This window comes from Triturus cristatus, chromosome 1_1 (genome assembly GCF_964204655.1).
Source record: "Triturus cristatus chromosome 1_1, aTriCri1.1, whole genome shotgun sequence".
Lineage (NCBI taxonomy): Eukaryota > Metazoa > Chordata > Amphibia > Caudata > Salamandridae > Triturus > Triturus cristatus.
The window spans coordinates 1,047,873,236-1,048,449,951 of NC_140579.1; positions in this window are offsets into that span (position 1 = coordinate 1,047,873,236).

The following is a 576,716-nucleotide window of genomic DNA, read 5'->3' on the forward strand; positions in this document are numbered from 1 at the left end:
ACTTTTCAGGGTCAGTGCTGGGCTAAAAGATGCAGCACTGGGTTCTCTCCTGATAACAGGTGAGTAAATCGGAATTCGTTGTTCGGCTGATTTTAGAGGAATATTTGTACGTTTCAAAATTGGACACTTATCTGGTGAAAACCACACAAAAGGATTCCAATGGAAGGAAATACAAGTTACTGGTAAGTACGCTTAGAATTACTTCTCAGAGTCAGTGCTGGTCTAAAAGATGCAGCACTGGGTTCTCTCCTGATAATAGGTGAGTAAATCGGAATTCGTACTTTGGCTGATTTTAGAGGAATATTTGTAAGTTTCAAAAATGGACACTTAGAAACTTTTCTGGTGAAAACCACACAATGGATTCCTATGGAAGGAAATACAAGTTACTGGAAAGTACGCTTAGAATTACTTTTCCGGGTCAGTGCTGGACTAAAAGATGCAGCACTGGATTCTCTCCTGATAACAGGTGAGTAAATCGGAATTCGTAGTTCGGCTGATTTTAGAGGAATAATTGTACGTTTCAAAAATGGACACAGAAACTTTTCTGGTGAAAACCACACAATGGATTCCTATGGAAGGAAATACAAGTTACTGGTAAGTACGCTTAGAATTACTTTTCAGGGTCAGTGCTGGGCTAAAAGATGCAGCACTGGGTTCTCTCCTGATAACAGGTGAGTAAATCGGAATTCGTAGTTCGGCTGATTTTAGAGGAATATTTGTACGTATCAAAATTGGACACTAAGAAACTTTTCTGGTGAAAACCACACAATGGATTCCTATGGAAGCAAATACAAGTTACTGGTAAGTACGCTTAGAATTACTTTACAGGGTCAGTGCTGGGATTAAAGATGCAGCACTGTGTTCTCTCCTGATCACCGGTGAGTAAATCGGAATTAGTAGTTTGGCTGATTTTAGAGTAATATTTCTACGTTTCAAAATTGGACACTTATCTGGTGAAAACCACACAAAGGATTCCTATGGAAGGAAATATAAGTTACTGGTAAGTACGCTTAGAACTACTTCTCAGAGTCAGTGCTGTTCTAAAAGATGCAGCACTGGGTTCTCTCCTGATAACAGGTGAGTAAATCGGTATTCGTAGTTCGGCTGATTTTAGAGGAATATTTGTACCTTTCAAAATTGGACACTTAGAAACTTTTCTGGTGAAAACCACACAATGGATTCCTATGGAAGGAAAAACAAGTTACTGGTAAGTACGCTTAGAATTACTTTTCAGGGTCAGTACTGGGGTGAAAGATGTAGAAGTGGGTTCTCTCCTGATCACAGGTGAGTAAATCAGAATTAGTAGTTCGGCTGATTTTAGAGGAATATTTGTACGTTTCAAAATTGGACACTTATCTGGTGAAAACCACACAAAGGATTCCTATGGAAGGAAATATAAGTTACTGGTAAGTACACTTAGAACTACTTCTCAGAGTCAGTGCTGTTCTAAAAGATGCAGCACTGGGTTCTCTCCTGATAACAGGTGAGTAAATCGGAATTCGTAGTTCGGCTGATTTTAGAGGAATATTTGTACCTTTCAAAATTGGACACTTAGAAACTTTTCTGGTGAAAACCACACAATGGATTCCTATGGAAGGAAAAACAAGTTACTGGTAAGTACGCTTAGAATTACTTTTCAGAGTCATTACTGGGCTGAAAGATGTAGCAGTTGGTTCTCTCCTGATAACAGGTGAGTTAATCGGAATTCGTTGTTCGGCTGAATTTAGAGGAATATTTGTACGTTTCAAAATGGACACTGAAACTTTTCTGGTGAAATCCACACAATGGATTCCTATGGAAGGAAATACAAGTTACTGGTAAGTACACTTAGAATTACTTGTCAGGGTCAGTGCTGGGCTGAAAGATGCAGCACTGGGTTATCTCCTAATAACAGGAGAGTAAATCGGAATTCGTAGTTCAGCTCATTTTAGAGAAATATTTGTACGTTTCAAAAATGGACACTTAGAAACTTTTCTGCTCAAAACCACACAATGGATTCCTATGGAATGAAATACAAGTTACTGGTAAGTACACTTAGAATTACTTTTCAGGTTCAGTGTTGGACTTAAAGATGGAGCACTGGGTTCTCTCCTGATAACAGGTGAGTAAATCAGAATTCGTACTTCAGCTGATTTTAGAGGAATATTTGTATGTTTCAAAAATGGACACAGAAACTTTTCTGGTGAAAACCACACAATTAATTCCTATGGAAGGAAATACAAGTTACTGGTAATTACGCTTAGAATTACTTTTCAGGGTCAGTGCTGGGATTAAAGATGCAGCACTGAGTTCTCTCCTGATCACAGGTGAGTAAATCGGAATTAGTAGTTCGGCTGATTTTAGAGGAATATTTGTATGTTTCAAAATTGGACACTTATCTGGTGAAAAACACACAAAGGATTCCTATGGAAGGAAATATAAGTTACTGGTAGGTACGCTTAAAACTACTTCTCAGAGTCAGTGCTGTTCTAAAAGATGCAGCACTGGGTTCTCTCCTGATAACAGGTGAGTAAATCGGAATTCGTAGTTCGGCTGATTTTAGAGGAATATTTGTACCTTTCAAAATTGGACACTTAGAAACTTTTCTGGTGAAAACCACACAATGGATTCCTATGGAAGGAAAAACAAGTTACTGGTAAGTACGCTTAGAATTACTTTTAAGGGTCAGTACTGGGCTGAAAGATGTAGCAGTGGGTTCTCTCCTGATAACAGGTGAGTAAATCGGAATTCGTTGTTCGGCTGATTTTAGAGGAATATTTGTACGTTTCAAAAATGGACACTTAGAAACTTTTCTGGTGAAAACCACACAATGGATTCCTATCGAAGGAAATACAAGTTACTGGTAAGTACGCTTAGAATTAATTTTCAGATTCAGTGCTGGTCTAAACCATGCAGCACTGGGATCTCTCCTGATAACAGGTGAGTAAATCGGAATTCGTAGTTCGGCTGATTTTAGAGGAATATTTGTATGTTTCAAAAATGGACACTTAGAAACTTTTCTGGTGAAAACCACACAATGGATTCCTATGGAAGGAAATACAAGTTACTGGTAAGTACGCTTAAAATTACTTTTCAGGGTCAGTGCTGGGCTGAAAGATGCAGCACTGGGTTCTCTCCTGATAACAGGTGAGTAAATCGGAATTTGTAGTTCGGCTGATTTTAGAGGAATATTTGTACGTTTCAAAATTGGACACTTTTCTGGTGAAAACCACACAAAGGATTCCAATGGAAGGAAATACAAGTTACTGGTAAGTACGCTTAGAATTACTTCTCAGAGTCAGTGCTGGTCTAAAAGATGCAGCACTGGGTTCTCTCCTAACAGGTGAGTAAATCGGAATTCGTTGTTTGGCTGATTTTAGAGGAATATTTGTACGTTTCAAAAATGGACACTTAGAAACTTTTCTGGTGAAAACCACACAATGGATTCCTATGGAAGGAAATACAAGTTACTGGTAAGTACGCTTAGAATTACTTTTCAGAGTCAGTGCTGGTCTAAACCATGCAGCACTGGGTTCTCTCCTGATAACGAATGAGTAAATCGGAATTTGTAGTTCGGCTGATTTTATAGGAATATTTGTACATTTCAAAAATGGACACTTAGAAACTTTTCTGGTGAAAACCACACAATGGATTCCTATGGAAGGAAATACCAGTTACTGGTAAGTATGCTTAGAATTACTTTTCAGCGTCAGTGCTGGTCTAAAAGATGCAGCACCGGGTTCTCTCCTGATAAAAGGTGAGTAAATCAGAATTCGTACTTCGGCTGATTTTAGAGGAATATTTGTAAGTTTCAAAAATGGACACTTAGAAACTTTTCTGGTGAAAACCACACAATGGATTCCTATGGAAGGAAATACAAGTTACTGGAAAGTACGCTTAGAATTACTTTTCAGGGTCAGTGCTGGACTAAAAGATGCAGCAATGGGTTCTCTCCTGATAACAGGTGAGTAAATCGGAATTCGTAGTTCGGCTGATTTTAGAGGAATATTTGTACGTTTCGAAAATGGACACAGAAACTTTTCTGGTGAAAACCACGCAATGGATTCCTATGGAAGGAAATACAAGTTACTGGTAAGTACGCTTAGAATTACTTTTCAGGGTCAGTGCTGGGATTAAAGATGCAGCACTGGGTTCTCTCCTGATCACAGGTGAGTAAATCGGAATTAGTAGTTCGGCTGATTTTAGAGGAATATTTGTACATTTCAAAATTGGACACTTATCTGGTGAAAAACACACAAAGGATTCCTATGGAAGGAAATATAAGTTACTGGTAAGTACGCTTAGAACTACTTCTCAGAGTCAGTGCTGTTCTAAAAGATGCAGCACTGGGTTCTCTCCTGATAACAGGTGAGTAAATCGGAATTCGTAGTTTGGCTGATTTTAGAGAAATATTTGTACCTTTCAAAATTGGACACTTAGAAACTTTTCTGGTGAAAACCACACAATGGATTCCTATGGAAGGAAAAACAAGTTACTGGTAAGTACGCTTAGAATTACTTTTCAGGGTCAGTACTGGGCTGAAAGATGTAGCAGTGGGTTCTCTCCTGATAACAGGTGAGTAAATCGGAATTCGTTGTTCGGCTGATTTTAAAGGAATATTTGTATGTTTCAAAAATGGACACTTAGAAACTTTTCTGGTGAAAACCACACAATGGATTCCTATGGAAGGAAATACAAGTTATTGGTAAGTACGCTTAGAATTACTTTTCAGATTCAGTGCTGGTCTAAACCATGCAGCACTGGGTTCTCTCCTGATAACAAGTGAGTAAATCGGAATTTGTAGTTCGACTGATTTTATAGGAATATTTGTACATTTCAAAAATGGAAACTTGGAAACTTTTCTGGTGAAAACCACACAATGGATTCCTATGGAAGGAAATACAAGTACTGGTAAGTACGCTTAGATTTACTTTTCAGCGTCAGTGCTGGTCTAAAAGATGCAGCACCGGGTTCTCTCCTGATAAAAGGTGAGTAATTCAGAATTCGTACTTCAGCTGATTTTAGAGGAATATTTGTACGTTTCAAAAATGGACAGTTAGAAATTTTTCTGGTGAAAACCACACAATGGATTCCTATGGAAGGAAAAACAAGTTACTGGTAAGTACGCTTAGAATTACTTTTCAGGGTCTGTACTGGGCTGAAAGATGTAGCAGCGGGTTCTCTCCTGATAACAGGTGAGTAAATCGGAATTCGTTGTTCGGCTGATTTTAGAGGAATATTTGTACCTTTCAAAATTGGACACTTAAAAACTTTTCTGGTGAAAACCACACAATGGATTCCTATGGAAGGAAAAACAAGTTACTGGTAAGTACGCTTAGAATTACTTTTCAGGGTCTGTACTGGGCTGAAAGATGTAGCAGCGGGTTCTCTCCTGATAACAGGTGAGTAAATCGGAATTCGTTGTTCGGCTGATTTTAGAGGCATATTTGTACGTTTCAAAAATGAACACTTAGAAACTTTTCTGGTGAAAACCACACAATGGATTCCTATCGAAGGAAATACAAGTTATTGGTAAGTACGCTTAGAATTACTTTTCAGAGTCAGTGCTGGTCTAAACCATGCAGCACTGGGTTCTCTCCTGATAAAAGGTGAGTAAATCAGAATTCGTACTTCGGCTGATTTTAGAGGAATATTTGTAAGTTTCAAAAATGGACACTTAGAAACTTTTCTGGTGAAAACCACACAATGGATTCCTATGGAAGGAAATACAAGTTACTGGAAAGTACGCTTAGAATTACTTTTCAGGGTCACTGCTGGACTAAAAGATGCAGCACTGGGTTCTCTCCTGATAACAGGTGAGTAAATCGGAATTCGTAGTTCGGCTGATCTTAGAGGAATATTTGTCCGTTTCAAAAATGGACACAGAAAATGTTCTGGTGAAAACCACACAATGGATTCCTATGGAAGGAAATATAAGTTACTGGTAAGTACGCTTAGGATTACTTTTCAGAGTCAGTGCTGGTCTAAAAGATGCAGCACTGGGATCTCTCCTGATAACAGGTGAGTAAATCGGAATTTGTAGTTCGGCTGATATTAAAGGAATATTTGTGCATTTCAAAAATGGACACAGAAACTTTTCTGGTGAAAACCACACAATGGATTTCTATGGAAAGAAATACAAGTTACTGGTAAGTACGCTTAAAATTACTTTTCAGGGTCAGTGCTGGGCTGAAAGATGCAGCACTGGGTTCTCTCCTGATAACAGGTGAGTAAATCGGAATTCGTAGTTCGGCTGATTTTAGAGGAATATTTGTACGTTTCAAAATTGGACACTTATCTGGTGAAAACCACACAAAAGGATTCCAATGGAAGGAAATACAAGTTACTGGTAAGTACGCTTAGAATTACTTTTCAGGGTCAGTGCTGGTCTAAAAGATGCAGCACTGGGTTATCTCCTGATAACAGGTGAGTAAATCAGAATTCTTAGTTCGGCTAATTTTAGAGGAATATTTGTATGTATCAAAATTGGACACTAAGAAACTTTTCTGGTGAAAACCACACAATGGATTCCGATGCATCGAAATACAAGTTACTGGTAAGTACGCTTAGAATTACTTTTCAGGGTCAGTACTGGCCTGAAAGATGCAGCAGTGGGTTATCTCCTGATAACAGGAGAGTAAATCAGAATTCGTACTTCGGCAGATTTTAGAGGAATATTTGTAAGTTTCAAAAATGGACATAGAAACTTTTCTGGTGAAAATCACACAATGGATTCCTATGCAAGGAAATACAAGTTACTGGTAAGTACACTTAGAATTACTTGTCAGGGTCAGTGCTGGGCTGAAAGATGCAGCACTGGGTTATCTCCTAATAACAGGAGAGTAAATCGGAATTCGTAGTTCAGCTCATTTTAGAGAAATATTTGTACGTTTCAAAAATGGACACTTAGAAACTTTTCTGCTCAAAACCACACAATGGATTCCTATGGAATGAAATACAAGTTACTGGTAAGTACACTTAGAATTACTTTTCAGGTTCAGTGTTGGACTTAAAGATGGAGCACTGGGTTCTCTCCTGATAACAGGTGAGTAAATCAGAATTCGTACTTCAGCTGATTTTAGAGGAATATTTGTATGTTTCAAAAATGGACACAGAAACTTTTCTGGTGAAAACCACACAATTAATTCCTATGGAAGGAAATACAAGTTACTGGTAATTACGCTTAGAATTACTTTTCAGGGTCAGTGCTGGGATTAAAGATGCAGCACTGAGTTCTCTCCTGATCACAGGTGAGTAAATCGGAATTAGTAGTTCGGCTGATTTTAGAGGAATATTTGTATGTTTCAAAATTGGACACTTATCTGGTGAAAAACACACAAAGGATTCCTATGGAAGGAAATATAAGTTACTGGTAGGTACGCTTAAAACTACTTCTCAGAGTCAGTGCTGTTCTAAAAGATGCAGCACTGGGTTCTCTCCTGATAACAGGTGAGTAAATCGGAATTCGTTGTTCGGCTGATTTTAGAGGAATATTTGTACGTTTCAAAAATGGACACTTAGAAACTTTTCTGGTGAAAACCACACAATGGATTCCTATCGAAGGAAATACAAGTTACTGGTAAGTACGCTTAGAATTAATTTTCAGATTCAGTGCTGGTCTAAACCATGCAGCACTGGGATCTCTCCTGATAACAGGTGAGTAAATCGGAATTTTTAGTTCGGCTGATATTAAAAAAATATTTGTGCGTTTCAAAAATGGACACAGAAACTTTTCTGGTGAAAACCACACAATGGATTCCTATGGAAAGAAATACAAGTTACTGGTAAGTACGCTTAAAATTACTTTTCAGGGTCAGTGCTGGGCTGAAAGATGCAGCACTGGGTTCTCTCCTGATAACAGGTGAGTAAATCGGAATTTGTAGTTCGGCTGATTTTAGAGGAATATTTGTACGTTTCAAAATTGGACACTTTTCTGGTAAAAACCACACAAAGGATTCCAATGGAAGGAAATACAAGTTACTGGTAAGTACGCTTAGAATTACTTCTCAGAGTCAGTGCTGGTCTAAACCATGCAGCACTGGGTTCTCTCCTGATAACGAATGAGTAAATCGGAATTTGTAGTTCGGCTGATTTTATAGGAATATTTGTACATTTCAAAAATGGACACTTAGAAACTTTTCTGGTGAAAACCACACAATGGATTCCTATGGAAGGAAATACCAGTTACTGGTAAGTATGCTTAGAATTACTTTTCAGCGTCAGTGCTGGTCTAAAAGATGCAGCACCGGGTTCTCTCCTGATAAAAGGTGAGTAAATCAGAATTCGTACTTCGGCTGATTTTAGAGGAATATTTGTAAGTTTCAAAAATGGACACTTAGAAACTTTTCTGGTGAAAACCACACAATGGATTCCTATGGAAGGAAATACAAGTTACTGGAAAGTACGCTTAGAATTACTTTTCAGGGTCAGTGCTGGACTAAAAGATGCAGCAATGGGTTCTCTCCTGATAACAGGTGAGTAAATCGGAATTCGTAGTTCGGCTGATTTTAGAGGAATATTTGTACGTTTCGAAAATGGACACAGAAACTTTTCTGGTGAAAACCACGCAATGGATTCCTATGGAAGGAAATACAAGTTACTGGTAAGTACGCTTAGAATTACTTTTCAGGGTCAGTGCTGGGATTAAAGATGCAGCACTGGGTTCTCTCCTGATCACAGGTGAGTAAATCGGAATTAGTAGTTCGGCTGATTTTAGAGGAATATTTGTACATTTCAAAATTGGACACTTATCTGGTGAAAAACACACAAAGGATTCCTATGGAAGGAAATATAAGTTACTGGTAAGTACGCTTAGAACTACTTCTCAGAGTCAGTGCTGTTCTAAAAGATGCAGCACTGGGTTCTCTCCTGATAACAGGTGAGTAAATCGGAATTCGTAGTTTGGCTGATTTTAGAGAAATATTTGTACCTTTCAAAATTGGACACTTAGAAACTTTTCTGGTGAAAACCACACAATGGATTCCTATGGAAGGAAAAACAAGTTACTGGTAAGTACGCTTAGAATTACTTTTCAGGGTCAGTACTGGGCTGAAAGATGTAGCAGTGGGTTCTCTCCTGATAACAGGTGAGTAAATCGGAATTCGTTGTTCGGCTGATTTTAAAGGAATATTTGTATGTTTCAAAAATGGACACTTAGAAACTTTTCTGGTGAAAACCACACAATGGATTCCTATGGAAGGAAATACAAGTTATTGGTAAGTACGCTTAGAATTACTTTTCAGATTCAGTGCTGGTCTAAACCATGCAGCACTGGGTTCTCTCCTGATAACAAGTGAGTAAATCGGAATTTGTAGTTCGACTGATTTTATAGGAATATTTGTACATTTCAAAAATGGACACTTGGAAACTTTTCTGGTGAAAACCACACAATGGATTCCTATGGAAGGAAATACAAGTACTGGTAAGTACGCTTAGATTTACTTTTCAGCGTCAGTGCTGGTCTGAAAGATGCAGCACCGGGTTCTCTCCTGATAAAAGGTGAGTAAATCAGAATTCGTACTTCAGCTGATTTTAGAGGAATATTTGTACGTTTCAAAAATGGACAGTTAGAAATTTTTCTGGTGAAAACCACACAATGGATTCCTATGGAAGGAAAAACAAGTTACTGGTAAGTACGCTTAGAATTACTTTTCAGGGTCTGTACTGGGCTGAAAGATGTAGCAGCGGGTTCTCTCCTGATAACAGGTGAGTAAATCGGAATTCGTTGTTCGGCTGATTTTAGAGGAATATTTGTACCTTTCAAAATTGGACACTTAGAAACTTTTCTGGTGAAAACCACACAATGGATTCCTATGGAAGGAAAAACAAGTTACTGGTAAGTACGCTTAGAATTACTTTTCAGGGTCTGTACTGGGCTGAAAGATGTAGCAGCGGGTTCTCTCCTGATAACAGGTGAGTAAATCGGAATTCGTTGTTCGGCTGATTTTAGAGGCATATTTGTACGTTTCAAAAATGAACACTTAGAAACTTTTCTGGTGAAAACCACACAATGGATTCCTATCGAAGGAAATACAAGTTATTGGTAAGTACGCTTAGAATTACTTTTCAGAGTCAGTGCTGGTCTAAACCATGCAGCACTGGGTTCTCTCCTGATAAAAGGTGAGTAAATCAGAATTCGTACTTCGGCTGATTTTAGAGGAATATTTGTAAGTTTCAAAAATGGACACTTAGAAACTTTTCTGGTGAAAACCACACAATGGATTCCTATGGAAGGAAATACAAGTTACTGGAAAGTACGCTTAGAATTACTTTTCAGGGTCACTGCTGGACTAAAAGATGCAGCACTGGGTTCTCTCCTGATAACAGGTGAGTAAATCGGAATTCGTAGTTCGGCTGATCTTAGAGGAATATTTGTCCGTTTCAAAAATGGACACAGAAAATGTTCTGGTGAAAACCACACAATGGATTCCTATGAAAGGAAATATAAGTTACTGGTAAGTACGCTTAGAATTACTTTTCAGAGTCAGTGCTGGTCTAAAAGATGCAGCACTGGGATCTCTCCTGATAACAGGTGAGTAAATCGGAATTCGTAGTTCGGCTGATTTTAGAGGAATATTTGTAAGTTTCAAAAATGGACACTTAGAAACTTTTCTGGTGAAAACCACACAATGGATTTCTATGGAAAGAAATACAAGTTACTGGTAAGTACGCTTAAAATTACTTTTCAGGGTCAGTGCTGGGCTGAAAGATGCAGCACTGGGTTCTCTCCTGATAACAGGTGAGTAAATCGGAATTCGTAGTTCGGCTGATTTTAGAGGAATATTTGTACGTTTCAAAATTGGACACTTATCTGGTGAAAACCACACAAAAGGATTCCAATGGAAGGAAATACAAGTTACTGGTAAGTACGCTTAGAATTACTTTTCAGGGTCAGTGCTGGGCTAAAAGATGCAGCACTGGGTTCTCTCCTGATAACAGGTGAGTAAATCGGAATTCGTTGTTCGGCTGATTTTAGAGGAATATTTGTACGTTTCAAAATTGGACACTTATCTGGTGAAAACCACACAAAAGGATTCCAATGGAAGGAAATACAAGTTACTGGTAAGTACGCTTAGAATTACTTCTCAGAGTCAGTGCTGGTCTAAAAGATGCAGCACTGGGTTCTCTCCTGATAATAGGTGAGTAAATCGGAATTCGTACTTTGGCTGATTTTAGAGGAATATTTGTAAGTTTCAAAAATGGACACTTAGAAACTTTTCTGGTGAAAACCACACAATGGATTCCTATGGAAGGAAATACAAGTTACTGGAAAGTACGCTTAGAATTACTTTTCCGGGTCAGTGCTGGACTAAAAGATGCAGCACTGGATTCTCTCCTGATAACAGGTGAGTAAATCGGAATTCGTAGTTCGGCTGATTTTAGAGGAATAATTGTACGTTTCAAAAATGGACACAGAAACTTTTCTGGTGAAAACCACACAATGGATTCCTATGGAAGGAAATACAAGTTACTGGTAAGTACGCTTAGAATTACTTTTCAGGGTCAGTGCTGGGCTAAAAGATGCAGCACTGGGTTCTCTCCTGATAACAGGTGAGTAAATCGGAATTCGTAGTTCGGCTGATTTTAGAGGAATATTTGTACGTATCAAAATTGGACACTAAGAAACTTTTCTGGTGAAAACCACACAATGGATTCCTATGGAAGCAAATACAAGTTACTGGTAAGTACGCTTAGAATTACTTTACAGGGTCAGTGCTGGGATTAAAGATGCAGCACTGTGTTCTCTCCTGATCACCGGTGAGTAAATCGGAATTAGTAGTTTGGCTGATTTTAGAGTAATATTTCTACGTTTCAAAATTGGACACTTATCTGGTGAAAACCACACAAAAGATTCCTATGGAAGGAAAAATAAGTTACTGGTAAGTATGCTTAGAACTACTTCTCAGAGTCAGTGCTGTTCTAAAAGATGCAGCACTGGGTTCTCTCCTGATAACAGGTGAGTAAATCGGTATTCGTAGTTCGGCTGATTTTAGAGGAATATTTGTACCTTTCAAAATTGGACACTTAGAAACTTTTCTGGTGAAAACCACACAATGGATTCCTATGGAAGGAAAAACAAGTTACTGGTAAGTACGCTTAGAATTACTTTTCAGGGTCAGTACTGGGGTGAAAGATGTAGCAGTGGGTTCTCTCCTGATCACAGGTGAGTAAATCGGAATTAGTAGTTCGGCTGATTTTAGAGGAATATTTGTACGTTTCAAAATTGGACACTTATCTGGTGAAAACCACACAAAGGATTCCTATGGAAGGAAATATAAGTTACTGGTAAGTACGCTTAGAATTACTTTTCAGGGTCAGTGCTGGGCTAAAAGATGAAGCACTGGGTTCTCTCCTGATAACAGGTGAGTAAATCGGAATTCGTAGTTCGGCTGATTTTAGAGGAATATTTGTACGTTTCAAAAATGGATACTTAGAAACTTTTCTGGTGAAAACCACACAATGGATTCCTATGGAAGGAAATACAAGTTACTGGTAAGTACGCTTAGAATTACTTTTCAGGGTCAGTGCTGGACGAAAAGATGCAGCACTGGGTTCTCTCCTGATAACAGGTTAGTAAATCGGAATTCGTAGTTCGGCTGATTTTAGAGGAATATTTGTATGTATCAAAATTGGACACTAAGAAACTTTTCTGGTGAAAACCACACAATGGATTCCGATGCAAGGAAATACAAGTTACTGGTAAGTACACTTAGAATTACTTGTCAGGGTCAGTACTGGGCTGAAAGATGCAGCACTGGGTTATCTCCTGATAACAGGAGAGTAAATCGGAATTCGTAGTTCACCTCATTTTAGAGAAATATTTGTACGTTTCAAAAATGGACACTTAGAAACTTTTCTGCTCAAAACCACACAATGGATTCCTATGGAATGAAATACAAGTTACTGGTAAGTACACTTAGAATTACTTTTCAGGGTCAGTGCTGGGATTAAAGATGCAGCACTGGGTTCTCTCCTGATAACAGGTGAGTAAATCGGAATTCGTAGTTCGGCTGATTTTAGAGGAATATTTGTATGTTTCAAAAATGGACACTTAGAAACTTTTCTGGTGAAAACCACACAATGGATTCCTATGGAAGGAAATACAAGTTACTGGAAAGTACGCTTAGAATTACTTTTCAGGGTCAGTGCTGGGCTAAAAGATGCAGCACTGGGTTCTCTCCTGATAACAGGTGAGTAAATCGGAATTCGTTGTTCGGCTGATTTTAGAGGAATATTTGTACGTTTCAAAATTGGACACTTATCTGGTGAAAACCACACAAAAGGATTCCAATGGAAGGAAATACAAGTTACTGGTAAGTACGCTTAGAATTACTTCTCAGAGTCAGTGCTGGTCTAAAAGATGCAGCACTGGGTTCTCTCCTGATAATAGGTGAGTAAATCGGAATTGGTACTTTGGCTGATTTTAGAGGAATATTTGTAAGTTTCAAAAATGGACACTTAGAAACTTTTCTGGTGAAAACCACACAATGGATTCCTATGGAAGGAAATACAAGTTACTGGAAAGTACGCTTAGAATTACTTTTCAGGGTCAGTGCTGGACTAAAAGATGCAGCACTGGGTTCTCTCCTGATAACAGGTGAGTAAATCGGAATTCGTAGTTCGGCTGATTTTAGAGGAATAATTGTACGTTTCAAAAATGGACACAGAAACTTTTCTGGTGAAAACCACACAATGGATTCCTATGGAAGGAAATACAAGTTACTGGTAAGTACGCTTAGAATTACTTTTCAGGGTCAGTGCTGGGCTAAAAGATGCAGCACTGGGTTCTCCCCTAATAACAGGTGAGTAATTTGGAATTCGTAGTTCGGCTGATTTTAGAAGAATATTTGTACGTATCAAAATTGGACACTAAGAAACTTTTCTGGTGAAAACCACACAATGGATTCCTATGGAAGCAAATACAAGTTACTGGTAAGTACGCTTAGAATTACTTTACAGGGTCAGTGCTGGGATTAAAGATGCAGCACTGGGTTCTCCTGATCACAGGTGAGTAAATCGGAATTAGTAGTTTGGCTGATTTTAGAGGAATATTTCTACGTTTCAAAATTGGACACTTATCTGGTGAAAACCACACAAAGGATTCCTATGGAAGGAAATATAAGTTACTGGTAAGTACGCTTAGAACTACTTCTCAGAGTCAGTGCTGTTCTAAAAGATGCAGCACTGGGTTCTCTCCTGATAACAGGTGAGTAAATCGGTATTCGTAGTTCGGCTGATTTTAGAGGAATATTTGTACCTTTCAAAATTGGACACTTAGAAACTTTTCTGGTGAAAACCACACAATGGATTCCTATGGAAGGAAAAACAAGTTACTGGTAAGTACGCTTAGAATTACTTTTCAGGGTCAGTACTGGGGTGAAAGATGTAGAAGTGGGTTCTCTCCTGATCACAGGTGAGTAAATCAGAATTAGTAGTTCGGCTGATTTTAGAGGAATATTTGTACGTTTCAAAATTGGACACTTATCTGGTGAAAACCACACAAAGGATTCATATGGAAGGAAATATAAGTTACTGGTAAGTACGCTTAGAACTACTTCTCAGAGTCAGTGCTGTTCTAAAAGATGCAGCACTGGGTTCTCTCCTGATAACAGGTGAGTAAATCGGAATTCGTAGTTCGGCTGATTTTAGAGGAATATTTGTACCTTTCAAAATTGGACACTTAGAAACTTTTCTGGTGAAAACCACACAATGGATTCCTATGGAAGGAAAAACAAGTTACTGGTAAGTATGCTTAGAATTACTTTTCAGAGTCATTACTGGGCTGAAAGATGTAGCAGTTGGTTCTCTCCTGATAACAGGTGAGTTAATCGGAATTCGTTGTTCGGCTGAATTTAGAGGAATATTTGTACGTTTCAAAAATGGACACTGAAACTTTTCTGGTGAAATCCACACAATGGATTCCTATGGAAGGAAATACAAGTTACTGGTAAGTACACTTAGAATTACTTGTCAGGGTCAGTGCTGGGCTGAAAGATGCAGCACTGGGTTATCTCCTAATAACAGGAGAGTAAATCGGAATTCGTAGTTCAGCTCATTTTAGAGAAATATTTGTACGTTTCAAAAATGGACACTTAGAAACTTTTCTGCTCAAAACCACACAATGGATTCCTATGGAATGAAATACAAGTTACTGGTAAGTACACTTAGAATTACTTTTCAGGTTCAGTGTTGGACTTAAAGATGGAGCACTGGGTTCTCTCCTGATAACAGGTGAGTAAATCAGAATTCGTACTTCAGCTGATTTTAGAGGAATATTTGTATGTTTCAAAAATGGACACAGAAACTTTTCTGGTGAAAACCACACAATTAATTCCTATGGAAGGAAATACAAGTTACTGGTAATTACGCTTAGAATTACTTTTCAGGGTCAGTGCTGGGATTAAAGATGCAGCACTGAGTTCTCTCCTGATCACAGGTGAGTAAATTGGAATTAGTAGTTCGGCTGATTTTAGAGGAATATTTGTATGTTTCAAAATTGGACACTTATCTGGTGAAAAACACAAAAAGGATTCCTATGGAAGGAAATATAAGTTACTGGTAGGTACGCTTAAAACTACTTCTCAGAGTCAGTGCTGTTCTAAAAGATGCAGCACTGGGTTCTCTCCTGATAACAGGTGAGTAAATCGGAATTCGTAGTTCGGCTGATTTTAGAGGAATATTTGTACCTTTCAAAATTGGACACTTAGAAACTTTTCTGGTGAAAACCACACAATGGATTCCTATGGAAGGAAAAACAAGTTACTGGTAAGTACGCTTAGAATTACTTTTAAGGGTCAGTACTGGGCTGAAAGATGTAGCAGTGGGTTCTCTCCTGATAACAGGTGAGTAAATCGGAATTCGTTGTTCGGCTGATTTTAGAGGAATATTTGTACGTTTCAAAAATGGACACTTAGAAACTTTTCTGGTGAAAACCACACAATGGATTCCTATCGAAGGAAATACAAGTTACTGGTAAGTACGCTTAGAATTAATTTTCAGATTCAGTGCTGGTCTAAACCATGCAGCACTGGGATCTCTCCTGATAACAGGTGAGTAAATCGGAATTTTTAGTTCGGCTGATATTAAAAAAATATTTGTGCGTTTCAAAAATGGACACAGAAACTTTTCTGGTGAAAACCACACAATGGATTCCTATGGAAAGAAATACAAGTTACTGGTAAGTACGCTTAAAATTACTTTTCAGGGTCAGTGCTGGGCTGAAAGATGCAGCACTGGGTTCTCTCCTGATAACAGGTGAGTAAATCGGAATTTGTAGTTCGGCTGATTTTAGAGGAATATTTGTACGTTTCAAAATTGGACACTTTTCTGGTGAAAACCACACAAAGGATTCCAATGGAAGGAAATACAAGTTACTGGTAAGTACGCTTAGAATTACTTCTCAGAGTCAGTGCTGGTCTAAAAGATGCAGCACTGGGTTCTCTCCTAACAGGTGAGTAAATCGGAATTCGTTGTTTGGCTGATTTTAGAGGAATATTTGTACGTTTCAAAAATGGACACTTAGAAACTTTTCTGGTGAAAACCACACAATGGATTCCTATGGAAGGAAATACAAGTTACTGGTAAGTACGCTTAGAATTACTTTTCAGAGTCAGTGCTGGTCTAAACCATGCAGCACTGGGTTCTCTCCTGATAACGAATGAGTAAATCGGAATTTGTAGTTCGGCTGATTTTATAGGAATATTTGTACATTTCAAAAATGGACACTTAGAAACTTTTCTGGTGAAAACCACACAATGGATTCCTATGGAAGGAAATACCAGTTACTGGTAAGTATGCTTAGAATTACTTTTCAGCGTCAGTGCTGGTCTAAAAGATGCAGCACCGGGTTCTCTCCTGATAAAAGGTGAGTAAATCAGAATTCGTACTTCGGCTGATTTTAGAGGAATATTTGTAAGTTTCAAAAATGGACACTTAGAAACTTTTCTGGTGAAAACCACACAATGGATTCCTATGGAAGGAAATACAAGTTACTGGAAAGTACGCTTAGAATTACTTTTCAGGGTCAGTGCTGGACTAAAAGATGCAGCAATGGGTTCTCTCCTGATAACAGGTGAGTAAATCGGAATTCGTAGTTCGGCTGATTTTAGAGGAATATTTGTACGTTTCGAAAATGGACACAGAAACTTTTCTGGTGAAAACCACGCAATGGATTCCTATGGAAGGAAATACAAGTTACTGGTAAGTACGCTTAGAATTACTTTTCAGGGTCAGTGCTGGGATTAAAGATGCAGCACTGGGTTCTCTCCTGATCACAGGTGAGTAAATCGGAATTAGTAGTTCGGCTGATTTTAGAGGAATATTTGTACATTTCAAAATTGGACACTTATCTGGTGAAAAACACACAAAGGATTCCTATGGAAGGAAATATAAGTTACTGGTAAGTACGCTTAGAACTACTTCTCAGAGTCAGTGCTGTTCTAAAAGATGCAGCACTGGGTTCTCTCCTGATAACAGGTGAGTAAATCGGAATTCGTAGTTTGGCTGATTTTAGAGAAATATTTGTACCTTTCAAAATTGGACACTTAGAAACTTTTCTGGTGAAAACCACACAATGGATTCCTATGGAAGGAAAAACAAGTTACTGGTAAGTACGCTTAGAATTACTTTTCAGGGTCAGTACTGGGCTGAAAGATGTAGCAGTGGGTTCTCTCCTGATAACAGGTGAGTAAATCGGAATTTGTAGTTCGACTGATTTTATAGGAATATTTGTACATTTCAAAAATGGAAACTTGGAAACTTTTCTGGTGAAAACCACACAATGGATTCCTATGGAAGGAAATACAAGTACTGGTAAGTACGCTTAGATTTACTTTTCAGCGTCAGTGCTGGTCTAAAAGATGCAGCACCGGGTTCTCTCCTGATAAAAGGTGAGTAATTCAGAATTCGTACTTCAGCTGATTTTAGAGGAATATTTGTACGTTTCAAAAATGGACAGTTAGAAATTTTTCTGGTGAAAACCACACAATGGATTCCTATGGAAGGAAAAACAAGTTACTGGTAAGTACGCTTAGAATTACTTTTCAGGGTCTGTACTGGGCTGAAAGATGTAGCAGCGGGTTCTCTCCTGATAACAGGTGAGTAAATCGGAATTCGTTGTTCGGCTGATTTTAGAGGAATATTTGTACCTTTCAAAATTGGACACTTAGAAACTTTTCTGGTGAAAACCACACAATGGATTCCTATGGAAGGAAAAACAAGTTACTGGTAAGTACGCTTAGAATTACTTTTCAGGGTCTGTACTGGGCTGAAAGATGTAGCAGCGGGTTCTCTCCTGATAACAGGTGAGTAAATCGGAATTCGTTGTTCGGCTGATTTTAGAGGCATATTTGTACGTTTCAAAAATGAACACTTAGAAACTTTTCTGGTGAAAACCACACAATGGATTCCTATCGAAGGAAATACAAGTTATTGGTAAGTACGCTTAGAATTACTTTTCAGAGTCAGTGCTGGTCTAAACCATGCAGCACTGGGTTCTCTCCTGATAAAAGGTGAGTAAATCAGAATTCGTACTTCGGCTGATTTTAGAGGAATATTTGTAAGTTTCAAAAATGGACACTTAGAAACTTTTCTGGTGAAAACCACACAATGGATTCCTATGGAAGGAAATACAAGTTACTGGAAAGTACGCTTAGAATTACTTTTCAGGGTCACTGCTGGACTAAAAGATGCAGCACTGGGTTCTCTCCTGATAACAGGTGAGTAAATCGGAATTCGTAGTTCGGCTGATCTTAGAGGAATATTTGTCCGTTTCAAAAATGGACACAGAAAATGTTCTGGTGAAAACCACACAATGGATTCCTATGGAAGGAAATATAAGTTACTGGTAAGTACGCTTAGAATTACTTTTCAGAGTCAGTGCTGGTCTAAAAGATGCAGCACTGGGATCTCTCCTGATAACAGGTGAGTAAATCGGAATTTGTAGTTCGGCTGATATTAAAGGAATATTTGTGCGTTTCAAAAATGGACACAGAAACTTTTCTGGTGAAAACCACACAATGGATTTCTATGGAAAGAAATACAAGTTACTGGTAAGTACGCTTAAAATTACTTTTCAGGGTCAGTGCTGGGCTGAAAGATGCAGCACTGGGTTCTCTCCTGATAACAGGTGAGTAAATCGGAATTCGTAGTTCGGCTGATTTTAGAGGAATATTTGTACGTTTCAAAATTGGACACTTATCTGGTGAAAACCACACAAAAGGATTCCAATGGAAGGAAATACAAGTTACTGGTAAGTACGCTTAGAATTACTTTTCAGGGTCAGTGCTGGGCTAAAAGATGCAGCACTGGGTTCTCTCCTGATAACAGGTGAGTAAATCGGAATTCGTTGTTCGGCTGATTTTAGAGGAATATTTGTACGTTTCAAAATTGGACACTTATCTGGTGAAAACCACACAAAAGGATTCCAATGGAAGGAAATACAAGTTACTGGTAAGTACGCTTAGAATTACTTCTCAGAGTCAGTGCTGGTCTAAAAGATGCAGCACTGGGTTCTCTCCTGATAATAGGTGAGTAAATCGGAATTGGTACTTTGGCTGATTTTAGAGGAATATTTGTAAGTTTCAAAAATGGACACTTAGAAACTTTTCTGGTGAAAACCACACAATGGATTCCTATGGAAGGAAATACAAGTTACTGGAAAGTACGCTTAGAATTACTTTTCAGGGTCAGTGCTGGACTAAAAGATGCAGCACTGGGTTCTCTCCTGATAACAGGTGAGTAAATCGGAATTCGTAGTTCGGCTGATTTTAGAGGAATAATTGTACGTTTCAAAAATGGACACAGAAACTTTTCTGGTGAAAACCACACAATGGATTCCTATGGAAGGAAATACAAGTTACTGGTAAGTACGCTTAGAATTACTTTTCAGGGTCAGTGCTGGGCTAAAAGATGCAGCACTGGGTTCTCCCCTAATAACAGGTGAGTAATTTGGAATTCGTAGTTCGGCTGATTTTAGAAGAATATTTGTACGTATCAAAATTGGACACTAAGAAACTTTTCTGGTGAAAACCACACAATGGATTCCTATGGAAGCAAATACAAGTTACTGGTAAGTACGCTTAGAATTACTTTACAGGGTCAGTGCTGGGATTAAAGATGCAGCACTGGGTTCTCCTGATCACAGGTGAGTAAATCGGAATTAGTAGTTTGGCTGATTTTAGAGGAATATTTCTACGTTTCAAAATTGGACACTTATCTGGTGAAAACCACACAAAGGATTCCTATGGAAGGAAATATAAGTTACTGGTAAGTACGCTTAGAACTACTTCTCAGAGTCAGTGCTGTTCTAAAAGATGCAGCACTGGGTTCTCTCCTGATAACAGGTGAGTAAATCGGTATTCGTAGTTCGGCTGATTTTAGAGGAATATTTGTACCTTTCAAAATTGAACACTTAGAAACTTTTCTGGTGAAAACCACACAATGGATTCCTATGGAAGGAAAAACAAGTTACTGGTAAGTACGCTTAGAATTACTTTTCAGGGTCAGTACTGGGGTGAAAGATGTAGAAGTGGGTTCTCTCCTGATCACAGGTGAGTAAATCAGAATTAGTAGTTCGGCTGATTTTAGAGGAATATTTGTACGTTTCAAAATTGGACACTTATCTGGTGAAAACCACACAAAGGATTCCTATGGAAGGAAATATAAGTTACTGGTAAGTACGCTTAGAACTACTTCTCAGAGTCAGTGCTGTTCTAAAAGATGCAGCACTGGGTTCTCTCCTGATAACAGGTGAGTAAATCGGAATTCGTAGTTCGGCTGATTTTAGAGGAATATTTGTACCTTTCAAAATTGGACACTTAGAAACTTTTCTGGTGAAAACCACACAATGGATTCCTATGGAAGGAAAAACAAGTTACTGGTAAGTACGCTTAGAATTACTTTTCAGAGTCATTACTGGGCTGAAAGATGTAGCAGTTGGTTCTCTCCTGATAACAGGTGAGTTAATCGGAATTCGTTGTTCGGCTGAATTTAGAGGAATATTTGTACGTTTCAAAAATGGACACTGAAACTTTTCTGGTGAAATCCACACAATGGATTCCTATGGAAGGAAATACAAGTTACTGGTAAGTACACTTAGAATTACTTGTCAGGGTCAGTGCTGGGCTGAAAGATGCAGCACTGGGTTATCTCCTAATAACAGGAGAGTAAATCGGAATTCGTAGTTCAGCTCATTTTAGAGAAATATTTGTACGTTTCAAAAATGGACACTTAGAAACTTTTCTGCTCAAAACCACACAATGGATTCCTATGGAATGAAATACAAGTTACTGGTAAGTACACTTAGAATTACTTTTCAGGTTCAGTGTTGGACTTAAAGATGGAGCACTGGGTTCTCTCCTGATAACAGGTGAGTAAATCAGAATTCGTACTTCAGCTGATTTTAGAGGAATATTTGTATGTTTCAAAAATGGACACAGAAACTTTTCTGGTGAAAACCACACAATTAATTCCTATGGAAGGAAATACAAGTTACTGGTAATTACGCTTAGAATTACTTTTCAGGGTCAGTGCTGGGATTAAAGATGCAGCACTGAGTTCTCTCCTGATCACAGGTGAGTAAATTGGAATTAGTAGTTCGGCTGATTTTAGAGGAATATTTGTATGTTTCAAAATTGGACACTTATCTGGTGAAAAACACACAAAGGATTCCTATGGAAGGAAATATAAGTTACTGGTAGGTACGCTTAAAACTACTTCTCAGAGTCAGTGCTGTTCTAAAAGATGCAGCACTGGGTTCTCTCCTGATAACAGGTGAGTAAATCGGAATTTGTAGTTCGGCTGATTTTAGAGGAATATTTGTACCTTTCAAAATTGGACACTTAGAAACTTTTCTGGTGAAAACCACACAATGGATTCCTATGGAAGGAAAAACAAGTTACTGGTAAGTACGCTTAGAATTACTTTTAAGGGTCAGTACTGGGCTGAAAGATGTAGCAGTGGGTTCTCTCCTGATAACAGGTGAGTAAATCGGAATTCGTTGTTCGGCTGATTTTAGAGGAATATTTGTACGTTTCAAAAATGGACACTTAGAAACTTTTCTGGTGAAAACCACACAATGGATTCCTATCGAAGGAAATACAAGTTACTGGTAAGTACGCTTAGAATTAATTTTCAGATTCAGTGCTGGTCTAAACCATGCAGCACTGGGATCTCTCCTGATAACAGGTGAGTAAATCGGAATTTTTAGTTCGGCTGATATTAAAAAAATATTTGTGCGTTTCAAAAATGGACACAGAAACTTTTCTGGTGAAAACCACACAATGGATTCCTATGGAAAGAAATACAAGTTACTGGTAAGTACGCTTAAAATTACTTTTCAGGGTCAGTGCTGGGCTGAAAGATGCAGCACTGGGTTCTCTCCTGATAACAGGTGAGTAAATCGGAATTTGTAGTTCGGCTGATTTTAGAGGAATATTTGTACGTTTCAAAATTGGACACTTTTCTGGTGAAAACCACACAAAGGATTCCAATGGAAGGAAATACAAGTTACTGGTAAGTACGCTTAGAATTACTTCTCAGAGTCAGTGCTGGTCTAAAAGATGCAGCACTGGGTTCTCTCCTAACAGGTGAGTAAATCGGAATTCGTTGTTTGGCTGATTTTAGAGGAATATTTGTACGTTTCAAAAATGGACACTTAGAAACTTTTCTGGTGAAAACCACACAATGGATTCCTATGGAAGGAAATACAAGTTACTGGTAAGTACGCTTAGAATTACTTTTCAGAGTCAGTGCTGGTCTAAACCATGCAGCACTGGGTTCTCTCCTGATAACGAATGAGTAAATTGGAATTTGTAGTTCGGCTGATTTTATAGGAATATTTGTACATTTCAAAAATGGACACTTAGAAACTTTTCTGGTGAAAACCACACAATGGATTCCTATGGAAGGAAATACCAGTTACTGGTAAGTATGCTTAGAATTACTTTTCAGCGTCAGTGCTGGTCTAAAAGATGCAGCACCGGGTTCTCTCCTGATAAAAGGTGAGTAAATCAGAATTCGTACTTCGGCTGATTTTAGAGGAATATTTGTAAGTTTCAAAAATGGACACTTAGAAACTTTTCTGGTGAAAACCACACAATGGATTCCTATGGAAGGAAATACAAGTTACTGGAAAGTACGCTTAGAATTACTTTTCAGGGTCAGTGCTGGACTAAAAGATGCAGCAATGGGTTCTCTCCTGATAACAGGTGAGTAAATCGGAATTCGTAGTTCGGCTGATTTTAGAGGAATATTTGTACGTTTCGAAAATGGACACAGAAACTTTTCTGGTGAAAACCACGCAATGGATTCCTATGGAAGGAAATACAAGTTACTGGTAAGTACGCTTAGAATTACTTTTCAGGGTCAGTGCTGGGATTAAAGATGCAGCACTGGGTTCTCTCCTGATCACAGGTGAGTAAATCGGAATTAGTAGTTCGGCTGATTTTAGAGGAATATTTGTACATTTCAAAATTGGACACTTATCTGGTGAAAAACACACAAAGGATTCCTATGGAAGGAAATATAAGTTACTGGTAAGTACGCTTAGAACTACTTCTCAGAGTCAGTGCTGTTCTAAAAGATGCAGCACTGGGTTCTCTCCTGATAACAGGTGAGTAAATCGGAATTCGTAGTTTGGCTGATTTTAGAGAAATATTTGTACCTTTCAAAATTGGACACTTAGAAACTTTTCTGGTGAAAACCACACAATGGATTCCTATGGAAGGAAAAACAAGTTACTGGTAAGTACGCTTAGAATTACTTTTCAGGGTCAGTACTGGGCTGAAAGATGTAGCAGTGGGTTCTCTCCTGATAACAGGTGAGTAAATCGGAATTCGTTGTTCGGCTGATTTTAAAGGAATATTTGTATGTTTCAAAAATGGACACTTAGAAACTTTTCTGGTGAAAACCACACAATGGATTCCTATGGAAGGAAATACAAGTTATTGGTAAGTACGCTTAGAATTACTTTTCAGATTCAGTGCTGGTCTAAACCATGCAGCACTGGGTTCTCTCCTGATAACAAGTGAGTAAATCGGAATTTGTAGTTCGACTGATTTTATAGGAATATTTGTACATTTCAAAAATGGAAACTTGGAAACTTTTCTGGTGAAAACCACACAATGGATTCCTATGGAAGGAAATACAAGTACTGGTAAGTACGCTTAGATTTACTTTTCAGCGTCAGTGCTGGTCTAAAAGATGCAGCACCGGGTTCTCTCCTGATAAAAGGTGAGTAATTCAGAATTCGTACTTCAGCTGATTTTAGAGGAATATTTGTACGTTTCAAAAATGGACAGTCAGAAATTTTTCTGGTGAAAACCACACAATGGATTCCTATGGAAGGAAAAACAAGTTACTGGTAAGTACGCTTAGAATTACTTTTCAGGGTCTGTACTGGGCTGAAAGATGTAGCAGTGGGTTCTCTCCTGATAACAGGTGAGTAAATCGGAATTCGTTGTTCGGCTGATTTTAGAGGAATATTTGTACCTTTCAAAATTGGACACTTAGAAACTTTTCTGGTGAAAACCACACAATGGATTCCTATGGAAGGAAAAACAAATTACTGGTAAGTACGCTTAGAATTACTTTTCAGGGTCTGTACTGGGCTGAAAGATGTAGCAGCGGGTTCTCTCCTGATAACAGGTGAGTAAATCGGAATTCGTTGTTCGGCTGATTTTAGAGGCATATTTGTACGTTTCAAAAATGAACACTTAGAAACTTTTCTGGTGAAAACCACACAATGGATTCCTATCGAAGGAAATACAAGTTATTGGTAAGTACGCTTAGAATTACTTTTCAGAGTCAGTGCTGGTCTAAACCATGCAGCACTGGGTTCTCTCCTGATAAAAGGTGAGTAAATCAGAATTCGTACTTCGGCTGATTTTAGAGGAATATTTGTAAGTTTCAAAAATGGACACTTAGAAACTTTTCTGGTGAAAACCACACAATGGATTCCTATGGAAGGAAATACAAGTTACTGGAAAGTACGCTTAGAATTACTTTTCAGGGTCACTGCTGGACTAAAAGATGCAGCACTGGGTTCTCTCCTGATAACAGGTGAGTAAATCGGAATTCGTAGTTCGGCTGATCTTAGAGGAATATTTGTCCGTTTCAAAAATGGACACAGAAAATGTTCTGGTGAAAACCACACAATGGATTCCTATGGAAGGAAATATAAGTTACTGGTAAGTACGCTTAGAATTACTTTTCAGAGTCAGTGCTGGTCTAAAAGATGCAGCACTGGGATCTCTCCTGATAACAGGTGAGTAAATCGGAATTTGTAGTTCGGCTGATATTAAAGGAATATTTGTGCGTTTCAAAAATGGACACAGAAACTTTTCTGGTGAAAACCACACAATGGATTTCTATGGAAAGAAATACAAGTTACTGGTAAGTACGCTTAAAATTACTTTTCAGGGTCAGTGCTGGGCTGAAAGATGCAGCACTGGGTTCTCTCCTGATAACAGGTGAGTAAATCGGAATTCGTAGTTCGGCTGATTTTAGAGGAATATTTGTACGTTTCAAAATTGGACACTTATCTGGTGAAAACCACACAAAAGGATTCCAATGGAAGGAAATACAAGTTACTGGTAAGTACGCTTAGAATTACTTTTCAGGGTCAGTGCTGGGCTAAAAGATGCAGCACTGGGTTCTCTCCTGATAACAGGTGAGTAAATCGGAATTCGTTGTTCGGCTGATTTTAGAGGAATATTTGTACGTTTCAAAATTGGACACTTATCTGGTGAAAACCACACAAAAGGATTCCAATGGAAGGAAATACAAGTTACTGGTAAGTACGCTTAGAATTACTTCTCAGAGTCAGTGCTGGTCTAAAAGATGCAGCACTGGGTTCTCTCCTGATAACAGGTGAGTAAATCGGTATTCGTAGTTCGGCTGATTTTAGAGGAATATTTGTACCTTTCAAAATTGGACACTTAGAAACTTTTCTGGTGAAAACCACACAATGGATTCCTATGGAAGGAAAAACAAGTTACTGGTAAGTACGCTTAGAATTACTTTTCAGGGTCAGTACTGGGGTGAAAGATGTAGAAGTGGGTTCTCTCCTGATCACAGGTGAGTAAATCAGAATTAGTAGTTCGGCTGATTTTAGAGGAATATTTGTACGTTTCAAAATTGGACACTTATCTGGTGAAAACCACACAAAGGATTCATATGGAAGGAAATATAAGTTACTGGTAAGTACGCTTAGAACTACTTCTCAGAGTCAGTGCTGTTCTAAAAGATGCAGCACTGGGTTCTCTCCTGATAACAGGTGAGTAAATCGGAATTCGTAGTTCGGCTGATTTTAGAGGAATATTTGTACCTTTCAAAATTGGACACTTAGAAACTTTTCTGGTGAAAACCACACAATGGATTCCTATGGAAGGAAAAACAAGTTACTGGTAAGTATGCTTAGAATTACTTTTCAGAGTCATTACTGGGCTGAAAGATGTAGCAGTTGGTTCTCTCCTGATAACAGGTGAGTTAATCGGAATTCGTTGTTCGGCTGAATTTAGAGGAATATTTGTACGTTTCAAAAATGGACACTGAAACTTTTCTGGTGAAATCCACACAATGGATTCCTATGGAAGGAAATACAAGTTACTGGTAAGTACACTTAGAATTACTTGTCAGGGTCAGTGCTGGGCTGAAAGATGCAGCACTGGGTTATCTCCTAATAACAGGAGAGTAAATCGGAATTCGTAGTTCAGCTCATTTTAGAGAAATATTTGTACGTTTCAAAAATGGACACTTAGAAACTTTTCTGCTCAAAACCACACAATGGATTCCTATGGAATGAAATACAAGTTACTGGTAAGTACACTTAGAATTACTTTTCAGGTTCAGTGTTGGACTTAAAGATGGAGCACTGGGTTCTCTCCTGATAACAGGTGAGTAAATCAGAATTCGTACTTCAGCTGATTTTAGAGGAATATTTGTATGTTTCAAAAATGGACACAGAAACTTTTCTGGTGAAAACCACACAATTAATTCCTATGGAAGGAAATACAAGTTACTGGTAATTACGCTTAGAATTACTTTTCAGGGTCAGTGCTGGGATTAAAGATGCAGCACTGAGTTCTCTCCTGATCACAGGTGAGTAAATTGGAATTAGTAGTTCGGCTGATTTTAGAGGAATATTTGTATGTTTCAAAATTGGACACTTATCTGGTGAAAAACACAAAAAGGATTCCTATGGAAGGAAATATAAGTTACTGGTAGGTACGCTTAAAACTACTTCTCAGAGTCAGTGCTGTTCTAAAAGATGCAGCACTGGGTTCTCTCCTGATAACAGGTGAGTAAATCGGAATTCGTAGTTCGGCTGATTTTAGAGGAATATTTGTACCTTTCAAAATTGGACACTTAGAAACTTTTCTGGTGAAAACCACACAATGGATTCCTATGGAAGGAAAAACAAGTTACTGGTAAGTACGCTTAGAATTACTTTTAAGGGTCAGTACTGGGCTGAAAGATGTAGCAGTGGGTTCTCTCCTGATAACAGGTGAGTAAATCGGAATTCGTTGTTCGGCTGATTTTAGAGGAATATTTGTACGTTTCAAAAATGGACACTTAGAAACTTTTCTGGTGAAAACCACACAATGGATTCCTATCGAAGGAAATACAAGTTACTGGTAAGTACGCTTAGAATTAATTTTCAGATTCAGTGCTGGTCTAAACCATGCAGCACTGGGATCTCTCCTGATAACAGGTGAGTAAATCGGAATTTTTAGTTCGGCTGATATTAAAAAAATATTTGTGCGTTTCAAAAATGGACACAGAAACTTTTCTGGTGAAAACCACACAATGGATTCCTATGGAAAGAAATACAAGTTACTGGTAAGTACGCTTAAAATTACTTTTCAGGGTCAGTGCTGGGCTGAAAGATGCAGCACTGGGTTCTCTCCTGATAACAGGTGAGTAAATCGGAATTTGTAGTTCGGCTGATTTTAGAGGAATATTTGTACGTTTCAAAATTGGACACTTTTCTGGTGAAAACCACACAAAGGATTCCAATGGAAGGAAATACAAGTTACTGGTAAGTACGCTTAGAATTACTTCTCAGAGTCAGTGCTGGTCTAAAAGATGCAGCACTGGGTTCTCTCCTAACAGGTGAGTAAATCGGAATTCGTTGTTTGGCTGATTTTAGAGGAATATTTGTACGTTTCAAAAATGGACACTTAGAAACTTTTCTGGTGAAAACCACACAATGGATTCCTATGGAAGGAAATACAAGTTACTGGTAAGTACGCTTAGAATTACTTTTCAGAGTCAGTGCTGGTCTAAACCATGCAGCACTGGGTTCTCTCCTGATAACGAATGAGTAAATCGGAATTTGTAGTTCGGCTGATTTTATAGGAATATTTGTACATTTCAAAAATGGACACTTAGAAACTTTTCTGGTGAAAACCACACAATGGATTCCTATGGAAGGAAATACCAGTTACTGGTAAGTATGCTTAGAATTACTTTTCAGCGTCAGTGCTGGTCTAAAAGATGCAGCACCGGGTTCTCTCCTGATAAAAGGTGAGTAAATCAGAATTCGTACTTCGGCTGATTTTAGAGGAATATTTGTAAGTTTCAAAAATGGACACTTAGAAACTTTTCTGGTGAAAACCACACAATGGATTCCTATGGAAGGAAATACAAGTTACTGGAAAGTACGCTTAGAATTACTTTTCAGGGTCAGTGCTGGACTAAAAGATGCAGCAATGGGTTCTCTCCTGATAACAGGTGAGTAAATCGGAATTCGTAGTTCGGCTGATTTTAGAGGAATATTTGTACGTTTCGAAAATGGACACAGAAACTTTTCTGGTGAAAACCACGCAATGGATTCCTATGGAAGGAAATACAAGTTACTGGTAAGTACGCTTAGAATTACTTTTCAGGGTCAGTGCTGGGATTAAAGATGCAGCACTGGGTTCTCTCCTGATCACAGGTGAGTAAATCGGAATTAGTAGTTCGGCTGATTTTAGAGGAATATTTGTACATTTCAAAATTGGACACTTATCTGGTGAAAAACACACAAAGGATTCCTATGGAAGGAAATATAAGTTACTGGTAAGTACGCTTAGAACTACTTCTCAGAGTCAGTGCTGTTCTAAAAGATGCAGCACTGGGTTCTCTCCTGATAACAGGTGAGTAAATCGGAATTCGTAGTTTGGCTGATTTTAGAGAAATATTTGTACCTTTCAAAATTGGACACTTAGAAACTTTTCTGGTGAAAACCACACAATGGATTCCTATGGAAGGAAAAACAAGTTACTGGTAAGTACGCTTAGAATTACTTTTCAGGGTCAGTACTGGGCTGAAAGATGTAGCAGTGGGTTCTCTCCTGATAACAGGTGAGTAAATCGGAATTTGTAGTTCGACTGATTTTATAGGAATATTTGTACATTTCAAAAATGGAAACTTGGAAACTTTTCTGGTGAAAACCACACAATGGATTCCTATGGAAGGAAATACAAGTACTGGTAAGTACGCTTAGATTTACTTTTCAGCGTCAGTGCTGGTCTAAAAGATGCAGCACCGGGTTCTCTCCTGATAAAAGGTGAGTAATTCAGAATTCGTACTTCAGCTGATTTTAGAGGAATATTTGTACGTTTCAAAAATGGACAGTTAGAAATTTTTCTGGTGAAAACCACACAATGGATTCCTATGGAAGGAAAAACAAGTTACTGGTAAGTACGCTTAGAATTACTTTTCAGGGTCTGTACTGGGCTGAAAGATGTAGCAGCGGGTTCTCTCCTGATAACAGGTGAGTAAATCGGAATTCGTTGTTCGGCTGATTTTAGAGGAATATTTGTACCTTTCAAAATTGGACACTTAGAAACTTTTCTGGTGAAAACCACACAATGGATTCCTATGGAAGGAAAAACAAGTTACTGGTAAGTACGCTTAGAATTACTTTTCAGGGTCTGTACTGGGCTGAAAGATGTAGCAGCGGGTTCTCTCCTGATAACAGGTGAGTAAATCGGAATTCGTTGTTCGGCTGATTTTAGAGGCATATTTGTACGTTTCAAAAATGAACACTTAGAAACTTTTCTGGTGAAAACCACACAATGGATTCCTATCGAAGGAAATACAAGTTATTGGTAAGTACGCTTAGAATTACTTTTCAGAGTCAGTGCTGGTCTAAACCATGCAGCACTGGGTTCTCTCCTGATAAAAGGTGAGTAAATCAGAATTCGTACTTCGGCTGATTTTAGAGGAATATTTGTAAGTTTCAAAAATGGACACTTAGAAACTTTTCTGGTGAAAACCACACAATGGATTCCTATGGAAGGAAATACAAGTTACTGGAAAGTACGCTTAGAATTACTTTTCAGGGTCACTGCTGGACTAAAAGATGCAGCACTGGGTTCTCTCCTGATAACAGGTGAGTAAATCGGAATTCGTAGTTCGGCTGATCTTAGAGGAATATTTGTCCGTTTCAAAAATGGACACAGAAAATGTTCTGGTGAAAACCACACAATGGATTCCTATGGAAGGAAATATAAGTTACTGGTAAGTACGCTTAGAATTACTTTTCAGAGTCAGTGCTGGTCTAAAAGATGCAGCACTGGGATCTCTCCTGATAACAGGTGAGTAAATCGGAATTTGTAGTTCGGCTGATATTAAAGGAATATTTGTGCGTTTCAAAAATGGACACAGAAACTTTTCTGGTGAAAACCACACAATGGATTTCTATGGAAAGAAATACAAGTTACTGGTAAGTACGCTTAAAATTACTTTTCAGGGTCAGTGCTGGGCTGAAAGATGCAGCACTGGGTTCTCTCCTGATAACAGGTGAGTAAATCGGAATTCGTAGTTCGGCTGATTTTAGAGGAATATTTGTACGTTTCAAAATTGGACACTTATCTGGTGAAAACCACACAAAAGGATTCCAATGGAAGGAAATACAAGTTACTGGTAAGTACGCTTAGAATTACTTTTCAGGGTCAGTGCTGGGCTAAAAGATGCAGCACTGGGTTCTCTCCTGATAACAGGTGAGTAAATCGGAATTCGTTGTTCGGCTGATTTTAGAGGAATATTTGTACGTTTCAAAATTGGACACTTATCTGGTGAAAACCACACAAAAGGATTCCAATGGAAGGAAATACAAGTTACTGGTAAGTACGCTTAGAATTACTTCTCAGAGTCAGTGCTGGTCTAAAAGATGCAGCACTGGGTTCTCTCCTGATAATAGGTGAGTAAATCGGAATTGGTACTTTGGCTGATTTTAGAGGAATATTTGTAAGTTTCAAAAATGGACACTTAGAAACTTTTCTGGTGAAAACCACACAATGGATTCCTATGGAAGGAAATACAAGTTACTGGAAAGTACGCTTAGAATTACTTTTCAGGGTCAGTGCTGGACTAAAAGATGCAGCACTGGGTTCTCTCCTGATAACAGGTGAGTAAATCGGAATTCGTAGTTCGGCTGATTTTAGAGGAATAATTGTACGTTTCAAAAATGGACACAGAAACTTTTCTGGTGAAAACCACACAATGGATTCCTATGGAAGGAAATACAAGTTACTGGTAAGTACGCTTAGAATTACTTTTCAGGGTCAGTGCTGGGCTAAAAGATGCAGCACTGGGTTCTCCCCTAATAACAGGTGAGTAATTTGGAATTCGTAGTTCGGCTGATTTTAGAAGAATATTTGTACGTATCAAAATTGGACACTAAGAAACTTTTCTGGTGAAAACCACACAATGGATTCCTATGGAAGCAAATACAAGTTACTGGTAAGTACGCTTAGAATTACTTTACAGGGTCAGTGCTGGGATTAAAGATGCAGCACTGGGTTCTCCTGATCACAGGTGAGTAAATCGGAATTAGTAGTTTGGCTGATTTTAGAGGAATATTTCTACGTTTCAAAATTGGACACTTATCTGGTGAAAACCACACAAAGGATTCCTATGGAAGGAAATATAAGTTACTGGTAAGTACGCTTAGAACTACTTCTCAGAGTCAGTGCTGTTCTAAAAGATGCAGCACTGGGTTCTCTCCTGATAACAGGTGAGTAAATCGGTATTCGTAGTTCGGCTGATTTTAGAGGAATATTTGTACCTTTCAAAATTGGACACTTAGAAACTTTTCTGGTGAAAACCACACAATGGATTCCTATGGAAGGAAAAACAAGTTACTGGTAAGTACGCTTAGAATTACTTTTCAGGGTCAGTACTGGGGTGAAAGATGTAGAAGTGGGTTCTCTCCTGATCACAGGTGAGTAAATCAGAATTAGTAGTTCGGCTGATTTTAGAGGAATATTTGTACGTTTCAAAATTGGACACTTATCTGGTGAAAACCACACAAAGGATTCCTATGGAAGGAAATATAAGTTACTGGTAAGTACGCTTAGAACTACTTCTCAGAGTCAGTGCTGTTCTAAAAGATGCAGCACTGGGTTCTCTCCTGATAACAGGTGAGTAAATCGGAATTCGTAGTTCGGCTGATTTTAGAGGAATATTTGTACCTTTCAAAATTGGACACTTAGAAACTTTTCTGGTGAAAACCACACAATGGATTCCTATGGAAGGAAAAACAAGTTACTGGTAAGTACGCTTAGAATTACTTTTCAGAGTCATTACTGGGCTGAAAGATGTAGCAGTTGGTTCTCTCCTGATAACAGGTGAGTTAATCGGAATTCGTTGTTCGGCTGAATTTAGAGGAATATTTGTACGTTTCAAAAATGGACACTGAAACTTTTCTGGTGAAATCCACACAATGGATTCCTATGGAAGGAAATACAAGTTACTGGTAAGTACACTTAGAATTACTTGTCAGGGTCAGTGCTGGGCTGAAAGATGCAGCACTGGGTTATCTCCTAATAACAGGAGAGTAAATCGGAATTCGTAGTTCAGCTCATTTTAGAGAAATATTTGTACGTTTCAAAAATGGACACTTAGAAACTTTTCTGCTCAAAACCACACAATGGATTCCTATGGAATGAAATACAAGTTACTGGTAAGTACACTTAGAATTACTTTTCAGGTTCAGTGTTGGACTTAAAGATGGAGCACTGGGTTCTCTCCTGATAACAGGTGAGTAAATCAGAATTCGTACTTCAGCTGATTTTAGAGGAATATTTGTATGTTTCAAAAATGGACACAGAAACTTTTCTGGTGAAAACCACACAATTAATTCCTATGGAAGGAAATACAAGTTACTGGTAATTACGCTTAGAATTACTTTTCAGGGTCAGTGCTGGGATTAAAGATGCAGCACTGAGTTCTCTCCTGATCACAGGTGAGTAAATTGGAATTAGTAGTTCGGCTGATTTTAGAGGAATATTTGTATGTTTCAAAATTGGACACTTATCTGGTGAAAAACACACAAAGGATTCCTATGGAAGGAAATATAAGTTACTGGTAGGTACGCTTAAAACTACTTCTCAGAGTCAGTGCTGTTCTAAAAGATGCAGCACTGGGTTCTCTCCTGATAACAGGTGAGTAAATCGGAATTTGTAGTTCGGCTGATTTTAGAGGAATATTTGTACCTTTCAAAATTGGACACTTAGAAACTTTTCTGGTGAAAACCACACAATGGATTCCTATGGAAGGAAAAACAAGTTACTGGTAAGTACGCTTAGAATTACTTTTAAGGGTCAGTACTGGGCTGAAAGATGTAGCAGTGGGTTCTCTCCTGATAACAGGTGAGTAAATCGGAATTCGTTGTTCGGCTGATTTTAGAGGAATATTTGTACGTTTCAAAAATGGACACTTAGAAACTTTTCTGGTGAAAACCACACAATGGATTCCTATCGAAGGAAATACAAGTTACTGGTAAGTACGCTTAGAATTAATTTTCAGATTCAGTGCTGGTCTAAACCATGCAGCACTGGGATCTCTCCTGATAACAGGTGAGTAAATCGGAATTTTTAGTTCGGCTGATATTAAAAAAATATTTGTGCGTTTCAAAAATGGACACAGAAACTTTTCTGGTGAAAACCACACAATGGATTCCTATGGAAAGAAATACAAGTTACTGGTAAGTACGCTTAAAATTACTTTTCAGGGTCAGTGCTGGGCTGAAAGATGCAGCACTGGGTTCTCTCCTGATAACAGGTGAGTAAATCGGAATTTGTAGTTCGGCTGATTTTAGAGGAATATTTGTACGTTTCAAAATTGGACACTTTTCTGGTGAAAACCACACAAAGGATTCCAATGGAAGGAAATACAAGTTACTGGTAAGTACGCTTAGAATTACTTCTCAGAGTCAGTGCTGGTCTAAAAGATGCAGCACTGGGTTCTCTCCTAACAGGTGAGTAAATCGGAATTCGTTGTTTGGCTGATTTTAGAGGAATATTTGTACGTTTCAAAAATGGACACTTAGAAACTTTTCTGGTGAAAACCACACAATGGATTCCTATGGAAGGAAATACAAGTTACTGGTAAGTACGCTTAGAATTACTTTTCAGAGTCAGTGCTGGTCTAAACCATGCAGCACTGGGTTCTCTCCTGATAACGAATGAGTAAATTGGAATTTGTAGTTCGGCTGATTTTATAGGAATATTTGTACATTTCAAAAATGGACACTTAGAAACTTTTCTGGTGAAAACCACACAATGGATTCCTATGGAAGGAAATACCAGTTACTGGTAAGTATGCTTAGAATTACTTTTCAGCGTCAGTGCTGGTCTAAAAGATGCAGCACCGGGTTCTCTCCTGATAAAAGGTGAGTAAATCAGAATTCGTACTTCGGCTGATTTTAGAGGAATATTTGTAAGTTTCAAAAATGGACACTTAGAAACTTTTCTGGTGAAAACCACACAATGGATTCCTATGGAAGGAAATACAAGTTACTGGAAAGTACGCTTAGAATTACTTTTCAGGGTCAGTGCTGGACTAAAAGATGCAGCAATGGGTTCTCTCCTGATAACAGGTGAGTAAATCGGAATTCGTAGTTCGGCTGATTTTAGAGGAATATTTGTACGTTTCGAAAATGGACACAGAAACTTTTCTGGTGAAAACCACGCAATGGATTCCTATGGAAGGAAATACAAGTTACTGGTAAGTACGCTTAGAATTACTTTTCAGGGTCAGTGCTGGGATTAAAGATGCAGCACTGGGTTCTCTCCTGATCACAGGTGAGTAAATCGGAATTAGTAGTTCGGCTGATTTTAGAGGAATATTTGTACATTTCAAAATTGGACACTTATCTGGTGAAAAACACACAAAGGATTCCTATGGAAGGAAATATAAGTTACTGGTAAGTACGCTTAGAACTACTTCTCAGAGTCAGTGCTGTTCTAAAAGATGCAGCACTGGGTTCTCTCCTGATAACAGGTGAGTAAATCGGAATTCGTAGTTTGGCTGATTTTAGAGAAATATTTGTACCTTTCAAAATTGGACACTTAGAAACTTTTCTGGTGAAAACCACACAATGGATTCCTATGGAAGGAAAAACAAGTTACTGGTAAGTACGCTTAGAATTACTTTTCAGGGTCAGTACTGGGCTGAAAGATGTAGCAGTGGGTTCTCTCCTGATAACAGGTGAGTAAATCGGAATTCGTTGTTCGGCTGATTTTAAAGGAATATTTGTATGTTTCAAAAATGGACACTTAGAAACTTTTCTGGTGAAAACCACACAATGGATTCCTATGGAAGGAAATACAAGTTATTGGTAAGTACGCTTAGAATTACTTTTCAGATTCAGTGCTGGTCTAAACCATGCAGCACTGGGTTCTCTCCTGATAACAAGTGAGTAAATCGGAATTTATAGTTCGACTGATTTTATAGGAATATTTGTACATTTCAAAAATGGAAACTTGGAAACTTTTCTGGTGAAAACCACACAATGGATTCCTATGGAAGGAAATACAAGTACTGGTAAGTACGCTTAGATTTACTTTTCAGCGTCAGTGCTGGTCTAAAAGATGCAGCACCGGGTTCTCTCCTGATAAAAGGTGAGTAATTCAGAATTCGTACTTCAGCTGATTTTAGAGGAATATTTGTACGTTTCAAAAATGGACAGTCAGAAATTTTTCTGGTGAAAACCACACAATGGATTCCTATGGAAGGAAAAACAAGTTACTGGTAAGTACGCTTAGAATTACTTTTCAGGGTCTGTACTGGGCTGAAAGATGTAGCAGTGGGTTCTCTCCTGATAACAGGTGAGTAAATCGGAATTCGTTGTTCGGCTGATTTTAGAGGAATATTTGTACCTTTCAAAATTGGACACTTAGAAACTTTTCTGGTGAAAACCACACAATGGATTCCTATGGAAGGAAAAACAAATTACTGGTAAGTACGCTTAGAATTACTTTTCAGGGTCTGTACTGGGCTGAAAGATGTAGCAGCGGGTTCTCTCCTGATAACAGGTGAGTAAATCGGAATTCGTTGTTCGGCTGATTTTAGAGGCATATTTGTACGTTTCAAAAATGAACACTTAGAAACTTTTCTGGTGAAAACCACACAATGGATTCCTATCGAAGGAAATACAAGTTATTGGTAAGTACGCTTAGAATTACTTTTCAGAGTCAGTGCTGGTCTAAACCATGCAGCACTGGGTTCTCTCCTGATAAAAGGTGAGTAAATCAGAATTCGTACTTCGGCTGATTTTAGAGGAATATTTGTAAGTTTCAAAAATGGACACTTAGAAACTTTTCTGGTGAAAACCACACAATGGATTCCTATGGAAGGAAATACAAGTTACTGGAAAGTACGCTTAGAATTACTTTTCAGGGTCACTGCTGGACTAAAAGATGCAGCACTGGGTTCTCTCCTGATAACAGGTGAGTAAATCGGAATTCGTAGTTCGGCTGATCTTAGAGGAATATTTGTCCGTTTCAAAAATGGACACAGAAAATGTTCTGGTGAAAACCACACAATGGATTCCTATGGAAGGAAATATAAGTTACTGGTAAGTACGCTTAGAATTACTTTTCAGAGTCAGTGCTGGTCTAAAAGATGCAGCACTGGGATCTCTCCTGATAACAGGTGAGTAAATCGGAATTTGTAGTTCGGCTGATATTAAAGGAATATTTGTGCGTTTCAAAAATGGACACAGAAACTTTTCTGGTGAAAACCACACAATGGATTTCTATGGAAAGAAATACAAGTTACTGGTAAGTACGCTTAAAATTACTTTTCAGGGTCAGTGCTGGGCTGAAAGATGCAGCACTGGGTTCTCTCCTGATAACAGGTGAGTAAATCGGAATTCGTAGTTCGGCTGATTTTAGAGGAATATTTGTACGTTTCAAAATTGGACACTTATCTGGTGAAAACCACACAAAAGGATTCCAATGGAAGGAAATACAAGTTACTGGTAAGTACGCTTAGAATTACTTTTCAGGGTCAGTGCTGGGCTAAAAGATGCAGCACTGGGTTCTCTCCTGATAACAGGTGAGTAAATCGGAATTCGTTGTTCGGCTGATTTTAGAGGAATATTTGTACGTTTCAAAATTGGACACTTATCTGGTGAAAACCACACAAAAGGATTCCAATGGAAGGAAATACAAGTTACTGGTAAGTACGCTTAGAATTACTTCTCAGAGTCAGTGCTGGTCTAAAAGATGCAGCACTGGGTTCTCTCCTGATAATAGGTGAGTAAATCGGAATTCGTACTTTGGCTGATTTTAGAGGAATATTTGTAAGTTTCAAAAATGGACACTTAGAAACTTTTCTGGTGAAAACCACACAATGGATTCCTATGGAAGGAAATACAAGTTACTGGAAAGTACGCTTAGAATTACTTTTCCGGGTCAGTGCTGGACTAAAAGATGCAGCACTGGATTCTCTCCTGATAACAGGTGAGTAAATCGGAATTCGTAGTTCGGCTGATTTTAGAGGAATAATTGTACGTTTCAAAAATGGACACAGAAACTTTTCTGGTGAAAACCACACAATGGATTCCTATGGAAGGAAATACAAGTTACTGGTAAGTACGCTTAGAATTACTTTTCAGGGTCAGTGCTGGGCTAAAAGATGCAGCACTGGGTTCTCTCCGAATAACAGGTGAGTAAATCGGAATTCGTAGTTCGGCTGATTTTAGAGGAATATTTGTACGTATCAAAATTGGACACTAAGAAACTTTTCTGGTGAAAACCACACAATGGATTCCTATGGAAGCAAATACAAGTTACTGGTAAGTACGCTTAGAATTACTTTACAGGGTCAGTGCTGGGATTAAAGATGCAGCACTGTGTTCTCTCCTGATCACCGGTGAGTAAATCGGAATTAGTAGTTTGGCTGATTTTAGAGTAATATTTCTACGTTTCAAAATTGGACACTTATCTGGTGAAAACCACACAAAAGATTCCTATGGAAGGAAATATAAGTTACTGGTAAGTACGCTTAGAACTACTTCTCAGAGTCAGTGCTGTTCTAAAAGATGCAGCACTGGGTTCTCTCCTGATAACAGGTGAGTAAATCGGTATTCGTAGTTCGGCTGATTTTAGAGGAATATTTGTACCTTTCAAAATTGGACACTTAGAAACTTTTCTTTTGAAAACCACACAATGGATTCCTATGGAAGGAAAAACAAGTTACTGGTAAGTACGCTTAGAATTACTTTTCAGGGTCAGTACTGGGGTGAAAGATGTAGCAGTGGGTTCTCTCCTGATCACAGGTGAGTAAATCGGAATTAGTAGTTCGGCTGATTTTAGAGGAATATTTGTACGTTTCAAAATTGGACACTTATCTGGTGAAAACCACACAAAGGATTCCTATGGAAGGAAATATAAGTTACTGGTAAGTACGCTTAGAATTACTTTTCAGGGTCAGTGCTGGGCAAAAAGATGAAGCACTGGGTTCTCTCCTGATAACAGGTGAGTAAATCGGAATTCGTAGTTCGGCTGATTTTAGAGGAATATTTGTACGTTTCAAAAATGGACACTTAGAAACTTTTCTGGTGAAAACCACACAATGGATTCCTATGGAAGGAAATACAAGTTACTGGTAAGTACGCTTAGAATTACTTTTCAGGGTCAGTGCTGGACTAAAAGATGCAGCACTGGGTTCTCTCCTGATAACAGGTTAGTAAATCGGAATTCGTAGTTCGGCTGATTTTAGAGGAATATTTGTATGTATCAAAATTGGACACTAAGAAACTTTTCTGGTGAAAACCACACAATGGATTCCGATGCAAGGAAATACAAGTTACTGGTAAGTACACTTAGAATTACTTGTCAGGGTCAGTGCTGGGCTGAAAGATGCAGCACTGGGTTATCTCCTGATAACAGGAGAGTAAATCGGAATTCGTAGTTCACCTCATTTTAGAGAAATATTTGTACGTTTCAAAAATGGACACTTAGAAACTTTTCTGCTCAAAACCACACAATGGATTCCTATGGAATGAAATACAAGTTACTGGTAAGTACACTTAGAATTACTTTTCAGGGTCAGTGCTGGGATTAAAGATGCAGCACTGGGTTCTCTCCTGATAACAGGTGAGTAAATCGGAATTCGTAGTTCGGCTGATTTTAGAGGAATATTTGTATGTTTCAAAAATGGACACTTAGAAACTTTTCTGGTGAAAACCACACAATGGATTCCTATGGAAGGAAATACAAGTTACTGGAAAGTACGCTTAGAATTACTTTTCAGGGTCAGTGCTGGGCTAAAAGATGCAGCACTGGGTTTTCTCCTGATAACAGGTGAGTAAATCGGAATTCGTTGTTCGGCTGATTTTAGAGGAATATTTGTACGTTTCAAAATTGGACACTTATCTGGTGAAAACCACACAAAAGGATTCCAATGGAAGGAAATACAAGTTACTGGTAAGTACGCTTAGAATTACTTCTCAGAGTCAGTGCTGGTCTAAAAGATGCAGCACTGGGTTCTCTCCTGATAATAGGTGAGTAAATCGGAATTGGTACTTTGGCTGATTTTAGAGGAATATTTGTAAGTTTCAAAAATGGACACTTAGAAACTTTTCTGGTGAAAACCACACAATGGATTCCTATGGAAGGAAATACAAGTTACTGGAAAGTACGCTTAGAATTACTTTTCAGGGTCAGTGCTGGACTAAAAGATGCAGCACTGGGTTCTCTCCTGATAACAGGTGAGTAAATCGGAATTCGTAGTTCGGCTGATTTTAGAGGAATAATTGTACGTTTCAAAAATGGACACAGAAACTTTTCTGGTGAAAACCACACAATGGATTCCTATGGAAGGAAATACAAGTTACTGGTAAGTACGCTTAGAATTACTTTTCAGGGTCAGTGCTGGGCTAAAAGATGCAGCACTGGGTTCTCCCCTAATAACAGGTGAGTAATTTGGAATTCGTAGTTCGGCTGATTTTAGAAGAATATTTGTACGTATCAAAATTGGACACTAAGAAACTTTTCTGGTGAAAACCACACAATGGATTCCTATGGAAGCAAATACAAGTTACTGGTAAGTACGCTTAGAATTACTTTACAGGGTCAGTGCTGGGATTAAAGATGCAGCACTGGGTTCTCCTGATCACAGGTGAGTAAATCGGAATTAGTAGTTTGGCTGATTTTAGAGGAATATTTCTACGTTTCAAAATTGGACACTTATCTGGTGAAAACCACACAAAGGATTCCTATGGAAGGAAATATAAGTTACTGGTAAGTACGCTTAGAACTACTTCTCAGAGTCAGTGCTGTTCTAAAAGATGCAGCACTGGGTTCTCTCCTGATAACAGGTGAGTAAATCGGTATTCGTAGTTCGGCTGATTTTAGAGGAATATTTGTACCTTTCAAAATTGGACACTTAGAAACTTTTCTGGTGAAAACCACACAATGGATTCCTATGGAAGGAAAAACAAGTTACTGGTAAGTACGCTTAGAATTACTTTTCAGGGTCAGTACTGGGGTGAAAGATGTAGCAGTGGGTTCTATCCTGATCACAGGTGAGTAAATCAGAATTAGTAGTTCGGCTGATTTTAGAGGAATATTTGTACGTTTCAAAATTGGATACTTATCTGGTGAAAACCACACAAAGGATTCCTATGGAAGGAAATATAAGTTACTGGTAAGTACGCTTAGAACTACTTCTCAGAGTCAGTGCTGTTCTAAAAGATGCAGCACTGGGTTCTCTCCTGATAACAGGTGAGTAAATCGGAATTCGTAGTTCGGCTGATTTTAGAGGAATATTTGTACCTTTCAAAATTGGACACTTAGAAACTTTTCTGGTGAAAACCACACAATGGATTCCTATGGAAGGAAAAACAAGTTACTGGTAAGTACGCTTAGAATTACTTTTCAGAGTCATTACTGGGCTGAAAGATGTAGCAGTTGGTTCTCTCCTGATAACAGGTGAGTTAATCGGAATTCGTTGTTCGGCTGAATTTAGAGGAATATTTGTACGTTTCAAAAATGGACACTGAAACTTTTCTGGTGAAATCCACACAATGGATTCCTATGGAAGGAAATACAAGTTACTGGTAAGTACGCTTAGAATTACTTTTCAGAGTCAGTGCTGGTCTAAAAGATGCAGCACTGCGATCTCTCCTGATAACAAGTGAGTAAATCGGAATTTGTAGTTCGGCTGATTTTAGAGGAATATTTGTACCTTTCAAAATTGGACACTGAAACTTTTCTGGTGAAATCCACACAATGGATTCCTATGGAAGGAAATACAAGTTACTGGTAAGTACGCTTAGAATTACTTTTCAGAGTCAGTGCTGGTCTAAAAGATGCAGCACTGGGATCTCTCCTGATAACAGGTGAGTAAATCGTAATTTGTTGTTCGGCTGATATTAAAGGAATATTTGTGCGTTTCAAAAATGGACACAGAAACTTTTCTGGTGAAAACCACACAATGGATTCCTATGGAAAGGAATACAAGTTACTGGTAAGTACGCTTAAAATTGCTTTTCAGGGTCAGTGCTGGGCTGAAAGATGCAGCACTGGGTTCTCTCCTGATAACAGGTGAGTAAATCGGAATTCGTAGTTCGGCTGATTTTAGAGGAATATTTGTACGTTTCAAAATTGGACACTTATCTGGTGAAAACCACACAAAGGATTCCAATGGAAGGAAATACAAGTTACTGGTAAGTACGCTTAGAATTACATCTCAGAGTCAGTGCTGGTCTAAAAGATGCAGCACTGGGTTCTCTCCTGATAACAGGTAAGTAAATCGGAAATCGTAGTTCGGCTGATTTTAGAGGAATATTTGTACCTTTCAAAATTGGACACTGAAACTTTTCTGGTGAAATCCACAAAATGGATTCCCATGGAATGAAATACAAGTTACTGGTTAGTATGCTTAGAATTACATTTCAGGGTCAGTACTGGGATGAAAGATGTAGCAGTGGGTTCTCTCCTGATAACAGGTGAGAAAATCGGAATTCGTAGTTCGCCTGATTTTAGAGGAATATTTGTGCGTTTCAAAAATGGACACTTAGAAACTTTTCTGGTTTAAACCACACAATGGATTCCTATAAAAGGAAATACAAGTTACTGGTAAGTACGCTTAGAATTACTTTTCAGAGTCAGTGCTGGTCTAAACGATGCAGCACTGGGTCATCTCCTGTTAAAAGTGAGTAAATCGGAATTTGTAGTTCGGCTGATTTTAAAGGAATATTTGTACATTTCAAAAATGGACACTTACAAACTTTTCTGGTGAAAACCACACAATGGATTCCTATGGAAGGAAATACAAATTACTGGTAAGTACGCTTAGACTTACTTTTCAGGGTCATTGCTGGTCTAAAAGATGCAACACTGGGTTCTCTCCTGATAACAGGTGAGTAAATCGGAATTCGTAGTTCGGCTGATTTTAGAGGAATATTTGTACGTTTCAAAAATGGACACAGAAATTTTTCTGGTGAAAACTACACAAATAATTCCTATGGAAGGAAATGCAAGTTACTGGTAAGTACGCTTAGAATTACTTTTCAGGGTCAGTGCTGGGCTAAAAGATGCAGCACTGGGTTCTCTACTGATGACAGGTGAGTAAATCGGAATTCGTAGTTCGGCTGATTTTAGAGGAATATTTGTACGTTTCAAAAATGGACACAGAAACTTTTCTGGTGAAAACCACACAATGGATTCCTATGGAAGGAAATACAAGTTACTGGTAAGTACGCTTAGAAAATACTTTTCAGGGACAGTGCTGGACTAAAAGATGCAGCACTGGGTTCTCTCCTGATAACAGGTGAGTAAATCAGAGTTCGTACTTTGGCTGATTTTAGAGGAATATTTGTATGTTTCAAAAATGGACATAGAAACTTTTCTGGTGAAAACCACACAATGGATTCCTATGGAAGGAAATACAAATTTCCGGGAAGTACGCTGAGAAAAGACTTTTCAGGGACAGTGCTGGACTAAAAGATGCAGCACTGGGTTCTCTCCAGATAACAGGTGAGTAAGTCGGCTGATATTAAAGGAATATTTGTGCGTTTCAAAAATAGACACAGAAACTTTTCTGGTGAAAACCACACAATGGATTCCTATGGAAGGAAATACAAGTTACTGGTAAGTACGCTTAGAATTACTTTTCAGGGTCAGTGCTGGTCTAAAAGATGCAGCACTGGGTTATCTCCTGATAACAGGTGAGTAAATCAGAATTCTTAGTTCGGATAATTTTAGAGGAATATTTGTATGTATCAAAATTGGACACTAAGAAACTTTTCTGGTGAAAACCACACAATGGATTCCGATGCAAGGAAATACAAGTTACTGGTAAGTACGCTTAGAATTACTTTTCAGGGTCAGTACTGGCCTGAAAGATGCAGCAGTGGGTTATCTCCTGATAACAGGAGAGTAAATCGGAATTCGTAGTCCAGCTCATTTTAGAGGAATATTTGTACGTTTCAAAAATGGACACTTAGAAACTTTTCTGCTCAAAACCACACAATGGATTCCTATGGAATGAAATACAAGTTACTGGTAAGTACGCTTAGAATTACTTTTCAGGGTCAGTGCTGGGCTAAAAGATGCAGCACTGGGTTCTCTACTGATGACAGGTGAGTAAATCGGAATTCGTAGTTCGGCTGATTTTAGAGGAATATTTGTACGTTTCAAAAATGGACACAGAAACTTTTCTGGTGAAAACCACACAATGGATTCCTATGGAAGGAAATACAAGTTACTGGTAAGTACGCTTAGAATTACTTTTCAGGGTCAGTGCTGGGATTAAAGATGCAGCACTGGGTTCTCTCCTGATAACAGGTGAGTAAACCAGAATTCGTAGTTCGGCTAATTTTAGAGGAATATTTGTACGTTTCAAAATTGGACACTTAGAAACTTTTCTGGTGGAAACCACACAATGGATTCCTATGGAATGAAATACAAGTTAATGGTAAGTATGCTTAGAATTACTTTTCAGGGTCAGTGCTGGGCTAAAAGATGCAGCACTGGGTTCTCTCCTGATAACAGGTGAGTAAATCAGAATTCGTACTTCGGCTGATTTTAGAGGAATATTTGTAAGTTTCAAAAATGGACACAGAAACTTTTCTGGTGAAAACCACACAATGGATTCCTATGGAAGGAAATACAAGTTACTGGTAAGTACGCTTAGAATTACTTTTCAGGGTCAGTGCTGGGATTAAAGATGCAGCACTGGGTTCTCTCCTGATAACAGGTGAGTAAACCAGAATTCGTAGTTCGGCTAATTTTAGAGGAATATTTGTACGTTTCAAAATTGGAGACTTAGAAACTTTTCTGGTGGAAACCACACAATGGATTCCTATGGAAGGAAATACAAGTTACTGGTAAGTATGCTTAGAATTACTTTTCAGGGTCAGTGCTGGGCTAAATGATGCAGCACAGGGTTCTCTCCTGATAACAGGTGAGTAAATCGGAATTCGTAGTTCGGCTGATTTTAGAGGAATATTTGTACGTTGCAAAAATGGACACTTAGAAACTTTTCTGGTGAAAACCACACAATGGATTCCTATGGAAGGAAATACAAGTTACTGGTAAGTACGCTTAGAATTACTTTTCAGGGTCAGTGCTGGACTAAAAGATGCAGCACTGGGTTCTCTCCTGATAACAGGTGAGTAAATCGGAATTCGTAGTTCGGCTGATTTCAGAGGAATATTTGTACATATCAAAATTGGACACTGAGAAACTTTTCTGGTGGAAACCACACAATGGATTCCTATGGAAGGAAATACAAGTTACTGGTAAGTATGCTTAGAAATACTTTTCAGGGTCAGTGCTGGGCTAAATGATGCAGCACAGGGTTCTCTCCTGATAACAGGTGAGTAAATCGGAATTCGTAGTTCGGCTGATTTTAGAGGAATATTTGTACGTTTCAAAAATGGACACTTAGAAACTTTTCTGGTGAAAACCACACAATGGATTCCTATGGAAGGAAATACAAGTTACTGGTAAGTACGCTTAGAATTACTTTTCAGGGTCAGTGCTGGACTAAAAGATGCAGCACTGGGTTCTCTCCTGATAACAGGTGAGTAAATCAGAATTCGTAGTTCGGCTGATTTCAGAGGAATATTTGTACATATCAAAATTGGACACTAAGAAACTTTTCTGGTGAAAACCACACAATGGATTCCGATGCAAGGAAATACAAGTTACTGGTAAGTACACTTAAAATTACTTGTCAGGGTCAGTACTGGGCTGAAAGATGCAGCACTGGGTTATCTCCTGATAACAGGAGAGTAAATCGGAATTCGTAGTTCACCTCATTTTAGAGAAATATTTGTACGTTTCAAAAATGGACACTTAGAAACTTTTCTGCTCAAAACCACACAATGGATTCCTATGGAATGAAATACAAGTTACTGGTAAGTACACTTAGATTTACTTTTCAGGGTCAGTGCTGGGATTAAAGATGCAGCACTGGGTTCTCTCCTGATCACAGGTGAGTAAATCGGAATTAGTAGTTCGGCTGATTTTAGAGGAATATTTGTACATTTCAAAATTGGACACTTATCTGGTATAAAACACACAAAGGATTCCTATGGAAGGAAATATAAGTTTACTGGTAAGTACGCTTAGAATTACTTTTCAGGGTCAGTACTGGGCTGAAAGATGTAGCAGTGGGTTCTCTCCTGATAACAGGTGAGTAAATCGGAATTCGTTGTTCGGCTGATTTTAGAAGAATATTTGTACGTTTCAAAAATGGACACTTAGAAACTTTTCTGGTGAAAACCACACAATGGATTCCTATGGAAGGAAATACAAGTTATTGGTAAGTACGCTTAGAATTACTTTTCAGATTCAGTGCTGGTCTAAACCATGCAGCACTGGGTTCTCTCCTGATAACAAGTGAGTAAATCGGAATTTGTAGTTCGGCTGATTTTATAGGAATATTTGTACGTTTCAAAAATGGACACTTGGAAACTTTTCTGGTGAAAACCACACAATGGATTCCTATGGAAGGAAATACAAATTACTGGTAAGTACGCTTAGAATTACTTTTCAGAGTCAGTGCTGGTCTAAAAGATGCAGCACTGGGATCTCTCCTGATAACAGGTGAGTAAATCGGAATTTTTAGTTCGGCTGATATTAAAGAAATATTTGTGCATTTCAAAAATGGACACAGAAACTTTTCTGGTGAAAACCACACAATGGATTCCTATGGAAAGAAATACAAGTTACTGGTAAGTACGCTTAAAATTACTTTTCAGGGTCAGTGCTGGGCTGAAAGATGCAGCACTGGGTTCTCTCCTGATAACAGGTGAGTAAATCGGAATTCGTAGTTCGGCTGATTTTAGAGGAATATTTGTACGTTTCAAAATTGGACACTTTTCTGGTGAAAACCACACTAAGGATTCCTATGGAAGGAAAAACAAGTTACTGGTAAGTACGCTTAGAATTACTTTTCAGGGTCAGTACTGGGCTGAAAGATGTAGCAGTGGGTTCTCTCCTGATAACAGGTGAGTAAATCGGAATTCGTTGTTCGGCTGATTTTAAAGGAATATTTGTATGTTTCAAAAATGGACACTTAGAAACTTTTCTGGTGAAAACCACACAATGGATTCCTATGGAAGGAAATACAAGTTATTGGTAAGTACGCTTAGAATTACTTTTCAGATTCAGTGCTGGTCTAAACCATGCAGCACTGGGTTCTCTCCTGATAACAAGTGAGTAAATCGGAATTTGTAGTTCGGCTGATTTTAAAGGAATATTTGTACGTTTCAAAAATGGACACTTGGAAACTTTTCTGGTGAAAACCACACAATGGATTCCTATGGAAGGAAATACAAGTACTGGTAAGTACGCTTAGATTTACTTTTCAGCGTCAGTGCTGGTCTAAAAGATGCAGCACCGGGTTCTCTCATGATAAAAGGTGAGTAAATCAGAATTCGTACTTCAGCTGATTTTAGAGGAATATTTGTACGTTTCAAAAATGGACAGTTAAAAAAATTTCTGGTGAAAACCACACAATGGATTCCTATGGAAGGAAAAACAAGTTACTGGTAAGTACGCTTAGAATTACTTTTCAGGATCTGTACTGGGCTGAAAGATGTAGCAGCGGGTTCTCTCCTGATAACAGGTGAGTAAATCGGAATTCGTTGTTCGGCTGATTTTAGAGGAATATTTGTACCTTTCAAAATTGGACACTTAGAAACTTTTCTGGTGAAAACCACACAATGGATTCCTATGGAAGGAAAAACAAGTTACTGGTAAGTACGCTTAGAATTACTTTTCAGGGTCTGTACTGGGCTGAAAGATGTAGCAGCGGATTCTCTCCTGATAACAGGTGAGTAAATCGGAATTCGTTGTTCGGCTGATTTTAGAGGCATATTTGTACGTTTCAAAAATGAACACTTAGAAACTTTTCTGGTGAAAACCACACAATGGATTCCTATGGAAGGAAATACAAGTTATTGGTAAGTACGCTTAGAATTACTTTTCAGAGTCAGTGCTGGTCTAAACCATGCAGCACTGGGTTCTCTCCTGATAAAAGGTGAGTAAATCAGAATTCGTACTTCGGCTGATTTTAGAGGAATATTTGTAAGTTTCAAAAATGGACACTTAGAAACTTTTCTGGTGAAAACCACACAATGGATTCCTACGGAATGAATACAAGTTACTGGTAAGTACTCTTAGAATTACTTTTCAGCGTCAGTGCTGGTCTAAAAGATGCAGCACTGGGTTCTCTCCTGATAAAAGATGAGTAAATCAGAATTCGTACTTCGGCTGATTTTAGAGGAATATTTGTAAGTTTCAAAAATGGACACTTAGAAACTTTTCTGGTGAAAACCACACAATGGATTCCTATGGAAGGAAATACAAGTTACTGGAAAGTACGCTTAGAATTACTTTTCAGGGTCACTGCTGGACTAAAAGATGCAGCACTGGGTTCTCTCCTGATAACAGGTGAGTAAATCGGAATTCGTAGTTCGGCTGATCTTAGAGGAATATTTGTCCGTTTCAAAAATGGACACAGAAAATGTTCTGGTGAAAATCACACAATGGATTCCTATGGAAGGAAAATAAGTTACTGGTAAGTATGCTTAGAATTACTTTTCAGAGTCAGTGCTGGTCTAAAAGATGCAGCACTGGGATCTTTCCTGATAACAGGTGAGTAAATCGGAATTTGTAGTTCGGCTGATATTAAAGGAATATTTGTGCGTTTCAAAAATGGACACAGAAACTTTTCTGGTGAAAACCACACAATGGATTTCTATGGAAAGAAATACAAGTTACTGGTAAGTACGCTTAAAATTACTTTTCAGGGTCAGTGCTGGGCTGAAAGATGCAGCACTGGGTTCTCTCCTGATAACAGGTGAGTAAATCGGAATTCGTAGTTCGGCTGATTTTAGAGGAATATTTGTACGTTTCAAAATTGGACACTTATCTGGTGAAAACCACACAAAAGGATTCCAATGGAAGGAAATACAAGTTACTGGTAAGTACGCTTAGAATTACTTTTCAGGGTCAGTGCTGGGCTAAAAGATGCAGCACTGGGTTCTCTCCTGATAACAGGTGAGTAAATCGGAATTCGTTGTTCGGCTGATTTTAGAGGAATATTTGTACGTTTCAAAATTGGACACTTATCTGGTGAAAACCACACAAAAGGATTCCAATGGAAGGAAATACAAGTTACTGGTAAGTACGCTTAGAATTACTTCTCAGAGTCAGTGCTGGTCTAAAAGATGCAGCACTGGGTTCTCTCCTGATAATAGGTGAGTAAATCGGAATTCGTACTTTGGCTGATTTTAGAGGAATATTTGTAAGTTTCAAAAATGGACACTTAGAAACTTTTCTGGTGAAAACCACACAATGGATTCCTATGGAAGGAAATACAAGTTACTGGAAAGTACGCTTAGAATTACTTTTCCGGGTCAGTGCTGGACTAAAAGATGCAGCACTGGATTCTCTCCTGATAACAGGTGAGTAAATCGGAATTCGTAGTTCGGCTGATTTTAGAGGAATAATTGTACGTTTCAAAAATGGACACAGAAACTTTTCTGGTGAAAACCACACAATGGATTCCTATGGAAGGAAATACAAGTTACTGGTAAGTACGCTTAGAATTACTTTTCAGGGTCAGTGCTGGGCTAAAAGATGCAGCACTGGGTTCTCTCCGAATAACAGGTGAGTAAATCGGAATTCGTAGTTCGGCTGATTTTAGAGGAATATTTGTACGTATCAAAATTGGACACTAAGAAACTTTTCTGGTGAAAACCACACAATGGATTCCTATGGAAGCAAATACAAGTTACTGGTAAGTACGCTTAGAATTACTTTACAGGGTCAGTGCTGGGATTAAAGATGCAGCACTGTGTTCTCTCCTGATCACCGGTGAGTAAATCGGAATTAGTAGTTTGGCTGATTTTAGAGTAATATTTCTACGTTTCAAAATTGGACACTTATCTGGTGAAAACCACACAAAAGATTCCTATGGAAGGAAATATAAGTTACTGGTAAGTACGCTTAGAACTACTTCTCAGAGTCAGTGCTGTTCTAAAAGATGCAGCACTGGGTTCTCTCCTGATAACAGGTGAGTAAATCGGTATTCGTAGTTCGGCTGATTTTAGAGGAATATTTGTACGTTTCAAAAATGGACACTTAGAAACTTTTCTGGTGAAAACCACACAATGGATTCCTATGGAAGGAAATACAAGTTACTGGTAAGTACGCTTAGAATTACTTTTCAGGGTCAGTGCTGGACTAAAAGATGCAGCACTGGGTTCTCTCCTGATAACAGGTGAGTAAATCAGAATTCGTAGTTCGGCTGATTTCAGAGGAATATTTGTACATATCAAAATTGGACACTAAGAAACTTTTCTGGTGAAAACCACACAATGGATTCCGATGCAAGGAAATACAAGTTACTGGTAAGTACACTTAAAATTACTTGTCAGGGTCAGTACTGGGCTGAAAGATGCAGCACTGGGTTATCTCCTGATAACAGGAGAGTAAATCGGAATTCGTAGTTCACCTCATTTTAGAGAAATATTTGTACGTTTCAAAAATGGACACTTAGAAACTTTTCTGCTCAAAACCACACAATGGATTCCTATGGAATGAAATACAAGTTACTGGTAAGTACACTTAGATTTACTTTTCAGGGTCAGTGCTGGGATTAAAGATGCAGCACTGGGTTCTCTCCTGATCACAGGTGAGTAAATCGGAATTAGTAGTTCGGCTGATTTTAGAGGAATATTTGTACATTTCAAAATTGGACACTTATCTGGTATAAAACACACAAAGGATTCCTATGGAAGGAAATATAAGTTTACTGGTAAGTACGCTTAGAATTACTTTTCAGGGTCAGTACTGGGCTGAAAGATGTAGCAGTGGGTTCTCTCCTGATAACAGGTGAGTAAATCGGAATTCGTTGTTCGGCTGATTTTAGAAGAATATTTGTACGTTTCAAAAATGGACACTTAGAAACTTTTCTGGTGAAAACCACACAATGGATTCCTATGGAAGGAAATACAAGTTATTGGTAAGTACGCTTAGAATTACTTTTCAGATTCAGTGCTGGTCTAAACCATGCAGCACTGGGTTCTCTCCTGATAACAAGTGAGTAAATCGGAATTTGTAGTTCGGCTGATTTTATAGGAATATTTGTACGTTTCAAAAATGGACACTTGGAAACTTTTCTGGTGAAAACCACACAATGGATTCCTATGGAAGGAAATACAAATTACTGGTAAGTACGCTTAGAATTACTTTTCAGAGTCAGTGCTGGTCTAAAAGATGCAGCACTGGGATCTCTCCTGATAACAGGTGAGTAAATCGGAATTTTTAGTTCGGCTGATATTAAAGAAATATTTGTGCATTTCAAAAATGGACACAGAAACTTTTCTGGTGAAAACCACACAATGGATTCCTATGGAAAGAAATACAAGTTACTGGTAAGTACGCTTAAAATTACTTTTCAGGGTCAGTGCTGGGCTGAAAGATGCAGCACTGGGTTCTCTCCTGATAACAGGTGAGTAAATCGGAATTCGTAGTTCGGCTGATTTTAGAGGAATATTTGTACGTTTCAAAATTGGACACTTTTCTGGTGAAAACCACACTAAGGATTCCTATGGAAGGAAAAACAAGTTACTGGTAAGTACGCTTAGAATTACTTTTCAGGGTCAGTACTGGGCTGAAAGATGTAGCAGTGGGTTCTCTCCTGATAACAGGTGAGTAAATCGGAATTCGTTGTTCGGCTGATTTTAAAGGAATATTTGTATGTTTCAAAAATGGACACTTAGAAACTTTTCTGGTGAAAACCACACAATGGATTCCTATGGAAGGAAATACAAGTTATTGGTAAGTACGCTTAGAATTACTTTTCAGATTCAGTGCTGGTCTAAACCATGCAGCACTGGGTTCTCTCCTGATAACAAGTGAGTAAATCGGAATTTGTAGTTCGGCTGATTTTAAAGGAATATTTGTACGTTTCAAAAATGGACACTTGGAAACTTTTCTGGTGAAAACCACACAATGGATTCCTATGGAAGGAAATACAAGTACTGGTAAGTACGCTTAGATTTACTTTTCAGCGTCAGTGCTGGTCTAAAAGATGCAGCACCGGGTTCTCTCATGATAAAAGGTGAGTAAATCAGAATTCGTACTTCAGCTGATTTTAGAGGAATATTTGTACGTTTCAAAAATGGACAGTTAAAAAAATTTCTGGTGAAAACCACACAATGGATTCCTATGGAAGGAAAAACAAGTTACTGGTAAGTACGCTTAGAATTACTTTTCAGGATCTGTACTGGGCTGAAAGATGTAGCAGCGGGTTCTCTCCTGATAACAGGTGAGTAAATCGGAATTCGTTGTTCGGCTGATTTTAGAGGAATATTTGTACCTTTCAAAATTGGACACTTAGAAACTTTTCTGGTGAAAACCACACAATGGATTCCTATGGAAGGAAAAACAAGTTACTGGTAAGTACGCTTAGAATTACTTTTCAGGGTCTGTACTGGGCTGAAAGATGTAGCAGCGGATTCTCTCCTGATAACAGGTGAGTAAATCGGAATTCGTTGTTCGGCTGATTTTAGAGGCATATTTGTACGTTTCAAAAATGAACACTTAGAAACTTTTCTGGTGAAAACCACACAATGGATTCCTATGGAAGGAAATACAAGTTATTGGTAAGTACGCTTAGAATTACTTTTCAGAGTCAGTGCTGGTCTAAACCATGCAGCACTGGGTTCTCTCCTGATAAAAGGTGAGTAAATCAGAATTCGTACTTCGGCTGATTTTAGAGGAATATTTGTAAGTTTCAAAAATGGACACTTAGAAACTTTTCTGGTGAAAACCACACAATGGATTCCTACGGAATGAATACAAGTTACTGGTAAGTACTCTTAGAATTACTTTTCAGCGTCAGTGCTGGTCTAAAAGATGCAGCACTGGGTTCTCTCCTGATAAAAGATGAGTAAATCAGAATTCGTACTTCGGCTGATTTTAGAGGAATATTTGTAAGTTTCAAAAATGGACACTTAGAAACTTTTCTGGTGAAAACCACACAATGGATTCCTATGGAAGGAAATACAAGTTACTGGAAAGTACGCTTAGAATTACTTTTCAGGGTCACTGCTGGACTAAAAGATGCAGCACTGGGTTCTCTCCTGATAACAGGTGAGTAAATCGGAATTCGTAGTTCGGCTGATCTTAGAGGAATATTTGTCCGTTTCAAAAATGGACACAGAAAATGTTCTGGTGAAAATCACACAATGGATTCCTATGGAAGGAAAATAAGTTACTGGTAAGTATGCTTAGAATTACTTTTCAGAGTCAGTGCTGGTCTAAAAGATGCAGCACTGGGATCTTTCCTGATAACAGGTGAGTAAATCGGAATTTGTAGTTCGGCTGATATTAAAGGAATATTTGTGCGTTTCAAAAATGGACACAGAAACTTTTCTGGTGAAAACCACACAATGGATTTCTATGGAAAGAAATACAAGTTACTGGTAAGTACGCTTAAAATTACTTTTCAGGGTCAGTGCTGGGCTGAAAGATGCAGCACTGGGTTCTCTCCTGATAACAGGTGAGTAAATCGGAATTCGTAGTTCGGCTGATTTTAGAGGAATATTTGTACGTTTCAAAATTGGACACTTATCTGGTGAAAACCACACAAAAGGATTCCAATGGAAGGAAATACAAGTTACTGGTAAGTACGCTTAGAATTACTTTTCAGGGTCAGTGCTGGGCTAAAAGATGCAGCACTGGGTTCTCTCCTGATAACAGGTGAGTAAATCGGAATTCGTTGTTCGGCTGATTTTAGAGGAATATTTGTACGTTTCAAAATTGGACACTTATCTGGTGAAAACCACACAAAAGGATTCCAATGGAAGGAAATACAAGTTACTGGTAAGTACGCTTAGAATTACTTCTCAGAGTCAGTGCTGGTCTAAAAGATGCAGCACTGGGTTCTCTCCTGATAATAGGTGAGTAAATCGGAATTCGTACTTTGGCTGATTTTAGAGGAATATTTGTAAGTTTCAAAAATGGACACTTAGAAACTTTTCTGGTGAAAACCACACAATGGATTCCTATGGAAGGAAATACAAGTTACTGGAAAGTACGCTTAGAATTACTTTTCCGGGTCAGTGCTGGACTAAAAGATGCAGCACTGGATTCTCTCCTGATAACAGGTGAGTAAATCGGAATTCGTAGTTCGGCTGATTTTAGAGGAATAATTGTACGTTTCAAAAATGGACACAGAAACTTTTCTGGTGAAAACCACACAATGGATTCCTATGGAAGGAAATACAAGTTACTGGTAAGTACGCTTAGAATTACTTTTCAGGGTCAGTGCTGGGCTAAAAGATGCAGCACTGGGTTCTCTCCGAATAACAGGTGAGTAAATCGGAATTCGTAGTTCGGCTGATTTTAGAGGAATATTTGTACGTATCAAAATTGGACACTAAGAAACTTTTCTGGTGAAAACCACACAATGGATTCCTATGGAAGCAAATACAAGTTACTGGTAAGTACGCTTAGAATTACTTTACAGGGTCAGTGCTGGGATTAAAGATGCAGCACTGTGTTCTCTCCTGATCACCGGTGAGTAAATCGGAATTAGTAGTTTGGCTGATTTTAGAGTAATATTTCTACGTTTCAAAATTGGACACTTATCTGGTGAAAACCACACAAAAGATTCCTATGGAAGGAAATATAAGTTACTGGTAAGTACGCTTAGAACTACTTCTCAGAGTCAGTGCTGTTCTAAAAGATGCAGCACTGGGTTCTCTCCTGATAACAGGTGAGTAAATCGGTATTCGTAGTTCGGCTGATTTTAGAGGAATATTTGTACCTTTCAAAATTGGACACTTAGAAACTTTTCTGGTGAAAACCACACAATGGATTCCTATGGAAGGAAAAACAAGTTACTGGTAAGTACGCTTAGAATTACTTTTCAGGGTCAGTACTGGGGTGAAAGATGTAGCAGTGGGTTCTCTCCTGATCACAGGTGAGTAAATCGGAATTAGTAGTTCGGCTGATTTTAGAGGAATATTTGTACGTTTCAAAATTGGACACTTATCTGGTGAAAACCACACAAAGGATTCCTATGGAAGGAAATATAAGTTACTGGTAAGTACGCTTAGAATTACTTTTCAGGGTCAGTGCTGGGCTAAAAGATGAAGCACTGGGTTCTCTCCTGATAACAGGTGAGTAAATCGGAATTCGTAGTTCGGCTGATTTTAGAGGAATATTTGTACGTTTCAAAAATGGACACTTAGAAACTTTTCTGGTGAAAACCACACAATGGATTCCTATGGAAGGAAATACAAGTTACTGGTAAGTACGCTTAGAATTACTTTTCAGGGTCAGTGCTGGACTAAAAGATGCAGCACTGGGTTCTCTCCTGATAACAGGTTAGTAAATCGGAATTCGTAGTTCGGCTGATTTTAGAGGAATATTTGTATGTATCAAAATTGGACACTAAGAAACTTTTCTGGTGAAAACCACACAATGGATTCCGATGCAAGGAAATACAAGTTACTGGTAAGTACACTTACAATTACTTGTCAGGGTCAGTGCTGGGCTGAAAGATGCAGCACTGGGTTATCTCCTGATAACAGGAGAGTAAATCGGAATTCGTAGTTCACCTCATTTTAGAGAAATATTTGTACGTTTCAAAAATGGACACTTAGAAACTTTTCTGCTCAAAACCACACAATGGATTCCTATGGAATGAAATACAAGTTACTGGTAAGTACACTTAGAATTACTTTTCAGGGTCAGTGCTGGGATTAAAGATGCAGCACTGGGTTCTCTCCTGATAACAGGTGAGTAAATCGGAATTCGTAGTTCGGCTGATTTTAGAGGAATATTTGTATGTTTCAAAAATGGACACTTAGAAACTTTTCTGGTGAAAACCACACAATGGATTCCTATGGAAGGAAATACAAGTTACTGGAAAGTACGCTTAGAATTACTTTTCAGGGTCAGTGCTGGGCTAAAAGATGCAGCACTGGGTTCTCTCCTGATAACAGGTGAGTAAATCGGAATTCGTTGTTCGGCTGATTTTAGAGGAATATTTGTACGTTTCAAAATTGGACACTTATCTGGTGAAAACCACACAAAAGGATTCCAATGGAAGGAAATACAAGTTACTGGTAAGTACGCTTAGAATTACTTCTCAGAGTCAGTGCTGGTCTAAAAGATGCAGCACTGGGTTCTCTCCTGATAATAGGTGAGTAAATCGGAATTGGTACTTTGGCTGATTTTAGAGGAATATTTGTAAGTTTCAAAAATGGACACTTAGAAACTTTTCTGGTGAAAACCACACAATGGATTCCTATGGAAGGAAATACAAGTTACTGGAAAGTACGCTTAGAATTACTTTTCAGGGTCAGTGCTGGACTAAAAGATGCAGCACTGGGTTCTCTCCTGATAACAGGTGAGTAAATCGGAATTCGTAGTTCGGCTGATTTTAGAGGAATAATTGTACGTTTCAAAAATGGACACAGAAACTTTTCTGGTGAAAACCACACAATGGATTCCTATGGAAGGAAATACAAGTTACTGGTAAGTACGCTTAGAATTACTTTTCAGGGTCAGTGCTGGGCTAAAAGATGCAGCACTGGGTTCTCCCCTAATAACAGGTGAGTAATTTGGAATTCGTAGTTCGGCTGATTTTAGAAGAATATTTGTACGTATCAAAATTGGACACTAAGAAACTTTTCTGGTGAAAACCACACAATGGATTCCTATGGAAGCAAATACAAGTTACTGGTAAGTACGCTTAGAATTACTTTACAGGGTCAGTGCTGGGATTAAAGATGCAGCACTGGGTTCTCCTGATCACAGGTGAGTAAATCGGAATTAGTAGTTTGGCTGATTTTAGAGGAATATTTCTACGTTTCAAAATTGGACACTTATCTGGTGAAAACCACACAAAGGATTCCTATGGAAGGAAATATAAGTTACTGGTAAGTACGCTTAGAACTACTTCTCAGAGTCAGTGCTGTTCTAAAAGATGCAGCACTGGGTTCTCTCCTGATAACAGGTGAGTAAATCGGTATTCGTAGTTCGGCTGATTTTAGAGGAATATTTGTACCTTTCAAAATTGGACACTTAGAAACTTTTCTGGTGAAAACCACACAATGGATTCCTATGGAAGGAAAAACAAGTTACTGGTAAGTACGCTTAGAATTACTTTTCAGGGTCAGTACTGGGGTGAAAGATGTAGCAGTGGGTTCTATCCTGATCACAGGTGAGTAAATCAGAATTAGTAGTTCGGCTGATTTTAGAGGAATATTTGTACGTTTCAAAATTGGATACTTATCTGGTGAAAACCACACAAAGGATTCCTATGGAAGGAAATATAAGTTACTGGTAAGTACGCTTAGAACTACTTCTCAGAGTCAGTGCTGTTCTAAAAGATGCAGCACTGGGTTCTCTCCTGATAACAGGTGAGTAAATCGGAATTCGTAGTTCGGCTGATTTTAGAGGAATATTTGTACCTTTCAAAATTGGACACTTAGAAACTTTTCTGGTGAAAACCACACAATGGATTCCTATGGAAGGAAAAACAAGTTACTGGTAAGTACGCTTAGAATTACTTTTCAGAGTCATTACTGGGCTGAAAGATGTAGCAGTTGGTTCTCTCCTGATAACAGGTGAGTTAATCGGAATTCGTTGTTCGGCTGAATTTAGAGGAATATTTGTACGTTTCAAAAATGGACACTGAAACTTTTCTGGTGAAATCCACACAATGGATTCCTATGGAAGGAAATACAAGTTACTGGTAAGTACGCTTAGAATTACTTTTCAGAGTCAGTGCTGGTCTAAAAGATGCAGCACTGCGATCTCTCCTGATAACAAGTGAGTAAATCGGAATTTGTAGTTCGGCTGATTTTAGAGGAATATTTGTACCTTTCAAAATTGGACACTGAAACTTTTCTGGTGAAATCCACACAATGGATTCCTATGGAAGGAAATACAAGTTACTGGTAAGTACGCTTAGAATTACTTTTCAGAGTCAGTGCTGGTCTAAAAGATGCAGCACTGGGATCTCTCCTGATAACAGGTGAGTAAATCGTAATTTGTTGTTCGGCTGATATTAAAGGAATATTTGTGCGTTTCAAAAATGGACACAGAAACTTTTCTGGTGAAAACCACACAATGGATTCCTATGGAAAGGAATACAAGTTACTGGTAAGTACGCTTAAAATTGCTTTTCAGGGTCAGTGCTGGGCTGAAAGATGCAGCACTGGGTTCTCTCCTGATAACAGGTGAGTAAATCGGAATTCGTAGTTCGGCTGATTTTAGAGGAATATTTGTACGTTTCAAAATTGGACACTTATCTGGTGAAAACCACACAAAGGATTCCAATGGAAGGAAATACAAGTTACTGGTAAGTACGCTTAGAATTACATCTCAGAGTCAGTGCTGGTCTAAAAGATGCAGCACTGGGTTCTCTCCTGATAACAGGTAAGTAAATCGGAAATCGTAGTTCGGCTGATTTTAGAGGAATATTTGTACCTTTCAAAATTGGACACTGAAACTTTTCTGGTGAAATCCACAAAATGGATTCCCATGGAATGAAATACAAGTTACTGGTTAGTATGCTTAGAATTACATTTCAGGGTCAGTACTGGGATGAAAGATGTAGCAGTGGGTTCTCTCCTGATAACAGGTGAGAAAATCGGAATTCGTAGTTCGCCTGATTTTAGAGGAATATTTGTGCGTTTCAAAAATGGACACTTAGAAACTTTTCTGGTTTAAACCACACAATGGATTCCTATAAAAGGAAATACAAGTTACTGGTAAGTACGCTTAGAATTACTTTTCAGAGTCAGTGCTGGTCTAAACGATGCAGCACTGGGTCATCTCCTGTTAAAAGTGAGTAAATCGGAATTTGTAGTTCGGCTGATTTTAAAGGAATATTTGTACATTTCAAAAATGGACACTTACAAACTTTTCTGGTGAAAACCACACAATGGATTCCTATGGAAGGAAATACAAATTACTGGTAAGTACGCTTAGACTTACTTTTCAGGGTCATTGCTGGTCTAAAAGATGCAACACTGGGTTCTCTCCTGATAACAGGTGAGTAAATCGGAATTCGTAGTTCGGCTGATTTTAGAGGAATATTTGTACGTTTCAAAAATGGACACAGAAATTTTTCTGGTGAAAACTACACAAATAATTCCTATGGAAGGAAATGCAAGTTACTGGTAAGTACGCTTAGAATTACTTTTCAGGGTCAGTGCTGGGCTAAAAGATGCAGCACTGGGTTCTCTACTGATGACAGGTGAGTAAATCGGAATTCGTAGTTCGGCTGATTTTAGAGGAATATTTGTACGTTTCAAAAATGGACACAGAAACTTTTCTGGTGAAAACCACACAATGGATTCCTATGGAAGGAAATACAAGTTACTGGTAAGTACGCTTAGAAAATACTTTTCAGGGACAGTGCTGGACTAAAAGATGCAGCACTGGGTTCTCTCCTGATAACAGGTGAGTAAATCAGAGTTCGTACTTTGGCTGATTTTAGAGGAATATTTGTATGTTTCAAAAATGGACATAGAAACTTTTCTGGTGAAAACCACACAATGGATTCCTATGGAAGGAAATACAAATTTCCGGGAAGTACGCTGAGAAAAGACTTTTCAGGGACAGTGCTGGACTAAAAGATGCAGCACTGGGTTCTCTCCAGATAACAGGTGAGTAAGTCGGCTGATATTAAAGGAATATTTGTGCGTTTCAAAAATAGACACAGAAACTTTTCTGGTGAAAACCACACAATGGATTCCTATGGAAGGAAATACAAGTTACTGGTAAGTACGCTTAGAATTACTTTTCAGGGTCAGTGCTGGTCTAAAAGATGCAGCACTGGGTTATCTCCTGATAACAGGTGAGTAAATCAGAATTCTTAGTTCGGATAATTTTAGAGGAATATTTGTATGTATCAAAATTGGACACTAAGAAACTTTTCTGGTGAAAACCACACAATGGATTCCGATGCAAGGAAATACAAGTTACTGGTAAGTACGCTTAGAATTACTTTTCAGGGTCAGTACTGGCCTGAAAGATGCAGCAGTGGGTTATCTCCTGATAACAGGAGAGTAAATCGGAATTCGTAGTCCAGCTCATTTTAGAGGAATATTTGTACGTTTCAAAAATGGACACTTAGAAACTTTTCTGCTCAAAACCACACAATGGATTCCTATGGAATGAAATACAAGTTACTGGTAAGTACGCTTAGAATTACTTTTCAGGGTCAGTGCTGGGCTAAAAGATGCAGCACTGGGTTCTCTACTGATGACAGGTGAGTAAATCGGAATTCGTAGTTCGGCTGATTTTAGAGGAATATTTGTACGTTTCAAAAATGGACACAGAAACTTTTCTGGTGAAAACCACACAATGGATTCCTATGGAAGGAAATACAAGTTACTGGTAAGTACGCTTAGAATTACTTTTCAGGGTCAGTGCTGGGATTAAAGATGCAGCACTGGGTTCTCTCCTGATAACAGGTGAGTAAACCAGAATTCGTAGTTCGGCTAATTTTAGAGGAATATTTGTACGTTTCAAAATTGGACACTTAGAAACTTTTCTGGTGGAAACCACACAATGGATTCCTATGGAATGAAATACAAGTTAATGGTAAGTATGCTTAGAATTACTTTTCAGGGTCAGTGCTGGGCTAAAAGATGCAGCACTGGGTTCTCTCCTGATAACAGGTGAGTAAATCAGAATTCGTACTTCGGCTGATTTTAGAGGAATATTTGTAAGTTTCAAAAATGGACACAGAAACTTTTCTGGTGAAAACCACACAATGGATTCCTATGGAAGGAAATACAAGTTACTGGTAAGTACGCTTAGAATTACTTTTCAGGGTCAGTGCTGGGATTAAAGATGCAGCACTGGGTTCTCTCCTGATAACAGGTGAGTAAACCAGAATTCGTAGTTCGGCTAATTTTAGAGGAATATTTGTACGTTTCAAAATTGGAGACTTAGAAACTTTTCTGGTGGAAACCACACAATGGATTCCTATGGAAGGAAATACAAGTTACTGGTAAGTATGCTTAGAATTACTTTTCAGGGTCAGTGCTGGGCTAAATGATGCAGCACAGGGTTCTCTCCTGATAACAGGTGAGTAAATCGGAATTCGTAGTTCGGCTGATTTTAGAGGAATATTTGTACGTTGCAAAAATGGACACTTAGAAACTTTTCTGGTGAAAACCACACAATGGATTCCTATGGAAGGAAATACACGTTACTGGTAAGTACGCTTAGAATTACTTTTCAGGGTCAGTGCTGGACTAAAAGATGCAGCACTGGGTTCTCTCCTGATAACAGGTGAGTAAATCGGAATTCGTAGTTCGGCTGATTTCAGAGGAATATTTGTACATATCAAAATTGGACACTGAGAAACTTTTCTGGTGGAAACCACACAATGGATTCCTATGGAAGGAAATACAAGTTGGTGGTAAGTATGCTTAGAAATACTTTTCAGGGTCAGTGCTGGGCTAAATGATGCAGCACAGGGTTCTCTCCTGATAACAGGTGAGTAAATCGGAATTCGTAGTTCGGCTGATTTTAGAGGAATATTTGTACGTTTCAAAAATGGACACTTAGAAACTTTTCTGGTGAAAACCACACAATGGATTCCTATGGAAGGAAATACAAGTTACTGGTAAGTACGCTTAGAATTACTTTTCAGGGTCAGTGCTGGACTAAAAGATGCAGCACTGGGTTCTCTCCTGATAACAGGTGAGTAAATCAGAATTCGTAGTTCGGCTGATTTCAGAGGAATATTTGTACATATCAAAATTGGACACTAAGAAACTTTTCTGGTGAAAACCACACAATGGATTCCGATGCAAGGAAATACAAGTTACTGGTAAGTACACTTAAAATTACTTGTCAGGGTCAGTACTGGGCTGAAAGATGCAGCACTGGGTTATCTCCTGATAACAGGAGAGTAAATCGGAATTCGTAGTTCACCTCATTTTAGAGAAATATTTGTACGTTTCAAAAATGGACACTTAGAAACTTTTCTGCTCAAAACCACACAATGGATTCCTATGGAATGAAATACAAGTTACTGGTAAGTACACTTAGATTTACTTTTCAGGGTCAGTGCTGGGATTAAAGATGCAGCACTGGGTTCTCTCCTGATCACAGGTGAGTAAATCGGAATTAGTAGTTCGGCTGATTTTAGAGGAATATTTGTACATTTCAAAATTGGACACTTATCTGGTATAAAACACACAAAGGATTCCTATGGAAGGAAATATAAGTTACTGGTAAGTACGCTTAGAATTACTTTTCAGGGTCAGTACTGGGCTGAAAGATGTAGCAGTGGGTTCTCTCCTGATAACAGGTGAGTAAATCGGAATTCGTTGTTCGGCTGATTTTAGAAGAATATTTGTACGTTTCAAAAATGGACACTTAGAAACTTTTCTGGTGAAAACCACACAATGGATTCCTATGGAAGGAAATACAAGTTATTGGTAAGTACGCTTAGAATTACTTTTCAGATTCAGTGCTGGTCTAAACCATGCAGCACTGGGTTCTCTCCTGATAACAAGTGAGTAAATCGGAATTTGTAGTTCGGCTGATTTTATAGGAATATTTGTACGTTTCAAAAATGGACACTTGGAAACTTTTCTGGTGAAAACCACACAATGGATTCCTATGGAAGGAAATACAAATTACTGGTAAGTACGCTTAGAATTACTTTTCAGAGTCAGTGCTGGTCTAAAAGATGCAGCACTGGGATCTCTCCTGATAACAGGTGAGTAAATCGGAATTTTTAGTTCGGCTGATATTAAAGAAATATTTGTGCATTTCAAAAATGGACACAGAAACTTTTCTGGTGAAAACCACACAATGGATTCCTATGGAAAGAAATACAAGTTACTGGTAAGTACGCTTAAAATTACTTTTCAGGGTCAGTGCTGGGCTGAAAGATGCAGCACTGGGTTCTCTCCTGATAACAGGTGAGTAAATCGGAATTCGTAGTTCGGCTGATTTTAGAGGAATATTTGTACGTTTCAAAATTGGACACTTTTCTGGTGAAAACCACACTAAGGATTCCTATGGAAGGAAAAACAAGTTACTGGTAAGTACGCTTAGAATTACTTTTCAGGGTCAGTACTGGGCTGAAAGATGTAGCAGTGGGTTCTCTCCTGATAACAGGTGAGTAAATCGGAATTCGTTGTTCGGCTGATTTTAAAGGAATATTTGTATGTTTCAAAAATGGACACTTAGAAACTTTTCTGGTGAAAACCACACAATGGATTCCTATGGAAGGAAATACAAGTTATTGGTAAGTACGCTTAGAATTACTTTTCAGATTCAGTGCTGGTCTAAACCATGCAGCACTGGGTTCTCTCCTGATAACAAGTGAGTAAATCGGAATTTGTAGTTCGGCTGATTTTAAAGGAATATTTGTACGTTTCAAAAATGGACACTTGGAAACTTTTCTGGTGAAAACCACACAATGGATTCCTATGGAAGGAAATACAAGTACTGGTAAGTACGCTTAGATTTACTTTTCAGCGTCAGTGCTGGTCTAAAAGATGCAGCACCGGGTTCTCTCCTGATAAAAGGTGAGTAAATCAGAATTCGTACTTCAGCTGATTTTAGAGGAATATTTGTACGTTTCAAAAATGGACAGTTAAAAAATTTTCTGGTGAAAACCACACAATGGATTCCTATGGAAGGAAAAACAAGTTACTGGTAAGTACGCTTAGAATTACTTTTCAGGATCTGTACTGGGCTGAAAGATGTAGCAGTGGGTTCTCTCCTGATAACAGGTGAGTAAATCGGAATTCGTTGTTCGGCTGATTTTAGAGGAATATTTGTACCTTTCAAAATTGGACACTTAGAAACTTTTCTGGTGAAAACCACACAATGGATTCCTATGGAAGGAAAAACAAGTTACTGGTAAGTACGCTTAGAATTACTTTTCAGGGTCTGTACTGGGCTGAAAGATGTAGCAGCGGATTCTCTCCTGATAACAGGTGAGTAAATCGGAATTCGTTGTTCGGCTGATTTTAGAGGCATATTTGTACGTTTCAAAAATGAACACTTAGAAACTTTTCTGGTGAAAACCACACAATGGATTCCTATGGAAGGAAATACAAGTTATTGGTAAGTACGCTTAGAATTACTTTTCAGAGTCAGTGCTGGTCTAAACCATGCAGCACTGGGTTCTCTCCTGATAAAAGGTGAGTAAATCAGAATTCGTACTTCGGCTGATTTTAGAGGAATATTTGTAAGTTTCAAAAATGGACACTTAGAAACTTTTCTGGTGAAAACCACACAATGGATTCCTACGGAATGAATACAAGTTACTGGTAAGTACTCTTAGAATTACTTTTCAGCGTCAGTGCTGGTCTAAAAGATGCAGCACTGGGTTCTCTCCTGATAAAAGATGAGTAAATCAGAATTCGTACTTCGGCTGATTTTAGAGGAATATTTGTAAGTTTCAAAAATGGACACTTAGAAACTTTTCTGGTGAAAACCACACAATGGATTCCTATGGAAGGAAATACAAGTTACTGGAAAGTACGCTTAGAATTACTTTTCAGGGTCACTGCTGGACTAAAAGATGCAGCACTGGGTTCTCTCCTGATAACAGGTGAGTAAATCGGAATTCGTAGTTCGGCTGATCTTAGAGGAATATTTGTACGTTTCAAAATTGGACACTTTTCTGGTGAAAACCACACTAAGGATTCCTATGGAAGGAAAAACAAGTTACTGGTAAGTACGCTTAGAATTACTTTTCAGGGTCAGTACTGGGCTGAAAGATGTAGCAGTGGGTTCTCTCCTGATAACAGGTGAGTAAATCGGAATTCGTTGTTCGGCTGATTTTAAAGGAATATTTGAATGTTTCAAAAATGGACACTTAGAAACTTTTCTGGTGAAAACCACACAATGGATTCCTATGGAAGGAAATACAAGTTATTGGTAAGTACGCTTAGAATTACTTTTCAGATTCAGTGCTGGTCTAAACCATGCAGCACTGGGTTCTCTCCTGATAACAAGTGAGTAAATCGGAATTTGTAGTTCGGCTGATTTTAAAGGAATATTTGTACGTTTCAAAAATGGACACTTGGAAACTTTTCTGGTGAAAACCACACAATGGATTCCTATGGAAGGAAATACAAGTACTGGTAAGTACGCTTAGATTTACTTTTCAGCGTCAGTGCTGGTCTAAAAGATGCAGCACCGGGTTCTCTCCTGATAAAAGGTGAGTAAATCAGAATTCGTACTTCAGCTGATTTTAGAGGAATATTTGTACGTTTCAAAAATGGACAGTTAAAAAATTTTCTGGTGAAAACCACACAATGGATTCCTATGGAAGGAAAAACAAGTTACTGGTAAGTACGCTTAGAATTACTTTTCAGGATCTGTACTGGGCTGAAAGATGTAGCAGTGGGTTCTCTCCTGATAACAGGTGAGTAAATCGGAATTCGTTGTTCGGCTGATTTTAGAGGAATATTTGTACCTTTCAAAATTGGACACTTAGAAACTTTTCTGGTGAAAACCACACAATGGATTCCTATGGAAGGAAATACAAGTTATTGGTAAGTACGCTTAGAATTACTTTTCAGAGTCAGTGCTGGTCTAAACCATGCAGCACTGGGTTCTCTCCTGATAAAAGGTGAGTAAATCAGAATTCGTACATCGGCTGATTTTAGAGGAATATTTGTAAGTTTCAAAAATGGACACTTAGAAACTTTTCTGGTGAAAACCACACAATGGATTCCTACGGCATGAATACAAGTTACTGGTAAGTACTCTTAGAATTACTTTTCAGCGTCAGTGCTGGTCTAAAAGATGCAGCACTGGGTTCTCTCCTGATAAAAGATGAGTAAATCAGAATTCGTACTTCGGCTGATTTTAGAGGAATATTTGTAAGTTTCAAAAATGGACACTTAGAAACTTTTCTGGTGAAAACCACACAATGGATTCCTATGGAAGGAAATACAAGTTACTGGAAAGTACGCTTAGAATTACTTTTCAGGGTCACTGCTGGACTAAAAGATGCAGCACTGGGTTCTCTCCTGATAACAGGTGAGTAAATCGGAATTCGTAGTTCGGCTGATCTTAGAGGAATATTTGTCCGTTTCAAAAATGGACACAGAAAATGTTCTGGTGAAAACCACACAATGGATTCCTATGGAAGGAAAATAAGTTACTGGTAAGTATGCTTAGAATTACTTTTCAGAGTCAGTGCTGGTCTAAAAGATGCAGCACTGGGATCTTTCCTGATAACAGGTGAGTAAATCGGAATTTGTAGTTCGGCTGATATTAAAGGAATATTTGTGCGTTTCAAAAATGGACACAGAAACTTTTCTGGTGAAAACCACAATGGATTTCTATGGAAAGAAATACAAGTTACTGGTAAGTACGCTTAAAATTACTTTTCAGGGTCAGTGCTGGGCTGAAAGATGCAGCACTGGGTTCTCTCCTGATAACAGGTGAGTAAATCGGAATTCGTAGTTCGGCTGATTTTAGAGGAATATTTGTACGTTTCAAAATTGGACACTTATCTGGTGAAAACCACACAAAAGGATTCCAATGGAAGGAAATACAAGTTACTGGTAAGTACCCTTAGAATTACTTTTCAGGGTCAGTGCTGGGCTAAAAGATGCAGCACTGGGTTCTCTCCTGATAACAGGTGAGTAAATCGGAATTCGTTGTTCGGCTGATTTTAGAGGAATATTTGTACGTTTCAAAATTGGACACTTATCTGGTGAAAACCACACAAAAGGATTCCAATGGAAGGAAATACAAGTTACTGGTAAGTACGCTTAGAATTACTTCTCAGAGTCAGTGCTGGTCTAAAAGATGCAGCACTGGGTTCTCTCCTGATAATAGGTGAGTAAATCGGAATTCGTACTTTGGCTGATTTTAGAGGAATATTTGTAAGTTTCAAAAATGGACACTTAGAAACTTTTCTGGTGAAAACCACACAATGGATTCCTATGGAAGGAAATACAAGTTACTGGAAAGTACGCTTAGAATTACTTTTCCGGGTCAGTGCTGGACTAAAAGATGCAGCACTGGATTCTCTCCTGATAACAGGTGAGTAAATCGGAATTCGTAGTTCGGCTGATTTTAGAGGAATAATTGTACGTTTCAAAAATGGACACAGAAACTTTTCTGGTGAAAACCACACAATGGATTCCTATGGAAGGAAATACAAGTTACTGGTAAGTACGCTTAGAATTACTTTTCAGGGTCAGTGCTGGGCTAAAAGATGCAGCACTGGGTTCTCTCCTGATAACAGGTGAGTAAATCGGAATTCGTAGTTCGGCTGATTTTAGAGGAATATTTGTACGTATCAAAATTGGACACTAAGAAACTTTTCTGGTGAAAACCACACAATGGATTCCTATGGAAGCAAATACAAGTTACTGGTAAGTACGCTTAGAATTACTTTACAGGGTCAGTGCTGGGATTAAAGATGCAGCACTGGGTTCTCTCCTGATCACTGGTGAGTAAATCGGAATTAGTAGTTTGGCTGATTTTAGAGTAATATTTCTACGTTTCAAAATTGGACACTTATCTGGTGAAAACCACACAAAAGATTCCTATGGAAGGAAATATAAGTTACTGGTAAGTACGCTTAGAACTACTTCTCAGAGTCAGTGCTGTTCTAAAAGATGCAGCACTGGGTTCTCTCCTGATAACAGGTGAGTAAATCGGTATTCGTAGTTCGGCTGATTTTAGAGGAATATTTGTACCTTTCAAAATTGGACACTTAGAAACTTTTCTGGTGAAAACCACACAATGGATTCCTATGGAAGGAAAAACAAGTTACTGGTAAGTACGCTTAGAATTACTTTTCAGGGTCAGTACTGGGGTGAAAGATGTAGCAGTGGGTTCTCTCCTGATCACAGGTGAGTAAATCGGAATTAGTAGTTCGGCTGATTTTAGAGGAATATTTGTACGTTTCAAAATTGGACACTTATCTGGTGAAAACCACACAAAGGATTCCTATGGAAGGAAATATAAGTTACTGGTAAGTACGCTTAGAATTACTTTTCAGGGTCAGTGCTGGGCTAAAAGATGAAGCACTGGGTTCTCTCCTGATAACAGGTGAGTAAATCGGAATTCGTAGTTCGGCTGATTTTAGAGGAATATTTGTACGTTTCAAAAATGGACACTTAGAAACTTTTCTGGTGAAAACCACACAATGGATTCCTATGGAAGGAAATACAAGTTACTGGTAAGTACGCTTAGAATTACTTTTCAGGGTCAGTGCTGGACTAAAAGATGCAGCACTGGGTTCTCTCCTGATAACAGGTGAGTAAATCGGAATTCGTAGTTCGGCTGATTTTAGAGGAATATTTGTATGTATCAAAATTGGACACTAAGAAACTTTTCTGGTGAAAACCACACAATGGATTCCGATGCAAGGAAATACAAGTTACTGGTAAGTACACTTAGAATTATTTGTCAGGGTCAGTACTGGGCTGAAAGATGCAGCACTGGGTTATCTCCTGATAACAGGAGAGTAAATCGGAATTCGTAGTTCACCTCATTTTAGAGAAATATTTGTACGTTTCAAAAATGGACACTTAGAAACTTTTCTGCTCAAAACCACACAATGGATTCCTATGGAATGAAATACAAGTTACTGGTAAGTACACTTAGAATTACTTTTCAGGGTCAGTGCTGGGATTAAAGATGCAGCACTGGGTTCTCTCCTGATAACAGGTGAGTAAATCGGAATTCGTAGTTCGGCTGATTTTAGGGGAATATTTGTATGTTTCAAAAATGGACACTTAGAAACTTTTCTGGTGAAAACCACACAATGGATTCCTATGGAAGGAAATACAAGTTACTGGAAAGTACGCTTAGAATTACTTTTCAGGGTCAGTGCTGGGCTAAAAGATGCAGCACTGGGTTCTCTCCTGATAACAGGTGAGTAAATCGGAATTCGTTGTTCGGCTGATTTTAGAGGAATATTTGTACGTTTCAAAATTGGACACTTATCTGGTGAAAACCACACAAAAGGATTCCAATGGAAGGAAATACAAGTTACTGGTAAGTACGCTTAGAATTACTTCTCAGAGTCAGTGCTGGTCTAAAAGATGCAGCACTGGGTTCTCTCCTGATAATAGGTGAGTAAATCGGAATTGGTACTTTGGCTGATTTTAGAGGAATATTTGTAAGTTTCAAAAATGGACACTTAGAAACTTTTCTGGTGAAAACCACACAATGGATTCCTATGGAAGGAAATACAAGTTACTGGAAAGTACGCTTAGAATTACTTTTCAGGGTCAGTGCTGGACTAAAAAATGCAGCACTGGGTTCTCTCCTGATAACAGGTGAGTAAATCGGAATTCGTAGTTCGGCTGATTTTAGAGGAATAATTGTACGTTTCAAAAATGGACACAGAAACTTTTCTGGTGAAAACCACACAATGGATTCCTATGGAAGGAAATACAAGTTACTGGTAAGTACGCTTAGAATTTTTTTTCAGGGTCAGTGCTGGGCTAAAAGATGCAGCACTGGGTTCTCCCCTGATAACAGGTGAGTAATTTGGAATTCGTAGTTCGGCTGATTTTAGAAGAATATTTGTACGTATCAAAATTGGACACTAAGAAACTTTTCTGGTGAAAACCACACAATGGATTCCTATGGAAGCAAATGCAAGTTACTGGTAAGTACGCTTAGAATTACTTTACAGGGTCAGTGCTGGGATTAAAGATGCAGCACTGGGTTCTCCTGATCACAGGTGAGTAAATCGGAATTAGTAGTTTGGCTGATTTTAGAGGAATATTTCTACGTTTCAAAATTGGACACTTATCTGGTGAAAACCACACAAAGGATTCCTATGGAAGGAAATATAAGTTACTGGTAAGTACGCTTAGAACTATTTCTCAGAGTCAGTGCTGTTCTAAAAGATGCAGCACTGGGTTCTCTCCTGATAACAGGTGAGTAAATCGGTATTCGTAGTTCGGCTGATTTTAGAGGAATATTTGTACCTTTCAAAATTGGACACTTAGAAACTTTTCTGGTGAAAACCACACAATGGATTCCTATGGAAGGAAAAACAAGTTACTGGTAAGTACGCTTAGAATTACTTTTCAGGGTCAGTACTGGGGTGAAAGATGTAGCAGTGGGTTCTCTCCTGATCACAGGTGAGTAAATCAGAATTAGTAGTTCGGCTGATTTTAGAGGAATATTTGTACGTTTCAAAATTGGACACTTATCTGGTGAAAACCACACAAAGGATTCCTATGGAAGGAAATATAAGTTACTGGTAAGTACGCTTAGAACTACTTCTCAGAGTCAGTGCTGTTCTAAAAGATGCAGCACTGGGTTCTCTCCTGATAACAGGTGAGTAAATCAGAATTAGTAGTTCGGCTGATTTTAGAGGAATATTTGTACCTTTCAAAATTGGACACTTAGAAACTTTTCTGGTGAAAACCACACAATGGATTCCTATGGAAGGAAAAACAAGTTACTGGTAAGTACGCTTAGAATTACTTTTCAGAGTCATTACTGGGCTGAAAGATGTAGCAGTTGGTTCTCTCCTGATAACAGGTGAGTTAATCGGAATTCGTTGTTCGGCTGAATTTAGAGGAATATTTGTACGTTTCAAAAATGGACACTGAAACTTTTCTTGTGAAATCCACACAATGGATTCCTATGGAAGGAAATACAAGTTACTGGTACGTACGCTTAGAATTACTTTTCAGAGTCAGTGCTGGTCTAAAAGATGCAGCACTGCGATCTCTCCTGATAACAAGTGAGTAAATCGGAATTTGTAGTTCGGCTGATTTTAGAGGAATATTTGCACCTTTCAAAATTGGACACTGAAACTTTTCTGGTGAAATCCACACAATGGATTCCTATGGAAGGAAATACAAGTTACTGGTAAGTACGCTTAGAATTGCTTTTCAGGGTCAGTGCTGGGCTGAAAGATGCAGCACTGGGTTCTCTCCTGATAACAGGTGAGTAAATCGGAATTCGTAGTTCGGCTGATTTTAGAGGAATATTTGTATGTTTCAAAATTGGACACTTATCTGGTGAAAACCACACAAAGGATTCCAATGGAAGGAAATACAAGTTACTGGTAAGTACGCTTAGAATTACATCTCAGAGTCAGTGCTGGTCTAAAAGATGCAGCACTGGGTTCTCTCCTGATAACAGGTAAGTAAATCGGAAATCGTAGTTCGGCTGATTTTAGAGGAATATTTGTACCTTTCAAAATTGGACACTGAAACTTTTCTGGTGAAATCCACAAAATGGATTCCTATGGAATGAAATACAAGTTACTGGTTAGTACGCTTAGAATTACATTTCAGGGTCAGTACTGGGATGAAAGATGTAGCAGTGGGTTCTCTCCTGATAACTGGTGAGAAAATCGGAATTCGTAGTTCGCCTGATTTTAGAGGAATATTTGTGCGTTTCAAAAATGGACACTTAGAAACTTTTCTGGTTTAAACCACACAATGGATTCCTATAAAAGGAAATACAAGTTACTGGTAAGTACGCTTAGAATTACTTTTCAGAGTCAGTGCTGGTCTAAACGATGCAGCACTGGGTCATCTCCTGTTAACAGGCGAGTAAATCGGAATTTGTAGTTCGGCTGATTTTAAAGGAATATTTGTACATTTCAAAAATGGACACTTACAAACTTTTCTGGTGAAAACCACACAATGGATTCCTATGGAAGGAAATACAAATTACTGGTAAGTATGCTTAGACTTACTTTTCAGGGTCATTGCTGGTCTAAAAGATGCAGCACTGGGTTCTCTCCTGATAACAGGTGAGTAAATCGGAATTCGTAGTTCGGCTGATTTTAGAGGAATATTTGTACGTTTCAAAAATGGACACAGAAATTTTTCTGGTGAAAACCACACAAATAATTCCTATGGAAGGAAATGCAAGTTACTGGTAAGTACGCTTAGAATTACTTTTCAGGGTCAGTGCTGGGCTAAAAGATGCAGCACTGGGTTCTCTACTGATGACAGGTGAGTAAATCGGAATTCATAGTTCGGCTGATTTTAGAGGAATATTTGTACGTTTCAAAAATGGACACAGAAACTTTTCTGGTGAAAACCACACAATGGATTCCTATGGAAGGAAATACAAGTTACTGGTAAGTACGCTTAGAAAATACTTTTCAGGGACAGTGCTGGACTAAAAGATGCAGCACTGGGTTCTCTCCTGATAACAGGTGAGTAAATCAGAGTTCGTACTTTGGCTGATTTTAGAGGAATATTTGTATGTTTCAAAAATGGACATAGAAACTTTTCTGGTGAAAACCACACAATGGATTCCTATGGAAGGAAATACAAATTTCCGGGAAGTACGCTGAGAAAAGACTTTTCAGGGACAGTGCTGGACTAAAAGATGCAGCACTGGGTTCTCTCCAGATAACAGGTGAGTAAGTCGGCTGATATTAAAGGAATATTTGTGCGTTTCAAAAATAGACACAGAAACTTTTCTGGTGAAAACCACACAATGGATTCCTATGGAAGGAAATACAAGTTACTGGTAAGTACGCTTAGAATTACTTTTCAGGGTCAGTGCTGGTCTAAAAGATGCAGCACTGGGTTATCTCCTGATAACAGGTGAGTAAATCAGAATTCTTAGTTCGGATAATTTTAGAGGAATATTTGTATGTATCAAAATTGGACACTAAGAAACTTTTCTGGTGAAAACCACACAATGGATTCCGATGCAAGGAAATACAAGTTACTGGTAAGTACGCTTAGAATTACTTTTCAGGATCAGTACTGGCCTGAAAGATGCAGCAGTGGGTTATCTCCTGATAACAGGAGAGTAAATCGGAATTCGTAGTCCAGCTCATTTTAGAGGAATATTTGTACGTTTCAAAAATGGACACTTAGAAACTTTTCTGCTCAAAACCACACAATGGATTCCTATGGAATGAAATACAAGTTACTGGTAAGTACGCTTAGAATTACTTTTCAGGGTCAGTGCTGGGCTAAAAGATGCAGCACTGGGTTCTCTACTGATGACAGGTGAGTAAATCGGAATTCGTAGTTCGGCTGATTTTAGAGGAATATTTGTACGTTTCAAAAATGGACACAGAAACTTTTCTGGTGAAAACCACACAATGGATTCCTATGGAAGGAAATACAAGTTACTGGTAAGTACGCTTAGAATTACTTTTCAGGGTCAGTGCTGGGATTAAAGATGCAGCACTGGGTTCTCTCCTGATAACAGGTGAGTAAACCAGAATTCGTAGTTCGGCTAATTTTAGAGGAATATTTGTACGTTTCAAAATTGGACACTTAGAAACTTTTCTGGTGGAAACCACACAATGGATTCCTATGGAATGAAATACAAGTTAATGGTAAGTATGCTTAGAATTACTTTTCAGGGTCAGTGCTGGGCTAAAAGATGCAGCACTGGGTTCTCTCCTGATAACAGGTGAGTAAATCAGAATTCGTACTTCGGCTGATTTTAGAGGAATATTTGTAAGTTTCAAAAATGGACACAGAAACTTTTCTGGTGAAAACCACACAATGGATTCCTATGGAAGGAAATACAAGTTACTGGTAAGTACGCTTAGAATTACTTTTCAGGGTCAGTGCTGGGATTAAAGATGCAGCACTGGGTTCTCTCCTGATAACAGGTGAGTAAACCAGAATTCGTAGTTCGGCTAATTTTAGAGGAATATTTGTACGTTTCAAAATTGGACACTTAGAAACTTTTCTGGTGGAAACCACACAATGGATTCCTATGGAAGGAAATACAACTTACTGGTAAGTATGCTTAGAATTACTTTTCAGGGTCAGTGCTGGGCTAAATGATGCAGCACAGGGTTCTCTCCTGATAACAGGTGAGTAAATCGGAATTCGTAGTTCGGCTGATTTTAGAGGAATATTTGTACGTTGCAAAAATGGACACAGAAACTTTTCTGGTGAAAACCACACAATGGATTCCTATGGAAGGAAATACAAGTTACTGGTAAGTACGCTTAGAATTACTTTTCAGGGTCAGTGCTGGACTAAAAGATGCAGCACTGGGTTCTCTCCTGATAACAGGTGAGTAAATCGGAATTCGTAGTTCGGCTGATTTCAGAGGAATATTTGTACATATCAAAATTGGACACTAAGAAACTTTTCTGGTGGAAACCACACAATGGATTCCTATGGAAGGAAATACAAGTTACTGGTAAGTATGCTTAGAATTACTTTTCAGGGTCAGTGCTGGGCTAAATGATGCAGCACAGGGTTCTCTCCTGATAACAGGTGAGTAAATCGGAATTCGTAGTTCGGCTGATTTTAGAGGAATATTTGTACGTTTCAAAAATGGACACTTAGAAACTTTTCTGGTGAAAACCACACAATGGATTCCTATGGAAGGAAATACAAGTTACTGGTAAGTACGCTTAGAATTACTTTTCAGGGTCAGTGCTGGACTAAAAGATGCAGCACTGGGTTCTCTCCTGATAACAGGTGAGTAAATCGGAATTCGTAGTTCGGCTGATTTCAGAGGAATATTTGTACATATCAAAATTGGACACTAAGAAACTTTTCTGGTGAAAACCACACAATGGATTCCGATGCAAGGAAATACAAGTTACTGGTAAGTACACTTAAAATTACTTGTCAGGGTCAGTACTGGGCTGAAAGATGCAGCACTGGGTTATCTCCTGATAACAGGAGAGTAAATCGGAATTCGTAGTTCACCTCATTTTAGAGAAATATTTGTACGTTTCAAAAATGGACACTTAGAAACTTTTCTGCTCAAAACCACACAATGGATTCCTATGGAATGAAATACAAGTTACTGGTAAGTACACTTAGATTTACTTTTCAGGGTCAGTGCTGGGATTAAAGATGCAGCACTGGGTTCTCTCCTGATCACAGGTGAGTAAATCGGAATTAGTAGTTCGGCTGATTTTAGAGGAATATTTGTACATTTCAAAATTGGACACTTATCTGGTATAAAACACACAAAGGATTCCTATGGAAGGAAATATAAGTTACTGGTAAGTACGCTTAGAATTACTTTTCAGGGTCAGTGCTGGTCTAAACCATGCAGCACTGGGTTCTCTCCTGATAAAAGGTGAGTAAATCAGAATTCGTACTTCGGCTGATTTTAGAGGAATATTTGTAAGTTTCAAAAATGGACACTTAGAAACTTTTCTGGTGAAAACCACACAATGGATTCCTACGGAATGAATACAAGTTACTGGTAAGTACTCTTAGAATTACTTTTCAGCGTCAGTGCTGGTCTAAAAGATGCAGCACTGGGTTCTCTCCTGATAAAAGATGAGTAAATCAGAATTCGTACTTCGGCTGATTTTAGAGGAATATTTGTAAGTTTCAAAAATGGACACTTAGAAACTTTTCTGGTGAAAACCACACAATGGATTCCTATGGAAGGAAATACAAGTTACTGGAAAGTACGCTTAGAATTACTTTTCAGGGTCACTGCTGGACTAAAAGATGCAGCACTGGGTTCTCTCCTGATAACAGGTGAGTAAATCGGAACTCGTAGTTCGGCTGATCTTAGAGGAATATTTGTCCGTTTCAAAAATGGACACAGAAAATGTTCTGGTGAAAACCACACAATGGATTCCTATGGAAGGAAATATAAGTTACTGGTAAGTATGCTTAGAATTACTTTTCAGAGTCAGTGCTGGTCTAAAAGATGCAGCACTGGGATCTCTCCTGATAACAGGTGAGTAAATCGGAATTTGTAGTTCGGCTGATATTAAAGGAATATTTGTGCGTTTCAAAAATGGACACAGAAACTTTTCTGGTGAAAACCACACAATGGATTTCTATGGAAAGAAATACAAGTTACTGGTAAGTACGCTTAAAATTACTTTTTAGGGTCAGTGCTGGGCTGAAAGATGCAGCACTGGGTTCTCTCCTGATAACAGGTGAGTAAATCGGAATTCGTAGTTTGGCTGATTTTAGAGGAATATTTGTACGTTTCAAAATTGGACACTTATCTGGTGAAAACCACACAAAAGGATTCCAATGGAAGGAAATACAAGTTACTGGTAAGTACGCTTAGAATTACTTTTCAGGGTCAGTGCTGGGCTAAAAGATGCAGCACTGGGTTCTCTCCTGATAACAGGTGAGTAAATCGGAATTCGTTGTTCGGCTGATTTTAGAGGAATATTTGTACGTTTCAAAATTGGACACTTATCTGGTGAAAACCACACAAAAGGATTCCAATGGAAGGAAATACAAGTTACTGGTAAGTACGCTTAGAATTACTTCTCAGAGTCAGTGCTGGTCTAAAAGATGCAGCACTGGGTTCTCTCCTGATAATAGGTGAGTAAATCGGAATTCGTACTTTGGCTGATTTTAGAGGAATATTTGTACGTTTCAAAATTGGACACTTATCTGGTGAAAACCACACAAAAGGATTCCAATGGAAGGAAATACAAGTTACTGGTAAGTACGCTTAGAATTACTTCTCAGAGTCAGTGCTGGTCTAAAAGATGCAGCACTGGGTTCTCTCCTGATAATAGGTGAGTAAATCGGAATTGGTACTTTGGCTGATTTTAGAGGAATATTTGTAAGTTTCAAAAATGGACACTTAGAAACTTTTCTGGTGAAAACCACACAATGGTTTCCTATGGAAGGAAATACAAGTTACTGGAAAGTACGCTTAGAATTACTTTTCAGGGTCAGTGCTGGACTAAAAGATGCAGCACTGGGTTCTCTCCTGATAACAGGTGAGTAAATCGGAATTCGTAGTTCGGCTGATTTTAGAGGAATATTTGTACGTTTCAAAAATGGACACAGAAACTTTTCTGGTGAAAACCACACAATGGATTCCTATGGAAGGAAATACAAGTTACTGGTAAGTACGCTTAGAATTTTTTTTCAGGGTCAGTGCTGGGCTAAAAGATGCAGCACTGGGTTCTCCCCTGATAACAGGTGAGTAATTTGGAATTCGTAGTTCGGCTGATTTTAGAAGAATATGTGTACGTATCAAAATTGGACACTAAGAAACTTTTCTGGTGAAAACCACACAATGGATTCCTATGGAAGCAAATGCAAGTTACTGGTAAGTACGCTTAGAATTACTTTACAGGGTCAGTGCTGGGATTAAAGATGCAGCACTGGGTTCTCCTGATCACAGGTGAGTAAATCGGAATTAGTAGTTTGGCTGATTTTAGAGGAATATTTCTACGTTTCAAAATTGGACACTTATCTGGTGAAAACCACACAAAGGATTCCTATGGAAGGAAATATAAGTTACTGGTAAGTACGCTTAGAACTATTTCTCAGAGTCAGTGCTGTTCTAAAAGATGCAGCACTGGGTTCTCTCCTGATAACAGGTGAGTAAATCGGTATTCGTAGTTCGGCTGATTTTAGAGGAATATTTGTACCTTTCAAAATTGGACACTTAGAAACTTTTCTGGTGAAAACCACACAATGGATTCCTATGGAAGGAAAAACAAGTTACTGGTAAGTACGCTTAGAATTACTTTTCAGGGTCAGTACTGGGGTGAAAGATGTAGCAGTGGGTTCTCTCCTGATCACAGGTGAGTAAATCAGAATTAGTAGTTCGGCTGATTTTAGAGGAATATTTGTACGTTTCAAAATTGGACACTTATCTGGTGAAAACCACACAAAGGATTCCTATGGAAGGAAATATAAGTTACTGGTAAGTACGCTTAGAACTACTTCTCAGAGTCAGTGCTGTTCTAAAAGATGCAGCACTGGGTTCTCTCCTGATAACAGGTGAGTAAATCAGAATTCGTAGTTCGGCTAATTTTAGAGGAATATTTGTACCTTTCAAAATTGGACACTTAGAAACTTTTCTGGTGAAAACCACACAATGGATTCCTATGGAAGGAAAAACAAGTTACTGGTAAGTACGCTTAGAATTACTTTTCAGAGTCATTACTGGGCTGAAAGATGTAGCAGTTGGTTCTCTCCTGATAACAGGTGAGTTAATCGGAATTCGTTGTTCGGCTGAATTTAGAGGAATATTTGTACGTTTCAAAAATGGACACTGAAACTTTTCTTGTGAAATCCACACAATGGATTCCTATGGAAGGAAATACAAGTTACTGGTACGTACGCTTAGAATTACTTTTCAGAGTCAGTGCTGGTCTAAAAGATGCAGCACTGCGATCTCTCCTGATAACAAGTGAGTAAATCGGAATTTGTAGTTCGGTTGATTTTAGAGGAATATTTGCACCTTTCAAAATTGGACACTGAAACTTTTCTGGTGAAATCCACACAATGGATTCCTATGGAAGGAAATACAAGTTACTGGTAAGTACGCTTAGAATTGCTTTTCAGGGTCAGTGCTGGGCTGAAAGATGCAGCACTGGGTTCTCTCCTGATAACAGGTGAGTAAATCGGAATTCGTAGTTCGGCTGATTTTAGAGGAATATTTGTATGTTTCAAAATTGGACACTTATCTGGTGAAAACCACACAAAGGATTCCAATGGAAGGAAATACAAGTTACTGGTAAGTACGCTTAGAATTACATCTCAGAGTCAGTGCTGGTCTAAAAGATGCAGCACTGGGTTCTCTCCTGATAACAGGTAAGTAAATCGGAAATCGTAGTTCGGCTGATTTTAGAGGAATATTTGTACCTTTCAAAATTGGACACTGAAACTTTTCTGGTGAAATCCACAAAATGGATTCCTATGGAATGAAATACAAGTTACTGGTTAGTACGCTTAGAATTACATTTCAGGGTCAGTACTGGGATGAAAGATGTAGCAGTGGGTTCTCTCCTGATAACAGGTGAGAAAATCGGAATTCGTAGTTCGCCTGATTTTAGAGGAATATTTGTGCGTTTCAAAAATGGACACTTAGAAACTTTTCTGGTTTAAACCACACAATGGATTCCTATAAAAGGAAATACAAGTTACTGGTAAGTACGCTTAGAATTACTTTTCAGAGTCAGTGCTGGTCTAAACGATGCAGCACTGGGTCATCTCCTGTTAACAGGTGAGTAAATCGGAATTTGTAGTTCGGCTGATTTTAAAGGAATATTTGTACATTTCAAAAATGGACACTTACAAACTTTTCTGGTGAAAACCACACAATGGATTCCTATGGAAGGAAATACAAATTACTGGTAAGTACGCTTAGACTTATTTTTTAGGGTCATTGCTGGTCTAAAAGATGCAGCACTGGGTTCTCTCCTGATAACAGGTGAGTAAATCGGAATTCGTAGTTCGGCTGATTTTAGAGGAATATTTGTACGTTTCAAAAATGGACACAGAAATTTTTCTGGTGAAAACCACACAAATAATTCCTATGGAAGGAAATGCAAGTTACTGGTAAGTACGCTTAGAATTACTTTTCAGGGTCAGTGCTGGGCTAAAAGATGCAGCACTGGGTTCTCTACTGATGACAGGTGAGTAAATCGGAATTCATAGTTCGGCTGATTTTAGAGGAATATTTGTACGTTTCAAAAATGGACACAGAAACTTTTCTGGTGAAAACCACACAATGGATTCCTATGGAAGGAAATACAAGTTACTGGTTAGTACGCTTAGAAAATACTTTTCAGGGACAGTGCTGGACTAAAAGATGCAGCACTGGGTTCTCTCCTGATAACAGGTGAGTAAATCAGAGTTCGTACTTTGGCTGATTTTAGAGGAATATTTGTATGTTTCAAAAATGGACATAGAAACTTTTCTGGTGAAAACCACACAATGGATTCCTATGGAAGGAAATACAAATTTCCGGGAAGTACGCTGAGAAAAGACTTTTCAGGGACAGTGCTGGACTAAAAGATGCAGCACTGGGTTCTCTCCAGATAACAGGTGAGTAAGTCGGCTGATATTAAAGGAATATTTGTGCGTTTCAAAAATAGACACAGAAACTTTTCTGGTGAAAACCACACAATGGATTCCTATGGAAGGAAATACAAGTTACTGGTAAGTACGCTTAGAATTACTTTTCAGGGTCAGTGCTGGTCTAAAAGATGCAGCACTGGGTTATCTCCTGATAACAGGTGAGTAAATCAGAATTCTTAGTTCGGATAATTTTAGAGGAATATTTGTATGTATCAAAATTGGACACTAAGAAACTTTTCTGGTGAAAACCACACAATGGATTCCGATGCAAGGAAATACAAGTTACTGGTAAGTACGCTTAGAATTACTTTTCAGGATCAGTACTGGCCTGAAAGATGCAGCAGTGGGTTATCTCCTGATAACAGGAGAGTAAATCGGAATTCGTAGTCCAGCTCATTTTAGAGGAATATTTGTACGTTTCAAAAATGGACACTTAGAAACTTTTCTGCTCAAAACCACACAATGGATTCCTATGGAATGAAATACAAGTTACTGGTAAGTACGCTTAGAATTACTTTTCAGGGTCAGTGCTGGGCTAAAAGATGCAGCACTGGGTTCTCTACTGATGACAGGTGAGTAAATCGGAATTCGTAGTTCGGCTGATTTTAGAGGAATATTTGTACGTTTCAAAAATGGACACAGAAACTTTTCTGGTGAAAACCACACAATGGATTCCTATGGAAGGAAATACAAGTTACTGGTAAGTACGCTTAGAATTACTTTTCAGGGTCAGTGCTGGGATTAAAGATGCAGCACTGGGTTCTCTCCTGATAACAGGTGAGTAAACCAGAATTCGTAGTTCGGCTAATTTTAGAGGAATATTTGTACGTTTCAAAATTGGACACTTAGAAACTTTTCTGGTGGAAACCACACAATGGATTCCTATGGAATGAAATACAAGTTAATGGTAAGTATGCTTAGAATTACTTTTCAGGGTCAGTGCTGGGCTAAAAGATGCAGCACTGGGTTCTCTCCTGATAACAGGTGAGTAAATCAGAATTCGTACTTCGGCTGATTTTAGAGGAATATTTGTAAGTTTCAAAAATGGACACAGAAACTTTTCTGGTGAAAACCACACAATGGATTCCTATGGAAGGAAATACAAGTTACTGGTAAGTACGCTTAGAATTACTTTTCAGGGTCAGTGCTGGGATTAAAGATGCAGCACTGGGTTCTCTCCTGATAACAGGTGAGTAAACCAGAATTCGTAGTTCGGCTAATTTTAGAGGAATATTTGTACGTTTCAAAATTGGACACTTAGAAACTTTTCTGGTGGAAACCACACAATGGATTCCTATGGAAGGAAATACAACTTACTGGTAAGTATGCTTAGAATTACTTTTCAGGGTCAGTGCTGGGCTAAATGATGCAGCACAGGGTTCTCTCCTGATAACAGGTGAGTAAATCGGAATTCGTAGTTCGGCTGATTTTAGAGGAATATTTGTACGTTGCAAAAATGGACACTTAGAAACTTTTCTGGTGAAAACCACACAATGGATTCCTATGGAAGGAAATACAAGTTACTGGTAAGTACGCTTAGAATTACTTTTCAGGGTCAGTGCTGGACTAAAAGATGCAGCACTGGGTTCTCTCCTGATTACAGGTGAGTAAATCGGAATTCGTAGTTCGGCTGATTTCAGAGGAATATTTGTACATATCAAAATTGGACACTAAGAAACTTTTCTGGTGGAAACCACACAATGGATTCCTATGGAAGGAAATACAAGTTACTGGTAAGTATGCTTAGAATTACTTTTCAGGGTCAGTGCTGGGCTAAATGATGCAGCACAGGGTTCTCTCCTGATAACAGGTGAGTAAATCGGAATTCGTAGTTCGGCTGATTTTAGAGGAATATTTGTACGTTTCAAAAATGGACACTTAGAAACTTTTCTGGTGAAAACCACACAATGGATTCCTATGGAAGGAAATACAAGTTACTGGTAAGTACGCTTAGAATTACTTTTCAGGGTCAGTGCTGGACTAAAAGATGCAGCACTGGGTTCTCTCCTGATAACAGGTGAGTAAATCGGAATTCGTAGTTCGGCTGATTTCAGAGGAATATTTGTACATATCAAAATTGGACACTAAGAAACTTTTCTGGTGAAAACCACACAATGGATTCCGATGCAAGGAAATACAAGTTACTGGTAAGTACACTTAAAATTACTTGTCAGGGTCAGTACTGGGCTGAAAGATGCAGCACTGGGTTATCTCCTGATAACAGGAGAGTAAATCGGAATTCGTAGTTCACCTCATTTTAGAGAAATATTTGTACGTTTCAAAAATGGACACTTAGAAACTTTTCTGCTCAAAACCACACAATGGATTCCTATGGAATGAAATACAAGTTACTGGTAAGTACACTTAGATTTACTTTTCAGGGTCAGTGCTGGGATTAAAGATGCAGCACTGGGTTCTCTCCTGATCACAGGTGAGTAAATCGGAATTAGTAGTTCGGCTGATTTTAGAGGAATATTTGTACATTTCAAAATTGGACACTTATCTGGTATAAAACACACAAAGGATTCCTATGGAAGGAAATATAAGTTACTGGTAAGTACGCTTAGAATTACTTTTCAGGGTCAGTGCTGGTCTAAACCATGCAGCACTGGGTTCTCTCCTGATAAAAGGTGAGTAAATCAGAATTCGTACTTCGGCTGATTTTAGAGGAATATTTGTAAGTTTCAAAAATGGACACTTAGAAACTTTTCTGGTGAAAACCACACAATGGATTCCTACGGAATGAATACAAGTTACTGGTAAGTACTCTTAGAATTACTTTTCAGCGTCAGTGCTGGTCTAAAAGATGCAGCACTGGGTTCTCTCCTGATAAAAGATGAGTAAATCAGAATTCGTACTTCGGCTGATTTTAGAGGAATATTTGTAAGTTTCAAAAATGGACACTTAGAAACTTTTCTGGTGAAAACCACACAATGGATTCCTATGGAAGGAAATACAAGTTACTGGAAAGTACGCTTAGAATTACTTTTCAGGGTCACTGCTGGACTAAAAGATGCAGCACTGGGTTCTCTCCTGATAACAGGTGAGTAAATCGGAACTCGTAGTTCGGCTGATCTTAGAGGAATATTTGTCCGTTTCAAAAATGGACACAGAAAATGTTCTGGTGAAAACCACACAATGGATTCCTATGGAAGGAAATATAAGTTACTGGTAAGTATGCTTAGAATTACTTTTCAGAGTCAGTGCTGGTCTAAAAGATGCAGCACTGGGATCTCTCCTGATAACAGGTGAGTAAATCGGAATTTGTAGTTCGGCTGATATTAAAGGAATATTTGTGCGTTTCAAAAATGGACACAGAAACTTTTCTGGTGAAAACCACACAATGGATTTCTATGGAAAGAAATACAAGTTACTGGTAAGTACGCTTAAAATTACTTTTTAGGGTCAGTGCTGGGCTGAAAGATGCAGCACTGGGTTCTCTCCTGATAACAGGTGAGTAAATCGGAATTCGTAGTTTGGCTGATTTTAGAGGAATGTTTGTACGTTTCAAAATTGGACACTTATCTGGTGAAAACCACACAAAAGGATTCCAATGGAAGGAAATACAAGTTACTGGTAAGTACGCTTAGAATTACTTTTCAGGGTCAGTGCTGGGCTAAAAGATGCAGCACTGGGTTCTCTCCTGATAACAGGTGAGTAAATCGGAATTCGTTGTTCGGCTGATTTTAGAGGAATATTTGTACGTTTCAAAATTGGACACTTATCTGGTGAAAACCACACAAAAGGATTCCAATGGAAGGAAATACAAGTTACTGGTAAGTACGCTTAGAATTACTTCTCAGAGTCAGTGCTGGTCTAAAAGATGCAGCACTGGGTTCTCTCCTGATAATAGGTGAGTAAATCGGAATTCGTACTTTGGCTGATTTTAGAGGAATATTTGTACATTTCAAAATTGGACACTTATCTGGTGAAAACCACACAAAAGGATTCCAATGGAAGGAAATACAAGTTACTGGTAAGTACGCTTAGAATTACTTCTCAGAGTCAGTGCTGGTCTAAAAGATGCAGCACTGGGTTCTCTCCTGATAATAGGTGAGTAAATCGGAATTGGTACTTTGGCTGATTTTAGAGGAATATTTGTAAGTTTCAAAAATGGACACTTAGAAACTTTTCTGGTGAAAACCACACAATGGTTTCCTATGGAAGGAAATACAAGTTACTGGAAAGTACGCTTAGAATTACTTTTCAGGGTCAGTGCTGGACTAAAAGATGCAGCACTGGGTTCTCTCCTGATAACAGGTGAGTAAATCGGAATTCGTAGTTCGGCTGATTTTAGAGGAATAATTGTACGTTTCAAAAATGGACACAGAAACTTTTCTGGTGAAAACCACACAATGGATTCCTATGGAAGGAAATACAAGTTACTGGTAAGTACGCTTAGAATTACTTTTCAGGGTCAGTGCTGGGCTAAAAGATGCAGCACTGGGTTCTCCCCTGATAACAGGTGAGTAATTTGGAACTCGTAGTTCGGCTGATTTTAGAAGAATATTTGTACGTATCAAAATTGGACACTAAGAAACTTTTCTGGTGAAAACCACACAATGGATTCCTATGGAAGCAAATGCAAGTTACTGGTAAGTACGCTTAGAATTACTTTACAGGGTCAGTGCTGGGATTAAAGATGTAGCACTGGGTTCTCCTGATCACAGGTGAGTAAATCGGAATTAGTAGTTTGGCTGATTTTAGAGGAATATTTCTACGTTTCAAAATTGGACACTTATCTGGTGAAAACCACACAAAGGATTCCTATGGAAGGAAATATAAGTTACTGGTAAGTACGCTTAGAACTATTTCTCAGAGTCAGTGCTGTTCTAAAAGATGCAGCACTGGGTTCTCTCCTGATAACAGGTGAGTAAATCGGTATTCGTAGTTCGGCTGATTTTAGAGGAATATTTGTACCTTTCAAAATTGGACACTTAGAAACTTTTCTGGTGAAAACCACACAATGGATTCCTATGGAAGGAAAAACAAGTTACTGGTAAGTACGCTTAGAATTACTTTTCAGGGTCAGTACTGGGGTGAAAGATGTAGCAGTGGGTTCTCTCCTGATCACAGGTGAGTAAATCAGAATTAGTAGTTCGGCTGATTTTAGAGGAATATTTGTACGTTTCAAAATTGGACACTTATCTGGTGAAAACCACACAAAGGATTCCTATGGAAGGAAATATAAGTTACTGGTAAGTACGCTTAGAACTACTTCTCAGAGTCAGTGCTGTTCTAAAAGATGCAGCACTGGGTTCTCTCCTGATAACAGGTGAGTAAATCAGAATTCGTAGTTCGGCTGATTTTAGAGGAATATTTGTACCTTTCAAAATTGGACACTTAGAAACTTTTCTGGTGAAAACCACACAATGGATTCCTATGGAAGGAAAAACAAGTTACTGGTAAGTACGCTTAGAATTACTTTTCAGAGTCATTACTGGGCTGAAAGATGTAGCAGTTGGTTCTCTCCTGATAACAGGTGAGTTAATCGGAATTCGTTGTTCGGCTGAATTTAGAGGAATATTTGTACGTTTCAAAAATGGACACTGAAACTTTTCTGGTGAAATCCACACAATGGATTCCTATGGAAGGAAATACAAGTTACTGGTAAGTACGCTTAGAATTACTTTTCAGAGTCAGTGCTGGTCTAAAAGATGCAGCACTGCGATCTCTCCTGATAACAAGTGAGTAAATCGGAATTTGTAGTTCGGCTGATTTTAGAGGAATATTTGTACCTTTCAAAATTGGACACTGAAACTTTTCTGGTGAAATCCACACAATGGATTCCTATGGAAGGAAATACAAGTTACTGGTAAGTACGCTTAGAATTACTTTTCAGAGTCAGTGCTGGTCTAAAAGATGCAGCACTGGGATCTCTCCTGATAACAGGTGAGTAAATCGTAATTTGTTGTTCGGCTGATATTAAAGGAATATTTGTGCGTTTCAAAAATGGACACAGAAACTTTTCTGGTGAAAACCACACAATGGATTCCTATGGAAAGGAATACAAGTTACTGGTAAGTACGCTTAAAATTGCTTTTCAGGGTCAGTGCTGGGCTGAAAGATGCAGCACTGGGTTCTCTCCTGATAACAGGTGAGTAAATCGGAATTCGTAGTTCGGCTGATTTTAGAGGAATATTTGTACGTTTCAAAATTGGACACTTATCTGGTGAAAACCACACAAAGGATTCCAATGGAAGGAAATACAAGTTACTGGTAAGTACGCTTAGAATTACATCTCAGAGTCAGTGCTGGTCTAAAAGATGCAGCACTGGGTTCTCTCCTGATAACAGGTAAGTAAATCGGAAATTGTAGTTCGGCTGATTTTAGAGGAATATTTGTACCTTTCAAAATTGGACACTGAAACTTTTCTGGTGAAATCCACAAAATGGATTCCTATGGAATGAAATACAAGTTACTGGTTAGTACGCTTAGAATTACATTTCAGGGTCAGTACTGGGATGAAAGATGTAGCAGTGGGTTCTCTCCTGATAACAGGTGAGAAAATCGGAATTCGTAGTTCGCCTGATTTTAGAGGAATATTTGTGCGTTTCAAAAATGGACACTTAGAAACTTTTCTGGTTTAAACCACACAATGGATTCCTATAAAAGGAAATACAAGTTACTGGTAAGTACGCTTAGAATTACTTTTCAGAGTCAGTGCTGGTCTAAACGATGCAGCACTGGGTCATCTCCTGTTAACAGGTGAGTAAATCGGAATTTGTAGTTCGGCTGATTTTAAAGGAATATTTGTACATTCCAAAAATGGACACTTACAAACTTTTCTGGTGAAAACCACACAATGGATTCCTATGGAAGGAAATACAAATTACTGGTAAGTACGCTTAGACTTACTTTTCAGGGTCATTGCTGGTCTAAAAGATGCAGCACTGGGTTCTCTCCTGATAACAGGTGAGTAAATCGGAATTCGTAGTTCGGCTGATTTTAGAGGAATATTTGTACGTTTCAAAAATGGACACAGAAATTTTTCTGGTGAAAACCACACAAATAATTCCTATGGAAGGAAATGCAAGTTACTGGTAAGTACGCTTAGAATTACTTTTCAGGGTCAGTGCTGGGCTAAAAGATGCAGCACTGGGTTCTCTACTGATGACAGATGAGTAAATCGGAATTCGTAGTTCGGCTGATTTTAGAGGAATATTTGTACGTTTCAAAAATGGACACAGAAACTTTTCTGGTGAAAACCACACAATGGATTCCTATGGAAGGAAATACAAGTTACTGGTAAGTACGCTTAGAAAATACTTTTCAGGGACAGTGCTGGACTAAAAGATGCAGCACTGGGTTCTCTCCTGATAACAGGTGAGTAAATCAGAGTTCGTATTTTGGCTGATTTTAGAGGAATATTTGTATGTTTCAAAAATGGACATAGAAACTTTTCTGATGAAAACCACACAATGGATTCCTATGGAAGGAAATACAAATTTCCGGGAAGTACGCTGAGAAAAGACTTTTCAGGGACAGTGCTGGACTAAAAGATGCAGCACTGGGTTCTCTCCAGATAACAGGTGAGTAAGTCGGCTGATATTAAAGGAATATTTGTGCGTTTCAAAAATAGACACAGAAACTTTTCTGGTGAAAACCACACAATGGATTCCTATGGAAGGAAATACAAGTTACTGGTAAGTACGCTTAGAATTACTTTTCAGGGTCAGTGCTGGTCTAAAAGATGCAGCACTGGGTTATCTCCTGATAACAGGTGAGTAAATCAGAATTCTTAGTTCGGATAATTTTAGAGGAATATTTGTATGTATCAAAATTGGACACTAAGAAACTTTTCTGGTGAAAACCACACAATGGATTCCGATGCAAGGAAATACAAGTTACTGGTAAGTACGCTTAGAATTACTTTTCAGGATCAGTACTGGCCTGAAAGATGCAGCAGTGGGTTATCTCCTGATAACAGGAGAGTAAATCGGAATTCGTAGTCCAGCTCATTTTAGAGGAATATTTGTACGTTTCAAAAATGGACACTTAGAAACTTTTCTGCTCAAAACCACACAATGGATTCCTATGGAATGAAATACAAGTTACTGGTAAGTACGCTTAGAATTACTTTTCAGGGTCAGTGCTGGGCTAAAAGATGCAGCACTGGGTTCTCTACTGATGACCGGTGAGTAAATCGGAATTCGTAGTTCGGCTGATTTTAGAGGAATATTTGTACGTTTCAAAAATGGACACAGAAACTTTTCTGGTGAAAACCACACCATGGATTCCTATGGAAGGAAATACAAGTTACTGGTAAGTACGCTTAGAATTACTTTTCAGGGTCAGTGCTGGGATTAAAGATGCAGCACTGGGTTCTCTCCTGATAACAGGTGAGTAAACCAGAATTCGTAGTTCGGCTAATTTTAGAGGAATATTTGTACGTTTCAAAATTGGACACTTAGAAACTTTTCTGGTGGAAACCACACAATGGATTCCTATGGAATGAAATACAAGTTAATGGTAAGTATGCTTAGAATTACTTTTCAGGGTCAGTGCTGGGCTAAAAGATGCAGCACTGGGTTCTCTCCTGATAACAGGTGAGTAAATCAGAATTCGTACTTCAGCTGATTTTAGAGGAATATGTGTAAGTTTCAAAAATGGGCACAGAAACTTTTCTGGTGAAAACCACACAATGGATTCCTATGGAAGGAAATACAAGTTACTGGTAAGTACGCTTAGAATTACTTTTCAGGGTCAGTGCTGGGATTAAAGATGCAGCACTGGGTTCTCTCCTGATAACAGGTGAGTAAACCAGAATTCGTAGTTCGGCTAATTTTAGAGGAATATTTGTACGTTTCAAAATTAGACACTTAGAAACTTTTCTGGTGGAAACCACACAATGGATTCCTATGGAAGGAAATACAACTTACTGGTAAGTATGCTTAGAATTACTTTTCAGGGTCAGTGCTGGGCTAAATGATGCAGCACAGGGTTCTCTCTTGATAACAGGTGAGTAAATCGGAATTCGTAGTTCGGCTGATTTTAGAGGAATATTTGTACGTTGCAAAAATGGACACTTAGAAACTTTTCTGGTGAAAACCACACAATGGATTCCTATGGAAGGAAATACAAGTTACTGGTAAGTACGCTTAGAATTACTTTTCAGGGTCAGTGCTGGACTAAAAGATGCAGCACTGGGTTCTCTCCTGATAACAGGTGAGTAAATCGGAATTCGTAGTTCGGCTGATTTCAGAGGAATATTTGTACATATCAAAATTGGACACTAAGAAACTTTTCTGGTGAAAACCACACAATGGATTCCTATGGAAGGAAATACAAGTTACTGGTAAGTACGCTTAGAATTACTTTTCAGGGTCAGTGCTGGACTAAAAGATGCAGCACTGGGTTCTCTCCTGATAACAGGTGAGTAAATCGGAATTCGTAGTTCGGCTGATTTCAGAGGAATATTTGTACATATCAAAATTGGACACTAAGAAACTTTTCTGGTGGAAACCACACAATGGATTCCTATGGAAGGAAATACAAGTTACTGGTAAGTATGCTTAGAATTACTTTTCAGGGTCAGTGCTGGGCTAAATGATGCAGCACAGGGTTCTCTCCTGATAACAGGTGAGTAAATCGGAATTCGTAGTTCGGCTGATTTTAGAGGAATATTTGTACGTTTCAAAAATGGACACTTAGAAACTTTTCTGGTGAAAACCACACAATGGATTCCTATGGAAGGAAATACAAGTTACTGGTAAGTACGCTTAGAATTACTTTTCAGGGTCAGTGCTGGACTAAAAGATGCAGCACTGGGTTCTCTCCTGATAACAGGTGAGTAAATCGGAATTCGTAGTTCGGCTGATTTCAGAGGAATATTTGTACATATCAAAATTGGACACTAAGAAACTTTTCTGGTGAAAACCACACAATGGATTCCGATGCAAGGAAATACAAGTTACTGGTAAGTACACTTAAAATTACTTGTCAGGGTCAGTACTGGGCTGAAAGATGCAGCACTGGGTTATCTCCTGATAACAGGAGAGTAAATCGGAATTCGTAGTTCACCTCATTTTAGAGAAATATTTGTACGTTTCAAAAATGGACACTTAGAAACTTTTCTGCTCAAAACCACACAATGGATTCCTATGGAATGAAATACAAGTTACTGGTAAGTACACTTAGATTTACTTTTCAGGGTCAGTGCTGGGATTAAAGATGCAGCACTGGGTTCTCTCCTGATCACAGGTGAGTAAATCGGAATTCGTTGTTCGGCTGATTTTAGAAGAATATTTGTACGTTTCAAAAATGGACACTTAGAAACTTTTCTGGTGAAAACCACACAATGGATTCCTATGGAAGGAAATACAAGTTATTGGTAAGTACGCTTAGAATTACTTTTCAGATTCAGTGCTGGTCTAAACCATGCAGCACTGGGTTCTCTCCTGATAACAAGTGAGTAAATCGGAATTTGTAGTTCGGCTGATTTTATAGAAATATTTGTACGTTTCAAAAATGGACACTTGGAAACTTTTCTGGTGAAAACCACACAATGGATTCCTATGGAAGGAAATACAAGTTACTGGTAAGTACGTTTAGAATTACTTTTCAGAGTCAGTGCTGGTCTAAAAGATGCAGCACTGGGATCTCTCCTGATAACAGGTGAGTAAATCGGAATTCGTTGTTCGGCTGATTTTAGAAGAATATTTGTACGTTTCAAAAATGGACACTTAGAAACTTTTCTGGTGAAAACCACACAATGGATTCCTATGGAAGGAAATACAAGTTATTGGTAAGTACGCTTAGAATTACTTTTCAGATTCAGTGCTGGTCTAAACCATGCAGCACTGGGTTCTCTCCTGATAACAAGTGAGTAAATCGGAATTTGTAGTTCGGCTGATTTTATAGGAATATTTGTACGTTTCAAAAATGGACACTTGGAAACTTTTCTGGTGAAAACCACACAATGGATTCCTATGGAAGGAAATACAAGTTACTGGTAAGTACGTTTAGAATTACTTTTCAGAGTCAGTGCTGGTCTAAAAGATGCAGCACTGGGATCTCTCCTGATAACAGGTGAGTAAATCGGAATTTTTAGTTCGGCTGATATTAAAGAAATATTTGTGCATTTCAAAAATGGACACAGAAACTTTTCTGGTGAAAACCACACAATGGATTCCTATGGAAAGAAATACAAGTTACTGGTAAGTACGCTTAAAATTACTTTTCAGGGTCAGTGCTAGGCTGAACGATGCAGCACTGGGTTCTCTCCTGATAACAGGTGAGTAAATCGGAATTCGTAGTTCGGCTGATTTTAGAGGAATATTTGTACATTTCAAAATTGGACACTTATCTGGTATAAAACACACAAAGGATTCCTATGGAAGGAAATATAAGTTACTGGTAAGTACGCTTAGAATTACTTTTCAGGGTCAGTACTGGGCTGAAAGATGTAGCAGTGGGTTCTCTCCTGATAACAGGTGAGTAAATCGGAATTCGTTGTTCGGCTGATTTTAGAAGAATATTTGTACGTTTCAAAAATGGACACTTAGAAACTTTTCTGGTGAAAACCACACAATGGATTCCTATGGAAGGAAATACAAGTTATTGGTAAGTACGCTTAGAATTACTTTTCAGATTCAGTGCTGGTCTAAACCATGCAGCACTGGGTTCTCTCCTGATAACAAGTGAGTAAATCGGAATTTGTAGTTCGGCTGATTTTATAGGAATATTTGTACGTTTCAAAAATGGACACTTGGAAACTTTTCTGGTGAAAACCACACAATGGATTCCTATGGAAGGAAATACAAGTTACTGGTAAGTACGTTTAGAATTACTTTTCAGAGTCAGTGCTGGTCTAAAAGATGCAGCACTGGGATCTCTCCTGATAACAGGTGAGTAAATCGGAATTTTTAGTTCGGCTGATATTAAAGAAATATTTGTGCATTTCAAAAATGGACACAGAAACTTTTCTGGTGAAAACCACACAATGGATTCCTATGGAAAGAAATACAAGTTACTGGTAAGTACGCTTAAAATTACTTTTCAGGGTCAGTGCTAGGCTGAAAGATGCAGCACTGGGTTCTCTCCTGATAACAGGTGAGTAAATCGGAATTCGTAGTTCGGCTGATTTTATAGGAATATTTGTACGTTTCAAAATTGGACACTTTTCTGGTGAAAACCACACTAAGGATTCCAATGGAAGGAAAGACAAAATACTGGTAAGTACGCTTAGAATTGCTTCTCAGAGTCAGTGCTGGTCTAAAAGATGCAGCACTGGGTTCTCTCCTGATAACAGGTGAGTAAATCGGAATTCGTTGTTCGGCTGATTTTAGAGGAATATTTGTACGTTTCAAAAATGGACACTTAGAAACTTTTCTGGTGAAAACCACACATTGGATTCCTATGGAAGGAAATACAAGTTACTGGTAAGTACGCTTAGAATTACTTTTCAGAGTCAGTGCTGGTCTAAACCATGCAGCACTGGGTTCTCTCCTGATAACAAGTGAGTAAATCGGAATTTGTAGTTCAGCTGATTTTATAGGAACATTTGGACGTTTCAAAAATGGACACTTAGAAACTTTTCTGGTGAAAACCACACAATGGATTCCTATGGAAGGAAATACAAGTTACTGGTAAGTACGCTTAGAATTACTTTTCAGCGTCAGTGCTGGTCTAAAAGATGCAGCACCGGGTTCTCTCCTGATAAAAGGTGAGTAAATCAGAATTGGTACTTCGGCTGATTTTAGAGGAATATTTGTAAGTTTCAAAAATGGACACTTAGAAACTTTTCTGGTGAAAACCACACAATGGATTCCTATGGAAGGAAATACAAGTTACTGGAAAGTACGGTTAGAATTACTTTTCAGGGTCAGTGCTGGACTAAAAGATGCAGCACTGGGTTCTCTCCTGATAACAGGTCAGTAAATCGGAATTCGTAGTTCGGCTGATTTTAGAGGAATATTTGTACGTTTCGAAAATGGACACAGAAACTTTTCTGCTGAAAACCACACAATGGATTCCTATGGAAGGAAATACAAGTTACTGGTAAGTACGCTTAGAATGACTTTTCAGGGTCAGTGCTGGGATTAAAGATGCAGCACTGGGTTCTCTCCTGATAACAGGTCAGTAAACCAGAATTCGTAGTTCGGCTAATTTTAGAGGAATATTTGTAAGTTTCAAAATTGGACACTTAGAAACTTTTCTGGTGGAAACCACACAATGGATTCCTATGGAAGGAAATACAAGTTACTGGTAAGTATGCTTAGAATTACTTTTCAGGGTCAGTGCTGGGCTAAATGATGCAGCACAGGGTTCTCTCCTGATAACAGGTGAGTAAATCGGAATTCGTAGATCGGCTGATTTTAGAGGAATATTTGTACGTTTCAAAAATGGACACTTAGAAACTTTTCTGGTGAAAACCACACAATGGATTCCTATGGAAGGAAATACAAGTTACTGGTAAGTACGCTTAGAATTACTTTTCAGGGTCAGTGCTGGACTAAAAGATGCAGCACTGGGTTCTCTCCTGATAACAGGTGAGTAAATCAGAATTCGTAGTTCGGCTGATTTTAGAGGAATATTTGTACGTATCAAAATTGGACACTAAGAAACTTTTCTGGTGAAAACCACACAATGGATTCCGATGCAAGGAAATACAAGTTACTGGTAAGTACGCTTAGAATTACTTTTCAGGGTCAGTACTGAGCTGAAAGATGCAGCACTGGGTTATCTCCTGATAACAGGAGAGTAAATCGGAATTCGTAGTTCAGCTCATTTTAGAGGAATATTTGTAAGTTTCAAAAATGGACACAGAAACTTTTCTGGTGAAAATCACACAATGGATTCCTATGGAAGGAAATACAAGTTACTGGTAAGTACGCTTAGAATTACTTTTCAGGGTCAGTGCTGGGATTAAAGATGCAGCACTGGGTTCTCTCCTGATAACAGGTGAGTAAACCAGAATTCGTAGTTCGGCTAATTTTAGAGGAATATTTGTAAGTTTCAAAATTGGACACTTAGAAACTTTTCTGGTGGAAACCACACAATGGATTCCTATGGAAGGAAATACAAGTTACTGGTAAGTATGCTTAGAATTACTTTTCAGGGTCAGTGCTGGGCTAAATGATGTAGCACAGGGTTCTCTCCTGATAACAGGTGAGTAAATCGGAATTCGTAGATCGGCTGATTTTAGAGGAATATTTGTACGTTTCAAAAATGGACACTTAGAAACTTTTCTGGTGAAAACCACACAATGGATTCCTATGGAAGGAAATACAAGTTACTGGTAAGTACACTTAGAATTACTTTTCAGGGTCAGTGTTGGACTAAAAGATGGAGCACTGGGTTCTCTCCTGATAACAGGTGAGTAAATCAGAATTTGTACTTCGGCTGATTTTAGAGGAATATTTGTAAGTTTCAAAAATGGACACAGAAACTTTTCAGGTGAAAACCACACAATGAATTCCTATGGAAGGAAATACAAGTTACTGGTAATTACGCTTAGAATTACTTTTCAGGGTCAGTGCTGGGATTAAAGATGCAGCACTGGGTTCTCTCCTGATCACAGGTGAGTAAATCGGAATTAGTAGTTCGGCTGATTTTAGAGGAATATTTGTACGTTTCAAAATTGGACACTTATCTGGTGAAAAACACACAAAGGATTCCTATGGAAGGAAATATAAGTTACTGGTAAGTACGCTTAGAACTACTTCTCAGAGTCAGTGCTGTTCTAAAAGATGCAGCACTGGGTTCTCTCCTGATAACAGGTGAGTAAATCGGAATTCGTAGTTCGGCTGATTTTAGAGGAATATTTGTACCATTCAAAAATGGACACTTAGAAACTTTTCTGGTGAAAACCACACAATGGATTCCTATGGAAGGAAATACAAGTTACTGGTAAGTACGCTTAGAATTACTTTTCAGAGTCAGTGCTGGTCTAAAAGATGCAGCACTGGGATCTCTCCTGATAACAGGTCAGTAAATTGGAATTTGTAGTTCGGCTGATATTAAAGGAATATTTGTGCGTTTCAAAAATGGACACAGAAACTTTTCTGGTGAAAACCACACAATGGATTCCTATGGAAAGAAATACAAGTTACTGGTAAGTACGCTTAAAATTACTTTTCAGGGTCAGTGCTGGGCTGAAAGATGCAGCACTGGGTTCTCACTGATAACAGGTGAGTAAATCGGAATTCGCAGTTCGGCTGATTTTAGAGGAATATTTGTACGTTTCAAAATTGGACACTTTTCTGGTGAAAACCACACAAAGGATTCCAATGGAAGGAAATACAAGTTACTGGTAAGTACGCTTAGAATTACTTCTCAGAGTCAGTGCTGGTCTAAAAGATGCAGCACTGGGTTCTCTCCTGATAACAGGTGAGTAAATCGGAATTCGTTGTTCGGCTGATTTTAGAGGAATATATGTACGTTTCAAAAATGGACACAGAAACTTTTCTGGTGAAAACCACACAAATAATTCCTATGGAAGGAAATGCAAGTTACTGGTAAGTACGCTTAGAATTACTTTTCAGGGTCAGTGCTGGGCTAAAAGATGCAGCACTGGGTTCTCTCCTGATAACAGGTGAGTAAATCGTAATTCGTAGTTCGCCTGATTTTAGAGGAATATTTGTACGTTTTAAAAACGGGCACAGAAACTTTTCTGGTGAAAACCACACAATGGATTCCTATGGAAGGAAATACAAGTTACTGGTAAGTACGCTTAGAATTACTTTTCAGGGTCAGTGCTGGGCTAAAAGATGCAGCACTGGGTTCTCTACTGATGACAGGTGAGTAAATCGGAATTCGTAGTTCGGCTGTTTTTAGAGGAATATTTGTACGTTTCAAAAATGGACACAGAAACTTTTCTGGTGAAAACCACACAATGGATTCCTATGGAAGGAAATACAAGTTACTGGTAAGTACGCCTAGAATTACTTTTCAGCGTCAGTGCTGGACTAAAAGTTGCAGCACTGGGTTCTCTCCTGATAACAGGTGAGTATATCGGAATTCGTAGTTCGGCTGATTTTAGAGGAATAATTGTACGTTTCAAAAATGGACACAGAAACTTTTCTGGTGAAAACCACACAATGGATTCCTATGGAAGGAAATACAAGTTACTGGTAAGTACGCTTAGAATTACTTTTCAGGGTCAGTGCTGGGCTAAAAGATGCAGCACTGGGTTCTCTACTGATGACAGGTGAGTATATCGGAATTCGTAGTTCGGCTGATTTTAGAGGAATAATTGTACGTTTCAAAAATGGACACAGAAACTTTTCTGGTGAAAACCACACAATGGATTCCTATGGAAGGAAATACAAGTTACTGGTAAGTACGCCTAGAATTACTTTTCAGCGTCAGTGCTGGACTAAAAGTTGCAGCACTGGGTTCTCTCCTGATAACAGGTGAGTATATCGGAATTCGTAGTTCGGCTGATTTTAGAGGAATAATTGTACGTTTCAAAAATGGACACAGAAACTTTTCTGGTGAAAACCACACAATGGATTCCTATGGAAGGAAATACAAGTTACTGGTAAGTACGCTTAGAATTACTTTTCAGGGTCAGTGCTGGGCTAAAAGATGCAGCACTGGGTTCTCTACTGATGACAGGTGAGTAAATCGGAATTCGTAGTTCGGCTGTTTTTAGAGGAATATTTGTACGTTTCAAAAATGGACACAGAAACTTTTCTGGTGAAAACCACACAATGGATTCCTATGGAAGGAAATACAAGTTACTGGTAAGTACGCTTAGAAAATACTTTTCAGGGACAGTGCTGGACTAAAAGATGCAGCACTGGGTTCTCTCCTGATAACAGGTGAGTAAATCAGAATTCGTACTTTGGCTGATTTTAGAGGAATATTTGTATGTTTCAAAAATGGACATAGAAACTTTTCTGGTGAAAACCACACAATGGATTCCTATGGAAGGAAATACAAATTACTGGTAAGTACGCTGAGAAAAGACTTTTCAGGGACAGTGCTGGACTAAAAGATGCAGCACTGGGTTCTCTCCTGATAACAGGTGAGTAAGTCGGCTGATATTAAAGGAATATTTGTGCGTTTCAAAAATAGACACAGGAACTTTTCTGGTGAAAACCACACAATGGATTCCTATGGAAGGAAATACAAGTTACTGGTAAGTACGCTTAGAATTACTTTTCAGGGTCAGTGCTGGTCTAAAAGATGCAGCACTGGGTTATCTCCTGATAACAGGTGAGTAAATTAGAATTCTTAGTTCGGCTAATTTTAGAGGAATATTTGTATGTATCAAAATTGGACACTAAGAAACTTTTCTGGTGAAAACCACACAATGGATTCCGATGCAAGGAAATACAAGTTACTGGTAAGTACGCTTAGAATTACTTTTCAGGGTCAGTACTGGCCTGAAAGATGCAGCAGTGGGTTATCTCCTGATAACAGGAGAGTAAATCGGAATTCGTAGTTCAGCTCATTTTAGAGGAATATTTGTACGTTTCAAAAATGGACACTTAGAAACTTTTCTGCTCAAAACCACACAATGGATTCCTATGGAATGAAATACAAGTTACTGGTAAGTACACTTAGAATTACTTTTCAGGGTCAGTGTTGGACTAAAAGATGCAGCACTGGGTTCTCTCCTGATAACAGGTGAGTAAATCAGAATTCGTACTTCGGCTGATTTTAGAGGAATATTTGTAAGTTTCAAAAATGGACACAGAAACTTTTCTGGTGAAAACCACACAATGGATTCCTATGGAAGGAAATACAAGTTACTGGTAAGTACGCTTAGAATTACTTTTCAGGGTCAGTGCTGGGATTAAAGATGCAGCACTGGGTTCTCTCCTGATCACAGGTGAGTAAATCGGAATTAGTAGTTCGGCTGCTTTTAGAGGAATATTTGTACATTTCAAAATTGGACACTTATCTGGTGAAAAACACACAAAGGATTCCTATGGAAGGAAATATAAGTTACTGGTAAGTACGCTTAGAATTACTTTTCAGGGTCAGTACTGGGCTGAAAGATGTAGCAGTGGGTTCTCTCCTGATAACAGGTGAGTAAATCGGAATTCGTTGTTCGGCTGATTTTAGAAGAATATTTGTACGTTTCAAAAATGGACACTTAGAAACTTTTCTGGTGAAAACCACACAATGGATTCCTATGGAAGGAAATACAAGTTATTGGTAAGTACGCTTAGAATTACTTTTCAGATTCAGTGCTGGTCTAAACCATGCAGCACTGGGTTCTCTCCTGATAACAAGTGAGTAAATCGGAATTTGTAGTTCGGCTGATTTTATAGGAATATTTGTACGTTTCAAAAATGGACACTTGGAAACTCTTCTGGTGAAAACCACACAATGGATTCCTATGGAAGGAAATACAAGTTACTGGTAAGTATGCTTAGAATTACTTTTCAGAGTCAGTGCTGGTCTAAAAGATGCAGCACTGGGATCTCTCCTGATAACAGGTGAGTAAATCGGAATTTTTAGTTCGGCTGATATTAAAGAAATATTTGTGCGTTTCAAAAATGGACACAGAAACTTTTCTGGTGAAAACCACACAATGGATTCCTATGGAAAGAAATACAAGTTACTGGTAAGTACGCTTAAAATTACTTTTCAGGGTCAGTGCTGGGCTGAAAGATGCAGCACTGGGTTCTCTCCTGATAACAGGTGAGTAAATCGGAATTCGTAGTTTGGCTGATTTTAGAGGAATATTTGTAAGTTTCAAAAATGGACACTTAGAAACTTTTCTGGTGAAAACCACACAATGGATTCCTACGGAATGAAATACAAGTTACTGGTAAGTACGCTTAGAAAATACTTTTCAGGGACAGTGATGGACTAAAAGATGCAGCACTGGGTTCTCTCCTGATAACAGGTGAGTAAATCGGAATTCGTAGTTCGGCTGATTTTAGAGGAATATTTGTAAGTTTAAAAAATGGACACTTAGAAACTTTTCTGGTGAGAACCACACAATGGATTCCTACGGAATGAAATACAAGTTACTGGTAAGTACTCTTAGAATTACTTTTCAGCGTCAGTGCTGGTCTAAAAGATGCAGCACTGGGTTCTCTCCTGATAAAAGGTGAGTAAATCAGAATTCATACTTCGGCTGATTTTAGAGGAATATTTGTAAGTTTCAAAAATGGACACTTAGAAACTTTTCTGGTGAAAAACACTCAATGGATTCCTATAGAAGGAAATGCAAGTTACTGGAAAGTACGCTTAGAATTACTTTTCAGGGTCAGTGCTGGACTAAAAGATGCAGCACTGGGTTCTCTCCTGATAACAGGTGAGTAAATCGGAATTCGTAGTTCGGCTGATCTTAGAGGAATATTTGTACGTTTCAAAAATGGACACAGAAACTTTTCTGGTGAAAACCACACAATGGATTCCTATGGAAGGAAATATAAGTTACTGGTAAGTACGCTTAGAATTACTTTTCAGAGTCAGTGCTGGTCTAAAAGATGCAGCACTGGGATCTCTCCTGATAACAGGTGAGTAAATCGGAATTTGTAGTTCGGCTGATTTTAGAGGAATATTTGTACGTTTCAAAAATGGACACAGAAACGTTTCTGGTGAAAACCACACAATGGATTTCTATGAAAGAAATACAAGTTACTGGTAAGTACGCTTAAAATTACTTTTCAGGGTCAGTGCTGGGCTGAAAGATGCAGCACTGGGTTCTCTCCTGATAATAGGTGAGTAAATCGGAATTTGTACTTCGGCTGATTTTAGAGGAATATTTGTACGTTTCAAAAATGGACACTTAGAAACTTTTCTGGTGAAAACCACACAATGGATTCCTATGGAAGGAAATACAAGTTATTGGTAAGTACGCTTAGAATTACTTTTCAGATTCAGTGCTGGTCTAAACCATGCAGCACTGGGTTCTCTCCTGATAACAAGTGAGTAAATCGGAATTTGTAGTTCGGCTGATTTTATAGGAATATTTGTACGTTTCAAAAATGGACACTTGGAAACTCTTCTGGTGAAAACCACACAATGGATTCCTATGGAAGGAAATACAAGTTACTGGTAAGTATGCTTAGAATTACTTTTCAGAGTCAGTGCTGGTCTAAAAGATGCAGCACTGGGATCTCTCCTGATAACAGGTGAGTAAATCGGAATTTTTAGTTCGGCTGATATTAAAGAAATATTTGTGCGTTTCAAAAATGGACACAGAAACTTTTCTGGTGAAAACCACACAATGGATTCCAATGGAAAGAAATACAAGTTACTGGTAAGTACGCTTAAAATTACTTTTCAGGGTCAGTGCTGGGCTGAAAGATGCAGCACTGGGTTCTCTCCTGATAACAGGTGAGTAAATCGGAATTCGTAGTTTGGCTGATTTTAGAGGAATATTTGTAAGTTTCAAAAATGGACACTTAGAAACTTTTCTGGTGAAAACCACACAATGGATTCCTACGGAATGAAATACAAGTTACTGGTAAGTACGCTTAGAAAATACTTTTCAGGGACAGTGATGGACTAAAAGATGCAGCACTGGGTTCTCTCCTGATAACAGGTGAGTAAATCGGAATTCGTAGTTCGGCTGATTTTAGAGGAATATTTGTAAGTTTAAAAAATGGACACTTAGAAACTTTTCTGGTGAGAACCACACAATGGATTCCTACGGAATGAAATACAAGTTACTGGTAAGTACTCTTAGAATTACTTTTCAGCGTCAGTGCTGGTCTAAAAGATGCAGCACTGGGTTCTCTCCTGATAAAAGGTGAGTAAATCAGAATTCATACTTCGGCTGATTTTAGAGGAATATTTGTAAGTTTCAAAAATGGACACTTAGAAACTTTTCTGGTGAAAAACACTCAATGGATTCCTATGGAAGGAAATGCAAGTTACTGGAAAGTACGCTTAGAATTACTTTTCAGGGTCAGTGCTGGACTAAAAGATGCAGCACTGGGTTCTCTCCTGATAACAGGTGAGTAAATCGGAATTCGTAGTTCGGCTGATCTTAGAGGAATATTTGTACGTTTCAAAAATGGACACAGAAACTTTTCTGGTGAAAACCACACAATGGATTCCTATGGAAGGAAATATAAGTTACTGGTAAGTACGCTTAGAATTACTTTTCAGAGTCAGTGCTGGTCTAAAAGATGCAGCACTGGGATCTCTCCTGATAACAGGTGAGTAAATCGGAATTTGTAGTTCGGCTGATTTTAGAGGAATATTTGTACGTTTCAAAAATGGACACAGAAACGTTTCTGGTGAAAACCACACAATGGATTTCTATGAAAGAAATACAAGTTACTGGTAAGTACGCTTAAAATTACTTTTCAGGGTCAGTGCTGGGCTGAAAGATGCAGCACTGGGTTCTCTCCTGATAATAGGTGAGTAAATCGGAATTTGTACTTCGGCTGATTTTAGAGGAATATTTGTAAGTTTCAAAAATGGACACTTAGAAACTTTTCTGGTGAAAACCACACAATGGATTCCTATGGAAGGAAATACAAGTTACTAGAAAGTACGCTTAGAATTACTTTTCATGGTCAGTGCTGGACTAAAAGATGCAGCACTGGGTTCTCTCCTGATAACAGGTGAGTAAATCGGAATTCGTAGTTCAGCTGATTTTAGAGGAATAATTGTACGTTTCAAAAATGGACACAGAAACTTTTCTGGTGAAAACCACACAATGGATTCCGATGCAAGGAAATACAAGTTACTGGTAAGTACGCTTAGAATGACTTTTCAGGTTCAGTACTAGGCTGAAAGATGCAGCACTGGGTTATCTCCTGATAACAGGAGAGTAAATCGGAATTCGTAGTTCGGCTGATTTTAGAGGAATATTTGTACGTTTCAAAATTGGACACTTATCTGGTGAAAACCACACAAAAGGATTCCAATGGAAGGAAATACAAGTTACTGGTAAGTACGCTTAGAATTACTTCTCAGAGTCAGTGCTGGTCTAAAAGATGCAGCACTGGGTTCTCTCCTGATAATAGGTGAGTAAATCGGAATTTGTACTTCGGCTGATTTTAGAGGAATATTTGTAAGTTTCAAAAATGGACACTTAGAAACTTTTCTGGTGAAAACCACACAATGGATTCCTATGGAAAGAAATACAAGTTACTGGTAAGTACGCTTAAAATTACTTTTCAGGGTCAGTGCTGGGCTGAAAGATGCAGCACTGGGTTCTCTCCTGATAACAGGTGAGTAAATCGGAATTCGTACTTCGGCTGATTTTAGAGGAATATTTGTAAGTTTCAAAAATGGACACGTAGAAACTTTTTTGGTGAAAACCACACAATGGATTCCTATGGAAGGAAATACAAGTTACTGGACAGTACGCTTAGAATTACTTTTCAGGGTCAGTGCTGGACTAAAAGATGCAGCACTGGGTTCTCTCCTGATAACAGGTGAGTAAATCGGAATTCGTAGTTCGGCTGATCTTAGAGGAATATTTGTACGTTTCAAAAATGGACACAGAAACTTTTCTGGTGAAAACCACACAATGGATTCCTATGGAAGGAAATATAAGTTACTGGTAAGTACGCTTAGAATTACTTTTCAGAGTCAGTGTTGGTCTAAAAGATGCAGCACTGGGATCTCTCCTGATAACAGGTGAGTAAATCGGAATTTGTAGTTCGGCTGATTTTAGAGGAATATTTGTACGTTTCAAAAATGGACACAGAAACTTTTCTGGTGAAAACCACACAATGGATTTCTATGGAAAGAAATACAAGTTACTGGTAAGTACGCATAAAATTACTTTTCAGGGTCAGTGCTGGGCTGAAAGATGCAGCACTGGGTTCTCTCCTGATAACAGGTGAGTAAATCGGAATTCGTAGTTCGGCTGATTTTAGAGGAATATTTGTACGTTTCAAAATTGGACACTTATCTGGTGAAAACCACACAAAAGGATTCCAATGGAAGGAAATACAAGTTACTGGTAAGTACGCTTAGAATTACTTTTCAGGGTCAGTGCTGGGGTAAAAGATGCAGCACTGGGTTCTCTCCTGATAACAGGTGAGTAAATCGGAATTCGTTGTTCGGCTGATTTTAGAGGAATATTTGTACGTTTCAAAATTGGACACTTATCTGGTGAAAACCACACAAAAGGATTCCAATGGAAGGAAATACAAGTTACTGGTAAGTACGCTTAGAATTACTTCTCAGAGTCAGTGCTGGTCTAAAAGATGCAGCACTGGGTTCTCTCCTGATAATAGGTGAGTAAATCGGAATTTGTACTTCGGCTGATTTTAGAGGAATATTTGTAAGTTTCAAAAATGGACACTTAGAAACTTTTCTGGTGAAAACCACACAATGGATTCCTATGGAAGGAAATACAAGTTACTGGAAAGTACGCTTAGAATTACTTTTCATGGTCAGTGCTGGACTAAAAGATGCAGCACTGGGTTCTCTCCTGATAACAGGTGAGCAATCGGAATTCGTAGTTCAGCTGATTTTAGAGGAATAATTGTACGTTTCAAAAATGGACACAGAAACTTTTCTGGTGAAAACCACACAATGGATTCCGATGCAAGGAAATACAAGTTACTGGTAAGTACGCTTAGAATGACTTTTCAGGTTCAGTACTAGGCTGAAAGATGCAGCACTGGGTTATCTCCTGATAACAGGAGAGTAAATCGGAATTCGTAGTTCGGCTGATTTTAGAGGAATATTTGTACGTTTCAAAATTGGACACTTATCTGGTGAAAACCACACAAAAGGATTCCAATGGAAGGAAATACAAGTTACTGGTAAGTACGCTTAGAATTACTTCTCAGAGTCAGTGCTGGTCTAAAAGATGCAGCACTGGGTTCTCTCCTGATAATAGGTGAGTAAATCGGAATTTGTACTTCGGCTGATTTTAGAGGAATATTTGTAAGTTTCAAAAATGGACACTTAGAAACTTTTCTGGTGAAAACCACACAATGGATTCCTATGGAAAGAAATACAAGTTACTGGTAAGTACGCTTAAAATTACTTTTCAGGGTCAGTGCTGGGCTGAAAGATGCAGCACTGGGTTCTCTCCTGATAACAGGTGAGTAAATCGGAATTCGTACTTCGGCTGATTTTAGAGGAATATTTGTAAGTTTCAAAAATGGACACTTAGAAACTTTTCTGGTGAAAACCACACAATGGATTCCTATGGAAGGAAATACAAGTTACTGGACAGTACGCTTAGAATTACTTTTCAGGGTCAGTGCTGGACTAAAAGATGCAGCACTGGGTTCTCTCCTGATAACAGGTGAGTAAATCGGAATTCGTAGTTCGGCTGATCTTAGAGGAATATTTGTACGTTTCAAAAATGGACACAGAAACTTTTCTGGTGAAAACCACACAATGGATTCCTATGGAAGGAAATATAAGTTACTGGTAAGTACGCTTAGAATTACTTTTCAGAGTCAGTGTTGGTCTAAAAGATGCAGCACTGGGATCTCTCCTGATAACAGGTGAGTAAATCGGAATTTGTAGTTCGGCTGATTTTAGAGGAATATTTGTACGTTTCAAAAATGGACACAGAAACTTTTCTGGTGAAAACCACACAATGGATTTCTATGGAAAGAAATACAAGTTACTGGTAAGTACGCTTAAAATTACTTTTCAGGGTCAGTGCTGGGCTGAAAGATGCAGCACTGGGTTCTCTCCTGATAACAGGTGAGTAAATCGGAATTCGTAGTTCGGCTGATTTTAGAGGAATATTTGTACGTTTCAAAATTGGACACTTATCTGGTGAAAACCACACAAAAGGATTCCAATGGAAGGAAATACAAGTTACTGGTAAGTACGCTTAGAATTACTTTTCAGGGTCAGTGCTGGGGTAAAAGATGCAGCACTGGGTTCTCTCCTGATAACAGGTGAGTAAATCGGAATTCGTTGTTCGGCTGATTTTAGAGGAATATTTGTACGTTTCAAAATTGGACACTTATCTGGTGAAAACCACACAAAAGGATTCCAATGGAAGGAAATACAAGTTACTGGTAAGTACGCTTAGAATTACTTCTCAGAGTCAGTGCTGGTCTAAAAGATGCAGCACTGGGTTCTCTCCTGATAATAGGTGAGTAAATCGGAATTTGTACTTCGGCTGATTTTAGAGGAATATTTGTAAGTTTCAAAAATGGACACTTAGAAACTTTTCTGGTGAAAACCACACAATGGATTCCTATGGAAGGAAATACAAGTTACTGGAAAGTACGCTTAGAATTACTTTTCATGGTCAGTGCTGGACTAAAAGATGCAGCACTGGGTTCTCTCCTGATAACAGGTGAGTAAATCGGAATTCGTAGTTCAGCTGATTTTAGAGGAATAATTGTACGTTTCAAAAATGGACACAGAAACTTTTCTGGTGAAAACCACACAATGGATTCCGATGCAAGGAAATACAAGTTACTGGTAAGTACGCTTAGAATGACTTTTCAGGTTCAGTACTAGGCTGAAAGATGCAGCACTGGGTTATCTCCTGATAACAGGAGAGTAAATCGGAATTCGTAGTTCAGCTCATTTTAGAGGAATATTTGTACGTTTCAAAAATGGCCACTTAGAAACTTTTCTGCTCAAAACCACACAATGGATTCCTATGGAAGGAAATATAAGTTACTGGTAAGTACGCTTAGAATTACTTTTCAGAGTCAGTGCTGGTCTAAAAGATGCAGCACTGGGATCTCTCCTGATAACAGGTGAGTAAATCGGAATTTGTAGTTCGGCTGATTTTAGAGGAATATTTGTACGTTTCAAAAATGGACACAGAAAAGTTTCTGGTGAAAACCACACAATGGATTTCTATGAAAGAAATACAAGTTACTGGTAAGTACGCTTAAAATTACTTTTCAGGGTCAGTGCTGGGCTGAAAGATGCAGCACTGGGTTCTCTCCTGATAATAGGTGAGTAAATCGGAATTTGTACTTCGGCTGATTTTAGAGGAATATTTGTACGTTTCAAAAATGGACACTTAGAAACTTTTCTGGTGAAAACCACACAATGGATTCCTATGGAAGGAAATACAAGTTATTGGTAAGTACGCTTAGAATTACTTTTCAGATTCAGTGCTGGTCTAAACCATGCAGCACTGGGTTCTCTCCTGATAACAAGTGAGTAAATCGGAATTTGTAGTTCGGCTGATTTTATAGGAATATTTGTACGTTTCAAAAATGGACACTTGGAAACTCTTCTGGTGAAAACCACACAATGGATTCCTATGGAAGGAAATACAAGTTACTGGTAAGTATGCTTAGAATTACTTTTCAGAGTCAGTGCTGGTCTAAAAGATGCAGCACTGGGATCTCTCCTGATAACAGGTGAGTAAATCGGAATTTTTAGTTCGGCTGATATTAAAGAAATATTTGTGCGTTTCAAAAATGGACACAGAAACTTTTCTGGTGAAAACCACACAATGGATTCCTATGGAAAGAAATACAAGTTACTGGTAAGTACGCTTAAAATTACTTTTCAGGGTCAGTGCTGGGCTGAAAGATGCAGCACTGGGTTCTCTCCTGATAACAGGTGAGTAAATCGGAATTCGTAGTTTGGCTGATTTTAGAGGAATATTTGTAAGTTTCAAAAATGGACACTTAGAAACTTTTCTGGTGAAAACCACACAATGGATTCCTACGGAATGAAATACAAGTTACTGGTAAGTACGCTTAGAAAATACTTTTCAGGGACAGTGATGGACTAAAAGATGCAGCACTGGGTTCTCTCCTGATAACAGGTGAGTAAATCGGAATTCGTAGTTCGGCTGATTTTAGAGGAATATTTGTAAGTTTAAAAAATGGACACTTAGAAACTTTTCTGGTGAGAACCACACAATGGATTCCTACGGAATGAAATACAAGTTACTGGTAAGTACTCTTAGAATTACTTTTCAGCGTCAGTGCTGGTCTAAAAGATGCAGCACTGGGTTCTCTCCTGATAAAAGGTGAGTAAATCAGAATTCATACTTCGGCTGATTTTAGAGGAATATTTGTAAGTTTCAAAAATGGACACTTAGAAACTTTTCTGGTGAAAAACACTCAATGGATTCCTATGGAAGGAAATGCAAGTTACTGGAAAGTACGCTTAGAATTACTTTTCAGGGTCAGTGCTGGACTAAAAGATGCAGCACTGGGTTCTCTCCTGATAACAGGTGAGTAAATCGGAATTCGTAGTTCGGCTGATCTTAGAGGAATATTTGTACGTTTCAAAAATGGACACAGAAACTTTTCTGGTGAAAACCACACAATGGATTCCTATGGAAGGAAATATAAGTTACTGGTAAGTACGCTTAGAATTACTTTTCAGAGTCAGTGCTGGTCTAAAAGATGCAGCACTGGGATCTCTCCTGATAACAGGTGAGTAAATCGGAATTTGTAGTTCGGCTGATTTTAGAGGAATATTTGTACGTTTCAAAAATGGACACAGAAACGTTTCTGGTGAAAACCACACAATGGATTTCTATGAAAGAAATACAAGTTACTGGTAAGTACGCTTAAAATTACTTTTCAGGGTCAGTGCTGGGCTGAAAGATGCAGCACTGGGTTCTCTCCTGATAATAGGTGAGTAAATCGGAATTTGTACTTCGGCTGATTTTAGAGGAATATTTGTAAGTTTCAAAAATGGACACTTAGAAACTTTTCTGGTGAAAACCACACAATGGATTCCTATGGAAGGAAATACAAGTTACTGGAAAGTACGCTTAGAATTACTTTTCATGGTCAGTGCTGGACTAAAAGATGCAGCACTGGGTTCTCTCCTGATAACAGGTGAGTAAATCGGAATTCGTAGTTCAGCTGATTTTAGAGGAATAATTGTACGTTTCAAAAATGGACACAGAAACTTTTCTGGTGAAAACCACACAATGGATTCCGATGCAAGGAAATACAAGTTACTGGTAAGTACGCTTAGAATGACTTTTCAGGTTCAGTACTAGGCTGAAAGATGCAGCACTGGGTTATCTCCTGATAACAGGAGAGTAAATCGGAATTCGTAGTTCGGCTGATTTTAGAGGAATATTTGTACGTTTCAAAATTGGACACTTATCTGGTGAAAACCACACAAAAGGATTCCAATGGAAGGAAATACAAGTTACTGGTAAGTACGCTTAGAATTACTTCTCAGAGTCAGTGCTGGTCTAAAAGATGCAGCACTGGGTTCTCTCCTGATAATAGGTGAGTAAATCGGAATTTGTACTTCGGCTGATTTTAGAGGAATATTTGTAAGTTTCAAAAATGGACACTTAGAAACTTTTTTGGTGAAAACCACACAATGGATTCCTATGGAAGGAAATACAAGTTACTGGACAGTACGCTTAGAATTACTTTTCAGGGTCAGTGCTGGACTAAAAGATGCAGCACTGGGTTCTCTCCTGATAACAGGTGAGTAAATCGGAATTCGTAGTTCGGCTGATCTTAGAGGAATATTTGTACGTTTCAAAAATGGACACAGAAACTTTTCTGGTGAAAACCACACAATGGATTCCTATGGAAGGAAATATAAGTTACTGGTAAGTACGCTTAGAATTACTTTTCAGAGTCAGTGTTGGTCTAAAAGATGCAGCACTGGGATCTCTCCTGATAACAGGTGAGTAAATCGGAATTTGTAGTTCGGCTGATTTTAGAGGAATATTTGTACGTTTCAAAAATGGACACAGAAACTTTTCTGGTGAAAACCACACAATGGATTTCTATGGAAAGAAATACAAGTTACTGGTAAGTACGCATAAAATTACTTTTCAGGGTCAGTGCTGGGCTGAAAGATGCAGCACTGGGTTCTCTCCTGATAACAGGTGAGTAAATCGGAATTCGTAGTTCGGCTGATTTTAGAGGAATATTTGTACGTTTCAAAATTGGACACTTATCTGGTGAAAACCACACAAAAGGATTCCAATGGAAGGAAATACAAGTTACTGGTAAGTACGCTTAGAATTACTTTTCAGGGTCAGTGCTGGGGTAAAAGATGCAGCACTGGGTTCTCTCCTGATAACAGGTGAGTAAATCGGAATTCGTTGTTCGGCTGATTTTAGAGGAATATTTGTACGTTTCAAAATTGGACACTTATCTGGTGAAAACCACACAAAAGGATTCCAATGGAAGGAAATACAAGTTACTGGTAAGTACGCTTAGAATTACTTCTCAGAGTCAGTGCTGGTCTAAAAGATGCAGCACTGGGTTCTCTCCTGATAATAGGTGAGTAAATCGGAATTTGTACTTCGGCTGATTTTAGAGGAATATTTGTAAGTTTCAAAAATGGACACTTAGAAACTTTTCTGGTGAAAACCACACAATGGATTCCTATGGAAGGAAATACAAGTTACTGGAAAGTACGCTTAGAACTACTTTTCATGGTCAGTGCTGGACTAAAAGATGCAGCACTGGGTTCTCTCCTGATAACAGGTGAGCAATCGGAATTCGTAGTTCAGCTGATTTTAGAGGAATAATTGTACGTTTCAAAAATGGACACAGAAACTTTTCTGGTGAAAACCACACAATGGATTCCGATGCAAGGAAATACAAGTTACTGGTAAGTACGCTTAGAATGACTTTTCAGGTTCAGTACTAGGCTGAAAGATGCAGCACTGGGTTATCTCCTGATAACAGGAGAGTAAATCGGAATTCGTAGTTCGGCTGATTTTAGAGGAATATTTGTACGTTTCAAAATTGGACACTTATCTGGTGAAAACCACACAAAAGGATTCCAATGGAAGGAAATACAAGTTACTGGTAAGTATGCTTAGAATTACTTCTCAGAGTCAGTGCTGGTCTAAAAGATGCAGCACTGGGTTCTCTCCTGATAATAGGTGAGTAAATCGGAATTTGTACTTCGGCTGATTTTAGAGGAATATTTGTAAGTTTCAAAAATGGACACTTAGAAACTTTTCTGGTGAAAACCACACAATGGATTCCTATGGAAAGAAATACAAGTTACTGGTAAGTACGCTTAAAATTACTTTTCAGGGTCAGTGCTGGGCTGAAAGATGCAGCACTGGGTTCTCTCCTGATAACAGGTGAGTAAATCGGAATTCGTACTTCGGCTGATTTTAGAGGAATATTTGTAAGTTTCAAAAATGGACACTTAGAAACTTTTCTGGTGAAAACCACACAATGGATTCCTATGGAAGGAAATACAAGTTACTGGACAGTACGCTTAGAATTACTTTTCAGGGTCAGTGCTGGACTAAAAGATGCAGCACTGGGTTCTCTCCTGATAACAGGTGAGTAAATCGGAATTCGTAGTTCGGCTGATCTTAGAGGAATATTTGTACGTTTCAAAAATGGACACAGAAACTTTTCTGGTGAAAACCACACAATGGATTCCTATGGAAGGAAATATAAGTTACTGGTAAGTACGCTTAGAATTACTTTTCAGAGTCAGTGTTGGTCTAAAAGATGCAGCACTGGGATCTCTCCTGATAACAGGTGAGTAAATCGGAATTTGTAGTTCGGCTGATTTTAGAGGAATATTTGTACGTTTCAAAAATGGACACAGAAACTTTTCTGGTGAAAACCACACAATGGATTTCTATGGAAAGAAATACAAGTTACTGGTAAGTACGCTTAAAATTACTTTTCAGGGTCAGTGCTGGGCTGAAAGATGCAGCACTGGGTTCTCTCCTGATAACAGGTGAGTAAATCGGAATTCGTAGTTCGGCTGATTTTAGAGGAATATTTGTACGTTTCAAAATTGGACACTTATCTGGTGAAAACCACACAAAAGGATTCCAATGGAAGGAAATACAAGTTACTGGTAAGTACGCTTAGAATTACTTTTCAGGGTCAGTGCTGGGGTAAAAGATGCAGCACTGGGTTCTCTCCTGATAACAGGTGAGTAAATCGGAATTCGTTGTTCGGCTGATTTTAGAGGAATATTTGTACGTTTCAAAATTGGACACTTATCTGGTGAAAACCACACAAAAGGATTCCAATGGAAGGAAATACAAGTTACTGGTAAGTACGCTTAGAATTACTTCTCAGAGTCAGTGCTGGTCTAAAAGATGCAGCACTGGGTTCTCTCCTGATAATAGGTGAGTAAATCGGAATTTGTACTTCGGCTGATTTTAGAGGAATATTTGTAAGTTTCAAAAATGGACACTTAGAAACTTTTCTGGTGAAAACCACACAATGGATTCCTATGGAAGGAAATACAAGTTACTGGAAAGTACGCTTAGAATTACTTTTCATGGTCAGTGCTGGACTAAAAGATGCAGCACTGGGTTCTCTCCTGATAACAGGTGAGTAAATCGGAATTCGTAGTTCCGCTGATTTTAGAGGAATAATTGTACGTTTCAAAAATGGACACAGAAACTTTTCTGGTGAAAACCACACAATGGATTCCGATGCAAGGAAATACAAGTTACTGGTAAGTACGCTTAGAATGACTTTTCAGGTTCAGTACTAGGCTGAAAGATGCAGCACTGGGTTATCTCCTGATAACAGGAGAGTAAATCGGAATTCGTAGTTCAGCTCATTTTAGAGGAATATTTGTACGTTTCAAAAATGGCCACTTAGAAACTTTTCTGCTCAAAACCACACAATGGATTCCTATGGCATCAATCAATCAATCAATCAAAGACATTTATAAAGCGCACTACATACCCGTAGGGTCTCAAGGCGCTGGGGGAAGGGGGGAGCCGCTACTGCTCGAACAGCCAGGTCTTCAGCTTCTTCCTGAAGGAGAGGTGGTCTTGGGTTAGGCGCAGGTCGGTAGGGAGGGAGTTCCAGGTCTTGGCGGCCAGGTAGGAGAAGGACCTTCCTCCTGTCGTCGCTCTTCGGATGCGGGGGACGGCGGCGAGGGCGTGGTTGGCTGATCGGAGGTGGCGTTTGGGAGCGTAGAAGTTGATTCGGCTGTTGAGGTAGCTCGGTCCTTGGTCGTGTAGTGCTTTGTGTGCGTGGGTGAGGAGGCGGAAGGTGATTCTTTTGTTGACGGGGAGCCAGTGTAGGTCTCTCAGATGTCCGGAGATGTGGCTGGTTCGTGGGATGTCGAGGATGAGTCTGGCTGAGGCGTTCTGGATCCGCTGGAGTCTCTTCTGGAGCTTGGCGGTGGTTCCGGCATAGAGGGCGTTGCCGTAGTCCAGTCGGCTAGTGACGAGGGCCTGGGTGACGGTCTTCCTGGTCTCGGTGGGGATCCACCAGAAGATCTTCCGTAGCATGCGTAGGATGTTGAAGCACGCCAAGGAGACGTTGTTGACTTGCCTGGTCATGGAGAGGGAGGAGTCCAGGATGAAGCCCAGGTTGCATGCATGGTCTGTCGGTTTGGGTGCGGTGCCCAGGGCGGGAGGCCACCAGGAGTCGTCCCAGGCGGAGGGTGAAGAGCCCAGGATGAGGACCTCCGTCTTGTCTGAGTTCAGTTTCAGGCGGCTGGTCGTCATCCACTCGGCTACCTCTTTCATCCCTTCATGCAGGTTGGCTCTGGCGGCGGCGGGGTCGTTGGTCAGGGAGAGGATCAGCTGGGTGTCGTCGGCGTAGGAGATTATGCTGAGGTTGTGTTGGCATGCGATGGCCGCGAGGGGGCTCATGTAGACGTTGAAGAGGGTGGGGCTCAGCGAGGATCCTTGAGGGACGCCGCAGATGACTTCGGTGGCCTCTGACTTGTACGGTGGTAGGCGGACTCTCTGTGTTCTTCCGTCGAGGAAGGAGATGATCCATTCCAGAGCCTTGTCCTGGATTCCGACGTTGCTGAGGCGCTGTACTAGGGTGCGGTGGCAGACAGTGTCGAATGCCGCGGAGAGGTCTAGGAGGATGAGGGCCGCTGTTTCTCCGTTGTCCATCAGTGCTCGGATGTCATCGGTGGCGGCGATGAGGGCGGTCTCGGTGCTGTGGTTGGCTCGGAAGCCAGACTGTGAGGGGTCGAGGGATCCATTCGTCTCGAGGAAGGCGGCCAGCTGCTTGTTGACGGTCTTCTCGATGACTTTGGCTGGAAACGGGAGAAGCGAGATGGGGCGGTAATTCTTGAGTTCGGTGGGGTCCGCTGTGGGTTTCTTGAGTAGAGCGCTGAGTTCGGCGTGCTTCCAGCTCTCGGGGAAGGTGGCGGTGTCGAAGGATGTGTTGATGATGTCTCGCAGGTGGGGTGCGATGACAGCGTCGGCCTTGTTGAAGACGTGGTGAGGGCAAGGGTCGGTCGGCGATCCGGAGTGGATGGAGTTCATCGTGCGGATGCTGTCTTCGGTGCTGATCGGGGTCCAGGCGTGGAGGGTGGTGGTGGGGGGTGGTTGTTCGGTCGTGGTGTGCGTTGGTTGGGTGTTGAAGCTGTTGCGTATGTCCGCGATCTTGTTGTGGAAGTATGAGGCGAGGGAGTTGCAGATGTCTTGCGATGGGGTGATGTCGTTGTTTCCTGCGCTGGGGTTGGATAGCTCTTTCACGATGTTGAAGAGTTCCTTGCAGTTGTGTGCGTTGTTGTCCAGCCGGTCTTTGAATGCAGTTTTCTTGGCGGCGCGGATCAGCTGGTGGTGCTTCCGGGTGGCAAGCTTGAAGGTGGTCCTGTTGTCCGGTGTAGGTTCCCTTCTCCAGACTTTCTCGAGGGCTCGGCAGTTCTTCTTGGAGCTCTTGAGTTCGTCGGTGAACCATGGGGCTTTCTTGCTGCCGGGTCTGCTGGGCGGGGTCCTCAGTGGGGCGAGCTCGTCCGCGCAGTTGCTGATCCACTTTGTGAGGTTGTCGGCGGCCTGGCTGGGGTTCGCTGAGCTGGCAGGAGGGTGCTGGCTCAGGGAGGTGGCGAGCTGGTCGGCTGTGATCTAGTTCCAGCTTCTGCGGGCAGCCTGTTGCTGGTGGTGGTGGGTCGTCTTTCTTTTGAAGGTGAAGTGGACGCAGCTGTGGTCCGTCCATTGAAGCTCTGTGGCGTGGCTGAAGTCGATGTCTGTGCTGGATGAGAAGACTGCGTCGAGTGTGTGTCCGGCGAGGTGGGTGGGGGTGGACACCAGCTGCTTGAGTCCAAGATTGGCGAGGTTGTCGATCAGGGTGCTGGTGTTGCGGTCGTTGATGTTCTCCAGGTGGAAGTTGAGGTCCCCCAGGAGGATGTAGTCAGCGGAGGGGAGGGCATGCGGGCTGACGAAGTCGGCAATGTCCTCGCTGAATTGGGTGCGTGGTCCCGGGGGTCGGTAGATCAGGGTGCCTCTGAGGGTGGTCTTCGGGTCGGTGTGGATCTGGAAATGCAGGTGTTCTGCGGTGGTCAGGGTGTTGTCGGTGCTGGTCGTGAGACAGATGGTGTTCCTGTGGATGATGGCGATGCCTCCTCCCATCTGGTTGGCGGTGCGATCCCTCCGGGTGATCTTGTAGCCCTCTGGGATGGCGATGGCGATGTCGGGAGCCGAAGAGGCGTTCATCCAGGTCTCCGTGAGGAAGGCGACGTCAGGGGATGTGGTGTCGAGGAGGTTCCAGAGTTCGATGGCGTGTCTGTGGACGGAGCGGGTGTTGAGCAGGATGCACTTGAGGTGGGTGCTGCTGGTGTTCGACTTGGCGGGTGCTCGTGCGAGGCAGGTCCGGAAGCAGGTGAACTTGCAGGCGAGGCAGCTGAAGGGTCCGTGGGTGTGTCGTGGTGTGGCTTGGTGGCAACCTGGGAATCGGCCGGAGTTGAGAGCGATGAGGGTGGCGGTGGTGTACGTCCGGCGGGTGGGCTGGGGTCCTCGAGGGCCAGGGGTCCTGGCGCTGGGCGCGGTCCAGGCGCGGACGGGCATAGACGGGCTTACCTTTGGCGCACCTTCGGCGCTCAGTCGGCGCTCCCGCTGCGAGCGTCCGCTGCGCGGTCGCTGAGGGGGCGTCATAAGTAGGAGCCTGGCGGGAGGGTCAGCCGGGAGGCGGGAGGCGGGTGGACCAATGGGCAGCCAGGGGGGGCGGGCCTGGGGTCAGTGTTGGCGGGAAGGGGGGGCGGCTGGGGTCAGCGGCGGAAATGGCGCAGGGGAAGAGGCGGCGGTGGCGGCGGCACCAACCGGGAGTGGGGTCAGCGGAGGAGAGGCGAAGGTGAGTGCAGTGAGCGATGGGCGTCAGGAGGCAGCGGTGAGGCAGCAGAAGGTCGTGGCCAGCGGCGGCAGCGGAAGGCGTTCAGAAGTGGCAGGCAGCAGGGGACAGGTAAGGAGCGTCCGGCTGTGGGGTCACAGGGGGTCGCACTGACCAGCGCGATGCGGAGCCCTTAAGTAGGAGCCTGGCGGGAGGGTCACCCGGGAGGCGGGAGGCGGGTGGACCAATCGGCAGCCAGGGGGGGCGGGCCTGGGGTCAGTGTTGGCGGGAACGGGGGGCGGCTGGGGTCAGCGGCGGAAATGGCGCGGGGGAAGAGGCGGCGGTGGCGGCGGCACCAACCGGGAGTGGGGTCAGCGGAGGAGAGGCGAAGGTGAGTGCAGCGAGCGATGGCCGTCAGGAGGCAGCGGTGAGGCAGCAGAAGGTCGTGGCCAGCGGCGGCAGCGGAAGGCGTTCAGAAGTGGCAGGCAGCAGGGGACAGGTAAGGAGCGTCCGGCTGTGGGGTCACAGGGGGTCGCACTGACCAGCGCGATGCGGAGCCCTTAAGTAGGAGCCTGGCGGGAGGGTCAGCCGGGAGGCGGGTGGACCAATGGGCAGCCAGGGGGGGCGGGCCTGGGGTCAGTGTTGGCGGGAAGGGGGGCGGCTGGGGTCATCGGCGGAAATGGCGCGGGGGAAGAGGCGGCGGTGGCGGCGGCACCAACCGGGAGTGGGGTCAGCGGAGGAGAGGCGAAGGTGAGTGCAGCGAGCGATGGCCGTCAGGAGGCAGCGGTGAGGCAGCAGAAGGTCGTGGCCAGCGGCGGCAGCGGAAGGCGTTCAGAAGTGGCAGGCAGCAGGGGACAGGTAAGGAGCGTCCGGCTGTGGGGTCACAGGGCATGAATTACAAGTTACTGGTAAGTACACTTAGAATTACTTTTCAGGGTCAGTGTTGGACTAAAAGATGGAGCACTGGGTTCTCTCCTGATAACAGGTGAGTAAATCAGAATTCGTACTTCGGCTGATTTTAGAGGAATATTTGTAAGTTTCAAAAATGGACACAGAAACTTTTCTGGTGAAAACCACACAATGGATTCCTATGGAAGCAAATACAAGTTACTGGTAAGTACGCTTAGAATTACTTTTCAGGGTCAGTGCTGGGATTAAAGATGCAGCACTGGGTTCTCTCCTGATCACAGGTGAGTAAATCGGAATTAGTAGTTAGGCTGATTTTAGAGGAATATTTGTACGTTTCAAAATTGGACACTTATCTGGTGAAAACCACACAAAGGATTCCTATGGAAGGAAATATAAGTTACTGGTAAGTACGCTTAGAACTACTTCTCAGAGTCAGTGCTGATCTAAAAGATGCAGCACTGGGTTCTCTCCTGATAACAGGTGAGTAAATCGGAATTCGTAGTTCGGCTGATTTTAGAGGAATATTTGTACCTTTCAAAATTGGACACTTAGAAACTTTTCTGGTGAAAACCACACAATGGATTCCTATGGAAGGAAAAACAAGTTAATGGTAAGAACGCTTAGAATTACTTTTCAGGGTCAGTACTGGGGTGAAAGATGTAGCAGTGGGTTCTCTCCTGATCACAGGTGAGTAAATCGGAATTAGTAGTTCGGCTGATTTTAGAGGAATATTTGTAAGTTTCAAAATTGGACACTTATCTGGTGAAAACCACACAAAGGATTCCTATGGAAGGAAATATAGTTACTGGTAAGTACGCTTAGAACTACTTCTCAGAGTCAGTGCTGTTCTAAAAGATGCAGCACTGGGTTCTCTCCTGATAACAGGTGAGTAAATCGGAATTCGCAGTTCGGCTGATTTTAGAGGAATATTTGTACCTTTCAAAATTGGACACTTAGATACTTTTCTGGTGAAAACCACACATTGGATTACTATGGAAGGATAAACAAGTTACTGGTAAGTATGCTTAGAATTACTTTTCAGGGTCATTACTGGGCTGAAAGATGTAGCAGTGGATTCTCTCCTGATAACAGGTGAGTAAATCGGAATTCGTTGTTCGGCTGATTTTAGAGGAATATTTGTACGTTTCAAAAATGGACACTGAAACTTTTCTGGTGAAATCCACACAATGGATTCCTATGGAAGGAAATACAAGTTACTGGTAAGTACGCTTAGAATTACTTTTCAGAGTCAGTGCTGGTCTAAAAGATGCAGCACTGGGATCTCTCCTGATAACAAGTGAGTAAATCGGAATTTGTAGTTCGGCTGATTTTAGAGGAATATTTGTACCTTTCAAAATTGGACACTGAAACTTTTCTGGTGAAATCCACACAATGGATTCCTATGGAAGGAAATACAAGTTACTGGTAAGTACGCTTAGAATTACTTTTCAGAATCAGTGCTGGGCTGAAAGATGCAGCACTGGGTTCTCTCCTGATAACAGGTGAGTAAATCGGAATTCGTAGTTCGGCTGATTTTAGAGGAATATTTGTACGTTTCAAAATTGGACACTTATCTGGTGAAAACCACACAAAGGATTCCAATGGAAGGAAATACAAGTTACTTTTAAGTACGCTTAGAATTACTTCTCAGAGTCAGTGCTGGTCTAAAAGATGCAGCACTGGGTTCTCTCCTGATAACAGGTGAGTAAATCGGAAATCGTAGTTCGGCTGATTTTAGAGGAATATTTGTACCTTTCAAAATTGGACACTGAAACTTTTCTGGTGAAATCCACACAATGGATTCCTATGGAAGGAAATACAAGTTACTGGTAAGTACGCTTAGAATTACTTTTCAGAGTCAGTGCTGGGCTGAAAGATGCAGCACTGGGTTCTCTCCTGATAACAGGTGAGTAAATCGGAATTCGTAGTTCGGCTGATTTTAGAGGAATATTTGTACGTTTCAAAATTGGACACTTATCTGGTGAAAACCACACAAAGGATTCCAATGGAAGGAAATACAAGTTACTTTTAAGTACGCTTAGAATTACTTCTCAGAGTCAGTGCTGGTCTAAAAGATGCAGCACTGGGCTCTCTCCTGATAACAGGTGAGTAAATCGGAAATCGTAGTTCGGCTGATTTTAGAGGAATATTTGTACCTTTCAAAATTGGACACTGAAACTTTTCTGGTGAAATCCACACAATGGATTCCTATGGAATGAAATACAAGTTACTGGTTAGTACGCTTAGAATTACATTTCAGGGTCAGTACTGGGATGAAAGATGTAGCAGTGGGTTCTCTCCTGATAACAGGTGAGAAAATCGGAATTCGTAGTTCGCCTTATTTTAGAGGAATATTTGTGTGTTTCAAAAATGGACACTTAGAAACTTTTCTGGTGAAAACCACACAATGGATTCCTATGGAAGGAAATACAAGTTACTGGAAAGTACGCTTAGAATTACTTTTCAGGGTCAGTGCTGGGCTAAAAGATGCAGCACTGGGTTCTCTCCTGATAACAGGTGAGTAAATCGGAATTCGTTGTTCGGCTGATTTTAGAGGAATATTTGTACGTTTCAAAATTGGACACTTATCTGGTGAAAACCACACAAAAGGATTCCAATGGAAGGAAATACAAGTTACTGGTAAGTACGCTTAGAATTACTTCTCAGAGTCAGTGCTGGTCTAAAAGATGCAGCACTGGGTTCTCTCCTGATAATAGGTGAGTAAATCGGAATTGGTACTTTGGCTGATTTTAGAGGAATATTTGTAAGTTTCAAAAATGGACACTTAGAAACTTTTCTGGTGAAAACCACACAATGGATTCCTATGGAAGGAAATACAAGTTACTGGAAAGTACGCTTAGAATTACATTTCAGGGTCAGTGCTGGACTAAAAGATGCAGCACTGGGTTCTCTCCTGATAACAGGTGAGTAAATCGGAATTCGTAGTTCGGCTGATTTTAGAGGAATAATTGTACGTTTCAAAAATGGACACAGAAACTTTTCTGGTGAAAACCACACAATGGATTCCTATGGAAGGAAATACAAGTTACTGGTAAGTACGCTTAGAATTACTTTTCAGGGTCAGTGCTGGGCTAAAAGATGCAGCACTGGGTTCTCCCCTGATAACAGGTGAGTAATTTGGAATTCGTAGTTCGGCTGATTTTAGAAGAATATTTGTACGTATCAAAATTGGACACTAAGAAACTTTTCTGGTGAAAACCACACAATGGATTCCTATGGAAGCAAATACAAGTTACTGGTAAGTACGCTTAGAATTACTTTACAGGGTCAGTGCTGGGATTAAAGATGCAGCACTGGGTTCTCTCCTGATCACAGGTGAGTAAATCGGAATTAGTAGTTTGGCTGATTTTAGAGGAATATTTCTACGTTTCAAAATTGGACACTTATCTGGTGAAAACCACACAAAGGATTCCTATGGAAGGAAATATAAGTTACTGGTAAGTACGCTTAGAACTACTTCTCAGAGTCAGTGCTGTTCTAAAAGATGCAGCACTGGGTTCTCTCCTGATAACAGGTGAGTAAATCGGTATTCGTAGTTCGGCTGATTTTAGAGGAATATTTGTACCTTTCAAAATTGGACACTTAGAAACTTTTCTGGTGAAAACCACACAATGGATTCCTATGGAAGGAAAAACAAGTTACTGGTAAGTACGCTTAGAATTACTTTTCAGGGTCAGTACTGGGGTGAAAGATGTAGCAGTGGGTTCTCTCCTGATCACAGGTGAGTTAATCGGAATTCGTTGTTCGGCTGATTTTAGAGGAATATTTGTACGTTTCAAAAATGGACACTGAAACTTTTCTGGTGAAATCCACACAATGGATTCCTATGGAAGGAAATACAAGTTACTGGTAAGTACGCTTAGAATTACTTTTCAGAGTCAGTGCTGGTCTAAAAGATGCAGCACTGCGATCTCTCCTGATAACAAGTGAGTAAATCGGAATTTGTAGTTCGGCTGATTTTAGAGGAATATTTGTACCTTTCAAAATTGGACACTGAAACTTTTCTGGTGAAATCCACACAATGGATTCCTATGGAAGGAAATACAAGTTACTGGTAAGTACGCTTAGAATTACTTTTCAGAGTCAGTGCTGGTCTAAAAGATGCAGCACTGGGATCTCTCCTGATAACAGGTGAGTAAATCGTAATTTGTTGTTCGGCTGATATTAAAGGAATATTTGTGTGTTTCAAAAATGGACACAGAAACTTTTCTGGTGAAAACCACACAATGGATTCCTAAGGAAAGGAATACAAGTTACTGGTAAGTACGCTTAAAATTGCTTTTCAGGGTCAGTGCTGGGCTGAAAGATGCAGCACTGGGTTCTCTCCTGATAACAGGTGAGTAAATCGAAATTCGTAGTTCGGCTGATTTTAGAGGAATATTTGTACGTTTCAAAATTGGACACTTATCTGGTGAAAACCACACAAAAGGATTCCAATGGAAGGAAATACAAGTTACTGGTAAGTACGCTTAGAATTACTTTTCAGGGTCAGTGCTGGGCTAAAAGATGCAGCACTGGGTTCTCTCCTGATAACAGGTGAGTAAATCGGAATTCGTTGTTCGGCTGATTTTAGAGGAATATTTGTACGTTTCAAAATTGGACACTTATCTGGTGAAAACGACACAAAAGGATTCCAATGGAAGGAAATACAAGTTACTGGTAAGTACGCTTAGAATTACTTCTCAGAGTCAGTGCTGGTCTAAAAGATGCAGCACTGGGTTCTCTCCTGATAATAGGTGAGTAAATCGGAATTCGTACTTTGGCTGATTTTAGAGGAATATTTGTAAGTTTCAAAAATGGACACTTAGAAACTTTTCTGGTGAAAACCACACAATGGATTCCTATGGAAGGAAATACAAGTTACTGGAAAGTACGCTTAGAATTACTTTTCAGGGTCAGTGCTGGACTAAAAGATGCAGCACTGGATTCTCTCCTGATAACAGGTGAGTAAATCGGAATTCGTAGTTCGGCTGATTTTAGAGGAATAATTGTACGTTTCAAAAATGGACACTGAAACTTTTCTGGTGAAAACCACACAATGGATTCCTATGGAAGGAAATACAAGTTACTGGTAAGTACGCTTAGAATTACTTTTCAGGGTCAGTGCTGGGCTAAAAGATGCAGCACTGGGTTCTCTCCTGATAACAGGTGAGTAAATCGGAATTCGTAGTTCGGCTGATTTTAGAGGAATATTTGACGTATCAAAATTGGACACTAAGAAACTTTTCTGGTGAAAACCACACAAAAGGATTCCAATGGAAGGAAATACAAGTTACTGGTAAGTACGCTTAGAATTACTTCTCAGAGTCAGTGCTGGTCTAAAAGATGTAGCACTGGGTTCTCTCCTGATAATAGGTGAGTAAATCGGAATTCGTACTTTGGCTGATTTTAGAGGAATATTTGTAAGTTTCAAAAATGGACACTTAGAAACTTTTCTGGTGAAAACCACACAATGGATTCCTATGGAAGGAAATACAAGTTACTGGAAAGTACGCTTAGAATTACTTTTCAGGGTCAGTGCTGGACTAAAAGATGCAGCACTGGATTCTCTCCTGATAACAGGTGAGTAAATCGGAATTCGTAGTTCGGCTGATTTTAGAGGAATAATTGTACGTTTCAAAAATAGACACAGAAACTTTTCTGGTGAAAACCACACAATGGATTCCTATGGAAGGAAATACAAGTTACTGGTAAGTACGCTTAGAATTACTTTTCAGGGTCAGTGCTGGGCTAAAAGATGCAGCACTGGGTTCTCTCCTGATAACAGGTGAGTAAATCGGAATTCGTAGTTCGGCTGATTTTAGAGGAATATTTGTACGTATCAAAATTGGACACTAAGAAACTTTTCTGGTGAAAACCACACAATGGATTCCTATGGAAGCAAATACAAGTTACTGGTAAGTACGCTTAGAATTACTTTACAGGGTCAGTGCTGGGATTAAAGATGCAGCACTGGGTTCTCTCCTGATCACCGGTGAGTAAATCGGAATTAGTAGTTTGGCTGATTTTAGAGTAATATTTCTACGTTTCAAAATTGGACACTTATCTGGTGAAAACCACACAAAAGATTCCTATGGAAGGAAATATAAATTACTGGTAAGTACGCTTAGAACTACTTCTCAGAGTCAGTGCTGTTCTAAAAGATGCAGCACTGGGTTCTCTCCTGATAACAGGTGAGTAAATCGGTATTCGTAGTTCGGCTGATTTTAGAGGAATATTTGTACCTTTCAAAATTGGACACTTAGAAACTTTTCTGGTGAAAACCACTCAATGGATTCCTATGGAAGGAAAAACAAGTTACTGGTAAGTACGCTTAGAATTACTTTTCAGGGTCAGTACTGGGGTGAAAGATGTAGCAGTGGGTTCTCTCCTGATCACAGGTGAGTAAATCGGAATTAGTAGTTCGGCTGATTTTAGAGGAATATTTGTACGTTTCAAAATTGGACACTTATCTGGTGAAAACCACAGAAAGGATTCCTATGGAAGGAAATATAAGTTACTGGTAAGTACGCTTAGAATTACTTTTCAGGGTCAGTGCTGGGCTAAAAGATGCAGCACTGGGTTCTCTCCTGATAACAGGTGAGTAAATCGGAATTCGTAGTTCGGCTGATTTTAGAGGAATATTTGTACCTTTCAAAATTGGACACTTAGAAACTTTTCTGGTGAAAACCACACAATGGATTCCTATGGAAGGAAAAACAAGTTAATGGTAAGAACGCTTAGAATTACTTTTCAGGGTCAGTACTGGGGTGAAAGATGTAGCAGTGGGTTCTCTCCTGATCACAGGTGAGTAAATCGGAATTAGTAGTTCGGCTGATTTTAGAGGAATATTTGTAAGTTTCAAAATTGGACACTTATCTGGTGAAAACCACACAAAGGATTCCTATGGAAGGAAATATAGTTACTGGTAAGTACGCTTAGAACTACTTCTCAGAGTCAGTGCTGTTCTAAAAGATGCAGCACTGGGTTCTCTCCTGATAACAGGTGAGTAAATCGGAATTCGCAGTTCGGCTGATTTTAGAGGAATATTTGTACCTTTCAAAATTGGACACTTAGATACTTTTCTGGTGAAAACCACACATTGGATTACTATGGAAGGATAAACAAGTTACTGGTAAGTATGCTTAGAATTACTTTTCAGGGTCATTACTGGGCTGAAAGATGTAGCAGTGGATTCTCTCCTGATAACAGGTGAGTAAATCGGAATTCGTTGTTCGGCTGATTTTAGAGGAATATTTGTACGTTTCAAAAATGGACACTGAAACTTTTCTGGTGAAATCCACACAATGGATTCCGATGGAAGGAAATACAAGTTACTGGTAAGTACGCTTAGAATTACTTTTCAGAGTCAGTGCTGGTCTAAAAGATGCAGCACTGGGATCTCTCCTGATAACAAGTGAGTAAATCGGAATTTGTAGTTCGGCTGATTTTAGAGGAATATTTGTACCTTTCAAAATTGGACACTGAAACTTTTCTGGTGAAATCCACACAATGGATTCCTATGGAAGGAAATACAAGTTACTGGTAAGTACGCTTAGAATTACTTTTCAGAATCAGTGCTGGGCTGAAAGATGCAGCACTGGGTTCTCTCCTGATAACAGGTGAGTAAATCGGAATTCGTAGTTCGGCTGATTTTAGAGGAATATTTGTACGTTTCAAAATTGGACACTTATCTGGTGAAAACCACACAAAGGATTCCAATGGAAGGAAATACAAGTTACTTTTAAGTACGCTTAGAATTACTTCTCAGAGTCAGTGCTGGTCTAAAAGATGCAGCACTGGGTTCTCTCCTGATAACAGGTGAGTAAATCGGAAATCGTAGTTCGGCTGATTTTAGAGGAATATTTGTACCTTTCAAAATTGGACACTGAAACTTTTCTGGTGAAATCCACACAATGGATTCCTATGGAAGGAAATACAAGTTACTGGTAAGTACGCTTAGAATTACTTTTCAGAGTCAGTGCTGGGCTGAAAGATGCAGCACTGGGTTCTCTCCTGATAACAGGTGAGTAAATCGGAATTCGTAGTTCGGCTGATTTTAGAGGAATATTTGTACGTTTCAAAATTGGACACTTATCTGGTGAAAACCACACAAAGGATTCCAATGGAAGGAAATACAAGTTACTTTTAAGTACGCTTAGAATTACTTCTCAGAGTCAGTGCTGGTCTAAAAGATGCAGCACTGGGCTCTCTCCTGATAACAGGTGAGTAAATCGGAAATCGTAGTTCGGCTGATTTTAGAGGAATATTTGTACCTTTCAAAATTGGACACTGAAACTTTTCTGGTGAAATCCACACAATGGATTCCTATGGAATGAAATACAAGTTACTGGTTAGTACGCTTAGAATTACATTTCAGGGTCAGTACTGGGATGAAAGATGTAGCAGTGGGTTCTCTCCTGATAACAGGTGAGAAAATCGGAATTCGTAGTTCGCCTTATTTTAGAGGAATATTTGTGTGTTTCAAAAATGGACACTTAGAAACTTTTCTGGTGAAAACCACACAATGGATTCCTATGGAAGGAAATACAAGTTACTGGAAAGTACGCTTAGAATTACTTTTCAGGGTCAGTGCTGGGCTAAAAGATGCAGCACTGGGTTCTCTCCTGATAACAGGTGAGTAAATCGGAATTCGTTGTTCGGCTGATTTTAGAGGAATATTTGTACGTTTCAAAATTGGACACTTATCTGGTGAAAACCACACAAAAGGATTCCAATGGAAGGAAATACAAGTTACTGGTAAGTACGCTTAGAATTACTTCTCAGAGTCAGTGCTGGTCTAAAAGATGCAGCACTGGGTTCTCTCCTGATAATAGGTGAGTAAATCGGAATTGGTACTTTGGCTGATTTTAGAGGAATATTTGTAAGTTTCAAAAATGGACACTTAGAAACTTTTCTGGTGAAAACCACACAATGGATTCCTATGGAAGGAAATACAAGTTACTGGAAAGTACGCTTAGAATTACATTTCAGGGTCAGTGCTGGACTAAAAGATGCAGCACTGGGTTCTCTCCTGATAACAGGTGAGTAAATCGGAATTCGTAGTTCGGCTGATTTTAGAGGAATAATTGTACGTTTCAAAAATGGACACAGAAACTTTTCTGGTGAAAACCACACAATGGATTCCTATGGAAGGAAATACAAGTTACTGGTAAGTACGCTTAGAATTACTTTTCAGGGTCAGTGCTGGGCTAAAAGATGCAGCACTGGGTTCTCCCCTGATAACAGGTGAGTAATTTGGAATTCGTAGTTCGGCTGATTTTAGAAGAATATTTGTACGTATCAAAATTGGACACTAAGAAACTTTTCTGGTGAAAACCACACAATGGATTCCTATGGAAGCAAATACAAGTTACTGGTAAGTACGCTTAGAATTACTTTACAGGGTCAGTGCTGGGATTAAAGATGCAGCACTGGGTTCTCTCCTGATCACAGGTGAGTAAATCGGAATTAGTAGTTTGGCTGATTTTAGAGGAATATTTCTACGTTTCAAAATTGGACACTTATCTGGTGAAAACCACACAAAGGATTCCTATGGAAGGAAATATAAGTTACTGGTAAGTACGCTTAGAACTACTTCTCAGAGTCAGTGCTGTTCTAAAAGATGCAGCACTGGGTTCTCTCCTGATAACAGGTGAGTAAATCGGTATTCGTAGTTCGGCTGATTTTAGAGGAATATTTGTACCTTTCAAAATTGGACACTTAGAAACTTTTCTGGTGAAAACCACACAATGGATTCCTATGGAAGGAAAAACAAGTTACTGGTAAGTACGCTTAGAATTACTTTTCAGGGTCAGTACTGGGGTGAAAGATGTAGCAGTGGGTTCTCTCCTGATCACAGGTGAGTTAATCGGAATTCGTTGTTCGGCTGATTTTAGAGGAATATTTGTACGTTTCAAAAATGGACACTGAAACTTTTCTGGTGAAATCCACACAATGGATTCCTATGGAAGGAAATACAAGTTACTGGTAAGTACGCTTAGAATTACTTTTCAGAGTCAGTGCTGGTCTAAAAGATGCAGCACTGCGATCTCTCCTGATAACAAGTGAGTAAATCGGAATTTGTAGTTCGGCTGATTTTAGAGGAATATTTGTACCTTTCAAAATTGGACACTGAAACTTTTCTGGTGAAATCCACACAATGGATTCCTATGGAAGGAAATACAAGTTACTGGTAAGTACGCTTAGAATTACTTTTCAGAGTCAGTGCTGGTCTAAAAGATGCAGCACTGGGATCTCTCCTGATAACAGGTGAGTAAATCGTAATTTGTTGTTCGGCTGATATTAAAGGAATATTTGTGTGTTTCAAAAATGGACACAGAAACTTTTCTGGTGAAAACCACACAATGGATTCCTAAGGAAAGGAATACAAGTTACTGGTAAGTACGCTTAAAATTGCTTTTCAGGGTCAGTGCTGGGCTGAAAGATGCAGCACTGGGTTCTCTCCTGATAACAGGTGAGTAAATCGAAATTCGTAGTTCGGCTGATTTTAGAGGAATATTTGTACGTTTCAAAATTGGACACTTATCTGGTGAAAACCACACAAAAGGATTCCAATGGAAGGAAATACAAGTTACTGGTAAGTACGCTTAGAATTACTTTTCAGGGTCAGTGCTGGGCTAAAAGATGCAGCACTGGGTTCTCTCCTGATAACAGGTGAGTAAATCGGAATTCGTTGTTCGGCTGATTTTAGAGGAATATTTGTACGTTTCAAAATTGGACACTTATCTGGTGAAAACGACACAAAAGGATTCCAATGGAAGGAAATACAAGTTACTGGTAAGTACGCTTAGAATTACTTCTCAGAGTCAGTGCTGGTCTAAAAGATGCAGCACTGGGTTCTCTCCTGATAATAGGTGAGTAAATCGGAATTCGTACTTTGGCTGATTTTAGAGGAATATTTGTAAGTTTCAAAAATGGACACTTAGAAACTTTTCTGGTGAAAACCACACAATGGATTCCTATGGAAGGAAATACAAGTTACTGGAAAGTACGCTTAGAATTACTTTTCAGGGTCAGTGCTGGACTAAAAGATGCAGCACTGGATTCTCTCCTGATAACAGGTGAGTAAATCGGAATTCGTAGTTCGGCTGATTTTAGAGGAATAATTGTACGTTTCAAAAATGGACACTGAAACTTTTCTGGTGAAAACCACACAATGGATTCCTATGGAAGGAAATACAAGTTACTGGTAAGTACGCTTAGAATTACTTTTCAGGGTCAGTGCTGGGCTAAAAGATGCAGCACTGGGTTCTCTCCTGATAACAGGTGAGTAAATCGGAATTCGTAGTTCGGCTGATTTTAGAGGAATATTTGACGTATCAAAATTGGACACTAAGAAACTTTTCTGGTGAAAACCACACAAAAGGATTCCAATGGAAGGAAATACAAGTTACTGGTAAGTACGCTTAGAATTACTTCTCAGAGTCAGTGCTGGTCTAAAAGATGTAGCACTGGGTTCTCTCCTGATAATAGGTGAGTAAATCGGAATTCGTACTTTGGCTGATTTTAGAGGAATATTTGTAAGTTTCAAAAATGGACACTTAGAAACTTTTCTGGTGAAAACCACACAATGGATTCCTATGGAAGGAAATACAAGTTACTGGAAAGTACGCTTAGAATTACTTTTCAGGGTCAGTGCTGGACTAAAAGATGCAGCACTGGATTCTCTCCTGATAACAGGTGAGTAAATCGGAATTCGTAGTTCGGCTGATTTTAGAGGAATAATTGTACGTTTCAAAAATAGACACAGAAACTTTTCTGGTGAAAACCACACAATGGATTCCTATGGAAGGAAATACAAGTTACTGGTAAGTACGCTTAGAATTACTTTTCAGGGTCAGTGCTGGGCTAAAAGATGCAGCACTGGGTTCTCTCCTGATAACAGGTGAGTAAATCGGAATTCGTAGTTCGGCTGATTTTAGAGGAATATTTGTACGTATCAAAATTGGACACTAAGAAACTTTTCTGGTGAAAACCACACAATGGATTCCTATGGAAGCAAATACAAGTTACTGGTAAGTACGCTTAGAATTACTTTACAGGGTCAGTGCTGGGATTAAAGATGCAGCACTGGGTTCTCTCCTGATCACCGGTGAGTAAATCGGAATTAGTAGTTTGGCTGATTTTAGAGTAATATTTCTACGTTTCAAAATTGGACACTTATCTGGTGAAAACCACACAAAAGATTCCTATGGAAGGAAATATAAATTACTGGTAAGTACGCTTAGAACTACTTCTCAGAGTCAGTGCTGTTCTAAAAGATGCAGCACTGGGTTCTCTCCTGATAACAGGTGAGTAAATCGGTATTCGTAGTTCGGCTGATTTTAGAGGAATATTTGTACCTTTCAAAATTGGACACTTAGAAACTTTTCTGGTGAAAACCACTCAATGGATTCCTATGGAAGGAAAAACAAGTTACTGGTAAGTACGCTTAGAATTACTTTTCAGGGTCAGTACTGGGGTGAAAGATGTAGCAGTGGGTTCTCTCCTGATCACAGGTGAGTAAATCGGAATTAGTAGTTCGGCTGATTTTAGAGGAATATTTGTACGTTTCAAAATTGGACACTTATCTGGTGAAAACCACAGAAAGGATTCCTATGGAAGGAAATATAAGTTACTGGTAAGTACGCTTAGAATTACTTTTCAGGGTCAGTGCTGGGCTAAAAGATGCAGCACTGGGTTCTCTCCTGATAACAGGTGAGTAAATCGGAATTCGTAGTTCGGCTGATTTTAGAGGAATATTTGTACGTTTCAAAAATGGACACTTAGAAACTTTTCTGGTGAAAACCACACAATGGATTCCTATGGAAGGAAATACAAGTTACTGGTAAGTACGCTTAGAATTACTTTTCAGGGTCAGTGCTGGACTAAAAGATGCAGCACTGGGTTCTCTCCTGATAACAGATGAGTAAATCGGAATTCGTAGTTCGGCTGATTTTAGAGGAATATTTGTACGTATCAAAATTGGACACTAAGAAACTTTTCTGGTGAAAACCACACAATGGATTCTGATGCAAGGAAATACAAGTTACTGGTAAGTACACTTAGAATTACTTGTCAGGGTCAGTACTGGGCTGAAAGATGCAGCACTGGGTTATCTCCTGATAACAGGAGAGTAAATCGGAATTCGTAGTTCACCTCATTTTAGAGAAATATTTGTACGTTTCAAAAATGGACACTTAGAAACTTTTCTGCTCAAAACCACACAATGGATTCCTATGGAATGAAATACAAGTTACTGGTAAGTACGCTTAGAATTACTTTTCAGGGTCAGTGCTGGGCTAAAAGATGCAGCACTGGGTTCTCTCCTGATAACAGGTGAGTAAATCGGAATTCGTAGTTCGGCTGATTTTAGAGGAATATTTGTATGTTTCAAAAATGGACACTTAGAAACTTTTCTGGTGAAAACCACACAATGGATTCCTATGGAAGGAAATACAAGTTACTGGAAAGTACGCTTAGAATTACTTTTCAGGGTCAGTGCTGGGCTAAAAGATGCAGCACTGGGTTCTCTCCTGATAACAGGTGAGTAAATCGGAATTCGTTGTTCGGCTGATTTTAGAGGAATATTTGTACGTTTCAAAATTGGACACTTATCTGGTGAAAACCACACAAAAGGATTCCAATGGAAGGAAATACAAGTTACTGGTAAGTACGCTTAGAATTACTTCTCAGAGTCAGTGCTGGTCTAAAAGATGCAGCACTGGGTTCTCTCCTGATAATAGGTGAGTAAATCGGAATTGGTACTTTGGCTGATTTTAGAGGAATATTTGTAAGTTTCAAAAATGGACACTTAGAAACTTTTCTGGTGAAAACCACACAATGGATTCCTATGGAAGGAAATACAAGTTACTGGAAAGTACGCTTAGAATTACTTTTCAGGGTCAGTGCTGGACTAAAAGATGCAGCACTGGGTTCTCTCCTGATAACAGGTGAGTAAATCGGAATTCGTAGTTCGGCTGATTTTAGAGGAATAATTGTACGTTTCAAAAATGGACACAGAAACTTTTCTGGTGAAAACCACACAATGGATTCCTATGGAAGGAAATACAAGTTACTGGTAAGTACGCTTAGAATTACTTTTCAGGGTCAGTGCTGGGCTAAAAGATGCAGCACTGGGTTCTCCCCTGATAACAGGTGAGTAATTTGGAATTCGTAGTTCGGCTGATTTTCGAAGAATATTTGTACGTATCAAAATTGGACACTAAGAAACTTTTCTGGTGAAAACCACACAATGGATTCCTATGGAAGCAAATACAAGTTACTGGTAAGTACGCTTAGAATTACTTTACAGGGTCAGTGCTGGGATTAAAGATGCAGCACTGGGTTCTCCTGATCACAGGTGAGTAAATCGGAATTAGTAGTTTGGCTGATTTTAGAGGAATATTTCTACGTTTCAAAATTGGACACTTATCTGGTGAAAACCACACAAAGGATTCCTATAGAAGGAAATATAAGTTACTGGTAAGTACGGTTAGAACTACTTCTCAGAGTCAGTGCTGTTCTAAAAGATGCAGCACTGGGTTCTCTCCTGATAACAGGTGAGTAAATCGGTATTCGTAGTTCGGCTGATTTTAGAGGAATATTTGTACCTTTCAAAATTGGACACTTAGAAACTTTTCTGGTGAAAACCACACAATGGATTCCTATGGAAGGAAAAACAAGTTACTGGTAAGTACGCTTAGAATTACTTTTCTGGGTCAGTACTGGGCTGAAAGATGTAGCAGTGGGTTCTCTCCTGATCACAGGTGAGTAAATCAGAATTAGTAGTTCGGCTGATTTTAGAGGAATATTTGTACGTTTCAAAATTGGACACTTATCTGGTGAAAACCACACAAAGCATTCCTATGGAAGGAAATATAAGTTACTGGTAAGTACGCTTAGAACTACTTCTCAGAGTCAGTGCTGTTCTAAAAGATGCAGCACTGGGTTCTCTCCTGATAACAGGTGAGTAAATCGGAATTCGTAGTTCGGCTGATTTTAGAGGAATATTTGTACCTTTCAAAATTGGACACTTAGAAACTTTTCTGGTGAAAACCACACAATGGATTCCTATGGAAGGAAATACAAGTTACTGGAAAGTACGCTTAGAATTACTTTTCAGGGTCAGTGCTGGACTAAAAGATGCAGCACTGGGTTCTCTCCTGATAACAGGTGAGTAAATCGGAATTCGTAGTTCGGCTGATTTTAGAGGAATAATTGTACGTTTCAAAAATGGACACAGAAACTTTTCTGGTGAAAACCACACAATGGATTCCTATGGAAGGAAATACAAGTTACTGGTAAGTACGCTTAGAATTACTTTTCAGGGTCAGTGCTGGGCTAAAAGATGCAGCACTGGGTTCTCCCCTGATAACAGGTGAGTAATTTGGAATTCGTAGTTCGGCTGATTTTCGAAGAATATTTGTACGTATCAAAATTGGACACTAAGAAACTTTTCTGGTGAAAACCACACAATGGATTCCTATGGAAGCAAATACAAGTTACTGGTAAGTACGCTTAGAATTACTTTACAGGGTCAGTGCTGGGATTAAAGATGCAGCACTGGGTTCTCCTGATCACAGGTGAGTAAATCGGAATTAGTAGTTTGGCTGATTTTAGAGGAATATTTCTACGTTTCAAAATTGGACACTTATCTGGTGAAAACCACACAAAGGATTCCTATAGAAGGAAATATAAGTTACTGGTAAGTACGGTTAGAACTACTTCTCAGAGTCAGTGCTGTTCTAAAAGATGCAGCACTGGGTTCTCTCCTGATAACAGGTGAGTAAATCGGTATTCGTAGTTCGGCTGATTTTAGAGGAATATTTGTACCTTTCAAAATTGGACACTTAGAAACTTTTCTGGTGAAAACCACACAATGGATTCCTATGGAAGGAAAAACAAGTTACTGGTAAGTACGCTTAGAATTACTTTTCTGGGTCAGTACTGGGCTGAAAGATGTAGCAGTGGGTTCTCTCCTGATCACAGGTGAGTAAATCAGAATTAGTAGTTCGGCTGATTTTAGAGGAATATTTGTACGTTTCAAAATTGGACACTTATCTGGTGAAAACCACACAAAGCATTCCTATGGAAGGAAATATAAGTTACTGGTAAGTACGCTTAGAACTACTTCTCAGAGTCAGTGCTGTTCTAAAAGATGCAGCACTGGGTTCTCTCCTGATAACAGGTGAGTAAATCGGAATTCGTAGTTCGGCTGATTTTAGAGGAATATTTGTACCTTTCAAAATTGGACACTTAGAAACTTTTCTGGTGAAAACCACACAATGGATTCCTATGGAAGGAAAAACAAGTTACTGGTAAGTACGCTTAGAATTACTTTTCAGGGTCATTACTGGGCTGAAAGATGTAGCAGTTGGTTCTCTCCTGATAACAGGTGAGTTAATCGGAATTCGTTGTTCGGCTGAATTTAGAGGAATATTTGTACGTTTCAAAAATGGGCACTGAAACTTTTCTGGTGAAATCCACACAATGGATTCCTATGGAAGGAAATACAAGTTACTGGTAAGTACGCTTAGAATTACTTTTCAGAGTCAGTGCTGGTCTAAAAGATGCAGCACTGCGATCTCTCCTGATAACAAGTGAGTAAATCGGAATTTGTAGTTCGGCTGATTTTAGAGGAATATATGTACCTTTCAAAATTGGACACTGAAACTTTTCGGGTGAAATCCACACAATGGATTCCTATGGAAGGAAATACAAGTTACTGGTAAGTACGCTTAGAATTACTTTTCAGAGTCAGTGCTGGTCTAAAAGATGCAGCACTGGGATCTCTCCTGATAACAGGTGAGTAAATCGTAATTTGTTGTTCGGCTGATATTAAAGGAATATTTGTGCGTTTCAAAAATGGACACAGAAACTTTTCTGGTGAAAACCACACAATGGATTCCTATAAAAGGAAATACAAGTTACTGGTAAGTACGCTTAGAATTACTTTTCAGAGTCAGTGCTGGTCTAAACGATGCAGCACTGGGTCATCTCCTGTTAACAGGTGAGTAAATCGGAATTTGTAGTTCGGCTGATTTTAAAGGAATATTTGTACATTTCAAAAATGGACACTTACAAACTTTTCTGGTGAAAACCACACAATGGATTCCTATGGAAGGAAATACAAATTACTGGTAAGTACGCTTAGACTTACTTTTCAGGGTCATTGCTGGTCTAAAAGATGGAGCACTGGGTTCTCTCCTGATAAAAGGTGAGTAAATCAGAATTCGTACTTCGGCTGAGTTTAGAGGAATATTTGTAAGTTTCAAAAATGGACACTTAGAAACTTTTCTGGTGAAAACCACACAATGGATTCCTATGGAAGGAAATACAAGTTACTGGTAAGTACGCTTAGAATTACTTTTTAGGGTCAGTGCTGGACTAAAAGATGCAGCACTGGGTTCTCTCCTGATAACAGGTGAGTAAATCGGAATTCGTAGTTCGGCTGATTTTAGAGGAATATTTGTACGTTTCAAAAATGGACACAGAAATTTTTCTGGTGAAAACCACACAAATAATTCCTATGGAAGGAAATGCAAGTTACTGGTAAGTACGCTTAGAATTACTTTTCAGGGTCAGTGCTGGGCTAAAAGATGCAGCACTGGGTTCTCTACTGATGACAGGTGAGTAAATCGGAATTCGTAGTTCGGCTGATTTTAGAGGAATATTTGTACGTTTCAAAAATGGACACAGAAACATTTCTGGTGAAAACCACACAATGGATTCCTATGGAAGGAAATACAAGTTACTGGTAAGTACGCTTAGAAAATACTTTTCAGGGACAGTGCTGGACTAAAAGATGCAGCACTGGGTTCTCTCCTGATAACAGGTGAGTAAATCAGAATTGGTACTTTGGCTGATTTTAGAGGAATATTTGTATGTTTCAAAAATGGACATAGAAACTTTTCTGGTGAAAACCACACAATGGATTCCTATGGAAGGAAATACAAATTTCCGGGAAGTACGCTGAGAAAAGACTTTTCAGGGACAGTGCTGGACTAAAAGAAGCAGCACTGGGTTCTCTCCAGATAACAGGTGAGTAAGTCGGCTGATATTAAAGGAATATTTGTGCGTTTCAAAAATAGACACAGAAACTTTTCTGGTGAAAACCACACAATGGATTCCTATGGAAGGAAATACAAGTTACTGGTAAGTACGCTTAGAATTACTTTTCAGGGTCAGTGCTGGTCTAAAAGATGCAGCACTGGGTTATCTCCTGATAACAGGTGAGTAAATCAGAATTCTTAGTTCGGATAATTTTAGAGGAATATTTGTATGTATCAAAATTGGACACTAAGAAACTTTTCTGGTGAAAACCACACAATGGATTCCAATGCAAGGAAATACAAGTTACTGGTAAGTACGCTTAGAATTACTTTTCAGGGTCAGTACTGGCCTGAAAGATGCAGCAGTGGGTTATCTCCTGATAACAGGAGAGTAAATCGGAATTCGTAGTCCAGCTCATTTTAGAGGAATATTTGTACGTTTCAAAAATGGACACTTAGAAACTTTTCTGCTCAAAACCACACTATGGATTCCTATGGAACGAAATACAAGTTACTGGTAAGTACGCTTAGAATTACTTTTCAGGGTCAGTGCTGGGCTAAAAGATGCAGCACTGGGTTCTCTACTGATGACAGGTGAGTAAATCGGAATTCGTAGTTCGGCTGATTTTAGAGGAATATTTGTACGTTTCAAAAATGGACACTTATCTGGTGAAAACCACACAAAGGATTCCAATGGAAGGAAATACAAGTTACTTTTAAGTACGCTTAGAATTACTTCTCAGAGTCAGTGCTGGTCTAAAAGATGCAGCACTGGGTTCTCTCCTGATAACAGGTGAGTAAATCGGAAATCGTAGTTCGGCTGATTTTAGAGGAATATTTGTACCTTTCAAAATTGGACACTGAAACTTTTCTGGTGAAATCCACACAATGGATTCCTATGGAATGAAATACAAGTTACTGGTTAGTACGCTTAGAATTACATTTCAGGGTCAGTACTGGGATGAAAGATGTAGCAGTGGGTTCTCTCCTGATAACAGGTGAGAAAATCGGAATTCGTAGTTCGCCTTATTTTAGAGGAATATTTGTGTGTTTCAAAAATGGACACTTAGAAACTTTTCTGGTGAAAACCACACAATGGATTCCTATGGAAGGAAATACAAGTTACTGGAAAGTACGCTTAGAATTACTTTTCAGGGTCAGTGCTGGGCTAAAAGATGCAGCACTGGGTTCTCTCCTGATAACAGGTGAGTAAATCGGAATTCGTTGTTCGGATGATTTTAGAGGAATATTTGTACGTTTCAAAATTGGACACTTATCTGGTGAAAACCACACAAAAGGATTCCAATGGAAGGAAATACAAGTTACTGGTAAGTACGCTTAGAATTACTTCTCAGAGTCAGTGCTGGTCTAAAAGATGCAGCACTGGGTTCTCTCCTGATAATAGGTGAGTAAATCGGAATTGGTACTTTGGCTGATTTTAGAGGAATATTTGTAAGTTTCAAAAATGGCCACTTAGAAACTTTTCTGGTGAAAACCACACAATGGATTCCTATGGAAGGAAATACAAGTTACTGGAAAGTAGGCTTAGAATTACTTTTCAGGGTCAGTGCTGGACTAAAAGATGCAGCACTGGGTTCTCTCCTGATAACAGGTGAGTAAATCGGAATTCGTAGTTCGGCTGATTTTAGAGGAATAAATGTACGTTTCAAAAATGGACACAGAAACTATTCTGGTGAAAACCACACAATGGATTCCTATGGAAGGAAATACAAGTTACTGGTAAGTACGCTTAGAATTACTTTTCAGGGTCAGTGCTGGGCTAAAAGATGCAGCACTGGGTTCTCCCCTGATAACAGGTGAGTAATTTGGAATTCGTAGTTCGGCTGATTTTAGAAGAATATTTGTACGTATCAAAATTGGACACTAAGAAACTTTTCTGGTGAAAACCACACAATGGATTCCTATGGAAGCAAATACAAGTTACTGGTAAGTACGCTTAGAATTACTTTACAGGGTCAGTGCTGGGATTAAAGATGCAGCACTGGGTTCTCTCCTGATCACAGGTGAGTAAATCGGAATTAGTAGTTTGGCTGATTTTAGAGGAATATTTCTACGTTTCAAAAGTGGACACTTATCTGGTGAAAACCACAGAAAGGATTCCTATGGAAGGAAATATAAGTTACTGGTAAGTACGCTTAGAATTACTTTTCAGGGTCAGTGCTGGGCTAAAAGATGCAGCACTGGGTTCTCTCCTGATAACAGGTGAGTAAATCGGAATTCGTAGTTCGGCTGATTTTAGAGGAATATTTGTACGTTTCAAAAATGGACACTTAGAAACTTTTCTGGTGAAAACCACACAATGGATTCCTATGGAAGGAAATACAAGTTACTGGTAAGTACGCTTAGACATACTTTTCAGGGTCAGTGCTGGACTAAAAGATGCAGCACTGGGTTCTCTCCTGATAACAGATGAGTAAATCGGAATTCGTAGTTCGGCTGATTTTAGAGGAATATTTGTACGTATCAAAATTGGACACTAAGAAACTTTTCTGGTGAAAACCACACAATGGATTCTGATGCAAGGAAATACAAGTTACTGGTAAGTACACTTAGAATTACTTGTCAGGGTCAGTACTGGGCTGAAAGATGCAGCACTGGGTTATCTCCTGATAACAGGAGAGTAAATCGGAATTCGTAGTTCACCTCATTTTAGAGAAATATTTGTACGTTTCAAAAATGGACACTTAGAAACTTTTCTGCTCAAAACCACACAATGGATTCCTATGGAATGAAATACAAGTTACTGGTAAGTACGCTTAGAATTACTTTTCAGGGTCAGTGCTGGGCTAAAAGATGCAGCACTGGGTTCTCTCCTGATAACAGGTGAGTAAATCGGAATTCGTAGTTCGGCTGATTTTAGAGGAATATTTGTATGTTTCAAAAATGGACACTTAGAAACTTTTCTGGTGAAAACCACACAATGGATTCCTATGGAAGGAAATACAAGTTACTGGAAAGTACGCTTAGAATTACTTTTCAGGGTCAGTGCTGGGCTAAAAGATGCAGCACTGGGTTCTCTCCTGATAACAGGTGAGTAAATCGGAATTCGTTGTTCGGCTGATTTTAGAGGAATATTTGTACGTTTCAAAATTGGACACTTATCTGGTGAAAACCACACAAAAGGATTCCAATGGAAGGAAATACAAGTTACTGGTAAGTACGCTTAGAATTACTTCTCAGAGTCAGTGCTGGTCTAAAAGATGCAGCACTGGGTTCTCTCCTGATAATAGGTGAGTAAATCGGAATTGGTACTTTGGCTGATTTTAGAGGAATATTTGTAAGTTTCAAAAATGGACACTTAGAAACTTTTCTGGTGAAAACCACACAATGGATTCCTATGGAAGGAAATACAAGTTACTGGAAAGTACGCTTAGAATTACTTTTCAGGGTCAGTGCTGGACTAAAAGATGCAGCACTGGGTTCTCTCCTGATAACAGGTGAGTAAATCGGAATTCGTAGTTCGGCTGATTTTAGAGGAATAATTGTACGTTTCAAAAATGGACACAGAAACTTTTCTGGTGAAAACCACACAATGGATTCCTATGGAAGGAAATACAAGTTACTGGTAAGTACGCTTAGAATTACTTTTCAGGGTCAGTGCTGGGCTAAAAGATGCAGCACTGGGTTCTCCCCTGATAACAGGTGAGTAATTTGGAATTCGTAGTTCGGCTGATTTTCGAAGAATATTTGTACGTATCAAAATTGGACACTAAGAAACTTTTCTGGTGAAAACCACACAATGGATTCCTATGGAAGCAAATACAAGTTACTGGTAAGTACGCTTAGAATTACTTTACAGGGTCAGTGCTGGGATTAAAGATGCAGCACTGGGTTCTCCTGATCACAGGTGAGTAAATCGGAATTAGTAGTTTGGCTGATTTTAGAGGAATATTTCTACGTTTCAAAATTGGACACTTATCTGGTGAAAACCACACAAAGGATTCCTATAGAAGGAAATATAAGTTACTGGTAAGTACGCTTAGAACTACTTCTCAGAGTCAGTGCTGTTCTAAAAGATGCAGCACTGGGTTCTCTCCTGATAACAGGTGAGTAAATCGGTATTCGTAGTTCGGCTGATTTTAGAGGAATATTTGTACCTTTCAAAATTGGACACTTAGAAACTTTTCTGGTGAAAACCACACAATGGATTCCTATGGAAGGAAAAACAAGTTACTGGTAAGTACGCTTAGAATTACTTTTCTGGGTCAGTACTGGGGTGAAAGATGTAGCAGTGGGTTCTCTCCTGATCACAGGTGAGTAAATCAGAATTAGTAGTTCGGCTGATTTTAGAGGAATATTTGTACGTTTCAAAATTGGACACTTATCTGGTGAAAACCACACAAAGCATTCCTATGGAAGGAAATATAAGTTACTGGTAAGTACGCTTAGAACTACTTCTCAGAGTCAGTGCTGTTCTAAAAGATGCAGCACTGGGTTCTCTCCTGATAACAGGTGAGTAAATCGGAATTCGTAGTTCGGCTGATTTTAGAGGAATATTTGTACCTTTCAAAATTGGACACTTAGAAACTTTTCTGGTGAAAACCACACAATGGATTCCTATGGAAGGAAAAACAAGTTACTGGTAAGTACGCTTAGAATTACTTTTCAGGGTCATTACTGGGCTGAAAGATGTAGAAGTTGGTTCTCTCCTGACAACAGGTGAGTTAATCGGAATTCGTTGTTCGGCTGAATTTAGAGGAATATTTGTACGTTTCAAAAATGGACACTGAAACTTTTCTGGTGAAATCCACACAATGGATTCCTATGGAAGGAAATACAAGTTACTGGTAAGTACGCTTAGAATTACTTTTCAGAGTCAGTGCTGGTCTAAAAGATGCAGCACTGCGATCTCTCCTGATAACAAGTGAGTAAATCGGAATTTGTAGTTCGGCTGATTTTAGAGGAATATATGTACCTTTCAAAATTGGACACTGAAACTTTTCTGGTGAAATCCACACAATGGATTCCTATGGAAGGAAATACAAGTTACTGGTAAGTACGCTTAGAATTACTTTTCAGAGTCAGTGCTGGTCTAAAAGATGCAGCACTGGGATCTCTCCTGATAACAGGTGAGTAAATCGTAATTTGTTGTTCGGCTGATATTAAAGGAATATTTGTGCGTTTCAAAAATGGACACAGAAACTTTTCTGGTGAAAACCACACAATGGATTCCTATGGAAAGGAATACAAGTTACTGGTAAGTACGCTTAAAATTGCTTTTCAGGGTCAGTGCTGGGCTGAAAGATGCAGCACTGGGTTCTCTCCTGATAACAGGTGAGTAAATCGGAATTCGTAGTTCGGCTGATTTTAGAGGAATATTTGTACGTTTCAAAATTGGACACTTATCTGGTGAAAACCACACAAAGGATTCCAATGGAAGGAAATACAAGTTACTGGTAAGTACACTTAGAATTACATCTCAGAGTCAGTGCTGGTCTAAAAGATGCAGCACTGGGTTCTCTCCTGATAACAGGTAAGTAAATCGGAAATCGTAGTTCGGCTGATTTTAGAGGAATATTTGTACCTTTCAAAATTGGACACTGAAACTTTTCTGGTGAAATCCACAAAATAGATTCCTATGGAATGAAATACAAGTTACTGGTTAGTACGCTTAGAATTACATTTCAGGGTCAGTACTGGGATGAAAGATGTAGCAGTGGGTTCTCTCCTGATAACAGGTGAGAAAATCGGAATTCGTAGTTCGCCTGATTTTAGAGGAATATTTGTGCGTTTCAAAAATGGACACTTAGAAACTTTTCTGGTTTAAACCACACAATGGATTCCTATAAAAGGAAATACAAGTTACTGGTAAGTACGCTTAGAATTACTTTTCAGAGTCAGTGCTGGTCTAAACGATGCAGCACTGGGTCATCTCCTGTTAACAGGTGAGTAAATCGGAATTTGTAGTTCGGCTGATTTTAAAGGAATATTTCTACATTTCAAAAATGGACACTTACAAACTTTTCTGGTGAAAACCACACAATGGATTCCTATGGAAGGAAATACAAATTACTGGTAAGTACGCTTAGACTTACTTTTCAGGGTCATTGCTGGTCTAAAAGATGCAGCACTGGGTTCTCTCCTGATAAAAGGTGAGTAAATCAGAATTCGTACTTCGGCTGAGTTTAGAGGAATATTTGTAAGTTTCAAAAATGGACACTTAGAAACTTTTCTGGTGAAAACCACACAATGGATTCCTATGGAAGGAAATACAAGTTACTGGTAAGTACGCTTAGAATTACTTTTTAGGGTCAGTGCTGGACTAAAAGATGCAGCACTGGGTTCTCTCCTGATAACAGGTGAGTAAATCGGAATTCGTAGTTCGGCTGATTTTAGAGGAATATTTGTACGTTTCAAAAATGGACACAGAAATTTTTCTGGTGAAAACCACACAAATAATTCCTATGGAAGGAAATGCAAGTTACTGGTAAGTACGCTTAGAATTACTTTTCAGGGTCAGTGCTGGGCTAAAAGATGCAGCACTGGGTTCTCTACTGATGACAGGTGAGTAAATCGGAATTCGTAGTTCGGCTGATTTTAGAGGAATATTTGTACGTTTCAAAAATGGACACAGAAACATTTCTGGTGAAAACCACACAATGGATTCCTATGGAAGGAAATACAAGTTACTGGTAAGTACGCTTAGAAAATACTTTTCAGGGACAGTGCTGGACTAAAAGATGCAGCACTGGGTTCTCTCCTGATAACAGGTGAGTAAATCAGAATTCGTACTTTGGCTGATTTTAGAGGAATATTTGTATGTTTCAAAAATGGACATAGAAACTTTTCTGGTGAAAACCACACAATGGATTCCTATGGAAGGAAATACAAATTTCCGGGAAGTACGCTGAGAAAAGACTTTTCAGGGACAGTGCTGGACTAAAAGATGCAGCACTGGGTTCTCTCCAGATAACAGGTGAGTAAGTCGGCTGATATTAAAGGAATATTTGTGCGTTTCAAAAATAGACACAGAAACTTTTCTGGTGAAAACCACACAATGGATTCCTATGGAAGGAAATACAAGTTACTGGTAAGTACGCTTAGAATTACTTTTCAGGGTCAGTGCTGGTCTAAAAGATGCAGCACTGGGTTATCTCCTGATAACAGGTGAGTAAATCAGAATTCTTAGTTCGGATAATTTTAGAGGAATATTTGTATGTATCAAAATTGGACACTAAGAAACTTTTCTGGTGAAAACCACACAATGGATTCCAATGCAAGGAAATACAAGTTACTGGTAAGTACGCTTAGAATTACTTTTCAGGGTCAGTACTGGCCTGAAAGATGCAGCAGTGGGTTATCTCCTGATAACAGGAGAGTAAATCGGAATTCGTAGTCCAGCTCATTTTAGAGGAATATTTGTACGTTTCAAAAATGGACACTTAGAAACTTTTCTGCTCAAAACCACACAATGGATTCCTATGGAACGAAATACAAGTTACTGGTAAGTACGCTTAGAATTACTTTTCAGGGTCAGTGCTGGGCTAAAAGATGCAGCACTGGGTTCTCTACTGATGACAGGTGAGTAAATCGGAATTCGTAGTTCGGCTGATTTTAGAGGAATATTTGTACGTTTCAAAAATGGACACTTATCTGGTGAAAACCACACAAAGGATTCCAATGGAAGGAAATACAAGTTACTTTTAAGTACGCTTAGAATTACTTCTCAGAGTCAGTGCTGGTCTAAAAGATGCAGCACTGGGTTCTCTCCTGATAACAGGTGAGTAAATCGGAAATCGTAGTTCGGCTGATTTTAGAGGAATATTTGTACCTTTCAAAATTGGACACTGAAACTTTTCTGGTGAAATCCACACAATGGATTCCTATGGAATGAAATACAAGTTACTGGTTAGTACGCTTAGAATTACATTTCAGGGTCAGTACTGGGATGAAAGATGTAGCAGTGGGTTCTCTCCTGATAACAGGTGAGAAAATCGGAATTCGTAGTTCGCCTTATTTTAGAGGAATATTTGTGTGTTTCAAAAATGGACACTTAGAAACTTTTCTGGTGAAAACCACACAATGGATTCCTATGGAAGGAAATACAAGTTACTGGAAAGTACGCTTAGAATTACTTTTCAGGGTCAGTGCTGGGCTAAAAGATGCAGCACTGGGTTCTCTCCTGATAACAGGTGAGTAAATCGGAATTCGTTGTTCGGATGATTTTAGAGGAATATTTGTACGTTTCAAAATTGGACACTTATCTGGTGAAAACCACACAAAAGGATTCCAATGGAAGGAAATACAAGTTACTGGTAAGTACGCTTAGAATTACTTCTCAGAGTCAGTGCTGGTCTAAAAGATGCAGCACTGGGTTCTCTCCTGATAATAGGTGAGTAAATCGGAATTGGTACTTTGGCTGATTTTAGAGGAATATTTGTAAGTTTCAAAAATGGCCACTTAGAAACTTTTCTGGTGAAAACCACACAATGGATTCCTATGGAAGGAAATACAAGTTACTGGAAAGTAGGCTTAGAATTACTTTTCAGGGTCAGTGCTGGACTAAAAGATGCAGCACTGGGTTCTCTCCTGATAACAGGTGAGTAAATCGGAATTCGTAGTTCGGCTGATTTTAGAGGAATAAATGTACGTTTCAAAAATGGACACAGAAACTATTCTGGTGAAAACCACACAATGGATTCCTATGGAAGGAAATACAAGTTACTGGTAAGTACGCTTAGAATTACTTTTCAGGGTCAGTGCTGGGCTAAAAGATGCAGCACTGGGTTCTCCCCTGATAACAGGTGAGTAATTTGGAATTCGTAGTTCAGCTGATTTTAGAAGAATATTTGTACGTATCAAAATTGGACACTAAGAAACTTTTCTGGTGAAAACCACACAATGGATTCCTATGGAAGCAAATACAAGTTACTGGTAAGTACGCTTAGAATTACTTCACAGGGTCAGTGCTGGGATTAAAGATGCAGCACTGGGTTCTCTCCTGATCACAGGTGAGTAAATCGGAATTAGTAGTTTGGCTGATTTTAGAGGAATATTTCTACGTTTCAAAATTGGACACTTATCTGGTGAAAACCACAGAAAGGATTCCTATGGAAGGAAATATAAGTTACTGGTAAGTACGCTTAGAATTACTTTTCAGGGTCATTACTGGGCTGAAAGATGTAGCAGTTGGTTCTCTCCTGATAACAGGTGAGTTAATCGGAATTCGTTGTTCGGCTGAATTTAGAGGAATATTTGTACGTTTCAAAAATGGACACTGAAACTTTTCTGGTGAAATCCACACAATGGATTCCTATGGAAGGAAATACAAGTTACTGGTAAGTACGCTTAGAATTACTTTTCAGAGTCAGTGCTGGTCTAAAAGATGCAGCACTGCGATCTCTCCTGATAACAAGTGAGTAAATCGGAATTTGTAGTTCGGCTGATTTTAGAGGAATATATGTACCTTTCAAAATTGGACACTGAAACTTTTCTGGTGAAATCCACACAATGGATTCCTATGGAAGGAAATACAAGTTACTGGTAAGTACGCTTAGAATTACTTTTCAGAGTCAGTGCTGGTCTAAAAGATGCAGCACTGGGATCTCTCCTGATAACAGGTGAGTAAATCGTAATTTGTTGTTCGGCTGATATTAAAGGAATATTTGTGCGTTTCAAAAATGGACACAGAAACTTTTCTGGTGAAAACCACACAATGGATTCCTATGGAAAGGAATACAAGTTACTGGTAAGTACGCTTAACATTGCTTTTCAGGGTCAGTGCTGGGCTGAAAGATGCAGCACTGGGTTCTCTCCTGATAACAGGTGAGTAAATCGGAATTCGTAGTTCGGCTGATTTTAGAGGAATATTTGTACGTTTCAAAATTGGACACTTATCTGGTGAAAACCACACAAAGGATTCCAATGGAAGGAAATACAAGTTACTGGTAAGTACGCTTAGAATTACATCTCAGAGTCAGTGCTGGTCTAAAAGATGCAGCACTGGGTTCTCTCCTGATAACAGGTAAGTAAATCGGAAATCGTAGTTCGGCTGATTTTAGAGGAATATTTGTACCTTTCAAAATTGGACACTGAAACTTTTCTGGTGAAATCCACAAAATGGATTCCTATGGAATGAAATACAAGTTACTGGTTAGTACGCTTAGAATTACATTTCAGGGTCAGTACTGGGATGAAAGATGTAGCAGTGGGTTCTCTCCTGATAACAGGTGAGAAAATCGGAATTCGTAGTTCGCCTGATTTTAGAGGAATATTTGTGCGTTTCAAAAATGGACACTTAGAAACTTTTCTGGTTTAAACCACACAATGGATTCCTATAAAAGGAAATACAAGTTACTGGTAAGTACGCTTAGAATTACTTTTCAGAGTCAGTGCTGGTCTAAACGATGCAGCACTGGGTCATCTCCTGTTAACAGGTGAGTAAATCGGAATTTGTAGTTCGGCTGATTTTAAAGGAATATTTGTACATTTCAAAAATGGACACTTACAAACTTTTCTGGTGAAAACCACACAATGGATTCCTATGGAAGGAAATACAAATTACTGGTAAGTACGCTTAGACTTACTTTTCAGGGTCATTGCTGGTCTAAAAGATGCAGCACTGGGTTCTCTCCTGATAAAAGGTGAGTAAATCAGAATTCGTACTTCGGCTGAGTTTAGAGGAATATTTGTAAGTTTCAAAAATGGACACTTAGAAACTTTTCTGGTGAAAACCACACAATGGATTCCTATGGAAGGAAATACAAGTTACTGGTAAGTACGCTTAGAATTACTTTTTAGGGTCAGTGCTGGACTAAAAGATGCAGCACTGGGTTCTCTCCTGATAACAGGTGAGTAAATCGGAATTCGTAGTTCGGCTGATTTTAGAGGAATATTTGTACGTTTCAAAAATGGACACAGAAATTTTTCTGGTGAAAACCAAACAAATAATTCCTATGGAAGGAAATGCAAGTTACTGGTAAGTACGCTTAGAATTACTTTTCAGGGTCAGTGCTGGGCTAAAAGATGCAGCACTGGGTTCTCTACTGATGACAGGTGAGTAAATCGGAATTCGTAGTTCGGCTGATTTTAGAGGAATATTTGTACGTTTCAAAAATGGACACAGAAACATTTCTGGTGAAAACCACACAATGGATTCCTATGGAAGGAAATACAAGTTACTGGTAAGTACGCTTAGAAAATACTTTTCAGGGACAGTGCTGGACTAAAAGATGCAGCACTGGGTTCTCTCCTGATAACAGGTGAGTAAATCAGAATTCGTACTTTGGCTGATTTTAGAGGAATATTTGTATGTTTCAAAAATGGACATAGAAACTTTTCTGGTGAAAACCACACAATGGATTCCTATGGAAGGAAATACAAATTTCCGGGAAGTACGCTGAGAAAAGACTTTTCAGGGACAGTGCTGGACTAAAAGATGCAGCACTGGGTTCTCTCCAGATAACAGGTGAGTAAGTCGGCTGATATTAAAGGAATATTTGTGCGTTTCAAAAATAGACACAGAAACTTTTCTGGTGAAAACCACACAATGGATTCCTATGGAAGGAAATACAAGTTACTGGTAAGTACGCTTAGAATTACTTTTCAGGGTCAGTGCTGGTCTAAAAGATGCAGCACTGGGTTATCTCCTGATAACAGGTGAGTAAATCAGAATTCTTAGTTCGGATAATTTTAGAGGAATATTTGTATGTATCAAAATTGGACACTAAGAAACTTTTCTGGTGAAAACCACACAATGGATTCCAATGCAAGGAAATACAAGTTACTGGTAAGTACGCTTAGAATTACTTTTCAGGGTCAGTACTGGCCTGAAAGATGCAGCAGTGGGTTATCTCCTGATAACAGGAGAGTAAATCGGAATTCGTAGTCCAGCTCATTTTAGAGGAATATTTGTACGTTTCAAAAATGGACACTTAGAAACTTTTCTGCTCAAAACCACACAATGGATTCCTATGGAACGAAATACAAGTTACTGGTAAGTACGCTTAGAATTACTTTTCAGGGTCAGTGCTGGGCTAAAAGATGCAGCACTGGGTTCTCTACTGATGACAGGTGAGTAAATCGGAATTCGTAGTTCGGCTGATTTTAGAGGAATATTTGTACGTTTCAAAAATGGACACTTATCTGGTGAAAACCACACAAAGGATTCCAATGGAAGGAAATACAAGTTACTTTTAAGTACGCTTAGAATTACTTCTCAGAGTCAGTGCTGGTCTAAAAGATGCAGCACTGGGTTCTCTCCTGATAACAGGTGAGTAAATCGGAAATCGTAGTTCGGCTGATTTTAGAGGAATATTTGTACCTTTCAAAATTGGACACTGAAACTTTTCTGGTGAAAACCACACAATGGATTCCTATGGAAGGAAATACAAGTTACTGGAAAGTACGCTTAGAATTACTTTTCAGGGTCAGTGCTGGGCTAAAAGATGCAGCACTGGGTTCTCTCCTGATAACAGGTGAGTAAATCGGAATTCGTTGTTCGGATGATTTTAGAGGAATATTTGTACGTTTCAAAATTGGACACTTATCTGGTGAAAACCACACAAAAGGATTCCAATGGAAGGAAATACAAGTTACTGGTAAGTACGCTTAGAATTACTTCTCAGAGTCAGTGCTGGTCTAAAAGATGCAGCACTGGGTTCTCTCCTGATAATAGGTGAGTAAATCGGAATTGGTACTTTGGCTGATTTTAGAGGAATATTTGTAAGTTTCAAAAATGGCCACTTAGAAACTTTTCTGGTGAAAACCACACAATGGATTCCTATGGAAGGAAATACAAGTTACTGGAAAGTAGGCTTAGAATTACTTTTCAGGGTCAGTGCTGGACTAAAAGATGCAGCACTGGGTTCTCTCCTGATAACAGGTGAGTAAATCGGAATTCGTAGTTCGGCTGATTTTAGAGGAATAAATGTACGTTTCAAAAATGGACACAGAAACTATTCTGGTGAAAACCACACAATGGATTCCTATGGAAGGAAATACAAGTTACTGGTAAGTACGCTTAGAATTACTTTTCAGGGTCAGTGCTGGGCTAAAAGATGCAGCACTGGGTTCTCCCCTGATAACAGGTGAGTAATTTGGAATTCGTAGTTCAGCTGATTTTAGAAGAATATTTGTACGTATCAAAATTGGACACTAAGAAACTTTTCTGGTGAAAACCACACAATGGATTCCTATGGAAGCAAATACAAGTTACTGGTAAGTACGCTTAGAATTACTTTACAGGGTCAGTGCTGGGATTAAAGATGCAGCACTGGGTTCTCTCCTGATCACAGGTGAGTAAATCGGAATTAGTAGTTTGGCTGATTTTAGAGGAATATTTCTACGTTTCAAAATTGGACACTTATCTGGTGAAAACCACAGAAAGGATTCCTATGGAAGGAAATATAAGTTACTGGTAAGTACGCTTAGAATTACTTTTCAGGGTCATTACTGGGCTGAAAGATGTAGCAGTTGGTTCTCTCCTGATAACAGGTGAGTTAATCGGAATTCGTTGTTCGGCTGAATTTAGAGGAATATTTGTACGTTTCAAAAATGGACACTGAAACTTTTCTGGTGAAATCCACACAATGGATTCCTATGGAAGGAAATACAAGTTACTGGTAAGTACGCTTAGAATTACTTTTCAGAGTCAGTGCTGGTCTAAAAGATGCAGCACTGCGATCTCTCCTGATAACAAGTGAGTAAATCGGAATTTGTAGTTCGGCTGATTTTAGAGGAATATATGTACCTTTCAAAATTGGACACTGAAACTTTTCTGGTGAAATCCACACAATGGATTCCTATGGAAGGAAATACAAGTTACTGGTAAGTACGCTTAGAATTACTTTTCAGAGTCAGTGCTGGTCTAAAAGATGCAGCACTGGGATCTCTCCTGATAACAGGTGAGTAAATCGTAATTTGTTGTTCGGCTGATATTAAAGGAATATTTGTGCGTTTCAAAAATGGACACAGAAACTTTTCTGGTGAAAACCACACAATGGATTCCTATGGAAAGGAATACAAGTTACTGGTAAGTACGCTTAACATTGCTTTTCAGGGTCAGTGCTGGGCTGAAAGATGCAGCACTGGGTTCTCTCCTGATAACAGGTGAGTAAATCGGAATTCGTAGTTCGGCTGATTTTAGAGGAATATTTGTACGTTTCAAAATTGGACACTTATCTGGTGAAAACCACACAAAGGATTCCAATGGAAGGAAATACAAGTTACTGGTAAGTACGCTTAGAATTACATCTCAGAGTCAGTGCTGGTCTAAAAGATGCAGCACTGGGTTCTCTCCTGATAACAGGTAAGTAAATCGGAAATCGTAGTTCGGCTGATTTTAGAGGAATATTTGTACCTTTCAAAATTGGACACTGAAACTTTTCTGGTGAAATCCACAAAATGGATTCCTATGGAATGAAATACAAGTTACTGGTTAGTACGCTTAGAATTACATTTCAGGGTCAGTACTGGGATGAAAGATGTAGCAGTGGGTTCTCTCCTGATAACAGGTGAGAAAATCGGAATTCGTAGTTCGCCTGATTTTAGAGGAATATTTGTGCGTTTCAAAAATGGACACTTAGAAACTTTTCTGGTTTAAACCACACAATGGATTCCTATAAAAGGAAATACAAGTTACTGGTAAGTACGCTTAGAATTACTTTTCAGAGTCAGTGCTGGTCTAAACGATGCAGCACTGGGTCATCTCCTGTTAACAGGTGAGTAAATCGGAATTTGTAGTTCGGCTGATTTTAAAGGAATATTTGTACATTTCAAAAATGGACACTTACAAACTTTTCTGGTGAAAACCACACAATGGATTCCTATGGAAGGAAATACAAATTACTGGTAAGTACGCTTAGACTTACTTTTCAGGGTCATTGCTGGTCTAAAAGATGCAGCACTGGGTTCTCTCCTGATAAAAGGTGAGTAAATCAGAATTCGTACTTCGGCTGAGTTTAGAGGAATATTTGTAAGTTTCAAAAATGGACACTTAGAAACTTTTCTGGTGAAAACCACACAATGGATTCCTATGGAAGGAAATACAAGTTACTGGTAAGTACGCTTAGAATTACTTTTTAGGGTCAGTGCTGGACTAAAAGATGCAGCACTGGGTTCTCTCCTGATAACAGGTGAGTAAATCGGAATTCGTAGTTCGGCTGATTTTAGAGGAATATTTGTACGTTTCAAAAATGGACACAGAAATTTTTCTGGTGAAAACCACACAAATAATTCCTATGGAAGGAAATGCAAGTTACTGGTAAGTACGCTTAGAATTACTTTTCAGGGTCAGTGCTGGGCTAAAAGATGCAGCACTGGGTTCTCTACTGATGACAGGTGAGTAAATCGGAATTCGTAGTTCGGCTGATTTTAGAGGAATATTTGTACGTTTCAAAAATGGACACAGAAACATTTCTGGTGAAAACCACACAATGGATTCCTATGGAAGGAAATACAAGTTACTGGTAAGTACGCTTAGAAAATACTTTTCAGGGACAGTGCTGGACTAAAAGATGCAGCACTGGGTTCTCTCCTGATAACAGGTGAGTAAATCAGAATTCGTACTTTGGCTGATTTTAGAGGAATATTTGTATGTTTCAAAAATGGACATAGAAACTTTTCTGGTGAAAACCACACAATGGATTCCTATGGAAGGAAATACAAATTTCCGGGAAGTACGCTGAGAAAAGACTTTTCAGGGACAGTGCTGGACTAAAAGATGCAGCACTGGGTTCTCTCCAGATAACAGGTGAGTAAGTCGGCTGATATTAAAGGAATATTTGTGCGTTTCAAAAATAGACACAGAAACTTTTCTGGTGAAAACCACACAATGGATTCCTATGGAAGGAAATACAAGTTACTGGTAAGTACGCTTAGAATTACTTTTCAGGGTCAGTGCTGGTCTAAAAGATGCAGCACTGGGTTATCTCCTGATAACAGGTGAGTAAATCAGAATTCTTAGTTCGGATAATTTTAGAGGAATATTTGTATGTATCAAAATTGGACACTAAGAAACTTTTCTGGTGAAAACCACACAATGGATTCCAATGCAAGGAAATACAAGTTACTGGTAAGTACGCTTAGAATTACTTTTCAGGGTCAGTACTGGCCTGAAAGATGCAGCAGTGGGTTATCTCCTGATAACAGGAGAGTAAATCGGAATTCGTAGTCCAGCTCATTTTAGAGGAATATTTGTACGTTTCAAAAATGGACACTTAGAAACTTTTCTGCTCAAAACCACACAATGGATTCCTATGGAACGAAATACAAGTTACTGGTAAGTACGCTTAGAATTACTTTTCAGGGTCAGTGCTGGGCTAAAAGATGCAGCACTGGGTTCTCTACTGATGACAGGTGAGTAAATCGGAATTCGTAGTTCGGCTGATTTTAGAGGAATATTTGTACGTTTCAAAAATGGACACTTATCTGGTGAAAACCACACAAAGGATTCCAATGGAAGGAAATACAAGTTACTTTTAAGTACGCTTAGAATTACTTCTCAGAGTCAGTGCTGGTCTAAAAGATGCAGCACTGGGTTCTCTCCTGATAACAGGTGAGTAAATCGGAAATCGTAGTTCGGCTGATTTTAGAGGAATATTTGTACCTTTCAAAATTGGACACTGAAACTTTTCTGGTGAAAACCACACAATGGATTCCTATGGAAGGAAATACAAGTTACTGGAAAGTACGCTTAGAATTACTTTTCAGGGTCAGTGCTGGGCTAAAAGATGCAGCACTGGGTTCTCTCCTGATAACAGGTGAGTAAATCGGAATTCGTTGTTCGGATGATTTTAGAGGAATATTTGTACGTTTCAAAATTGGACACTTATCTGGTGAAAACCACACAAAAGGATTCCAATGGAAGGAAATACAAGTTACTGGTAAGTACGCTTAGAATTACTTCTCAGAGTCAGTGCTGGTCTAAAAGATGCAGCACTGGGTTCTCTCCTGATAATAGGTGAGTAAATCGGAATTGGTACTTTGGCTGATTTTAGAGGAATATTTGTAAGTTTCAAAAATGGCCACTTAGAAACTTTTCTGGTGAAAACCACACAATGGATTCCTATGGAAGGAAATACAAGTTACTGGAAAGTAGGCTTAGAATTACTTTTCAGGGTCAGTGCTGGACTAAAAGATGCAGCACTGGGTTCTCTCCTGATAACAGGTGAGTAAATCGGAATTCGTAGTTCGGCTGATTTTAGAGGAATAAATGTACGTTTCAAAAATGGACACAGAAACTATTCTGGTGAAAACCACACAATGGATTCCTATGGAAGGAAATACAAGTTACTGGTAAGTACGCTTAGAATTACTTTTCAGGGTCAGTGCTGGGCTAAAAGATGCAGCACTGGGTTCTCCCCTGATAACAGGTGAGTAATTTGGAATTCGTAGTTCGGCTGATTTTAGAAGAATATTTGTACGTATCAAAATTGGACACTAAGAAACTTTTCTGGTGAAAACCACACAATGGATTCCTATGGAAGCAAATACAAGTTACTGGTAAGTACGCTTAGAATTACTTTACAGGGTCAGTGCTGGGATTAAAGATGCAGCACTGGGTTCTCTCCTGATCACAGGTGAGTAAATCGGAATTAGTAGTTTGGCTGATTTTAGAGGAATATTTCTACGTTTCAAAAGTGGACACTTATCTGGTGAAAACCACAGAAAGGATTCCTATGGAAGGAAATATAAGTTACTGGTAAGTACGCTTAGAATTACTTTTCAGGGTCAGTGCTGGGCTAAAAGATGCAGCACTGGGTTCTCTCCTGATAACAGGTGAGTAAATCGGAATTCGTAGTTCGGCTGATTTTAGAGGAATATTTGTACGTTTCAAAAATGGACACTTAGAAACTTTTCTGGTGAAAACCACACAATGGATTCCTATGGAAGGAAATACAAGTTACTGGTAAGTACGCTTAGAATTACTTTTCAGGGTCAGTGCTGGACTAAAAGATGCAGCACTGGGTTCTCTCCTGATAACAGATGAGTAAATCGGAATTCGTAGTTCGGCTGATTTTAGAGGAATATTTGTACGTATCAAAATTGGACACTAAGAAACTTTTCTGGTGAAAACCACACAATGGATTCTGATGCAAGGAAATACAAGTTACTGGTAAGTACACTTAGAATTACTTGTCAGGGTCAGTACTGGGCTGAAAGATGCAGCACTGGGTTATCTCCTGATAACAGGAGAGTAAATCGGAATTCGTAGTTCACCTCATTTTAGAGAAATATTTGTACGTTTCAAAAATGGACACTTAGAAACTTTTCTGCTCAAAACCACACAATGGATTCCTATGGAATGAAATACAAGTTACTGGTAAGTACGCTTAGAATTACTTTTCAGGGTCAGTGCTGGGCTAAAAGATGCAGCACTGGGTTCTCTCCTGATAACAGGTGAGTAAATCGGAATTCGTAGTTCGGCTGATTTTAGAGGAATATTTGTATGTTTCAAAAATGGACACTTAGAAACTTTTCTGGTGAAAACCACACAATGGATTCCTATGGAAGGAAATACAAGTTACTGGAAAGTACGCTTAGAATTACTTTTCAGGGTCAGTGCTGGGCTAAAAGATGCAGCACTGGGTTCTCTCCTGATAACAGGTGAGTAAATCGGAATTCGTTGTTCGGCTGATTTTAGAGGAATATTTGTACGTTTCAAAATTAGACACTTATCTGGTGAAAACCACACAAAAGGATTCCAATGGAAGGAAATACAAGTTACTGGTAAGTACGCTTAGAATTACTTCTCAGAGTCAGTGCTGGTCTAAAAGATGCAGCACTGGGTTCTCTCCTGATAATAGGTGAGTAAATCGAAATTGGTACTTTGGCTGATTTTAGAGGAATATTTGTAAGTTTCAAAAATGGACACTTAGAAACTTTTCTGGTGAAAACCACACAATGGATTCCTATGGAAGGAAATACAAGTTACTGGAAAGTACGCTTAGAATTACTTTTCAGGGTCAGTGCTGGACTAAAAGATGCAGCACTGGGTTCTCTCCTGATAACAGGTGAGTAAATCGGAATTCGTAGTTCGGCTGATTTTAGAGGAATAATTGTACGTTTCAAAAATGGACACAGAAACTTTTCTGGTGAAAACCACACAATGGATTCCTATGGAAGGAAATACAAGTTACTGGTAAGTACGCTTAGAATTACTTTTCAGGGTCAGTGCTGGGCTAAAAGATGCAGCACTGGGTTCTCCCCTGATAACAGGTGAGTAATTTGGAATTCGTAGTTCGGCTGATTTTCGAAGAATATTTGTACGTATCAAAATTGGACACTAAGAAACTTTTCTGGTGAAAACCACACAATGGATTCCTATGGAAGCAAATACAAGTTACTGGTAAGTACGCTTAGAATTACTTTACAGGGTCAGTGCTGGGATTAAAGATGCAGCACTGGGTTCTCCTGATCACAGGTGAGTAAATCGGAATTAGTAGTTTGGCTGATTTTAGAGGAATATTTCTACGTTTCAAAATTGGACACTTATCTGGTGAAAACCACACAAAGGATTCCTATAGAAGGAAATATAAGTTACTGGTAAGTACGCTTAGAACTACTTCTCAGAGTCAGTGCTGTTCTAAAAGATGCAGCACTGGGTTCTCTCCTGATAACAGGTGAGTAAATCGGTATTCGTAGTTCGGCTGATTTTAGAGGAATATATGTACCTTTCAAAATTGGACACTGAAACTTTTCTGGTGAAATCCACACAATGGATTCCTATGGAAGGAAATACAAGTTACTGGTAAGTACGCTTAGAATTACTTTTCAGAGTCAGTGCTGGTCTAAAAGATGCAGCACTGGGATCTCTCCTGATAACAGGTGAGTAAATCGTAATTTGTTGTTCGGCTGTTATTAAAGGAATATTTGTGCGTTTCAAAAATGGACACAGAAACTTTTCTGGTGAAAACCACACAATGGATTCCTATGGAAGGAAAAACAAGTTACTGGTAAGTACGCTTAGAATTACTTTTCTGGGTCAGTACTGGGGTGAAAGATGTAGCAGTGGGTTCTCTCCTGATCACAGGTGAGTAAATCAGAATTAGTAGTTCGGCTGATTTTAGAGGAATATTTGTACGTTTCAAAATTGGACACTTATCTGGTGAAAACCACACAAAGCATTCCTATGGAAGGAAATATAAGTTACTGGTAAGTACGCTTAGAACTACTTCTCAGAGTCAGTGCTGTTCTAAAAGATGCAGCACTGGGTTCTCTCCTGATAACAGGTGAGTAAATCGGAATTCGTAGTTCGGCTGATTTTAGAGGAATATTTGTACCTTTCAAAATTGGACACTTAGAAACTTTTCTGGTGAAAACCACACAATGGATTCCTATGGAAGGAAAAACAAGTTACTGGTAAGTACGCTTAGAATTACTTTTCAGGGTCATTACTGGGCTGAAAGATGTAGCAGTTGGTTCTCTCCTGATAACAGGTGAGTTAATCGGAATTCGTTGTTCGGCTGAATTTAGAGGAATATTTGTACGTTTCAAAAATGGACACTGAAACTTTTCTGGTGAAATCCACACAATGGATTCCTATGGAAGGAAATACAAGTTACTGGTAAGTACGCTTAGAATTACTTTTCAGAGTCAGTGCTGGTCTAAAAGATGCAGCACTGCGATCTCTCCTGATAACAAGTGAGTAAATCGGAATTTGTAGTTCGGCTGATTTTAGAGGAATATATGTACCTTTCAAAATTGGACACTGAAACTTTTCTGGTGAAATCCACACAATGGATTCCTATGGAAGGAAATACAAGTTACTGGTAAGTACGCTTAGAATTACTTTTCAGAGTCAGTGCTGGTCTAAAAGATGCAGCACTGGGATCTCTCCTGATAACAGGTGAGTAAATCGTAATTTGTTGTTCGGCTGTTATTAAAGGAATATTTGTGCGTTTCAAAAATGGACACAGAAACTTTTCTGGTGAAAACCACACAATGGATTCCTATGGAAAGGAATACAAGTTACTGGTAAGTACGCTTAAAATTGCTTTTCAGGGTCAGTGCTGGGCTGAAAGATGCAGCAGTGGGTTCTCTCCTGATAACAGGTGAGTAAATCGGAATTCGTAGTTCGGCTGATTTTAGAGGAATATTTGTACGTTTCAAAATTGGACACTTATCTGGTGAAAACCACACAAAGGATTCCAATGGAAGGAAATACAAGTTACTGGTAAGTACGCTTAGAATTACATCTCAGAGTCAGTGCTGGTCTAAAAGATGCAGCACTGGGTTCTCTCCTGATAACAGGTAAGTAAATCGGAAATCGTAGTTCGGCTGATTTTAGAGGAATATTTGTACCTTTCAAAATTGGACACTGAAACTTTTCTGGTGAAATCCACAAAATAGATTCCTATGGAATGAAATACAAGTTACTGGTTAGTACGCTTAGAATTACATTTCAGGGTCAGTACTGGGATGAAAGATGTAGCAGTGGGTTCTCTCCTGATAACAGGTGAGAAAATCGGAATTCGTAGTTCGCCTGATTTTAGAGGAATATTTGTGCGTTTCAAAAATGGACACTTAGAAACTTTTCTGGTTTAAACCACACAATGGATTCCTATAAAAGGAAATACAAGTTACTGGTAAGTACGCTTAGAATTACTTTTCAGAGTCAGTGCTGGTCTAAACGATGCAGCACTGGGTCATCTCCTGTTAACAGGTGAGTAAATCGGAATTTGTAGTTCGGCTGATTTTAAAGGAATATTTCTACATTTCAAAAATGGACACTTACAAACTTTTCTGGTGAAAACCACACAATGGATTCCTATGGAAGGAAATACAAATTACTGGTAAGTACGCTTAGACTTACTTTTCAGGGTCATTGCTGGTCTAAAAGATGCAGCACTGGGTTCTCTCCTGATAAAAGGTGAGTAAATCAGAATTCGTACTTCGGCTGAGTTTAGAGGAATATTTGTAAGTTTCAAAAATGGACACTTAGAAACTTTTCTGGTGAAAACCACACAATGGATTCCTATGGAAGGAAATACAAGTTACTGGTAAGTACGCTTAGAATTACTTTTTAGGGTCAGTGCTGGACTAAAAGATGCAGCACTGGGTTCTCTCCTGATAACAGGTGAGTAAATCGGAATTCGTAGTTCGGCTGATTTTAGAGGAATATTTGTACGTTTCAAAAATGGACACAGAAATTTTTCTGGTGAAAACCACACAAATAATTCCTATGGAAGGAAATGCAAGTTACTGGTAAGTACGCTTAGAATTACTTTTCAGGGTCAGTGCTGGGCTAAAAGATGCAGCACTGGGTTCTCTACTGATGACAGGTGAGTAAATCGGAATTCGTAGTTCGGCTGATTTTAGAGGAATATTTGTACGTTTCAAAAATGGACACAGAAACATTTCTGGTGAAAACCACACAATGGATTCCTATGGAAGGAAATACAAGTTACTGGTAAGTACGCTTAGAAAATACTTTTCAGGGACAGTGCTGGACTAAAAGATGCAGCACTGGGTTCTCTCCTGATAACAGGTGAGTAAATCAGAATTCGTACTTTGGCTGATTTTAGAGGAATATTTGTATGTTTCAAAAATGGACATAGAAACTTTTCTGGTGAAAACCACACAATGGATTCCTATGGAAGGAAATACAAATTTCCGGGAAGTACGCTGAGAAAAGACTTTTCAGGGACAGTGCTGGACTAAAAGATGCAGCACTGGGTTCTCTCCAGATAACAGGTGAGTAAGTCGGCTGATATTAAAGGAATATTTGTGCGTTTCAAAAATAGACACAGAAACTTTTCTGGTGAAAACCACACAATGGATTCCTATGGAAGGAAATACAAGTTACTGGTAAGTACGCTTAGAATTACTTTTCAGGGTCAGTGCTGGTCTAAAAGATGCAGCACTGGGTTATCTCCTGATAACAGGTGAGTAAATCAGAATTCTTAGTTCGGATAATTTTAGAGGAATATTTGTATGTATCAAAATTGGACACTAAGAAACTTTTCTGGTGAAAACCACACAATGGATTCCAATGCAAGGAAATACAAGTTACTGGTAAGTACGCTTAGAATTACTTTTCAGGGTCAGTACTGGCCTGAAAGATGCAGCAGTGGGTTATCTCCTGATAACAGGAGAGTAAATCGGAATTCGTAGTCCAGCTCATTTTAGAGGAATATTTGTACGTTTCAAAAATGGACACTTAGAAACTTTTCTGCTCAAAACCACACAATGGATTCCTATGGAACGAAATACAAGTTACTGGTAAGTACGCTTAGAATTACTTTTCAGGGTCAGTGCTGGGCTAAAAGATGCAGCACTGGGTTCTCTACTGATGACAGGTGAGTAAATCGGAATTCGTAGTTCGGCTGATTTTAGAGGAATATTTGTACGTTTCAAAAATGGACACTTATCTGGTGAAAACCACACAAAGGATTCCAATGGAAGGAAATACAAGTTACTTTTAAGTACGCTTAGAATTACTTCTCAGAGTCAGTGCTGGTCTAAAAGATGCAGCACTGGGTTCTCTCCTGATAACAGGTGAGTAAATCGGAAATCGTAGTTCGGCTGATTTTAGAGGAATATTTGTACCTTTCAAAATTGGACACTGAAACTTTTCTGGTGAAATCCACACAATGGATTCCTATGGAATGAAATACAAGTTACTGGTTAGTACGCTTAGAATTACATTTCAGGGTCAGTACTGGGATGAAAGATGTAGCAGTGGGTTCTCTCCTGATAACAGGTGAGAAAATCGGAATTCGTAGTTCGCCTTATTTTAGAGGAATATTTGTGTGTTTCAAAAATGGACACTTAGAAACTTTTCTGGTGAAAACCACACAATGGATTCCTATGGAAGGAAATACAAGTTACTGGAAAGTATGCTTAGAATTACTTTTCAGGGTCAGTGCTGGGCTAAAAGATGCAGCACTGGGTTCTCTCCTGATAACAGGTGAGTAAATCGGAATTCGTTGTTCGGATGATTTTAGAGGAATATTTGTACGTTTCAAAATTGGACACTTATCTGGTGAAAACCACACAAAAGGATTCCAATGGAAGGAAATACAAGTTACTGGTAAGTACGCTTAGAATTACTTCTCAGAGTCAGTGCTGGTCTAAAAGATGCAGCACTGGGTTCTCTCCTGATAATAGGTGAGTAAATCGGAATTGGTACTTTGGCTGATTTTAGAGGAATATTTGTAAGTTTCAAAAATGGCCACTTAGAAACTTTTCTGGTGAAAACCACACAATGGATTCCTATGGAAGGAAATACAAGTTACTGGAAAGTAGGCTTAGAATTACTTTTCAGGGTCAGTGCTGGACTAAAAGATGCAGCACTGGGTTCTCTCCTGATAACAGGTGAGTAAATCGGAATTCGTAGTTCGGCTGATTTTAGAGGAATAAATGTACGTTTCAAAAATGGACACAGAAACTATTCTGGTGAAAACCACACAATGGATTCCTATGGAAGGAAATACAAGTTACTGGTAAGTACGCTTAGAATTACTTTTCAGGGTCAGTGCTGGGCTAAAAGATGCAGCACTGGGTTCTCCCCTGATAACAGGTGAGTAATTTGGAATTCGTAGTTCAGCTGATTTTAGAAGAATATTTGTACGTATCAAAATTGGACACTAAGAAACTTTTCTGGTGAAAACCACACAATGGATTCCTATGGAAGCAAATACAAGTTACTGGTAAGTACGCTTAGAATTACTTTACAGGGTCAGTGCTGGGATTAAAGATGCAGCACTGGGTTCTCTCCTGATCACAGGTGAGTAAATCGGAATTAGTAGTTTGGCTGATTTTAGAGGAATATTTCTACGTTTCAAAATTGGACACTTATCTGGTGAAAACCACAGAAAGGATTCCTATGGAAGGAAATATAAGTTACTGGTAAGTACGCTTAGAATTACTTTTCAGGGTCATTACTGGGCTGAAAGATGTAGCAGTTGGTTCTCTCCTGATAACAGGTGAGTTAATCGGAATTCGTTGTTCGGCTGAATTTAGAGGAATATTTGTACGTTTCAAAAATGGACACTGAAACTTTTCTGGTGAAATCCACACAATGGATTCCTATGGAAGGAAATACAAGTTACTGGTAAGTACGCTTAGAATTACTTTTCAGAGTCAGTGCTGGTCTAAAAGATGCAGCACTGCGATCTCTCCTGATAACAAGTGAGTAAATCGGAATTTGTAGTTCGGCTGATTTTAGAGGAATATATGTACCTTTCAAAATTGGACACTGAAACTTTTCTGGTGAAATCCACACAATGGATTCCTATGGAAGGAAATACAAGTTACTGGTAAGTACGCTTAGAATTACTTTTCAGAGTCAGTGCTGGTCTAAAAGATGCAGCACTGGGATCTTTCCTGATAACAGGTGAGTAAATCGTAATTTGTTGTTCGGCTGATATTAAAGGAATATTTGTGCGTTTCAAAAATGGACACAGAAACTTTTCTGGTGAAAACCACACAATGGATTCCTATGGAAAGGAATACAAGTTACTGGTAAGTACGCTTAACATTGCTTTTCAGGGTCAGTGCTGGGCTGAAAGATGCAGCACTGGGTTCTCTCCTGATAACAGGTGAGTAAATCGGAATTCGTAGTTCGGCTGATTTTAGAGGAATATTTGTACGTTTCAAAATTGGACACTTATCTGGTGAAAACCACACAAAGGATTCCAATGGAAGGAAATACAAGTTACTGGTAAGTACGCTTAGAATTACATCTCAGAGTCAGTGCTGGTCTAAAAGATGCAGCACTGGGTTCTCTCCTGATAACAGGTAAGTAAATCGGAAATCGTAGTTCGGCTGATTTTAGAGGAATATTTGTACCTTTCAAAATTGGACACTGAAACTTTTCTGGTGAAATCCACAAAATGGATTCCTATGGAATGAAATACAAGTTACTGGTTAGTACGCTTAGAATTACATTTCAGGGTCAGTACTGGGATGAAAGATGTAGCAGTGGGTTCTCTCCTGATAACAGGTGAGAAAATCGGAATTCGTAGTTCGCCTGATTTTAGAGGAATATTTGTGCGTTTCAAAAATGGACACTTAGAAACTTTTCTGGTTTAAACCACACAATGGATTCCTATAAAAGGAAATACAAGTTACTGGTAAGTACGCTTAGAATTACTTTTCAGAGTCAGTGCTGGTCTAAACGATGCAGCACTGGGTCATCTCCTGTTAACAGGTGAGTAAATCGGAATTTGTAGTTCGGCTGATTTTAAAGGAATATTTGTACATTTCAAAAATGGACACTTACAAACTTTTCTGGTGAAAACCACACAATGGATTCCTATGGAAGGAAATACAAATTACTGGTAAGTACGCTTAGACTTACTTTTCAGGGTCATTGCTGGTCTAAAAGATGCAGCACTGGGTTCTCTCCTGATAAAAGGTGAGTAAATCAGAATTCGTACTTCGGCTGAGTTTAGAGGAATATTTGTAAGTTTCAAAAATGGACACTTAGAAACTTTTCTGGTGAAAACCACACAATGGATTCCTATGGAAGGAAATACAAGTTACTGGTAAGTACGCTTAGAATTACTTTTTAGGGTCAGTGCTGGACTAAAAGATGCAGCACTGGGTTCTCTCCTGATAACAGGTGAGTAAATCGGAATTCGTAGTTCGGCTGATTTTAGAGGAATATTTGTACGTTTCAAAAATGGACACAGAAATTTTTCTGGTGAAAACCACACAAATAATTCCTATGGAAGGAAATGCAAGTTACTGGTAAGTACGCTTAGAATTACTTTTCAGGGTCAGTGCTGGGCTAAAAGATGCAGCACTGGGTTCTCTACTGATGACAGGTGAGTAAATCGGAATTCGTAGTTCGGCTGATTTTAGAGGAATATTTGTACGTTTCAAAAATGGACACAGAAACATTTCTGGTGAAAACCACACAATGGATTCCTATGGAAGGAAATACAAGTTACTGGTAAGTACGCTTAGAAAATACTTTTCAGGGACAGTGCTGGACTAAAAGATGCAGCACTGGGTTCTCTCCTGATAACAGGTGAGTAAATCAGAATTCGTACTTTGGCTGATTTTAGAGGAATATTTGTATGTTTCAAAAATGGACATAGAAACTTTTCTGGTGAAAACCACACAATGGATTCCTATGGAAGGAAATACAAATTTCCGGGAAGTACGCTGAGAAAAGACTTTTCAGGGACAGTGCTGGACTAAAAGATGCAGCACTGGGTTCTCTCCAGATAACAGGTGAGTAAGTCGGCTGATATTAAAGGAATATTTGTGCGTTTCAAAAATAGACACAGAAACTTTTCTGGTGAAAACCACACAATGGATTCCTATGGAAGGAAATACAAGTTACTGGTAAGTACGCTTAGAATTACTTTTCAGGGTCAGTGCTGGTCTAAAAGATGCAGCACTGGGTTATCTCCTGATAACAGGTGAGTAAATCAGAATTCTTAGTTCGGATAATTTTAGAGGAATATTTGTATGTATCAAAATTGGACACTAAGAAACTTTTCTGGTGAAAACCACACAATGGATTCCAATGCAAGGAAATACAAGTTACTGGTAAGTACGCTTAGAATTACTTTTCAGGGTCAGTACTGGCCTGAAAGATGCAGCAGTGGGTTATCTCCTGATAACAGGAGAGTAAATCGGAATTCGTAGTCCAGCTCATTTTAGAGGAATATTTGTACGTTTCAAAAATGGACACTTAGAAACTTTTCTGCTCAAAACCACACAATGGATTCCTATGGAACGAAATACAAGTTACTGGTAAGTACGCTTAGAATTACTTTTCAGGGTCAGTGCTGGGCTAAAAGATGCAGCACTGGGTTCTCTACTGATGACAGGTGAGTAAATCGGAATTCGTAGTTCGGCTGATTTTAGAGGAATATTTGTACGTTTCAAAAATGGACACTTATCTGGTGAAAACCACACAAAGGATTCCAATGGAAGGAAATACAAGTTACTTTTAAGTACGCTTAGAATTACTTCTCAGAGTCAGTGCTGGTCTAAAAGATGCAGCACTGGGTTCTCTCCTGATAACAGGTGAGTAAATCGGAAATCGTAGTTCGGCTGATTTTAGAGGAATATTTGTACCTTTCAAAATTGGACACTGAAACTTTTCTGGTGAAATCCACACAATGGATTCCTATGGAATGAAATACAAGTTACTGGTTAGTACGCTTAGAATTACATTTCAGGGTCAGTACTGGGATGAAAGATGTAGCAGTGGGTTCTCTCCTGATAACAGGTGAGAAAATCGGAATTCGTAGTTCGCCTTATTTTAGAGGAATATTTGTGTGTTTCAAAAATGGACACTTAGAAACTTTTCTGGTGAAAACCACACAATGGATTCCTATGGAAGGAAATACAAGTTACTGGAAAGTACGCTTAGAATTACTTTTCAGGGTCAGTGCTGGGCTAAAAGATGCAGCACTGGGTTCTCTCCTGATAACAGGTGAGTAAATCGGAATTCGTTGTTCGGATGATTTTAGAGGAATATTTGTACGTTTCAAAATTGGACACTTATCTGGTGAAAACCACACAAAAGGATTCCAATGGAAGGAAATACAAGTTACTGGTAAGTACGCTTAGAATTACTTCTCAGAGTCAGTGCTGGTCTAAAAGATGCAGCACTGGGTTCTCTCCTGATAATAGGTGAGTAAATCGGAATTGGTACTTTGGCTGATTTTAGAGGAATATTTGTAAGTTTCAAAAATGGCCACTTAGAAACTTTTCTGGTGAAAACCACACAATGGATTCCTATGGAAGGAAATACAAGTTACTGGAAAGTAGGCTTAGAATTACTTTTCAGGGTCAGTGCTGGACTAAAAGATGCAGCACTGGGTTCTCTCCTGATAACAGGTGAGTAAATCGGAATTCGTAGTTCGGCTGATTTTAGAGGAATAAATGTACGTTTCAAAAATGGACACAGAAACTATTCTGGTGAAAACCACACAATGGATTCCTATGGAAGGAAATACAAGTTACTGGTAAGTACGCTTAGAATTACTTTTCAGGGTCAGTGCTGGGCTAAAAGATGCAGCACTGGGTTCTCCCCTGATAACAGGTGAGTAATTTGGAATTCGTAGTTCGGCTGATTTTAGAAGAATATTTGTACGTATCAAAATTGGACACTAAGAAACTTTTCTGGTGAAAACCACACAATGGATTCCTATGGAAGCAAATACAAGTTACTGGTAAGTACGCTTAGAATTACTTTACAGGGTCAGTGCTGGGATTAAAGATGCAGCACTGGGTTCTCTCCTGATCACAGGTGAGTAAATCGGAATTAGTAGTTTGGCTGATTTTAGAGGAATATTTCTACGTTTCAAAAGTGGACACTTATCTGGTGAAAACCACAGAAAGGATTCCTATGGAAGGAAATATAAGTTACTGGTAAGTACGCTTAGAATTACTTTTCAGGGTCAGTGCTGGGCTAAAAGATGCACCACTGGGTTCTCTCCTGATAACAGGTGAGTAAATCGGAATTCGTAGTTCGGCTGATTTTAGAGGAATATTTGTACGTTTCAAAAATGGACACTTAGAAACTTTTCTGGTGAAAACCACACAATGGATTCCTATGGAAGGAAATACAAGTTACTGGTAAGTACGCTTAGAATTACTTTTCAGGGTCAGTGCTGGACTAAAAGATGCAGCACTGGGTTCTCTCCTGATAACAGATGAGTAAATCGGAATTCGTAGTTCGGCTGATTTTAGAGGAATATTTGTACGTATCAAAATTGGACACTAAGAAACTTTTCTGGTGAAAACCACACAATGGATTCTGATGCAAGGAAATACAAGTTACTGGTAAGTACACTTAGAATTACTTGTCAGGGTCAGTACTGGGCTGAAAGATGCAGCACTGGGTTATCTCCTGATAACAGGAGAGTAAATCGGAATTCGTAGTTCACCTCATTTTAGAGAAATATTTGTACGTTTCAAAAATGGACACTTAGAAACTTTTCTGCTCAAAACCACACAATGGATTCCTATGGAATGAAATACAAGTTACTGGTAAGTACGCTTAGAATTACTTTTCAGGGTCAGTGCTGGGCTAAAAGATGCAGCACTGGGTTCTCTCCTGATAACAGGTGAGTAAATCGGAATTCGTAGTTCGGCTGATTTTAGAGGAATATTTGTATGTTTCAAAAATGGACACTTAGAAACTTTTCTGGTGAAAACCACACAATGGATTCCTATGGAAGGAAATACAAGTTACTGGAAAGTACGCTTAGAATTACTTTTCAGGGTCAGTGCTGGGCTAAAAGATGCAGCACTGGGTTCTCTCCTGATAACAGGTGAGTAAATTGGAATTCGTTGTTCGGCTGATTTTAGAGGAATATTTGTACGTTTCAAAATTGGACACTTATCTGGTGAAAACCACACAAAAGGATTCCAATGGAAGGAAATACAAGTTACTGGTAAGTACGCTTAGAATTACTTCTCAGAGTCAGTGCTGGTCTAAAAGATGCAGCACTGGGTTCTCTCCTGATAATAGGTGAGTAAATCGGAATTGGTACTTTGGCTGATTTTAGAGGAATATTTGTAAGTTTCAAAAATGGACACTTAGAAACTTTTCTGGTGAAAACCACACAATGGATTCCTATGGAAGGAAATACAAGTTACTGGAAAGTACGCTTAGAATTACTTTTCAGGGTCAGTGCTGGACTAAAAGATGCAGCACTGGGTTCTCTCCTGATAACAGGTGAGTAAATCGGAATTCGTAGTTCGGCTGATTTTAGAGGAATAATTGTACGTTTCAAAAATGGACACAGAAACTTTTCTGGTGAAAACCACACAATGGATTCCTATGGAAGGAAATACAAGTTACTGGTAAGTACGCTTAGAATTACTTTTCAGGGTCAGTGCTGGGCTAAAAGATGCAGCACTGGGTTCTCCCCTGATAACAGGTGAGTAATTTGGAATTCGTAGTTCGGCTGATTTTCGAAGAATATTTGTACGTATCAAAATTGGACACTAAGAAACTTTTCTGGTGAAAACCACACAATGGATTCCTATGGAAGCAAATACAAGTTACTGGTAAGTACGCTTAGAATTACTTTACAGGGTCAGTGCTGGGATTAAAGATGCAGCACTGGGTTCTCCTGATCACAGGTGAGTAAATCGGAATTAGTAGTTTGGCTGATTTTAGAGGAATATTTCTACGTTTCAAAATTGGACACTTATCTGGTGAAAACCACACAAAGGATTCCTATAGAAGGAAATATAAGTTACTGGTAAGTACGCTTAGAACTACTTCTCAGAGTCAGTGCTGTTCTAAAAGATGCAGCACTGGGTTCTCTCCTGATAACAGGTGAGTAAATCGGAATTCGTAGTTCGGCTGATTTTAGAGGAATATTTGTACCTTTCAAAATTGGACACTTAGAAACTTTTCTGGTGAAAACCACACAATGGATTCCTATGGAAGGAAAAACAAGTTACTGGTAAGTACGCTTAGAATTACTTTTCAGGGTCATTACTGGGCTGAAAGATGTAGCAGTTGGTTCTCTCCTGATAACAGGTGAGTTAATCGGAATTCGTTGTTCGGCTGAATTTAGAGGAATATTTGTACGTTTCAAAAATGGACACTGAAACTTTTCTGGTGAAATCCACACAATGGATTCCTATGGAAGGAAATACAAGTTACTGGTAAGTACGCTTAGAATTACTTTTCAGAGTCAGTGCTGGTCTAAAAGATGCAGCACTGCGATCTCTCCTGATAACAAGTGAGTAAATCGGAATTTGTAGTTCGGCTGATTTTAGAGGAATATATGTACCTTTCAAAATTGGACACTGAAACTTTTCTGGTGAAATCCACAAAATGGATTCCTATGGAAGGAAATACAAGTTACTGGTAAGTACGCTTAGAATTACTTTTCAGAGTCAGTGCTGGTCTAAAAGATGCAGCACTGGGATCTCTCCTGATAACAGGTGAGTAAATCGTAATTTGTTGTTCGGCTGATATTAAAGGAATATTTGTGCGTTTCAAAAATGGACACAGAAACTTTTCTGGTGAAAACCACACAATGGATTCCTATGGAAAGGAATACAAGTTACTGGTAAGTACGCTTAAAATTGCTTTTCAGGGTCAGTGCTGGGCTGAAAGATGCAGCACTGGGTTCTCTCCTGATAACAGGTGAGTAAATCGGAATTCGTAGTTCGGCTGATTTTAGAGGAATATTTGTACGTTTCAAAATTGGACACTTATCTGGTGAAAACCACACAAAGGATTCCAATGGAAGGAAATACAAGTTACTGGTAAGTACGCTTAGAATTACATCTCAGAGTCAGTGCTGGTCTAAAAGATGCAGCACTGGGTTCTCTCCTGATAACAGGTAAGTAAATCGGAAATCGTAGTTCGGCTGATTTTAGAGGAATATTTGTACCTTTCAAAATTGGACACTGAAACTTTTCTGGTGAAATCCACAAAATAGATTCCTATGGAATGAAATACAAGTTACTGGTTAGTACGCTTAGAATTACATTTCAGGGTCAGTACTGGGATGAAAGATGTAGCAGTGGGTTCTCTCCTGATAACAGGTGAGAAAATCGGAATTCGTAGTTCGCCTGATTTTAGAGGAATATTTGTGCGTTTCAAAAATGGACACTTAGAAACTTTTCTGGTTTAAACCACACAATGGATTCCTATAAAAGGAAATACAAGTTACTGGTAAGTACGCTTAGAATTACTTTTCAGAGTCAGTGCTGGTCTAAACGATGCAGCACTGGGTCATCTCCTGTTAACAGGTGAGTAAATCGGAATTTGTAGTTCGGCTGATTTTAAAGGAATATTTCTACATTTCAAAAATGGACACTTACAAACTTTTCTGGTGAAAACCACACAATGGATTCCTATGGAAGGAAATACAAATTACTGGTAAGTACGCTTAGACTTACTTTTCAGGGTCATTGCTGGTCTAAAAGATGCAGCACTGGGTTCTCTCCTGATAAAAGGTGAGTAAATCAGAATTCGTACTTCGGCTGAGTTTAGAGGAATATTTGTAAGTTTCAAAAATGGACACTTAGAAACTTTTCTGGTGAAAACCACACAATGGATTCCTATGGAAGGAAATACAAGTTACTGGTAAGTACGCTTAGAATTACTTTTTAGGGTCAGTGCTGGACTAAAAGATGCAGCACTGGGTTCTCTCCTGATAACAGGTGAGTAAATCGGAATTCGTAGTTCGGCTGATTTTAGAGGAATATTTGTACGTTTCAAAAATGGACACAGAAATTTTTCTGGTGAAAACCACACAAATAATTCCTATGGAAGGAAATGCAAGTTACTGGTAAGTACGCTTAGAATTACTTTTCAGGGTCAGTGCTGGGCTAAAAGATGCAGCACTGGGTTCTCTACTGATGACAGGTGAGTAAATCGGAATTCGTAGTTCGGCTGATTTTAGAGGAATATTTGTACGTTTCAAAAATGGACACAGAAACATTTCTGGTGAAAACCCCACAATGGATTCCTATGGAAGGAAATACAAGTTACTGGTAAGTACGCTTAGAAAATACTTTTCAGGGACAGTGCTGGACTAAAAGATGCAGCACTGGGTTCTCTCCTGATAACAGGTGAGTAAATCAGAATTCGTACTTTGGCTGATTTTAGAGGAATATTTGTATGTTTCAAAAATGGACATAGAAACTTTTCTGGTGAAAACCACACAATGGATTCCTATGGAAGGAAATACAAATTTCCGGGAAGTACGCTGAGAAAAGACTTTTCAGGGACAGTGCTGGACTAAAAGATGCAGCACTGGGTTCTCTCCAGATAACAGGTGAGTAAGTCGGCTGATATTAAAGGAATATTTGTGCGTTTCAAAAATAGACACAGAAACTTTTCTGGTGAAAACCACACAATGGATTCCTATGGAAGGAAATACAAGTTACTGGTAAGTACGCTTAGAATTACTTTTCAGGGTCAGTGCTGGTCTAAAAGATGCAGCACTGGGTTATCTCCTGATAACAGGTGAGTAAATCAGAATTCTTAGTTCGGATAATTTTAGAGGAATATTTGTATGTATCAAAATTGGACACTAAGAAACTTTTCTGGTGAAAACCACACAATGGATTCCAATGCAAGGAAATACAAGTTACTGGTAAGTACGCTTAGAATTACTTTTCAGGGTCAGTACTGGCCTGAAAGATGCAGCAGTGGGTTATCTCCTGATAACAGGAGAGTAAATCGGAATTCGTAGTCCAGCTCATTTTAGAGGAATATTTGTACGTTTCAAAAATGGACACTTAGAAACTTTTCTGCTCAAAACCACACAATGGATTCCTATGGAACGAAATACAAGTTACTGGTAAGTACGCTTAGAATTACTTTTCAGGGTCAGTGCTGGGCTAAAAGATGCAGCACTGGGTTCTCTACTGATGACAGGTGAGTAAATCGGAATTCGTAGTTCGGCTGATTTTAGAGGAATATTTGTACGTTTCAAAAATGGACACTTATCTGGTGAAAACCACACAAAGGATTCCAATGGAAGGAAATACAAGTTACTTTTAAGTACGCTTAGAATTACTTCTCAGAGTCAGTGCTGGTCTAAAAGATGCAGCACTGGGTTCTCTCCTGATAACAGGTGAGTAAATCGGAAATCGTAGTTCGGCTGATTTTAGAGGAATATTTGTACCTTTCAAAATTGGACACTGAAACTTTTCTGGTGAAATCCACACAATGGATTCCTATGGAATGAAATACAAGTTACTGGTTAGTACGCTTAGAATTACATTTCAGGGTCAGTACTGGGATGAAAGATGTAGCAGTGGGTTCTCTCCTGATAACAGGTGAGAAAATCGGAATTCGTAGTTCGCCTTATTTTAGAGGAATATTTGTGTGTTTCAAAAATGGACACTTAGAAACTTTTCTGGTGAAAACCACACAATGGATTCCTATGGAAGGAAATACAAGTTACTGGAAAGTACGCTTAGAATTACTTTTCAGGGTCAGTGCTGGGCTAAAAGATGCAGCACTGGGTTCTCTCCTGATAACAGGTGAGTAAATCGGAATTCGTTGTTCGGATGATTTTAGAGGAATATTTGTACGTTTCAAAATTGGACACTTATCTGGTGAAAACCACACAAAAGGATTCCAATGGAAGGAAATACAAGTTACTGGTAAGTACGCTTAGAATTACTTCTCAGAGTCAGTGCTGGTCTAAAAGATGCAGCACTGGGTTCTCTCCTGATAATAGGTGAGTAAATCGGAATTGGTACTTTGGCTGATTTTAGAGGAATATTTGTAAGTTTCAAAAATGGCCACTTAGAAACTTTTCTGGTGAAAACCACACAATGGATTCCTATGGAAGGAAATACAAGTTACTGGAAAGTAGGCTTAGAATTACTTTTCAGGGTCAGTGCTGGACTAAAAGATGCAGCACTGGGTTCTCTCCTGATAACAGGTGAGTAAATCGGAATTCGTAGTTCGGCTGATTTTAGAGGAATAAATGTACGTTTCAAAAATGGACACAGAAACTATTCTGGTGAAAACCACACAATGGATTCCTATGGAAGGAAATACAAGTTACTGGTAAGTACGCTTAGAATTACTTTTCAGGGTCAGTGCTGGGCTAAAAGATGCAGCACTGGGTTCTCCCCTGATAACAGGTGAGTAATTTGGAATTCGTAGTTCGGCTGATTTTAGAAGAATATTTGTACGTATCAAAATTGGACACTAAGAAACTTTTCTGGTGAAAACCACACAATGGATTCCTATGGAAGCAAATACAAGTTACTGGTAAGTACGCTTAGAATTACTTTACAGGGTCAGTGCTGGGATTAAAGATGCAGCACTGGGTTCTCTCCTGATCACAGGTGAGTAAATCGGAATTAGTAGTTTGGCTGATTTTAGAGGAATATTTCTACGTTTCAAAATTGGACACTTATCTGGTGAAAACCACAGAAAGGATTCCTATGGAAGGAAATATAAGTTACTGGTAAGTACGCTTAGAATTACTTTTCAGGGTCAGTGCTGGGCTAAAAGATGCAGCACTGGGTTCTCTCCTGATAACAGGTGAGTAAATCGGAATTCGTAGTTCGGCTGATTTTAGAGGAATATTTGTACGTTTCAAAAATGGACACTTAGAAACTTTTCTGGTGAAAACCACACAATGGATTCCTATGGAAGGAAATACAAGTTACTGGTAAGTACGCTTAGAATTACTTTTCAGGGTCAGTGCTGGACTAAAAGATGCAGCACTGGGTTCTCTCCTGATAACAGATGAGTAAATCGGAATTCGTAGTTCGGCTGATTTTAGAGGAATATTTGTACGTATCAAAATTGGACACTAAGAAACTTTTCTGGTGAAAACCACACAATGGATTCTGATGCAAGGAAATACAAGTTACTGGTAAGTACACTTAGAATTACTTGTCAGGGTCAGTACTGGGCTGAAAGATGCAGCACTGGGTTATCTCCTGATAACAGGAGAGTAAATCGGAATTCGTAGTTCACCTCATTTTAGAGAAATATTTGTACGTTTCAAAAATGGACACTTAGAAACTTTTCTGCTCAAAACCACACAATGGATTCCTATGGAATGAAATACAAGTTACTGGTAAGTACGCTTAGAATTACTTTTCAGGGTCAGTGCTGGGCTAAAAGATGCAGCACTGGGTTCTCTCCTGATAACAGGTGAGTAAATCGGAATTCGTAGTTCGGCTGATTTTAGAGGAATATTTGTATGTTTCAAAAATGGACACTTAGAAACTTTTCTGGTGAAAACCACACAATGGATTCCTATGGAAGGAAATACAAGTTACTGGAAAGTACGCTTAGAATTACTTTTCAGGGTCAGTGCTGGGCTAAAAGATGCAGCACTGGGTTCTCTCCTGATAACAGGTGAGTAAATCGGAATTCGTTGTTCGGCTGATTTTAGAGGAATATTTGTACGTTTCAAAATTGGACACTTATCTGGTGAAAACCACACAAAAGGATTCCAATGGAAGGAAATACAAGTTACTGGTAAGTACGCTTAGAATTACTTCTCAGAGTCAGTGCTGGTCTAAAAGATGCAGCACTGGGTTCTCTCCTGATAATAGGTGAGTAAATCGGAATTGGTACTTTGGCTGATTTTAGAGGAATATTTGTAAGTTTCAAAAATGGACACTTAGAAACTTTTCTGGTGAAAACCACACAATGGATTCCTATGGAAGGAAATACAAGTTACTGGAAAGTACGCTTAGAATTACTTTTCAGGGTCAGTGCTGGACTAAAAGATGCAGCACTGGGTTCTCTCCTGATAACAGGTGAGTAAATCGGAATTCGTAGTTCGGCTGATTTTAGAGGAATAATTGTACGTTTCAAAAATGGACACAGAAACTTTTCTGGTGAAAACCACACAATGGATTCCTATGGAAGGAAATACAAGTTACTGGTAAGTACGCTTAGAATTACTTTTCAGGGTCAGTGCTGGGCTAAAAGATGCAGCACTGGGTTCTCCCCTGATAACAGGTGAGTAATTTGGAATTCGTAGTTCGGCTGATTTTTGAAGAATATTTGTACGTATCAAAATTGGACACTAAGAAACTTTTCTGGTGAAAACCACACAATGGATTCCTATGGAAGCAAATACAAGTTACTGGTAAGTACGCTTAGAATTACTTTACAGGGTCAGTGCTGGGATTAAAGATGCAGCACTGGGTTCTCCTGATCACAGGTGAGTAAATCGGAATTAGTAGTTTGGCTGATTTTAGAGGAATATTTCTACGTTTCAAAATTGGACACTTATCTGGTGAAAACCACACAAAGGATTCCTATAGAAGGAAATATAAGTTACTGGTAAGTACGCTTAGAACTACTTCTCAGAGTCAGTGCTGTTCTAAAAGATGCAGCACTGGGTTCTCTCCTGATAACAGGTGAGTAAATCGGTATTCGTAGTTCGGCTGATTTTAGAGGAATATTTGTACCTTTCAAAATTGGACACTTAGAAACTTTTCTGGTGAAAACCACACAATGGATTCCTATGGAAGGAAAAACAAGTTACTGGTAAGTACGCTTAGAATTACTTTTCTGGGTCAGTACTGGGGTGAAAGATGTAGCAGTGGGTTCTCTCCTGATCACAGGTGAGTAAATCAGAATTAGTAGTTCGGCTGATTTTAGAGGAATATTTGTACGTTTCAAAATTGGACACTTATCTGGTGAAAACCACACAAAGCATTCCTATGGAAGGAAATATAAGTTACTGGTAAGTACGCTTAGAACTACTTCTCAGAGTCAGTGCTGTTCTAAAAGATGCAGCACTGGGTTCTCTCCTGATAACAGGTGAGTAAATCGGAATTCGTAGTTCGGCTGATTTTAGAGGAATATTTGTACCTTTCAAAATTGGACACTTAGAAACTTTTCTGGTGAAAACCACAGAATGGATTCCAATGGAAGGAAAAACAAGTTACTGGTAAGTACGCTTAGAATTACTTTTCAGGGTCATTACTGGGCTGAAAGATGTAGCAGTTGGTTCTCTCCTGATAACAGGTGAGTTAATCGGAATTCGTTGTTCGGCTGAATTTAGAGGAATATTTGTACGTTTCAAAAATGGACACTGAAACTTTTCTGGTGAAATCCACACAATGGATTCCTATGGAAGGAAATACAAGTTACTGGTAAGTACGCTTAGAATTACTTTTCAGAGTCAGTGCTGGTCTAAAAGATGCAGCACTGCGATCTCTCCTGATAACAAGTGAGTAAATCGGAATTTGTAGTTCGGCTGATTTTAGAGGAATATATGTACCTTTCAAAATTGGACACTGAAACTTTTCTGGTGAAATCCACACAATGGATTCCTATGGAAGGAAATACAAGTTACTGGTAAGTACGCTTAGAATTACTTTTCAGAGTCAGTGCTGGTCTAAAAGATGCAGCACTGGGATCTCTCCTGATAACAGGTGAGTAACTCGTAATTTGTTGTTCGGCTGATATTAAAGGAATATTTGTGCGTTTCAAAAATGGACACAGAAACTTTTCTGGTGAAAACCACACAATGGATTCCTATGGAAAGGAATACAAGTTACTGGTAAGTACGCTTAAAATTGCTTTTCAGGGTCAGTGCTGGGCTGAAAGATGCAGCACTGGGTTCTCTCCTGATAACAGGTGAGTAAATCGGAATTCGTAGTTCGGCTGATTTTAGAGGAATATTTGTACGTTTCAAAATTGGACACTTATCTGGTGAAAACCACACAAAGGATTCCAATGGAAGGAAATACAAGTTACTGGTAAGTACGCTTAGAATTACATCTCAGAGTCAGTGCTGGTCTAAAAGATGCAGCACTGGGTTCTCTCCTGATAACAGGTAAGTAAATCGGAAATCGTAGTTCGGCTGATTTTAGAGGAATATTTGTACCTTTCAAAATTGGACACTGAAACTTTTCTGGTGAAATCCACAAAATGGATTCCTATGGAATGAAATACAAGTTACTGGTTAGTACGCTTAGAATTACATTTCAGGGTCAGTACTGGGATGAAAGATGTAGCAGTGGGTTCTCTCCTGATAACAGGTGAGAAAATCGGAATTCGTAGTTCGCCTGATTTTAGAGGAATATTTGTGCGTTTCAAAAATGGACACTTAGAAACTTTTCTGGTTTAAACCACACAATGGATTCCTATAAAAGGAAATACAAGTTACTGGTAAGTACGCTTAGAATTACTTTTCAGAGTCAGTGCTGGTCTAAACGATGCAGCACTGGGTCATCTCCTGTTAACAGGTGAGTAAATCGGAATTTGTAGTTCGGCTGATTTTAAAGGAATATTTCTACATTTCAAAAATGGACACTTACAAACTTTTCTGGTGAAAACCACACAATGGATTCCTATGGAAGGAAATACAAATTACTGGTAAGTACGCTTAGACTTACTTTTCAGGGTCATTGCTGGTCTAAAAGATGCAGCACTGGGTTCTCTCCTGATAAAAGGTGAGTAAATCAGAATTCGTACTTCGGCTGAGTTTAGAGGAATATTTGTAAGTTTCAAAAATGGACACTTAGAAACTTTTCTGGTGAAAACCACACAATGGATTCCTATGGAAGGAAATACAAGTTACTGGTAAGTACGCTTAGAATTACTTTTTAGGGTCAGTGCTGGACTAAAAGATGCAGCACTGGGTTCTCTCCTGATAACAGGTGAGTAAATCGGAATTCGTAGTTCGGCTGATTTTAGAGGAATATTTGTACGTTTCAAAAATGGACACAGAAATTTTTCTGGTGAAAACCACACAAATAATTCCTATGGAAGGAAATGCAAGTTACTGGTAAGTACGCTTAGAATTACTTTTCAGGCTCAGTGCTGGGCTAAAAGATGCAGCACTGGGTTCTCTACTGATGACAGGTGAGTAAATCGGAATTCGTAGTTCGGCTGATTTTAGAGGAATATTTGTACGTTTCAAAAATGGACACAGAAACATTTCTGGTGAAAACCACACAATGGATTCCTATGGAAGGAAATACAAGTTACTGGTAAGTACGCTTAGAAAATACTTTTCAGGGACAGTGCTGGACTAAAAGATGCAGCACTGGGTTCTCTCCTGATAACAGGTGAGTAAATCAGAATTCGTACTTTGGCTGATTTTAGAGGAATATTTGTATGTTTCAAAAATGGACATAGAAACTTTTCTGGTGAAAACCACACAATGGATTCCTATGGAAGGAAATACAAATTTCCGGGAAGTACGCTGAGAAAAGACTTTTCAGGGACAGTGCTGGACTAAAAGATGCAGCACTGGGTTCTCTCCAGATAACAGGTGAGTAAGTCGGCTGATATTAAAGGAATATTTGTGCGTTTCAAAAATAGACACAGAAACTTTTCTGGTGAAAACCACACAATGGATTCCTATGGAAGGAAATACAAGTTACTGGTAAGTACGCTTAGAATTACTTTTCAGGGTCAGTGCTGGTCTAAAAGATGCAGCACTGGGTTATCTCCTGATAACAGGTGAGTAAATCAGAATTCTTAGTTCGGATAATTTTAGAGGAATATTTGTATGTATCAAAATTGGACACTAAGAAACTTTTCTGGTGAAAACCACACAATGGATTCCAATGCAAGGAAATACAAGTTACTGGTAAGTACGCTTAGAATTACTTTTCAGGGTCAGTACTGGCCTGAAAGATGCAGCAGTGGGTTATCTCCTGATAACAGGAGAGTAAATCGGAATTCGTAGTCCAGCTCATTTTAGAGGAATATTTGTACGTTTCAAAAATGGACACTTAGAAACTTTTCTGCTCAAAACCACACAATGGATTCCTATGGAACGAAATACAAGTTACTGGTTAGTACGCTTAGAATTACATTTCAGGGTCAGTACTGGGATGAAAGATGTAGCAGTGGGTTCTCTCCTGATAACAGGTGAGAAAATCGGAATTCGTAGTTCGCCTGATTTTAGAGGAATATTTGTGCGTTTCAAAAATGGACACTTAGAAACTTTTCTGGTTTAAACCACACAATGGATTCCTATAAAAGGAAATACAAGTTACTGGTAAGTACGCTTAGAATTACTTTTCAGAGTCAGTGCTGGTCTAAACGATGCAGCACTGGGTCATCTCCTGTTAACAGGTGAGTAAATCGGAATTTGTAGTTCGGCTGATTTTAAAGGAATATTTCTACATTTCAAAAATGGACACTTACAAACTTTTCTGGTGAAAACCACACAATGGATTCCTATGGAAGGAAATACAAATTACTGGTAAGTACGCTTAGACTTACTTTTCAGGGTCATTGCTGGTCTAAAAGATGCAGCACTGGGTTCTCTCCTGATAAAAGGTGAGTAAATCAGAATTCGTACTTCGGCTGAGTTTAGAGGAATATTTGTAAGTTTCAAAAATGGACACTTAGAAACTTTTCTGGTGAAAACCACACAATGGATTCCTATGGAAGGAAATACAAGTTACTGGTAAGTACGCTTAGAATTACTTTTTAGGGTCAGTGCTGGACTAAAAGATGCAGCACTGGGTTCTCTCCTGATAACAGGTGAGTAAATCGGAATTCGTAGTTCGGCTGATTTTAGAGGAATATTTGTACGTTTCAAAAATGGACACAGAAATTTTTCTGGTGAAAACCACACAAATAATTCCTATGGAAGGAAATGCAAGTTACTGGTAAGTACGCTTAGAATTACTTTTCAGGCTCAGTGCTGGGCTAAAAGATGCAGCACTGGGTTCTCTACTGATGACAGGTGAGTAAATCGGAATTCGTAGTTCGGCTGATTTTAGAGGAATATTTGTACGTTTCAAAAATGGACACAGAAACATTTCTGGTGAAAACCACACAATGGATTCCTATGGAAGGAAATACAAGTTACTGGTAAGTACGCTTAGAAAATACTTTTCAGGGACAGTGCTGGACTAAAAGATGCAGCACTGGGTTCTCTCCTGATAACAGGTGAGTAAATCAGAATTCGTACTTTGGCTGATTTTAGAGGAATATTTGTATGTTTCAAAAATGGACATAGAAACTTTTCTGGTGAAAACCACACAATGGATTCCTATGGAAGGAAATACAAATTTCCGGGAAGTACGCTGAGAAAAGACTTTTCAGGGACAGTGCTGGACTAAAAGATGCAGCACTGGGTTCTCTCCAGATAACAGGTGAGTAAGTCGGCTGATATTAAAGGAATATTTGTGCGTTTCAAAAATAGACACAGAAACTTTTCTGGTGAAAACCACACAATGGATTCCTATGGAAGGAAATACAAGTTACTGGTAAGTACGCTTAGAATTACTTTTCAGGGTCAGTGCTGGTCTAAAAGATGCAGCACTGGGTTATCTCCTGATAACAGGTGAGTAAATCAGAATTCTTAGTTCGGATAATTTTAGAGGAATATTTGTATGTATCAAAATTGGACACTAAGAAACTTTTCTGGTGAAAACCACACAATGGATTCCAATGCAAGGAAATACAAGTTACTGGTAAGTACGCTTAGAATTACTTTTCAGGGTCAGTACTGGCCTGAAAGATGCAGCAGTGGGTTATCTCCTGATAACAGGAGAGTAAATCGGAATTCGTAGTCCAGCTCATTTTAGAGGAATATTTGTACGTTTCAAAAATGGACACTTAGAAACTTTTCTGCTCAAAACCACACAATGGATTCCTATGGAACGAAATACAAGTTACTGGTAAGTACGCTTAGAATTACTTTACAGGGTCAGTGCTGGGATTAAAGATGCAGCACTGGGTTCTCCTGATCACAGGTGAGTAAATCGGAATTAGTAGTTTGGCTGATTTTAGAGGAATATTTCTACGTTTCAAAATTGGACACTTATCTGGTGAAAACCACACAAAGGATTCCTATAGAAGGAAATATAAGTTACTGGTAAGTACGCTTAGAACTACTTCTCAGAGTCAGTGCTGTTCTAAAAGATGCAGCACTGGGTTCTCTCCTGATAACAGGTGAGTAAATCGGTATTCGTAGTTCGGCTGATTTTAGAGGAATATTTGTACCTTTCAAAATTGGACACTTAGAAACTTTTCTGGTGAAAACCACACAATGGATTCCTATGGAAGGAAAAACAAGTTACTGGTAAGTACGCTTAGAATTACTTTTCTGGGTCAGTACTGGGGTGAAAGATGTAGCAGTGGGTTCTCTCCTGATCACAGGTGAGTAAATCAGAATTAGTAGTTCGGCTGATTTTAGAGGAATATTTGTACGTTTCAAAATTGGACACTTATCTGGTGAAAACCACACAAAGCATTCCTATGGAAGGAAATATAAGTTACTGGTAAGTACGCTTAGAACTACTTCTCAGAGTCAATGCTGTTCTAAAAGATGCAGCACTGGGTTCTCTCCTGATAACAGGTGAGTAAATCGGAATTCGTAGCTCGGCTGATTTTAGAGGAATATTTGTACCTTTCAAAATTGGACACTTAGAAACTTTTCTGGTGAAAACCACACAATGGATTCCTATGGAAGGAAAAACAAGTTACTGGTAAGTACGCTTAGAATTACTTTTCAGGGTCATTACTGGGCTGAAAGATGTAGCAGTTGGTTCTCTCCTGATAACAGGTGAGTTAATCGGAATTCGTTGTTCGGCTGAATTTAGAGGAATATTTGTACGTTTCAAAAATGGACACTGAAACTTTTCTGGTGAAATCCACACAATGGATTCCTATGGAAGGAAATACAAGTTACTGGTAAGTACGCTTAGAATTACTTTTCAGAGTCAGTGCTGGTCTAAAAGATGCAGCACTGCGATCTCTCCTGATAACAAGTGAGTAAATCGGAATTTGTAGTTCGGCTGATTTTAGAGGAATATATGTACCTTTCAAAATTGGACACTGAAACTTTTCTGGTGAAATCCACACAATGGATTCCTATGGAAGGAAATACAAGTTACTGGTAAGTACGCTTAGAATTACTTTTCAGAATCAGTGCTGGTCTAAAAGATGCAGCACTGGGATCTCTCCTGATAACAGGTGAGTAAATCGTAATTTGTTGTTCGGCTGATATTAAAGGAATATTTGTGCGTTTCAAAAATGGACACAGAAACTTTTCTGGTGAAAACCACACAATGGATTCCTATGGAAAGGAATACAAGTTACTGGTAAGTACGCTTAAAATTGCTTTTCAGGGTCAGTGCTGGGCTGAAAGATGCAGCACTGGGTTCTCTCCTGATAACAGGTGAGTAAATCGGAATTCGTAGTTCGGCTGATTTTAGAGGAATATTTGTACGTTTCAAAATTGGACACTTATCTGGTGAAAACCACACAAAGGATTCCAATGGAAGGAAATACAAGTTACTGGTAAGTACGCTTAGAATTACATCTCAGAGTCAGTGCTGGTCTAAAAGATGCAGCACTGGGTTCTCTCCTGATAACAGGTAAGTAAATCGGAAATCGTAGTTCGGCTGATTTTAGAGGAATATTTGTACCTTTCAAAATTGGACACTGAAACTTTTCTGGTGAAATCCACAAAATGGATTCCTATGGAATGAAATACAAGTTACTGGTTAGTACGCTTAGAATTACATTTCAGGGTCAGTACTGGGATGAAAGATGTAGCAGTGGGTTCTCTCCTGATAACAGGTGAGAAAATCGGAATTCGTAGTTCGCCTGATTTTAGAGGAATATTTGTGCGTTTCAAAAATGGACACTTAGAAACTTTTCTGGTTTAAACCACACAATGGATTCCTATAAAAGGAAATACAAGTTACTGGTAAGTACGCTTAGAATTACTTTTCAGAGTCAGTGCTGGTCTAAACGATGCAGCACTGGGTCATCTCCTGTTAACAGGTGAGTAAATCGGAATTTGTAGTTCGGCTGATTTTAAAGGAATATTTCTACATTTCAAAAATGGACACTTACAAACTTTTCTGGTGAAAACCACACAATGGATTCCTATGGAAGGAAATACAAATTACTGGTAAGTACGCTTAGACTTACTTTTCAGGGTCATTGCTGGTCTAAAAGATGCAGCACTGGGTTCTCTCCTGATAAAAGGTGAGTAAATCAGAATTCGTACTTCGGCTGAGTTTAGAGGAATATTTGTAAGTTTCAAAAATGGACACTTAGAAACTTTTCTGGTGAAAACCACACAATGGATTCCTATGGAAGGAAATACAAGTTACTGGTAAGTACGCTTAGAATTACTTTTTAGGGTCAGTGCTGGACTAAAAGATGCAGCACTGGGTTCTCTCCTGATAACAGGTGAGTAAATCGGAATTCGTAGTTCGGCTGATTTTAGAGGAATATTTGTACGTTTCAAAAATGGACACAGAAATTTTTCTGGTGAAAACCACACAAATAATTCCTATGGAAGGAAATGCAAGTTACTGGTAAGTACGCTTAGAATTACTTTTCAGGGTCAGTGCTGGGCTAAAAGATGCAGCACTGGGTTCTCTACTGATGACAGGTGAGTAAATCGGAATTCGTAGTTCGGCTGATTTTAGAGGAATATTTGTACGTTTCAAAAATGGACACAGAAACATTTCTGGTGAAAACCACACAATGGATTCCTATGGAAGGAAATACAAGTTACTGGTAAGTACGCTTAGAAAATACTTTTCAGGGACAGTGCTGGACTAAAAGATGCAGCACTGGGTTCTCTCCTGATAACAGGTGAGTAAATCAGAATTCGTACTTTGGCTGATTTTAGAGGAATATTTGTATGTTTCAAAAATGGACATAGAAACTTTTCTGGTGAAAACCACACAATGGATTCCTATGGAAGGAAATACAAATTTCCGGGAAGTACGCTGAGAAAAGACTTTTCAGGGACAGTGCTGGACTAAAAGATGCAGCACTGGGTTCTCTCCAGATAACAGGTGAGTAAGTCGGCTGATATTAAAGGAATATTTGTGCGTTTCAAAAATAGACACAGAAACTTTTCTGGTGAAAACCACACAATGGATTCCTATGGAAGGAAATACAAGTTACTGGTAAGTACGCTTAGAATTACTTTTCAGGGTCAGTGCTGGTCTAAAAGATGCAGCACTGGGTTATCTCCTGATAACAGGTGAGTAAATCAGAATTCTTAGTTCGGATAATTTTAGAGGAATATTTGTATGTATCAAAATTGGACACTAAGAAACTTTTCTGGTGAAAACCACACAATGGATTCCAATGCAAGGAAATACAAGTTACTGGTAAGTACGCTTAGAATTACTTTTCAGGGTCAGTACTGGCCTGAAAGATGCAGCAGTGGGTTATCTCCTGATAACAGGAGAGTAAATCGGAATTCGTAGTCCAGCTCATTTTAGAGGAATATTTGTACGTTTCAAAAATGGACACTTAGAAACTTTTCTGCTCAAAACCACACAATGGATTCCTATGGAACGAAATACAAGTTACTGGTAAGTACGCTTAGAATTACTTTTCAGGGTCAGTGCTGGGCTAAAAGATGCAGCACTGGGTTCTCTACTGATGACAGGTGAGTAAATCGGAATTCGTAGTTCGGCTGATTTTAGAGGAATATTTGTACGTTTCAAAAATGGACACTTATCTGGTGAAAACCACACAAAGGATTCCAATGGAAGGAAATACAAGTTACTTTTAAGTACGCTTAGAATTACTTCTCAGAGTCAGTGCTGGTCTAAAAGATGCAGCACTGGGTTCTCTCCTGATAACAGGTGAGTAAATCGGAAATCGTAGTTCGGCTGATTTTAGAGGAATATTTGTACCTTTCAAAATTGGACACTGAAACTTTTCTGGTGAAATCCACACAATGGATTCCTATGGAATGAAATACAAGTTACTGGTTAGTACGCTTAGAATTACATTTCAGGGTCAGTACTGGGATGAAAGATGTAGCAGTGGGTTCTCTCCTGATAACAGGTGAGAAAATCGGAATTCGTAGTTCGCCTTATTTTAGAGGAATATTTGTGTGTTTCAAAAATGGACACTTAGAAACTTTTCTGGTGAAAACCACACAATGGATTCCTATGGAAGGAAATACAAGTTACTGGAAAGTACGCTTAGAATTACTTTTCAGGGTCAGTGCTGGGCTAAAAGATGCAGCACTGGGTTCTCTCCTGATAACAGGTGAGTAAATCGGAATTCGTTGTTCGGATGATTTTAGAGGAATATTTGTACGTTTCAAAATTGGACACTTATCTGGTGAAAACCACACAAAAGGATTCCAATGGAAGGAAATACAAGTTACTGGTAAGTACGCTTAGAATTACTTCTCAGAGTCAGTGCTGGTCTAAAAGATGCAGCACTGGGTTCTCTCCTGATAATAGGTGAGTAAATCGGAATTGGTACTTTGGCTGATTTTAGAGGAATATTTGTAAGTTTCAAAAATGGCCACTTAGAAACTTTTCTGGTGAAAACCACACAATGGATTCCTATGGAAGGAAATACAAGTTACTGGAAAGTAGGCTTAGAATTACTTTTCAGGGTCAGTGCTGGACTAAAAGATGCAGCACTGGGTTCTCTCCTGATAACAGGTGAGTAAATCGGAATTCGTAGTTCGGCTGATTTTAGAGGAATAAATGTACGTTTCAAAAATGGACACAGAAACTATTCTGGTGAAAACCACACAATGGATTCCTATGGAAGGAAATACAAGTTACTGGTAAGTACGCTTAGAATTACTTTTCAGGGTCAGTGCTGGGCTAAAAGATGCAGCACTGGGTTCTCCCCTGATAACAGGTGAGTAATTTGGAATTCGTAGTTCGGCTGATTTTAGAAGAATATTTGTACGTATCAAAATTGGACACTAAGAAACTTTTCTGGTGAAAACCACACAATGGATTCCTATGGAAGCAAATACAAGTTACTGGTAAGTACGCTTAGAATTACTTTACAGGGTCAGTGCTGGGATTAAAGATGCAGCACTGGGTTCTCTCCTGATCACAGGTGAGTAAATCGGAATTAGTAGTTTGGCTGATTTTAGAGGAATATTTCTACGTTTCAAAATTGGACACTTATCTGGTGAAAACCACAGAAAGGATTCCTATGGAAGGAAATATAAGTTACTGGTAAGTACGCTTAGAATTACTTTTCAGGGTAAGTGCTGGGCTAAAAGATGCAGCACTGGGTTCTCTCCTGATAACAGGTGAGTAAATCGGAATTCGTAGTTCGGCTGATTTTAGAGGAATATTTGTACGTTTCAAAAATGGACACTTAGAAACTTTTCTGGTGAAAACCACACAATGGATTCCTATGGAAGGAAATACAAGTTACTGGTAAGTACGCTTAGAATTACTTTTCAGGGTCAGTGCTGGACTAAAAGATGCAGCACTGGGTTCTCTCCTGATAACAGATGAGTAAATCGGAATTCGTAGTTCGGCTGATTTTAGAGGAATATTTGTACGTATCAAAATTGGACACTAAGAAACTTTTCTGGTGAAAACCACACAATGGATTCTGATGCAAGGAAATACAAGTTACTGGTAAGTACACTTAGAATTACTTGTCAGGGTCAGTACTGGGCTGAAAGATGCAGCACTGGGTTATCTCCTGATAACAGGAGAGTAAATCGGAATTCGTAGTTCACCTCATTTTAGAGAAATATTTGTACGTTTCAAAAATGGACACTTAGAAACTTTTCTGCTCAAAACCACACAATGGATTCCTATGGAATGAAATACAAGTTACTGGTAAGTACGCTTAGAATTACTTTTCAGGGTCAGTGCTGGGCTAAAAGATGCAGCACTGGGTTCTCTCCTGATAACAGGTGAGTAAATCGGAATTCGTTGTTCGGCTGATTTTAGAGGAATATTTGTACGTTTCAAAATTGGACACTTATCTGGTGAAAACCACACAAAAGGATTCCAATGGAAGGAAATACAAGTTACTGGTAAGTACGCTTAGAATTACTTCTCAGAGTCAGTGCTGGTCTAAAAGATGCAGCACTGGGTTCTCTCCTGATAATAGGTGAGTAAATCGGAATTGGTACTTTGGCTGATTTTAGAGGAATATTTGTAAGTTTCAAAAATGGACACTTAGAAACTTTTCTGGTGAAAACCACACAATGGATTCCTATGGAAGGAAATACAAGTTACTGGAAAGTACGCTTAGAATTACTTTTCAGGGTCAGTGCTGGACTAAAAGATGCAGCACTGGGTTCTCTCCTGATAACAGGTGAGTAAATCGGAATTCGTAGTTCGGCTGATTTTAGAGGAATAATTGTACGTTTCAAAAATGGACACAGAAACTTTTCTGGTGAAAACCACACAATGGATTCCTATGGAAGGAAATACAAGTTACTGGTAAGTACGCTTAGAATTACTTTTCAGGGTCAGTGCTGGGCTAAAAGATGCAGCACTGGGTTCTCCCCTGATAACAGGTGAGTAATTTGGAATTCGTAGTTCGGCTGATTTTCGAAGAATATTTGTACGTATCAAAATTGGACACTAAGAAACTTTTCTGGTGAAAACCACACAATGGATTCCTATGGAAGCAAATACAAGTTACTGGTAAGTACGCTTAGAATTACTTTACAGGGTCAGTGCTGGGATTAAAGATGCAGCACTGGGTTCTCCTGATCACAGGTGAGTAAATCGGAATTAGTAGTTTGGCTGATTTTAGAGGAATATTTCTACGTTTCAAAATTGGACACTTATCTGGTGAAAACCACACAAAGGATTCCTATAGAAGGAAATATAAGTTACTGGTAAGTACGCTTAGAACTACTTCTCAGAGTCAGTGCTGTTCTAAAAGATGCAGCACTGGGTTCTCTCCTGATAACAGGTGAGTAAATCGGTATTCGTAGTTCGGCTGATTTTAGAGGAATATTTGTACCTTTCAAAATTGGACACTTAGAAACTTTTCTGGTGAAAACCACACAATGGATTCCTATGGAAGGAAAAACAAGTTACTGGTAAGTACGCTTAGAATTACTTTTCTGGGTCAGTACTGGGGTGAAAGATGTAGCAGTGGGTTCTCTCCTGATCACAGGTGAGTAAATCAGAATTAGTAGTTCAGCTGATTTTAGAGGAATATTTGTACGTTTCAAAATTGGACACTTATCTGGTGAAAACCACACAAAGCATTCCTATGGAAGGAAATATAAGTTACTGGTAAGTACGCTTAGAACTACTTCTCAGAGTCAGTGCTGTTCTAAAAGATGCAGCACTGGGTTCTCTCCTGATAACAGGTGAGTAAATCGGAATTCGTAGTTCGGCTGATTTTAGAGGAATATTTGTACCTTTCAAAATTGGACACTTAGAAACTTTTCTGGTGAAAACCACACAATGGATTCCTATGGAAGGAAAAACAAGTTACTGGTAAGTACGCTTAGAATTACTTTTCAGGGTCATTACTGGGCTGAAAGATGTAGCAGTTGGTTCTCTCCTGATAACAGGTGAGTTAATCGGAATTCGTTGTTCGGCTGAATTTAGAGGAATATTTGTACGTTTCAAAAATGGACACTGAAACTTTTCTGGTGAAATCCACACAATGGATTCCTATGGAAGGAAATACAAGTTACTGGTAAGTACGCTTAGAATTACTTTTCAGAGTCAGTGCTGGTCTAAAAGATGCAGCACTGCGATCTCTCCTGATAACAAGTGAGTAAATCGGAATTTGTAGTTCGGCTGATTTTAGAGGAATATATGTACCTTTCAAAATTGGACACTGAAACTTTTCTGGTGAAATCCACACAATGGATTACTATGGAAGGAAATACAAGTTACTGGTAAGTACGCTTAGAATTACTTTTCAGAGTCAGTGCTGGTCTAAAAGATGCAGCACTGGGATCTCTCCTGATAACAGGTGAGTAAATCGTAATTTGTTGTTCGGCTGATATTAAAGGAATATTTGTGCGTTTCAAAAATGGACACAGAAACTTTTCTGGTGAAAACCACACAATGGATTCCTATGGAAAGGAATACAAGTTACTGGTAAGTACGCTTAAAATTGCTTTTCAGGGTCAGTGCTGGGCTGAAAGATGCAGCACTGGGTTCTCTCCTGATAACAGGTGAGTAAATCGGAATTCGTAGTTCGGCTGATTTTAGAGGAATATTTGTACGTTTCAAAATTGGACACTTATCTGGTGAAAACCACACAAAGGATTCCAATGGAAGGAAATACAAGTTACTGGTAAGTACGCTTAGAATTACATCTCAGAGTCAGTGCTGGTCTAAAAGATGCAGCACTGGGTTCTCTCCTGATAACAGGTAAGTAAATCGGAAATCGTAGTTCGGCTGATTTTAGAGGAATATTTGTACCTTTCAAAATTGGACACTGAAACTTTTCTGGTGAAATCCACAAAATGGATTCCTATGGAATGAAATACAAGTTACTGGTTAGTACGCTTAGAATTACATTTCAGGGTCAGTACTGGGATGAAAGATGTAGCAGTGGGTTCTCTCCTGATAACAGGTGAGAAAATCGGAATTCGTAGTTCGCCTGATTTTAGAGGAATATTTGTGCGTTTCAAAAATGGACACTTAGAAACTTTTCTGGTTTAAACCACACAATGGATTCCTATAAAAGGAAATACAAGTTACTGGTAAGTACGCTTAGAATTACTTTTCAGAGTCAGTGCTGGTCTAAACGATGCAGCACTGGGTCATCTCCTGTTAACAGGTGAGTAAATCGGAATTTGTAGTTCGGCTGATTTTAAAGGAATATTTCTACATTTCAAAAATGGACACTTACAAACTTTTCTGGTGAAAACCACACAATGGATTCCTATGGAAGGAAATACAAATTACTGGTAAGTACGCTTAGACTTACTTTTCAGGGTCATTGCTGGTCTAAAAAAAGCAGCACTGGGTTCTCTCCTGATAAAAGGTGAGTAAATCAGAATTCGTACTTCGGCTGAGTTTAGAGGAATATTTGTAAGTTTCAAAAATGGACACTTAGAAACTTTTCTGGTGAAAACCACACAATGGATTCCTATGGAAGGAAATACAAGTTACTGGTAAGTACGCTTAGAATTACTTTTTAGGGTCAGTGCTGGACTAAAAGATGCAGCACTGGGTTCTCTCCTGATAACAGGTGAGTAAATCGGAATTCGTAGTTCGGCTGATTTTAGAGGAATATTTGTACGTTTCAAAAATGGACACAGAAATTTTTCTGGTGAAAACCACACAAATAATTCCTATGGAAGGAAATGCAAGTTACTGGTAAGTACGCTTAGAATTACTTTTCAGGGTCAGTGCTGGGCTAAAAGATGCAGCACTGGGTTCTCTACTGATGACAGGTGAGTAAATCGGAATTTGTAGTTCGGCTGATTTTAGAGGAATATTTGTACGTTTCAAAAATGGACACAGAAACATTTCTGGTGAAAACCACACAATGGATTCCTATGGAAGGAAATACAAGTTACTGGTAAGTACGCTTAGAAAATACTTTTCAGGGACAGTGCTGGACTAAAAGATGCAGCACTGGGTTCTCTCCTGATAACAGGTGAGTAAATCAGAATTCGTACTTTGGCTGATTTTAGAGGAATATTTGTATGTTTCAAAAATGGACATAGAAACTTTTCTGGTGAAAACCACACAATGGATTCCTATGGAAGGAAATACAAATTTCCGGGAAGTACGCTGAGAAAAGACTTTTCAGGGACAGTGCTGGACTAAAAGATGCAGCACTGGGTTCTCTCCAGATAACAGGTGAGTAAGTCGGCTGATATTAAAGGAATATTTGTGCGTTTCAAAAATAGACACAGAAACTTTTCTGGTGAAAACCACACAATGGATTCCTATGAAAGGAAATACAAGTTACTGGTAAGTACGCTTAGAATTACTTTTCAGGGTCAGTGCTGGTCTAAAAGATGCAGCACTGGGTTATCTCCTGATAACAGGTGAGTAAATCAGAATTCTTAGTTCGGATAATTTTAGAGGAATATTTGTATGTATCAAAATTGGACACTAAGAAACTTTTCTGGTGAAAACCACACAATGGATTCCAATGCAAGGAAATACAAGTTACTGGTAAGTACACTTAGAATTACTTTTCAGGGTCAGTACTGGCCTGAAAGATGCAGCAGTGGGTTATCTCCTGATAACAGGAGAGTAAATCGGAATTCGTAGTCCAGCTCATTTTAGAGGAATATTTGTACGTTTCAAAAATGGACACTTAGAAACTTTTCTGCTCAAAACCACACAATGGATTCCTATGGAACGAAATACAAGTTACTGGTAAGTACGCTTAGAATTACTTTTCAGGGTCAGTGCTGGGCTAAAAGATGCAGCACTGGGTTCTCTACTGATGACAGGTGAGTAAATCGGAATTCGTAGTTCGGCTGATTTTAGAGGAATATTTGTACGTTTCAAAAATGGACACTTATCTGGTGAAAACCACACAAAGGATTCCAATGGAAGGAAATACAAGTTACTTTTAAGTACGCTTAGAATTACTTCTCAGAGTCAGTGCTGGTCTAAAAGATGCAGCACTGGGTTCTCTCCTGATAACAGGTGAGTAAATCGGAAATCGTAGTTCGGCTGATTTTAGAGGAATATTTGTACCTTTCAAAATTGGACACTGAAACTTTTCTGGTGAAATCCACACAATGGATTCCTATGGAATGAAATACAAGTTACTGGTTAGTACGCTTAGAATTACATTTCAGGGTCAGTACTGGGATGAAAGATGTAGCAGTGGGTTCTCTCCTGATAACAGGTGAGAAAATCGGAATTCGTAGTTCGCCTTATTTTAGAGGAATATTTGTGTGTTTCAAAAATGGACACTTAGAAACTTTTCTGGTGAAAACCACACAATGGATTCCTATGGAAGGAAATACAAGTTACTGGAAAGTACGCTTAGAATTACTTTTCAGGGTCAGTGCTGGGCTAAAAGATGCAGCACTGGGTTCTCTCCTGATAACAGGTGAGTAAATCGGAATTCGTTGTTCGGATGATTTTAGAGGAATATTTGTACGTTTCAAAATTGGACACTTATCTGGTGAAAACCACACAAAAGGATTCCAATGGAAGGAAATACAAGTTACTGGTAAGTACGCTTAGAATTACTTCTCAGAGTCAGTGCTGGTCTAAAAGATGCAGCACTGGGTTCTCTCCTGATAATAGGTGAGTAAATCGGAATTGGTACTTTGGCTGATTTTAGAGGAATATTTGTAAGTTTCAAAAATGGCCACTTAGAAACTTTTCTGGTGAAAACCACACAATGGATTCCTATGGAAGGAAATACAAGTTACTGGAAAGTACGCTTAGAATTACTTTTCAGGGTCAGTGCTGGACTAAAAGATGCAGCACTGGGTTCTCTCCTGATAACAGGTGAGTAAATCGGAATTCGTAGTTCGGCTGATTTTAGAGGAATAAATGTACGTTTCAAAAATGGACACAGAAACTATTCTGGTGAAAACCACACAATGGATTCCTATGGAAGGAAATACAAGTTACTGGTAAGTACGCTTAGAATTACTTTTCAGGGTCAGTGCTGGGCTAAAAGATGCAGCACTGGGTTCTCCCCTGATAACAGGTGAGTAATTTGGAATTCGTAGTTCGGCTGATTTTAGAAGAATATTTGTACGTATCAAAATTGGACACTAAGAAACTTTTCTGGTGAAAACCACACAATGGATTCCTATGGAAGCAAATACAAGTTACTGGTAAGTACGCTTAGAATTACTTTACAGGGTCAGTGCTGGGATTAAAGATGCAGCACTGGGTTCTCTCCTGATCACAGGTGAGTAAATCGGAATTAGTAGTTTGGCTGATTTTAGAGGAATATTTCTACGTTTCAAAATTGGACACTTATCTGGTGAAAACCACACAAAGGATTCCTATGGAAGGAAATATAAGTTACTGGTAAGTACGCTTAGAACTACTTCTCAGAGTCAGTGCTGTTCTAAAAGATGCAGCACTGGGTTCTCTCCTGATAACAGGTGAGTAAATCGGTATTCGTAGTTCGGCTGATTTTAGAGGAATATTTGTACCTTTCAAAATTGGTCACTTAGAAACTTTTCTGGTGAAAACCACACAATGGATTCCTATGGAAGGAAAAACAAGTTACTGGTAAGTACGCTTAGAATTACTTTTCAGGGTCAGTACTGGGGTGAAAGATGTAGCAGTGGGTTCTCTCCTGATCACAGGTGAGTTAATCGGAATTCGTTGTTCGGCTGATTTTAGAGGAATATTTGTATGTTTCAAAAATGGACACTGAAACTTTTCTGGTGAAATCCACACAATGGATTCCTATGGAAGGAAATACAAGTTACTGGTAAGTACGCTTAGAATTACTTTTCAGAGTCAGTGCTGGTCTAAAAGATGCAGCACTGCGATCTCTCCTGATAACAAGTGAGTAAATCGGAATTTGTAGTTCGGCTGATTTTAGAGGAATATTAGTACCTTTCAAAATTGGACACTGAAACTTTTCTGGTGAAATCCACACAATGGATTCCTATGGAAGGAAATACAAGTTACTGGTAAGTACGCTTAGAATTACTTTTCAGAGTCAGTGCTGGTCTAAAAGATGCAGCACTGGGATCTCTCCTGATAACAGGTGAGTAAATCGTAATTTGTTGTTCGGCTGATATTAAAGGAATATTTGTGCGTTTCAAAAATGGACACAGAAACTTTTCTGGTGAAAACCACACAATGGATTCCTAAGGAAAGGAATACAAGTTACTGGTAAGTACGCTTAAAATTGCTTTTCAGGGTCAGTGCTGGGCTGAAAGATGCAGCACTGGGATCTCTCCTGATAACAGGTGAGTAAATCGGAATTCGTAGTTCGGCTGATTTTAGAGGAATATTTGTATGTTTCAAAATTGGACACTTATCTGGTGAAAACCACACAAAAGGATTCCAATGGAAGGAAATACAAGTTACTGGTAAGTACGCTTAGAATTACTTTTCAGGGTCAGTGCTGGGCTAAAAGATGCAGCACTGGGTTCTCTCCTGATAACAGGTGAGTAAATCGGAATTCGTTGTTCGGCTGATTTTAGAGGAATATTTGTACGTTTCAAAATTGGACACTTATCTGGTGAAAACCACACAAAAGGATTCCAATGGAAGGAAATACAAGTTACTGGTAAGTACGCTTAGAATTTCTTCTCAGAGTCAGTGCTGGTCTAAAAGATGCAGCACTGGGTTCTCTCCTGATAATAGGTGAGTAAATCGGAATTCGTACTTTGGCTGATTTTAGAGGAATATTTGTAAGTTTCAAAAATGGACACTTAGAAACTTTTCTGGTGAAAACCACACAATGGATTCCTATGGAAGGAAATACAAGTTACTGGAAAGTACGCTTAGAATTACTTTTCAGGGTCAGTGCTGGACTAAAAGATGCAGCACTGGATTCTCTCCTGATAACAGGTGAGTAAATCAGAATTCGTAGTTCGGCTGATTTTAGAGGAATAATTGTACGTTTCAAAAATGGACACAGAAACTTTTCTGGTGAAAACCACACAATGGATTCCTATGGAAGGAAATACAAGTTACTGGTAAGTACGCTTAGAATTACTTTTCAGAGTCAGTGCTGGTCTAAAAGATGCAGCACTGGGATCTCTCCTGATAACAGGTGAGTAAATCGTAATTTGTTGTTCGGCTGATATTAAAGGAATATTTGTGCGTTTCAAAAATGGACACAGAAACTTTTCTGGTGAAAACCACACAATGGATTCCTAAGGAAAGGAATACAAGTTACTGGTAAGTACGCTTAAAATTGCTTTTCAGGGTCAGTGCTGGGCTGAAAGATGCAGCACTGGGATCTCTCCTGATAACAGGTGAGTAAATCGGAATTCGTAGTTCGGCTGATTTTAGAGGAATATTTGTATGTTTCAAAATTGGACACTTATCTGGTGAAAACCACACAAAAGGATTCCAATGGAAGGAAATACAAGTTACTGGTAAGTACGCTTAGAATTACTTTTCAGGGTCAGTGCTGGGCTAAAAGATGCAGCACTGGGTTCTCTCCTGATAACAGGTGAGTAAATCGGAATTCGTTGTTCGGCTGATTTTAGAGGAATATTTGTACGTTTCAAAATTGGACACTTATCTGGTGAAAACCACACAAAAGGATTCCAATGGAAGGAAATACAAGTTACTGGTAAGTACGCTTAGAATTACTTCTCAGAGTCAGTGCTGGTCTAAAAGATGCAGCACTGGGTTCTCTCCTGATAATAGGTGAGTAAATCGGAATTCGTACTTTGGCTGATTTTAGAGGAATATTTGTAAGTTTCAAAAATGGACACTTAGAAACTTTTCTGGTGAAAACCACACAATGGATTCCTATGGAAGGAAATACAAGTTACTGGAAAGTACGCTTAGAATTACTTTTCAGGGTCAGTGCTGACTAAAAGATGCAGCACTGGATTCTCTCCTGATAACAGGTGAGTAAATCGGAATTCGTAGTTCGGCTGATTTTAGAGGAGTAATTGTACGTTTCAAAAATGGACACAGAAACTTTTCTGGTGAAAACCACACAATGGATTCCTATGGAAGGAAATACAAGTTACTGGTAAGTACGCTTAGAATTACTTTTCAGAGTCAGTGCTGGTCTAAAAGATGCAGCACTGGGATCTCTCCTGATAACAGGTGAGTAAATCGTAATTTGTTGTTCGGCTGATATTAAAGGAATATTTGTGCGTTTCAAAAATGGACACAGAAACTTTTCTGGTGAAAACCACACAATGGATTCCTAAGGAAAGGAATACAAGTTACTGGTAAGTACGCTTAGAATTACTTTTCAGGGTCAGTGCTGGGCTAAAAGATGCAGCACTGGGTTCTCTCCTGATAACAGGTGAGTAAATCGGAATTCGTAGTTCGGCTGATTTTAGAGGAATATTTGTACGTATCAAAATTGGACACTAAGAAACTTTTCTGGTGAAAACCACACAAAAGGATTCCAATGGAAGGAAATACAAGTTACTGGTAAGTACGCTTAGAATTACTTCTCAGAGTCAGTGCTGGTCTAAAAGATGCAGCACTGGGTTCTCTCCTGATAATAGGTGAGTAAATCGGAATTCGTACTTTGGCTGATTTTAGAGGAATATTTGTAAGTTTCAAAAATGGACACTTAGAAACTTTTCTGGTGAAAACCACACAATGGATTCCTATGGAATGAAATACAAGTTACTGGTAAGTACGCTTTTCAGGGTCAGTGCTGGGCTAAAAGATGCAGCACTGGGTTCTCTACTGATGACAGGTGAGTAAATCGGAATTCGTAGTTCGGCTGATTTTAGAGGAATATTTGTACGTTTCAAAAATGGACACTTATCTGGTGAAAACCACACAAAGGATTCCAATGGAAGGAAATACAAGTTACTTTTAAGTACGCTTAGAATTACTTCTCAGAGTCAGTGCTGGTCTAAAAGATGCAGCACTGGGTTCTCTCCTGATAACAGGTGAGTAAATCGGAAATCGTAGTTCGGCTGATTTTAGAGGAATATTTGTACCTTTCAAAATTGGACACTGAAACTTTTCTGGTGAAATCCACACAATGGATTCCTATGGAAGGAAATACAAGTTACTGGTAAGTACGCTTAGAAATACTTTTCAGGGTCAGTGCTGGACTAAAAGATGCAGCACTGGGTTCTCTCCTGATAACAGGTGAGTAAATCGGAATTCGTAGTTCGGCTGATTTTAGAGGAATATTTGTACGTATCAAAATTGGACACTAAGAAACTTTTCTGGTGAAAACCACACAATGGATTCTGATGCAAGGAAATACAAGTTACTGGTAAGTACACTTAGAATTACTTGTCAGGGTCAGTACTGGGCTGAAAGATGCAGCACTGGGTTATCTCCTGATAACAGGAGAGTAAATCGGAATTCGTAGTTCACCTCATTTTAGAGAAATATTTGTACGTTTCAAAAATGGACACTTAGAAACTTTTCTGCTCAAAACCACACAATGGATTCCTATGGAATGAAATACAAGTTACTGGTAAGTACGCTTAGAATTACTTTTCAGGGTCAGTGCTGGGCTAAAAGATGCAGCACTGGGTTCTCTCCTGATAACAGGTGAGTAAATCGGAATTCGTAGTTCGGCTGATTTTAGAGGAATATTTGTATGTTTCAAAAATGGACACTTATCTGGTGAAAACCACACAAAAGGATTCCAATGGAAGGAAATACAAGTTACTGGTAAGTACGCTTAGAATTACTTCTCAGAGTCAGTGCTGGTCTAAAAGATGCAGCACTGGGTTCTCTCCTGATAATAGGTGAGTAAATCGGAATTGGTACTTTGGCTGATTTTAGAGGAATATTTGTAAGTTTCAAAAATGGACACTTAGAAACTTTTCTGGTGAAAACCACACAATGGATTCCTATGGAAGGAAATACAAGTTACTGGAAAGTACGCTTAGAATTACTTTTCAGGGTCAGTGCTGGACTAAAAGATGCAGCACTGGGTTCTCTCCTGATAACAGGTGAGTAAATCGGAATTCGTAGTTCGGCTGATTTTAGAGGAATAATTGTACGTTTCAAAAATGGACACAGAAACTTTTCTGGTGAAAACCACACAATGGATTCCTATGGAAGGAAATACAAGTTACTGGTAAGTACGCTTAGAATTACTTTTCAGGGTCAGTGCTGGGCTAAAAGATGCAGCACTGGGTTCTCCCCTGATAACAGGTGAGTAATTTGGAATTCGTAGTTCGGCTGATTTTAGAAGAATATTTGTACGTATCAAAATTGGACACTAAGAAACTTTTCTGGTGAAAACCACACAATGGATTCCTATGGAAGCAAATACAAGTTACTGGTAAGTACGCTTAGAATTACTTTACAGGGTCAGTGCTGGGATTAAAGATGCAGCACTGGGTTCTCCTGATCACAGGTGAGTAAATCGGAATTAGTAGTTTGGCTGATTTTAGAGGAATATTTCTACGTTTCAAAATTGGACACTTATCTGGTGAAAACCACACAAAGGATTCCTATAGAAGGAAATATAAGTTACTGGTAAGTACGCTTAGAACTACTTCTCAGAGTCAGTGCTGTTCTAAAAGATGCAGCACTGGGTTCTCTCCTGATAACAGGTGAGTAAATCGGTATTCGTAGTTCGGCTGATTTTAGAGGAATATTTGTACCTTTCAAAATTGGACACTTAGAAACTTTTCTGGTGAAAACCACACAATGGATTCCTATGGAAGGAAAAACAAGTTACTGGTAAGTACGCTTAGAATTACTTTTCTGGGTCAGTACTGGGGTGAAAGATGTAGCAGTGGGTTCTCTCCTGATCACAGGTGAGTAAATCAGAATTAGTAGTTCGGCTGATTTTAGAGGAATATTTGTACGTTTCAAAATTGGACACTTATCTGGTGAAAACCACACAAAGGATTCCTATGGAAGGAAATATAAGTTACTGGTAAGTACGCTTAGAACTACTTCTCAGAGTCAGTGCTGTTCTAAAAGATGCAGCACTGGGTTCTCTCCTGATAACAGGTGAGTAAATCGGAATTCGTAGTTGGGCTGATTTTAGAGGAATATTTGTACCTTTCAAAATTGGACACTTAGAAACTTTTCTGGTGAAAACCACACAATGGATTCCTATGGAAGGAAAAACAAGTTACTGGTAAGTACGCTTAGAATTACTTTTCAGGGTCATTACTGGGCTGAAAGATGTAGCAGTTGGTTCTCTCCTGATAACAGGTGAGTTAATCGGAATTCGTTGTTCGGCTGAATTTAGAGGAATATTTGTACGTTTCAAAAATGGACACTGAAACTTTTCTGGTGAAATCCACACAATGGATTCCTATGGAAGGAAATACAAGTTACTGGTAAGTACGCTTAGAATTACTTTTCAGAGTCAGTGCTGGTCTAAAAGATGCAGCACTGCGATCTCTCCTGATAACAAGTGAGTAAATCGGAATTTGTAGTTCGGCTGATTTTAGAGGAATATTTGTACCTTTCAAAATTGGACACTGAAACTTTTCTGGTGAAATCCACACAATGGATTCCTATGGAAGGAAATACAAGTTACTGGTAAGTACGCTTAGAATTACTTTTCAGAGTCAGTGCTGGTCTAAAAGATGCAGCACTGGGATCTCTCCTGATAACAGGTGAGTAAATCGTAATTTGTTGTTCGGCTGATATTAAAGGAATATTTGTGCTTTTCAAAAATGGACACAGAAACTTTTCTGGTGAAAACCACACAATGGATTCCTATGGAAAGGAATACAAGTTACTGGTAAGTACGCTTAAAATTGCTTTTCAGGGTCAGTGCTGGGCTGAAAGATGCAGCACTGGGTTCTCTCCTGATAACAGGTGAGTAAATCGGAATTCGTAGTTCGGCTGATTTTAGAGGAATATTTGTACGTTTCAAAATTGGACACTTATTAGGTGAAAACCACACAAAGGATTCCAATGGAAGGAAATACAAGTTACTGGTAAGTACGCTTAGAATTACATCTCAGAGTCAGTGCTGGTCTAAAAGATGCAGCACTGGGTTCTCTCCTGATAACAGGTAAGTAAATCGGAAATCGTAGTTCGGCTGATTTTAGAGGAATATTTGTACCTTTCAAAATTGGACACTGAAACTTTTCTGGTGAAATCCACAAAATGGATTCCTATGGAATGAAATACAAGTTACTGGTTAGTACGCTTAGAATTACATTTCAGGGTCAGTACTGGGATGAAAGATGTAGCAGTGGGTTCTCTCCTGATAACAGGTGAGAAAATCGGAATTCGTAGTTTGCCTGATTTTAGAGGAATATTTGTGCGTTTCAAAAATGGACACTTAGAAACTTTTCTGGTTTAAACCACACAATGGATTCCTATAAAAGGAAATACAAGTTACTGGTAAGTACGCTTAGAATTACTTTTCAGAGTCAGTGCTGGTCTAAACGATGCAACACTGGGTCATCTCCTGTTAACAGGTGAGTAAATCGGAATTTGTAGTTCGGCTGATTTTAAAGGAATATTTGTACATTTCAAAAATGGACACTTACAAACTTTTCTGGTGAAAACCACACAATGGATTCCTATGGAAGGAAATACAAATTACTGGTAAGTACGCTTAGACTTACTTTTCAGGGTCATTGCTGGTCTAAAAGATGCAGCACTGGGTTCTCTCCTGATAAAAGGTGAGTAAATCAGAATTCGTACTTCGGCTGAGTTTAGAGGAATATTTGTAAGTTTCAAAAATGGACACTTAGAAACTTTTCTGGTGAAAACCACACAATGGATTCCTATGGAAGGAAATACAAGTTACTGGTAAGTACGCTTAGAATTACTTTTTAGGGTCAGTGCTGGACTAAAAGATGCAGCACTGGGTTCTCTCCTGATAACAGGTGAGTAAATCGGAATTCGTAGTTCGGCTGATTTTAGAGGAATATTTGTACGTTTCAAAAATGGACACAGAAATTTTTCTGGTGAAAACCACACAAATAATTCCTATGGAAGGAAATGCAAGTTACTGGTAAGTACGCTTAGAATTACTTTTCAGGGTCAGTGCTGGGCTAAAAGATGCAGCACTGGGTTCTCTACTGATGACAGGTGAGTAAATCGGAATTTGTAGTTCGGCTGATTTTAGAAGAATATTTGTACGTTTCAAAAATGGACACAGAAACATTTCTGGTGAAAACCACACAATGGATTCCTATGGAAGGAAATACAAGTTACTGGTAAGTACGCTTAGAAAATACTTTTCAGGGACAGTGCTGGACTAAAAGATGCAGCACTGGGTTCTCTCCTGATAACAGGTGAGTAAATCAGAATTCGTACTTTGGCTGATTTTAGAGGAATATTTGTATGTTTCAAAAATGGACATAGAAACTTTTCTGGTGAAAACCACACAATGGATTCCTATGGAAGGAAATACAAATTTCCGGGAAGTACGCTGAGAAAAGACTTTTCAGGGACAGTGCTGGACTAAAAGATGCAGCACTGGGTTCTCTCCAGATAACAGGTGAGTAAGTCGGCTGATATTAAAGGAATATTTGTGCGTTTCAAAAATAGACACAGAAACTTTTCTGGTGAAAACCACACAATGGATTCCTATGGAAGGAAATACAAGTTACTGGTAAGTACGCTTAGAATTACTTTTCAGGGTCAGTGCTGGTCTAAAAGATGCAGCACTGGGTTATCTCCTGATAACAGGTGAGTAAATCAGAATTCTTAGTTCGGATAATTTTAGAGGAATATTTGTATGTATCAAAATTGGACACTAAGAAACTTTTCTGGTGAAAACCACACAATGGATTCCGATGCAAGGAAATACAAGTTACTGGTAAGTACGCTTAGAATTACTTTTCAGGGTCAGTACTGGCCTGAAAGATGCAGCAGTGGGTTATCTCCTGATAACAGGAGAGTAAATCGGAATTCGTAGTCCAGCTCATTTTAGAGGAATATTTGTACGTTTCAAAAATGGACACTTAGAAACTTTTCTGCTCAAAACCACACAATGGATTCCTATGGAATGAAATACAAGTTACTGGTAAGTACGCTTAGAATTACTTTTCAGGGTCAGTGCTGGGCTAAAAGATGCAGCACTGGGTTCTCTACTGATGACAGGTGAGTAAATCGGAATTCGTAGTTCGGCTGATTTTAGAGGAATATTTGTACGTTTCAAAAATGGACACTTATCTGGTGAAAACCACACAAAGGATTCCAATGGAAGGAAATACAAGTTACTTTTAAGTACGCTTAGAATTACTTCTCAGAGTCAGTGCTGGTCTAAAAGATGCAGCACTGGGTTCTCTCCTGATAACAGGTGAGTAAATCGGAAATCGTAGTTCGGCTGATTTTAGAGGAATATTTGTACCTTTCAAAATTGGACACTGAAACTTTTCTGGTGAAATCCACACAATGGATTCCTATGGAATGAAATACAAGTTACTGGTTAGTACGCTTAGAATTACATTTCAGGGTCAGTACTGGGATGAAAGATGTAGCAGTGGGTTCTCTCCTGATAACAGGTGAGAAAATCGGAATTCGTAGTTCGCCTTATTTTAGAGGAATATTTGTGTGTTTCAAAAATGGACACTTAGAAACTTTTCTGGTGAAAACCACACAATGGATTCCTATGGAAGGAAATACAAGTTACTGGAAAGTACGCTTAGAATTACTTGTCAGGGTCAGTGCTGGGCTAAAAGATGCAGCACTGGGTTCTCTCCTGATAACAGGTGAGTAAATCGGAATTCGTTGTTCGGCTGATTTTAGAGGAATATTTGTACGTTTCAAAATTGGACACTTATCTGGTGAAAACCACACAAAAGGATTCCAATGGAAGGAAATACAAGTTACTGGTAAGTACGCTTAGAATTACTTCTCAGAGTCAGTGCTGGTCTAAAAGATGCAGCACTGGGTTCTCTCCTGATAATAGGTGAGTAAATCGGAATTGGTACTTTGGCTGATTTTAGAGGAATATTTGTAAGTTTCAAAAATGGCCACTTAGAAACTTTTCTGGTGAAAGCCACACAATGGATTCCTATGGAAGGAAATACAAGTTACTGGAAAGTACGCTTAGAATTACTTTTCAGGGTCAGTGCTGGACTAAAAGATGCAGCACTGGGTTCTCTCCTGATAACAGGTGAGTAAATCGGAATTCGTAGTTCGGCTGATTTTAGAGGAATAAATGTACGTTTCAAAAATGGACACAGAAACTATTCTGGTGAAAACCACACAATGGATTCCTATGGAAGGAAATACAAGTTACTGGTAAGTACGCTTAGAATTACTTTTCAGGGTCAGTGCTGGGCTAAAAGATGCAGCACTGGGTTCTCCCCTGATAACAGGTGAGTAATTTGGAATTCGTAGTTCGGCTGATTTTAGAAGAATTTTTGTACGTATCAAAATTGGACACTAAGAAACTTTTCTGGTGAAAATCACACAATGGATTCCTATGGAAGCAAATACAAGTTACTGGTAAGTACGCTTAGAATTACTTTACAGGGTCAGTGCTGGGATTAAAGATGCAGCACTGGGTTCTCTCCTGATCACAGGTGAGTAAATCGGAATTAGTAGTTTGGCTGATTTTAGAGGAATATTTCTACGTTTCAAAATTGGACACTTATCTGGTGAAAACCACACAAAGGATTCCTATGGAAGGAAATATAAGTTACTGGTAAGTACGCTTAGAACTACTTCTCAGAGTCAGTGCTGTTCTAAAAGATGCAGCACTGGGTTCTCTCCTGATAACAGGTGAGTAAATCGGTATTCGTAGTTCGGCTGATTTTAGAGGAATATTTGTACCTTTCAAAATTGGACACTTAGAAACTTTTCTGGTGAAAACCACACAATGGATTCCTACGGAAGGAAAAACAAGTTACTGGTAAGTACGCTTAGAATTACTTTTCAGGGTCAGTACTGGGGTGAAAGATGTAGCAGTGGGTTCTCTCCTGATCACAGGTGAGTTAATCGGAATTCGTTGTTCGGCTGATTTTAGAGGAATATTTGTACGTTTCAAAAATGGACACTGAAACTTTTCTGGTGAAATCCACACAATGGATTCCTATGGAAGGAAATACAAGTTACTGGTAAGTACGCTTAGAATTACTTTTCAGAGTCAGTGCTGGTCTGAAAGATGCAGCACTGCGATCTCTCCTGATAACAAGTGAGTAAATCGGAATTTGTAGTTCGGCTGATTTTAGAGGAATATTAGTACCTTTCAAAATTGGACACTGAAACTTTTCTGGTGAAATCCACACAATGGATTCCTATGGAAGGAAATACAAGTTACTGGTAAGTACGCTTAGAATTACTTTTCAGAGTCAGTGCTGGTCTAAAAGATGCAGCACTGGGATCTCTCCTGATAACAGGTGAGTAAATCGGAATTCGTAGTTCGGCTGATTTTAGAGGAATATTTGTATGTTTCAAAATTGGACACTTATCTGGTGAAAACCACACAAAAGGATTCAAATGGAAGGAAATACAAGTTACTGGTAAGTACGCTTAGAATTACTTTTCAGGGTCAGTGCTGGGCTAAAAGATGCAGCACTGGGTTCTCTCCTGATAACAGGTGAGTAAATCGGAATTCGTTGTTCGGCTGATTTTAGAGGAATATTTGTACGTTTCAAAATTGGACACTTATCTGGTGAAAACCACACAAAAGGATTCCAATGGAAGGAAATACAAGTTACTGGTAAGTACGCTTAGAATTACTTCTCAGAGTCAGTGCTGGTCTAAAAGATGCAGCACTGGGTTCTCTCCTGATAATAGGTGAGTAAATCGGAATTCGTACTTTGGCTGATTTTAGAGGAATATTTGTAAGTTTCAAAAAGGGACACTTAGAAACTTTTCTGGTGAAAACCACACAATGGATTCCTATGGAAGGAAATACAAGTTACTGGAAAGTACGCTTAGAATTACTTTTCAGGGTCAGTGCTGACTAAAAGATGCAGCACTGGATTCTCTCCTGATAACAGGTGAGTAAATCGGAATTCGTAGTTCGGCTGATTTTAGAGGAGTAATTGTACGTTTCAAAAATGGACACAGAAACTTTTCTGGTGAAAACCACACAATGGATTCCTATGGAAGGAAATACAAGTTACTGGTAAGTACGCTTAGAATTACTTTTCAGAGTCAGTGCTGGTCTAAAAGATGCAGCACTGGGATCTCTCCTGATAACAGGTGAGTAAATCGTAATTTGTTGTTCGGCTGATATTAAAGGAATATTTGTGCGTTTCAAAAATGGACACAGAAACTTTTCTGGTGAAAACCACACAATGGATTCCTAAGGAAAGGAATACAAGTTACTGGTAAGTACGCTTAGAATTACTTTTCAGGGTCAGTGCTGGGCTAAAAGATGCAGCACTGGGTTCTCTCCTGATAACAGGTGAGTAAATCGGAATTCGTAGTTCGGCTGATTTTAGAGGAATATTTGTACGTATCAAAATTGGACACTAAGAAACTTTTCTGGTGAAAACCACACAAAAGGATTCCAATGGAAGGAAATACAAGTTACTGGTAAGTACGCTTAGAATTACTTCTCAGAGTCAGTGCTGGTCTAAAAGATGCAGCACTGGGTTCTCTCCTGATAATAGGTGAGTAAATCGGAATTCGTACTTTGGCTGATTTTAGAGGAATATTTGTAAGTTTCAAAAATGGACACTTAGAAACTTTTCTGGTGAAAACCACACAATGGATTCCTATGGAAGGAAATACAAGTTACTGGAAAGTACGCTTAGAATTACTTTTCAGGGTCAGTGCTGGACTAAAAGATGCAGCACTGGATTCTCTCCTGATAACAGGTGAGTAAATCGGAATTCGTAGTTCGGCTGATTTTAGAGGAATAATTGTACGTTTCAAAAATGGACACAGAAACTTTTCTGGTGAAAACCACACAATGGATTCCTATGGAAGGAAATACAAGTTACTGGTAAGTACGCTTAGAATTACTTTTCAGGGTCAGTGCTGGGCTAAAAGATGCAGCACTGGGTTCTCTCCTGATAACAGGTGAGTAAATCGGAATTCGTAGTTCGGCTGATTTTAGAGGAATATTTGTACGTATCAAAATTGGACACTAAGAAACTTTTCTGGTGAAAACCACACAATGGATTCCTATGAAAGCAAATACAAGTTACTGGTAAGTACGCTTAGAATTACTTTACAGGGTCAGTGCTGGGATTAAAGATGCAGCACTGGGTTCTCTCCTGATCACCGGTGAGTAAATCGGAATTAGTAGTTTGGCTGATTTTAGAGTAATATTTCTACGTTTCAAAATTGGACACTTATCTGGTGAAAACCACACAAAAGATTCCTATGGAAGGAAATATAAGTTACTGGTAAGTACCCTTAGAACTACTTCTCAGAGTCAGTGCTGTTCTAAAAGATGCAGCACTGGGTTCTCTCCTGATAACAGGTGAGTAAATCGGTATTCGTAGTTCGGCTGATTTTAGAGGAATATTTGTACCTTTCAAAATTGGACACTTAGAAACTTTTCTGGTGAAAACCACACAATGGATTCCTATGGAAGGAAAAACAAGTTACTGGTAAGTACGCTTAGAATTACTTTTCAGGGTCAGTACTGGGGTGAAAGATGTAGCAGTGGGTTCTCTCCTGATCACAGGTGAGTAAATCGGAATTAGTATTTCGGCTGATTTTAGAGGAATATTTGTACGTTTCAAAATTGGACACTTATCTGGTGAAAACCACACAAAGGATTCCTATGGAAGGAAATATAAGTTACTGGTAAGTACGCTTAGAATTACTTTTCAGGGTCAGTGCTGGGCTAAAAGATGCAGCACTGGGTTCTCTCCTGATAACCGGTGAGTAAATCGGAATTCGTAGTTCGGCTGATTTTAGAGGAATATTTGTACGTTTCAAAAATGGACACTTAGAAACTTTTCTGGTGAAAACCACACAATGGATTCCTATGGAAGGAAATACAAGTTACTGGTAAGTACGCTTAGAATTACTTTTCAGGGTCAGTGCTGGGCTAAAAGATGCAGCACTGGGTTCTCCCCTGATAACAGGTGAGTAATTTGGAATTCGTAGTTTGGCTGATTTTAGAAGAATATTTGTACGTATCAAAATTGGACACTAAGAAACTTTTCTGGTGAAAACCACACAATGGATTCCTATGGAAGCAAATACAAGTTACTGGTAAGTACGCTTAGAATTACTTTACAGGGTCAGTGCTGGGATTAAAGATGCAGCACTGGGTTCTCCTGATCACAGGTGAGTAAATCGGAATTAGTAGTTTGGCTGATTTTAGAGGAATATTTCTACGTTTCAAAATTGGACACTTATCTGGTGAAAACCACACAAAGGATTCCTATGGAAGGAAATATAAGTTACTGGTAAGTACGCTTAGAACTACTTCTCAGAGTCAGTGCTGTTCTAAAAGATGCAGCACTGGGTTCTCTCCTGATAACAGGTGAGTAAATCGGTATTCGTATTTCGGCTGATTTTAGAGGAATATTTGTACCTTTCAAAATTGGACACTTAGAAACTTTTCTGGTGAAAACCACACAATGGATTCCTATGGAAGGAAAAACAAGTTACTGGTAAGTACGCTTAGAATTACTTTTCAGGGTCAGTACTGGGGTGAAAGATGTAGCAGTGGGTTCTCTCCTGATCACAGGTGAGTAAATCAGAATTAGTGGTTCGGCTGATTTTAGAGGAATATTTGTACGTTTCAAAATTGGACACTTATCTGGTGAAAACCACACAAAGGATTCCTATGGAAGGAAATATAAGTTACTGGTAAGTACGCTTAGAACTACTTCTCAGAGTCAGTGCTGTTCTAAAAGATGCAGCACTGGGCTCTCTCCTGATAACAGGTGAGTAAATCGGAATTCGTAGTTCGGCTGATTTTAGAGGAATATTTGTACCTTTCAAAATTGGACCCTTAGAAACTTTTCTGGTGAAAACCACACAATGGATTCCTATGGAAGGAAAAACAAGTTACTGGTAAGTACGCTGAGAATTACTTTTCAGGGTCATTACTGGGCTGAAAGATGTAGCAGTTGGTTCTCTCCTGATAACAGGTGAGTTAATCGGAATTCGTTGTTCGGCTGAATTTAGAGGAATATTTGTACGTTTCAAAAATGGACACTGAAACTTTTCTGGTGAAATCCACATAATGGATTCCTATGGAAGGAAATACAAGTTACTGGTAAGTACGCTTAGAATTACTTTTCAGAGTCAGTGCTGGTCTAAAAGATGCAGCACTGCGATCTCTCCTGATAACAAGTGAGTAAATCGGAATTTGTAGTTCGGCTGATTTTAGAGGAATATTTGTACCTTTCAAAATTGGACACTGAAACTTTTCTGGTGAAATCCACACAATGGATTCCTATGGAAGGAAATACAAGTTACTGGTAAGTACGCTTAGAATTACTTTTCAGAGTCAGTGCTGGTCTAAAAGATGCAGCACTGGGATCTCTCCTGATAACAGGTGAGTAAATCGTAATTTGTTGTTCGGCTGATATTAAAGGAATATTTGTGCGTTTAAAAAATGGACACAGAAACTTTTCTGGTGAAAAACACAATGGATTCCTATGGAAAGGAATACAAGTTACTGGTAAGTACGCTTAAAATTGCTTTTCAGGGTCAGTGCTGGGCTGAAAGATGCAGCACTGGGTTCTCTCCTGATAACAGGTGAGTAAATCGGAATTCGTAGTTCGGCTGATTTTAGAGGAATATTTGTAAGTTTCAAAATTGGACACTTATCTGGTGAAAACCACACAAAGGATTCCAATGGAAGGAAATACAAGTTACTGGTAAGTACGCTTAGAATTACATCTCAGAGTCAGTGCTGGTCTAAAAGATGCAGCACTGGGTTCTCTCCTGATAACAGGTAAGTAAATCGGAAATCGTAGTTCGGCTGATTTTAGAGGAATATTTGTACCTTTCAAAATTGGACACTGAAACTTTTCTGGTGAAATCCACAAAATGGATTCCTATGGAATGAAATACAAGTTACTGGTTAGTACGCTTAGAATTACATTTCAGGGTCAGTACTGGGATGAAAGATGTAGCAGTGGGTTCTCTCCTGATAACAGGTGAGAAAATCGGAATTCGTAGTTCGCCTGATTTTAGAGGAATATTTGTGCGTTTCAAAAATGGACACTTAGAAACTTTTCTGGTTTAAACCACACAATGGATTCCTATAAAAGGAAATACAAGTTACTGGTAAGTACGCTTAGAATTACTTTTCAGAGTCAGTGCTGGTCTAAACGATGCAGCACTGGGTCATCTCCTGTTAACAGGTGAGTAAATCGGAATTTGTAGTTCGGCTGATTTTAAAGGAATATTTGTACATTTCAAAAATGGACACTTACAAACTTTTCTGGTGAAAACCACACAATGGATTCCTATGGAAGGAAATACAAATTACTTTGAGGAGTACGCTTAGACTTACTTTTCAGGGTCATTGCTGGTCTAAAAGATGCAGCACTGGGTTCTCTCCTGATAAAAGGTGAGTAAATCAGAATTCGTACTTCGGCTGAGTTTAGAGGAATATTTGTAAGTTTCAAAAATGGACACTTAGAAACTTTTCTGGTGAAAACCACACAATGGATTCCTATGGAAGGAAATACAAGTTACTGGTAAGTACGCTTAGAATTACTTTTTAGGGTCAGTGCTGGACTAAAAGATGCAGCACTGGGTTCTCTCCTGATAACAGGTGAGTAAATCGGAATTCGTAGTTCGGCTGATTTTAGAGGAATAGTTGTACGTTTCAAAAATGGACACAGAAATTTTTCTGGTGAAAACCACACAAATAATTCCTATGGAAGGAAATGCAAGTTACTGGTAAGTACGCTTAGAATTACTTTTCAGGGTCAGTGCTGGGCTAAAAGATGCAGCACTGGGTTCTCTACTGATGACAGGTGAGTAAATCGGAATTCGTAGTTCGGCTGATTTTAGAGGAATATTTGTACGTTTCAAAAATGGACACAAACTTTTCTGGTGAAAACCACACAATGGATTCCTATGGAAGGAAATACAAGTTACTGGTAAGTACGCTTAGAAAATACTTTTCAGGGACAGTGCTGGACTAAAAGATGCAGCACTGGGTTCTCTCCTGATAACAGGTGAGTAAATCAGAATTCGTACTTTGGCTGATTTTAGAGGAATATTTGTATGTTTCAAAAATGGACATAGAAACTTTTCTGGTGAAAACCACACAATGGATTCCTATGGAAGGAAATACAAATTTCCGGGAAGTACGCTGAGAAAAGACTTTTCAGGGACAGTGCTGGACTAAAAGATGCAGCACTGGGTTCTCTCCAGATAACAGGTGAGTAAGTCGGCTGATATTAAAGGAATATTTGTGCGTTTCAAAAATAGACACAGAAACTTTTCTGGTGAAAACCACACAATGGATTCCTATGGAAGGAAATACAAGTTACTGGTAAGTACGCTTAGAATTACTTTTCAGGGTCAGTGCTGGTCTAAAAGATGCAGCACTGGGTTATCTCCTGATAACAGGTGAGTAAATCAGAATTCTTAGTTCGGATAATTTTAGAGGAATATTTGTATGTATCAAAATTGGACACTAAGAAACTTTTCTGGTGAAAACCACACAATGGATTCCGATGCAAGGAAATACAAGTTACTGGTAAGTATGCTTAGAATTACTTTTCAGGGTCAGTACTGGCCTGAAAGATGCAGCAGTGGGTTATCTCCTGATAACAGGAGAGTAAATCGGAATTCGTAGTCCAGCTCATTTTAGAGGAATATTTGTACGTTTCAAAAATGGACACTTAGAAACTTTTCTGCTCAAAACCACACAATGGATTCCTATGGAATGAAATACAAGTTACTGGTAAGTACGCTTAGAATTACTTTTCAGGGTCAGTGCTGGGCTAAAAGATGCAGCACTGGGTTCTCTACTGATGACAGGTGAGTACATCGGAATTCGTAGTTCGGCTGATTTTAGAGGAATATTTGTACGTTTTAAAAATGGACACAGAAACTTTTCTGGTGAAAACCACACAATGGATTCCTATGGAAGGAAATACAAGTTACTGGTAAGTACGCTTAGAATTACTTTTCAGGGTCAGTGCTGGGATTAAAGATGCAGCACTGGGTTCTCTCCTGATAACAGGTGAGTAAACCAGAATTCGTAGTTCGGCTAATTTTAGAGGAATATTTGTACGTTTCAAAATTGGACACTTAGAAACTTTTCTGGTGGAAACCACACAATGGATTCCTATGGAATGAAATACAAGTTAATGGTAAGTATGCTTAGAATTACTTTTCAGGGTCAGTGCTGGGCTAAAAGATGCAGCACTGGGTTCTCTCCTGATAACAGGTGAGTAAATCAGAATTCGTACTTCGGCTGATTTTAGAGGAATATTTGTAAGTTTCAAAAATGGACACAGAAACTTTTCTGGTGAAAACCACACAATGGATTCCTATGGAAGGAAATACAAGTTACTGGTAAGTACGCTTAGAATTACTTTTCAGGGTCAGTGCTGGGATTAAAGATGCAGCACTGGGTTCTCTCCTGATAACAGGTGAGTAAACCAGAATTCGTAGTTCGGCTAATTTTAGAGGAATATTTGTACGTTTCAAAATTGGACACTTAGAAACTTTTCTGGTGGAAACCACACAATGGATTCCTATGGAAGGAAATACAAGTTACTGGTAAGTACGCTTAGAATTACTTTTCAGGGTCAGTGCTGGACTAAAAGATGCAGCACTGGGTTCTCTCCTGATAACAGGTGAGTAAATCGGAATTCGTAGTTCGGCTGATTTCAGAGGAATATTTGTACATATCAAAATTGGACACTAAGAAACTTTTCTGGTGGAAACCACACAATGGATTCCTATGGAAGGAAATACAAGTTACTGGTAAGTATGCTTAGAATTACTTTTCAGGGTCAGTGCTGGGCTAAATGATACAGCACAGGGTTCTCTCCTGATAACAGGTGAGTAAATCGGAATTCGTAGTTCGGCTGATTTTAGAGGAATATTTGTACGTTTCAAAAATGGACACTTAGAAACTTTTCTGGTGAAAACCACACAATGAATTCCTATGGAAGGAAATACAAGTTACTGGTAAGTACGCTTAGAATTACTTTTCAGGGTCAGTGCTGGACTAAAAGATGCAGCACTGGGTTCTCTCCTGATAACAGGTGAGTAAATCGGAATTCGTAGTTCGGCTTATTTCAGAGGAATATTTGTACATATCAAAATTGGACACTAAGAAACTTTTCTGGTGAAAACCACACAATGGATTCCGATGCAAGGAAATACAAGTTACTGGTAAGTACACTTAGAATTACTTGTCAGGGTCAGTACTGGGCTGAAAGATGCAGCACTGGGTTATCTCCTGATAACAGGAGAGTAAATCGGAATTCGTAGTTCACCTCATTTTAGAGAAATATTTGTACGTTTCAAAAATGGACACTTAGAAACTTTTCTGCTCAAAACCACACAATGGATTCCTATGGAATGAAATATAAGTTACTGGTAAGTACACTTAGATTTACTTTTCAGGGTCAGTGCTGGGATTAAAGATGCAGCACTGGGTTCTCTCCTGATCACAGGTGAGTAAATCGGAATTAGTAGTTCGGCTGATTTTAGAGGAATATTTGTACATTTCAAAATTGGACACTTATCTGGTATAAAACACACAAAGGATTCCTATGGAAGGAAATATAAGTTACTGGTAAGTACGCTTAGAATTACTTTTCAGGGTCAGTACTGGGCTGAAAGATGTAGCAGTGGGTTCTCTCCTGATAACAGGTGAGTAAATCGGAATTCGTAGTTTGGCTGATTTTAGAGGAATATTTGTACGTTTTAAAAATGGGCACTTAGAAACTTTTCTGGTGAAAACCACACAATGGATTCCTATGGAAGGAAATACAAGTTACTGAAAAGTACGCTTAGAATTACTTTTCAGGGTCAGTGCTGGACTAAAAGATGCAGCACTGGGTTCTCTCCTGATAACAGGTGAGTAAATCGGAATTCATAGTTCGGCTGATTTTAGAGGAATATTTGTACGTATCGAAATTGGACACTAAGAAACTTTTCTGGTGAAAACCACACAATGGATTCCGATGCAAGGAAATACAAGTTACTGGTAAGTACGCTTAGAATTACTTTTCAGGGTCAGTACTGGCCTGAAAGATGCAGCAGTGGGTTATCTCCTGATAACAGGAGAGTAAATCGGAATTCGTAGTTCAGCTCATTTTAGAGGAATATTTGTACGTTTCAAAAATGGACACTTAGAAACTTTTCTGCTGAAAACCACACAATGGATTCCTATGGAATGAAATACAAGTTACTGGTAAGTACACTTAGAATTACTTTTCAGAGTCAGTGTTGGACTAAAAGATGCAGCACTGGGTTCTGTCCTGATAACAGGTGAGTAAATCAGAATTCGTACTTCGGCTGATTTTAGAGGAATATTTGTAAGTTTCAAAAATGGACACAGAAACTTTTCTGGTGAAAATCACACAATGGATTCCTATGGAAGGAAATACAAGTTACTGGTAAGTACGCTTAGAATTACTTTTCAGGGTCAGTGCTGGGATTAAAGATGCAGCACTGGGTTCTCTCCTGATAACAGGTGAGTAAACCAGAATTCGTAGTTCGGCTAATTTTAGAGGAATATTTGTAAGTTTCAAAATTGGACACTTAGAAACTTTTCTGGTGGAAACCACACAATGGATTCCTATGGAAGGAAATACAAGTTACTGGTAAGTATGCTTAGAATTACTTTTCAGGGTCAGTGCTGGGCTAAATGATGCAGCACAGGGTTCTCTCCTGATAACAGGTGAGTAAATCGGAATTCGTAGATCGGCTGATTTTAGAGGAATATTTGTACGTTTCAAAAATGGACACTTAGAAACTTTTCTGGTGAAAACCACACAATGGATTCCTATGGAAGGAAATACAAGTTACTGGTAAGTACGCTTAGAATTACTTTTCAGGGTCAGTGCTGGACTAAAAGATGCAGCACTGGGTTCTCTCCTGATAACAGGTGAGTAAATCAGAATTCGTAGTTCGGCTGATTTTAGAGGAATATTTGTACGTATCAAAATTGGACACTAAGAAACTTTTCTGGTGAAAACCACACAATGGATTTCGATGCAAGGAAATACAAGTTACTGGTAAGTACGCTTAGAATTACTTTTTAGGGTCAGTGCTGGACTAAAAGATGCAGCACTGGGTTCTCTCCTGATAACAGGTGAGTAAATCGGAATTCGTAGTTCGGCTGATTTTAGAGGAATATTTGTACGTTTCAAAAATGGACACAGAAATTTTTCTGGTGAAAACCACACAAATAATTCCTATGGAAGGAAATGCAAGTTACTGGTAAGTACGCTTAGAATTACTTTTCAGGGTCAGTGCTGGGCTAAAAGATGCAGCACTGGGTTCTCTACTGATGACAGGTGAGTAAATCGGAATTCGTAGTTCGGCTGATTTTAGAGGAATATTTGTACGTTTCAAAAATGGACACAGAAACTTTTCTGGTGAAAACCACACAATGGATTCCTATGGAAGGAAATACAAGTTACTGGTAAGTACGCTTAGAAAATACTTTTCAGGGACAGTGCTGGACTAAAAGATGCAGCACTGGGTTCTCTCCTGATAACAGGTGAGTAAATCAGAATTCGTACTTTGGCTGATTTTAGAGGAATATTTGTATGTTTCAAAAATGGACATAGAAACTTTTCTGGTGAAAACCACACAATGGATTCCTATGGAAGGAAATACAAATTTCCGGGAAGTACGCTGAGAAAAGACTTTTCAGGGACAGTGCTGGACTAAAAGATGCAGCACTGGGTTCTCTCCAGATAACAGGTGAGTAAGTCGGCTGATATTAAAGGAATATTTGTGCGTTTCAAAAATAGACACAGAAACTTTTCTGGTGAAAACCACACAATGGATTCCTATGGAAGGAAATACAAGTTACTGGTAAGTACGCTTAGAATTACTTTTCAGGGTCAGTGCTGGTCTAAAAGATGCAGCACTGGGTTATCTCCTGATAACAGGTGAGTAAATCAGAATTCTTAGTTTGGATAATTTTAGAGGAATATTTGTATGTATCAAAATTGGACACTAAGAAACTTTTCTGGTGAAAACCACACAATGGATTCCGATGCAAGGAAATACAAGTTACTGGTAAGTACGCTTAGAATTACTTTTCAGGGTCAGTACTGGCCTGAAAGATGCAGCAGTGGGTTATCTCCTGATAACAGGAGAGTAAATCGGAATTCGTAGTCCAGCTCATTTTAGAGGAATATTTGTACGTTTCAAAAATGGACACTTAGAAACTTTTCTGCTCAAAACCACACAATGGATTCCTATGGAATGAAATACAAGTTACTGGTAAGTACGCTTAGAATTACTTTTCAGGGTCAGTGCTGGGCTAAAAGATGCAGCACTGGGTTCTCTACTGATGACAGGTGAGTAAATCGGAATTCGTAGTTCGGCTGATTTTAGAGGAATATTTGTACGTTTTAAAAATGGACACAGAAACTTTTCTGGTGAAAACCACACAATGGATTCCTATGGAAGGAAATACAAGTTACTGGTAAGTACGCTTAGAATTACTTTTCAGGGTCAGTGCTGGGATTAAAGATGCAGCACTGGGTTCTCTCCTGATAACAGGTGAGTAAACCAGAATTCGTAGTTCGGCTAATTTTAGAGGAATATTTGTACGTTTCAAAATTGGACACTTAGAAACTTTTCTGGTGGAAACCACACAATGGATTCCTATGGAATGAAATACAAGTTAATGGTAAGTATGCTTAGAATTACTTTTCAGGGTCAGTGCTGGGCTAAAAGATGCAGCACTGGGTTCTCTCCTGATAACAGGTGAGTAAATCAGAATTCGTACTTCGGCTGATTTTAGAGGAATATTTGTAAGTTTCAAAAATGGACACAGAAACTTTTCTGGTGAAAACCACACAATGGATTCCTATGGAAGGAAATACAAGTTACTGGTAAGTACGCTTAGAATTACTTTTCAGAGTCAGTGCTGGTCTAAAAGATGCAGCACTGGGATCTCTCCTGATAACAGGTGAGTAAATCGTAATTTGTTGTTCGGCTGATATTAAAGGAATATTTGTGCGTTTCAAAAATGGACACAGAAACTTTTCTGGTGAAAAACACAATGGATTCCTATGGAAAGGAATACAAGTTACTGGTAAGTACGCTTAAAATTGCTTTTCAGGGTCAGTGCTGGGCTGAAAGATGCAGCACTGGGTTCTCTCCTGATAACAGGTGAGTAAATCGGAATTCGTAGTTCGGCTGATTTTAGAGGAATATTTGTAAGTTTCAAAATTGGACACTTATCTGGTGAAAACCACACAAAGGATTCCAATGGAAGGAAATACAAGTTACTGGTAAGTACGCTTAGAATTACATCTCAGAGTCAGTGCTGGTCTAAAAGATGCAGCACTGGGTTCTCTCCTGATAACAGGTAAGTAAATCGGAAATCGTAGTTCGGCTGATTTTAGAGGAATATTTGTACCTTTCAAAATTTGACACTGAAGCTTTTCTGGTGAAATCCACAAAATGGATTCCTATGGAATGAAATACAAGTTACTGGTTAGTACGCTTAGAATTACATTTCAGGGTCAGTACTGGGATGAAAGATGTAGCAGTGGGTTCTCTCCTGATAACAGGTGAGAAAATCGGAATTCGTAGTTCGCCTGATTTTAGAGGAATATTTGTGCGTTTCAAAAATGGACACTTAGAAACTTTTCTGGTTTAAACCACACAATGGATTCCTATAAAAGGAAATACAAGTTACTGGTAAGTACGCTTAGAATTACTTTTCAGAGTCAGTGCTGATCTAAACGATGCAGCACTGGGTCATCTCCTGTTAACAGGTGAGTAAATCGGAATTTGTAGTTCGGCTGATTTTAAAGGAATATTTGTACATTTCAAAAATGGACACTTACAAACTTTTCTGGTGAAAACCACACAATGGATTCCTATGGAAGGAAATACAAATTACTGGTAAGTACGCTTAGACTTACTTTTCAGGGTCATTGCTGGTCTAAAAGATGCAGCACTGGGTTCTCTCCTGATAAAAGGTGAGTAAATCAGAATTCGTACTTCGGCTGAGTTTAGAGGAATATTTGTAAGTTTCAAAAATGGACACTTAGAAACTTTTCTGGTGAAAACCACACAATGGATTCCTATGGAAGGAAATACAAGTTACTGGTAAGTACGCTTAGAATTACTTTTTAGGGTCAGTGCTGGACTAAAAGATGCAGCACTGGGTTCTCTCCTGATAACAGGTGAGTAAATCGGAATTCGTAGTTCGGCTGATTTTAGAGGAATATTTGTACGTTTCAAAAATGGACACAGAAATTTTTCTGGTGAAAACCACACAAATAATTCCTATGGAAGGAAATGCAAGTTACTGGTAAGTACGCTTAGAATTACTTTTCAGGGTCAGTGCTGGGCTAAAAGATGCAGCACTGGGTTCTCTACTGATGACAGGTGAGTAAATCGGAATTCGTAGTTCGGCTGATTTTAGAGGAATATTTGTACGTTTCAAAAATGGACACAGAAACTTTTCTGGTGAAAACCACACAATGGATTCCTATGGAAGGAAATACAAGTTACTGGTAAGTACGCTTAGAAAATACTTTTCAGGGACAGTGCTGGACTAAAAGATGCAGCACTGGGTTCTCTCCTGATAACAGGTGAGTAAATCAGAATTCGTACTTTGGCTGATTTTAGAGGAATATTTGTATGTTTCAAAAATGGACATAGAAACTTTTCTGGTGAAAACCACACAATGGATTCCTATGGAAGGAAATACAAATTTCCGGGAAGTACGCTGAGAAAAGACTTTTCAGGGACAGTGCTGGACTAAAAGATGCAGCACTGGGTTCTCTCCAGATAACAGGTGAGTAAGTCGGCTGATATTAAAGGAATATTTGTGCGTTTCAAAAATAGACACAGAAACTTTTCTGGTGAAAACCACACAATGGATTCCTATGGAAGGAAATACAAGTTACTGGTAAGTACGCTTAGAATTACTTTTCAGGGTCAGTGCTGGTCTAAAAGATGCAGCACTGGGTTATCTCCTGATAACAGGTGAGTAAATCAGAATTCTTAGTTCGGATAATTTTAGAGGAATATTTGTATGTATCAAAATTGGACACTAAGAAACTTTTCTGGTGAAAACCACACAATGGATTCCGATGCAAGGAAATACAAGTTACTGGTAAGTACGCTTAGAATTACTTTTCAGGGTCAGTACTGGCCTGAAAGATGCAGCAGTGGGTTATCTCCTGATAACAGGAGAGTAAATCGGAATTCGTAGTCCAGCTCATTTTAGAGGAATATTTGTACGTTTCAAAAATGGACACTTAGAAACTTTTCTGCTCAAAACCACACAATGGATTCCTATGGAATGAAATACAAGTTACTGGTAAGTACGCTTAGAATTACTTTTCAGGGTCAGTGCTGGGCTAAAAGATGCAGCACTGGGTTCTCTACTGATGACAGGTGAGTAAATCGGAATTCGTAGTTCGGCTGATTTTAGAGGAATATTTGTACGTTTTAAAAATGGACACAGAAACTTTTCTGGTGAAAACCACTCAATGGATTCCTATGGAAGGAAATACAAGTTACTGGTAAGTACGCTTAGAATTACTTTTCAGGGTCAGTGCTGGGATTAAAGATGCAGCACTGGGTTCTCTCCTGATAACAGGTGAGTAAACCAGAATTCGTAGTTCGGCTAATTTTAGAGGAATATTTGTACGTTTCAAAATTGGACACTTAGAAACTTTTCCGGTGGAAACCACACAATGGATTCCTATGGAATGAAATACAAGTTAATGGTAAGTATGCTTAGAATTACTTTTCAGGGTCAGTGCTGGGCTAAAAGATGCAGCACTGGGTTCTCTCCTGATAACAGGTGAGTAAATCAGAATTCGTACTTCGGCTGATTTTAGAGGAATATTTGTAAGTTTCAAAAATGGACACAGAAACTTTTCTGGTGAAAACCACACAATGGATTCCTATGGAAGGAAATACAAGTTACTGGTAAGTACGCTTAGAATTACTTTTCAGGGTCAGTGCTGGGATTAAAGATGCAGCACTGGGTTCTCTCCTGATAACAGGTGAGTAAACCAGAATTCGTAGTTCGGCTAATTTTAGAGGAATATTTGTACGTTTCAAAATTGGACACTTAGAAACTTTTCTGGTGGAAACCACACAATGGATTCCTATGGAAGGAAATACAAGTTACTGGTAAGTACGCTTAGAATTACTTTTCAGGGTCAGTGCTGAACTAAAAGATGCAGCACTGGGTTCTCTCCTGATAACAGGTGAGTAAATCGGAATTCGTAGTTCGGCTGATTTCAGAGGAATATTTGTACATATCAAAATTGGACACTAAGAAACTTTTCTGGTGGAAACCACACAATGGATTCCTATGGAAGGAAATACAAGTTACTGGTAAGTATGCTTAGAATTACTTTTCAGGGTCAGTGCTGGGCTAAATGATACAGCACAGGGTTCTCTCCTGATAACAGGTGAGTAAATCGGAATTCGTAGTTCGGCTGATTTTAGAGGAATATTTGTACGTTTCAAAAATGGACACTTAGAAACTTTTCTGGTGAAAACCACACAATGAATTCCTATGGAAGGAAATACAAGTTACTGGTAAGTACGCTTAGAATTACTTTTCAGGGTCAGTGCTGGACTAAAAGATGCAGCACTGGGTTCTCTCCTGATAACAGGTGAGTAAATCGGAATTCGTAGTTCGGCTTATTTCAGAGGAATATTTGTACATATCAAAATTGGACACTAAGAAACTTTTCTGGTGAAAACCACACAATGGATTCCGATGCAAGGAAATACAAGTTACTGGTAAGTACACTTAGAATTACTTGTCAGGGTCAGTACTGGGCTGAAAGATGCAGCACTGGGTTATCTCCTGATAACAGGAGAGTAAATCGGAATTCGTAGTTCACCTCATTTTAGAGAAATATTTGTACGTTTCAAAAATGGACACTTAGAAACTTTTCTGCTCAAAACCACACAATGGATTCCTATGGAATGAAATATAAGTTACTGGTAAGTACACTTAGATTTACTTTTCAGGGTCAGTGCTGGGATTAAAGATGCAGCACTGGGTTCTCTCCTGATCACAGGTGAGTAAATCGGAATTAGTAGTTCGGCTGATTTTAGAGGAATATTTGTACATTTCAAAATTGGACACTTATCTGGTATAAAACACACAAAGGATTCCTATGGAAGGAAATATAAGTTACTGGTAAGTACGCTTAGAATTACTTTTCAGGGTCAGTACTGGGCTGAAAGATGTAGCAGTGGGTTCTCTCCTGATAACAGGTGAGTAAATCGGAATTCGTAGTTTGGCTGATTTTAGAGGAATATTTGTACGTTTTAAAAATGGGCACTTAGAAACTTTTCTGGTGAAAACCACACAATGGATTCCTATGGAAGGAAATACAAGTTACTGAAAAGTACGCTTAGAATTACTTTTCAGGGTCAGTGCTGGACTAAAAGATGCAGCACTGGGTTCTCTCCTGATAACAGGTGAGTAAATCGGAATTCATAGTTCGGCTGATTTTAGAGGAATATTTGTACGTATCGAAATTGGACACTAAGAAACTTTTCTGGTGAAAACCACACAATGGATTCCGATGCAAGGAAATACAAGTTACTGGTAAGTACGCTTAGAATTACTTTTCAGGGTCAGTACTGGCCTGAAAGATGCAGCAGTGGGTTATCTCCTGATAACAGGAGAGTAAATCGGAATTCGTAGTTCAGCTCATTTTAGAGGAATATTTGTACGTTTCAAAAATGGACACTTAGAAACTTTTCTGCTGAAAACCACACAATGGATTCCTATGGAATGAAATACAAGTTACTGGTAAGTACACTTAGAATTACTTTTCAGAGTCAGTGTTGGACTAAAAGATGCAGCACTGGGTTCTGTCCTGATAACAGGTGAGTAAATCAGAATTCGTACTTCGGCTGATTTTAGAGGAATATTTGTAAGTTTCAAAAATGGACACAGAAACTTTTCTGGTGAAAATCACACAATGGATTCCTATGGAAGGAAATACAAGTTACTGGTAAGTACGCTTAGAATTACTTTTCAGGGTCAGTGCTGGGATTAAAGATGCAGCACTGGGTTCTCTCCTGATAACAGGTGAGTAAACCAGAATTCGTAGTTCGGCTAATTTTAGAGGAATATTTGTAAGTTTCAAAATTGGACACTTAGAAACTTTTCTGGTGGAAACCACACAATGGATTCCTATGGAAGGAAATACAAGTTACTGGTAAGTATGCTTAGAATTACTTTTCAGGGTCAGTGCTGGGCTAAATGATGCAGCACAGGGTTCTCTCCTGATAACAGGTGAGTAAATCGGAATTCGTAGATCGGCTGATTTTAGAGGAATATTTGTACGTTTCAAAAATGGACACTTAGAAACTTTTCTGGTGAAAACCACACAATGGATTCCTATGGAAGGAAATACAAGTTACTGGTAAGTACGCTTAGAATTACTTTTCAGGGTCAGTGCTGGACTAAAAGATGCAGCACTGGGTTCTCTCCTGATAACAGGTGAGTAAATCAGAATTCGTAGTTCGGCTGATTTTAGAGGAATATTTGTACGTATCAAAATTGGACACTAAGAAACTTTTCTGGTGAAAACCACACAATGGATTCCGATGCAAGGAAATACAAGTTACTGGTAAGTACGCTTAGAATTACTTTTCAGGGTCAGTACTGGGCTGAAAGATGCAGCACTGGGTTATCTCCTGATAACAGGAGAGTAAATCGGAATTCGTAGTTCAGCTCATTTTAGAGGAATATTTGTAAGTTTCAAAAATGGACACAGAAACTTTTCTGGTGAAAATCACACAATGGATTCCTATGGAAGGAAATACAAGTTACTGGTAAGTACGCTTAGAATTACTTTTCAGGGTCAGTGCTGGGATTAAAGATGCAGCACTGGGTTCTCTCCTGATAACAGGTGAGTAAACCAGAATTCGTAGTTCGGCTAATTTTAGAGGAATATTTGTAAGTTTCAAAATTGGACACTTAGAAACTTTTCTGGTGGAAACCACACAATGGATTCCTATGGAAGGAAATACAAGTTACTGGTAAGTATGCTTAGAATTACTTTTCAGGGTCAGTGCTGGGCTAAATGATGCAGCACAGGGTTCTCTCCTGATAACAGGTGAGTAAATCGGAATTCGTAGATCGGCTGATTTTAGAGGAATATTTGTACGTTTCAAAAATGGACACTTAGAAACTTTTCTGGTGAAAACCAAACAATGGATTCCTATGGAAGGAAATACAAGTTACTGGTAAGTACGCTTAGAATTACTTTTCAGGGTCAGTACTGGGCTGAAAGATGCAGCACTGGGTTATCTCCCGATAACAGGAGAGTAAATCGGAATTCGTAGTTCAGCTCATTTTAGAGGAATATTTGTACGTTTCAAAAATGGACACTTAGAATCTTTTCTGCTCAAAACCACACAATGGATTCCTATGGAATGAAATACAAGTTGCTGGTAAGTACACTTAGAATTACTTTTCAGGGTCAGTGTTGGACTAAAAGATGGAGCACTGGGTTCTCTCCTGATAACAGGTGAGTAAATCAGAATTTGTACTTCGGCTGATTTTAGAGGAATATTTGTAAGTTTCAAAAATGGACACAGAAACTTTTCTGGTGAAAACCACACAATGAATTCCTATGGAAGGAAATACAAGTTACTGGTAATTACGCTTAGAATTACTTTTCAGGGTCAGTGCTGGGATTAAAGATGCAGCACTGGGTTCTCTCCTGATCACAGGTGAGTAAATCGGAATTAGTAGTTCGGCTGATTTTAGAGGAATATTTGTACGTTTCAAAATTGGACACTTATCTGGTGAAAAACACACAAAGGATTCCTATGGAAGGAAATATAAGTTACTGGTAAGTACGCTTAGAACTACTTCTCAGAGTTAGTGCTGTTCTAAAAGATGCAGCACTGGGTTCTCTCCTGCTAACAGGAGAGTAAATCGGAATTCGTAGTTCGGCTGATTTTAGAGGAATATTTGTACCATTCAAAAATGGACACTTAGAAACTTTTCTGGTGAAAACCACACAATGGATTCCTATGGAAGGAAATACAAGTTACTGGTAAGTACGCTTAGAATTACTTTTCAGAGTCAGTGCTGGTCTAAAAGATGCAGCACTGGGATCTCTCCTGATAACAGGTCAGTAAATTGGAATTTGTAGTTCGGCTGATATTAAAGGAATATTTGTGCGTTTCAAAAATGGACACAGAAACTTTTCTGGTGAAAACCACACAATGGATTCCTATGGAAAGAAATACAAGTTACTGGTAAGTACGCTTAAAATTACTTTTCAGGGTCAGTGCTGGGCTGAAAGATGCAGCACTGGGTTCTCTCCTGATAACAGGTGAGTAAATCGGAATTCGCAGTTCGGCTGATTTTAGAGGAATATTTGTACGTTTCAAAATTGGACACTTTTCTGGTGAAAACCACACAAAGGATTCCAATGGAAGGAAATACAAGTTACTGGTAAGTACGCTTAGAATTACTTCTCAGAGTCAGTGCTGGTCTAAAAGATGCAGCACTGGGTTCTCTCCTGATAACAGGTGAGTAAATCGGAATTCGTTGTTCGGCTGATTTTAGAGGAATATATGTACGTTTCAAAAATGGACACAGAAACTTTTCTGGTGAAAACCACACAAATAATTCCTATGGAAGGAAATGCAAGTTACTGGTAAGTACGCTTAGAATTACTTTTCAGGGTCAGTGCTGGGCTAAAAGATGCAGCACTGGGTTCTCTCCTGATAACAGGTGAGTAAATCGGAATTCGTAGTTCGCCTGATTTTAGAGGAATATTTGTACGTTTTAAAAATGGGCACAGAAACTTTTCTGGTGAAAACCACACAATGGATTCCTATGGAAGGAAATACAAGTTACTGGTAAGTACGCTTAGAATTACTTTTCAGGGTCAGTGCTGGGCTAAAAGATGCAGCACTGGGTTCTCTACTGATGACAGGTGAGTAAATCGGAATTCGTAGTTCGGCTGTTTTTAGAGGAATATTTGTACGTTTCAAAAATGGACACAGAAACTTTTCTGGTGAAAACCACACAATGGATTCCTATGGAAGGAAATACAAGTTACTGGTAAGTACGCCTAGAATTACTTTTCAGCGTCAGTGCTGGACTAAAAGTTGCAGCACTGGGTTCTCTCCTGATAACAGGTGAGTATATCGGAATTCGTAGTTCGGCTGATTTTAGAGGAATAATTGTACGTTTCAAAAATGGACACAGAAACTTTTCTGGTGAAAACCACACAATGGATTCCTATGGAAGGAAATACAAGTTACTGGTAAGTACGCTTAGAATTACTTTTCAGGGTCAGTGCTGGGCTAAAAGATGCAGCACTGGGTTCTCTACTGATGACAGGTGAGTATATCGGAATTCGTAGTTCGGCTGATTTTAGAGGAATAATTGTACGTTTCAAAAATGGACACAGAAACTTTTCTGGTGAAAACCACACAATGGATTCCTATGGAAGGAAATACAAGTTACTGGTAAGTACGCCTAGAATTACTTTTCAGCGTCAGTGCTGGACTAAAAGTTGCAGCACTGGGTTCTCTCCTGATAACAGGTGAGTATATCGGAATTCATAGTTCGGCTGATTTTAGAGGAATAATTGTACGTTTCAAAAATGGACACAGAAACTTTTCTGGTGAAAACCACACAATGGATTCCTATGGAAGGAAATACAAGTTACTGGTAAGTACGCTTAGAATTACTTTTCAGGGTCAGTGCTGGGCTAAAAGATGCAGCACTGGGTTCTCTACTGATGACAGGTGAGTAAATCGGAATTCGTAGTTCGGCTGTTTTTAGAGGAATATTTGTACGTTTCAAAAATGGACACAGAAACTTTTCTGGTGAAAACCACACAATGGATTCCTATGGAAGGAAATACAAGTTACTGGTAAGTACGCTTAGAAAATACTTTTCAGGGACAGTGCTGGACTAAAAGATGCAGCACTGGGTTCTCTCCTGATAACAGGTGAGTAAATCAGAATTCGTACTTTGGCTGATTTTAGAGGAATATTTGTATGTTTCAAAAATGGACACAGAAACTTTTCTGGTGAAAACCACACAATGGATTCCTATGGAAGGAAATACAAGTTACTGGTAAGTACGCTTAGAATTACTTTTCAGGGTCAGTGCTGGTCTAAAAGATGCAGCACTGGGTTATCTCCTGATAACAGGTGAGTAAATTAGAATTCTTAGTTCGGCTAATTTTAGAGGAATATTTGTATGTATCAAAATTGGACACTAAGAAACTTTTCTGGTGAAAACCACACAATGGATTCCGATGCAAGGAAATACAAGTTACTGGTAAGTACGCTTAGAATTACTTTTCAGGGTCAGTACTGGCCTGAAAGATGCAGCAGTGGGTTATCTCCTGATAACAGGAGAGTAAATCGGAATTCGTAGTTCAGCTCATTTTAGAGGAATATTTGTACGTTTCAAAAATGGACACTTAGAAACTTTTCTGCTCAAAACCACACAATGGATTCCTATGGAATGAAATACAAGTTACTGGTAAGTACACTTAGAATTACTTTTCAGGGTCAGTGTTGGACTAAAAGATGCAGCACTGGGTTCTCTCCTGATAACAGGTGAGTAAATCAGAATTCGTACTTCGGCTGATTTTAGAGGAATATTTGTAAGTTTCAAAAATGGACACAGAAACTTTTCTGGTGAAAACCACACAATGGATTCCTATGGAAGCAAATACAAGTTACTGGTAAGTACGCTTAGAATTACTTTTCAGGGTCAGTGCTGGGATTAAAGATGCAGCACTGGGTTCTCTCCTGATCACAGGTGAGTAAATCGGAATTAGTAGTTCGGCTGATTTTAGAGGAATATTTGTACGTTTCAAAATTGGACACTTATCTGGTGAAAACCACACAAAGGATTCCTATGGAAGGAAATATAAGTTACTGGTAAGTACGCTTAGAACTACTTCTCAGAGTCAGTGCTGTTCTAAAAGATGCAGCACTGGGTTCTCTCCTGATAACAGGTGAGTAAATCGGAATTCGTAGTTCGGCTGATTTTAGAGGAATATTTGTACCTTTCAAAATTGGACACTTAGAAACTTTTCTGGTGAAAACCACACAATGGATTCCTATGGAAGGAAAAACAAGTTAATGGTAAGTACGCTTAGAATTACTTTTCAGGGTCAGTACTGGGGTGAAAGATGTAGCAGTGGGTTCTCTCCTGATCACAGGTGAGTAAATCGGAATTAGTAGTTCGGCTGATTTTAGAGGAATATTTGTACGTTTCAAAATTGGACACTTATCTGGTGAAAACCACACAAAGGATTCCTATGGAAGGAAATATAAGTTACTGGTAAGTACGCTTAGAACTACTTCTCAGAGTCAGTGCTGTTCTAAAAGATGCAGCACTGGGTTCTCTCCTGATAACAGGTGAGTAAATCGGAATTCGCACTTCGGCTGATTTTAGAGGAATATTTGTACCTTTCAAAATTGGACACTTAGATACTTTTCTGGTGAAAACCACACATTGGATTACTATGGAAGGATAAACAAGTTACTGGTAAGTATGCTTAGAATTACTTTTCAGGGTCATTACTGGGCTGAAAGATGTAGCAGTGGGTTCTCTCCTGATAACAGGTGAGTAAATCGGAATTCGTTGTTCGGCTGATTTTAGAGGAATATTTGTACGTTTCAAAAATGGACACTGAAACTTTTCTGGTGAAATCCACACAATGGATTCCTATGGAAGGAAATACAAGTTACTGGTAAGTACGCTTAGAATTACTTTTCAGAGTCAGTGCTGGTCTAAAAGATGCAGCACTGGGATCTCTCCTGATAACAAGTGAGTAAATCGGAATTTGTAGTTCGGCTGATTTTAGAGGAATATTTGTACCTTTCAAAATTGGACACTGAAACTTTTCTGGTGAAATCCACACAATGGATTCCTATGGAAGGAAATACAAGTTACTGGTAAGTACGCTTAGAATTACTTTTCAGAGTCAGTGCTGGGCTGAAAGATGTAGCACTGGGTTCTCTCCTGATAACAGGTGAGTAAATCGGAATTCGTAGTTCGGCTGATTTTAGAGGAATATTTGTACGTTTCAAAATTGGACACTTATCTGGTGAAAACCACACAAAGGATTCCAATGAAAGGAAATACAAGTTACTTTTAAGTACGCTTAGAATTACTTTTAAAGGGTCAGTGCTGGACTAAAAGATGCAGCACTGGGTTCTCTCCTGATAACAGGTGAGTAAATCGGAATTCATAGTTCGGCTGATTTTAGAGGAATATTTGTACGTTTCAAAAATGGACACAGAAACTTTTCTGGTGAAAACCACACAAATAATTCCTATGGAAGGAAATGCAAGTTACTGGTAAGTACACTTAGAATTACTTTTCAGGGTAAGTGCTGGGCTAAAAGATGCAGCACTGGGTTCTCTCCTGATAACAGGTGAGTAAATCGGAATTCGTAGTTCGGCTGATTTTAGAGGAATATTTGTACGTTTCAAAAATGGACACAGAAACTTTTCTGGTGAAAACCACACAATGGATTCCTATGGAAGGAAATACAAGTTACTGGTAAGTACGCTTAGAAAATACTTTTCAGGGACAGTGCTGGACTAAAAGATGCAGCACTGGGTTCTCTCCTGATAACAGGTGAGTAAGTCGGCTGATATTAAAGGAATATTTGTGCGTTTCAAAAATAGACACAGAAACTTTTCTGGTGAAAACCACACAATGGATTCCTATGGAAGGAAATACAAGTTACTGGTAAGTACGCTTAGAATTACTTTTCAGGGTTAGTGCTGGGCTAAAAGATGCAGCACTGGGTTCTCTCCTGATAACAGGTGAGTAAATCGGAATTCGTAGTTCGGCTGATTTTAGAGGAATATTTGTACGTTTGAAAAATGGACACTTATCTGGTGAAAACCACACAAAGGATTCCTATGGAAGGAAATATAAGTTACTGGTAAGTATGCTTAGAACTACTTCTCAGAGTCAGTGCTGTTCTAAAAGATGCAGCACTGGGTTCTCTCCTGATAACAGGTGAGTAAATCGGAATTAGTAGTTCGGCTGATTTTAGAGGAATATTTGTACCTTTCAAAATTGGACACTTAGAAACTTTTCTGGTGAAAACCACACAATGGATTCCTATGGAAGGAAAAACAAGTTAATGGTAAGTACGCTTAGAATTACTTTTCAGGGTCAGTACTGGGGTGAAAGATGTAGCAGTGGGTTCTCTCCTGATCACAGGTGAGTAAATCGGAATTCGTTGTTCGGCTGATTTTAGAGGAATATTTGTACGTTTCAAAAATGGACACTGAAACTTTTCTGGTGAAATCCACACAATGGATTCCTATGGAAGGAAATACAAGTTACTGGTAAGTACGCTTAGAATTACTTTTCAGAGTCAGTGCTGGGCTGAAAGATGCAGCACTGGGTTCTCTCCTGATAACAGGTGAGTAAATCGGAATTCGTAGTTCGGCTGATTTTAGAGGAATATTTGTACGTTTCAAAATTGGACACTTATCTGGTGAAAACCACACAAAGGATTCCAATGGAAGGAAATACAAGTTACTGGTAAGTATGCTTAGAATTACTTCTCAGAGTCAGTGCTGGTCTAAAAGATGCAGCACTGGGTTCTCTCCTGATTACAGGTGAGTAAATCGGAAATCGTAGTTCGGCTGATTTTAGAGGAATATTTGTACCTTTCAAAATTGGACACTGAAACTTTTCTGGTGAAATCCACACAATGGATTCCTATGGAATGAAATACAAGTTACTGGTTAGTACGCTTAGAATTACATTTCAGGGTCAGTACTGAGATGAAAGATGTAGCAGTGGGTTCTCTCCTGATAACAGGTGAGAAAATCGGAATTCGTAGTTCGCCTTATTTTAGAGGAATATTTGTGTGTTTCAAAAATGGACACTGAAACTTTTCTGGTGAAAACCACACAATGGATTCCTATGGAAGGAAATACAAGTTACTGGTAAGTACGCTTAGAATTACTTTTCAGAGTCAGTGCTGGTCTAAACGATGCAGCACTGGGTCATCTCCTGTTAACAGGTGAGTAAATCGGAATTTGTAGTTCGGCTGATTTTAAAGGAATATTTGTACATTTCAAAAATGGACACTTACAAACTTTTCTGGTGAAAACCACACAATGGATTCCTATTAAAGGAAATACAAGTTACTGGTAATTACGCTTAGAATTACTTTTCAGGGTCATTGCTGGTCTAAAAGATGCAGCACTGGGTTCTCTCCTGATAAAAGGTGAGTAAATCAGAATTCGTAGTTCGGCTGATTTTAGAGGAATATTTGTACGTTTCAAAAATGGACACAGAAACTTTTCTGGTGAAAACCACACAAATAATTCCTATGGAAGGAAATGCAAGTTACTGGTAAGTACGCTTAGAATTACTTTTCAGGGTTAGTGCTGGGCTAAAAGATGCAGCACTGGGTTCTCTCCTGATAACAGGTGAGTAAATCGGATTTTGTAGTTCGGCTGATTTTAGAGGAATATTTGTACGGTTGAAAAATGGACACTTGGAAACTTTTCTGGTGAAAACCACACAATGGATTCCTATGGAAGGAAATACAAGTTACTGGAAAGTACGCTTAGAATTACTTTTCAGGGTCAGTGCTGGACTAAAAGTTGCAGCACTGGGTTCTCTCCTGATAACAGGTGAGTATATTGGAATTCGTAGTTCGGCTGATTTTAGAGGAATAATTGTACGTTTCAAAAATGGACACAGAAACTTTTCTGGTGAAAACCACACAATGGATTCCTAAGGAAGGAAATACAAGTTACTGGTAAGTACGCTTAGAATTACTTTTCAGGGTCAGTGCTGGGCTAAAAGATGCAGCACTGGGTTCTCTACTGATGACAGGTGAGTAAATCAGAATTCGTACTTTGGCTGATATTAGAGGAATATTTGTATGTTTCAAAAATAGACAGAAACTTTTCTGGTGAAAACCACACAATGGATTCCTATGGAAGGAAATACAAATTACTGGTAAGTACGCTGAGAAAAGGCTTTTCAGGGACAGTGCTGGACTAAAAGATGCAGCACTGGGTTCTCTCCTGATAACAGGTGAGTAAGTCGGCTGATATTAAAGGAATATTTGTGCGTTTCAAAAATAGACACAGAAACTTTTCTGGTGAAAACCACACAATGGATTCCTATGGAAGGAAATACAAGTTACTGGTAAGTACGCTTAGAATTACTTTTCAGGGTCAGTGCTGGTCTAAAAGATGCAGCACTGGGATCTCTCCTGATAACAAGTGAGTAAATCGGAAATCGTAGTTCGGCTGATTTTAGAGGAATATTTGTACCTTTCAAAATTGGACACTGAAACTTTTCTGGTGAAATCCACACAATGGATTCCTATGGAATGAAATACAAGTTACTGGTTAGTACGCTTAGAATTACATTTCAGGGTCAGTACTGGGATGAAAGATGTAGCAGTGGGTTCTCTCCTGATAACAGGTGAGAAAATCGGAATTCGTAGTTCGCCTTATTTTAGAGGAATATTTGTGTGTTTCAAAAATGGACACTTAGAAACTTTTCTGGTGAAAACCACACAATGGATTCCTATGGAAGGAAATACAAGTTACTGGTAAGTACGCTTAGAATTACTTTTCAGAGTCAGTGCTGGTCTAAACGATGCAGCACTGGGTCATCTCCTGTTAACAGGTGAGTAAATCGGAATTTGTAGTTCGGCTGATTTTAAAGGAATATTTGTACATTTCAAAAATGGACACTTACAAACTTTTCTGGTGAAAACCACACAATGGATTCCTATGGAAGGAAATACAAGTTACTGGTAAGTACGCTTAGAATTACTTTTCAGGGTCATTGCTGGTCTAAAAGATGCAGCACTGGGTTCTCTCCTGATAAAAGGTGAGTAAATCAGAATTCGTACTTCGGCTGAGTTTAGAGGAATATTTGTAAGTTTCAAAAATGGACACTTAGGAACTTTTCTGGTGAAAACCACACAATGGATTCCTATGGAAGGAAATACAAGTTACTGGTAAGTACGCTTAGAATTACTTTTAAAGGGTCAGTGCTGGACTAAAAGATGCAGCACTGGGTTCTCTCCTGATAACAGGTGAGTAAATCGGAATTCGTAGTTCGGCTGATTTTAGAGGAATATTTGTACGTTTCAAAAATGGACACAGAAACTTTTCTAAGGGAAAACCACACAAATAATTCCTATGGAAGGAAATGCAAGTTACTGGTAAGTACACTTAGAATTATTTTCAGGGTCAGTGCTGGGCTAAAAGATGCAGCACTGGGTTCTCTCCTGATAACAGGTGAGTAAATCGGAATTCGTAGTTCGGCTGATTTTAGAGGAATATTTGTACATTTGAATAATGGACACTTAGAAACTTTTCTGGTGAAAACCACACAATGGATTCCTATGGAAGGAAATACAAGTTACTGGAAAGTATGCTTAGAATTACTTTTCAGGGTCAGTGCTGGACTAAAAGTTGCAGCACTGGGTTCTCTCCTGATAACAGGTGAGTAAATCGGAATTCGTAGTTTGGCTGATTTTAGAGGAATATTTGTACGTTTCAAAATTGGACACTTATCTGGTGAAAACCACACAAAGGATTCCAATGGAAGGAAATACAAGTTACTGGTAAGTATGCTTAGAATTACTTCTCAGAGTCAGTGCTGGTCTAAAAGATGCAGCTCTGGGTTCTCTCCTGATAACAGGTGAGTAAATCGGAAATCGTAGTTCGGCTGATTTTAGAGGAATATTTGTACCTTTCAAAATTGGACACTGAAACTTTTCTGGTGAAATCCACACAATGGATTCCTATGGAATGAAATACAAGTTACTGGTTAGTACACTTAGAATTACATTTCAGGGTCAGTACTGAGATGAAAGATGTAGCAGTGGGTTCTCTCCTGATAACAGGTGAGAAAATCGGAATTCGTAGTTCGCCTTATTTTAGAGGAATATTTGTGTGTTTCAAAAATGGACACTGAAACTTTTCTGGTGAAAACCACACAATGGATTCCTATGGAAGGAAATACAAGTTACTGGTAAGTACGCTTAGAATTACTTTTCAGAGTCAGTGCTGGTCTAAACGATGCAGCACTGGGTCATCTCCTGTTAACAGGTGAGTAAATCGGAATTTGTAGTTCGGCTGATTTTAAAGGAATATTTGTACATTTCAAAAATGGACACTTACAAACTTTTCTGGTGAAAACCACACAATGGATTCCTATGGAAGGAAATACAAGTTACTGGTAATTACGCTTAGAATTACTTTTCAGGGTCATTGCTGGTCTAAAAGATGCAGCACTGGGTTCTCTCCTGATAAAAGGTGAGTAAATCAGAATTCGTAGTTCGGCTGATTTTAGAGGAATATTTGTACGTTTCAAAAATGGACACAGAAACTTTTCTGGTGAAAACCACACAAATAATTCCTATGGAAGGAAATGCAAGTTACTGGTAAGTACGCTTAGAATTACTTTTCAGGGTTAGTGCTGGGCTAAAAGATGCAGCACTGGGTTCTCTCCTGATAACAGGTGAGTAAATCGGATTTCGTAGTTCGGCTGATTTTAGAGGAATATTTGTACGTTTGAAAAATGGACACTTGGAAACTTTTCTGGTGAAAACCACACAATGGATTCCTATGGAAGGAAATACAAGTTACTGGAAAGTACGCTTAGAATTACTTTTCAGGGTCAGTGGTGGACTAAAAGTTGCAGCACTGGGTTCTCTCCTGATAACAGGTGAGTATATTGGAATTTGTAGTTCGGCTGATTTTAGAGGAATAATTGTACGTTTCAAAAATGGACACAGAAACTTTTCTGGTGAAAACCACACAATGGATTCCTAAGGAAGGAAATACAAGTTACTGGTAAGTACGCTTAGAATTACTTTTCAGGGTCAGTGCTGGGCTAAAAGATGCAGCACTGGGTTCTCTACTGATGACAGGTGAGTAAATCGGAATTCGTAGTTCGGCTGATTTTAGAGGAATATTTGTACGTTTCAAAAATGGACACAGAAACTTTTCTGTTGAAAACCACACAATGGATTCCTATGGAAGGAAATACAAGTTACTGGTAAGTACGCTTAGAAAATACTTTTCAGGGACAGTGCTGGACTAAAAGATGCAGCACTGGGTTCTCTCCTGATAACAGGTGAGTAAATCAGAATTCGTACTTTGGCTGATATTAGAGGAATATTTGTATGTTTCAAAAATAGACAGAAACTTTTCTGGTGAAAACCACACAATGGATTCCTATGGAAGGAAATACAAATTACTGGTAAGTACGCTGAGAAAAGGCTTTTCAGGGACAGTGCTGGACTAAAAGATGCAGCACTGGGTTCTCTCCTGATAACAGGTGAGTAAGTCGGCTGATATTAAAGGAATATTTGTGCGTTTCAAAAATAGACACAGAAACTTTTCTGGTGAAAACCACACAATGGATTCCTATGGAAGGAAATACAAGTTACTGGTAAGTACGCTTAGAATTACTTTTCAGGGTCAGTGCTGGTCTAAAAGATGCAGCACTGGGTTATCTCCTGATAACAGGTGAGTAAATCAGAATTCTTAGTTCGGCTAATTTTAGAGGAATATTTGTATGTATCAAAATTGGACACTAAGAAACTTTTCTGGTGAAAACCACACAATGGATTCCTATGGAAGAAAATACAAGTTACTGGTAAGTACGCTTAGAATTACTTTTCAGGGTCAGTGCTGGTCTAAAAGATGCAGCACTGGGTTATCTCCTGATAACAGGTGAGTAAATCAGAATTCTTAGTTCGGCTAATTTTAGAGGAATATTTGTATGTATCAAAATTGGACACTGAAACTTTTCTTGTGAAATCCACACAATGGATTCCTATGGAAGGAAATACAAGTTACTGGTAAGTACGCTTATAATTACTTTTCAGAGTCAGTGCTGGGCTGAAAGATGCAGCACTGGGTTCTCTCCTGATAACAGGTGAGTAAATCGGAATTCGTAGTTCGGCTGATTTTAGAGGAATATTTGTACGTTTCAAAATTGGACACTTATCTGGTGAAAACCACACAAAGGATTCCAATGGAAGGAAATACAAGTTACTGGTAAGTACGCTTAGAATTACTTCTCAGAGTCAGTGCTGGTCTAAAAGATGCAGCACTGGGTTCTCTCCTGATAACAGGTGAGTAAATCGGAAATCGTAGTTCGGCTGATTTTAGAGGAATATTTGTACCTTTCAAAATTGGACACTGAAACTTTTCTGGTGAAATCCACACAATGGATTCCTATGGAATGAAATACAAGTTACTGGTTAGTACGCTTAGAATTACATTTCAGGGTCAGTACTGGGATGAAAGATGTAGCAGTGGGTTCTCTCCTGATAACAGGTGAGAAAATCGGATTTCGTAGTTCGCCTTATTTTAGAGGATTATTTGTGTGTTTCAAAAATGGACACTTAGAAACTTTTCTGGTGAAAACCACACAATGGATTCCTATGGAAGGAAATACAAGTTACTGGTAAGTACGCTTAGAATTACTTTTCAGAGTCAGTGCTGGTCTAAACGATGCAGCACTGGGTCATCTCCTGTTAACAGGTGAGTAAATCGGAATTTGTAGTTCGGCTGATTTTAAAGGAATATTTGTACATTTCAAAAATGGACACTTACAAACTTTTCTGGTGAAAACCACACAATGGATTCCTATGGAAGGAAATACAAGTTACTGGTAAGTACGCTTAGAATTACTTTTCAGGGTCATTGCTGGTCTAAAAGATGCAGCACTGGGTTCTCTCCTGATAAAAGGTGAGTAAATCAGAATTTGTACTTCGGCTGAGTTTAGAGGAATATTTGTAAGTTTCAAAAATGGACACTTAGGAACTTTTCTGGTGAAAACCACACAATGGATTCCTATGGAAGGAAATACAAGTTACTGGTAAGTACGCTTAGAATTACTTTTAAAGGGTCAGTGCTGGACTAAAAGATGCAGCACTGGGTTCTCTCCTGATAACAGGTGAGTAAATCGGAATTCGTAGTTCGGCTGATTTTAGAGGAATATTTGTACGTTTCAAAAATGGACACAGAAACTTTTCTGGTGAAAACCACACAAATAATTCCTATGGAAGGAAATGCAAGTTACTGGTAAGTATACTTAGAATTACTTTTCAGGGTAAGTGCTGGGCTAAAAGATGCAGCACTGGGTTCTCTCCTGATAACAGGTGAGTAAATCGGAATTCGTAGTTCGGCTGATTTTAGAGGAATATTTGTACATTTGAAAAATGGACACTTAGAAACTTTTCTGGTGAAAACCACACAATGGATTCCTATGGAAGGAAATACAAGTTACTGGAAAGTACGCTTAGAATTACTTTTCAGGGTCAGTGCTGGACAAAAAGTTGCAGCACTGGGTTCTCTCCTGATAACAGGTGAGTATATCGGAATTCCTAGTTCGGCTGATTTTAGAGGAATAATTGTACGTTTCAAAAATGGACACAGAAACTTTTCTGGTGAAAACCACACAATGGATTCCTATGGAAGGAAATACAAGTTACTGGTAAGTACGCTTAGAATTACTTTTCAGGGTCAGTGCTGGGCTAAAAGATGCAGCACTGGGTTCTCTACTGATGACAGGTGAGTAAATCGGAATTCTTAGTTCGGCTGATTTTAGAGGAATATTTGTACGTTTCAAAAATGGACACAGAAACTTTTCTGGTGAAAACCACACAATGGATTCCTATGGAAGGAAATACAAGTTACTGGTAAGTACGCTTAGAAAATACTTTTCAGGGACAGTGCTGGACTAAAAGATGCAGCACTGGGTTCTCTCCTGATAACAGGTGAGTAAATCAGAATTCGTACTTTGGATGATTTTAGAGGAATATTTGTATGTTTCAAAAAAAGACACAGAAACTTTTCTGGTGAAAACCACACAATGGATTCCTATGGAAGGAAATACAAATTACTGGTAAGTACGCTGAGAAAAGACTTTTCAGGGACAGTGCTGGACTAAAAGATGCAGCACTGGGTTCTCTCCTGATAACAGGTGAGTAAGTCGGCTGATATTAAAGGAATATTTGTGCGTTTCAAAAATAGACACAGAAACTTTTCTGGTGAAAACCACACAATGGATTCCTATGGAAGGAAATACAAGTTACTGGTAAGTACGCTTAGAATTACTTTTCAGGGTTAGTGCTGGGCTAAAAGATGCAGCACTGGGTTCTCTCCTGATAACAGGTGAGTAAATCAGAATTCGTAGTTCGGCTGATTTTAGAGGAATATTTGTACATTTGAAAAATGGACACTTATCTGGTGAAAACCACACAAAGGATTCCTATGGAAGGAAATATAAGTTACTGGTAAGTATGCTAAGAACTACTTCTCAGAGTCAGTGCTGTTCTAAAAGATGCAGCACTGGGTTCTCTCCTGATAACAGGTGAGTAAATCGGAATTAGTAGTTCGGCTGATTTTAGAGGAATATTTGTATCTTTCAAAATTGGACACTTAGAAACTTTTCTGGTGAAAACCACACAATCGATTCCTATGGAAGGAAAAACAAGTTAATGGTAAGTACGCTTAGAATTACTTTTCAGGGTCAGTACTGGGGTGAAAGATGTAGCAGTGGGTTCTCTCCTGATCACAGGTGAGTAAATCGGAATTCGTTGTTCGGCTGATTTTAGAGGAATATTTGTACGTTTCAAAAATGGACACTGAAACTTTTCTGGTGAAATCCACACAATGGATTCCTATGGAAGGAAATACAAGTTACTGGTAAGTACGCTTAGAATTACTTTTCAGAGTCAGTGCTGGGCTGAAAGATGCAGCACTGGGTTCTCTCCTGATAACAGGTGAGTAAATCGGAATTCGTAGTTCGGCTGATTTTAGAGGAATATTTGTACGTTTCAAAATTGGACACTTATCTGGTGAAAACCACACAAAGGATTCCAATGGAAGGAAATACAAGTTACTGGTAAGTATGCTTAGAATTACTTCTCAGAGTCAGTGCTGGTCTAAAAGATGCAGCACTGGGTTCTCTCCTGATAACAGGTGAGTAAATCGGAAATCGTAGTTCGGCTGATTTTAGAGGAATATTTGTACCTTTCAAAATTGGACACTGAAACTTTTCTGGTGAAATCCACACAATGGATTCCTATGGAATGAAATACAAGTTACTGGTAAGTATGCTTAGAATTACTTTTCAGGGTCATTGCTGGTCTAAAAGATGCAGCACTGGGTTCTCTCCTGATAAAAGGTGAGTAAATCAGAATTCGTACTTCGGCTGAGTTTAGAGGAATATTTGTAAGTTTCAAAAATGGACACAGAAGCTTTTCTAGTGAAAACCACACAAATAATTCCTATGGAAGGAAATGCAAGTTACTGGTAAGTACACTTAGAATTACTTTTCAGGGTCAGTGCTGGGCTAAAAGATGCAGCACTGGGTTCTCTCCTGATAACAGGTGAGTAAATCGGAATTCGTAGTTCGGCTGATTTTAGAGGAATATTTGTACATTTGAATAATGGACACTTAGAAACTTTTCTGGTGAAAACCACACAATGGATTCCTATGGAAGGAAATACAAGTTACTGGAAAGTATGCTTAGAATTACTTTTCAGGGTCAGTGCTGGACTAAAAGTTGCAGCACTGGGTTCTCTCCTGATAACAGGTGAGTATATCGGAATTCCTAGTTCGGCTGATTTTAGAGGAATAATTGTACGTTTCAAAAATGGACACAGAAACTTTTCTGGTGAAAACCACACAATGGATTCCTAAGGAAGGAAATACAAGTTACTGGTAAGTACGCTTAGAATTACTTTTCAGGGTCAGTGCTGGGCTAAAAGATGCAGCACTGGGTTCTCTACTGATGACAGGTGAGTAAATCAGAATTCGTACTTTGGCTGATATTAGAGGAATATTTGTATGTTTCAAAAATAGACAGAAACTTTTCTGGTGAAAACCACACAATGGATTCCTATGGAAGGAAATACAAATTACTGGTAAGTACGCTGAGAAAAGGCTTTTCAGGGACAGTGCTGGACTAAAAGATGCAGCACTGGGTTCTCTCCTGATAACAGGTGAGTAAGTCGGCTGATATTAAAGGAATATTTGTGCGTTTCAAAAATAGACACAGAAACTTTTCTGGTGAAAACCACACAATGGATTCCTATGGAAGGAAATACAAGTTACTGGTAAGTACGCTTAGAATTACTTTTCAGGGTCATTGCTGGGCTAAAAGATGCAGCACTGGGTTCTCTACTGATGACAGGTGAGTAAATCAGAATTCGTACTTTGGCTGATATTAGAGGAATATTTGTATGTTTCCTTAGGAATGAAATACAAGTTACTGGTTAGTACGCTTAGAATTACATTTCAGGGTCAGTACTGGGATGAAAGATGTAGCAGTGGGTTCTCTCCTGATAACAGGTGAGAAAATCGGAATTCGTAGTTCGCCTTATTTTAGAGGAATATTTGTGTGTTTCAAAAATGGACACTTAGAAACTTTTCTGGTGAAAACCACACAATGGATTCCTATGGAAGGAAATACAAGTTACTGGTAAGTACGCTTAGAATTACTTTTCAGGGTCAGTGCTGGTCTAAAAGATGCAGCACTGGGTTATCTCCTGATAACAGGTGAGTAAATCAGAATTCTTAGTTCGGCTAATTTTAGAGGAATATTTGTATGTATCAAAATTGGACACTAAGAAACTTTTCTGGTGAAAACCACACAATGGATTCCTATGGAAGAAAATACAAGTTACTGGTAAGTACGCTTAGAATTACTTTTCAGGGTCAGTGCTGGTCTAAAAGATGCAGCACTGGGTTATCTCCTGATAACAGGTGAGTAAATCAGAATTCTTAGTTCGGCTAATTTTAGAGGAATATTTGTATGTATCAAAATTGGACACTAAGAAACTTTTCTGGTGAAAACCACACAATGGATTCCGATGCAAGGAAATACAAGTTACTGGTAAGTACGCTTAGAATTACTTTTCAGGGTCAGTGCTGGTCTAAAAGATGCAGCACTGGGATCTCTCCTGATAACAAGTGAGTAAATCGGAATTTGTAGTTCGGCTGATTTTAGAGGAATATTTGTACCTTTCAAAATTGGACACTGAAACTTTTCTGGTGAAATCCACACAATGGATTCCTATGGAAGGAAATACAAGTTACTGGTAAGTACGCTTATAATTACTTTTCAGAGTCAGTGCTGGGCTGAAAGATGCAGCACTGGGTTCTCTCCTGATAACAGGTGAGTAAATCGGAATTCGTAGTTCGGCTGATTTTAGAGGAATATTTGTACGTTTCAAAATTGGACACTTATCTGGTGAAAACCACACAAAGGATTCCAATGGAAGGAAATACAAGTTACTGGTAAGTACGCTTAGAATTACTTCTCAGAGTCAGTGCTGGTCTAAAAGATGCAGCACTGGGTTCTCTCCTGATAACAGGTGAGTAAATCGGAAATCGTAGTTCGGCTGATTTTAGAGGAATATTTGTACCTTTCAAAATTGGACACTGAAACTTTTCTGGTGAAATCCACACAATGGATTCCTATGGAATGAAATACAAGTTACTGGTTAGTACGCTTAGAATTACATTTCAGGGTCAGTACTGGGATGAAAGATGTAGCAGTGGGTTCTCTCCTGATAACAGGTGAGAAAATCGGATTTCGTAGTTCGCCTTATTTTAGAGGAATATTTGTGTGTTTCAAAAATGGACACTTAGAAACTTTTCTGGTGAAAACCACACAATGGATTCCTATGGAAGGAAATACAAGTTACTGGTAAGTACGCTTAGAATTACTTTTCAGAGTCAGTGCTGGTCTAAACGATGCAGCACTGGGTCATCTCCTGTTAACAGGTGAGTAAATCGGAATTTGTAGTTCGGCTGATTTTAAAGGAATATTTGTACATTTCAAAAATGGACACTTACAAACTTTTCTGGTGAAAACCACACAATGGATTCCTATGGAAGGAAATACAAGTTACTGGTAAGTACGCTTAGAATTACTTTTCAGGGTCATTGCTGGTCTAAAAGATGCAGCACTGGGTTCTCTCCTGATAAAAGGTGAGTAAATCAGAATTCGTACTTCGGCTGAGTTTAGAGGAATATTTGTAAGTTTCAAAAATGGACACTTAGGAACTTTTCTGGTGAAAACCACACAATGGATTCCTATGGAAGGAAATACAAGTTACTGGTAAGTACGCTTAGAATTACTTTTAAAGGGTCAGTGCTGGACTAAAAGATGCAGCACTGGGTTCTCTCCTGATAACAGGTGAGTAAATCGGAATTCGTAGTTCGGCTGATTTTAGAGGAATATTTGTACGTTTCAAAAATGGACACAGAAACTTTTCTGGTGAAAACCACACAAATAATTCCTATGGAAGGAAATGCAAGTTACTGGTAAGTACACTTAGAATTACTTTTCAGGGTAAGTGCTGGGCTAAAAGATGCAGCACTGGGTTCTCTCCTGATAACAGGTGAGTAAATCGGAATTCGTAGTTCGGCTGATTTTAGAGGAATATTTGTACATTTGAAAAATGGACACTTAGAAACTTTTCTGGTGAAAACCACACAATGGATTCCTATGGAAGGAAATACAAGTTACTGGAAAGTACGCTTAGAATTACTTTTCAGGGTCAGTGCTGGACAAAAAGTTGCAGCACTGGGTTCTCTCCTGATAACAGGTGAGTATATCGGAATTCCTAGTTCGGCTGATTTTAGAGGAATAATTGTACGTTTCAAAAATGGACACAGAACTTTTCTGGTGAAAACCACACAATGGATTCCTATGGAAGGAAATACAAGTTACTGGTAAGTACGCTTAGAATTACTTTTCAGGGTCAGTGCTGGGCTAAAAGATGCAGCACTGGGTTCTCTACTGATGACAGGTGAGTAAATCGGAATTCTTAGTTCGGCTGATTTTAGAGGAATATTTGTACGTTTCAAAAATGGACACAGAAACTTTTCTGGTGAAAACCACACAATGGATTCCTATGGAAGGAAATACAAGTTACTGGTAAGTACGCTTAGAAAATACTTTTCAGGGACAGTGCTGGACTAAAAGATGCAGCACTGGGTTCTCTCCTGATAACAGGTGAGTAAATCAGAATTTGTACTTTGGATGATTTTAGAGGAATATTTGTATGTTTCAAAAAAAGACACAGAAACTTTTCTGGTGAAAACCACACAATGGATTCCTATGGAAGGAAATACAAATTACTGGTAAGTACGCTGAGAAAAGACTTTTCAGGGACAGTGCTGGACTAAAAGATGCAGCACTGGGTTCTCTCCTGATAACAGGTGAGTAAGTCAGCTGATATTAAAGGAATATTTGTGCGTATTAAAAATAGACACAGAAACTTTTCTGGTGAAAACCACACAATGGATTCCTATGGAAGGAAATACAAGTTACTGGTAAGTACGCTTAGAATTACTTTTCAGGGTTAGTGCTGGGCTAAAAGATGCAGCACTGGGTTCTCTCCTGATAACAGGTGAGTAAATCGGAATTCGTAGTTCGGCTGATTTTAGAGGAATATTTGTACGTTTGAAAAATGGACACTTATCTGGTGAAAACCACACAAAGGATTCCTATGGAAGGAAATATAAGTTACTGGTAAGTATGCTAAGAACTACTTCTCAGAGTCAGTGCTGTTCTAAAAGATGCAGCACTGGGTTCTCTCCTGATAACAGGTGAGTAAATCGGAATTAGTAGTTCGGCTGATTTTAGAGGAATATTTGTATCTTTCAAAATTGGACACTTAGAAACTTTTCTGGTGAAAACCACACAATGGATTCCTATGGAAGGAAAAACAAGTTAATGGTAAGTACGCTTAGAATTACTTTTCAGGGTCAGTACTGGGGTGAAAGATGTAGCAGTGGGTTCTCTCCTGATCACAGGTGAGTAAATCGGAATTCGTTGTTCGGCTGATTTTAGAGGAATATTTGTACGTTTCAAAAATGGACACTGAAACTTTTCTGGTGAAATCCACACAATGGATTCCTATCGAAGGAAATACAAGTTACTGGTAAGTACTCTTAGAATTACTTTTCAGAGTCAGTGCTGGGCTGAAAGATGCAGCACTGGGTTCTCTCCTGATAACAGGTGAGTAAATCGGAATTCGTAGTTCGGCTGATTTTAGAGGAATATTTGTACATTTCAAAATTGGACACTTATCTGGTGAAAACCACACAAAGGATTCCAATGGAAGGAAATACAAGTTACTGGTAAGTATGCTTAGAATTACTTCTCAGAGTCAGTGCTGGTCTAAAAGATGCAGCACTGGGTTCTCTCCTGATAACAGGTGAGTAAATCGGAATTCGTAGTTCGGCTGATTTTAGAGGAATATTTGTACGTTTCAAAAATGGACACTGAAACTTTTCTGGTGAAATCCACACAATGGATTCCTATGGAATGAAATACAAGTTACTGGTTAGTACGCTTAGAATTACTTTTCAGAGTCAGTGCTGGTCTAAAAGATGCAGCACTGGGTCATCTCCTGTTAACAGGTGAGTAAATCGGAATTTGTAGTTCGGCTGATTTTAAAGGAATATTTGTACATTTCAAAAATGGACACTTACAAACTTTTCTGGTGAAAACCACACAATGGATTCCTATGGAAGGAAATACAAGTTACTGGTAATTACGCTTAGAATTACTTTTCAGGGTCATTGCTGGTCTAAAAGATGCAGCACTGGGTTCTCTCCTGATAAAAGGTGAGTAAATCAGAATTCGTAGTTCGGCTGATTTTAGAGGAATATTTGTACGTTTCAAAAATGGACACAGAAACTTTTCTGGTGAAAACCACACAAATAATTCCTATGGAAGGAAATGCAAGTTACTGGTAAGTACGCTTAGAATTACTTTTCAGGGTTAGTGCTGGGCTAAAAGATGCAGCACTGGGTTCTCTCCTGATAACAGGTGAGTAAATCGGATTTTGTAGTTCGGCTGATTTTAGAGGAATATTTGTACGTTTGAAAAATGGACACTTGGAAACTTTTCTGGTGAAAACCACACAATGGATTCCTATGGAAGGAAATACAAGTTACTGGAAAGTACGCTTAGAATTACTTTTCAGGGTCAGTGCTGGACTAAAAGTTGCAGCACTGGGTTCTCTCCTGATAACAGGTGAGTATATTGGAATTCGTAGTTCGGCTGATTTTAGAGGAATAATTGTACGTTTCAAAAATGGACACAGAAACTTTTCTGGTGAAAACCACACAATGGATTCCTAAGGAAGGAAATACAAGTTACTGGTAAGTACGCTTAGAATTACTTTTCAGGGTCAGTGCTGGTCTAAACGATGCAGCACTGGGTCATCTCCTGTTAACAGGTGAGTAAATCGGAATTTGTAGTTCGGCTGATTTTAAAGGAATATTTGTACATTTCAAAAATGGACACTTACAAACTTTTCTGGTGAAAACCACACAATGGATTCCTATGGAAGGAAATACAAGTTACTGGTAAGTACGCTTAGAATTACTTTTCAGGGTCATTGCTGGGCTAAAAGATGCAGCACTGGGTTCTCTACTGATGACAGGTGAGTAAATCAGAATTCGTACTTTGGCTGATATTAGAGGAATATTTGTATGTTTCCTTAGGAATGAAATACAAGTTACTGGTTAGTACGCTTAGAATTACATTTCAGGGTCAGTACTGGGATGAAAGATGTAGCAGTGGGTTCTCTCCTGATAACAGGTGAGAAAATCGGAATTCGTAGTTCGCCTTATTTTAGAGGAATATTTGTGTGTTTCAAAAATGGACACTTAGATACTTTTCTGGTGAAAACCACACAATGGATTCCTATGGAAGGAAATACAAGTTACTGGTAAGTACGCTTAGAATTACTTTTCAGAGTCAGTGCTGGGCTAAAAGATGCAGCACTGGGTTCTCTCCTGATAAAAGGTGAGTAAATCAGAATTCGTACTTCGGCTGAGTTTAGAGGAATATTTGTAAGTTTCAAAAATGGACACTTAGGAACTTTTCTGGTGAAAACCACACAATGGATTCCTATGGAAGGAAATACAAGTTACTGGTAAGTACGCTTAGAATTACTTTTAAAGGGTCAGTGCTGGACTAAAAGATGCAGCACTGGGTTCTCTCCTGATAACAGGTGAGTAAATCGGAATTCGTAGTTCGGCTGATTTTAGAGGAATATTTGTACGTTTCAAAAATGGACACAGAAACTTTTCTAGTGAAAACCACACAAATAATTCCTATGGAAGGAAATGCAAGTTACTGGTAAGTACACTTAGAATTACTTTTCAGGATCAGTGCTGGGCTAAAAGATGCAGCACTGGGTTCTCTCCTGATAACAGGTGAGTAAATCGGAATTCGTAGTTCGGCTGATTTTAGAGGAATATTTGTACATTTGAATAATGGACACTTAGAAACTTTTCTGGTGAAAACCACACAATGGATTCCTATGGAAGGAAATACAAGTTACTGGAAAGTATGCTTAGAATTACTTTTCAGGGTCAGTGCTGGACTAAAAGTTGCAGCACTGGGTTCTCTCCTGATAACAGGTGAGTAAATCGGAATTCGTAGTTTGGCTGATTTTAGAGGAATATTTGTACGTTTCAAAATTGGACACTTATCTGGTGAAAACCACACAAAGGATTCCAATGGAAGGAAATACAAGTTACTGGTAAGTATGCTTAGAATTACTTCTCAGAGTCAGTGCTGGTCTAAAAGATGCAGCACTGGGTTCTCTCCTGATAACAGGTGAGTAAATCGGAAATCGTAGTTCGGCTGATTTTAGAGGAATATTTGTACCTTTCAAAATTGGACACTGAAACTTTTCTGGTGAAATCCACACAATGGATTCCTATGGAATGAAATACAAGTTACTGGTTAGTACGCTTAGAATTACATTTCAGGGTCAGTACTGAGATGAAAGATGTAGCAGTGGGTTCTCTCCTGATAACAGGTGAGAAAATCGGAATTCGTAGTTCGCCTTATTTTAGAGGAATATTTGTGTGTTTCAAAAATGGACACTGAAACTTTTCTGGTGAAAACCACACAATGGATTCCTATGGAAGGAAATACAAGTTACTGGTAAGTACGCTTAGAATTACTTTTCAGAGTCAGTGCTGGTCTAAACGATGCAGCACTGGGTCATCTCCTGTTAACAGGTGAGTAAATCGGAATTTGTAGTTCGGCTGATTTTAAAGGAATATTTGTACATTTCAAAAATGGACACTTACAAACTTTTCTGGTGAAAACCACACAATGGATTCCTATGGAAGGAAATACAAGTTACTGGTAATTACGCTTAGAATTACTTTTCAGGGTCATTGCTGGTCTAAAAGATGCAGCACTGGGTTCTCTCCTGATAAAAGGTGAGTAAATCAGAATTCGTAGTTCGGCTGATTTTAGAGGAATATTTGTACGTTTCAAAAATGGACACAGAAACTTTTCTGGTGAAAACCACACAAATAATTCCTATGGAAGGAAATGCAAGTTACTGGTAAGTACGCTTAGAATTACTTTTCAGGGTTAGTGCTGGGCTAAAAGATGCAGCACTGGGTTCTCTCCTGATAACAGGTGAGTAAATCGGATTTCGTAGTTCGGCTGATTTTAGAGGAATATTTGTACGTTTGAAAAATGGACACTTGGAAACTTTTCTGGTGAAAACCACACAATGGATTCCTATGGAAGGAAATACAAGTTACTGGAAAGTACGCTTAGAATTACTTTTCAGGGTCAGTGCTGGACTAAAAGTTGCAGCACTGGGTTCTCTCCTGATAACAGGTGAGTATATTGGAATTCGTAGTTCGGCTGATTTTAGAGGAATAATTGTACGTTTCAAAAATGGACACAGAAACTTTTCTGGTGAAAACCACACAATGGATTCCTAAGGAAGGAAATACAAGTTACTGGTAAGTACGCTTAGAATTACTTTTCAGGGTCAGTGCTGGGCTAAAAGATGCAGCACTGGGTTCTCTACTGATGACAGGTGAGTAAATCGGAATTCGTAGTTCGGCTGATTTTAGAGGAATATTTGTACGTTTCAAAAATGGACACAGAAACTTTTCTGTTGAAAACCACACAATGGATTCCTATGGAAGGAAATACAAGTTACTGGTAAGTACGCTTAGAAAATACTTTTCAGGGACAGTGCTGGACTAAAAGATGCAGCACTGGGTTCTCTCCTGATAACAGGTGAGTAAATCAGAATTCGTACTTTGGCTGATATTAGAGGAATATTTGTATGTTTCAAATATAGACAGAAACTTTTCTGGTGAAAACCACACAATGGATTCCTATGGAAGGAAATACAAATTACTGGTAAGTACGCTGAGAAAAGGCTTTTCAGGGACAGTGCTGGACTAAAAGATGCAGCACTGGGTTCTCTCCTGATAACAGGTGAGTAAGTCGGCTGATATTAAAGGAATATTTGTGCGTTTCAAAAATAGACACAGAAACTTTTCTGGTGAAAACCACACAATGGATTCCTATGGAAGGAAATACAAGTTACTGGTAAGTACGCTTAGAATTACTTTTCAGGGTCAGTGCTGGTCTAAAAGATGCAGCACTGGGTTATCTCCTGATAACAGGTGAGTAAATCAGAATTCTTAGTTCGGCTAATTTTAGAGGAATATTTGTATGTATCAAAATTGGACACTAAGAAACTTTTCTGGTGAAAACCACACAATGGATTCCTATGGAAGAAAATACAAGTTACTGGTAAGTACGCTTAGAATTACTTTTCAGGGTCAGTGCTGGTCTAAAAGATGCAGCACTGGGTTATCTCCTGATAACAGGTGAGTAAATCAGAATTCTTAGTTCGGCTAATTTTAGAGGAATATTTGTATGTATCAAAATTGGACACTAAGAAACTTTTCTGGTGAAAACCACACAATGGATTCCGATGCAAGGAAATACAAGTTACTGGTAAGTACGCTTAGAATTACTTTTCAGGGTCAGTGCTGGTCTAAAAGATGCAGCACTGGGATCTCTCCTGATAACAAGTGAGTAAATCGGAAATCGTAGTTCGGCTGATTTTAGAGGAATATTTGTAACTTTCAAAATTGGACACTGAAACTTTTCTGGTGAAATCCACACAATGGATTCCTATGGAATGAAATACAAGTTACTGGTTAGTACGCTTCGAATTACATTTCAGGGTCAGTACTGGGATGAAAGATGTAGCAGTGGGTTCTCTCCTGATAACAGGTGAGAAAATCAGAATTCGTAGTTCGCCTTATTTTAGAGGAATATTTGTGTGTTTCAAAAATGGACACTTAGAAACTTTTCTGGTGAAAACCACACAATGGATTCCTATGGAAGGAAATACAAGTTACTGGTAAGTACGCTTAGAATTACTTTTCAGAGTCAGTGCTGGTCTAAACGATGCAGCACTGGGTCATCTCCTGTTAACAGGTGAGTAAATCGGAATTTGTAGTTCGGCTGATTTTAAAGGAATATTTGTACATTTCAAAAATGGACACTTACAAACTTTTCTGGTGAAAACCACACAATGGATTCCTATGGAAGGAAATACAAGTTACTGGTAAGTACGCTTAGAATTACTTTTCAGGGTCGTTGCTGGTCTAAAAGATGCAGCACTGGGTTCTCTCCTGATAAAAGGTGAGGAAATCAGAATTCGTACTTCGGCTGAGTTTAGAGGAATATTTGTAAGTTTCAAAAATGGACACTTAGGAACTTTTCTGGTGAAAACCACACAATGGATTCCTATGGAAGGAAATACAAGTTACTGGTAAGTACGCTTAGAATTACTTTTAAAGGGTCAGTGCTGGACTAAAAGATGCAGCACTGGGTTCTCTCCTGATAACAGGTGAGTAAATCGGAATTCGTAGTTCGGCTGATTTTAGAGGAATATTTGTACGTTTCAAAAATGGACACAGAAACTTTTCTAGTGAAAACCACACAAATAATTCCTATGGAAGGAAATGCAAGTTACTGGTAAGTACACTTAGAATTACTTTTCAGGGTCAGTGCTGGGCTAAAAGATGCAGCACTGGGTTCTCTCCTGATAACAGGTGAGTAAATCGGAATTCGTAGTTCGGCTGATTTTAGAGGAATATTTGTACATTTGAATAATGGACACTTAGAAACTTTTCTGGTGAAAACCACACAATGGATTCCTATGGAAGGAAATACAAGTTACTGGAAAGTACGCTTAGAATTACTTTTCAGGGTCAGTGCTGGACTAAAAGTTGCAGCACTGGGTTCTCTCCTGATAACAGGTGAGTATATCGGAATTCCTAGTTCGGCTGATTTTAGAGGAATAATTGTACGTTTCAAAAATGGACACAGAAACTTTTCTGGTGAAAACCACACAATGGATTCCTATGGAAGGAAATACAAGTTACTGGTAAGTACGCTTAGAATTACTTTTCAGGGTCAGTGCTGGGCTAAAAGATGCAGCACTGGGTTCTCTACTGATGACAGGTGAGTAAATCGGAATTCGTAGTTCGGCTGATTTTAGAGGAATATTTGTACGTTTCAAAAATGGACACAGAAACTTTTCTGGTGAAAACCACACAATGGATTCCTATGGAAGGAAATACAAGTTACTGGTAAGTACGCTTAGAAAATACTTTTCAGGGACAGTGCTGGACTAAAAGATGCAGCACTGGGTTCTCTCCTGATAACAGGTGAGTAAATCAGAATTCGTACTTTGGATGATTTTAGAGGAATATTTCTATGTTTCAAAAAAAGACACAGAAACTTTTCTGGTGAAAACCACACAATGGATTCCTATGGAAGGAAATACAAATTACTGGTAAGTACGCTGAGAAAATACTTTTCAGGGACAGTGCTGGACTAAAAGATGCAGCACTGGGTTCTCTCCTGATAACAGGTGAGTAAGTCGGCTGATATTTAAGGAATATTTGTGCGTTTCAAAAATAGACACAGAAACTTTTCTGGTGAAAACCACACAATGGATTCCTATGGAAGGAAATACAAGTTACTGGTAAGTACGCTTAGAATTACTTTTCAGGGTCAGTGCTGGTCTAATAGATGCAGCACTGGGTTATCTCCTGATAACAGGTGAGTAAATCAGAATTCTTAGTTCGGCTAATTTTAGAGGAATATTTGTATGTATCAAAATTGGACACTAAGAAACTTTTCTGGTGAAAACCACACAATGGATTCCTATGGAAGAAAATACAAGTTACTGGTAAGTACGCTTAGAATTACTTTTCAGGGTCAGTGCTGGTCTAAAAGATGCAGCACTGGGTTATCTCCTGATAACAGGTGAGTAAATCAGAATTCTTAGTTCGGCTAATTTTAGAGGAATATTTGTATGTATCAAAATTGGACACTAAGAAACTTTTCTGGTGAAAACCACACAATGGATTCCGATGCAAGGAAATACAAGTTACTGGTAAGTACGCTTAGAATTACTTTTCAGGGTCAGTGCTGGTCTAAAAGATGCAGCACTGGGATCTCTCCTGATAACAAGTGAGTAAATCGGAATTTGTAGTTCGGCTGATTTTAGAGGAATATTTGTACCTTTCAAAATTGGACACTGAAACTTTTCTGGTGAAATCCACACAATGGATTCCTATGGAAGGAAATACAAGTTACTGGTAAGTACGCTTAGAATTACTTTTCAGAGTCAGTGCTGGGCTGAAAGATGCAGCACTGGGTTCTCTCCTGATAACAGGTGAGTAAATCGGAATTCGTAGTTCGGCTGATTTTAGAGGAATATTTGTACGTTTCAAAATTGGACACTTATCTGGTGAAAACCACACAAAGGATTCCAATGGAAGGAAATACAAGTTACTGGTAAGTACGCTTAGAATTACTTCTCAGAGTCAGTGCTGGTCTAAAAGATGCAGCACTGGGTTCTCTCCTGATAACAGGTGAGTAAATCGGAAATCGTAGTTTGGCTGATTTTAGAGGAATATTTGTACCTTTCAAAATTGGACACTGAAACTTTTCTGGTGAAATCCACACAATGGATTCCTATGGAATGAAATACAAGGTACTGGTTAGTACGCTTAGAATTACATTTCAGGGTCAGTACTGGGATGAAAGATGTAGCAGTGGGTTCTCTCCTGATAACAGGTGAGAAAATCGGATTTCGTAGTTCGCCTTATTTTAGAGGAATATTTGTGTGTTTCAAAAATGGACACTTAGAAACTTTTCTGGTGAAAACCACACAATGGATTCCTATGGAAGGAAATACAAGTTACTGGTAAGTACGCTTAGAATTACTTTTCAGAGTCAGTGCTGGTCTAAACGATGCAGCACTGGGTCATCTCCTGTTAACAGGTGAGTAAATCGGAATTTGTAGTTCGGCTGATTTTAAAGGAATATTTGTACATTTCAAAAATGGACACTTACAAACTTTTCTGGTGAAAACCACACAATGGATTCCTATGGAAGGAAATACAAGTTACTGGTAAGTACGCTTAGAATTACTTTTCAGGGTCATTGCTGGTCTAAAAGATGCAGCACTGGGTTCTCTCCTGATAAAAGGTGAGTAAATCAGAATTCGTACTTCGGCTGAGTTTAGAGGAATATTTGTAAGTTTCAAAAATGGACACTTAGGAACTTTTCTGGTGAAAACCACACAATGGATTCCTATGGAAGGAAATACAAGTTACTGGTAAGTACGCTTAGAATTACTTTTAAAGGGTCAGTGCTGGACTAAAAGATGCAGCACTGGGTTCTCTCCTGATAACAGGTGAGTAAATCGGAATTCGTAGTTCGGCTGATTTTAGAGGAATATTTGTACGTTTCAAAAATGGACACAGAAACTTTTCTGGTGAAAACCACACAAATAATTCCTATGGAAGGAAATGCAAGTTACTGGTAAGTACACTTAGAATTACTTTTCAGGGTCAGTGCTGGGCTAAAAGATGCAGCACTGGGTTCTCTCCTGATAACAGGTGAGTAAATCGGAATTCGTAGTTCGGCTGATTTTAGAGGAATATTTGTACATTTGAAAAATGGACACTTAGAAACTTTTCTGGTGAAAACCACACAATGGATTCCTATGGAAGGAAATACAAGTTACTGGAAAGTACGCTTAGAATTACTTTTCAGGGTCAGTGCTGGACAAAAAGTTGCAGCACTGGGTTCTCTCCTGATAACAGGTGAGTATATCGGAATTCCTAGTTCGGCTGATTTTAGAGGAATAATTGTACGTTTCAAAAATGGACACAGAAACTTTTCTGGTGAAAACCACACAATGGATTCCTAGGGAAGGAAATACAAGTTACTGGTAAGTACGCTTAGAATTACTTTTCAGGGTCAGTGCTGGGCTAAAAGATGCAGCACTGGGTTCTCTACTGATGACAGGTGAGTAAATCGGAATTCGTAGTTCGGCTGATTTTAGAGGAATATTTGTACGTTTCAAAAATGGACACAGAAACTTTTCTGGTGAAAACCACACAATGGATTCCTATGGAAGGAAATACAAGTTACTGGTAAGTACGCTTAGAAAATACTTTTCAGGGACAGTGCTGGACTAAAAGATGCAGCACTGGGTTCTCTCCTGATAACAGGTGAGTAAATCAGAATTCGTACTTTGGATGATTTTAGAGGAATATTTGTATGTTTCAAAAAAAGACACAGAAACTTTTCTGGTGAAAACCACACAATGGATTCCTATGGAAGGAAATACAAATTACTGGTAAGTACGCTGAGAAAAGACTTTTCAGGGACAGTGCTGGACTAAAAGATGCAGCACTGGGTTCTCTCCTGATAACAGGTGAGTAAGTCGGCTGATATTAAAGGAATATTTGTGCGTTTCAAAAATAGACACAGAAACTTTTCTGGTGAAAACCACACAATGGATTCCTATGGAAGGAAATACAAGTTACTGGTAAGTACGCTTAGAATTAATTTTCAGGGTTAGTGCTGGGATAAAATATGCAGCACTGGGTTCTCTCCTAATAACAGGTGAGTAAATCGGAATTCGTAGTTCGGCTGATTTTAGAGGAATATTTGTACGTTTGAAAAATGGACACTTAGAAACTTTTCTGGTGAAAACCACACAATGGATTCCTATGGAAGGAAATACAAGTTACTGGAAAGTACGCTTAGAATTACTTTTCAGGGTCAGTGCTGGACTAAAAGTTGCAGCACTGGGTTCTCTCCTGATAACAGGTGAGTATATTGGAATTCGTAGTTCGGCTGATTTTAGAGGAATAATTGTACGTTTCAAAAATGGACACAGAAACTTTTCTGGTGAAAACCACACAATGGATTCCTAAGGAAGGAAATACAAGTTACTGGTAAGTACGCTTAGAATTATTTTTCAGGGTCAGTGCTGGGCTAAAAGATGCAGCACTGGGTTCTCTACTGATGACAGGTGAGTAAATCGGAATTCGTAGTTCGGCTGATTTTAGAGGAATATTTGTACGTTTCAAAAATGGACACAGAAACTTTTCTGTTGAAAACCACACAATGGATTCCTATGGAAGGAAATACAAGTTACTGGTAAGTACGCTTAGAAAATACTTTTCAGGGACAGTGCTGGACTAAAAGATGCAGCACTGGGTTCTCTCCTGATAAGAGGTGAGTAAATCAGAATTCGTACTTTGGCTGATATTAGAGGAATATTCGTATGTTTCAAAAATAGACACAGAAACTTTTCTGGTGAAAACCACACAATGGATTCCTATGGAAGGAAATACAAATTACTGGTAAGTACGCTGAGAAAAGGCTTTTCAGGGACAGTGCTGGACTAAAAGATGCAGCACTGGGTTCTCTCCTGATAACAGGTGAGTAAGTCGGCTGATATTAAAGGAATATTTGTGCGTTTCAAAAATAGACACAGAAACTTTTCTGGTGAAAACCACACAATGGATTCCTATGGAAGGAAATACAAGTTACTGGTAAGTACGCTTAGAATTACTTTTCAGGGTCAGTGCTGGTCTAAAAGATGCAGCACTGGGTTATCTCCTGATAACAGGTGAGTAAATCAGAATTCTTAGTTCGGCTAATTTTAGAGGAATATTTGTATGTATCAAAATTGGACACTAAGAAACTTTTCTGGTGAAAACCACACAATGGATTCCTATGGAAGAAAATACAAGTTACTGGTAAGTACGCTTAGAATTACTTTTCAGGGTCAGTGCTGGTCTAAAAGATGCAGCACTGGGTTATCTCCTGATAACAGGTGAGTAAATCAGAATTCTTAGTTCGGCTAATTTTAGAGGAATATTTGTATGTATCAAAATTGGACACTAAGAAACTTTTCTGGTGAAAACCACACAATGGATTCCGATGCAAGGAAATACAAGTTACTGGTAAGTACGCTTAGAATTACTTTTCAGGGTCAGTGCTGGTCTAAAAGATGCAGCACTGGGATCTCTCCTGATAACAAGTGAGTAAATCGGAATTTGTAGTTCGGCTGATTTTAGAGGAATATTTGTACCTTTCAAAATTGGACACTGAAACTTTTCTGGTGAAATCCACACAATGGATTCCTATGGAAGGAAATACAAGTTACTGGTAAGTACGCTTATAATTACTTTTCAGAGTCAGTGCTGGGCTGAAAGATGCAGCACTGGGTTCTCTCCTGATAACAGGTGAGTAAATCGGAATTCGTAGTTCGGCTGATTTTAGAGGAATATTTGTACGTTTCAAAATTGGACACTTATCTGGTGAAAACCACACAAAGGATTCCAATGGAAGGAAATACAAGTTACTGGTAAGTACGCTTAGAATTACTTCTCAGAGTCAGTGCTGGTCTAAAAGATGCAGCACTGGGTTCTCTCCTGATAACAGGTGAGTAAATCGGAAATCGTAGTTCGGCTGATTTTAGAGGAATATTTGTACCTTTCAAAATTGGACACTGAAACTTTTCTGGTGAAATCCACACAATGGATTCATATGGAATGAAATACAAGTTACTGGTTAGTACGCTTAGAATTACATTTCAGGGTCAGTACTGGGATGAAAGATGTAGCAGTGGGTTCTCTCCTGATAACAGGTGAGAAAATCGGAATTCGTAGTTCGCCTTATTTTAGAGGAATATTTGTGTGTTTCAAAAATGGACACTTAGAAACTTTTCTGGTGAAAACCACACAATGGATTCCTATGGAAGGAAATACAAGTTACTGGTAAGTACGCTTAGAATTACTTTTCAGAGTCAGTGCTGGTCTAAACGATGCAGCACTGGGTCATCTCCTGTTAACAGGTGAGTAAATCGGAATTTGTAGTTCGGCTGATTTTAAAGGAATATTTGTACATTTCAAAAATGGACACTTACAAACTTTTCTGGTGAAAACCACACAATGGATTCCTATGGAAGGAAATACAAGTTACTGGTAAGTACGCTTAGAATTACTTTTCAGGGTCATTGCTGGTCTAAAAGATGCAGCACTGGGTTCTCTCCTGATAAAAGGTGAGTAAATCAGAATTCGTACTTCGGCTGAGTTTAGAGGAATATTTGTAAGTTTCAAAAATGGACACTTAGGAACTTTTCTGGTGAAAACCACACAATAGATTCCTATGGAAGGAAATACAAGTTACTGGTAAGTACACTTAGAATTACTTTTAAAGGGTCAGTGCTGGACTAAAAGATGCAGCACTGGGTTCTCTCCTGATAACAGGTGAGTAAATCGGAATTCGTAGTTTGGCTGATTTTAGAGGAATATTTGTACGTTTCAAAAATGGACACAGAAACTTTTCTAGTGAAAACCACACAAATAATTCCTATGGAAGGAAATGCAAGTTACTGGTAAGTACACTTAGAATTACTTTTCAGGGTCAGTGCTGGGCTAAAAGATGCAGCACTGGGTTCTCTCCTGATAACAGGTGAGTAAATCGGAATTCGTAGTTCGGCTGATTTTAGAGGAATATTTGTACGTTTCAAAAATGGACACAGAAACTTTTCTGGTGAAAACCACACAATGGATTCCTATGGAAGGAAATACAAGTTACTGGTAAGTACGCTTAGAATTACTTTTCAGGGTCAGTGCTGGGCTAAAAGATGCAGCACTGGGTTCTCTACTGATGACAGGTGAGTAAATCGGAATTCGTAGTTCGGCTGATTTTAGAGGAATATTTGTACGTTTCAAAAATGGACACAGAAACTTTTCTGGTGAAAACCACACAATGGATTCCTATGGAAGGAAATACAAGTTACTGGTAAGTACGCTTAGAAAATACTTTTCAGGGACAGTGCTGGACTAAAAGATGCAGCACTGGGTTCTCTCCTGATAACAGGTGAGTAAATCAGAATTCGTACTTTGGCTGATATTAGAGGAATATTTGTATGTTTCAAAAATAGACAGAAACTTTTCTGGTGAAAACCACACAATGGATTCCTATGGAAGGAAATATAAATTACTGGTAAGTACGCTGAGAAAAGGCTTTTCAGGGACAGTGCTGGACTAAAAGATGCAGCACTGGGTTCTCTCCTGATAACAGGTGAGTAAGTCGGCTGATATTAAAGGAATATTTGTGCGTTTCAAAAATAGACACAGAAACTTTTCTGGTGAAAACCACACAATGGATTCCTATGGAAGGAAATACAAGTTACTGGTAAGTACGCTTAGAATTACTTTTCAGGGTCAGTGCTGGTCTAAAAGATGCAGCACTGGGTTATCTCCTGATAACAGGTGAGTAAATCAGAATTCTTAGTTCGGCTAATTTTAGAGGAATATTTGTATGTATCAAAATTGGACACTAAGAAACTTTTCTGGTGAAAACCACACAATGGATTCCTATGGAAGAAAATACAAGTTACTGGTAAGTACGCTTAGAATTACTTTTCAGGGTCAGTGCTGGTCTAAAAGATGCAGCACTGGGTTATCTCCTGATAACAGGTGAGTAAATCAGAATTCTTAGTTCGGCTAATTTTAGAGGAATATGTGTATGTATCAAAATTGGACACTAAGAAACTTTTCTGGTGAAAACCACACAATGGATTCCGATGCAAGGAAATACAAGTTACTGGTAAGTACGCTTAGAATTACTTTTCAGGGTCAGTGCTGGTCTAAAAGATGCAGCACTGGGATCTCTCCTGATAACAAGTGAGTAAATCGGAAATCGTAGTTCGGCTGATTTTAGAGGAATAGTTGTACCTTTCAAAATTGGACACTGAAACTTTTCTGGTGAAATCCACACAATGGATTCCTATGGAATGAAATACAAGTTACTGGTTAGTACGCTTAGAATTACATTTCAGGGTCAGTACTGGGATGAAAGATGTAGCAGTGGGTTCTCTCCTGATAACAGGTGAGAAAATCGGAATTCGTAGTTCGCCTTATTTTAGAGGAATATTTGTGTGTTTCAAAAATGGACACTTAGAAACTTTTCTGGTGAAAACCACACAATGGATTCCTATGGAAGGAAATACAAGTTACTGGTAAGTACGCTTAGAATTACTTTTCAGAGTCAGTGCTGGTCTAAACGATGCAGCACTGGGTCATCTCCTGTTAACAGGTGAGTAAATCGGAATTTGTAGTTCGGCTGATTTTAAAGGAATATTTGTACATTTCAAAAATGGACACTTACAAACTTTTCTGGTGAAAACCACACAATGGATTCCTATGGAAGGAAATACAAGTTACTGGTAAGTACGCTTAGAATTACTTTTCAGGGTCATTGCTGGTCTAAAAGATGCAGCACTGGGTTCTCTCCTGATAAAAGGTGAGTAAATCAGAATTCGTACTTCGGCTGAGTTTAGAGGAATATTTGTAAGTTTCAAAAATGGACACAGAAACTTTTCTAGTGAAAACCACACAAATAATTCCTATGGAAGGAAATGCAAGTTACTGGTAAGTACACTTAGAATTACTTTTCAGGGTCAGTGCTGGGCTAAAAGATGCAGCACTGGGTTCTCTCCTGATAACAGGTGAGTAAATCGGAATTCGTAGTTCGGCTGATTTTAGAGGAATATTTGTACATTTGAATAATGGACACTTAGAAACTTTTCTGGTGAAAACCACACAATGGATTCCTATGGAAGGAAATACAAGTTACTGGAAAGTATGCTTAGAATTACTTTTCAGGGTCAGTGCTGGACTAAAAGTTGCAGCACTGGGTTCTCTCCTGATAACAGGTGAGTATATCGGAATTCCTAGTTCGGCTGATTTTAGAGGAATAATTGTACGTTTCAAAAATGGACACAGAAACTTTTCTGGTGAAAACCACACAATGGATTCCTATGGAAGGAAATACAAGTTACTGGTAAGTACGCTTAGAATTACTTTTCAGGGTCAGTGCTGGGCTAAAAGATGCAGCACTGGGTTCTCTACTGATGACAGGTGAGTAAATTGGAATTCGTAGTTCGGCTGATTTTAGAGGAATATTTGTACGTTTCAAAAATGGACACAGAAACTTTTCTGGTGAAAACCACACAATGGATTCCTATGGAAGGAAATACAAGTTACTGGTAAGTACGCTTAGAAAATACTTTTCAGGGACAGTGCTGGACTAAAAGATGCAGCACTGGGTTCTCTTCTGATAACAGGTGAGTAAATCAGAATTCGTACTTTGGATGATTTTAGAGGAATATTTCTATGTTTCAAAAAAAGACACAGAAACTTTTCTGGTGAAAACCACACAATGGATTCCTATGGAAGGAAATACAAATTACTGGTAAGTACGCTGAGAAAAGACTTTTCAGGGACAGTGCTGGACTAAAAGATGCAGCACTGGGTTCTCTCCTGATAACAGGTGAGTAAGTCGGCTGATATTTAAGGAATATTTGTGCGTTTCAAAAATAGACACAGAAACTTTTCTGGTGAAAACCACACAATGGATTCCTATGGAAGGAAATACAAGTTACTGGTAAGTACGCTTAGAATTACTTTTCAGGGTCAGTGCTGGTCTAAAAGATGCAGCACTGGGTTATCTCCTGATAACAGGTGAGTAAATCAGAATTCTTAGTTCGGCTAATTTTAGAGGAATATTTGTATGTATCAAAATTGGACACTAAGAAACTTTTCTGGTGAAAACCACACAATGGATTCCTATGGAAGAAAATACAAGTTACTGGTAAGTACGCTTAGAATTACTTTTCAGGGTCAGTGCTGGTCTAAAAGATGCAGCACTGGGTTATCTCCTGATAACAGGTGAGTAAATCAGAATTCTTAGTTCGGCTAATTTTAGAGGAATATTTGTATGTATCAAAATTGGACACTAAGAAACTTTTCTGGTGAAAACCACACAATGGATTCCGATGCAAGGAAATACAAGTTACTGGTAAGTACGCTTAGAATTACTTTTCAGGGTCAGTGCTGGTCTAAAAGATGCAGCACTGGGATCTCTCCTGATAACAAGTGAGTAAATCGGAATTTGTAGTTCGGCTGATTTTAGAGGAATATTTGTACCTTTCAAAATTGGACACTGAAACTTTTCTGGTGAAATCCACACAATGGATTCCTATGGAAGGAAATACAAGTTACTGGTAAGTACGCTTATAATTACTTTTCAGAGTCAGTGCTGGGCTGAAAGATGCAGCACTGGGTTCTCTCCTGATAACAGGTGAGTAAATCGGAATTCGTAGTTCGGCTGATTTTAGAGGAATATTTGTACGTTTCAAAATTGGACACTTATCTGGTGAAAACCACACAAAGGATTCCAATGGAAGGAAATACAAGTTACTGGTAAGTACGCTTAGAATTACTTCTCAGAGTCAGTGCTGGTCTAAAAGATGCAGCACTGGGTTCTCTCCTGATAACAGGTGAGTAAATCGGAAATCGTAGTTCGGCTGATTTTAGAGGAATATTTGTACCTTTCAAAATTGGACACTGAAACTTTTCTGGTGAAATCCACACAATGGATTCCTATGGAATGAAATACAAGTTACTGGTTAGTACGCTTAGAATTACATTTCAGGGTCAGTACTGGGATGAAAGATGTAGCAGTGGGTTCTCTCCTGATAATAGGTGAGAAAATCGGATTTCGTAGTTCGCCTTATTTTAGAGGAATATTTGTGTGTTTCAAAAATGGACACTTAGAAACTTTTCTGGTGAAAACCACACAATGGATTCCTATGGAAGGAAATACAAGTTACTGGTAAGTACGCTTAGAATTACTTTTCAGAGTCAGTGCTGGTCTAAACGATGCAGCACTGGGTCATCTCCTGTTAACAGGTGAGTAAATCGGAATTTGTAGTTCGGCTGATTTTAAAGGAATATTTGTACATTTCAAAAATGGACACTTACAAACTTTTCTGGTGAAAACCACACAATGGATTCCTATGGAAGGAAATACAAGTTACTGGTAAGTACGCTTAGAATTACTTTTCAGGGTCATTGCTGGTCTAAAAGATGCAGCACTGGGTTCTCTCCTGATAAAAGGTGAGTAAATCAGAATTCGTACTTCGGCTGAGTTTAGAGGAATATTTGTAAGTTTCAAAAATGGACACTTAGGAACTTTTCTGGTGAAAACCACACAATGGATTCCTATGGAAGGAAATACAAGTTACTGGTAAGTACGCTTAGAATTACTTTTAAAGGGTCAGTGCTGGACTAAAAGATGCAGCACTGGGTTCTCTCCTGATAACAGGTGAGTAAATCGGAATTCGTAGTTCGGCTGATTTTAGAGGAATATTTGTACGTTTCAAAAATGGACACAGAAACTTTTCTGGTGAAAACCACACAAATAATTCCTATGGAAGGAAATACAAGTTACTGGAAAGTACGCTTAGAATTACTTTTCAGGGTCAGTGCTGGACAAAAAGTTGCAGCACTGGGTTCTCTCCTGATAACAGGTGAGTATATCGGAATTGCTAGTTCGGCTGATTTTAGAGGAATAATTGTACGTTTCAAAAATGGACACAGAAACTTTTCTGGTGAAAACCACACAATGGATTCCTATGGAAGGAAATACAAGTTACTGGTAAGTACGCTTAGAATTACTTTTCAGGGTCAGTGCTGGGCTAAAAGATGCAGCACTGGGTTCTCTACTGATGACAGGTGAGTAAATCGGAATTCGTAGTTCGGCTGATTTTAGAGGAATATTTGTACGTTTCAAAAATGGACACAGAAACTTTTCTGGTGAAAACCACACAATGGATTCCTATGGAAGGAAATACAAGTTACTGGTAAGTACGCTTAGAAAATACTTTTCAGGGACAGTGCTGGACTAAAAGATGCAGCACTGGGTTCTCTCCTGATAACAGGTGAGTAAATCAGAATTCTTAGTTCGGCTAATTTTAGAGGAATATTTGTATGTATCAAAATTGGACACTAAGAAACTTTTCTGGTGAAAACCACACAATGGATTCCGATGCAAGGAAATACAAGTTACTGGTAAGTACGCTTAGAATTACTTTTCAGGGTCAGTGCTGGTCTAAAAGATGCAGCACTGGGATCTCTCCTGATAACAAGTGAGTAAATCGGAATTTGTAGTTCGGCTGATTTTAGAGGAATATTTGTACCTTTCAAAATTGGACACTGAAACTTTTCTGGTGAAATCCACACAATGGATTCCTATGGAAGGAAATACAAGTTACTGGTAAGTACGCTTAGAATTACTTTTCAGGGTCATTGCTGGTCTAAAAGATGCAGCACTGGGTTCTCTCCTGATAAAAGGTGAGTAAATCAGAATTCGTACTTCGGCTGAGTTTAGAGGAATATTTGTAAGTTTCAAAAATGGACACTTAGGAACTTTTCTGGTGAAAACCACACAATGGATTCCTATGGAAGGAAATACAAGTTACTGGTAAGTACGCTTAGAATTACTTTTAAAGGGTCAGTGCTGGACTAAAAGATGCAGCACTGGGTTCTCTCCTGATAACAGGTGAGTAAATCGGAATTCGTAGTTCGGCTGATTTTAGAGGAATATTTGTACGTTTCAAAAATGGACACAGAAACTTTTCTGGTGAAAACCACACAAATAATTCCTATGGAAGGAAATACAAGTTACTGGAAAGTACGCTTAGAATTACTTTTCAGGGTCAGTGCTGGACAAAAAGTTGCAGCACTGGGTTCTCTCCTGATAACAGGTGAGTATATCGGAATTCCTAGTTCGGCTGATTTTAGAGGAATAATTGTACGTTTCAAAAATGGACACAGAAACTTTTCTGGTGAAAACCACACAATGGATTCCTATGGAAGGAAATACAAGTTACTGGTAAGTACGCTTAGAATTACTTTTCAGGGTCAGTGCTGGGCTAAAAGATGCAGCACTGGGTTCTCTACTGATGACAGGTGAGTAAATCGGAATTCGTAGTTCGGCTGATTTTAGAGGAATATTTGTACGTTTCAAAAATGGACACAGAAACTTTTCTGGTGAAAACAACACAATGGATTCCTATGGAAGGAAATACAAGTTACTGGTAAGTACGCTTAGAAAATACTTTTCAGGGACAGTGCTGGACTAAAAGATGCAGCACTGGGTTCTCTCCTGATAACAGGTGAGTAAATCAGAATTCTTAGTTCGGCTAATTTTAGAGGAATATTTGTATGTATCAAAATTGGACACTAAGAAACTTTTCTGGTGAAAACCACACAATGGATTCCGATGCAAGGAAATACAAGTTACTGGTAAGTACGCTTAGAATTACTTTTCAGGGTCAGTGCTGGTCTAAAAGATGCAGCACTGGGATCTCTCCTGATAACAAGTGAGTAAATCGGAATTTGTAGTTCGGCTGATTTTAGAGGAATATTTGTACCTTTCAAAATTGGACACTGAAACTTTTCTGGTGAAATCCACACAATGGATTCCTATGGAAGGAAATACAAGTTACTGGTAAGTACGCTTAGAATTACTTTTCAGAGTCAGTGCTGGGCTGAAAGATGCAGCACTGGGTTCTCTCCTGATAACAGGTGAGTAAATCGGAATTCGTAGTTCGGCTGATTTTAGAGGAATATTTGTACGTTTCAAAATTGGACACTTATCTGGTGAAAACCACACAAAGGATTCCAATGGAAGGAGATACAAGTTACTGGTAAGTACGCTTAGAATTACTTCTCAGAGTCAGTGCTGGTCTAAAAGATGCAGCACTGGGTTCTCTCCTGATAACAGGTGAGTAAATCGGAAATCGTAGTTTGGCTGATTTTAGAGGAATATTTGTACCTTTCAAAATTGGACACTGAAACTTTTCTGGTGAAATCCACACAATGGATTCCTATGGAATGAAATACAAGGTACTGGTTAGTACGCTTAGAATTACATTTCAGGGTCAGTACTGGGATGAAAGATGTAGCAGTGGGTTCTCTCCTGATAACAGGTGAGAAAATCGGATTTCGTAGTTCACCTTATTTTAGAGGAATATTTGTGTGTTTCAAAAATGGACACTTAGAAACTTTTCTGGTGAAAACCACACAATGGATTCCTATGGAAGGAAATACAAGTTACTGGTAAGTACGCTTAGAATTACTTTTCAGAGTCAGTGCTGGTCTAAACGATGCAGCACTGGGTCATCTCCTGTTAACAGGTGAGTAAATCGGAATTTGTAGTTCGGCTGATTTTAAAGGAATATTTGTACATTTCAAAAATGGACACTTACAAACTTTTCTGGTGAAAACCACACAATGGATTCCTATGGAAGGAAATACAAGTTACTGGTAAGTACGCTTAGAATTACTTTTCAGGGTCATTGCTGGTCTAAAAGATGCAGCACTGGGTTCTCTCCTGATAAAAGGTGAGTAAATCAGAATTCGTACTTCGGCTGAGTTTAGAGGAATATTTGTAAGTTTCAAAAATGGACACAGAAACTTTTCTAGTGAAAACCACACAAATAATTCCTATGGAAGGAAATGCAAGTTACTGGTAAGTACACTTAGAATTACTTTTCAGGGTCAGTGCTGGGCTAAAAGATGCAGCACTGGGTTCTCTCCTGATAACAGGTGAGTAAATCGGAATTCGTAGTTCGGCTGATTTTAGAGGAATATTTGTACATTTGAATAATGGACACTTAGAAACTTTTCTGGTGAAAACCACACAATGGATTCCTATGGAAGGAAATACAAGTTACTGGAAAGTATGCTTAGAATTACTTTTCAGGGTCAGTGCTGGACTAAAAGTTGCAGCACTGGGTTCTCTCCTGATAACAGGTGAGTATATCGGAATTCCTAGTTCGGCTGATTTTAGAGGAATAATTGTACGTTTCAAAAATGGACACAGAAACTTTTCTGGTGAAAACCACACAATGGATTCCTATGGAAGGAAATACAAGTTACTGGTAAGTACGCTTAGAATTACTTTTCAGGGTCAGTGCTGGGCTAAAAGATGCAGCACTGGGTTCTCTACTGATGACAGGTGAGTAAATTGGAATTCGTAGTTCGGCTGATTTTAGAGGAATATTTGTACGTTTCAAAAATGGACACAGAAACTTTTCTGGTGAAAACCACACAATGGATTCCTATGGAAGGAAATACAAGTTACTGGTAAGTACGCTTAGAAAATACTTTTCAGGGACAGTGCTGGACTAAAAGATGCAGCACTGGGTTCTCTTCTGATAACAGGTGAGTAAATCAGAATTCGTACTTTGGATGATTTTAGAGGAATATTTCTATGTTTCAAAAAAAGACACAGAAACTTTTCTGGTGAAAACCACACAATGGATTCCTATGGAAGGAAATACAAATTACTGGTAAGTACGCTGAGAAAAGACTTTTCAGGGACAGTGCTGGACTAAAAGATGCAGCACTGGGTTCTCTCCTGATAACAGGTGAGTAAGTCGGCTGATATTTAAGGAATATTTGTGCGTTTCAAAAATAGACACAGAAACTTTTCTGGTGAAAACCACACAATGGATTCCTATGGAAGGAAATACAAGTTACTGGTAAGTACGCTTAGAATTACTTTTCAGGGTCAGTGCTGGTCTAAAAGATGCAGCACTGGGTTATCTCCTGATAACAGGTGAGTAAATCAGAATTCTTAGTTCGGCTAATTTTAGAGGAATATTTGTATGTATCAAAATTGGACACTAAGAAACTTTTCTGGTGAAAACCACACAATGGATTCCTATGGAAGAAAATACAAGTTACTGGTAAGTACGCTTAGAATTACTTTTCAGGGTCAGTGCTGGTCTAAAAGATGCAGCACTGGGTTATCTCCTGATAACAGGTGAGTAAATCAGAATTCTTAGTTCGGCTAATTTTAGAGGAATATTTGTATGTATCAAAATTGGACACTAAGAAACTTTTCTGGTGAAAACCACACAATGGATTCCGATGCAAGGAAATACAAGTTACTGGTAAGTACGCTTAGAATTACTTTTCAGGGTCAGTGCTGGTCTAAAAGATGCAGCACTGGGATCTCTCCTGATAACAAGTGAGTAAATCGGAATTTGTAGTTCGGCTGATTTTAGAGGAATATTTGTACCTTTCAAAATTGGACACTGAAACTTTTCTGGTGAAATCCACACAATGGATTCCTATGGAAGGAAATACAAGTTACTGGTAAGTACGCTTATAATTACTTTTCAGAGTCAGTGCTGGGCTGAAAGATGCAGCACTGGGTTCTCTCCTGATAACAGGTTAGTAAATCGGAATTCGTAGTTCGGCTGATTTTAGAGGAATATTTGTACGTTTCAAAATTGGACACTTATCTGGTGAAAACCACACAAAGGATTCCAATGGAAGGAAATACAAGTTACTGGTAAGTACGCTTAGAATTACTTCTCAGAGTCAGTGCTGGTCTAAAAGATGCAGCACTGGGTTCTCTCCTGATAACAGGTGAGTAAATCGGAAATCGTAGTTCGGCTGATTTTAGAGGAATATTTGTACCTTTCAAAATTGGACACTGAAACTTTTCTGGTGAAATCCACACAATGGATTCCTATGGAATGAAATACAAGTTACTGGTTAGTACGCTTAGAATTACATTTCAGGGTCAGTACTGGGATGAAAGATGTAGCAGTGGGTTCTCTCCTGATAATAGGTGAGAAAATCGGATTTCGTAGTTCGCCTTATTTTAGAGGAATATTTGTGTGTTTCAAAAATGGACACTTAGAAACTTTTCTGGTGAAAACCACACAATGGATTCCTATGGAAGGAAATACAAGTTACTGGTAAGTACGCTTAGAATTACTTTTCAGAGTCAGTGCTGGTCTAAACGATGCAGCACTGGGTCATCTCCTGTTAACAGGTGAGTAAATCGGAATTTGTAGTTCGGCTGATTTTAAAGGAATATTTGTACATTTCAAAAATGGACACTTACAAACTTTTCTGGTGAAAACCACACAATGGATTCCTATGGAAGGAAATACAAGTTACTGGTAAGTACGCTTAGAATTACTTTTCAGGGTCATTGCTGGTCTAAAAGATGCAGCACTGGGTTCTCTCCTGATAAAAGGTGAGTAAATCAGAATTCGTACTTCGGCTGAGTTTAGAGGAATATTTGTAAGTTTCAAAAATGGACACTTAGGAACTTTTCTGGTGAAAACCACACAATGGATTCCTATGGAAGGAAATACAAGTTACTGGTAAGTACGCTTAGAATTACTTTTAAAGGGTCAGTGCTGGACTAAAAGATGCAGCACTGGGTTCTCTCCTGATAACAGGTGAGTAAATCGGAATTCGTAGTTCGGCTGATTTTAGAGGAATATTTGTACGTTTCAAAAATGGACACAGAAACTTTTCTGGTGAAAACCACACAAATAATTCCTATGGAAGGAAATACAAGTTACTGGAAAGTACGCTTAGAATTACTTTTCAGGGTCAGTGCTGGACAAAAAGTTGCAGCACTGGGTTCTCTCCTGATAACAGGTGAGTATATCGGAATTCCTAGTTCGGCTGATTTTAGAGGAATAATTGTACGTTTCAAAAATGGACACAGAAACTTTTCTGGTGAAAACCACACAATGGATTCCTATGGAAGGAAATACAAGTTACTGGTAAGTACGCTTAGAATTACTTTTCAGGGTCAGTGCTGGGCTAAAAGATGCAGCACTGGGTTCTCTACTGATGACAGGTGAGTAAATCGGAATTCGTAGTTCGGCTGATTTTAGAGGAATATTTGTACGTTTCAAAAATGGACACAGAAACTTTTCTGGTGAAAACCACACAATGGATTCCTATGGAAGGAAATACAAGTTACTGGTAAGTACGCTTAGAAAATACTTTTCAGGGACAGTGCTGGACTAAAAGATGCAGCACTGGGTTCTCTCCTGATAACAGGTGAGTAAATCAGAATTCTTAGTTCGGCTAATTTTAGAGGAATATTTGTATGTATCAAAATTGGACACTAAGAAACTTTTCTGGTGAAAACCACACAATGGATTCCGATGCAAGGAAATACAAGTTACTGGTAAGTACGCTTAGAATTACTTTTCAGGGTCAGTGCTGGTCTAAAAGATGCAGCACTGGGATCTCTCCTGATAACAAGTGAGTAAATCGGAATTTGTAGTTCGGCTGATTTTAGAGGAATATTTGTACCTTTCAAAATTGGACACTGAAACTTTTCTGGTGAAATCCACACAATGGATTCCTATGGAAGGAAATACAAGTTACTGGTAAGTACGCTTAGAATTACTTTTCAGGGTCATTGCTGGTCTAAAAGATGCAGCACTGGGTTCTCTCCTGATAAAAGGTGAGTAAATCAGAATTCGTACTTCGGCTGAGTTTAGAGGAATATTTGTAAGTTTCAAAAATGGACACTTAGGAACTTTTCTGGTGAAAACCACACAATGGATTCCTATGGAAGGAAATACAAGTTACTGGTAAGTACGCTTAGAATTACTTTTAAAGGGTCAGTGCTGGACTAAAAGATGCAGCACTGGGTTCTCTCCTGATAACAGGTGAGTAAATCGGAATTCGTAGTTCGGCTGATTTTAGAGGAATATTTGTACGTTTCAAAAATGGACACAGAAACTTTTCTGGTGAAAACCACACAAATAATTCCTATGGAAGGAAATACAAGTTACTGGAAAGTACGCTTAGAATTACTTTTCAGGGTCAGTGCTGGACAAAAAGTTGCAGCACTGGGTTCTCTCCTGATAACAGGTGAGTATATCGGAATTCCTAGTTCGGCTGATTTTAGAGGAATAATTGTACGTTTCAAAAATGGACACAGAAACTTTTCTGGTGAAAACCACACAATGGATTCCTATGGAAGGAAATACAAGTTACTGGTAAGTACGCTTAGAATTACTTTTCAGGGTCAGTGCTGGGCTAAAAGATGCAGCACTGGGTTCTCTACTGATGACAGGTGAGTAAATCGGAATTCGTAGTTCGGCTGATTTTAGAGGAATATTTGTACGTTTCAAAAATGGACACAGAAACTTTTCTGGTGAAAACAACACAATGGATTCCTATGGAAGGAAATACAAGTTACTGGTAAGTACGCTTAGAAAATACTTTTCAGGGACAGTGCTGGACTAAAAGATGCAGCACTGGGTTCTCTCCTGATAACAGGTGAGTAAATCAGAATTCTTAGTTCGGCTAATTTTAGAGGAATATTTGTATGTATCAAAATTGGACACTAAGAAACTTTTCTGGTGAAAACCACACAATGGATTCCGATGCAAGGAAATACAAGTTACTGGTAAGTACGCTTAGAATTACTTTTCAGGGTCAGTGCTGGTCTAAAAGATGCAGCACTGGGATCTCTCCTGATAACAAGTGAGTAAATCGGAATTTGTAGTTCGGCTGATTTTAGAGGAATATTTGTACCTTTCAAAATTGGACACTGAAACTTTTCTGGTGAAATCCACACAATGGATTCCTATGGAAGGAAATACAAGTTACTGGTAAGTACGCTTAGAATTACTTTTCAGAGTCAGTGCTGGGCTGAAAGATGCAGCACTGGGTTCTCTCCTGATAACAGGTGAGTAAATCGGAATTCGTAGTTCGGCTGATTTTAGAGGAATATTTGTACGTTTCAAAATTGGACACTTATCTGGTGAAAACCACACAAAGGATTCCAATGGAAGGAGATACAAGTTACTGGTAAGTACGCTTAGAATTACTTCTCAGAGTCAGTGCTGGTCTAAAAGATGCAGCACTGGGTTCTCTCCTGATAACAGGTGAGTAAATCGGAAATCGTAGTTTGGCTGATTTTAGAGGAATATTTGTACCTTTCAAAATTGGACACTGAAACTTTTCTGGTGAAATCCACACAATGGATTCCTATGGAATGAAATACAAGGTACTGGTTAGTACGCTTAGAATTACATTTCAGGGTCAGTACTGGGATGAAAGATGTAGCAGTGGGTTCTCTCCTGATAACAGGTGAGAAAATCGGATTTCGTAGTTCACCTTATTTTAGAGGAATATTTGTGTGTTTCAAAAATGGACACTTAGAAACTTTTCTGGTGAAAACCACACAATGGATTCCTATGGAAGGAAATACAAGTTACTGGTAAGTACGCTTAGAATTACTTTTCAGAGTCAGTGCTGGTCTAAACGATGCAGCACTGGGTCATCTCCTGTTAACAGGTGAGTAAATCGGAATTTGTAGTTCGGCTGATTTTAAAGGAATATTTGTACATTTCAAAAATGGACACTTACAAACTTTTCTGGTGAAAACCACACAATGGATTCCTATGGAAGGAAATACAAGTTACTGGTAAGTACGCTTAGAATTACTTTTCAGGGTCATTGCTGGTCTAAAAGATGCAGCACTGGGTTCTCTCCTGATAAAAGGTGAGTAAATCAGAATTCGTACTTCGGCTGAGTTTAGAGGAATATTTGTAAGTTTCAAAAATGGACACTTAGGAACTTTTCTGGTGAAAACCACACAATGGATTCCTATGGAAGGAAATACAAGTTACTGGTAAGTACGCTTAGAATTACTTTTAAAGGGTCAGTGCTGGACTAAAAGATGCAGCACTGGGTTCTCTCCTGATAACAGGTGAGTAAATCGGAATTCGTAGTTCGGCTGATTTTAGAGGAATATTTGTACGTTTCAAAAATGGACACAGAAACTTTTCTGGTGAAAACCACACAAATAATTCCTATGGAAGGAAATGCAAGTTACTGGTAAGTACACTTAGAATTACTTTTCAGGGTCAGTGCTGGGCTAAAAGATGCAGCACTGGGTTCTCTCCTGATAACAGGTGAGTATATCGGAATTCCTAGTTCGGCTGATTTTAGAGGAATAATTGTACGTTTCAAAAATGGACACAGAAACTTTTCTGGTGAAAACCACACAATGGATTCCTAGGGAAGGAAATACAAGTTACTGGTAAGTACGCTTAGAATTACTTTTCAGGGTCAGTGCTGGGCTAAAAGATGCAGCACTGGGTTCTCTACTGATGACAGGTGAGTAAATCGGAATTCGTAGTTCGGCTGATTTTAGAGGAATATTTGTACGTTTCAAAAATGGACACAGAAACTTTTCTGTTGAAAACCACACAATGGATTCCTATGGAAGGAAATACAAGTTACTGGTAAGTACGCTTAGAAAATACTTTTCAGGGACAGTGCTGGACTAAAAGATGCAGCACTGGGTTCTCTCCTGATAAGAGGTGAGTAAATCAGAATTCGTACTTTGGCTGATATTAGAGGAATATTCGTATGTTTCAAAAATAGACACAGAAACTTTTCTGGTGAAAACCACACAATGGATTCCTATGGAAGGAAATACAAATTACTGGTAAGTACGCTGAGAAAAGGCTTTTCAGGGACAGTGCTGGACTAAAAGATGCAGCACTGGGTTCTCTCCTGATAACAGGTGAGTAAGTCGGCTGATATTAAAGGAATATTTGTGCGTTTCAAAAATAGACACAGAAACTTTTCTGGTGAAAACCACACAATGGATTCCTATGGAAGGAAATACAAGTTACTGGTAAGTACGCTTAGAATTACTTTTCAGGGTCAGTGCTGGTCTAAAAGATGCAGCACTGGGTTATCTCCTGATAACAGGTGAGTAAATCAGAATTCTTAGTTCGGCTAATTTTAGAGGAATATTTGTATGTATCAAAATTGGACACTAAGAAACTTTTCTGGTGAAAACCACACAATGGATTCCTATGGAAGAAAATACAAGTTACTGGTAAGTACGCTTAGAATTACTTTTCAGGGTCAGTGCTGGTCTAAAAGATGCAGCACTGGGTTATCTCCTGATAACAGGTGAGTAAATCAGAATTCTTAGTTCGGCTAATTTTAGAGGAATATTTGTATGTATCAAAATTGGACACTAAGAAACTTTTCTGGTGAAAACCACACAATGGATTCCGATGCAAGGAAATACAAGTTACTGGTAAGTACGCTTAGAATTACTTTTCAGGGTCAGTGCTGGTCTAAAAGATGCAGCACTGGGATCTCTCCTGATAACAAGTGAGTAAATTGGAATTTGTAGTTCGGCTGATTTTAGAGGAATATTTGTACCTTTCAAAATTGGACACTGAAACTTTTCTGGTGAAATCCACACAATGGATTCCTATGGAAGGAAATACAATTTACTGGTAAGTACGCTTATAATTACTTTTCAGAGTCAGTGCTGGGCTGAAAGATGCAGCACTGGGTTCTCTCCTGATAACAGGTGAGTAAATCGGAATTCGTAGTTCGGCTGATTTTAGAGGAATATTTGTACGTTTCAAAATTGGACACTTATCTGGTGAAAACCACACAAAGGATTCCAATGGAAGGAAATACAAGTTACTGGTAAGTATGCTTAGAATTACTTCTCAGAGTCAGTGCTGGTCTAAAAGATGCAGCACTGGGTTCTCTCCTGATAACAGGTGAGTAAATCGGAAATCGTAGTTCGGCTGATTTTAGAGGAATATTTGTACCTTTCAAAATTGGACACTGAAACTTTTCTGGTGAAATCCACACAATGGATTCCTATGGAATGAAATACAAGTTACTGGTTAGTACGCTTAGAATTACATTTCAGGGTCAGTACTGGGATGAAAGATGTAGCAGTGGGTTCTCTCCTGATAACAGGTGAGAAAATCGGAATTCGTAGTTCGCCTTATTTTAGAGGAATATTTGTGTGTTTCAAAAATGGACACTTAGAAACTTTTCTGGTGAAAACCACACAATGGATTCCTATGGAAGGAAATACAAGTTACTGGTAAGTACGCTTAGAATTACTTTTCAGAGTCAGTGCTGGTCTAAACGATGCAGCACTGGGTCATCTCCTGTTAACAGGTGAGTAAATCGGAATTTGTAGTTCGGCTGATTTTAAAGGAATATTTGTACATTTCAAAAATGGACACTTACAAACTTTTCTGGTGAAAACCACACAATGGATTCCTATGGAAGGAAATACAAGTTACTGGTAAGTACGCTTAGAATTACTTTTCAGGGTCATTGCTGGTCTAAAAGATGCAGCACTGGGTTCTCTCCTGATAAAAGGTGAGTAAATCAGAATTCGTACTTCGGCTGAGTTTAGAGGAATATTTGTAAGTTTCAAAAATGGACACTTAGGAACTTTTCTGGTGAAAACCACACAATGGATTCCTATGGAAGGAAATACAAGTTACTGGTAAGTACACTTAGAATTACTTTTAAAGGGTCAGTGCTGGACTAAAAGATGCAGCACTGGGTTCTCTCCTGATAACAGGTGAGTAAATCGGAATTCGTAGTTTGGCTGATTTTAGAGGAATATTTGTACGTTTCAAAAATGGACACAGAAACTTTTCTAGTGAAAACCACACAAATAATTCCTATGGAAGGAAATGCAAGTTACTGGTAAGTACACTTAGAATTACTTTTCAGGGTCAGTGCTGGGCTAAAAGATGCAGCACTGGGTTCTCTCCTGATAACAGGTGAGTAAATCGGAATTCGTAGTTCGGCTGATTTTAGAGGAATATTTGTACGTTTCAAAAATGGACACAGAAACTTTTCTGGTGAAAACCACACAATGGATTCCTATGGAAGGAAATACAAGTTACTGGTAAGTACGCTTAGAATTACTTTTCAGGGTCAGTGCTGGGCTAAAAGATGCAGCACTGGGTTCTCTACTGATGACAGGTGAGTAAATCGGAATTCGTAGTTCGGCTGATTTTAGAGGAATATTTGTACGTTTCAAAAATGGACACAGAAACTTTTCTGGTGAAAACCACACAATTGATTCCTATGGAAGGAAATACAAGTTACTGGTAAGTACGCTTAGAAAATACTTTTCAGGGACAGTGCTGGACTAAAAGATGCAGCACTGGGTTCTCTCCTGATAACAGGTGAGTAAATCAGAATTCGTACTTTGGCTGATATTAGAGGAATATTTGTATGTTTCAAAAATAGACAGAAACTTTTCTGGTGAAAACCACACAATGGATTCCTATGGAAGGAAATACAAATTACTGGTAAGTACGCTGAGAAAAGGCTTTTCAGGGACAGTGCTGGACTAAAAGATGCAGCACTGGGTTCTCTCCTGATAACAGGTGAGTAAGTCGGCTGATATTAAAGGAATATTTGTGCGTTTCAAAAATAGACACAGAAACTTTTCTGGTGAAAACCACACAATGGATTCCTATGGAAGGAAATACAAGTTACTGGTAAGTACGCTTAGAATTACTTTTCAGGGTCAGTGCTGGTCTAAAAGATGCAGCACTGGGTTATCTCCTGATAACAGGTGAGTAAATCAGAATTCTTAGTTCGGCTAATTTTAGAGGAATATTTGTATGTATCAAAATTGGACACTAAGAAACTTTTCTGGTGAAAACCACACAATGGATTCCTATGGAAGAAAATACAAGTTACTGGTAAGTACGCTTAGAATTACTTTTCAGGGTCAGTGCTGGTCTAAAAGATGCAGCACTGGGTTATCTCCTGATAACAGGTGAGTAAATCAGAATTCTTAGTTCGGCTAATTTTAGAGGAATATTTGTATGTATCAAAATTGGACACTAAGAAACTTTTCTGGTGAAAACCACACAATGGATTCCGATGCAAGGAAATACAAGTTACTGGTAAGTACGCTTAGAATTACTTTTCAGGGTCAGTGCTGGTCTAAAAGATGCAGCACTGGGATCTCTCCTGATAACAAGTGAGTAAATCGGAATTTGTAGTTCGGCTGATTTTAGAGGAATATTTGTACCTTTCAAAATTGGACACTGAAACTTTTCTGGTGAAATCCACACAATGGATTCCTATGGAAGGAAATATAAGTTACTGGTAAGTACGCTTATAATTACTTTTCAGAGTCAGTGCTGGGCTGAAAGATGCAGCACTGGGTTCTCTCCTGATAACAGGTGAGTAAATCGGAATTCGTAGTTCGGCTGATTTTAGAGGAATATTTGTACGTTTCAAAATTGGACACTTATCTGGTGAAAACCACACAAAGGATTCCAATGGAAGGAAATACAAGTTACTGGTAAGTACGCTTAGAATTACTTCTCAGAGTCAGTGCTGGTCTAAAAGATGCAGCACTGGGTTCTCTCCTGATAACAGGTGAGTAAATCGGAAATCGTAGTTCGGCTGATTTTAGAGGAATATTTGTACCTTTCAAAATTGGCCACTGAAACTTTTCTGGTGAAATCCACACAATGGATTCCTATGGAATGAAATACAAGTTACTGGTTAGTACGCTTAGAATTACATTTCAGGGTCAGTACTGGGATGAAAGATGTAGCAGTGGGTTCTCTCCTGATAACAGGTGAGAAAATCGGAATTCGTAGTTCGCCTTATTTTAGAGGAATATTTGTGTGTTTCAAAAATGGACACTTAGAAACTTTTCTGGTGAAAACCACACAATGGATTCCTATGGAAGGAAATACAAGTTACTGGTAAGTACGCTTAGAATTACTTTTCAGAGTCAGTGCTGGTCTAAACGATGCAGCACTGGGTCATCTCCTGTTAACAGGTGAGTAAATCGGAATTTGTAGTTCGGCTGATTTTAAAGGAATATTTGTACATTTCAAAAATGGACACTTACAAACTTTTCTGGTGAAAACCACACAATGGATTCCTATGGAAGGAAATACAAGTTACTGGTAAGTACGCTTAGAATTACTTTTCAGGGTCATTGCTGGTCTAAAAGATGCAGCACTGGGTTCTCTCCTGATAAAAGGTGAGTAAATCAGAATTCGTACTTCGGCTGAGTTTAGAGGAATATTTGTAAGTTTCAAAAATGGACACTTAGGAACTTTTCTGGTGAAAACCACACAATGGATTCCTATGGAAGGAAATACAAGTTACTGGTAAGTACACTTAGAATTACTTTTAAAGGGTCAGTGCGGGACTAAAAGATGCAGCACTGGGTTCTCTCCTGATAACAGGTGAGTAAATCGGAATTCGTAGTTTGGCTGATTTTAGAGGAATATTCGTACGTTTCAAAAATGGACACAGAAACTTTTCTAGTGAAAACCACACAAATAATTCCTATGGAAGGAAATGCAAGTTACTGGTAAGTACACTTAGAATTACTTTTCAGGGTCAGTGCTGGGCTAAAAGATGCAGCACTGGGTTCTCTCCTGATAACAGGTGAGTAAATCGGAATTCGTAGTTCGGCTGATTTTAGAGGAATATTTGTACGTTTCAAAAATGGACACAGAAACTTTTCTGGTGAAAACCACACAATGGATTCCTATGGAAGGAAATACAAGTTACTGGTAAGTACGCTTAGAATTACTTTTCAGGGTCAGTGCTGGGCTAAAAGATGCAGCACTGGGTTCTCTACTGATGACAGGTGAGTAAATCGGAATTCGTAGTTCGGCTGATTTTAGAGGAATATTTGTACGTTTCAAAAATGGACACAGAAACTTTTCTGGTGAAAACCACACAATGGATTCCTATGGAAGGAAATACAAGTTACTGGTAAGTACGCTTAGAAAATACTTTTCAGGGACAGTGCTGGACTAAAAGATGCAGCACTGGGTTCTCTCCTGATAACAGGTGAGTAAATCAGAATTCGTACTTTGGCTGATATTAGAGGAATATTTGTATGTTTCAAAAATAGACAGAAACTTTTCTGGTAAAAACCACACAATGGATTCCTATGGAAGGAAATACAAATTACTGGTAAGTACGCTGAGAAAAGGCTTTTCAGGGACAGTGCTGGACTAAAAGATGCAGCACTGGGTTCTCTCCTGATAACAGGTGAGTAAGTCGGCTGATATTAAAGGAATATTTGTGCGTTTCAAAAATAGACACAGAAACTTTTCTGGTGAAAACCACACAATGGATTCCTATGGAAGGAAATACAAGTTACTGGTAAGTACGCTTAGAATTACTTTTCAGGGTCAGTGCTGGTCTAAAAGATGCAGCACTGGGTTATCTCCTGATAACAGGTGAGTAAATCAGAATTCTTAGTTCGGCTAATTTTAGAGGAATATTTGTATGTATCAAAATTGGACACTAAGAAACTTTTCTGGTGAAAACCACACAATGGATTCCTATGGAAGAAAATACAAGTTACTTGTAAGTACGCTTAGAATTACTTTTCAGGGTCAGTGCTGGTCTAAAAGATGCAGCACTGGGTTATCTCCTGATAACAGGTGAGTAAATCAGAATTCTTAGTTCGGCTAATTTTAGAGGAATATGTGTATGTATCAAAATTGGACACTAAGAAACTTTTCTGGTGAAAACCACACAATGGATTCCGATGCAAGGAAATACAAGTTACTGGTAAGTACGCTTAGAATTACTTTTCAGGGTCAGTGCTGGTCTAAAAGATGCAGCACTGGGATCTCTCCTGATAACAAGTGAGTAAATCGGAAATCGTAGTTCGGCTGATTTTAGAGGAATAGTTGTACCTTTCAAAATTGGACACTGAAACTTTTCTGGTGAAATCCACACAATGGATTCCTATGGAATGAAATACAAGTTACTGGTTAGTACGCTTAGAATTACATTTCAGGGTCAGTACTGGGATGAAAGATGTAGCAGTGGGTTCTCTCCTGATAACAGGTGAGAAAATCGGAATTCGTAGTTCGCCTTATTTTAGAGGAATATTTGTGTGTTTCAAAAATGGACACTTAGAAACTTTTCTGGTGAAAACCACACAATGGATTCCTATGGAAGGAAATACAAGTTACTGGTAAGTACGCTTAGAATTACTTTTCAGAGTCAGTGCTGGTCTAAACGATGCAGCACTGGGTCATCTCCTGTTAACAGGTGAGTAAATCGGAATTTGTAGTTCGGCTGATTTTAAAGGAATATTTGTACATTTCAAAAATGGACACTTACAAACTTTTCTGGTGAAAACCACACAATGGATTCCTATGGAAGGAAATACAAGTTACTGGTAAGTACGCTTAGAATTACTTTTCAGGGTCATTGCTGGTCTAAAAGATGCAGCACTGGGTTCTCTCCTGATAAAAGGTGAGTAAATCAGAATTCGTACTTCGGCTGAGTTTAGAGGAATATTTGTAAGTTTCAAAAATGGACACAGAAACTTTTCTAGTGAAAACCACACAAATAATTCCTATGGAAGGAAATGCAAGTTACTGGTAAGTACACTTAGAATTACTTTTCAGGGTCAGTGCTGGGCTAAAAGATGCAGCACTGGGTTCTCTCCTGATAACAGGTGAGTAAATCGGAATTCGTAGTTCGGCTGATTTTAGAGGAATATTTGTACATTTGAATAATGGACACTTAGAAACTTTTCTGGTGAAAACCACACAATGGATTCCTATGGAAGGAAATACAAGTTACTGGAAAGTATGCTTAGAATTACTTTTCAGGGTCAGTGCTGGACTAAAAGTTGCAGCACTGGGTTCTCTCCTGATAACAGGTGAGTATATCAGAATTCCTAGTTCGGCTGATTTTAGAGGAATAATTGTACGTTTCAAAAATGGACACAGAAACTTTTCTGGTGAAAACCACACAATGGATTCCTATGGAAGGAAATACAAGTTACTGGTAAGTACGCTTAGAATTACTTTTCAGGGTCAGTGCTGGGCTAAAAGATGCAGCACTGGGTTCTCTACTGATGACAGGTGAGTAAATTGGAATTCGTAGTTCGGCTGATTTTAGAGGAATATTTGTACGTTTCAAAAATGGACACAGAAACTTTTCTGGTGAAAACCACACAATGGATTCCTATGGAAGGAAATACAAGTTACTGGTAAGTACGCTTAGAAAATACTTTTCAGGGACAGTGCTGGACTAAAAGATGCAGCACTGGGTTCTCTTCTGATAACAGGTGAGTAAATCAGAATTCGTACTTTGGATGATTTTAGAGGAATATTTCTATGTTTCAAAAAAAGACACAGAAACTTTTCTGGTGAAAACCACACAATGGATTCCTATGGAAGGAAATACAAATTACTGGTAAGTACGCTGAGAAAAGACTTTTCAGGGACAGTGCTGGACTAAAAGATGCAGCACTGGGTTCTCTCCTGATAACAGGTGAGTAAGTCGGCTGATATTTAAGGAATATTTGTGCGTTTCAAAAATAGACACATAAACTTTTCTGGTGAAAACTACACAATGGATTCCTATGGAAGGAAATACAAGTTACTGGTAAGTACGCTTAGAATTACTTTTCAGGGTCAGTGCTGGTCTAAAAGATGCAGCACTGGGTTATCTCCTGATAACAGGTGAGTAAATCAGAATTCTTAGTTCGGCTAATTTTAGAGGAATATTTGTATGTATCAAAATTGGACACTAAGAAACTTTTCTGGTGAAAACCACACAATGGATTCCTATGGAAGAAAATACAAGTTACTGGTAAGTACGCTTAGAATTACTTTTCAGGGTCAGTGCTGGTCTAAAAGATGCAGCACTGGGTTATCTCCTGATAACAGGTGAGTAAATCAGAATTCTTAGTTCGGCTAATTTTAGAGGAATATTTGTATGTATCAAAATTGGACACTAAGAAACTTTTCTGGTGAAAACCACACAATGGATTCCGATGCAAGGAAATACAAGTTACTGGTAAGTACGCTTAGAATTACTTTTCAGGGTCAGTGCTGGTCTAAAAGATGCAGCACTGGGATCTCTCCTGATAACAAGTGAGTAAATCGGAATTTGTAGTTCGGCTGATTTTAGAGGAATATTTGTACCTTTCAAAATTGGACACTGAAACTTTTCTGGTGAAATCCACACAATGGATTCCTATGGAAGGAAATACAAGTTACTGGTAAGTACGCTTATAATTACTTTTCAGAGTCAGTGCTGGGCTGAAAGATGCAGCACTGGGTTCTCTCCTGATAACAGGTGAGTAAATCGGAATTCGTAGTTCGGCTGATTTTAGAGGAATATTTGTACGTTTCAAAATTGGACACTTATCTGGTGAAAACCACACAAAGGATTCCAATGGAAGGAAATACAAGTTACTGGTAAGTACGCTTAGAATTACTTCTCAGAGTCAGTGCTGGTCTAAAAGATGCAGCACTGGGTTCTCTCCTGATAACAGGTGAGTAAATCGGAAATCGTAGTTCGGCTGATTTTAGAGGAATATTTGTACCTTTCAAAATTGGACACTGAAACTTTTCTGGTGAAATCCACACAATGGATTCCTATGGAATGAAATACAAGTTACTGGTTAGTATGCTTAGAATTACATTTCAGGGTCAGTACTGGGATGAAAGATGTAGCAGTGGGTTCTCTCCTGATAATAGGTGAGAAAATCGGATTTCGTAGTTTGCCTTATTTTAGAGGAATATTTGTGTGTTTCAAAAATGGACACTTAGAAACTTTTCTGGTGAAAACCACACAATGGATTCCTATGGAAGGAAATACAAGTTACTGGTAAGTACGCTTAGAATTACTTTTCAGAGTCAGTGCTGGTCTAAACGATGCAGCACTGGGTCATCTCCTGTTAACAGGTGAGTAAATCGGAATTTGTAGTTCGGCTGATTTTAAAGGAATATTTGTACATTTCAAAAATGGACACTTACAAACTTTTCTGGTGAAAACCACACAATGGATTCCTATGGAAGGAAATACAAGTTACTGGTAAGTACGCTTAGAATTACTTTTCAGGGTCATTGCTGGTCTAAAAGATGCAGCACTGGGTTCTCTCCTGATAAAAGGTGAGTAAATCAGAATTCGTACTTCGGCTGAGTTTAGAGGAATATTTGTAAGTTTCAAAAATGGACACTTAGGAACTTTTCTGGTGAAAACCACACAATGGATTCCTATGGAAGGAAATACAAGTTACTGGTAAGTACGCTTAGAATTACTTTTAAAGGGTCAGTGCTGGACTAAAAGATGCAGCACTGGGTTCTCTCCTGATAACAGGTGAGTAAATCGGAATTCGTAGTTCGGCTGATTTTAGAGGAATATTTGTACGTTTCAAAAATGGACACAGAAACTTTTCTGGTGAAAACCACACAAATAATTCCTATGGAAGGAAATACAAGTTACTGGAAAGTACGCTTAGAATTACTTTTCAGGGTCAGTGCTGGACAAAAAGTTGCAGCACTGGGTTCTCTCCTGATAACAGGTGAGTATATCGGAATTCCTAGTTCGGCTGATTTTAGAGGAATAATTGTACGTTTCAAAAATGGACACAGAAACTTTTCTGGTGAAAACCACACAATGGATTCCTATGGAAGGAAATACAAGTTACTGGTAAGTACGCTTAGAATTACTTTTCAGGGTCAGTGCTGGGCTAAAAGATGCAGCACTGGGTTCTCTACTGATGACAGGTGAGTAAATCGGAATTCGTAGTTCGGCTGATTTTAGAGGAATATTTGTACGTTTCAAAAATGGACACAGAAACTTTTCTGGTGAAAACCACACAATGGATTCCTATGGAAGGAAATACAAGTTACTGGTAAGTACGCTTAGAAAATACTTTTCAGGGACAGTGCTGGACTAAAAGATGCAGCACTGGGTTCTCTCCTGATAACAGGTGAGTAAATCAGAATTCTTAGTTCGGCTAATTTTAGAGGAATATTTGTATGTATCAAAATTGGACACTAAGAAACTTTTCTGGTGAAAACCACACAATGGATTCCGATGCAAGGAAATACAAGTTACTGGTAAGTACGCTTAGAATTACTTTTGAGGGTCAGTGCTGGTCTAAAAGATGCAGCACTGGGATCTCTCCTGATAACAAGTGAGTAAATCGGAATTTGTAGTTCGGCTGATTTTAGAGGAATATTTGTACCTTTCAAAATTGGACACTGAAACTTTTCTGGTGAAATCCACACAATGGATTCCTATGGAAGGAAATACAAGTTACTGGTAAGTACGCTTAGAATTACTTTTCAGAGTCAGTGCTGGGCTGAAAGATGCAGCACTGGGTTCTCTCCTGATAACAGGTGAGTAAATCGGAATTCGTAGTTCGGCTGATTTTAGAGGAATATTTGTACGTTTCAAAATTGGACACTTATCTGGTGAAAACCACACAAAGGATTCCAATGGAAGGAAATACAAGTTACTGGTAAGTACGCTTAGAATTACTTCTCAGAGTCAGTGCTGGTCTAAAAGATGCAGCACTGGGTTCTCTCCTGATAACAGGTGAGTAAATCGGAAATCGTAGTTTGGCTGATTTTAGAGGAATATTTGTACCTTTCAAAATTGGACACTGAAACTTTTCTGGTGAAATCCACACAATGGATTCCTATGGAATGAAATACAAGGTACTGGTTAGTACGCTTAGAATTACATTTCAGGGTCAGTACTGGGATGAAAGATGTAGCAGTGGGTTCTCTCCTGATAACAGGTGAGAAAATCGGATTTCGTAGTTCACCTTATTTTAGAGGAATATTTGTGTGTTTCAAAAATGGACACTTAGAAACTTTTCTGGTGAAAACCACACAATGGATTCCTATGGAAGGAAATACAAGTTACTGGTAAGTACGCTTAGAATTACTTTTCAGAGTCAGTGCTGGTCTAAACGATGCAGCACTGGGTCATCTCCTGTTAACAGGTGAGTAAATCGGAATTTGTAGTTCGGCTGATTTTAAAGGAATATTTGTACATTTCAAAAATGGACACTTACAAACTTTTCTGGTGAAAACCACACAATGGATTCCTATGGAAGGAAATACAAGTTACTGGTAAGTACGCTTAGAATTACTTTTCAGGGTCATTGCTGGTCTAAAAGATGCAGCACTGGGTTCTCTCCTGATAAAAGGTGAGTAAATCAGAATTCGTACTTCGGCTGAGTTTAGAGGAATATTTGTAAGTTTCAAAAATGGACACTTAGGAACTTTTCTGGTGAAAACCACACAATGGATTCCTATGGAAGGAAATACAAGTTACTGGTAAGTACGCTTAGAATTACTTTTAAAGGGTCAGTGCTGGACTAAAAGATGCAGCACTGGGTTCTCTCCTGATAACAGGTGAGTAAATCGGAATTCGTAGTTCGGCTGATTTTAGAGGAATATTTGTACGTTTCAAAAATGGACACAGAAACTTTTCTGGTGAAAACCACACAAATAATTCCTATGGAAGGAAATGCAAGTTACTGGTAAGTACACTTAGAATTACTTTTCAGGGTCAGTGCTGGGCTAAAAGATGCAGCACTGGGTTCTCTCCTGATAACAGGTGAGTAAATCGGAATTCGTAGTTTGGCTGATTTTAGAGGAATATTTGTACATTTGAAAAATGGACACTTAGAAACTTTTCTGGTGAAAACCACACAATGGATTCCTATGGAAGGAAATACAAGTTACTGGAAAGTACGCTTAGAATTACTTTTCAGGGTCAGTGCTGGACAAAAAGTTGCAGCACTGGGTTCTCTCCTGATAACAGGTGAGTATATCGGAATTCCTAGTTCGGCTGATTTTAGAGGAATAATTGTACGTTTCAAAAATGGACACAGAAACTTTTCTGGTGAAAACCACACAATGGATTCCTAGGGAAGGAAATACAAGTTACTGGTAAGTACGCTTAGAATTACTTTTCAGGGTCAGTGCTGGGCTAAAAGATGCAGCACTGGGTTCTCTACTGATGACAGGTGAGTAAATCGGAATTCGTAGTTCGGCTGATTTTAGAGGAATATTTGTACGTTTCAAAAATGGACACAGAAACTTTTCTGTTGAAAACCACACAATGGATTCCTATGGAAGGAAATACAAGTTACTGGTAAGTACGCTTAGAAAATACTTTTCAGGGACAGTGCTGGACTAAAAGATGCAGCACTGGGTTCTCTCCTGATAAGAGGTGAGTAAATCAGAATTCGTACTTTGGCTGATATTAGAGGAATATTCGTATGTTTCAAAAATAGACACAGAAACTTTTCTGGTGAAAACCACACAATGGATTCCTATGGAAGGAAATACAAATTACTGGTAAGTACGCTGAGAAAAGGCTTTTCAGGGACAGTGCTGGACTAAAAGATGCAGCACTGGGTTCTCTCCTGATAACAGGTGAGTAAGTCGGCTGATATTAAAGGAATATTTGTGCGTTTCAAAAATAGACACAGAAACTTTTCTGGTGAAAACCACACAATGGATTCCTATGGAAGGAAATACAAGTTACTGGTAAGTACGCTTAGAATTACTTTTCAGGGTCAGTGCTGGTCTAAAAGATGCAGCACTGGGTTATCTCCTGATAACAGGTGAGTAAATCAGAATTCTTAGTTCGGCTAATTTTAGAGGAATATTTGTATGTATCAAAATTGGACACTAAGAAACTTTTCTGGTGAAAACCACACAATGGATTCCTATGGAAGAAAATACAAGTTACTGGTAAGTACGCTTAGAATTACTTTTCAGGGTCAGTGCTGGTCTAAAAGATGCAGCACTGGGTTATCTCCTGATAACAGGTGAGTAAATCAGAATTCTTAGTTCGGCTAATTTTAGAGGAATATTTGTATGTATCAAAATTGGACACTAAGAAACTTTTCTGGTGAAAACCACACAATGGATTCCGATGCAAGGAAATACAAGTTACTGGTAAGTACGCTTAGAATTACTTTTCAGGGTCAGTGCTGGTCTAAAAGATGCAGCACTGGGATCTCTCCTGATAACAAGTGAGTAAATTGGAATTTGTAGTTCGGCTGATTTTAGAGGAATATTTGTACCTTTCAAAATTGGACACTGAAACTTTTCTGGTGAAATCCACACAATGGATTCCTATGGAAGGAAATACAAGTTACTGGTAAGTACGCTTATAATTACTTTTCAGAGTCAGTGCTGGGCTGAAAGATGCAGCACTGGGTTCTCTCCTGATAACAGGTGAGTAAATCGGAATTCGTAGTTCGGCTGATTTTAGAGGAATATTTGTACGTTTCAAAATTGGACACTTATCTGGTGAAAACCACACAAAGGATTCCAATGGAAGGAAATACAAGTTACTGGTAAGTACGCTTAGAATTACTTCTCAGAGTCAGTGCTGGTCTAAAAGATGCAGCACTGGGTTCTCTCCTGATAACAGGTGAGTAAATCGGAAGTCGTAGTTCGGCTGATTTTAGAGGAATATTTGTACCTTTCAAAATTGGACACTGAAACTTTTCTGGTGAAATCCACACAATGGATTCCTATGGAATGAAATACAAGTTACTGGTTAGTATGCTTAGAATTACATTTCAGGGTCAGTACTGGGATGAAAGATGTAGCAGTGGGTTCTCTCCTGATAACAGGTGAGAAAATCGGAATTCGTAGTTCGCCTTATTTTAGAGGAATATTTGTGTGTTTCAAAAATGGACACTTAGAAACTTTTCTGGTGAAAACCACACAATGGATTCCTATGGAAGGAAATACAAGTTACTGGTAAGTACGCTTAGAATTACTTTTCAGAGTCAGTGCTGGTCTAAACGATGCAGCACTGGGTCATCTCCTGTTAACAGGTGAGTAAATCGGAATTTGTAGTTCGGCTGATTTTAAAGGAATATTTGTACATTTCAAAAATGGACACTTACAAACTTTTCTGGTGAAAACCACACAATGGATTCCTATGGAAGGAAATACAAGTTACTGGTAAGTACGCTTAGAATTACTTTTCAGGGTCATTGCTGGTCTAAAAGATGCAGCACTGGGTTCTCTCCTGATAAAAGGTGAGTAAATCAGAATTCGTACTTCGGCTGAGTTTAGAGGAATATTTGTAAGTTTCAAAAATGGACACTTAGGAACTTTTCTGGTGAAAACCACACAATGGATTCCTATGGAAGGAAATACAAGTTACTGGTAAGTACACTTAGAATTACTTTTAAAGGGTCAGTGCTGGACTAAAAGATGCAGCACTGGGTTCTCTCCTGATAACAGGTGAGTAAATCGGAATTCGTAGTTTGGCTGATTTTAGAGGAATATTTGTACGTTTCAAAAATGGACACAGAAACTTTTCTAGTGAAAACCACACAAATAATTCCTATGGAAGGAAATGCAAGTTACTGGTAAGTACACTTAGAATTACTTTTCAGGGTCAGTGCTGGGCTAAAAGATGCAGCACTGGGTTCTCTCCTGATAACAGGTGAGTAAATCGGAATTCGTAGTTCGGCTGATTTTAGAGGAATATTTGTACGTTTCAAAAATGGACACAGAAACTTTTCTGGTGAAAACCACACAATGGATTCCTATGGAAGGAAATACAAGTTACTGGTAAGTACGCTTAGAATTACTTTTCAGGGTCAGTGCTGGGCTAAAAGATGCAGCACTGGGTTCTCTACTGATGACAGGTGAGTAAATCGGAATTCGTAGTTCGGCTGATTTTAGAGGAATATTTGTACGTTTCAAAAATGGACACAGAAACTTTTCTGGTGAAAACCACACAATGGATTCCTATGGAAGGAAATACAAGTTACTGGTAAGTACGCTTAGAAAATACTTTTCAGGGACAGTGCTGGACTAAAAGATGCAGCACTGGGTTCTCTCCTGATAACAGGTGAGTAAATCAGAATTCGTACTTTGGCTGATATTAGAGGAATATTTGTATGTTTCAAAAATAGACAGAAACTTTTCTGGTGAAAACCACACAATGGATTCCTATGGAAGGAAATACAAATTACTGGTAAGTACGCTGAGAAAAGGCTTTTCAGGGACAGTGCTGGACTAAAAGATGCAGCACTGGGTTCTCTCCTGATAACAGGTGAGTAAGTCGGCTGATATTAAAGGAATATTTGTGCGTTTCAAAAATAGACACAGAAACTTTTCTGGTGAAAACCACACAATGGATTCCTATGGAAGGAAATACAAGTTACTGGTAAGTACGCTTAGAATTACTTTTCAGGGTCAGTGCTGGTCTAAAAGATGCAGCACTGGGTTATCTCCTGATAACAGGTGAGTAAATCAGAATTCTTAGTTCGGCTAATTTTAGAGGAATATTTGTATGTATCAAAATTGGACACTAAGAAACTTTTCTGGTGAAAACCACACAATGGATTCCTATGGAAGAAAATACAAGTTACTGGTAAGTACGCTTAGAATTACTTTTCAGGGTCAGTGCTGGTCTAAAAGATGCAGCACTGGGTTATCTCCTGATAACAGGTGAGTAAATCAGAATTCTTAGTTCGGCTAATTTTAGAGGAATATTTGTATGTATCAAAATTGGACACTAAGAAACTTTTCTGGTGAAAACCACACAATGGATTCCGATGCAAGGAAATACAAGTTACTGGTAAGTACGCTTAGAATTACTTTTCAGGGTCAGTGCTGGTCTAAAAGATGCAGCACTGGGATCTCTCCTGATAACAAGTGAGTAAATTGGAATTTGTAGTTCGGCTGATTTTAGAGGAATATTTGTACCTTTCAAAATTGGACACTGAAACTTTTCTGGTGAAATCCACACAATGGATTCCTATGGAAGGAAATACAAGTTACTGGTAAGTACGCTTATAATTACTTTTCAGAGTCAGTGCTGGGCTGAAAGATGCAGCACTGGGTTCTCTCCTGATAACAGGTGAGTAAATCGGAATTCGTAGTTCGGCTGATTTTAGAGGAATATTTGTACGTTTCAAAATTGGACACTTATCTGGTGAAAACCACACAAAGGATTCCAATGGAAGGAAATACAAGTTACTGGTAAGTACGCTTAGAATTACTTCTCAGAGTCAGTGCTGGTCTAAAAGATGCAGCACTGGGTTCTCTCATGATAACAGGTGAGTAAATCGGAAGTCGTAGTTCGGCTGATTTTAGAGGAATATTTGTACCTTTCAAAATTGGACACTGAAACTTTTCTGGTGAAATCCACACAATGGATTCCTATGGAATGAAATACAAGTTACTGGTTAGTATGCTTAGAATTACATTTCAGGGTCAGTACTGGGATGAAAGATGTAGCAGTGGGTTCTCTCCTGATAACAGGTGAGAAAATCGGAATTCGTAGTTCGCCTTATTTTAGAGGAATATTTGTGTGTTTCAAAAATGGACACTTAGAAACTTTTCTGGTGAAAACCACACAATGGATTCCTATGGAAGGAAATACAAGTTACTGGTAAGTACGCTTAGAATTACTTTTCAGAGTCAGTGCTGGTCTAAACGATGCAGCACTGGGTCATCTCCTGTTAACAGGTGAGTAAATCGGAATTTGTAGTTCGGCTGATTTTAAAGGAATATTTGTACATTTCAAAAATGGACACTTACAAACTTTTCTGGTGAAAACCACACAATGGATTCCTATGGAAGGAAATACAAGTTACTGGTAAGTACGCTTAGAATTACTTTTCAGGGTCATTGCTGGTCTAAAAGATGCAGCACTGGGTTCTCTCCTGATAAAAGGTGAGTAAATCAGAATTCGTACTTCGGCTGAGTTTAGAGGAATATTTGTAAGTTTCAAAAATGGACACTTAGGAACTTTTCTCGTGAAAACCACACAATGGATTCCTATGGAAGGAAATACAAGTTACTGGTAAGTACACTTAGAATTACTTTTAAAGGGTCAGTGCTGGACTAAAAGATGCAGCACTGGGTTCTCTCCTGATAACAGGTGAGTAAATCGGAATTCGTAGTTTGGCTGATTTTAGAGGAATATTTGTACGTTTCAAAAATGGACACAGAAACTTTTCTAGTGAAAACCACACAAATAATTCCTATGGAAGGAAATGCAAGTTACTGGTAAGTACACTTAGAATTACTTTTCAGGGTCAGTGCTGGGCTAAAAGATGCAGCACTGGGTTCTCTCCTGATAACAGGTGAGTAAATCGGAATTCGTAGTTCGGCTGATTTTAGAGGAATATTTGTACGTTTCAAAAATGGACACAGAAACTTTTCTGGTGAAAACCACACAATGGATTCCTATGGAAGGAAATACAAGTTACTGGTAAGTACGCTTAGAATTACTTTTCAGGGTCAGTGCTGGGCTAAAAGATGCAGCACTGGGTTCTCTACTGATGACAGGTGAGTAAATCGGAATTCGTAGTTCGGCTGATTTTAGAGGAATATTTGTACGTTTCAAAAATGGACACAGAAACTTTTCTGGTGAAAACCACACAATGGATTCCTATGGAAGGAAATACAAGTTACTGGTAAGTACGCTTAGAAAATACTTTTCAGGGACAGTGCTGGACTAAAAGATGCAGCACTGGGTTCTCTCCTGATAACAGGTGAGTAAATCAGAATTCGTACTTTGGCTGATATTAGAGGAATATTTGTATGTTTCAAAAATAGACAGAAACTTTTCTGGTGAAAACCACACAATGGATTCCTATGGAAGGAAATACAAATTACTGGTAAGTACGCTGAGAAAAGGCTTTTCAGGGACAGTGCTGGACTAAAAGATGCAGCACTGGGTTCTCTCCTGATAACAGGTGAGTAAGTTGGCTGATATTAAAGAAATATTTGTGCGTTTCAAAAATAGACACAGAAACTTTTCTGGTGAAAACCACACAATGGATTCCTATGGAAGGAAATACAAGTTACTGGTAAGTACGCTTAGAATTACTTTTCAGGGTCAGTGCTGGTCTAAAAGATGCAGCACTGGGTTATCTCCTGATAACAGGTGAGTAAATCAGAATTCTTAGTTCGGCTAATTTTAGAGGAATATTTGTATGTATCAAAATTGGACACTAAGAAACTTTTCTGGTGAAAACCACACAATGGATTCCTATGGAAGAAAATACAAGTTACTGGTAAGTACGCTTAGAATTACTTTTCAGGGTCAGTGCTGGTCTAAAAGATGCAGCACTGGGTTATCTCCTGATAACAGGTGAGTAAATCAGAATTCTTAGTTCGGCTAATTTTAGAGGAATATTTGTATGTATCAAAATTGGACACTAAGAAACTTTTCTGGTGAAAACCACACAATGGATTCCGATGCAAGGAAATACAAGTTACTGGTAAGTACGCTTAGAATTACTTTTCAGGGTCAGTGCTGGTCTAAAAGATGCAGCACTGGGATCTCTCCTGATAACAAGTGAGTAAATTGGAATTTGTAGTTCGGCTGATTTTAGAGGAATATTTGTACCTTTCAAAATTGGACACTGAAACTTTTCTGGTGAAATCCACACAATGGATTCCTATGGAAGGAAATACAAGTTACTGGTAAGTACGCTTATAATTACTTTTCAGAGTCAGTGCTGGGCTGAAAGATGCAGCACTGGGTTCTCTCCTGATAACAGGTGAGTAAATCGGAATTCGTAGTTCGGCTGATTTTAGAGGAATATTTGTACGTTTCAAAATTGGACACTTATCTGGTGAAAACCACACAAAGGATTCCAATGGAAGGAAATACAAGTTACTGGTAAGTACGCTTAGAATTACTTCTCAGAGTCAGTGCTGGTCTAAAAGATGCAGCACTGGGTTCTCTCCTGATAACAGGTGAGTAAATCGGAAGTCGTAGTTCGGCTGATTTTAGAGGAATATTTGTACCTTTCAAAATTGGACACTGAAACTTTTCTGGTGAAATCCACACAATGGATTCCTATGGAATGAAATACAAGTTACTGGTTAGTACGCTTAGAATTACTTTTCAGGGTCAGTGCTGGGCTAAAAGATGCAGCACTGGGTTCTCTACTGATGACAGGTGAGTAAATCGGAATTCGTAGTTCGGCTGATTTTAGAGGAATATTTGTACGTTTCAAAAATGGACACAGAAACTTTTCTGGTGAAAACCACACAATGGATTCCTATGGAAGGAAATACAAGTTACTGGTAAGTACGCTTAGAAAATACTTTTCAGGGACAGTGCTGGACTAAAAGATGCAGCACTGGGTTCTCTCCTGATAACAGGTGAGTAAATCAGAATTCTTAGTTCGGCTAATTTTAGAGGAATATTTGTATGTATCAAAATTGGACACTAAGAAACTTTTCTGGTGAAAACCACACAATGGATTCCGATGCAAGGAAATACAAGTTACTGGTAAGTACGCTTAGAATTACTTTTGAGGGTCAGTGCTGGTCTAAAAGATGCAGCACTGGGATCTCTCCTGATAACAAGTGAGTAAATCGGAATTTGTAGTTCGGCTGATTTTAGAGGAATATTTGTACCTTTCAAAATTGGACACTGAAACTTTTCTGGTGAAATCCACACAATGGATTCCTATGGAAGGAAATACAAGTTACTGGTAAGTACGCTTAGAATTACTTTTCAGAGTCAGTGCTGGGCTGAAAGATGCAGCACTGGGTTCTCTCCTGATAACAGGTGAGTAAATCGGAATTCGTAGTTCGGCTGATTTTAGAGGAATATCTGTACGTTTCAAAATTGGACACTTATCTGGTGAAAACCACACAAAGGATTCCAATGGAAGGAAATACAAGATACTGGTAAGTACGCTTAGAATTACTTCTCAGAGTCAGTGCTGGTCTAAAAGATGCAGCACTGGGTTCTCTCCTGATAACAGGTGAGTAAATCGGAAATCGTAGTTTGGCTGATTTTAGAGGAATATTTGTACCTTTCAAAATTGGACACTGAAACTTTTCTGGTGAAATCCACACAATGGATTCCTATGGAATGAAATACAAGGTACTGGTTAGTACGCTTAGAATTACATTTCAGGGTCAGTACTGGGATGAAAGATGTAGCAGTGGGTTCTCTCCTGATAACAGGTGAGAAAATCGGATTTCGTAGTTCACCTTATTTTAGAGGAATATTTGTGTGTTTCAAAAATGGACACTTAGAAACTTTTCTGGTGAAAACCACACAATGGATTCCTATGGAAGGAAATACAAGTTACTGGTAAGTACGCTTAGAATTACTTTTCAGAGTCAGTGCTGGTCTAAACGATGCAGCACTGGGTCATCTCCTGTTAACAGGTGAGTAAATCGCAATTTGTAGTTCGGCTGATTTTAAAGGAATATTTGTACATTTCAAAAATGGACACTTACAAACTTTTCTGGTGAAAACCACACAATGGATTCCTATGGAAGGAAATACAAGTTACTGGTAAGTACGCTTAGAATTACTTTTCAGGGTCATTGCTGGTCTAAAAGATGCAGCACTGGGTTCTCTCCTGATAAAAGGTGAGTAAATCAGAATTCGTACTTCGGCTGAGTTTAGAGGAATATTTGTAAGTTTCAAAAATGGACACTTAGGAACTTTTCTGGTGAAAACCACACAATGGATTCCTATGGAAGGAAATACAAGTTACTGGTAAGTACGCTTAGAATTACTTTTAAAGGGTCAGTGCTGGACTAAAAGATGCAGCACTGGGTTCTCTCCTGATAACAGGTGAGTAAATCGGAATTCGTAGTTCGGCTGATTTTAGAGGAATATTTGTACGTTTCAAAAATGGACACAGAAACTTTTCTGGTGAAAACCACACAAATAATTCCTATGGAAGGAAATGCAAGTTACTGGTAAGTACACTTAGAATTACTTTTCAGGGTCAGTGCTGGGCTAAAAGATGCAGCACTGGGTTCTCTCCTGATAACAGGTGAGTAAATCGGAATTCGTAGTTTGGCTGATTTTAGAGGAATATTTGTACATTTGAAAAATGGACACTTAGAAACTTTTCTGGTGAAAACCACACAATGGATTCCTATGGAAGGAAATACAAGTTACTGGAAAGTACGCTTAGAATTACTTTTCAGGGTCAGTGCTGGACAAAAAGTTGCAGCACTGGGTTCTCTCCTGATAACAGGTGAGTATATCGGAATTCCTAGTTCGGCTGATTTTAGAGGAATAATTGTACGTTTCAAAAATGGACACAGAAACTTTTCTGGTGAAAACCACACAATGGATTCCTAGGGAAGGAAATACAAGTTACTGGTAAGTACGCTTAGAATTACTTTTCAGGGTCAGTGCTGGGCTAAAAGATGCAGCACTGGGTTCTCTACTGATGACAGGTGAGTAAATCGGAATTCGTAGTTCGGCTGATTTTAGAGGAATATTTGTACGTTTCAAAAATGGACACAGAAACTTTTCTGTTGAAAACCACACAATGGATTCCTATGGAAGGAAATACAAGTTACTGGTAAGTACGCTTAGAAAATACTTTTCAGGGACAGTGCTGGACTAAAAGATGCAGCACTGGGTTCTCTCCTGATAAGAGGTGAGTAAATCAGAATTCGTACTTTGGCTGATATTAGAGGAATATTCGTATGTTTCAAAAATAGACACAGAAACTTTTCTGGTGAAAACCACACAATGGATTCCTATGGAAGGAAATACAAATTACTGGTAAGTACGCTGAGAAAAGGCTTTTCAGGGACAGTGCTGGACTAAAAGATGCAGCACTGGGTTCTCTCCTGATAACAGGTGAGTAAGTCGGCTGATATTAAAGGAATATTTGTGCGTTTCAAAAATAGACACAGAAACTTTTCTGGTGAAAACCACACAATGGATTCCTATGGAAGGAAATACAAGTTACTGGTAAGTACGCTTAGAATTACTTTTCAGGGTCAGTGCTGGTCTAAAAGATGCAGCACTGGGTTATCTCCTGATAACAGGTGAGTAAATCAGAATTCTTAGTTCGGCTAATTTTAGAGGAATATTTGTATGTATCAAAATTGGACACTAAGAAACTTTTCTGGTGAAAACCACACAATGGATTCCTATGGAAGAAAATACAAGTTACTGGTAAGTACGCTTAGAATTACTTTTCAGGGTCAGTGCTGGTCTAAAAGATGCAGCACTGGGTTATCTCCTGATAACAGGTGAGTAAATCAGAATTCTTAGTTCGGCTAATTTTAGAGGAATATTTGTATGTATCAAAATTGGACACTAAGAAACTTTTCTGGTGAAAACCACACAATGGATTCCGATGCAAGGAAATACAAGTTACTGGTAAGTACGCTTAGAATTACTTTTCAGGGTCAGTGCTGGTCTAAAAGATGCAGCACTGGGATCTCTCCTGATAACAAGTGAGTAAATTGGAATTTGTAGTTCGGCTGATTTTAGAGGAATATTTGTACCTTTCAAAATTGGACACTGAAACTTTTCTGGTGAAATCCACACAATGGATTCCTATGGAAGGAAATACAAGTTACTGGTAAGTACGCTTATAATTACTTTTCAGAGTCAGTGCTGGGCTGAAAGATGCAGCACTGGGTTCTCTCCTGATAACAGGTGAGTAAATCGGAATTCGTAGTTCGGCTGATTTTAGAGGAATATTTGTACGTTTCAAAATTGGACACTTATCTGGTGAAAACCACACAAAGGATTCCAATGGAAGGAAATACAAGTTACTGGTAAGTACGCTTAGAATTACTTCTCAGAGTCAGTGCTGGTCTAAAAGATGCAGCACTGGGTTCTCTCCTGATAACAGGTGAGTAAATCGGAAGTCGTAGTTCGGCTGATTTTAGAGGAATATTTGTACCTTTCAAAATTGGACACTGAAACTTTTCTGGTGAAATCCACACAATGGATTCCTATGGAATGAAATACAAGTTACTGGTTAGTATGCTTAGAATTACATTTCAGGGTCAGTACTGGGATGAAAGATGTAGCAGTGGGTTCTCTCCTGATAACAGGTGAGAAAATCGGAATTCGTAGTTCGCCTTATTTTAGAGGAATATTTGTGTGTTTCAAAAATGGACACTTAGAAACTTTTCTGGTGAAAACCACACAATGGATTCCTATGGAAGGAAATACAAGTTACTGGTAAGTACGCTTAGAATTACTTTTCAGAGTCAGTGCTGGTCTAAACGATGCAGCACTGGGTCATCTCCTGTTAACAGGTGAGTAAATCGGAATTTGTAGTTCGGCTGATTTTAAAGGAATATTTGTACATTTCAAAAATGGACACTTACAAACTTTTCTGGTGAAAACCACACAATGGATTCCTATGGAAGGAAATACAAGTTACTGGTAAGTACGCTTAGAATTACTTTTCAGGGTCATTGCTGGTCTAAAAGATGCAGCACTGGGTTCTCTCCTGATAAAAGGTGAGTAAATCAGAATTCGTACTTCGGCTGAGTTTAGAGGAATATTTGTAAGTTTCAAAAATGGACACTTAGGAACTTTTCTGGTGAAAACCACACAATGGATTCCTATGGAAGGAAATACAAGTTACTGGTAAGTACACTTAGAATTACTTTTAAAGGGTCAGTGCTGGACTAAAAGATGCAGCACTGGGTTCTCTCCTGATAACAGGTGAGTAAATCGGAATTCGTAGTTTGGCTGATTTTAGAGGAATATTTGTACGTTTCAAAAATGGACACAGAAACTTTTCTAGTGAAAACCACACAAATAATTCCTATGGAAGGAAATGCAAGTTACTGGTAAGTACACTTAGAATTACTTTTCAGGGTCAGTGCTGGGCTAAAAGATGCAGCACTGGGTTCTCTCCTGATAACAGGTGAGTAAATCGGAATTCGTAGTTCGGCTGATTTTAGAGGAATATTTGTACGTTTCAAAAATGGACACAGAAACTTTTCTGGTGAAAACCACACAATGGATTCCTATGGAAGGAAATACAAGTTACTGGTAAGTACGCTTAGAATTACTTTTCAGGGTCAGTGCTGGGCTAAAAGATGCAGCACTGGGTTCTCTACTGATGACAGGTGAGTAAATCGGAATTCGTAGTTCGGCTGATTTTAGAGGAATATTTGTACGTTTCAAAAATGGACACAGAAACTTTTCTGGTGAAAACCACACAATGGATTCCTATGGAAGGAAATACAAGTTACTGGTAAGTACGCTTAGAAAATACTTTTCAGGGACAGTGCTGGACTAAAAGATGCAGCACTGGGTTCTCTCCTGATAACAGGTGAGTAAATCAGAATTCGTACTTTGGCTGATATTAGAGGAATATTTGTATGTTTCAAAAATAGACAGAAACTTTTCTGGTGAAAACCACACAATGGATTCCTATGGAAGGAAATACAAATTACTGGTAAGTACGCTGAGAAAAGGCTTTTCAGGGACAGTGCTGGACTAAAAGATGCAGCACTGGGTTCTCTCCTGATAACAGGTGAGTAAGTCGGCTGATATTAAAGGAATATTTGTGCGTTTCAAAAATAGACACAGAAACTTTTCTGGTGAAAACCACACAATGGATTCCTATGGAAGGAAATACAAGTTACTGGTAAGTACGCTTAGAATTACTTTTCAGGGTCAGTGCTGGTCTAAAAGATGCAGCACTGGGTTATCTCCTGATAACAGGTGAGTAAATCAGAATTCTTAGTTCGGCTAATTTTAGAGGAATATTTGTATGTATCAAAATTGGACACTAAGAAACTTTTCTGGTGAAAACCACACAATGGATTCCTATGGAAGAAAATACAAGTTACTGGTAAGTACGCTTAGAATTACTTTTCAGGGTCAGTGCTGGTCTAAAAGATGCAGCACTGGGTTATCTCCTGATAACAGGTGAGTAAATCAGAATTCTTAGTTCGGCTAATTTTAGAGGAATATTTGTATGTATCAAAATTGGACACTAAGAAACTTTTCTGGTGAAAACCACACAATGGATTCCGATGCAAGGAAATACAAGTTACTGGTAAGTACGCTTAGAATTACTTTTCAGGGTCAGTGCTGGTCTAAAAGATGCAGCACTGGGATCTCTCCTGATAACAAGTGAGTAAATTGGAATTTGTAGTTCGGCTGATTTTAGAGGAATATTTGTACCTTTCAAAATTGGACACTGAAACTTTTCTGGTGAAATCCACACAATGGATTCCTATGGAAGGAAATACAAGTTACTGGTAAGTACGCTTATAATTACTTTTCAGAGTCAGTGCTGGGCTGAAAGATGCAGCACTGGGTTCTCTCCTGATAACAGGTGAGTAAATCGGAATTCGTAGTTCGGCTGATTTTAGAGGAATATTTGTACGTTTCAAAATTGGACACTTATCTGGTGAAAACCACACAAAGGATTCCAATGGAAGGAAATACAAGTTACTGGTAAGTACGCTTAGAATTACTTCTCAGAGTCAGTGCTGGTCTAAAAGATGCAGCACTGGGTTCTCTCCTGATAACAGGTGAGTAAATCGGAAGTCGTAGTTCGGCTGATTTTAGAGGAATATTTGTACCTTTCAAAATTGGACACTGAAACTTTTCTGGTGAAATCCACACAATGGATTCCTATGGAATGAAATACAAGTTACTGGTTAGTATGCTTAGAATTACATTTCAGGGTCAGTACTGGGATGAAAGATGTAGCAGTGGGTTCTCTCCTGATAACAGGTGAGAAAATCGGAATTCGTAGTTCGCCTTATTTTAGAGGAATATTTGTGTGTTTCAAAAATGGACACTTAGAAACTTTTCTGGTGAAAACCACACAATGGATTCCTATGGAAGGAAATACAAGTTACTGGTAAGTACGCTTAGAATTACTTTTCAGAGTCAGTGCTGGTCTAAACGATGCAGCACTGGGTCATCTCCTGTTAACAGGTGAGTAAATCGGAATTTGTAGTTCGGCTGATTTTAAAGGAATATTTGTACATTTCAAAAATGGACACTTACAAACTTTTCTGGTGAAAACCACACAATGGATTCCTATGGAAGGAAATACAAGTTACTGGTAAGTACGCTTAGAATTACTTTTCAGGGTCATTGCTGGTCTAAAAGATGCAGCACTGGGTTCTCTCCTGATAAAAGGTGAGTAAATCAGAATTCGTACTTCGGCTGAGTTTAGAGGAATATTTGTAAGTTTCAAAAATGGACACTTAGGAACTTTTCTGGTGAAAACCACACAATGGATTCCTATGGAAGGAAATACAAGTTACTGGTAAGTACACTTAGAATTACTTTTAAAGGGTCAGTGCTGGACTAAAAGATGCAGCACTGGGTTCTCTCCTGATAACAGGTGAGTAAATCGGAATTCGTAGTTTGGCTGATTTTAGAGGAATATTTGTACGTTTCAAAAATGGACACAGAAACTTTTCTAGTGAAAACCACACAAATAATTCCTATGGAAGGAAATGCAAGTTACTGGTAAGTACACTTAGAATTACTTTTCAGGGTCAGTGCTGGGCTAAAAGATGCAGCACTGGGTTCTCTCCTGATAACAGGTGAGTAAATCGGAATTCGTAGTTCGGCTGATTTTAGAGGAATATTTGTACGTTTCAAAAATGGACACAGAAACTTTTCTGGTGAAAACCACACAATGGATTCCTATGGAAGGAAATACAAGTTACTGGTAAGTACGCTTAGAATTACTTTTCAGGGTCAGTGCTGGGCTAAAAGATGCAGCACTGGGTTCTCTACTGATGACAGGTGAGTAAATCGGAATTCGTAGTTCGGCTGATTTTAGAGGAATATTTGTACGTTTCAAAAATGGACACAGAAACTTTTCTGGTGAAAACCACACAATGGATTCCTATGGAAGGAAATACAAGTTACTGGTAAGTACGCTTAGAAAATACTTTTCAGGGACAGTGCTGGACTAAAAGATGCAGCACTGGGTTCTCTCCTGATAACAGGTGAGTAAATCAGAATTCGTACTTTGGCTGATATTAGAGGAATATTTGTATGTTTCAAAAATAGACAGAAACTTTTCTGGTGAAAACCACACAATGGATTCCTATGGAAGGAAATACAAATTACTGGTAAGTACGCTGAGAAAAGGCTTTTCAGGGACAGTGCTGGACTAAAAGATGCAGCACTGGGTTCTCTCCTGATAACAGGTGAGTAAGTCGGCTGATATTAAAGGAATATTTGTGCGTTTCAAAAATAGACACAGAAACTTTTCTGGTGAAAACCACACAATGGATTCCTATGGAAGGAAATACAAGTTACTGGTAAGTACGCTTAGAATTACTTTTCAGGGTCAGTGCTGGTCTAAAAGATGCAGCACTGGGTTATCTCCTGATAACAGGTGAGTAAATCAGAATTCTTAGTTCGGCTAATTTTAGAGGAATATTTGTATGTATCAAAATTGGACACTAAGAAACTTTTCTGGTGAAAACCACACAATGGATTCCTATGGAAGAAAATACAAGTTACTGGTAAGTACGCTTAGAATTACTTTTCAGGGTCAGTGCTGGTCTAAAAGATGCAGCACTGGGTTATCTCCTGATAACAGGTGAGTAAATCAGAATTCTTAGTTCGGCTAATTTTAGAGGAATATGTGTATGTATCAAAATTGGACACTAAGAAACTTTTCCGGTGAAAACCACACAATGGATTCCGATGCAAGGAAATACAAGTTACTGGTAAGTACGCTTAGAATTACTTTTCAGGGTCAGTGCTGGTCTAAAAGATGCAGCACTGGGATCTCTCCTGATAACAAGTGAGTAAATCGGAAATCGTAGTTCGGCTGATTTTAGAGGAATAGTTGTACCTTTCAAAATTGGACACTGAAACTTTTCTGGTGAAATCCACACAATGGATTCCTATGGAATGAAATACAAGTTACTGGTTAGTACGCTTAGAATTACATTTCAGGGTCAGTACTGGGATGAAAGATGTAGCAGTGGGTTCTCTCCTGATAACAGGTGAGAAAATCGGAATTCGTAGTTCGCCTTATTTTAGAGGAATATTTGTGTGTTTCAAAAATGGACACTTAGAAACTTTTCTGGTGAAAACCACACAATGGATTCCTATGGAAGGAAATACAAGTTACTGGTAAGTACGCTTAGAATTACTTTTCAGAGTCAGTGCTGGTCTAAACGATGCAGCACTGGGTCATCTCCTGTTAACAGGTGAGTAAATCGGAATTTGTAGTTCGGCTGATTTTAAAGGAATATTTGTACATTTCAAAAATGGACACTTACAAACTTTTCTGGTGAAAACCACACAATGGATTCCTATGGAAGGAAATACAAGTTACTGGTAAGTACGCTTAGAATTACTTTTCAGGGTCATTGCTGGTCTAAAAGATGCAGCACTGGGTTCTCTCCTGATAAAAGGTGAGTAAATCAGAATTCGTACTTCGGCTGAGTTTAGAGGAATATTTGTAAGTTTCAAAAATGGACACAGAAACTTTTCTAGTGAAAACCACACAAATAATTCCTATGGAAGGAAATGCAAGTTACTGGTAAGTACACTTAGAATTACTTTTCAGGGTCAGTGCTGGGCTAAAAGATGCAGCACTGGGTTCTCTCCTGATAACAGGTGAGTAAATCGGAATTCGTAGTTCGGCTGATTTTAGAGGAATATTTGTACATTTGAATAATGGACACTTAGAAACTTTTCTGGTGAAAAACACACAATGGATTCCTATGGAAGGAAATACAAGTTACTGGAAAGTATGCTTAGAATTACTTTTCAGGGTCAGTGCTGGACTAAAAGTTGCAGCACTGGGTTCTCTCCTGATAACAGGTGAGTATATCGGAATTCCTAGTTCGGCTGATTTTAGAGGAATAATTGTACGTTTCAAAAATGGACACAGAAACTTTTCTGGTGAAAACCACACAATGGATTCCTATGGAAGGAAATACAAGTTACTGGTAAGTACGCTTAGAATTACTTTTCAGGGTCAGTGCTGGGCTAAAAGATGCAGCACTGGGTTCTCTACTGATGACAGGTGAGTAAATTGGAATTCGTAGTTCGGCTGATTTTAGAGGAATATTTGTACGTTTCAAAAATAGACACAGAAACTTTTCTGGTGAAAACCACACAATGGATTCCTATGGAAGGAAATACAAGTTACTGGTAAGTACGCTTAGAAAATACTTTTCAGGGACAGTGCTGGACTAAAAGATGCAGCACTGGGTTCTCCCCTGATAACAGGTGAGTAAATCAGAATTCGTACTTTGGATGATTTTAGAGGAATATTTCTATGTTTCAAAAAAAGACACAGAAACTTTTCTGGTGAAAACCACACAATGGATTCCTATGGAAGGAAATACAAATTACTGGTAAGTACGCTGAGAAAAGACTTTTCAGGGACAGTGCTGGACTAAAAGATGCAGCACTGGGTTCTCTCCTGATAACAGGTGAGTAAGTCGGCTGATATTTAAGGAATATTTGTGCGTTTCAAAAATAGACACAGAAACTTTTCTGGTGAAAACCACACAATGGATTCCTATGGAAGGAAATACAAGTTACTGGTAAGTACGCTTAGAATTACTTTTCAGGGTCAGTGCTGGTCTAAAAGATGCAGCACTGGGTTATCTCCTGATAACAGGTGAGTAAATCAGAATTCTTAGTTCGGCTAATTTTAGAGGAATATTTGTATGTATCAAAATTGGACACTAAGAAACTTTTCTGGTGAAAACCACACAATGGATTCCTATGGAAGAAAATACAAGTTACTGGTAAGTACGCTTAGAATTACTTTTCAGGGTCAGTGCTGGTCTAAAAGATGCAGCACTGGGTTATCTCCTGATAACAGGTGAGTAAATCAGAATTCTTAGTTCGGCTAATTTTAGAGGAATATTTGTATGTATCAAAATTGGACACTAAGAAACTTTTCTGGTGAAAACCACACAATGGATTCCGATGCAAGGAAATACAAGTTACTGGTAAGTACGCTTAGAATTACTTTTCAGGGTCAGTGCTGGTCTAAAAGATGCAGCACTGGGATCTCTCCTGATAACAAGTGAGTAAATCGGAATTTGTAGTTCGGCTGATTTTAGAGGAATATTTGTACCTTTCAAAATTGGACACTGAAACTTTTCTGGTGAAAACCACACAATGGATTCCTATGGAAGAAAATACAAGTTACTGGTAAGTAAGCTTAGAATTACTTTTCAGGGTCAGTGCTGGTCTAAAAGATGCAGCACTGGGTTATCTCCTGATAACAGGTGAGTAAATCAGAATTCTTAGTTCGGCTAATTTTAGAGGAATATTTGTATGTATCAAAATTGGACACTAAGAAACTTTTCTGGTGAAAACCACACAATGGATTCCGATGCAAGGAAATACAAGTTACTGGTAAGTACGCTTAGAATTACTTTTCAGAGTCAGTGCTGGGCTGAAAGATGCAGTACTGGGTTCTCTCCTGATAACAGGTGAGTAAATCGGAATTCGTAGTTCGGCTGATTTTAGAGGAATATTTGTACGTTTCAAAATTGGACACTTATCTGGTGAAAACCACGCAAAGGATTCCAATGGAAGGAAATACAAGTTACTGGTAAGTACGCTTAGAATTACTTCTCAGAGTCAGTGCTGGTCTAAAAGATGCAGCACTGGGTTCTCTCCTGATAACAGGTGAGTAAATCGGAAATCGTAGTTCGGCTGATTTTAGAGGAATATTTGTACCTTTCAAAATTGGACACTGAAACTTTTCTGGTGAAATCCACACAATGGATTCCTATGGAATGAAATACAAGTTACTGGTTAGTACGCTTAGAATTACATTTCAGGGTCAGTACTGGGATGAAAGATGTAGCAGTGGGTTCTCTCCTGATAATAGGTGAGAAAATCGGATTTCGTAGTTCGCCTTATTTTAGAGGAATATTTGTGTGTTTCAAAAATGGACACTTAGAAACTTTTCTGGTGAAAACCACACAATGGATTCCTATGGAAGGAAATACAAGTTACTGGTAAGTACGCTTAGAATTACTTTTCAGAGTCAGTGCTGGTCTAAACGATGCAGCACTGGGTCATCTCCTGTTAACAGGTGAGTAAATCGGAATTTGTAGTTCGGCTGATTTTAAAGGAATATTTGTACATTTCAAAAATGGACACTTACAAACTTTTCTGGTGAAAACCACACAATGGATTCCTATGGAAGGAAATACAAGTTACTGGTAAGTACGCTTAGAATTACTTTTCAGGGTCATTGCTGGTCTAAAAGATGCAGCACTGGGTTCTCTCCTGATAAAAGGTGAGTAAATCAGAATTCGTACTTCGGCTGAGTTTAGAGGAATATTTGTAAGTTTCAAAAATGGACACTTAGGAACTTTTCTGGTGAAAACCACACAATGGATTCCTATGGAAGGAAATACAAGTTACTGGTAAGTACGCTTAGAATTACTTTTAAAGGGTCAGTGCTGGACTAAAAGATGCAGCACTGGGTTCTCTCCTGATAACAGGTGAGTAAATCGGAATTCGTAGTTCGGCTGATTTTAGAGGAATATTTGTACGTTTCAAAAATGGACACAGAAACTTTTCTGGTGAAAACCACACAAATAATTCCTATGGAAGGAAATACAAGTTACTGGAAAGTACGCTTAGAATTACTTTTCAGGGTCAGTGCTGGACAAAAAGTTGCAGCACTGGGTTCTCTCCTGATAACAGGTGAGTATATCGGAATTCCTAGTTCGGCTGATTTTAGAGGAATAATTGTACGTTTCAAAAATGGACACAGAAACTTTTCTGGTGAAAACCACACAATGGATTCCTATGGAAGGAAATACAAGTTACTGGTAAGTACGCTTAGAATTACTTTTCAGGGTCAGTGCTGGGCTAAAAGATGCAGCACTGGGTTCTCTACTGATGACAGGTGAGTAAATCGGAATTCGTAGTTCGGCTGATTTTAGAGGAATATTTGTACGTTTCAAAAATGGACACAGAAACTTTTCTGGTGAAAACCACACAATGGATTCCTATGGAAGGAAATACAAGTTACTGGTAAGTATGCTTAGAAAATACTTTTCAGGGACAGTGCTGGACTAAAAGATGCAGCACTGGGTTCTCTCCTGATAACAGGTGAGTAAATCAGAATTCGTACTTTGGATGATTTTAGAGGAATATTTGTAAGTTTCAAAAAAAGACAGAAACTTTTCTGGTGAAAACCACACAATGGATTCCTATGGAAGGAAATACAAATTACTGGTAAGTACGCTGAGAAAAGACTTTTCAGGGACAGTGCTGGACTAAAAGATGCAGCACTGGGTTCTCTCCTGATAACAGGTGAGTAAGTCGGCTGATATTAAAGGAATATTTGTGCGTTTCAAAAATAGACACAGAAACTTTTCTGGTGAAAACCACAGAATGGATTCCTATGGAAGGAAATACAAGTTACTGGTAAGTACGCTTAGAATTACTTTTCAGGGTCAGTGCTGGTCTAAAAGATGCAGCACTGGGTTATCTCCTGATAACAGGTGAGTAAATCAGAATTCTTAGTTCGGCTAATTTTAGAGGAATATTTGTATGTATCAAAATTGGACACTAAGAAACTTTTCTGGTGAAAACCACACAATGGATTCCTATGGAAGAAAATACAAGTTACTGGTAAGTACGCTTAGAATTACTTTTCAGGGTCAGTGCTGGTCTAAAAGATGCAGCACTGGGTTATCTCCTGATAACAGGTGAGTAAATCAGAATTCTTAGTTCGGCTAATTTTAGAGGAATATTTGTATGTATCAAAATTGGACACTAAGAAACTTTTCTGGTGAAAACCACATAATGGATTCCGATGCAAGGAAATACAAGTTACTGGTAAGTACGCTTAGAATTACTTTTCAGGGTCAGTGCTGGTCTAAAAGATGCAGCACTGGGATCTCTCCTGATAACAAGTGAGTAAATCGGAAATCGTAGTTCGGCTGATTTTAGAGGAATATTTGTACCTTTCAAAATTGGACACTGAAACTTTTCTGGTGAAATCCACACAATGGATTCCTATGGAATGAAATACAAGTTACTGGTTAGTACGCTTAGAATTACATTTCAGGGTCAGTACTGGGATGAAAGATGTAGCAGTGGGTTCTCTCCTGATAACAGGTGAGAAAATCGGAATTCGTAGTTCGCCTTATTTTAGAGGAATATTTGTGTGTTTCAAAAATGGACACTTAGAAACTTTTCTGGTGAAAACCACACAATGGATTCCTATGGAAGGAAATACAAGTTACTGGTAAGTACGCTTAGAATTACTTTTCAGAGTCAGTGCTGGTCTAAACGATGCAGCACTGGGTCATCTCCTGTTAACAGGTGAGTAAATCGGAATTTGTAGTTCGGCTGATTTTAAAGGAATATTTGTACATTTCAAAAATGGACACTTACAAACTTTTCTGGTGAAAACCACACAATGGATTCCTATGGAAGGAAATACAAGTTACTGGTAAGTACGCTTAGAATTACTTTTCAGGGTCATTGCTGGTCTAAAAGATGCAGCACTGGGTTCTCTCCTGATAAAAGGTGAGTAAATCAGAATTCGTACTTCGGCTGAGTTTAGAGGAATATTTGTAAGTTTCAAAAATGGACACTTAGGAACTTTTCAGGTGAAAACCAAACAATGGATTCCTATGGAAGGAAATACAAGTTACTGGTAAGTACGCTTAGAATTACTTTTAAAGGGTCAGTGCTGGACTAAAAGATGCAGCACTGGGTTCTCTCCTGATAACAGGTGAGTAAATCGGAATTCGTAGTTCGGCTGATTTTAGAGGAATATTTGTACGTTTCAAAAATGGACACAGAAACTTTTCTAGTGAAAACCACACAAATAATTCCTATGGAAGGAAATGCAAGTTACTGGTAAGTACACTTAGAATTACTTTTCAGGGTCAGTGCTGGGCTAATAGATGCAGCACTGGGTTCTCTCCTGATAACAGGTGAGTAAATCGGAATTCGTAGTTCGGCTGATTTTAGAGGAATATTTGTACATTTGAATAATGGACACTTAGAAACTTTTCTGGTGAAAACCACACAATGGATTCCTATGGAAGGAAATACAAGTTACTGGAAAGTACGCTTAGAATTACTTTTCAGGGTCAGTGCTGGACTAAAAGTTGCAGCACTGGGTTCTCTCCTGATAACAGGTGAGTATATCGGAATTCCTAGTTCGGCTGATTTTAGAGGAATAATTGTACGTTTCAAAAATGGACACAGAAACTTTTCTGGTGAAAACCACACAATGGATTCCTATGGAAGGAAATACAAGTTACTGGTAAGTACGCTTAGAATTACTTTTCAGGGTCAGTGCTGGGCTAAAAGATGCAGCACTGGGTTCTCTACTGATGACAGGTGAGTAAATCGGAATTCGTAGTTCGGCTGATTTTAGAGGAATATTTGTACGTTTCAAAAATGGACACAGAAACTTTTCTGGTGAAAACCACACAATGGATTCCTATGGAAGGAAATACAAGTTACTGGTAAGTACGCTTAGAAAATACTTTTCAGGGACAGTGCTGGACTAAAAGATGCAGCACTGGGTTCTCTCCTGATAACAGGTGAGTAAGTCGGCTGATATTAAAGGAATATTTGTGCGTTTCAAAAATAGACACAGAAACTTTTCTGGTGAAAACCACACAATGGATTCCTATGGAAGGAAATACAAGTTACTGGTAAGTACGCTTAGAATTACTTTTCAGGGTTAGTGCTGGGCTAAAAGATGCAGCACTGGGTTCTCTCCTGATAACAGGTGAGTAAATCGGAATTCGTAGTTCGGCTGATTTTAGAGGAATATTTGTACGTTTGAAAAATGGACACTTAGAAACTTTTCTGGTGAAAACCACACAATGGATTCCTATGGAAGGAAATACAAGTTACTGGAAAGTACGCTTAGAATTACTTTTCAGGGTCAGTGCTGGACTAAAAGTTGCAGCACTGGGTTCTCTCCTGATAACAGGTGAGTATATTGGAATTCGTAGTTCGGCTGATTTTAGAGGAATAATTGTACGTTTCAAAAATGGACACAGAAACTTTTCTGGTGAAAACCACACAATGGATTCCTAAGGAAGGAAATACAAGTTACTGGTAAGTACGCTTAGAATTACTTTTCAGGGTCAGTGCTGGGCTAAAAGATGCAGCACTGGGTTCTCTACTGATGACAGGTGAGTAAATCGGAATTCGTAGTTCGGCTGATTTTAGAGGAATATTTGTACGTTTCAAAAATGGACACAGAAACTTTTCTGTTGAAAACCACACAATGGATTCCTATGGAAGGAAATACAAGTTACTGTTAAGTACGCTTAGAAAATACTTTTCAGGGACAGTGCTGGACTAAAAGATGCAGCACTGGGTTCTCTCCTGATAAGAGGTGAGTAAATCAGAATTCGTACTTTGGCTGATATTAGAGGAATATTCGTATGTTTCAAAAATAGACACAGAAACTTTTCTGGTGAAAACCACACAATGGATTCCTATGGAAGGAAATACAAATTACTGGTAAGTACGCTGAGAAAAGGCTTTTCAGGGACAGTGCTGGACTAAAAGATGCAGCACTGGGTTCTCTCCTGATAACAGGTGAGTAAGTCGGCTGATATTAAAGGAATATTTGTGCGTTTCAAAAATAGACACAGAAACTTTTCTGGTGAAAACCACACAATGGATTCCTATGGAAGGAAATACAAGTTACTGGTAAGTACGCTTAGAATTACTTTTCAGGGTCAGTGCTGGTCTAAAAGATGCAGCACTGGGTTATCTCCTGATAACAGGTGAGTAAATCAGAATTCTTAGTTCGGCTAATTTTAGAGGAATATTTGTATGTATCAAAATTGGACACTAAGAAACTTTTCTGGTGAAAACCACACAATGGATTCCTATGGAAGAAAATACAAGTTACTGGTAAGTACGCTTAGAATTACTTTTCAGGGTCAGTGCTGGTCTAAAAGATGCAGCACTGGGTTATCTCCTGATAACAGGTGAGTAAATCAGAATTCTTAGTTCGGCTAATTTTAGAGGAATATTTGTATGTATCAAAATTGGACACTAAGAAACTTTTCTGGTGAAAACCACACAATGGATTCCGATGCAAGGAAATACAAGTTACTGGTAAGTACGCTTAGAATTACTTTTCAGGGTCAGTGCTGGTCTAAAAGATGCAGCACTGGGATCTCTCCTGATAACAAGTGAGTAAATCGGAATTTGTAGTTCGGCTGATTTTAGAGGAATATTTGTACCTTTCAAAATTGGACACTGAAACTTTTCTGGTGAAATCCACACAATGGATTCCTATGGAAGGAAATACAAGTTACTGGTAAGTACGCTTATAATTACTTTTCAGAGTCAGTGCTGGGCTGAAAGATGCAGCACTGGGTTCTCTCCTGATAACAGGTGAGTAAATCGGAATTCGTAGTTCGGCTGATTTTAGAGGAATATTTGTACGTTTCAAAATTGGACACTTATCTGGTGAAAACCACACAAAGGATTCCAATGGAAGGAAATACAAGTTACTGGTAAGTACGCTTAGAATTACTTCTCAGAGTCAGTGCTGGTCTAAAAGATGCAGCACTGGGTTCTCTCCTGATAACAGGTGAGTAAATCGGAAATCGTAGTTCGGCTGATTTTAGAGGAATATTTGTACCTTTCAAAATTGGACACTGAAACTTTTCTGGTGAAATCCACACAATGGATTCCTATGGAATGAAATACAAGTTACTGGTTAGTACGCTTAGAATTACATTTCAGGGTCAGTACTGGGATGAAAGATGTAGCAGTGGGTTCTCTCCTGATAACAGGTGAGAAAATCGGAATTCGTAGTTCGCCTTATTTTAGAGGAATATTTGTGTGTTTCAAAAATGGACACTTAGAAACTTTTCTGGTGAAAACCACACAATGGATTCCTATGGAAGGAAATACAAGTTACTGGTAAGTACGCTTAGAATTACTTTTCAGAGTCAGTGCTGGTCTAAACGATGCAGCACTGGGTCATCTCCTGTTAACAGGTGAGTAAATCGGAATTTGTAGTTCGGCTGATTTTAAAGGAATATTTGTACATTTCAAAAATGGACACTTACAAACTTTTCTGGTGAAAACCACACAATGGATTCCTATGGAAGGAAATACAAGTTACTGGTAAGTACGCTTAGAATTACTTTTCAGGGTCATTGCTGGTCTAAAAGATGCAGCACTGGGTTCTCTCCTGATAAAAGGTGAGTAAATCAGAATTCGTACTTCGGCTGAGTTTAGAGGAATATTTGTAAGTTTCAAAAATGGACACTTAGGAACTTTTCTGGTGAAAACCACACAATGGATTCCTATGGAAGGAAATACAAGTTACTGGTAAGTACACTTAGAATTACTTTTAAAGGGTCAGTGCTGGACTAAAAGATGCAGCACTGGGTTCTCTCCTGATAACAGGTGAGTAAATCGGAATTCGTAGTTTGGCTGATTTTAGAGGAATATTTGTACGTTTCAAAAATGGACACAGAAACTTTTCTAGTGAAAACCACACAAATAATTCCTATGGAAGGAAATGCAAGTTACTGGTAAGTACACTTAGAATTACTTTTCAGGGTCAGTGCTGGGCTAAAAGATGCAGCACTGGGTTCTCTCCTGATAACAGGTGAGTAAATCGGAATTCGTAGTTCGGCTGATTTTAGAGGAATATTTGTACGTTTCAAAAATGGACACAGAAACTTTTCTGGTGAAAACCACACAATGGATTCCTATGGAAGGAAATACAAGTTACTGGTAAGTACGCTTAGAATTACTTTTCAGGGTCAGTGCTGGGCTAAAAGATGCAGCACTGGGTTCTCTACTGATGACAGGTGAGTAAATCGGAATTCGTAGTTCGGCTGATTTTAGAGGAATATTTGTACGTTTCAAAAATGGACACAGAAACTTTTCTGGTGAAAACCACACAATGGATTCCTATGGAAGGAAATACAAGTTACTGGTAAGTACGCTTAGAAAATACTTTTCAGGGACAGTGCTGGACTAAAAGATGCAGCACTGGGTTCTCTCCTGATAACAGGTGAGTAAATCAGAATTCGTACTTTGGCTGATATTAGAGGAATATTTGTATGTTTCAAAAATAGACAGAAACTTTTCTGGTGAAAACCACACAATGGATTCCTATGGAAGGAAATACAAATTACTGGTAAGTACGCTGAGAAAAGGCTTTTCAGGGACAGTGCTGGACTAAAAGATGCAGCACTGGGTTCTCTCCTGATAACAGGTGAGTAAGTCGGCTGATATTAAAGGAATATTTGTGCGTTTCAAAAATAGACACAGAAACTTTTCTGGTGAAAACCACACAATGGATTCCTATGGAAGGAAATACAAGTTACTGGTAAGTACGCTTAGAATTACTTTTCAGGGTCAGTGCTGGTCTAAAAGATGCAGCACTGGGTTATCTCCTGATAACAGGTGAGTAAATCAGAATTCTTAGTTCGGCTAATTTTAGAGGAATATTTGTATGTATCAAAATTGGACACTAAGAAACTTTTCTGGTGAAAACCACACAATGGATTCCTATGGAAGAAAATACAAGTTACTGGTAAGTACGCTTAGAATTACTTTTCAGGGTCAGTGCTGGTCTAAAAGATGCAGCACTGGGTTATCTCCTGATAACAGGTGAGTAAATCAGAATTCTTAGTTCGGCTAATTTTAGAGGAATATGTGTATGTATCAAAATTGGACACTAAGAAACTTTTCTGGTGAAAACCACACAATGGATTCCGATGCAAGGAAATACAAGTTACTGGTAAGTACGCTTAGAATTACTTTTCAGGGTCAGTGCTGGTCTAAAAGATGCAGCACTGGGATCTCTCCTGATAACAAGTGAGTAAATCGGAAATCGTAGTTCGGCTGATTTTAGAGGAATAGTTGTACCTTTCAAAATTGGACACTGAAACTTTTCTGGTGAAATCCACACAATGGATTCCTATGGAATGAAATACAAGTTACTGGTTAGTACGCTTAGAATTACATTTCAGGGTCAGTACTGGGATGAAAGATGTAGCAGTGGGTTCTCTCCTGATAACAGGTGAGAAAATCGGAATTCGTAGTTCGCCTTATTTTAGAGGAATATTTGTGTGTTTCAAAAATGGACACTTAGAAACTTTTCTGGTGAAAACCACACAATGGATTCCTATGGAAGGAAATACAAGTTACTGGTAAGTACGCTTAGAATTACTTTTCAGAGTCAGTGCTGGTCTAAACGATGCAGCACTGGGTCATCTCCTGTTAACAGGTGAGTAAATCGGAATTTGTAGTTCGGCTGATTTTAAAGGAATATTTGTACATTTCAAAAATGGACACTTACAAGCTTTTCTGGTGAAAACCACACAATGGATTCCTATGGAAGGAAATACAAGTTACTGGTAAGTACGCTTAGAATTACTTTTCAGGGTCATTGCTGGTCTAAAAGATGCAGCACTGGGTTCTCTCCTGATAAAAGGTGAGTAAATCAGAATTCGTACTTCGGCTGAGTTTAGAGGAATATTTGTAAGTTTCAAAAATGGACACAGAAACTTTTCTAGTGAAAACCACACAAATAATTCCTATGGAAGGAAATGCAAGTTACTGGTAAGTACACTTAGAATTACTTTTCAGGGTCAGTGCTGGGCTAAAAGATGCAGCACTGGGTTCTCTCCTGATAACAGGTGAGTAAATCGGAATTCGTAGTTCGGCTGATTTTAGAGGAATATTTGTACATTTGAATAATGGACACTTAGAAACTTTTCTGGTGAAAACCACACAATGGATTCCTATGGAAGGAAATACAAGTTACTGGAAAGTATGCTTAGAATTACTTTTCAGGGTCAGTGCTGGACTAAAAGTTGCAGCACTGGGTTCTCTCCTGATAACAGGTGAGTATATCGGAATTCCTAGTTCGGCTGATTTTAGAGGAATAATTGTACGTTTCAAAAATGGACACAGAAACTTTTCTGGTGAAAACCACACAATGGATTCCTATGGAAGGAAATACAAGTTACTGGTAAGTACGCTTAGAATTACTTTTCAGGGTCAGTGCTGGGCTAAAAGATGCAGCACTGGGTTCTCTACTGATGACAGGTGAGTAAATTGGAATTCGTAGTTCGGCTGATTTTAGAGGAATATTTGTACGTTTCAAAAATGGACACAGAAACTTTTCTGGTGAAAACCACACAATGGATTCCTATGGAAGGAAATACAAGTTACTGGTAAGTACGCTTAGAAAATACTTTTCAGGGACAGTGCTGGACTAAAAGATGCAGCACTGGGTTCTCTCCTGATAACAGGTGAGTAAATCAGAATTCGTACTTTGGATGATTTTAGAGGAATATTTCTATGTTTCAAAAAAAGACACAGAAACTTTTCTGGTGAAAACCACACAATGGATTCCTATGGAAGGAAATACAAATTACTGGTAAGTATGCTGAGAAAAGACTTTTCAGGGACAGTGCTGGACTAAAAGATGCAGCACTGGGTTCTCTCCTGATAACAGGTGAGTAAGTCGGCTGATATTTAAGGAATATTTGTGCGTTTCAAAAATAGACACAGAAACTTTTCTGGTGAAAACCACACAATGGATTCCTATGGAAGGAAATACAAGTTACTGGTAAGTACGCTTAGAATTACTTTTCAGGGTCAGTGCTGGTCTAAAAGATGCAGCACTGGGTTATCTCCTGATAACAGGTGAGTAAATCAGAATTCTTAGTTCGGCTAATTTTAGAGGAATATTTGTATGTATCAAAATTGGACACTAAGAAACTTTTCTGGTGAAAACCACACAATGGATTCCTATGGAAGAAAATACAAGTTACTGGTAAGTACGCTTAGAATTACTTTTCAGGGTCAGTGCTGGTCTAAAAGATGCAGCACTGGGTTATCTCCTGATAACAGGTGAGTAAACCAGAATTCTTAGTTCGGCTAATTTTAGAGGAATATTTGTATGTATCAAAATTGGACACTAAGAAACTTTTCTGGTGAAAACCACACAATGGATTCCGATGCAAGGAAATACAAGTTACTGGTAAGTACGCTTAGAATTACTTTTCAGGGTCAGTGCTGGTCTAAAAGATGCAGCACTGGGATCTCTCCTGATAACAAGTGAGTAAATCGGAATTTGTAGTTCGGCTGATTTTAGAGGAATATTTGTACCTTTCAAAATTGGACACTGAAACTTTTCTGGTGAAATCCACACAATGGATTCCTATGGAAGGAAATACAAGTTACTGGTAAGTACGCTTATAATTACTTTTCAGAGTCAGTGCTGGGCTGAAAGATGCAGCACTGGGTTCTCTCCTGATAACAGGTGAGTAAATCGGAATTCGTAGTTCGGCTGATTTTAGAGGAATATTTGTACGTTTCAAAATTGGACACTTATCTGGTGAAAACCACACAAAGGATTCCAATGGAAGGAAATACAAGTTACTGGTAAGTACGCTTAGAATTACTTCTCAGAGTCAGTGCTGGTCTAAAAGATGCAGCACTGGGTTCTCTCCTGATAACAGGTGAGTAAATCGGAAATCGTAGTTCGGCTGATTTTAGAGGAATATTTGTACCTTTCAAAATTGGACACTGAAACTTTTCTGGTGAAATCCACACAATGGATTCCTATGGAATGAAATACAAGTTACTGGTTAGTACGCTTAGAATTACATTTCAGGGTCAGTACTGGGATGAAAGATGTAGCAGTGGGTTCTCTCCTGATAACAGGTGAGAAAATCGGAATTCGTAGTTCGCCTTATTTTAGAGGAATATTTGTGTGTTTCAAAAATGGACACTTAGAAACTTTTCTGGTGAAAACCACACAATGGATTCCTATGGAAGGAAATACAAGTTACTGGTAAGTACGCTTAGAATTACTTTTCAGAGTCAGTGCTGGTCTAAACGATGCAGCACTGGGTCATCTCCTGTTAACAGGTGAGTAAATCGGAATTTGTAGTTCGGCTGATTTTAAAGGAATATTTGTACATTTCAAAAATGGACACTTACAAACTTTTCTGGTGAAAACCACACAATAGATTCCTATGGAAGGAAATACAAGTTACTGGTAAGTACGCTTAGAATTACTTTTCAGGGTCATTGCTGGTCTAAAAGATGCAGCACTGGGTTCTCTCCTGATAAAAGGTGAGTAAATCAGAATTCGTACTTCGGCTGAGTTTAGAGGAATATTTGTAAGTTTCAAAAATGGACACTTAGGAACTTTTCTGGTGAAAACCACACAATGGATTCCTATGGAAGGAAATACAAGTTACTGGTAAGTACACTTAGAATTACTTTTAAAGGGTCAGTGCTGGACTAAAAGATGCAGCACTGGGTTCTCTCCTGATAACAGGTGAGTAAATCGGAATTCGTAGTTTGGCTGATTTTAGAGGAATATTTGTACGTTTCAAAAATGGACACAGAAACTTTTCTAGTGAAAACCACACAAATAATTCCTATGGAAGGAAATGCAAGTTACTGGTAAGTACACTTAGAATTACTTTTCAGGGTCAGTGCTGGGCTAAAAGATGCAGCACTGGGTTCTCTCCTGATAACAGGTGAGTATATCGGAATTCCTAGTTCGGCTGATTTTAGAGGAATAATTGTACGTTTCAAAAATGGACACAGAAACTTTTCTGGTGAAAACCACACAATGGATTCCTATGGAAGGAAATACAAGTTACTGGTAAGTACACTTAGAATTACTTTTAAAGGGTCAGTGCTGGACTAAAAGATGCAGCACTGGGTTCTCTCCTGATAACAGGTGAGTAAATCGGAATTCGTAGTTTGGCTGATTTTAGAGGAATATTTGTACGTTTCAAAAATGGACACAGAAACTTTTCTAGTGAAAACCACACAAATAATTCCTATGGAAGGAAATACAAGTTACTGGAAAGTATGCTTAGAATTACTTTTCAGGGTCAGTGCTGGACTAAAAGTTGCAGCACTGGGTTCTCTCCTGATAACAGGTGAGTATATCGGAATTCCTAGTTCGGCTGATTTTAGAGGAATAATTGTACGTTTCAAAAATGGACACAGAAACTTTTCTGGTGAAAACCACACAATGCATTCCTATGGAAGGAAATACAAGTTACTGGTAAGTACGCTTAGAATTACTTTTCAGGGTCAGTGCTGGGCTAAAAGATGCAGCACTGGGTTCTCTACTGATGACAGGTGAGTAAATTGGAATTCGTAGTTCGGCTGATTTTAGAGGAATATTTGTACGTTTCAAAAATGGACACAGAAACTTTTCTGGTGAAAACCACACAATGGATTCCTATGGAAGGAAATACAAGTTACTGGTAAGTACGCTTAGAAAATACTTTTCAGGGACAGTGCTGGACTAAAAGATGCAGCACTGGGTTCTCTCCTGATAACAGGTGAGTAAATCAGAATTCGTACTTTGGATGATTTTAGAGGAATATTTCTATGTTTCAAAAAAAGACACAGAAACTTTTCTGGTGAAAACCACACAATGGATTCCTATGGAAGGAAATACAAATTACTGGTAAGTATGCTGAGAAAAGACTTTTCAGGGACAGTGCTGGACTAAAAGATGCAGCACTGGGTTCTCTCCTGATAACAGGTGAGTAAGTCGGCTGATATTTAAGGAATATTTGTGCGTTTCAAAAATAGACACAGAAACTTTTCTGGTGAAAACCACACAATGGATTCCTATGGAAGGAAATACAAGTTACTGGTAAGTACGCTTAGAATTACTTTTCAGGGTCAGTGCTGGTCTAAAAGATGCAGCACTGGGTTATCTCCTGATAACAGGTGACTAAACCAGAATTCTTAGTTCGGCTAATTTTAGAGGAATATTTGTATGTATCAAAATTGGACACTAAGAAACTTTTCTGGTGAAAACCACACAATGGATTCCTATGGAAGAAAATACAAGTTACTGGTAAGTACGCTTAGAATTACTTTTCAGGGTCAGTGCTGGTCTAAAAGATGCAGCACTGGGTTATCTCCTGATAACAGGTGAGTAAATCAGAATTCTTAGTTCGGCTAATTTTAGAGGAATATTTGTATGTATCAAAATTGGACACTAAGAAACTTTTCTGGTGAAAACCACACAATGGATTCCGATGCAAGGAAATACAAGTTACTGGTAAGTACGCTTAGAATTACTTTTCAGGGTCAGTGCTGGTCTAAAAGATGCAGCACTGGGATCTCTCCTGATAACAAGTGAGTAAATCGGAATTTGTAGTTCGGCTGATTTTAGAGGAATATTTGTACCTTTCAAAATTGGACACTGAAACTTTTCTGGTGAAATCCACACAATGGATTCCTATGGAAGGAAATACAAGTTACTGGTAAGTACGCTTATAATTACTTTTCAGAGTCAGTGCTGGGCTGAAAGATGCAGCACTGGGTTCTCTCCTGATAACAGGTGAGTAAATCGGAATTCGTAGTTCGGCTGATTTTAGAGGAATATTTGTACGTTTCAAAATTGGACACTTATCTGGTGAAAACCACACAAAGGATTCCAATGGAAGGAAATACAAGTTACTGGTAAGTACGCTTAGAATTACTTCTCAGAGTCAGTGCTGGTCTAAAAGATGCAGCACTGGGTTCTCTCCTGATAACAGGTGAGTAAATCGGAAATCGTAGTTCGGCTGATTTTAGAGGAATATTTGTACCTTTCAAAATTGGACACTGAAACTTTTCTGGTGAAATCCACACAATGGATTCCTATGGAATGAAATACAAGTTACTGGTTAGTACGCTTAGAATTACATTTCAGGGTCAGTACTGGGATGAAAGATGTAGCAGTGGGTTCTCTCCTGATAACAGGTGAGAAAATCGGAATTCGTAGTTCGCCTTATTTTAGAGGAATATTTGTGTGTTTCAAAAATGGACACTTAGAAACTTTTCTGGTGAAAACCACACAATGGATTCCTATGGAAGGAAATACAAGTTACTGGTAAGTACGCTTAGAATTACTTTTCAGAGTCAGTGCTGGTCTAAACGATGCAGCACTGGGTCATCTCCTGTTAACAGGTGAGTAAATCGGAATTTGTAGTTCGGCTGATTTTAAAGGAATATTTGTACATTTCAAAAATGGACACTTACAAACTTTTCTGGTGAAAACCACACAATGGATTCCTATGGAAGGAAATACAAGTTACTGGTAAGTACGCTTAGAATTACTTTTCAGGGTCATTGCTGGTCTAAAAGATGCAGCACTGGGTTCTCTCCTGATAAAAGGTGAGTAAATCAGAATTCGTACTTCGGCTGAGTTTAGAGGAATATTTGTAAGTTTCAAAAATGGACACTTAGGAACTTTTCTGGTGAAAACCACACAATGGATTCCTATGGAAGGAAATACAAGTTACTGGTAAGTACACTTAGAATTACTTTTAAAGGGTCAGTGCTGGACTAAAAGATGCAGCACTGGGTTCTCTCCTGATAACAGGTGAGTAAATCGGAATTCGTAGTTTGGCTGATTTTAGAGGAATATTTGTACGTTTCAAAAATGGACACAGAAACTTTTCTAGTGAAAACCACACAAATAATTCCTATGGAAGGAAATGCAAGTTACTGGTAAGTACACTTAGAATTACTTTTCAGGGTCAGTGCTGGGCTAAAAGATGCAGCACTGGGTTCTCTCCTGATAACAGGTGAGTAAATCGGAATTCGTAGTTCGGCTGATTTTAGAGGAATATTTGTACGTTTCAAAAATGGACACAGAAACTTTTCTGGTGAAAACCACACAATGGATTCCTATGGAAGGAAATACAAGTTACTGGTAAGTACGCTTAGAATTACTTTTCAGGGTCAGTGCTGGGCTAAAAGATGCAGCACTGGGTTCTCTACTGATGACAGGTGAGTAAATCGGAATTCGTAGTTCGGCTGATTTTAGAGGAATATTTGTACGTTTCAAAAATGGACACAGAAACTTTTCTGGTGAAAACCACACAATGGATTCCTATGGAAGGAAATACAAGTTACTGGTAAGTACGCTTAGAAAATACTTTTCAGGGACAGTGCTGGACTAAAAGATGCAGCACTGGGTTCTCTCCTGATAACAGGTGAGTAAATCAGAATTCGTACTTTGGCTGATATTAGAGGAATATTTGTATGTTTCAAAAATAGACAGAAACTTTTCTGGTGAAAACCACACAATGGATTCCTATGGAAGGAAATACAAATTACTGGTAAGTACGCTGAGAAAAGGCTTTTCAGGGACAGTGCTGGACTAAAAGATGCAGCACTGGGTTCTCTCCTGATAACAGGTGAGTAAGTCGGCTGATATTAAAGGAATATTTGTGCGTTTCAAAAATAGACACAGAAACTTTTCTGGTGAAAACCACACAATGGATTCCTATGGAAGGAAATACAAGTTACTGGTAAGTACGCTTAGAATTACTTTTCAGGGTCAGTGCTGGTCTAAAAGATGCAGCACTGGGTTATCTCCTGATAACAGGTGAGTAAATCAGAATTCTTAGTTCGGCTAATTTTAGAGGAATATTTGTATGTATCAAAATTGGACACTAAGAAACTTTTCTGGTGAAAACCACACAATGGATTCCTATGAAAGAAAATACAAGTTACTGGTAAGTACGCTTAGAATTACTTTTCAGGGTCAGTGCTGGTCTAAAAGATGCAGCACTGGGTTATCTCCTGATAACAGGTGAGTAAATCAGAATTCTTAGTTCGGCTAATTTTAGAGGAATATGTGTATGTATCAAAATTGGACACTAAGAAACTTTTCTGGTGAAAACCACACAATGGATTCCGATGCAAGGAAATACAAGTTACTGGTAAGTACGCTTAGAATTACTTTTCAGGGTCAGTGCTGGTCTAAAAGATGCAGCACTGGGATCTCTCCTGATAACAAGTGAGTAAATCGGAAATCGTAGTTCGGCTGATTTTAGAGGAATAGTTGTACCTTTCAAAATTGGACACTGAAACTTTTCTGGTGAAATCCACACAATGGATTCCTATGGAATGAAATACAAGTTACTGGTTAGTACGCTTAGAATTACATTTCAGGGTCAGTACTGGGATGAAAGATGTAGCAGTGGGTTCTCTCCTGATAACAGGTGAGAAAATCGGAATTCGTAGTTCGCCTTATTTTAGAGGAATATTTGTGTGTTTCAAAAATGGACACTTAGAAACTTTTCTGGTGAAAACCACACAATGGATTCCTATGGAAGGAAATACAAATTACTGGTAAGTACGCTTAGAATTACTTTTCAGAGTCAGTGCTGGTCTAAACGATGCAGCACTGGGTCATCTCCTGTTAACAGGTGAGTAAATCGGAATTTGTAGTTCGGCTGATTTTAAAGGAATATTTGTACATTTCAAAAATGGACACTTACAAACTTTTCTGGTGAAAACCACACAATGGATTCCTATGGAAGGAAATACAAGTTACTGGTAAGTACGCTTAGAATTACTTTTCAGGGTCATTGCTGGTCTAAAAGATGCAGCACTGGGTTCTCTCCTGATAAAAGGTGAGTAAATCAGAATTCGTACTTCGGCTGAGTTTAGAGGAATATTTGTAAGTTTCAAAAATGGACACAGAAACTTTTCTAGTGAAAACCACACAAATAATTCCTATGGAAGGAAATGCAAGTTACTGGTAAGTACACTTAGAATTACTTTTCAGGGTCAGTGCTGGGCTAAAAGATGCAGCACTGGGTTCTCTCCTGATAACAGGTGAGTAAATCGGAATTCGTAGTTCGGCTGATTTTAGAGGAATATTTGTACATTTGAATAATGGACACTTAGAAACTTTTCTGGTGAAAACCACACAATGGATTCCTATGGAAGGAAATACAAGTTACTGGAAAGTATGCTTAGAATTACTTTTCAGGGTCAGTGCTGGACTAAAAGTTGCAGCACTGGGTTCTCTCCTGATAACAGGTGAGTATATCGGAATTCCTAGTTCGGCTGATTTTAGAGGAATAATTGTACGTTTCAAAAATGGACACAGAAACTTTTCTGGTGAAAACCACACAATGGATTCCTATGGAAGGAAATACAAGTTACTGGTAAGTACGCTTAGAATTACTTTTCAGGGTCAGTGCTGGGCTAAAAGATGCAGCACTGGGTTCTCTACTGATGACAGGTGAGTAAATTGGAATTCGTAGTTCGGCTGATTTTAGAGGAATATTTGTACGTTTCAAAAATGGACACAGAAACTTTTCTGGTGAAAACCACACAATGGATTCCTATGGAAGGAAATACAAGTTACTGGTAAGTACGCTTAGAAAATACTTTTCAGGGACAGTGCTGGACTAAAAGATGCAGCACTGGGTTCTCTCCTGATAACAGGTGAGTAAATCAGAATTCGTACTTTGGATGATTTTAGAGGAATATTTCTATGTTTCAAAAAAAGACACAGAAACTTTTCTGGTGAAAACCACACAATGGATTCCTATGGAAGGAAATACAAATTACTGGTAAGTATGCTGAGAAAAAACTTTTCAGGGACAGTGCTGGACTAAAAGATGCAGCACTGGGTTCTCTCCTGATAACAGGTGAGTAAGTCGGCTGATATTTAAGGAATATTTGTGCGTTTCAAAAATAGACACAGAAACTTTTCTGGTGAAAACCACACAATGGATTCCTATGGAAGGAAATACAAGTTACTGGTAAGTACGCTTAGAATTACTTTTCAGGGTCAGTGCTGGTCTAAAAGATGCAGCACTGGGTTATCTCCTGATAACAGGTGAGTAAATCAGAATTCTTAGTTCGGCTAATTTTAGAGGAATATTTGTATGTATCAAAATTGGACACTAAGAAACTTTTCTGGTGAAAACCACACAATGGATTCCTATGGAAGAAAATACAAGTTACTGGTAAGTACGCTTAGAATTACTTTTCAGGGTCAGTGCTGGTCTAAAAGATGCAGCACTGGGTTATCTCCTGATAACAGGTGAGTAAATCAGAATTCTTAGTTCGGCTAATTTTAGAGGAATATTTGTATGTATCAAAATTGGACACTAAGAAACTTTTCTGGTGAAAACCACACAATGGATTCCGATGCAAGGAAATACAAGTTACTGGTAAGTACGCTTAGAATTACTTTTCAGGGTCAGTGCTGGTCTAAAAGATGCAGCACTGGGATCTCTCCTGATAACAAGTGAGTAAATCGGAATTTGTAGTTCGGCTGATTTTAGAGGAATATTTGTACCTTTCAAAATTGGACACTGAAACTTTTCTGGTGAAATCCACACAATGGATTCCTATGGAAGGAAATACAAGTTACTGGTAAGTACGCTTATAATTACTTTTCAGAGTCAGTGCTGGGCTGAAAGATGCAGCACTGGGTTCTCTCCTGATAACAGGTGAGTAAATCGGAATTCGTAGTTCGGCTGATTTTAGAGGAATATTTGTACGTTTCAAAATTGGACACTTATCTGGTGAAAACCACACAAAGGATTCCAATGGAAGGAAATACAAGTTACTGGTAAGTACGCTTAGAATTACTTCTCAGAGTCAGTGCTGGTCTAAAAGATGCAGCACTGGGTTCTCTCCTGATAACAGGTGAGTAAATCGGAAATCGTAGTTCGGCTGATTTTAGAGGAATATTTGTACCTTTCAAAATTGGACACTGAAACTTTTCTGGTGAAATCCACACAATGGATTCCTATGGAATGAAATACAAGTTACTGGTTAGTACGCTTAGAATTACATTTCAGGGTCAGTACTGGGATGAAAGATGTAGCAGTGGGTTCTCTCCTGATAATAGGTGAGAAAATCGGATTTCGTAGTTCGCCTTATTTTAGAGGAATATTTGTGTGTTTCAAAAATGGACACTTAGAAACTTTTCTGGTGAAAACCACACAATGGATTCCTATGGAAGGAAATACAAGTTACTGGTAAGTACGCTTAGAATTACTTTTCAGAGTCAGTGCTGGTCTAAACGATGCAGCACTGGGTCATCTCCTGTTAACAGGTGAGTAAATCGGAATTTGTAGTTCGGCTGATTTTAAAGGAATATTTGTACATTTCAAAAATGGACACTTACAAACTTTTCTGGTGAAAACCACACAATGGATTCCTATGGAAGGAAATACAAGTTACTGGTAAGTACGCTTAGAATTACTTTTCAGGGTCATTGCTGGTCTAAAAGATGCAGCACTGGGTTCTCTCCTGATAAAAGGTGAGTAAATCAGAATTCGTACTTCGGCTGAGTTTAGAGGAATATTTGTAAGTTTCAAAAATGGACACTTAGGAACTTTTCTGGTGAAAACCACACAATGGATTCCTATGGAAGGAAATACAAGTTACTGGTAAGTACGCTTAGAATTACTTTTAAAGGGTCAGTGCTGGACTGAAAGATGCAGCACTGGGTTCTCTCCTGATAACAGGTGAGTAAATCGGAATTCGTAGTTCGGCTGATTTTAGAGGAATATTTGTACGTTTCAAAAATGGACACAGAAACTTTTCTGGTGAAAACCACACAAATAATTCCTATGGAAGGAAATACAAGTTACTGGAAAGTACGCTTAGAATTACTTTTCAGGGTCAGTGCTGGACAAAAAGTTGCAGCACTGGGTTCTCTCCTGATAACAGGTGAGTATATCGGAATTCCTAGTTCGGCTGATTTTAGAGGAATAATTGTACGTTTCAAAAATGGACACAGAAACTTTTCTGGTGAAAACCACACAATGGATTCCTATGGAAGGAAATACAAGTTACTGGTAAGTACGCTTAGAATTACTTTTCAGGGTCAGTGCTGGGCTAAAAGATGCAGCACTGGGTTCTCTACTGATGACAGGTGAGTAAATCGGAATTCGTAGTTCGGCTGATTTTAGAGGAATATTTGTACGTTTCAAAAATGGACACAGAAACTTTTCTGGTGAAAACCACACAATGGATTCCTATGGAAGGAAATACAAGTTACTGGTAAGTACGCTTAGAAAATACTTTTCAGGGACAGTGCTGGACTAAAAGATGCAGCACTGGGTTCTCTCCTGATAACAGGTGAGTAAATCAGAATTCGTACTTTGGATGATTTTAGAGGAATATTTGTAAGTTTCAAAAAAAGACAGAAACTTTTCTGGTGAAAACCACACAATGGATTCCTATGGAAGGAAATACAAATTACTGGTAAGTACGCTGAGAAAAGACTTTTCAGGGACAGTGCTGGACTAAAAGATGCAGCACTGGGTTCTCTCCTGATAACAGGTGAGTAAGTCGGCTGATATTAAAGGAATATTTGTGCGTTTCAAAAATAGACACAGAAACTTTTCTGGTGAAAACCACAGAATGGATTCCTATGGAAGGAAATACAAGTTACTGGTAAGTACGCTTAGAATTACTTTTCAGGGTCAGTGCTGGTCTAAAAGATGCAGCACTGGGTTATCTCCTGATAACAGGTGAGTAAATCAGAATTCTTAGTTCGGCTAATTTTAGAGGAATATTTGTATGTATCAAAATTGGACACTAAGAAACTTTTCTGGTGAAAACCACACAATGGATTCCTATGGAAGAAAATACAAGTTACTGGTAAGTACGCTTAGAATTACTTTTCAGGGTCAGTGCTGGTCTAAAAGATGCAGCACTGGGTTATCTCCTGATAACAGGTGAGTAAATCAGAATTCTTAGTTCGGCTAATTTTAGAGGAATATTTGTATGTATCAAAATTGGACACTAAGAAACTTTTCTGGTGAAAACCACACAATGGATTCCGATGCAAGGAAATACAAGTTACTGGTAAGTACGCTTAGAATTACTTTTCAGGGTCAGTGCTGGTCTAAAAGATGCAGCACTGGGATCTCTCCTGATAACAAGTGAGTAAATCGGAAATCGTAGTTCGGCTGATTTTAGAGGAATATTTGTACCTTTCAAAATTGGACACTGAAACTTTTCTGGTGAAATCCACACAATGGATTCCTATGGAATGAAATACAAGTTACTGGTTAGTACGCTTAGACTTACATTTCAGGGTCAGTACTGGGATGAAAGATGTAGCAGTGGGTTCTCTCCTGATAACAGGTGAGAAAATCGGAATTCGTAGTTCGCCTTATTTTAGAGGAATATTTGTGTGTTTCAAAAATGGACACTTAGAAACTTTTCTGGTGAAAACCACACAATGGATTCCTATGGAAGGAAATACAAGTTACTGGTAAGTACGCTTAGAATTACTTTTCAGAGTCAGTGCTGGTCTAAACGATGCAGCACTGGGTCATCTCCTGTTAACAGGTGAGTAAATCGGAATTTGTAGTTCGGCTGATTTTAAAGGAATATTTGTACATTTCAAAAATGGACACTTACAAACTTTTCTGGTGAAAACCACACAATGGATTCCTATGGAAGGAAATACAAGTTACTGGTAAGTACGCTTAGAATTACTTTTCAGGGTCATTGCTGGTCTAAAAGATGCAGCACTGGGTTCTCTCCTGATAAAAGGTGAGTAAATCAGAATTCGTACTTCGGCTGAGTTTAGAGGAATATTTGTAAATTTCAAAAATGGACACAGAAACTTTTCTAGTGAAAACCACACAATGGATTCCTATGGAAGGAAATGCAAGTTACTGGTAAGTACACTTAGAATTACTTTTCAGGGTCAGTGCTGGGCTAAAAGATGCAGCACTGGGTTCTCTCCTGATAACAGGTGAGTAAATCGGAATTCGTAGTTCGGCTGATTTTAGAGGAATATTTGTACATTTGAATAATGGACACTTAGAAACTTTTCTGGTGAAAACCACACAATGGATTCCTATGGAAGGAAATACAAGTTACTGGAAAGTATGCTTAGAATTACTTTTCAGGGTCAGTGCTGGACTAAAAGTTGCAGCACTGGGTTCTCTCCTGATAACAGGTGAGTATATCGGAATTCCTAGTTCGGCTGATTTTAGAGGAATAATTGTACGTTTCAAAAATGGACACAGAAACTTTTCTGGTGAAAACCACACAATGGATTCCTATGGAAGGAAATACAAGTTACTGGTAAGTACGCTTAGAATTACTTTTCAGGGTCAGTGCTGGGCTAAAAGATGCAGCACTGGGTTCTCTACTGATGACAGGTGAGTAAATTGGAATTCGTAGTTCGGCTGATTTTAGAGGAATATTTGTACGTTTCAAAAATGGACACATGAACTTTTCTGGTGAAAACCACACAATGGATTCCTATGGAAGGAAATACAAGTTACTGGTAAGTACGCTTAGAAAATACTTTTCAGGGACAGTGCTGGACTAAAAGATGCAGCACTGGGTTCTCTCCTGATAACAGGTGAGTAAATCAGAATTCGTACTTTGGATGATTTTAGAGGAATATTTCTATGTTTCAAAAAAAGACACAGAAACTTTTCTGGTGAAAACCACACAATGGATTCCTATGGAAGGAAATACAAATTACTGGTAAGTACGCTGAGAAAAGACTTTTCAGGGACAGTGCTGGACTAAAAGATGCAGCACTGGGTTCTCTCCTGATAACAGGTGAGTAAGTCGGCTGATATTAAAGGAATATTTGTGCGTTTCAAAAATAGACACAGAAACTTTTCTGGTGAAAACCACAGAATGGATTCCTATGGAAGGAAATACAAGTTACTGGTAAGTACGCTTAGAATTACTTTTCAGGGTCAGTGCTGGTCTAAAAGATGCAGCACTGGGTTATCTCCTGATAACAGGTGAGTAAATCAGAATTCTTAGTTCGGCTAATTTTAGAGGAATATTTGTATGTATCAAAATTGGACACTAAGAAACTTTTCTGGTGAAAACCACACAATGGATTCCTATGGAAGAAAATACAAGTTACTGGTAAGTACGCTTAGAATTACTTTTCAGGGTCAGTGCTGGTCTAAAAGATGCAGCACTGGGTTATCTCCTGATAACAGGTGAGTAAATCAGAATTCTTAGTTCGGCTAATTTTAGAGGAATATTTGTATGTATCAAAATTGGACACTAAGAAACTTTTCTGGTGAAAACCACACAATGGATTCCGATGCAAGGAAATACAAGTTACTGGTAAGTACGCTTAGAATTACTTTTCAGGGTCAGTGCTGGTCTAAAAGATGCAGCACTGGGATCTCTCCTGATAACAAGTGAGTAAATCGGAAATCGTAGTTCGGCTGATTTTAGAGGAATATTTGTACCTTTCAAAATTGGACACTGAAACTTTTCTGGTGAAATCCACACAATGGATTCCTATGGAATGAAATACAAGTTACTGGTTAGTACGCTTAGACTTACATTTCAGGGTCAGTACTGGGATGAAAGATGTAGCAGTGGGTTCTCTCCTGATAACAGGTGAGAAAATCGGAATTCGTAGTTCGCCTTATTTTAGAGGAATATTTGTGTGTTTCAAAAATGGACACTTAGAAACTTTTCTGGTGAAAACCACACAATGGATTCCTATGGAAGGAAATACAAGTTACTGGTAAGTACGCTTAGAATTACTTTTCAGAGTCAGTGCTGGTCTAAACGATGCAGCACTGGGTCATCTCCTGTTAACAGGTGAGTAAATCGGAATTTGTAGTTTGGCTGATTTTAAAGGAATATTTGTACATTTCAAAAATGGACACTTACAAACTTTTCTGGTGAAAACCACACAATGGATTCCTATGGAAGGAAATACAAGTTACTGGTAAGTACGCTTAGAATTACTTTTCAGGGTCATTGCTGGTCTAAAAGATGCAGCACTGGGTTCTCTCCTGATAAAAGGTGAGTAAATCAGAATTCGTACTTCGGCTGAGTTTAGAGGAATATTTGTAAATTTCAAAAATGGACACAGAAACTTTTCTAGTGAAAACCACACAATGGATTCCTATGGAAGGAAATGCAAGTTACTGGTAAGTACACTTAGAATTACTTTTCAGGGTCAGTGCTGGGCTAAAAGATGCAGCACTGGGTTCTCTCCTGATAACAGGTGAGTAAATCGGAATTCGTAGTTCGGCTGATTTTAGAGGAATATTTGTACATTTGAATAATGGACACTTAGAAACTTTTCTGGTGAAAACCACACAATGGATTCCTATGGAAGGAAATACAAGTTACTGGAAAGTATGCTTAGAATTACTTTTCAGGGTCAGTGCTGGACTAAAAGTTGCAGCACTGGGTTCTCTCCTGATAACAGGTGAGTATATCGGAATTCCTAGTTCGGCTGATTTTAGAGGAATAATTGTACGTTTCAAAAATGGACACAGAAACTTTTCTGGTGAAAACCACACAATGGATTCCTATGGAAGGAAATACAAGTTACTGGTAAGTACGCTTAGAATTACTTTTCAGGGTCAGTGCTGGGCTAAAAGATGCAGCACTGGGTTCTCTACTGATGACAGGTGAGTAAATTGGAATTCGTAGTTCGGCTGATTTTAGAGGAATATTTGTACGTTTCAAAAATGGACACATGAACTTTTCTGGTGAAAACCACACAATGGATTCCTATGGAAGGAAATACAAGTTACTGGTAAGTACGCTTAGAAAATACTTTTCAGGGACAGTGCTGGACTAAAAGATGCAGCACTGGGTTCTCTCCTGATAACAGGTGAGTAAATCAGAATTCGTACTTTGGATGATTTTAGAGGAATATTTCTATGTTTCAAAAAAAGACACAGAAACTTTTCTGGTGAAAACCACACAATGGATTCCTATGGAAGGAAATACAAATTACTGGTAAGTATGCTGAGAAAAAACATTTCAGGGACAGTGCTGGACTAAAAGATGCAGCACTGGGTTCTCTCCTGATAACAGGTGAGTAAGTCGGCTGATATTTAAGGAATATTTGTGCGTTTCAAAAATAGACACAGAAACTTTTCTGGTGAAAACCACACAATGGATTCCTATGGAAGGAAATACAAGTTACTGGTAAGTACGCTTAGAATTACTTTTCAGGGTCAGTGCTGGTCTAAAAGATGCAGCACTGGGTTATCTCCTGATAACAGGTGAGTAAATCAGAATTCTTAGTTCGGCTAATTTTAGAGGAATATTTGTATGTATCAAAATTGGACACTAAGAAACTTTTCTGGTGAAAACCACACAATGGATTCCTATGGAAGAAAATACAAGTTACTGGTAAGTACGCTTAGAATTACTTTTCAGGGTCAGTGCTGGTCTAAAAGATGCAGCACTGGGTTATCTCCTGATAACAGGTGAGTAAATCAGAATTCTTAGTTCGGCTAATTTTAGAGGAATATTTGTATGTATCAAAATTGGACACTAAGAAACTTTTCTGGTGAAAACCACACAATGGATTCCGATGCAAGGAAATACAAGTTACTGGTAAGTACGCTTAGAATTACTTTTCAGGGTCAGTGCTGGTCTAAAAGATGCAGCACTGGGATCTCTCCTGATAACAAGTGAGTAAATCGGAATTTGTAGTTCGGCTGATTTTAGAGGAATATTTGTACCTTTCAAAATTGGACACTGAAACTTTTCTGGTGAAATCCACACAATGGATTCCTATGGAAGGAAATACAAGTTACTGGTAAGTACGCTTATAATTACTTTTCAGAGTCAGTGCTGGGCTGAAAGATGCAGCACTGGGTTCTCTCCTGATAACAGGTGAGTAAATCGGAATTCGTAGTTCGGCTGATTTTAGAGGAATATTTGTACGTTTCAAAATTGGACACTTATCTGGTGAAAACCACACAAAGGATTCCAATGGAAGGAAATACAAGTTACTGGTAAGTACGCTTAGAATTACTTCTCAGAGTCAGTGCTGGTCTAAAAGATGCAGCACTGGGTTCTCTCCTGATAACAGGTGAGTAAATCGGAAATCGTAGTTCGGCTGATTTTAGAGGAATATTTGTACCTTTCAAAATTGGACACTGAAACTTTTCTGGTGAAATCCACACAATGGATTCCTATGGAATGAAATACAAGTTACTGGTTAGTACGCTTAGAATTACATTTCAGGGTCAGTACTGGGATGAAAGATGTAGCAGTGGGTTCTCTCCTGATAACAGGTGAGAAAATCGGAATTCGTAGTTCGCCTTATTTTAGAGGAATATTTGTGTGTTTCAAAAATGGACACTTAGAAACTTTTCTGGTGAAAACCACTCAATGGATTCCTATGGAAGGAAATACAAGTTACTGGTAAGTATGCTTAGAATTACTTTTCAGAGTCAGTGCTGGTCTAAACGATGCAGCACTGGGTCATCTCCTGTTAACAGGTGAGTAAATCGGAATTTGTAGTTCGGCTGATTTTAAAGGAATATTTGTACATTTCAAAAATGGACACTTACAAACTTTTCTGGTGAAAACCACACAATGGATTCCTATGGAAGGAAATACAAGTTACTGGTAAGTACGCTTAGAATTACTTTTCAGGGTCATTGCTGGTCTAAAAGATGCAGCACTGGGTTCTCTCCTGATAAAAGGTGAGTAAATCAGAATTCGTACTTCGGCTGAGTTTAGAGGAATATTTGTAAGTTTCAAAAATGGACACTTAGGAACTTTTCTGGTGAAAACCACACAATGGATTCCTATGGAAGGAAATACAAGTTACTGGTAAGTACACTTAGAATTACTTTTAAAGGGTCAGTGCTGGACTAAAAGATGCAGCACTGGGTTCTCTCCTGATAACAGGTGAGTAAATCGGAATTCGTAGTTTGGCTGATTTTAGAGGAATATTTGTACGTTTCAAAAATGGACACAGAAACTTTTCTAGTGAAAACCACACAAATAATTCCTATGGAAGGAAATGCAAGTTACTGGTAAGTACACTTAGAATTACTTTTCAGGGTCAGTGCTGGGTTAAAAGATGCAGCACTGGGTTCTCTCCTGATAACAGGTGAGTAAATCGGAATTCGTAGTTCGGCTGATTTTAGAGGAATATTTGTACGTTTCAAAAATGGACACAGAAACTTTTCTGGTGAAAACCACACAATGGATTCCTATGGAAGGAAATACAAGTTACTGGTAAGTACGCTTAGAATTACTTTTCAGGGTCAGTGCTGGGCTAAAAGATGCAGCACTGGGTTCTCTACTGATGACAGGTGAGTAAATCGGAATTCGTAGTTCGGCTGATTTTAGAGGAATATTTGTACGTTTCAAAAATGGACACAGAAACTTTTCTGGTGAAAACCACACAATGGATTCCTATGGAAGGAAATACAAGTTACTGGTAAGTACGCTTAGAAAATACTTTTCAGGGACAGTGCTGGACTAAAAGATGCAGCACTGGGTTCTCTCCTGATAACAGGTGAGTAAATCAGAATTCGTACTTTGGCTGATATTAGAGGAATATTTGTATGTTTCAAAAATAGACAGAAACTTTTCTGGTGAAAACCACACAATGGATTCCTATGGAAGGAAATACAAATTACTGGTAAGTACGCTGAGAAAAGGCTTTTCAGGGACAGTGCTGGACTAAAAGATGCAGCACTGGGTTCTCTCCTGATAACAGGTGAGTAAGTCGGCTGATATTAAAGGAATATTTGTGCGTTTCAAAAATAGACACAGAAACTTTTCTGGTGAAAACCACACAATGGATTCCTATGGAAGGAAATACAAGTTACTGGTAAGTACGCTTAGAATTACTTTTCAGGGTCAGTGCTGGTCTAAAAGATGCAGCACTGGGTTATCTCCTGATAACAGGTGAGTAAATCAGAATTCTTAGTTCGGCTAATTTTAGAGGAATATTTGTATGTATCAAAATTGGACACTAAGAAACTTTTCTGGTGAAAACCACACAATGGATTCCTATGGAAGAAAATACAAGTTACTGGTAAGTACGCTTAGAATTACTTTTCAGGGTCAGTGCTGGTCTAAAAGATGCAGCACTGGGTTATCTCCTGATAACAGGTGAGTAAATCAGAATTCTTAGTTCGGCTAATTTTAGAGGAATATGTGTATGTATCAAAATTGGACACTAAGAAACTTTTCTGGTGAAAACCACACAATGGATTCCGATGCAAGGAAATACAAGTTACTGGTAAGTACGCTTAGAATTACTTTTCAGGGTCAGTGCTGGTCTAAAAGATGCAGCACTGGGATCTCTCCTGATAACAAGTGAGTAAATCGGAAATCGTAGTTCGGCTGATTTTAGAGGAATAGTTGTACCTTTCAAAATTGGACACTGAAACTTTTCTGGTGAAATCCACACAATGGATTCCTATGGAATGAAATACAAGTTACTGGTTAGTACGCTTAGAATTACATTTCAGGGTCAGTACTGGGATGAAAGATGTAGCAGTGGGTTCTCTCCTGATAACAGGTGAGAAAATCGGAATTCGTAGTTCGCCTTATTTTAGAGGAATATTTGTGTGTTTCAAAAATGGACACTTAGAAACTTTTCTGGTGAAAACCACACAATGGATTCCTATGGAAGGAAATACAAGTTACTGGTAAGTACGCTTAGAATTACTTTTCAGTCAGTGCTGGTCTAAACGATGCAGCACTGGGTCATCTCCTGTTAACAGGTGAGTAAATCGGAATTTGTAGTTCGGCTGATTTTAAAGGAATATTTGTACATTTCAAAAATGGACACTTACAAACTTTTCTGGTGAAAACCACACAATGGATTCCTATGGAAGGAAATACAAGTTACTGGTAAGTACGCTTAGAATTACTTTTCAGGGTCATTGCTGGTCTAAAAGATGCAGCACTGGGTTCTCTCCTGATAAAAGGTGAGTAAATCAGAATTCGTACTTCGGCTGAGTTTAGAGGAATATTTGTAAGTTTCAAAAATGGACACAGAAACTTTTCTAGTGAAAACCACACAAATAATTCCTATGGAAGGAAATGCAAGTTACTGGTAAGTACACTTAGAATTACTTTTCAGGGTCAGTGCTGGGCTAAAAGATGCAGCACTGGGTTCTCTCCTGATAACAGGTGAGTAAATCGGAATTCGTAGTTCGGCTGATTTTAGAGGAATATTTGTACATTTGAATAATGGACACTTAGAAACTTTTCTGGTGAAAACCACACAATGGATTCCTATGGAAGGAAATACAAGTTACTGGAAAGTATGCTTAGAATTACTTTTCAGGGTCAGTGCTGGACTAAAAGTTGCAGCACTGGGTTCTCTCCTGATAACAGGTGAGTATATCGGAATTCCTAGTTCGGCTGATTTTAGAGGAATAATTGTACGTTTCAAAAATGGACACAGAAACTTTTCTGGTGAAAACCACACAATGGATTCCTATGGAAGGAAATACAAGTTACTGGTAAGTACGCTTAGAATTACTTTTCAGGGTCAGTGCTGGGCTAAAAGATGCAGCACTGGGTTCTCTACTGATGACAGGTGAGTAAATTGGAATTCGTAGTTCGGCTGATTTTAGAGGAATATTTGTACGTTTCAAAAATGGACACAGAAACTTTTCTGGTGAAAACCACACAATGGATTCCTATGGAAGGAAATACAAGTTACTGGTAAGTACGCTTAGAAAATACTTTTCAGGGACAGTGCTGGACTAAAAGATGCAGCACTGGGTTCTCTCCTGATAACAGGTGAGTAAATCAGAATTCGTACTTTGGATGATTTTAGAGGAATATTTCTATGTTTCAAAAAAAGACACAGAAACTTTTCTGGTGAAAACCACACAATGGATTCCTATGGAAGGAAATACAAATTACTGGTAAGTATGCTGAGAAAAAACTTTTCAGGGACAGTGCTGGACTAAAAGATGCAGCACTGGGTTCTCTCCTGATAACAGGTGAGTAAGTCGGCTGATATTTAAGGAATATTTGTGCGTTTCAAAAATAGACACAGAAACTTTTCTGGTGAAAACCACACAATGGATTCCTATGGAAGGAAATACAAGTTACTGGTAAGTACGCTTAGAATTACTTTTCAGGGTCAGTGCTGGTCTAAAAGATGCAGCACTGGGTTATCTCCTGATAACAGGTGAGTAAATCAGAATTCTTAGTTCGGCTAATTTTAGAGGAATATTTGTATGTATCAAAATTGGACACTAAGAAACTTTTCTGGTGAAAACCACACAATGGATTCCTATGGAAGAAAATACAAGTTACTGGTAAGTACGCTTAGAATTACTTTTCAGGGTCAGTGCTGGTCTAAAAGATGCAGCACTGGGTTATCTCCTGATAACAGGTGAGTAAATCAGAATTCTTAGTTCGGCTAATTTTAGAGGAATATTTGTATGTATCAAAATTGGACACTAAGAAACTTTTCTGGTGAAAACCACACAATGGATTCCGATGCAAGGAAATACAAGTTACTGGTAAGTACGCTTAGAATTACTTTTCAGGGTCAGTGCTGGTCTAAAAGATGCAGCACTGGGATCTCTCCTGATAACAAGTGAGTAAATCGGAATTTGTAGTTCGGCTGATTTTAGAGGAATATTTGTACCTTTCAAAATTGGACACTGAAACTTTTCTGGTGAAATCCACACAATGGATTCCTATGGAAGGAAATACAAGTTACTGGTAAGTACGCTTATAATTACTTTTCAGAGTCAGTGCTGGGCTGAAAGATGCAGCACTGGGTTCTCTCCTGATAACAGGTGAGTAAATCGGAATTCGTAGTTCGGCTGATTTTAGAGGAATATTTGTACGTTTCAAAATTGGACACTTATCTGGTGAAAACCACACAAAGGATTCCAATGGAAGGAAATACAAGTTACTGGTAAGTACGCTTAGAATTACTTCTCAGAGTCAGTGCTGGTCTAAAAGATGCAGCACTGGGTTCTCTCCTGATAACAGGTGAGTAAATCGGAAATCGTAGTTCGGCTGATTTTAGAGGAATATTTGTACCTTTCAAAATTGGACACTGAAACTTTTCTGGTGAAATCCACACAATGGATTCCTATGGAATGAAATACAAGTTACTGGTTAGTACGCTTAGAATTACATTTCAGGGTCAGTACTGGGATGAAAGATGTAGCAGTGGGTTCTCTCCTGATAATAGGTGAGAAAATCGGATTTCGTAGTTCGCCTTATTTTAGAGGAATATTTGTGTGTTTCAAAAATGGACACTTAGAAACTTTTCTGGTGAAAACCACACAATGGATTCCTATGGAAGGAAATACAAGTTACTGGTAAGTACGCTTAGAATTACTTTTCAGAGTCAGTGCTGGTCTAAACGATGCAGCACTGGGTCATCTCCTGTTAACAGGTGAGTAAATCGGAATTTGTAGTTCGGCTGATTTTAAAGGAATATTTGTACATTTCAAAAATGGACACTTACAAACTTTTCTGGTGAAAACCACACAATGGATTCCTATGGAAGGAAATACAAGTTACTGGTAAGTACGCTTAGAATTACTTTTCAGGGTCATTGCTGGTCTAAAAGATGCAGCACTGGGTTCTCTCCTGATAAAAGGTGAGTAAATCAGAATTCGTACTTCGGCTGAGTTTAGAGGAATATTTGTAAGTTTCAAAAATGGACACTTAGGAACTTTTCTGGTGAAAACCACACAATGGATTCCTATGGAAGGAAATACAAGTTACTGGTAAGTACGCTTAGAATTACTTTTAAAGGGTCAGTGCTGGACTGAAAGATGCAGCACTGGATTCTCTCCTGATAACAGGTGAGTAAATCGGAATTCGTAGTTCGGCTGATTTTAGAGGAATATTTGTACGTTTCAAAAATGGACACAGAAACTTTTCTGGTGAAAACCACACAAATAATTCCTATGGAAGGAAATACAAGTTACTGGAAAGTACGCTTAGAATTACTTTTCAGGGTCAGTGCTGGACAAAAAGTTGCAGCACTGGGTTCTCTCCTGATAACAGGTGAGTATATCGGAATTCCTAGTTCGGCTGATTTTAGAGGAATAATTGTACGTTTCAAAAATGGACACAGAAACTTTTCTGGTGAAAACCACACAATGGATTCCTATGGAAGGAAATACAAGTTACTGGTAAGTACGCTTAGAATTACTTTTCAGGGTCAGTGCTGGGCTAAAAGATGCAGCACTGGGTTCTCTACTGATGACAGGTGAGTAAATCGGAATTCGTAGTTCGGCTGATTTTAGAGGAATATTTGTACGTTTCAAAAATGGACACAGAAACTTTTCTGGTGAAAACCACACAATGGATTCCTATGGAAGGAAATACAAGTTACTGGTAAGTACGCTTAGAAAATACTTTTCAGGGACAGTGCTGGACTAAAAGATGCAGCACTGGGTTCTCTCCTGATAACAGGTGAGTAAATCAGAATTCGTACTTTGGATGATTTTAGAGGAATATTTGTAAGTTTCAAAAAAAGACAGAAACTTTTCTGGTGAAAACCACACAATGGATTCCTATGGAAGGAAATACAAATTACTGGTAAGTACGCTGAGAAAAGACTTTTCAGGGACAGTGCTGGACTAAAAGATGCAGCACTGGGTTCTCTCCTGATAACAGGTGAGTAAGTCGGCTGATATTAAAGGAATATTTGTGCGTTTCAAAAATAGACACAGAAACTTTTCTGGTGAAAACCACAGAATGGATTCCTATGGAAGGAAATACAAGTTACTGGTAAGTACGCTTAGAATTACTTTTCAGGGTCAGTGCTGGTCTAAAAGATGCAGCACTGGGTTATCTCCTGATAACAGGTGAGTAAATCAGAATTCTTAGTTCGGCTAATTTTAGAGGAATATTTGTATGTATCAAAATTGGACACTAAGAAACTTTTCTGGTGAAAACCACACAATGGATTCCTATGGAAGAAAATACAAGTTACTGGTAAGTACGCTTAGAATTACTTTTCAGGGTCAGTGCTGGTCTAAAAGATGCAGCACTGGGTTATCTCCTGATAACAGGTGAGTAAATCAGAATTCTTAGTTCGGCTAATTTTAGAGGAATATTTGTATGTATCAAAATTGGACACTAAGAAACTTTTCTGGTGAAAACCACACAATGGATTCCGATGCAAGGAAATACAAGTTACTGGTAAGTACGCTTAGAATTACTTTTCAGGGTCAGTGCTGGTCTAAAAGATGCAGCACTGGGATCTCTCCTGATAACAAGTGAGTAAATCGGAAATCGTAGTTCGGCTGATTTTAGAGGAATATTTGTACCTTTCAAAATTGGACACTGAAACTTTTCTGGTGAAATCCACACAATGGATTCCTATGGAATGAAATACAAGTTACTGGTTAGTACGCTTAGAATTACATTTCAGGGTCAGTACTGGGATGAAAGATGTAGCAGTGGGTTCTCTCCTGATAACAGGTGAGAAAATCGGAATTCGTAGTTCGCCTTATTTTAGAGGAATATTTGTGTGTTTCAAAAATGGACACTTAGAAACTTTTCTGGTGAAAACCACACAATGGATTCCTATGGAAGGAAATACAAGTTACTGGTAAGTACGCTTAGAATTACTTTTCAGAGTCAGTGCTGGTCTAAACGATGCAGCACTGGGTCATCTCCTGTTAACAGGTGAGTAAATCGGAATTTGTAGTTCGGCTGATTTTAAAGGAATATTTGTACATTTCAAAAATGGACACTTACAAACTTTTCTGGTGAAAACCACACAATGGATTCCTATGGAAGGAAATACAAGTTACTGGTAAGTACGCTTAGAATTACTTTTCAGGGTCATTGCTGGTCTAAAAGATGCAGCACTGGGTTCTCTCCTGATAAAAGGTGAGTAAATCAGAATTCGTACTTCGGCTGAGTTTAGAGGAATATTTGTAAGTTTCAAAAATGGACACTTAGGAACTTTTCAGGTGAAAACCAAACAATGGATTCCTATGGAAGGAAATACAAGTTACTGGTAAGTACGCTTAGAATTACTTTTAAAGGGTCAGTGCTGGACTAAAAGATGCAGCACTGGGTTCTCTCCTGATAACAGGTGAGTAAATCGGAATTCGTAGTTCGGCTGATTTTAGAGGAATATTTGTACGTTTCAAAAATGGACACAGAAACTTTTCTAGTGAAAACCACACAAATAATTCCTATGGAAGGAAATGCAAGTTACTGGTAAGTACACTTAGAATTACTTTTCATGGTCAGTGCTGGGCTAATAGATGCAGCACTGGGTTCTCTCCTGATAACAGGTGAGTAAATCGGAATTCGTAGTTCGGCTGATTTTAGAGGAATATTTGTACATTTGAATAATGGACACTTAGAAACTTTTCTGGTGAAAACCACACAATGGATTCCTATGGAAGGAAATACAAGTTAATGGAAAGTACGCTTAGAATTACTTTTCAGGGTCAGTGCTGGACTAAAAGTTGCAGCACTGGGTTCTCTCCTGATAACAGGTGAGTATATCGGAATTCCTAGTTCGGCTGATTTTAGAGGAATAATTGTACGTTTCAAAAATGGACACAGAAACTTTTCTGGTGAAAACCACACAATGGATTCCTATGGAAGGAAATACAAGTTACTGGTAAGTACGCTTAGAATTACTTTTCAGGGTCAGTGCTGGGCTAAAAGATGCAGCACTGGGTTCTCTACTGATGACAGGTGAGTAAATCGGAATTCGTAGTTCGGCTGATTTTAGAGGAATATTTGTACGTTTCAAAATGGACACAGAAACTTTTCTGGTGAAAACCACACAATGGATTCCTATGGAAGGAAATACAAGTTACTGGAAAGTACGCTTAGAATTACTTTTCAGGGTCAGTGCTGGACTAAAAGTTGCAGCACTGGGTTCTCTCCTGATAACAGGTGAGTATATCGGAATTCCTAGTTCGGCTGATTTTAGAGGAATAATTGTACGTTTCAAAAATGGACACAGAAACTTTTCTGGTGAAAACCACACAATGGATTCCTATGGAAGGAAATACAAGTTACTGGTAAGTACGCTTAGAATTACTTTTCAGGGTCAGTGCTGGTCTAAAAGATGCAGCACTGGGTTATCTCCTGATAACAGGTGAGTAAATCCGAATTCTTAGTTCGGCTAATTTTAGAGGAATATTTGTATGTATCAAAATTGGACACTAAGAAACTTTTCTGGTGAAAACCACACAATGGATTCCTATGGAAGAAAATACAAGTTACTGGTAAGTACGCTTAGAATTACTTTTCAGGGTCAGTGCTGGTCTAAAAGATGCAGCACTGGGTTATCTCCTGATAACAGGTGAGTAAATCAGAATTCTTAGTTCGGCTAATTTTAGAGGAATATTTGTATGTATCAAAATTGGACACTAAGAAACTTTTCTGGTGAAAACCACACAATGGATTCCAATGCAAGGAAATACAAGTTACTGGTAAGTACGCTTAGAATTACTTTTCAGGGTCAGTGCTGGTCTAAAAGATGCAGCACTGGGATCTCTCCTGATAACAAGTGAGTAAATCGGAATTTGTAGTTCGGCTGATTTTAGAGGAATATTTGTACCTTTCAAAATTGGACACTGAAACTTTTCTGGTGAAATCCACACAATGGATTCCTATGGAAGGAAATACAAGTTACTGGTAAGTACGCTTAGAATTACTTTTCAGAGTCAGTGCTGGGCTGAAAGATGCAGCACTGGGTTCTCTCCTGATAACAGGTGAGTAAATCGGAATTCGTAGTCCGGCTGATTTTAGAGGAATATTTGTACGTTTCAAAATTGGACACTTATCTGGTGAAAACCACACAAAGGATTCCAATGGAAGGAAATACAAGTTACTGGTAAGTACGCTTAGAATTACTTCTCAGAGTCAGTGCTGGTCTAAAAGATGCAGCACTGGGTTCTCTCCTGATAACAGGTGAGTAAATCGGAAATCGTAGTTCGGCTGATTTTAGAGGAATATTTGTACCTTTCAAAATTGGACACTGAAACTTTTCTGGTGAAATCCACACAATGGATTCCTATGGAATGAAATACAAGTTACTGGTTAGTACGCTTAGAATTACATTTCAGGGTCAGTACTGGGATGAAAGATGTAGCAGTGGGTTCTCTCCTGATAACAGGTGAGAAAATCGGATTTCGTAGTTCGCCTTATTTTAGAGGAATATTTGTGTGTTTCAAAAATGGACACTTAGAAACTTTTCTGGTGAAAACCACACAATGGATTCCTATGGAAGGAAATACAAGTTACTGGTAAGTACGCTTAGAATTACTTTTCAGAGTCAGTGCTGGTCTAAACGATGCAGCACTGGGTCATCTCCTGTTAACAGGTGAGTAAATCGGAATTTGTAGTTCGGCTGATTTTAAAGGAATATTTGTACATTTCAAAAATGGACACTTACAAACTTTTCTGGTGAAAACCACACAATGGATTCCTATGGAAGGAAATACAAGTTACTGGTAAGTACGCTTAGAATTACTTTTCAGGGTCATTGCTGGTCTAAAAGATGCAGCACTGGGTTCTCTCCTGATAAAAGGTGAGTAAATCAGAATTCGTACTTTGGCTGAGTTTAGAGGAATATTTGTAAGTTTCAAAAATGGACACTTAGGAACTTTTCTGGTGAAAACCACACAATGGATTCCTATGGAAGGAAATACAAGTTACTGGTAAGTACGCTTAGAATTACTTTTAAAGGGTCAGTGCTGGACTAAAAGATGCAGCACTGGGTTCTCTCCTGATAACAGGTGAGTAAATCGGAATTCGTAGTTCGGCTGATTTTAGAGGAATATTTGTACGTTTCAAAAATGGACACAGAAACTTTTCTGGTGAAAACCACACAAATAATTCCTATGGAAGGAAATGCAAGTTACTGGTAAGTACACTTAGAATTACTTTTCAGGGTCAGTGCTGGTGCTAAAAGATGCAGCACTGGGTTCTCTCCTGATAACAGGTGAGTAAATCGGAATTCGTAGTTCGGCTGATTTTAGAGGAATATTTGTACATTTGAAAAATGGACACTTAGAAACTTTTCTGGTGAAAACCACACAATGGATTCCTATGGAAGGAAATACAAGTTACTGGAAAGTACGCTTAGAATTACTTTTCAGGGTTAGTGCTGGACAAAAAGTTGCAGCACTGGGTTCTCTCCTGATAACAGGTGAGTATATCGGAATTCCTAGTTCGGCTGATTTTAGAGGAATAATTGTAGGTTTCAAAAATGGACACAGAAACTTTTCTGGTGAAAACCACACAATGGATTCCTAGGGAAGGAAATACAAGTTACTGGTAAGTACGCTTAGAATTACTTTTCAGGGTCAGTGCTGGTCTAAAAGATGCAGCACTGGGTTATCTCCTGATAACAGGTGAGTAAATCAGAATTCTTAGTTCGGCTAATTTTAGAGGAATATTTGTATGTATCAAAATTGGACACTAAGAAACTTTTCTGGTGAAAACCACACAATGGATTCCTATGGAAGAAAATACAAGTTACTGGTAAGTACGCTTAGAATTACTTTTCAGGGTCAGTGCTGGTCTAAAAGATGCAGCACTGGGTTATCTCCTGATAACAGGTGAGTAAATCAGAATTCTTAGTTCGGCTAATTTTAGAGGAATATTTGTATGTATCAAAATTGGACACTAAGAAACTTTTCTGGTGAAAACCACACAATGGATTCCGATGCAAGGAAATACAAGTTACTGGTAAGTACGCTTAGAATTACTTTTCAGGGTCAGTGCTGGTCTAAAAGATGCAGCACTGGGATCTCTCCTGATAACAAGTGAGTAAATCGGAATTTGTAGTTCGGCTGATTTTAGAGGAATATTTGTACCTTTCAAAATTGGACACTGAAACTTTTCTGGTGAAATCCACACAATGGATTCCTATGGAAGGAAATACAAGTTACTGGTAAGTACGCTTAGAATTACTTTTCAGAGTCAGTGCTGGGCTGAAAGATGCAGCACTGGGTTCTCTCCTGATAACAGGTGAGTAAATCGGAATTCGTAGTCCGGCTGATTTTAGAGGAATATTTGTACGTTTCAAAATTGGACACTTATCTGGTGAAAACCACACAAAGGATTCCAATGGAAGGAAATACAAGTTACTGGTAAGTACGCTTAGAATTACTTCTCAGAGTCAGTGCTGGTCTAAAAGATGCAGCACTGGGTTCTCTCCTGATAACAGGTGAGTAAATCGGAAATCGTAGTTCGGCTGATTTTAGAGGAATATTTGTACCTTTCAAAATTGGACACTGAAACTTTTCTGGTGAAATCCACACAATGGATTCCTATGGAATGAAATACAAGTTACTGGTTAGTACGCTTAGAATTACATTTCAGGGTCAGTACTGGGATGAAAGATGTAGCAGTGGGTTCTCTCCTGATAACAGGTGAGAAAATCGGATTTCGTAGTTCACCTTATTTTAGAGGAATATTTGTGTGTTTCAAAAATGGACACTTAGAAACTTTTCTGGTGAAAACCACACAATGGATTCCTATGGAAGGAAATACAAGTTACTGGTAAGTACGCTTAGAATTACTTTTCAGAGTCAGTGCTGGTCTAAACGATGCAGCACTGGGTCATCTCCTGTTAACAGGTGAGTAAATCGGAATTTGTAGTTCGGCTGATTTTAAAGGAATATTTGTACATTTCAAAAATGGACACTTACAAACTTTTCTGGTGAGAACCACACAATGGATTCCTATGGAAGGAAATACAAGTTACTGGTAAGTACGCTTAGAATTACTTTTCAGGGTCATTGCTGGTCTAAAAGATGCAGCACTGGGTTCTCTCCTGATAAAAGGTGAGTAAATCAGAATTCGTACTTCGGCTGAGTTTAGAGGAATATTTGTAAGTTTCAAAAATGGACACTTAGGAACTTTTCTGGTGAAAACCACACAATGGATTCCTATGGAAGGAAATACAAGTTACTGGTAAGTACACTTAGAATTACTTTTAAAGGGTCAGTGCTGGACTAAAAGATGCAGCACTGGGTTCTCTCCTGATAACAGGTGAGTAAATCGGAATTCGTAGTTTGGCTGATTTTAGAGGAATATTTGTACGTTTCAAAAATGGACACAGAAACTTTTCTAGTGAAAACCACACAAATAATTCCTATGGAAGGAAATGCAAGTTACTGGTAAGTACACTTAGAATTACTTTTCAGGGTCAGTGCTGGGCTAAAAGATGCAGCACTGGGTTCTCTCCTGATAACAGGTGAGTAAATCGGAATTCGTAGTTCGGCTGATTTTAGAGGAATATTTGTACGTTTCAAAAATGGACACAGAAACTTTTCTGGTGAAAACCACACAATGGATTCCTATGGAAGGAAATACAAGTTACTGGTAAGTACGCTTAGAAAATACTTTTCAGGGACAGTGCTGGACTAAAAGATGCAGCACTGGGTTCTCTCCTGATAACAGGTGAGTAAATCAGAATTCGTACTTTGGATGATTTTAGAGGAATATTTGTATGTTTCAAAAAAAGACACAGAAACTTTTCTGGTGAAAACCACACAATGGATTCCTATGGAAGGAAATACAAATTACTGGTAAGTACGCTGAGAAAAGACTTGTCAGGGACAGTGCTGGGCTAAAAGATGCAGCACTGGGTTCTCTCCTGATGACAGGTGAGTAAGTCGGCTGATATTAAAGGAATATTTGTGCGTTTCAAAAATAGACACAGAAACTTTTCTGGTGAAAACCACACAATGGATTCCTATGGAAGGAAATACAAGTTACTGGTAAGTATGCTTAGAATTACTTTTCAGGGTCAGTGCTGGTCTAAAAGATGCAGCACTGGGTTATCTCCTGATAACAGGTGAGTAAATCAGAATTCTTAGTTCGGCTAATTTTAGAGGAATATTTGTATGTATCAAAATTGGACACTAAGAAACTTTTCTGGTGAAAACCACACAATGGATTCCTATGGAAGAAAATACAAGTTACTGGTAAGTACGCTTAGAATTACTTTTCAGGGTCAGTGTTGGTCTAAAAGATGCAGCACTGGGTTATCTCCTGATAACAGGTGAGTAAATCGGAATTCGTAGTTCGGCTGATTGTAGAGGAATATTTGTACGTATCAAAATTGGACACTAAGAAACTTTTCTGGTGAAAACCACACAATGGATTCCAATGCAAGGAAATACAAGTTACTGGTAAGTACGCTTAGAATTACTTTTCAGGGTCAGTGCTGGGCTAAAAGATGCAGCACTGGGTTATCTCCTGATAACAGGTGAGTAAATCAGAATTCTTAGTTCGGCTAATTTTAGAGGAATATGTGTATGTATCAAAATTGGACACTAAGAAACTTTTCTGGTGAAAACCACACAATGGATTCCGATGCAAGGAAATACAAGTTACTGGTAAGTACGCTTAGAATTACTTTTCAGGGTCAGTGCTGGTCTAAAAGATGCAGCACTGGGATCTCTCCTGATAACAAGTGAGTAAATCGGAAATCGTAGTTCGGCTGATTTTAGAGGAATAGTTGTACCTTTCAAAATTGGACACTGAAACTTTTCTGGTGAAATCCACACAATGGATTCCTATGGAATGAAATACAAGTTACTGGTTAGTACGCTTAGAATTACATTTCAGGGTCAGTACTGGGATGAAAGATGTAGCAGTGGGTTCTCTCCTGATAACAGGTGAGAAAATCGGAATTCGTAGTTCGCCTTATTTTAGAGGAATATTTGTGTGTTTCAAAAATGGACACTTAGAAACTTTTCTGGTGAAAACCACACAATGGATTCCTATGGAAGGAAATACAAGTTACTGGTAAGTACGCTTAGAATTACTTTTCAGAGTCAGTGCTGGTCTAAACGATGCAGCACTGGGTCATCTCCTGTTAACAGGTGAGTAAATCGGAATTTGTAGTTCGGCTGATTTTAAAGGAATATTTGTACATTTCAAAAATGGACACTTACAAACTTTTCTGGTGAAAACCACACAATGGATTCCTATGGAAGGAAATACAAGTTACTGGTAAGTACGCTTAGAATTACTTTTCAGGGTCATTGCTGGTCTAAAAGATGCAGCACTGGGTTCTCTCCTGATAAAAGGTGAGTAAATCAGAATTCGTACTTCGGCTGAGTTTAGAGGAATATTTGTAAGTTTCAAAAATGGACACAGAAACTTTTCTAGTGAAAACCACACAAATAATTCCTATGGAAGGAAATGCAAGTTACTGGTAAGTACACTTAGAATTACTTTTCAGGGTCAGTGCTGGGCTAAAAGATGCAGCACTGGGTTCTCTCCTGATAACAGGTGAGTAAATCGGAATTCGTAGTTCGGCTGATTTTAGAGGAATATTTGTACATTTGAATAATGGACACTTAGAAACTTTTCTGGTGAAAACCACACAATGGATTCCTATGGAAGGAAATACAAGTTACTGGAAAGTATGCTTAGAATTACTTTTCAGGGTCAGTGCTGGACTAAAAGTTGCAGCACTGGGTTCTCTCCTGATAACAGGTGAGTATATCGGAATTCCTAGTTCGGCTGATTTTAGAGGAATAATTGTACGTTTCAAAAATGGACACAGAAACTTTTCTGGTGAAAACCACACAATGGATTCCTATGGAAGGAAATACAAGTTACTGGTAAGTACGCTTAGAATTACTTTTCAGGGTCAGTGCTGGGCTAAAAGATGCAGCACTGGGTTCTCTACTGATGACAGGTGAGTAAATTGGAATTCGTAGTTCGGCTGATTTTAGAGGAATATTTGTACGTTTCAAAAATGGACACAGAAACTTTTCTGGTGAAAACCACACAATGGATTCCTATGGAAGGAAATACAAGTTACTGGTAAGTACGCTTAGAAAATACTTTTCAGGGACAGTGCTGGACTAAAAGATGCAGCACTGGGTTCTCTCCTGATAACAGGTGAGTAAATCAGAATTCGTACTTTGGATGATTTTAGAGGAATATTTCTATGTTTCAAAAAAAGACACAGAAACTTTTCTGGTGAAAACCACACAATGGATTCCTATGGAAGGAAATACAAATTACTGGTAAGTATGCTGAGAAAAAACTTTTCAGGGACAGTGCTGGACTAAAAGATGCAGCACTGGGTTCTCTCCTGATAACAGGTGAGTAAGTCGGCTGATATTTAAGGAATATTTGTGCGTTTCAAAAATAGACACAGAAACTTTTCTGGTGAAAACCACACAATGGATTCCTATGGAAGGAAATACAAGTTACTGGTAAGTACGCTTAGAATTACTTTTCAGGGTCAGTGCTGGTCTAAAAGATGCAGCACTGGGTTATCTCCTGATAACAGGTGAGTAAATCAGAATTCTTAGTTCGGCTAATTTTAGAGGAATATTTGTATGTATCAAAATTGGACACTAAGAAACTTTTCTGGTGAAAACCACACAATGGATTCCTATGGAAGAAAATACAAGTTACTGGTAAGTACGCTTAGAATTACTTTTCAGGGTCAGTGCTGGTCTAAAAGATGCAGCACTGGGTTATCTCCTGATAACAGGTGAGTAAATCAGAATTCTTAGTTCGGCTAATTTTAGAGGAATATTTGTATGTATCAAAATTGGACACTAAGAAACTTTTCTGGTGAAAACCACACAATGGATTCCGATGCAAGGAAATACAAGTTACTGGTAAGTACGCTTAGAATTACTTTTCAGGGTCAGTGCTGGTCTAAAAGATGCAGCACTGGGATCTCTCCTGATAACAAGTGAGTAAATCGGAATTTGTAGTTCGGCTGATTTTAGAGGAATATTTGTACCTTTCAAAATTGGACACTGAAACTTTTCTGGTGAAATCCACACAATGGATTCCTATGGAAGGAAATACAAGTTACTGGTAAGTACGCTTATAATTACTTTTCAGAGTCAGTGCTGGGCTGAAAGATGCAGCACTGGGTTCTCTCCTGATAACAGGTGAGTAAATCGGAATTCGTAGTTCGGCTGATTTTAGAGGAATATTTGTACGTTTCAAAATTGGACACTTATCTGGTGAAAACCACACAAAGGATTCCAATGGAAGGAAATACAAGTTACTGGTAAGTACGCTTAGAATTACTTCTCAGAGTCAGTGCTGGTCTAAAAGATGCAGCACTGGGTTCTCTCCTGATAACAGGTGAGTAAATCGGAAATCGTAGTTCGGCTGATTTTAGAGGAATATTTGTACCTTTCAAAATTGGACACTGAAACTTTTCTGGTGAAATCCACACAATGGATTCCTATGGAATGAAATACAAGTTACTGGTTAGTACGCTTAGAATTACATTTCAGGGTCAGTACTGGGATGAAAGATGTAGCAGTGGGTTCTCTCCTGATAATAGGTGAGAAAATCGGATTTCGTAGTTCGCCTTATTTTAGAGGAATATTTGTGTGTTTCAAAAATGGACACTTAGAAACTTTTCTGGTGAAAACCACACAATGGATTCCTATGGAAGGAAATACAAGTTACTGGTAAGTACGCTTAGAATTACTTTTCAGAGTCAGTGCTGGTCTAAACGATGCAGCACTGGGTCATCTCCTGTTAACAGGTGAGTAAATCGGAATTTGTAGTTCGGCTGATTTTAAAGGAATATTTGTACATTTCAAAAATGGACACTTACAAACTTTTCTGGTGAAAACCACACAATGGATTCCTATGGAAGGAAATACAAGTTACTGGTAAGTACGCTTAGAATTACTTTTCAGGGTCATTGCTGGTCTAAAAGATGCAGCACTGGGTTCTCTCCTGATAAAAGGTGAGTAAATCAGAATTCGTACTTCGGCTGAGTTTAGAGGAATATTTGTAAGTTTCAAAAATGGACACTTAGGAACTTTTCTGGTGAAAACCACACAATGGATTCCTATGGAAGGAAATACAAGTTACTGGTAAGTACGCTTAGAATTACTTTTAAAGGGTCAGTGCTGGACTGAAAGATGCAGCACTGGATTCTCTCCTGATAACAGGTGAGTAAATCGGAATTCGTAGTTCGGCTGATTTTAGAGGAATATTTGTACGTTTCAAAAATGGACACAGAAACTTTTCTGGTGAAAACCACACAAATAATTCCTATGGAAGGAAATACAAGTTACTGGAAAGTACGCTTAGAATTACTTTTCAGGGTCAGTGCTGGACAAAAAGTTGCAGCACTGGGTTCTCTCCTGATAACAGGTGAGTATATCGGAATTCCTAGTTCGGCTGATTTTAGAGGAATAATTGTACGTTTCAAAAATGGACACAGAAACTTTTCTGGTGAAAACCACACAATGGATTCCTATGGAAGGAAATACAAGTTACTGGTAAGTACGCTTAGAATTACTTTTCAGGGTCAGTGCTGGGCTAAAAGATGCAGCACTGGGTTCTCTACTGATGACAGGTGAGTAAATCGGAATTCGTAGTTCGGCTGATTTTAGAGGAATATTTGTACGTTTCAAAAATGGACACAGAAACTTTTCTGGTGAAAACCACACAATGGATTCCTATGGAAGGAAATACAAGTTACTGGTAAGTACGCTTAGAAAATACTTTTCAGGGACAGTGCTGGACTAAAAGATGCAGCACTGGGTTCTCTCCTGATAACAGGTGAGTAAATCAGAATTCGTACTTTGGATGATTTTAGAGGAATATTTGTAAGTTTCAAAAAAAGACAGAAACTTTTCTGGTGAAAACCACACAATGGATTCCTATGGAAGGAAATACAAATTACTGGTAAGTACGCTGAGAAAAGACTTTTCAGGGACAGTGCTGGACTAAAAGATGCAGCACTGGGTTCTCTCCTGATAACAGGTGAGTAAGTCGGCTGATATTAAAGGAATATTTGTGCGTTTCAAAAATAGACACAGAAACTTTTCTGGTGAAAACCACAGAATGGATTCCTATGGAAGGAAATACAAGTTACTGGTAAGTACGCTTAGAATTACTTTTCAGGGTCAGTGCTGGTCTAAAAGATGCAGCACTGGGTTATCTCCTGATAACAGGTGAGTAAATCAGAATTCTTAGTTCGGCTAATTTTAGAGGAATATTTGTATGTATCAAAATTGGACACTAAGAAACTTTTCTGGTGAAAACCACACAATGGATTCCTATGGAAGAAAATACAAGTTACTGGTAAGTACGCTTAGAATTACTTTTCAGGGTCAGTGCTGGTCTAAAAGATGCAGCACTGGGTTATCTCCTGATAACAGGTGAGTAAATCAGAATTCTTAGTTCGGCTAATTTTAGAGGAATATTTGTATGTATCAAAATTGGACACTAAGAAACTTTTCTGGTGAAAACCACACAATGGATTCCGATGCAAGGAAATACAAGTTACTGGTAAGTACGCTTAGAATTACTTTTCAGGGTCAGTGCTGGTCTAAAAGATGCAGCACTGGGATCTCTCCTGATAACAAGTGAGTAAATCGGAAATCGTAGTTCGGCTGATTTTAGAGGAATATTTGTACCTTTCAAAATTGGACACTGAAACTTTTCTGGTGAAATCCACACAATGGATTCCTATGGAATGAAATACAAGTTACTGGTTAGTACGCTTAGAATTACATTTCAGGGTCAGTACTGGGATGAAAGATGTAGCAGTGGGTTCTCTCCTGATAACAGGTGAGAAAATCGGAATTCGTAGTTCGCCTTATTTTAGAGGAATATTTGTGTGTTTCAAAAATGGACACTTAGAAACTTTTCTGGTGAAAACCACACAATGGATTCCTATGGAAGGAAATACAAGTTACTGGTAAGTACGCTTAGAATTACTTTTCAGAGTCAGTGCTGGTCTAAACGATGCAGCACTGGGTCATCTCCTGTTAACAGGTGAGTAAATCGGAATTTGTAGTTCGGCTGATTTTAAAGGAATATTTGTACATTTCAAAAATGGACACTTACAAACTTTTCTGGTGAAAACCACACAATGGATTCCTATGGAAGGAAATACAAGTTACTGGTAAGTACGCTTAGAATTACTTTTCAGGGTCATTGCTGGTCTAAAAGATGCAGCACTGGGTTCTCTCCTGATAAAAGGTGAGTAAATCAGAATTCGTACTTCGGCTGAGTTTAGAGGAATATTTGTAAGTTTCAAAAATGGACACTTAGGAACTTTTCAGGTGAAAACCAAACAATGGATTCCTATGGAAGGAAATACAAGTTACTGGTAAGTACGCTTAGAATTACTTTTAAAGGGTCAGTGCTGGACTAAAAGATGCAGCACTGGGTTCTCTCCTGATAACAGGTGAGTAAATCGGAATTCGTAGTTCGGCTGATTTTAGAGGAATATTTGTACGTTTCAAAAATGGACACAGAAACTTTTCTAGTGAAAACCACACAAATAATTCCTATGGAAGGAAATGCAAGTTACTGGTAAGTACACTTAGAATTACTTTTCATGGTCAGTGCTGGGCTAATAGATGCAGCACTGGGTTCTCTCCTGATAACAGGTGAGTAAATCGGAATTCGTAGTTCGGCTGATTTTAGAGGAATATTTGTACATTTGAATAATGGACACTTAGAAACTTTTCTGGTGAAAACCACACAATGGATTCCTATGGAAGGAAATACAAGTTAATGGAAACTACGCTTAGAATTACTTTTCAGGGTCAGTGCTGGACTAAAAGTTGCAGCACTGGGTTCTCTCCTGATAACAGGTGAGTATATCGGAATTCCTAGTTCGGCTGATTTTAGAGGAATAATTGTACGTTTCAAAAATGGACACAGAAACTTTTCTGGTGAAAACCACACAATGGATTCCTATGGAAGGAAATACAAGTTACTGGTAAGTACGCTTAGAATTACTTTTCAGGGTCAGTGCTGGGCTAAAAGATGCAGCACTGGGTTCTCTACTGATGACAGGTGAGTAAATCGGAATTCGTAGTTCGGCTGATTTTAGAGGAATATTTGTACGTTTCAAAATGGACACAGAAACTTTTCTGGTGAAAACCACACAATGGATTCCTATGGAAGGAAATACAAGTTACTGGAAAGTACGCTTAGAATTACTTTTCAGGGTCAGTGCTGGACTAAAAGTTGCAGCACTGGGTTCTCTCCTGATAACAGGTGAGTATATCGGAATTCCTAGTTCGGCTGATTTTAGAGGAATAATTGTACGTTTCAAAAATGGACACAGAAACTTTTCTGGTGAAAACCACACAATGGATTCCTATGGAAGGAAATACAAGTTACTGGTAAGTACGCTTAGAATTACTTTTCAGGGTCAGTGCTGGTCTAAAAGATGCAGCACTGGGTTATCTCCTGATAACAGGTGAGTAAATCCGAATTCTTAGTTCGGCTAATTTTAGAGGAATATTTGTATGTATCAAAATTGGACACTAAGAAACTTTTCTGGTGAAAACCACACAATGGATTCCTATGGAAGAAAATACAAGTTACTGGTAAGTACGCTTAGAATTACTTTTCAGGGTCAGTGCTGGTCTAAAAGATGCAGCACTGGGTTATCTCCTGATAACAGGTGAGTAAATCAGAATTCTTAGTTCGGCTAATTTTAGAGGAATATTTGTATGTATCAAAATTGGACACTAAGAAACTTTTCTGGTGAAAACCACACAATGGATTCCAATGCAAGGAAATACAAGTTACTGGTAAGTACGCTTAGAATTACTTTTCAGGGTCAGTGCTGGTCTAAAAGATGCAGCACTGGGATCTCTCCTGATAACAAGTGAGTAAATCGGAATTTGTAGTTCGGCTGATTTTAGAGGAATATTTGTACCTTTCAAAATTGGACACTGAAACTTTTCTGGTGAAATCCACACAATGGATTCCTATGGAAGGAAATACAAGTTACTGGTAAGTACGCTTAGAATTACTTTTCAGAGTCAGTGCTGGGCTGAAAGATGCAGCACTGGGTTCTCTCCTGATAACAGGTGAGTAAATCGGAATTCGTAGTCCGGCTGATTTTAGAGGAATATTTGTACGTTTCAAAATTGGACACTTATCTGGTGAAAACCACACAAAGGATTCCAATGGAAGGAAATACAAGTTACTGGTAAGTACGCTTAGAATTACTTCTCAGAGTCAGTGCTGGTCTAAAAGATGCAGCACTGGGTTCTCTCCTGATAACAGGTGAGTAAATCGGAAATCGTAGTTCGGCTGATTTTAGAGGAATATTTGTACCTTTCAAAATTGGACACTGAAACTTTTCTGGTGAAATCCACACAATGGATTCCTATGGAATGAAATACAAGTTACTGGTTAGTACGCTTAGAATTACATTTCAGGGTCAGTACTGGGATGAAAGATGTAGCAGTGGGTTCTCTCCTGATAACAGGTGAGAAAATCGGATTTCGTAGTTCGCCTTATTTTAGAGGAATATTTGTGTGTTTCAAAAATGGACACTTAGAAACTTTTCTGGTGAAAACCACACAATGGATTCCTATGGAAGGAAATACAAGTTACTGGTAAGTACGCTTAGAATTACTTTTCAGAGTCAGTGCTGGTCTAAACGATGCAGCACTGGGTCATCTCCTGTTAACAGGTGAGTAAATCGGAATTTGTAGTTCGGCTGATTTTAAAGGAATATTTGTACATTTCAAAAATGGACACTTACAAACTTTTCTGGTGAAAACCACACAATGGATTCCTATGGAAGGAAATACAAGTTACTGGTAAGTACGCTTAGAATTACTTTTCAGGGTCATTGCTGGTCTAAAAGATGCAGCACTGGGTTCTCTCCTGATAAAAGGTGAGTAAATCAGAATTCGTACTTTGGCTGAGTTTAGAGGAATATTTGTAAGTTTCAAAAATGGACACTTAGGAACTTTTCTGGTGAAAACCACACAATGGATTCCTATGGAAGGAAATACAAGTTACTGGTAAGTACGCTTAGAATTACTTTTAAAGGGTCAGTGCTGGACTAAAAGATGCAGCACTGGGTTCTCTCCTGATAACAGGTGAGTAAATCGGAATTCGTAGTTCGGCTGATTTTAGAGGAATATTTGTACGTTTCAAAAATGGACACAGAAACTTTTCTGGTGAAAACCACACAAATAATTCCTATGGAAGGAAATGCAAGTTACTGGTAAGTACACTTAGAATTACTTTTCAGGGTCAGTGCTGGTGCTAAAAGATGCAGCACTGGGTTCTCTCCTGATAACAGGTGAGTAAATCGGAATTCGTAGTTCGGCTGATTTTAGAGGAATATTTGTACATTTGAAAAATGGACACTTAGAAACTTTTCTGGTGAAAACCACACAGTGGATTCCTATGGAAGGAAATACAAGTTACTGGAAAGTACGCTTAGAATTACTTTTCAGGGTTAGTGCTGGACAAAAAGTTGCAGCACTGGGTTCTCTCCTGATAACAGGTGAGTATATCGGAATTCCTAGTTCGGCTGATTTTAGAGGAATAATTGTAGGTTTCAAAAATGGACACAGAAACTTTTCTGGTGAAAACCACACAATGGATTCCTAGGGAAGGAAATACAAGTTACTGGTAAGTACGCTTAGAATTACTTTTCAGGGTCAGTGCTGGTCTAAAAGATGCAGCACTGGGTTATCTCCTGATAACAGGTGAGTAAATCAGAATTCTTAGTTCGGCTAATTTTAGAGGAATATTTGTATGTATCAAAATTGGACACTAAGAAACTTTTCTGGTGAAAACCACACAATGGATTCCTATGGAAGAAAATACAAGTTACTGGTAAGTACGCTTAGAATTACTTTTCAGGGTCAGTGCTGGTCTAAAAGATGCAGCACTGGGTTATCTCCTGATAACAGGTGAGTAAATCAGAATTCTTAGTTCGGCTAATTTTAGAGGAATATTTGTATGTATCAAAATTGGACACTAAGAAACTTTTCTGGTGAAAACCACACAATGGATTCCGATGCAAGGAAATACAAGTTACTGGTAAGTACGCTTAGAATTACTTTTCAGGGTCAGTGCTGGTCTAAAAGATGCAGCACTGGGATCTCTCCTGATAACAAGTGAGTAAATCGGAATTTGTAGTTCGGCTGATTTTAGAGGAATATTTGTACCTTTCAAAATTGGACACTGAAACTTTTCTGGTGAAATCCACACAATGGATTCCTATGGAAGGAAATACAAGTTACTGGTAAGTACGCTTAGAATTACTTTTCAGAGTCAGTGCTGGGCTGAAAGATGCAGCACTGGGTTCTCTCCTGATAACAGGTGAGTAAATCGGAATTCGTAGTCCGGCTGATTTTAGAGGAATATTTGTACGTTTCAAAATTGGACACTTATCTGGTGAAAACCACACAAAGGATTCCAATGGAAGGAAATACAAGTTACTGGTAAGTACGCTTAGAATTACTTCTCAGAGTCAGTGCTGGTCTAAAAGATGCAGCACTGGGTTCTCTCCTGATAACAGGTGAGTAAATCGGAAATCGTAGTTCGGCTGATTTTAGAGGAATATTTGTACCTTTCAAAATTGGACACTGAAACTTTTCTGGTGAAATCCACACAATGGATTCCTATGGAATGAAATACAAGTTACTGGTTAGTACGCTTAGAATTACATTTCAGGGTCAGTACTGGGATGAAAGATGTAGCAGTGGGTTCTCTCCTGATAACAGGTGAGAAAATCGGATTTCGTAGTTCACCTTATTTTAGAGGAATATTTGTGTGTTTCAAAAATGGACACTTAGAAACTTTTCTGGTGAAAACCACACAATGGATTCCTATGGAAGGAAATACAAGTTACTGGTAAGTACGCTTAGAATTACTTTTCAGAGTCAGTGCTGGTCTAAACGATGCAGCACTGGGTCATCTCCTGTTAACAGGTGAGTAAATCGGAATTTGTAGTTCGGCTGATTTTAAAGGAATATTTGTACATTTCAAAAATGGACACTTACAAACTTTTCTGGTGAAAACCACACAATGGATTCCTATGGAAGGAAATACAAGTTACTGGTAAGTACGCTTAGAATTACTTTTCAGGGTCATTGCTGGTCTAAAAGATGCAGCACTGGGTTCTCTCCTGATAAAAGGTGAGTAAATCAGAATTCGTACTTCGGCTGAGTTTAGAGGAATATTTGTAAGTTTCAAAAATGGACACTTAGGAACTTTTCTGGTGAAAACCACACAATGGATTCCTATGGAAGGAAATACAAGTTACTGGTAAGTACACTTAGAATTACTTTTAAAGGGTCAGTGCTGGACTAAAAGATGCAGCACTGGGTTCTCTCCTGATAACAGGTGAGTAAATCGGAATTCGTAGTTTGGCTGATTTTAGAGGAATATTTGTACGTTTCAAAAATGGACACAGAAACTTTTCTAGTGAAAACCACACAAATAATTCCTATGGAAGGAAATGCAAGTTACTGGTAAGTACACTTAGAATTACTTTTCAGGGTCAGTGCTGGGCTAAAAGATGCAGCACTGGGTTCTCTCCTGATAACAGGTGAGTAAATCGGAATTCGTAGTTCGGCTGATTTTAGAGGAATATTTGTACGTTTCAAAAATGGACACAGAAACTTTTCTGGTGAAAACCACACAATGGATTCCTATGGAAGGAAATACAAGTTACTGGTAAGTACGCTTAGAAAATACTTTTCAGGGACAGTGCTGGACTAAAAGATGCAGCACTGGGTTCTCTCCTGATAACAGGTGAGTAAATCAGAATTCGTACTTTGGATGATTTTAGAGGAATATTTGTATGTTTCAAAAAAAGACACAGAAACTTTTCTGGTGAAAACCACACAATGGATTCCTATGGAAGGAAATACAAATTACTGGTAAGTACGCTGAGAAAAGACTTGTCAGGGACAGTGCTGGGCTAAAAGATGCAGCACTGGGTTCTCTCCTGATGACAGGTGAGTAAGTCGGCTGATATTAAAGGAATATTTGTGCGTTTCAAAAATAGACACAGAAACTTTTCTGGTGAAAACCACACAATGGATTCCTATGGAAGGAAATACAAGTTACTGGTAAGTATGCTTAGAATTACTTTTCAGGGTCAGTGCTGGTCTAAAAGATGCAGCACTGGGTTATCTCCTGATAACAGGTGAGTAAATCAGAATTCTTAGTTCGGCTAATTTTAGAGGAATATTTGTATGTATCAAAATTGGACACTAAGAAACTTTTCTGGTGAAAACCACACAATGGATTCCTATGGAAGAAAATACAAGTTACTGGTAAGTACGCTTAGAATTACTTTTCAGGGTCAGTGTTGGTCTAAAAGATGCAGCACTGGGTTATCTCCTGATAACAGGTGAGTAAATCGGAATTCGTAGTTCGGCTGATTGTAGAGGAATATTTGTACGTATCAAAATTGGACACTAAGAAACTTTTCTGGTGAAAACCACACAATGGATTCCAATGCAAGGAAATACAAGTTACTGGTAAGTACGCTTAGAATTACTTTTCAGGGTCAGTGCTGGGCTAAAAGATGCAGCACTGGGTTCTCTCCTGATAACAGGTGAGTAAATCGGAATTCGTAGTTCGGCTGATTGTAGAGGAATATTTGTACGTATCAAAATTGGACACTATGAAACTTTTTTGGTGAAAACCACACAATGGATTCCGATGCAAGGAAATACAAGTTACTGGTAAGTACGCTTAGAATGACTTTTCAGGGTCAGTACTAGGCTGAAAGATGCAGCACTGGGTTATCTCCTGATAACAGGAGAGTAAATCGGAATTCGTAGTTCAGCTCATTTTAGAGGAATATTTGTACGTTTCAAAAATGGCCACTTAGAAACTTTTCTGCTCAAAACCACACAATGGATTCCTATGGAATGAATTACAAGTTACTGGTAAGTACACTTAGAATTACTTTTCAGGGTCAGTGTTGGACTAAAAGATGGAGCACTGGGTTCTCTCCTGATAACAGGTGAGTAAATCAGAATTCGTACTTCGGCTGATTTTAGAGCAATATTTGCAAGTTTCAAAAATAGACACAGAAACTTTTCTGGTGAAAACCACACAATGGATTCCTATGGAAGCAAATACAAGTTACTGGTAAGTACGCTTAGAATTACTTTTCAGGGTCTGTGCTGGGATTAAAGATGCAGCACTGGGTTCTCTCCTGATCACAGGTGAGTAAATCGGAATTAGTAGTTCGGCTGATTTTAGAGGAATATTTGTACGTTTCAAAATTGGACACTTATCTGGTGAAAACCACACAAAGGATTCCTATGGAAGGAAATATAAGTTACTGGTAAGTATGCTTAGAACTACTTCTCAAAGTCAGTGCTGTTCTAAAAGATGCAGCACTGGGTTCTCTCCTGATAACAGGTGAGTAAATCGGAATTAGTAGTTCGGCTGATTTTAGAGGAATATTTGTACCTTTCAAAATTGGACACTTAGAAACTTTTCTGGTGAAAACCACACAATGGATTCCTATGGAAGGAAAAACAAGTTAATGGTAAGTACGCTTAGAATTACTTTTCAGGGTCAGTACTGGGGTGGAAGATGTAGCAGTGGGTTCTCTCCTGATCACAGGTGAGTAAATCGGAATTCGTTGTTCGGCTGATTTTAGAGGAATATTTGTACGTTTCAAAAATGGACACTGAAACTTTTCTGGTGAAATCCACACAATGGATTCCTATGGAAGGAAATACAAGTTACTGGTAAGTACGCTTAGAATGACTTTTCAGAGTCAGTGCTGGGCTGAAAGATGCAGCACTGGGTTCTCTCCTGATAACAGGTGAGTAAATCGGAATTCGTAGTTCGGCTGATTTTAGAGGAATATTTGTACGTTTCAAAATTGGACACTTATCTGGTGAAAACCACACAAAGGATTCCAATGGAAGGAAATACAAGTTACTGGTAAGTATGCTTAGAATTACTTCTCAGAGTCAGTGCTGGTCTAAAAGATGCAGCACTGGGTTCTCTCCTGATAACAGGTGAGTAAATCGGAAATCGTAGTTCGGCTGATTTTAGAGGAATATTTGTACCTTTCAAAATTGGACACTGAAACTTTTCTGGTGAAATCCACACAATGGATTCCTATGGAATGAAATACAAGTTACTGGTTAGTACGCTTAGAATTACATTTCAGGGTCAGTACTGAGATGAAAGATGTAGCAGTGGGTTCTCTCCTGATAACAGGTGAGTAAATCGGAATTCGTAGTTCGCCTTATTTTAGAGGAATATTTGTGTATTTCAAAAATGGACACTCAAAGTTACTGGTAAGTACGCTTAGAATTACTTTTCAGAGTCAGTGCTGGTCTAAACGATGCAGCACTGGGTCATCTCCTGTTAACAGGTGAGTAAATCGGAATTTGTAGTTCGGCTGATTTTAAAGGAATATTTGTACATTTCAAAAATGGACACTTACAAACTTTTCTGGTGAAAACCACACAATGGATTCCTATGGAAGGAAATACAAGTTACTGGTAATTACGCTTAGAATTACTTTTCAGGGTCATTGCTGGTCTAAAAGATGCAGCACTGGGTTCTCTCCTGATAAAAGGTGAGTAAATCAGAATTCGTACTTCGGCTGAGTTTAGAGGAATATTTGTAAGTTTCAAAAATGGACACTTAGGAACTTTTCTGGTGAAAACCACACAATGGATTCCTATGGAAGGAAATACAAGTTACTGGTAAGTACACTTAGAATTACTTTTTAGGGTCAGTGCTGGGCTGAAAGATGCAGCACTGGGTTCTCTCCTGATAACAGGTGAGTAAATCGGAATTCGTAGTTCGGCTGATTTTAGAGGAATATTTGTACGTTTCAAAATTGGACACTTATCTGGTGAAAACCACACAAAGGATTCCAATGGAAGGAAATACAAGTTACTGGTAAGTATGCTTAGAATTACTTCTCAGAGTCAGTGCTGGTCTAAAAGATGCAGCACTGGGTTCTCTCCTGATAACAGGTGAGTAAATCGGAAATCGTAGTTCGGCTGATTTTAGAGGAATATTTGTACCTTTCAAAATTGGACACTGAAACTTTTCTGGTGAAATCCACACAATGGATTCCTATGGAATGAAATACAAGTTACTGGTTAGTACGCTTAGAATTACATTTCAGGGTCAGTACTGAGATGAAAGATGTAGCAGTGGGTTCTCTCCTGATAACAGGTGAGAAAATCGGAATTCGTAGTTCGCCTTATTTTAGAGGAATATTTGTGTGTTTCAACAATGGACACTCAAAGTTACTGGTAAGTACGCTTAGAATTACTTTTCAGAGTCAGTGCTGGTCTAAACGATGCAGCACTGGGTCATCTCCTGTTAACAGGTGAGTAAATCGGAATTTGTAGTTCGGCTTATTTTAAAGGAATATTTGTACATTTCAAAAATGGACACTTACAAACTTTTCTGGTGAAAACCACACAATGGATTCCTATGGAAGGAAATACAAGTTACTGGTAATTACGCTTAGAATTACTTTTCAGGGTCATTGCTGGTCTAAAAGATGCAGCACTGGGTTCTCTCCTGATAAAAGGTGAGTAAATCAGAATTCGTACTTCGGCTGAGTTTAGAGGAATATTTGTAAGTTTCAAAAATGGACACTTAGGAACTTTTCTGGTGAAAACCACACAATGGATTCCTATGGAAGGAAATACAAGTTACTGGTAAGTACACTTAGAATTACTTTTTAGGGTCAGTGCTGGACGAATAGATGCAGCAATGGGTTCTCTCCTGATAACAGGTGAGTGAATCGGAATTCGTAGTTCGGCTGATTTTAGAGGAATATTTGTACGTTTCAAAAATGGACACAGAAACTTTTCTGGTGAAAACCACACAAATCATTCCTATGGAAGGAAATGCAAGTTACTGGTAAGTACGCTTAGAATTACTTTTCAGGGTTAGTGCTGGGCTAAAAGATGCAGCACTGGGTTCTCTCCTGATAACAGGTGAGTAAATCGGAATTCGTAGTTCGGCTGATTTTAGAGGAATATTTGTACGTTTGAAAAATGGACACTTGGAAACTTTTCTGGTGAAAACCACACAATGGATTCCTATGGAAGGAAATACAAGTTACTGGAAAGCACGCTTAGAATTACTTTTCAGGGTCAGTGCTGGACTAAAAGTTGCAGCACTGGGTTCTCTCCTGATAACAGGTGAGTATATTGGAATTCGTAGTTCGGCTGATTTTAGAGGAATAATTGTACGTTTCAAAAATGGACACAGAAACTTTTCTGGTGAAAACCACACAATGGATTCCTAAGGAAGGAAATACAATTTACTGGTAAGTACGCTTAGAATTACTTTTCAGGGTCAGTGCTGGGCTAAAAGATGCAGCACTGGGTTCTCTACTGATGACAGGTGAGTAAATCAGAATTCGTAGTTCGGCTGATTTTAGAGGAATATTTGTACGTTTCAAAAATGGACACAGAAACTTTTCTGGTGAAAACCACACAATGGATTCCTATGGAAGGAAATACAAGTTACTGGTAAGTACGCTTAGAAAATACTTTTCAGGGACAGTGCTGGACTAAAAGATGCAGCACTGGGTTCTCTCCTGATAACAGGTGAGTAAATCAGAATTCGTACTTTGGATGATTTTAGAGGAATATTTGTATGTTTCAAAAAAATACACAGAAACTTTTCTGGTGAAAACCACACAATGGATTCCTATGGAAGGAAATACAAATTACTGGTAAGTACGCTGAGAAAAGACTTTTCAAGGACAGTGCTGGACTAAAAGATGCAGCACTGGGTTCTCTCCTGATAACAGGTGAGTAAGTCGGCTGATATTAAAGGAATATTTGTGCGTTTCAAAAATAGACACAGAAACTTTTCTGGTGAAAACCACACAATGGATTCCTATGGAAGGAAATACAAGTTACTGGTAAGTACGCTTAGAATTACTTTTCAGGGTTAGTGCTGGGCTAAAAGATGCAGCACTGGGTTCTCTCCTGATAACAGGTGAGTAAATCGGAATTCGTAGTTCGGCTGATTTTAGAGGAATATTTGTACGTTTGAAAAATGGACACTTAGAAACTTTTCTGGTGAAAACCACCCAATGGATTCCTATGGAAGGAAATACAAGTTACTGGAAAGTACGCTTAGAATTACTTTTCAGGGTCAGTGCTGGACTAAAAGTTGCAGCACTGGGTTCTCTCCTGATAACAGGTGAGTATATTGGAATTCGTAGTTCGGCTGATTTTAGAGGAATAATTGTACGTTTCAAAAATGACCACAGAAACTTTTCTGGTGAAAACCACACAATGGATTCCTAAGGAAGGAAATACAAGTTACTGGTAAGTACGCTTAGAATTACTTTTCAGGGTCAGTGCTGGGCTAAAAGATGCAGCACTGGGTTCTCTACTGATGACAGGTGAGTAAATCGGAATTCGTAGTTTGGCTGATTTTAGAGGAATATTTGTACGTTTGAAAAATGGACACTTGGAAACTTTTCTGGTGAAAACCACACAATGGATTCCTATGGAAGGAAATACAAGTTACTGGAAAGTACGCTTAGAATTTTTTTTCAGGGTCAGTGCTGGACTAAAAGTTGCAGCACTGGGTTCTCTCCTGATAACAGGTGAGTATATTGGAATTCGTAGTTCGGCTGATTTTAGAGGAATAATTGTACGTTTCAAAAATGGACACAGAAACTTTTCTGGTGAAAACCACACAATGGATTCCTAAGGAAGGAAATACAAGTTACTGGTAAGTACGCTTAGAATTACTTTTCAGGGTCAGTGCTGGGCTAAAAGATGCAGCACTGGGTTCTCTACTGATGACAGGTGAGTAAATCGGAATTCGTAGTTCGGCTGATTTTAGAGGAATATTTGTACGTTTCAAAAAAGGACACAGAAACTTTTCTGTTGAAAACCACACAATGGATTCCTATGGAAGGAAATACAAGTTACTGGTAAGTACGCTTAGAAAATACTTTTCAGGGACAGTGCTGGACTAAAAGATGCAGCACTGGGTTCTCTCCTGATAACAGGTGAGTAAATCAGAATTCGTACTTTGGCTGATATTAGAGGAATATTTGTATGTTTCAAAAATAGACACAGAAACTTTTCTGGTGAAAACCACACAATGGATTCCTATGGAAGGAAATACAAATTACTGGTAAGTACGCTGAGAAAAGGCTTTTCAGGGACAGTGCTGGACTAAAAGATGCAGCACTGGGTTCTCTCCTGATAACAGGTGAGTAAGTCGGCTGATATTAAAGGAATATTTGTGCGTTTCAAAAATAGACACAGAAACTTTTCTGGTGAAAACCACACAATGGATTCCTATGGAAGGAAATACAAGTTACTGGTAAGTACGCTTAGAATTACTTTTCAGGGTCAGTGCTGGTATAAAAGATGCAGCACTGGGTTATCTCCTGATAACAGGTGAGTAAATCAGAATTCTTAGTTCGGCTAATTTTAGAGGAATATTTGTATGTATCAAAATTGGACACTAAAAAAACTTTTCTGGTGAAAACCACACAATGGATTCCTATGGAAGAAAATAGAAGTTACTGGTAAGTACGCTTAGAATTACTTTTCAGGGTCAGTGCTGGTCTAAAAGATGCAGCACTGGGTTATCTCCTGATAACAGGTGAGTAAATCAGAATTCTTAGTTCGGCTAATTTTAGAGGAATATTTGTATGTATCAAAATTGGACACTAAGAAACTTTTCTGGTGAAAACCACACAATGGATTCCGATGCAAGGAAATACAAGTTACTGGTAAGTACGCTTAGAATTACTTTTCAGGGTCAGTGCTGGTCTAAAAGATGCAGCACTGGGATCTCTCCTGATAACAAGTGAGTAAATCGGAATTTGTAGTTCGGCTGATTTTAGAGGAATATTTGTACCTTTCAAAATTGGACACTGAAACTTTTCTGGTGAAATCCACACAATGGATTCCTATGGAAGGAAATACAAGTTACTGGTAAGTATGCTTAGAATTACTTTTCAGAGTCAGTGCTGGGCTGAAAGATGCAGCACTGGGTTCTCTCCTGATAACAGGTGAGTAAATCGGAATTCGTAGTTCGGCTGATTTTAGAGGAATATTTGTACGTTTCAAAATTGGACACTTATCTGGTGAAAACCACACAAAGGATTCCAATGGAAGGAAATACAAGTTACTGGTAAGTACGCTTAGAATTACTTCTCAGAGTCAGTGCTGGTCTAAAAGATGCAGCACTGGGTTCTCTCCTGATAACAGGTGAGTAAATCGGAAATCGTAGTTCGGCTGATTTTAGAGGAATATTTGTACCTTTCAAAATTGGACACTGAAACTTTTCTGGTGAAATCCACACAATGGATTCCTATGGAATGAAATACAAGTTACTGGTTAGTACGCTTAGAATTACATTTCAGGGTCAGTACTGGGATGAAAGATGTAGCAGTGGGTTCTCTCCTGATAACAGGTGAGAAAATCGGAATGTGTAGTTCGCCTTATTTTAGAGGAATATTTGTGTGTTTCAAAAATGGACACTTAGAAACTTTTCTGGTGAAAACCACACAATGGATTCCTATGGAAGGAAATACAAGTTACTGGTAAGTACGCTTAGAATTACTTTTCAGAGTCAGTGCTGGTCTAAACGATGCAGCACTGGGTCATCTCCTGTTAACAGGTGAGTAAATCGGAATTTGTAGTTCGGCTGATTTTAAAGGAATATTTGTACATTTCAAAAATAGACACTTACAAACTTTTCTGGTGAAAACCACACAATGGATTCCTATGGAAGGAAATACAAGTTACTGGTAAGTACGCTTAGAATTACTTTTAAAGGGTCAGTGCTGGACTAAAAGATGCAGCACTGGGTTCTCTCCTGATAACAGGTGAGTAAATCGGAATTCGTAGTTCGGCTGATTTTAGAGGAATATTTGTACGTTTCAAAAACGGACACAGAAACTTTTCTAGTGAAAACCACACAAATAATTCCTATGGAAGGAAATGCAAGTTACTGGTAAGTACACTTAGAATTACTTTTCAGGGTCAGTGCTGGGCTAAAAGATGCAGCACTGGGTTCTCTCCTGATAACAGGTGAGTAAATCGGAATTCGTAGTTCGGCTGATTTTAGAGGAATATTTGTACATTTGAATAATGGACACTTAGGAACTTTTCTGGTGAAAACCACACAATGGATTCCTATGGAAGGAAATACAAGTTACTGGTAAGTACGCTTAGAATTACTTTTAAAGGGTCAGTGCTGGGCTAAAAGATGCAGCACTGGGTTCTCTCCTGATAACAGGTGAGTATATTGGAATTCGTAGTTCGGCTGATTTTAGAGGAATAATTGTACGTTTCAAAAATGACCACAGAAACTTTTCTGGTGAAAACCACACAATGGATTCCTAAGGAAGGAAATACAAGTTACTGGTAAGTACGCTTAGAATTACTTTTCAGGGTCAGTGCTGGGCTAAAAGATGCAGCACTGGGTTCTCTACTGATGACAGGTGAGTAAATCGGAATTCGTAGTTCGGCTGATTTTAGAGGAATATTTGTACGTTTCAAAAATGGACACAGAAACTTTTCTGTTGAAAACCACACAATGGATTCCTATGGAAGGAAATACAAGTTACTGGTAAGTGCGCTTAGAAAATACTTTTCAGGGACAGTGCTGGACTAAAAAATGCAGCACTGGGTTCTCTCCTGATAACAGGTGAGTAAATCAGAATTCGTACTTTGGCTGATATTAGAGGAATATTCGTATGTTTCAAAAATAGACACAGAAACTTTTCTGGTGAAAACCACACAATGGATTCCTATGGAAGGAAATACAAATTACTGGTAAGTACGCTGAGAAAAGGCTTTTCAGGGACAGTGCTGGACTAAAAGATGCAGCACTGGGTTCTCTCCTGATAACAGGTGAGTAAGTAGGCTGATATTAAAGGAATATTTGTGCGTTTCAAAAATAGACACAGAAACTTTTCTGGTGAAAACCACACAATGGATTCCTATGGAAGGAAATACAAGTTACTTGTAAGTACGCTTAGAATTACTTTTCAGGGTCAGTGCTGGTCTAAAAGATGCAGCACTGGGTTATCTCCTGATAACAGGTGAGTAAATCAGAATTCTTAGTTCGGCTAATTTTAGAGGAATATTTGTATGTATCAAAATTGGACACTAAGAAACTTTTCTGGTGAAAACCACACAATGGATTCCGATGCAAGGAAATACAAGTTACTGGTAAGTACGCTTAGAATTACTTTTCAGGGTCAGTGCTGGTCTAAAAGATGCAGCACTGGGATCTCTCCTGATAACAAGTGAGTAAATCGGAATTTGTAGTTCGGCTGATTTTAGAGGAATATTTGTACCTTTCAAAATTGGACACTGAAACTTTTCTGGTGAAATCCACACAATGGATTCCTATGGAAGGAAATACAAGTTACTGGTAAGTACGCTTAGAATTACTTTTCAGAGTCAGTGCTGGGCTGAAAGATGCAGCACTGGGTTCTCTCCTGATAACAGGTGAGTAAATCGGAATTCGTAGTTCGGCTGATTTTAGAGGAATATTTGTACGTTTCAAAATTGGACACTTATCTGGTGAAAACCACACAAAGGATTCCAATGGAAGGAAATACAAGTTACTCGTAAGTACGCTTAGAATTACTTCTCAGAGTCAGTGCTGGTCTAAAAGATGCAGCACTGGGTTCTCTCCTGATAACAGGTGAGTAAATCGGAAATCGTAGTTCAGCTGATTTTAGAGGAATATTTGTACCTTTCAAAATTGGACACTGAAACTTTTCTGGTGAAATCCACACAATGGATTCCTATGGAATGAAATACAAGTTACTGGTTAGTACGCTTAGAATTACATTTCAGGGTCAGTACTGGGATGAAAGATGTAGCAGTGGGTTCTCTCCTGATAACAGGTGAGAAAATCGGAATTCGTAGTTCGCCTTATTTTAGAGGAATATTTGTGTGTTTCAAAAATGGACACTTAGAAACTTTTCTGGTGAAAACCACACAATGGATTCCTATGGAAGGAAATACAAGTTACTGGTAAGTACGCTTAGAATTACTTTTCAGAGTCAGTGCTGGTCTAAACGATGCAGCACTGGGTCATCTCCTGTTAACAGGTGAGTAAATCGGAATTTGTAGTTCGGCTGATTTTAAAGGAATATTTGTACATTTCAAAAATGGACACTTACAAACTTTTCTGGTGAAAACCACACAATGGATTCCTATGGAAGGAAATACAAGTTACTGGTAAGTACGCTTAGAATTACTTTTCAGGGTCATTGCTGGTCTAAAAGATGCAGCACTGGGTTCTCTCCTGATAAAAGGTGAGTAAATCAGAATTCGTACTTCGGCTGAGTTTAGAGGAATATTTGTAAGTTTCAAAAATGGACACTTAGGAACTTTTCTGGTGAAAACCACACAATGGATTCCTATGGAAGGAAATACAAGTTACTGGTAAGTACACTTAGAATTACTTTTAAAGGGTCAGTGCTGGACTAAAAGATGCAGCACTGGGTTCTCTCCTGATAACAGGTGAGTAAATCGGAATTCGTAGTTTGGCTGATTTTAGAGGAATATTTGTACGTTTCAAAAATGGACACAGAAACTTTTCTAGTGAAAACCACACAAATAATTCCTATGGAAGGAAATGCAAGTTACTGGTAAGTACACTTAGAATTACTTTTCAGGGTCAGTGCTGGGCTAAAAGATGCAGCACTGGGTTCTCTCCTGATAACAGGTGAGTAAATCGGAATTCGTAGTTCGGCTGATTTTAGAGGAATATTTGTACGTTTCAAAAATGGACACAGAAACTTTTCTGGTGAAAACCACACAATGGATTCCTATGGAAGGAAATACAAGTTACTGGTAAGTACGCTTAGAATTACTTTTCAGGGTCAGTGCTGGGCTAAAAGATGCAGCACTGGGTTCTCTACTGATGACAGGTGAGTAAATCGGAATTCGTAGTTCGGCTGATTTTAGAGGAATATTTGTACGTTTCAAAAATGGACACAGAAACTTTTCTGGTGAAAACCACACAATGGATTCCTATGGAAGGAAATACAAGTTACTGGTAAGTACGCTTAGAATTACTTTTCAGGGTTAGTGCTGGGCTAAAAGATGCAGCACTGGGTTCTCTCCTGATAACAGGTGAGTAAATCGGAATTCGTAGTTCGGCTGATTTTAGAGGAATATTTGTACGTTTGAAAAATGGACACTTAGAAACTTTTCTGGTGAAAACCACACAATGGATTCCTATGGAAGGAAATACAAGTTACTGGAAAGTACGCTTAGAATTACTTTTCAGGGTCAGTGCTGGACTAAAAGTTGCAGCACTGGGTTCTCTCCTGATAACAGGTGAGTAAATCGGAATTTGTAGTTCGGCTGATTTTAAAGGAATATTTGTACATTTCAAAAATGGACACTTACAAACTTTTCTGGTGAAAACCACACAATGGATTCCTATGGAAGGAAATACAAGTTACTGGTAATTACGCTTAGAATTACTTTTCAGGGTCATTGCTGGTCTAAAAGATGCAGCACTGGGTTCTCTCCTGATAAAAGGTGAGTAAATCAGAATTCGTACTTCGGCTGAGTTTAGAGGAATATTTGTAAGTTTCAAAAATGGACACTTAGGAACTTTTCTGGTGAAAACCACACAATGGATTCCTATGGAAGGAAATACAAGTTACTGGTAAGTACACTTAGAATTACTTTTTAGGGTCAGTGCTGGACGAATAGATGCAGCAATGGGTTCTCTCCTGATAACAGGTGAGTAAATCGGAATTCGTAGTTCGGCTGATTTTAGAGGAATATTTGTACGTTTCAAAAATGGACACAGAAACTTTTCTGGTGAAAACCACACAAATCATTCCTATGGAAGGAAATGCAAGTTACTGGTAAGTACGCTTAGAATTACTTTTCAGGGTTAGTGCTGGGCTAAAAGATGCAGCACTGGGTTCTCTCCTGATAACAGGTGAGTAAATCGGAATTCGTAGTTCGGCTGATTTTAGAGGAATATTTGTACGTTTGAAAAATGGACACTTGGAAACTTTTCTGGTGAAAACCACACAATGGATTCCTATGGAAGGAAATACAAGTTACTGGAAAGTACGCTTAGAATTACTTTTCAGGGTCAGTGCTGGACTAAAAGTTGCAGCACTGGGTTCTCTCCTGATAACAGGTGAGTATATTGGAATTCGTAGTTCGGCTGATTTTAGAGGAATAATTGTACGTTTCAAAAATGGACACAAACTTTTCTGGTGAAAACCACACAATGGATTCCTAAGGAAGGAAATACAAGTTACTGGTAAGTACGCTTAGAATTACTTTTCAGGGTCAGTGCTGGGCTAAAAGATGCAGCACTGGGTTCTCTACTGATGACAGGTGAGTAAATCGGAATTCGTAGTTCGGCTGATTTTAGAGGAATATTTGTACGTTTCAAAAAAGGACACAGAAACTTTTCTGTTGAAAACCACACAATGGATTCCTATGGAAGGAAATACAAGTTACTGGTAAGTACGCTTAGAAAATACTTTTCAGGGACAGTGCTGGACTAAAAGATGCAGCACTGGGTTCTCTCCTGATAACAGGTGAGTAAATCAGAATTCGTACTTTGGCTGATATTAGAGGAATATTTGGATGTTTCAAAAATAGACACAGAAACTTTTCTGGTGAAAACCACACAATGGATTCCTATGGAAGGAAATACAAATTACTGGTAAGTACGCTGAGAAAAGGCTTTTCAGGGACAGTGCTGGACTAAAAGATGCAGCACTGGGTTCTCTCCTGATAACAGGTGAGTAAGTCGGCTGATATTAAAGGAATATTTGTGCGTTTCAAAAATAGACACAGAAACTTTTCTGGTGAAAACCACACAATGGATTCCTATGGAAGGAAATACAAGTTACTGGTAAGTACGCTTAGAATTACTTTTCAGGGTCAGTGCTGGTCTAAAAGATGCAGCACTGGGTTATCTCCTGATAACAGGTGAGTAAATCAGAATTCTTAGTTCGGCTAATTTTAGAGGAATATTTGTATGTATCAAAATTGGACACTAAAAAAACTTTTCTGGTGAAAACCACACAATGGATTCCTATGGAAGAAAATACAAGTTACTGGTAAGTACGCTTAGAATTACTTGTCAGGGTCAGTGCTGGTCTAAAAGATGCAGCACTGGGTTATCTCCTGATAACAGGTGAGTAAATCAGAATTTTTAGTTCGGCTAATTTTAGAGGAATATTTGTATGTATCAAAATTGGACACTAAGAAACTTTTCTGGTGAAAACCACACAATGGATTCCGATGCAAGGAAATACAAGTTACTGGTAAGTACGCTTAGAATTACTTTTCAGGGTCAGTGCTGGTCTAAAAGATGCAGCACTGGGATCTCTCCTGATAACAAGTGAGTAAATCGGAATTTGTAGTTCGGCTGATTTTAGAGGAATATTTGTACCTTTCAAAATTGGACACTGAAACTTTTCTGGTGAAATCCACACAATGGATTTCTATGGAAGGAAATACAAGTTACTGGTAAGTACGCTTAGAATTACTTTTCAGAGTCAGTGCTGGGCTGAAAGATGCAGCACTGGGTTCTCTCCTGATAACAGGTGAGTAAATCGGAATTCGTAGTTCGTCTGATTTTAGAGGAATATTTGTACGTTTCAAAATTGGACACTTATCTGGTGAAAACCACACAAAGGATTCCAATGGAAGGAAATACAAGTTACTGGTAAGTACGCTTAGAATTACTTCTCAGAGTCAGTGCTGGTCTAAAAGATGCAGCACTGGGTTCTCTCCTGATAACAGGTGAGTAAATCGGAAATCGTAGTTCGGCTGATTTTAGAGGAATATTTGTACCTTTCAAAATTGGACACTGAAACTTTTCTGGTGAAATCCACACAATGGATTCCTATGGAATGAAATACAAGTTACTGGTTAGTACGCTTAGAATTACATTTCAGGGTCAGTACTGGGATGAAAGATGTAGCAGTGGGTTCTCTCCTGATAACAGGTGAGAAAATCGGAATTCGTAGTTCGCCTTATTTTAGAGGAATATTTGTGTGTTTCAAAAATGGACACTTAGAAACTTTTCTGGTGAAAACCACACAATGGATTCCTATGGAAGGAAATACAAGTTACTGGTAAGTACGCTTAGAATTACTTTTCAGAGTCAGTGCTGGTCTAAACGATGCAGCACTGGGTCATCTCCTGTTAACAGGTGAGTAAATCGGAATTTGTAGTTCGGCTGATTTTAAAGGAATATTTGTACATTTCAAAAATGGACACTTACAAACTTTTCTGGTGAAAACCACACAATGGATTCCTATGGAAGGAAATACAAGTTACTGGTAAGTACGCTTAGAATTACTTTTAAAGGGTCAGTGCTGGACTAAAAGATGCAGCACTGGGTTCTCTCCTGATAACAGGTGAGTAAATCGGAATTCGTAGTTCGGCTGATTTTAGAGGAATATTTGTACGTTTCAAAAACGGACACAGAAACTTTTCTAGTGAAAACCACACAAATAATTCCTATGGAAGGAAATGCAAGTTACTGGTAAGTACACTTAGAATTACTTTTCAGGGTCAGTGCTGGGCTAAAAGATGCAGCACTGGGTTCTCTCCTGATAACAGGTGAGTAAATCGGAATTCGTAGTTCGGCTGATTTTAGAGGAATATTTGTACATTTGAATAATGGACACTTAGAAACTTTTCTGGTGAAAACCACACAATGGATTCCTATGGAAGGAAATACAAGTTACTGGAAAGTACGCTTAGAATTACTTTTCAGGGTCGGTGCTGGACTAAAAGTTGCAGCACTGGGTTCTCTCCTGATAACAGGTGAGTATATCAGAATTCCTAGTTCGGCTGATTTTAGAGGAATAATTGTACCTTTCAAAAATGGACACAGAAACTTTTCTGGTGAAAACCACACAATGGATTCCTATGGAAGGAAATACAAGTTACTGGTAAGTACGCTTAGAATTACTATTTTTCAGGGTCAGTGCTGGGCTAAAAGATGCAGCACTGGGTTCTCTACTGATGACAGGTGAGTAAATCAGAATTCGTAGTTCGGCTGATTTTAGAGGAATATTTGTACGTTTCAAAAATGGACACAGAAACTTTTCTGGTGAAAACCACACAATGGATTCCTATGGAAGGAAATACAAGTTACTGGTAAATACACTTAGAAAATACTTTTCAGGGACAGTGCGGGACTAAAAGATGCAGCACTGGGTTCTCTCCTGATAACAGGTGAGTAAATCAGAATTCGTACTTTGGATGATTTTAGAGGAATATTTGTATGTTTCAAAAAAAGACAGAAACTTTTCTGGTGAAAACCACACAATGGATTCCTATGGAAGGAAATACAAATTACTGGTAAGTACGCTGAGAAAAGACTTTTCAGGGACAGTGCTGGACTAAAAGATGCAGCACTGGGTTCTCTCCTGATAACAGGTGAGTAAATCGGAATTCGTAGTTCGGCTGATTTTAGAGGAATATTTGTACATTTGAATAATGGACACTTAGAAACTTTTCTGGTGAAAACCACACAATGGATTCCTATGGAAGGAAATACAAGTTACTGGAAAGTACGCTTAGAATTACTTTTCAGGGTCGGTGCTGGACTAAAAGTTGCAGCACTGGGTTCTCTCCTGATAACAGGTGAGTATATCAGAATTCCTAGTTCGGCTGATTTTAGAGGAATAATTGTACGTTTCAAAAATGGACACAGAAACTTTTCTGGTGAAAACCACACAATGGATTCCTATGGAAGGAAATACAAGTTACTGGTAAGTACGCTTAGAATTACTTTTCAGGGTCAGTGCTGGGCTAAAAGATGCAGCACTGGGTTCTCTACTGATGACAGGTGAGTAAATCGGAATTCGTAGTTCGGCTGATTTTAGAGGAATATTTGTACGTTTCAAAAATGGACACAGAAACTTTTCTGGTGAAAACCACACAATGGATTCCTATGGAAGGAAATACAAGTTACTGGTAAATACACTTAGAAAATACTTTTCAGGGACAGTGCTGGACTAAAAGATGCAGCACTGGGTTCTCTCCTGATAACAGGTGAGTAAATCAGAATTCGTACTTTGGATGATTTTAGAGGAATATTTGTATGTTTCAAAAAAAGACAGAAACTTTTCTGGTGAAAACCACACAATGGATTCCTATGGAAGGAAATACAAATTACTGGTAAGTACGCTGAGAAAAGACTTTTCAGGGACAGTGCTGGACTAAAAGATGCAGCACTGGGTTCTCTCCTGATAACAGGTGAGTAAATCGGCTGATATTAAAGGAATATTTGTGCGTTTCAAAATTAGACACAGAAACTTTTCTGGTGAAAACCACACAATGGATTCCTATGGAAGGAAATACAAGTTACTGGTAAGTACGCTTAGAATTACTTTTCAGGGTCAGTGCTGGTCTAAAAGATGCAGCACTGGGTTATCTCCTGATAACAGGTGAGTAAATCAGAATTCTTAGTTCGGCTAATTTTAGAGGAATATTTGTATGTATCAAAATTGGACACTGAGAAACTTTTCTGGTGAAAACCACACAATGGATTCCTATGGAAGAAAATACAAGTTACTGGTAAGTACGCTTAGAATTACTTTTCAGGGTCAGTGCTGGTCTAAAAGATGCAGCACTGGGTTATCTCCTGATAACAGGTGAGTAAATCAGAATTCTTAGTTCGGCTAATTTTAGAGGAATATTTGTATGTATCAAAATTGGATACTAAGAAACTTTTCTGGTGAAAACCACACAATGGATTCCTATGGAAGAAAATACAAGTTACTGGTAAGTACGCTTAGAATTACTTTTCAGGGTCAGTGCTGGTCTAAAAGATGCAGCACTGGGTTATCTCCTGATAACAGGTGAGTAAATCAGAATTCTTAGTTCGGCTAATTTTAGAGGAATATTTGTATGTATCAAAATTGGACACTAAGAAACTTTTCTGGTGAAAACCACACAATGGATTCCGATGCAAGGAAATACAAGTTACTGGTAAGTACGCTTAGAATTACTTCTCAGAGTCAGTGCTGGTCTAACAGATGCAGCACTGGGTTCTCTCCTGATAACAGGTGAGTAAATCGGAAATCGTAGTTCGGCTGATTTTAGAGGAATATTTGTACCTTTCAAAATTGGACACTGAAACTTTTCTGGTGAAATCCACACAATGGATTCCTATGGAATGAAATACAAGTTACTGGTTAGTACGCTTAGAATTACATTTCAGGGTCAGTACTGGGATGAAAGATGTAGCAGTGGGTTCTCTCCTGATAACAGGTGAGAAAATCGGAATTCGTAGTTCGCCTTATTTTAGAGGAATATTTGTGTGTTTCAAAAATGGACACTTAGAAACTTTTCTGGTGAAAACCACACAATGGATTCCTATGGAAGGAAATGCAAGTTACTGGAAAGTACGCTTAGAATTACTTTTCAGAGTCAGTGCTGGTCTAAACGATGCAGCACTGGGTCATCTCCTGTTAACAGGTGAGTAAATCGGAATTTGTAGTTCGGCTGATTTTAAAGGAATATTTGTACATTTCAAAAATGGACACTTACAAACTTTTCTGGTGAAAACCACACAATGGATTCCTATGGAAGGAAATACAAGTTACTGGTAAGTACGCTTAGAATTACTTTTCAGGGTCATTGCTGGTCTAAAAGATGCAGCACTGGGTTCTCTCCTGATAAAAGGTGAGTAAATCAGAATTCGTACTTCGGCTGAGTTTAAAGGAATATTTGTAAGTTTCAAAAATGGACACTTAGGAACTTTTCTGGTGAAAACCACACAATGGATTCCTATGGAAGGAAATACAAGTTACTGGTAAGTACGCTTAGAATTACTTTTAAAGGGTCAGTGCTGGACTAAAAGATGCAGCACTGGGTTCTCTCCTGATAACAGGTGAGTAAATCGGAATTCGTAGTTCGGCTGATTTTAGAGGAATATTTGTACGTTTCAAAAATGGACACAGAAACTTTTCTGGTGAAAACCACACAAATAATTCCTATGGAAGGAAATGCAAGTTACTGGTAAGTACACTTAGAATTACTTTTCAGGGTCAGTGCTGGGCTAAAAGATGCAGCACTGGGTTCTCTACTGATGACAGGTGAGTAAATCAGAATTCGTAGTTCGGCTGATTTTAGAGGAATATTTGTACGTTTCAAAAATGGACACAGAAACTTTTCTGGTGAAAACCACACAATGGATTCCTATGGAAGGAAATACAAGTTACTGGTAAGTACGCTTAGAAAATACTTTTCAGGGACAGTGCTGGACTAAAAGATGCAGCACTGGGTTCTCTCCTGATAACAGGTGAGTAAATCAGAATTCGTACTTTGGATGATTTTAGAGGAATATTTGTATGTTTCAAAAAAAGACACAGAAACTTTTCTGGTGAAAACCACACAATGGATTCCTATGGAAGGAAATACAAATTACTGGTAAGTACGCTGAGAAAAGACTTTTCAGGGACAGTGCTGGACTAAAAGATGCAGCACTGGGTTCTCTCCTGATAACAGGTGAGTAAGTCGGCTGATATTAAAGGAATATTTGTGCGTTTCAAAAATAGACACAGAAACTTTTCTGGTGAAAACCACACAATGGATTCCTATGGAAGGAAATACAAGTTACTGGTAAGTACGCTTAGAATTACTTTTCAGGGTTAGTGCTGGGCTAAAAGATGCAGCACTGGGTTCTCTCCTGATAACAGGTGAGTAAATCGGAATTCGTAGTTCGGCTGATTTTAGAGGAATATTTGTACGTTTGAAAAATGGACACTTAGAAACTTTTCTGGTGAAAACCACACAATGGATTCCTATGGACGGAAATACAAGTTACTGGAAAGTACGCTTAGAATTACTTTTCAGGGTCAGTGCTGGACTAAAAGTTGCAGCACTGGGTTCTCTCCTGATAACAGGTGAGTATATTGGAATTCGTAGTTCGGCTGATTTTAGAGGAATAATTGTACGTTTCAAAAATGACCACAGAAACTTTTCTGGTGAAAACCACACAATGGATTCCTAAGGAAGGAAATACAAGTTACTGGTAAGTACGCTTAGAATTACTTTTCAGGGTCAGTGCTGGGCTAAAAGATGCAGCACTGGGTTCTCTACTGATGACAGGTGAGTAAATCGGAATTCGTAGTTCGGCTGATTTTAGAGGAATATTTGTACGTTTCAAAAATGGACACAGAAACTTTTCTGTTGAAAACCACACAATGGATTCCTATGGAAGGAAATACAAGTTACTGGTAAGTGTGCTTAGAAAATACTTTTCAGGGACATTGCTGGACTAAAAGATGCAGCACTGGGTTCTCTCCTGATAACAGGTGAGTAAATCAGAATTCGTACTTTGGCTGATATTAGAGGAATATTCGTATGTTTCAAAAATAGACACAGAAACTTTTCTGGTGAAAACCACACAATGGATTCCTATGAAAGGAAATACAAATTACTGGTAAGTACGCTGAGAAAAGGCTTTTCAGGGACAGTGCTGGACTAAAAGATGCAGCACTGGGTTATCTCCTGATAACAGGTGAGTAAGTAGGCTGATATTAAAGGAATATTTGTGCGTTTCAAAAATAGACACAGAAACTTTTCTGGTGAAAACCACACAATGGATTCCTATGGAAGGAAATACAAGTTACTGGTAAGTACGCTTAGAATTACTTTTCAGGGTCAGTGCTGGTCTAAAAGATGCAGCACTGGGTTATCTCCTGATAACAGGTGAGTAAATCAGAATTCTTAGTTCGGCTAATTTTAGAGGAATATTTGTATGTATCAAAATTGGACACTAAGAAACTTTTCTGGTGAAAACCACACAATGGATTCCGATGCAAGGAAATACAAGTTACTGGTAAGTACGCTTAGAATTACTTTTCAGGGTCAGTGCTGGTCTAAAAGATGCAGCACTGGGATCTCTCCTGATAACAAGTGAGTAAATCGGAATTTGTAGTTCGGCTGATTTTAGAGGAATATTTGTACCTTTCAAAATTGGACACTGAAACTTTTCTGGTGAAATCCACACAATGGATTCCTATGGAAGGAAATACAAGTTACTGGTAAGTACGCTTAGAATTACTTTTCAGAGTCAGTGCTGGGCTGAAAGATGCAGCACTGGGTTCTCTCCTGATAACAGGTGAGTAAATCGGAATTCGTAGTTCGGCTGATTTTAGAGGAATATTTGTACGTTTCAAAATTGGACACTTATCTGGTGAAAACCACACAAAGGATTCCAATGGAAGGAAATACAAGTTACTGGTAAGTACGCTTAGAATTACTTCTCAGAGTCAGTGCTGGTCTAAAAGATGCAGCACTGGGTTCTCTCCTGATAACAGGTGAGTAAATCGGAAATCGTAGTTCAGCTGATTTTAGAGGAATATTTGTACCTTTCAAAATTGGACACTGAAACTTTTCTAGTGAAAACCACACAAATAATTCCTATGGAAGGAAATGCAAGTTACTGGTAAGTACACTTAGAATTACTTTTCAGGGTCAGTGCTGGGCTAAAAGATGCAGCACTGGGTTCTCTCCTGATAACAGGTGAGTAAATCGGAATTCGTAGTTCGGCTGATTTTAGAGGAATATTTGTACGTTTCAAAAATGGACACAGAAACTTTTCTGGTGAAAACCACACAATGGATTCCTATGGAAGGAAATACAAGTTACCGGTAAGTACGCTTAGAATTACTTTTCAGGGTCAGTGCTGGGCTAAAAGATGCAGCACTGGGTTCTCTACTGATGACAGGTGAGTAAATCGGAATTCGTAGTTCGGCTGATTTTAGAGGAATATTTGTACGTTTCAAAAATGGACACAGAAACTTTTCTGGTGAAAACCACACAATGGATTCCTATGGAAGGAAATACAAGTTACTGGTAAGTACGCTTAGAATTACTTTTCAGGGTTAGTGCTGGGCTAAAAGATGCAGCACTGGGTTCTCTCCTGATAACAGGTGAGTAAATCGGAATTCGTAGCTCGGCTGATTTTAGAGGAATATTTGTACGTTTGAAAAATGGACACTTAGAAACTTTTCTGGTGAAAACCACACAATGGATTCCTATGGAAGGAAATACAAGTTACTGGAAAGTACGCTTAGAATTACTTTTCAGGGTCAGTGCTGGACTAAAAGTTGCAGCACTGGGTTCTCTCCTGATAACAGGTGAGTATATTGGAATTCGTAGTTCGGCTGATTTTAGAGGAATAATTGTACGTTTCAAAAATGACCACAGAAACTTTTCTGGTGAAAACCACACAATGGATTCCTAAGGAAGGAAATACAAGTTACTGGTAAGTACGCTTAGAATTACTTTTCAGGGTCAGTGCTGGGCTTAAAGATGCAGCACTGGGTTCTCTAATGATGACAGGTGAGTAAATCGGAATTCGTAGTTCGGCTGATTTTAGAGGAATATTTGTACGTTTGAAAAATGGACACTTGGAAACTTTTCTGGTGAAAACCACACAATGGATTCCTATGGAAGGAAATACAAGTTACTGGAAAGTACGCTTAGAATTACTTTTCAGGGTCAGTGCTGGACTAAAAGTTGCAGCACTGGGTTCTCTACTGATAACAGGTGAGTATATTGGAATTCGTAGTTCGGCTGATTTTAGAGGAATAATTGTACGTTTAAAAAATGGACACAGAAACTTTTCTGGTGAAAACCACACAATGGATTCCTATGGAAGAAAATACAAGTTACTGGTAAGTACGCTTAGAATTACTTTTCAGGGTCAGTGCTGGTCTAAAAGATGCAGCACTGGGTTATCTCCTGATAACAGGTGAGTAAATCAGAATTCTTAGTTCGGCTAATTTTAGAGGAATATTTGTATGTATCAAAATTGGACACTAAGAAACTTTTCTGGTGAAAACCACACAATGGATTCCGATGCAAGGAAATACAAGTTACTGGTAAGTACGCTTAGAATTACTTCTCAGAGTCAGTGCTGGTCTAACAGATGCAGCACTGGGTTCTCTCCTGATAACAGGTGAGTAAATCGGAAATCGTAGTTCGGCTGATTTTAGAGGAATATTTGTACCTTTCAAAATTGGACACTGAAACTTTTCTGGTGAAATCCACACAATGGATTCCTATGGAATGAAATACAAGTTACTGGTTAGTACGCTTAGAATTACATTTCAGGGTCAGTACTGGGATGAAAGATGTAGCAGTGGGTTCTCTCCTGATAACAGGTGAGAAAATCGGAATTCGTAGTTCGCCTTATTTTAGAGGAATATTTGTGTGTTTCAAAAATGGACACTTAGAAACTTTTCTGGTGAAAACCACACAATGGATTCCTATGGAAGGAAATGCAAGTTACTGGAAAGTACGCTTAGAATTACTTTTCAGAGTCAGTGCTGGTCTAAACGATGCAGCACTGGGTCATCTCCTGTTAACAGGTGAGTAAATCGGAATTTGTAGTTCGGCTGATTTTAAAGGAATATTTGTACATTTCAAAAATGGACACTTACAAACTTTTCTGGTGAAAACCACACAATGGATTCCTATGGAAGGAAATACAAGTTACTGGTAAGTACGCTTAGAATTACTTTTCAGGGTCATTGCTGGTCTAAAAGATGCAGCACTGGGTTCTCTCCTGATAAAAGGTGAGTAAATCAGAATTCGTACTTCGGCTGAGTTTAAAGGAATATTTGTAAGTTTCAAAAATGGACACTTAGGAACTTTTCTGGTGAAAACCACACAATGGATTCCTATGGAAGGAAATACAAGTTACTGGTAAGTACGCTTAGAATTACTTTTAAAGGGTCAGTGCTGGACTAAAAGATGCAGCACTGGGTTCTCTCCTGATAACAGGTGAGTAAATCGGAATTCGTAGTTCGGCTGATTTTAGAGGAATATTTGTACGTTTCAAAAATGGACACAGAAACTTTTCTGGTGAAAACCACACAAATAATTCCTATGGAAGGAAATGCAAGTTACTGGTAAGTACACTTAGAATTACTTTTCAGGGTCAGTGCTGGGCTAAAAGATGCAGCACTGGGTTCTCTACTGATGACAGGTGAGTAAATCAGAATTCGTAGTTCGGCTGATTTTAGAGGAATATTTGTACGTTTCAAAAATGGACACAGAAACTTTTCTGGTGAAAACCACACAATGGATTCCTATGGAAGGAAATACAAGTTACTGGTAAGTACGCTTAGAAAATACTTTTCAGGGACAGTGCTGGACTAAAAGATGCAGCACTGGGTTCTCTCCTGATAACAGGTGAGTAAATCAGAATTCGTACTTTGGATGATTTTAGAGGAATATTTGTATGTTTCAAAAAAAGACACAGAAACTTTTCTGGTGAAAACCACACAATGGATTCCTATGGAAGGAAATACAAATTACTGGTAAGTACGCTGAGAAAAGACTTTTCAGGGACAGTGCTGGACTAAAAGATGCAGCACTGGGTTCTCTCCTGATAACAGGTGAGTAAGTCGGCTGATATTAAAGGAATATTTGTGCGTTTCAAAAATAGACACAGAAACTTTTCTGGTGAAAACCACACAATGGATTCCTATGGAAGGAAATACAAGTTACTGGTAAGTACGCTTAGAATTACTTTTCAGGGTTAGTGCTGGGCTAAAAGATGCAGCACTGGGTTCTCTCCTGATAACAGGTGAGTAAATCGGAATTCGTAGTTCGGCTGATTTTAGAGGAATATTTGTACGTTTGAAAAATGGACACTTAGAAACTTTTCTGGTGAAAACCACACAATGGATTCCTATGGAAGGAAATACAAGTTACTGGAAAGTACGCTTAGAATTACTTTTCAGGGTCAGTGCTGGACTAAAAGTTGCAGCACTGGGTTCTCTCCTGATAACAGGTGAGTATATTGGAATTCGTAGTTCGGCTGATTTTAGAGGAATAATTGTACGTTTCAAAAATGACCACAGAAACTTTTCTGGTGAAAACCACACAATGGATTCCTAAGGAAGGAAATACAAGTTACTGGTAAGTACGCTTAGAATTACTTTTCAGGGTCAGTGCTGGGCTAAAAGATGCAGCACTGGGTTCTCTACTGATGACAGGTGAGTAAATCGGAATTCGTAGTTCGGCTGATTTTAGAGGAATATTTGTACGTTTCAAAAATGGACACAGAAACTTTTCTGTTGAAAACCACACAATGGATTCCTATGGAAGGAAATACAAGTTACTGGTAAGTGTGCTTAGAAAATACTTTTCAGGGACATTGCTGGACTAAAAGATGCAGCACTGGGTTCTCTCCTGATAACAGGTGAGTAAATCAGAATTCGTACTTTGGTTGATATTAGAGGAATATTCGTATGTTTCAAAAATAGACACAGAAACTTTTCTGGTGAAAACCACACAATGGATTCCTATGAAAGGAAATACAAATTACTGGTAAGTACGCTGAGAAAAGGCTTTTCAGGGACAGTGCTGGACTAAAAGATGCAGCACTGGGTTATCTCCTGATAACAGGTGAGTAAGTAGGCTGATATTAAAGGAATATTTGTGCGTTTCAAAAATAGACACAGAAACTTTTCTGGTGAAAACCACACAATGGATTCCTATGGAAGGAAATACAAGTTACTGGTAAGTACGCTTAGAATTACTTTTCAGGGTCAGTGCTGGTCTAAAAGATGCAGCACTGGGTTATCTCCTGATAACAGGTGAGTAAATCAGAATTCTTAGTTCGGCTAATTTTAGAGGAATATTTGTATGTATCAAAATTGGACACTAAGAAACTTTTCTGGTGAAAACCACACAATGGATTCCGATGCAAGGAAATACAAGTTACTGGTAAGTACGCTTAGAATTACTTTTCAGGGTCAGTGCTGGTCTAAAAGATGCAGCACTGGGATCTCTCCTGATAACAAGTGAGTAAATCGGAATTTGTAGTTCGGCTGATTTTAGAGGAATATTTGTACCTTTCAAAATTGGACACTGAAACTTTTCTGGTGAAATCCACACAATGGATTCCTATGGAAGGAAATACAAGTTACTGGTAAGTACGCTTAGAATTACTTTTCAGAGTCAGTGCTGGGCTGAAAGATGCAGCACTGGGTTCTCTCCTGATAACAGGTGAGTAAATCGGAATTCGTAGTTCGGCTGATTTTAGAGGAATATTTGTACGTTTCAAAATTGGACACTTATCTGGTGAAAACCACACAAAGGATTCCAATGGAAGGAAATACAAGTTACTGGTAAGTACGCTTAGAATTACTTCTCAGAGTCAGTGCTGGTCTAAAAGATGCAGCACTGGGTTCTCTCCTGATAACAGGTGAGTAAATCGGAAATCGTAGTTCAGCTGATTTTAGAGGAATATTTGTACCTTTCAAAATTGGACACTGAAACTTTTCTAGTGAAAACCACACAAATAATTCCTATGGAAGGAAATGCAAGTTACTGGTAAGTACACTTAGAATTACTTTTCAGGGTCAGTGCTGGGCTAAAAGATGCAGCACTGGGTTCTCTCCTGATAACAGGTGAGTAAATCGGAATTCGTAGTTCGGCTGATTTTAGAGGAATATTTGTACGTTTCAAAAATGGACACAGAAACTTTTCTGGTGAAAACCACACAATGGATTCCTATGGAAGGAAATACAAGTTACTGGTAAGTACGCTTAGAATTACTTTTCAGGGTCAGTGCTGGGCTAAAAGATGCAGCACTGGGTTCTCTACTGATGACAGGTGAGTAAATCGGAATTCGTAGTTCGGCTGATTTTAGAGGAATATTTGTACGTTTCAAAAATGGACACAGAAACTTTTCTGGTGAAAACCACACAATGGATTCCTATGGAAGGAAATACAAGTTACTGGTAAGTACGCTTAGAATTACTTTTCAGGGTTAGTGCTGGGCTAAAAGATGCAGCACTGGGTTCTCTCCTGATAACAGGTGAGTAAATCGGAATTCGTAGTTCGGCTGATTTTAGAGGAATATTTGTACGTTTGAAAAATGGACACTTAGAAACTTTTCTGGTGAAAACCACACAATGGATTCCTATGGAAGGAAATACAAGTTACTGGAAAGTACGCTTAGAATTACTTTTCAGGGTCAGTGCTGGACTAAAAGTTGCAGCACTGGGTTCTCTCCTGATAACAGGTGAGTATATTGGAATTCGTAGTTCGGCTGATTTTAGAGGAATAATTGTACGTTTCAAAAATGACCACAGAAACTTTTCTGGTGAAAACCACACAATGGATTCCTAAGGAAGGAAATACAAGTTACTGGTAAGTACGCTTAGAATTACTTTTCAGGGTCAGTGCTGGGCTTAAAGATGCAGCACTGGGTTCTCTAATGATGACAGGTGAGTAAATCGGAATTCGTAGTTCGGCTGATTTTAGAGGAATATTTGTACGTTTGAAAAATGGACACTTGGAAACTTTTCTGGTGAAAACCACACAATGGATTCCTATGGAAGGAAATACAAGTTACTGGAAAGTACGCTTAGAATTACTTTTCAGGGTCAGTGCTGGACTAAAAGTTGCAGCACTGGGTTCTCTACTGATAACAGGTGAGTATATTGGAATTCGTAGTTCGGCTGATTTTAGAGGAATAATTGTACGTTTAAAAAATGGACACAGAAACTTTTCTGGTGAAAACCACACAATGGATTCCTAAGGAAGGAAATACAAGTTACTGGTAAGTACGCTTAGAATTACTTTTCAGGGTCAGTGCTGGGCTAAAAGATGCAGCACTGGGTTCTCTACTGATGACAGGTGAGTAAATCGGAATTCGTAGTTCGGCTGATTTTAGAGGAATATTTGTACGTTTCAAAAAAAGACAGAAACTTTTCTGTTGAAAACCACACAATGGATTCCTATGGAAGGAAATACAAGTTACTGGTAAGTACGCTTAGAAAATACTTTTCAGGGACAGTGCTGGACTAAAAGATGCAGCTCTGGGTTCTCTCCTGATAACAGGTGAGTAAATCAGAATTCGTACTTTGGCTGATATTAGAGGAATATTTGTATGTTTCAAAAATAGACACAGAAACTTTTCTGGTGAAAACCACACAATGGATTCCTATGGAAGGAAATACAAATTACTGGTAAGTACGCTGAGAAAAGGCTTTTCAGGGACAGTGCTGGACTAAAAGATGCAGCACTGGGTTCTCTCCTGATAACAGGTGAGTAAGTCGGCTGATATTAAAGGAATATTTGTGCGTTTCAAAAATAGACACAGAAACTTTTCTGGTGAAAACCACACAATGGATTCCTATGGAAGGAAATACAAGTTACTGGTAAGTACGCTTAGAATTACTTTTCAGGGTCAGTGCTGGTCTAAAAGATGCAGCACTGGGTTATCTCCTGATAACAGGTGAGTAAATCAGAATTCTTAGTTCGGCTAATTTTAGAGGAATATTTGTATGTATCAAAATTGGACACTAAAAAACTTTTCTGGTGAAAACCACACAATGGATTCCTATGGAAGAAAATACAAGTTACTGGTAAGTACGCTTAGAATTACTTTTCAGGGTCAGTGCTGGTCTAAAAGATGCAGCACTGGGTTATCTCCTGATAACAGGTGAGTAAATCAGAATTCTTAGTTCGGCTAATTTTAGAGGAATATTTGTATGTATCAAAATTGGACACTAAGAAACTTTTCTGGTGAAAACCACACAATGGATTCCGATGCAAGGAAATACAAGTTACTGGTAAGTACGCTTAGAATTACTTTTCAGGGTCAGTGCTGGTCTAAAAGATGCAGCACTGGGATCTCTCCTGATAACAAGTGAGTAAATCGGAATTTGTAGTTCGGCTGATTTTAGAGGAATATTTGTACCTTTCAAAATTGGACACTGAAACTTTTCTGGTGAAATCCACACAATGGATTCCTATGGAAGGAAATACAAGTTACTGGTAAGTACGCTTAGAATTACTTTTCAGAGTCAGTGCTGGGCTGAAAGATGCAGCACTGGGTTCTCTCCTGATAACAGGTGAGTAAATCGGAATTCGTAGTTCGGCTGATTTTAGAGGAATATTTGTACGTTTCAAAATTGGACACTTATCTGGTGAAAACCACACAAAGGATTCCAATGGAAGGAAATACAAGTTACTGGTAAGTACGCTTAGAATTACTTCTCAGAGTCAGTGCTGGTCTAAAAGATGCAGCACTGGGTTCTCTCCTGATAACAGGTGAGTAAATCGGAAATCGTAGTTCGGCTGATTTTAGAGGAATATTTGTACCTTTCAAAATTGGACACTGAAACTTTTCTGGTGAAATCCACACAATGGATTCCTATGGAATGAAATACAAGTTACTGGTTAGTACGCTTAGAATTACATTTCAGGGTCAGTACTGGGATGAAAGATGTAGCAGTGGGTTCTCTCCTGATAACAGGTGAGAAAATCGGAATTCGTAGTTCGCCTTATTTTAGAGGAATATTTGTGTGTTTCAAAAATGGACACTTAGAAACTTTTCTGGTGAAAACCACTCAATGGATTCCTATGGAAGGAAATACAAGTTACTGGTAAGTACGCTTAGAATTACTTTTCAGAGTCAGTGCTGGTCTAAACGATGCAGCACTGGGTCATCTCCTGTTAACAGGTGAGTAAATCGGAATTTGTAGTTCGGCTGATTTTAAAGGAATATTTGTACATTTCAAAAATGGACACTTACAAACTTTTCTGGTGAAAACCACACAATGGATTCCTATGGAAGGAAATACAAGTTACTGGTAAGTACGCTTAGAATTACTTTTCAGGGTCATTGCTGGTCTAAAAGATGCAGCACTGGGTTCTCTCCTGATAAAAGGTGAGTAAATCAGAATTCGTACTTCGGCTGAGTTTAGAGGAATATTTGTAAGTTTCAAAAATGGACACTTAGGAACTTTTCTGGTGAAAACCACACAATGGATTCCTATGGAAGGAAATACAAGTTACTGGTAAGTACACTTAGAATTACTTTTAAAGGGTCAGTGCTGGACTAAAAGATGCAGCACTGGGTTCTCTCCTGATAACAGGTGAGTAAATCGGAATTCGTAGTTTGGCTGATTTTAGAGGAATATTTGTACGTTTCAAAAATGGACACAGAAACTTTTCTAGTGAAAACCACACAAATAATTCCTATGGAAGGAAATGCAAGTTACTGGTAAGTACACTTAGAATTACTTTTCAGGGTCAGTGCTGGGCTAAAAGATGCAGCACTGGGTTCTCTCCTGATAACAGGTGAGTAAATCGGAATTCGTAGTTCGGCTGATTTTAGAGGAATATTTGTACGTTTCAAAAATGGACACAGAAACTTTTCTGGTGAAAACCACACAATGGATTCCTATGGAAGGAAATACAAGTTACTGGTAAGTACGCTTAGAATTACTTTTCAGGGTCAGTGCTGGGCTAAAAGATGCAGCACTGGGTTCTCTACTGATGACAGGTGAGTAAATCGGAATTCGTAGTTCGGCTGATTTTAGAGGAATATTTGTACGTTTCAAAAATGGACACAGAAACTTTTCTGGTGAAAACCACACAATGGATTCCTATGGAAGGAAATACAAGTTACTGGTAAGTACGCTTAGAAAATACTTTTCAGGGACAGTGCTGGACTAAAAGATGCAGCACTGGGTTCTCTCCTGATAACAGGTGAGTAAATCAGAATTCGTACTTTGGCTGATATTAGAGGAATATTTGTATGTTTCAAAAATAGACAGAAACTTTTCTGGTGAAAACCACACAATGGATTCCTATGGAAGGAAATACAAATTACTGGTAAGTACGCTGAGAAAAGGCTTTTCAGGGACAGTGCTGGACTAAAAGATGCAGCACTGGGTTCTCTCCTGATAACAGGTGAGTAAGTCGGCTGATATTAAAGGAATATTTGTGCGTTTCAAAAATAGACACAGAAACTTTTCTGGTGAAAACCACACAATGGATTCCTATGGAAGGAAATACAAGTTACTGGTAAGTACGCTTAGAATTACTTTTCAGGGTCAGTGCTGGTCTAAAAGATGCAGCACTGGGTTATCTCCTGATAACAGGTGAGTAAATCAGAATTCTTAGTTCGGCTAATTTTAGAGGAATATTTGTATGTATCAAAATTGGACACTAAGAAACTTTTCTGGTGAAAACCACACAATGGATTCCTATGGAAGAAAATACAAGTTACTGGTAAGTACGCTTAGAATTACTTTTCAGGGTCAGTGCTGGTCTAAAAGATGCAGCACTGGGTTATCTCCTGATAACAGGTGAGTAAATCAGAATTCTTAGTTCGGCTAATTTTAGAGGAATATGTGTATGTATCAAAATTGGACACTAAGAAACTTTTCTGGTGAAAACCACACAATGGATTCCGATGCAAGGAAATACAAGTTACTGGTAAGTACGCTTAGAATTACTTTTCAGGGTCAGTGCTGGTCTAAAAGATGCAGCACTGGGATCTCTCCTGATAACAAGTGAGTAAATCGGAAATCGTAGTTCGGCTGATTTTAGAGGAATAGTTGTACCTTTCAAAATTGGACACTGAAACTTTTCTGGTGAAATCCACACAATGGATTCCTATGGAATGAAATACAAGTTACTGGTTAGTACGCTTAGAATTACATTTCAGGGTCAGTACTGGGATGAAAGATGTAGCAGTGGGTTCTCTCCTGATAACAGGTGAGAAAATCGGAATTCGTAGTTCGCCTTATTTTAGAGGAATATTTGTGTGTTTCAAAAATGGACACTTAGAAACTTTTCTGGTGAAAACCACACAATGGATTCCTATGGAAGGAAATACAAGTTACTGGTAAGTACGCTTAGAATTACTTTTCAGAGTCAGTGCTGGTCTAAACGATGCAGCACTGGGTCATCTCCTGTTAACAGGTGAGTAAATCGGAATTTGTAGTTCGGCTGATTTTAAAGGAATATTTGTACATTTCAAAAATGGACACTTACAAACTTTTCTGGTGAAAACCACACAATGGATTCCTATGGAAGGAAATACAAGTTACTGGTAAGTACGCTTAGAATTACTTTTCAGAGTCAGTGCTGGTCTAAACGATGCAGCACTGGGTCATCTCCTGTTAACAGGTGAGTAAATCGGAATTTGTAGTTCGGCTGATTTTAAAGGAATATTTGTACATTTCAAAAATGGACACTTACAAACTTTTCTGGTGAAAACCACACAATGGATTCCTATGGAAGGAAATACAAGTTACTGGTAAGTACGCTTAGAATTACTTTTCAGGGTCATTGCTGGTCTAAAAGATGCAGCACTGGGTTCTCTCCTGATAAAAGGTGAGTAAATCAGAATTCGTACTTCGGCTGAGTTTAGAGGAATATTTGTAAGTTTCAAAAATGGACACAGAAACTTTTCTAGTGAAAACCACACAAATAATTCCTATGGAAGGAAATGCAAGTTACTGGTAAGTACACTTAGAATTACTTTTCAGGGTCAGTGCTGGGCTAAAAGATGCAGCACTGGGTTCTCTCCTGATAACAGGTGAGTAAATCGGAATTCGTAGTTCGGCTGATTTTAGAGGAATATTTGTACATTTGAATAATGGACACTTAGAAACTTTTCTGGTGAAAACCACACAATGGATTCCTATGGAAGGAAATACAAGTTACTGGAAAGTATGCTTAGAATTACTTTTCAGGGTCAGTGCTGGACTAAAAGTTGCAGCACTGGGTTCTCTCCTGATAACAGGTGAGTATATCGGAATTCCTAGTTCGGCTGATTTTAGAGGAATAATTGTACGTTTCAAAAATGGACACAGAAACTTTTCTGGTGAAAACCACACAATGGATTCCTATGGAAGGAAATACAAGTTACTGGTAAGTACGCTTAGAATTACTTTTCAGGGTCAGTGCTGGGCTAAAAGATGCAGCACTGGGTTCTCTACTGATGACAGGTGAGTAAATTGGAATTCGTAGTTCGGCTGATTTTAGAGGAATATTTGTACGTTTCAAAAATGGACACAGAAACTTTTCTGGTGAAAACCACACAATGGATTCCTATGGAAGGAAATACAAGTTACTGGTAAGTACGCTTAGAATTACTTTTCAGAGTCAGTGCTGGTCTAAACGATGCAGCACTGGGTCATCTCCTGTTAACAGGTGAGTAAATCGGAATTTGTAGTTCGGCTGATTTTAAAGGAATATTTGTACATTTCAAAAATGGACACTTACAAACTTTTCTGGTGAAAACCACACAATGGATTCCTATGGAAGGAAATACAAGTTACTGGTAAGTACGCTTAGAATTACTTTTCAGGGTCATTGCTGGTCTAAAAGATGCAGCACTGGGTTCTCTCCTGATAAAAGGTGAGTAAATCAGAATTCGTACTTCGGCTGAGTTTAGAGGAATATTTGTAAGTTTCAAAAATGGACACAGAAACTTTTCTAGTGAAAACCACACAAATAATTCCTATGGAAGGAAATGCAAGTTACTGGTAAGTACACTTAGAATTACTTTTCAGGGTCAGTGCTGGGCTAAAAGATGCAGCACTGGGTTCTCTCCTGATAACAGGTGAGTAAATCGGAATTCGTAGTTCGGCTGATTTTAGAGGAATATTTGTACATTTGAATAATGGACACTTAGAAACTTTTCTGGTGAAAACCACACAATGGATTCCTATGGAAGGAAATACAAGTTACTGGAAAGTATGCTTAGAATTACTTTTCAGGGTCAGTGCTGGACTAAAAGTTGCAGCACTGGGTTCTCTCCTGATAACAGGTGAGTATATCGGAATTCCTAGTTCGGCTGATTTTAGAGGAATAATTGTACGTTTCAAAAATGGACACAGAAACTTTTCTGGTGAAAACCACACAATGGATTCCTATGGAAGGAAATACAAGTTACTGGTAAGTACGCTTAGAATTACTTTTCAGGGTCAGTGCTGGGCTAAAAGATGCAGCACTGGGTTCTCTACTGATGACAGGTGAGTAAATTGGAATTCGTAGTTCGGCTGATTTTAGAGGAATATTTGTACGTTTCAAAAATGGACACAGAAACTTTTCTGGTGAAAACCACACAATGGATTCCTATGGAAGGAAATACAAGTTACTGGTAAGTACGCTTAGAAAATACTTTTCAGGGACAGTGCTGGACTAAAAGATGCAGCACTGGGTTCTCTCCTGATAACAGGTTAGTAAATCAGAATTCGTACTTTGGATGATTTTAGAGGAATATTTCTATGTTTCAAAAAAAGACACAGAAACTTTTCTGGTGAAAACCACACAATGGATTCCTATGGAAGGAAATACAAATTACTGGTAAGTATGCTGAGAAAAAACTTTTCAGGGACAGTGCTGGACTAAAAGATGCAGCACTGGGTTCTCTCCTGATAACAGGTGAGTAAGTCGGCTGATATTTAAGGAATATTTGTGCGTTTCAAAAATAGACACAGAAACTTTTCTGGTGAAAACCACACAATGGATTCCTATGGAAGGAAATACAAGTTACTGGTAAGTACGCTTAGAATTACTTTTCAGGGTCAGTGCTGGTCTAAAAGATGCAGCACTGGGTTATCTCCTGATAACAGGTGAGTAAATCAGAATTCTTAGTTCGGCTAATTTTAGAGGAATATTTGTATGTATCAAAATTGGACACTAAGAAACTTTTCTGGTGAAAACCACACAATGGATTCCTATGGAAGAAAATACAAGTTACTGGTAAGTACGCTTAGAATTACTTTTCAGGGTCAGTGCTGGTCTAAAAGATGCAGCACTGGGTTATCTCCTGATAACAGGTGAGTAAATCAGAATTCTTAGTTCGGCTAATTTTAGAGGAATATTTGTATGTATCAAAATTGGACACTAAGAAACTTTTCTGGTGAAAACCACACAATGGATTCCGATGCAAGGAAATACAAGTTACTGGTAAGTACGCTTAGAATTACTTTTCAGGGTCAGTGCTGGTCTAAAAGATGCAGCACTGGGATCTCTCCTGATAACAAGTGAGTAAATCGGAATTTGTAGTTCGGCTGATTTTAGAGGAATATTTGTACCTTTCAAAATTGGACACTGAAACTTTTCTGGTGAAATCCACACAATGGATTCCTATGGAAGGAAATACAAGTTACTGGTAAGTACGCTTATAATTACTTTTCAGAGTCAGTGCTGGGCTGAAAGATGCAGCACTGGGTTCTCTCCTGATAACAGGTGAGTAAATCGGAATTCGTAGTTCGGCTGATTTTAGAGGAATATTTGTACGTTTCAAAATTGGACACTTATCTGGTGAAAACCACACAAAGGATTCCAATGGAAGGAAATACAAGTTACTGGTAAGTACGCTTAGAATTACTTCTCAGAGTCAGTGCTGGTCTAAAAGATGCATCACTGGGTTCTCTCCTGATAACAGGTGAGTAAATCGGAAATCGTAGTTCGGCTGATTTTAGAGGAATATTTGTACCTTTCAAAATTGGACACTGAAACTTTTCTGGTGAAATCCACACAATGGATTCCTATGGAATGAAATACAAGTTACTGGTTAGTACGCTTAGAATTACATTTCAGGGTCAGTACTGGGATGAAAGATGTAGCAGTGGGTTCTCTCCTGATAATAGGTGAGAAAATCGGATTTCGTAGTTCGCCTTATTTTAGAGGAATATTTGTGTGTTTCAAAAATGGACACTTAGAAACTTTTCTGGTGAAAACCACACAATGGATTCCTATGGAAGGAAATACAAGTTACTGGTAAGTACGCTTAGAATTACTTTTCAGAGTCAGTGCTGGTCTAAACGATGCAGCACTGGGTCATCTCCTGTTAACAGGTGAGTAAATCGGAATTTGTAGTTCGGCTGATTTTAAAGGAATATTTGTACATTTCAAAAATGGACACTTACAAACTTTTCTGGTGAAAACCACACAATGGATTCCTATGGAAGGAAATACAAGTTACTGGTAAGTACGCTTAGAATTACTTTTCAGGGTCATTGCTGGTCTAAAAGATGCAGCACTGGGTTCTCTCCTGATAAAAGGTGAGTAAATCAGAATTCGTACTTCGGCTGAGTTTAGAGGAATATTTGTAAGTTTCAAAAATGGACACTTAGGAACTTTTCTGGTGAAAACCACACAATGGATTCCTATGGAAGGAAATACAAGTTACTGGTAAGTACGCTTAGAATTACTTTTAAAGGGTCAGTGCTGGACTGAAAGATGCAGCACTGGGTTCTCTCCTGATAACAGGTGAGTAAATCGGAATTCGTAGTTCGGCTGATTTTAGAGGAATATTTGTACGTTTCAAAAATGGACACAGAAACTTTTCTGGTGAAAACCACACAAATAATTCCTATGGAAGGAAATACAAGTTACTGGAAAGTACGCTTAGAATTACTTTTCAGGGTCAGTGCTGGACAAAAAGTTGCAGCACTGGGTTCTCTCCTGATAACAGGTGAGTATATCGGAATTCCTAGTTCGGCTGATTTTAGAGGAATAATTGTACGTTTCAAAAATGGACACAGAAACTTTTCTGGTGAAAACCACACAATGGATTCCTATGGAAGGAAATACAAGTTACTGGTAAGTACGCTTAGAATTACTTTTCAGGGTCAGTGCTGGGCTAAAAGATGCAGCACTGGGTTCTCTACTGATGACAGGTGAGTAAATCGGAATTCGTAGTTCGGCTGATTTTAGAGGAATATTTGTACGTTTCAAAAATGGACACAGAAACTTTTCTGGTGAAAACCACACAATGGATTCCTATGGAAGGAAATACAAGTTACTGGTAAGTACGCTTAGAAAATACTTTTCAGGGACAGTGCTGGACTAAAAGATGCAGCACTGGGTTCTCTCCTGATAACAGGTGAGTAAATCAGAATTCGTACTTTGGATGATTTTAGAGGAATATTTGTAAGTTTCAAAAAAAGACAGAAACTTTTCTGGTGAAAACCACACAATGGATTCCTATGGAAGGAAATACAAATTACTGGTAAGTACGCTGAGAAAAGACTTTTCAGGGACAGTGCTGGACTAAAAGATGCAGCACTGGGTTCTCTCCTGATAACAGGTGAGTAAGTCGGCTGATATTAAAGGAATATTTGTGCGTTTCAAAAATAGACACAGAAACTTTTCTGGTGAAAACCACAGAATGGATTCCTATGGAAGGAAATACAAGTTACTGGTAAGTACGCTTAGAATTACTTTTCAGGGTCAGTGCTGGTCTAAAAGATGCAGCACTGGGTTATCTCCTGATAACAGGTGAGTAAATCAGAATTCTTAGTTCGGCTAATTTTAGAGGAATATTTGTATGTATCAAAATTGGACACTAAGAAACTTTTCTGGTGAAAACCACACAATGGATTCCTATGGAAGAAAATACAAGTTACTGGTAAGTACGCTTAGAATTACTTTTCAGGGTCAGTGCTGGTCTAAAAGATGCAGCACTGGGTTATCTCCTGATAACAGGTGAGTAAATCAGAATTCTTAGTTCGGCTAATTTTAGAGGAATATTTGTATGTATCAAAATTGGACACTAAGAAACTTTTCTGGTGAAAACCACACAATGGATTCCGATGCAAGGAAATACAAGTTACTGGTAAGTACGCTTAGAATTACTTTTCAGGGTCAGTGCTGGTCTAAAAGATGCAGCACTGGGATCTCTCCTGATAACAAGTGAGTAAATCGGAAATCGTAGTTCGGCTGATTTTAGAGGAATATTTGTACCTTTCAAAATTGGACACTGAAACTTTTCTGGTGAAATCCACACAATGGATTCCTATGGAATGAAATACAAGTTACTGGTTAGTACGCTTAGAATTACATTTCAGGGTCAGTACTGGGATGAAAGATGTAGCAGTGGGTTCTCTCCTGATAACAGGTGAGAAAATCGGAATTCGTAGTTCGCCCTATTTTAGAGGAATATTTGTGTGTTTCAAAAATGGACACTTAGAAACTTTTCTGGTGAAAACCACACAATGGATTCCTATGGAAGGAAATACAAGTTACTGGTAAGTACGCTTAGAATTACTTTTCAGAGTCAGTGCTGGTCTAAACGATGCAGCACTGGGTCATCTCCTGTTAACAGGTGAGTAAATCGGAATTTGTAGTTCGGCTGATTTTAAAGGAATATTTGTACATTTCAAAAATGGACACTTACAAACTTTTCTGGTGAAAACCACACAATGGATTCCTATGGAAGGAAATACAAGTTACTGGTAAGTACGCTTAGAATTACTTTTCAGGGTCATTGCTGGTCTAAAAGATGCAGCACTGGGTTCTCTCCTGATAAAAGGTGAGTAAATCAGAATTCGTACTTCGGCTGAGTTTAGAGGAATATTTGTAAGTTTCAAAAATGGACACTTAGGAACTTTTCAGGTGAAAACCAAACAATGGATTCCTATGGAAGGAAATACAAGTTACTGGTAAGTACGCTTAGAATTACTTTTAAAGGGTCAGTGCTGGACTAAAAGATGCAGCACTGGGTTCTCTCCTGATAACAGGTGAGTAAATCGGAATTCGTAGTTCGGCTGATTTTAGAGGAATATTTGTACGTTTCAAAAATGGACACAGAAACTTTTCTAGTGAAAACCACACAAATAATTCCTATGGAAGGAAATGCAAGTTACTGGTAAGTACACTTAGAATTACTTTTCATGGTCAGTGCTGGGCTAATAGATGCAGCACTGGGTTCTCTCCTGATAACAGGTGAGTAAATCGGAATTCGTAGTTCGGCTGATTTTAGAGGAATATTTGTACATTTGAATAATGGACACTTAGAAACTTTTCTGGTGAAAACCACACAATGGATTCCTATGGAAGGAAATACAAGTTACTGGAAAGTACGCTTAGAATTACTTTTCAGGGTCAGTGCTGGACTAAAAATTGCAGCACTGGGTTCTCTCCTGATAACAGGTGAGTATATCGGAATTCCTAGTTCGGCTGATTTTAGAGGAATAATTGTACGTTTCAAAAATGGACACAGAAACTTTTCTGGTGAAAACCACACAATGGATTCCTATGGAAGGAAATACAAGTTACTGGTAAGTACGCATAGAATTACTTTTCAGGGTCAGTGCTGGGCTAAAAGATGCAGCACTGGGTTCTCTACTGATGACAGGTGAGTAAATCGGAATTCGTAGTTCGGCTGATTTTAGAGGAATATTTGTACGTTTCAAAATGGACACAGAAACTTTTCTGGTGAAAACCACACAATGGATTCCTATGGAAGGAAATACAAGTTACTGGAAAGTACGCTTAGAATTACTTTTCAGGGTCAGTGCTGGACTAAAAGTTGCAGCACTGGGTTCTCTCCTGATAACAGGTGAGTATATCGGAATTCCTAGTTCGGCTGATTTTAGAGGAATAATTGTACGTTTCAAAAATGGACACAGAAACTTTTCTGGTGAAAACCACACAATGGATTCCTATGGAAGGAAATACAAGTTACTGGTAAGTACGCTTAGAATTACTTTTCAGGGTCAGTGCTGGTCTAAAAGATGCAGCACTGGGTTATCTCCTGATAACAGGTGAGTAAATCCGAATTCTTAGTTCGGCTAATTTTAGAGGAATATTTGTATGTATCAAAATTGGACACTAAGAAACTTTTCTGGTGAAAACCACACAATGGATTCCTATGGAAGAAAATACAAGTTACTGGTAAGTACGCTTAGAATTACTTTTCAGGGTCAGTGCTGGTCTAAAAGATGCAGCACTGGGTTATCTCCTGATAACAGGTGAGTAAATCAGAATTCTTAGTTCGGCTAATTTTAGAGGAATATTTGTATGTATCAAAATTGGACACTAAGAAACTTTTCTGGTGAAAACCACACAATGGATTCCAATGCAAGGAAATACAAGTTACTGGTAAGTACGCTTAGAATTACTTTTCAGGGTCAGTGCTGGTCTAAAAGATGCAGCACTGGGATCTCTCCTGATAACAAGTGAGTAAATCGGAATTTGTAGTTCGGCTGATTTTAGAGGAATATTTGTACCTTTCAAAATTGGACACTGAAACTTTTCTGGTGAAATCCACACAATGGATTCCTATGGAAGGAAATACAAGTTACTGGTAAGTACGCTTAGAATTACTTTTCAGAGTCAGTGCTGGGCTGAAAGATGCAGCACTGGGTTCTCTCCTGATAACAGGTGAGTAAATCGGAATTCGTAGTCCGGCTGATTTTAGAGGAATATTTGTACGTTTCAAAATTGGACACTTATCTGGTGAAAACCACACAAAGGATTCCAATGGAAGGAAATACAAGTTACTGGTAAGTACGCTTAGAATTACTTCTCAGAGTCAGTGCTGGTCTAAAAGATGCAGCACTGGGTTCTCTCCTGATAACAGGTGAGTAAATCGGAAATCGTAGTTCGGCTGATTTTAGAGGAATATTTGTACCTTTCAAAATTGGACACTGAAACTTTTCTGGTGAAATCCACACAATGGATTCCTATGGAATGAAATACAAGTTACTGGTTAGTACGCTTAGAATTACATTTCAGGGTCAGTACTGGGATGAAAGATGTAGCAGTGGGTTCTCTCCTGATAACAGGTGAGAAAATCGGATTTCGTAGTTCGCCTTATTTTAGAGGAATATTTGTGTGTTTCAAAAATGGACACTTAGAAACTTTTCTGGTGAAAACCACACAATGGATTCCTATGGAAGGAAATACAAGTTACTGGTAAGTACGCTTAGAATTACTTTTCAGAGTCAGTGCTGGTCTAAAAGATGCAGCACTGGGTTCTCTCCTGATAAAAGGTGAGTAAATCAGAATTCGTACTTTGGCTGAGTTTAGAGGAATATTTGTAAGTTTCAAAAATGGACACTTAGGAACTTTTCTGGTGAAAACCACACAATGGATTCCTATGGAAGGAAATACAAGTTACTGGTAAGTACGCTTAGAATTACTTTTAAAGGGTCAGTGCTGGACTAAAAGATGCAGCACTGGGTTCTCTCCTGATAACAGGTGAGTAAATCGGAATTCGTAGTTCGGCTGATTTTAGAGGAATATTTGTACGTTTCAAAAATGGACACAGAAACTTTTCTGGTGAAAACCACACAAATAATTCCTATGGAAGGAAATGCAAGTTACTGGTAAGTACACTTAGAATTACTTTTCAGGGTCAGTGCTGGGCTAAAAGATGCAGCACTGGGTTCTCTCCTGATAACAGGTGAGTAAATCGGAATTCGTAGTTCGGCTGATTTTAGAGGAATATTTGTACATTTGAAAAATGGACACTTAGAAACTTTTCTGGTGAAAACCACACAATGGATTCCTATGGAAGGAAATACAAGTTACTGGAAAGTACGCTTAGAATTACTTTTCAGGGTTAGTGCTGGACAAAAAGTTGCAGCACTGGGTTCTCTCCTGATAACAGGTGAGTATATCGGAATTCCTAGTTCGGCTGATTTTAGAGGAATAATTGTAGGTTTCAAAAATGGACACAGAAACTTTTCTGGTGAAAACCACACAATGGATTCCTAGGGAAGGAAATACAAGTTACTGGTAAGTACGCTTAGAATTACTTTTCAGGGTCAGTGCTGGTCTAAAAGATGCAGCACTGGGTTATCTCCTGATAACAGGTGAGTAAATCAGAATTCTTAGTTCGGCTAATTTTAGAGGAATATTTGTATGTATCAAAATTGGACACTAAGAAACTTTTCTGGTGAAAACCACACAATGGATTCCTATGGAAGAAAATACAAGTTACTGGTAAGTACGCTTAGAATTACTTTTCAGGGTCAGTGCTGGTCTAAAAGATGCAGCACTGGGTTATCTCCTGATAACAGGTGAGTAAATCAGAATTCTTAGTTCGGCTAATTTTAGAGGAATATTTGTATGTATCAAAATTGGACACTAAGAAACTTTTCTGGTGAAAACCACACAATGGATTCCGATGCAAGGAAATACAAGTTACTGGTAAGTACGCTTAGAATTACTTTTCAGGGTCAGTGCTGGTCTAAAAGATGCAGCACTGGGATCTCTCCTGATAACAAGTGAGTAAATCGGAATTTGTAGTTCGGCTGATTTTAGAGGAATATTTGTACCTTTCAAAATTGGACACTGAAACTTTTCTGGTGAAATCCACACAATGGATTCCTATGGAAGGAAATACAAGTTACTGGTAAGTACGCTTAGAATTACTTTTCAGAGTCAGTGCTGGGCTGAAAGATGCAGCACTGGGTTCTCTCCTGATAACAGGTGAGTAAATCGGAATTCGTAGTCCGGCTGATTTTAGAGGAATATTTGTACGTTTCAAAATTGGACACTTATCTGGTGAAAACCACACAAAGGATTCCAATGGAAGGAAATACAAGTTACTAGTAAGTACGCTTAGAATTACTTCTCAGAGTCAGTGCTGGTCTAAAAGATGCAGCACTGGGTTCTCTCCTGATAACAGGTGAGTAAATCGGAAATCGTAGTTCGGCTGATTTTAGAGGAATATTTGTACCTTTCAAAATTGGACACTGAAACTTTTCTGGTGAAATCCACACAATGGATTCCTATGGAATGAAATACAAGTTACTGGTTAGTACGCTTAGAATTACATTTCAGGGTCAGTACTGGGATGAAAGATGTAGCAGTGGGTTCTCTCCTGATAACAGGTGAGAAAATCGGATTTCGTAGTTCACCTTATTTTAGAGGAATATTTGTGTGTTTCAAAAATGGACACTTAGAAACTTTTCTGGTGAAAACCACACAATGGATTCCTATGGAAGGAAATACAAGTTACTGGTAAGTACGCTTAGAAATACTTTTCAGAGTCAGTGCTGGTCTAAACGATGCAGCACTGGGTCATCTCCTGTTAACAGGTGAGTAAATCGGAATTTGTAGTTCGGCTGATTTTAAAGGAATATTTGTACATTTCAAAAATGGACACTTACAAACTTTTCTGGTGAAAACCACACAATGGATTCCTATGGAAGGAAATACAAGTTACTGGTAAGTACGCTTAGAATTACTTTTCAGGGTCATTGCTGGTCTAAAAGATGCAGCACTGGGTTCTCTCCTGATAAAAGGTGAGTAAATCAGAATTCGTACTTCGGCTGAGTTTAGAGGAATATTTGTAAGTTTCAAAAATGGACACTTAGGAACTTTTCTGGTGAAAACCACACAATGGATTCCTATGGAAGGAAATACAAGTTACTGGTAAGTACACTTAGAATTACTTTTAAAGGGTCAGTGCTGGACTAAAAGATGCAGCACTGGGTTCTCTCCTGATAACAGGTGAGTAAATCGGAATTCGTAGTTTAGCTGATTTTAGAGGAATATTTGTACGTTTCAAAAATGGACACAGAAACTTTTCTAGTGAAAACCACACAAATAATTCCTATGGAAGGAAATGCAAGTTACTGGTAAGTACACTTAGAATTACTTTTCAGGGTCAGTGCTGGGCTAAAAGATGCAGCACTGGGTTCTCTCCTGATAACAGGTGAGTAAATCGGAATTCGTAGTTCGGCTGATTTTAGAGGAATATTTGTACGTTTCAAAAATGGACACAGAAACTTTTCTGGTGAAAACCACACAATGGATTCCTATGGAAGGAAATACAAGTTACTGGTAAGTACGCTTAGAAAATACTTTTCAGGGACAGTGCTGGACTAAAAGATGCAGCACTGGGTTCTCTCCTGATAACAGGTGAGTAAATCAGAATTCGTACTTTGGATGATTTTAGAGGAATATTTGTATGTTTCAAAAAAAGACACAGAAACTTTTCTGGTGAAAACCACACAATGGATTCCTATGGAAGGAAATACAAATTACTGGTAAGTACGCTGAGAAAAGACTTTTCAGGGACAGTGCTGGGCTAAAAGATGCAGCACTGGGTTCTCTCCTGATGACAGGTGAGTAAGTCGGCTGATATTAAAGGAATATTTGTGCGTTTCAAAAATAGACACAGAAACTTTTCTGGTGAAAACCACACAATGGATTCCTATGGAAGGAAATACAAGTTACTGGTAAGTATGCTTAGAATTACTTTTCAGGGTCAGTGCTGGTCTAAAAGATGCAGCACTGGGTTATCTCCTGATAACAGGTGAGTAAATCAGAATTCTTAGTTCGGCTAATTTTAGAGGAATATTTGTATGTATCAAAATTGGACACTAAGAAACTTTTCTGGTGAAAACCACACAATGGATTCCTATGGAAGAAAATACAAGTTACTGGTAAGTACGCTTAGAATTACTTTTCAGGGTCAGTGTTGGTCTAAAAGATGCAGCACTGGGTTATCTCCTGATAACAGGTGAGTAAATCGGAATTCGTAGTTCGGCTGATTGTAGAGGAATATTTGTACGTATCAAAATTGGACACTAAGAAACTTTTCTGGTGAAAACCACACAATGGATTCCAATGCAAGGAAATACAAGTTACTGGTAAGTACGCTTAGAATTACTTTTCAGGGTCAGTGCTGGGCTAAAAGATGCAGCACTGGGTTCTCTCCTGATAACAGGTGAGTAAATCGGAATTCGTAGTTCGGCTGATTGTAGAGGAATATTTGTACGTATCAAAATTGGACACTATGAAACTTTTTTGGTGAAAACCACACAATGGATTCCGATGCAAGGAAATACAAGTTACTGGTAAGTACGCTTAGAATGACTTTTCAGGGTCAGTACTAGGCTGAAAGATGCAGCACTGGGTTATCTCCTGATAACAGGAGAGTAAATCGGAATTCGTAGTTCAGCTCATTTTAGAGGAATATTTGTACGTTTCAAAAATGGCCACTTAGAAACTTTTCTGCTCAAAACCACACAATGGATTCCTATGGAATGAATTACAAGTTACTGGTAAGTACACTTAGAATTACTTTTCAGGGTCAGTGTTGGACTAAAAGATGGAGCACTGGGTTCTCTCCTGATAACAGGTGAGTAAATCAGAATTCGTACTTCGGCTGATTTTAGAGCAATATTTGCAAGTTTCAAAAATAGACACAGAAACTTTTCTGGTGAAAACCACACAATGGATTCCTATGGAAGCAAATACAAGTTACTGGTAAGTACGCTTAGAATTACTTTTCAGGGTCTGTGCTGGGATTAAAGATGCAGCACTGGGTTCTCTCCTGATCACAGGTGAGTAAATCGGAATTAGTAGTTCGGCTGATTTTAGAGGAATATTTGTACGTTTCAAAATTGGACACTTATCTGGTGAAAACCACACAAAGGATTCCTATGGAAGGAAATATAAGTTACTGGTAAGTATGCTTAGAACTACTTCTCAAAGTCAGTGCTGTTCTAAAAGATGCAGCACTGGGTTCTCTCCTGATAACAGGTGAGTAAATCGGAATTAGTAGTTCGGCTGATTTTAGAGGAATATTTGTACCTTTCAAAATTGGACACTTAGAAACTTTTCTGGTGAAAACCACACAATGGATTCCTATGGAAGGAAAAACAAGTTAATGGTAAGTACGCTTAGAATTACTTTTCAGGGTCAGTACTGGGGTGGAAGATGTAGCAGTGGGTTCTCTCCTGATCACAGGTGAGTAAATCGGAATTCGTTGTTCGGCTGATTTTAGAGGAATATTTGTACGTTTCAAAAATGGACACTGAAACTTTTCTGGTGAAATCCACACAATGGATTCCTATGGAAGGAAATACAAGTTACTGGTAAGTACGCTTAGAATTACTTTTCAGAGTCAGTGCTGGGCTGAAAGATGCAGCACTGGGTTCTCTCCTGATAACAGGTGAGTAAATCGGAATTCGTAGTTCGGCTGATTTTAGAGGAATATTTGTACGTTTCAAAATTGGACACTTATCTGGTGAAAACCACACAAAGGATTCCAATGGAAGGAAATACAAGTTACTGGTAAGTATGCTTAGAATTACTTCTCAGAGTCAGTGCTGGTCTAAAAGATGCAGCACTGGGTTCTCTCCTGATAACAGGTGAGTAAATCGGAAATCGTAGTTCGGCTGATTTTAGAGGAATATTTGTACCTTTCAAAATTGGACACTGAAACTTTTCTGGTGAAATCCACACAATGGATTCCTATGGAATGAAATACAAGTTACTGGTTAGTACGCTTAGAATTACATTTCAGGGTCAGTACTGAGATGAAAGATGTAGCAGTGGGTTCTCTCCTGATAACAGGTGAGAAAATCGGAATTCGTAGTTCGCCTTATTTTAGAGGAATATTTGTGTGTTTCAAAAATGGACCCTCAAAGTTACTGGTAAGTACGCTTAGAATTACTTTTCAGAGTCAGTGCTGGTCTAAACGATGCAGCACTGGGTCATCTCCTGTTAACAGGTGAGTAAATCGGAATTTGTAGTTCGGCTGATTTTAAAGGAATATTTGTACATTTCAAAAATGGACACTTACAAACTTTTCTGGTGAAAACCACACAATGGATTCCTATGGAAGGAAATACAAGTTACTGGTAATTACGCTTAGAATTACTTTTCAGGGTCATTGCTGGTCTAAAAGATGCAGCACTGGGTTCTCTCCTGATAAAAGGTGAGTAAATCAGAATTCGTACTTCGGCTGAGTTTAGAGGAATATTTGTAAGTTTCAAAAATGGACACTTAGGAACTTTTCTGGTGAAAACCACACAATGGATTCCTATGGAAGGAAATACAAGTTACTGGTAAGTACACTTAGAATTACTTTTTAGGGTCAGTGCTGGGCTGAAAGATGCAGCACTGGGTTCTCTCCTGATAACAGGTGAGTAAATCGGAATTCGTAGTTCGGCTGATTTTAGAGGAATATTTGTACGTTTCAAAATTGGACACTTATCTGGTGAAAACCACACAAAGGATTCCAATGGAAGGAAATACAAGTTACTGGTAAGTATGCTTAGAATTACTTCTCAGAGTCAGTGCTGGTCTAAAAGATGCAGCACTGGGTTCTCTCCTGATAACAGGTGAGTAAATCGGAAATCGTAGTTCGGCTGATTTTAGAGGAATATTTGTACCTTTCAAAATTGGACACTGAAACTTTTCTGGTGAAATCCACACAATGGATTCCTATGGAATGAAATACAAGTTACTGGTTAGTACGCTTAGAATTACATTTCAGGGTCAGTACTGAGATGAAAGATGTAGCAGTGGGTTCTCTCCTGATAACAGGTGAGAAAATCGGAATTCGTAGTTCGCCTTATTTTAGAGGAATATTTGTGTGTTTCAACAATGGACACTCAAAGTTACTGGTAAGTACGCTTAGAATTACTTTTCAGAGTCAGTGCTGGTCTAAACGATGCAGCACTGGGTCATCTCCTGTTAACAGGTGAGTAAATCGGAATTTGTAGTTCGGCTGATTTTAAAGGAATATTTGTACATTTCAAAAATGGACACTTACAAACTTTTCTGGTGAAAACCACACAATGGATTCCTATGGAAGTAAATACAAGTTACTGGTAATTACGCTTAGAATTACTTTTCAGGGTCATTGCTGGTCTAAAAGATGCAGCACTGGGTTCTCTCCTGATAAAAGGTGAGTAAATCAGAATTCGTACTTCGGCTGAGTTTAGAGGAATATTTGTAAGTTTCAAAAATGGACACTTAGGAACTTTTCTGGTGAAAACCACACAATGGATTCCTATGGAAGGAAATACAAGTTACTGGTAAGTACACTTAGAATTACTTTTTAGGGTCAGTGCTGGACGAATAGATGCAGCAATGGGTTCTCTCCTGATAACAGGTGAGTGAATCGGAATTCGTAGTTCGGCTGATTTTAGAGGAATATTTGTACGTTTCAAAAATGGACACAGAAACTTTTCTGGTGAAAACCACACAAATCATTCCTATGGAAGGAAATGCAAGTTACTGGTAAGTACGCTTAGAATTACTTTTCAGGGTTAGTGCTGGGCTAAAAGATGCAGCACTGGGTTCTCTCCTGATAACAGGTGAGTAAATCGGAATTCGTAGTTCGGCTGATTTTAGAGGAATATTTGTACGTTTGAAAAATGGACACTTGGAAACTTTTCTGGTGAAAACCACACAATGGATTCCTATGGAAGGAAATACAAGTTACTGGAAAGCACGCTTAGAATTACTTTTCAGGGTCAGTGCTGGACTAAAAGTTGCAGCACTGGGTTCTCTCCTGATAACAGGTGAGTATATTGGAATTCGTAGTTCGGCTGATTTTAGAGGAATAATTGTACGTTTCAAAAATGGACACAGAAACTTTTCTGGTGAAAACCACACAATGGATTCCTAAGGAAGGAAATACAAGTTACTGGTAAGTACGCTTAGAATTACTTTTCAGGGTCAGTGCTGGGCTAAAAGATGCAGCACTGGGTTCTCTACTGATGACAGGTGAGTAAATCAGAATTCGTAGTTCGGCTGATTTTAGAGGAATATTTGTACGTTTCAAAAATGGACACAGAAACTTTTCTGGTGAAAACCACACAATGGATTCCTATGGAAGGAAATACAAGTTACTGGTAAGTATGCTTAGAAAATACTTTTCAGGGACAGTGCTGGACTAAAAGATGCAGCACTGGGTTCTCTCCTGATAACAGGTGAGTAAATCAGAATTCGTACTTTGGATGATTTTAGAGGAATATTTGTATGTTTCAAAAAAATACACAGAAACTTTTCTGGTGAAAACCACACAATGGATTCCTATGGAAGGAAATACAAATTACTGGTAAGTATGCTGAGAAAAGACTTTTCAGGGACAGTGCTGGACTAAAAGATGCAGCACTGGGTTCTCTCCTGATAACAGGTGAGTAAGTCGGCTGATATTAAAGGAATATTTGTGCGTTTCAAAAATAGACACAGAAACTTTTCTGGTGAAAACCACACAATGGATTCCTATGGAAGGAAATACAAGTTACTGGTAAGTACGCTTAGAATTACTTTTCAGGGTTAGTGCTGGGCTAAAAGATGCAGCACTGGGTTCTCTCCTGATAACAGGTGAGTAAATCGGAATTCGTAGTTCGGCTGATTTTAGAGGAATATTTGTACGTTTGAAAAATGGACACTTAGAAACTTTTCTGGTGAAAACCACACAATGGATTCCTATGGAAGGAAATACAAGTTACTGGAAAGTACGCTTAGAATTACTTTTCAGGGTCAGTGCTGGACTAAAAGTTGCAGCACTGGGTTCTCTCCTGATAACAGGTGAGTATATTGGAATTCGTAGTTCGGCTGATTTTAGAGGAATAATTGTACGTTTCAAAAATGACCACAGAAACTTTTCTGGTGAAAACCACACAATGGATTCCTAAGGAAGGAAATACAAGTTACTGGTAAGTACGCTTAGAATTACTTTTCAGGGTCAGTGCTGGGCTAAAAGATGCAGCACTGGGTTCTCTACTGATGACAGGTGAGTAAATCGGAATTCGTAGTTCGGCTGATTTTAGAGGAATATTTGTACGTTTGAAAAATGGACACTTGGAAACTTTTCTGGTGAAAACCACACAATGGATTCCTATGGAAGGAAATACAAGTTACTGGAAAGTACGCTTAGAATTACTTTTCAGGGTCAGTGCTGGACTAAAAGTTGCAGCACTGGGTTCTCTCCTGATAACAGGTGAGTATATTGGAATTCGTAGTTCGGCTGATTTTAGAGGAATAATTGTACGTTTCAAAAATGGACACAGAAACTTTTCTGGTGAAAACCACACAATGGATTCCTAAGGAAGGAAATACAAGTTACTGGTAAGTACGCTTAGAATTACTTTTCAGGGTCAGTGCTGGGCTAAAAGATGCAGCACTGGGTTCTCTACTGATGACAGGTGAGTAAATCGGAATTCGTAGTTCGGCTGATTTTAGAGGAATATTTGTACGTTTCAAAAAAGGACACAGAAACTTTTCTGTTGAAAACCACACAATGGATTCCTATGGAAGGAAATACAAGTTACTGGTAAGTACGCTTAGAAAATACTTTTCAGGGACAGTGCTGGACTAAAAGATGCAGCACTGGGTTCTCTCCTGATAACAGGTGAGTAAATCAGAATTCGTACTTTGGCTGATATTAGAGGAATATTTGTATGTTTCAAAAATAGACACAGAAACTTTTCTGGTGAAAACCACACAATGGATTCCTATGGAAGGAAATACAAATTACTGGTAAGTACGCTGAGAAAAGGCTTTTCAGGGACAGTGCTGGACTAAAAGATGCAGCACTGGGTTCTCTCCTGATAACAGGTGAGTAAGTCGGCTGATATTAAAGGAATATTTGTGCGTTTCAAAAATAGACACAGAAACTTTTCTGGTGAAAACCACACAATGGATTCCTATGGAAGGAAATACAAGTTACTGGTAAGTACGCTTAGAATTACTTTTCAGGGTCAGTGCTGGTATAAAAGATGCAGCACTGGGTTATCTCCTGATAACAGGTGAGTAAATCAGAATTCTTAGTTCGGCTAATTTTAGAGGAATATTTGTATGTATCAAAATTGGACACTAAAAAAACTTTTCTGGTGAAAACCACACAATGGATTCCTATAGAAGAAAATACAAGTTACTGGTAAGTACGCTTAGAATTACTTTTCAGGGTCAGTGCTGGTCTAAAAGATGCAGCACTGGGTTATCTCCTGATAACAGGTGAGTAAATCAGAATTCTTAGTTCGGCTAATTTTAGAGGAATATTTGTATGTATCAAAATTGGACACTAAGAAACTTTTCTGGTGAAAACCACACAATGGATTCCGATGCAAGGAAATACAAGTTACTGGTAAGTACGCTTAGAATTACTTTTCAGGGTCAGTGCTGGTCTAAAAGATGCAGCACTGGGATCTCTCCTGATAACAAGTGAGTAAATCGGAATTTGTAGTTCGGCTGATTTTAGAGGAATATTTGTACCTTTCAAAATTGGACACTGAAACTTTTCTGGTGAAATCCACACAATGGATTCCTATGGAAGGAAATACAAGTTACTGGTAAGTATGCTTAGAATTACTTTTCAGAGTCAGTGCTGGGCTGAAAGATGCAGCACTGGGTTCTCTCCTGATAACAGGTGAGTAAATCGGAATTCGTAGTTCGGCTGATTTTAGAGGAATATTTGTACGTTTCAAAATTGGACACTTATCTGGTGAAAACCACACAAAGGATTCCAATGGAAGGAAATACAAGTTACTGGTAAGTACGCTTAGAATTACTTCTCAGAGTCAGTGCTGGTCTAAAAGATGCAGCACTGGGTTCTCTCCTGATAACAGGTGAGTAAATCGGAAATCGTAGTTCGGCTGATTTTAGAGGAATATTTGTACCTTTCAAAATTGGACACTGAAACTTTTCTGGTGAAATCCACACAATGGATTCCTATGGAATGAAATACAAGTTACTGGTTAGTACGCTTAGAATTACATTTCAGGGTCAGTACTGGGATGAAAGATGTAGCAGTGGGTTCTCTCCTGATAACAGGTGAGAAAATCGGAATGTGTAGTTCGCCTTATTTTAGAGGAATATTTGTGTGTTTCAAAAATGGACACTTAGAAACTTTTCTGGTGAAAACCACACAATGGATTCCTATGGAAGGAAATACAAGTTACTGGTAAGTACGCTTAGAATTACTTTTCAGAGTCAGTGCTGGTCTAAACGATGCAGCACTGGGTCATCTCCTGTTAACAGGTGAGTAAATCGGAATTTGTAGTTCGGCTGATTTTAAAGGAATATTTGTACATTTCAAAAATGGACACTTACAAACTTTTCTGGTGAAAACCACACAATGGATTCCTATGGAAGGAAATACAAGTTACTGGTAAGTACGCTTAGAATTACTTTTAAAGGGTCAGTGCTGGACTAAAAGATGCAGCACTGGGTTCTCTCCTGATAACAGGTGAGTAAATCGGAATTCGTAGTTCGGCTGATTTTAGAGGAATATTTGTACGTTTCAAAAACGGACACAGAAACTTTTCTAGTGAAAACCACACAAATAATTCCTATGGAAGGAAATGCAAGTTACTGGTAAGTACACTTAGAATTACTTTTCAGGGTCAGTGCTGGGCTAAAAGATGCAGCACTGGGTTCTCTCCTGATAACAGGTGAGTAAATCGGAATTCGTAGTTCGGCTGATTTTAGAGGAATATTTGTACATTTGAATAATGGACACTTAGGAACTTTTCTGGTGAAAACCACACAATGGATTCCTATGGAAGGAAATACAAGTTACTGGTAAGTACGCTTAGAATTACTTTTAAAGGGTCAGTGCTGGGCTAAAAGATGCAGCACTGGGTTCTCTCCTGATAACAGGTGAGTATATTGGAATTCGTAGTTCGGCTGATTTTAGAGGAATAATTGTACGTTTCAAAAATGACCACAGAAACTTTTCTGGTGAAAACCACACAATGGATTCCTAAGGAAGGAAATACAAGTTACTGGTAAGTACGCTTAGAATTACTTTTCAGGGTCAGTGCTGGGCTAAAAGATGCAGCACTGGGTTCTCTACTGATGACAGGTGAGTAAATCGGAATTCGTAGTTCGGCTGATTTTAGAGGAATATTTGTACGTTTCAAAAATGGACACAGAAACTTTTCTGTTGAAAACCACACAATGGATTCCTATGGAAGGAAATACAAGTTACTGGTAAGTGCGCTTAGAAAATACTTTTCAGGGACAGTGCTGGACTAAAAGATGCAGCACTGGGTTCTCTCCTGATAACAGGTGAGTAACTCAGAATTCGTACTTTGGCTGATATTAGAGGAATATTCGTATGTTTCAAAAATAGACACAGAAACTTTTCTGGTGAAAACCACACAATGGATTCCTATGGAAGGAAATACAAATTACTGGTAAGTACGCTGAGAAAAGGCTTTTCAGGGACAGTGCTGGACTAAAAGATGCAGCACTGGGTTCTCTCCTGATAACAGGTGAGTAAGTAGGCTGATATTAAAGGAATATTTGTGCGTTTCAAAAATAGACACAGAAACTTTTCTGGTGAAAACCACACAATGGATTCCTATGGAAGGAAATACAAGTTACTGGTAAGTACGCTTAGAATTACTTTTCAGGGTCAGTGCTGGTCTAAAAGATGCAGCACTGGGTTATCTCCTGATAACAGGTGAGTAAATCAGAATTCTTAGTTCGGCTAATTTTAGAGGAATATTTGTATGTATCAAAATTGGACACTAAGAAACTTTTCTGGTGAAAACCACACAATGGATTCCGATGCAAGGAAATACAAGTTACTGGTAAGTACGCTTAGAATTACTTTTCAGGGTCAGTGCTGGTCTAAAAGATGCAGCACTGGGATCTCTCCTGATAACAAGTGAGTAAATCGGAATTTGTAGTTCGGCTGATTTTAGAGGAATATTTGTACCTTTCAAAATTGGACACTGAAACTTTTCTGGTGAAATCCACACAATGGATTCCTATGGAAGGAAATACAAGTTACTGGTAAGTACGCTTAGAATTACTTTTCAGAGTCAGTGTTGGGCTGAAAGATGCAGCACTGGGTTCTCTCCTGATAACAGGTGAGTAAATCGGAATTCGTAGTTCGGCTGATTTTAGAGGAATATTTGTACGTTTCAAAATTGGACACTTATCTGGTGAAAACCACACAAAGGATTCCAATGGAAGGAAATACAAGTTACTCGTAAGTACGCTTAGAATTACTTCTCAGAGTCAGTGCTGGTCTAAAAGATGCAGCACTGGGTTCTCTCCTGATAACAGGTGAGTAAATCGGAAATCGTAGTTCAGCTGATTTTAGAGGAATATTTGTACCTTTCAAAATTGGACACTGAAACTTTTCTGGTGAAATCCACACAATGGATTCCTATGGAAGGAAATACAAGTTACTGGTAAGTACGCTTAGAATTACTTTTCAGAGTCAGTGTTGGGCTGAAAGATGCAGCACTGGGTTCTCTCCTGATAACAGGTGAGTAAATCGGAATTCGTAGTTCGGCTGATTTTAGAGGAATATTTGTATGTATCAAAATTGGACACTAAGAAACTTTTCTGGTGAAAACCACACAATGGATTCCGATGCAAGGAAATACAAGTTACTGGTAAGTACGCTTAGAATTACTTTTCAGGGTCAGTGCTGGTCTAAAAGATGCAGCACTGGGATCTCTCCTGATAACAAGTGAGTAAATCGGAATTTGTAGTTCGGCTGATTTTAGAGGAATATTTGTACCTTTCAAAATTGGACACTGAAACTTTTCTGGTGAAATCCACACAATGGATTCCTACGGAAGGAAATACAAGTTACTGGTAAGTACGCTTAGAATTACTTTTCAGAGTCAGTGTTGGGCTGAAAGATGCAGCACTGGGTTCTCTCCTGATAACAGGTGAGTAAATCGGAATTCGTAGTTCGGCTGATTTTAGAGGAATATTTGTACGTTTCAAAATTGGACACTTATCTGGTGAAAACCACACAAAGGATTCCAATGGAAGGAAATACAAGTTACTCGTAAGTACGCTTAGAATTACTTCTCAGAGTCAGTGCTGGTCTAAAAGATGCAGCACTGGGTTCTCTCCTGATAACAGGTGAGTAAATCGGAAATCGTAGTTCAGCTGATTTTAGAGGAATATTTGTACCTTTCAAAATTGGACACTGAAACTTTTCTGGTGAAATCCACACAATGGATTCCTATGGAATGAAATACAAGTTACTGGTTAGTACGCTTAGAATTACATTTCAGGGTCAGTACTGGGATGAAAGATGTAGCAGTGGGTTCTCTCCTGATAACAGGTGAGAAAATCGGAATTCGTAGTTCGCCTTATTTTAGAGGAATATTTGTGTGTTTCAAAAATGGACACTTAGAAACTTTTCTGGTGAAAACCACACAATGGATTCCTATGGAAGGAAATACAAGTTACTGGTAAGTACGCTTAGAATTACTTTTCAGAGTCAGTGCTGGTCTAAACGATGCAGCACTGGGTCATCTCCTGTTAACAGGTGAGTAAATCGGAATTTGTAGTTCGGCTGATTTTAAAGGAATATTTGTACATTTCAAAAATGGACACTTACAAACTTTTCTGGTGAAAACCACACAATGGATTCCTATGGAAGGAAATACAAGTTACTGGTAAGTACGCTTAGAATTACTTTTCAGGGTCATTGCTGGTCTAAAAGATGCAGCACTGGGTTCTCTCCTGATAAAAGGTGAGTAAATCAGAATTCGTACTTCGGCTGAGTTTAGAGGAATATTTGTAAGTTTCAAAAATGGACACTTAGGAACTTTTCTGGTGAAAACCACACAATGGATTCCTATGGAAGGAAATACAAGTTACTGGTAAGTACACTTAGAATTACTTTTAAAGGGTCAGTGCTGGACTAAAAGATGCAGCACTGGGTTCTCTCCTGATAACAGGTGAGTAAATCGGAATTCGTAGTTTGGCTGATTTTAGAGGAATATTTGTACGTTTCAAAAATGGACACAGAAACTTTTCTAGTGAAAACCACACAAATAATTCCTATGGAAGGAAATGCAAGTTACTGGTAAGTACACTTAGAATTACTTTTCAGGGTCAGTGCTGGGCTAAAAGATGCAGCACTGGGTTCTCTCCTGATAACAGGTGAGTAAATCGGAATTCGTAGTTCGGCTGATTTTAGAGGAATATTTGTACGTTTCAAAAATGGACACAGAAACTTTTCTGGTGAAAACCACACAATGGATTCCTATGGAAGGAAATACAAGTTACTGGTAAGTACGCTTAGAATTACTTTTCAGGGTCAGTGCTGGGCTAAAAGATGCAGCACTGGGTTCTCTACTGATGACAGGTGAGTAAATCGGAATTCGTAGTTCGGCTGATTTTAGAGGAATATTTGTACGTTTCAAAAATGGACACAGAAACTTTTCTGGTGAAAACCACACAATGGATTCCTATGGAAGGAAATACAAGTTACTGGTAAGTACGCTTAGAATTACTTTTCAGGGTTAGTGCTGGGCTAAAAGATGCAGCACTGGGTTCTCTCCTGATAACAGGTGAGTAAATCGGAATTCGTAGTTCGGCTGATTTTAGAGGAATATTTGTACGTTTGAAAAATGGACACTTAGAAACTTTTCTGGTGAAAACCACACAATGGATTCCTATGGAAGGAAATACAAGTTACTGGAAAGTACGCTTAGAATTACTTTTCAGGGTCAGTGCTGGACTAAAAGTTGCAGCACTGGGTTCTCTCCTGATAACAGGTGAGTAAATCGGAATTTGTAGTTCGGCTGATTTTAAAGGAATATTTGTACATTTCAAAAATGGACACTTACAAACTTTTCTGGTGAAAACCACACAATGGATTCCTATGGAAGGAAATACAAGTTACTGGTAATTACGCTTAGAATTACTTTTCAGGGTCATTGCTGGTCTAAAAGATGCAGCACTGGGTTCTCTCCTGATAAAAGGTGAGTAAATCAGAATTCGTACTTCGGCTGAGTTTAGAGGAATATTTGTAAGTTTCAAAAATGGACACTTAGGAACTTTTCTGGTGAAAACCACACAATGGATTCCTATGGAAGGAAATACAAGTTACTGGTAAGTACACTTAGAATTACTTTTTAGGGTCAGTGCTGGACGAATAGATGCAGCAATGGGTTCTCTCCTGATAACAGGTGAGTAAATCGGAATTCGTAGTTCGGCTGATTTTAGAGGAATATTTGTACGTTTCAAAAATGGACACAGAAACTTTTCTGGTGAAAACCACACAAATCATTCCTATGGAAGGAAATGCAAGTTACTGGTAAGTACGCTTAGAATTACTTTTCAGGGTTAGTGCTGGGCTAAAAGATGCAGCACTGGGTTCTCTCCTGATAACAGGTGAGTAAATCGGAATTCGTAGTTCGGCTGATTTTAGAGGAATATTTGTACGTTTGAAAAATGGACACTTGGAAACTTTTCTGGTGAAAACCACACAATGGATTCCTATGGAAGGAAATAAAAGTTACTGGAAAGTATGATTAGAATTACTTTTCAGGGTCAGTGCTGGACTAAAAGTTGCAGCACTGGGTTCTCTCCTGATAACAGGTGAGTATATTGGAATTCGTAGTTCGGCTGATTTTAGAGGAATAATTGTACGTTTCAAAAATGGACACAAACTTTTCTGGTGAAAACCACACAATGGATTCCTAAGGAAGGAAATACAAGTTACTGGTAAGTACGCTTAGAATTACTTTTCAGGGTCAGTGCTGGGCTAAAAGATGCAGCACTGGGTTCTCTACTGATGACAGGTGAGTAAATCGGAATTCGTAGTTCGGCTGATTTTAGAGGAATATTTGTACGTTTCAAAAAAGGACACAGAAACTTTTCTGTTGAAAACCACACAATGGATTCCTATGGAAGGAAATACAAGTTACTGGTAAGTACGCTTAGAAAATACTTTTCAGGGACAGTGCTGGACTAAAAGATGCAGCACTGGGTTCTCTCCTGATAACAGGTGAGTAAATCAGAATTCGTACTTTGGCTGATATTAGAGGAATATTTGGATGTTTCAAAAATAGACACAGAAACTTTTCTGGTGAAAACCACACAATGGATTCCTATGGAAGGAAATACAAATTACTGGTAAGTACGCTGATAAAAGGCTTTTCAGGGACAGTGCTGGACTAAAAGATGCAGCACTGGGTTCTCTCCTGATAACAGGTGAGTAAGTCGGCTGATATTAAAGGAATATTTGTGCGTTTCAAAAATAGACACAGAAACTTTTCTGGTGAAAACCACACAATGGATTCCTATGGAAGGAAATACAAGTTACTGGTAAGTACGCTTAGAATTACTTTTCAGGGTCAGTGCTGGTCTAAAAGATGCAGCACTGGGTTATCTCCTGATAACAGGTGAGTAAATCAGAATTCTTAGTTCGGCTAATTTTAGAGGAATATTTGTATGTATCAAAATTGGACACTAAAAAAACTTTTCTGGTGAAAACCACACAATGGATTCCTATGGAAGAAAATACAAGTTACTGGTAAGTACGCTTAGAATTACTTTTCAGGGTCAGTGCTGGTCTAAAAGATGCAGCACTGGGTTATCTCCTGATAACAGGTGAGTAAATCAGAATTTTTAGTTCGGCTAATTTTAGAGGAATATTTGTATGTATCAAAATTGGACACTAAGAAACTTTTCTGGTGAAAACCACACAATGGATTCCGATGCAAGGAAATACAAGTTACTGGTAAGTACGCTTAGAATTACTTTTCAGGGTCAGTGCTGGTCTAAAAGATGCAGCACTGGGATCTCTCCTGATAACAAGTGAGTAAATCGGAATTTGTAGTTCGGCTGATTTTAGAGGAATATTTGTACCTTTCAAAATTGGACACTGAAACTTTTCTGGTGAAATCCACACAATGGATTTCTATGGAAGGAAATACAAGTTACTGGTAAGTACGCTTAGAATTACTTTTCAGAGTCAGTGCTGGGCTGAAAGATGCAGCACTGGGTTCTCTCCTGATAACAGGTGAGTAAATCGGAATTCGTAGTTCGTCTGATTTTAGAGGAATATTTGTACGTTTCAAAATTGGACACTTATCTGGTGAAAACCACACAAAGGATTCCAATGGAAGGAAATACAAGTTACTGGTAAGTACGCTTAGAATTACTTCTCAGAGTCAGTGCTGGTCTAAAAGATGCAGCACTGGGTTCTCTCCTGATAACAGGTGAGTAAATCGGAAATCGTAGTTCGGCTGATTTTAGAGGAATATTTGTACCTTTCAAAATTGGACACTGAAACTTTTCTGGTGAAATCCACACAATGGATTCCTATGGAATGAAATACAAGTTACTGGTTAGTACGCTTAGAATTACATTTCAGGGTCAGTACTGGGATGAAAGATGTAGCAGTGGGTTCTCTCCTGATAACAGGTGAGAAAATCGGAATTCGTAGTTCGCCTTATTTTAGAGGAATATTTGTGTGTTTCAAAAATGGACACTTAGAAACTTTTCTGGTGAAAACCACACAATGGATTCCTATGGAAGGAAATACAAGTTACTGGTAAGTACGCTTAGAATTACTTTTCAGAGTCAGTGCTGGTCTAAACGATGCAGCACTGGGTCATCTCCTGTTAACAGGTGAGTAAATCGGAATTTGTAGTTCGGCTGATTTTAAAGGAATATTTGTACATTTCAAAAATGGACACTTACAAACTTTTCTGGTGAAAACCACACAATGGATTCCTATGGAAGGAAATACAAGTTACTGGTAAGTACGCTTAGAATTACTTTTAAAGGGTCAGTGCTGGACTAAAAGATGCAGCACTGGGTTCTCTCCTGATAACAGGTCAGTAAATCGGAATTCGTAGTTCGGCTGATTTTAGAGGAATATTTGTACGTTTCAAAAACGGACACAGAAACTTTTCTAGTGAAAACCACACAAATAATTCCTATGGAAGGAAATGCAAGTTACTGGTAAGTACACTTAGAATTACTTTTCAGGGTCAGTGCTGGGCTAAAAGATGCAGCACTGGGTTCTCTCCTGATAACAGGTGAGTAAATCGGAATTCGTAGTTCGGCTGATTTTAGAGGAATATTTGTACATTTGAATAATGGACACTTAGAAACTTTTCTGGTGAAAACCACACAATGGATTCCTATGGAAGGAAATACAAGTTACTGGAAAGTACGCTTAGAATTACTTTTCAGGGTCGGTGCTGGACTAAAAGTTGCAGCACTGGGTTCTCTCCTGATAACAGGTGAGTATATCAGAATTCCTAGTTCGGCTGATTTTAGAGGAATAATTGTACCTTTCAAAAATGGACACAGAAACTTTTCTGGTGAAAACCACACAATGGATTCCTATGGAAGGAAATACAAGTTACTGGTAAGTACGCTTAGAATTACTTTTCAGGGTCAGTGCTGGGCTAAAAGATGCAGCACTGGGTTCTCTACTGATGACAGGTGAGTAAATCGGAATTCGTAGTTCGGCTGATTTTAGAGGAATATTTGTACGTTTCAAAAATGGACACAGAAACTTTTCAGGTGAAAACCACACAATGGATTCCTATGGAAGGAAATACAAGTTACTGGTAAATACACTTAGAAAATACTTTTCAGGGACAGTGCGGGACTAAAAGATGCAGCACTGGGTTCTCTCCTGATAACAGGTGAGTAAATCAGAATTCGTACTTTGGATGATTTTAGAGGAATATTTGTATGTTTCAAAAAAAGACAGAAACTTTTCTGGTGAAAACCACACAATGGATTCCTATGGAAGGAAATACAAATTACTGGTAAGTACGCTGAGAAAAGACTTTTCAGGGACAGTGCTGGACTAAAAGATGCAGCACTGGGTTCTCTCCTGATAACAGGTGAGTAAATCGGAATTCGTAGTTCGGCTGATTTTAGAGGAATATTTGTACATTTGAATAATGGACACTTAGAAACTTTTCTGGTGAAAACCACACAATGGATTCCTATGGAAGGAAATACAAGTTACTGGAAAGTACGCTTAGAATTACTTTTCAGGGTCGGTGCTGGACTAAAAGTTGCAGCACTGGGTTCTCTCCTGATAACAGGTGAGTATATCAGAATTCCTAGTTCGGCTGATTTTAGAGGAATAATTGTACGTCTCAAAAATGGACACAGAAACTTTTCTGGTAAAAACCACACAATGGATTCCTATGGAAGGAAATACAAGTTACTGGTAAGTACGCTTAGAATTACTTTTCAGGGTCAGTGCTGGGCTAAAAGATGCAGCACTGGGTTCTCTACTGATGACAGGTGAGTAAATCGGAATTCGTAGTTCGGCTGATTTTAGAGGAATATTTGTACGTTTCAAAAATGGACACAGAAACTTTTCTGGTGAAAACCACACAATGGATTCCTATGGAAGGAAATACAAGTTACTGGTAAATACACTTAGAAAATACTTTTCAGGGACAGTGCTGGACTAAAAGATGCAGCACTGGGTTCTCTCCTGATAACAGGTGAGTAAATCAGAATTCGTACTTTGGATGATTTTAGAGGAATATTTGTATGTTTCAAAAAAAGACAGAAACTTTTCTGGTGAAAACCACACAATGGATTCCTATGGAAGGAAATACAAATTACTGGTAAGTACGCTGAGAAAAGACTTTTCAGGGACAGTGCTGGACTAAAAGATGCAGCACTGGGTTCTCTCCTGATAACAGGTGAGTAAATCGGCTGATATTAAAGGAATATTTGTGCGTTTCAAAATTAGACACAGAAACTTTTCTGGTGAAAACCACACAATGGATTCCTATGGAAGGAAATACAAGTTACTGGTAAGTACGCTTAGAATTACTTTTCAGGGTCAGTGCTGGTCTAAAAGATGCAGCACTGGGTTATCTCCTGATAACAGGTGAGTAAATCAGAATTCTTAGTTCGGCTAATTTTAGAGGAATATTTGTATGTATCAAAATTGGACACTGAGAAACTTTTCTGGTGAAAACCACACAATGGATTCCTATGGAAGAAAATACAAGTTACTGGTAAGTACGCTTAGAATTACTTTTCAGGGTCAGTGCTGGTCTAAAAGATGCAGCACTGGGTTATCTCCTGATAACAGGTGAGTAAATCAGAATTCTTAGTTCGGCTAATTTTAGAGGAATATTTGTATGTATCAAAATTGGACACTAAGAAACTTTTCTGGTGAAAACCACACAATGGATTCCTATGGAAGAAAATACAAGTTACTGGTAAGTACGCTTAGAATTACTTTTCAGGGTCAGTGCTGGTCTAAAAGATGCAGCACTGGGTTATCTCCTGATAACAGGTGAGTAAATCAGAATTCTTAGTTCGGCTAATTTTAGAGGAATATTTGTATGTATCAAAATTGGACACTAAGAAACTTTTCTGGTGAAAACCACACAATGGATTCCGATGCAAGGAAATACAAGTTACTGGTAAGTACGCTTAGAATTACTTCTCAGAGTCAGTGCTGGTCTAAAAGATGCAGCACTGGGTTCTCTCCTGATAACAGGTGAGTAAATCGGAAATCGTAGTTCGGCTGATTTTAGAGGAATATTTGTACCTTTCAAAATTGGACACTGAAACTTTTCTGGTGAAATCCACACAATGGATTCCTATGGAATGAAATACAAGTTACTGGTTAGTACGCTTAGAATTACATTTCAGGGTCAGTACTGGGATGAAAGATGTAGCAGTGGGTTCTCTCCTGATAACAGGTGAGAAAATCGGAATTCGTAGTTCGCCTTATTTTAGAGGAATATTTGTGTGTTTCAAAAATGGACACTTAGAAACTTTTCTGGTGAAAACCACACAATGGATTCCTATGGAAGGAAATGCAAGTTACTGGAAAGTACGCTTAGAATTACTTTTCAGAGTCAGTGCTGGTCTAAACGATGCAGCACTGGGTCATCTCCTGTTAACAGGTGAGTAAATCGGAATTTGTAGTTCGGCTGATTTTAAAGGAATATTTGTACATTTCAAAAATGGACACTTACAAACTTTTCTGGTGAAAACCACACAATGGATTCCTATGGAAGGAAATACAAGTTACTGGTAAGTACGCTTAGAATTACTTTTCAGGGTCATTGCTGGTCTAAAAGATGCAGCACTGGGTTCTCTCCTGATAAAAGGTGAGTAAATCAGAATTCGTACTTCGGCTGAGTTTAAAGGAATATTTGTAAGTTTCAAAAATGGACACTTAGGAACTTTTCTGGTGAAAACCACACAATGGATTCCTATGGAAGGAAATACAAGTTACTGGTAAGTACGCTTAGAATTACTTTTAAAGGGTCAGTGCTGGACTAAAAGATGCAGCACTGGGTTCTCTCCTGATAACAGGTGAGTAAATCGGAATTCGTAGTTCGGCTGATTTTAGAGGAATATTTGTACGTTTCAAAAATGGACACAGAAACTTTTCTGGTGAAAACCACACAAATAATTCCTATGGAAGGAAATGCAAGTTACTGGTAAGTACACTTAGAATTACTTTTCAGGGTCAGTGCTGGGCTAAAAGATGCAGCACTGGGTTCTCTACTGATGACAGGTGAGTAAATCAGAATTCGTAGTTCGGCTGATTTTAGAGGAATATTTGTACGTTTCAAAAATGGACACAGAAACTTTTCTGGTGAAAACCACACAATGGATTCCTATGGAAGGAAATACAAGTTACTGGTAAGTACGCTTAGAAAATACTTTTCAGGGACAGTGCTGGACTAAAAGATGCAGCACTGGGTTCTCTCCTGATAACAGGTGAGTAAATCAGAATTCGTACTTTGGATGATTTTAGAGGAATATTTGTATGTTTCAAAAAAAGACACAGAAACTTTTCTGGTGAAAACCACACAATGGATTCCTATGGAAGGAAATACAAATTACTGGTAAGTACGCTGAGAAAAGACTTTTCAGGGACAGTGCTGGACTAAAAGATGCAGCACTGGGTTCTCTCCTGATAACAGGTGAGTAAGTCGGCTGATATTAAAGGAATATTTGTGCGTTTCAAAAATAGACACAGAAACTTTTCTGGTGAAAACCACACAATGGATTCCTATGGAAGGAAATACAAGTTACTGGTAAGTACGCTTAGAATTACTTTTCAGGGTTAGTGCTGGGCTAAAAGATGCAGCACTGGGTTCTCTCCTGATAACAGGTGAGTAAATCGGAATTCGTAGTTCGGCTGATTTTAGAGGAATATTTGTACGTTTGAAAAATGGACACTTAGAAACTTTTCTGGTGAAAACCACACAATGGATTCCTATGGAAGGAAATACAAGTTACTGGAAAGTACGCTTAGAATTACTTTTCAGGGTCAGTGCTGGACTAAAAGTTGCAGCACTGGGTTCTCTCCTGATAACAGGTGAGTATATTGGAATTCGTAGTTCGGCTGATTTTAGAGGAATAATTGTACGTTTCAAAAATGACCACAGAAACTTTTCTGGTGAAAACCACACAATGGATTCCTAAGGAAGGAAATACAAGTTACTGGTAAGTACGCTTAGAATTACTTTTCAGGGTCAGTGCTGGGCTAAAAGATGCAGCACTGGGTTCTCTACTGATGACAGGTGAGTAAATCGGAATTCGTAGTTCGGCTGATTTTAGAGGAATATTTGTACGTTTCAAAAATGGACACAGAAACTTTTCTGTTGAAAACCACACAATGGATTCCTATGGAAGGAAATACAAGTTACTGGTAAGTGTGCTTAGAAAATACTTTTCAGGGACATTGCTGGACTAAAAGATGCAGCACTGGGTTCTCTCCTGATAACAGGTGAGTAAATCAGAATTCGTACTTTGGCTGATATTAGAGGAATATTCGTATGTTTCAAAAATAGACACAGAAACTTTTCTGGTGAAAACCACACAATGGATTCCTATGAAAGGAAATACAAATTACTGGTAAGTACGCTGAGAAAAGGCTTTTCAGGGACAGTGCTGGACTAAAAGATGCAGCACTGGGTTCTCTCCTGATAACAGGTGAGTAAGTAGGCTGATATTAAAGGAATATTTGTGCGTTTCAAAAATAGACACAGAAACTTTTCTGGTGAAAACCACACAATGGATTCCTATGGAAGGAAATACAAGTTACTGGTAAGTACGCTTAGAATTACTTTTCAGGGTCAGTGCTGGTCTAAAAGATGCAGCACTGGGTTATCTCCTGATAACAGGTGAGTAAATCAGAATTCTTAGTTCGGCTAATTTTAGAGGAATATTTGTATGTATCAAAATTGGACACTAAGAAACTTTTCTGGTGAAAACCACACAATGGATTCCGATGCAAGGAAATACAAGTTACTGGTAAGTACGCTTAGAATTACTTTTCAGGGTCAGTGCTGGTCTAAAAGATGCAGCACTGGGATCTCTCCTGATAACAAGTGAGTAAATCGGAATTTGTAGTTCGGCTGATTTTAGAGGAATATTTGTACCTTTCAAAATTGGACACTGAAACTTTTCTGGTGAAATCCACACAATGGATTCCTATGGAAGGAAATACAAGTTACTGGTAAGTACGCTTAGAATTACTTTTCAGAGTCAGTGCTGGGCTGAAAGATGCAGCACTGGGTTCTCTCCTGATAACAGGTGAGTAAATCGGAATTCGTAGTTCGGCTGATTTTAGAGGAATATTTGTACGTTTCAAAATTGGACACTTATCTGGTGAAAACCACACAAAGGATTCCAATGGAAGGAAATACAAGTTACTGGTAAGTACGCTTAGAATTACTTCTCAGAGTCAGTGCTGGTCTAAAAGATGCAGCACTGGGTTCTCTCCTGATAACAGGTGAGTAAATCGGAAATCGTAGTTCAGCTGATTTTAGAGGAATATTTGTACCTTTCAAAATTGGACACTGAAACTTTTCTAGTGAAAACCACACAAATAATTCCTATGGAAGGAAATGCAAGTTACTGGTAAGTACACTTAGAATTACTTTTCAGGGTCAGTGCTGGGCTAAAAGATGCAGCACTGGGTTCTCTCCTGATAACAGGTGAGTAAATCGGAATTCGTAGTTCGGCTGATTTTAGAGGAATATTTGTACGTTTCAAAAATGGACACAGAAACTTTTCTGGTGAAAACCACACAATGGATTCCTATGGAAGGAAATACAAGTTACTGGTAAGTACGCTTAGAATTACTTTTCAGGGTCAGTGCTGGGCTAAAAGATGCAGCACTGGGTTCTCTACTGATGACAGGTGAGTAAATCGGAATTCGTAGTTCGGCTGATTTTAGAGGAATATTTGTACGTTTCAAAAATGGACACAGAAACTTTTCTGGTGAAAACCACACAATGGATTCCTATGGAAGGAAATACAAGTTACTGGTAAGTACGCTTAGAATTACTTTTCAGGGTTAGTGCTTGGCTAAAAGATGCAGCACTGGGTTCTCTCCTGATAACAGGTGAGTAAATCGGAATTCGTAGTTCGGCTGATTTTAGAGGAATATTTGTACGTTTGAAAAATGGACACTTAGAAACTTTTCTGGTGAAAACCACACAATGGATTCCTATGGAAGGAAATACAAGTTACTGGAAAGTACGCTTAGAATTACTTTTCAGGGTCAGTGCTGGACTAAAAGTTGCAGCACTGGGTTCTCTCCTGATAACAGGTGAGTATATTGGAATTCGTAGTTCGGCTGATTTTAGAGGAATAATTGTACGTTTCAAAAATGACCACAGAAACTTTTCTGGTGAAAACCACACAATGGATTCCTAAGGAAGGAAATACAAGTTACTGGTAAGTACGCTTAGAATTACTTTTCAGGGTCAGTGCTGGGCTTAAAGATGCAGCACTGGGTTCTCTAATGATGACAGGTGAGTAAATCGGAATTCGTAGTTCGGCTGATTTTAGAGGAATATTTGTACGTTTGAAAAATGGACACTTGGAAACTTTTCTGGTGAAAACCACACAATGGATTCCTATAGAAGGAAATACAAGTTACTGGAAAGTACGCTTAGAATTACTTTTCAGGGTCAGTGCTGGACTAAAAGTTGCAGCACTGGGTTCTCTACTGATAACAGGTGAGTATATTGGAATTCGTAGTTCGGCTGATTTTAGAGGAATAATTGTACGTTTAAAAAATGGACACAGAAACTTTTCTGGTGAAAACCACACAATGGATTCCTAAGGAAGGAAATACAAGTTACTGGTAAGTACGCTTAGAATTACTTTTCAGGGTCAGTGCTGGGCTAAAAGATGCAGCACTGGGTTCTCTACTGATGACAGGTGAGTAAATCGGAATTCGTAGTTCGGCTGATTTTAGAGGAATATTTGTACGTTTCAAAAAAGGACAGAAACTTTTCTGTTGAAAACCACACAATGGATTCCTATGGAAGGAAATACAAGTTACTGGTAAGTACGCTTAGAAAATACTTTTCAGGGACAGTGCTGGACTAAAAGATGCAGCTCTGGGTTCTCTCCTGATAACAGGTGAGTAAATCAGAATTCGTACTTTGGCTGATATTAGAGGAATATTTGTATGTTTCAAAAATAGACAGAAACTTTTCTGGTGAAAACCACACAATGGATTCCTATGGAAGGAAATACAAATTACTGGTAAGTACGCTGAGAAAAGGCTTTTCAGGGACAGTGCTGGACTAAAAGATGCAGCACTGGGTACTCTCCTGATAACAGGTGAGTAAGTCGGCTGATATTAAAGGAATATTTGTGCGTTTCAAAAATAGACACAGAAACTTTTCTGGTGAAAACCACACAATGGATTCCTATGGAAGGAAATACAAGTTACTGGTAAGTACGCTTAGAATTACTTTTCAGGGTCAGTGCTGGTCTAAAAGATGCAGCACTGGGTTATCTCCTGATAACAGGTGAGTAAATCAGAATTCTTAGTTCGGCTAATTTTAGAGGAATATTTGTATGTATCAAAATTGGACACTAAAAAACTTTTCTGGTGAAAACCACACAATGGATTCCTATGGAAGAAAATACAAGTTACTGGTAAGTACGCTTAGAATTACTTTTCAGGGTCAGTGCTGGTCTAAAAGATGCAGCACTGGGTTATCTCCTGATAACAGGTGAGTAAATCAGAATTCTTAGTTCGGCTAATTTTAGAGGAATATTTGTATGTATCAAAATTGGACACTAAGAAACTTTTCTGGTGAAAACCACACAATGGATTCCGATGCAAGGAAATACAAGTTACTGGTAAGTACGCTTAGAATTACTTTTCAGGGTCAGTGCTGGTCTAAAAGATGCAGCACTGGGATCTCTCCTGATAACAAGTGAGTAAATCGGAATTTGTAGTTCGGCTGATTTTAGAGGAATATTTGTACCTTTCAAAATTGGACACTGAAACTTTTCTGGTGAAATCCACACAATGGATTCCTATGGAAGGAAATACAAGTTACTGGTAAGTACGCTTAGAATTACTTTTCAGAGTCAGTGCTGGGCTGAAAGATGCAGCACTGGGTTCTCTCCTGATAACAGGTGAGTAAATCGGAATTCGTAGTTCGGCTGATTTTAGAGGAATATTTGTACGTTTCAAAATTGGACACTTATCTGGTGAAAACCACACAAAGGATTCCAATGGAAGGAAATACAAGTTACTGGTAAGTACGCTTAGAATTACTTCTCAGAGTCAGTGCTGGTCTAAAAGATGCAGCACTGGGTTCTCTCCTGATAACAGGTGAGTAAATCGGAAATCGTAGTTCGGCTGATTTTAGAGGAATATTTGTACCTTTCAAAATTGGACACTGAAACTTTTCTGGTGAAATCCACACAATGGATTCCTATGGAATGAAATACAAGTTACTGGTTAGTACGCTTAGAATTACATTTCAGGGTCAGTACTGGGATGAAAGATGTAGCAGTGGGTTCTCTCCTGATAACAGGTGAGAAAATCGGAATTCGTAGTTCGCCTTATTTTAGAGGAATATTTGTGTGTTTCAAAAATGGACCCTTAGAAACTTTTCTGGTGAAAACCACACAATGGATTCCTATGGAAGGAAATACAAGTTACTGGTAAGTACGCTTAGAATTACTTTTCAGAGTCAGTGCTGGTCTAAACGATGCAGCACTGGGTCATCTCCTGTTAACAGGTGAGTAAATCGGAATTTGTAGTTCGGCTGATTTTAAAGGAATATTTGTACATTTCAAAAATGGACACTTACAAACTTTTCTGGTGAAAACCACACAATGGATTCCTATGGAAGGAAATACAAGTTACTGGTAAGTACGCTTAGAATTACTTTTCAGGGTCATTGCTGGTCTAAAAGATGCAGCACTGGGTTCTCTCCTGATAAAAGGTGAGTAAATCAGAATTCGTACTTCGGCTGAGTTTAAAGGAATATTTGTAAGTTTCAAAAATGGACACTTAGGAACTTTTCTGGTGAAAACCACACAATGGATTCCTATGGAAGGAAATACAAGTTACTGGTAAGTACGCTTTTAGAATTACTTTTAAAGGGTCAGTGCTGGACTAAAAGATGCAGCACTGGGTTCTCTCCTGATAACAGGTGAGTAAATCGGAATTCGTAGTTCGGCTGATTTTAGAGGAATATTTGTACGTTTCAAAAATGGACACAGAAACTTTTCTGGTGAAAACCACACAAATAATTCCTATGGAAGGAAATGCAAGTTACTGGTAAGTACACTTAGAATTACTTTTCAGGGTCAGTGCTGGGCTAAAAGATGCAGCACTGGGTTCTCTACTGATGACAGGTGAGTAAATCAGAATTCGTAGTTCGGCTGATTTTAGAGGAATATTTGTACGTTTCAAAAATGGACACAGAAACTTTTCTGGTGAAAACCACACAATGGATTCCTATGGAAGGAAATACAAGTTACTGGTAAGTACGCTTAGAAAATACTTTTCAGGGACAGTGCTGGACTAAAAGATGCAGCACTGGGTTCTCTCCTGATAACAGGTGAGTAAATCAGAATTCATACTTTGGATGATTTTAGAGGAATATTTGTATGTTTCAAAAAAAGACACAGAAACTTTTCTGGTGAAAACCACACAATGGATTCCTATGGAAGGAAATACAAATTACTGGTAAGTACGCTGAGAAAAGACTTTTCAGGGACAGTGCTGGACTAAAAGATGCAGCACTGGGTTCTCTCCTGATAACAGGTGAGTAAGTCGGCTGATATTAAAGGAATATTTGTGCGTTTCAAAAATAGACACAGAAACTTTTCTGGTGAAAACCACACAATGGATTCCTATGGAAGGAAATACAAGTTACTGGTAAGTACGCTTAGAATTACTTTTCAGGGTTAGTGCTGGGCTAAAAGATGCAGCACTGGGTTCTCTCCTGATAACAGGTGAGTAAATCGGAATTCGTAGTTCGGCTGATTTTAGAGGAATATTTGTACGTTTGAAAAATGGACACTTAGAAACTTTTCTGGTGAAAACCACACAATGGATTCCTATGGAAGGAAATACAAGTTACTGGAAAGTACGCTTAGAATTACTTTTCAGGGTCAGTGCTGGACTAAAAGTTGCAGCACTGGGTTCTCTCCTGATAACAGGTGAGTATATTGGAATTCGTAGTTCGGCTGATTTTAGAGGAATAATTGTACGTTTCAAAAATGACCACAGAAACTTTTCTGGTGAAAACCACACAATGGATTCCTAAGGAAGGAAATACAAGTTACTGGTAAGTACGCTTAGAATTACTTTTCAGGGTCAGTGCTGGGCTAAAAGATGCAGCACTGGGTTCTCTACTGATGACAGGTGAGTAAATCGGAATTCGTAGTTCGGCTGATTTTAGAGGAATATTTGTACGTTTCAAAAATGGACACAGAAACTTTTCTGTTGAAAACCACACAATGGATTCCTATGGAAGGAAATACAAGTTACTGGTAAGTGTGCTTAGAAAATACTTTTCAGGGACATTGCTGGACTAAAAGATGCAGCACTGGGTTCTCTCCTGATAACAGGTGAGTAAATCAGAATTCGTACTTTGGCTGATATTAGAGGAATATTCGTATGTTTCAAAAATAGACACAGAAACTTTTCTGGTGAAAACCACACAATGGATTCCTATGAAAGGAAATACAAATTACTGGTAAGTACGCTGAGAAAAGGCTTTTCAGGGACAGTGCTGGACTAAAAGATGCAGCACTGGGTTCTCTCCTGATAACAGGTGAGTAAGTAGGCTGATATTAAAGGAATATTTGTGCGTTTCAAAAATAGACACAGAAACTTTTCTGGTGAAAACCACACAATGGATTCCTATGGAAGGAAATACAAGTTACTGGTAAGTACGCTTAGAATTACTTTTCAGGGTCAGTGCTGGGCTAAAAGATGCAGCACTGGGTTCTCTACTGATGACAGGTGAGTAAATCGGAATTCGTAGTTCGGCTGATTTTAGAGGAATATTTGTACGTTTCAAAAATGGACACAGAAACTTTTCTGGTGAAAACCACACAATGGATTCCTATAGAAGGAAATACAAGTTACTGGTAAGTACGCTTAGAATTACTTTTCAGGGTTAGTGCTGGGCTAAAAGATGCAGCACTGGGTTCTCTCCTGATAACAGGTGACTAAATCGGAATTCGTAGTTCGGCTGATTTTAGAGGAATATTTGTACGTTTGAAAAATGGACACTTAGAAACTTTTCTGGTGAAAACCACACAATGGATTCCTATGGAAGGAAATACAAGTTACTGGAAAGTATGCTTAGAATTACTTTTCAGGGTCAGTGCTGGACTAAAAGTTGCAGCACTGGGTTCTCTCCTGATAACAGGTGAGTATATTGGAATTCGTAGTTCGGCTGATTTTAGAGGAATAATTGTACGTTTCAAAAATGACCACAGAAACTTTTCTGGTGAAAACCACACAATGGATTCCTAAGGAAGGAAATACAAGTTACTGGTAAGTACGCTTAGAATTACTTTTCAGGGTCAGTGCTGGGCTTAAAGATGCAGCACTGGGTTCTCTAATGATGACAGGTGAGTAAATCGGAATTCGTAGTTCGGCTGATTTTAGAGGAATATTTGTACGTTTGAAAAATGGACACTTGGAAACTTTTCTGGTGAAAACCACACAATGGATTCCTATGGAAGGAAATACAAGTTACTGGAAAGTACGCTTAGAATTACTTTTCAGGGTCAGTGCTGGACTAAAAGTTGCAGCACTGGGTTCTCTACTGATAACAGGTGAGTATATTGGAATTCGTAGTTCGGCTGATTTTAGAGGAATAATTGTACGTTTAAAAAATGGACACAGAAACTTTTCTGGTGAAAACCACACAATGGATTCCTAAGGAAGGAAATACAAGTTACTGGTAAGTACGCTTAGAATTACTTTTCAGGGTCAGTGCTGGGCTAAAAGATGCAGCACTGGGTTCTCTACTGATGACAGGTGAGTAAATCGGAATTCGTAGTTCGGCTGATTTTAGAGGAATATTTGTACGTTTCAAAAAAGGACAGAAACTTTTCTGTTGAAAACCACACAATGGATTCCTATGGAAGGAAATACAAGTTACTGGTAAGTACGCTTAGAAAATACTTTTCAGGGACAGTGCTGGACTAAAAGATGCAGCTCTGGGTTCTCTCCTGATAACAGGTGAGTAAATCAGAATTCGTACTTTGGCTGATATTAGAGGAATATTTGTATGTTTCAAAAATAGACACAGAAACTTTTCTGGTGAAAACCACACAATGGATTCCTATGGAAGGAAATACAAATTACTGGTAAGTACGCTGAGAAAAGGCTTTTCAGGGACAGTGCTGGACTAAAAGATGCAGCACTGGGTACTCTCCTGATAACAGGTGAGTAAGTCGGCTGATATTAAAGGAATATTTGTGCGTTTCAAAAATAGACACAGAAACTTTTCTGGTGAAAACCACACAATGGATTCCTATGGAAGGAAATACAAGTTACTGGTAAGTACGCTTAGAATTACTTTTCAGGGTCAGTGCTGGTCTAAAAGATGCAGCACTGGGTTATCTCCTGATAACAGGTGAGTAAATCAGAATTCTTAGTTCGGCTAATTTTAGAGGAATATTTGTATGTATCAAAATTGGACACTAAAAAACTTTTCTGGTGAAAACCACACAATGGATTCCTATGGAAGAAAATACAAGTTACTGGTAAGTACGCTTAGAATTACTTTTCAGGGTCAGTGCTGGTCTAAAAGATGCAGCACTGGGTTATCTCCTGATAACAGGTGAGTAAATCAGAATTCTTAGTTCGGCTAATTTTAGAGGAATATTTGTATGTATCAAAATTGGACACTAAGAAACTTTTCTGGTGAAAACCACACAATGGATTCCGATGCAAGGAAATACAAGTTACTGGTAAGTACGCTTAGAATTACTTTTCAGGGTCAGTGCTGGTCTAAAAGATGCAGCACTGGGATCTCTCCTGATAACAAGTGAGTAAATCGGAATTTGTAGTTCGGCTGATTTTAGAGGAATATTTGTACCTTTCAAAATTGGACACTGAAACTTTTCTGGTGAAATCCACACAATGGATTCCTATGGAAGGAAATACAAGTTACTGGTAAGTACGCTTAGAATTACTTTTCAGAGTCAGTGCTGGGCTGAAAGATGCAGCACTGGGTTCTCTCCTGATAACAGGTGAGTAAATCGGAATTCGTAGTTCGGCTGATTTTAGAGGAATATTTGTACGTTTCAAAATTGGACACTTATCTGGTGAAAACCACACAAAGGATTCCAATGGAAGGAAATACAAGTTACTGGTAAGTACGCTTAGAATTACTTCTCAGAGTCAGTGCTGGTCTAAAAGATGCAGCACTGGGTTCTCTCCTGATAACAGGTGAGTAAATCGGAAATCGTAGTTCGGCTGATTTTAGAGGAATATTTGTACCTTTCAAAATTGGACACTGAAACTTTTCTGGTGAAATCCACACAATGGATTCCTATGGAATGAAATACAAGTTACTGGTTAGTACGCTTAGAATTACATTTCAGGGTCAGTACTGGGATGAAAGATGTAGCAGTGGGTTCTCTCCTGATAACAGGTGAGAAAATCGGAATTCGTAGTTCGCCTTATTTTAGAGGAATATTTGTGTGTTTCAAAAATGGACCCTTAGAAACTTTTCTGGTGAAAACCACACAATGGATTCCTATGGAAGGAAATACAAGTTACTGGTAAGTACGCTTAGAATTACTTTTCAGAGTCAGTGCTGGTCTAAACGATGCAGCACTGGGTCATCTCCTGTTAACAGGTGAGTAAATCGGAATTTGTAGTTCGGCTGATTTTAAAGGAATATTTGTACATTTCAAAAATGGACACTTACAAACTTTTCTGGTGAAAACCACACAATGGATTCCTATGGAAGGAAATACAAGTTACTGGTAAGTACGCTTAGAATTACTTTTCAGGGTCATTGCTGGTCTAAAAGATGCAGCACTGGGTTCTCTCCTGATAAAAGGTGAGTAAATCAGAATTCGTACTTCGGCTGAGTTTAAAGGAATATTTGTAAGTTTCAAAAATGGACACTTAGGAACTTTTCTGGTGAAAACCACACAATGGATTCCTATGGAAGGAAATACAAGTTACTGGTAAGTACGCTTAGAATTACTTTTAAAGGGTCAGTGCTGGACTAAAAGATGCAGCACTGGGTTCTCTCCTGATAACAGGTGAGTAAATCGGAATTCGTAGTTCGGCTGATTTTAGAGGAATATTTGTACGTTTCAAAAATGGACACAGAAACTTTTCTGGTGAAAACCACACAAATAATTCCTATGGAAGGAAATGCAAGTTACTGGTAAGTACACTTAGAATTACTTTTCAGGGTCAGTGCTGGGCTAAAAGATGCAGCACTGGGTTCTCTACTGATGACAGGTGAGTAAATCAGAATTCGTAGTTCGGCTGATTTTAGAGGAATATTTGTACGTTTCAAAAATGGACACAGAAACTTTTCTGGTGAAAACCACACAATGGATTCCTATGGAAGGAAATACAAGTTACTGGTAAGTACGCTTAGAAAATACTTTTCAGGGACAGTGCTGGACTAAAAGATGCAGCACTGGGTTCTCTCCTGATAACAGGTGAGTAAATCAGAATTCGTACTTTGGATGATTTTAGAGGAATATTTGTATGTTTCAAAAAAAGACACAGAAACTTTTCTGGTGAAAACCACACAATGGATTCCTATGGAAGGAAATACAAATTACTGGTAAGTACGCTGAGAAAAGACTTTTCAGGGACAGTGCTGGACTAAAAGATGCAGCACTGGGTTCTCTCCTGATAACAGGTGAGTAAGTCGGCTGATATTAAAGGAATATTTGTGCGTTTCAAAAATAGACACAGAAACTTTTCTGGTGAAAACCACACAATGGATTCCTATGGAAGGAAATACAAGTTACTGGTAAGTACGCTTAGAATTACTTTTCAGGGTTAGTGCTGGGCTAAAAGATGCAGCACTGGGTTCTCTCCTGATAACAGGTGAGTAAATCGGAATTCGTAGTTCGGCTGATTTTAGAGGAATATTTGTACGTTTGAAAAATGGACACTTAGAAACTTTTCTGGTGAAAACCACACAATGAATTCCTATGGAAGGAAATACAAGTTACTGGAAAGTACGCTTAGAATTACTTTTCAGGGTCAGTGCTGGACTAAAAGTTGCAGCACTGGGTTCTCTCCTGATAACAGGTGAGTATATTGGAATTCGTAGTTCGGCTGATTTTAGAGGAATAATTGTACGTTTCAAAAATGACCACAGAAACTTTTCTGGTGAAAACCACACAATGGATTCCTAAGGAAGGAAATACAAGTTACTGGTAAGTACGCTTAGAATTACTTTTCAGGGTCAGTGCTGGGCTAAAAGATGCAGCACTGGGTTCTCTACTGATGACAGGTGAGTAAATCGGAATTCGTAGTTCGGCTGATTTTAGAGGAATATTTGTACGTTTCAAAAATGGACACAGAAACTTTTCTGTTGAAAACCACACAATGGATTCCTATGGAAGGAAATACAAGTTACTGGTAAGTGTGCTTAGAAAATACTTTTCAGGGACATTGCTGGACTAAAAGATGCAGCACTGGGTTCTCTCCTGATAACAGGTGAGTAAATCAGAATTCGTACTTTGGCTGATATTAGAGGAATATTCGTATGTTTCAAAAATAGACACAGAAACTTTTCTGGTGAAAACCACACAATGGATTCCTATGAAAGGAAATACAAATTACTGGTAAGTACGCTGAGAAAAGGCTTTTCAGGGACAGTGCTGGACTAAAAGATGCAGCACTGGGTTCTCTCCTGATAACAGGTGAGTAAGTAGGCTGATATTAAAGGAATATTTGTGCGTTTCAAAAATAGACACAGAAACTTTTCTGGTGAAAACCACACAATGGATTCCTATGGAAGGAAATACAAGTTACTGGTAAGTACGCTTAGAATTACTTTTCAGGGTCAGTGCTGGTCTAAAAGATGCAGCACTGGGTTATCTCCTGATAACAGGTGAGTAAATCAGAATTCTTAGTTCGGCTAATTTTAGAGGAATATTTGTATGTATCAAAATTGGACACTAAGAAACTTTTCTGGTGAAAACCACACAATGGATTCCGATGCAAGGAAATACAAGTTACTGGTAAGTACGCTTAGAATTACTTTTCAGGGTCAGTGCTGGTCTAAAAGATGCAGCACTGGGATCTCTCCTGATAACAAGTGAGTAAATCGGAATTTGTAGTTCGGCTGATTTTAGAGGAATATTTGTACCTTTCAAAATTGGACACTGAAACTTTTCTGGTGAAATCCACACAATGGATTCCTATGGAAGGAAATACAAGTTACTGGTAAGTACGCTTAGAATTACTTTTCAGAGTCAGTGCTGGGCTGAAAGATGCAGCACTGGGTTCTCTCCTGATAACAGGTGAGTAAATCGGAATTCATAGTTCGGCTGATTTTAGAGGAATATTTGTACGTTTCAAAATTGGACACTTATCTGGTGAAAACCACACAAAGGATTCCAATGGAAGGAAATACAAGTTACTGGTAAGTACGCTTAGAATTACTTCTCAGAGTCAGTGCTGGTCTAAAAGATGCAGCACTGGGTTCTCTCCTGATAACAGGTGAGTAAATCGGAAATCGTAGTTCAGCTGATTTTAGAGGAATATTTGTACCTTTCAAAATTGGACACTGAAACTTTTCTAGTGAAAACCACACAAATAATTCCTATGGAAGGAAATGCAAGTTACTGGTAAGTACACTTAGAATTACTTTTCAGGGTCAGTGCTGGGCTAAAAGATGCAGCACTGGGTTCTCTCCTGATAACAGGTGAGTAAATCGGAATTCGTAGTTCGGCTGATTTTAGAGGAATATTTGTACGTTTCAAAAATGGACACAGAAACTTTTCTGGTGAAAACCACACAATGGATTCCTATGGAAGGAAATACAAGTTACTGGTAAGTACGCTTAGAATTACTTTTCAGGGTCAGTGCTGGGCTAAAAGATGCAGCACTGGGTTCTCTACTGATGACAGGTGAGTAAATCGGAATTCGTAGTTCGGCTGATTTTAGAGGAATATTTGTACGTTTCAAAAATGGACACAGAAACTTTTCTGGTGAAAACCACACAATGGATTCCTATGGAAGGAAATACAAGTTACTGGTAAGTACGCTTAGAATTACTTTTCAGGGTTAGTGCTGGGCTAAAAGATGCAGCACTGGGTTCTCTCCTGATAACAGGTGAGTAAATCGGAATTCGTAGTTCGGCTGATTTTAGAGAAATATTTGTACGTTTGAAAAATGGACACTTAGAAACTTTTCTGGTGAAAACCACACAATGGATTCCTATGGAAGGAAATACAAGTTACTGGAAAGTACGCTTAGAATTACTTTTCAGGGTCAGTGCTGGACTAAAAGTTGCAGCACTGGGTTCTCTCCTGATAACAGGTGAGTATATTGGAATTCGTAGTTCGGCTGATTTTAGAGGAATAATTGTACGTTTCAAAAATGACCACAGAAACTTTTCTGGTGAAAACCACACAATGGATTCCTAAGGAAGGAAATACAAGTTACTGGTAAGTACGCTTAGAATTACTTTTCAGGGTCAGTGCTGGGCTTAAAGATGCAGCACTGGGTTCTCTAATGGTGACAGGTGAGTAAATCGGAATTCGTAGTTCGGCTAATTTTAGAGGAATATTTGTACGTTTGAAAAATGGACACTTGGAAACTTTTCTGGTGAAAACCACACAATGGATTCCTATGGAAGGAAATACAAGTTACTGGAAAGTACGCTTAGAATTACTTTTCAGGGTCAGTGCTGGACTAAAAGTTGCAGCACTGGGTTCTCTCCTGATAACAGGTGAGTATATTGGAATTCGTAGTTCGGCTGATTTTAGAGGAATAATTGTACGTTTAAAAAATGGACACAGAAACTTTTCTGGTGAAAACCACACAATGGATTCCTAAGGAAGGAAATACAAGTTACTGGTAAGTACGCTTAGAATTACTTTTCAGGGTCAGTGCTGGGCTAAAAGATGCAGCACTGGGTTCTCTACTGATGACAGGTGAGTAAATCGGAATTCGTAGTTCGGCTGATTTTAGAGGAATATTTGTACGTTTCAAAAAAGGACAGAAACTTTTCTGTTGAAAACCACACAATGGATTCCTATGGAAGGAAATACAAGTTACTGGTAAGTACGCTTAGAAAATACTTTTCAGGGACAGTGCTGGACTAAAAGATGCAGCTCTGGGTTCTCTCCTGATAACAGGTGAGTAAATCAGAATTCGTACTTTGGCTGATATTAGAGGAATATTTGTATGTTTCAAAAATAGACACAGAAACTTTTCTGGTGAAAACCACACAATGGATTCCTATGGAAGGAAATACAAATTACTGGTAAGTACGCTGAGAAAAGGCTTTTCAGGGACAGTGCTGGACTAAAAGATGCAGCACTGGGTACTCTCCTGATAACAGGTGAGTAAGTCGGCTGATATTAAAGGAATATTTGTGCGTTTCAAAAATAGACACAGAAACTTTTCTGGTGAAAACCACACAATGGATTCCTATGGAAGGAAATACAAGTTACTGGTAAGTACGCTTAGAATTACTTTTCAGGGTCAGTGCTGGTCTAAAAGATGCAGCACTGGGTTATCTCCTGATAACAGGTGAGTAAATCAGAATTCTTAGTTCGGCTAATTTTAGAGGAATATTTGTATGTATCAAAATTGGACACTAAAAAACTTTTCTGGTGAAAACCACACAATGGATTCCTATGGAAGAAAATACAAGTTACTGGTAAGTACGCTTAGAATTACTTTTCAGGGTCAGTGCTGGTCTAAAAGATGCAGCACTGGGTTATCTCCTGATAACAGGTGAGTAAATCAGAATTCTTAGTTCGGCTAATTTTAGAGGAATATTTGTATGTATCAAAATTGGACACTAAGAAACTTTTCTGGTGAAAACCACACAATGGATTCCGATGCAAGGAAATACAAGTTACTGGTAAGTACGCTTAGAATTACTTTTCAGGGTCAGTGCTGGTCTAAAAGATGCAGCACTGGGATCTCTCCTGATAACAAGTGAGTAAATCGGAATTTGTAGTTCGGCTGATTTTAGAGGAATATTTGTACCTTTCAAAATTGGACACTGAAACTTTTCTGGTGAAATCCACACAATGGATTCCTATGGAAGGAAATACAAGTTACTGGTAAGTACGCTTAGAATTACTTTTCAGAGTCAGTGCTGGGCTGAAAGATGCAGCACTGGGTTCTCTCCTGATAACAGGTGAGTAAATCGGAATTCGTAGTTCGGCTGATTTTAGAGGAATATTTGTACGTTTCAAAATTGGACACTTATCTGGTGAAAACCACACAAAGGATTCCAATGGAAGGAAATACAAGTTACTGGTAAGTACGCTTAGAATTACTTCTCAGAGTCAGTGCTGGTCTAAAAGATGCAGCACTGGGTTCTCTCCTGATAACAGGTGAGTAAATCGGAAATCGTAGTTCGGCTGATTTTAGAGGAATATTTGTACCTTTCAAAATTGGACACTGAAACTTTTCTGGTGAAATCCACACAATGGATTCCTATGGAATGAAATACAAGTTACTGGTTAGTACGCTTAGAATTACATTTCAGGGTCAGTACTGGGATGAAAGATGTAGCAGTGGGTTCTCTCCTGATAACAGGTGAGAAAATCGGAATTCGTAGTTCGCCTTATTTTAGAGGAATATTTGTGTGTTTCAAAAATGGACCCTTAGAAACTTTTCTGGTGAAAACCACACAATGGATTCCTATGGAAGGAAATACAAGTTACTGGTAAGTACGCTTAGAATTACTTTTCAGAGTCAGTGCTGGTCTAAACGATGCAGCACTGGGTCATCTCCTGTTAACAGGTGAGTAAATCGGAATTTGTAGTTCGGCTGATTTTAAAGGAATATTTGTACATTTCAAAAATGGACACTTACAAACTTTTCTGGTGAAAACCACACAATGGATTCCTATGGAAGGAAATACAAGTTACTGGTAAGTACGCTTAGAATTACTTTTAAAGGGTCAGTGCTGGACTAAAAGATGCAGCACTGGGTTCTCTCCTGATAACAGGTGAGTAAATCGGAATTCGTAGTTCGGCTAATTTTAGAGGAATATTTGTACGTTTCAAAAACGGACACAGAAACTTTTCTAGTGAAAACCACACAAATAATTCCTATGGAAGGAAATGCAAGTTACTGGTAAGTACACTTAGAATTACTTTTCAGGGTCAGTGCTGGGCTAAAAGATGCAGCACTGAGTTCTCTCCTGATAACAGGTGAGTAAATCGGAATTCGTAGTTCGGCTGATTTTAGAGGAATATTTGTACATTTGAATAATGGACACTTAGAAACTTTTCTGGTGAAAACCACACAATGGATTCCTATGGAAGGAAATACAAGTTACTGGAAAGTACGCTTAGAATTACTTTTCAGGGTCAGTGCTGGACTAAAAGTTGCAGCACTGGGTTCTCTCCTGATAACAGGTGAGTATATCGGAATTCCTAGTTCGGCTGATTTTAGAGGAATAATTGTACGTTTCAAAAATGGACACAGAAACTTTTCTGGTGAAAACCACACAATGGATTCCTATGGAAGGAAATACAAGTTACTGGTAAGTACGCTTAGAATTACTTTTCAGGGTCAGTGCTGGGCTAAAAGATGCAGCACTGGGTTCTCTACTGATGACAGGTGAGTAAATCGGAATTCGTAGTTCGGCTGATTTTAGAGGAATATTTGTACGTTTCAAAAATGGACACAGAAACTTTTCTGGTGAAAACCACACAATGGATTCCTATGGAAGGAAATACAAGTTACTGGTAAGTACGCTTAGAAAATACTTTTCAGGGACAGTGCTGGACTAAAAGATGCAGCACTGGGTTCTCTCCTGATAACAGGTGAGTAAATCAGAATTCGTACTTTGGATGATTTTAGAGGAATATTTGTATGTTTCAAAAAAAGACACAGAAACTTTTCTGGTGAAAACCACACAATGGATTCCTATGGAAGGAAATACAAATTACTGGTAAGTACACTGAGAAAAGACTTTTCAGGGACAGTGCTGGACTAAAAGATGCAGCACTGGGTTCTCTCCTGATAACAGGTGAGTAAATCGGCTGATATTAAAGGAATATTTGTGCGTTTCAAAAATAGACACAGAAACTTTTCTGGTGAAATCCACACAATGGATTCCTATGGAAGGAAATACAAGTTACTGGTAAGTACGCTTAGAATTACTTTTCAGGGTCAGTGCTGGTCTAAAAGATGCAGCACTGGGTTATCTCCTGATAACAGGTGAGTAAATCAGAATTCTTAGTTCGGCTAATTTTAGAGGAATATTTGTATGTATCAAAATTGGACACTAAGAAACTTTTCTGGTGAAAACCACACAATGGATTCCTATGGAAGAAAATACAAGTTACTGGTAAGTACGCTTAGAATTACTTTTCAGGGTCAGTGCTGGTCTAAAAGATGCAGCACTGGGTTATCTCCTGATAACAGGTGAGTAAATCAGAATTCTTAGTTCGGCTAATTTTAGAGGAATATTTGTATCTATCAAAATTGGACACTAAGAAACTTTTCTGGTGAAAACCACACAATGGATTCCGATGCAAGGAAATACAAGTTACTGGTAAGTACGCTTAGAATTACTTCTCAGAGTCAGTGCTGGTCTAAAAGATGCAGCACTGGGTTCTCTCCTGATAACAGGTGAGTAAATCGGAAATCGTAGTTCGGCTGATTTTAGAGGAATATTTGTACCTTTCAAAATTGGACACTGAAACTTTTCTGGTGAAATCCACACAATGGATTCCTATGGAATGAAATACAAGTTACTGGTTAGTACGCTTAGAATTACATTTCAGGGTCAGTACTGGGATGAAAGATGTAGCAGTGGGTTCTCTCCTGATAACAGGTGAGAAAATCGGAATTCGTAGTTCGCCTTATTTTAGAGGAATATTTGTGTGTTTCAAAAATGGACACTTAGAAACTTTTCTGGTGAAAACCACACAATGGATTCCTATGGAAGGAAATACAAGTTACTGGTAAGTACGCTTAGAATTACTTTTCAGAGTCAGTGCTGGTCTAAACGATGCAGCACTGGGTCATCTCCTGTTAACAGGTGAGTAAATCGGAATTTGTAGTTCGGCTGATTTTAAAGGAATATTTGTACATTTCAAAAATGGACACTTACAAACTTTTCTGGTGAAAACCACACAATGGATTCCTATGAAAGGAAATACAAGTTACTGGTAAGTACGCTTAGAATTACTTTTCAGGGTCATTGCTGGTCTAAAAGATGCAGCACTGGGTTCTCTCCTGATAAAAGGTGAGTAAATCAGAATTCGTACTTCGGCTGAGTTTAGAGGAATATTTGTAAGTTTCAAAAATGGACACTTAGGAACTTTTCTGGTGAAAACCACACAATGGATTCCTATGGAAGGAAATACAAGTTACTGGTAAGTACGCTTAGAATTACTTTTAAAGGGTCAGTGCTGGACTAAAAGATGCAGCACTGGGTTCTCTCCTGATAGCAGGTGAGTAAATCGGAATTCGTAGTTCGGCTGATTTTAGAGGAATATTTGTACGTTTCAAAAATGGACACAGAAACTTTTCTGGTGAAAACCACACAAATAATTCCTATGGAAGGAAATGCAAGTTACTGGTAAGTACACTTAGAATTACTTTTCAGGGTCAGTGCTGGGCTAAAAGATGCAGCACTGGGTTCTCTACTGATGACAGGTGAGTAAATCAGAATTCGTAGTTCGGCTGATTTTAGAGGAATATTTGTACGTTTCAAAAATGGACACAGAAACTTTTCTGGTGAAAACCACACAATGGATTCCTATGGAAGGAAATACAAGTTACTGGTAAGTACGCTTAGAAAATACTTTTCAGGGACAGTGCTGGACTAAAAGATGCAGCACTGGGTTCTCTCCTGATAACAGGTGAGTAAATCAGAATTCGTACTTTGGATGATTTTAGAGGAATATTTGTATGTTTCAAAAAAAGACACAGAAACTTTTCTGGTGAAAACCACACAATGGATTCCTATGGAAGGAAATACAAATTACTGGTAAGTACGCTGAGAAAAGACTTTTCAGGGACAGTGCTGGACTAAAAGATGCAGCACTGGGTTCTCTCCTGATAACAGGTGAGTAAGTCGGCTGATATTAAAGGAATATTTGTGCGTTTCAAAAATAGACACAGAAACTTTTCTGGTGAAAACCACACAATGGATTCCTATGGAAGGAAATACAAGTTACTGGTAAGTACGCTTAGAATTACTTTTCAGGGTTAGTGCTGGGCTAAAAGATGCAGCACTGGGTTCTCTCCTGATAACAGGTGAGTAAATCGGAATTCGTAGTTCGGCTGATTTTAGAGGAATATTTGTACGTTTGAAAAATGGACACTTAGAAACTTTTCTGGTGAAAACCACACAATGAATTCCTATGGAAGGAAATACAAGTTACTGGAAAGTACGCTTAGAATTACTTTTCAGGGTCAGTGCTGGACTAAAAGTTGCAGCACTGGGTTCTCTCCTGATAACAGGTGAGTATATTGGAATTCGTAGTTCGGCTGATTTTAGAGGAATAATTGTACGTTTCAAAAATGACCACAGAAACTTTTCTGGTGAAAACCACACAATGGATTCCTAAGGAAGGAAATACAAGTTACTGGTAAGTACGCTTAGAATTACTTTTCAGGGTCAGTGCTGGGCTAAAAGATGCAGCACTGGGTTCTCTACTGATGACAGGTGAGTAAATCGGAATTCGTAGTTCGGCTGATTTTAGAGGAATATTTGTACGTTTCAAAAATGGACACAGAAACTTTTCTGTTGAAAACCACACAATGGATTCCTATGGAAGGAAATACAAGTTACTGGTAAGTGTGCTTAGAAAATACTTTTCAGGGACATTGCTGGACTAAAAGATGCAGCACTGGGTTCTCTCCTGATAACAGGTGAGTAAATCAGAATTCGTACTTTGGCTGATATTAGAGGAATATTCGTATGTTTCAAAAATAGACACAGAAACTTTTCTGGTGAAAACCACACAATGGATTCCTATGAAAGGAAATACAAATTACTGGTAAGTACGCTGAGAAAAGGCTTTTCAGGGACAGTGCTGGACTAAAAGATGCAGCACTGGGTTCTCTCCTGATAACAGGTGAGTAAGTAGGCTGATATTAAAGGAATATTTGTGCGTTTCAAAAATAGACACAGAAACTTTTCTGGTGAAAACCACACAATGGATTCCTATGGAAGGAAATACAAGTTACTGGTAAGTACGCTTAGAATTACTTTTCAGGGTCAGTGCTGGTCTAAAAGATGCAGCACTGGGTTATCTCCTGATAACAGGTGAGTAAATCAGAATTCTTAGTTCGGCTAATTTTAGAGGAATATTTGTATGTATCAAAATTGGACACTAAGAAACTTTTCTGGTGAAAACCACACAATGGATTCCGATGCAAGGAAATACAAGTTACTGGTAAGTACGCTTAGAATTACTTTTCAGGGTCAGTGCTGGTCTAAAAGATGCAGCACTGGGATCTCTCCTGATAACAAGTGAGTAAATCGGAATTTGTAGTTCGGCTGATTTTAGAGGAATATTTGTACCTTTCAAAATTGGACACTGAAACTTTTCTGGTGAAATCCACACAATGGATTCCTATGGAAGGAAATACAAGTTACTGGTAAGTACGCTTAGAATTACTTTTCAGAGTCAGTGCTGGGCTGAAAGATGCAGCACTGGGTTCTCTCCTGATAACAGGTGAGTAAATCGGAATTCATAGTTCGGCTGATTTTAGAGGAATATTTGTACGTTTCAAAATTGGACACTTATCTGGTGAAAACCACACAAAGGATTCCAATGGAAGGAAATACAAGTTACTGGTAAGTACGCTTAGAATTACTTCTCAGAGTCAGTGCTGGTCTAAAAGATGCAGCACTGGGTTCTCTCCTGATAACAGGTGAGTAAATCGGAAATCGTAGTTCAGCTGATTTTAGAGGAATATTTGTACCTTTCAAAATTGGACACTGAAACTTTTCTAGTGAAAACCACACAAATAATTCCTATGGAAGGAAATGCAAGTTACTGGTAAGTACACTTAGAATTACTTTTCAGGGTCAGTGCTGGGCTAAAAGATGCAGCACTGGGTTCTCTCCTGATAACAGGTGAGTAAATCGGAATTCGTAGTTCGGCTGATTTTAGAGGAATATTTGTACGTTTCAAAAATGGACACAGAAACTTTTCTGGTGAAAACCACACAATGGATTCCTATGGAAGGAAATACAAGTTACTGGTAAGTACGCTTAGAATTACTTTTCAGGGTCAGTGCTGGGCTAAAAGATGCAGCACTGGGTTCTCTACTGATGACAGGTGAGTAAATCGGAATTCGTAGTTCGGCTGATTTTAGAGGAATATTTGTACGTTTCAAAAATGGACACAGAAACTTTTCTGGTGAAAACCACACAATGGATTCCTATGGAAGGAAATACAAGTTACTGGTAAGTACGCTTAGAATTACTTTTCAGGGTTAGTGCTGGGCTAAAAGATGCAGCACTGGGTTCTCTCCTGATAACAGGTGAGTAAATCGGAATTCGTAGTTCGGCTGATTTTAGAGAAATATTTGTACGTTTGAAAAATGGACACTTAGAAACTTTTCTGGTGAAAACCACACAATGGATTCCTATGGAAGGAAATACAAGTTACTGGAAAGTACGCTTAGAATTACTTTTCAGGGTCAGTGCTGGACTAAAAGTTGCAGCACTGGGTTCTCTCCTGATAACAGGTGAGTATATTGGAATTCGTAGTTCGGCTGATTTTAGAGGAATAATTGTACGTTTCAAAAATGACCACAGAAACTTTTCTGGTGAAAACCACACAATGGATTCCTAAGGAAGGAAATACAAGTTACTGGTAAGTACGCTTAGAATTACTTTTCAGGGTCAGTGCTGGGCTTAAAGATGCAGCACTGGGTTCTCTAATGGTGACAGGTGAGTAAATCGGAATTCGTAGTTCGGCTAATTTTAGAGGAATATTTGTACGTTTGAAAAATGGACACTTGGAAACTTTTCTGGTGAAAACCACACAATGGATTCCTATGGAAGGAAATACAAGTTACTGGAAAGTACGCTTAGAATTACTTTTCAGGGTCAGTGCTGGACTAAAAGTTGCAGCACTGGGTTCTCTCCTGATAACAGGTGAGTATATTGGAATTCGTAGTTCGGCTGATTTTAGAGGAATAATTGTACGTTTAAAAAATGGACACAGAAACTTTTCTGGTGAAAACCACACAATGGATTCCTAAGGAAGGAAATACAAGTTACTGGTAAGTACGCTTAGAATTACTTTTCAGGGTCAGTGCTGGGCTAAAAGATGCAGCACTGGGTTCTCTACTGATGACAGGTGAGTAAATCGGAATTCGTAGTTCGGCTGATTTTAGAGGAATATTTGTACGTTTCAAAAAAGGACAGAAACTTTTCTGTTGAAAACCACACAATGGATTCCTATGGAAGGAAATACAAGTTACTGGTAAGTACGCTTAGAAAATACTTTTCAGGGACAGTGCTGGACTAAAAGATGCAGCTCTGGGTTCTCTCCTGATAACAGGTGAGTAAATCAGAATTCGTACTTTGGCTGATATTAGAGGAATATTTGTATGTTTCAAAAATAGACACAGAAACTTTTCTGGTGAAAACCACACAATGGATTCCTATGGAAGGAAATACAAATTACTGGTAAGTACACTGAGAAAAGGCTTTTCAGGGACAGTGCTGGACTAAAAGATGCAGCACTGGGTACTCTCCTGATAACAGGTGAGTAAGTCGGCTGATATTAAAGGAATATTTGTGCGTTTCAAAAATAGACACAGAAACTTTTCTGGTGAAAACCACACAATGGATTCCTATGGAAGGAAATACAAGTTACTGGTAAGTACGCTTAGAATTACTTTTCAGGGTCAGTGCTGGTCTAAAAGATGCAGCACTGGGTTATCTCCTGATAACAGGTGAGTAAATCAGAATTCTTAGTTCGGCTAATTTTAGAGGAATATTTGTATGTATCAAAATTGGACACTAAAAAACTTTTCTGGTGAAAACCACACAATGGATTCCTATGGAAGAAAATACAAGTTACTGGTAAGTACGCTTAGAATTACTTTTCAGGGTCAGTGCTGGTCTAAAAGATGCAGCACTGGGTTATCTCCTGATAACAGGTGAGTAAATCAGAATTCTTAGTTCGGCTAATTTTAGAGGAATATTTGTATGTATCAAAATTGGACACTAAGAAACTTTTCTGGTGAAAACCACACAATGGATTCCGATGCAAGGAAATACAAGTTACTGGTAAGTACGCTTAGAATTACTTTTCAGGGTCAGTGCTGGTCTAAAAGATGCAGCACTGGGATCTCTCCTGATAACAAGTGAGTAAATCGGAATTTGTAGTTCGGCTGATTTTAGAGGAATATTTGTACCTTTCAAAATTGGACACTGAAACTTTTCTGGTGAAATCCACACAATGGATTCCTATGGAAGGAAATACAAGTTACTGGTAAGTACGCTTAGAATTACTTTTCAGAGTCAGTGCTGGGCTGAAAGATGCAGCACTGGGTTCTCTCCTGATAACAGGTGAGTAAATCGGAATTCGTAGTTCGGCTGATTTTAGAGGAATATTTGTACGTTTCAAAATTGGACACTTATCTGGTGAAAACCACACAAAGGATTCCAATGGAAGGAAATACAAGTTACTGGTAAGTACGCTTAGAATTACTTCTCAGAGTCAGTGCTGGTCTAAAAGATGCAGCACTGGGTTCTCTCCTGATAACAGGTGAGTAAATCGGAAATCGTAGTTCGGCTGATTTTAGAGGAATATTTGTACCTTTCAAAATTGGACACTGAAACTTTTCTGGTGAAATCCACACAATGGATTCCTATGGAATGAAATACAAGTTACTGGTTAGTACGCTTAGAATTACATTTCAGGGTCAGTACTGGGATGAAAGATGTAGCAGTGGGTTCTCTCCTGATAACAGGTGAGAAAATCGGAATTCGTAGTTCGCCTTATTTTAGAGGAATATTTGTGTGTTTCAAAAATGGACCCTTAGAAACTTTTCTGGTGAAAACCACACAATGGATTCCTATGGAAGGAAATACAAGTTACTGGTAAGTACGCTTAGAATTACTTTTCAGAGTCAGTGCTGGTCTAAACGATGCAGCACTGGGTCATCTCCTGTTAACAGGTGAGTAAATCGGAATTTGTAGTTCGGCTGATTTTAAAGGAATATTTGTACATTTCAAAAATGGACACTTACAAACTTTTCTGGTGAAAACCACACAATGGATTCCTATGGAAGGAAATACAAGTTACTGGTAAGTACGCTTAGAATTACTTTTAAAGGGTCAGTGCTGGACTAAAAGATGCAGCACTGGGTTCTCTCCTGATAACAGGTGAGTAAATCGGAATTCGTAGTTCGGCTAATTTTAGAGGAATATTTGTACGTTTCAAAAACGGACACAGAAACTTTTCTAGTGAAAACCACACAAATAATTCCTATGGAAGGAAATGCAAGTTACTGGTAAGTACACTTAGAATTACTTTTCAGGGTCAGTGCTGGGCTAAAAGATGCAGCACTGAGTTCTCTCCTGATAACAGGTGAGTAAATCGGAATTCATAGTTCGGCTGATTTTAGAGGAATATTTGTACATTTGAATAATGGACACTTAGAAACTTTTCTGGTGAAAACCACACAATGGATTCCTATGGAAGGAAATACAAGTTACTGGAAAGTACGCTTAGAATTACTTTTCAGGGTCAGTGCTGGACTAAAAGTTGCAGCACTGGGTTCTCTCCTGATAACAGGTGAGTATATCGGAATTCCTAGTTCGGCTGATTTTAGAGGAATAATTGTACGTTTCAAAAATGGACACAGAAACTTTTCTGGTGAAAACCACACAATGGATTCCTATGGAAGGAAATACAAGTTACTGGTAAGTACGCTTAGAATTACTTTTCAGGGTCAGTGCTGGGCTAAAAGATGCAGCACTGGGTTCTCTACTGATGACAGGTGAGTAAATCGGAATTCGTAGTTCGGCTGATTTTAGAGGAATATTTGTACGTTTCAAAAATGGACACAGAAACTTTTCTGGTGAAAACCACACAATGGATTCCTATGGAAGGAAATACAAGTTACTGGTAAGTACGCTTAGAAAATACTTTTCAGGGACAGTGCTGGACTAAAAGATGCAGCACTGGGTTCTCTCCTGATAACAGGTGAGTAAATCAGAATTCGTACTTTGGATGATTTTAGAGGAATATTTGTATGTTTCAAAAAAAGACACAGAAACTTTTCTGGTGAAAACCACACAATGGATTCCTATGGAAGGAAATACAAATTACTGGTAAGTACACTGAGAAAAGACTTTTCAGGGACAGTGCTGGACTAAAAGATGCAGCACTGGGTTCTCTCCTGATAACAGGTGAGTAAATCGGCTGATATTAAAGGAATATTTGTGCGTTTCAAAAATAGACACAGAAACTTTTCTGGTGAAATCCACACAATGGATTCCTATGGAAGGAAATACAAGTTACTGGTAAGTACGCTTAGAATTACTTTTCAGGGTCAGTGCTGGTCTAAAAGATGCAGCACTGGGTTATCTCCTGATAACAGGTGAGTAAATCAGAATTCTTAGTTCGGCTAATTTTAGAGGAATATTTGTATGTATCAAAATTGGACACTAAGAAACTTTTCTGGTGAAAACCACACAATGGATTCCTATGGAAGAAAATACAAGTTACTGGTAAGTACGCTTAGAATTACTTTTCAGGGTCAGTGCTGGTCTAAAAGATGCAGCACTGGGTTATCTCCTGATAACAGGTGAGTAAATCAGAATTCTTAGTTCGGCTAATTTTAGAGGAATATTTGTATCTATCAAAATTGGACACTAAGAAACTTTTCTGGTGAAAACCACACAATGGATTCCGATGCAAGGAAATACAAGTTACTGGTAAGTACGCTTAGAATTACTTCTCAGAGTCAGTGCTGGTCTAAAAGATGCAGCACTGGGTTCTCTCCTGATAACAGGTGAGTAAATCGGAAATCGTAGTTCGGCTGATTTTAGAGGAATATTTGTACCTTTCAAAATTGGACACTGAAACTTTTCTGGTGAAATCCACACAATGGATTCCTATGGAATGAAATACAAGTTACTGGTTAGTACGCTTAGAATTACATTTCAGGGTCAGTACTGGGATGAAAGATGTAGCAGTGGGTTCTCTCCTGATAACAGGTGAGAAAATCGGAATTCGTAGTTCGCCTTATTTTAGAGGAATATTTGTGTGTTTCAAAAATGGACACTTAGAAACTTTTCTGGTGAAAACCACACAATGGATTCCTATGGAAGGAAATACAAGTTACTGGTAAGTACGCTTAGAATTACTTTTCAGAGTCAGTGCTGGTCTAAACGATGCAGCACTGGGTCATCTCCTGTTAACAGGTGAGTAAATCGGAATTTGTAGTTCGGCTGATTTTAAAGGAATATTTGTACATTTCAAAAATGGACACTTACAAACTTTTCTGGTGAAAACCACACAATGGATTCCTATGGAAGGAAATACAAGTTACTGGTAAGTACGCTTAGAATTACTTTTCAGGGTCATTGCTGGTCTAAAAGATGCAGCACTGGGTTCTCTCCTGATAAAAGGTGAGTAAATCAGAATTCGTACTTCGGCTGAGTTTAGAGGAATATTTGTAAGTTTCAAAAATGGACACTTAGGAACTTTTCTGGTGAAAACCACACAATGGATTCCTATGGAAGGAAATACAAGTTACTGGTAAGTACGCTTAGAATTACTTTTAAAGGGTCAGTGCTGGACTAAAAGATGCAGCACTGGGTTCTCTCCTGATAGCAGGTGAGTAAATCGGAATTCGTAGTTCGGCTGATTTTAGAGGAATATTTGTACGTTTCAAAAATGGACACAGAAACTTTTCTGGTGAAAACCACACAAATAATTCCTATGGAAGGAAATGCAAGTTACTGGTAAGTACACTTAGAATTACTTTTCAGGGTCAGTGCTGGGCTAAAAGATGCAGCACTGGGTTCTCTACTGATGACAGGTGAGTAAATCAGAATTCGTAGTTCGGCTGATTTTAGAGGAATATTTGTACGTTTCAAAAATGGACACAGAAACTTTTCTGGTGAAAACCACACAATGGATTCCTATGGAAGGAAATACAAGTTACTGGTAAGTACGCTTAGAAAATACTTTTCAGGGACAGTGCTGGACTAAAAGATGCAGCACTGGGTTCTCTCCTGATAACAGGTGAGTAAATCAGAATTCGTACTTTGGATGATTTTAGAGGAATATTTGTATGTTTCAAAAAAAGACACAGAAACTTTTCTGGTGAAAACCACACAATGGATTCCTATGGAAGGAAATACAAATTACTGGTAAGTACGCTGAGAAAAGACTTTTCAGGGACAGTGCTGGACTAAAAGATGCAGCACTGGGTTCTCTCCTGATAACAGGTGAGTAAATCGGAATTCGTAGTTCGGCTGATTTTAGAGGAATATTTGTACGTTTGAAAAATGGACACTTAGAAACTTTTCTGGTGAAAACCACACAATGGATTCCTATGGAAGGAAATACAAATTACTGGAAAGTACGCTTAGAATTACTTTTCAGGGTCAGTGCTGGACTAAAAGTTGCAGCACTGGGTTCTCTCCTGATAACAGGTGAGTATATTGGAATTCGTAGTTCGGCTGATTTTAGAGGAATAATTGTACGTTTCAAAAATGACCACAGAAACTTTTCTGGTGAAAACCACACAATGGATTCCTAAGGAAGGAAATACAAGTTACTGGTAAGTACGCTTAGAATTACTTTTCAGGGTCAGTGCTGGGCTAAAAGATGCAGCACTGGGTTCTCTACTGATGACAGGTGAGTAAATCGGAATTCGTAGTTTGGCTGATTTTAGAGGAATATTTGTACGTTTCAAAAATGGACACAGAAACCTTTCTGTTGAAAACCACACAATGGATTCCTATGGAAGGAAATACAAGTTACTGGTAAGTGCGCTTAGAAAATACTTTTCAGGGACAGTGCTGGACTAAAAGATGCAGCACTGGGTTCTCTCCTGATAACAGGTGAGTAAATCAGAATTCGTACTTTGGCTGATATTAGAGGAATATTCGTATGTTTCAAAAATAGACACAGAAACTTTTCTGGTGAAAACCACACAATGGATTCCTATGGAAGGAAATACAAATTACTGGTAAGTACGCTGAGAAAAGGCTTTTCAGGGACAGTGCTGGACTAAAAGATGCAGCACTGGGTTCTCTCCTGATAACAGGTGAGTAAGTAGGCTGATATTAAAGGAATATTTGTGCGTTTCAAAAATAGACACAGAAACTTTTCTGGTGAAAACCACACAATGGATTCCTATGGAAGGAAATACAAGTTACTGGTAAGCACGCTTAGAATTACTTTTCAGGGTCAGTGCTGGTCTAAAAGATGCAGCACTGGGTTATCTCCTGATAACAGGTGAGTAAATCAGAATTCTTAGTTCGGCTAATTTTAGAGGAATATTTGTATGTATCAAAATTGGACACTAAGAAACTTTTCTGGTGAAAACCACACAATGGATTCCGATGCAAGGAAATACAAGTTACTGGTAAGTACGCTTAGAATTACTTTTCAGGGTCAGTGCTGGTCTAAAAGATGCAGCACTGGGATCTCTCCTGATAACAAGTGAGTAAATCGGACTTTGTAGTTCGGCTGATTTTAGAGGAATATTTGTACCTTTCAAAATTGGACACTGAAACTTTTCTGGTGAAATCCACACAATGGATTCCTATGGAAGGAAATACAAGTTACTGGTAAGTACGCTTAGAATTACTTTTCAGAGTCAGTGCTGGGCTGAAAGATGCAGCACTGGGTTCTCTCCTGATAACAGGTGAGTAAATCGGAATTCGTAGTTCGGCTGATTTTAGAGGAATATTTGTACGTTTCAAAATTGGACACTTATCTGGTGAAAACCACACAAAGGATTCCAATGGAAGGAAATACAAGTTACTGGTAAGTACGCTTAGAATTACTTCTCAGAGTCAGTGCTGGTCTAAAAGATGCAGCACTGGGTTCTCTCCTGATAACAGGTGAGTAAATCGGATATCGTAGTTCAGCTGATTTTAGAGGAATATTTGTACCTTTCAAAATTGGACACTGAAACTTTTCTGGTGAAATCCACACAATGGATTCCTATGGAATGAAATACAAGTTACTGGTTAGTACGCTTAGAATTACATTTCAGGGCAGTACTGGGATGAAAGATGTAGCAGTGGGTTCTCTCCTGATAACAGGTGAGAAAATCGGAATTCGTAGTTCGCCTTATTTTAGAGGAATATTTGTGTGTTTCAAAAATGGACACTTAGAAACTTTTCTGGTGAAAAACACACAATGGATTCCTATGGAAGGAAATACAAGTTACTGGTAAGTACGCTTAGAATTACTTTTCAGAGTCAGTGCTGGTCTAAACGATGCAGCACTGGGTCATCTCCTGTTAACAGGTGAGTAAATCGGAATTTGTAGTTCGGCTGATTTTAAAGGAATATTTGTACATTTCAAAAATGGACACTTACAAACTTTTCTGGTGAAAACCACACAATGGATTCCTATGGAAGGAAATACAAGTTACTGGTAAGTACGCTTAGAATTACTTTTCAGGGTCATTGCTGGTCTAAAAGATGCAGCACTGGGTTCTCTCCTGATAAAAGGTGAGTAAATCAGAATTCGTACTTCGGCTGAGTTTAGAGGAATATTTGTAAGTTTCAAAAATGGACACTTAGGAACTTTTCTGGTGAAAACCACACAATGGATTCCTATGGAAGGAAATACAAGTTACTGGTAAGTACACTTAGAATTACTTTTAAAGGGTCAGTGCTGGACTAAAAGATGCAGCACTGGGTTCTCTCCTGATAACAGGTGAGTAAATCGGAATTCGTAGTTTGGCTAATTTTAGAGGAATATTTGTACGTTTCAAAAATGGACACAGAAACTTTTCTAGTGAAAACCACACAAATAATTCCTATGGAAGGAAATGCAAGTTACTGGTAAGTACACTTAGAATTACTTTTCAGGGTCAGTGTTGGGCTAAAAGATGCAGCACTGGGTTCTCTCCTGATAACAGGTGAGTAAATCGGAATTCGTAGTTCGGCTGATTTTAGAGGAATATTTGTACGTTTCAAAAATGGACACAGAAACTTTTCTGGTGAAAACCACACAATGGATTCCTATGGAAGGAAATACAATTTACTGGTAAGTACGCTTAGAATTACTTTTCAGGGTCAGTGCTGGGCTAAAAGATGCAGCACTGGGTTCTCTACTGATGACAGGTGAGTAAATCGGAATTCGTAGTTCGGCTGATTTTCGAGGAATATTTGTACGTTTCAAAAATGGACACAGAAACTTTTCTGGTGAAAACCACACAATGGATTCCTATGGAAGGAAATACAAGTTACTGGTAAGTACGCTTAGAAAATACTTTTCAGGGACAGTGCTGGACTAAAAGATGCAGCACTGGGTTCTCTCCTGATAACAGGTGAGTAAATCAGAATTCGTACTTTGGATGATTTTAGCGGAATATTTGTATGTTTCAAAAAAAGACACAGAAACTTTTCTGGTGAAAACCACACAATGGATTCCTATGGAAGGAATTACAAATTACTGGTAAGTACGCTGAGAAAAGACTTTTCAGGGACAGTGCTGGGCTAAAAGATGCAGCACTGGGTTCTCTCCTGATGACAGGTGAGTAAGTCGGCTGATATTAAAGGAATATTTGTGCGTTTCAAATATAGACACAGAAACTTTTCTGGTGAAAACCACACAATGGATTCCTATGGAAGGAAATACAAGTTACTGGTAAGTACGCTTAGAATTACGTTTCAGGGTCAGTGCTGGTCTAAAAGATGCAGCACTGGGTTATCTCCTGATAACAGGTGAGTAAATCAGAATTCTTAGTTCGGCTAATTTTAGAGGAATATTTGTATGTATCAAAATTGGACACTAAGAAACTTTTCTGGTGAAAACCACACAATGGATTCCTATGGAAGAAAATACAAGTTACTGGTAAGTACGCTCAGAATTACTTTTCAGGGTCAGTGTTGGTCTAAAAGATGCAGCACTGGGTTATCTCCTGATAACAGGTGAGTAAATCAGAATTCTTAGTTCGGCTAATTTTAGAGGAATATTTGTATGTATCAAAATTGGACACTAAGAAACTTTTCTGGTGAAAACCACACAATGGATTCCGATGCAAGGAAATACAAGTTACTGGTAAGTACGCTTAGAATTACTTTTCAGGGTCAGTGCTGGTCTAAAAGATGCAGCTCTGGGATCTCTCCTGATAACAAGTGAGTAAATCGGAATTTGTAGTTCGGTTGATTTTAGAGGAATATTTGTACCTTTCAAAATTGGACACTGAAACTTTTCTGGTGAAATCCACACAATGGATTCCTATGGAAGGAAATACAAGTTACTGGTAAGTACGCTTAGAATTACTTTTCAGAGTCAGTGCTGGGCTGAAAGATGCAGCACTGGGTTCTCTCCTGATAACGAGTGAGTAAATCGGAATTCGTAGTTCGGCTGATTTTAGAGGAATATTTGTGTGTTTCAAAAATGGACACTTAGAAACTTTTCTGGTGAAAACCACACAATGGATTCCTATGGAAGGAAATACAAATTACTGGTAAGTACGCTGAGAAAAGACTTTTCAGGGACAGTGCTGGACTAAAAGATGCAGCACTGGGTTCTCTCCTGATAACAGGTGAGTAAGTCGGCTGATATTAAAGGAATATTTGTGCGTTTCAAAAATAGGCACAGAAACTTTTCTGGTGAAAACCACACAATGGATTCCTATGGAAGGAAATACAAGTTACTGGTAAGTACGCTTAGAATTACTTTTCAGGGTCAGTGCTGGTCTAAAAGATGCAGCACTGGGTTATCTCCTGATAACAGGTGAGTAAATCAGAATTCTTAGTTCGGCTAATTTTAGAGGAATATTTGTATGTATCAACTTGGACACTAAGAAACTTTTCTGGTGAAAACCACACAATGGATTTCTATGGAAGATAATACAAGTTACTGGTAAGTACGCTTAGAATTACTTTTCAGGGTCAGTGCTGGTCTAAAAGATGCAGCACTGGGTTATCTCCTGATAACAGGTGAGTAAATCAGAATTCTTAGTTCGGCTAATTTTAGAGGAATATTTGTATGTATCAAAATTGGACACTAAGAAACTTTTCTGGTGAAAACCACACAATGGATTCCTATGGAAGAAAATACAAGTTACTGGTAAGTACGCTTAGAATTACTTTTCAGGGTCAGTGCTGGTCTAAAAGATGCAGCACTGGGTTATCTCCTGATAACAGGTGAGTAAATCAGAATTCTTAGTTCGGCTAATTTTAGAGGAATATTTGTATGTATCAAAATTGGACACTAAGAAACTTTTCTGGTGAAAACCACACAATGGATTCCTATGGAAGAAAATACAAGTTACTGGTAAGTACGCTTAGAATTACTTTTCAGGGTCAGTGCTGGTCTAAAAGATGCAGCACTGGGTTCTCTCCTGATAACAGGTGAGTAAATCGGAAATCGTAGTTCGGCTGATTTTAGAGGAATATTTGTACCTTTCAAAATTGGACACTGAAACTTTTCTGGTGAAATCCACACAATGGATTCCTATGGAATGAAATACAAGTTACTGGTTAGTACGCTTAGAATTACATTTCAGGGTCAGTACTGGGATGAAAGATGTAGCAGTGGGTTCTCTCCTGATAACAGGTGAGAAAATCAGAATTCGTAGTTCGCCTTATTTTAGAGGAATATTTGTGTGTTTCAAAAATGGACACTTAGAAACTTTTCTGGTGAAAACCACACAATGGATTCCTATGGAAGGATATACAAGTTACTGGTAAGTACGCTTAGAATTACTTTTCAGAGTCAGTGCTGGTCTAAACGATGCAGCACTGGGTCATCTCCTGTTAACAGGTGCGTAAATCGGAATTTGTAGTTCGGCTGATTTTAAAGGAATATTTGTACATTTCAAAAATGGACACTTACAAACTTTTCTGGTGAAAACCACACAATGGATTCCTATGGAAGGAAATACAAGTTACTGGTAAGTACGCTTAGAATTACTTTTAAAGGGTCAGTGCTGGACTAAAAGATGCAGCACTGGGTTCTCTCCTGATAGCAGGTGAGTAAATCGGAATTCGTAGTTCGGCTGATTTTAGAGGAATATTTGTACGTTTCAAAAATGGACACAGAAACTTTTCTGGTGAAAACCACACAAATAATTCCTATGGAAGGAAATGCAAGTTACTGGTAAGTACACTTAGAATTACTTTTCAGGGTCAGTGCTGGGCTAAAAGATGCAGCACTGGGTTCTCTACTGATGACAGGTGAGTAAATCAGAATTCGTAGTTCGGCTGATTTTAGAGGAATATTTGTACGTTTCAAAAATGGACACAGAAACTTTTCTGGTGAAAACCACACAATGGATTCCTATGGAAGGAAATACAAGTTACTGGTAAGTACGCTTAGAAAATACTTTTCAGGGACAGTGCTGGACTAAAAGATGCAGCACTGGGTTCTCTCCTGATAACAGGTGAGTAAATCAGAATTCGTACTTTGGATGATTTTAGAGGAATATTTGTATGTTTCAAAAAAAGACACAGAAACTTTTCTGGTGAAAACCACACAATGGATTCCTATGGAAGGAAATACAAATTACTGGTAAGTACGCTGAGAAAAGACTTTTCAGGGACAGTGCTGGACTAAAAGATGCAGCACTGGGTTCTCTCCTGATAACAGGTGAGTAAGTCGGCTGATATTAAAGGAATATTTGTGCGTTTCAAAAATAGACACAGAAACTTTTCTGGTGAAAACCACACAATGGATTCCTATGGAAGGAAATACAAGTTACTGGTAAGTACGCTTAGAATTACTTTTCAGGGTTAGTGCTGGGCTAAAAGATGCAGCACTGGGTTCTCTCCTGATAACAGGTGAGTAAATCGGAATTCGTAGTTCGGCTGATTTTAGAGGAATATTTGTACGTTTGAAAAATGGACACTTAGAAACTTTTCTGGTGAAAACCACACAATGGATTCCTATGGAAGGAAATACAAGTTACTGGAAAGTACGCTTAGAATTACTTTTCAGGGTCAGTGCTGGACTAAAAGTTGCAGCACTGGGTTCTCTCCTGATAACAGGTGAGTATATTGGAATTCGTAGTTCGGCTGATTTTAGAGGAATAATTGTACGTTTCAAAAATGGACACAGAAACTTTTCTGGTGAAAACCACACAATGGATTCCTAAGGAAGGAAATACAAGTTACTGGTAAGTACGCTTAGAATTACTTTTCAGGGTCAGTGCTGGGCTAAAAGATGCAGCACTGGGTTCTCTACTGATGACAGGTGAGTAAATCGGAATTCGTAGTTCGGCTGATTTTAGAGGAATATTTGTACGTTTCAAAAATGGACACAGAAACTTTTCTGTTGAAAACCACACAATGGATTCCTATGGAAGAAAATACAATTTACTGGTAAGTACGCTTAGAAAATACTTTTCAGGGACAGTGCTGGACTAAAAGATGCAGCACTGGGTTCTCTCCTGATAACAGGTGAGTAAATCAGAATTCGTACTTTGGATGATTTTAGAGGAATATTTGTATGTTTCAAAAAAAGACACAGAAACTTTTCTGGTGAAAACCACACAATGGATTCCTATGGAAGGAAATATAAATTACTGGTAAGTACGCTGAGAAAAGACTTTTCAGGGACAGTGCTGGACTAAAAGATGCAGCACTGGGTTCTCTCCTGATAACAGGTGAGTAAGTCGGCTGATATTAAAGGAATATTTGTGCGTTTCAAAAATAGACACAGAAACTTTTCTGGTGAAAACCACACAATGGATTCCTATGGAAGGAAATACAAGTTACTGGTAAGTACGCTTAGAATTACTTTTCAGGGTTAGTGCTGGGCTAAAAGATGCAGCACTGGGTTCTCTCCTGATAACAGGTGAGTAAATCGGAATTCGTAGTTCGGCTGATTTTAGAGGAATATTTGTACGTTTGAAAAATGGACACTTAGAAACTTTTCTGGTGAAAACCACACAATGGATTCCTATGGAAGGAAATACAAGTTACTGGAAAGTACGCTTAGAATTACTTTTCAGGGTCAGTGCTGGACTAAAAGTTGCAGCACTGGGTTCTCTCCTGATAACAGGTGAGTATATTGGAATTCGTAGTTCGGCTGATTTTAGAGGAATAATTGTACGTTTCAAAAATGGACACAGAAACTTTTCTGGTGAAAACCACACAATGGATTCCTAAGGAAGGAAATACAAGTTACTGGTAAGTACGCTTAGAATTACTTTTCAGGGTCAGTGCTGGGCTAAAAGATGCAGCACTGGGTTCTCTACTGATGACAGGTGAGTAAATCGGAATTCGTAGTTCGGCTGATTTTAGAGGAATATTTGTACGTTTCAAAAATGGACACAGAAACTTTTCTGTTGAAAACCACACAATGGATTCCTATGGAAGAAAATACAAGTTACTGGTAAGTACGCTTAGAAAATACTTTTCAGGGACAGTGCTGGACTAAAAGATGCAGCACTGGGTTCTCTCCTGATAACAGGTGAGTAAATCAGAATTCGTACTTTGGCTGATATTAGAGGAATATTCGTATGTTTCAAAAATAGACAGAAACTTTTCTGGTGAAAACCACACAATGGATTCCTATGGAAGGAAATACAAATTACTGGTAAGTACGCTGAGAAAAGGCTTTTCAGGGACAGTGCTGGACTAAAAGATGCAGCACTGGGTTCTCTCCTGATAACAGGTGAGTAAGTAGGCTGATATTAAAGGAATATTTGTGCGTTTCAAAAATAGACACAGAAACTTTTCTGGTGAAAACCACACAATGGATTCCTATGGAAGGAAATACAAGTTACTGGTAAGCACGCTTAGAATTACTTTTCAGGGTCAGTGCTGGTCTAAAAGATGCAGCACTGGGTTATCTCCTGATAACAGGTGAGTAAATCAGAATTCTTAGTTCGGCTAATTTTAGAGGAATATTTGTATGTATCAAAATTGGACACTAAGAAACTTTTCTGGTGAAAACCACACAATGGATTCCTATGGAAGAAAATACAAGTTACTGGTAAGTACGCTTAGAATTACTTTTCAGGGTCAGTGCTGGTCTAAAAGATGCAGCACTGGGTTATCTCCTGATAACAGGTGAGTAAATCAGAATTCTTAGTTCGGCTAATTTTAGAGGAATATTTGTATGTATCAAAATTGGACACTAAGAAACTTTTCTGGTGAAAACCACACAATGGATTCCGATGCAAGGAAATACAAGTTACTGGTAAGTACGCTTAGAATTACTTTTCAGGGTCAGTGCTGGTCTAAAAGATGCAGCACTGGGATCTCTCCTGATAACAAGTGAGTAAATCGGAATTTGTAGTTCGGCTGATTTTAGAGGAATATTTGTACCTTTCAAAATTGGACACTGAAACTTTTCTGGTGAAATCCACACAATGGATTCCTATGGAAGGAAATACAAGTTACTGGTAAGTACGCTTAGAATTACTTTTCAGAGTCAGTGCTGGGCTGAAAGATGCAGCACTGGGTTCTCTCCTGATAACAGGTGAGTAAATCGGAATTCGTAGTTCGGCTGATTTTAGAGGAATATTTGTACGTTTCAAAATTGGACACTTATCTGGTGAAAACCACACAAAGGATTCCAATGGAAGGAAATACAAGTTACTGGTAAGTACGCTTAGAATTACTTCTCAGAGTCAGTGCTGGTCTAAAAGATGCAGCACTGGGTTCTCTCCTGATAACAGGTGAGTAAATCGGAAATCGTAGTTCAGCTGATTTTAGAGGAATATTTGTACCTTTCAAAATTGGACACTGAAACTTTTCTGGTGAAATCCACACAATGGATTCCTATGGAATGAAATACAAGTTACTGGTTAGTACGCTTAGAATTACATTTCAGGGTCAGTACTGGGATGAAAGATGTAGCAGTGGGTTCTCTCCTGATAACAGGTGAGAAAATCGGAATTCGTAGTTCGCCTTATTTTAGAGGAATATTTGTGTGTTTCAAAAATGGACACTGAAACTTTTCTGGTGAAATCCACACAATGGATTCCTATGGAAGGAAATACAAGTTACTGGTAAGTACGCTTAGAATTACTTTTCAGAGTCAGTGCTGGGCTGAAAGATGCAGCACTGGGTTCTCTCCTGATAACAGGTGAGTAAATCAGAATTCGTAGTTCGGCTGATTTTAGAGGAATATTTGTACGTTTCAAAATTGGACACTTATCTGGTGAAAACCACACAAAGGATTCCAATGGAAGGAAATACAAGTTACTGGTAAGTACGCTTAGAATTACTTCTCAGAGTCAGTGCTGGTCTAAAAGATGCAGCACTGGGTTCTCTCCTGATAACAGGTGAGTAAATCGGAAATCGTAGTTCAGCTGATTTTAGAGGAATATTTGTACCTTTCAAAATTGGACACTGAAACTTTTCTGGTGAAATCCACACAATGGATTCCTATGGAATGAAATACAAGTTACTGGTTAGTACGCTTAGAATTACATTTCAGGGTCAGTACTGGGATGAAAGATGTAGCAGTGGGTTCTCTCCTGATAACAGGTGAGAAAATCGGAATTCGTAGTTCGCCTTATTTTAGAGGAATATTTGTGTGTTTCAAAAATGGACACTTAGAAACTTTTCTGGTGAAAACCACACAATGGATTCCTATGGAAGGAAATACAAGTTACTGGTAAGTACGCTTAGAATTACTTTTCAGAGTCAGTGCTGGTCTAAACGATGCAGCACTGGGTCATCTCCTGTTAACAGGTGAGTAAATCGGAATTTGTAGTTCGGCTGATTTTAAAGGAATATTTGTACATTTCAAAAATGGACACTTACAAACTTTTCTGGTGAAAACCACACAATAGATTCCTATGGAAGGAAATACAAGTTACTGGTAAGTACGCTTAGAATTACTTTTCAGGGTCATTGCTGGTCTAAAAGATGCAGCACTGGGTTCTCTCCTGATAAAAGGTGAGTAAATCAGAATTCGTACTTCGGCTGAGTTTAGAGGAATATTTGTAAGTTTCAAAAATAGACACTTAGGAACTTTTCTGGTGAAAACCACACAATGGATTCCTATGGAAGGAAATACAAGTTACTGGTAAGTACACTTAGAATTACTTTTAAAGGGTCAGTGCTGGACTAAAAGATGCAGCACTGGGTTCTCTCCTGATAACAGGTGAGTAAATCGGAATTCGTAGTTCGGCTGATTTTAGAGGAATATTTGTACGTTTCAAAAATGGACACAGAAACTTTTCTAGTGAAAACCACACAAATAATTCCTATGGAAGGAAATGCAAGTTACTGGTAAGTACACTTAGAATTACTTTTCAGGGTCAGTGCTGGGCTAAAAGATGCAGCACTGGGTTCTCTCCTGATAACAGGTGAGTAAATCGGAATTCGTAGTTCGGCTGATTTTAGAGGAATATTTGTACGTTTCAAAAATGGACACAGAAACTTTTCTGGTGAAAACCACACAATGGATTCCTATGGAAGGAAATACAAGTTACTGGTAAGTACGCTTAGAATTACTTTTCAGGGTCAGTGCTGGGCTAAAAGATGCAGCACTGGGTTCTCTACTGATGACAGGTGAGTAAATCGGAATTCGTAGTTCGGCTCATTTTAGAGGAATATTTGTACGTTTCAAAAATGGACACAGAAACTTTTCTGTTGAAAACCACACAATGGATTCCTATGGAAGGAAATACAAGTTACTGGTAAGTACGCTTAGAAAATACTTTTCAGGGACAGTGCTGGACTAAAAGATGCAGCACTGGGTTCTCTCCTGATAACAGGTGAGTAAATCAGAATTCGTACTTTGGATGATTTTAGAGGAATATTTGTATGTTTCAAAAAAAGACACAGAAACTTTTCTGGTGAAAACCACACAATGGATTCCTATGGAAGGAAATACAAATTACTGGTAAGTACGCTGAGAAAAGACTTTTTAGGGACAGTGCTGGGCTAAAAGATGCAGCACTGGGTTCTCTCCTGATGACAGGTGAGTAAGTCGGCTGATATTAAAGGAATATTTGTGCGTTTCAAAAATAGACACAGAAACTTTTCTGGTGAAAACCACACAATGGATTCCTATGGAAGGAAATACAAGTTACTGGTAAGTACGCTTAGAATTACTTTTCAGGGTCAGTGCTGGTCTAAAAGATGCAGCACTGGGTTATCTCCTGATAACAGGTGAGTAAATCAGAATTCTTAGTTCGGCTAATTTTAGAGGAATATTTGTATGTATCAAAATTGGACACTAAGAAACTTTTCTTGTGAAAACCACACAATGGATTCCGATGCAAGGAAATACAAGTTACTGGTAAGTACGCTTAGAATTACTTTTCAGGGTCAGTGCTGGTCTAAAAGATGCAGCACTGGGATCTCTCCTGATAACAAGTGAGTAAATCGGAATTTGTAGTTTGGCTGATTTTAGAGGAATATTTGTACCTTTCAAAATTGGACACTGAAACTTTTCTGGTGAAATCCACACAATGGATTCCTATGGAAGGAAATACAAGTTACTGGTAAGTACGCTTAGAATTACTTTTCAGAGTCAGTGCTGGGCTGAAAGATGCAGCACTGGGTTCTCTCCTGATAACAGGTGAGTAAATCGGAATTCGTAGTTCGGCTGATTTTAGAGGAATATTTGTACGTTTCAAAATTGGACACTTATCTGGTGAAAACCACACAAAGGATTCCAATGGAAGGAAATACAAGTTACTGGTAAGTACGCTTAGAATTACTTCTCAGAGTCAGTGCTGGTCTAAAAGATGCAGCACTGGGTTCTCTCCTGATAACAGGTGAGTAAATCGGAAATCGTAGTTCGGCTGATTTTAGAGGAATATTTGTACCTTTCAAAATTGGACACTGAAACTTTTCTGGTGAAATCCACACAATGGATTCCTATGGAATGAAATACAAGTTACTGGTTAGTACGCTTAGAATTACATTTCAGGGTCAGTACTGGGATGAAAGATGTAGCAGTGGGTTCTCTCCTGATAACAGGTGAGAAAATCGGAATTCGTAGTTCGCCTTATTTTAGAGAAATATTTGTGTGTTTCAAAAATGGACACTTAGAAACTTTTCTGCTGAAAACCACACAATGGATTCCTATGGAAGGAAATACAAGTTACTGGTAAGTACGCTTAGAATTACTTTTCAGAGTCAGTGCTGGTCTAAACGATGCAGCACTGGGTCATCTCCTGTTAACAGGTGAGTAAATCGGAATTTGTAGTTCGGCTGATTTTAAAGGAATATTTGTACATTTCAAAAATCGACACTTACAAACTTTTCTGGTGAAAACCACACAATGGATTCCTATGGAAGGAAATACAAGTTACTGGTAAGTACGCTTAGAATTACTTTTCAGGGTCATTGCTGGTCTAAAAGATGCAGCACTGGGTTCTCTCCTGATAAAAGGTCAGTAAATCAGAATTCGTACTTCGGCTGAGTTTAGAGGAATATTTGTAAGTTTCAAAAATGGACACTTAGGAACTTTTCTGGTGAAAACCACACAATGGATTCCTATGGAAGGAAATACAAGTTACTGGTAAGTACGCTTAGAATTACTTTTAAAGGGTCAGTGCTGGACTAAAAGATGCAGCACTGGGTTCTCTCCTGATAACAGGTGAGTAAATCGGAATTCGTAGTTCGGCTGATTTTAGAGGAATATTTGTACGTTTCAAAAATGGACACAGAAACTTTTCTGGTGAAAACCACACAAATAATTCCTATGGAAGGAAATGCAAGTTACTGGTAAGTACACTTAGAATTACTTTTCAGGGTCAGTGCTGGGCTAAAAGATGCAGCACTGGGTTCTCTCCTGATAACAGGTCAGTAAATCGGAATTCGTAGTTCGGCTGATTTTAGAGGAATATTTGTACATTTGAAAAATGGACACTTAGAAACTTTTCTGGTGAAAACCACACAATGGATTCCTATGGAAGGAAATACAAGTTACTGGAAAGTACGCTTAGAATTACTTTTCAGGGTCAGTGCTGGACAAAAAGTTGCAGCACTGGGTTCTCTCCTGATAACAGGTGAGTATATTGGAATTCCTAGTTCGGCTGATTTTAGAGGAATAATTGTACGTTTCAAAAATGGACACAGAAACTTTTCTGGTGAAAACCACACAATGGATTCCTATGGAAGGAAATACAAGTTACTGGTAAGTACGCTTAGAATTACTTTTCAGGGTCAGTGCTGGGCTAAAAGATGCAGCACTGGGTTCTCTACTGATGACAGGTGAGTAAATCGGAATTCGTAGTTCGGCTGATTTTAGAGGAATATTTGTACGTTTCAAAAATGGACACAGAAACTTTTCTGGTGAAAACCACACAATGGATTCCTATGGAAGGAAATACAAGTTACTGGTAAGTACGCTTAGAAAATACTTTTCAGGGACAGTGCTGGACTAAAAGATGCAGCACTGGGTTCTCTCCTGATAACAGGTGAGTAAATCAGAATTCGTACTTTGGATGATTTTAGAGGAATATTTGTATGTTTCAAAAAAAGACAGAAACTTTTCTGGTGAAAACCACACAATGGATTCCTATGGAAGGAAATACAAATTACTGGTAAGTACGCTGAGAAAAGACTTTTCAGGGACAGTGCTGGACTAAAAGATGCAGCACTGGGTTCTCTCCTGATAACAGGTGAGTAAGTCGGCTGATATTAAAGGAATATTTGTGCGTTTCAAAAATAGACACAGAAACTTTTCTGGTGAAAACCACACAATGGATTCCTATGGAAGGAAATACAAGTTACTGGTAAGTACGCTTAGAATTACTTTTCAGGGTCAGTGCTGGTCTAAAAGATGCAGCACTGGGTTATCTCCTGATAACAGGTGAGTAAATCAGAATTCTTAGTTCGGCTAATTTTAGAGGAATAGTTGTATGTATCAAAATTGGACACTAAGAAACTTTTCTGGTGAAAACCACACAATGGATTCCGATGCAAGGAAATACAAGTTACTGGTAAGTACACTTAGAATTACTTTTCAGGTTCAGTGTTGGACTTAAAGATGGAACACTGGGTTCTCTCCTGATAACAGGTGAGTAAATCAGAATTCGTACTTCGGCTGATTTTAGAGAAATATTTGTATGTTTCAAAAATGGACACAGAACCTTTTCTGGTGAAAACCACATAATGAATTCCTATGGAAGGAAATACAAGTTACTGGTAATTACGCTTAGAATTACTTTTCAGGGTCAGTGCTGGGATTAAAGATGCAGCACTGGGTTGTCTACTGATCACAGGTGAGTAAATCGGAATTAGTAGTTCGGCTGATTTTAGAGGAATATTTGTACGTTTCAAAATTGGACACTTATCTGGTGAAAAACACACAAAGGATTCCTATGGAAGGAAATATAAGTTACTGGTAAGTACGCTTAGAACTACTTCTCAGAGTCAGTGCTGTTCTACCAGATGCAGCACTGGGTTCTCTCCTGATAACAGGTGAGTAAATCGGAATTCGTAGTTCGGCTGATTTTAGAGGAATATTTGTACCTTTCAAAATTGGACACTTAGAAACTTTTCTGGTGAAAACCACACAATGGATTCCTATGGAAGGAAATACAAGTTACTGGTAAGTACGCTTAGAACTACTTCTCAGAGTCAGTGCTGTTCTACCAGATGCAGCACTGGGTTCTCTCCTGATAACAGGTGAGTAAATCGGAATTCGTAGTTCGGCTGATTTTAGAGGAATATTTGTACCTTTCAAAATTGGACACTTAGAAACTTTTCTGGTGAAAACCACACAATGGATTCCTATGGAAGGAAAAACAAGTTACTGGTAAGTACGCTTAGAATTACTTTTCAGGGTCAGTACTGGGCTGAAAGATGTAGCAGTGGGTTCTCTCCTGATAACAGGTGAGTAAATCGGAATTCGTTGTTCGGCTGATTTTAGAGGAATATTTGTACGTTTCAAAAATGGACACTTAGAAACTTTTCTGGTGAAAACCACACAATGGATTCCTATAGAAGGAAATACAAGTTACTGGTAAGTACGCTTAGAATTACTTTTCAGATTCAGTGCTGGTCTAAACCACGCAGCACTGGGATCTCTCCTGATAACAGGTGAGTAAATCGGAATTTTTAGTTCGGCTGATATTAAATTAATATTTGTGCGCTTCAAAAATGGACACAGAAACTTTTCTGGTGAAAACCACACAATGGATTCCTATGGAAAGAAATACAAGTTACTGGTAAGTACGCTTAAAATTAATTTTCAGGGTCAGTGCTGGGCTGAAAGATGCAGCACTGGGTTCTCTCCTGATAACAGGTGAGTAAATCGGAATTCGTAGTTCGGCTGATTTTAGAGGAATATTTGTACGTTTCAAAATTGGACACTTTTCTGGTGAAAACCACACAAAGGATTCCAATGGAAGGAAATACAAGTTACTGGTAAGTACGCTTAGAATTACTTCTCAGAGTCGGTGCTGGTCTAAAAGATGCAGCACTGGGTTCTCTCCTAACAGGTGAGTAAATCGCAATTCGTTGTTCGGCTGATTTTAGAGGAATATTTGTACGTTTCAAAAATGGACACTTAGAAACTTTTCTGGTGAAAACCACACAATGGATTCCTATGGAAGGAAATACAAGTTACTGGTAAGTACGCTTAGAATTACTTTTCAGAGTCAGTGCTGGTCTAAACCATGTAGCACTGGGTTCTCTCCTGATAACAAGTGAGTAAATCGGAATTTGTAGTTCGGCTGATTTTATAGGAATATTTGTACATTTCAAAATTGGACACTTTTCTGGTGAAAACCACACAAAGGATTCCTACGGAATGAAATACAAGTTACTGGTAAGTACGCTTAGAAAATACTTTTCAGGGACAGTGATGGACTAAAAGATGCAGCACTGGGTTCTCTCCTGATAACAGGTGAGTAAATCGGAATTCGTAGTTCGGCTGATTTTAGAGGAATATTTGTAAGTTTCAAAAATGGACACTTAGAAACTTTTCTGGTGAAAACCACACAATGGATTCCTACGGAATGAAATACAAGTTACTGGTAAGTACTCTTAGAATTACTTTTCAGCGTCAGTGCTGGTCTAAAAGATGCAGCACTGGGTTCTCTCCTGATAAAAGGTGAGTAAATCAGAATTCGTACTTCGGCTGATTTTAGAGGAATATTTGTAAGTTTCAAAAATGGACACTTAGAAACTTTTCTGGTGAAAACCACACAATGGATTCCTATGGAAGGAAATGCAAGTTACTGGAAAGTACGCTTAGAATTACTTTTCAGGGTCAGTGCTGGACTAAAAGATGCAGCACTGGGTTCTCTCCTGATAACAGGTGAGTAAATCGGAATTCGTAGTTCGGCTGATCTTAGAGGAATATTTGTACGTTTCAAAAATGGGCACAGAAACTTTTCTGGTGAAAACCACACAATGGATTCCTATGGAAGGAAATATAAGTTACTGGTAAGTACGCTTAGAATTACTTTTCAGAGTCAGTGCTGGTCTAAAACATGCAGCACTGGGATCTCTCCTGATAACAGGTGAGTAAATCGGAATTTGTAGTTCGGCTGATTTTAGAGGAATATTTGTTCGTTTCAAAATTGGACACTTATCTGGTGAAAACCACACAAAGGATTCCTATGGAAGGAAATATAAGTTACTGGTAAGTACGCTTAGAACTACTTCTCAGAGTCAGTGCTGTTCTAAAAGATGCAGCACTGGGTTCTCTCCTGATAACAGGTGAGTAAATCGGAATTCGTAGTTCGGCTGATTTTAGAGGAATATTTGTACCTTTCAAAATTGGACACTTAGAAACTTTTCTGGTGAAAACCACACAATGGATTCCTATGGAAGGAAAAACAAGTTAATGATAAGTACGCTTAGAATTACTTTTCAGGGTCAGTACTGGGGTGAAAGATGTAGCAGTGGGTTCTCTCCTGATCACAGGTGAGTAAATCGGAATTAGTAGTTCGGCTGATTTTAGAGGAATATTTGTAAGTTTCAAAAATGGACACTTAGAAACTTTTCTGGTGAAAACCACACAATGGATTCCTATGGAAGGAAATACAAGTTACTGGAAAGTACGCTTAGAATTACTTTTCAGGGTCAGTGCTGGACTAAAAGATGCAGCACTGGGTTCTCTCCTGATAACAGGTGAGTAAATCGGAATTCGTAGTTCGGCTGATTTTAGAGGAATAATTGTACGTTTCAAAAATGGACACAGAAACTTTTCTGGTGAAAACCACACAATGGATTCCTATGGAAGGAAATACAAGTTACTGGTAAGTACGCTTAGAATTACTTTTCAGGGTCAGTGCTGGGCTAAAAGATGCAGCACTGGGTTCTCTCCTGATAACAGGTGAGTAAATCGGAATTCGTAGTTCGGCTGATTGTAGAGGAATATTTGTACGTATCAAAATTGGACACTAAAACTTTTTTGGTGAAAACCACACAATGGATTCCGATGCAAGGAAATACAAGTTACTGGTAAGTACGCTTAGAATGACTTTTCAGGGTCAGTACTAGGCTGAAAGATGCAGCACTGGGTTATCTCCTGATAACAGGAGAGTAAATCGGAATTCGTAGTTCAGCTCATTTTAGAGGAATATTTGTACGTTTCAAAAATGGCCACTTAGAAACTTTTCTGCTCAAAACCACACAATGGATTCCTATGGAATGAATTACAAGTTACTGGTAAATACACATAGAATTACTTTTCAGGGTCAGTGTTGGACTAAAAAATGGAGCACTGGGTTCTCTCCTGATAACAGGTGAGTAAATCAGAATTCGTACTTCGGCTGATTTTAGAGGAATATTTGTAAGTTTCAAAAATGGACACAGAAACTTTTCTGGTGAAAACCACACAATGGATTCCTATGGAAGCAAATACAAGTTACTGGTAAGTACGCTTAGAATTACTTTTCAGGGTCAGTGCTGGGATTAAAGATGCAGCACTGGGTTCTCTCCTGATCACAGGTGAGTAAATCGGAATTAGTAGTTCGGCTGATTTTAGAGGAATATTTGTACGTTTCAAAATTGGACACTTATCTGGTGAAAACCACACAAAGGATTCCTATGGAAGGAAATATAAGTTACTGGTAAGTACGCTTAGAACTACTTCTCAGAGTCAGTGCTGTTCTAAAAGATGCAGCACTGGGTTCTCTCCTGATAACAGGTGAGTAAATCGGAATTCGTAGTTCGGCTGATTTTAGAGGAATATTTGTACCTTTCAAAATTGGACACTTAGAAACTTTTCTGGTGAAAACCATACAATGGATTCCTATGGAAGGAAAAACAAGTTAATGGTAAGTACGCTTAGAATTACTTTTCAGGGTCAGTACTGGGGTGAAAGATGTAGCAGTGGGTTCTCTCCTGATCACAGGTGAGTAAATCGGAATTAGTAGTTCGGCTGATTTTAGAGGAATATTTGTACGTTTCAAAATTGGACACTTATCTGGTGAAAACCACACAAAGGATTCCAATGCAAGGAAATATAAGTTACTGGTAAGTACACTTAGAATTACTTTTCAGGTTCAGTGTTGGACTTAAAGATGGAACACTGGGTTCTCTCCTGATAACAGGTGAGTAAATCAGAATTCGTACTTCGGCTGATTTTAGAGGAATATTTGTATGTTTCAAAAATGGACACAGAACCTTTTCTGGTGAAAACCACACAATGAATTCCTATGGAAGGAAATACAAGTTACTGGTAATTACGCTTAGAATTACTTTTCAGGGTCAGTGCTGGGATTAAAGATGCAGCACTGGGTTGTCTACTGATCACAGGTGAGTAAATCGGAATTAGTAGTTCGGCTGATTTTAGAGGAATATTTGTACGTTTCAAAATTGGACACTTATCTGGTGAAAAACACACAAAGGATTCCTATGGAAGGAAATATAAGTTACTGGTAAGTATGCTTAGAACTACTTCTCAGAGTCAGTGCTGTTCTACCAGATGCAGCACTGGGTTCTCTCCTGATAACAGGTGAGTAAATCGGAATTCGTAGTTCGGCTGATTTTAGAGGAATATTTGTACCTTTCAAAATTGGACACTTAGAAACTTTTCTGGTGAAAACCACACAATGGATTCCTATGGAAGGAAAAACAAGTTACTGGTAAGTACGCTTAGAATTACTTTTCAGGGTCAGTACTGGGCTGAAAGATGTAGCAGTGGGTTCTCTCCTGATAACAGGTGAGTAAATCGGAATTCGTTGTTCGGCTGATTTTAGAGGAATATTTGTACGTTTCAAAAATGGACACTTAGAAACTTTTCTGGTGAAAACCACACAATGGATTCCTATGGAAGGAAAAACAAGTTACTGGTAAGTATGCTTAGAATTACTTTTCAGGGTCAGTACTGGGCTGAAAGATGTAGCAGTGGGTTCTCTCCTGATAACAGGTGAGTAAATCGGAATTCGTTGTTCGGCTGATTTTAGAGGAATATTTGTACGTTTCAAAAATGGACACTTAGAAACTTTTCTGGTGAAAACCACACAATGGATTCCTATGGAAGGAAATACAAGTTACTGGTAAGTACGCTTAGAATTACTTTTCAGATTCAGTGCTGGTCTAAACCACGCAGCACTGGGATCTCTCCTGATAACAGGTGAGTAAATCGGAATTTTTAGTTCGGCTGATATTAAAGAAATATTTGTGCGCTTCAAAAATGGACACAGAAACTTTTCTGGTGAAAACCACACAATGGATTCCTATGGAAAGAAATACAAGTTACTGGTAAGTACGCTTAAAATTAATTCTCAGAGTCAGTGCTGGGCTGAAAGATGCAGCACTGGGTTCTCTCCTGATAACAGGTGAGTAAATCGGAATTCGTAGTTTGGCTGATTTTAGAGAAATATTTGTACGTTTCAAAATTGGAAACTTTTCTGGTGAAAACCACACAAAGGATTCCAATGGAAGGAAATACAAGTTACTGGTAAGTACGCTTAGAATTACTTCTCAGAGTCAGTGCTGGTCTAAAAGATGCAGCACTGGGTTCTCTCCTAACAGGTGAGTAAATCGGAATTCGTTGTTCGGCTGATTTTAGAGGAATATTTGTACGTTTCAAAAATGGACACTTAGAAACTTTTCTGGTGAAAACCACACAATGGATTCCTATGGAAGGAAATACAAGTTACTGGTAAGTACGCTTAGAATTACTTTTCAGAGTCAGTGCTGGTCTAAACCATGTAGCACTGGGTTCTCTCCTGATAACAAGTGAGTAAATCGGAATTTGTAGTTCGGCTGATTTTATAGGAATATTTGTACATTTCAAAATTGGACACTTATCTGGTGAAAAACACACAAAGGATTCCTATGGAAGGAAATATAAGTTACTGGTAAGTACGCTTAGAATTACTTTTCAGGGTCAGTACTGGGCTGAAAGATGTAGCAGTGGGTTCTCTCCTGATAACAGGTGAGTAAATCGGAATTCGTTGTTCGGCTGATTTTAGAAGAATATTTGTACGTTTCAAAAATGGACACTTAGAAACTTTTCTGGTGAAAACCACACAATGGATTCCTATGGAAGGAAATACAAGTTATTGGTAAGTACGCTTAGAATTACTTTTCAGATTCAGTGCTGGTCTAAACCATGCAGCACTGGGTTCTCTCCTGATAACAAGTGAGTAAATCGGAATTTGTAGTTCGGCTGATTTTATAGGAATATTTGTACGTTTCAAAAATGGACACTTGGAAACTTTTCTGGTGAAAACCACACAATGGATTCCTATGGAAGGAAATACAAGTTACTGGTAAGTATGCTTAGAATTACTTTTCAGAGTCAGTGCTGGTCTAAAAGATGCAGCACTGGGATCTCTCCTGATAACAGGTGAGTAAATCGGAATTTTTAGTTCGGCTGATATTAAAGAAATATTTGTGCGTTTCAAAAATGGACACAGAAACTTTTCTGGTGAAAACCACACAATGGATTCCTATGGAAAGAAATACAAGTTACTGGTAAGTACGCTTAAAATTACTTTTCAGGGTCAGTGCTGGGCTGAAAGATGCAGCACTGGGTTCTCTCCTGATAACAGGTGAGTAAATCGGAATTCGTAGCTCGGCTGATTTTAGAGGAATATTTGTAAGTTTCAAAAATGGACACTTAGAAACTTTTCTGGTGAAAACCACACAATGGATTCCTACGGAATGAAATACAAGTTACTGGTAAGTACGCTTAGAAAATACTTTTCAGGGACAGTGATGGACTAAAAGATGCAGCACTGGGTTCTCTCCTGATAACAGGTGAGTAAATCGGAATTCGTAGTTCGGCTGATTTTAGAGGAATATTTGTAAGTTTCAAAAATGGACACTTAGAAACTTTTCTGGTGAAAACCACATAATGGATTCCTACGGAATGAAATACAAGTTACTGGTAAGTACTCTTAGAATTACTTTTCAGCGTCAGTGCTGGTCTAAAAGATGCAGCACTGGGTTCTCTCCTGATAAAAGGTGAGTAAATCAGAATTCGTATTTCGGCTGATTTTAGAGGAATATTTGTAAGTTTCAAAAATGGACACTTAGAAACTTTTCTGGTGAAAACCACACAATGGATTCCTATGGAAGGAAATGCAAGTTACTGGAAAGTACGCTTAGAATTACTTTTCAGGGTCAGTGCTGGACTAAAAGATGCAGCACTGGGTTCTCTCCTGATAACAGGTGAGTAAATCGGAATTCGTAGTTCGGCTGATCTTAGAGGAATATTTGTACGTTTCAAAAATGGACACAGAAACTTTTCTGGTGAAAACCACACAATGGATTCCTATGGAAGGAAATATAAGTTACTGGTAAGTACGCTTAGAATTACTTTTCAGAGTCAGTGCTGGTCTAAAACATGCAGCACTGGGATCTCTCCTGATAACAGGTGAGTAAATCGGAATTTGTAGTTCGGCTGATTTTAGAGTAATATTTGTTCGTTTCAAAATTGGACACTTATCTGGTGAAAACCACACAAAGGATTCCTATGGAAGGAAATATAAGTTACTGGTAAGTACGCTTAGAACTACTTCTCAGAGTCAGTGCTGTTCTAAAAGATGCAGCACTGGGTTCTCTCCTGATAACAGGTGAGTAAATCGGAATTCGTAGTTCGGCTGATTTTAGAGGAATATTTGTACCTTTCAAAATTGGACACTTAGAAACTTTTCTGGTGAAAACCACACAATGGATTCCTATGGAAGGAAAAACAAGTTAATGATAAGTACGCTTAGAATTACTTTCCAGGGTCAGTACTGGGGTGAAAGATGTAGCAGTGGGTTCTCTCCTGATCACAGGTGAGTAAATCGGAATTAGTAGTTCGGCTGATTTTAGAGGAATATTTGTAAGTTTCAAAAATGGACACTTAGAAACTTTTCTGGTGAAAACCACACAATGGATTCCTATGGAAGGAAATACAAGTTACTGGAAAGTACGCTTAGAATTACTTTTCAGGGTCAGTGCTGGACTAAAAGATGCAGCACTGGGTTCTCTCCTGATAACAGGTGAGTAAGTCGGCTGATATTAAAGGAATATTTGTGCGTTTCAAAAATAGACACAGAAACTTTTCTGGTGAAAACCACACAATGGATTCCTATGGAAGGAAATACAAGTTACTGGTAAGTACGCTTAGAATTACTTTTCAGGGTCAGTGCTGGTCTAAAAGATGCAGCACTGGGTTATCTCCTGATAACAGGTGAGTAAATCAGAATTCTTAGTTCGGCTAATTTTAGAGGAATAGTTGTATGTATCAAAATTGGACACTAAGAAACTTTTCTGGTGAAAACCACACAATGGATTCCGATGCAAGGAAATACAAGTTACTGGTAAGTACACTTAGAATTACTTTTCAGGTTCAGTGTTGGACTTAAAGATGGAACACTGGGTTCTCTCCTGATAACAGGTGAGTAAATCAGAATTCGTACTTCGGCTGATTTTAGAGGAATATTTGTATGTTTCAAAAATGGACACAGAACCTTTTCTGGTGAAAACCACACAATGAATTCCTATGGAAGGAAATACAAGTTACTGGTAATTACGCTTAGAATTACTTTTCAGGGTCAGTGCTGGGATTAAAGATGCAGCACTGGGTTGTCTACTGATCACAGGTGAGTAAATCGGAATTAGTAGTTCGGCTGATTTTAGAGGAATATTTGTACGTTTCAAAATTGGACACTTACCTGGTGAAAAACACACAAAGGATTCCTATGGAAGGAAATATAAGTTACTGGTAAGTACGCTTAGAACTACTTCTCAGAGTCAGTGCTGTTCTACCAGATGCAGCACTGGGTTCTCTCCTGATAACAGGTGAGTAAATCGGAATTCGTAGTTCGGCTGATTTTAGAGGAATATTTGTACCTTTCAAAATTGGACACTTAGAAACTTTTCTGGTGAAAACCACACAATGGATTCCTATGGAAGGAAATACAAGTTACTGGTAAGTACGCTTAGAACTACTTCTCAGAGTCAGTGCTGTTCTACCAGATGCAGCACTGGGTTCTCTCCTGATAACAGGTGAGTAAATCGGAATTCGTAGTTCGGCTGATTTTAGAGGAATATTTGTACCTTTCAAAATTGGACACTTAGAAACTTTTCTGGTGAAAACCACACAATGGATTCCTATGGAAGGAAAAACAAGTTACTGGTAAGTACGCTTAGAATTACTTTTCAGGGTCAGTACTGGGCTGAAAGATGTAGCAGTGGGTTCTCTCCTGATAACAGGTGAGTAAATCGGAATTCGTTGTTCGGCTGATTTTAGAGGAATATTTGTACGTTTCAAAAATGGACACTTAGAAACTTTTCTGGTGAAAACCACACAATGGATTCCTATGGAAGGAAATACAAGTTACTGGTAAGTACGCTTAAAATTACTTTTCAGATTCAGTGCTGGTCTAAACCACGCAGCACTGGGATCTCTCCTGATAACAGGTGAGTAAATCGGAATTTTTAGTTCGGCTGATATTAAAGAAATATTTGTGCGCTTCAAAAATGGACACAGAAACTTTTCTGGTGAAAACCACACAATGGATTCCTATGGAAAGAAATACAAGTTACTGGTAAGTACGCTTAAAATTAATTTTCAGGGTCAGTGCTGGGCTGAAAGATGCAGCACTGGGTTCTCTCCTGATAACAGGTGAGTAAATCGGAATTCGTAGTTCGGCTGATTTTAGAGGAATATTTGTACGTTTCAAAATTGGACACTTTTCTGGTGAAAACCACACAAAGGATTCCAATGGAAGGAAATACAAGTTACTGGTAAGTACGCTTAGAATTACTTCTCAGAGTCAGTGCTGGTCTAAAAGATGCAGCACTGGGTTCTCTCCTAACAGGTGAGTAAATCGGAATTCGTTGTTCGGCTGATTTTAGAGGAATATTTGTACGTTTCAAAAATGGACACTTAGAAACTTTTCTGGTGAAAACCACACAATGGATTCCTATGGAAGGAAATACAAGTTACTGGTAAGTACGCTTAGAATTACTTTTCAGAGTCAGTGCTGGTCTAAACCATGTAGCACTGGATTCTCTCCTGATAACAAGTGAGTAAATCGGAATTTGTAGTTCGGCTGATTTTATAGGAATATTTGTACATTTCAAAATTGGACACTTTTCTGGTGAAAACCACACAAAGGATTCCTACGGAATGAAATACAAGTTACTGGTAAGTACGCTTAGAAAATACTTTTCAGGGACAGTGATGGACTAAAAGATGCAGCACTGGGTTCTCTCCTGATAACAGGTGAGTAAATCGGAATTCGTAGTTCGGCTGATTTTAGAGGAATATTTGTAAGTTTCAAAAATGGACACTTAGAAACTTTTCTGGTGAAAACCACACAATGGATTCCTACGGAATGAAATACAAGTTACTGGTAAGTACTCTTAGAATTACTTTTCAGCGTCAGTGCTGGTCTAAAAGATGCAGCACTGGGTTCTCTCCTGATAAAAGGTGAGTAAATCAGAATTCGTACTTCGGCTGATTTTAGAGGAATATTTGTAAGTTTCAAAAATGGACACTTAGAAACTTTTCTGGTGAAAACCACACAATGGATTCCTATGGAAGGAAATGCAAGTTACTGGAAAGTACGCTTAGAATTACTTTTCAGGGTCAGTGCTGGACTAAAAGATGCAGCACTGGGTTCTCTCCTGATAACAGGTGAGTAAATCGGAATTCGTAGTTCGGCTGATCTTAGAGGAATATTTGTACGTTTCAAAAATGGACACAGAAACTTTTCTGGTGAAAACCACACAATGGATTCCTATGGAAGGAAATATAAGTTACTGGTAAGTACGCTTAGAATTACTTTTCAGAGTCAGTGCTGGTCTAAAACATGCAGCACTGGGATCTCTCCTGATAACAGGTGAGTAAATCGGAATTTGTAGTTCGGCTGATTTTAGAGGAATATTTGTTCGTTTCAAAATTGGACACTTATCTGGTGAAAACCACACAAAGGATTCCTATGGAAGGAAATATAAGTTACTGGTAAGTACGCTTAGAACTACTTCTCAGAGTCAGTGCTGTTCTAAAAGATGCAGCACTGGGTTGTCTACTGATCACAGGTGAGTAAATCGGAATTAGTAGTTCGGCTGATTTTAGAGGAATATTTGTACGTTTCAAAATTGGACACTTACCTGGTGAAAAACACACAAAGGATTCCTATGGAAGGAAATATAAGTTACTGGTAAGTACGCTTAGAACTACTTCTCAGAGTCAGTGCTGTTCTACCAGATGCAGCACTGGGTTCTCTCCTGATAACAGGTGAGTAAATCGGAATTCGTAGTTCGGCTGATTTTAGAGGAATATTTGTACCTTTCAAAATTGGACACTTAGAAACTTTTCTGGTGAAAACCACACAATGGATTCCTATGGAAGGAAATACAAGTTACTGGTAAGTACGCTTAGAACTACTTCTCAGAGTCAGTGCTGTTCTACCAGATGCAGCACTGGGTTCTCTCCTGATAACAGGTGAGTAAATCGGAATTCGTAGTTCGGCTGATTTTAGAGGAATATTTGTACCTTTCAAAATTGGACACTTAGAAACTTTTCTGGTGAAAACCACACAATGGATTCCTATGGAAGGAAAAACAAGTTACTGGTAAGTACGCTTAGAATAACTTTTCAGGGTCAGTACTGGGCTGAAAGATGTAGCAGTGGGTTCTCTCCTGATAACAGGTGAGTAAATCGGAATTCGTTGTTCGGCTGATTTTAGAGGAATATTTGTACGTTTCAAAAATGGACACTTAGAAACTTTTCTGGTGAAAACCACACAATGGATTCCTATGGAAGGAAATACAAGTTACTGGTAAGTACGCTTAGAATTACTTTTCAGATTCAGTGCTGGTCTAAACCACGCAGCACTGGGATCTCTCCTGATAACAGGTGAGTAAATCGGAATTTTTAGTTCGGCTGATATTAAAGAAATATTTGTGCGCTTCAAAAATGGACACAGAAACTTTTCTGGTGAAAACCACACAATGGATTCCTATGGAAAGAAATACAAGTTACTGGTAAGTACGCTTAAAATTAATTTTCAGGGTCAGTGCTGGGCTGAAAGATGCAGCACTGGGTTCTCTCCTGATAACAGGTGAGTAAATCGGAATTCGTAGTTCGGCTGATTTTAGAGGAATATTTGTACGTTTCAAAATTGGACACTTTTCTGGTGAAAACCACACAAAGGATTCCAATGGAAGGAAATACAAGTTACTGGTAAGTACGCTTAGAATTACTTCTCAGAGTCAGTGCTGGTCTAAAAGATGCAGCACTGGGTTCTCTCCTAACAGGTGAGTAAATCGGAATTCGTTGTTCGGCTGATTTTAGAGGAATATTTGTACGTTTCAAAAATGGACACTTAGAAACTTTTCTGGTGAAAACCACACAATGGATTCCTATGGAAGGAAATACAAGTTACTGGTAAGTACGCTTAGAATTACTTTTCAGAGTCAGTGCTGGTCTAAACCATGTAGCACTGGATTCTCTCCTGATAACAAGTGAGTAAATCGGAATTTGTAGTTCGGCTGATTTTATAGGAATATTTGTACATTTCAAAATTGGACACTTTTCTGGTGAAAACCACACAAAGGATTCCTACGGAATGAAATACAAGTTACTGGTAAGTACGCTTAGAAAATACTTTTCAGGGACAGTGATGGACTAAAAGATGCAGCACTGGGTTCTCTCCTGATAACAGGTGAGTAAATCGGAATTCGTAGTTCGGCTGATTTTAGAGGAATATTTGTAAGTTTCAAAAATGGACACTTAGAAACTTTTCTGGTGAAAACCACACAATGGATTCCTACGGAATGAAATACAAGTTACTGGTAAGTACTCTTAGAATTACTTTTCAGCGTCAGTGCTGGTCTAAAAGATGCAGCACTGGGTTCTCTCCTGATAAAAGGTGAGTAAATCAGAATTCGTACTTCGGCTGATTTTAGAGGAATATTTGTAAGTTTCAAAAATGGACACTTAGAAACTTTTCTGGTGAAAACCACACAATGGATTCCTATGGAAGGAAATGCAAGTTACTGGAAAGTACGCTTAGAATTACTTTTCAGGGTCAGTGCTGGACTAAAAGATGCAGCACTGGGTTCTCTCCTGATAACAGGTGAGTAAATCGGAATTCGTAGTTCGGCTGATCTTAGAGGAATATTTGTACGTTTCAAAAATGGACACAGAAACTTTTCTGGTGAAAACCACACAATGGATTCCTATGGAAGGAAATATAAGTTACTGGTAAGTACGCTTAGAATTACTTTTCAGAGTCAGTGCTGGTCTAAAACATGCAGCACTGGGATCTCTCCTGATAACAGGTGAGTAAATCGGAATTTGTAGTTCGGCTGATTTTAGAGGAATATTTGTTCGTTTCAAAATTGGACACTTATCTGGTGAAAACCACACAAAGGATTCCTATGGAAGGAAATATAAGTTACTGGTAAGTACGCTTAGAACTACTTCTCAGAGTCAGTGCTGTTCTAAAAGATGCAGCACTGGGTTCTCTCCTGATAACAGGTGAGTAAATCGGAATTCGTAGTTCGGCTGATTTTAGAGGAATATTTGTACCTTTCAAAATTGGACACTTAGAAACTTTTCTGGTGAAAACCACACAATGGATTCCTATGGAAGGAAAAACAAGTTAATGATAAGTACGCTTAGAATTACTTTTCAGGGTCAGTACTGGGGTGAAAGATGTAGCAGTGGGTTCTCTCCTGATCACAGGTGAGTAAATCGGAATTAGTAGTTCGGCTGATTTTAGAGGAATATTTGTAAGTTTCAAAAATGGACACTTAGAAACTTTTCTGGTGAAAACCACACAATGGATTCCTATGGAAGGAAATACAAGTTACTGGAAAGTACGCTTAGAATTACTTTTCAGGGTCAGTGCTGGACTAAAAGATGCAGCACTGGGTTCTCTCCTGATAACAGGTGAGTAAATCGGAATTCGTAGTTCGGCTGATTTTAGAGGAATAATTGTACGTTTCAAAAATGGACACAGAAACTTTTCTGGTGAAAACCACACAATGGATTCCTATGGAAGGAAATACAAGTTACTGGTAAGTACGCTTAGAATTACTTTTCAGGGTCATTGGTGGACTAAAAGATGCAGCACTGGGTTCTCTCCTGATAACAGGTGAGTAAATCGGAATTCGTAGTTCGGCTGATCTTAGAGGAATATTTGTACGTTTCAAAAATGGACACAGAAACTTTTCTGGTGAAAACCACACAATGGATTCCTATGGAAGGAAATATAAGTTACTGGTAAGTACGCTTAGAATTACTTTTCAGAGTCAGTGCTGGTCTAAAACATGCAGCACTGGGATCTCTCCCGATAACAGGTGAGTAAATCGGAATTTGTAGTTCGGCTGATTTTAGAGGAATATTTGTTCGTTTCAAAATTGGACACTTATCTGGTGAAAACCACACAAAGGATTCCTATGGAAGGAAATATAAGTTACTGGTAAGTACGCTTAGAACTACTTCTCAGAGTCAGTGCTGTTCTAAAAGATGCAGCACTGGGTTCTCTCCTGATAACAGGTGAGTAAATCGGAATTCGTAGTTCGGCTGATTTTAGAGGAATATTTGTACCTTTCAAAATTGGACACTTAGAAACTTTTCTGGTGAAAACCACACAATGGATTCCTATGGAAGGAAAAACAAGTTAATGATAAGTACGCTTAGAATTACTTTTCAGGGTCAGTACTGGGGTGAAAGATGTAGCAGTGGGTTCTCTCCTGATCACAGGTGAGTAAATCGGAATTAGTAGTTCGGCTGATTTTAGAGGAATATTTGTAAGTTTCAAAAATGGACACTTAGAAACTTTTCTGGTGAAAACCACACAATGGATTCCTATGGAAGGAAATACAAGTTACTGGAAAGTACGCTTAGAATTACTTTTCAGGGTCAGTGCTGGACTAAAAGATGCAGCACTGGGTTCTCTCCTGATAACAGGTGAGTAAATCGGAATTCGTAGTTCGGCTGATTTTAGAGGAATAATTGTACGTTTCAAAAATGGACACAGAAACTTTTCTGGTGAAAACCACACAATGGATTCCTATGGAAGGAAATACAAGTTACTGGTAAGTACGCTTAGAATTACTTTTCAGGGTCAGTGCTGGGCTAAAAGATGCAGCACTGGGTTCTCTCTTGATAACAGGTGAGTAAATCGGAATTCGTAGTTCGGCTGATTGTAGAGGAATATTTGTACGTATCAAAATTGGACACTAAAACTTTTTTGGTGAAAACCACACAATGGATTCCGATGCAAGGAAATACAAGTTACTGGTAAGTACGCTTAGAATGACTTTTCAGGGTCAGTACTAGGCTGAAAGATGCAGCACTGGGTTATCTCCTGATAACAGGAGAGTAAATCGGAATTCGTAGTTCAGCTCATTTTAGAGGAATATTTGTACGTTTCAAAAATGGCCACTTAGAAACTTTTCTGCTCAAAACCACACAATGGATTCCTATGGAATGAATTACAAGTTACTGGTAAGTACACATAGAATTACTTTTCAGGGTCAGTGTTGGACTAAAAAATGGAGCACTGGGTTCTCTCCTGATAACAGGTGAGTAAATCAGAATTCGTACTTCGGCTGATTTTAGAGGAATATTTGTACGTTTCAAAAATGGACACTTAGAAACTTTTCTGGTGAAAACCACACAATGGATTCCTATGGAAGGAAATACAAGTTACTGGTAAGTACGCTTAGAATTACTTTTCAGATTCAGTGCTGGTCTAAACCACGCAGCACTGGGATCTCTCCTGATAACAGGTGAGTAAATCGGAATTTTTAGTTCGGCTGATATTAAAGAAATATTTGTGCGCTTCAAAAATGGACACAGAAACTTTTCTGGTGAAAACCACACAATGGATTCCTATGGAAAGAAATACAAGTTACTGGTAAGTACGCTTAAAATTACTTCTCAGAGTCAGTGCTGGGCTGAAAGATGCAGCACTGGGTTCTCTCCTGATAACAGGTGAGTAAATCGGAATTCGTAGTTTGGCTGATTTTAGAGAAATATTTGTACGTTTCAAAATTGGACACTTTTCTGGTGAAAACCACACAAAGGATTCCAATGGAAGGAAATACAAGTTACTGGTAAGTACGCTTAGAATTACTTCTCAGAGTCAGTGCTGGTCTAAAAGATACAGCACTGGGTTCTCTCCTAACAGGTGAGTAAATCGGAATTCGTTGTTCGGCTGATTTTAGAGGAATATTTGTACGTTTCAAAAATGGACACTTAGAAACTTTTCTGGTGAAAACCACACAATGGATTCCTATGGAAGGAAATACAAGTTACTGGTAAGTACGCTTAGAATTACTTTTCAGAGTCAGTGCTGGTCTAAACCATGTAGCACTGGGTTCTCTCCTGATAACAAGTGAGTAAATCGGAATTTGTAGTTCGGCTGATTTTATAGGAATATTTGTACATTTCAAAATTGGACACTTATCTGGTGAAAAACACACAAAGGATTCCTATGGAAGGAAATATAAGTTACTGGTAAGTACGCTTAGAATTACTTTTCAGGGTCAGTACTGGGCTGAAAGATGTAGCAGTGGGTTCTCTCCTGATAACAGGTGAGTAAATCGGAATTCGTTGTTCGGCTGATTTTAGAAGAATATTTGTACGTTTCAAAAATGGACACTTAGAAACTTTTCTGGTGAAAACCACACAATGGATTCCTATGGAAGGAAATACAAGTTATTGGTAAGTACGCTTAGAATTACTTTTCAGATTCAGTGCTGGTCTAAACCATGCAGCACTGGGTTCTCTCCTGATAACAAGTGAGTAAATCGGAATTTGTAGTTCGGCTGATTTTATAGGAATATTTGTACGTTTCAAAAATGGACACTTGGAAACTTTTCTGGTGAAAACCACACAATGGATTCCTATGGAAGGAAATACAAGTTACTGGTAAGTATGCTTAGAATTACTTTTCAGAGTCAGTGCTGGTCTAAAAGATGCAGCACTGGGATCTCTCCTGATAACAGGTGAGTAAATCGGAATTTTTAGTTCGGCTGATATTAAAGAAATATTTGTGCGTTTCAAAAATGGACACAGAAACTTTTCTGGTGAAAACCACACAATGGATTCCTATGGAAAGAAATACAAGTTACTGGTAAGTACGCTTAAAATTACTTTTCAGGGTCAGTGCTGGGCTGAAAGATGCAGCACTGGGTTCTCTCCTGATAACAGGTGAGTAAATCGGAATTCGTAGTTCGGCTGATTTTAGAGGAATATTTGTAAGTTTCAAAAATGGACACTTAGAAACTTTTCTGGTGAAAACCACACAATGGATTCCTACGGAATGAAATACAAGTTACTGGTAAGTACGCTTAGAAAATACTTTTCAGGGACAGTGATGGACTAAAAGATGCAGCACTGGGTTCTCTCCTGATAACAGGTGAGTAAATCGGAATTCGTAGTTCGGCTGATTTTAGAGGAATATTTGTAAGTTTCAAAAATGGACACTTAGAAACTTTTCTGGTGAAAACCACATAATGGATTCCTACGGAATGAAATACAAGTTACTGGTAAGTACTCTTAGAATTACTTTTCAGCGTCAGTGCTGGTCTAAAAGATGCAGCACTGGGTTCTCTCCTGATAAAAGGTGAGTAAATCAGAATTCGTACTTCGGCTGATTTTAGAGGAATATTTGTAAGTTTCAAAAATGGACACTTAGAAACTTTTCCGGTGAAAACCATACAATGGATTCCTATGGAAGGAAATGCAAGTTACTGGAAAGTACGCTTAGAATTACTTTTCAGGGTCAGTGCTGGACTAAAAGATGCAGCACTGGGTTCTCTCCTGATAACAGGTGAGTAAATCGGAATTCGTAGTTCGGCTGATCTTAGAGGAATATTTGTACGTTTCAAAAATGGACACAGAAACTTTTCTGGTGAAAACCACACAATGGATTCCTATGGAAGGAAATATAAGTTACTGGTAAGTACGCTTAGAATTACTTTTCAGAGTCAGTGCTGGTCTAAAACATGCAGCACTGGGATCTCTCCTGATAACAGGTGAGTAAATAGGAATTTGTAGTTCGGCTGATTTTAGAGTAATATTTGTTCGTTTCAAAATTGGACACTTATCTGGTGAAAACCACACAAAGGATTCCTATGGAAGGAAATATAAGTTACTGGTAAGTACGCTTAGAACTACTTCTCAGAGTCAGTGCTGTTCTAAAAGATGCAGCACTGGGTTCTCTCCTGATAACAGGTGAGTAAATCGGAATTCGTAGTTCGGCTGATTTTAGAGGAATATTTGTACCTTTCAAAATTGGACACTTAGAAACTTTTCTGGTGAAAACCACACAATGGATTCCTATGGAAGGAAAAACAAGTTAATGATAAGTACGCTTAGAATTACTTTCCAGGGTCAGTACTGGGGTGAAAGATGTAGCAGTGGGTTCTCTCCTGATCACAGGTGAGTAAATCGGAATTAGTAGTTCGGCTGATTTTAGAGGAATATTTGTAAGTTTCAAAAATGGACACTTAGAAACTTTTCTGGTGAAAACCACACAATGGATTCCTATGGAAGGAAATACAAGTTACTGGAAAGTACGCTTAGAATTACTTTTCAGGGTCAGTGCTGGACTAAAAGATGCAGCACTGGGTTCTCTCCTGATAACAGGTGAGTAAATCGGAATTCGTAGTTCGGCTGATTTTAGAGGAATAATTGTACGTTTCAAAAATGGACACAGAAACTTTTCTGGTGAAAACCACACAATGGATTCCTATGGAAGCAAATACAAGTTACTGGTAAGTACGCTTAGAATTACTTTTCAGGGTCAGTGCTGGGATTAAAGATGCAGCACTGGGTTCTCTCCTGATCACAGGTGAGTAAATCGGAATTAGTAGTTCGGCTGATTTTAGAGGAATATTTGTACGTTTCAAAATTGAACACTTATCTGGTGAAAACCACACAAAGGATTCCTATGGAAGGAAATATAAGTTACTGGTAAGTACGCTTAGAACTACTTCTCAGAGTCAGTGCTGTTCTAAAAGATGCAGCACTGGGTTCTCTCCTGATAACAGGTGAGTAAATCGGAATTCGTAGTTCGGCTGATTTTAGAGGAATATTTGTACCTTTCAAAATTGGACACTTAGAAACTTTTCTGGTGAAAACCACACAATGGATTCCTATGGAAGGAAAAACAAGTTAATGGTAAGTACGCTTAGAATTACTTTTCAGGGTCAGTACTGGGGTGAAAGATGTAGCAGTGGGTTCTCTCCTGATCACAGGTGAGTAAATCGGAATTAGTAGTTCGGCTGATTTTAGAGGAATATTTGTACGTTTCAAAATTGGACACCTTTCTGGTGAAAACCACACAAAGGATTCCAATGGAAGGAAATACAAGTTACTGGTAAGTACGCTTAGAATTACTTCTCAGAGTCAGTGCTGGTCTAAAAGATGCAGCACTGGGTTCTCTCCTGATAACAGGTGAGTAAATCGGAAATCGTAGTTCGGCTGATTTTAGAGGAATATTTGTACCTTTCAAAATTGGACACTGAAACTTTTCTGGTGAAATCCACACAATGGATTCCTATGGAATGAAATACAAGTTACTGGTTAGTACGCTTAGAATTACATTTCAGGGTCAGTACTGGGATGAAAGATGTAGCAGTGGGTCCGCTCCTGATAACTGGTGAGAAAATCGGAATTCGTAGTTCGCCTTATTTTAGAGGAATATTTGTGTGTTTCAAAAATGGACACTTAGAAACTTTTCTGGTGAAAACCACACAATGGATTCCTATGGAAGGAAATACAAGTTACTGGTAAGTACGCTTAGAATTACTTTTCAGAGTCAGTGCTGGTCTAAACGATGCAGCACTGGGTCATCTCCTGTTAACAGGTGAGTAAATCGGAATTTGTAGTTCGGCTGATTTTAAAGGAATAATTGTACGTTTCAAAAATGGACACAGAAACTTTTCTGGTGAAAACCACACAATGGATTCCTATGGAAGCAAATACAAGTTACTGGTAAGTACGCTTAGAATTACTTTTCAGGGTCAGTGCTGGGATTAAAGATGCAGCACTGGGTTCTCTCCTGATCACAGGTGAGTAAATCGGAATTAGTAGTTCGGCTGATTTTAGAGGAATATTTGTACGTTTCAAAATTGGACACTTATCTGGTGAAAACCACACAAAGGATTCCTATGGAAGGAAATATAAGTTACTGGTAAGTACGCTTAGAACTACTTCTCAGAGTCAGTGCTGTTCTAAAAGATGCAGCACTGGGTTCTCTCCTGATAACAGGTGAGTAAATCGGAATTCGTAGTTCGGCTGATTTTAGAGGAATATTTGTACCTTTCAAAATTGGACACTTAGAAACTTTTCTGGTGAAAACCACACAATGGATTCCTATGGAAGGAAAAACAAGTTAATGGTAAGTACGCTTAGAATTACTTTTCAGGGTCAGTACTGGGGTGAAAGATGTAGCAGTGGGTTCTCTCCTGATCACAGGTGAGTAAATCGGAATTAGTAGTTCGGCTGATTTTAGAGGAATATTTGTACGTTTCAAAATTGGACACTTATCTGGTGAAAACCACACAAAGGATTCCTATGGAAGGAAATATAAGTTACTGGTAAGTACGCTTAGAACTACTTCTCAGAGTCAGTGCTGTTCTAAAAGATGCAGCACTGGGTTCTCTCCTGATAACAGGTGAGTAAATCGGAATTCGTAGTTCGGCTGATTTTAGAGGAATATTTGTACGTTTCAAAAATGGACACAGAAACTTTTCTAGTGAAAACCACACAAATAATTCCTATGGAAGGAAATGCAAGTTACTGGTAAGTACACTTAGAATTACTTTTCAGGGTCAGTGCTGGGCTAAAAGATGCAGCACTGGGTTCTCTCCTGATAACAGGTGAGTAAATCGGAATTCGTAGTTCGGCTGATTTTAGAGGAATATTTGTACATTTGAATAATGGACACTTAGAAACTTTTCTGGTGAAAACCACACAATGGATTCCTATGGAAGGAAATACAAGTTACTGGAAAGTACGCTTAGAATTACTTTTCAGGGTCAGTGCTGGACTAAAAGTTGCAGCACTGGGTTCTCTCCTGATAACAGGTGAGTATATCGGAATTCCTAGTTCGGCTGATTTTAGAGGAATAATTGTACGTTTCAAAAATGGACACAGAAACTTTTCTGGTGAAAACCACACAATGGATTCCTATGGAAGAAAATACAAGTTACTGGTAAGTACGCTTAGAATTACTTTTCAGGGTCAGTGCTGGGCTAAAAGATGCAGCACTGGGTTCTCTACTGATGACAGGTGAGTAAATCGGAATTCGTAGTTCGGCTGATTTTAGAGGAATATTTGTACGTTTCAAAAATGGACACAGAAACTTTTCTGGTGAAAACCACACAATGGATTCCTATGGAAGGAAATACAAGTTACTGGTAAGTACGCTTAGAAAATACTTTTCAGGGACAGTGCTGGACTAAAAGATGCAGCACTGGGTTCTCTCCTGATAACAGGTGAGTAAATCAGAATTCGTACTTTGGATGATTTTAGAGGAATATTTGTATGTTTCAAAAAAAGACACAGAAACTTTTCTGGTGAAAACCACACAATGGATTCCTATGGAAGGAAATACAAATTACTGGTAAGTACGCTGAGAAAAGACTTTTCAGGGACAGTGCTGGACTAAAAGATGCAGCACTGGGTTCTCTCCTGATGACAGGTGAGTAAGTCGGCTGAAATTAAAGGAATATTTGTGCGTTTCAAAAATAGACACAGAAACTTTTCTGGTGAAAACCACACAATGGATTCCTATGGAAGGAAATACAAGTTACTGGTAAGTACGCTTAGAATTACTTTTCAGGGTCAGTGCTGGTCTAAAAGATGCAGCACTGGGTTATCTCCTGATAACAGGTGAGTAAATCAGAATTCTTAGTTCGGCTAATTTTAGAGGAATATTTGTATGTATCAAAATTGGACACTAAGAAACTTTTCTGGTGAAAACCACACAATGGATTCCTATGGAAGAAAATACAAGTTACTGGTAAGTACGCTTAGAATTACTTTTCAGGGTCAGTGCTGGTCTAAAAGATGCAGCACTGGGTTATCTCCTGATAACAGGTGAGTAAATCAGAATTCTTAGTTCGGCTAATTTTAGAGGAATATTTGTATGTATCAAAATTGGACACTAAGAAACTTTTCTGGTGAAAACCACACAATGGATTCCTATGGAAGAAAATACAAGTTACTGGTAAGTACGCTTAGAATTACTTTTCAGGGTCAGTGCTGGTCTAAAAGATGCAGCACTGGGTTATCTCCTGATAACAGGTGAGTAAATCAGAATTCTTAGTTCGGCTAATTTTAGAGGAATATTTGTATGTATCAAAATTGGACACTAAGAAACTTTTCTGGTGAAAACCACACAATGGATTCCTATGGAAGAAAATACAAGTTACTGGTAAGTACGCTTAGAATTACTTTTCAGGGTCAGTGCTGGTCTAAAAGATGCAGCACTGGGTTATCTCCTGATAACAGGTGAGTAAATCAGAATTCTTAGTTCGGCTAATTTTAGAGGAATATTTGTATGTATCAAAATTGGACACTAAGAAACTTTTCTGGTGAAAACCACACAATGGATTCCGATGCAAGGAAATACAAGTTACTGGTAAGTACGCTTAGAATTACTTTTCAGGGTCAGTGCTGGTCTAAAAGATGCAGCACTGGGATCTCTCCTGATAACAAGTGAGTAAATCGGAATTTGTAGTTCGGCTGATTTTAGAGGAATATTTGTACCTTTCAAAATTGGACACTGAAACTTTTCTGGTGAAATCCACACAATGGATTCCTATGGAAGGAAATACAAGTTACTGGTAAGTACGCTTAGAATTACTTTTCAGAGTCAGTGCTGGGCTGAAAGATGCAGCACTGGGTTCTCTCCTGATAACAGGTGAGTAAATCGGAATTCGTAGTTCGGCTGATTTTAGAGGAATATTTGTACGTTTCAAAATTGGACACTTATCTGGTGAAAACCACACAAAGGATTCCAATGGAAGGAAATACAAGTTACTGGTAAGTACGCTTAGAATTACTTCTCAGAGTCAGTGCTGGTCTAAAAGATGCAGCACTGGGTTCTCTCCTGATAACAGGTGAGTAAATCGGAAATCGTAGTTCGGCTGATTTTAGAGGAATATTTGTACCTTTCAAAATTGGACACTGAAACTTTTCTGGTGAAATCCACACAATGGATTCCTATGGAATGAAATACAAGTTACTGGTTAGTACGCTTAGAATTACATTTCAGGGTCAGTACTGGGATGAAAGATGTAGCAGTGGGTTCTCTCCTGATAACAGGTGAGAAAATCGGAATTCGTAGTTCGCCTTATTTTAGAGGAATATTTGTGTGTTTCAAAAATGGACACTTAGAAACTTTTCTGGTGAAAACCACACAATGGATTCCTATGGAAGGAAATACAAGTTACTGGTAAGTACGCTTAGAATTACTTTTCAGAGTCAGTGCTGGTCTAAACGATGCAGCACTGGGTCATCTCCTGTTAACAGGTGAGTAAATCGGAATTTGAAGTTCGGCTGATTTTAAAGGAATATTTGTACATTTCAAAAATGGACACTTACAAACTTTTCTGGTGAAAACCACACAATGGATTCCTATGGAAGGAAATACAAGTTACTGGTAAGTACGCTTAGAATTACTTTTCAGGGTCATTGCTGGTCTAAAAGATGCAGCACTGGGTTCTCTCCTGATAAAAGGTGAGTAAATCAGAATTCGTACTTCGGCTGAGTTTAGAGGAATATTTGTAAGTTTCAAAAATGGACACTTAGGAACTTTTCTGGTGAAAACCACACAATGGATTCCTATGGAAGGAAATACAAGTTACTGGTAAGTACGCTTAGAATTACTTTTAAAGGGTCAGTGCTGGACTAAAAGATGCAGCACTGGGTTCTCTCCTGATAACAGGTGAGTAAATCGGAATTCGTAGTTCGGCTGATTTTAGAGGAATATTTGTACGTTTCAAAAATGGACACAGAAACTTTTCTGGTGAAAACCACACAATGGATTCCTATGGAAGGAAATACAAATTACTGGTAAGTATGTTGAGAAAAGACTTTTCAGGGACAGTGCTGGACTAAAAGATGCAGCACTGGGTTCTCTCCTGATAACAGGTGAGTAAGTCGGCTGATATTAAAGGAATATTTGTGCGTTTCAAAAATAGACACAGAAACTTTTCTGGTGAAAACCACACAATGGATTCCTATGGAAGAAAATACAAGTTACTGGTAAGTACGCTTAGAATTACTTTTCAGGGTCAGTGCTGGTCTAAAAGATGCAGCACTGGGTTATCTCCTGATAACAGGTGAGTAAATCAGAATTCTTAGTTCGGCTAATTTTAGAGGAATATTTGTATGTATCAAAATTGGACACTAAGAAACTTTTCTGGTGAAAACCACACAATGGATTCCTATGGAAGAAAATACAAGTTACTGGTAAGTACGCTTAGAATTACTTTTCAGGGTCAGTGCTGGTCTAAAAGATGCAGCACTGGGTTATCTCCTGATAACAGGTGAGTAAATCAGAATTCTTAGTTCGGCTAATTTTAGAGGAATATTTGTATGTATCAAAATTGGACACTAAGAAACTTTTCTGGTGAAAACCACACAATGGATTCCTATGGAAGAAAATACAAGTTACTGGTAAGTACGCTTAGAATTACTTTTCAGGGTCAGTGCTGGTCTAAAAGATGCAGCACTGGGTTATCTCCTGATAACAGGTGAGTAAATCAGAATTCTTAGTTCGGCTAATTTTAGAGGAATATTTGTATGTATCAAAATTGGACACTAAGAAACTTTTCTGGTGAAAACCACACAATGGATTCCGATGCAAGGAAATACAAGTTACTGGTAAGTACGCTTAGAATTACTTTTCAGGGTCAGTGCTGGTCTAAAAGATGCAGCACTGGGATCTCTCCTGATAACAAGTGAGTAAATCGGAATTTGTAGTTCGGCTGATTTTAGAGGAATATTTGTACCTTTCAAAATTGGACACTGAAACTTTTCTGGTGAAAGCCACACAATGGATTCCTATGGAAGGAAATACAAGTTACTGGTAAGTACGCTTAGAATTACTTTTCAGAGTCAGTGCTGGGCTGAAAGATGCAGCACTGGGTTCTCTCCTGATAACAGGTGAGTAAATCGGAATTCGTAGTTCGGCTGATTTTAGAGGAATATTTGTACGTTTCAAAATTGGACACTTATCTGGTGAAAACCACACAAAAGATTCCAATGGAAGGAAATACAAGTTACTGGTAAGTACGCTTAGAATTACTTCTCAGAGTCAGTGCTGGTCTAAAAGATGCAGCACTGGGTTCTCTCCTGATAACAGGTGAGTAAATCGGAAATCGTAGTTCGGCTGATTTTAGAGGAATATTTGTACCTTTCAAAATTGGACACTGAAACTTTTCTGGTGAAATCCACACAATGGATTCCTATGGAATGAAATACAAGTTACTGGTTAGTACGCTTAGAATTACATTTCAGGGTCAGTACTGGGATGAAAGATGTAGCAGTGGGTTCTCTCCTGATAACAGGTGAGAAAATCGGAATTCGTAGTTCGCCTTATTTTAGAGGAATATTTGTGTGTTTCAAAAATGGACACTTAGAAACTTTTCTGGTGAAAACCACACAATGGATTCCTATGGAAGGAAATACAAGTTACTGGTAAGTACGCTTAGAATTACTTTTCAGAGTCAGTGCTGGTCTAAACGATACAGCACTGGGTCATCTCCTGTTAACAGGTGAGTAAATCGGAATTTGTAGTTCGGCTGATTTTAAAGGAATATTTGTACATTTCAAAAATGGACACTTACAAACTTTTATGGTGAAAACCACACAATGGATTCCTATGGAAGGAAATACAAGTTACTGGTAAGTACGCTTAGAATTACTTTTCAGGGTCATTGCTGGTCTAAAAGATGCAGCACTGGGTTCTCTCCTGATAAAAGGTGAGTAAATCAGAATTCGTACTTCGGCTAAGTTTAGAGGAATATTTGTAAGTTTCAAAAATGGACACTTAGGAACTTTTCTGGTGAAAACCACACAATGGATTCCTATGGAAGGAAATACAAGTTACTGGTAAGTACGCTTAGAATTACTTTTAAAGGGTCAGTGCTGGACTAAAAGATGCAGCACTGGGTTCTCTCCTGATAACAGGTGAGTAAATCGGAATTCGTAGTTCGGCTGATTTTAGAGGAATATTTGTACGTTTCAAAAATGAACACAGAAACTTTTCTGGTGAAAACCACACAAATAATTCCTATGGAAGGAAATGCAAGTTACTGGTAAGTACACTTAGAATTACTTTTCAGGGTCAGTGCTGGGCTAAAAGATGCAGCACTGGGTTCTCTCCTGATAACAGGTGAGTTAATCGGAATTCGTAGTTCGGCTGATTTTAGAGGAATATTTGTACATTTGAAAAATGGACACTTAGAAACTTTTCTGGTGAAAACCACACAATGGATTCCTATGGAAGGAAATACAAGTTACTGGTAAGTACTCTTAGAATTACTTTTCAGGGTCAGTGCTGGACTAAAAGATGCAGCACTGGGTTCTCTCCTGATAACAGGTGAGTAAATCGGAATTCCTAGTTCGGCTGATCTTAGAGGAATATTTGTACGTTTCAAAAATGGACACAGAAACTTTTCTGGTGAAAACCACACAATGGATTCCTATGGAAGGAAATATAAGTTACTGGTAAGTACGCTTAGAATTACTTTTCAGAGTCAGTGCTGGTCTAAAACATGCAGCACTGGCATCTCTCCTGATAACAGGTGAGTAAATCGGAATTTGTAGTTCGGCTGATTTTAGAGGAATATTTGTTCGTTTAAAAATTGGACACTTATCTGGTGAAAACCACACAAAGGATTCCTATGGAAGGAAATATAAGTTACTGGTAAGTACGCTTAGAACTACTTCTCAGAGTCAGTGCTGTTCTAAAAGATGCAGCACTGGGTTCTCTCCTGATAACAGGTGAGTAAATCGGAATTCGTAGTTCGGCTGATTTTAGAGGAATATTTGTACCTTTCAAAATTGGACACTTAGAAACTTTTCTGGTGAAATTCACACAATGGATTCCTATGGAAGGAAAAACAAGTTAATGATAAGTACGCTTAGAATTACTTCTCAGAGTCAGTGCTGGTCTAAAAGATACAGCACTGGGTTCTCTCCTAACAGGTGAGTAAATCGGAATTCGTTGTTCGGCTGATTTTAGAGGAATATTTGTACGTTTCAAAAATGGACACTTAGAAACTTTTCTGGTGAAAACCACACAATGGATTCCTATGGAAGGAAATACAAGTTACTGGTAAGTACGCTTAGAATTACTTTTCAGAGTCAGTGCTGGTCTAAACCATGTAGCACTGGGTTCTCTCCTGATAACAAGTGAGTAAATCGGAATTTGTAGTTCGGCTGATTTTATAGGAATATTTGTACATTTCAAAATTGGACACTTATCTGGTGAAAAACACACAAAGGATTCCTATGGAAGGAAATATAAGTTACTGGTAAGTACGCTTAGAATTACTTTTCAGGGTCAGTACTGGGCTGAAAGATGTAGCAGTGGGTTCTCTCCTGATAACAGGTGAGTAAATCGGAATTCGTTGTTCGGCTGATTTTAGAAGAATATTTGTACGTTTCAAAAATGGACACTTAGAAACTTTTCTGGTGAAAACCACACAATGGATTCCTATGGAAGGAAATACAAGTTATTGGTAAGTACGCTTAGAATTACTTTTCAGATTCAGTGCTGGTCTAAACCATGCAGCACTGGGTTCTCTCCTGATAACAAGTGAGTAAATCGGAATTTGTAGTTCGGCTGATTTTATAGGAATATTTGTACGTTTCAAAAATGGACACTTGGAAACTTTTCTGGTGAAAACCACACAATGGATTCCTATGGAAGGAAATACAAGTTACTGGTAAGTATGCTTAGAATTACTTTTCAGAGTCAGTGCTGGTCTAAAAGATGCAGCACTGGGATCTCTCCTGATAACAGGTGAGTAAATCGGAATTTTTAGTTCGGCTGATATTAAAGAAATATTTGTGCGTTTCAAAAATGGACACAGAAACTTTTCTGGTGAAAACCACACAATGGATTCCTATGGAAAGAAATACAAGTTACTGGTAAGTACGCTTAAAATTACTTTTCAGGGTCAGTGCTGGGCTGAAAGATGCAGCACTGGGTTCTCTCCTGATAACAGGTGAGTAAATCAGAATTCGTAGTTCGGCTGATTTTAGAGGAATATTTGTAAGTTTCAAAAATGGACACTTAGAAACTTTTCTGGTGAAAACCACACAATGGATTCCTACGGAATGAAATACAAGTTACTGGTAAGTACGCTTAGAAAATACTTTTCAGGGACAGTGATGGACTAAAAGATGCAGCACTGGGTTCTCTCCTGATAACAGGTGAGTAAATCGGAATTCGTAGTTCGGCTGATTTTAGAGGAATATTTGTAAGTTTCAAAAATGGACACTTAGAAACTTTTCTGGTGAAAACCACATAATGGATTCCTACGGAATGAAATACAAGTTACTGGTAAGTACTCTTAGAATTACTTTTCAGCGTCAGTGCTGGTCTAAAAGATGCAGCACTGGGTTCTCTCCTGATAAAAGGTGAGTAAATCAGAATTCGTACTTCGGCTGATTTTAGAGGAATATTTGTAAGTTTCAAAAATGGACACTTAGAAACTTTTCCGGTGAAAACCATACAATGGATTCCTATGGAAGGAAATGCAAGTTACTGGAAAGTACGCTTAGAATTACTTTTCAGGGTCAGTGCTGGACTAAAAGATGCAGCACTGGGTTCTCTCCTGATAACAGGTGAGTAAATCGGAATTCGTAGTTCGGCTGATCTTAGAGGAATATTTGTACGTTTCAAAAATGGACACAGAAACTTTTCTGGTGAAAACCACACAATGGATTCCTATGGAAGGAAATATAAGTTACTGGTAAGTACGCTTAGAATTACTTTTCAGAGTCAGTGCTGGTCTAAAACATGCAGCACTGGGATCTCTCCTGATAACAGGTGAGTAAATAGGAATTTGTAGTTCGGCTGATTTTAGAGTAATATTTGTTCGTTTCAAAATTGGACACTTATCTGGTGAAAACCACACAAAGGATTCCTATGGAAGGAAATATAAGTTACTGGTAAGTACGCTTAGAACTACTTCTCAGAGTCAGTGCTGTTCTAAAAGATGCAGCACTGGGTTCTCTCCTGATAACAGGTGAGTAAATCGGAATTCGTAGTTCGGCTGATTTTAGAGGAATATTTGTACCTTTCAAAATTGGACACTTAGAAACTTTTCTGGTGAAAACCACACAATGGATTCCTATGGAAGGAAAAACAAGTTAATGATAAGTACGCTTAGAATTACTTTCCAGGGTCAGTACTGGGGTGAAAGATGTAGCAGTGGGTTCTCTCCTGATCACAGGTGAGTAAATCGGAATTAGTAGTTCGGCTGATTTTAGAGGAATATTTGTAAGTTTCAAAAATGGACACTTAGAAACTTTTCTGGTGAAAACCACACAATGGATTCCTATGGAAGGAAATACAAGTTACTGGAAAGTACGCTTAGAATTACTTTTCAGGGTCAGTGCTGGACTAAAAGATGCAGCACTGGGTTCTCTCCTAATAACAGGTGAGTAAATTGGAATTCGTAGTTCGGCTGATTTTAGAGGAATAATTGTACGTTTCAAAAATGGACACAGAAACTTTTCTGGTGAAAACCACACAATGGATTCCTATGGAAGCAAATACAAGTTACTGGTAAGTACGCTTAGAATTACTTTTCAGGGTCAGTGCTGGGATTAAAGATGCAGCACTGGGTTCTCTCCTGATCACAGGTGAGTAAATCGGAATTAGTAGTTCGGCTGATTTTAGAGGAATATTTGTACGTTTCAAAATTGAACACTTATCTGGTGAAAACCACACAAAGGATTCCTATGGAAGGAAATATAAGTTACTGGTAAGTACGCTTAGAACTACTTCTCAGAGTCAGTGCTGTTCTAAAAGATGCAGCACTGGGTTCTCTCCTGATAACAGGTGAGTAAATCGGAATTCGTAGTTCGGCTGATTTTAGAGGAATATTTGTACCTTTCAAAATTGGACACTTAGAAACTTTTCTGGTGAAAACCACACAATGGATTCCTATGGAAGGAAAAACAAGTTAATGGTAAGTACGCTTAGAATTACTTTTCAGGGTCAGTACTGGGGTGAAAGATGTAGCAGTGGGTTCTCTCCTGATCACAGGTGAGTAAATCGGAATTAGTAGTTCGGCTGATTTTAGAGGAATATTTGTACGTTTCAAAATTGGACACCTTTCTGGTGAAAACCACACAAAGGATTCCAATGGAAGGAAATACAAGTTACTGGTAAGTACGCTTAGAATTACTTCTCAGAGTCAGTGCTGGTCTAAAAGATGCAGCACTGGGTTCTCTCCTGATAACAGGTGAGTAAATCGGAAATCGTAGTTCGGCTGATTTTAGAGGAATATTTGTACCTTTCAAAATTGGACACTGAAACTTTTCTGGTGAAATCCACACAATGGATTCCTATGGAATGAAATACAAGTTACTGGTTAGTACGCTTAGAATTACATTTCAGGGTCAGTACTGGGATGAAAGATGTAGCAGTGGGTCCGCTCCTGATAACTGGTGAGAAAATCGGAATTCGTAGTTCGCCTTATTTTAGAGGAATATTTGTGTGTTTCAAAAATGGACACTTAGAAACTTTTCTGGTGAAAACCACACAATGGATTCCTATGGAAGGAAATACAAGTTACTGGTAAGTACGCTTAGAATTACTTTTCAGAGTCAGTGCTGGTCTAAACGATGCAGCACTGGGTCATCTCCTGTTAACAGGTGAGTAAATCGGAATTTGTAGTTCGGCTGATTTTAAAGGAATAATTGTACGTTTCAAAAATGGACACAGAAACTTTTCTGGTGAAAACCACACAATGGATTCCTATGGAAGCAAATACAAGTTACTGGTAAGTACGCTTAGAATTACTTTTCAGGGTCAGTGCTGGGATTAAAGATGCAGCACTGGGTTCTCTCCTGATCACAGGTGAGTAAATCGGAATTAGTAGTTCGGCTGATTTTAGAGGAATATTTGTACGTTTCAAAATTGGACACTTATCTGGTGAAAACCACACAAAGGATTCCTATGGAAGGAAATATAAGTTACTGGTAAGTACGCTTAGAACTACTTCTCAGAGTCAGTGCTGTTCTAAAAGATGCAGCACTGGGTTCTCTCCTGATAACAGGTGAGTAAATCGGAATTCGTAGTTCGGCTGATTTTAGAGGAATATTTGTACCTTTCAAAATTGGACACTTAGAAACTTTTCTGGTGAAAACCACACAATGGATTCCTATGGAAGGAAAAACAAGTTAATGGTAAGTACGCTTAGAATTACTTTTCAGGGTCAGTACTGGGGTGAAAGATGTAGCAGTGGGTTCTCTCCTGATCACAGGTGAGTAAATCGGAATTAGTAGTTCGGCTGATTTTAGAGGAATATTTGTACGTTTCAAAATTGGACACTTATCTGGTGAAAACCACACAAAGGATTCCTATGGAAGGAAATATAAGTTACTGGTAAGTACGCTTAGAACTACTTCTCAGAGTCAGTGCTGTTCTAAAAGATGCAGCACTGGGTTCTCTCCTGATAACAGGTGAGTAAATCGGAATTCGTAGTTCGGCTGATTTTAGAGGAATATTTGTACGTTTCAAAAATGGACACAGAAACTTTTCTAGTGAAAACCACACAAATAATTCCTATGGAAGGAAATGCAAGTTACTGGTAAGTACACTTAGAATTACTTTTCAGGGTCAGTGCTGGGCTAAAAGATGCAGCACTGGGTTCTCTCCTGATAACAGGTGAGTAAATCGGAATTCGTAGTTCGGCTGATTTTAGAGGAATATTTGTACATTTGAATAATGGACACTTAGAAACTTTTCTGGTGAAAACCACACAATGGATTCCTATGGAAGGAAATACAAGTTACTGGAAAGTACGCTTAGAATTACTTTTCAGGGTCAGTGCTGGACTAAAAGTTGCAGCACTGGGTTCTCTCCTGATAACAGGTGAGTATATCGGAATTCCTAGTTCGGCTGATTTTAGAGGAATAATTGTACGTTTCAAAAATGGACACAGAAACTTTTCTGGTGAAAACCATACAATGGATTCCTATGGAAGAAAATACAAGTTACTGGTAAGTACGCTTAGAATTACTTTTCAGGGTCAGTGCTGGGCTAAAAGATGCAGCACTGGGTTCTCTACTGATGACAGGTGAGTAAATCGGAATTCGTAGTTCGGCTGATTTTAGAGGAATATTTGTACGTTTCAAAAATGGACACAGAAACTTTTCTGGTGAAAACCACACAATGGATTCCTATGGAAGGAAATACAAGTTACTGGTAAGTACGCTTAGAAAATACTTTTCAGGGACAGTGCTGGACTAAAAGATGCAGCACTGGGTTCTCTCCTGATAACAGGTGAGTAAATCAGAATTCGTACTTTGGATGATTTTAGAGGAATATTTGTATGTTTCAAAAAAAGACACAGAAACTTTTCTGGTGAAAACCACACAATGGATTCCTATGGAAGGAAATACAAATTACTGGTAAGTACGCTGAGAAAAGACTTTTCAGGGACAGTGCTGGACTAAAAGATGCAGCACTGGGTTCTCTCCTGATGACAGGTGAGTAAGTCGGCTGAAATTAAAGGAATATTTGTGCGTTTCAAAAATAGACACAGAAACTTTTCTGGTGAAAACCACACAATGGATTCCTATGGAAGGAAATACAAGTTACTGGTAAGTACGCTTAGAATTACTTTTCAGGGTCAGTGCTGGTCTAAAAGATGCAGCACTGGGTTATCTCCTGATAACAGGTGAGTAAATCAGAATTCTTAGTTCGGCTAATTTTAGAGGAATATTTGTATGTATCAAAATTGGACACTAAGAAACTTTTCTGGTGAAAACCACACAATGGATTCCTATGGAAGAAAATACAAGTTACTGGTAAGTACGCTTAGAATTACTTTTCAGGGTCAGTGCTGGTCTAAAAGATGCAGCACTGGGTTATCTCCTGATAACAGGTGAGTAAATCAGAATTCTTAGTTCGGCTAATTTTAGAGGAATATTTGTATGTATCAAAATTGGACACTAAGAAACTTTTCTGGTGAAAACCACACAATGGATTCCTATGGAAGAAAATACAAGTTACTGGTAAGTACGCTTAGAATTACTTTTCAGGGTCAGTGCTGGTCTAAAAGATGCAGCACTGGGTTATCTCCTGATAACAGGTGAGTAAATCAGAATTCTTAGTTCGGCTAATTTTAGAGGAATATTTGTATGTATCAAAATTGGACACTAAGAAACTTTTCTGGTGAAAACCACACAATGGATTCCTATGGAAGAAAATACAAGTTACTGGTAAGTACGCTTAGAATTACTTTTCAGGGTCAGTGCTGGTCTAAAAGATGCAGCACTGGGTTATCTCCTGATAACAGGTGAGTAAATCAGAATTCTTAGTTCGGCTAATTTTAGAGGAATATTTGTATGTATCAAAATTGGACACTAAGAAACTTTTCTGGTGAAAACCACACAATGGATTCCGATGCAAGGAAATACAAGTTACTGGTAAGTACGCTTAGAATTACTTTTCAGGGTCAGTGCTGGTCTAAAAGATGCAGCACTGGGATCTCTCCTGATAACAAGTGAGTAAATCGGAATTTGTAGTTCGGCTGATTTTAGAGGAATATTTGTACCTTTCAAAATTGGACACTGAAACTTTTCTGGTGAAATCCACACAATGGATTCCTATGGAAGGAAATACAAGTTACTGGTAAGTACGCTTAGAATTACTTTTCAGAGTCAGTGCTGGGCTGAAAGATGCAGCACTGGGTTCTCTCCTGATAACAGGTGAGTAAATCGGAATTCGTAGTTCGGCTGATTTTAGAGGAATATTTGTACGTTTCAAAATTGGACACTTATCTGGTGAAAACCACACAAAGGATTCCAATGGAAGGAAATACAAGTTACTGGTAAGTACGCTTAGAATTACTTCTCAGAGTCAGTGCTGGTCTAAAAGATGCAGCACTGGGTTCTCTCCTGATAACAGGTGAGTAAATCGGAAATCGTAGTTCGGCTGATTTTAGAGGAATATTTGTACCTTTCAAAATTGGACACTGAAACTTTTCTGGTGAAATCCACACAATGGATTCCTATGGAATGAAATACAAGTTACTGGTTAGTACGCTTAGAATTACATTTCAGGGTCAGTACTGGGATGAAAGATGTAGCAGTGGGTTCTCTCCTGATAACAGGTGAGAAAATCGGAATTCGTAGTTCGCCTTATTTTAGAGGAATATTTGTGTGTTTCAAAAATGGACACTTAGAAACTTTTCTGGTGAAAACCACACAATGGATTCCTATGGAAGGAAATACAAGTTACTGGTAAGTACGCTTAGAATTACTTTTCAGAGTCAGTGCTGGTCTAAACGATGCAGCACTGGGTCATCTCCTGTTAACAGGTGAGTAAATCGGAATTTGAAGTTCGGCTGATTTTAAAGGAATATTTGTACATTTCAAAAATGGACACTTACAAACTTTTCTGGTGAAAACCACACAATGGATTCCTATGGAAGGAAATACAAGTTACTGGTAAGTATGCTTAGAATTACTTTTCAGGGTCATTGCTGGTCTAAAAGATGCAGCACTGGGTTCTCTCCTGATAAAAGGTGAGTAAATCAGAATTCGTACTTCGGCTGAGTTTAGAGGAATATTTGTAAGTTTCAAAAATGGACACTTAGGAACTTTTCTGGTGAAAACCACACAATGGATTCCTATGGAAGGAAATACAAGTTACTGGTAAGTACGCTTAGAATTACTTTTAAAGGGTCAGTGCTGGACTAAAAGATGCAGCACTGGGTTCTCTCCTGATAACAGGTGAGTAAATCGGAATTCGTAGTTCGGCTGATTTTAGAGGAATATTTGTACGTTTCAAAAATGGACACAGAAACTTTTCTGGTGAAAACCACACAATGGATTCCTATGGAAGGAAATACAAATTACTGGTAAGTATGCTGAGAAAAGACTTTTCAGGGACAGTGCTGGACTAAAAGATGCAGCACTGGGTTCTCTCCTGATAACAGGTGAGTAAGTCGGCTGATATTAAAGGAATATTTGTGCGTTTCAAAAATAGACACAGAAACTTTTCTGGTGAAAACCACACAATGGATTCCTATGGAAGAAAATACAAGTTACTGGTAAGTACGCTTAGAATTACTTTTCAGGGTCAGTGCTGGTCTAAAAGATGCAGCACTGGGTTATCTCCTGATAACAGGTGAGTAAATCAGAATTCTTAGTTCGGCTAATTTTAGAGGAATATTTGTATGTATCAAAATTGGACACTAAGAAACTTTTCTGGTGAAAACCACACAATGGATTCCTATGGAAGAAAATACAAGTTACTGGTAAGTACGCTTAGAATTACTTTTCAGGGTCAGTGCTGGTCTAAAAGATGCAGCACTGGGTTATCTCCTGATAACAGGTGAGTAAATCAGAATTCTTAGTTCGGCTAATTTTAGAGGAATATTTGTATGTATCAAAATTGGACACTAAGAAACTTTTCTGGTGAAAACCACACAATGGATTCCTATGGAAGAAAATACAAGTTACTGGTAAGTACGCTTAGAATTACTTTTCAGGGTCAGTGCTGGTCTAAAAGATGCAGCACTGGGTTATCTCCTGATAACAGGTGAGTAAATCAGAATTCTTAGTTCGGCTAATTTTAGAGGAATATTTGTATGTATCAAAATTGGACACTAAGAAACTTTTCTGGTGAAAACCACACAATGGATTCCGATGCAAGGAAATACAAGTTACTGGTAAGTACGCTTAGAATTACTTTTCAGGGTCAGTGCTGGTCTAAAAGATGCAGCACTGGGATCTCTCCTGATAACAAGTGAGTAAATCGGAATTTGTAGTTCGGCTGATTTTAGAGGAATATTTGTACCTTTCAAAATAGGACACTGAAACTTTTCTGGTGAAAGCCACACAATGGATTCCTATGGAAGGAAATACAAGTTACTGGTAAGTACGCTTAGAATTACTTTTCAGAGTCAGTGCTGGGCTGAAAGATGCAGCACTGGGTTCTCTCCTGATAACAGGTGAGTAAATCGGAATTCGTAGTTCGGCTGATTTTAGAGGAATATTTGTACGTTTCAAAATTGGACACTTATCTGGTGAAAACCACACAAAAGATTCCAATGGAAGGAAATACAAGTTACTGGTAAGTACGCTTAGAATTACTTCTCAGAGTCAGTGCTGGTCTAAAAGATGCAGCACTGGGTTCTCTCCTGATAACAGGTGAGTAAATCGGAAATCGTAGTTCGGCTGATTTTAGAGGAATATTTGTACCTTTCAAAATTGGACACTGAAACTTTTCTGGTGAAATCCACACAATGGATTCCTATGGAATGAAATACAAGTTACTGGTTAGTACGCTTAGAATTACATTTCAGGGTCAGTACTGGGATGAAAGATGTAGCAGTGGGTTCTCTCCTGATAACAGGTGAGAAAATCGGAATTCGTAGTTCGCCTTATTTTAGAGGAATATTTGTGTGTTTCAAAAATGGACACTTAGAAACTTTTCTGGTGAAAACCACACAATGGATTCCTATGGAAGGAAATACAAGTTACTGGTAAGTACGCTTAGAATTACTTTTCAGAGTCAGTGCTGGTCTAAACGATACAGCACTGGGTCATCTCCTGTTAACAGGTGAGTAAATCGGAATTTGTAGTTCGGCTGATTTTAAAGGAATATTTGTACATTTCAAAAATGGACACTTACAAACTTTTATGGTGAAAACCACACAATGGATTCCTATGGAAGGAAATACAAGTTACTGGTAAGTACGCTTAGAATTACTTTTCAGGGTCATTGCTGGTCTAAAAGATGCAGCACTGGGTTCTCTCCTGATAAAAGGTGAGTAAATCAGAATTCGTACTTCGGCTAAGTTTAGAGGAATATTTGTAAGTTTCAAAAATGGACACTTAGGAACTTTTCTGGTGAAAACCACACAATGGATTCCTATGGAAGGAAATACAAGTTACTGGTAAGTACGCTTAGAATTACTTTTAAAGGGTCAGTGCTGGACTAAAAGATGCAGCACTGGGTTCTCTCCTGATAACAGGTGAGTAAATCGGAATTCGTAGTTCGGCTGATTTTAGAGGAATATTTGTACGTTTCAAAAATGAACACAGAAACTTTTCTGGTGAAAACCACACAAATAATTCCTATGGAAGGAAATGCAAGTTACTGGTAAGTACACTTAGAATTACTTTTCAGGGTCAGTGCTGGGCTAAAAGATGCAGCACTGGGTTCTCTCCTGATAACAGGTGAGTTAATCGGAATTCGTAGTTCGGCTGATTTTAGAGGAATATTTGTACATTTGAAAAATGGACACTTAGAAACTTTTCTGGTGAAAACCACACAATGGATTCCTATGGAAGGAAATACAAGTTACTGGTAAGTACTCTTAGAATTACTTTTCAGGGTCAGTGCTGGACTAAAAGATGCAGCACTGGGTTCTCTCCTGATAACAGGTGAGTAAATCGGAATTCCTAGTTCGGCTGATCTTAGAGGAATATTTGTACGTTTCAAAAATGGACACAGAAACTTTTCTGGTGAAAACCACACAATGGATTCCTATGGAAGGAAATATAAGTTACTGGTAAGTACGCTTAGAATTACTTTTCAGAGTCAGTGCTGGTCTAAAACATGCAGCACTGGCATCTCTCCTGATAACAGGTGAGTAAATCGGAATTTGTAGTTCGGCTGATTTTAGAGGAATATTTGTTCGTTTAAAAATTGGACACTTATCTGGTGAAAACCACACAAAGGATTCCTATGGAAGGAAATATAAGTTACTGGTAAGTACGCTTAGAACTACTTCTCAGAGTCAGTGCTGTTCTAAAAGATGCAGCACTGGGTTCTCTCCTGATAACAGGTGAGTAAATCGGAATTCGTAGTTCGGCTGATTTTAGAGGAATATTTGTACCTTTCAAAATTGGACACTTAGAAACTTTTCTGGTGAAATTCACACAATGGATTCCTATGGAAGGAAAAACAAGTTAATGATAAGTACGCTTAGAATTACTTTTCAGGGTCAGTACTGGGGTGAAAGATGTAGCAGTGGGTTCTCTCCTGATCACAGGTGAGTAAATCGGAATTAGTAGTTCGGCTGATTTTAGAGGAATATTTGTAAGTTTCAAAAATGGACACTTAGAAACTTTTCTGGTGAAAACCACACAATGGATTCCTATGGAAGGAAATACAAGTTACTGGAAAGTACGCTTAGAATTACTTTTCAGGGTCAGTGCTGGACTAAAAGATGCAGCACTGGGTTCTCTCCTGATAACAGGTGAGTAAATCGGAATTCGTAGTTCGGCTGATTTTAGAGGAATAATTGTACGTTTCAAAAATGGACACAGAAACTTTTCTGGTGAAAACCACACAATGGATTCCTATGGAAGGAAATACAAGTTACTGGTAAGTACGCTTAGAATTACTTTTCAGGGTCAGTGCTGGGCTAAAAGATGCAGCACTGGGTTCTCTCCTGATAACAGGTGAGTAAATCGGAATTCGTAGTTCGGCTGATTGTAGAGGAATATTTGTACGTATCAAAATTGGACACTAAAACTTTTTTGGTGAAAACCACACAATGGATTCCGATGCAAGGAAATACAAGTTACTGGTAAGTACGCTTAGAATGACTTTTCAGGGTCAGTACTAGGCTGAAAGATGCAGCACTGGGTTATCTCCTGATAACAGGAGAGTAAATCGGAATTCGTAGTTCAGCTCATTTTAGAGGAATATTTGTACGTTTCAAAAATGGGCACTTAGAAACTTTTCTGCTCAAAACCACACAATGGATTCCTATGGAATGAATTACAAGTTACTGGTAAGTACACATAGAATTACTTTTCAGGGTCAGTTTTGGACTAAAAAATGGAGCACTGCGTTCTCTCCTGATAACAGGTGAGTAAATCAGAATTCGTACTTCGGCTGATTTTAGAGGAATATTTGTAAGTTTCAAAAATGGACACAGAAACTTTTCTGGTGAAAACCACACAATGGATTCCTATGGAAGCAAATACAAGTTACTGGTAAGTACGCTTAGAATTACTTTTCAGGGTCAGTGCTGGGATTAAAGATGCAGCACTGGGTTCTCTCCTGATCACAGGTGAGTAAATCGGAATTAGTAGTTCGGCTGATTTTAGAGGAATATTTGTACGTTTCAAAATTGGACACTTATCTGGTGAAAACCACACAAAGGATTCCTATGGAAGGAAATATAAGTTACTGGTAAGTACGCTTAGAACTACTTCTCAGAGTCAGTGCTGTTCTAAAAGATGCAGCACTGGGTTCTCTCCTGATAACAGGTGAGTAAATCGGAATTCGTAGTTCGGCTGATTTTAGAGGAATATTTGTACCTTTCAAAATTGGACACTTAGAAACTTTTCTGGTGAAAACCACACAATGGATTCCTATGGAAGGAAAAACAAGTTAATGGTAAGTACGCTTAGAATTACTTTTCAGGGTCAGTACTGGGGTGAAAGATGTAGCAGTGGGTTCTCTCCTGATCACAGGTGAGTAAATCGGAATTAGTAGTTCGGCTGATTTTAGAGGAATATTTGTACGTTTCAAAATTGGACACTTATCTGGTGAAAACCACACAAATGATTCCAATGGAAGGAAATACAAGTTACTGGTAAGTACGCTTAGAATTACTTCTCAGAGTCAGTGCTGGTCTAAAAGATGCAGCACTGGGTTCTCTCCTGATAACAGGTGAGTAAATCGGAAATCGTAGTTCGGCTGATTTTAGAGGAATATTTGTACCTTTCAAAATTGGACACTGAAACTTTTCTGGTGAAATCCACACAATGGATTCCTATGGAATGAAATACAAGTTACTGGTTAGTACGCTTAGAATTACATTTCAGGGTCAGTACTGGGATGAAAGATGTAGCAGTGGGTTCTCTCCTGATAACAGGTGAGAAAATCGGAATTCGTAGTTCGCCTTATTTTAGAGGAATATTTGTGTGTTTCAAAAATGGACACTTAGAAACTTTTCTGGTGAAAACCACACAATGGATTCCTATGGAAGGAAATACAAGTTACTGGTAAGTACGCTTAGAATTACTTTTCAGAGTCAGTGCTGGTCTAAACGATGCAGCACTGGGTCATCTCCTGTTAACAGGTGAGTAAATCGGAATTTGTAGTTCGGCTGATTTTAAAGGAATAATTGTACGTTTCAAAAATGGACACAGAAACTTTTCTGGTGAAAACCACACAATGGATTCCTATGGAAGGAAATACAAGTTACTGGTAAGTACGCTTAGAATTACTTTTCAGGGTCAGTGCTGGGCTAAAAGATGCAGCACTAGGTTCTCTCCTGATAACAGGTGAGTAAATCTAAATTCGTAGTTCGGCTGATTGTAGAGGAATATTTGTACGTATCAAAATTGGACACTAAGAAACGTTTCTGGTGAAAACCACACAATGGATTCCGATGCAAGGAAATACAAGTTACTGGTAAGTACGCTTAGAATGACTTTTCAGGGTCAGTACTAGGCTGAAAGATGCAGCACTGGGTTATCTCCTGATAACAGGAGAGTAAATCGGAATTCGTAGTTCAGCTCATTTTAGAGGAATATTTGTACGTTTCAAAAATGGCCACTTAGAAACTTTTCTGCTCAAAACCACACAATGGATTCCTATGGAATGAATTACAAGTTACTGGTAAGTACACATAGAATTACATTTCAGGGTCAGTGTTGGACTAAAAGATGGAGCACTGGGTTCTCTCCTGATAACAGGTGAGTAAATCAGAATTCGTACTTCGGCTGATTTTAGAGGAATATTTGTAAGTTTCAAAAATGGACACAGAAACTTTTCTGGTGAAAACCACACAATGGATTCCTATGGAAGCAAATACAAGTTACTGGTAAGTACGCTTAGAATTACTTTTCAGGGTCAGTGCTGGGATTAAAGATGCAGCACTGGGTTCTCTCCTGATCACAGGTGAGTAAATCGGAATTAGTAGTTCGGCTGATTTTAGAGGAATATTTGTACGTTTCAAAATTGGACACTTATCTGGTGAAAACCACACAAAGGATTCCTATGGAAGGAAATATAAGTTACTGGTAAGTACGCTTAGAACTACTTCTCAGAGTCAGTGCTGTTCTAAAAGATGCAGCACTGGGTTCTCTCCTGATAACAGGTGAGTAAATCGGAATTCGTAGTTCGGCTGATTTTAGAGGAATATTTGTACCTTTCAAAATTGGACACTTAGAAACTTTTCTGGTGAAAACCACACAATGGATTCCTATGGAAGGAAAAACAAGTTAATGGTAAGTACGCTTAGAATTACTTTTCAGGGTCAGTACTGGGGTGAAAGATGTAGCAGTGGGTTCTCTCCTGATCACAGGTGAGTAAATCGGAATTAGTAGTTCGGCTGATTTTAGAGGAATATTTGTACGTTTCAAAATTGGACACTTATCTGGTGAAAACCACACAAAGGATTCCTATGGAAGGAAATATAAGTTACTGGTAAGTACGCTTAGAACTACTTCTCAGAGTCAGTGCTGTTCTAAAAGATGCAGCACTGGGTTCTCTCCTGATAACAGGTGAGTAAATCGGAATTCGTAGTTCGGCTGATTTTAGAGGAATATTTGTACCTTTCAAAATTGGACACTTAGATACCTTTCTGGTGAAAACCACACAATGGATTACTATGGAAGGAAAAACAAGTTACTGGTAAGTACGCTTAGAATTACTTTTCAGGGTCATTACTGGGCTGAAAGATGTAGCAGTGGGTTCTCTCCTGATAACAGGTGAGTAAATCGGAATTCGTTGTTCGGCTGATTTTAGAGGAATATTTTTACATTTCAAAAATGGACACTGAAACTTTTCTGGTGAAATCCACACAATGGATTCCTATGGAAGGAAATACAAGTTACTGGTAAGTGCGCTTAGAATTACTTTTCAGAGTCAGTGCTGGTCTAAAAGATGCAGCACTGGGATCTCTCCTGATAACAAGTGAGTAAATCGGAATTTGTAGTTCGGCTGATTTTAGAGGAATATTTGTACCTTTCAAAATTGGACACTGAAACTTTTCTGGTGAAATCCACACAATGGATTCCTATGGAAGGAAATACAAGTTACTGGTAAGTACGCTTAGAATTACTTTTCAGAGTCAGTGCTGGGCTGAAAGATGCAGCACTGGGTTCTCTCCTGATAACAGGTGAGTAAATCGGAATTCGTAGTTTGGCTGATTTTAGAGGAATATTTGTACGTTTCAAAATTGGACACTTATCTGGTGAAAACCACACAAAGGATTCCAATGGAAGGAAATACAAGTTACTGGTAAGTACGCTTAGAATTACTTCTCAGAGTCAGTACTGGGCTGAAAGATGCAGCACTGGGTTCTCTCCTGATAACAGGTGAGTAAATCGGAAATCGTAGTTCGGCTGATTTTAGAGGAATATTTGTACCTTTCAAAATTGGACACTGAAACTTTTCTGGTGAAATCCACACAATGGATTCCTATGGAATGAAATACAAGTTACTGGTTAGTACGCTTAGAATTACATTTCAGGGTCAGTACTGGGATGAAAGATGTAGCAGTGGGTTCTCTCCTGATAACAGGTGAGAAAATCGGAATTCGTAGTTCGCCTTATTTTAGAGGAATATTTGTGTGTTTCATAAATGGACACTTAGAAACTTTTCTGGTGGAAACCACACAATGGATTCCTATGGAAGGAAATACAAGTTACTGGTAAGTACGCTTAGAATTACTTTTCAGAGTCAGTGCTGGTCTAAACGATGCAGCACTGGGTCATCTCCTGTTAACAGGTGAGTAAATCGGAATTTGTAGTTCGGCTGATTTTAAAGGAATAATTGTACGTTTCAAAAATGGACACAGAAACTTTTCTGGTGAAAACCACACAATGGATTCCTATGGAAGGAAATACAAGTTACTGGTAAGTACGCTTAGAATTACTTTTCAGGGTCAGTGCTGGGCTAAAAGATGCAGCACTGGGTTATCTCCTGATAACAGGTGAGTAAATCGGAATTCGTAGTTCGGATGATTTTAAAGGAATAATTGTACGTTTCAAAAATGGACACAGAAACTTTTCTGGTGAAAACCACACAATGGATTCCTATGGAATGAAATACAAGTTACTGGTAAGTACGCTTAAAATTACTTTTCAGGGTCAGTGCTGGGCTGAAAGATGCAGCACTGGGTTCTCTCCTGATAACAGGTGAGTAAATCGGAATTCGTACTTCGGCTGATTTTAGAGGAATATTTGTACGTATCAAAATTAGACACTAAGAAACTTTTCTGGTGAAAACCACACAATGGATTCCTATGGAAGGAAATACAAGTTACTGGAAAGTACGCTTAGAATTACTTTTCAGGGTCAGTGCTGGACTAAAAGATGCAGCACTGGGTTCTCTCCTGATAACAGGTGAGTAAATCGGAATTCGTAGTTCGGCTGATCTTAGAGGAATATTTGTACGTTTCAAAAATGGACACAGAAACTTTTCTGGTGAAAACCACACAATGGATTCCTATGGAAGGAAATATAAGTTACTGGTAAGTACGCTTAGAATTACTTTTCAGAGTCAGTGCTGGTCTAAAACATGCAGCACTGGGATCTCTCCTGATAACAGGTGAGTAAATCGGAATTTGTAGTTCGGCTGATTTTAGAGGAATATTTGTTCGTTTCAAAATTGGACACTTATCTGGTGAAAACCACACAAAGGATTCCTATGGAAGGAAATATAAGTTACTGGTAAGTACGCTTAGAACTACTTCTCAGAGTCAGTGCTGTTCTAAAAGATGCAGCACTGGGTTCTCTCCTGATAACAGGTGAGTAAATCGGAATTCGTAGTTCGGCTGATTTTAGAGGAATATTTGTACCTTTCAAAATTGGACACTTAGAAACTTTTCTGGTGAAAACCACACAATGGATTCCTATGGAAGGAAAAACAAGTTAATGATAAGTACGCTTAGAATTACTTTTCAGGGTCAGTACTGGGGTGAAAGATGTAGCAGTGGGTTCTCTCCTGATCACAGGTGAGTAAATCGGAATTAGTAGTTCGGCTGATTTTAGAGGAATATTTGTAAGTTTCAAAAATGGACACTTAGAAACTTTTCTGGTGAAAACCACACAATGGATTCCTATGGAAGGAAATACAAGTTACTGGAAAGTACGCTTAGAATTACTTTTCAGGGTCAGTGCTGGACTAAAAGATGCAGCACTGGGTTCTCTCCTGATAACAGGTGAGTAAATCGGAATTCGTAGTTCGGCTGATTTTAGAGGAATAATTGTACGTTTCAAAAATGGACACAGAAACTTTTCTGGTGAAAACCACACAATGGATTCCTATGGAAGGAAATACAAGTTACTGGTAAGTACGCTTAGAATTACTTTTCAGGGTCAGTGCTGGGCTAAAAGGTGCAGCACTGGGTTCTCTCCTGATAACAGGTGAGTAAATCGGAATTCGTAGTTCGGCTGATTGTAGAGGAATATTTGTACGTATCAAAATTGGACACTAAAACTTTTTTGGTGAAAACCACACAATGGATTCCGATGCAAGGAAATACAAGTTACTGGTAAGTACGCTTAGAATGACTTTTCAGGGTCAGTACTAGGCTGAAAGATGCAGCACTGGGTTATCTCCTGATAACAGGAGAGTAAATCGGAATTCGTAGTTCAGCTCATTTTAGAGGAATATTTGTACGTTTCAAAAATGGCCACTTAGAAACTTTTCTGCTCAAAACCACACAATGGATTTCTATGGAATGAATTACAAGTTACTGGTAAGTACACATAGAATTACTTTTCAGGGTCAGTGTTGGACTAAAAAATGGAGCACTGGGTTCTCTCCTGATAACAGGTGAGTAAATCAGAATTCGTACTTCGGCTGATTTTAGAGGAATATTTGTAAGTTTCAAAAATGGACACAGAAACTTTTCTGGTGAAAACCACACAATGGATTCCTATGGAAGCAAATACAAGTTACTGGTAAGTACGCTTAGAATTACTTTTCAGGGTCAGTGCTGGGATTAAAGATGCAGCACTGGGTTCTCTCCTGATCACAGGTGAGTAAATCGGAATTAGTAGTTCGGCTGATTTTAGAGGAATATTTGTACGTTTCAAAATTGGACACTTATCTGGTGAAAACCACACAAAGGATTCCTATGGAAGGAAATATAAGTTACTGGTAAGTACGCTTAGAACTACTTCTCAGAGTCAGTGCTGTTCTAAAAGATGCAGCACTGGGTTCTCTCCTGATAACAGGTGAGTAAATCGGAATTCGTAGTTCGGCTGATTTTAGAGGAATATTTGTACCTTTCAAAATTGGACACTTAGAAACTTTTCTGGTGAAAACCACACAATGGATTCCTATGGAAGGAAAAACAAGTTAATGGTAAGTACGCTTAGAATTACTTTTCAGGGTCAGTACTGGGGTGAAAGATGTAGCAGTGGGTTCTCTCCTGATCACAGGTGAGTAAATCGGAATTAGTAGTTCGGCTGATTTTAGAGGAATATTTGTACGTTTCAAAATTGGACACTTATCTGGTGAAAACCACACAAAGGATTCCAATGGAAGGAAATACAAGTTACTGGTAAGTACGCTTAGAATTACTTCTCAGAGTCAGTGCTGGTCTAAAAGATGCAGCACTGGGTTCTCTCCTGATAACAGGTGAGTAAATCGGAAATCGTAGTTCGGCTGATTTTAGAGGAATATTTGTACCTTTCAAAATTGGACACTGAAACTTTTCTGGTGAAATCCACACAATGGATTCCTATGGAATGAAATACAAGTTACTGGTTAGTACGCTTAGAATTACATTTCAGGGTCAGTACTGGGATGAAAGATGTAGCAGTGGGTTCTCTCCTGATAACAGGTGAGAAAATCGGAATTCGTAGCTCGCCTTATTTTAGAGGAATATTTGTGTGTTTCAAAAATGGACACTTAGAAACTTTTCTGGTGAAAACCACACAATGGATTCCTATGGAAGGAAATACAAGTTACTGGTAAGTACGCTTAGAATTACTTTTCAGAGTCAGTGCTGGTCTAAACGATGCAGCACTGGGTCATCTCCTGTTAACAGGTGAGTAAATCGGAATTTGTAGTTCGGCTGATTTTAAAGGAATAATTGTACGTTTCAAAAATGGACACAGAAACTTTTCTGGTGAAAACCACACAATGGATTCCTATGGAAGGAAATACAAGTTACTGGTAAGTACGCTTAGAATTACTTTTCAGGGTCAGTGCTGGGCTAAAAGATGCAGCACTAGGTTCTCTCCTGATAACAGGTGAGTAAATCTAAATTCGTAGTTCGGCTGATTGTAGAGGAATATTTGTACGTATCAAAATTGGACACTAAGAAACTTTTCTGGTGAAAACCACACAATGGATTCCGATGCAAGGAAATACAAGTTACTGGTAAGTACGCTTAGAATGACTTTTCAGGGTCAGTACTAGGCTGAAAGATGCAGCACTGGGTTATCTCCTGATAACAGGAGAGTAAATCGGAATTCGTAGTTCAGCTCATTTTAGAGGAATATTTGTACGTTTCAAAAATGGCCACTTAGAAACTTTTCTGCTCAAAACCACACAATGGATTCCTATGGAATGAATTACAAGTTACTGGTAAGTACACATAGAATTACTTTTCAGGGTCAGTGTTGGACTAAAAGATGGAGCACTGGGTTCTCTCCTGATAACAGGTGAGTAAATCAGAATTCGTACTTCGGCTGATTTTAGAGGAATATTTGTAAGTTTCAAAAATGGACACAGAAACTTTTCTGGTGAAAACCACACAATGGATTCCTATGGAAGCAAATACAAGTTACTGGTAAGTACGCTTAGAATTTCTTTTCAGGGTCAGTGCTGGGATTAAAGATGCAGCACTGGGTTCTCTCCTGATCACAGGTGAGTAAATCGGAATTAGTAGTTCGGCTGATTTTAGAGGAATATTTGTACGTTTCAAAATTGGACACTTATCTGGTGAAAACCACACAAAGGATTCCTATGGAAGGAAATATAAGTTACTGGTAAGTACGCTTAGAACTACTTCTCAGAGTCAGTGCTGTTCTAAAAGATGCAGCACTGGGTTCTCTCCTGATAACAGGTGAGTAAATCGGAATTCGTAGTTCGGCTGATTTTAGAGGAATATTTGTACCTTTCAAAATTGGACACTTAGAAACTTTTCTGGTGAAAACCACACAATGGATTCCTATGGAAGGAAAAACAAGTTAATGGTAAGTACGCTTAGAATTACTTTTCAGGGTCAGTACTGGGCTGAAAGATGCAGCACTGGGTTCTCTCCTGATAACAGGTGAGTAAATCGGAAATCGTAGTTCGGCTGATTTTAGAGGAATATTTGTACCTTTCAAAATTGGACACTGAAACTTTTCTGGTGAAATCCACACAATGGATTCCTATGGAATGAAATACAAGTTACTGGTTAGTACGCTTAGAATTACATTTCAGGGTCAGTACTGGGATGAAAGATGTAGCAGTGGGTTCTCTCCTGATAACAGGTGAGAAAATCGGAATTCGTAGTTCGCCTTATTTTAGAGGAATATTTGTGTGTTTCATAAATGGACACTTAGAAACTTTTCTGGTGGAAACCACACAATGGATTCCTATGGAAGGAAATACAAGTTACTGGTAAGTACGCTTAGAATTACTTTTCAGAGTCAGTGCTGGTCTAAACGATGCAGCACTGGGTCATCTCCTGTTAACAGGTGAGTAAATCGGAATTTGTAGTTCGGCTGATTTTAAAGGAATAATTGTACGTTTCAAAAATGGACACAGAAACTTTTCTGGTGAAAACCACACAATGGATTCCTATGGAAGGAAATACAAGTTACTGGTAAGTACGCTTAGAATTACTTTTCAGGGTCAGTGCTGGGCTAAAAGATGCAGCACTGGGTTATCTCCTGATAACAGGTGAGTAAATCGGAATTCGTAGTTCGGATGATTTTAAAGGAATAATTGTACGTTTCAAAAATGGACACAGAAACTTTTCTGGTGAAAACCACACAATGGATTCCTATGGAAAGAAATACAAGTTACTGGTAAGTACGCTTAAAATTACTTTTCAGGGTCAGTGCTGGGCTGAAAGATGCAGCACTGGGTTCTCTCCTGATAACAGGTGAGTAAATCGGAATTCGTACTTCGGCTGATTTTAGAGGAATATTTGTACGTATCAAAATTGGACACTAAGAAACTTTTCTGGTGAAAACCACACAATGGATTCCTATGGAAGGAAATACAAGTTACTGGAAAGTACGCTTAGAATTACTTTTCAGGGTCAGTGCTGGACTAAAAGATGCAGCACTGGGTTCTCTCCTGATAACAGGTGAGTAAATCGGAATTCGTAGTTCGGCTGATCTTAGAGGAATATTTGTACGTTTCAAAAATGGACACAGAAACTTTTCTGGTGAAAACCACACAATGGATTCCTATGGAAGGAAATATAAGTTACTGGTAAGTACGCTTAGAATTACTTTTCAGAGTCAGTGCTGGTCTAAAACATGCAGCACTGGGATCTCTCCTGATAACAGGTGAGTAAATCGGAATTTGTAGTTCGGCTGATTTTAGAGGAATATTTGTTCGTTTCAAAATTGGACACTTATCTGGTGAAAACCACACAAAGGATTCCTATGGAAGGAAATATAAGTTACTGGTAAGTACGCTTAGAACTACTTCTCAGAGTCAGTGCTGTTCTAAAAGATGCAGCACTGGGTTCTCTCCTGATAACAGGTGAGTAAATCGGAATTCGTAGTTCGGCTGATTTTAGAGGAATATTTGTACCTTTCAAAATTGGACACTTAGAAACTTTTCTGGTGAAAACCACACAATGGATTCCTATGGAAGGAAAAACAAGTTAATGATAAGTACGCTTAGAATTACTTTTCAGGGTCAGTACTGGGGTGAAAGATGTAGCAGTGGGTTCTCTCCTGATCACAGGTGAGTAAATCGGAATTAGTAGTTCGGCTGATTTTAGAGGAATATTTGTAAGTTTCAAAAATGGACACTTAGAAACTTTTCTGGTGAAAACCACACAATGGATTCCTATGGAAGGAAATACAAGTTACTGGAAAGTACGCTTAGAATTACTTTTCAGGGTCAGTGCTGGACTAAAAGATGCAGCACTGGGTTCTCTCCTGATAACAGGTGAGTAAATCGGAATTCGTAGTTCGGCTGATTTTAGAGGAATAATTGTACGTTTCAAAAATGGACACAGAAACTTTTCTGGTGAAAACCACACAATGGATTCCTATGGAAGGAAATACAAGTTACTGGTAAGTACGCTTAGAATTACTTTTCAGGGTCAGTGCTGGGCTAAAAGGTGCAGCACTGGGTTCTCTCCTGATAACAGGTGAGTAAATCGGAATTCGTAGTTCGGCTGATTGTAGAGGAATATTTGTATGTATCAAAATTGGACACTAAAACTTTTTTGGTGAAAACCACACAATGGATTCCGATGCAAGGAAATACAAGTTACTGGTAAGTACGCTTAGAATGACTTTTCAGGGTCAGTACTAGGCTGAAAGATGCAGCACTGGGTTATCTCCTGATAACAGGAGAGTAAATCGGAATTCGTACTTCGGCTGATTTTAGAGGAATATTTGTAAGTTTCAAAAATGGACACAGAAACTTTTCTGGTGAAAACCACACAATGGATTCCTATGGAAGCAAATACAAGTTACTGGTAAGTACGCTTAGAATTACTTTTCAGGGTCAGTGCTGGGATTAAAGATGCAGCACTGGGTTCTCTCCTGATCACAGGTGAGTAAATCGGAATTAGTAGTTCGGCTGATTTTAGAGGAATATTTGTACGTTTCAAAATTGGACACTTATCTGGTGAAAACCACACAAAGGATTCCTATGGAAGGAAATATAAGTTACTGGTAAGTACGCTTAGAACTACTTCTCAGAGTCAGTGCTGTTCTAAAAGATGCAGCACTGGGTTCTCTCCTGATAACAGGTGAGTAAATCGGAAATCGTAGTTCGGCTGATTTTAGAGGAATATTTGTACCTTTCAAAATTGGACACTGAAACTTTTCTGGTGAAATCCACACAATGGATTCCTATGGAATGAAATACAAGTTACTGGTTAGTACGCTTAGAATTACATTTCAGGGTCAGTACTGGGATGAAAGATGTAGCAGTGGGTTCTCTCCTGATAACAGGTGAGAAAATCGGAATTCGTAGTTCGCCTTATTTTAGAGGAATATTTGTGTGTTTCAAAAATGGACACTTAGAAACTTTTCTGGTGAAAACCACACAATGGATTCCTATGGAAGGAAATACAAGTTACTGGTAAGTACGCTTAGAATTACTTTTCAGAGTCAGTGCTGGTCTAAACGATGCAGCACTGGGTCATCTCCTGTTAACAGGTGAGTAAATCGGAATTTGTAGTTCGGCTGATTTTAAAGGAATAATTGTACGTTTCAGAAATGGACACAGAAACTTTTCGGGTGAAAACCACACAATGGATTCCTATGGAAGGAAATACAAGTTACTGGTAAGTACGCTTAGAATTACTTTTCAGGGTCAGTGCTGGGCTAAAAGATGCAGCACTAGGTTCTCTCCTGATAACAGGTGAGTAAATCTAAATTCGTAGTTCGGCTGATTGTAGAGGAATATTTGTACGTATCAAAATTGGACACTAAGAAACTTTTCTGGTGAAAACCACACAATGGATTCCGATGCAAGGAAATACAAGTTACTGGTAAGTACGCTTAGAATGACTTTTCAGGGTCAGTACTAGGCTGAAAGATGCAGCACTGGGTTATCTCCTGATAACAGGAGAGTAAATCGGAATTCGTAGTTCAGCTCATTTTAGAGGAATATTTGTACGTTTCAAAAATGGCCACTTAGAAACTTTTCTGCTCAAAACCACACAATGGATTCCTATGGAATGAATTACAAGTTACTGGTAAGTACACATAGAATTACTTTTCAGGGTCAGTGTTGGACTAAAAGATGGAGCACTGGGTTCTCTCCTGATAACAGGTGAGTAAATCAGAATTCGTACTTCGGCTGATTTTAGAGGAATATTTGTAAGTTTCAAAAATGGACACAGAAACTTTTCTGGTGAAAACCACACAATGGATTCCTATGGAAGCAAATACAAGTTACTGGTAAGTACGCTTAGAATTACTTTTCAGGGTCAGTGCTGGGATTAAAGATGCAGCACTGGGTTCTCTCCTGATAACAGGTGAGTCAATCGGAATTAGTAGTTCGGCTGATTTTAGAGGAATATTTGTACGTTTCAAAATTGGACACTTATCTGGTGAAAACCACACAAAGGATTCCTATGGAAGGAAATATAAGTTACTGGTAAGTACGCTTAGAACTACTTCTCAGAGTCAGTGCTGTTCTAAAAGATGCAGCACTGGGTTCTCTCCTGATAACAGGTGAGTAAATCGGAATTCGTAGTTCGGCTGATTTTAGAGGAATATTTGTACCTTTCAAAATTGGACACTTAGAAACTTTTCTGGTGAAAACCACACAATGGATTCCTATGGAAGGAAAAACAAGTTAATGGTAAGTACGCTTAGAATTACTTTTCAGGGTCAGTACTGGGCTGAAAGATGTAGCAGTGGGTTCTCTCCTGATAACAGGTGAGTAAATCGGAAATCGTAGTTCGGCTGATTTTAGAGGAATATTTGTACCTTTCAAAATTGGACACTGAAACTTTTCTGGTGAAATCCACACAATGGATTCCTATGGAATGAAATACAAGTTACTGGTTAGTACGCTTAGAATTACATTTCAGGGTCAGTACTGGGAAGAAAGATGTAGCAGTGGGTTCTCTCCTGATAACAGGTGAGAAAATCGGAATTCGTAGTTCGCCTTATTTTAGAGGAATATTTGTGTGTTTCAAAAATGGACACTTAGAAACTTTTCTGGTGGAAACCACACAATGGATTCCTATGGAAGGAAATACAAGTTACTGGTAAGTACGCTTAGAATTACTTTTCAGAGTCAGTGCTGGTCTAAACGATGCAGCACTGGGTCATCTCCTGTTAACAGGTGAGTAAATCGGAATTTGTAGTTCGGCTGATTTTAAAGGAATAATTGTACGTTTCAAAAATGGACACAGAAACTTTTCTGGTGAAAACCACACAATGGATTCCTATGGAAGGAAATACAAGTTACTGGTAAGTACGCTTAGAATTACTTTTCAGGGTCAGTACTGGGGTGAAAGATGTAGCAGTGGGTTCTCTCCTGATCACAGGTGAGTAAATCGGAATTAGTAGTTCGGCTGATTTTAGAGGAATATTTGTACGTTTCAAAATTGGACACTTATCTGGTGAAAACCACACAAAGGATTCCAATGGAAGGAAATACAAGTTACTGGTAAGTACGCTTAGAATTACTTCTCAGAGTCAGTGCTGGTCTAAAAGATGCAGCACTGGGTTCTCTCCTGATAACAGGTGAGTAAATCGGAAATCGTAGTTCGGCTGATTTTAGAGGAATATTTGTACCTTTCAAAATTGGACACTGAAACTTTTCTGGTGAAATCCACACAATGGATTCCTATGGAATGAAATACAAGTTACTGGTTAGTACGCTTAGAATTACATTTCAGGGTCAGTACTGGGATGAAAGATGTAGCAGTGGGTTCTCTCCTGATAACAGGTGAGAAAATCGGAATTCGTAGTTCGCCTTATTTTAGAGGAATATTTGTGTGTTTCAAAAATGGACACTTAGAAACTTTTCTGGTGAAAACCACACAATGGATTCCTATGGAAGGAAATACAAGTTACTGGTAAGTACGCTTAGAATTACTTTTCAGAGTCAGTGCTGGTCTAAACGATGCAGCACTGGGTCATCTCCTGTTAACAGGTGAGTAAATAGGAATTTGTAGTTCGGCTGATTTTAAAGGAATAATTGTACGTTTCAAAAATGGACACAGAAACTTTTCTGGTGAAAACCACACAATGGATTCCTATGGAAGGAAATACAAGTTACTGGTAAGTACGCTTAGAATTACTTTTCAGGGTCAGTGCTGGGCTAAAAGATGCAGCACTAGGTTCTCTCCTGATAACAGGTGAGTAAATCTAAATTCGTAGTTCGGCTGATTGTAGAGGAATATTTGTACGTATCAAAATTGGACACTAAGAAACTTTTCTGGTGAAAACCACACAATGGATTCCGATGCAAGGAAATACAAGTTACTGGTAAGTACGCTTAGAATGACTTTTCAGGGTCAGTACTAGGCTGAAAGATGCAGCACTGGGTTATCTCCTGATAACAGGAGAGTAAATCGGAATTCGTAGTTCAGCTCATTTTAGAGGAATATTTGTACGTTTCAAAAATGGCCACTTAGAAACTTTTCTGCTCAAAACCACACAACGGATTCCTATGGAATGAATTACAAGTTACTGGTAAGTACACATAGAATTACTTTTCAGGGTCAGTGTTGGACTAAAAGATGGAGCACTGGGTTCTCTCCTGATAACAGGTGAGTAAATCAGAATTCGTACTTCGGCTGATTTTAGAGGAATATTTGTATGTTTCAAAAATGGACACAGAAACTTTTCTGGTGAAAACCACACAATGGATTCCTATGGAAGCAAATACAAGTTACTGGTAAGTACGCTTAGAATTACTTTTCAGGGTCAGTGCTGGGATTAAAGATGCAGCACTGGGTTCTCTCCTGATCGCAGGTGAGTAAATCGGAATTAGTAGTTCGGCTGATTTTAGAGGAATATTTGTACGTTTCAAAATTGGACACTTATCTGGTGAAAACCACACAAAGGATTCCTATGGAAGGAAATATAAGTTACTGGTAAGTACGCTTAGAACTACTTCTCAGAGTCAGTGCTGTTCTAAAAGATGCAGCACTGGGTTCTCTCCTGATAACAGGTGAGTAAATCGGAATTCGTAGTTCGGCTGATTTTAGAGGAATATTTGTACCTTTCAAAATTGGACACTTAGAAACTTTTCTGGTGAAAACCACACAATGGATTCCTATGGAAGGAAAAACAAGTTAATGGTAAGTACGCTTAGAATTACTTTTCAGGGTCAGTACTGGGCTGAAAGATGTAGCAGTGGGTTCTCTCCTGATAACAGGTGAGTAAATCGGAAATCGTAGTTCGGCTGATTTTAGAGGAATATTTGTACCTTTCAAAATTGGACACTGAAACTTTTCTGGTGAAATCCACACAATGGATTCCTATGGAATGAAATACAAGTTACTGGTTAGTACGCTTAGAATTACATTTCAGGGTCAGTACTGGGATGAAAGATGTAGCAGTGGGTTCTCTCCTGATAACAGGTGAGAAAATCGGAATTCGTAGTTCGCCTTATTTTAGAGGAATATTTGTGTGTTTCAAAAATGGACACTTAGAAACTTTTCTGGTGGAAACCACACAATGGATTCCTATGGAAGGAAATACAAGTTACTGGTAGGTACGCTTAGAATTACTTTTCAGAGTCAGTGCTGGTCTAAACGATGCAGCACTGGGTCATCTCCTGTTAACAGGTGAGTAAATCGGAATTTGTAGTTCGGCTGATTTTAAAGGAATAATTGTACGTTTCAAAAATGGACACAGAAACTTTTCTGGTGAAAACCACACAATGGATTCCTATGGAAGGAAATACAAGTTACTGGTAAGTACGCTTAGAATTACTTTTCAGGGTCAGTGCTGGGCTAAAAGATGCAGCACTAGGTTCTCTCCTGATAACAGGTGAGTAAATCTAAATTCGTAGTTCGGCTGATTGTAGAGGAATATTTGTACGTATCAAAATTGGACACTAAGAAACTTTTCTGGTGAAAACCACACAATGGATTCCGATGCAAGGAAATACAAGTTACTGGTAAGTACGCTTAGAATGACTTTTCAGGGTCAGTACTAGGCTGAAAGATGCAGCACTGGGTTATCTCCTGATAACAGGAGAGTAAATCGGAATTCGTAGTTCAGCTCATTTTAGAGGAATATTTGTACGTTTCAAAAATGGACACAGAAACTTTTCTGGTGAAAACCACACAATGGATTCCTATGGAAGCAAATACAAGTTACTGGTAAGTACGCTTAGAATTACTTTTCAGGGTCAGTGCTGGGATTAAAGATGCAGCACTGGGTTCTCTCCTGATCACAGGTGAGTAAATCGGAATTAGTAGTTCGGCTGATTTTAGAGGAATATTTGTACGTTTCAAAATTGGACACTTATCTGGTGAAAACCACACAAAGGATTCCTATGGAAGGAAATATAAGTTAATGGTAAGTACGCTTAGAATTACTTTTCAGGGTCAGTACTGGGCTGAAAGATGTAGCAGTGGGTTCTCTCCTGATAACAGGTGAGTAAATCGGAATTTGTTGTTCGGCTGATTTTAGAGGAATATTTGTACATTTCAAAAATGGACACTGAAACTTTTCTGGTGAAATCCACACAATGGATTCCTATGGAAGGAAATACAAGTTACTGGTAAGTGCGCTTAGAATTACTTTTCAGAGTCAGTGCTGGTCTAAAAGATGCAGCACTGGGATCTCTCCTGATAACAAGTGAGTAAATCGGAATTTGTAGTTCGGCTGATTTTAGAGGAATATTTGTACCTTTCAAAATTGGACACTGAAACTTTTCTGGTGAAATCCACACAATGGATTCCTATGGAAGGAAATACAAGTTACTGGTAAGTACGCTTAGAATTACTTTTCAGAGTCAGTGCTGGGCTGAAAGATGCAGCACTGGGTTCTCTCCTGATAACAGGTGAGTAAATCGGAATTCGTAGTTTGGCTGATTTTAGAGGAATATTTGTACGTTTCAAAATTGGACACTTATCTGGTGAAAACCACACAAAGGATTCCAATGGAAGGAAATACAAGTTACTGGTAAGTACGCTTAGAATTACTTCTCAGAGTCAGTGCTGGTCTAAAAGATGCAGCACTGGGTTCTCTCCTGATAACAGGTGAGTAAATCGGAAATCGTAGTTCGGCTGATTTTAGAGGAATATTTGTACCTTTCAAAATTGGACACTGAAACTTTTCTGGTGAAATCCACACAATGGATTCCTATGGAATGAAATACAAGTTACTGGTTAGTACGCTTAGAATTACATTTCAGGGTCAGTACTGGGATGAAAGATGTAGCAGTGGGTTCTCTCCTGATAACAGGTGAGAAAATCGGAATTCGTAGTTCGCCTTATTTTAGAGGAATATTTGTGTTTTTCAAAAATCGACACTTAGAAACTTTTCTGGTGAAAACCACACAATGGATTCCTATGGAAGGAAATACAAGTTACTGGTAAGTACGCTTAGAATTACTTTTCAGAGTCAGTGCTGGTCTAAACGATGCAGCACTGGGTCATCTCCTGTTAACAGGTGAGTAAATCGGAATTTGTAGTTCGGCTGATTTTAAAGGAATAATTGTACGTTTCAAAAATGGACACAGAAACTTTTCTGGTGAAAACCACACAATGGATTCCTATGGAAGGAAATACAAGTTACTGGTAAGTACGCTTAGAATTACTTTTCAGGGTCAGTGCTGGGCTAAAAGATGCAGCACTGGGTTCTCTCCTGATAACAGGTGAGTAAATCGGAATTCGTAGTTCGGCTGATTGTAGAGGAATATTTGTACGTATCAAAATTGGACACTAAGAAACTTTTCTGGTGAAAACCACACAATGGATTCCTATGGAAGGAAATACAAGTTACTGGAAAGTACGCGTAGAATTACTTTTCAGGGTCAGTGTTGGACTAAAAGATGCAGCACTGGGTTCTCTCCTGATAAAAGGTGAGTAAATCAGAATTCGTACTTCGGCTGAGTTTAGAGGAATATTTGTAAGTTTCAAAAATGGACACTTAGGAACTTTTCTGGTGAAAACCACACAATGGATTCCTATAGAAGGAAATACAAGTTACTGGTAAGTACGCTTAGAATTACTTTTCAGGGTCAGTGCTGGACTAAAAGATGCAGCACTGGGTTCTCTCCTGAGAACAGGTGAGTAAATCGGAATTCGTAGTTCGGCTGCTTTTAGAGGAATAATTGTACGTTTCAAAAATGGACACAGAAACTTTTCTGGTGAAAACCACACAAATAATTCCTATGGAAGGAAATGCAAGTTACTGGTAAATACGCTTAGAATTACTTTTCAGGGTCAGTGCTGGGCTAAAAGATGCAGCACTGGGTTCTCTCCTGATAACAGGTGAGTAAATCGGAATTCGTAGTTCGGCTGATTGTAGAGGAATATTTGTACGTATCAAAATTGGACACTTAGAAACTTTTCTGGTGAAAACCACACAATGGATTCCGATGCAAGGAAATACAAGTTACTGGTAAGTACGCTTAGAATTACTTTTCAGGGTCAGTGCTGGACTAAAAGTTGCAGCACTGGGTTCTCTCCTGATAACAGGTGAGTATATCGGAATTCGTAGTTCGGCTGATTTTAGAGGAATAATTGTACATTTCAAAAATGGACACAGAAACTTTTCTGGTGAAAACCACACAATGGATTCCTATGGAAGGAAATACAAGTTACTGGTAAGTACGCTTAGAATTTCTTTTCAGGGTCAGTGCTGGGCTAAAAGATGCAGCACTGGGTTCTCTACTGATGACAGGTGAGTAAATCGGAATTCGTAGTTCGGCTGATTTTAGAGGAATATTTGTAAGTTTCAAAAATGGACACAGAAACTTTTCTGGTGAAAACCACACAATGGATTCCTATGGAAGCAAATACAAGTTACTGGTAAGTACGCTTAGAATTACTTTTCAGGGTCAGTGCTGGGATTAAAGATGCAGCACTGGGTTCTCTCCTGATCACAGGTGAGTAAATCGGAATTAGTAGTTCGGCTGATTTTAGAGGAATATTTGTACGTTTCAAAATTGGACACTTATCTGGTGAAAACCACACAAAGGATTCCTATGGAAGGAAATATAAGTTACTGGTAAGTACGCTTAGAACTACTTCTCAGAGTCAGTGCTGTTCTAAAAGATGCAGCACTGGGTTCTCTCCTGATAAAAGGTGAGTAAATCGGAATTCGTAGTTCGGCTGATTTTAGAGGAATATTTGTACCTTTCAAAATTGGACACTTAGAAACTTTTCTGGTGAAAAATACACAATGGATTCCTATGGAAGGAAATACAAGTTACTGGAAAGTACGCTTAGAATTACTTTTCAGGGTCAGTGCTGGACTAAAAGATGCAGCACTGGGTTCTCTCCTGATAACAGGTGAGTAAATCGGAATTCGTAGTTCGGCTGATCTTAGAGGAATATTTGTACGTTTCAAAAATGGACACAGAAACTTTTCTGGTGAAAACCACACTATGGATTCCTATGGTAGGAAATATAAGTTACTGGTAAGAACGCTTAGAATTACTTTTCAGAGTCAGTGCTGGTCTAAAAGATGCAGCACTGGGTTCTCTCCTGATAACAGGTGAGTAAATCGGAATTCGTAGTTCGGCTGATTTTAGAGGAATAATTGTACGTTTCAAAAATGGACACAGAAACTTTTCTGGTGAAAACCACACAATGGATTCCTATGGAAGGAAATACAAGTTACTGGTAAGTACGCTTAGAATTACTTTTCAGGGTCAGTACTGGGGTGAAAGATGTAGCAGTGGGTTCTCTCCTGATCACAGGTGAGTAAATCGGAATTAGTAGTTCGGCTGATTTTAGAGGAATATTTGTACGTTTCAAAATTGGACACTTATCTGGTGAAAACCACACAAAGGATTCCTATGGAAGGAAATATAAGTTACTGGTAAGTACGCTTAAAACTACTTCTCAGAGTCAGTGCTGTTCTAAAAGATGCAGCACTGGGTTCTCTCCTGATAACAGGTGAGTAAATCGGAATTCGTAGTTCGGCTGATTTTAGAGGAATATTTGTACCTTTCAAAATTGGACACTTAGAAACTTTTCTGGGAAAACCACACAATGGATTACTATGGAAGGAAAAACAAGTTACTGGTAAGTACGCTTAGAATTACTTTTCAGGGTCATTACTGGGCTGAAAGATGTAGCAGTGGGTTCTCTCCTGATAACAGGTGAGTAAATCGGAATTCGTTGTTCGGCTGATTTTAGAGGAATATTTGTACGTTTCAAAAATGGACACTGAAACTTTTCTGGTGAAATTCACACAATGGATTCCTATGGAAGGAAATACAAGTTACTGGTAAGTACGCTTAGAATTACTTTTCAGAGTCAGTGCTGGGCTGAAAGATGCAGCACTGGGTTCTCTCCTGATAACAGGTGAGTAAATCGGAATTCGTAGTTCAGCTGATTTTAGAGGAATATTTGTACGTTTCAAAATTGGACATTTATCTGGTGAAAACCACACAAAGGATTCCAATGGAAGGAAATACAAGTTACTGGTAAGTACGCTTAGAATTACTTCTCAGAGTCAGTGCTGGTCTAAAAGATGCAGCACTGGGTTCTCTCCTGATAACAGGTGAGTAAATCGGAAATCGTAGTTCGGCTGATTTTAGAGGAATATTTGCACCTTTCAAAATTGGACACTGAAACTTTTCTGGTGAAATCCACACAATGGATTCCTATCGAATGAAATACAAGTTACTGGTTAGTACGCTTAGAATTACATTTCAGGGTCAGTACTGGGATGAAAGATGTAGCAGTGGGTTCTCTCCTGATAACAGGTGAGAAAATCGGAATTCGTAGTTCGCCTTATTTTAGAGGAATATTTGTGTGTTTCAAAAATGGACACTTAGAAACTTTTCTGGTGAAAACCAAACAATGGATTCCTATGGAAGGAAATACAAGTTACTGGTAAGTACGCTTAGAATTACTTTTCAGAGTCAGTGCTGGTCTAAACGATGCAGCACTGGGTCATCTCCTGTTAACAGGTGAGTAAATCGGAATTTGTAGTTCGGCTGATTTTAAAGGAATATTTGTACATTTCAAAAATGGACACTTACAAACTTTTCTGGTGAAAACCACACAATGGATTCCTATGGAAGGAAATACAAGTTACTGGTAAGTACGCTTAGAATTACTTTTCAGGGTCATTGCTGGTCTAAAAGATGCAGCACTGGGTTCTCTCCTGATAAAAGGTGAGTAAATCAGAATTTGTACTTCGGCTGAGTTTAGAGGAATATTTGTAAGTTTCAAAAATGGACACTTAGGAACTTTTCTGGTGAAAACCACACAATGGATTCCTATGGAAGGAAATACAAGTTACTGCTAAGTACGCTTAGAGTTACTTTTTAGGGTCAGTGCTGGACTAATAGATGCAGCACTGGGTTCTCTCCTGATAACAGGTGAGTAAATCGGAATTCGTAGTTCGGCTGATTTTAGAGGAATATTTGTACGTTTCAAAAATGGACACAGAAACTTTTCTGGTGAAAACCACACAAATAATTCCTATGGAAGGAAATGCAAGTTACTGGTAAGTACGCTTAGAATTACTTTTCAGGGTCAGTGCTGGGCTAAAAGATGCAGCACTGGGTTCTCTCCTGATAACAGGTGAGTAAATCGGAATTCGTAGTTTGGCTGATTTTAAAGGAATATTTGTACGTTTGAAAAATGGACACTTAGAAACTTTTCTGGTGAAAACCACACAATGGATTCCTATGGAAGGAAATACAAGTTACTGGAAAGTACGCTTAGAATTACTTTTCAGGGTCAGTGCTGGACTAAAAGTTGCAGCACTGGGTTCTCTCCTGATAACAGGTGAGTATATCGGAATTCGTAGTTCGGCTGATTTTAGAGGAATAATTGTACGTTTCAAAAATGGACACAGAAACTTTTCTGGTGAAAACCACACAATGGATTCCTATGGAAGGAAATATAAGTTACTGGTAAGTACGCTTAGAACTACTTCTCAGAGTAAGTGCTGTTCTAAAAGATGCAGCACTGGGTTCTCTCCTGATAACAGGTGAGTAAATCGGAATTCGTAGTTCGGCTGATTTTAGAGGAATATTTGTACCTTTCAAAATTGGACACTTAGAAACTTTTCTGGTGAAAACCACACAATGGATTCCTATGGAAGGAAAAACAAGTTACTGGTAAGTACGCTTAGAATTACTTTTCAGGGTCAGTACTGGGCTGAAAGATGTAGCAGTGGGTTCTCTCCTGATAACAGGTGAGTAAATCAGAATTCGTTGTTCGGCTGATTTTAGAGGAATATTTGTACGTTTCAAAAATGGACGCTTAGAAACTTTTCTGGTGAAAACCACACAATGGATTCCTATGGAAGGAAATACAAGTTACTGGTAAGTACGCTTAGAATTACTTTTCAGATTCAGTGCTGGTCTAAACCATGCAGCACTGGGATCTCTCCTGATAACAGGTGAGTAAATCGGAATTTTTAGTTCGGCTGATATTAAAGCAATATTTGTGCGTTTCAAAAATGGACAAAGAAACTTTTCTGGTGAAAACCACACAATGGATTCCTATGGAAAGAAATACAAGTTACTGCTAAGTACGCTTAAAATTAGTTTTCAGGGTCAGTGCTGGGCTGAAAGATGCAGCACTGGGTTCTCTCCTGATAACAGGTGAGTAAATCGGAATTCGTAGTTCGGCTGATTTTAGAGGAATATTTGTACGTTTCAAAATTGGACACTTTTCTGGTGAAAACCACACAAAGGATTCCAATGGAAGGAAATACAAGTTACTGGTAAGTACGCTTAGAATTACTTCTCAGAGTCAGTGCTGGTCTAAAAGATGCAGCACTGGGTTCTCTCCTAACAGGTGAGTAAATCGGAATTCGTTGTTCGGCTGATTTTAGAGGAATATTTGTACGTTTCAAAAATGGACACTTAGAAACTTTTCTGGTGAAAACCACACAATGGATTCCTATGGAAGGAAATACAAGTTATTGGTAAGTACGCTTAGAATTACTTTTCAGATTCAGTGCTGGTCTAAACCATGCAGCACTGGGTTCTCTCCTGATAACAAGTGAGTAAATCGGAATTTGTAGTTCGGCTGATTTTATAGGAAAATTTGTACGTTTCAAAAATGGACACTTGGAAACTTTTCTGGTGAAAACCACACAATGGATTCCTATGGAAGGAAATACAAGTACTGGTAAGTACGCTTAGAATTACTTTTCAGCGTCAGTGCTGGTCTAAAAGATGCAGCACTGGGTTCTCTCCTGATAAAAGGTGAGTAAATCAGAATTCGTACTTCGGCTGATTTTAGAGGAATATTTGTAAGTTTCAAAAATGGACACTTAGAATCTTTTCTGGTGAAAACCACACAATGGATTCCTATGGAAGGAAATACAAGTTACTGGAAAGTACGCTTAGAATTACTTTTCAGGGTCAGTGCTGGACTAAAAGATGCAGCACTGGGTTCTCTCCTGATAACAGGTGAGTAAATCGGAATTCGTAGTTCGGCTGATCTTAGAGGAATATTTGTACGTTTCAAAAATGGACACAGAAACTTTTCTGGTGAAAACCACACAATGGATTTCTATGGAAAGAAATACAAGTTACTGGTAAGTACGCTTAAAATTACTTTTCAGGGTCAGTGCTGGGCTGAAAGATGCAGCACTGGGTTCTCTCCTGATAACAGGTGAGTAAATCGGAATTCGTAGTTCGGCTGATTTTAGAGGAATATTTGTACGTTTCAAAATTGGACACTTATCTGGTGAAAACCACACAAAAGGATTCCAATGGAAGGAAATACAAGTTACTGGTAAGTACGCTTAGAATTACTTTTCAGGGTCAGTGCTGGGCTAAAAGATGCAGCACTGGGTTCTCTCCTGATAACAGGTGAGTAAATCGGAATTCGTTGTTCGGCTGATTTTAGAGGAATATTTGTACGTTTCAAAATTGGACACTTATCTGGTGAAAACCACACAAAAGGATTCCAATGGAAGGAAATACAAGTTACTGGTAAGTACGCTGAGAATTACTTCTTAGAGTCAGTGCTGGTCTAAAAGATGCAGCACTGGGTTCTCTCCTGATAATAGGTGAGTAAATCGGAATTCGTACTTCGGCTGATTTTAGAGGAATATTTGTAAGTTTCAAAAATGGACACTTAGAAACTTTTCTAGTGAAAACCACACAATGGATTCCTATGGAAGGAAATACAAGTTACTGGAAAGTATGCTTAGAATTACTTTTCAGGGTCAGTGCTGGACTTAAAGATGCAGCACTGGGTTCTCTCCTGATAACAGGTGAGTAAATCGGAATTCGTAGTTCGGCTGATTTTAGAGGAATAATTGTACGTTTCAAAAATGGACACAGAAACTTTTCTGGTGAAAACCACACAATGGATTCCTATGGAAGGAAATACAAGTTACTGGTAAGTACGCTTAGAATTACTTTTCAGGGTCAGTGCTGGGCTAAAAGATGCAGCACTGGGTTCTCTCCTGATAACAGGTGAGTAAATCGGAATTCGTAGTTCGGCTGATTTTAGAGGAATATTTGTACGTATCAAAATTGGACACTAAGAAACTTTTCTGGTGAAAACCACACAATGGATTCCGATGCAAGGAAATACAAGTTACTGGTGAGTACGCTTAGAATGACTTTTCAGGGTCAGTACTAGGCTGAAAGATGCAGCACTGGGTTATCTCCTGATAACAGGAGAGTAAATCGGAATTCGTAGTTCAGCTCATTTTAGAGGAATATTTGTACATTTCAAAAATGGCCACTTAGAAACTTTTCTGCTCAAAACCACACAATTTCATTCCTATGGAAGGAAAAACAAGTTACTGGTAAGTACGCTTAGAATTACTTTTCAGGGTCAGTGCTTGGCTAAAATATGCAGCACTGGGTTCTCTCCTGATAACAGGTGAGTAAATCGTAATTCGTAGTTCGGCTGATTTTAGAGGAATATTTGTACGTTTCAAAAATGGGCACTTAGAAACTTTTCTGGTGAAAACCGCACAATGGATTTCTATGGAATGAAATACAAGTTACTGGTAAGTACGCTTAGAAAATACTTTTGAGGGACAGTGCTGGACTAAAAGATGCAGCACTGGATTCTCTCCTGATAACAGGTGAGTAAATCGGAATTCGTAGTTCGGCTGATTTTATAGGAATATTTGTACGTTTCAAAAATGGACACTTAGAAACTTTTCTGGTGAAAACCACACAATGGATTTCTACGGAAGGAAATACCAGTTACTGGTAAGTATGCTTAGAATTACTTTTCAGGGTCAGTGCTGGGCTAAAAGATGCAGCACTAGGTTCTCTCCTGATAACAGGTGAGTAAATCGGAATTCGTAGTTCGGCTGATTGTAGAGGAATATTTGTACGTATCAAAATTGGACACTAAGAAACTTTTCTGGTGAAAACCACTCAATGGATTCCTATGGAAGGAAATACAAGTTACTGGAAAGTACGCTTAGAATTACTTTTCAGGGTCAGTGTTGGACTAAAAGATGCAGCACTGGGTTCTCTCCTGATAAAAGGTGAGTAAATCAGAATTCGTACTTCGGCTGAGTTTAGAGGAATATTTGTAAGTTTCAAAAATGGACACTTAGGAACTTTTCTGGTGAAAACCACACAATGGATTCCTATAGAAGGAAATACAAGTTACTGGTAAGTACGCTTAGAATTACTTTTTAGGGTCAGTGCTGGACTAAAAGATGCAGCACTGGGTTCTCTCCTGATAACAGGTGAGTAAATCGGAATTCGTAGTTCGGCTGATTTTAGAGGAATATTTGAACGTTTCAAAAATGGACACAGAAACTTTTCTGGTGAAAACCACACAAATAATTCCTATGGAAGGAAATGCAAGTTACTGGTAAGTAAGCTTAGAATTACTTTTCAGGGTCAGTGCTGGGCTAAAAGATGCAGCACTGGGTTCTCTCCTGATAACAGGTGAGTAAATCGGAATTCGTAGTTCGGCTGATTTTAGAGGAATATTTGTACGTTTGAAAAATGGACACTTAGAAACTTTTCTGGTGAAAACCACACAATGGATTCCTATGGAAGGAAATACAAGTTACTGGAAAGTACGCTTAGAATTACTTTTCAGGGTCAGTGCTGGACTAAAAGTTGCAGCACTGGGTTCTCTCCTGATAACAGGTGAGTATATCGGAATTCGTAGTTCGGCTGATTTTAGAGGAATAATTGTACGTTTCAAAAATGGACACAGAAACTTTTCTGGTGAAAACCACACAATGGATTCCTATGGAAGGAAATATAAGTTACTGGTAAGTACGCTTAGAACTACTTCTCAGAGTAAGTGCTGTTCTAAAAGATGCAGCACTGGGTTCTCTCCTGATAACAGGTGAGTAAATCGGAATTCGTAGTTCGGCTGATTTTAGAGGAATATTTGTACCTTTCAAAATTGGACACTTAGAAACTTTTCTGGTGAAAACCACACAATGGATTCCTATGGAAGGAAAAACAAGTTACTGGTAAGTACGCTTAGAATTACTTTTCAGGGTCAGTACTGGGCTGAAAGATGTAGCAGTGGGTTCTCTCCTGATAACAGGTGAGTAAATCAGAATTCGTTGTTCGGCTGATTTTAGAGGAATATTTGTACGTTTCAAAAATGGACGCTTAGAAACTTTTCTGGTGAAAACCACACAATGGATTCCTATGGAAGGAAATACAAGTTACTGGTAAGTACGCTTAGAATTACTTTTCAGATTCAGTGCTGGTCTAAACCATGCAGCACTGGGATCTCTCCTGATAACAGGTGAGTAAATCGGAATTTTTAGTTCGGCTGATATTAAAGCAATATTTGTGCGTTTCAAAAATGGACAAAGAAACTTTTCTGGTGAAAACCACACAATGGATTCCTATGGAAAGAAATACAAGTTACTGCTAAGTACGCTTAAAATTAGTTTTCAGGGTCAGTGCTGGGCTGAAAGATGCAGCACTGGGTTCTCTCCTGATAACAGGTGAGTAAATCGGAATTCGTAGTTCGGCTGATTTTAGAGGAATATTTGTACGTTTCAAAATTGGACACTTTTCTGGTGAAAACCACACAAAGGATTCCAATGGAAGGAAATACAAGTTACTGGTAAGTACGCTTAGAATTACTTCTCAGAGTCAGTGCTGGTCTAAAAGATGCAGCACTGGGTTCTCTCCTAACAGGTGAGTAAATCGGAATTCGTTGTTCGGCTGATTTTAGAGGAATATTTGTACGTTTCAAAAATGGACACTTAGAAACTTTTCTGGTGAAAACCACACAATGGATTCCTATGGAAGGAAATACAAGTTATTGGTAAGTACGCTTAGAATTACTTTTCAGATTCAGTGCTGGTCTAAACCATGCAGCACTGGGTTCTCTCCTGATAACAAGTGAGTAAATCGGAATTTGTAGTTCGGCTGATTTTATAGGAAAATTTGTACGTTTCAAAAATGGACACTTGGAAACTTTTCTGGTGAAAACCACACAATGGATTCCTATGGAAGGAAATACAAGTACTGGTAAGTACGCTTAGAATTACTTTTCAGCGTCAGTGCTGGTCTAAAAGATGCAGCACTGGGTTCTCTCCTGATAAAAGGTGAGTAAATCAGAATTCGTACTTCGGCTGATTTTAGAGGAATATTTGTAAGTTTCAAAAATGGACACTTAGAATCTTTTCTGGTGAAAACCACACAATGGATTCCTATGGAAGGAAATACAAGTTACTGGAAAGTACGCTTAGAATTACTTTTCAGGGTCAGTGCTGGACTAAAAGATGCAGCACTGGGTTCTCTCCTGATAACAGGTGAGTAAATCGGAATTCGTAGTTCGGCTGATCTTAGAGGAATATTTGTACGTTTCAAAAATGGACACAGAAACTTTTCTGGTGAAAACCACACAATGGATTTCTATGGAAAGAAATACAAGTTACTGGTAAGTACGCTTAAAATTACTTTTCAGGGTCAGTGCTGGGCTGAAAGATGCAGCACTGGGTTCTCTCCTGATAACAGGTGAGTAAATCGGAATTCGTAGTTCGGCTGATTTTAGAGGAATATTTGTACGTTTCAAAATTGGACACTTATCTGGTGAAAACCACACAAAAGGATTCCAATGGAAGGAAATACAAGTTACTGGTAAGTACGCTTAGAATTACTTTTCAGGGTCAGTGCTGGGCTAAAAGATGCAGCACTGGGTTCTCTCCTGATAACAGGTGAGTAAATCGGAATTCGTTGTTCGGCTGATTTTAGAGGAATATTTGTACGTTTCAAAATTGGACACTTATCTGGTGAAAACCACACAAAAGGATTCCAATGGAAGGAAATACAAGTTACTGGTAAGTACGCTGAGAATTACTTCTTAGAGTCAGTGCTGGTCTAAAAGATGCAGCACTGGGTTCTCTCCTGATAATAGGTGAGTAAATCGGAATTCGTACTTCGGCTGATTTTAGAGGAATATTTGTAAGTTTCAAAAATGGACACTTAGAAACTTTTCTAGTGAAAACCACACAATGGATTCCTATGGAAGGAAATACAAGTTACTGGAAAGTATGCTTAGAATTACTTTTCAGGGTCAGTGCTGGACTTAAAGATGCAGCACTGGGTTCTCTCCTGATAACAGGTGAGTAAATCGGAATTCGTAGTTCGGCTGATTTTAGAGGAATAATTGTACGTTTCAAAAATGGACACAGAAACTTTTCTGGTGAAAACCACACAATGGATTCCTATGGAAGGAAATACAAGTTACTGGTAAGTACGCTTAGAATTACTTTTCAGGGTCAGTGCTGGGCTGAAAGATGCAGCACTGGGTTCTCTCCTGATAACAGGTGAGTAAATCGGAATTCGTAGTTCGGCTGATTTTAGAGGAATATTTGTACGTTTCAAAATTGGACACTTATCTGGTGAAAACCACACAAAAGGATTCCAATGGAAGGAAATACAAGTTACTGGTAAGTACGCTTAGAATTACTTTTCAGGGTCAGTGCTGGGCTAAAAGATGCAGCACTGGGTTCTCTCCTGATAACAGGTGAGTAAATCGGAATTCGTTGTTCGGCTGATTTTAGAGGAATATTTGTACGTTTCAAAATTGGACACTTATCTGGTGAAAACCACACAAAAGGATTCCAATGGAAGGAAATACAAGTTACTGGTAAGTACGCTGAGAATTACTTCTTAGAGTCAGTGCTGGTCTAAAAGATGCAGCACTGGGTTCTCTCCTGATAATAGGTGAGTAAATCGGAATTCGTACTTCGGCTGATTTTAGAGGAATATTTGTAAGTTTCAAAAATGGACACTTAGAAACTTTTCTAGTGAAAACCACACAATGGATTCCTATGGAAGGAAATACAAGTTACTGGAAAGTATGCTTAGAATTACTTTTCAGGGTCAGTGCTGGACTTAAAGATGCAGCACTGGGTTCTCTCCTGATAACAGGTGAGTAAATCGGAATTCGTAGTTCGGCTGATTTTAGAGGAATAATTGTACCTTTCAAAAATGGACACAGAAACTTTTCTGGTGAAAACCACACAATGGATTCCTATGGAAGGAAATACAAGTTACTGGTAAGTACGCTTAGAATTACTTTTCAGGGTCAGTGCTGGGCTAAAAGATGCAGCACTGGGTTCTCTCCTGATAACAGGTGAGTAAATCGGAATTCGTAGTTCGGCTGATTTTAGAGGAATATTTGTACGTATCAAAATTGGACACTAAGAAACTTTTCTGGTGAAAACCACACAATGGATTCCGATGCACGGAAATACAAGTTACTGGTGAGTACGCTTAGAATGACTTTTCAGGGTCAGTACTAGGCTGAAAGATGCAGCACTGGGTTCTCTCCTGATAACAGGTGAGTAAATCGGAATTCGTAGTTCGGCTGATTTTAGAGGAATATTTGTACGTTTGAAAAATGGACACTTAGAAACTTTTCTGGTGAAAACCACACAATGGATTCCTATGGAAGGAAATACAAGTTACTGGAAAGTACGCTTAGAATTACTTTTCAGGGTCAGTGCTGGACTAAAAGTTGCAGCACTGGGTTCTCTCCTGATAACAGGTGAGTATATCGGAATTCGTAGTTCGGCTGATTTTAGAGGAATATTTGTACGTTTCAAAATTGGACACTTATCTGGTGAAAACCACACAAAGGATTCCAATGGAAGGAAATATAAGTTACTGGTAAGTACGCTTAGAACTACTTTTCAGATTCAGTGCTGGTCTAAACCATGCAGCACTGGGATCTCTCCTGATAACAGGTGAGTAAATCGGAATTTTTAGTTCGGCTGATATTAAAGCAATATTTGTGCGTTTCAAAAATGGACAAAGAAACTTTTCTGGTGAAAACCACACAATGGATTCCTATGGAAAGAAATACAAGTTACTGCTAAGTACGCTTAAAATTAGTTTTCAGGGTCAGTGCTGGGCTGAAAGATGCAGCACTGGGTTCTCTCCTGATAACAGGTGAGTAAATCGGAATTCGTAGTTCGGCTGATTTTAGAGGAATATTTGTACGTTTCAAAATTGGACACTTTTCTGGTGAAAACCACACAAAGGATTCCAATGGAAGGAAATACAAGTTACTGGTAAGTACGCTTAGAATTACTTCTCAGAGTCAGTGCTGGTCTAAAAGATGCAGCACTGGGTTCTCTCCTAACAGGTGAGTAAATCGGAATTCGTTGTTCGGCTGATTTTAGAGGAATATTTGTACGTTTCAAAAATGGACACTTAGAAACTTTTCTGGTGAAAACCACACAATGGATTCCTATGGAAGGAAATACAAGTTATTGGTAAGTACGCTTAGAATTACTTTTCAGATTCAGTGCTGGTCTAAACCATGCAGCACTGGGTTCTCTCCTGATAACAAGTGAGTAAATCGGAATTTGTAGTTCGGCTGATTTTATAGGAAAATTTGTACGTTTCAAAAATGGACACTTGGAAACTTTTCTGGTGAAAACCACACAATGGATTCCTATGGAAGGAAATACAAGTACTGGTAAGTACGCTTAGAATTACTTTTCAGCGTCAGTGCTGGTCTAAAAGATGCAGCACTGGGTTCTCTCCTGATAAAAGGTGAGTAAATCAGAATTCGTACTTCGGCTGATTTTAGAGGAATATTTGTAAGTTTCAAAAATGGACACTTAGAATCTTTTCTGGTGAAAACCACACAATGGATTCCTATGGAAGGAAATACAAGTTACTGGAAAGTACGCTTAGAATTACTTTTCAGGGTCAGTGCTGGACTAAAAGATGCAGCACTGGGTTCTCTCCTGATAACAGGTGAGTAAATCGGAATTCGTAGTTCGGCTGATCTTAGAGGAATATTTGTACGTTTCAAAAATGGACACAGAAACTTTTCTGGTGAAAACCACACAATGGATTTCTATGGAAAGAAATACAAGTTACTGGTAAGTACGCTTAAAATTACTTTTCAGGGTCAGTGCTGGGCTAAAAGATGCAGCACTGGGTTCTCTCCTGATAACAGGTGAGTAAATCGGAATTCGTTGTTCGGCTGATTTTAGAGGAATATTTGTACGTTTCAAAATTGGACACTTATCTGGTGAAAACCACACAAAGGATTCCAATGGAAGGAAATATAAGTTACTGGTAAGTACGCTTAGAACTACTTTTCAGATTCAGTGCTGGTCTAAACCATGCAGCACTGGGATCTCTCCTGATAACAGGTGAGTAAATCGGAATTTTTAGTTCGGCTGATATTAAAGCAATATTTGTGCGTTTCAAAAATGGACAAAGAAACTTTTCTGGTGAAAACCACACAATGGATTCCTATGGAAAGAAATACAAGTTACTGCTAAGTACGCTTAAAATTAGTTTTCAGGGTCAGTGCTGGGCTGAAAGATGCAGCACTGGGTTCTCTCCTGATAACAGGTGAGTAAATCGGAATTCGTAGTTCGGCTGATTTTAGAGGAATATTTGTACGTTTCAAAATTGGACACTTATCTGGTGAAAACCACACAAAAGGATTCCAATGGAAGGAAATACAAGTTACTGGTAAGTACGCTTAGAATTACTTTTCAGGGTCAGTGCTGGGCTAAAAGATGCAGCACTGGGTTCTCTCCTGATAACAGGTGAGTAAATCGGAATTCGTTGTTCGGCTGATTTTAGAGGAATATTTGTACGTTTCAAAATTGGACACTTATCTGGTGAAAACCACACAAAAGGATTCCAATGGAAGGAAATACAAGTTACTGGTAAGTACGCTGAGAATTACTTCTTAGAGTCAGTGCTGGTCTAAAAGATGCAGCACTGGGTTCTCTCCTGATAATAGGTGAGTAAATCGGAATTCGTACTTCGGCTGATTTTAGAGGAATATTTGTAAGTTTCAAAAATGGACACTTAGAAACTTTTCTAGTGAAAACCACACAATGGATTCCTATGGAAGGAAATACAAGTTACTGGAAAGTATGCTTAGAATTACTTTTCAGGGTCAGTGCTGGACTTAAAGATGCAGCACTGGGTTCTCTCCTGATAACAGGTGAGTAAATCGGAATTCGTAGTTCGGCTGATTTTAGAGGAATAATTGTACGTTTCAAAAATGGACACAGAAACTTTTCTGGTGAAAACCACACAATGGATTCCTATGGAAGGAAATACAAGTTACTGGTAAGTACGCTTAGAATTACTTTTCAGGGTCAGTGCTGGGCTGAAAGATGCAGCACTGGGTTCTCTCCTGATAACAGGTGAGTAAATCGGAATTCGTAGTTCGGCTGATTTTAGAGGAATATTTGTACGTTTCAAAATTGGACACTTATCTGGTGAAAACCACACAAAAGGATTCCAATGGAAGGAAATACAAGTTACTGGTAAGTACGCTTAGAATTACTTTTCAGGGTCAGTGCTGGGCTAAAAGATGCAGCACTGGGTTCTCTCCTGATAACAGGTGAGTAAATCGGAATTCGTTGTTCGGCTGATTTTAGAGGAATATTTGTACGTTTCAAAATTGGACACTTATCTGGTGAAAACCACACAAAAGGATTCCAATGGAAGGAAATACAAGTTACTGGTAAGTACGCTGAGAATTACTTCTTAGAGTCAGTGCTGGTCTAAAAGATGCAGCACTGGGTTCTCTCCTGATAATAGGTGAGTAAATCGGAATTCGTACTTCGGCTGATTTTAGAGGAATATTTGTAAGTTTCAAAAATGGACACTTAGAAACTTTTCTAGTGAAAACCACACAATGGATTCCTATGGAAGGAAATACAAGTTACTGGAAAGTATGCTTAGAATTACTTTTCAGGGTCAGTGCTGGACTTAAAGATGCAGCACTGGGTTCTCTCCTGATAACAGGTGAGTAAATCGGAATTCGTAGTTCGGCTGATTTTAGAGGAATAATTGTACCTTTCAAAAATGGACACAGAAACTTTTCTGGTGAAAACCACACAATGGATTCCTATGGAAGGAAATACAAGTTACTGGTAAGTACGCTTAGAATTACTTTTCAGGGTCAGTGCTGGGCTAAAAGATGCAGCACTGGGTTCTCTCCTGATAACAGGTGAGTAAATCGGAATTCGTAGTTCGGCTGATTTTAGAGGAATATTTGTACGTATCAAAATTGGACACTAAGAAACTTTTCTGGTGAAAACCACACAATGGATTCCGATGCACGGAAATACAAGTTACTGGTGAGTACGCTTAGAATGACTTTTCAGGGTCAGTACTAGGCTGAAAGATGCAGCACTGGGTTCTCTCCTGATAACAGGTGAGTAAATCGGAATTCGTAGTTCGGCTGATTTTAGAGGAATATTTGTACGTTTGAAAAATGGACACTTAGAAACTTTTCTGGTGAAAACCACACAATGGATTCCTATGGAAGGAAATACAAGTTACTGGAAAGTACGCTTAGAATTACTTTTCAGGGTCAGTGCTGGACTAAAAGTTGCAGCACTGGGTTCTCTCCTGATAACAGGTGAGTATATCGGAATTCGTAGTTCGGCTGATTTTAGAGGAATATTTGTACGTTTCAAAATTGGACACTTATCTGGTGAAAACCACACAAAGGATTCCAATGGAAGGAAATATAAGTTACTGGTAAGTACGCTTAGAACTACTTTTCAGATTCAGTGCTGGTCTAAACCATGCAGCACTGGGATCTCTCCTGATAACAGGTGAGTAAATCGGAATTTTTAGTTCGGCTGATATTAAAGCAATATTTGTGCGTTTCAAAAATGGACAAAGAAACTTTTCTGGTGAAAACCACACAATGGATTCCTATGGAAAGAAATACAAGTTACTGCTAAGTACGCTTAAAATTAGTTTTCAGGGTCAGTGCTGGGCTGAAAGATGCAGCACTGGGTTCTCTCCTGATAACAGGTGAGTAAATCGGAATTCGTAGTTCGGCTGATTTTAGAGGAATATTTGTACGTTTCAAAATTGGACACTTTTCTGGTGAAAACCACACAAAGGATTCCAATGGAAGGAAATACAAGTTACTGGTAAGTACGCTTAGAATTACTTCTCAGAGTCAGTGCTGGTCTAAAAGATGCAGCACTGGGTTCTCTCCTAACAGGTGAGTAAATCGGAATTCGTTGTTCGGCTGATTTTAGAGGAATATTTGTACGTTTCAAAAATGGACACTTAGAAACTTTTCTGGTGAAAACCACACAATGGATTCCTATGGAAGGAAATACAAGTTATTGGTAAGTACGCTTAGAATTACTTTTCAGATTCAGTGCTGGTCTAAACCATGCAGCACTGGGTTCTCTCCTGATAACAAGTGAGTAAATCGGAATTTGTAGTTCGGCTGATTTTATAGGAAAATTTGTACGTTTCAAAAATGGACACTTGGAAACTTTTCTGGTGAAAACCACACAATGGATTCCTATGGAAGGAAATACAAGTACTGGTAAGTACGCTTAGAATTACTTTTCAGCGTCAGTGCTGGTCTAAAAGATGCAGCACTGGGTTCTCTCCTGATAAAAGGTGAGTAAATCAGAATTCGTACTTCGGCTGATTTTAGAGGAATATTTGTAAGTTTCAAAAATGGACACTTAGAATCTTTTCTGGTGAAAACCACACAATGGATTCCTATGGAAGGAAATACAAGTTACTGGAAAGTACGCTTAGAATTACTTTTCAGGGTCAGTGCTGGACTAAAAGATGCAGCACTGGGTTCTCTCCTGATAACAGGTGAGTAAATCGGAATTCGTAGTTCGGCTGATCTTAGAGGAATATTTGTACGTTTCAAAAATGGACACAGAAACTTTTCTGGTGAAAACCACACAATGGATTTCTATGGAAAGAAATACAAGTTACTGGTAAGTACGCTTAAAATTACTTTTCAGGGTCAGTGCTGGGCTAAAAGATGCAGCACTGGGTTCTCTCCTGATAACAGGTGAGTAAATCGGAATTCGTTGTTCGGCTGATTTTAGAGGAATATTTGTACGTTTCAAAATTGGACACTTATCTGGTGAAAACCACACAAAGGATTCCAATGGAAGGAAATATAAGTTACTGGTAAGTACGCTTAGAACTACTTTTCAGATTCAGTGCTGGTCTAAACCATGCAGCACTGGGATCTCTCCTGATAACAGGTGAGTAAATCGGAATTTTTAGTTCGGCTGATATTAAAGCAATATTTGTGCGTTTCAAAAATGGACAAAGAAACTTTTCTGGTGAAAACCACACAATGGATTCCTATGGAAAGAAATACAAGTTACTGCTAAGTACGCTTAAAATTAGTTTTCAGGGTCAGTGCTGGGCTGAAAGATGCAGCACTGGGTTCTCTCCTGATAACAGGTGAGTAAATCGGAATTCGTAGTTCGGCTGATTTTAGAGGAATATTTGTACGTTTCAAAATTGGACACTTTTCTGGTGAAAACCACACAAAGGATTCCAATGGAAGGAAATACAAGTTACTGGTAAGTACGCTTAGAATTACTTCTCAGAGTCAGTGCTGGTCTAAAAGATGCAGCACTGGGTTCTCTCCTAACAGGTGAGTAAATCGGAATTCGTTGTTCGGCTGATTTTAGAGGAATATTTGTACGTTTCAAAAATGGACACTTAGAAACTTTTCTGGTGAAAACCACACAATGGATTCCTATGGAAGGAAATACAAGTTATTGGTAAGTACGCTTAGAATTACTTTTCAGATTCAGTGCTGGTCTAAACCATGCAGCACTGGGTTCTCTCCTGATAACAAGTGAGTAAATCGGAATTTGTAGTTCGGCTGATTTTATAGGAAAATTTGTACGTTTCAAAAATGGACACTTGGAAACTTTTCTGGTGAAAACCACACAATGGATTCCTATGGAAGGAAATACAAGTACTGGTAAGTACGCTTAGAATTACTTTTCAGCGTCAGTGCTGGTCTAAAAGATGCAGCACTGGGTTCTCTCCTGATAAAAGGTGAGTAAATCAGAATTCGTACTTCGGCTGATTTTAGAGGAATATTTGTAAGTTTCAAAAATGGACACTTAGAATCTTTTCTGGTGAAAACCACACAATGGATTCCTATGGAAGGAAATACAAGTTACTGGAAAGTACGCTTAGAATTACTTTTCAGGGTCAGTGCTGGACTAAAAGATGCAGCACTGGGTTCTCTCCTGATAACAGGTGAGTAAATCGGAATTCGTAGTTCGGCTGATCTTAGAGGAATATTTGTACGTTTCAAAAATGGACACAGAAACTTTTCTGGTGAAAACCACACAATGGATTTCTATGGAAAGAAATACAAGTTACTGGTAAGTACGCTTAAAATTACTTTTCAGGGTCAGTGCTGGGCTGAAAGATGCAGCACTGGGTTCTCTCCTGATAACAGGTGAGTAAATCGGAATTCGTAGTTCGGCTGATTTTAGAGGAATATTTGTACGTTTCAAAATTGGACACTTATCTGGTGAAAACCACACAAAAGGATTCCAATGGAAGGAAATACAAGTTACTGGTAAGTACGCTTAGAATTACTTTTCAGGGTCAGTGCTGGGCTAAAAGATGCAGCACTGGGTTCTCTCCTGATAACAGGTGAGTAAATCGGAATTCGTTGTTCGGCTGATTTTAGAGGAATATTTGTACGTTTCAAAATTGGACACTTATCTGGTGAAAACCACACAAAAGGATTCCAATGGAAGGAAATACAAGTTACTGGTAAGTACGCTGAGAATTACTTCTTAGAGTCAGTGCTGGTCTAAAAGATGCAGCACTGGGTTCTCTCCTGATAATAGGTGAGTAAATCGGAATTCGTACTTCGGCTGATTTTAGAGGAATATTTGTAAGTTTCAAAAATGGACACTTAGAAACTTTTCTAGTGAAAACCACACAATGGATTCCTATGGAAGGAAATACAAGTTACTGGAAAGTATGCTTAGAATTACTTTTCAGGGTCAGTGCTGGACTTAAAGATGCAGCACTGGGTTCTCTCCTGATAACAGGTGAGTAAATCGGAATTCGTAGTTCGGCTGATTTTAGAGGAATAATTGTACGTTTCAAAAATGGACACAGAAACTTTTCTGGTGAAAACCACACAATGGATTCCTATGGAAGGAAATACAAGTTACTGGTAAGTACGCTTAGAATTACTTTTCAGGGTCAGTGCTGGGCTAAAAGATGCAGCACTGGGTTCTCTCCTGATAACAGGTGAGTAAATCGGAATTCGTAGTTCGGCTGATTTTAGAGGAATATTTGTACGTATCAAAATTGGACACTAAGAAACTTTTCTGGTGAAAACCACACAATGGATACCGATGCAAGGAAATACAAGTTACTGGTGAGTACGCTTAGAATGACTTTTCAGGGTCAGTACTAGGCTGAAAGATGCAGCACTGGGTTATCTCCTGATAACAGGAGAGTAAATCGGAATTCGTAGTTCAGCTCATTTTAGAGGAATATTTGTACATTTCAAAAATGGCCACTTAGAAACTTTTCTGCTCAAAACCACACAATTTCATTCCTATGGAAGGAAAAACAAGTTACTGGTAAGTACGCTTAGAATTACTTTTCAGGGTCAGTGCTTGGCTAAAATATGCAGCACTGGGTTCTCTCCTGATAACAGGTGAGTAAATCGTAATTCGTAGTTCGGCTGATTTTAGAGGAATATTTGTACGTTTCAAAAATGGGCACTTAGAAACTTTTCTGGTGAAAACCGCACAATGGATTTCTATGGAATGAAATACAAGTTACTGGTAAGTACGCTTAGAAAATACTTTTGAGGGACAGTGCTGGACTAAAAGATGCAGCACTGGATTCTCTCCTGATAACAGGTGAGTAAATCGGAATTCGTAGTTCGGCTGATTTTATAGGAATATTTGTACGTTTCAAAAATGGACACTTAGAAACTTTTCTGGTGAAAACCACACAATGGATTTCTACGGAAGGAAATACCAGTTACTGGTAAGTATGCTTAGAGTTACTTTTTAGGGTCAGTGCTGGACTAATAGATGCAGCACTGGGTTCTCTCCTGATAACAGGTGAGTAAATCGGAATTCGTAGTTCGGCTGATTTTATAGGAATATTTGTACGTTTCAAAAATTGACACAGAAACTTTTCTGCTCAAAACCACACAATGGATTCCTATGGAAGGAAATACAAGTTACTGGTAAGTACACTTAGAATTACTTTTCAGGTTCAGTGTTGGACTTAAAGATGGAACACTGGGTTCTCTCCTGATAACAGGTGAGTAAATCAGAATTCGTACTTCGGCTGATTTTAGAGGAATATTTGTATGTTTGAAAAATGGACACAGAAACTTTTCTGGTGAAAACCACACAATGAATTCCTATGGAAGGAAATACAAGTTACTGGTAATTACACTTAGAATTACTTTTCAGGGTCAGTGCTGGTCTAAACCATGCAGCACTGGGATCTCTCCTGATAACAGGTGAGTAAATAGGAATTTTTAGTTCGGCTGATATTAAAGCAATATTTGTGCGTTTCAAAAATGGACACAGAAACTTTTCTGGTGAAAACCACACAATGGATTCCTATGGAAGGAAATATAAGTTACTGGTAAGTACGCTTAGAACTACTTCTCAGAGTAAGTGCTGTTCTAAAAGATGCAGCACTGGGTTCTCTCCTGATAACAGGTGAGTAAATCGGAATTCGTAGTTCGGCTGATTTTAGAGGAATATTTGTACCTTTCAAAATTGGACACTTAGAAACTTTTCTGGTGAAAACCACACAATGGATTCCTATGGAAGGAAAAACAAGTTACTGGTAAGTACGCTTAGAATTACTTTTCAGGGTCAGTACTGGGCTGAAAGATGTAGCAGTGGGTTCTCTCCTGATAACAGGTGAGTAAATCAGAATTCGTTGTTCGGCTGATTTTAGAGGAATATTTGTACGTTTCAAAAATGGACGCTTAGAAACTTTTCTGGTGAAAACCACACAATGGATTCCTATGGAAGGAAATACAAGTTACTGGTAAGTACGCTTAGAATTACTTTTCAGATTCAGTGCTGGTCTAAACCATGCAGCACTGGGATCTCTCCTGATAACAGGTGAGTAAATCGGAATTTTTATTTCGGCTGATATTAAAGCAATATTTGTGCGTTTCAAAAATGGACAAAGAAACTTTTCTGGTGAAAACCACACAATGGATTCCTATGGAAAGAAATACAAGTTACTGCTAAGTACGCTTAAAATTAGTTTTCAGGGTCAGTGCTGGGCTGAAAGATGCAGCACTGGGTTCTCTCCTGATAACAGGTGAGTAAATCGGAATTCGTAGTTCGTCTGATTTTAGAGGAATATTTGTACGTTTCAAAATTGGACACTTTTCTGGTGAAAACCACACAAAGGATTCCAATGGAAGGAAATACAAGTTACTGGTAAGTACGCTTAGAATTACTTCTCAGAGTCAGTGCTGGTCTAAAAGATGCAGCACTGGGTTCTCTCCTAACAGGTGAGTAAATCGGAATTCGTTGTTCGGCTGATTTTAGAGGAATATTTGTACGTTTCAAAAATGGACACTTAGAAACTTTTCTGGTGAAAACCACACAATGGATTCCTATGGAAGGAAATACAAGTTATTGGTAAGTACGCTTAGAATTACTTTTCAGATTCAGTGCTGGTCTAAACCATGCAGCACTGGGTTCTCTCCTGATAACAAGTGAGTAAATCGGAATTTGTAGTTCGGCTGATTTTGTAGGAAAATTTGTACGTTTCAAAAATGGACACTTGGAAACTTTTCTGGTGAAAACCACACAATGGATTCCTATGGAAGGAAATACAAGTACTGGTAAGTACGCTTAGAATTACTTTTCAGCGTCAGTGCTGGTCTAAAAGATGCAGCACTGGGTTCTCTCCTGATAAAAGGTGAGTAAATCAGAATTCGTACTTCGGCTGATTTTAGAGGAATATTTGTAAGTTTCAAAAATGGACACTTAGAATCTTTTCTGGTGAAAACCACACAATGGATTCCTATGGAAGGAAATACAAGTTACTGGAAAGTACGCTTAGAATTACTTTTCAGGGTCAGTGCTGGACTAAAAGATGCAGCACTGGGTTCTCTCCTGATAACAGGTGAGTAAATCGGAATTCGTAGTTCGGCTGATCTTAGAGGAATATTTGTACGTTTCAAAAATGGACACAGAAACTTTTCTGGTGAAAACCACACAATGGATTTCTATGGAAAGAAATACAAGTTACTGGTAAGTACGCTTAAAATTACTTTTCAGGGTCAGTGCTGGGCTGAAAGATGCAGCACTGGGTTCTCTCCTGATAACAGGTGAGTAAATCGGAATTCGTAGTTCGGCTGATTTTAGAGGAATATTTGTACGTTTCAAAATTGGACACTTATCTGGTGAAAACCACACAAAAGGATTCCAATGGAAGGAAATACAAGTTACTGGTAAGTACGCTTAGAATTACTTTTCAGGGTCAGTGCTGGGCTAAAAGATGCAGCACTGGGTTCTCTCCTGATAACAGGTGAGTAAATCGGAATTCGTTGTTCGGCTGATTTTAGAGGAATATTTGTACGTTTCAAAATTGGACACTTATCTGGTGAAAACCACACAAAAGGATTCCAATGGAAGGAAATACAAGTTACTGGTAAGTACGCTGAGAATTACTTCTTAGAGTCAGTGCTGGTCTAAAAGATGCAGCACTGGGTTCTCTCCTGATAATAGGTGAGTAAATCGGAATTCGTACTTCGGCTGATTTTAGAGGAATATTTGTAAGTTTCAAAAATGGACACTTAGAAACTTTTCTAGTGAAAACCACACAATGGATTCCTATGGAAGGAAATACAAGTTACTGGAAAGTATGCTTAGAATTACTTTTCAGGGTCAGTGCTGGACTTAAAGATGCAGCACTGGGTTCTCTCCTGATAACAGGTGAGTAAATCGGAATTCGTAGTTCGGCTGATTTTAGAGGAATAATTGTACGTTTCAAAAATGGACACAGAAACTTTTCTGGTGAAAACCACACAATGGATTCCTATGGAAGGAAATACAAGTTACTGGTAAGTACGCTTAGAATTACTTTTCAGGGTCAGTGCTGGGCTGAAAGATGCAGCACTGGGTTCTCTCCTGATAACAGGTGAGTAAATCGGAATTCGTAGTTCGGCTGATTTTAGAGGAATATTTGTACGTTTCAAAATTGGACACTTATCTGGTGAAAACCACACAAAAGGATTCCAATGGAAGGAAATACAAGTTACTGGTAAGTACGCTTAGAATTACTTTTCAGGGTCAGTGCTGGGCTAAAAGATGCAGCACTGGGTTCTCTCCTGATAACAGGTGAGTAAATCGGAATTCGTTGTTCGGCTGATTTTAGAGGAATATTTGTACGTTTCAAAATTGGACACTTATCTGGTGAAAACCACACAAAAGGATTCCAATGGAAGGAAATACAAGTTACTGGTAAGTACGCTGAGAATTACTTCTTAGAGTCAGTGCTGGTCTAAAAGATGCAGCACTGGGTTCTCTCCTGATAATAGGTGAGTAAATCGGAATTCGTACTTCGGCTGATTTTAGAGGAATATTTGTAAGTTTCAAAAATGGACACTTAGAAACTTTTCTAGTGAAAACCACACAATGGATTCCTATGGAAGGAAATACAAGTTACTGGAAAGTATGCTTAGAATTACTTTTCAGGGTCAGTGCTGGACTTAAAGATGCAGCACTGGGTTCTCTCCTGATAACAGGTGAGTAAATCGGAATTCGTAGTTCGGCTGATTTTAGAGGAATAATTGTACCTTTCAAAAATGGACACAGAAACTTTTCTGGTGAAAACCACACAATGGATTCCTATGGAAGGAAATACAAGTTACTGGTAAGTACGCTTAGAATTACTTTTCAGGGTCAGTGCTGGGCTAAAAGATGCAGCACTGGGTTCTCTCCTGATAACAGGTGAGTAAATCGGAATTCGTAGTTCGGCTGATTTTAGAGGAATATTTGTACGTATCAAAATTGGACACTAAGAAACTTTTCTGGTGAAAACCACACAATGGATTCCGATGCACGGAAATACAAGTTACTGGTGAGTACGCTTAGAATGACTTTTCAGGGTCAGTACTAGGCTGAAAGATGCAGCACTGGGTTCTCTCCTGATAACAGGTGAGTAAATCGGAATTCGTAGTTCGGCTGATTTTAGAGGAATATTTGTACGTTTGAAAAATGGACACTTAGAAACTTTTCTGGTGAAAACCACACAATGGATTCCTATGGAAGGAAATACAAGTTACTGGAAAGTACGCTTAGAATTACTTTTCAGGGTCAGTGCTGGACTAAAAGTTGCAGCACTGGGTTCTCTCCTGATAACAGGTGAGTATATCGGAATTCGTAGTTCGGCTGATTTTAGAGGAATATTTGTACGTTTCAAAATTGGACACTTATCTGGTGAAAACCACACAAAGGATTCCAATGGAAGGAAATATAAGTTACTGGTAAGTACGCTTAGAACTACTTTTCAGATTCAGTGCTGGTCTAAACCATGCAGCACTGGGATCTCTCCTGATAACAGGTGAGTAAATCGGAATTTTTAGTTCGGCTGATATTAAAGCAATATTTGTGCGTTTCAAAAATGGACAAAGAAACTTTTCTGGTGAAAACCACACAATGGATTCCTATGGAAAGAAATACAAGTTACTGCTAAGTACGCTTAAAATTAGTTTTCAGGGTCAGTGCTGGGCTGAAAGATGCAGCACTGGGTTCTCTCCTGATAACAGGTGAGTAAATCGGAATTCGTAGTTCGGCTGATTTTAGAGGAATATTTGTACGTTTCAAAATTGGACACTTTTCTGGTGAAAACCACACAAAGGATTCCAATGGAAGGAAATACAAGTTACTGGTAAGTACGCTTAGAATTACTTCTCAGAGTCAGTGCTGGTCTAAAAGATGCAGCACTGGGTTCTCTCCTAACAGGTGAGTAAATCGGAATTCGTTGTTCGGCTGATTTTAGAGGAATATTTGTACGTTTCAAAAATGGACACTTAGAAACTTTTCTGGTGAAAACCACACAATGGATTCCTATGGAAGGAAATACAAGTTATTGGTAAGTACGCTTAGAATTACTTTTCAGATTCAGTGCTGGTCTAAACCATGCAGCACTGGGTTCTCTCCTGATAACAAGTGAGTAAATCGGAATTTGTAGTTCGGCTGATTTTATAGGAAAATTTGTACGTTTCAAAAATGGACACTTGGAAACTTTTCTGGTGAAAACCACACAATGGATTCCTATGGAAGGAAATACAAGTACTGGTAAGTACGCTTAGAATTACTTTTCAGCGTCAGTGCTGGTCTAAAAGATGCAGCACTGGGTTCTCTCCTGATAAAAGGTGAGTAAATCAGAATTCGTACTTCGGCTGATTTTAGAGGAATATTTGTAAGTTTCAAAAATGGACACTTAGAATCTTTTCTGGTGAAAACCACACAATGGATTCCTATGGAAGGAAATACAAGTTACTGGAAAGTACGCTTAGAATTACTTTTCAGGGTCAGTGCTGGACTAAAAGATGCAGCACTGGGTTCTCTCCTGATAACAGGTGAGTAAATCGGAATTCGTAGTTCGGCTGATCTTAGAGGAATATTTGTACGTTTCAAAAATGGACACAGAAACTTTTCTGGTGAAAACCACACAATGGATTTCTATGGAAAGAAATACAAGTTACTGGTAAGTACGCTTAAAATTACTTTTCAGGGTCAGTGCTGGGCTAAAAGATGCAGCACTGGGTTCTCTCCTGATAACAGGTGAGTAAATCGGAATTCGTTGTTCGGCTGATTTTAGAGGAATATTTGTACGTTTCAAAATTGGACACTTATCTGGTGAAAACCACACAAAGGATTCCAATGGAAGGAAATATAAGTTACTGGTAAGTACGCTTAGAACTACTTTTCAGATTCAGTGCTGGTCTAAACCATGCAGCACTGGGATCTCTCCTGATAACAGGTGAGTAAATCGGAATTTTTAGTTCGGCTGATATTAAAGCAATATTTGTGCGTTTCAAAAATGGACAAAGAAACTTTTCTGGTGAAAACCACACAATGGATTCCTATGGAAAGAAATACAAGTTACTGCTAAGTACGCTTAAAATTAGTTTTCAGGGTCAGTGCTGGGCTGAAAGATGCAGCACTGGGTTCTCTCCTGATAACAGGTGAGTAAATCGGAATTCGTAGTTCGGCTGATTTTAGAGGAATATTTGTACGTTTCAAAATTGGACACTTATCTGGTGAAAACCACACAAAAGGATTCCAATGGAAGGAAATACAAGTTACTGGTAAGTACGCTTAGAATTACTTTTCAGGGTCAGTGCTGGGCTAAAAGATGCAGCACTGGGTTCTCTCCTGATAACAGGTGAGTAAATCGGAATTCGTTGTTCGGCTGATTTTAGAGGAATATTTGTACGTTTCAAAATTGGACACTTATCTGGTGAAAACCACACAAAAGGATTCCAATGGAAGGAAATACAAGTTACTGGTAAGTACGCTGAGAATTACTTCTTAGAGTCAGTGCTGGTCTAAAAGATGCAGCACTGGGTTCTCTCCTGATAATAGGTGAGTAAATCGGAATTCGTACTTCGGCTGATTTTAGAGGAATATTTGTAAGTTTCAAAAATGGACACTTAGAAACTTTTCTAGTGAAAACCACACAATGGATTCCTATGGAAGGAAATACAAGTTACTGGAAAGTATGCTTAGAATTACTTTTCAGGGTCAGTGCTGGACTTAAAGATGCAGCACTGGGTTCTCTCCTGATAACAGGTGAGTAAATCGGAATTCGTAGTTCGGCTGATTTTAGAGGAATAATTGTACGTTTCAAAAATGGACACAGAAACTTTTCTGGTGAAAACCACACAATGGATTCCTATGGAAGGAAATACAAGTTACTGGTAAGTACGCTTAGAATTACTTTTCAGGGTCAGTGCTGGGCTGAAAGATGCAGCACTGGGTTCTCTCCTGATAACAGGTGAGTAAATCGGAATTCGTAGTTCGGCTGATTTTAGAGGAATATTTGTACGTTTCAAAATTGGACACTTATCTGGTGAAAACCACACAAAAGGATTCCAATGGAAGGAAATACAAGTTACTGGTAAGTACGCTTAGAATTACTTTTCAGGGTCAGTGCTGGGCTAAAAGATGCAGCACTGGGTTCTCTCCTGATAACAGGTGAGTAAATCGGAATTCGTTGTTCGGCTGATTTTAGAGGAATATTTGTACGTTTCAAAATTGGACACTTATCTGGTGAAAACCACACAAAAGGATTCCAATGGAAGGAAATACAAGTTACTGGTAAGTACGCTGAGAATTACTTCTTAGAGTCAGTGCTGGTCTAAAAGATGCAGCACTGGGTTCTCTCCTGATAATAGGTGAGTAAATCGGAATTCGTACTTCGGCTGATTTTAGAGGAATATTTGTAAGTTTCAAAAATGGACACTTAGAAACTTTTCTAGTGAAAACCACACAATGGATTCCTATGGAAGGAAATACAAGTTACTGGAAAGTATGCTTAGAATTACTTTTCAGGGTCAGTGCTGGACTTAAAGATGCAGCACTGGGTTCTCTCCTGATAACAGGTGAGTAAATCGGAATTCGTAGTTCGGCTGATTTTAGAGGAATAATTGTACCTTTCAAAAATGGACACAGAAACTTTTCTGGTGAAAACCACACAATGGATTCCTATGGAAGGAAATACAAGTTACTGGTAAGTACGCTTAGAATTACTTTTCAGGGTCAGTGCTGGGCTAAAAGATGCAGCACTGGGTTCTCTCCTGATAACAGGTGAGTAAATCGGAATTCGTAGTTCGGCTGATTTTAGAGGAATATTTGTACGTATCAAAATTGGACACTAAGAAACTTTTCTGGTGAAAACCACACAATGGATTCCGATGCACGGAAATACAAGTTACTGGTGAGTACGCTTAGAATGACTTTTCAGGGTCAGTACTAGGCTGAAAGATGCAGCACTGGGTTCTCTCCTGATAACAGGTGAGTAAATCGGAATTCGTAGTTCGGCTGATTTTAGAGGAATATTTGTACGTTTGAAAAATGGACACTTAGAAACTTTTCTGGTGAAAACCACACAATGGATTCCTATGGAAGGAAATACAAGTTACTGGAAAGTACGCTTAGAATTACTTTTCAGGGTCAGTGCTGGACTAAAAGTTGCAGCACTGGGTTCTCTCCTGATAACAGGTGAGTATATCGGAATTCGTAGTTCGGCTGATTTTAGAGGAATATTTGTACGTTTCAAAATTGGACACTTATCTGGTGAAAACCACACAAAGGATTCCAATGGAAGGAAATATAAGTTACTGGTAAGTACGCTTAGAACTACTTTTCAGATTCAGTGCTGGTCTAAACCATGCAGCACTGGGATCTCTCCTGATAACAGGTGAGTAAATCGGAATTTTTAGTTCGGCTGATATTAAAGCAATATTTGTGCGTTTCAAAAATGGACAAAGAAACTTTTCTGGTGAAAACCACACAATGGATTCCTATGGAAAGAAATACAAGTTACTGCTAAGTACGCTTAAAATTAGTTTTCAGGGTCAGTGCTGGGCTGAAAGATGCAGCACTGGGTTCTCTCCTGATAACAGGTGAGTAAATCGGAATTCGTAGTTCGGCTGATTTTAGAGGAATATTTGTACGTTTCAAAATTGGACACTTTTCTGGTGAAAACCACACAAAGGATTCCAATGGAAGGAAATACAAGTTACTGGTAAGTACGCTTAGAATTACTTCTCAGAGTCAGTGCTGGTCTAAAAGATGCAGCACTGGGTTCTCTCCTAACAGGTGAGTAAATCGGAATTCGTTGTTCGGCTGATTTTAGAGGAATATTTGTACGTTTCAAAAATGGACACTTAGAAACTTTTCTGGTGAAAACCACACAATGGATTCCTATGGAAGGAAATACAAGTTATTGGTAAGTACGCTTAGAATTACTTTTCAGATTCAGTGCTGGTCTAAACCATGCAGCACTGGGTTCTCTCCTGATAACAAGTGAGTAAATCGGAATTTGTAGTTCGGCTGATTTTATAGGAAAATTTGTACGTTTCAAAAATGGACACTTGGAAACTTTTCTGGTGAAAACCACACAATGGATTCCTATGGAAGGAAATACAAGTACTGGTAAGTACGCTTAGAATTACTTTTCAGCGTCAGTGCTGGTCTAAAAGATGCAGCACTGGGTTCTCTCCTGATAAAAGGTGAGTAAATCAGAATTCGTACTTCGGCTGATTTTAGAGGAATATTTGTAAGTTTCAAAAATGGACACTTAGAATCTTTTCTGGTGAAAACCACACAATGGATTCCTATGGAAGGAAATACAAGTTACTGGAAAGTACGCTTAGAATTACTTTTCAGGGTCAGTGCTGGACTAAAAGATGCAGCACTGGGTTCTCTCCTGATAACAGGTGAGTAAATCGGAATTCGTAGTTCGGCTGATCTTAGAGGAATATTTGTACGTTTCAAAAATGGACACAGAAACTTTTCTGGTGAAAACCACACAATGGATTTCTATGGAAAGAAATACAAGTTACTGGTAAGTACGCTTAAAATTACTTTTCAGGGTCAGTGCTGGGCTAAAAGATGCAGCACTGGGTTCTCTCCTGATAACAGGTGAGTAAATCGGAATTCGTTGTTCGGCTGATTTTAGAGGAATATTTGTACGTTTCAAAATTGGACACTTATCTGGTGAAAACCACACAAAGGATTCCAATGGAAGGAAATATAAGTTACTGGTAAGTACGCTTAGAACTACTTTTCAGATTCAGTGCTGGTCTAAACCATGCAGCACTGGGATCTCTCCTGATAACAGGTGAGTAAATCGGAATTTTTAGTTCGGCTGATATTAAAGCAATATTTGTGCGTTTCAAAAATGGACAAAGAAACTTTTCTGGTGAAAACCACACAATGGATTCCTATGGAAAGAAATACAAGTTACTGCTAAGTACGCTTAAAATTAGTTTTCAGGGTCAGTGCTGGGCTGAAAGATGCAGCACTGGGTTCTCTCCTGATAACAGGTGAGTAAATCGGAATTCGTAGTTCGGCTGATTTTAGAGGAATATTTGTACGTTTCAAAATTGGACACTTTTCTGGTGAAAACCACACAAAGGATTCCAATGGAAGGAAATACAAGTTACTGGTAAGTACGCTTAGAATTACTTCTCAGAGTCAGTGCTGGTCTAAAAGATGCAGCACTGGGTTCTCTCCTAACAGGTGAGTAAATCGGAATTCGTTGTTCGGCTGATTTTAGAGGAATATTTGTACGTTTCAAAAATGGACACTTAGAAACTTTTCTGGTGAAAACCACACAATGGATTCCTATGGAAGGAAATACAAGTTATTGGTAAGTACGCTTAGAATTACTTTTCAGATTCAGTGCTGGTCTAAACCATGCAGCACTGGGTTCTCTCCTGATAACAAGTGAGTAAATCGGAATTTGTAGTTCGGCTGATTTTATAGGAAAATTTGTACGTTTCAAAAATGGACACTTGGAAACTTTTCTGGTGAAAACCACACAATGGATTCCTATGGAAGGAAATACAAGTACTGGTAAGTACGCTTAGAATTACTTTTCAGCGTCAGTGCTGGTCTAAAAGATGCAGCACTGGGTTCTCTCCTGATAAAAGGTGAGTAAATCAGAATTCGTACTTCGGCTGATTTTAGAGGAATATTTGTAAGTTTCAAAAATGGACACTTAGAATCTTTTCTGGTGAAAACCACACAATGGATTCCTATGGAAGGAAATACAAGTTACTGGAAAGTACGCTTAGAATTACTTTTCAGGGTCAGTGCTGGACTAAAAGATGCAGCACTGGGTTCTCTCCTGATAACAGGTGAGTAAATCGGAATTCGTAGTTCGGCTGATCTTAGAGGAATATTTGTACGTTTCAAAAATGGACACAGAAACTTTTCTGGTGAAAACCACACAATGGATTTCTATGGAAAGAAATACAAGTTACTGGTAAGTACGCTTAAAATTACTTTTCAGGGTCAGTGCTGGGCTGAAAGATGCAGCACTGGGTTCTCTCCTGATAACAGGTGAGTAAATCGGAATTCGTAGTTCGGCTGATTTTAGAGGAATATTTGTACGTTTCAAAATTGGACACTTATCTGGTGAAAACCACACAAAAGGATTCCAATGGAAGGAAATACAAGTTACTGGTAAGTACGCTTAGAATTACTTTTCAGGGTCAGTGCTGGGCTAAAAGATGCAGCACTGGGTTCTCTCCTGATAACAGGTGAGTAAATCGGAATTCGTTGTTCGGCTGATTTTAGAGGAATATTTGTACGTTTCAAAATTGGACACTTATCTGGTGAAAACCACACAAAAGGATTCCAATGGAAGGAAATACAAGTTACTGGTAAGTACGCTGAGAATTACTTCTTAGAGTCAGTGCTGGTCTAAAAGATGCAGCACTGGGTTCTCTCCTGATAATAGGTGAGTAAATCGGAATTCGTACTTCGGCTGATTTTAGAGGAATATTTGTAAGTTTCAAAAATGGACACTTAGAAACTTTTCTAGTGAAAACCACACAATGGATTCCTATGGAAGGAAATACAAGTTACTGGAAAGTATGCTTAGAATTACTTTTCAGGGTCAGTGCTGGACTTAAAGATGCAGCACTGGGTTCTCTCCTGATAACAGGTGAGTAAATCGGAATTCGTAGTTCGGCTGATTTTAGAGGAATAATTGTACGTTTCAAAAATGGACACAGAAACTTTTCTGGTGAAAACCACACAATGGATTCCTATGGAAGGAAATACAAGTTACTGGTAAGTACGCTTAGAATTACTTTTCAGGGTCAGTGCTGGGCTAAAAGATGCAGCACTGGGTTCTCTCCTGATAACAGGTGAGTAAATCGGAATTCGTAGTTCGGCTGATTTTAGAGGAATATTTGTACGTATCAAAATTGGACACTAAGAAACTTTTCTGGTGAAAACCACACAATGGATACCGATGCAAGGAAATACAAGTTACTGGTGAGTACGCTTAGAATGACTTTTCAGGGTCAGTACTAGGCTGAAAGATGCAGCACTGGGTTATCTCCTGATAACAGGAGAGTAAATCGGAATTCGTAGTTCAGCTCATTTTAGAGGAATATTTGTACATTTCAAAAATGGCCACTTAGAAACTTTTCTGCTCAAAACCACACAATTTCATTCCTATGGAAGGAAAAACAAGTTACTGGTAAGTACGCTTAGAATTACTTTTCAGGGTCAGTGCTTGGCTAAAATATGCAGCACTGGGTTCTCTCCTGATAACAGGTGAGTAAATCGTAATTCGTAGTTCGGCTGATTTTAGAGGAATATTTGTACGTTTCAAAAATGGGCACTTAGAAACTTTTCTGGTGAAAACCGCACAATGGATTTCTATGGAATGAAATACAAGTTACTGGTAAGTACGCTTAGAAAATACTTTTGAGGGACAGTGCTGGACTAAAAGATGCAGCACTGGATTCTCTCCTGATAACAGGTGAGTAAATCGGAATTCGTAGTTCGGCTGATTTTATAGGAATATTTGTACGTTTCAAAAATGGACACTTAGAAACTTTTCTGGTGAAAACCACACAATGGATTTCTACGGAAGGAAATACCAGTTACTGGTAAGTATGCTTAGAGTTACTTTTTAGGGTCAGTGCTGGACTAATAGATGCAGCACTGGGTTCTCTCCTGATAACAGGTGAGTAAATCGGAATTCGTAGTTCGGCTGATTTTATAGGAATATTTGTACGTTTCAAAAATTGACACAGAAACTTTTCTGCTCAAAACCACACAATGGATTCCTATGGAAGGAAATACAAGTTACTGGTAAGTACACTTAGAATTACTTTTCAGGTTCAGTGTTGGACTTAAAGATGGAACACTGGGTTCTCTCCTGATAACAGGTGAGTAAATCAGAATTCGTACTTCGGCTGATTTTAGAGGAATATTTGTATGTTTGAAAAATGGACACAGAAACTTTTCTGGTGAAAACCACACAATGAATTCCTATGGAAGGAAATACAAGTTACTGGTAATTACACTTAGAATTACTTTTCAGGGTCAGTGCTGGTCTAAACCATGCAGCACTGGGATCTCTCCTGATAACAGGTGAGTAAATAGGAATTTTTAGTTCGGCTGATATTAAAGCAATATTTGTGCGTTTCAAAAATGGACACAGAAACTTTTCTGGTGAAAACCACACAATGGATTCCTATGGAAGGAAATATAAGTTACTGGTAAGTACGCTTAGAACTACTTCTCAGAGTAAGTGCTGTTCTAAAAGATGCAGCACTGGGTTCTCTCCTGATAACAGGTGAGTAAATCGGAATTCGTAGTTCGGCTGATTTTAGAGGAATATTTGTACCTTTCAAAATTGGACACTTAGAAACTTTTCTGGTGAAAACCACACAATGGATTCCTATGGAAGGAAAAACAAGTTACTGGTAAGTACGCTTAGAATTACTTTTCAGGGTCAGTACTGGGCTGAAAGATGTAGCAGTGGGTTCTCTCCTGATAACAGGTGAGTAAATCAGAATTCGTTGTTCGGCTGATTTTAGAGGAATATTTGTACGTTTCAAAAATGGACGCTTAGAAACTTTTCTGGTGAAAACCACACAATGGATTCCTATGGAAGGAAATACAAGTTACTGGTAAGTACGCTTAGAATTACTTTTCAGATTCAGTGCTGGTCTAAACCATGCAGCACTGGGATCTCTCCTGATAACAGGTGAGTAAATCGGAATTTTTATTTCGGCTGATATTAAAGCAATATTTGTGCGTTTCAAAAATGGACAAAGAAACTTTTCTGGTGAAAACCACACAATGGATTCCTATGGAAAGAAATACAAGTTACTGCTAAGTACGCTTAAAATTAGTTTTCAGGGTCAGTGCTGGGCTGAAAGATGCAGCACTGGGTTCTCTCCTGATAACAGGTGAGTAAATCGGAATTCGTAGTTCGTCTGATTTTAGAGGAATATTTGTACGTTTCAAAATTGGACACTTTTCTGGTGAAAACCACACAAAGGATTCCAATGGAAGGAAATACAAGTTACTGGTAAGTACGCTTAGAATTACTTCTCAGAGTCAGTGCTGGTCTAAAAGATGCAGCACTGGGTTCTCTCCTAACAGGTGAGTAAATCGGAATTCGTTGTTCGGCTGATTTTAGAGGAATATTTGTACGTTTCAAAAATGGACACTTAGAAACTTTTCTGGTGAAAACCACACAATGGATTCCTATGGAAGGAAATACAAGTTATTGGTAAGTACGCTTAGAATTACTTTTCAGATTCAGTGCTGGTCTAAACCATGCAGCACTGGGTTCTCTCCTGATAACAAGTGAGTAAATCGGAATTTGTAGTTCGGCTGATTTTGTAGGAAAATTTGTACGTTTCAAAAATGGACACTTGGAAACTTTTCTGGTGAAAACCACACAATGGATTCCTATGGAAGGAAATACAAGTACTGGTAAGTACGCTTAGAATTACTTTTCAGCGTCAGTGCTGGTCTAAAAGATGCAGCACTGGGTTCTCTCCTGATAAAAGGTGAGTAAATCAGAATTCGTACTTCGGCTGATTTTAGAGGAATATTTGTAAGTTTCAAAAATGGACACTTAGAATCTTTTCTGGTGAAAACCACACAATGGATTCCTATGGAAGGAAATACAAGTTACTGGAAAGTACGCTTAGAATTACTTTTCAGGGTCAGTGCTGGACTAAAAGATGCAGCACTGGGTTCTCTCCTGATAACAGGTGAGTAAATCGGAATTCGTAGTTCGGCTGATTTTAGAGGAATAATTGTACCTTTCAAAAATGGACACAGAAACTTTTCTGGTGAAAACCACACAATGGATTCCTATGGAAGGAAATACAAGTTACTGGTAAGTACGCTTAGAATTACTTTTCAGGGTCAGTGCTGGGCTAAAAGATGCAGCACTGGGTTCTCTCCTGATAACAGGTGAGTAAATCGGAATTCGTAGTTCGGCTGATTTTAGAGGAATATTTGTACGTATCAAAATTGGACACTAAGAAACTTTTCTGGTGAAAACCACACAATGGATTCCGATGCACGGAAATACAAGTTACTGGTGAGTACGCTTAGAATGACTTTTCAGGGTCAGTACTAGGCTGAAAGATGCAGCACTGGGTTCTCTCCTGATAACAGGTGAGTAAATCGGAATTCGTAGTTCGGCTGATTTTAGAGGAATATTTGTACGTTTGAAAAATGGACACTTAGAAACTTTTCTGGTGAAAACCACACAATGGATTCCTATGGAAGGAAATACAAGTTACTGGAAAGTACGCTTAGAATTACTTTTCAGGGTCAGTGCTGGACTAAAAGTTGCAGCACTGGGTTCTCTCCTGATAACAGGTGAGTATATCGGAATTCGTAGTTCGGCTGATTTTAGAGGAATATTTGTACGTTTCAAAATTGGACACTTATCTGGTGAAAACCACACAAAGGATTCCAATGGAAGGAAATATAAGTTACTGGTAAGTACGCTTAGAACTACTTTTCAGATTCAGTGCTGGTCTAAACCATGCAGCACTGGGATCTCTCCTGATAACAGGTGAGTAAATCGGAATTTTTAGTTCGGCTGATATTAAAGCAATATTTGTGCGTTTCAAAAATGGACAAAGAAACTTTTCTGGTGAAAACCACACAATGGATTCCTATGGAAAGAAATACAAGTTACTGCTAAGTACGCTTAAAATTAGTTTTCAGGGTCAGTGCTGGGCTGAAAGATGCAGCACTGGGTTCTCTCCTGATAACAGGTGAGTAAATCGGAATTCGTAGTTCGGCTGATTTTAGAGGAATATTTGTACGTTTCAAAATTGGACACTTTTCTGGTGAAAACCACACAAAGGATTCCAATGGAAGGAAATACAAGTTACTGGTAAGTACGCTTAGAATTACTTCTCAGAGTCAGTGCTGGTCTAAAAGATGCAGCACTGGGTTCTCTCCTAACAGGTGAGTAAATCGGAATTCGTTGTTCGGCTGATTTTAGAGGAATATTTGTACGTTTCAAAAATGGACACTTAGAAACTTTTCTGGTGAAAACCACACAATGGATTCCTATGGAAGGAAATACAAGTTATTGGTAAGTACGCTTAGAATTACTTTTCAGATTCAGTGCTGGTCTAAACCATGCAGCACTGGGTTCTCTCCTGATAACAAGTGAGTAAATCGGAATTTGTAGTTCGGCTGATTTTATAGGAAAATTTGTACGTTTCAAAAATGGACACTTGGAAACTTTTCTGGTGAAAACCACACAATGGATTCCTATGGAAGGAAATACAAGTACTGGTAAGTACGCTTAGAATTACTTTTCAGCGTCAGTGCTGGTCTAAAAGATGCAGCACTGGGTTCTCTCCTGATAAAAGGTGAGTAAATCAGAATTCGTACTTCGGCTGATTTTAGAGGAATATTTGTAAGTTTCAAAAATGGACACTTAGAATCTTTTCTGGTGAAAACCACACAATGGATTCCTATGGAAGGAAATACAAGTTACTGGAAAGTACGCTTAGAATTACTTTTCAGGGTCAGTGCTGGACTAAAAGATGCAGCACTGGGTTCTCTCCTGATAACAGGTGAGTAAATCGGAATTCGTAGTTCGGCTGATCTTAGAGGAATATTTGTACGTTTCAAAAATGGACACAGAAACTTTTCTGGTGAAAACCACACAATGGATTTCTATGGAAAGAAATACAAGTTACTGGTAAGTACGCTTAAAATTACTTTTCAGGGTCAGTGCTGGGCTAAAAGATGCAGCACTGGGTTCTCTCCTGATAACAGGTGAGTAAATCGGAATTCGTTGTTCGGCTGATTTTAGAGGAATATTTGTACGTTTCAAAATTGGACACTTATCTGGTGAAAACCACACAAAGGATTCCAATGGAAGGAAATATAAGTTACTGGTAAGTACGCTTAGAACTACTTTTCAGATTCAGTGCTGGTCTAAACCATGCAGCACTGGGATCTCTCCTGATAACAGGTGAGTAAATCGGAATTTTTAGTTCGGCTGATATTAAAGCAATATTTGTGCGTTTCAAAAATGGACAAAGAAACTTTTCTGGTGAAAACCACACAATGGATTCCTATGGAAAGAAATACAAGTTACTGCTAAGTACGCTTAAAATTAGTTTTCAGGGTCAGTGCTGGGCTGAAAGATGCAGCACTGGGTTCTCTCCTGATAACAGGTGAGTAAATCGGAATTCGTAGTTCGGCTGATTTTAGAGGAATATTTGTACGTTTCAAAATTGGACACTTTTCTGGTGAAAACCACACAAAGGATTCCAATGGAAGGAAATACAAGTTACTGGTAAGTACGCTTAGAATTACTTCTCAGAGTCAGTGCTGGTCTAAAAGATGCAGCACTGGGTTCTCTCCTAACAGGTGAGTAAATCGGAATTCGTTGTTCGGCTGATTTTAGAGGAATATTTGTACGTTTCAAAAATGGACACTTAGAAACTTTTCTGGTGAAAACCACACAATGGATTCCTATGGAAGGAAATACAAGTTATTGGTAAGTACGCTTAGAATTACTTTTCAGATTCAGTGCTGGTCTAAACCATGCAGCACTGGGTTCTCTCCTGATAACAAGTGAGTAAATCGGAATTTGTAGTTCGGCTGATTTTATAGGAAAATTTGTACGTTTCAAAAATGGACACTTGGAAACTTTTCTGGTGAAAACCACACAATGGATTCCTATGGAAGGAAATACAAGTACTGGTAAGTACGCTTAGAATTACTTTTCAGCGTCAGTGCTGGTCTAAAAGATGCAGCACTGGGTTCTCTCCTGATAAAAGGTGAGTAAATCAGAATTCGTACTTCGGCTGATTTTAGAGGAATATTTGTAAGTTTCAAAAATGGACACTTAGAATCTTTTCTGGTGAAAACCACACAATGGATTCCTATGGAAGGAAATACAAGTTACTGGAAAGTACGCTTAGAATTACTTTTCAGGGTCAGTGCTGGACTAAAAGATGCAGCACTGGGTTCTCTCCTGATAACAGGTGAGTAAATCGGAATTCGTAGTTCGGCTGATCTTAGAGGAATATTTGTACGTTTCAAAAATGGACACAGAAACTTTTCTGGTGAAAACCACACAATGGATTTCTATGGAAAGAAATACAAGTTACTGGTAAGTACGCTTAAAATTACTTTTCAGGGTCAGTGCTGGGCTGAAAGATGCAGCACTGGGTTCTCTCCTGATAACAGGTGAGTAAATCGGAATTCGTAGTTCGGCTGATTTTAGAGGAATATTTGTACGTTTCAAAATTGGACACTTATCTGGTGAAAACCACACAAAAGGATTCCAATGGAAGGAAATACAAGTTACTGGTAAGTACGCTTAGAATTACTTTTCAGGGTCAGTGCTGGGCTAAAAGATGCAGCACTGGGTTCTCTCCTGATAACAGGTGAGTAAATCGGAATTCGTTGTTCGGCTGATTTTAGAGGAATATTTGTACGTTTCAAAATTGGACACTTATCTGGTGAAAACCACACAAAAGGATTCCAATGGAAGGAAATACAAGTTACTGGTAAGTACGCTGAGAATTACTTCTTAGAGTCAGTGCTGGTCTAAAAGATGCAGCACTGGGTTCTCTCCTGATAATAGGTGAGTAAATCGGAATTCGTACTTCGGCTGATTTTAGAGGAATATTTGTAAGTTTCAAAAATGGACACTTAGAAACTTTTCTAGTGAAAACCACACAATGGATTCCTATGGAAGGAAATACAAGTTACTGGAAAGTATGCTTAGAATTACTTTTCAGGGTCAGTGCTGGACTTAAAGATGCAGCACTGGGTTCTCTCCTGATAACAGGTGAGTAAATCGGAATTCGTAGTTCGGCTGATTTTAGAGGAATAATTGTACGTTTCAAAAATGGACACAGAAACTTTTCTGGTGAAAACCACACAATGGATTCCTATGGAAGGAAATACAAGTTACTGGTAAGTACGCTTAGAATTACTTTTCAGGGTCAGTGCTGGGCTAAAAGATGCAGCACTGGGTTCTCTCCTGATAACAGGTGAGTAAATCGGAATTCGTAGTTCGGCTGATTTTAGAGGAATATTTGTACGTATCAAAATTGGACACTAAGAAACTTTTCTGGTGAAAACCACACAATGGATACCGATGCAAGGAAATACAAGTTACTGGTGAGTACGCTTAGAATGACTTTTCAGGGTCAGTACTAGGCTGAAAGATGCAGCACTGGGTTATCTCCTGATAACAGGAGAGTAAATCGGAATTCGTAGTTCAGCTCATTTTAGAGGAATATTTGTACATTTCAAAAATGGCCACTTAGAAACTTTTCTGCTCAAAACCACACAATTTCATTCCTATGGAAGGAAAAACAAGTTACTGGTAAGTACGCTTAGAATTACTTTTCAGGGTCAGTGCTTGGCTAAAATATGCAGCACTGGGTTCTCTCCTGATAACAGGTGAGTAAATCGTAATTCGTAGTTCGGCTGATTTTAGAGGAATATTTGTACGTTTCAAAAATGGGCACTTAGAAACTTTTCTGGTGAAAACCGCACAATGGATTTCTATGGAATGAAATACAAGTTACTGGTAAGTACGCTTAGAAAATACTTTTGAGGGACAGTGCTGGACTAAAAGATGCAGCACTGGATTCTCTCCTGATAACAGGTGAGTAAATCGGAATTCGTAGTTCGGCTGATTTTATAGGAATATTTGTACGTTTCAAAAATGGACACTTAGAAACTTTTCTGGTGAAAACCACACAATGGATTTCTACGGAAGGAAATACCAGTTACTGGTAAGTATGCTTAGAGTTACTTTTTAGGGTCAGTGCTGGACTAATAGATGCAGCACTGGGTTCTCTCCTGATAACAGGTGAGTAAATCGGAATTCGTAGTTCGGCTGATTTTATAGGAATATTTGTACGTTTCAAAAATTGACACAGAAACTTTTCTGCTCAAAACCACACAATGGATTCCTATGGAAGGAAATACAAGTTACTGGTAAGTACACTTAGAATTACTTTTCAGGTTCAGTGTTGGACTTAAAGATGGAACACTGGGTTCTCTCCTGATAACAGGTGAGTAAATCAGAATTCGTACTTCGGCTGATTTTAGAGGAATATTTGTATGTTTGAAAAATGGACACAGAAACTTTTCTGGTGAAAACCACACAATGAATTCCTATGGAAGGAAATACAAGTTACTGGTAATTACACTTAGAATTACTTTTCAGGGTCAGTGCTGGTCTAAACCATGCAGCACTGGGATCTCTCCTGATAACAGGTGAGTAAATAGGAATTTTTAGTTCGGCTGATATTAAAGCAATATTTGTGCGTTTCAAAAATGGACACAGAAACTTTTCTGGTGAAAACCACACAATGGATTCCTATGGAAGGAAATATAAGTTACTGGTAAGTACGCTTAGAACTACTTCTCAGAGTAAGTGCTGTTCTAAAAGATGCAGCACTGGGTTCTCTCCTGATAACAGGTGAGTAAATCGGAATTCGTAGTTCGGCTGATTTTAGAGGAATATTTGTACCTTTCAAAATTGGACACTTAGAAACTTTTCTGGTGAAAACCACACAATGGATTCCTATGGAAGGAAAAACAAGTTACTGGTAAGTACGCTTAGAATTACTTTTCAGGGTCAGTACTGGGCTGAAAGATGTAGCAGTGGGTTCTCTCCTGATAACAGGTGAGTAAATCAGAATTCGTTGTTCGGCTGATTTTAGAGGAATATTTGTACGTTTCAAAAATGGACGCTTAGAAACTTTTCTGGTGAAAACCACACAATGGATTCCTATGGAAGGAAATACAAGTTACTGGTAAGTACGCTTAGAATTACTTTTCAGATTCAGTGCTGGTCTAAACCATGCAGCACTGGGATCTCTCCTGATAACAGGTGAGTAAATCGGAATTTTTATTTCGGCTGATATTAAAGCAATATTTGTGCGTTTCAAAAATGGACAAAGAAACTTTTCTGGTGAAAACCACACAATGGATTCCTATGGAAAGAAATACAAGTTACTGCTAAGTACGCTTAAAATTAGTTTTCAGGGTCAGTGCTGGGCTGAAAGATGCAGCACTGGGTTCTCTCCTGATAACAGGTGAGTAAATCGGAATTCGTAGTTCGTCTGATTTTAGAGGAATATTTGTACGTTTCAAAATTGGACACTTTTCTGGTGAAAACCACACAAAGGATTCCAATGGAAGGAAATACAAGTTACTGGTAAGTACGCTTAGAATTACTTCTCAGAGTCAGTGCTGGTCTAAAAGATGCAGCACTGGGTTCTCTCCTAACAGGTGAGTAAATCGGAATTCGTTGTTCGGCTGATTTTAGAGGAATATTTGTACGTTTCAAAAATGGACACTTAGAAACTTTTCTGGTGAAAACCACACAATGGATTCCTATGGAAGGAAATACAAGTTATTGGTAAGTACGCTTAGAATTACTTTTCAGATTCAGTGCTGGTCTAAACCATGCAGCACTGGGTTCTCTCCTGATAACAAGTGAGTAAATCGGAATTTGTAGTTCGGCTGATTTTGTAGGAAAATTTGTACGTTTCAAAAATGGACACTTGGAAACTTTTCTGGTGAAAACCACACAATGGATTCCTATGGAAGGAAATACAAGTACTGGTAAGTACGCTTAGAATTACTTTTCAGCGTCAGTGCTGGTCTAAAAGATGCAGCACTGGGTTCTCTCCTGATAAAAGGTGAGTAAATCAGAATTCGTACTTCGGCTGATTTTAGAGGAATATTTGTAAGTTTCAAAAATGGACACTTAGAATCTTTTCTGGTGAAAACCACACAATGGATTCCTATGGAAGGAAATACAAGTTACTGGAAAGTACGCTTAGAATTACTTTTCAGGGTCAGTGCTGGACTAAAAGATGCAGCACTGGGTTCTCTCCTGATAACAGGTGAGTAAATCGGAATTCGTAGTTCGGCTGATCTTAGAGGAATATTTGTACGTTTCAAAAATGGACACAGAAACTTTTCTGGTGAAAACCACACAATGGATTTCTATGGAAAGAAATACAAGTTACTGGTAAGTACGCTTAAAATTACTTTTCAGGGTCAGTGCTGGGCTGAAAGATGCAGCACTGGGTTCTCTCCTGATAACAGGTGAGTAAATCGGAATTCGTAGTTCGGCTGATTTTAGAGGAATATTTGTACGTTTCAAAATTGGACACTTATCTGGTGAAAACCACACAAAAGGATTCCAATGGAAGGAAATACAAGTTACTGGTAAGTACGCTTAGAATTACTTTTCAGGGTCAGTGCTGGGCTAAAAGATGCAGCACTGGGTTCTCTCCTGATAACAGGTGAGTAAATCGGAATTCGTTGTTCGGCTGATTTTAGAGGAATATTTGTACGTTTCAAAATTGGACACTTATCTGGTGAAAACCACACAAAAGGATTCCAATGGAAGGAAATACAAGTTACTGGTAAGTACGCTGAGAATTACTTCTTAGAGTCAGTGCTGGTCTAAAAGATGCAGCACTGGGTTCTCTCCTGATAATAGGTGAGTAAATCGGAATTCGTACTTCGGCTGATTTTAGAGGAATATTTGTAAGTTTCAAAAATGGACACTTAGAAACTTTTCTAGTGAAAACCACACAATGGATTCCTATGGAAGGAAATACAAGTTACTGGAAAGTATGCTTAGAATTACTTTTCAGGGTCAGTGCTGGACTTAAAGATGCAGCACTGGGTTCTCTCCTGATAACAGGTGAGTAAATCGGAATTCGTAGTTCGGCTGATTTTAGAGGAATAATTGTACGTTTCAAAAATGGACACAGAAACTTTTCTGGTGAAAACCACACAATGGATTCCTATGGAAGGAAATACAAGTTACTGGTAAGTACGCTTAGAATTACTTTTCAGGGTCAGTGCTGGGCTAAAAGATGCAGCACTGGGTTCTCTCCTGATAACAGGTGAGTAAATCGGAATTCGTAGTTCGGCTGATTTTAGAGGAATATTTGTACGTATCAAAATTGGACACTAAGAAACTTTTCTGGTGAAAACCACACAATGGATTCTGATGCAAGGAAATACAAGTTACTGGTGAGTACGCTTAGAATGACTTTTCAGGGTCAGTACTAGGCTGAAAGATGCAGCACTGGGTTATCTCCTGATAACAGGAGAGTAAATCGGAATTCGTAGTTCAGCTCATTTTAGAGGAATATTTGTACATTTCAAAAATGGCCACTTAGAAACTTTTCTGCTCAAAACCACACAATTTCATTCCTATGGAAGGAAAAACAAGTTACTGGTAAGTACGCTTAGAATTACTTTTCAGGGTCAGTGCTTGGCTAAAATATGCAGCACTGGGTTCTCTCCTGATAACAGGTGAGTAAATCGTAATTCGTAGTTCGGCTGATTTTAGAGGAATATTTGTACGTTTCAAAAATGGGCACTTAGAAACTTTTCTGGTGAAAACCGCACAATGGATTTCTATGGAATGAAATACAAGTTACTGGTAAGTACGCTTAGAAAATACTTTTGAGGGACAGTGCTGGACTAAAAGATGCAGCACTGGATTCTCTCCTGATAACAGGTGAGTAAATCGGAATTCGTAGTTCGGCTGATTTTATAGGAATATTTGTACGTTTCAAAAATGGACACTTAGAAACTTTTCTGGTGAAAACCACACAATGGATTTCTACAGAAGGAAATACCAGTTACTGGTAAGTATGCTTAGAATTACTTTTCAGGGTCAGTGCTGGGCTAAAAGATGCAGCACTAGGTTCTCTCCTGATAACAGGTGAGTAAATCGGAATTCGTAGTTCGGCTGATTGTAGAGGAATATTTGTACGTATCAAAATTGGACACTAAGAAACTTTTCTGGTGAAAACCACTCAATGGATTCCTATGGAAGGAAATACAAGTTACTGGAAAGTACGCTTAGAATTACTTTTCAGGGTCAGTGTTGGACTAAAAGATGCAGCACTGGGTTCTCTCCTGATAAAAGGTGAGTAAATCAGAATTCGTACTTCGGCTGAGTTTAGAGGAATATTTGTAAGTTTCAAAAATGGACACTTAGGAACTTTTCTGGTGAAAACCACACAATGGATTCCTATAGAAGGAAATACAAGTTACTGGTAAGTACGCTTAGAATTACTTTTTAGGGTCAGTGCTGGACTAAAAGATGCAGCACTGGGTTCTCTCCTGATAACAGGTGAGTAAATCGGAATTCGTAGTTCGGCTGATTTTAGAGGAATATTTGAACGTTTCAAAAATGGACACAGAAACTTTTCTGGTGAAAACCACACAAATAATTCCTATGGAAGGAAATGCAAGTTACTGGTAAGTACGCTTAGAATTACTTTTCAGGGTCAGTGCTGGGCTAAAAGATGCAGCACTGGGTTCTCTCCTGATAACAGGTGAGTAAATCGGAATTCGTAGTTCGGCTGATTTTAGAGGAATATTTGTACGTTTGAAAAATGGACACTTAGAAACTTTTCTGGTGAAAACCACACAATGGATTCCTATGGAAGGAAATACAAGTTACTGGAAAGTACGCTTAGAATTACTTTTCAGGGTCAGTGCTGGACTAAAAGTTGCAGCACTGGGTTCTCTCCTGATAACAGGTGAGTATATCGGAATTCGTAGTTCGGCTGATTTTAGAGGAATATTTGTACCTTTCAAAATTGGACACTTAGAAACTTTTCTGGTGAAAACCACACAATGGATTCCTACGGAAGGAAAAACAAGTTACTGGTAAGTACGCTTAGAATTACTTTTCAGGGTCATTACTGGGCTGAAAGATGTAGCAGTGGGTTCTCTCCTGATCACAGGTGAGTAAATCGGAATTAGTAGTTCGGCTGATTTTAGAGGAATATTTGTACGTTTCAAAATTGGACACTTATCTGGTGAAAACCACACAAAGGATTCCAATGGAAGGAAATATAAGTTACTGGTAAGTACGCTTAGAACTACTTTTCAGATTCAGTGCTGGTCTAAACCATGCAGCACTGGGATCTCTCCTGATAACAGGTGAGTAAATCGGAATTTTTAGTTCGGCTGATATTAAAGCAATATTTGTGCGTTTCAAAAATGGACAAAGAAACTTTTCTGGTGAAAACCACACAATGGATTCCTATGGAAAGAAATACAAGTTACTGCTAAGTACGCTTAAAATTAGTTTTCAGGGTCAGTGCTGGGCTGAAAGATGCAGCACTGGGTTCTCTCCTGATAACAGGTGAGTAAATCGGAATTCGTAGTTCGGCTGATTTTAGAGGAATATTTGTACGTTTCAAAATTGGACACTTTTCTGGTGAAAACCACACAAAGGATTCCAATGGAAGGAAATACAAGTTACTGGTAAGTACGCTTAGAATTACTTCTCAGAGTCAGTGCTGGTCTAAAAGATGCAGCACTGGGTTCTCTCCTAACAGGTGAGTAAATCGGAATTCGTTGTTCGGCTGATTTTAGAGGAATATTTGTACGTTTCAAAAATGGACACTTAGAAACTTTTCTGGTGAAAACCACACAATGGATTCCTATGGAAGGAAATACAAGTTATTGGTAAGTACGCTTAGAATTACTTTTCAGATTCAGTGCTGGTCTAAACCATGCAGCACTGGGTTCTCTCCTGATAACAAGTGAGTAAATCGGAATTTGTAGTTCGGCTGATTTTATAGGAAAATTTGTACGTTTCAAAAATGGACACTTGGAAACTTTTCTGGTGAAAACCACACAATGGATTCCTATGGAAGGAAATACAAGTACTGGTAAGTACGCTTAGAATTACTTTTCAGCGTCAGTGCTGGTCTAAAAGATGCAGCACTGGGTTCTCTCCTGATAAAAGGTGAGTAAATCAGAATTCGTACTTCGGCTGATTTTAGAGGAATATTTGTAAGTTTCAAAAATGGACACTTAGAATCTTTTCTGGTGAAAACCACACAATAGATTCCTATGGAAGGAAATACAAGTTACTGGAAAGTACGCTTAGAATTACTTTTCAGGGTCAGTGCTGGACTAAAAGATGCAGCACTGGGTTCTCTCCTGATAACAGGTGAGTAAATCGGAATTCGTAGTTCGGCTGATCTTAGAGGAATATTTGTACGTTTCAAAAATGGACACAGAAACTTTTCTGGTGAAAACCACACAATGGATTTCTATGGAAAGAAATACAAGTTACTGGTAAGTACGCTTAAAATTACTTTTCAGGGTCAGTGCTGGGCTGAAAGATGCAGCACTGGGTTCTCTCCTGATAACAGGTGAGTAAATTGGAATTCGTAGTTCGGCTAATTTTAGAGGAATATTTGTACGTTTCAAAATTGGACACTTATCTGGTGAAAACCACACAAAAGGATTCCAATGGAAGGAAATACAAGTTACTGGTAAGTACGCTTAGAATTACTTTTCAGGGTCAGTGCTGGGCTAAAAGATGCAGCACTGGGTTCTCTCCTGATAACAGGTGAGTAAATCGGAATTCGTTGTTCGGCTGATTTTAGAGGAATATTTGTACGTTTCAAAATTGGACACTTATCTGGTGAAAACCACACAAAAGGATTCCAATGGAAGGAAATACAAGTTACTGGTAAGTACGCTGAGAATTACTTCTTAGAGTCAGTGCTGGTCTAAAAGATGCAGCACTGGGTTCTCTCCTGATAATAGGTGAGTAAATCGGAATTCGTACTTCGGCTGATTTTAGAGGAATATTTGTAAGTTTCAAAAATGGACACTTAGAAACTTTTCTAGTGAAAACCACACAATGGATTCCTATGGAAGGAAATACAAGTTACTGGAAAGTATGCTTAGAATTACTTTTCAGGGTCAGTGCTGGACTTAAAGATGCAGCACTGGGTTCTCTCCTGATAACAGGTGAGTAAATCGGAATTCGTAGTTCGGCTGATTTTAGAGGAATAATTGTACGTTTCAAAAATGGACACAGAAACTTTTCTGGTGAAAACCACACAATGGATTCCTATGGAAGGAAATACAAGTTACTGGTAAGTACGCTTAGAATTACTTTTCAGGGTCAGTGCTGGGCTAAAAGATGCAGCACTGGGTTCTCTCCTGATAACAGGTGAGTAAATCGGAATTCGTAGTTCGGCTGATTTTAGAGGAATATTTGTACGTATCAAAATTGGACACTAAGAAACTTTTCTGGTGAAAACCACACAATGGATTCCGATGCAAGGAAATACAAGTTACTGGTGAGTACACTTAGAATGACTTTTCAGGGTCAGTACTAGGCTGAAAGATGCAGCACTGGGTTATCTCCTGATAACAGGAGAGTAAATCGGAATTCGTAGTTCAGCTCATTTTAGAGGAATATTTGTACATTTCAAAAATGGCCACTTAGAAACTTTTCTGCTCAAAACCACACAATTTCATTCCTATGGAAGGAAAAACAAGTTACTGGTAAGTACGCTTAGAATTACTTTTCAGGGTCAGTGCTTGGCTAAAATATGCAGCACTGGGTTCTCTCCTGATAACAGGTGAGTAAATCGTAATTCGTAGTTCGGCTGATTTTAGAGGAATATTTGTACGTTTCAAAAATGGGCACTTAGAAACTTTTCTGGTGAAAACCGCACAATGGATTTCTATGGAATGAAATACAAGTTACTGGTAAGTACGCTTAGAAAATACTTTTGAGGGACAGTGCTGGACTAAAAGATGCAGCACTGGATTCTCTCCTGATAACAGGTGAGTAAATCGGAATTCGTAGTTCGGCTGATTTTATAGGAATATTTGTACGTTTCAAAAATGGACACTTAGAAACTTTTCTGGTGAAAACCACACAATGGATTTCTACAGAAGGAAATACCAGTTACTGGTAAGTATGCTTAGAATTACTTTTCAGGGTCAGTGCTGGGCTAAAAGATGCAGCACTAGGTTCTCTCCTGATAACAGGTGAGTAAATCGGAATTCGTAGTTCGGCTGATTGTAGAGGAATATTTGTACGTATCAAAATTGGACACTAAGAAACTTTTCTGGTGAAAACCACTCAATGGATTCCTATGGAAGGAAATACAAGTTACTGGAAAGTACGCTTAGAATTACTTTTCAGGGTCAGTGTTGGACTAAAAGATGCAGCACTGGGTTCTCTCCTGATAAAAGGTGAGTAAATCAGAATTCGTACTTCGGCTGAGTTTAGAGGAATATTTGTAAGTTTCAAAAATGGACACTTAGGAACTTTTCTGGTGAAAACCACACAATGGATTCCTATAGAAGGAAATACAAGTTACTGGTAAGTACGCTTAGAATTACTTTTTAGGGTCAGTGCTGGACTAAAAGATGCAGCACTGGGTTCTCTCCTGATAACAGGTGAGTAAATCGGAATTCGTAGTTCGGCTGATTTTAGAGGAATATTTGAACGTTTCAAAAATGGACACAGAAACTTTTCTGGTGAAAACCACACAAATAATTCCTATGGAAGGAAATGCAAGTTACTGGTAAGTACGCTTAGAATTACTTTTCAGGGTCAGTGCTGGGCTAAAAGATGCAGCACTGGGTTCTCTCCTGATAACAGGTGAGTAAATCGGAATTCGTAGTTCGGCTGATTTTAGAGGAATATTTGTACGTTTGAAAAATGGACACTTAGAAACTTTTCTGGTGAAAACCACACAATGGATTCCTATGGAAGGAAATACAAGTTACTGGAAAGTACGCTTAGAATTACTTTTCAGGGTCAGTGCTGGACTAAAAGTTGCAGCACTGGGTTCTCTCCTGATAACAGGTGAGTATATCGGAATTCGTAGTTCGGCTGATTTTAGAGGAATATTTGTACCTTTCAAAATTGGACACTTAGAAACTTTTCTGGTGAAAACCACACAATGGATTCCTACGGAAGGAAAAACAAGTTACTGGTAAGTACGCTTAGAATTACTTTTCAGGGTCATTACTGGGCTGAAAGATGTAGCAGTGGGTTCTCTCCTGATCACAGGTGAGTAAATCGGAATTAGTAGTTCGGCTGATTTTAGAGGAATATTTGTACGTTTCAAAATTGGACACTTATCTGGTGAAAACCACACAAAGGATTCCAATGGAAGGAAATATAAGTTACTGGTAAGTACGCTTAGAACTACTTTTCAGATTCAGTGCTGGTCTAAACCATGCAGCACTGGGATCTCTCCTGATAACAGGTGAGTAAATCGGAATTTTTAGTTCGGCTGATATTAAAGCAATATTTGTGCGTTTCAAAAATGGACAAAGAAACTTTTCTGGTGAAAACCACACAATGGATTCCTATGGAAAGAAATACAAGTTACTGCTAAGTACGCTTAAAATTAGTTTTCAGGGTCAGTGCTGGGCTGAAAGATGCAGCACTGGGTTCTCTCCTGATAACAGGTGAGTAAATCGGAATTCGTAGTTCGGCTGATTTTAGAGGAATATTTGTACGTTTCAAAATTGGACACTTTTCTGGTGAAAACCACACAAAGGATTCCAATGGAAGGAAATACAAGTTACTGGTAAGTACGCTTAGAATTACTTCTCAGAGTCAGTGCTGGTCTAAAAGATGCAGCACTGGGTTCTCTCCTAACAGGTGAGTAAATCGGAATTCGTTGTTCGGCTGATTTTAGAGGAATATTTGTACGTTTCAAAAATGGACACTTAGAAACTTTTCTGGTGAAAACCACACAATGGATTCCTATGGAAGGAAATACAAGTTATTGGTAAGTACGCTTAGAATTACTTTTCAGATTCAGTGCTGGTCTAAACCATGCAGCACTGGGTTCTCTCCTGATAACAAGTGAGTAAATCGGAATTTGTAGTTCGGCTGATTTTATAGGAAAATTTGTACGTTTCAAAAATGGACACTTGGAAACTTTTCTGGTGAAAACCACACAATGGATTCCTATGGAAGGAAATACAAGTACTGGTAAGTACGCTTAGAATTACTTTTCAGCGTCAGTGCTGGTCTAAAAGATGCAGCACTGGGTTCTCTCCTGATAAAAGGTGAGTAAATCAGAATTCGTACTTCGGCTGATTTTAGAGGAATATTTGTAAGTTTCAAAAATGGACACTTAGAATCTTTTCTGGTGAAAACCACACAATAGATTCCTATGGAAGGAAATACAAGTTACTGGAAAGTACGCTTAGAATTACTTTTCAGGGTCAGTGCTGGACTAAAAGATGCAGCACTGGGTTCTCTCCTGATAACAGGTGAGTAAATCGGAATTCGTAGTTCGGCTGATCTTAGAGGAATATTTGTACGTTTCAAAAATGGACACAGAAACTTTTCTGGTGAAAACCACACAATGGATTTCTATGGAAAGAAATACAAGTTACTGGTAAGTACGCTTAAAATTACTTTTCAGGGTCAGTGCTGGGCTGAAAGATGCAGCACTGGGTTCTCTCCTGATAACAGGTGAGTAAATTGGAATTCGTAGTTCGGCTAATTTTAGAGGAATATTTGTACGTTTCAAAATTGGACACTTATCTGGTGAAAACCACACAAAAGGATTCCAATGGAAGGAAATACAAGTTACTGGTAAGTACGCTTAGAATTACTTTTCAGGGTCAGTGCTGGGCTAAAAGATGCAGCACTGGGTTCTCTCCTGATAACAGGTGAGTAAATCGGAATTCGTTGTTCGGCTGATTTTAGAGGAATATTTGTACGTTTCAAAATTGGACACTTATCTGGTGAAAACCACACAAAAGGATTCCAATGGAAGGAAATACAAGTTACTGGTAAGTACGCTGAGAATTACTTCTTAGAGTCAGTGCTGGTCTAAAAGATGCAGCACTGGGTTCTCTCCTGATAATAGGTGAGTAAATCGGAATTCGTACTTCGGCTGATTTTAGAGGAATATTTGTAAGTTTCAAAAATGGACACTTAGAAACTTTTCTAGTGAAAACCACACAATGGATTCCTATGGAAGGAAATACAAGTTACTGGAAAGTATGCTTAGAATTACTTTTCAGGGTCAGTGCTGGACTTAAAGATGCAGCACTGGGTTCTCTCCTGATAACAGGTGAGTAAATCGGAATTCGTAGTTCGGCTGATTTTAGAGGAATAATTGTACGTTTCAAAAATGGACACAGAAACTTTTCTGGTGAAAACCACACAATGGATTCCTATGGAAGGAAATACAAGTTACTGGTAAGTACGCTTAGAATTACTTTTCAGGGTCAGTGCTGGGCTAAAAGATGCAGCACTGGGTTCTCTCCTGATAACAGGTGAGTAAATCGGAATTCGTAGTTCGGCTGATTTTAGAGGAATATTTGTACGTATCAAAATTGGACACTAAGAAACTTTTCTGGTGAAAACCACACAATGGATTCCGATGCAAGGAAATACAAGTTACTGGTGAGTACACTTAGAATGACTTTTCAGGGTCAGTACTAGGCTGAAAGATGCAGCACTGGGTTATCTCCTGATAACAGGAGAGTAAATCGGAATTCGTAGTTCAGCTCATTTTAGAGGAATATTTGTACATTTCAAAAATGGCCACTTAGAAACTTTTCTGCTCAAAACCACACAATTTCATTCCTATGGAAGGAAAAACAAGTTACTGGTAAGTACGCTTAGAATTACTTTTCAGGGTCAGTGCTTGGCTAAAATATGCAGCACTGGGTTCTCTCCTGATAACAGGTGAGTAAATCGTAATTCGTAGTTCGGCTGATTTTAGAGGAATATTTGTACGTTTCAAAAATGGGCACTTAGAAACTTTTCTGGTGAAAACCGCACAATGGATTTCTATGGAATGAAATACAAGTTACTGGTAAGTACGCTTAGAAAATACTTTTGAGGGACAGTGCTGGACTAAAAGATGCAGCACTGGATTCTCTCCTGATAACAGGTGAGTAAATCGGAATTCGTAGTTCGGCTGATTTTATAGGAATATTTGTACGTTTCAAAAATGGACACTTAGAAACTTTTCTGGTGAAAACCACACAATGGATTTCTACAGAAGGAAATACCAGTTACTGGTAAGTATGCTTAGAATTACTTTTCAGGGTCAGTGCTGGGCTAAAAGATGCAGCACTAGGTTCTCTCCTGATAACAGGTGAGTAAATCGGAATTCGTAGTTCGGCTGATTGTAGAGGAATATTTGTACGTATCAAAATTGGACACTAAGAAACTTTTCTGGTGAAAACCACTCAATGGATTCCTATGGAAGGAAATACAAGTTACTGGAAAGTACGCTTAGAATTACTTTTCAGGGTCAGTGTTGGACTAAAAGATGCAGCACTGGGTTCTCTCCTGATAAAAGGTGAGTAAATCAGAATTCGTACTTCGGCTGAGTTTAGAGGAATATTTGTAAGTTTCAAAAATGGACACTTAGGAACTTTTCTGGTGAAAACCACACAATGGATTCCTATAGAAGGAAATACAAGTTACTGGTAAGTACGCTTAGAATTACTTTTTAGGGTCAGTGCTGGACTAAAAGATGCAGCACTGGGTTCTCTCCTGATAACAGGTGAGTAAATCGGAATTCGTAGTTCGGCTGATTTTAGAGGAATATTTGAACGTTTCAAAAATGGACACAGAAACTTTTCTGGTGAAAACCACACAAATAATTCCTATGGAAGGAAATGCAAGTTACTGGTAAGTACGCTTAGAATTACTTTTCAGGGTCAGTGCTGGGCTAAAAGATGCAGCACTGGGTTCTCTCCTGATAACAGGTGAGTAAATCGGAATTCGTAGTTCGGCTGATTTTAGAGGAATATTTGTACGTTTGAAAAATGGACACTTAGAAACTTTTCTGGTGAAAACCACACAATGGATTCCTATGGAAGGAAATACAAGTTACTGGAAAGTACGCTTAGAATTACTTTTCAGGGTCAGTGCTGGACTAAAAGTTGCAGCACTGGGTTCTCTCCTGATAACAGGTGAGTATATCGGAATTCGTAGTTCGGCTGATTTTAGAGGAATATTTGTACCTTTCAAAATTGGACACTTAGAAACTTTTCTGGTGAAAACCACACAATGGATTCCTACGGAAGGAAAAACAAGTTACTGGTAAGTACGCTTAGAATTACTTTTCAGGGTCATTACTGGGCTGAAAGATGTAGCAGTGGGTTCTCTCCTGATCACAGGTGAGTAAATCGGAATTAGTAGTTCGGCTGATTTTAGAGGAATATTTGTACGTTTCAAAATTGGACACTTATCTGGTGAAAACCACACAAAGGATTCCAATGGAAGGAAATATAAGTTACTGGTAAGTACGCTTAGAACTACTTTTCAGATTCAGTGCTGGTCTAAACCATGCAGCACTGGGATCTCTCCTGATAACAGGTGAGTAAATCGGAATTTTTAGTTCGGCTGATATTAAAGCAATATTTGTGCGTTTCAAAAATGGACAAAGAAACTTTTCTGGTGAAAACCACACAATGGATTCCTATGGAAAGAAATACAAGTTACTGCTAAGTACGCTTAAAATTAGTTTTCAGGGTCAGTGCTGGGCTGAAAGATGCAGCACTGGGTTCTCTCCTGATAACAGGTGAGTAAATCGGAATTCGTAGTTCGGCTGATTTTAGAGGAATATTTGTACGTTTCAAAATTGGACACTTTTCTGGTGAAAACCACACAAAGGATTCCAATGGAAGGAAATACAAGTTACTGGTAAGTACGCTTAGAATTACTTCTCAGAGTCAGTGCTGGTCTAAAAGATGCAGCACTGGGTTCTCTCCTAACAGGTGAGTAAATCGGAATTCGTTGTTCGGCTGATTTTAGAGGAATATTTGTACGTTTCAAAAATGGACACTTAGAAACTTTTCTGGTGAAAACCACACAATGGATTCCTATGGAAGGAAATACAAGTTATTGGTAAGTACGCTTAGAATTACTTTTCAGATTCAGTGCTGGTCTAAACCATGCAGCACTGGGTTCTCTCCTGATAACAAGTGAGTAAATCGGAATTTGTAGTTCGGCTGATTTTATAGGAAAATTTGTACGTTTCAAAAATGGACACTTGGAAACTTTTCTGGTGAAAACCACACAATGGATTCCTATGGAAGGAAATACAAGTACTGGTAAGTACGCTTAGAATTACTTTTCAGCGTCAGTGCTGGTCTAAAAGATGCAGCACTGGGTTCTCTCCTGATAAAAGGTGAGTAAATCAGAATTCGTACTTCGGCTGATTTTAGAGGAATATTTGTAAGTTTCAAAAATGGACACTTAGAATCTTTTCTGGTGAAAACCACACAATGGATTCCTATGGAAGGAAATACAAGTTACTGGAAAGTACGCTTAGAATTACTTTTCAGGGTCAGTGCTGGACTAAAAGATGCAGCACTGGGTTCTCTCCTGATAACAGGTGAGTAAATCGGAATTCGTAGTTCGGCTGATCTTAGAGGAATATTTGTACGTTTCAAAAATGGACACAGAAACTTTTCTGGTGAAAACCACACAATGGATTTCTATGGAAAGAAATACAAGTTACTGGTAAGTACGCTTAAAATTACTTTTCAGGGTCAGTGCTGGGCTGAAAGATGCAGCACTGGGTTCTCTCCTGATAACAGGTGAGTAAATCGGAATTCGTAGTTCGGCTGATTTTAGAGGAATATTTGTACGTTTCAAAATTGGACACTTATCTGGTGAAAACCACACAAAAGGATTCCAATGGAAGGAAATACAAGTTACTGGTAAGTACGCTTAGAATTACTTTTCAGGGTCAGTGCTGGGCTAAAAGATGCAGCACTGGGTTCTCTCCTGATAACAGGTGAGTAAATCGGAATTCGTTGTTCGGCTGATTTTAGAGGAATATTTGTACGTTTCAAAATTGGACACTTATCTGGTGAAAACCACACAAAAGGATTCCAATGGAAGGAAATACAAGTTACTGGTAAGTACGCTGAGAATTACTTCTTAGAGTCAGTGCTGGTCTAAAAGATGCAGCACTGGGTTCTCTCCTGATAATAGGTGAGTAAATCGGAATTCGTACTTCGGCTGATTTTAGAGGAATATTTGTAAGTTTCAAAAATGGACACTTAGAAACTTTTCTAGTGAAAACCACACAATGGATTCCTATGGAAGGAAATACAAGTTACTGGAAAGTATGCTTAGAATTACTTTTCAGGGTCAGTGCTGGACTTAAAGATGCAGCACTGGGTTCTCTCCTGATAACAGGTGAGTAAATCGGAATTCGTAGTTCGGCTGATTTTAGAGGAATAATTGTACGTTTCAAAAATGGACACAGAAACTTTTCTGGTGAAAACCACACAATGGATTCCTATGGAAGGAAATACAAGTTACTGGTAAGTACGCTTAGAATTACTTTTCAGGGTCAGTGCTGGGCTAAAAGATGCAGCACTGGGTTCTCTCCTGATAACAGGTGAGTAAATCGGAATTCGTAGATCGGCTGATTTTAGAGGAATATTTGTACGTATCAAAATTGGACACTAAGAAACTTTTCTGGTGAAAACCACACAATGGATTCCGATGCAAGGAAATACAAGTTACTGGTGAGTACGCTTAGAATGACTTTTCAGGGTCAGTACTAGGCTGAAAGATGCAGCACTGGGTTATCTCCTGATAACAGGAGAGTAAATCGGAATTCGTAGTTCAGCTCATTTTAGAGGAATATTTGTACATTTCAAAAATGGCCACTTAGAAACTTTTCTGCTCAAAACCACACAATTTCATTCCTATGGAAGGAAAAACAAGTTACTGGTAAGTACGCTTAGAATTACTTTTCAGGGTCAGTGCTTGGCTAAAATATGCAGCACTGGGTTCTCTCCTGATAACAGGTGAGTAAATCGTAATTCGTAGCTCGGCTGATTTTAGAGGAATATTTGTACGTTTCAAAAATGGGCACTTAGAAACTTTTCTGGTGAAAACCGCACAATGGATTTCTATGGAATGAAATACAAGTTACTGGTAAGTACGCTTAGAAAATACTTTTGAGGGACAGTGCTGGACTAAAAGATGCAGCACTGGATTCTCTCCTGATAACAGGTGAGTAAATCGGAATTCGTAGTTCGGCTGATTTTATAGGAATATTTGTACGTTTCAAAAATGGACACTTAGAAACTTTTCTGGTGAAAACCACACAATGGATTTCTACGGAAGGAAATACCAGTTACTGGTAAGTATGCTTAGAATTACTTTTCAGGGTCAGTGCTGGGCTAAAAGATGCAGCACTAGGTTCTCTCCTGATAACAGGTGAGTAAATCGAAATTCGTAGTTCGGCTGATTGTAGAGGAATATTTGTACGTATCAAAATTGGACACTAAGAAACTTTTCTGGTGAAAACCACTCAATGGATTCCTATGGAAGGAAATACAAGTTACTGGAAAGTACGCTTAGAATTACTTTTCAGGGTCAGTGTTGGACTAAAAGATGCAGCACTGGGTTCTCTCCTGATAAAAGGTGAGTAAATCAGAATTCGTACTTCGGCTGAGTTTAGAGGAATATTTGTAAGTTTCAAAAATGGACACTTAGGAACTTTTCTGGTGAAAACCACACAATGGATTCCTATAGAAGGAAATACAAGTTACTGGTAGGTACGCTTAGAATTACTTTTTAGGGTCAGTGCTGGACTAAAAGATGCAGCACTGGGTTCTCTCCTGATAACAGGTGAGTAAATCGGAATTCGTAGTTCGGCTGATTTTAGAGGAATATTTGAACGTTTCAAAAATGGACACAGAAACTTTTCTGGTGAAAACCACACAAATAATTCCTATGGAAGGAAATGCAAGTTACTGGTAAGTACGCTTAGAATTACCTTTCAGGGTCAGTGCTGGGCTAAAAGATGCAGCACTGGGTTCTCTCCTGATAACAGGTGAGTAAATCGGAATTCGTAGTTCGGCTGATTTTAGAGGAATATTTGTACGTTTGAAAAATGGACACTTAGAAACTTTTCTGGTGAAAACCACACAATGGATTCCTATGGAAGGAAATACAAGTTACTGGAAAGTACGCTTAGAATTACTTTTCAGGGTCAGTGCTGGACTAAAAGTTGCAGCACTGGGTTCTCTCCTGATAACAGGTGAGTATATCGGAATTCGTAGTTCGGCTGATTTTAGAGGAATATTTGTACCTTTCAAAATTGGACACTTAGAAACTTTTCTGGTGAAAACCACACAATGGATTCCTACGGAAGGAAAAACAAGTTACTGGTAAGTACGCTTAGAATTACTTTTCAGGGTCATTACTGGGCTGAAAGATGTAGCAGTGGGTTCTCTCCTGATCACAGGTGAGTAAATCGGAATTAGTAGTTCGGCTGATTTTAGAGGAATATTTGTACGTTTCAAAATTGGACACTTATCTGGTGAAAACCACACAAAGGATTCCAATGGAAGGAAATATAAGTTACTGGTAAGTACGCTTAGAACTACTTCTCAGAGTCAGTGCTGTTCTAAAAGATGCAGCACTGGGTTCTCTCCTGATAACAGGTGAGTAAATCGGAATTCGTAGTTCGGCTGATTTTAGAGGAATATTTGTACCTTTCAAAATTGGACACTTAGAAACTTTTCTGGTGAAAACCACACAATGGATTCCTACGGAAGGAAAAACAAGTTACTGGTAAGTACGCTTAGAATTACTTTTCAGGGTCATTACTGGGCTGAAAGATGTAGCAGTGGGTTCTCTCCTGATAACAGGTGAGTAAATCGGAATTCGTTGTTCAGCTGATTTTAGAGGAATATTTGTACGTTTCAAAAATGGACACAAACTTTTCTGGTGAAATCCACACAATGGATTCCTATGGAAGGAAATACAAGTTACTGGTAAGTACGCTTAGAATTACTTTTCAGAGTCAGTGCTGGTCTAAAAGATGCAGCACTGCGATCTCTCCTGATAACAAGTGAGTAAATCGGAATTTGTAGTTTGGCTGATTTTAGAGGAATATTTGTACCTTTCAAAATTGGACACTGAAACTTTTCTGGTGAAATCCAGACAATGGATTCCTATGGAAGGAAATACAAGTTACTGGTAAGTACGCTTAGAATTACTTTTCAGAGTCAGTGCTGGTCTAAAGATGCAGCACTGGGTTCTCTACTGATAACAGGTGAATATATCGGAATTCGTAGTTCGGCTGATTTTAGAGGAATAATTGTACATTTCAAAAATGGACACAGAAACTTTTCTGGTGAAAACCACACAATGGATTCCTATGGAAGGAAATACAAGTTACTGGTAAGTACGCTTAGAATTTCTTTTCAGGGTCAGTGCTGGGCTAAAAGATGCAGCACTGGGTTCTCTACCGATGACAGGTGAGTAAATCGGAATTCGTAGTTCGGCTGATTTTAGAGGAATATTTGTACGTTTCAAAAATGGACACAGAAACTTTTCTGGTGAAAACCACACAATGGATTCCTATGGAAGGAAATACAAGTTACTGGTAAGTACGCTTAGAAAATACTTTTCAGGGACAGTTCTGGACTAAAAGATGCAGAACTGGGTTCTCTCCTGATAACAGGTGAGTAAATCAGAATTCGTACTTTGGCTGATTTTAGAGGAATATTTGTATGTTTCAAAAATAGACACAGAAACTTTTCTGGTGAAAACCACACAATGGATTCCTATGGAAGGAAATACAAATTACTGGTAAGTACGCTGAGAAAAGACTTTTCAGGGACAGTGCTGGACTAAAAGATGCAGCACTGGGTTCTCTCCTGATAACAGGTGAGTAAGTCGGCTGATATTAAAGGAATATTTGTGCGTTTCAAAAATAGACACAGAAACTTTTCTGGTGAAAACCACACAATGGATTCCTATGGAAGGAAATACAAGTTACTGGTAAGTACGCTTAGAATTACTTTTCAGGGTCAGTGCTGGTCTAAAAGATGCAGCACTGGGTTATCTCCTGATAACAGGCGAGTAAATCAGAATTCTTAGTTCGGCTAATTTTAGAGGAATATTTGTATGTATCAAAATTGGACACTAGGAAACTTTTCTGGTGAAAACCACACAATGGATTCCGATGCAAGGAAATACAAGTTACTGGTAAGTACGCTTAGAATTACTTTTCAGGGTCAGTACTGGCCTGAAAGATGCAGCAGTGGGTTATCTCCTGATAACAGGAGAGTAAATCAGAATTCGTACTTCGGCTGATTTTAGAGGAATATTTGTAAGTTTCAAAAATGGACATAGAAACTTTTCTGGTGAAAACCACACAATGGATTCCTATGGAAGGAAATACAAGTTACTGGTAAGTACGCTTAGAATTACTTTTCAGGGTCAGTGCTTGGCTAAAATATGCAGCACTGGGTTCTCTCCTGATAACAGGTGAGTAAATCGTAATTCGTAGTTCGGCTGATTTTAGAGGAATATTTGTACGTTTCAAAAATGGGCACTTAGAAACTTTTCTGGTGAAAACCGCACAATGGATTCCTATGGAATGAAATACAAGTTACTGGTAAGTACGCTTAGAAAATACTTTTGAGGGACAGTGCTGGACTAAAAGATGCAGCACTGGATTCTCTCCTGATAACAGGTGAGTAAATCGGAATTCGTAGTTCGGCTGATTTTAGAGGAATATTTGTACGTTTCAAAAATGGACACTTAGAAACTTTTCTGGTGAAAACCACACAATGGATTTCTACGGAAGGAAATACAAGTTACTGGTAAGTATGCTTAGAATTACTTTTCAGGGTCAGTGCTGGGCTAAAAGATGCAGCACTAGGTTCTCTCCTGATAACAGGTGAGTAAATCGGAATTCGTAGTTCGGCTGATTGTAGAGGAATATTTGTACGTATCAAAATTGGACACTAAGAAACTTTTCTGGTGAAAACCACACAATGGATTCCGATGCAAGGAAATACAAGTTACTGGTAAGTACGCTTAGAATGACTTTTCAGGGTCAGTACTAGGCTGAAAGATGCAGCACTGGGTTATCTCCTGATAACAGGAGAGTAAATCGGAATTCGTAGTTCAGCTCATTTTAGAGGAATATTTGTACGTTTCAAAAATGGCCACTTAGAAAATTTTCTGCTCAAAACCACACAATGGATTCCTATGGAATGAATTACAAGTTACTGGTAAGTACACATAGAATTACTTTTCAGGGTCAGTGTTGGACTAAAAGATGGAGCACTGGGTTCTCTCCTGATAACAGGTGAGTAAATCAGAATTCGTACTTCGGCTGATTTTAGAGGAATATTTGTAAGTTTCAAAAATGGACACTTAGAAACTTTTCTGGTGAAAACCACACAATGGATTCCTATGGAAGGAAATACAAGTTACTGGTAAGTACGCTTAGAATTACTTTTCAGGGTCAGTGCTGGACTAAAAGATGCAGCACTGGGTTCTCTCCTGAGAACAGGTGAGTAAATCGGAATTCGTAGTTCGGCTGCTTTTAGAGGAATAATTGTACGTTTCAAAAATGGACACAGAAACTTTTCTGGTGAAAACCACACAATGGATTCCTATGGAAGGAAATACAAGTTACTGGTAAGTACGCTTAGAATTACTTTTCAGGGTCAGTGCTGGGCTAAAAGATGCAGCACTGGGTTCTCTCCTGATAACAGGTGAGTAAATCGGAATTCGTAGTTCGGCTGATTGTAGAGGAATATTTGTACGTATCAAAATTGGACACTAAGAAACTTTTTTGGTGAAAACCACACAATGGATTCCGATGCAAGGAAATACAAGTTACTGGTAAGTACGCTTAGAATGACTTTTCAGGGTCAGTACTAGGCTGAAAGATGCAGCACTGGGTTATCTCCTGATAACAGGAGAGTAAATCGGAATTCGTAGTTCAGCTCATTTTAGAGGAATATTTGTACGTTTCAAAAATGGCCACTTAGAAACTTTTCTGCTCAAAACCACACAATGGATTCCTATGGAATGAATTACAAGTTACTGGTAAGTACACATAGAATTACTTTTCAGGGTCAGTGTTGGACTAAAAGATGGAGCACTGGGTTCTCTCCTGATAACAGGTGAGTAAATCAGAATTCGTACTTCGGCTGATTTTAGAGGAATATTTGTAAGTTTCAAAAATGGACACAGAAACTTTTCTGGTGAAAACCACACAATGGATTCCTATGGAAGCAAATACAAGTTACTGGTAAGTACGCTTAGAATTACTTTTCAGGGTCAGTGCTGGGATTAAAGATGCAGCACTGGGTTCTCTCCTGATCACAGGTGAGTAAATCGGAATTAGTAGTTCGGCTGATTTTAGAGGAATATTTGTACGTTTCAAAATTGGACACTTATCTGGTGAAAACCACCACACAAAGGATTCCTATAGAAGGAAATATAAGTTACTGGTAATTACGCTTAGAACTACTTCTCAGAGTCAGTGCTGTTCTAAAAGATGCAGCACTGGGTTCTCTCCTGATAACAGGTGAGTAAATCGGAATTCGTAGTTCGGCTGATTTTAGAGGAATATTTGTACCTTTCAAAATTGGACACTTAGAAACTTTTCTGGTGAAAACCACACAATGGATTCCTATGGAAGGAAAAACAAGTTAATGGTAAGTACGCTTAGAATTACTTTTCAGGGTCAGTACTGGGGTGAAAGATGTAGCAGTGGGTTCCCTCCTGATCACAGGTGAGTAAATCGGAATTACTAGTTCGGCTGATTTTAGAGGAATATTTGTACGTTTCAAAATTGGACACTTATCTGGTGAAAACCACACAAAGGATTCCTATGGAAGGAAATATAAGTTACTGGTAAGTACGCTTAGAACTACTTCTCAGAGTCAGTGCTGTTCTAAAAGATGCAGCACTGGGTTCTCTCCTGATAACAGGTGAGTAAATCGGAATTCGTAGTTCGGCTGATTTTAGAGGAATATTTGTACCTTTCAAAATTGGACACTTAGATACCTTTCTGGTGAAAACCACACAATGGATTACTATGGAAGGAAAAACAAGTTACTGGTAAGTACGCTTAGAATTACTTTTCAGGGTCATTACTGGGCTGAAAGATGTAGCAGTGGATTCTCTCCTGATAACAGGTGAGTAAATCGGAATTCGTTGTTCGGCTCATTTTAGAGGAATATTTGTACATTTCAAAAATGGACACTGAAACTTTTCTGGTGAAATCCACACAATGGATTCCTATGGAAGGAAATACAAGTTACTGGTAAGTGCGCTTAGAATTACTTTTCAGAGTCAGTGCTGGTCTAAAAGATGCAGCACTGGGATCTCTCCTGATAACAAGTGAGTAAATCGGAATTTGTAGTTCGGCTGATTTTAGAGGAATATTTGTACCTTTCAAAATTGGACACTGAAACTTTTCTGGTGAAATCCACACAATGGATTCCTATGGAAGGAAATACAAGTTACTGGTAAGTACGCTTAGAATTACTTTTCAGAGTCAGTGCTGGGCTGAAAGATGCAGCACTGGGTTCTCTCCTGATAACAGGTGAGTAAATCGGAATTCGTAGTTTGGCTGATTTTAGAGGAATATTTGTACGTTTCAAAATTGGACACTTATCTGGTGAAAACCACACAAAGGATTCCAATGGAAGGAAATACAAGTTACTGGTAAGTACGCTTAGAATTACTTCTCAGAGTCAGTGCTGGTCTAAAAGATGCAGCACTGGGTTCTCTCCTGATAACAGGTGAGTAAATCGGAAATCGTAGTTCGGCTGATTTTAGAGGAATATTTGTACCTTTCAAAATTGGACACTGAAACTTTTCTGGTGAAATCCACACAATGGATTCCTATGGAATGAAATACAAGTTACTGGTTAGTACGCTTAGAATTACATTTCAGGGTCAGTACTGGGATGAAAGATGTAGCAGTGGGTTCTCTCCTGATAACAGGTGAGAAAATCGGAATTCGTAGTTCGCCTTATTTTAGAGGAATATTTGTGTGTTTCAAAAATGGACACTTAGAAACTTTTCTGGTGAAAACCACACAATGGATTCCTATGGAAGGAAATACAAGTTACTGGTAAGTACGCTTAGAATTACTTTTCAGAGTCAGTGCTGGTCTAAACGATGCAGCACTGGGTCATCTCCTGTTAACAGGTGAGTAAATCGGAATTCGTAGTTCGGCTGATTGTAGAGGAATATTTGTACGTATCAAAATTGGACACTAAGAAACTTTTCTGGTGAAAACCACACAATGGATTCCTATGGAAGGAAATACAAGTTACTGGAAAGTACGCTTAGAATTACTTTTCAGGGTCAGTGTTGGACTAAAAGATGCAGCACTGGGTTCTCTCCTGATAAAAGGTGAGTAAATCAAAATTCGTACTTCGGCTGAGTTTAGAGGAATATTTGTAAGTTTCAAAAATGGACACTTAGGAACTTTTCTGGTGAAAACCACACAATGGATTCCTATAGAAGGAAATACAAGTTACTGGTAAGTACGCTTAGAATTACTTTTTAGGGTCAGTGCTGGACTAAAAGATGCAGCACTGGGTTCTCTCCTGATAACAGGTGAGTAAATCGGAATTCGTAGTTCGGCTGATTTTAGAGGAATATTTGAACGTTTCAAAAATGGACACAGAAACTTTTCTGGTGAAAACCACACAAATAATTCCTATGGAAGAAAATGCAAGTTACTGGTAAGTACGCTTAGAATTACTTTTCAGGGTCAGTGCTGGGCTAAAAGATGCAGCACTGGGTTCTCTCCTGATAACAGGTGAGTAAATCGGAATTCGTAGTTCGGCTGATTTTAGAGGAATATTTGTACGTTTGAAAAATGGACACTTAGAAACTTTTCTGGTGAAAACCACACAATGGATTCCTATGGAAGGAAATACAAGTTACTGGAAAGTACGCTTAGAATTACTTTTCAGGGTCAGTGCTGGACTAAAAGTTGCAGCACTGGGTTCTCTCCTGATAACACGTGAGTATATCGGAATTCGTAGTTCGGCTGATTTTAGAGGAATAATTGTACATTTCAAAAATGGACACAGAAACTTTCCTGGTGAAAACCACACAATGGATATCTATGGAAGGAAATACAAGTTACTGGTAAGTACGCTTAGAATTTCTTTTCAGGGTCAGTGCTGGGCTAAAAGATGCAGCACTGGGTTCTCTACTGATGACAGGTGAGTAAATCGGAATTCGTAGTTCGGCTGATTTTAGAGGAATATTTGTACGTTTCAAAAATGGACACAGAAACTTTTCTGGTGAAAACCACACAATGGATTCCTATGGAAGGAAATACAAGTTACTGGTAAGTACGCTTAGAAAATACTTTTCAGGGACAGTTCTGGACTAAAAGATGCAGAACTGGGTTCTCTCCTGATAACAGGTGAGTAAATCAGAATTCGTACTTTGGCTGATTTTAGAGGAATATTTGTATGTTTCAAAAATAGACACAGAAACTTTTCTGGTGAAAACCACACAATGGATTCCTATGGAAGGAAATACAAATTACTGGTAAGTACGCTGAGAAAAGACTTTTCAGGGACAGTGCTGGACTAAAAGATGCAGCACTGGGTTCTCTCCTGATAACAGGTGAGTAAGTCGGCTGATATTAAAGGAATATTTGTGCGTTTCAAAAATAGACACAGAAACTTTTCTGGTGAAAACCACACAAATAATTCCTATGGAAGGAAATGCAAGTTACTGGTAAGTACGCTTAGAATTACCTTTCAGGGTCAGTGCTGGGCTAAAAGATGCAGCACTGGGTTCTCTCCTGATAACAGGTGAGTAAATCGGAATTCGTAGTTCGGCTGATTTTAGAGGAATATTTGTACGTTTGAAAAATGGACACTTAGAAACTTTTCTGGTGAAAACCACACAATGGATTCCTATGGAAGGAAATACAAGTTACTGGAAAGTACGCTTAGAATTACTTTTCAGGGTCAGTGCTGGACTAAAAGTTGCAGCACTGGGTTCTCTCCTGATAACAGGTGAGTATATCGGAATTCGTAGTTCGGCTGATTTTAGAGGAATATTTGTACCTTTCAAAATTGGACACTTAGAAACTTTTCTGGTGAAAACCACACAATGGATTCCTACGGAAGGAAAAACAAGTTACTGGTAAGTACGCTTAGAATTACTTTTCAGGGTCATTACTGGGCTGAAAGATGTAGCAGTGGGTTCTCTCCTGATCACAGGTGAGTAAATCGGAATTAGTAGTTCGGCTGATTTTAGAGGAATATTTGTACGTTTCAAAATTGGACACTTATCTGGTGAAAACCACACAAAGGATTCCAATGGAAGGAAATATAAGTTACTGGTAAGTACGCTTAGAACTACTTCTCAGAGTCAGTGCTGTTCTAAAAGATGCAGCACTGGGTTCTCTCCTGATAACAGGTGAGTAAATCGGAATTCGTAGTTCGGCTGATTTTAGAGGAATATTTGTACCTTTCAAAATTGGACACTTAGAAACTTTTCTGGTGAAAACCACACAATGGATTCCTACGGAAGGAAAAACAAGTTACTGGTAAGTACGCTTAGAATTACTTTTCAGGGTCATTACTGGGCTGAAAGATGTAGCAGTGGGTTCTCTCCTGATAACAGGTGAGTAAATCGGAATTCGTTGTTCAGCTGATTTTAGAGGAATATTTGTACGTTTCAAAAATGGACACAAACTTTTCTGGTGAAATCCACACAATGGATTCCTATGGAAGGAAATACAAGTTACTGGTAAGTACGCTTAGAATTACTTTTCAGAGTCAGTGCTGGTCTAAAAGATGCAGCACTGCGATCTCTCCTGATAACAAGTGAGTAAATCGGAATTTGTAGTTTGGCTGATTTTAGAGGAATATTTGTACCTTTCAAAATTGGACACTGAAACTTTTCTGGTGAAATCCAGACAATGGATTCCTATGGAAGGAAATACAAGTTACTGGTAAGTACGCTTAGAATTACTTTTCAGAGTCAGTGCTGGTCTAAAGATGCAGCACTGGGTTCTCTACTGATAACAGGTGAATATATCGGAATTCGTAGTTCGGCTGATTTTAGAGGAATAATTGTACATTTCAAAAATGGACACAGAAACTTTTCTGGTGAAAACCACACAATGGATTCCTATGGAAGGAAATACAAGTTACTGGTAAGTACGCTTAGAATTTCTTTTCAGGGTCAGTGCTGGGCTAAAAGATGCAGCACTGGGTTCTCTACCGATGACAGGTGAGTACATCGGAATTCGTAGTTCGGCTGATTTTAGAGGAATATTTGTACGTTTCAAAAATGGACACAGAAACTTTTCTGGTGAAAACCACACAATGGATTCCTATGGAAGGAAATACAAGTTACTGGTAAGTACGCTTAGAAAATACTTTTCAGGGACAGTTCTGGACTAAAAGATGCAGAACTGGGTTCTCTCCTGATAACAGGTGAGTAAATCAGAATTCGTACTTTGGCTGATTTTAGAGGAATATTTGTATGTTTCAAAAATAGACACAGAAACTTTTCTGGTGAAAACCACACAATGGATTCCTATGGAAGGAAATACAAATTACTGGTAAGTACGCTGAGAAAAGACTTTTCAGGGACAGTGCTGGACTAAAAGATGCAGCACTGGGTTCTCTCCTGATAACAGGTGAGTAAGTCGGCTGATATTAAAGGAATATTTGTGCGTTTCAAAAATAGACACAGAAACTTTTCTGGTGAAAACCACACAATGGATTCCTATGGAAGGAAATACAAGTTACTGGTAAGTACGCTTAGAATTACTTTTCAGGGTCAGTGCTGGTCTAAAAGATGCAGCACTGGGTTATCTCCTGATAACAGGCGAGTAAATCAGAATTCTTAGTTCGGCTAATTTTAGAGGAATATTTGTATGTATCAAAATTGGACACTAGGAAACTTTTCTGGTGAAAACCACACAATGGATTCCGATGCAAGGAAATACAAGTTACTGGTAAGTACGCTTAGAATTACTTTTCAGGGTCAGTACTGGCCTGAAAGATGCAGCAGTGGGTTATCTCCTGATAACAGGAGAGTAAATCAGAATTCGTACTTCGGCTGATTTTAGAGGAATATTTGTAAGTTTCAAAAATGGACATAGAAACTTTTCTGGTGAAAACCACACAATGGATTCCTATGGAAGGAAATACAAGTTACTGGTAAGTACGCTTAGAATTACTTTTCAGGGTCAGTGCTTGGCTAAAATATGCAGCACTGGGTTCTCTCCTGATAACAGGTGAGTAAATCGTAATTCGTAGTTCGGCTGATTTTAGAGGAATATTTGTACGTTTCAAAAATGGGCACTTAGAAACTTTTCTGGTGAAAACCGCACAATGGATTCCTATGGAATGAAATACAAGTTACTGGTAAGTACGCTTAGAAAATACTTTTGAGGGACAGTGCTGGACTAAAAGATGCAGCACTGGATTCTCTCCTGATAACAGGTGAGTAAATCGGAATTCGTAGTTCGGCTGATTTTAGAGGAATATTTGTACGTTTCAAAAATGGACACTTAGAAACTTTTCTGGTGAAAACCACACAATGGATTTCTACGGAAGGAAATACAAGTTACTGGTAAGTATGCTTAGAATTACTTTTCAGGGTCAGTGCTGGGCTAAAAGATGCAGCACTAGGTTCTCTCCTGATAACAGGTGAGTAAATCGGAATTCGTAGTTCGGCTGATTGTAGAGGAATATTTGTACGTATCAAAATTGGACACTAAGAAACTTTTCTGGTGAAAACCACACAATGGATTCCGATGCAAGGAAATACAAGTTACTGGTAAGTACGCTTAGAATGACTTTTCAGGGTCAGTACTAGGCTGAAAGATGCAGCACTGGGTTATCTCCTGATAACAGGAGAGTAAATCGGAATTCGTAGTTCAGCTCATTTTAGAGGAATATTTGTACGTTTCAAAAATGGCCACTTAGAAAATTTTCTGCTCAAAACCACACAATGGATTCCTATGGAATGAATTACAAGTTACTGGTAAGTACACATAGAATTACTTTTCAGGGTCAGTGTTGGACTAAAAGATGGAGCACTGGGTTCTCTCCTGATAACAGGTGAGTAAATCAGAATTCGTACTTCGGCTGATTTTAGAGGAATATTTGTAAGTTTCAAAAATGGACACTTAGAAACTTTTCTGGTGAAAACCACACAATGGATTCCTATGGAAGGAAATACAAGTTACTGGTAAGTACGCTTAGAATTACTTTTCAGGGTCAGTGCTGGACTAA